Here is a 561,476-nt window from a genome sequence, read left to right on the forward strand (position 1 = left end):
CTCAAATTTTCTCCAGGGTAGCCATTTTGAAAATGGGTGAATTTCGCAGTAAAAATTCTCAAAAAATCTTAAATTTTTACCTGTTAATTATTATTATCTGAACTTTTGGGAAACAAATCAATCGGACTTACGAAATTAATATCAACATTTCTTATTGATTGTTACCTATCAGGCTACATATCTATTTTCTCGCTTCATAACATACTGACCAATCAGTGGCTGCCAGACATTTTGTCCTTGGCTCAACTTTCTATACACAGGGGCTGTTTCAAAAATCTATTTTTTCAATTGGTTGGTTGTTCCCTAAAAGGATCGCCGAATATATTGTGACCTTTATGCCTTTGTTTTATTGATTTTTAGTCACGGTTTCCATTATATTTAAGTACTCTGCTGCTGTCTTTAGAATAAATTTACAAAAAAAAAAACCTTTATGTTTCCGTATTTAAATGCTTGGCGTTCTTTGAGGGAATTTTCCTGAAGTGGAAGCGTCTGACTTATATTTAGAGTTTATGAGGATTTTTGTATTCTTTAGTCTTTATTACTATAGAATTATGGTCTTCATTTGCAATACACAATACCGTCTTAGTAATTAAGTTACAATTTGCAATTTACTTTTCCCTAAGTCGCCTCTTGCCCGAGTTTCCTCTGGCCCTGACACCGTGTCTAGACACGGTGTCAGGCCCAGAGGAAACTCGTGCTAAGTCGCCTCCTACATTATGTATCATTTCAAACGTGTCCTAGAAGGACCAAATAATTATATGAGGCAGTTTAATTCATTTTGGCTCTACATGGGGGTTTTTTCAGGTTGTTAGTTGTTAAGGGGTTTAACGTCCTCGCTAAGCCAGAGTCATATGAGGACGGGTGTCATGGCGACAACTAAAGTAGTAAAAAAATCACAGAGCAAAGAAAAGAAATGAAAACCCATAAAAAGACAAGGAAATTATCTCAGCTCTTGCAGTTGGGGGAAGTAGATCAAGCTTGGTATTTTAATATCCCCTATATAAGAATTCTATATGAGAATTCCTGGTTATGGACGAACCCCACATTAAGGTTGGGGCACAATTAGTCGCCACTTACAACATGCAGTGAGATTTCAGTAGGCATATTCTTTTTTCGCTCATACATGTGTTACTGTATCTAACTCTGAATCTTAATTGAAAGTTAATCTGATACCTTGTATGTATTTTGTACAATACTTGGAGATTGCAAGTGGTAGGCAACGCTGGTTGACTTTAGATTATAGCAGCCTCAATGCAACGTTTTTAGTCATGACACGGTCCATAACACTTTGACTTGGCGTTCTTTTATAGTTCAATATGGAATTTATGTAGAATTGGACTATTTCCCTTCTCCACCTAGATTTTGATATTTCTTTCGACTCATGTTACGTTCCTCTGTCGCCTCTTAGGTATAGAAACATAAAGCCCTTAGCATCACTGACGAGTTATAGAAGGACGAAATAATTGTATTTTGATTTTGGCTCTACTGAGATTGTATTAAAAAGTGTGCTATCTAATGTGTCTTTAGTACAATCCTTTGTACACACTATGATCATACACATGGTGATGATGGTAATGCTTTCATGCCTTAGGATAAAAAACGGGTGTTATGATACAACTGCGTGCCATTTCAGTCAAAGATTGATACATGTATATGAAATATCTTCTTAGCAGTATCCCAGACTATTAAATCATGGCAAACAATACTACCCGATAGAAAGCGAATTATTTTATACACATACTTTCACATATCCCTTAAATATTATTTCATTTCACATTCATTCATTTTATAAGCAAACCAATGTTCTATCATTGGATAACATAAGATCTATAAAATGCATGTTCGTTCGATGATATTTCCTCAAAACAGATTTTGAATATAAACGACATTCTATGACAAAAATGATATTAATTCTCAATTAAGTACTAATACTACAATGACACATTTCTGGGGATATCAGATGAGGTCTATGCCATATTCCCGCTTCTATGTTAAATCTATGAGACCAATTAAGTCAATTGGAAAAGGTATACAACATCTGGCTCCTGGTGACTCTAAAAGTATCTTCTATAAACATTTTCCATAATCTTTATTGAAATACTAATATAAATGCATCAATAGTTTCACTAGTTTAACCCAATTTATGATAAGAGTGTACAACTCATTATCAACAAGTACATTATTTTAGTTACGTATTTTAGCCAGTATTTAGTGATATTGTAGCTAGTTAATTTAGATTAGTATGTGATACTTGTCCGTGTATAACAAGTTGCAATTAGTTCATCAGCTAATCATGCGATACAGCAACACATTATGGAGACTGACCTGAGATAACATGATATAATAACATTTTATGGAGACTAGCTGACGATTCATGGAATCCATTAACGTGTATTATATGTACTTTATATTTTATTCATATTTTCATATTATCTAAATAACAATACATTTTAGGTGCAAACAAATACCAAAGTAAAATGACGTAAATTATTATGATCAGTTCACTCTCAGGAACCTTAAATGTTAGAATTGTGAAGATTAACAGTTACCTACCTGACTGGGTCGGAAACGTTAATAGTGCTATATGTTTACATGGCCCTTAATGTCTCATAAACATTATTAGTGACGCCGGTTCAGAACACATCTGTATTTGATGTAATATGGTCGCGTTGTGAGATTGGTACGTTTCTTCGTTTTATTTCGTCGTTCGATCGACCTGTGATGGGTTGGTATATTTACACATAGGTCGCGTGACATTTGTATGGTATGAACTTGCTCATATGGCATCCACATTTTCTGGAGTTATAGTCAATTACCTTGAAAATTGTCGGTATCTTTTAGGATCGTGTGATTGATTTGATCTCAAGTGTAATATGTATGGTGCTATGTTGAAAACTATATACAGTATATTATTATCTGATTATTTAATTTATTAATTTGATACATCATTTTCAGCTCTATCGTGGCTGTCAAATTTACTGATGGAAGAAACCATATAATTTTATGGGGAAAGTACTGACACGTGACATGTATCTATAAATACATATAATTCCGTTTTAAAGCGAGGACACCTGTAAGCTCTTAATAATTTGCCTGAAATTGTCAGACTAGTTGCGGTCACTCAAACTTGTCAACAGATGTGCTAATATCGTAAAAGGACAATAACTCGTAAAACTTGATATGATAAACCCTTTAAGATATGTACATGTATACCATGTGTATATTGCGCGTTAGAACAAATATATGTCATTTAAGGACATTGAATGACATAGCAAGGAAGTTCATTAGTGAAGTTTCCTATGAAATATTAAGGATATTTCTGTAACAAGTATGACGTAGTTCATATTGTAACACTACAAGAACAAGCATCTAACGCATGTTGGTCATTTTGACTATTCTACTCATTTATATACAATAGAAAAACCACATTCCATTTAACAAACACATTTTATTAAGTGAAAATAATTTTTGGCAATAAATTAAATGGTAAAGCATGAAGGAGAGTGTGATGAATCTGCAAAGAAAAAAAGAAACATTTAATACAATTGTCGATGTTATCATCTATCATATATTATAATCATCAATATATATACATTGTAAATATATATCAGTTACTTTTCGTCCATATTGCTGACTACGGGCAATCTTTCCTTTCATAGTTATAGCTAACAATATATCAGTGAGAACTGATGAAAATTATTTATCAAATAACATAATTTATCAAAAACATAATTTTAACAAAATAACAAACATTTGTTCACGTCAAGAAAGGGATATCTAAAACAAAACTTCGAACTTTACCTGGAAATTCTATTGTTTAATATCCACCAAATACGGAACCCCGTCGTCTCATCCACCTGTTTCCGTATCCACGTCCGTAGCCTCCACGTCCGTAGCCTCCAAGTCCGTATCCCCCGCGACCATAGTAATTTCCGTATCCGTTTCCATATCCATATCCACCACCAAGAAGTCCAAGACCACTTCCGAATCCATTGTCTAACCCTGATCCCAAACCATAGCCGTAGGAATTTCCTATAATTCATTTTGAAGAAAATGTAAATAAAGCAATCAAAATACCAAAACAAAAATCTTTCAAATAATCCATCTCGAATTAAGCAACGGTGTCCTTATAATAGAATTACCATGTAAACAATCTGTCTGGAAATCTTAAACTGGTTTCGAAAATAAGTCGAGAAATCTTTTTTCTAAAAGACATATGAAAGCCGCGACGTATTTTTAGAATTGTGCTTAAAGGATAAAATGAGGACACACATAATTGCTATGATTTTTTCAATCTTCACAATTTTAAGTTTTCTCTTAATAAAACAGATTATGACTGCTGGTTTTGCTATACTTAAGTGGTTTGGTGTGCACCGCGTAAATATACTTGGTATATGTATCCAATACTCACCGTAGTAATGGCAGAGCCCATTAGCCACCAGGCAGGACAGGAGAAACAATACCTTCAGCATGGTGTCGGTTCGGTGAGGACTGAAACATAGCAAAATTGTATCGTAAAATAATATGTTGTACGCCTTCGAACAAAACATACTCAATATACATTATGAAATTGTATTTTCGATATTTAATGATGTTTCGTTTTTAGCGATTTAAATTAGATTGGTACTGAAGTCGAGTTTTGTATTAATATGACAAAGCGTACCGATGTTTATCATAGTCGTTTTACACCAATACTAATCATTGTCCCACAGACTGTTAATAAATATCTTATACAAGTATTTCATGTGATATAACATTTAATCAAAATGTTTTTGAATACGCTTGCATTAAAAAAAAGATACCGACATGTGATTCTAACTCAAAATCAATTAAACGTAGGCAAAATAGGAACAAAATATATATATTTCCATGGAGACGACTGAAGATGCACGGAGTCGGTAAGACCATGTGTTTAAGAAGGGTAAGCGTGGTGAACGCGACACCACCAAACACGTGAACAAGCATGGAATCCTTCTAACTTCATATTGATCAATGAAATATAACATATCCCATTGAAAGCAGGATGCCTGTCATAAAAAAATAGCTCTAATTGAATAAAAGTTTAGCACTAAATATTGTTTAAAGCTAATGGAGATAAAGGATAACGCAGTGGAAAAAATTACCCCCTATGACCATCAAAGGATATGCAAGTAAAGCATAAACAGGGGGTATAAGACAGTCAACAAAAACAAAGATACAATTTCTATAGCGTGGTGAACTTCAGATAACACAGTATAATGTTATAGCAATGCTAACCCAAAATATAATGTCAGAATTTAAATAAAATAAAGTTTGGCTGTTACAGATGATAATTTGACACCAATGCTAACTGAAATATAGTGTCAGAATTTCGGTAGATATAACTTCGGTTGTGATGCTTACGGAAAATGTAAGTAACTTAAATTCCCATGATAATGGAAATAGTATATTGACAGATTACAAACACAGGTACTTACCTTGAAGTCGGTACGATTCGGTGTCGAGTAAAGATTGAGAATGGTTAGGGGATGGTTCTCCTCCATATTTATACATATTTCACAAGGAAATCAGGAAATATTTCTCAAATGCGATTCGATAAAACGACAAAAACTCGCAATAATGTTGACGAATGACCGGTGACGATTATGACTCATCCATACTACTTGTGACCTGTGTCCAATAAGGTGTATTAGTAAGATCAACAGTGATCAACCTGGGGCTATTTAGGCTACTACGCAACTGCCATGGGTATATGAATGAAGTGCGTACATGTTAACGTAACTCATGTTTTTAAATAAGCATAGAAGAGTTTTGAAAACAAATATGTACTATTAAAGTCAACATTTTAACCTTGAATATTACGCGAGAAATGATTTTAATGATGTAAATAGAAAATTGTTGTTGGTAAAATTTGGAGCAAAAACAATTGTCAAAATCTCCCTTTATTACAATTATAACAGTGAAATCAAAACAATGCAAGGTATTTCTAGATTGATGTATTCACATTGAGAGTAAATTCCTTGAAAAGAATACAATTTATTCACGTGAATATCGTAGATTCTATGACTAAATAGATAGAACTGTTACAATATAGATGTTTCATCATAATAGACCTCATATCACTGTCGCCCTAAAACTACTAAAGCCCAATAAGGAAATCAAGAAAGGATGTTTTAATAATCGTAATCGGTCTAAAAAATAAAACATAGGTGAGAATGATTCATTGAAATTGGCAAAATGAGGACAGCATCTAAAAATATATCTGAAACCGATACCAGTGTTCATAATTAACCAAACATTGTATACATTTGAAGACTTTAGCGGACAAACATAGGAGGCGAAAAAGGACTTTTAACGAAAACGAGGCGGACGAAATGTGAGCACGAAAACAATTTACAAGGTGACAAAAGTACCAGAAGAAACGGACCAGGATAAATATCATACATGTATAATTGGTTAAACCTAATTAGCGTCAATTAACAGGTTCATGGGCAGTGACTGGATATAATTCAAATTTTCGCAGTTTTGCCAAAACAAAATAAAGAAAGAATAAATGGAGATATCGTTTTATATCGTTTTTTTCCGTAAAAAAATATTAATAAGATTTGTAAGGAAGATATCTTCAGAGTATCTTTCGTGATTTTCTCGAAAATTGAATTACATGCAAAAGACATTTTACCATAAGGATGATTATAACAACTGTCAATTTGATATCTGATCGCATCGCCGACACATCAGCGTGTATGTTTAGACTAGCAATTGTTTGTTTTACTTTTATAGTTCCGTTGTCACTACCCCAGTGGTCTGTTTGAGGACGTGATATTATCTGAATTACTTAGATCAACTGGATGCCCATTATTCGCCTTTTGCGTGAAGAAACGTGAAGATATATATATTGTTCGTTTTATCCATTTTGAGTTCGTATCAATCACGGTATTAATGCATATCAGTATTCTGTTGTTGTGTTTAGACGAATTTTGAAAAAAAAACTCCATGTTTCTTCATATACATAATTGTCATAATGTGAGGGGATCGAAATTCTTCAGGTTTAGCACCATATTCCTTAGAGTAAAGAAGACATCTATGATTTCGGTCTTTTGTGTAATTGTCAGATTACAAGTAAATGACTGTGCACGTTCGTTAATCTGACATTATGGAGACTTGCCCTCGCCTTTTTTACATGATTCATGCGATCCTTGGAAGTTAATGATATATATTTCAATAGTACTCATGTTTTTATTCATGTTAACACATTGTATATTCTAAAACTGACAGAATCATCATGACGTGTTATCAGAAAGGTTAAACAGCTAATTAATTGCTTTGGATGACAAGCGTTACCAGCCCTATAATCTTACCTTATCCCTTCATAGCGCATGTGTATCATATGTATCAGAATATACATAATTAATTTGATGCAATTATTCAAAATTTATCGAACTGACCGTATTATAGGATTTAGTACACCTCTTCTATTTGAACACTTGTTTAGTTGTTTAGACACGTTTAATCTTTGCTAAATTTCCCTTTTGACCTATAAACTAACTGCAGAGTCCTGGAGAAACAAAATGGCTGAAAGTAGATATACTTTCATTATCCGATATACACTTTTATATTGTAATATGCTGAATTGATATTTAAAAGTTATTGTTTTGGTACAACACCTTCTAAGGTGATAATATCATTGTAGCAATCAGTATCTGACATCACGTCAGGGACTGTTTCATACCAATAGATATAACAACGTATTAGACATGAGATATCGTTTGACTTAAGGGAGACACGAAATAGTCACAACACATTAAATGAATACAGCTGTTTAATTGCCGTATGTGTTACATATTAGTATCAAAATATATCAATAAAAACATCGCTTCAAATCTGTCTCTATAAATGAATGTGTTACGGTATTGGGATAAATGCAATTCAAAGGCCAGTTACTTGCTAACCCTCCCGATTTCTAACCGTTAATCAACACACAAATACGGTGGCTGATTTGTGCCATTTCGCTATTTCCACTTTTCGCCCCAAAATGACGAAGATTAAATATCTTAATTCTCGTCATGTTGTTGTATCGCTCCGAAAAGATAAAACACCATACGAGAAAAGACGAAATGAATTAACCCAAAAACACGAGAATTAAAGTCACTTATTTGCGTGCGTTTATTTCGTCATTTCGCGTTTTATGTTTTTCGTCTTTTTGGCACAAATCAGACACCGTACACAAATCATCAGTAAAACTTTCCGTGATTTCATGATTTTAAAAATCGTAATTTTCCAGTAGAAGAGCAGCTTCAGATAAAGTGTTTAGTTCTAATGTATTAGTCTATTTAAAGGAGGTGTATAATGTACTTTTCTAAGTTTGAAAATTTGCAATTTCCACTACGAAAATTAACAGGGGGAAAAGATAATACATGACAGTGACATGCATGTAGAGGTGATATGTAATCGTAATACTACATCATACTTTATCAAAACATATTTTCGCTAAATATGTAACTGCCAATAACCGTCAAAGAAGCACAGACCGTAAGAAAGCGGAAGTTCATATAAGCAGCCCCCTACACTTTAAAGACAAACAATGACATTCACCGAGTAACACGAGTAACAGGATAGGAGGTTGCACTGACATGGTTAAGAGGGTGATGGATTGGTTTATAGAGACACCAGTATACATACAAGTCAACATGATAGATATGACCGATATATACATATACAACACACACATATATCTAACCACACACCTTTCAATCATCTATTTGCGGTATTTCCTCCTACTATAGAATGGCGCATTAAGGAAATAAGTAAATTATGTATATATATATATCCTAAAACATTAATCTTATCACAATTGCTTTATTAGTCGAGTTTATTTTCCCGTGAAACTAGTTTAATAAATTCAATGTTATAACAACTGGGTGTTTGATTGCATTTAGCATACGAGTCGAAATACACATTCCCACAGTATGATGTCATTTTTCTTGGCTTGTATGTGATTTTTTTTATTAATCAGTCAAATGTTTGGTTCATTTGATTTTTTTTATTAATCAGTCAAATGTTTGGTTCATTTGATTTTTTTTATTAATCAGTCAAATGTTTGGTTCATTTAATTTTTTTATTAATCAGTCAAACGTTTGGTTAATTTTTTCAAAATTACACTTGGATTTCCTAAGTACCATTATGTGCTTAAAAGTTTGAATAGGGGATATCACCTAAACGTCTGAGTTGACCGAGTCGTTTATGAGTGATGTCACTTCATTTATTTAATATCAGTCGTTTAATAGGTATAATTTATTCAATATCAGTCGTTTAATAGGTATAATTTATTCAATATCAGTCGTTTAATAGGTATAATTTATTCAATATCAGTCGTTTAAGTGATATCACTAAATGGGAATATACTAATCTGTGTAAATTCAGAAACAGCCCTCTATAGCTAGTACTTTTCAAACCAGGGGAACCTATTATATATAGAATTTAAGATTTAGCGATAATGGCTGTCTGTCGGCCATGTTGTTTTCGAATTGGTCCCAATATGCATAACTAGGCACTGAGGGAAACCTACATATGAAATTTGAGGAAGATTCCTTCAGTACTTTCTGAGAAATAGCGATAACAAACTTCAATTGTCAATATCCAAGATGGCTGCCTGTTGTCCATGTTGTTTTCCGATTGGTCTCAAAATGCAATATGCATAACTAGGCACCAAGAAAACCTACATATGAAATTTGAGAAAGATCCCTTCAGTGCTTTCTGAGAAATAGCGATAACAAACTTCAATTGTCAAAATCCAAGATGGCTGCCTGTCGACCATGTTGTTTTCCGATTGGTCTCAAATGCAATATGCATAACTAGGCAGCAAGGGGAACCTACATATGAAATTTGAGAAAGATCCCTTCAGTACTTTCTCAGAAATAGCGACAACAAACTTCAATTGTCAAAATCCAAGATGGCTGCCTATCGGCCATGTTGTTTTCCGATTGGTCTCAAAATGCAATATGCATAACTAGGCACCAAGGGGAACCTACATGTGAAATTTGAGAAAGATCCCTTCAGTACTTTCTCAGAAATAGCGATAACAAACTTCAATTATCAAAATCCAAGATGGCTGCCTGTTGGCCATGTTGTTTTCCGATTGGTCTCAAAATACAATATGCATAACAAGGCACCAAGGGGAACCTACATATGACATTTGGGAAAGATCCCTTCATTACTTTCTGAGAAATAGCGATAACAAACTTCAATTGTCAAAATCCAAGATGGCTGCCTGTCGGCCATGTTGCTTACCGATTGGTCTCAAAATGCAATATGCATAACTAGGCACCAAGGGGAACCTACATATGAAATTTGAGAAAGATCCCTTCATAACTTTCTCAGAAATAGCGATAACGAACTTCAATTGTCAAAGTCCAAGATGGCTGCCTGTCGGCCATGTTGTTTTCCGATTGGTCTCAAAATGCAATATGCATAACTAGGCACCAAGGGGAACCTACATATGAAATTTGAGAAAGATCCCTTCAGTACTTTCTGAGGATTAGCGATAACAAACTTCAATTGTCAAAATCCAAGATGGCTGCCTGGCGGCCATGTTGTTTTCCGATTGGTCTCAAAATGCAACATGCATAACTAGGCACCAAGGGGAACCTACATATGAAATTTGAGAAAGATCCCTTCAGTACTTTCTCAGAAATAGCGATAACAAACTTCAATTGTCAAAATCCAAGATGGCTGCCTGTCGGCCATGTTGCTTACCGATTGGTCTCAAAATGCAATATGCATAACTAGGCACCAAGGGGAACCTACATATGAAATTTGAGAAAGATCCCTTCTGTACTTTCTCAGAAATAGCGATAACGAACTTCAATTGTCAAAATCCAAGATGGCTGCCTGTCGGCCAAAAAAGGAAAACGGCGAAACATATTATTTGGTATTGATGATTTCCTAAATGGAAGACAAAAGAAAGTCCGCTATGCTGCAGGGGAGTCATTCTATATGTCGCCTCATTCAACCAACACGCAGTTTTTTGTTCTAGGGTTCTCCAATGACTCCTATGTACATTGTAGACGACAACGGAGAAGCCACCCTCGACCCTGCAGATTAGGGTAGTAGGTAGGGGTATATATACCTACGATCAATATCGGGGGACAGTGTGTAGTGACTAGATCTGTTTTAGTGTATATATCAATCATAGCCATTAAGATGAATCTGAAAGAAATGCTTATTACATTTTACGGTTTCGATGTTTCACTTGCAGATAATGAATCTATTATACGGTTGTTGAAGTCAGATTAGAATGGTGATAGGTTGTTCTCAGTGGGGATGGATGTGAATAGTTAAATGAACACTTACAAGGAGTTTTCCTTTAATCTCTACAACTAACAAAACAAACATAAGCTCACTGAAACAATACTTTTATTTTTTAAAGTACAACGGTGATACATGCTTCTTTTTGTTATGTGTCAACAATATGGTATCTAAATTAAACTAAATATATATATATCAACAAAATATAATTTTGGAACCATTTCCTTTATAACAAAAATATCAAGCATCTAGGGATTAATGTTTCGCCAATATACTTATATAGTTCAGTGAAACCAGTTTTTTCTACTTTTTTTTCAAAGGGATGACGTCAACAGGAAGGAAGATTCAGAAAAATGCTGGTAAGCTCAACTTAAGCACTAAAACAATTATAATAATGACTGAACACTAGCATTGCCCAAATCTTTTCACGGATTTACATTGCACATTAACAAGTGTTGGTCATACTCCAGATTTACATTTATAATATATTTTTGAGGTGAAAAAAGTACGAAAAGGTTTACCAAGTAGTAAATAACGAGTTCAGCACGACAATCCGTCAGAATTACTAGAAATGAGGAAGCTGATAAGGCAGCCCTTAACCTAAAACAAAAACATCAGACTGCCATATTCTGATTTAAATCACTGATAACGAACCTGATAATTAAATTGAACTGGCAAAAACATTGGTCACAAACAGCAAACACAATGGATACGTGTGGTAAAAGTAGAGCAAATCGTCTAGAGGAAGTTATCCTCTCACGTTTGAACATTAGCCATACATGTATCATCCAGTTATATTTTACGAAAGGAGGATATATTCCCTTTTGTCAAGCATGCGATCAACCTTCTACTGTAAAGCATTTTATGATAGAGTACTCCGATTTCAAACACTCATGAGATCTTTTTTAACATTACGTCTATGAAATGCGTATTCGATACAATTTCTCCATCAGATATATCAAAATATTTACGTGCAACAGAATTCTACCTTAAAATACCAGAGGCACGTGGACCTTTTCTGAACAAATGATGCTCAAAAATGAGATTTCCCTATATAAACTATAGTAAAGTTTACGTCCTCCCCAGAGGGAAACACAGAACCCAAGGGTCATGAAATTCACAATTTTAGTGAAGCACATTAAGACCCTTCCATCTATTACAGCATATGATTCTACTATAGTTGAGCATTGAGCAGAAGATTTTTTTAATTTTTCAGTCAATTTCACTCAGCCTTGCCCCGTCCCTGTGACCCCTGTACATTTACAATTTTGATTGCTCTTTTTCCATGGATTGAACATCCTTCTAATCTGGTGTTGTTTGGCCTGAATGACTCAAATTGTTGATGGGCTGTAAAATAATATAATACTGCAGCTAGTATTTCCATCACCATAATTAACTTAATTGTCTGGCTAAGTAGGTAATTAAAAAAGATAATCTATCTTAGGTGCCTTATGGAATTCATCAAATGATTAAACTAGTTTGTTGTGTTATATTGATTTTTAAAAAATGTAAGGCTTATGATGTATCAAATATTTTAACAAGTTTATATAAATTCTATTAAAATGACTCAAGTGTAAGATTCTATTCACATAACTGATTTTCTGCAGGAATGGGCTAAAACCCTCCCATTAATTTTCCAATAAAACAGGCAAATTTCATCTCCGGTATGTTTTTTGCTACTGGGGCAATCACATGATATATTTCATTTATGACAGCAAAGAGTGTTATTACACCTTTGTAATACTTTTAGTATAGGTGAATTACATGAAATGATAGAACAGGTCAGTTAGGTGATAAAGCCTTTTTTTACATTTGAAAATGTATATTGCATGTATATCACAATGTCTAAATATGTAAGGTAAGCATATAACAATCGTATGATAAAAAAAAACCCATTGAAATAGTAAGGTTAACCATAAACAACAATCTGAATACTTATTTGTAATCACCCATAAAGGTAATGTTTAACAATGACAATTTATATTTAAGTACTGTAGCACTTAGCAATACAACTGATTTTAGGGTAGCACTTCAAAAACTTCCTTTTATAGGATAAAAGTAAAATTGGTGACAAACCTTGACCATGAAATGTAGAGAAAACACTGCTTCAGTTTCATCCAAAACATCAAATTCATTGGTTATAATTACTACAAAACAGATCTTATGTTACAAATACAGATTTGATTACAACATGATATATAAGTGTTTGTTTTCATGGGAAATCACACTGATTGACGGACAGATTATCAATCCGTAACATAAAATATACAACAGTGTAAAAACCAATTAGAACAGTTACCATGTCACAATCCAATAACAAATACCAGAATATATTAAAACTGTACTTTTCATATTAAAACCTCATTATACACTGTGTAGCATTTTTCTATATAAACAAGTATAGATAGTTCTATAACAATTGTAATTCTACCAAATGCAGGTCCTCATAGAGAAAAAAGATAATGTAAATACATTAAGTACTAAGTGATCCTTGGTCCATATACGGTTCAAAATATATGATTAATGTTTTAAAATTGATATATTTTTTATATTTTATTTTACGTGGGTGATGACCACCTTTAACATAACTAGCTTACTAATGTGATGCAAGTGTAATGTCTTTTTCATTGTCAAATTAAATGGATGTGGATGAGAAATGCATAGGATCAAGCATGATAAATGTTGATGACTCCACCAGCGACTAATCAAGTATTCTTAACTTAGCAACCACTAGTAGTACTGTATTTATTTGCAAGAAAGCCTCTCACAGTCTGTCCACAAACAGGCACTTTCTTAAATTTTACATAACCATCAAATTTAAAACAGTAACCAAAATTTGGTTTACAAATAAGCGTTCCCCAAACTATAATTTTGCATTAAGGAAGGTGGCACACTTAAAATAAACTTGAAATAAATACAGTAATACCAGTCCACTGATGAATTTAACCATTAAGTACTACTCCTCATCAAAGAAATCATTTTCCTTGTACTGGTTGCTGTCAAGTTTTCGAAAGTACCAGTCATCAGGGAGAGTTCGTTGGAAATCTCGTTCTTCAGCTCTAGTGAACATCCAATCAGAGTCGCCACTCAATTCTGCTTCCTGTTCGACCATACTGCGCATGTCCGATCTGTGCTTCAACTGCTGCATGTACCAGGATGATTCCCTGGTCAGACAATCCCCAGAGTTAGGGTCACAATAGTGTCTGGTTTTGTCCTGGATTATTTCTTCATTACCACTATCACTATATTCCTCTTTCTTGTGTGTTTCCCGCCTGTTTTTCTCATCTTGATAGTGTTGTTCACTTGTAGAATATTGCCTGTTAGGAAATTGTCCAGTTGCTTTGTCTCCCCTTCTTTTCTCACCTCTGTTGTTTTTGCCACAGTGCTTTCTGCTTCGGTCTCCTTTTCGTTGACATTTACTTTGTGGGCCATTGTCATGACTACCATTACTGTTGCTGGGGTTCCCTCCTGTCCTATTGACCTGCCAGCCTTGAAGCACATCTCTACAGTTAGGGTCCATTATTACATTTGTACATATGCTAAACCACCAATCCCGCTGACATGTTAACCACTTCCTGTTAGGAGGGCTTAAGACTTGTAAATCAATCTTTTTAACAAACCTTTCTATTTTTCTATAAGCTTTTTTCCAATGATTGAAATTCATTTGCAGAAATTTATTCAAACTAAGTTTGTCCATTTTCGTCCTAAATTTCCAAAATTGTCTACGATACTTTTTTACCAGAGACTCGGAATACTCCCATTCTTTTTGATCATCATCATCATCATCATCATCATCATAATTCTCTTCTTCTTCATTGTCACTTGTCGTAGGATTGTTCTTCTCTTCCTCTGCCGTGAAACTCCTTCTCTTCGTGGATCCGGTATTTGATGATGTTTCTTCTTCACTTTTCTGTTGAGATTGCCAATAATTAGAACGTTTGTGGTTAGCATATGCTCTCCTCCTAGTAAACCATGTGCTCAGTTTCTCCGACACTTTCTCCACTTTTTTTGACACCTTCTCTTTCAACTTTCTCATGGATGGTTCATGTTCCTTCCAAAGATCTTGAGAAAGATTCTTTACCTACAAGTACATAACATATATTTTTCATTGCTTGTGTAATACGAGAGGCCAAATGAGTTTGTATTGCTAACATGCACATTAAGCAATTATGGCAAAATGTTCTCACTGAAATGCATATTTCAAGTCAATGATCTTTCAGAAAATGATATAAAGTTTTTTACCAATACGTGATACCTGTGAGATGAATGTAAAGAAACTGATATAAAGTTTTTTACCAATACGTGATACCTGTGAGATGAATGTAAAGAAACTATCTTCGAATCCAAGCTCATTTAGAATACTTTATAACAACCTTGACCCTGTGACCTTCAGTACTGGTTTTAACAGTCAAGTATTTGAACCCCCTGAATCAATAAGTAGGTCATGGTACCTGCTTGCCAAATGCTGTGGATCTGTGTTTCCAGAAATGGAGTATAATTAAGTTTCTTAAAAGCTTATTATTCATTTCATTTTTATTTTATGTCTTTACATATTTCAACATTGTGACCTCAAAAGAAGAGCAAGGTCATTTATATATAAGAGGAAACTTTATGGATCCCCTACCCAAGCACCTGCTTTAAGTAATTTTAAGGCTCGTGAGATACAGAAGGGATCTTGGATAAACCAAAACGGGTTAAACAAAGAAAAAAGTTACTCTAGTACTTAGTCTTACTTTTATCAATTTGATAAGTATTGGATAGTGACTAATTTTAAAATAACTTGACATACATATATATCTCCCAGATCCTCTAGATCTATCAGTACACACATACCTGTTCCCAAGTTTCCTTGATCTGCTGGCTGACATCCGACATGGACGACTTGGTTTTGTTGTAGACATCTCGGATGGTTTCACTCCACTTTGGGAGTGATCTTTTCTTGTTATTACTCCTACTTGAGAAATCATTCTGGTCATCAGTATCCTCATCTCTGCCTGAATCTTTGTCAAAACCCCAGTCGTTGTTTCGTGGATTGGAATTACCATGCGAGGTTGTCTTGTGGATGTCATCCTGCTGAGTTGTCTGGAAGTCATTCTCATCTGGTGTTGTTTCTGGGGTCATGCTTGAAGCTAAGTCCATTATCAACTGCCACCCATCCAAGGACTGATTTTTCACAACTTCCCATTTATCCTTCATATCCTGTTAAAATAATGTGATCTTATTTATAGACATGTATTAGTATATATATATATGAAGAAACTATATGGATATCATTAATAAGGAATAGAAAAAAATTGCACACTGAAGTATGTGTGAAAGTTGTATAACACAGTATGTGTGAAAGTTGTATAACACAGTATGTGTGAAAGTTGTATAACACAATATGTGTGAATGTTGTATAACACAATAGGTGTGAATGTTGTATAACACAATATGTGTGAAAGTTGTATAACACAGTATGTGTGAAAGTTGTATAACACAATGCAATATGTGTGAATGTTGTATAACACAATAGGTGTGAATGTTGTATAACACAGTATGTGTGAAAGTTGTATAACACAGTATGTGTGAAAGTTGTATAACACAGTATGTGTGAAAGTTGTATAACACAGTATGTGTGAAAGTTGTATAACACAGTATGTGTGAAAGTTGAATAACACAGTATGTGTGAATGTTGTATAACACAATAGGTGTGAATGTTGTATAACACAATAGGTGTGAATGTTGTATAACACAATATGTGTGAAAGTTGTATAACACAGTATGTGTGAAAGTTGTATAACACAGTATGTGTGAAAGTTGTATAACACAGTATGTGTGAAAGTTGTGTAACACAGTATGTGTGAAGTTGAATAACACAGTATGTGTGAATGTTGAATAATACAATAGGTGTGAAAGTTGTATAACACAGTATGTGTGAAAGTTGTATAACACAATATGTGTGAAAGTTGTATAACACAGTATGTGTGAAAGTTGAATAACACAATATGTGTGAATGTTGAATAACACAATATGTGTGAAAGTTGTATAACACAGTATGTGTGAAAGTTGAATAACACAATATGTGTGAATGTTGAATAACACAGTATGTGTGAATGTTGAATAACACAGTATGTGTGAAAGTTGTATAACACAGTATGTGTGAAAGTTGAATAACACAATAGGTGTGAATGTTGAATAACACAATATGTGTGAATGTTGAATAACACAGTATGTGTGAATGTTGAATAACACAATATGTGTGAAAGTTGTATAACACAGTATGTGTGAAAGTTGAATAACACAATATGTGTGAATGTTGAATAACACAATATGTGTGAAAGTTGAATAACACAATAGGTGTGAATGTTGTATAACACAATAGGTGTGAAAGTTGAATAACACAATAGGTGTGAATGTTGAATAACACAGTATGTGTGAAAGTTGTATAACACAGTATGTGTGAATGTTGAATAACACAATATGTGTGAATGTTGAATAACACAATAGGTGTGAATGTTGAATAACACAGTATGTGTGAATGTTGAATAACATAGTATGTGTGAATGTTGTGTAACACAATATGTGTGAATGTTGTATATCATAGTATGTGTGAATGTTGAATAACACAGTATGTGTGAATGTTGAATAATACAATAGGTGTGAATGTTGAATAACACAGTATGTGTGAATGTTGAATAACACAGTATGTGTGAATGTTGAATAACACAGTATGTGTGAATGTTGAATAAAAAATATGTGTGAATGTTGTGTAACACAATATGTGTGAATGTTGTATATCATAGTATGTGTGAATGTTGTGTAACATAGTATGTGTAAACAAAATATGTGTGAATATTGTATCTTTAACACAGTATATGTGAATGTTGTATCTCTAACACAATATGTGTGTACATTGTATTCATAACACAGTATATATGTGTGAATGTGGTAATCATGCAGTAATTTTTGTATGACAAAATGTATGAACATTGTACGACACAGTTTGCCTAAGTTACAGTATCCGAAATAAACATTGTATTGACAAAGTATTTGATAAAATGTTGCAATATCACTTTGTGAACAAATTGATAGGAACCCATTCTGTTTGTACGGATAACAAGACTTACCTCTGATAGGTCCTCAGGAACAGAAAGGTTCTGGAGAAGTTGGCGAAACTGCTTCACAATCTCATTTCCCGAGCATGTCATGCTTTCTGAAGATTCTTTTTGTTCGGTATACATTTTTTGCCACATGTCTGAGCGTGCTTTCTCTAGGATCAAATCACTCTCTAAACTGGCAATCTTGTCTTCTTCTTTATGTGCTTCATCTGTCTCTCCCAACCTGTGATTGTCCTCTGTATGACCTTGACGGTTATCCTCTGAATGACCTTGACTGTTTAAGTGTTGATCATCTGTTGAAAACCATGAGAATTCCTGCCCTTCATCTACTTGTACTTGGTCCGGTGCCTGCTTGCCACTATTATCATTACTGACACTGGGAGGGGACCCATATCTCATCACCCTCGACCAGCTGGATCAGATCAGCCCTCTCTTGTTCTAGATGATTCACTTTATTCATCAACTCTATACTATTTTTACATTGTACTTCTTCCGTTGTCAGTTTATCTCTGCGGACAAGTTCCCTACCATTATTATCAGCATATTTTCCAAAGGTGAAAAGAAAGTATACATGTTCATATCCTGCTGCAGTGAATTTCGGATCAAGTACCAACTGAAAATGAAAATTATGAAAACATGATACAAACCCCTACATAAGTAACAACAGAAACAATGTGTCATTCAACTTACAGAAAATAACTTTATAAATTGGTATCACAACATTTTTTGTATGATTACCTCTGTGTTACTTGACTGTAGTTTATCTAGGTCATAGGAAGCATAATCCGTCATCTGTAAATATAAAAGTAATATTTTGATTATTTATTAATACATGTATTATTGTCACAGAGGAAAACCTGTATATGCATAATAATCCAAGACAAAGTTCTGTAATACTTCATAATTAAAATTCTTTCAACCACAGCAATAAAAATAACAATAACAAATATCATATTTAATAGTTTTCAACAAAACATTATTTCAAGTGAAGTATTGTGATCTTTAAAAATGAACTCTCTAAACATTTTGAATAATATCAACATTTTCAATCTCTGTTCCTATGATATGGTTCTAATACAACTCTCGGCATTTATATAATAAACTCACTGAAACGTATTACTTCCTTTTCAGCTGAACTGGATTACGATATTACTAATGATTTCAAGACTCTAATCATGTCATGTTTGAACACATTCTCTGTAGCCTTCCCACAGTAGTTGTGACATTAAAACACACTTTAACATACTCCATGTAGTTTTAAGCCGATTCATAAAAACTATTCTACCTATATAAGCTTATCACCACAATTCTACTATTATCTACATACCCAGTCTATACTTTGCTGTAGAAAATCAATCTCCGTGTCACGGGCTTCCAGGTCTCTTTGATGAATGCGAGCTATCTCATACTTGAAATCTGCCATTTCTTTGGCAACAGTGCTCTTGATTGCTACTAAAGACATTAGAAGTAATATCAATATAATATAAATACCATAGCAACAGAAATTTGTATACTGTGAAGTTTATAAGCCATCCCAAATATGCTTACATATCAACTTTGAAGAAAATTAATTACATAAATGCAGGGCAAAGTGTTTTTGTTGAATTAAAGACATCAATTATGGTAACCACAGCAACAATAAAAGGAGATACTCTGTTTTTTGAACCACCCATTTTGGCCATTTGTATAAACGACATAGCGATTAAAGGGAGACTATCTGGCTACACATCTCTACCTCTGTCTACCATGTAGTTGCAAATGTATTAAAGGAAGAAAGGTTATAGTCAGTAGAATCACTGATTAAAGGGAGACTATTCTGTTAGAAATACATACTTTTGCCAACCATGTAGCCATTCAGAAATGATATCACAACTAGTACTGTGATACATATGACAATGATTGGAGTTGTTCCAATATTTCCGGGAAACTTCCGTGTTTCTTGGATAATTGAGGTAGATTTAGTCGAATTCTCAGCCAGATCATCTCCATCTGTTGAAGAAAATTCTCAAAATTACACAAATAACTGAAATGAGTACCATCAACAGTGTACAAAGCTTCTTTGAGGAAATTTCCAACATGAACATTCATAAATTTAGCTCTTCTTTCTAATATTGAAGGATGCTTTTCAGTAACCATGAACATTTCAATGTCCCCGATTTGTCTGCTTCCATGCTGTGACAGAATATTAATATTTCTCAATGCTCAAGACATAGACATCTGATAGAAATACAAACATTTAATCACACGGTTTTTAATCATTGACACCTAATGATTAGTATTGTATTACATATTAGTATATAATTCACTGCATATCATATCTATTAAAACTGAGATACTTCATTATTATAATGGTATAGTTAAATACATCAGTCGTAACCTACCCTTCGATGGAGGAACTGAATTTTCAATTTTGGGATGTACTGCTTCAATGTCAAATCCCTCTTGTGGTTCTTCCATAGAATCTCCACTATCCGGTACAGCTTCATGGATCTCTTCATCATCAGCCTCAGATACAGCCTTGTTAGGGTTTTTTTCATCATCATCTTTGTCCTCTACAATGTATCCTCTATTTATCTCAGCTTTGTCTGGGACATGTCCTCCATCCCCCATGTCCTGTTCGGCCACATTTAGAGGCTTCCTTAACTCCACAAGATCAGTCACCTTAGCAACAATGTCAGGATCCACAGGAAGAGATGGGAGAGGTGGAAGAGATGGAAAGGGTTCTGCAGCTGTTGTACTTTCTGTACCAGAGGAACTTTCTTCCTCTGACTTGGAGAGGCTTCCCTCATCTACTCCAGAGGTACTTCCTCCATCCACCATGACGGACCTTCCCTCATCTGTCTGTGAGAAGCTTCCCTCATCTGTTAGGGTAGTATCGACCAAAGTGTGTTCATCGTTGAGAGATTTCTTGCTGGAACAAGATTTTATGCTTCTCGCTGAACGTACCAGGTCTGTTGAATCAGCACCATCCACTGATTCGCTAGTGGAGGACACAAGACATAGTTTGAATATACAAACTTAATACATGACAATACAATTTTTTTCAACATCTTTGATCATGAAATTATTTTTATCAGATGTAAAAAATTAAACAAGCAAATCAAAACATGGAATGTCTTATAACATTACTGCTGTCATGTCAACTTATAATATTATAAAACAGACCTATAAAGAGATAAATTCATTTGTACTCATTCACCTCACACTTGTATCCACTGTTCGGTCTGTATCTGAGGACATTGAGGTCATAGAAATATTACTGCTACTTAGGTCAACACTAGACCCTGGCTCAATGTCTGTTTCTTCTCTTCCGTGTGTTGTGGGTATCTCCCCATGTCCCTGTGGTGTCTCCCCATGTCCCTGTGCTGTTTTCTCTCCTGAGGAGAAATCCACATCTTGTCTGTGACATACTGCCTGCAGAGCCTTTGTTATTGTCACATCTCCTTCGTCAGCTGACTCTGACGACTCCCCACTCAAGCCATCTATAAAAATTTAGCATTTCATGTACCGGTAATTCCTTTTTCAAACATTGTTGTATATCAAACTCATTTCATGAATGAAAATTTTACACCAATGGTTTCACTCTTATATTTTACATGCCAATTCTTTGACAGAAGAATTCAAATAAAATCAGTTTTATTTAGTAACATGGAGCCATTTGCAATGGTGTTGCCTAAGAAATGCTCACCTGCTTCTGTACTTGGTACCCTCAAAACAAACACAGGATTGACTGACCCTGCACCCAACGAAGGAGAAGAAGACATGGCAAGTTCACATTCTGTGTCTGTATCTACGGAAACAACCTCTATAGAACTGTCTGAGTCAGAATCCTCTAAATCTGGCTATAAACAAGAAAGAACAATTACATAGTAATCAAACCATATAAAGTCAGTAGTATAGCTGTTATCTAAGGATTGTACAAAAACACAGATGAATATATATATATATGACTTCAAAAAAAGTATTACTTGGAAACTATGTTATAATGGCCAAAAAAATATCTGAATGAATGACAATATTCAATGGAAATAATGCATATATCTGATCTAGATTAAATCGTTTCAACAGGATATCATTTCATTGGTTAAGATTGCATTGTATTAAGGTAGTGTTGCATGACTTTCATCAATGATCAATTAAATAATTAATTACAAAGTATTATTGATAATTTTTTATCATCATCTGAACCTAAGATGGTTTTTTAAACAGGAAAACAGGGAAAATATTGTTGAAATTTGTCCTGATGACACCTCACATCCAGAGGCGAAACTAGTCGGCCAATAAAGCATCAAACTTACTGATGACACTTGAGTTAGGTGTGAGTAATTCCTTCAGTTGTAAAAATTGTCCTTGTTACTGTTTGGTTTTGTTTTAAGGGGTTAAATTTAACATCCTCGCAACAGCCAGGGTCATATGAGGACGGGTGTCAAGGAACTCGAGACACCCAGAGAAAAAAACCAAAGCACAGAAAGGCAGAGCAGTGAGGAAAGAAAGGAAAGATATCTCCTTGTTACATTTGATGATAGAATTTGATAAGAAATTAGAAATTTCAGAAAAACTGCAGTTTGAATTGAGTATACGTAGCTGCATGATTATAACCAATACCAGGGTTATTTTCATTGTCTGAACACAAGACACAACTGATAATTACATAATGAACTACCTTTACCTCATTGCTGCTTGCCCTGCTGACTACCTCCCAGGTGTCAAGATCATCACTACTACCAGACCGACTTGACATGTTGCTTGCTGGCACTCTTGTCTACTCCTCAATCACATGACCTGCCTACTGACCTACCTGTAAAATAGCCAAAGCATTTTCCAAAGCATGATACATTAATTGTGAATTATTCATACAAATATTTACTGTTACAAATATAGTTATTTTTTAATTTAATTATTCTTTAATCAAGGCATTCTCTTGACTTGAAACTTTATGGCAGGCAGCTGGCAAGGGGCCGTAAAAACAAACCTCAAAATATTGTGCTAAGTCATGATCATTAGACATTGTAAAGGGAGATAACTCATGATTTTTTGTTTGAAATTGTTTCCTGGGTTTATTGTTCCATGAACAGACAGGTTTATTTTTAAGCAGGTAACCTTGTAGTAGTTGGTGACTACCTCACTGAGCAACATATTGGAGGCCTGTTGCATGCATGTTATCCAGAGCAATTAGGGTAATGATGGTGCTTCAGAGAGTAAATAATAATTTTCAAATTATTTCAATGGATATATTTTATTTATCAATTTCACACAACAAGGGTGCACTATAGATATAAATAAAATCATACAGGAAAACATTTCTTTGTGAAATCATGAGCGTAGCATTAAAAAGAGAGAAAAAAATATGCATAAGACATTTTTTTTGTTTTCTCAGCTGCTGGACCTGATCTAGTTAAATGATTAAATTGAAAAATAAATTAAAACACATGTACTCTTTTTCCCAGAAAAATATATGTAAGTATTACACATGTATTTCATATATGGTAATAAAGGCAGGTGATCAAGTCAAATATATTATGCAATATATAGTTTTGAAAACTGCTATTACAATACATTTTCTGCAGTGTTAAAAGGTTCAGCAATCATTGAATACTTGGTAATATATTCTCATATCTCGGTAGAAATTAATATCACTTTTCCTCATTTTGAGTTATATACATATCCATCTGCACAGATCTAGGAGGACCTTGGGTCTGTCCCAAAAAAACAGGACAATTGCCTTTAATTCCTTTTATATGTATCAATCTGTTAATTCCCCTGTTACAAAAAAATATTTGCATCATATTTAGTTGAAAAACATTTACACTCACACAGCTTTAACAATTTAACTTCCACTTATAACTATTACATATATACACGTGTGTAATATATATATCCCAGGTATTCTCCCTTTCATGCCTGTCATACTCTAGATCACATTTAGAATAATATATATATATACCTATCTGTCCTCTTTCATCCAGCCTCGCTACTCCCAAAAGGGGAGCCAGCTGACCATCCATTTACTTAACATTGAATCTGTTTCACCAAATGATTCTCAAGATCAAATCAAAACGTTCATTTGTTTACATTTACACAACTTGATGAAAAAGCGAACAAACGTATAATTATCATTTTATTTAAAATCTTTAAAAGTACCTTTCACAGCTTTTACATCTCTCTATGTTTGTTTTAATTAATAATTTCCTTGTTTCAAATCATGATCAGCGTATAGAAAGGAGATTCATCGTAACAGGATGTCAATGGGACTATATATATAGAAGATGTGTCATCAATAACTTTGCTTAATGTCACACAAGATACACAGTTAAAGGACATCATACGGTCCAAATTATTCTGATGTTTTATCAATTCTTTTTACATTAATCTGGTGTTGGTTTATCAACACCATGCAGACCGATATTAAAAAGTTCATAAAATGTCAGAATAATTCAGACAAGGGATGTCAGAGAGGTGAGTTGTCTTCTGGAATCAATTAAAATTAAAATTACATCCAACAACAATGACAAGGTCACATTCTTTGTTTCTTTTTTCTTTTACTTTATGACGATCCCTGCCTACAATTTTGATGATTATAGCTACATATTTTTTTCTGAGTGTGTATACATATATGTAGCATAATTAGTGCGAGATAAAATTGGCTAAAGATGAGGAAGACTTATTTTTTGTTGTATTGCATTGGTATATATCGGATATGATGTTGTTTGCTGCTTCAGTTTTAAACTGATAAAGTGGTGCTTTGATTGGCTATTTGGTGGTCATGGTTGATCACAATATAATAATGATATCACTAAATGTATACATATATACATAGTCAAAATCACCCAACTGCATGTAGCTACATTTTTGTATTTTTAGATATATATCAAATTCGCATGTATAGTGCGCACTCCTGTATAATGCACAGGTACGTTTTTGAGCTTCATTTTCAGTAAAAAAAAGGGATTTTTTTTTCAGGTGGTTAAAACAACTAAAAAAATTCCTATATACATTGATCTGTTCTATCTTCTATGATTATAATGCATCTTTATATTAGGTTGTCAGGAGAAGCTCCTCTGTCTTAGGTTGTCCAAAGATAATCATATGGATTCATTTTAAAGTGCCTTTAATTTGTCATATTAGCATATGCATGATGCACATGGTTTTAATCTGTGCCTATATACTATAGTCTAGAGGGTGTTGGTTATTACTATATATCAAGGACATTCAGGTCATTCAGGAATGGCTTTATTTTTGTGTATACATACATACATTGATTTTTGTACATGTATATGTATATATATACATATTCAGTATGCTACAAAGGCCTGGCAATTCACATCTAACTCATAGGTACCAACTAGTTTATTGGTACCGGTATATATACCAGCCACACTTTACTGAATCACTAGGAACTAAAAATATCTAACTAGAAGGTATGCATTACAGCTCATTTTTACAAGGAAGTTAACTATAGATAATATTAAATTGTGACATGTACATGTATACATGTGCCTGCATTCATGTGCACTATGTATGTGATATATAAAATTGTGACTTTTTTACGAATATATATCTTATTGAAATCTTTCCATCATCAATGATCAATATTAATCAGACTAAAAACAGTGAAACTGTTTAGGTCTGTTCTGTAACAATACCAACATAAATCTCTGAATTAGTTCAATTTACTTACACTTCCTAAAAAAGGTGTATGATAAACCATTAAATGTACATAATATTACAGTGCTTTATGTCCTTGTTAAGATTGTACATAGGTACACCTTACCTTACCTAAAATTCTTACAACTGCTTATTTTTAAAAGAAATGCATTGCATGGGTAACCATGTCAAATGATCGAGGCGTTGCTATAGTTGTACAATGTAGGTTAGAGCACTGGAATTCGTTGCAATTGTGTGTAATTTATATGTAACATACAATATTGTAAATAATATAACATCGGCAGTATCAAAGTATATACAAATATTTTAACTGACATTTTAACGTTAATGTAACATAGGCCTAAACAGTTTCCGATGCAATAAATGAAAGTCTGACCTGGCATGTCCGTACGCGTGCCCTAACAAAATTCTAGGAACTGCATGACTGTCTTTGGATTGGGTGTTTTTTGCGTCGATGTCTTAAAAATTTAACACATTGCTACCATTGTCACACATATACCAACGTTAAATTAGCTATAAAATAAACGAAAACTGTCGTAATGTATGCCTATCACTTACCTGTACAAAGTGTTCGGACCATATACTGTACCACAAATGCAAGCACCTCTGACCCGAAAATATTCTCAATCTGGCCTGGCAAAATATCAACAAAAACCACGTGATGTTTACATCTACCTTAGACAGACGCTTTGTAAATGAAAGGAATTACCATCGCTACAAACATTCAGCCGACGTGAAAGACTCTGTGACGTAAAGATTGACCAATGGAATAAAGACTAATCTCACGATAGAAATAGAAACTTTCTCATCAGTTCGACATATATGTGGTGTAAGGTGTAACGAATATTTCGTCATCAACACTACACTTATTTATTGCTAATGATGGTCTTACCATTGACTTGTACAGTAGGCTTGGTGAGACTGAAATGTCATCATTTGGACTAGAAATTGACACATCAATTTTTTTAGCTCACATAATATTGATATATTTAGACCAGATCTATTTAGTTCTTAATAGCTCCAAATACATTTTGTATATATACCCAAGAGATCCATGACCATCTATACTATTGGGCCACAAACATGCTGAAGTAAGGTAGTAATGCCAATTAAAGTTTGTTTAATTAATAACCTTGACCTACTTTCAAGGTCACAGGGTCAAATGCATTTACAAATTTAAATAATTACAATCTTACATGGATGAACAGTTATCATGTTCCTGAAAGAGGTGGTATCGAATTGGGATTGACCTATACTTTCAAGGTCACAAGGATATATTTAATGCGTTATATGGCTCGGGTGTCATTCATAGGTCACAGGATGGCTAAGGGGTCATTGCCAATTGTCACAGGATGGCTGGGGGGCGGGGGGGGGGGGGGGGGGGGGGGGGGGGGCGTCAAAGGATGGCTCATGGACCATTCACTGTATGGCACTAGCTAGGGTCAACATATAAGACACAGGATTGCTCATGATCACAGATCACAGGATGGTTCAGGGTCACTTACAGATCAGAGGATGGCTTAAGGTCATTTACAGATCAGAGGATGGCTTAAGGTCATTTATAGATCACAGGATGGCTTAATGTCACTTACAGATCACAGGATGGCTTAATGTCACTTACAGATCACAGGATGGCTTAAGGTCACTTACAGATCACAGAATGGCTTAATGTCACTTACAGATCACAGGATGGCTTAAGGTCACTTACAGATCACAGGATGGCTTAAGGTCACTTACAGATCACAGGATGGCTCAGGGTCAATTACAGATCACAGGATGGCTTAAGGTCACTTACAGATCACAGGATATGGCTTTAGGTCACTTACAGATCACAGGATGGCTTAAGGTCACTTACAGATCACAGGTTGGCTTAAGGTCACTTACAGATCACAGGATGGCTCAGGGTCATTTACAGATCAGTTTGTTTTGTTTAACGTCCTATTAACAGCCAGGGTCCTTTAAGGACGTGCCAGGTTTTGGAGGTGGAGGAAAGCCAGAGTACCCGGAGAAAAACCATCGGCCTACGGTCAGTACCTGACATCTGCCCCACGTAGGTTTGGAACTCGCATCCCAGAGGTTGAGGGCTAGTGATAGTGTCGGGACACCTTAACCACTCGGCCACCGCGGCTCCTTACAGGTCACAGAAAGGTTCAGACAAATTGTAGAATGGCTAAGGAGTCGCTCAATAATCACAAAACAGCCGAAGGGTCTTCATAAATGATAACATGATATATCAGGTACACCTAACATGGTATGATACTATGAAGAAGTAAAATATCTGTGACCTGAGCTTGATAAACAACGTTACATACAAACTAACAAATCAATTGTACTCTGTCTATTGAACAATGCAAGAAAATATACAAACTCATAACAAATGCTTGGATGAACAATTTTATTTCATTTCCATTTTTTCTAAACATCTGTAGAGTATAAATTTCTATATCAAACTTTAAAAAGAAAATTAACAATAAAATAATTATCAAATTAATCAATTTGTGACGGAACAAGCATAATAACACAGAACGTTTTGACTATAATGACTTAACCAGAATTTAATAAGGTGACAGTGGCCTGTATAGCTTCATTTGCTCTCATTCATTGTTTTTACAAGCCCATATCTGACACTGAGTAAAAGGTCAAAGGTCAAATACAAATGTACATTGATATGGTAGGCAGCAGTCTACCACTAAAGGCACTCATTCATAAGAGTATTGCTGCCTAGATCAATACAATGACTTGCCATGATATTCACCAAATCACTACAAGAATAGCAGTGATTGGTATTTTAATCTGATTGACTTGTCTCATAATTGCTATAGATATACTAAGCTCTTTTATATCCATATAATGGCAATAGGAAGTAGCAAGTAGTCTCCCCTTGGAAAGTTATAGTCTGATTATAGGGTCTGTTAATATATAAAAAACAGTCTTCACATATATGAAATAGACAAAAATCCTCTCATCAAAAAACTACATGTAAATAAGTCAACCTGTTCACTGTCTACCACTTCCGTGTATAGATTATAGCCTAGACCAAAAAAAACTGTCAATTTGATTACAATCTCCTACACTTAACACCTCAGTGTACGAACACTTCACACCTCAGTGTACGTACACTTCACACCTCAGTGCACGTACACTTCACACCTCAGTGCACGTACACTTCACACCTCAGTGCACGTACACTTCACACCTCAGTGCACGTACACTTCACACCTCAGTGTACGTACACTTCACACCTCAGTGTACGGACACTTCACACCTCAGTGTACGTACACTTAACACCTCAGTGTACGTACACTTCACACATCAGCGTACGTACACTTCACACCTCAGTGTACATACACTTAACACCTCAGTGTACGTACACTTCACACATCAGTGTACGTACACTTAACACCTCAGTGTACATACACTTAACACGGCAGTGCACATACACTTCATTAATCATTTGTCTGATGAAAGTGACAAAGTGTAGTCACCAAAACTTCACGCTTAAATTCAATACTAGTTGTGACAACCAAAGTCTATTCACACACTGTACTACAGAGATATTTTTTAATCCATACACAAAAGTGTCCAGAAGTTCTGTATTAGCAAAGGCCTTAGACTAAATCTGTAATCACAGAAAGCTTATCTGATTAAATACCAAGTTAAAAAAAACAATATTAGTATTAAAGGGTTAAGATGCAAAATATTTTGAAACATTTAACAAAATACTTTTTTTTTTTCAAAATATTTTGAAACATTTTACAATTTGCTCTAAATTGTAAGGACTGTTTAGCACCAATTTCTGTTAAATCATCAACAACAACAAAATCTGCAAATGTCCTAGAATGTTTTTCAGGTATGGAATGTAAATAATTCTCACAACCAGAGATACTCATCAGTGTACATGTATTGCACATATAGGTAGCAATGTACAGTAAAAATGCCCAATTCTGAAAAATATGGCACCTGTTTTAGACATGTAAACATTGCCAGTTAACCCTACATATTACCTCCATTAAAGTATATATATTTGTAATCTGTACAACATTTGCAATTTTAATACAGCTCTGAAGGATAAGTAAATTTATTTCTTCTATGTCTTTCAGACCTGTGAATACAATGTTAACAACTTAAAAATAACTTAAAAATTGCAAAATATTATATCTGACCCAAAATGACACAATTCTCTACACAATTTTCTTTCTGAAACCTATTTGAAATTAAAAATCTCTATGCCAAAGACAGAATTAATCTTGTTTTGACATATGTTGTACATTAAGTTTGATTATGAGCCTCCATTTTTCGCTGTAGGCAAAACTAAATTTCCTGCGTAAACACACTTTTGAAAAATCCGGAAATTTAAAATCCGGAACCAATTTATTTATTTTAGTTACTACTTCATAATGAATATACCAATTAATGAAATTTAATGTGTACATTTATTTTTTCATTTTTTATGCATATCATAATACAGGAATTATTTGCTTAACCAAAAAATCACCCATGGCCACCCAGTCTTTCTGTGGTGTGCTACCATAATACATTTTATATAATTTTATATTAGCTCCAACCAAAACAAACTCCAGGCTGAATATGCAAGATCATCTATTTTCATTTACTATAACACACTGCTAAAAGTCTCTCTATGTTGAACCTAATCATCTAGCATTCTATCAGTAGACTATACATGTATCAAACTACAATTTATATACTTAGTAAAATCCTAAAATTTCAACTAATGTCAATTTGAGTAGAGTTCAACTGATACTCTTCCTTCCACTAGATCATGGGGTTTGTAATGAATGATTATAATTGTAAAAATCGCTTAACTAGCTCTGACTAGCAGGAATTTCCCTTGAGCCTAGTGGTAGGAATTCAAACAACACATGCAATCATGTATCTAAGCTTACAGCTCTATAACAAAAAAAATTAATCTTCAAATCATTTGGTATTGCTTATTGAGACATAATAAAAAATAAAATACTATGAATGAATATTTTGCTTGGGGCTATTCCAGTATAATACACCGATATATCCAATGGGTGAAATCCAGGTATAAAGAAATTCTATGCATGGTGACTGCTGGAGAAAATGCAGCCTTTTATATAATATTATTTGAATTAAATCACTTCTAGGAATGGTTCCAGTTTGACAAACATGGGATCCTTACATTGAGTAGATATTTTACTGGATTTCTCTGCAATTTCTGACCTTTAATTTCAGCGTTTAAAGAGACATTTTACAAATTACACTGTTAATGTAGTTTCATAAAAGTCCCAAATACAGCTCATGTAAAATGTAAAAATAGGGCATTTTCCTCTCCACAATATGGTTGTAGTACTTACATGGTTAAGCATTCATATATTTATAACATTATTATCCGCCTTCTGTTAAATGTACTTTAGCAATAACAGCATTATCTCCCCTTCTATGCTATGTATGACGTCATAGATGAAGATGGCAGTTAGGCCTTTAAATGTTAGCTAAATACTGTTATGGTGTTGATTACATTTTTTTCAATTATATTCTAATTATCCTAGACTCCTGAGTCATCTTCAAACAAGACAGATATAGTTCCTTTTCATGACCACTAGAGGAACGACTAGAACTCCAAATCTATTCATAACTTTGACTGTAGAACCTGAGGTAATGTTTCCAAAGTCAGAGGCACATATGTATTCTCTTTGACACTTAAGCTGTACAAGGGGTCAGTCACCTTGGCAGGGTCAAACCCTTCCTTGACTGCCTCCACCTTACGCTGTTTGTAGGTAACTGTCAAGGACATTTCCTTGACGAAGCGAAGAAAGAGTGGTCGAGCGTAGCTGGGCAGGTTTTGTTTACAGTGCTGGTAGATCTTTTGGAGCATTTCCTCACTGAATTGTACGCCATCTTTCAATAAAATTCCTGCCATACCTGCCCTACCATCTTTACCTATTATGAGAGGAAGACAAAATATAAAGTTGAAATTCAGACAATTTGATGAAAGTTTATCAACTTAATATTGGAGAAATACAGTAATGTTTAACACTTAAACAGTTAAGACTTTTGAAGATTCTCTTTACATAGGCCTATGGACAGCAATGTCAGACCAGGAAATACTCATGTAGTAATCGTAACAACTGTATGTCCAGTGACCAGCAACTAACTAGTTGGGAGGAACAAGAGCCCAATCAGGCACATAACCCTATTAGTAATCATAACTAATCAAAAGTAATTATCAAAACTGCATATCCAGCTTCAGATAATTTTGACAAGAGGTCCAGAAGGCTTGTATCACTCATCTGTATATTTCAGTGATTATGGAACAACACTCCCGTTCAAATTATATTACAGATACTTTAATTTCCCAGTTTGGGTCTGACACACAGTATCATGCATTACTGTCAACATGTTCCTAACATGTTAACAAACATTTAGCTTTCTGATTCCAAACGTTCGACATTTGGACTGCAATAACAATAGCAAGGAAGCAAAACATACAGTGCTTCCTCAACCTATTGCCACTTGATAATATCACCACCTCGCCTACCACCAACTAATTATAAACCACCAGAACAGATTTTTCTCACTTTATAATTCCCTCATAAGTTTTCCTCGCATGCCACCATTCGCCATATACATGTAATATAATATACGAAAGTTCTCAAGCACTACTTAGTTCCCTCGATTTTATCACCAATTTGGTTGTCGTGGAACTCTCTAATATTCTGTTGTTGGAACTACCCGTTTCTACTTGCACAGGTAAACATTTACATCAGTGATTTCCTTCGCTGAACAGATCGATAGGTATTCAGAGACAGGTGCAAAATGTTTTTGTAATAAAATAATTTGTGATTTCTACTACAGTGAAATGATGTGTTATGTGACAATAACTGTGGCTAAATTTGTGATTTTTCTAAGTATTTTACCAAAATATATTAAGAATTCAAAATATTACCTTTATCACCAAAATCACCATGGACAAAAGGTGGCAGTATAACAAGGATAGACTGTACATTAAACATATACTATGATGTGATCCTTGTTGCCTTCCACAACCATATTTGCTAGGCTAATAGAAATAGAAATAACAGCACAATACTGGTATGTTAGCTTTGATTTTATTTATCTAAACCTTAATTACCTCCCCCAGTTACAACCAGGGACATTGTAAGAGATCCAATTTAAATTGTCCCTGACATTTCTTCCCAAATGACCTTCAATTTTAACCCAGTGACCTTGATCTTTGGTCAGTTGACTTCTTGTTTAATTCCGACAAACATTGCCTCACAATGTCACAACAAAATATTCATCAGTGAAAAGATACAAAATTTGACCTGGACCTTTTGGCCTAATTGTCAGGCTATAAATACTTAAATTAACAGCTGAGAACTAAATTTGTGGATGGACAGACAGATAGGGTACAGCCCTATCCCTCAGTCCACTAGGGGTTAGCCCCACCATTAGTACAATTTTGAATCCCACGGATTCAACCACGGATGCTTCTTATCAAATTAGGCTAAGTTCCAAACAGTTGTTAAGAAGTCGGTTGAAGATATTGTTGACGGACAAACATAGCATGCAGATGGATGACAGATGCTTAGTATCTCATAAGCTCACCTTGGTCCAGCTGAGCTAATATAAAAAAATGTGTTTCCATATAACAGGGAGATTATGTGGTACTAAGACACGCAGAGCCATGTTGGACATGAAATGTAACAGGAGAGGCAAATGCAATGACCAGACCAGGACTGAAACCCAGGACCGCAAAACTCTAGATGATGCTTTACCTTGCCACCGGTGTTCAGACAGCCCAGTTCCTCTACATTCTAGGAGGGTCTAGTACACTCAAATTAGTATCAATTATAGTTTACAGGACTGACACCAAGAAACCTTTATATATGTCCCTGTCAATTATTATAGAATACTGGACTTAATTACTACTAGAAACATTTGTATATGCCCCTGTCAATTATTAGAGAATACTGGACTGACCACTAGAAACATTTGTATATGCTCCTGTCAATTATTATAGAATACTGGACTTAATTACTACTAGAAACATTTGTATATGTCCCTGTCAATTATTATAGAATACTGGACTGACCACTAGAAACATTTGTATGTGCCCCTGTCAATTATTATAGAATACTGGACTTAATTACTACTAGAAACATTTGTATATGTCCCTGTCAATTATTATAGAATACTGGACTGACCACTAGAAACATATGTATATGCCCTGTCAATTATTATACTGGACTGACCCCAAGAAACATTTGTATATGCCTCTGTCAATTATTATACTGGACTGACCCCCAGAAACATTTGTATATGCCCTGTCAATTATTTTACTGGACTGACCACTAGAAACATTTGTATATGTCCCTGTCAATTATTATACTGGACTGACCACTAGAAACATTTTTACTTACTCCTGTGCTTAAGATACATAAACTGTAAACCAAAGGTAAGGAGGTCAAGATGTTTAAAAGTACCTGGAATGTGTACTCCATACACATTAGCATCCTGTATAAAGTCAAGTCCCGTCAACATGTTGGCAACTTCATTGGTAGAAACGTTCTCTCCTTTCCATCTGTCAATGTAATAGTATTAAATCAAAGTCTGTTTTTTTTATGTATGGGAAAACTGCCATTCTACCAGGAGAGTAAAGAGCTAACTTCATCACTGGATCATAGACCATTGAATTGAATTTAGAAGAGGTATAGATATATCAATGTATTGAAAGTTTCTCCCACATCTGTATAAAAGAATGTAAATAAAACTCTTGAAATGGAAAACCTGAAAGACAGAATCTTTTTTTGAATTCGCTAGAGACATTATGGGGCTAATTCTGCATTTTTGGCACATTTATTTTTCTAGATGAATTTATTTTCGTATTCTACTAATATCGGTTAATCTATATTTTTCTTTTGCAGGTTTAGATTCTCGTCATTAAGATGCCACACCAAAAGGGATGTCTTGTACACAAGCTTTAACTTTGAAAACTGTCAAGTACTCAATATGTCCTTTAACCCTTCAACTTTGAGCCGTCTAATAACCACTTAAGTATGTTTGTGTATACTGTAATTCATTGTTGATACTAAACTTGAATTTATTAACTTTAATTTGCTACATGACATTTAACTCTTCACTAAAAGCAATGCCACCAAAATCTAATTTTGTCCAGAGATATCTTTCTTCACTGTTATTTTGCCACAGTATAGATGGACACACAGGTTCAATCTTCCCCACTCCTCCATAAGTCAAGTGATTACAATTATTCAAACTTACCTGAATGTGTCCCCTACCCGGTCTTGGAAGTAAACAAAATGGTCACTGTCCTTGTAGAGTAAATCTCCATAGTTGAAGTAGGCATCTCCTTTCTGAAGTACATTGCGAAGAGTTTTCTTTTCGTTCACTTCTTTGCCCCCCTTGTAGAAACCTTGCGCGTAAATCACAGGAATGCTGGATATTAGGATCCCAGCTTCACCTACACAAATAAACCATAAACTGCTAAAAACATCATCAAATAATAAAAATACATGTAGGTTGCATTTCCGTGATTATCAGTTTTTATTCAACAATTTTTTTTTTCAAGAGACCATTTGTACTTAACAGTCATTTGAGAAATGAATGCTGCAACAGAAACAAGAAAGCGAATATTTTGGGGAAAGTCATATACAGTGGAACTTCATTAACTCCAACTTGATAGGACCGCAAGAAAACTTGGAGTTATCTGAGTGTTCAAATTAAGCGAGTTGTCATTTTTGGTGCAAAGTTTGGTCAGTATTTGTCAACATTATATAATCATTATAACTCCGCTCTGTCGCTCATCAGTTAAGTGTTAAGACTGGTCAATACATGTAGATGTATATGTAATATTTTGTTCTGTCACTCGTAGTTTGGTGTAGTTTTGCCGCTATACAGTCATTATAAAGTTTCTCTCGCTTAGTCACTTCAATAACGATCTGATGTACATGTCATGATTTCAAAAGGAATAACGATAAAACAGAATTCAACCGAATAACAATTTATTCATGTTATATGAAATAGCCATTTGAATTTAACACAGATTATATGTAAAACGTAACAGAACCATTACCTTATATTGGACATATAAAATACTGTTTGATAGGCCAACTTACGTTTTACCAATAACCATGCCATTTCCATGTGTATTAGCACAGGAAGTTGGGCTGCGCATGTGCGTATAAAATGTTACTGTTACTGAGTTAGCATGTTATCCGATTTAATAGACAGCGCTGACCGTTACAGTCGTACTCTGAACATCTCGGCAGCAATTACGTTATTGTTTCAGCTGTTTAAAGATTGTATAGGCACTGGTGACTGTTTCATTTCGATCTAGATCTACCGGTGTGTCAGAGATTAGTTCCGATTAAGCGAGCGGGTAGATGAGTTGTTGACTATCGTGTGTACTATTATCGGCGACCGCCTTAGGAAATTACCTGATGTAAGTAAAACAGTACTTTTTATCACGACAGTTGTTGTTATAAGATTATATTGACAATTCCTTTAATGAATTTATGAAACACATGTACATGTAATAGCATATAATAATCCGTAGGTTTGTAGCCCTAGTGCCAATACCTTAGTATTACAAACGGAATTTCGATGTTGAAAAATGTTGACGTTTACCACCGATCCTTGTTGGACACAAAAATGATACTTCAAGTTATTTGATCATTTCAAGTAGGATTTTTATTGCTGGGACCACAGAGTTTTTCGAGTTTTCCAAGTTTTTTTACTAGGATAAAGAGAGAATTCGGCCGGGACTGACAAATTACTTCGAGTTAAGCGGGGTATTCGAGTTTTCCGAGTTCTAGTTAACGAAGCTCCACTGTATCTCCATGTTCAAGTTTCTCCAACACACCTAATAATCACCTTCCTCACTTGTTGGGAATTTAACAGACGCACCTTTATCTTTGGAAATAACTTTCTGTAACAGAATATTATGCTTTTCAAAAAGTTTCATTTTCTCAAATGGCCTGAAAAGATATTTTGCTGGTATGCTCCTGGTTCTATTTTTAGTTACATCTGTAGTAATTCTGTACATTACATTATATCACTATACTGTATTTCAAAAAAATCAGCCTTCTGGAATCTGAGAATGAACAAATATATTGACAAACAGACATAGAGACATTATGATTACTACAGGGCAAATGCATTTCCATGAAAGGTTCAAAGAAATACATACCAATTTTGCATTCCTCACAAAAGCCTTCTTTGTTTCTATAAGGCTGTTCTGTTTCAGGATTGTACCTGACAATCAACACTTTGGAAGGTGACAATTTGTTCTGGAATTAAAATATAGAAATAGAATCAGAATGAGCAATCCTTAAGATCATTGTATTTATCTGTCAGATATCCATTAGTCAAGTTCTTAAAGTCTATTTTCAATTCAGTCCGATTTTAGCTGACGTTAGTCAAAGAGTACAGAGTCAAATGTGAGTTCATACTTAATCAGTTCAGTCAATAAAGTCCAGAGTCAAATCTAAGTTCATACTTAATCATGATCAGTTTAGGCTCTAAGTTCAGGGTCAAACCTAACCTCATCCTTAATCAGTTTAGTCAAATAGTCCAGAGTCAAATCTAAGTTCATACTAAAAGGACATCGCAAATATAAACATTACTTTTCATTGATTGTACATGTTTTATACACTTCCAGTTACGCTTATATGTTATCCCTATATTCATATCGATTTTCAGTGTCCAGCTTGACAGACTAGAGTCACTCAAATTTCAGCAAAGGGTATATCAGTAAGCCATGTCTTGTGTAAGCCCAATGTTAGTCCAACGTAAGTAATCCAATAAGTCAATAAAAAAGTCAATCCAATGTCAGTGACTGGCAGATGTAACAATTCTCTGGACAGCCCTCCTACCATGAGTTAATATCAAACAAAGAGACTTTAGAGTAACCCATACCAGTAAAGGAGAGATTCTTCCGCAAGCTCCGACCCTGCCATTGACATTAACCATGGCACTAGTTCCTTCTGTAGCTCCAAAGAATTCAATAATTTTTGGCACCTTGAAACGTTTCTGAAAGTCTATCCAGATATCCTTTCTCAATCCATTGCCAATCATATTTCTAATGTCGTGCACACCGTCCAGTGGATCCTAAGAGAAATATATGTTGATATTATGTTATCGAAATGCATTTTAAATGGTAATTACATGTAAAGGACAAACTTAAAAACATATATATAAATAGATAAAGGATATTTACACAAATATAATCACATGGATTTTATTGATGGGGGACCAATATTTGACTAGGAGAAAATTCTCCAGTAGAAAGACTTCTTGGATCAGTTATAACAACGTAATACTAAAGAGATGAAAAATCCACGCCTCTACTTGGCTTGAACTAGGGACTTTTAGCTCTCTAAAATTTCCCACCATACCTAGTACAGTAACAAACACTCTCAACTTTGCATCACTCCTTCCTTCAAAAGATCTTTGCCCTCCAAGGAAGCAGCTCAATCTCCTATTACTAAATCAATAAGGGAAAGGAATAAAAAGAATAATAGCTTGTCTGTACTTGGGTTTGAACTAGTGACCTTGACAGTCTGATAGCTGAAGCATGATTGTAATTGTCACTTAATGCAAAGCAAAATATAATAAATTATGTCGGTGGGGTTCTAGGGAACTAAACTGTGTTTATTTGTATGTTCAAACCTTAGGTAGTGCAAGCAGATATCTACAAAGTTCTCCAATGTACTGGGCAATGGTCACTCCATGTTCCCTGCAGTCTGACCAGTAGTGGGTGGCAGAAAACCTCCGACGCAGCAACATTGTAGCACCTGGGAATTCAAAATATAACCTTCTGTAAAACAGTTACACACCATGAAGAGTCATTGTGCCTTAGGTACAGTTCTAAGGAATGTAATCTTGATTCAATACAATTCAAATAAAGGCTATATCTCAGGTAGGTGGTAGAATCCTGTCAGTTAACCACAGAGCTTTTAATTCCTTTTTACGTTTCCACGCGACATGGCTTCTAAATATGTAGACTTTCACAGCGTAATGAACAAACATATCAATTATATAACTACAGGTAAGTGCCAAAATTTAACACACATGATGGTAAACGCCAAAATTTGACGCACCAATATTTAACCACCCTATTTTGAGGAAAAAACACCAAATTTTGGCGAGGCGTCAAAATATCCATAAGTACGGTATTACACATCCAATTCATCTGGACTATAACAGTACTCAAGTTCCTATGTGGCACAAATCTACAAGATAATGAAGCTCACCAGTATTAAGTGTAATTTATAAGCAGACGCTTGTCATTCCATGTGATTTACATGGTGCATTTCCATCTAGAACTAATATATATTAATTTGTTATTTCATCATATTTTCCTGAAAGCTCATGCATGATACAAATGTATATAATAAAAATCATAATTCTGTCTTATTTTGAGATATTTAAAGTGAGATTTATCACCATTAATGTTTGGGTTTTAATAGATCTAGAACCTCTTGCAAGCCCAATATATGTGTCCCTGTTGTTTACCTACAGTACTAGAGTTACACAATGTCGTTAGGACTTCATACATACCCCATCTGCATTTACGCCATTTATAACTTGTCCACTCATTTCCTTACGCCATTTAAAACTTGTCCAATTATTTCCTTACGCCATTTAAAACTTGTTCACACATTTAACCTTATGGAGCTCAACTGTTTTACATGCTGTTCAAAACTTGATCAACATTTTCCCTATGGAGCCCCATTCATGTTCACATGCCAATCAAAACTTGTCATTAATTTTCCCTATGGTGCCCTGTCCCTATAATGACCCTCACCTGTATTCATTACGCAGAAGAGAGCAAGAACTGCAGCGCTGTGGTAGAGAGGTGTGGTCGTATAAATGATGTCACCTTTCTTCATACCCGAAAACAGGCAGAACTTGGTGAACCCAATACCCTTGGCAATGTTGACAATGGCTGGCTTCGGTAAGCCTGAATTGTGATAAGGAGTAAAATAAGATCATTTTTACATGTATTACAAATCATCACTTATATATTTGTTACTAGTAAGGCAAATATACAACACATGCATGTAGCATAATTCATAGGTAAAATTGTAGTTATCACAAAACCTATTCAAATATACAGCTTAATTCAGCTGGTCACCATAGAATATACTAGTAAATGTGAACTAAATCTGTTCATGAGATATTTTTTACTATAGACAAGAAGATGGACATTAGAAAACAATCACAATGTTCATCCCTGAAATTTGTGGAGATAAAATTAACCTAAAGACATCAATACTGACCAGTAGTACCGGAGGTGTATATATAGATACACGGAGATAGAAGTGTGAGAGTGTTTCTGATGCTGCTGCAAATATCATTCTCAGGACTCCTTAACATCAAATAATCCCAGGAATGGTATTTACTGCCAGTGTCTTCAGAAGCTAAACCCGACAGATAAGCTGGAATGTCAAGGTCATGCATGATTTCGTGTATTGCCCTGTGTAGTTCATCACCTGTGGAAGACAAAAGTAAAGCGAACTAAATCCTGAATATTGGAAAACAATATCGGTAAAATTGTTCCTTTCATTATTTGAATGGAATATGCTCAATGAAAATTTAGAAGAAAAAAGAAAACAGGGATGAACAATTGTTAACAAAACTTCATTTTAACATAGATTTATTTGTTTGTTTGCTGGGTTTATCACCCTGTGAACAGCCAGGGTCATTTTGAGGCAGGATCTCCTTGTAGTAGTTGGAGAATACCTAACTGAACAACATATGACAGGCCTGTCACATGCCATACAGAGCAATTAGGGTAAAATGTCTTACCCAAGGACACAACCATGACAGCATAGACAGGCCCTTTTCTCAGCTTCCCGAGAAACATAACGGACACGGATAGGGAGCATCAAACTATACAACTCGGATCTCCACCTGAGGTTATGTGGCAGGCGACCTAACCGACTCAACTATCATGGCCTCTCTTTCTTAAGAAGTCATTCAAATATATATTTTAAAGTCATATAAGTAATGTAGTGTACCTATTTAAAGAGAATTCTTACTTTTTGGCACTTTTCACAAGTAAATCATTGTCCTATATTATGATTAAGCTAATTGTATTATATATTATTTTTCCAACAATTTTATCGGTGTGTCAATCACTCCATCATCAATGTACCATGAAATATGAGTCGAAGTTGATGATGTTATCATTTTGTGACATGGTTACTCTACATAAAATTATGACGCTAAACTACTTATGGTAAGGTGAGTAGCATCATAGTGCATGTTAGCTGTCTTTTCCTACCCCATAGGAGATAGAGCTATCCATCCCTAGCAACCAAGGGATCACCCAGTGAGGGTATGTAAGAATATGTTATTCTGTCTAAAATGGTTTAAAAAAATAAGTCTTTGAATCAACCTCCACACATACCCAAATAACATGGTACACTCCAGTGAGAAGATATTTACCTGATCCTACAATGAGTGTCTTGGCATCACTGACTCGGATAGAATGTAAGAGTGGTTTGGATCGTGTGTTGGTATTAATGAATGCCACACCAAGGCCCAGTTTCAGTAAACCTGAAATAGACATGCAGTCGAAACAATGAACTGATGAAGAGATCAGATATGTTTTACAAGACTTTTCCCCTCACTCATGTTATACAGATGATCAACAGCCCCTCAGCCTGAAGTGATATACATATATAGTAAATATCTCGACCCATGGCAAAGATTTTGGAAGTTTCCAGGAAGGCTGTAAAAACTGCTCTATTCAGCTTACGGTAATAAGAAATCCTAAAGGTTGAAAAATCTGTTGCCCACATTCAGGTTATTTTATCAAGAGATAAAAACCCTTAGAAGTATCACTGGTTCAGTTATTGATTCTGGTTCAGTTATTGATTCTAATCTAACTTGTTCACAAAATTCCTGCTTTTGCTGTCTGTTTCGGAATTTGTATATTTAAACCTGTAACTGATAGTGTAAAATATAGGGAAATCTTTTAGAAATACTAAGAAAATGTCTGCAAAATCTACTACTCCTTTGATGGAATGAAGCTAAATGTAATGTACATGTAATTGAAATTTTATAGGCAGTGTCTGCACATCAGAAAAGACATTTCTAAATATATATGTTTTTTATGTCTTTTTAATTCCAAATTTTAGTAAAGGATCAAAATCTGAATGAAAAAGCAAACCTACAGGAACTAACACAAAACATTATAAAGCCTATATCAGAGCATTAATGTGAACAGAGTACTAGTGTTCAAGGGAGAAAAACCATGCGATTTCTTACCAAGAAACGTCCATATGAATGCAGGTTCATTTTCAAAAAAAATGGCAACTGTGGATCCCTGTGGCAGTCCCCATGCCATTGCAATGTTAGCCACCTTACATGCTTGACTATTCATGAATTTGTATGTGTAGATACGATTCTCAAATATCAACATCGTGTCTTCTGGATACTTTGAAGCTTGTTCCTCAAACATATCAATAGCAAATCTTCTATTCTTAAAGTCTACAGCCATTTCATCTGAAGCTCTCTTCCCAGCTTTCATCATTTCCAAGTCGTATCCAATCCATGGGAACATTGTCCGCCAAGCAAGGATGCCCGCACCAGCGGCACCCCCCAGGCCCATCAAAACCTTTTCCTTTGCCGAGGACATGGTTCTGAAAAAGACTATATATATATAAATATTTTAAAATAATTTGAATTTTGTAAGTTAAACAAATTTAACTCCTAGAAATTGAAAAGTTATGAAACTTATCCCATGTTACAATATAAATAGTAGTGCAGAGCAATACAGCCAGGCCCAATCTCATCTTTCATTGTAACGTAATAGGAGAGGAAAAATGCACGGCCAGACAGGGTTTGAACCCGGGATCTCCAAACACTAGCCAGATGCTCTACCAATTGAGCTACCTGGTCACTGGCTTTTATACCAGTCCAGTTCTGCTATAGTAATGCTTCTTTCCTAATCCAGAAAAAAATATTATTTGACTTCTTGCCCAACATGGTAAATTTAAAGACATAAAAATGTTCTGGTGACTTAAGGTATATCCAGTGAGTGTCAATTAAAATGTTAGAGGGACTCAACTGCAATGTATGCAATCTGATTGAAATAAAGATTAACATTATACTCCACTAACATAGTTTATAGATTAAACCAATTTGTATTCTTAATCAGATTGAAAATCATACAAATATTTGTTTAAGATCATTAATCAAAGTATCTATATCCCTTCCTTTCATAATAAAGAGTTATCTGCCCTTGTGAGAAGGTATTGGTTGTTGTCATTTGTTTGAAAGAGAAATGTAATAAATACATATTCTCATGCAAATTATAATAATTTATTGCACTCTTAGGACAGAATATTTTGATATTTTTCACTCGTGCTTCACACTTACGATACGATATTCTGTCATACTCGTGAAATATGTTATAATAAACGGGAAACCATTCAATATCCTCTATCTATTGCATTTTTGCCAGTGAAATACAGAAATTTATCAAACTTATAAAACTTATTATTTTCACTGCAGAGATGAGCAGTGAAAATATAAGATTTTGCAGTGAAAATAAATATAAGATTTGCTGTGAAAATATAAGTTTTTTGTTTTTGACCAATCAGAGCGAACCTTTGTATTCACCTCATAATCTCATTGAAACTTGCCGATTTTTCCAATCGAAGCGAAGATAAATAAATTGGTTATTTTGCTGTATTTCTGAAATATTCAGACCAGTTTTTGACAAAATACTCACTTGATGTTAGCTATTCATGCAGATAATTGTTAAGTATATAAAATTCAATAAAAAAAATTGAATGGTTTCCCGTTTAATATAACCAGAGACTTGTATATCAGGTATATACGTCTCTGATATAACATATATTTCACTCTTATGACATAGTATTTCGATATATTTTTCACTCATGCTTTTCACGCGTGAAAATATCGATATTTTGTCATACCCGTGAAATATATGTTATATTGAACGGGAAACCATTCAATATCCTCTATGTACATTGTACCTAACAATCAGTAATTATACCTGTTACTGCATAAGAGTGGATAATCTGAATTACAAAAGACGTTTAATGACATGAGGCAGGGTTGGGGGGGGGGGGGGGGGGGGTATTCTTACATCACTAACTTAGATATTGATTACCTATGTTTTTCATCATCATGAAGAATCACAAATATAAACACCAAGATATTGACCCAACAACTGTCGTGAACAGGTTTTCCTGAACTGAACTGTTGTATCGCTGGTTGTATTAAGTTAGGTCTAAACAAAAACGACTTAGTAAATATATGTAATAGATGTCTAGTATGCCAAGAAAATCTGTGGGTGTATAATCTTTGACTAGCCTAGATTGTGTCCGACAGGACTTTATTTCTTTGGCGTGTGTTTCGAGAAAGCGTGCGAGTACGGCGCATAATTTTATCCGAAATGATGTACCAGTATTAAAAGCATGTTTTTGTACTGTATAAATGGATTAAATACCGTTGATTACCTTAATGACAGCCACAGCAGATGATGACAATGCTAGCCAATCATGTATGTGTCCTGACAGGGGTTAAAATGAAGAGAGGTTACATTGAACAAAGTCCGAATACGCCAGATAGCAGGCCTATTGGGTCATACACGAAAAGTGCGAAACGGGGAGTAGGCCTAACTGTTATGTAATAGGACACAGTACAGAAAATAAGCGGAACAACGCGGAGAATAAATATGTTTTTTGGTACCGTACTGTGTAGGTTTCATTCATAGATTTAAAGCACGTGAGTTATGGGAGATCGACATCTCTACAGTTACATGTAACTTGATATCCAACCGGATCTACGGTAGCCAAGGCTTGGTCCTAAATCTTGACCCACTTTCCGACAAATAGCGATAACTCTCGTTAAGAAGCGACACCGGATATTGGTACCACATTAGGTTAATTTCTGTCCATAACTAGCAGGGTAAACTAAAATAATAAAATATTTATTGCACCAATGAAATTTAGTTTGGAAATAATACATGGATTACTGAAGTGAACAGTAAGCTGGATTTTCATTTGTTCCTACACAATACCATGTTATCAAATTATTCATATTCAGGTCAAATGTAAAATCACATTCAAGAGAAATAATCAATATGAAATATGAAGTAAAAAATAGAGCAAGTGAAAAAACTCTAATTATATTATCATTCTCAGGTTAACTATAGTTTATTTCCGATAACTACACAAAAACTAGGCATTGTAAAAACAACGTATTAAATATTATATGTATCTTGTTACCAATCAGCTTGACGACGATCGAGGGGATTGTGACGTCGCCAGATCATGTCTGACTGACCCTGTTATTGTCGCAGATCCAGTTCCAGCTGATTATAAATAGATTCGCACGAGCATGCCTGGGGCGTAATCTCGGGTATATATATTCGGGTGTCTGGCTCGCTCAGTGGGCAGTCGAACGGATTTGTTTCCGGAGGTGTGCCACATTCCAACAGGCCTTCGCTTAGCTGGGTAGACGTTCGCTATAGTTATAGTAGCAGCAGAGGGCCGGGGTACGTAAACTTAGGTATAATGTTAGGTGGCGCTGGAGTCAAGCTCCTGTAAGATCATGACCAAGGGAGGGGTCCGTGAGCTGATATAATGTATATAGTTATTTGTGTGTGAGCGTATTTTCATCTGTACATAATTCATCGACCCATATTAAATATCCTTAACTTTAAAAAAAAAGTAGGAGGGAAGAGTGTAGCGGAACTGGACTGGGTCGATCATCGGCGACCAGGTAGCTCAATCGGTAGAGCATCCGGCTTGTGTTCGGAGGTCCCGGGTTCGAACCCCGGTCTGGCCGTGCATTTTTCCACTCCTATTACATTTGGTGCCTGTGACCAAACCTTGTTTCAAGTGAGGTGAATAATTGACAAGGGGATACCAGAACCTGGGTTGTGAGTTGTGAAGTCTTCGCGGTCGAAGACTTAAACAAGTAGGAGGGAAGAGTGTAGCGGAACTGGACCAGGTCGATCATCGGCGACCAGGTAGCTCAATCGGTAGAGCATCCAGCTAGTGTTCGGAGGTCCCTGGGTTCGAACCCCGGTCTGGCCGTGCATTTTTCCACTCCTACTACAATGGTATCTGCAAGACATATATCTAGACAACTATACTGATCCCCATATTGTCTTTTCAGAAAATAACTATACCACAGGGCAGAGACCTATATACTAAAGGGATTCGCGACAAGCTCATTAATATAGGTCTCTGCACAGGGTAGGTAACCCCCTACACAAAGAGTCGTTGTTGCAGAGGTTAAAAACATTGTGCATCGACATGCAGTAAACAATCAAATTATGAACAATGTGTAAATTATCTAAATGATGTTATACACCTATTGAAATTTGCTAAGGTAAGCTAACTAATCATTATTATTATTATAATTATGAAAAATTTGTCTCAGTTGGGTAACGCCCGAACGTCTGCGATGAAAAATAGCGTGATTTTCTAAACATAAAACCAGTTTTCTGTTGTCTGGTTAAGTATGAACTATAAAGAATAGTGTAGATGTGAATTCCAACACAAACTGAGTAACCGTCAGTATAGTAATACCTAGCATTTCGTCAAACTTTTCCGTACATACATATACATGCAGCCATACCTTTCATACGGTATCATGGTGTTTTCTCACAATTCAGAAGTCTAAGAGTTATCTACCTTGGAGCGACCTCTGTTAATAATTAACCCTGCTATCATAACTTTCGGGTGGAAATCTTTATTCAATATTGTTTTGTTTATCTTATTATTTGACTTTTTCCCACAGATCTTGCAAACACATTTTCTCAAAAACGAAAACAGGTTAAAGGTTCATATTTTAGCATGTTTACTCTAGATAGTCTCCACACGTGCGTAGTGCTTCATGTACACTTTGGTGTTGCACAGGCCTAACTTTCTAAATGACATTTTATCAGAGATCAGACCTACTATGCGATCAAATAAAAATAAAAGACAAATTTCAAATTGATTGTTATTTTTTTCACATATGAAAGCCTGAGCACACCCTCAGTAGCTATGTAGTAGTAGTAGAGGATGTATCATTGCTTCTGTAAGCTGTAATTGGATGAAACATGCAAATTCAGTGTCAAAGAGTCAAAACTGGACGAAAGTGTTTCTGCTCCTTTAACTTAAAACATATGTTTTGCACATAGATAGCATATTTGACTACAAACTTCCCTCAAGGTCACATGTGTCAAATGATCAAAAAAAAAAAGAATATATGCACGAAATATAACATTTGTATTTATATTATAGCAATAAAAGGAAACAAACTTAAACAAATACCCTGTAAATTATTGATCAGACTGTGCATTATAGCAAAACCAACGCTTCACCAAATTCAAGATGAATAAGAAGTTCCTAAATATCATGATTTCCATTATAGATGTTAATTTCCAATGGACAAATATGTAGCAGAGATTCAAGATAGATTTTGAATTTAATGAGTCTTTTACTCATTTTGTTATCAAGTGTAAAATAGACTATAATTATTATATAAAGGTAAATCAATAAAGACTAATGGGAAGTTTTAAAAGAAAATACAAGTACATATGTAGATATTTTTATGATCAAAGTAGTGGTTTCATTTCCCCTGCGCTTGTTCTCATTTGTCATTGCTTCAAGCTGAGTAATATTACCATGGTGGGTGTCATCAATGAGACAGGAGACACCTACCATTCAAGAACACCAGATCTTATTCATTCTCATTTTAACTTTAACAGCGTTCTCCTTAGAAATCTTCATGACATTGTTTTGTGCTTTTAAATCCAATTGCAATTTTTTTCTGAATGAATGTACATAACATGTATATCGGATCAATTTCGGGCACAACAAATTCAGAAGTGCCAAGTGATCTTTCTTTCTATCAATCCATACTTGATTCTAATATTTTAATAACTTTTATGTTTAGTGTCTATAAGAAACAAAAAAGGAAAACTGCTTTGTAACAAAAAGCACTACTAGATCAATTGACTGATGTGTGTAGAAAGATTTGTGGAGTTATCTTAACTGGTTTTGGAGACATGCTCTGGAAACACCAAAATCTGTGATTTTGTTTTTTTCCCATGGTAACCATGAACGTATTGAAACTGAAAACTGCTCCTCCTACAAGGCACTACTAGACCATTAGATTGATGTATAGAGAGTTTTATGAGTTATATTCCACTGAGATCTGTCCAGGAGACACAAACAGACTGATGAAACCCATTTTTATATCCCATCAACCTTCCATGGGCAAGAGATAAAAATTAGCATTGCCATATAAATCATATGAAACAGAAATCATACAGCTTAGATTTTATTTAAGCAATTATTACAAGTACACTTAAAATACATGTAATTGGTTTTCACCTGCAAAATAACAACAAATATACCAACAAGTCATACTTAAACACACCATTCAGTCCTTGAAAACCGTCCATTTTCACTTAAGAGAGTACAACCCATTTCACATCTACAGGGCAGTGCAACGAATAATTTCAACTTAATCAAAAGTATTTCATCATCAAAACTGATCACAAAAAAGCAGAAAATGTATATATTGCTGTATTAATTTAAAGTTTAGAAAAGAGTACAGGAAGAGAAATCAGAAAATAGAATTGTTTTCATGGGGTTGCATCACAGCTGACACTGCTGGTAGTGTGATATCTAACCAATCTTTCTTCTTTTCACAAGTTTACAGTAAAAGTAACTTTTGCTGGATTCTTCAGTATGATTTTGTTTGTAAATCACATTTTACCAAAATACTGTGATGCTTTAAAATGTTTGAAGAGAACAACCATAATTTATTTAATACATAGGACCTTAACGTATCAAAAAATTACCATACCTTGGCTATTATATTACTTTCCCATTGTGCAATATAAATTAAAAACTTCCAATATAATTGTTTTCAAAATACCTTTCAAATTTCTAATTAACATCATTCAGATTATTAATGAGATCAACCATTTTAATATTCCATCTTAGTTATTTTTCGACACATTTTCCAAACAACATATATATTAAACCAGTTTGAGGTTCAATTAATTAAAGTAATTATTGAAAACACATAATACTACGAATTGTTATTTGATGTTTATTGAAATGTTTCAATGTTTTGATGATATAAGTGAAAAAATGAATACGGAACAAAATTATTTCGTGACAAATCACCAGCAGCTGTGGCTTTTTAAATGACAATGAAGAAATCAGTGGGATCTAATTAATGGGTTCTTTTTTATAAGTTACACAGGTTATAACCTAGATCTAGTAACAAATTATTTCTGGTTTCAATTAATCTCTAAATATTAAAGCCATTTTCTTCTGGTCTAAAATGCATCAATAAATTTTGATAAATGGCGATACCTTGTACATTTATTTCAATGGGCTCGGTTTGAACATTGATTTATTGTGCAATGAGATTTGATACCATGGCTTTCACAAATGTTAAGCCTTCAGAAGAATAAACTTGGAATGTCCACTCTTAAAAGAAGTGTATGTTGGTAATATACTTTTTTTCCTTGCATGTATTCTGGATGATACTAAAAATAATATACATTTGACAATTCCTTTGAAAAAAATGTTAAACAGAAAGACAAACAGCTACTACGACATGGAATTAAATAATCATGTGGTTTGCTGGGTAATAAGAACCAATCAATTGAAAGAATAAATTAAGTTATTTGAAATCTGGGACACAAAATGAATTATTATCCACTACCTGTACATCTGTAGCAGCTAATGTACAAACTCCAAGAGAGGAGGCCATTCAGACAGACACATGCACACGCCAAGTGTCTTTACAGTACACTCAAGACTACTTTCCTCTACACATCCACATGCAGGCATTAAATGTGACTTATACAATTATGTGAGTGATCAAACGTGATAAATTAATTTTCCTATTTCTATCAGCCATTCTCCCACACCAGATTTCCAGGCCCAGTAAAATTACCTCATTTCCTGTGAAGGAGAATGAAAGTCTGGTGTGCAAGAAGACATCACATGCGCCCACACTCACAGCCTTGCTTTCTATGACCTTTGGGACAGAAGTTGCCATCCATTCATATCAAACACACGTATATCTGAATATAACATGCACACATTTTGATGATATTTCACACATATATACAAGTTTTTTTACGCATTTCCTGACCATCTCAGATAGCATACAACATTACAAATTTACCACTGAAATACAGAAAAATTCTGTCCAATTTTTGACTAAAATACAAACAAATTCTGTCCAATTTTGCTGACACAAATATTCAAGGATAACAGGAACCAAACAAGAGTGATAGTGGCAACTGTTAATTACAAGGCAAATGTAATCCAGTCCACAAGCCTATTAAACATAATTGAGGAATTTTATGTGACTAGCTGGCTAAACCCATGCTAAAATGACATGTACACTAACCATTTAAATGTGAACACATATTTTTTCTTGTGTTTTCATTTAGGGCTATTCAAATATAATGTATATCCAACAGGAGGACTCCAGAAAAAAAGTTCTATGCATGGTGGGTGCTGCAGAAAATACAGCCTCTTCTAGATCTATGATGTTTGAATTAAATCACTTCTTTTAGGGGTCCAAGTTTGACAAACCAGGAGTCCTGTTGGGTAGATATTTTACTGAAATAGCTCTTAGTCATTTTAGGTGGAAATAATTTGTGTAACTAGGACAGAGCGACTAAGACTGGATAGAAATATCCTTATAATGACTTTACATATTTGTGTATCACTACCATTTCTCAATAAACTTCACAACTAACTAACAGGTTATGTCTTCTTCCTTGTCTCATTGTTTTAAATATATTAAGATGAGTACTATTTACATAGATATGTTTTGCACAATTTGTTCCTTTATCCTTTATATTAAATTTTTTTTAGGTGATAATTTGCAAGAGGAAAGTGAGAAAAAGAATTTTTTATTCTCTAAATGGTCAATCAATCCAATGCTTGTCTCATTTGCTTCTAATACATCAATACCATTTTTTTTTTATTACATCAGGATTTGGAATCAGGAAACAATATTTGCCTTTTGATCAATCAAATATGTGAATCACTTTTCATCACAGAACTTGTGATTTTCCAAGTCAAAACTTGAGATAGTTTCAGAATAAGGATCATTTCAAGTTCCTCTAAAAGTGTATGTAAATTATGTAGTACAAAAACATATTATATACAGCAAACAGTTACCATGTAAAAAAGAAAACTAAACTTTAATATTTTTTTATATATTTAAAGTTGATTTTCTGTCCACAGCCCAACATATTCAAACTAATATTTAGAAATCAAATATTGTCTAAGATTTTTGAAACAAATTTGAGATTTTTAAAACAAATTTGGAAACCTACAAACAATTTTTACCTCATATAGTTTAGCCAATTTCCTGAATTACATTAGAAATAATATTTGATACTATCGGTATTAATTTTTCTACTATTTGTGTTGTCTGCATACATGCTGTATCATTTTTATGGCTATCAACTACATACTGATAAACTATGAAACACACACGCCATTGAACATATCACTCTAACATACTCTTAAAGATGGAAAAATCCACAATTTTACTTCAGACTATTCATATATCCATCAAACCTGTAACATATGTTTTGAATGTTTTAGCAAACGGCATGTATCACATAAAATGCTCTACAGCACCTCGGAACATGTTTACACACTTGATCAATGTCAGCATATTCAATACGCAAAAGAAATTCAGGATCTTCATTATTAAATAGATAACCGGGAACAAATCTATTCCATAATGGATGTTAAGTTAAAAATAGTATAAGAAATAGGGTAACTGAGCCAAGTGCAGTTTTTACTTGACAAGAGCTATATATATCTATGTTAGCAGCCTCATGAGGCATTTCGTGACTTGGCTATGCTACTATTTGATACTTTAACAAAAGTTCATTTTTAATAGATTATCACTTTTTTAAATATCTACACTAATATATCTTGTTCCAAATAACTAAATTAATAAGGATTACTTACTATTTCCTTAAGATTAGCAGTTTCAATTTTATAATTTATACAAAGAAAAAACAGTAGTTTCTTTCTTTCAAAAAAGGAAATCTATGAAATGAAATTTGTTTTGTTTCCATGAAGTGCTATTTGTATCAAACCCCTATATAGTTTGGGGACAAGTTCCATTAATCATGGAAGATAAAAGTGACTGCTTCAATGTACACTTATAAATTGTACAAAGTCACTATGTACTGTCTAAGTTTTTATAGTTACAATAAAATACCAGTACACTTGCACCCTTACACCTGTATAAACTGATACTTTGCTACATCCTTTTGGCTTTATCATACCACAAAATTTAATGTCAAATAGTTTGATGACAACTTTGAACTTGGAGAGACAGAAACTGCTAACATTCTATATCATGTTTATAATATTATATAGTCAGCCAACCTAAAGAAACAGTAAGAAGAAACAAAAAATTCTCAAAATACACAATTAAGATTGGTACTACAATGTAATACACGGTCATGACCTTAAAGTGTAAAATATGCATGATCTGTAGCTATTAGTACCCTTTCCAACAAGTAAAACCAGGATTAAACAACATGGTTCGGTTTTTCGCTTTTTTTAAGCAAACTGGCAGTCTATGTATGCCATAAACTGGCATTTTCTGTATGTCAATGACAAGAATAATTTTCATTAAAAAAACACCCTTTTCCCTTCTTAACAAAATGAGAGAACATTAAAGACAAAATTTTCACCCAACTTCCCCTTGATATAGTGGTTCCAAATTTAATAAAATGTAATAGTATTGACTGAGGTACCAATAAATTACATACCATAAATTAGCAACAATTAATTTACAGTAAATCTGAAAGTGATACCACATAACATAAAACAAATTCATAAGTGAAAAGGGGAAAAATTCTGTTTTGTCGTTGTTGAAAGCATGTACACTTGGGAGTGTATCAAATTTCTAGTTATGGTACTGGCGATGTAAACATACAGGCAGTGACCAAGTCAAACATTCCCCGCTCTCTTTGTTTTCCCCCCTCGCATTTATACAATATTTTTTTCTTTTATAAACAAACAATAACATCATGACTCTCAACCATTTCCAGAATCATATTGATCTTCTGCATAACAGTTATCCTCATCCTCATCATCCTCATCGTCCATATCATCAGCATAGTCATCATCGTCATAGAAGTCAACACAATCCATTCCAGTATCAGGAGGTTTCGGTTTAAATGTTACACAGTACTCTTGTAACGTAGTAGGTACTTTCACTCCATCTTTGTTTGCCTCATCTTTTGTTCCTTCTACTTGTTTCCTGACAAACAAACAAATATTTCATATCAGAAGCTCCTCAATGCTTCCACATATAACTTGAAATAAATGTTTTTGATAAATCATAATCAAGCATACTGGGTATTTCAAAAGCAAAACATGTCCCCTACCAGCATCCACTAAAAATACAACAGTGACCTTGACCAAAAACCCTTCAAACTCTAAATTGTAGTTGATATTATGGTCCTTAATCATTGTGTGAAGTTTGATTTAAATCCTTCTGGGAATGACACTACCAGAACGCTGACAAACTTTGGCATTATGTACAAGATGGACGGAGAAAAAACCTATATTCCCCCTGGTTTTGCCGGTAGGGGACTAACAAGTTAGCTGGGAATTCTGCTAATCTCTGATTAGCTGGCTAGGCACTTGTAGGGTGTACTTGTTTACCTGATAATATTTTCATATTCTTTGTCTTTGCCTTTAGAATCCTTCCATTTCCTGTACATAACTGAGGCATCAACATTGGCCGGAGAAAATGTGTTGGGCTCATTTAACAAGGATATTATACTAAGCAAAACCGTTCTGAAAAATACAAGAAAAAGTTTCACTGATACAATGTAATTTGACTAAGTCTTTATGTTTCAGCAACTTTTTCAAAATATCTGGGAAGATATGAAAATAAACTAATATATGCCTCTATCAGTGTTGAATCACTCTTCATAGTAAATCTTCACTGGTTAATTCTGTCTGAATTTCATCATGAACTATCAATGCTGATAGAAACATACAGAAACATCATTCTTTTTAATATCACAAAATCCAAAATAGGATAGTAATTATATATAATATAAATTTTGACTAGTTTTAAGCTTGTGTAAAAAAAATTCACTGTAGGATCTTTCTTGTAGGCTAATAAATTAATTAATTTGATATATCAAAATTTGCTTCAATGCAACTTTTTAAGCTGATCTTGCTCATTCATATGGATCACTTTATACTCCTTAATTATTACTCGATTGTTTTAGTAAAATACCAGGCAATAAGACCAAATATCTTAGCAAGCATATCCCAAATAGTTGAAGCTAGCTGGCACATTGCAACTTACTGGCATACAACATAGCACTTCATCCCGTGACTTTTGATTATTTATACTGATGGTCATCGTCGGATACCTATGGTTGCTTGCACTACACTACACTTATCACCAGTGGGTAAACTTAGTGAAAAATCCTTCTTTCAATAAAAGCTATTTGATTTGCTTCGTCATATTTTCCTATTGGAATTTCAGCCAATGAGATTGAAGGTAACATTTGTATACATATAGAGGTTGTATATCAACAACAGTTGCGGCAAGTGATCTCACAAACGCGTTTCAGAAATTCAATATCAACAGGTTTGAACTATTTCAGCAGAATATTATTGCTATCTTTTTGTCTGATAAGACTAGAGATGTCTTCCGATCAATTAAAACAAGACTAATTATAAGGTGATGGAAAAGCGGGTTATTGGGAATTTCAGTCTATGTGAACACTACACAATAGTTCAATTTCAATACTCTGTTTAGCTTATTGACTCACAAATAATATGCTACGCACAGATGGGATGTTCATAACATCCCAAAAACATTGACATACTAGGTTATACTCATCTAAAATACTTAAGATCTCTAGAACTTCTTGCCTGCTATATGTTTATCACAGAATCTGCATGACTTCATAGGTGCAGCCAAATTGTTACATGTACTTTTTAATATTTTCCTCTCTAAACTAAAGAATTCTGATTCTGAAAGGGTTATGTTGATTGGTTTATGTTTAAAGAATGACATGCACATCATTGAAACAAGGTTTTTTCACAGAGTTGACCCACAGGTGATAATTGCAGCTTATAGTGTAGTACAATCAACTGTGGGAACCCGACAATGACCAGTGGTGATCATGAGTTGTTTAGATAGACTAGAATTTTATTCTTACATACTTCCTTTAAGCCCTTTCAATAATGGACCCAGCACTGACCTAATATCATGACTTAAAGGTTTCTGGTCGTGATTCTTAGGTTTTACAGACCTTTTATAAACATTCAAAACATACAATGCGCTGTGACCTTGAAAAATGAGTCGAGGTCATATTGAGTATATCAACCCAAGTTTAAACTTTTTCATGGATTTCAAATTTAAAGTTAAGATTTATTGATTCCATGCTGAAGATTCGCAATGAAATCCAGGAGTTCAAATATTTCAGATCATGGTAAAAATAATATAATGATTCAACATCATAATTAAGATAACATTGTCTGTAGCTTATATTATATATATATAGATGCTTCAACATATGAATATACCTGACATTCTGTGTGGGATTCCACCGTTCTGAAGGTAGTTCTCCACTTTGAGGGTCGTCTACTGGAGGGTGTAATATTGATATGCAAACATCTCCATTCTACCGAATAACAAGCATATTCAAATGAGTAAACCCCAAAAAGTATCATGAATACAAATTCCAATAATGACCAAAATAAGCTCTTTACATTTTTTTCAGTATGAGATATATTGTGATATAGCATGAACACAGCAGTTCATAACTTTAGTGAATATTTCAAATTTATCAAAAGTTATCACATATACATGAATTTGATATACTATACAGATTACATGCAATACGAAGTTATGAACTAAATATTTTATCAAGCAATATAAATCCAATTTTTCTGTGATACTTTCACAATTTATAATTAGCTACATGTACAGATGGTTGTAAAATGGCATTTACAAAAACAGTAGAATTGTTCTGGTAATTACAGTTACAATAAAAACACAAGATATACCAGTAAAAACCTCGAGCTCAAAAAACTTCAGGATTAATATATATATGCACCAGATGCAGGTTGCAAAATTTTCCTAAGAATATATAAATCAATTTCTTTTTTCAGTGCAGCAAGTATGTGCAGTTCTTACCTCGTATACATTTGGGTGCCACATTTTTGACATAAACTTAACACTCGGAGGGTTGTATGGATAATCTGATGGGAACTTCATATGGGCCTGAAAATAAAAGTACACTTATATAGTATGATCATAAAATTTTAACCAGTCTATTAATATAACAAGTTGTTGATTATTTATAACATGTTGACTGTGTCTTGACATTATCCTAGTAATTATTTAAAACAACTTGTTAAAACCTTTCAATCTCTACACTTTATTTCCTTTAAATTTGTGTCAGATGTTAATTTGTCAACAGTCATGTGCAAAATGCACTTAAAATCTGAATGAACTTAATATCATGAAACAGTGTTTGAGTGAAAATGAATCTTAGCCACCGATTCTGAAGAATATTCACTATTGTAAAGGAATGAATTAAGAACCCAAATATGCGTCAGATATGAGTCGATGGAGCCAGGATCCGGATTGTGGAAAGGTGCATTTATAGTTATTTTCCTGTTTTATGGCCTATTGAAACTGAGTTGGAATTATAATAGATCCACTCATTCATACAACAGGACCAAATGTGTACTAGAGTATTCTTCAATTGATATATCACATACTGGTAATTTCAGCAATGGCAAAAGCTAGTTTATAAATATCCCATTAATAGATTTTTATATTGACCAAGGTCAGTTTTTCTTTTCCTGTTCATATGACAACTGTTGAACATTTCTACAATTTAATTACTCATGATAATTATACGATTTCATGCTCTTCCAATTAAGAACCTGCAGGTCAGTTGGATACAACTTTATTTCCTTCCACAGTTTGGAAACTTGCGAAATGGAGAGAGATTCAGATTCTGCAAGACAACTTTACATTTTACAACTTTACATTTTACAAAGTGGTTGCTTGTTATACACTATTGCAAATCACCATCAAAATTTACGATTTCAGTATATTTTGATCGATTACGCATCATATTCATGAATTTCTTTTAATGAAATATTATTTAATTTGTAAATTAAACTGACTCTAATAATATATTGCAAAGGTTATATATATTTTTTTACTGTTCAAGCAATTTTGGCTAATTTTTCAGGAACAAATCCATACTAGTGTACCTATATCTGTACACGTATGATAGTTGTGTTAGCCTAGTTATTATATTTGCAAGTTAGTTTCCCCAACTTGATTAGATCTGCCATTCAACACATTTAGTTTTTGAATCAGATAATTGTTTCGCAAAAGGTCTACCCAATTATGAAAGCTAATATCAGTTAATCACGGAAAGTCGTCTGCTTTCAATTTTTAACGTGACGTCATGTAGGGCTTCATTTTTTCATTGTTATTGATCATGATCAAAATGGATTTCTCAAGACAGACTTGGTATTTTGCCAAAATTATTGATTTTCACTTAAGTGTAATATAAAACTTGCTACAGACGATTTCTTCAAAAAGAACAATGGGAATAATACAGCAAAATTCTTTGTTTGCTCCAGGAAGTCATTGAACGGAAACTTGACCGAACAGGTTTCGTGACGCAATATTAAAAACCATCAGAAATTCCTTATTTTGGAAAATATATTCTTGGTTCGAGGATTGATCCAATCAATAACCGTATGAGTGTTCACACCTTGAAATAACCTCCTTCATACAAGGTTCCTGGAGGTCCAAAGATTGCCACTTCCCACTCGAACAAATTCTCATCCTCGATCAGATTCACACGAAAGCCTTCCACTGGTTCTTCTTTAATTTTCTTAAGTTCCAGTTGTAAGGCTTTCACTGCCCCACCTAAGGGACTCTGAGCCATTCCTTCTCTTCAAATTTTGTCCAGGAGAGTACAGGTTCTGGTCAAATACGCCAAAAGAAGGGTGGTTTCCGTGGTGTTTCTCTTTGTTTTTGTTTCACACTACTGCAATATGGCGATCAGAGAAAATGACGTCACGAATTTGCCAGGTATGGAAACGAGGTTATTTAACACTGGGAAGGAGGTTCAGTTGTCGTAAAATATCCATAAAAGTAGCTATTTTATTCAATCATTCCTGATTAAATATAAAATTACATTTATTAACTACATCAGCAATATATTTATTCAAATTTTGACAATTTGTAAATCATCTGAAGGAATATTTGTTTACGACTTCCTGCTAATGAATCCGCTGCGCAAACTCACTTCCGCAGTTTATTGATGAGGATGGCTGGCTGCGGGGGATTGTCAGTAGAAGAGGAAAGGGTAAGAAAACTATTAAGTGAAATAATTTTCATCTTATTTTGATTGTTTAGTTTAATTCTGATTACCAACTTTCATTTTTAATTTTCCTTGTGACGTAAAATTGACAATTTTGCTTATAAACTGTGTCGAAATCTGGTACACTAGCCTAGGCCCTATACACTTGAGAACCTTGACAGTGTACTCGAGACACAGTGGCCGCAAAGCAATAAACAAAATCTAATGGGGAAAGACATCTTCCTCACATTACCTGTTCTTCTAGTCGATTTTTCTTCCCTTTCACTAATATTATAATGAGAACTGATTGGCTCAGACTGAAATAGAATAAGGAGTGTACATTACACGTAACAGACCTTAGCCAATCCTTTTATTAATATTTTAGTTCAAATGCTACTGCAGTACACTATGGACGTGATATAGAGGATTTTATATGAGTGTCTATATATTGAATATGATATTTGATAAACTCGTTAAAATATAGCAACAAGTGTAAGATTCTGCTCGGCACATTAAATGCCTGTGTAGTATTTTTCTTTATTCTTTTAGTATATTTTTCTATAATTCCTTTATCAATTATTGCTGTATTTATTTTAATAGAGCATCTGTCTGTTGACCGTTGGTAAATAGGTGGGAGACATGCTGGGCCATTAATCTGTGAAATAATTAATTCTTCACGTTTGTGGCACTAATCGTCCACATGGCTCTCCTTCAGTGTTTCTGCCTCCTGCTAGAGAGGTATTAATATTTATCACCTCTCACCACTACTCCAATAATATTAGAGGTTTACACGACAGGAAACTTTTGACAGGCTGTCATGTAACCTCTAATCACCATCGCACGTAGAACCTGTTGCTGTGACACCTCTAATTGAAATCGCTTAAAAGTTATAATAACTCACATTTTGTACGATGTGACTTACATAATTCTATAAAGCTATGATAAATAAACACAGTTACAATATAGTGTCCATATCTCTATCCAAGATCAGTGATTATTACTATTAGCCTCTTTTGTCGTTTAAGCGTAGGTCCCATTTGTATATACCGCCATACTTGTTTCGATTGTGACCTCTCGAGGTTATTTCCGGTTTATCCAAATTAGGAGTTGAAATAGACGAAACAAACGAAACGCTGTGAAAATATTGCGTTACGCTATCCGTTTTATTTGTATTCCGTATTTTATATTAACCGGAACAGCAAAGTTGTTTTAGTGACACACAGTAGGTTGCAAGTGAATTATTGTGGATATAATTATATTTAAGAGGTGTCCATCAACAGTTTGTGCATAAATGGATTGATACTTCATCAACAAGTAAGCGTACACATATTTGTTAACATGAATTATCGTTTTAGATGGTTTATGACACTTTTTTTGTCGCGCCCCAGAATCAGGGCGCTGGCAGCTACAAGAAAAACATGCTGATGGGATATGAGGTCGCAATATCCACCAATGTAATCAGGTGGAATAAGACCTCATATATGTAGTGTATTCATTCCGGAACTATATAAGTGTCCGGATCCCATTTAGTCTCGCCTGGCGTAGCGATATGTTTTGTGGAAATAAATAGTTCTAAGTTGCCGCCATTGAATATACAGTTGTGTTATTCTGTTCCTCCGGTAAAGACACCACATATTGGCGACGAGGATGTCTGAATCCATCCAGGAAACGTAAGATGGGACAAGAGACTTGTTTATAAGATAATCAAGTAATCTAGACATCGCAATTTTGCAGGAGACCCCTGGTAGAAGGTATTTTTGTTCTGGGTCGATTTCGTTGTTCAAACCACGTGTATCGGTGCGGATAATTGTGAATTTCCCCAACATCAATATAAACCAGTATGACGGGTAAAGTTGGCAGAATTGACACTTTCGATGAGAGTATAGAACGATGGGAAGCCTATAAAGAACGGCTAGACCAATATTTTATTGCTAATACAATAAAAGAAGAAAAACAAGTCCCCGCTCTCCTCAGTCTGATTGGCGGAAGGACATACGGACTTCTGCGTGATTTGACCGCGCCAGATTTACCGGCAACCAAAACATACCCAGTTTTGACGAAAATTTTGCAAGATCATTACTCGCCGAAACCGCTTGTAATAGCTGAACGTTACCGGTTTCACAAACGGGATCAACGTGAGGGAGAGTCAATTAGGGATTATAATGCAGCCCTTAGGAAACTGAGCGAGAATTGTACATTCGGAGACACACTCAATGATACATTGAGAGACAGATTAGTTTGTGGGTTGAAGGCAGAACATATACAGAAAAAGTTATTAACCGAATCTGATTTAACTTACCAGAAGGCACTAGAGGTCGCTATAGCCTTTGAAACAGCCACGAAGGATGCGGTAGAGCTACAGAGACAACACGTGAAGACTCCAGTACATAAGATACGGAAAGAGAAAGTACAACAGCAAACTACCAAGAAACCTTCATTTCCCAACAAGCATGACAAGAATAAGGTTTGTTATCGTTGTAAAGGCACACACCACCCCAACGATTGCCATTTCAAAGACGCCATTTGTCATAAGTGCAATAAAAAGGGACATATAAAGAAAGCGTGCTTGTCTGGTAAACCATGGAAGAAGGGTGCTCCAGTACACAGAGTTCAAGATGACAGTGGGTCTGAACCAGAGATGATCAGCTCACTAGAGATATTTGACATTTCGAGCCGTTCAGGAGAATCTGGCGGTTCTGATGCCATTTGGTTACACCCTATGGTTGATGATGTTGAATTGGCCATGGAGTTGGACACTGGGTCAGCTGTGTCAATTATAAGTCAATCAACATTTGACCGGTACTTCTCTAAGAGAAAGAGTGATATTAGAGAAACAAAAGTGACACTTAAAACATATTCTGGAGAAAAACTGAGCCCACTTGGTGTTTTTGAAGTACAAGTTGGACTAAACACTCAACATAAACGTCTGGAATTGTTCGTGGTGAAACATGGAGGACCTCCCTTGTTTGGGAGAGACTGGCTACGCAGTATAAAACTGAACTGGCATGAAATTAAGACAGTTACGGTTACAAGTGGTTCGAAACAAACACTTAGTGTAGCTCAACAGCTTGAGAAATATCCAGAAGTGTTCAAGGATGAGCTTGGTACCCTGAAGGACATTAATATTACTGCCAGAATAAAGGTAAAGGAAGGTGCTAACCCAAAATTCTGTAAAGCGCGTACTGTTCCTTTCGCCTTGAAGGAAAAAGTTGACGCGGAGCTCAACCGACTGGTCGAAGCGGGCATTTTGACCAAAGTTGAACATTCAGAATGGGCCACACCCATAGTTCCTATTCCAAAGCGGGACGGCAGCGTACGCATATGCGGTGATTTCAAGGTCACGGTTAACCAAGTTCTTGACGTCGACCAGTATCCCTTACCAAGGATCGATGACATCTTCGCCACACTTGCTGGAGGTCAACATTTCACGAAGATAGATCTAAAAAATGCCTATCTACAAATGGTTGTACGCGAAGAGGACCAACCTTACCTGACAATCAACACACACCGTGGCTTATTTCGGTATAACCGACTAGTATTCGGTATATCATCTGCTCCAGCAATATGGCAAAGGTCCATTGATCAAGTTTTACAAGGCGTGCCACGCGTACAATGCATTCTCGACGACATGATCGTTACAGGCACGACTGATGAGGAACATCTGGAAAATCTTGAAACTGTACTTCAGCGGTTGGACCGTTACGGGTTACGTGTAAATAAGGACAAATGCGAGTTCTTCAAAGGCTCCATTGAATTTTGTGGACACACCATCGACAAAGATGGCCTGCACAAGACGCCTAGTAAGGTGGAAGCTGTGGTAAAAGCACCCTGCCCAGAAAATGTAAGTCAACTCAAGTCTTTCCTTGGACTTGTGAACTATTATGCTAAGTTCATTCAGAACTTGTCATCGATTGTAAACCCTCTCAACCAGCTACTAGAGGCCGACCGGAAGTGGGTATGGTCTAAGGAGTGTGACGCAGCATTCCGACGTGTGAAGGAAGTCGTGGCATCTGAGCAAGTACTGACTCATTTTGACCCTTCGAAAAAGGTACAGCTAGCGACAGACGCATCTCCCTATGGTTTGGGCGCTGTGCTATCGCACATGAGGGAGGATGGATCTGAAAGGCCAATAGCCTTTGCGTCGCGTTCTCTCTCAAAATCGGAACGCAATTATTCTCAAATAGACAAAGAGGCACTTGGGATAGTTTGGGGAGTAAAGAAATTCTACCAGTATCTGTATGGGCGTCTGTTCATTTTACTGACGGATCATCAGCCGTTGACGTCTATATTTCACCCAGAGAAGGGGATCCCAATGACAACTGCAGCTAGACTTCAACGCTATGCCCTATTTTTGGCAGGATTCCAATATGACATCAAGTACAAGAGTACAACAAGACATGCAAATGCAGATTGTTTGTCGCGATTACCCTTGGTCTCTAAGCAGGAGACAGAAGGAGACACTGTCGAGACGTTCATAGTGTCTCATATGGACACTCTCCCGGTAACTAGCAAGGAAATCTCACGAGAAACTTTAAAAGACCCAACCCTGTCAAAAGTGTACACCACTGTACAGCGAGGGTGGATCGAGGGTGAAGATAAATGCTTAGGCATATTCTACAACAAGCGTGTGGAAATAAGCATTCATCAGAACTGTCTGTTTTGGGGTATACGTGTTATTGTCCCCAGTGCACTCAGGCAAAGAGTGCTAGACGAGTTACATGAAGGACATGTCGGCGTGGTAAAGATGAAAGGCTTAGCAAGAAGCTATGTCTGGTGGCCGGGCATTGACACAGACATTGAACACGTTTGTAAATCTTGTACAGGATGCCAGGAGGTCAAGCATGCGCCACCCGCCGCACCTATTCACCCATGGGAATGGCCGTCCATTCCCTGGCAGCGTATTCATATAGATTTTGCAGGCCCATTCCTCGACATGATGTTTTTTGTGGCAGTCGATGCCCATTCAAAATGGCCTGAAGTGGTTCCGATGAAAACGACCACAGCAGAGAAAACTGTGGAGGTGATGCGAGAGATATTCAGCAGAAACGGAGTCCCAGCTCAGGTAGTGAGCGATAATGGCCCCCAGTTCGTATCGGAACATTTTTCCAATTTCATGAGGTGTAATGGAATTAAACACACAACATCAGCTCCATATCATCCAAGCACTAATGGTCTCGCGGAGCGTTTTGTCCAGTCTTTCAAAGGTGCAATGAAAGCAAGCAAGAAGGACTCTGGTTCAGTACAGAAAAGGCTGGCCAACTTTCTATTGGCATATAGAAACAGTAAACATATGACCACAAATGAGACCCCAGCAAAGCTCTTCATTGGACGTAACTTACCGTCGCGGCTTGATTTGATCAAACCGGATATAAGACGATGCGTTGATGAACACCGCTGGAAACAAGAATCCAAGCGACAGGTTCCTTGTAGATCATTCTCTGTTGGAGAGCCGGTATCTATACGTGACTATCGTGGTTCACAGAAATGGATTTATGGCAAGGTTGCAGAGAAGACGGGCCCGGTCTCGTACAAAGTTGAAATTGCACCAGGTGTATTTTGGCGTAGACATTTGGACCAGCTTCGTGCTACAGAGGTGGTCGAGAAACCATCAGAAGTCAACTTACCTGTTAAAGGAGATGTTACACCCAACTCTCCAACAGTCTTACTGGAAAATACAGTCAGTAACAAGTCAAGAGTCATCGACAACAGTGTGTCGTCAGTACCATCAACAATGTGTCAAGAGTCGTCAAGTGAAGTCAGTTCACCGTCTCCTGTCATTGAGCCTTGTGCGACGCCAGAGAATATGTTGACGCCGAAGCGGCGTTATCCACGTCGCAACATCGTTCCACCAAAGAAGCTTCAAGACTTTGTTACGACCTAGTTTTCTGTTTGAGTGTTTGCAGACATTTCTAGTAATTTCTATGAACACACTGTGTCAGGGGCACAATAATCCCTGTGTGTATCATAGGAACCATGTCGGTTCCAAAATTTTTGTTAAATAACAAGTTTGTATTGATAGAACATCAAGCAGATGTGTTATGTTGAGTTAGTTGTTACAGCTACAAGTTACAGTTCACAGTTATAAGTGTTTAAATGTGTATTCGCTGATTATATCTAAAACAGTCAAATACTACTATAGGTTTTTATAGAATTTTGCAATGATTGGACAAAATGATGCTAGTCTTGAAAGTGAAAACAAGTCTACAATAGGCTTCAGTGAATTTTATTGTGAAGGACAATTTAAACAGAGACATGGCTCTTGTATGTATCAACATTGATGCATTAGTTAAATGATGTCCAAGTGATCTTGTCAATATTAGTAATTGTTATTATAACTTCATAATTAGGAGGGAGGATATGTAGTGTATTCATTCCGGAACTATATAAGTGTCCGGATCCCATTTAGTCTCGCCTGGCGTAGCGATATGTTTTGTGGAAATAAATAGTTCTAAGTTGCCGCCATTGAATATACAGTTGTGTTATTCTGTTCCTCCGGTAAAGACACCACAATATATGTATAGGAGTACTCTCACCACCTGCAGCACTCCTGAAGGTTTCTGTTTAAAGGGGCGAGAGCAAGAGCGGATGGAGAGTTCAAGTTTTATGTGCCTAGGTGTTGCTTTGCCGGATTTGATTGGATATACGGTAAACCTCCGGTTAGTTAGAACAAAATTAAATAAATATTGACGAAGCTGTTCGAATTATTCGAAATTATGCTTCAGAAAATAAGCGTGAGTTTGAACTATTCGAGTCAATATCGGCAAAAATCTCGACAGAGTAAAATCATTAGACACAAACACATCCATCGTAAATCTGATACGTAACAACGGCGGCCTGAACAATGGCACATTTATAAGTAAGTAAAATGATAGTATTTTATTTAATGTTAATTGATCGTTAAACTTCTTCATTTCGCGATAAAATATTTTATGATGGTTATTGCGCGAAGCCGCTCGGGCAATGCATAGCTACAGTAGGCCCCAAAACAGTACAGTAAACGTTTCATTTGTGACACAAAAGTTAAACATTTGTACAGTATAGTCTTTGCATGGTTATATTTTTTATCTGAATCAGAAACTATCGCTATATTATTGTAATAAATGGTCTCTTAAACAGTGTTCGAAAATAAAGGTGGTCTGATGGCCTGATGCTATAGAAAACCTGGTCGGTCTATGTAAAATTTCTACATGTTGGCCCTATTGGCTATGAAAAGTTTGAGTCCTGACATACATTAGGATTTGTAAAAACAACATTACTTTATTTTCTGACAAACAATTATATGAAAGCAAACATTATAATTGAGATGATTTTACCAAGAACAGTGCATTATTGGCTTCAAACATTTGAGTGAGTATGAACTGGACGATTCAAGCATCTGCGCGACACAGTATAGGCTATATTTAACAATGTGTTTACAAAATGGGTATGTAGAAAAATGACTTGGGCCATGGGATATCAATTTTCCGTAGACCGATTGTCTAAGGAATTTTTATATATACTTTCATACACTGCTTAAATACATCAAAAACAGTCTACATAACCTGTTGCGTTTACGAAAGCACCACTGTAAAAATAGGTGATATATGTTGGTAAAATTAGGTCAGAACATCAACATGTCTGCTTTTAAATATGCCCAGTTGTATTATCTACCAAACATAGTTGATACCTGCAAAATTATCCATCACTAATTGGGACACCTGTGGATTGTTTTGACTGGATATGAATGCTTTTCACGTCACTCAGCATGATCGGGCAGCCGATCCTTTCAACTTTACCGCAACTTCGCAAGCGACACCTCGCGTGGCCTGCTTACCTATCGTGTGGTCGCAGGTTTTCAGGTAATACCTTGATTGGCAATACTTACGAGATGTCCAGTCACAATTAAATAATCATAATGCTAAGTTAACACTAGTTATATGTGAAAATACACGGACGATTTCTTAGTTTGCCATACAGCGCGAATACAAATATCGCATGTTATTTATACATTGTCGGGGCCTAAATTTGCAATCAGCTGTCTCGTGCGTACGGTGGTGTATTTTGCAATGTAACAAAAACTGAATTAACGCTAAAATATGTGGCATATATTAAATCACATACACATTCTAATGATCACACATACAATGTAATAACCTTAAAGTGCTTGTTGATCAAATTTCAATCTTGGCATTTTTTTCTGGGCCGGTCATTGGGGCCGGGTCGTCACGAGCTTTCAATGGAGTTTGCCGAAAAAAAAGTCTTACTTTACGTTCTTCATTTGACAAGTTCGAACTATCCGAAATGGTGTCAGTTATAAACAGCCAGAGTTCAAACTATTACTAGCTAGAAAATTATTGTTTTTCTGGGGAAAATGTGTGTTCGAACTATCCGCATGTTCGAATTAATCGGAGGTTTACCGTATGTCTTATGTGAGAGCAGTGTTATGAGTTAGAGTTACTCTGCAAACTAGCTTACTCTAATAATGTCATTTGTGGAACTGTACTACAGTGTTAAATTGTATTTTCTCTACAACCCACTCTACTTTTTCTCTAAACTTAAGTCTCAAGTATTGTGGTTGGTATCTGAAGCTACCTTAAAGGCACCTACCGAGGGCTACAGGAATGGGACGTTTAATTTGATTGTTTCAGTTTTTCAATACACATCATATATATATGAGAAAATAAGTCAAAAATTCAAAATTTCTTTCTTTTTATAAGACACCCAAATTTTGACTGGGATGGTATCTTTTCTCAGTGCATATTTCTTTTTGACTTCGCAATATTGTAATCACCTATGTGTCTTAGACTTACAATATTTATAACATCTAGTAGAACAGTCCAAATATATATGATACAATTGTATGTAACGTGTTATAGCTGTTTAGGATTGGAGTGGTTAATATATAATTAGGGCTATCTGTAAAAGTATTTATGTAAAATCAAGATATTGTATATATTTGCATTGTTGAAAAAAAAAATCTAAATGCATACTAATATATTTTTGGGCATGCAGGCAGACTGGAGATGGTAATATATTTTCGTTGACATTAAAGAATTGTCGAAAATATTACCTGTCACTATATATATATATATACAGGCCCTTTATGGACTTTCGTCATGTACATTTACAATCAAAGTTAAGTATACATGTATTACCCATATATAGGTCCTTTATATCATAAACTCTGCTACAAAGGACTTTATAAATGCTATCCAGCATATGTGTCCTCAAATTCTTGCTATAGCCAATCAGGACAGCAACAGTCAACCATCAAAATGACTGTACCATGATTTTACAATACTGGTTGTAAATCTATCATTGATTATAATTGAAGTTATAATCATTGCAGATTGTGTACACCATGTAATTGCCTGGCTAAATGTGTTCAAAATGGATACGTTTTCTGTTGCAGTATTTTAATTGTAATATTTACTTTTTGTAATATTAGCCCAAAAATGTCTTCCTTGTCTACATGTATATTGAAATAAGTTACCAAGTTAACTGACATTATTATTGATTACCTATATTTTGATTTGTAATTTATTAACAATTTTGACATCCTTATTTCACTTCTTTTTTTTTTCATTTCCAAAACTTCATATCAGTGATAATCATAACATGATCAATCTCAAACAAAAAGAATATTATATTTAAATCGTCTAAGAAACAACATGTCTTTTAAATATCCCTGCTCATGTCCAACTAGTAAACTACCAGTTGGAAAATACCTTACATGTAAGCTCTCATGTACTATCAAAAAAATGTCTTGTAAATCAATTAAAAAAATATTGTAAAACATCTGTAGCATTTTGATTTTGACAACCATTTTTTATGATAGCAGAACAACCAGGGACTTTTAGCTAGGTAGTGATCATGATCAGATGTAATTCCTTTATATTCAGAAAACAAAAGTTCCTTTGCATGGTTACTCAAGTGTGTCTTGTCTCCAGTGTAGTTGCCACATTAGACATGCGGGACAAGGGAACTTACTATAAAAAAGGAATTTTACTAAATTGAAAGCAAGGAATTTCGATATTATAAGTCATTACAAAACAAACATAAAACATTTTATGTACTGCAGATAAACATAACATATAATGTACATTGTATTTATGTTTGACTGGAAATTCATTCACTCTTGTCATTATTAAGGACTCCACAAATACCAAAGAAAGGAAGTTCAATGCTTAATCCAGATAAGTTGTTTTATAAGCCCTTTGTGGAATCTTGATGTAAATCTATGATAATAATACAGTGATTGATACAGACCTATCTCCTAATTAGGTTCCTGTTAACATTATATTTCAACCCTTTATTTCAGCTTTCACAATCCTAGTTTCATCATATGTAACCATCAATACTGTACATCATTTTCATTCTCGGAATTTCTCTCTGGTCTTTGTGACTTCTTTACTGGGCAATTAAACAAATTGAGACCATCAAGTGTCCATTTGTACAGATGTATAATACATGTATTTTCTAGATCTCTATAGCTATAGCCATCGTGTAGGTTGATAGTACTTGATTCATATCCAAGTGTTTGATTCCATACTGAGGTGACTAAGCATTTACAACAGGACTGAAAAGAAACTGTTTTTTTCTTCTTCTGCTTTTTGTCTTTCCAAAATTGCAATACATATATGCAATAAATTGCCTGACAGTGACTGAATAATATTTAAACAACAGTCATCGACATCATACCCTTATAAAGTAAGACTTGTTTTGCAAAGGCTGCAGTGCATTTATTTTCAGTTAATATATAAATCAGTTTAATCACAAGCAATTAGCATACATATTGTCAGTGTTAGGGGCCCTTTGCACCATTTCTTCTGTTGACATAATCGGCATCAGGTTGATTACCAGGTATGGTACATGTGTAAAGGTCACATGTGTCCTTGTTCAGTTATAATATATACAATCGGCAGTACATTGTAAATGTGGAGAGTACAGGCCCTACAGTGCAAAGCCTTTTGTTTTACTCTTGATCTCCTTGTCTCTGTTGTTTCTCCGTGACCCGGAAGATTGTACTCAAGATTAAGATATCCGGTCTACTACAGATATATATCTGTGGTTTTGTTATACATGTATTATGTATCATATAGCTTTAAGTTGACAATTGACATTTAAGCAATTTCTGAAAAATGATAAAATTTCCCCCGAATTGAGATAGTTGCATTGTCTAAAACATTTCTGATAATAGACTACATGTATATGAGTTCTTTCAAACCCAAGAGTCAAGATTTAGATCAACATTAAAAAAATACTTAGAATATAGTCGAAGCCATGTGCTACTATACTTACTGTAAAGTGTTCATCCTTGACATTTGAAACTGTGTAAATATCCTTACATATCCATCCTAAGAGAACATTGACCTCAGGGGATTTTATAGATTTGTGTCAAGTACATATTGTACATTGTTTAGCCACAATAGACACCCATTATTGAAAAATACTCTGTGTGTTCTCGAAATGTTAAAGAGTCCTACCAATCCATGATGCCAATGTCAATACAATTGTGATCAATGTACCTATATCCCATTATTAGACATTCAAGGCAGTGGGAATTTTCAAAGAAAGCATAGCTGTTAAGTCAAGTTCACTGCATATCCTTGCTACACCTCTGTCAGAGTGTAATAAATTGTTATTATTTTGACAATAAATGACATTTAGTCCATATATATATATGCCTATTTAAGACCTAAAAATTAAAAAAATAATTTTATACCGTCAAAAATTGTCGGAATGAAGCTAAGAAGATTCAAACTTTTGAACATTATAATCTACTTTGCATACACTTGACCTTGATCACAGTGCATTCTGGGAAGAGATTTACATACAGAAGAAAGCAAATATGGTGGACTTACTTTTATTCAGCTGGGACAACTATATATATATTGCCTGTTGCCTAACTTAACTACAACTTTTAATTGCGAGGTTTTAATGCAAATAGCAAATAAAAACTAAATAAACATTTCACTATTATCCGTTGAGAAAAAACACGATCCTGTGCCTGTTGTCGCCCACGAACCGAAACGCTTTCATAGTGGATTGATAAAGGTGTTTTAAGTTTAAGCTGGTGAACTATAAATATAGTGAATCTGCAATCACTACATATCACAAAAGAAATCCTAACCATTGATTCAATCGCATCATATGCTTAGAGTTTTCAGTAAAGATGACAACAGACCGAACGTTACACTACGTATGTGTGTACTTTACACACTTGCCTCTCCATCAAAACCTCAACTGTGTCATTTCCGCATGAGTTCCGATTCCATTGTCGTTTATAATTCCACCGGTCTGTGCAGTCTCCGATTGAAATCCTTCCCTTTCTTCGTTCTCTTTTCATAATTTAATTTATGCTTCCCTCTTTCTGAAGATGTTAGGCTAACACATGTTGCCTTCCTCGCTTTGCCATGTGGTTCCTACTTTCTGTTTTAAGCGCATGCACAATCAGTATTTCATTCAATATGGAGGCGAAGCAAAATGGAATTTCTTCGGGACGCAATTAATCATATTTTTTTAATTTTAAAGATAAATAAGAAGATGAAACTTTCCGAGGGTGGTAATAATGTCAAGTGTGTAACTTTTATTCCTGAAGAAAAATACATACGAGTCTATTCGTGTTTTTAATTGATAAAAAAATACTATCTGTCGAAGGTGTAGTACCTTTAATTATATCTTGTTTTCTTTTAATTAGTTATAGCTTCCTACCATAATGTTTTCAAACAGGTATAACAGGAATCATGTTTTTATATTTTCATTGTATGACAAAGGCCAAGCTATATTTACAAGGACTAAATACATTTTTATGATATATATATCAATATCTATATTGCACTTTAAATATAGATGAACACATTATTGTTTACTGTGTGTTGTACAAACTATTCTTCCAAACCAGGATGTACTGTTAATCATGGAATACATTTATTACAGGAAGTGAACAGTTTCCTGGAGAGGGTGAATAAACTTAGGGAGGATGAGAATAAAGATGCCATCCCTAAAAACACGGCAGTCAAGTTTCTCATGGCCAGGAAGTTTGACAAACAGCGAGCATTAGAGTTGTACCTAAATCATGAGGTGAGTAGATAGATATACATACAGACTCTCACACTGGCTGTACAGAATACACCTAATATACACATGCACTGCTGTTTCATCAATCAAAGGTCATCTATGGTCTCAAGTACTTTTAAAAAGTTCATTCAGGTCAAAGTTTACACTAGTACTGGTTGGTGCTAAAAAGGGATAGAAATCTGTCACTGCACACATCTCTGTGGAAGAGTTAAATTGATATCCTTCATCAGTATACAAGTGTAAAATAATGATATAATGATTTGATAATTGCCTTACTATATCTTCATGTGTTAAGCAATTGATAAATACCAGGGTGCATTGACGTAACATTCCGAACTATATATTTGATTCAGATTGATAAACTAAAAATGCCTGATTTTTCCCCCCGGGAAATAGCAACAAACTGTATTTTCTGAAATAAATGTTCTTTACAATTCACTCTTTTTACAATAAAATCATTGAATCTAAAAAAAATAACCCCTGAACAATTCTGATAATAAAAAGTGCACAAAGTTTATGAATAATTTAGGGCGATTTCTTCTGTGTGTTTGATACCGTCTGGCCTCATTATGTGGCCTAGACTGTAAGACAGTTTCATCTAATATTGTTCTAGCCAGGGCTTGTACAACTCCCTAGATACCAGTACTTGTAATGGTAAATCCCTGACCTCACACTATTTTTTTTCAAACTTTGAGAAAACACTGCATACAAATGTACATTTATCCTGTTTAATATACACGGTGCAAGCTTCCTGCTCTGTATTATCTAATCATGATAACAAGACTAGTACTATTGTGAGTTATATATTTCTAAAAAGATGTATTGTTTTGATTTGGTATGTTTTCTTTATATGTGGACAAGTTGTTATACTGTGATCATGAGTGTTCTTCATTTTTTGGATGTCTACCAGCTGTGTGAATTTAACACAATGTACCGGTAACTGTTGTGAGATGTTTGAGATATGACTGACTATTCTTCATTCGTGGACCTGTGTGTTTAACATATTGTGAGATTCGATATACATGTACTATGAATTCTAACACATTGCATTGTGAGATTTTATATATATACATATGTACTGTGAATATTCCTCATTTGTGGACCTATGTGTTTAACACATTGTGAGATTTGATATGATTTTGCAGACCTTGTGGAAATATTCTTGTAATTGATCATCTGTATTTAAATCAGAGTACCAGACGAAGAGAAAGTTTGGTTAACATCTATCCTTTGGATGATTACCTGAAACAAGAATTAAACACAGAAAAACTCACAATTCTGGTAAGTTTGGTCATGGTGTACCTAACAACACTATTCACAGTAAGATATTGATATTTAGATCTAGAGTTTAATATAATTTTGGACATTTTCATAGTACATATAGTAGGCTACCCAGAAAATGTTCATAACAAATTTGAGACACTGGTTAAATAAATGAAATAATCGTATAAAATACACCATCCAATTACCAGTGCTTCTTTTCTTAAATGAATTGTTCAAATAGTATGAAATATGTTCTTAACATAAAATATATGACTAATAGTCACAGATTATACATTGAGTCCATGCATGCTTTCAAGTTGTCTTTGGCTATGTGAACAAAAGTACAATTATGATTATCCTCATTCTTAACTTATTATTTGATCCCCATATAACAAGTGATTTTGATATAGATGTTATGTAGACATTTTCCCTCTATTTTGATAGAAAAAAAAAGAAAATTTCATTGAACATAGTTTCTTATTGTGTACTGTACCTATATACCATGCATGTTTATATTAGATTTGGTATGAAGAGTAAGAATCAGAGTTTTAACTGGAAGATCTCTCTGTTTGATACATAAGAATAATATTTACTCTGATATTAAGTAGGAAGAGACATTTGATTGATGTGCATCGTCACTAGTTCCAGCTGCCCATTAGTTTGGGTTTTCCCTATGGAATATTGAATTATTACATATTTCTCAAATACAAAAATATACTTGGTAACATAAGTACATGTAAAAACAGGAAAGTCATGCATGTTGTATCCATATAATTGCAGAAGTGATTACAAAATAGTTGACAATGTTGATTGAACAGTGATTACAAAATAGTTGACAATGTTCATTGAACAGATGCAGACCAATGTAGAAAGTAAAATGTATACTGATCATGATATGAGGGATTATCATCAGTATTTAATTGAAAAAAAAAAGAAATGAAAAAAGCCCGCTAAACAATAAACAAGTCTAAGAGTTTTCCAGGAACTGGTCATGACTGTGAATTTATTGAAATAAAGTATACATTCAAAGAATTGCCAAGAAAGCAAGAAGACAACTATAAAATACAATGATGACTCATAAGACACTGATTCTTAGAATTGATATGCCTACTTCCTTTAGATCCGAGATCACTACTATAATGTATGTTATCTGATATCCTGATTAGTGTATAACTATGCCTGTGTGGTCATGCCTGTTTTGGTGTTATAGCCAGGAAGAGACAAACACGGTGCAGCCATTGCCTTGTTTACAGCTAGACTCCACACACCTGCTTGTACATCACAACAACTTGTTCTCAAGGGCCTCATCTACCAGCTGGATGCTGCTCTCGAAAGGTACACACTGTAATTTCTGGACACAGCTCAATCACATTTTAACACAAATACTTGGGACCAGAAGGGCAAGGTTCAATAGGGAAAATTGAGATGAATCTTTAAAATTGATACTAGTCCTGAATGATTGAATGGATTTTGTTGAAATTTGTTCTGGAGCATTATTGGGCAAAGGAGATGTAATTTTGTATAAATGGAGGGTGTATGTGGCTCCCTTTTGGCCGGAAGGGCAGTCCCAATAAGGGACATTGAGGTCATTCTTTAAATCGCTACTTGAAATTTGGTCTGGAGCATTATTGGGCAAAGGAGATATAATGTTGTATAATCAAATGGTGGAGCTCCCTTGGGGCCTTTGTATATTAAAGATTATTTCATGTGAAAGATAAGATGTTTGAATTATTTTATGGTGAAAAACAAATAGGATAATATGATCAATAGGAATTATGATCCTTTTACAGGTAAACCTCAATGATGCTTAAGTACTTTTTAATCAGCATAGTTGAGCAGGATATCAATAATTTTGAAATCATTTTCAGCTTGGAAACTCAAAGACATGGCCTGGTTTTCATCTATGACATGACAGAATCTAAATATAACAATTTTGACTACGAACTTAGTAAGAAGATCCTGAACATGCTGAAGGTAAAGACAATAAATTAATGAAAATAATGAAACTGTACATCACATGCTCTTTAATTGGAATAATTTCCAGTTTGTGCATAATATGTAACCAATCTTCATAGTTGTGACACATTTTTGGTCCTTTCTCCTGGTTATACCAGGAAGAGGGAAGAAATGCTCAATCGCTCAATCAAATGTAATCTTGAAAGAATCTGTTCCATTGACCACTTAAATGTTTTAAAATGTGGGGGTTTTTTTGGTTTTTTTTTGTCAGAATTTGTTTGAATTTTCAGTAAGCCAGGGGTGCTTTTACATTTGCATCAATTTTAGATCAATTATATTTGATATGACATTTGTTTTAGTTATGCTGAATCAGATTGTCTTTTCCTATGATGAATTAGTAAGCTTAGAAAAAACAAAGTAAAAATGGTAAAATCCTGTTAAATGAGATTTACATATTTTATAGATATAATAATGCTCAAGCTCTCCACTCTACTTAGAGATGTAGAACCCGTGACTAGATTTACTGGTCCAGCGTTTGTCTAATCATAGTCAACCTAAAGGGATATTCCCAATTTCCCCTATCAGCTGAGTCAGCAGCAGGCAACTAGCAGAGTTAACACTGTAGATGATTCACCACTATGACAAATAGATTTTAACCTTATGGTCAGAAGTTAAGTTTTTCTGACAATATTTGTTATAGGGAGGGTATCCCGCCAGATTGAAGAAAGTTCTCATTGTTACTGCGCCTCTGTGGTTCAAGGCTCCATTCAAAATACTTCGCCTTTTTGTGAGAGAGAAATTACGAGATCGGGTGAGTTACAGGAACTTTACCTTCATTTGATTAGATAACATCATCTCACGTGAACATTTATAATGTTGTTATTATTAATAAAATGTTTAGAAATGTAGATATAGAAATGTAATAAACTTTGTGGAAAACATTTTGAATTCATATTTTTTAATCTAGTGAATTCATATATTGATTACTTTTAATAGGTATAAGGTATCTTTTAACAAGTTTTTAAGAATCTGTAAGAGCGTCTTATAGTGAAAGAGAAGTTTGGTACATTAACAAGTTGATGTTCAAGTGGCTGCATCATGGAACACAAGTTGTAAAGATGGTTTGTCACAGCACAAATCTTTAAAACTATTCTGAAGCTCAGATAGTTGTATGTGCAGAATCTGAGTTTCTGGAAAAAACAATTAAAGATCTAGATCTTGTATTGGAATCAAACTTAAATATTTTAAACATAAGAATGTACTTAAGTATCTAATAAATCGTACCAGCAAAATACTTAAGATTTCATGCAGTGACTTCATTAAAAAAATCTTCATTATTTTACACTTGATCCTGTAGTTTAGTTTGAGCATGATACTGGTGTAAGTTTGTTATTTTGAGAAAATGGATTACCTCTCTTGGTAAGCACAGGTTCAATGATTGTAAATTCCTTTCTTTTGACTTATTACAGGTGTATACAGTGAGTTTAGCACAGTTAACACAGCATATACCCAAGGATTCCCTACCAAGACAGTTGGGAGGCAATGCCCCAGACACACACGGGTCATGGCTGCAAATTTGTGCCAATGTGTGTGCCAATCAAAATGCAGATATTGACTCCTATTTTTTGACATGTAAGAAAAGTGTTGAACGGAATTCACGTGGATCTGTGTCTCGCAGGAGCTTATCAAGTGATATGTCTGACACATTGTTGATTAGTGACATTGATTCTGAGGAATCAAAAGAAACTATTAATGAAAAACACAACTGTGAGGACAAGGAAAAGGAAGTACAAATTAATGGGGATGAGAAAGCGGAAAAAGAAGTGACAGTCGAAAAAGAGGATTCTTGTGTAAATAACACTGGCAAGCGCCGTCGTGAATCAGATCCCATAATGGAATCAGGAAGTGTGAAAAAAACTGTTGATTCAGCCATGGACTGCAATAATTCTGAAACCAATGACCAAAATCTAGAGATCCCAAGAAAGAAACGCCCTCTCTCTGCTAGTTCGAACAACATGTTCGAGGACTCAGTACATCGACCTGAAACAGGGGGTCTTATTCTAGATGAACTTGCAGAACATTGTCGGAATCTCAAAAGAAAAGGAATGTACCAAGAATATGCTTTAATCAAGTTAGAACCACCTATGGGCACATTCACAGTATCAAAGTAAGCAAGCTAAAAACATATAGCCATGTTTTGAATTAATGATTTGTAATCCAATTCTAAACACTAATATATATAAAGGTGACATATATGATATACTGTATAAGGTATGACCTTTGTTTGTAAGAAATTGTAATATAGATATCTACCTGCTGTGGTCCAAGTACATGATCATATCTTACATCTAATATTGAGTGTTCTGCTGGTGTCCTATTTTTAACTCTTGATCTCTGGGACAAATTCCAGGGAAGCTATTTCTATACCCCCGGCATAGTTGGTAGACAGCTAGGTTGGAGTTTTTATAAAACAGTGTTGTGTCTATACTAATGAGGAAAGAGCTCAGGTAATTCACATAGGTGTTCCTTGTGACAAGACCTTTATATTGTTACTACTTCTGCAGACCTGCTAACCTTGACTGTGACATTTGACCTATTAAAAAAAACTTCGTATATTAACTGTATGAGATAGGGCTTTAGTATTTCACATGTGTGTTGACCTTTCTTTTAGTACTACATTTGCTGGCCTGCTGACCTTGACCATGACCTTTGACCTACTTTTTAAAAGAACTAATTTCATCCCACTGCAGGCTATGTTGTATTCTGACAACTCTTGTCTATATCCTCTATGAACTCTACTTCTGTGTACTCTTACATTTATTGGGAATTTCATCAATAACACCTTTCCAGTTGGCTCAAATGACTTTCTTATTTTCATTTCCTTGTCTCCTTCATTCTATCTTTTCACCGGTGTTTCACTGCATTTGTGACCTTTTTATTCTTTAAGAGCTCATTGAATTGTATAAACTGTAGTTTTATATGGATTATATAATCAAACTGTGATTGATTAAGTTATATATTTTCATTGGTAGAGCCAAATACAACTTGCCCAAGAACCGATATTCAGATGTGCTGTGTTTTGACCATTCACGTGTTCGCCTACCTACGAGGGAGGGTGACCCATCCTCTGATTACATCAATGCAAACTATATGGATGGCTATATGCAGAAACAAGCCTACATATCTACACAGGGTAAAATGGAATTCTATGTATTTATCAAAATTATCGTACAATATAACGCATCTTCTTTTTCTTAACTGTTATCTCTTCAAACAGAATTGTTATAAACCTACTCACTTCCTTTGAATGGAGATTTCAAGTGCTGTAGACTTTATTGTTGGATGCTTAGAATTACAAATTTTCAGTCGACAGATCTATCATTTGTAGGAAAATCATCTTTTTCAATAAAAACCATAATGAAAGTTTGATTTTCATTCTTTTATAATTTTAGGACCACTTCCGAAGACATTTGGGGATTTCTGGAGAATGGTTTGGCACTGTCAGGTCATGGTTATTGTCATGACAACCAAGTAAGTAATACAAATTGGTATGTATTTCATTACTTACATGTAGCTGTTCTGTACATGTGCAGCCATTTGTAATCTATGATTTAAACATTGTATGACACAGACAGCAGAGTGTGGGAGACTAAAGTGTGTGTTATAGGGAAAGGAGCATAGTAGACTTATGTACATGTTATATTACTGACCATGTGTGTCTCCTCCAGGGCAATAGAGCGTGGTAGACTGAAGTGTGGCCAGTACTGGCCGGTGGAGGAGGATGCCGAGGACACTTGTGACGAGTTTCTCATCATTAATACAGGAACAGAGCAACACCAAGACTACACTGTGACAGGACTCTTCCTACACAACACAAAAGTATATCAATTTTTTCTTTAACTTTAGATTTATAATAAAATCTTTCAACATCTTGGGATACCATGTGCCCTTGCGTAACCTGATTCTATTGGTGATAATAAGTTAGGATGGAGAAAATAAATAGTTTCCAATCTGTTTGGTTGTGATTTTATGTATAACTGTTGCCGTTGAGAAATCAATAATTTATTATCCTATTTCTGTCATGGTTATTATTAACACATTTATATGGAAAAAAGAAAAACTCCATTCATTGTTGACTTCACAGTTCATTACAGTTCTAGTTGGTCTGTATGCATTTAATTACATTTGAATTGGATGAAAATAATTTATCATCCAGAAAGATATAATGACTTCAACTTTGTAGACTGATGAGTCACGCCACCTGACACACCTACAGTTCACAAGTTGGCCTGACTACGGGGTACCATCCTCAGCAGCAGCATTCCTGGACTTCCTGCACAGGGTACGGTCCTGCCAAGCTGATGCCACAGCTCTTCTTGGTAATACATGGCAGGGCCATCCCCTAGGACCTCCGATGGTAGTACACTGTAGTGCTGGGATAGGTCGTACAGGTGAGTCTTCAACAGGTTTCCTTTTTTGCCGGATCAATCTCTTGAAAAGGCTCAGTTCTTCCTGCTGTTGGTAAGAAATCATATCCCTGTTGATCTTACCACCTGCCAATTGTGAACATTCTGTATCGCTCAGATGTCAAATGTACATTAATTTTCTGAATATAAGTATATTGCATCTCTACCAACTATCTGGCCCGATTCCAGTAGAAAACATACATCAAATCTGAAGTGAAAATAGTAAAATTCAGCCATATTACTTAATGACCGGAGAGGGGAGACAATTACATCATACATCATGTATTGCAGACTTCACTCTGTTCCATTTAACCGCAAACTTTGTATGGAACACATAATAGCAATTTCCATAGGATTAGCGAATGAATGTGTCCTCAGGGTTTCAAAGAATGTACATTTCAAAGTGGCACACAGGTTATGAAAATGGGCTGATGAAAAGCAAAGACTTACGTATATGGTGGACAGATTTGAAATTACAGAGGATCATTACAAAATCTTGGCTGTAAATACCCTTAAATTACCATATTTATTTGACCAGTGTCCAAAGGGATTAGAAGATACCATTTTGTGTATACTTATTGCAAACAAGACTTGTCCTCTTACAGATTGGGGGGGGGCGCGGTGGCCGAGTGGTAAAGGTGTCTCGACACTTTATCACTAGCCCTCCACCTCTGGGTTGCGAGTTCGAAACCTATGTGGGGCAGTTGCTTGGTACTGGCCGTCGGTCGGTGATTTTTCTGCAGGCAATCTGACTTTTCTCCACCTCCAAAACCTGGCACGTCTTTAAATGACCCTGGCTGTTAATAGGGCGTTAAATAAAAAAAATAAAAAATCTTACAGATTGAGATTGGAGAACATTCTGATATTTAGAACCCCTACATTCTGACTTTGTAACTTTAATTCACTGATACAGATATCACTTCATTGCTGTTTATGATCAGTTCATTAATATTCCATTACATATCTGTTACAGGCACTTTCATGACAATAGATATATGCCTGAGGAAGATGGAGGATACCGGTCGTGTGGATGTCCAGGAGACAGTGCGCAGGATCAGGTCACAGAGAGCCTTTAGCATCCAGATGCCTGATCAGTATGTGTTCTGTCACCTTGGACTCATAGAACATGCGATGAGGCAGGGAAAGCTACAGGAAATCGACTGGACAGGCTTTGACGAAAGTGACAGTGAAAGTGATTAAATATTAAACAAAAGGAGATGAAATATGTTGGTATAAAATAATTGAAGATTTGAATATTTCAGTACAAAATTAAGGAAAATTTGAACATTTCACTTTCAAAGGTCTAATTTACATTACAAATTAGTGGTTCAACAAAAATGATTTGCACATTTCAGGATGAATTGGAATATTTCGAAATAAACCAGTGATTTGGTTGAAAACCTATCTTTGAAAATTATCCAACTACAATTTTTATTATCTTGAAAATTATACATTAAAATTACTAAAAGCTCTAGAAACCTAGTTTAAAATAAGATGAGAGCTATAAAAAAAAAGTTTGGATATGAATTATAAAGACTTACAAATAGGATTCAATGAAGGAAGAACAAAAATTATCAAGTTAAAATTTAGGCACATAAGTTGCCCTAACTAATTAACCAAGAAATTCTGTGTGCTTTCATCAGAGTGTTCCTGTGTCTTTTATTCAGTATTCATTAAAGCTCACCAGGGCATGGTGTCGGTGTATTCGTGACAGAGATTGGGCGATAGATTTAACAATGAGGGGCTTTTGAGAAAGCTTTTTGCTATTTATGTAGTGAGTGAAATTGTAACTGTGGCCAAGTGTCAAACTTGTGTTGAACTGTGGAATTGTGTAAGTCTGCACACTATTCCAGCAAGCATATGGTTATGGAATGACAATGTTGCTCATACCTTGCCTTTGGATCATTGTAACATCAGTCATTGTTGAGTTATTTGATCATTGTGGAATTTCACAAGTCAGCAACTTTGTGATATATTGCTAGCCTGTAAATGTGTCTTTGACCAATTTATCTCTCATCTTCAAAATTTTGTCTTTATCAGGGTAAATTTTGTGAGAGAACAGTAGTTTAAGGTTATAGTCAAAATAAGTCTGCTGATTAACAGGCATAGAATATCACTGTGCGGTAGTTTTTTAAAGACCACTTTTTCCAGACTCTGAAGTAAAGTGCTGAATTTCCCTACCCTACCGTAAATGCCAGCAAAAAGTAAAGTGCTGAATTTCCCTACCCTACCGTAAATGCCAGCAAAAGTTTGATATGGGAAGAATCTATGGTGAACAAATACATTATCATAAATCCCACTGTAAACTTCACAATCTTTTAACTGTCACCTTGCCATTGACGTCAGTTTCATTATAACTGAGATATAACACGATATTTTCTACACTTAATTTATTGATATTACAACATTTTAGTGTCCATCACATTGTGATTGATACACTCTGTGACAGCGTTTGTTTCCTGGTATATATTATTTAATACATATTTATTAGATTTATTTTGTAAGTAAATGTACCTTTGCTATTAATATACACAACAAAACCCATCTGTATTCAAATACATTGTTCCACCAATTTGACATTGTTTCATGAAAAATCGTACAATTATTTGCAATGATATGAAGATTCTGTACATTGGTATGGATAATTTGTGAATATGTAAAGGAAGATTTTGTTATTTGTTTGTGATATTGTATGGAGATTCTGTACAATTGTATGCTATATATCATAATTTGTTTGGGGTATTTTACATTTGTTCAGAAATTTTGGACTAGTGTATGGTATGTAATAAATTTGTATGGCATGTCATACATTTGTATGGAATGTATCATTCATTTGTTTGGGACGTCATACATTTGTATGGGATGTCATGCATTTGTTTGGGATGTCATACATTTGTATGGGATGTCATACATTTGTTTGGGACGTCATGCATTTGTATGGGATGTCATACATTTGTTGGAATGTATCATTCATTTGTATAGCATGTTATACATTTGTATAGCATGTCATACATTTGTATAGCATGTCATACATTTGTATAGCATGTCATACATTTGTTTGGAAGAACTTCTTCAAAACCAGTCATTTAAAAGTCTGTTTTCATGGATCATTTACTGTAGATGAAGGTTGCCATAATTGTTTGTATGGATAATATCATACATTTGTTCGGGATGTCAAACATTTGTTTGGGATTTCATACATTTGTTTGGGATTTCATACATTTGTTTGAGATTTATCCTATATTTATATGGCGTGTCATTTATTTGTTTGTAATTGTATTGGATGTCATACATTTATTTTGAATGTATCATACAATTCTATGGCATATTGTTCATTTGTTTGGAATGTATTTAAAGTGATATGTAGATTTTCTACATTTACATGGCAGAATGTACATTAATTTCTGCTTCTCTACCAGAATAAACTGGAAGCAGTTGTGAATCTTCTGTTTGAATAATGGCTCTAAATGGTGTACTGTATGGCCATAAGTGGTGCAAGGTATGGCCATAAGTGGTGTAAAGTATGGCCATAAGTGGTGTAAAGTATGGCCATAAGTGGTGTACTGTATAGCCATAAGTGGTGTAAAGTATGGCCATAAGTGATGTAATGTATGGCAATAAGTGGTGTAATGCATGGCCATAAGTGGTGTACTGTATGGCCATAAGTGGTGTACTGTATGGCCATAAGTGGTGAACTCTATGGCCATAAGTGGTGTACTGTATGGCCATAAGTGGTGTACTGTATGGCCATAAGTGGTGTACTCTATGGCAATAAGTGGTGTACTTTATGGCCATAAGTGGTGTAATGTATGGCCATAAGTGGCGTACTGTATGGCAATAAGTGGTGTACTGTACATGTATGGCCATAAGTGGCATACTCTATGGCCATAAGTGGTGTAATGTATGGCCATAAGTGGTGTACTGTATGGCCATAAGTGGTGTAATGTGTGACCATAAGTGGCGTACTGTATGGTCATAATTGGTGTAATGTATATAAATAGTTTTGACTAGCTTTAAATTGTTTTGTACTAGTCTACATTGTTAATATATTCTTGTGTATAATTTATATTTAGATTTAGTGTATGACTTTCTGTCTTAAGCTGCTAATGACATTTCATTGGTTTTATATTCAAATTTAAAAAAATCCTTTTGAACATTTGTGGTATAAACGATTCATGTATTTATTTGATATAAAATACTTCTAATCTTTCAATACTTAATTTTCAAGTTTATTCTTATTTTTTGTCATTCCGTATGGAGAGTCAATTGAAAACTTGAAATAGCAAGTGAATATGTTTCTGAGGTACAATTATAGGTTGGTTTTCACAGAAACTGGTCAAGTGTTAGTTTTTACTATTCAATCTGTTATGTTATTGTTTATCGGGCCAGTAAAGTATTATTAGTTATTAACATTATAGCTATTCTCTTCCGTAACTTATTGTTATAACACATTCATGTGTTCATCATAACTGACCATCTCTCTTCCTTCTTAATTATTGGTTGACCATATACATGTATTGTATACTGCTAATTATACACTACCCATCTTTTTCTGTCATCATATTCTAACCATCTCTATTTGCACATATATATATTGCATGGCATAATCCGTCCGTCTTTCTACCCTTCGCTTAATATATATGCTTTAAATCACAAGGTGAATGCATCTCAATATAAAACATTTATAATTGCAATTTCAAATCTTGAACAAGTCATTGTCTTGAAAATTATATCTTAATTAATATAACTGATATCCAGTATAGTTATCTCAAGATAGAGGTTGGTGTTTGAAGTCAGAGTTTAAACAACATTTTTGCTTGGTGACAACTTCTGACTCGCTTTTAAACTATAATACCTATATAATGCCAGACATTTGTTCCCCTCCATTTTAAAGGATTGTCATTCTACTCGAGATGCCTTAGGATGGTTCATAATTAATTTCCATGAATAGCTAATTAAATGCTTCTTTTAGAAAGCTATCAGCTAGCTATATGACTACATAAAAAGATGAATATTGTCTTGTCGATATAAATAAACACGTTTATTTGGAGCAGAGTTATTTCCCTTCAATCAGTCTTGTCTTCCTATCTCTGTACTCTGTTATCCACATCACACTCCAAACATTACTGTGGTAAAATATAATTATTTGAGGCCTAGCAGTCATAATAATGTTAAAATTCAATATTAGTTTTGAAGTTTTAGTCGGCTCAATTTTGGGAATCGTTTTTTAACTCCAAAAGTGTTCATACAACACCCCTAATGCAGAAAAAAAAATATGGGAATAACATAAATTTTTATAGTTATTTGTAATTTTTCCAAATGTTTTCTTCCTTAAGGATCTTATTTTTTTCTTAATACTTATACATGTTTCAAACTTTTTTTAGAAATATATTTGACTATCCATACTTCATTTTGTTTTAGGTGAATGGCCTTTGTATTGATTTGAAAAAGAGTTTCTTGAAGTTGATACATTTTGTTATGGATGATGATGGACAATCATTTACTATACTTGTTTTCCTGGTCTTTCAAGAGGAGAAAGATCAGAATGGCTCTTATTGTTTCAGTCTGTTTGTATATGTTAATATATTTCTGTGCACACATGTATTTTATGTTCAGGTAGAAATATGTTAAGCAAATAAATGACATCTGTGTTCATTCAAATTATACATAACTTAAGATCACCATTTGCTACGTATTTCTCGCTATGGTTCACATTTTGGTATGTGATACTTTTCTTATTTCTTGCTATGGTTCACATTTTTTTATGTGATACTTTTCTTATTTCTTGCTATGGTTCACATTTTGGTATGCGATACTTTTCTTTAAAATATATTTCAATGTTTTAGCATGTTAGTTTCCTCTTCTTTATATTTGTTAACATATTTACTCTTGTTTCATAACATCATTCAGATTAACAGTGTATTAGAGAAGGTATTAGTTTGATAAGATATGGTTTTTTTTTTTTTTTTTTGATAAACTATTTTAAATACACTAGTTGTGGTAGATTATCAATTATTTCCTAAGTCCACTGATGTATCATCTGGAGTCATGATGACCTTATAGGTCTTTCACAGTTATTAAGCTGGAATACAGGGAGACTATATTGATAAGGTTCATTGCTCTCTAGGACTGCTGGTATTTATCTTGGTCCAAACAGTTTGGCAAATTGGACCAGAGTTATTTTACTATGTAAAGACTGACCTAGTCATCTTAGGTAAACCTTGAAATAGACTTTCAAATGCTGTATTAACATCATCAGCTATGTCTAGATTTATGCTTGAAATATAATGCTACTCATATAATAGTATGTCTGTATGAATGAAAATGACTCGGAGTTATCCATGCTATATAATTTGTCATGGTCACCAAGTTGTCAAGGTAATTATGTTATAGTTCGGGTTGAATAATTTTGTCAAGGTCACTAAGTTGTGGATGACACAGTGTTGTTATATATAGAAATAGTATTGGCAAGTTACAATAAAAGGTCATTTTCAAGATTTTCCAGTTGCAATACAAAGTAACCAAAGTGACAAGGTCATCAGTTTTGTTGTCATTTCTCATACATGGCGTTTAAATGATTATACTGGTGTGATTTCTGTCAATGGAGCTGAAGGATTCAGTCAAAAAGTAAAGATGACAGCATTGAATTAGTGTGTCACTGACTATACTATGACAAACACACCAAGCGTTGTATTTAAATGTTGTGCATTGTATACAGTGTATTTACATCATATGGTCAACTTAATCATTGTTAGCACTTGATTTGTAATCAAGAGGCTGTTCAAATGTTGTTTTTTCATGTAACATCCATCTTTCTTCTCTATTTATTTAATATTCTTTACTTTTTATTTGTACACTATGTACTGTTGATGATGCTTAATTTATACAGTATTGATACTATTGTTGTAACTGTTGTACTCAATGACAATAAAGATGTATGCTAATGTGTGTGCCTTGTGTGTCCTGCTCATTTTCTTACATGTTATAGATATAAGATACGGTAAATAAAATCACATTTTAGGGAAAAGATACAAAAGTCTATAAGTGGATTTTTTTGGTCTCTGTCCAACTAAAAGAAAAATTTTGGTACAAGTTTAATTCTTTTCATATGAAATGACTTCATTCCAAATCTGTTTAATGCTGTTTAAACAAGGTTTTTTTTTCACTGCTTATCATCGCCATTTTGAAGCAATTTTGTCTGCAGCTCAATAAGACGGAGCCTATCTTTATTCTGATCATGCATGCCATAGTACTGTGAAGTGGATGTATTTAAATTGACCATGATATGCTACCATGTAAATATATTTTGATAAAAGGTATCGCCCAAACAAGTAATTATCGCGAAAATTCGCACGTATTTGACCTTTGACCTGGAGGTCAAGATCACACTGACTAAGGCAGTGCACTGCTGTAGTCAATGAATCTTCAATGGTTTAGAAATTATGGCCCGAACAAGAAATAAGTTATCAGATGAATCGGAAGAACCGTAACTTATTCAAATGCATGATTATCAATCCCCAGGACATTCAACAGGAATCCCCGTATTCAACGTCCGGTTTTAAGGCCTTCAACAGGAATAACTCCGTATTTAACCGTCCAGCTTGAGGCCTTCAACAGGAATAACCCCGTATTTAACAGTCCAGCTTGAAGGCCTTCAACAGAAATAACCCCGTATTTAACGGTCCAGCTTGAGGCCTTCAGCAGGAATAACCCCGTATTTAACAGTACGGCTTTAAGGCCTTCAACAGGAATAACTCCGTATTTAACGGTCCAGCTTGAGGCCTTCAATAGGAATAACCCATATTTAACGTTACGACTTTAAGGCCTTAATTAACAGGAATAACCCCGTATTTAACAGTACGGCTTTAAGGCCTTAATTAACAGGAATAACTCTGTATTTAACAGTCCAGCTTTAAGGCCTTCAACAGGAATAACCCCGTATTTAACGTTACGACTTTAAGGCCTTCAACAGGAATAACCCAGTATTTAACGGTCCAGCTTGAAGGCCTTCAACAGTACTAACCCCGTATTTAACGGTCCAGCTTTAAGGCCTTCAACAGGAATAACCCCGTATTTAACGGTCCAGCTTGAGGCCTTCAACAGGAATAACCCCGTATTTAACGGTCCAGCTTAAGGCCTTCAACAGGAATAACCCAGTATTTAACGGTCCAGCTTGAAGGCCTTCAACAGGACTAACCCCGTATTTAACGGTCCAGCTTTAAGGCCTTCAACAGGAATAACCCTGTATTTAACCGTCCAGCTTGAGGCCTTCAGCAGGAATAACCCCGTATTTAACAGTACGGCTTTAAGGCCTTAATTAACAGGAATAACCCCGTATTTAATAGTCCAGCTTGAAGGCCTTCAACAAGAATAACCCCGTATTTAACGGTCCAGCTTGAAGGCCTTCAACAGGAATAACCCCGTATTTAACGGTCCGGCTTTAAGGCCTTCAACAGGAATAACCCTGTATTTAACGATCCAGCTTGAGGCCTTCATCAGGAATAACCCCGTATTTAACGATCCAGCTTGAGGCCTTCAGCAGGAATAACTCCGTATTTAACAGTACGGCTTTAAGGCCTTAACAGGAATAACCCCGTATTTAACAGTACGGCTTTAAGGCCTTAATTAACAGGAATAGCCCCGTATTTAACGGTCCAGCTTGAAGGCCTTCAACAGGAATAACCCCGTATTTAACGGTCCAGCTTTAAGGCCTTCAACAGGAATAACCCCGTATTTAACGGTCCAGCTTGAGGCCTTCAACAGGAATAACCCAGTATTTAACGGTCCAGCTTGAAGGCCTTCAACAGGACTAACCCCGTATTTAACGGTCCAGCTTTAAGGCCTTCAACAGGAATAACCCCGTATTTAACGGTCCAGCTTGAGGCCTTCAACAGGAATAACCCCGTATTTAACGGTCCAGCTTAAGGCCTTCAACAGGAATAACCCAGTATTTAACGGTCCAGCTTGAAGGCCTTCAACAGGACTAACCCCGTATTTAACGGTCCAGCTTTAAGGCCTTCAACAGGAATAACCCCGTATTTAACCGTCCAGCTTGAGGCCTTCAACAGGAATAACCCCGTATTTAACAGTACGGCTTTAAGGCCTTAATTAACAGGAATAACCCCGTATTTAACAGTCCAGCTTGAAGGCCTTCAACAGGAATAACCCCGTATTTAACGGTCCAGCTTGAGGCCTTCAACAGGAATAACCCTGTATTTAACGATCCAGATTGAGGCCTTCATCAGGAATAACCCCGTATTTAACGATCCAGCTTGAGGCCTTCAGCAGGAATAACTCCGTATTTAACAGTACAGCTTTAAGGCCTTAACAGGAATAACCCCGTATTTAACAGTACGGCTTTAAGGCCTTAATTAACAGGAATAACCCGTATTTAAAGATCCAGCTTGAGGCCTTCAGCTGGAATAACCCCGTATTTAACGGTCCAGCTTGAGGCCTTCAACAGGAATAACCCCGTATTTAACGTATTTAACGATCCAGCTTGAGGCCTTCATCAGGAATAACCCCGTTTTTAACGGTCCAGCTTGAGGCCTTCAACAGGAATAACCCCGTATTTAACGTATTTAACGATCCAGCTTGAGGCCTTCAGCAGGAATAACTCCGTATTTAACAGTACGGCTTTAAGGCCTTAACAGGAATAACCCCGTATTTAACAGTACGGCTTTAAGGCCTTCAACAGGAATAACTCCGTATTTAACGGTCCAGCTTGAGGCCTTCAATAGGAATAACCCATATTTAACGTTACGACTTTAAGGCCTTAATTAACAGGAATAACCCCGTATTTAACAGTACGGCTTTAAGGCCTTAATTAACAGGAATAACTCTGTATTTAACAGTCCAGCTTTAAGGCCTTCAACAGGAATAACCCCGTATTTAACGTTACGACTTTAAGGCCTTCAACAGGAATAACCCAGTATTTAACGGTCCAGCTTGAAGGCCTTCAACAGTACTAACCCCGTATTTAACGGTCCAGCTTTAAGGCCTTCAACAGGAATAACCCCGTATTTAACGGTCCAGCTTGAGGCCTTCAACAGGAATAACCCCGTATTTAACGGTCCAGCTTAAGGCCTTCAACAGGAATAACCCAGTATTTAACGGTCCAGCTTGAAGGCCTTCAACAGGACTAACCCCGTATTTAACGGTCCAGCTTTAAGGCCTTCAACAGGAATAACCCTGTATTTAACCGTCCAGCTTGAGGCCTTCAGCAGGAATAACCCCGTATTTAACAGTACGGCTTTAAGGCCTTAATTAACAGGAATAACCCCGTATTTAATAGTCCAGCTTGAAGGCCTTCAACAAGAATAACCCCGTATTTAACGGTCCAGCTTGAAGGCCTTCAACAGGAATAACCCCGTATTTAACGGTCCGGCTTTAAGGCCTTCAACAGGAATAACCCTGTATTTAACGATCCAGCTTGAGGCCTTCATCAGGAATAACCCCGTATTTAACGATCCAGCTTGAGGCCTTCAGCAGGAATAACTCCGTATTTAACAGTACGGCTTTAAGGCCTTAACAGGAATAACCCCGTATTTAACAGTACGGCTTTAAGGCCTTAATTAACAGGAATAACCCCGTATTTAACGGTCCAGCTTGAAGGCCTTCAACAGGAATAACCCCGTATTTAACGGTCCAGCTTTAAGGCCTTCAACAGGAATAACCCCGTATTTAACGGTCCAGCTTGAGGCCTTCAACAGGAATAACCCAGTATTTAACGGTCCAGCTTGAAGGCCTTCAACAGGAATAACCCCGTATTTAACGGTCCAGCTTTAAGGCCTTCAACAGGAATAACCCCGTATTTAACGGTCCAGCTTGAGGCCTTCAACAGGAATAACCCCGTATTTAACGGTCCAGCTTAAGGCCTTCAACAGGAATAACCCAGTATTTAACGGTCCAGCTTGAAGGCCTTCAACAGGACTAACCCCGTATTTAACGGTCCAGCTTTAAGGCCTTCAACAGGAATAACCCCGTATTTAACCGTCCAGCTTGAGGCCTTCAACAGGAATAACCCCGTATTTAACAGTACGGCTTTAAGGCCTTAATTAACAGGAATAACCCCGTATTTAACAGTCCAGCTTGAAGGCCTTCAACAGGAATAACCCCGTATTTAACGGTCCAGCTTGAGGCCTTCAACAGGAATAACCCTGTATTTAACGATCCAGATTGAGGCCTTCATCAGGAATAACCCCGTATTTAACGATCCAGCTTGAGGCCTTCAGCAGGAATAACTCCGTATTTAACAGTACAGCTTTAAGGCCTTAACAGGAATAACCCCGTATTTAACAGTACGGCTTTAAGGCCTTAATTAACAGGAATAACCCGTATTTAAAGATCCAGCTTGAGGCCTTCAGCTGGAATAACCCCGTATTTAACGGTCCAGCTTGAGGCCTTCAACAGGAATAACCCCGTATTTAACGTATTTAACGATCCAGCTTGAGGCCTTCATCAGGAATAACCCCGTTTTTAACGGTCCAGCTTGAGGCCTTCAACAGGAATAACCCCGTATTTAACGTATTTAACGATCCAGCTTGAGGCCTTCAGCAGGAATAACTCCGTATTTAACAGTACGGCTTTAAGGCCTTAACAGGAATAACCCCGTATTTAACAGTACGGCTTTAAGGCCTTAATTAACAGGAATAACCCGTATTTAACGGTCCAGCTTGAAGGCATTCAACAGGAATAACCCCGTATTTAACGGTCCAGCTTTAAGGCCTTCAACAGGAATAACCCCGTATTTAACGGTCCAGCTTGAGGCCTTCAGCAGGAATAACCCCGTATTTAACGGTACAGGAATAGCCCCGTATTTAACAGTACGACTTTAAGGCCTTAATTAACAGGAATAACTCCGTATTTAACAGTCCAGCTTGAAGGCCTTCAACAGGAATAACCCCGTATTTAACGTTACGACTTTGAGGCCTTCAACAGGAATAACCCCTTATTTAACAGTCCAGCTTGAAGGCCTTCAACAGGAATAATCCCGTATTTAACGGTACGGCTTAATTAAGACCTTCAACAGGAATAACCCCCTATTTAACGGTACGGCTTAATTAAGACCTTCAACAGGAATAACCCCGTATTTAACGGTACGGCTTAATTAAGACCTTCAACAGGAATAACCCCGTATTTAACGGCCCAGCTTGAGGCCTTCAGCAGGAATAACCCCGTATTTAACTGTCCGGTTTTAAGGCCTTCAACAGGAATAACCCAGTAATTAACTGTCCGGCTTAAGGCCTAGATATAATATTGCCTAAAAAAATGTAATTTAGTTAGTGTAAAGATATTTTACTTAAATTTGTATGATTGATCCGTCCTGCCACAAAAAAAAAATTGTTCATGTTTGTTTGGTTTTTTTTGTTTTTTTTTTGTGTGTTTTTTTCCAACAGAGGGAAATAATTACAGTAAATGTTGACAGATGAACATGTGACGGTTAATTTTCAAACTTCCTTGTCATGTGTGTAAATCGTAATAAATTAACCAGTCACAACTTGTTCACGACAGCTGTGTAAGGTCCGAGAAAAAAAACTCGCTTCATGGGTGGAGCGAACATGGCTTCAACATTTTTTGTTGTTGATCACCAAAACATGTGATTGATGTTTGTTTACCGAGAATTCATAATTAGTCGGTACAGTTTTTATGTGTCACCCTAGATATTTATCGTCTTTCTTACCTGGGACCTATAACAATATATTACATATATAGTTATATATGACCCTGTGTTTACCGATATCAAACGGGGTTTTTATCAGCAGGGGTGTATAAACATGTAACATTGTTAAAACTAATTGTCTTCTGTACGACAGTAATATATGTAAACTATTGTTTTTGCTATTTCGAACGGTTAAAATGAAACAACAAATATATCAAGTTAATGATGATGAAGTGGTAAGCTTGTAATTTAGTCATTCTAATCGATCTATATGCCTTAGGGAAGGTATTTTCTATTTCTGAAATGCACTGCTGTCAATTTAACGGATTACGGTAATATCAGATCTAGTACTTAGTTTAAACTGTGTTTTATTTGTTAATTTTCCATTTAACAATAGATATACTACATATAAATGATACAAAAAGGAATCAGAAACAAGTGTCGAGACACTTATATAAATCTGACACCTAGATATATAGGTTGACGTTACATAACAGTATAGACATGATAAAACACAACATCGTATCATAATGACAATATAGTCTAATGTGAAAACGTCATTCAGATATATATAATACTTAACTTCAACCAACTTTATCAAAATAAACTAAACAAAATCTGAAGATCTTTATTACTCTAAGCTGTTTTCACTGTGATTGTCTTCGATAAAATTCTGTGATCAAACACATGCATAACCGTGATAAGTATCAGCCAACAGCAAAATACTGATGGTAAAACCCCACAAAACACTTCTATAATCTATTCGTGGGTATTTGTCTCTTCGTTAAATGTTATAATTGTAGTTAGGTGGATTATTTTTAGATCAAGAAGTCCTTTTAAGATATGCACTGAAATAATGGATCCTTTTTTTAATAAATCAAAAAATATTATTGATATATTATGTTTCCTCGTTCCTGGAACCGATCTGAACTGACATGGGCGGACGTATATTTTGTACACAATATTCTTCAAATTCATTTCTGGAGATTGTTCCGAATATCACGATTTCTGTGATAGTTGTGGACAGCTGACGGAAACACTTCTAAAATAGTTTCGAGAGATGTGCTCCGACGAAGATAATGTCTATCGGCGACATCACTGAGAAATGTTATACAGTAATGTATTTTCTTGCTCAAAAATGTGTATTTTTTAGCCTTTCGTTCATATTTCGTCCTCGTATAATCAATTTGAGTTCGAATTAAGCGGGTAATTTCTGGCTAGGCGATTGGATGGCGTAGATCGTGAGTTTGAGGCCCGGTCAGGGCACGAGTCATAAAGCTATGTTATATTTCAAATATTTAACACAATGTATCATATGCATAATGTGTTGGTGATCCGAAGATAAAGATTTGAATTTCCTGTCGTAGTTGTACTCGATGAATATTTATACAATATATAGTATGTATATAAATACGTCGTTCATTATGATTCCGTTTACGCATCGATATCCTCTGGATTTTCCCTACTGCAAGGTAAAAAGACAAAGATAAACTGTTATAGATTTTAAATTTAATTTAAATACGTAGAAATAATTATAAAAATTATCACAGTGGAAATGTACAAAATTTACATAAATGAACTTTTAATGGATTTGTAGAAATATTGCATCGTTCCCGCCTCCTGGAACCAGTATTCTGTCGCTCTCACTCTCTCCCGATCTGCATTTCAGTCACATAATCGTCCGTTTACTGTAAAAAATAAAAGTAAGGATATGTTTTATACATTGACAATATCATATGGGCCATCAAAGATATCGATACCACAATCCGTCTTATAGTAACTCATTAAGGGGGGGGGGGGGGGGGGGGGGGGATCACGTGTTTTCCCTCACGTTAGGAATTCTTAGTTATTTTAGTTGAACCACATTTTATTACAATATGATTACAGAATGATTGAGCAGTTATTTCAAGTTAAGTAATCGCCTTTCAATTATTGTATGTATTCAGGTGCATTCTGATTTGTTTAAAAAATCATACAAATTATTCAGCGTCGTTCGGATTTTAAGAATAGAAAAAAAAGAAAAAATACTTACACCTTCATATGATCGAAGAGCATCGTACTTTGTAAGGTATCCTAAAAAGAGAGAATAAAAATATATAAATGGTATTAAAGTCACGGAAGTTTTTGGAAATAACGTATGGTAATTTCACTAATAAAATATATGAACACTTTTAACATCAACAACAGTCTATAGCGTCCAATGAAAATCACTTTAAAAGTTATATTAATGCAGTTTTATTTATTACTAAATTTGTATGTAAAGGTGCAACCTATTTCAACATCTTTTTATAAGCTTCTTACCTTCTTTCTGTTTCAGTGCCTTTGCCATGAGGTCTCTGGTTTTTTCACTAACTCTATCCACGGAGCTATTGATGACGTCAGCGCCAGCAGCTCCAGGCGTGAAGTCAAAGAGCGTTTTTATCTTGGCGGGACGGACATCTTGAGGATTTACTTCCTTCGCTTTAACATACAAGGCGGAATTCCTGACGTTTGGATTATTCCACTTAGGATCAAAGGCGTTGTCTGATTTAGCATATTCCCTTCTAGCCGCTTCATTAATCTCGGACCTTGTAAGTAGCTGTCCCGGAATATCAGCTTCCTGTGCGGAAGGAGGCAGGTCTGGAATCGGTGGTAGTGGAGAGTCAAATAGAAAAGATTCCGCGAGAGCAGGTTCTGGTGCATAACCTTCAGGATGCATTAGGAGATCGTTCAATCCGCCATTTCCTCCTAATCCCATATTCAACGGGTCATTTGGTCCTACAACACATGTGGATAATGACATAGTTTAACATCAGACATAAAGAATTCGTGGTAGATGTAGCTGTAAGTATGTGTGGCACTCGTCTTCTCTTCTACTATGATTTTATGATTTTTATATCAAATTTTCTACATAGCATATAATTTTTAGAAGAGTTATATTTTCCCCATCAACATGAAGAGTAAGTGAATATTCTCAGAACCATGTGGCCTCTGTCGGTTAATCTATTTATTATTGATTAACAGCAGTGTCACACGAAAATGAAATGAGAAAATTCTTCTAGGTGTTAAAATTATCTACAAATAATCTAAAATAATATTGTTATTTTGTCTTTCTTTGTATATAGATTATATAATTAAATAAGCTATTTCATTGCTTTGTCATAAACATTTTCTACTGCGCGGATACTGTACAAAATAGATGTATATTTACCTGAAAATGGGGGGATATCTGGAAGGTGGAGAGAACCCCCCTCAATCGGCGATAAACTGTCTTGTGGAAGTAATGAGAAGGGATTATGATCACCAAGTGGATCTTGTGGCAAATCCAGGGGGCCAAAGAAGTCAGATGGTAGTCCTTCTGGTACCATTCCCTTTTGCAAATTTGTCTTTGAGGCGCCCTTTTTACCAGCTACGTCCTGAACGGCCGGTTCCACATATCCCGGTTCTGTTGGCGTGGCAAGGACGTCTAATACGCCAGCTTGCTTGTCAATAGCATGTGCATGGCCATCAGTAGAAACGGAGTTGCGAGGATCAACACCTTTTGATGAAGTTAAAAGAAAGGATGGATCACCGATCACCCCTCCTATAGACACCAGAGGTTCGAGGAATGCATCAGCTTGGATGGAAAGTGGGTCGGGGAAGTTAGGATCGAATGGTCCTCCAAGAAGATTACCAGTAGGAATCACGTTAAAGGCATCGTTCGGTGGAAGATAACCAGGTTTATCAGACGGTGAGACTGCAGTGGTATCTAGAACGTCAATCGGAGTAAGGGGGCCTAATGGACCGAAAGGATTCAGTGGGTCTATCGATAATGGATCAACATAATCTGGTCGGTTTATAGGAATACCCGGACCAATTGGTCCGAGAGGTTCAGGCAGCGATTCTAATGGATCCACAGTTATTGATGGTTCAACATAATTCGGATCTTTGGCACCAATATGTTGGCTTGGAAGCGAAGGGATCGGCAACAATGCGGCATCTAGTGGACCAAAGGCATCCGATGATCCTGGGTTTTTAGAGGTAACGTAATTAGCATCTTTTACAGGTAAAGTGGGTAGATCAAGAGGATCAAGCGGACCCAACGGATCAGTGAGGAATACAGGACGGGTGTCAGTAATGGGGTCGAGAGACTGGCCGTGAATGTTTGGTACGTAATCAGGATTGTCAACTGGCAGTGGCAAAGATGGAATGTTAAGGGGATCAAGGGGACCAAAAGGAATCTTAGGTAGAGAAGGTAACGGGGCGACAAAATCTGGCGTATTTGGTAGTAAAGATGCATCTAAATCCGCTGGTGGAACATAATCCGGTTTGGTGGGAAGGGCAAGAATAGGATCGTTTGGCGTTACATATCCTGGTTCCTGTGGTAGAGGAAGAGTCTCAATTGGATCCGTTGGCGCTACATAATCTGGTGGAGGAAGATGATCAACTGGATCGATTGGTGCGATATAGTATGGTTCTTGTGGTAGAGGAAGAGGCTCAAGTAGTGTCTTCGGCGCTACATAATCTGGTTCGTTTGGTAGAGGAAGATGACCAACTGATTCCTTGGGTGCTATGTAATCTGGTTCGTTTGGTAGAGGAAGATGACCGACTGGTTCCTTGGGTGCTATGTAATCTGGTTTGTGTGGTAGAGGAAGATGACCGACTGGTTCCTTGGGTGCTATGTAATCTGGTTCGTTTGGTAGAGGAAGATGACCAACTGATTCCTTGGGTGCTATGTAATCTGGTTCGTTGGGTAGAGGAAGATGACCAACTGATTCCTTGGGTGCTATGTAATCTGGTTTGTGTGGTAGAGGAAGATGACCGACTGGTTCCTTCGGTTCTACATAATCTGGTTCGTGTGGTAGAGGAAGATGATTAACTGGATCTATTGGTGCGATATAATCTGGTTCTTGTGGTAGAGGAAGATGACCAACTGATTCCTTCGGGGCTACATAACCGGATTCTTGTGGTAGAGGAAGGAGACCAATTGGATCCTTTGGCGCTACATAATCTGGTTTGGTTGATAAAGACGATATTGGATCTTTCGTTGAAATATGATTACGGTTCATTGACGATGGCAATGGGATAGGTTCGGCAATGAGGGAAGGTTTCCTTGGTGAAACATAACTTCTGTCATTTACCGGATTCGTTCTCTCAATAAAATCATTCAAATTTGACGGAAGAAAATTACCGGCGCCGAGTACTGTTGATGGTATTCTTGGCGCCCATTTAGAGTCAACTCCCCGTGCTGTTGGTGAATAACTAGGAGTTCGTCTTGGCATTATTTCCTGTAAATTAGGTGTAAATCTGGGTCTCTTTATGGCTGGCATATATGTTCTTCTCCCTCGTGAACCATTTCTCCGAAAACTGGACCTTAAAGTTTGAAGATAATCGCGACGCCTAGGCGAAGATGAATCAAGATTTTCAGCATTTGCCCGAAATCGTTGTCTCCTTGAAAAAGTATCAAATGAAGGCTCTAATCCACGAAAGCTGTCCGGTAGACGAGAAGATCCGGACTGAAGAAAACCACCATTAATCAGTTCTTGCTCGGAGAGATTTGCAAGTTGCTGTCGTCTCCGTAGTCTGGCTGTAACGATAATATGTAAAGTTACAGTAAACACTTGTCAAGCTAACTGGCATCCTAAAAATAGCACAAACAATGTTCTGGTTTATTATCGAATATTAGATCATTGATTTGTACGCGATCAGAGAAAGGTGGGATAACTTAAGATAAAATAAAACACATAATACTGCATGAGTACAAATAGTGGCCCTGTGTGGACGTGAACAGTATAACACCATAATTCATTTTGTTCTCAATAAACAATTTTGATAATGGACATTTCTATTCCTTTATTTATACCATGATATCGGGTCTGCAAAGATGTTAGGAGAAATGTAAGTAGATAGTCGAGGATCAGTGACAAAAGCTCCATATGGAAAGGTTATTACGACCACAGATCTTATATTTGTAAGTAGTACAATGATTATTTATAGTTGATATGAAGTGATATCTGATGCTATGTCTTTGTTTACCATAATGCAATCTAATAGATTTTGGTCGTTTTAGATTTATCATTAATACTTTTTGTTTGCTTTAACAATAATTGCATGTTTATCAACATAAATTAATGTTGGTCTGGATGGACACATACAAATACAAGTAACGTATGTACATTACGCACATTCCGTTCAGATTTATAATTGAAATATGTCTCTATTTTCTTTTTAATCTCAAAATTTTAGGTATCTGATGGAGTATCGTTGGCCTTTACACTAAGCATAACATTTATGATATATTATTTCCAAGGAGAATCCAACTAACTCGATACTGGACCATAGCATGGTTATTAGCTACTCTGTCATATGTACCATATGCTGGAATAAATCATTCCTAATATGAACTAAATATCCATTAGGCACATAAACAAAGTAAGTTTTACTTTTATATCTGGTCCAAAGCTAAACTACAATAGCATTTTTGTCAATCCACGTGTCATGATGATACAATCTCCCCTAATTCATCTATATCCTTCTAAAAGACTAATTAAAACTGCACGTGGTTATTATGAACAGATTCCCTTTCTTCTTTAATCAAAATATATTTTCAATTGATCAACTTCTATTATCTGCGGATTCTGCATCCAAATCTGTTTCGAACATTATCAATAGTTAAAAACAGTAGGGTGCGATTATATTGCAAAACAAACTATTCATACTAAATGTTGTAATTATCAAAACTATAATTATTAAAAACATGCAGCACAAATTAACTGTACACATAAAAAGTGAATAAAATTACCTATTCTGTTTCTCTCATTCCGTAATTGAGCAAGTGCTGTTCCTAGTATTAGCGAAATGAGTAATATTTTCTTCATGTTTTTCTGAAAAGATAAAGAAACTGAAATAAATGTCTTACAAAAAGACCAAAAAAATCCATTCAAAATCAGTAATTTGATAACAATAATCATCTATATTTCTTGTAGAATAAGTTCAAAACCGCATAAGGCGCTACTGTGTAATGTAGGTTAACCCGTGTTGTTACTTACCTGTTCAATGTCTTGTTTAGTTCTGTTAACAAAATGTAGCTGAACTCATATATATACTACAGTACAGGGAAGTCTATTTAGAGCATTTGTATTTGACGTAATGCAACCACACATAGTCAAGCAGGTAAAGGAAAAAAACAGACGTACACCACATTGCTATGCGTGATGACGTCATAAGATATATAGACAATACTTGATCTCTGTGTGGACGCCAGTGTCACGCTTGACTGTACACAACGTTGGTTTGGGGTCCTACCACTTTAGAACGAATCACCTGTCAAATCAACATTCTGACCTACGTCACATCTGATGGGTTGGTTTTCATATTTTAATTAATTCATAAGCCACGCAACGTCTGCATATATTACATCTATATTATTTACAGTATGGATAAGTTGTTTTTCAGCTTATTTTATTGATTTTATTTGTTAATGATTCGACAGTTGTTTCTTCACGTCATTAGAATGAGTGTGTGTGTTTGAAGATATTTTATAACTTGTTGTCCTCGTTGTTATGGTCGATTGCATCAAACATCAATTACAATATTCAGATATCAAATTAAGAGCCATTCTTTCATTGGTGTGATTCGGAACAAAAGGATTGGTAAAAAACGCTGAGTCGTATTTGTCATATCGAAATATGATTAGTTAAAATGATTGCATGTCAATAATAATACGATTTTTGCATGTTGCGTAATGGAGATAATGGATATATATTATCATTAACATAATACATAATTTTATGTGTAAAAAGATAGGTATAATTTGTATTTATTCCATATATCAGTAGTAAGTTCAATGTTATCTTTGGTCTATTCTTTTGGTATTAATTACATTTGAAGCAACACACATTTTACACGATTTTGCTAAATATAAATATTCCAACTTTGCATACTTGGATAAATGTCTGTGTGGAGCGTTTAGTTTCGTCAGCATTGTAGTACCGTTTCATCTTTAAGAAAACAAATGACATGATATAAAATTGATCGATACCTATTGATTATTACTTGACCAGGCGATGCGCAGATTCCAACAAAAATGATGCTGAAGACAACAAGCATACAGAAGGTATTTATAAAAAATGTCATACGTTTTGATCATTTATCTGTATTGAATCGCCTTTTTTTTAATATTGTATCCTATTACAACTTTTATTGTTTTACGTTCCTAGTTTACTATACGAAACACATTTCATAGAATATTTTAAATGTCAGCAAATTCTTTTTATATCGTATCATTTTCCAACAATGCAAAATATTGATCAATTGTAGAAAATATGGGGACATTTAAAAATTGTACTGTCTTGAATGAATAATCTCTAGACGTGTTAAAAGCAATGCAGCATAAATGAAATGTGTCCACTTGTAGCATATGGTCAATAGTGTATGCTTTCACATTATAATATATCCATTCAGGTTTTGTCACGATTAAAACAAATATAGATGTGTGGTAATTAAAGTTAACAAAAACTGTTTCTACAATAACTGTACGGACGTTTTCATTAGCATAACTTAAGTTAAGCCTTGTGTATTCAAAATATTCCGACGTATATATTAAATACATTGTTAGTTTCACAAAAAGAAATGTCTGATTTCTTAAGCCGTATTTTATCATTATTTTTGCTTCATTATTACGGGACCGCGGTGGCCGAGTTGTTAAGGTGTACCGACACTTTAACACTAGCCCTCCACCTCTGAGTTGCGAGTTCGAAACCTACGTGGGGCAGTTGCCAGGTACTGACCGTAGGCCGGTGGTTTTTCTCCGGGTACTCCGGCTTTCCTCCACCTCCAAAACCTGGCACGTCCTTAAATGACCCTGGCTGTTAATAGGACGTTAAACAAAAACAAACCATTCATTATTAATCTGAATCAAATCCATATAATGTGTCACGTTCTGTGTAGAGGCATTAAAGTCAAGAAAAAAATGGTCCATTTTCTCCTTGCGTCAAACTTAACAAGTACATAACAAGATCACCTTTGTAAAAGGTAGTCACTATAAATATTTATTTTTCTCTGATATTAGATTTTGGCATTTATTTATTTTATAAAATGTTCCTGAACTGATTTTGTATTTTGTCGTTAATCTTTCACCAATTAATTTATTTCTATTGGTAACAGTCGTTTAAAGTTATCAGGTATCAGGATTGTACAAACCCGACCTGTATTTGACCTATATTTGTATGGTGGGTGTCGGCGTGACCTATATTTGTATGACGGGTGTCGTCGTGACCTAGATTTGTATGGCGGGTGTCGTCGTGACCTAGATTTGTATGGTGTGTCTCTCCGATGAAACAGAAGACGCTTACTCTCCCGGAGAACCTGGTCTTAATCTCTTTTTTTTCAAGGATCTAAATGCAAATATTTATTTTTGTTCGTATTTTGTCTTCGTTTTATTGATTTTGATGTAGAATTATGGTTTCGTTATTATGTTTGTATTATCTGTTCCTGACAAGTTATGGTTCAAGGACCTCCAAGTATTTCTAGAACAAAATGTTTGGGGTTAAGATGTTGTATCCAGGCATGCCACAAACGTAAACAAATCCATCAGTAGCGATAACCAACCGACAATCATAAAGGATTGTATAATAGGAGAGGCAAATAGCCTACATATCCATTCTATGATAAATACTGATATGTAGTAAGGTCACCTTGTCTGTAATAAGGCGTTAAGGTAACGTTTAGGTAATTTTATATGAAGCAATGGTTATTTTTCATTAGATAATCAACTAGATATTCAGTATAATCAAACACTTAATTCTGATTCTCAATTTGAGTCTATAGATATCACATATGATTCGGTTGAAATTACAGATGACCACGTTATGTGTAGCGGGGCATGTTGAACCATCATGTAAGTTAAACATTTCTTATATCTGATACTGCGTCTGTGTATGGGGTCTGCATGCACATTTCTAATGTAAGCCTCTCTCGTTGTAAAATGTTAATAAGATTTATCAACTTGGTCCTGTAAAGATTGCAAAAAACCAACAACAAAAATAATCACTTTGCAACTCCGTGTATAGTTATGCACAGTTGTGTCAATATAACGTAGAAAATTTACCCAGAAAGTAACATCATACTATTTAATTTGATAATAACAATTGACCATTGACGTTTATATGCACAAGGGGAATCATTATCATTGTGTTGATATGATACGTAAAATAATATCGGTTGATGTTACTTCCACTAAGTTATTTTCACTGATTATTTGATGAATCGTGTGGTATGACATAGTATCAGAAGGGAATTGTACGCAAAACGTTAGCTCCTATTTTAACGAAGCGAGTTGTGGTTTGATGCGCTGATGAATGTTTTATCTGACAAACGTTTAATCGATCTATCCTAATCATTGTCCTTTATACAAACTTTTTAGTGTATTAGGACCTCAAAGGACTATATTTATAACAATAGGCTTACCTCATTTCATATAGCAAAGAATTTAGGGATTGTTAGCGGATGGGTTTCACGCGTTATATTTTTTATATTTCAACTGCTTTCCCATTTTCTTTTGTAAACCATGAAATGGTTTAAAATGATTAAAAGAAGGTTACTGCAGTAAATTACAGTTTTAGATAAACTTTCAATGATGTTCAGAAAAAAATGAAAGAAAGAATGCTGAAAGTATAATCAATGATAAAAGATGAATCATTACGAAATAACAGATATAAGTTTTGGGTACATTTATATTGGTTTGCATGTAGTTTACGTGACACGATACAATAAATACACCCATAAATATTATCCCACTTAGTTACCATCGTCGTTGAATAGTATATAAATCTTCTTTTAGTTGTCACTATGCCATCCAAACTTATGACAAGTACTGAATATTTGCACTTAACCTTTGTTCTTTTACCAGCAGCTAGCCTGTTAGCATTGTTGTCTGTACCCTTAGATGCAGTCTAATGTAAAACGCACACTGAAGTCGTGCCTTCAGACATTCACCACAGTTGTTTTTTTTGATAGTTTTTATTTGTTCTAACATTATTACAGACATTATCAATTTGGCATATAATTGCACTGTAGATTTTTCTTTTGAAGTTTTTATCTAAACGAGGAATATTTATCTAACTTTAAAACGGTAATCGTTTCTGAAATACAATAATTCTTAAACATTATATCATATAATTCTTCATATTAACTCGCTCGCGACCCGTACTCGTCATATGAACCGTTAAAATTCATAAAAAGCGTCACATTGTTAATATTTGGTTTGGTTTGTTTTGTTTAACGTCCTATTAACAGCCAGGGTCATTTAAGGACGTGCCAGGTTTTCGAGATGGAGGAAAGCCGGAGTACCCGGAGAAAAACCACCGGCCTACGGTCAGTACCTGGCATCTGCCCCATGTAGGTTTCGAACTCGCAACCCAGAGGTGGAGGGCTAGTGATAAAGTGTCGGGACACCTTAACCACTCGGCCACCGCGGCTCCTCGTGGTTCTCATCGTAAATATATGACAGCGTCTACTTTATTTTCATTATAAACCGATTTTTTCTCCGGATATTGATATTTTGACATTCATAAACGTGCAAACAGAAGTATAGATGGAAGCTATAAACAGTAAAAACAGTATAACAATTTATTGTCCTATGCAAGTTTACTTTATAGAAATGAAGAATTGATTACAATTAATGTTATTATTTATCAATAATCCTACAGAGTAAGCACCTTTAACAATTTTCATCATTTTGAATTAAAATGATTTGATGTGACTATTTTCATGCCTTACTAAAGTAACATACACCAGTATAATGTCAGAATATTTCTGTTTTCTAGTTAAGATTCAAAATGAATACAAACTAATCATAATCATTATTATGTTATTTACACATTCATGAACTATCCTTAGTATAAAACTATACTGTTCCTTAATCCATATAATCTTAATTATACGGGGAATAGTTGACAATTTAAGGATAGTCAAGGTAAACATTATCTCGGACATTATTTATAGTGTTGACACAGAAACCGTCCAACTCCGAGAGATGATACCGGAACTAAAGCACATCTAGATACTGGCAAACGTTCAAATAGTTAATGGTTACCGCGAGGCATCCTTAAATCATATATGATACACTTTTTTCAATAAAAGCTAAGTATACACCTTTTGACGTCACAAACAGCTTGAAAAAACATTTATACATCGGAAAATAAAAAAGACATTTTTATTAAAAAATGAAGCTATAAGCATATATTTTTGTTTGCGAAAAGAAGCTTAATTACTATTAACTCATGACAATGATGCGCAAATATTAAAACTCTGTTAAGTTACATATTTATGAAAGACTTAAAATTCTGTATGTAGCGGGATGGTCTTGGATGCTCAATTTTCATGAAGTAATACACTGGCGTTTATTATGTCAAAATACTAAATGATATGGTCGAAATATTTTGACAATGGCAAATGCATAATTTCTCATTCAGTCAAAATATTGTACGCACCACAGCGTAAAGGGAATATGTAGATACATAATATATATTTTATTGTGATTAAAAGGCTATTTCAAAGTGTATCCGAAATTTAAAGTTTGCATTCAATTTTCATATTTCCTGATAAAGTGAAACTCGTTAATCTTTGGTTATTCATCATCCTTTAAAATATTCAACATCCTGACAATTATGTCTGATTAGAAAACTTTAAGTCATGTTAAAACACCATGACCTATATTTACCTATTCCCGTACGTGTATTTAAGTATTCAACTTTCCTTCTGTTTACCCTTCAGTTATTCTGAACGTAAATAATGTGTTTTTGTTGCTAGGTTGACTCCATAAGGTGTGGTATTTTAGGAATACAATACTATGAAGATATCATGATATTTAATTTTTTTTTAACATTCATATTATGGTCAGTGTTCATTAGAGTGAGCGAAAGACGATTACAATTAAGCAACAACTTAATTTGATTTTTTCTGGTGATGTCTGTATGCCTATATACAATGGTATGAGATGTCATGAGTAAATATTTCATCATCAAATACTTCTTCGATCATGATAGCGACCTATAAACGACTTTGACAGTTGTTCCTGTTTTTTTCCAGAATCCAATGTTTCGAGGTTGTAAATATTGAATAGTAAATTAAATATATACGAAGGTTTGATCTATTTACTAATCTTCGTATCAGGTATTTGTGGAATTGACATAAACGTGCTGAAATGCAACTGGCTTTTTAAAAGGTATGACATTCACATCACGTTTACACTCATATTTATTTCAGAAGGTAATTTCAAAGAGAGGAACAGTTTTAAAGGATAACCTCATCTGTAGTTAAAAAGTGCGTATATAACATGTTCCATCTTACTCAAAAACATACAAAATGTATATATATATGTGTGTTATCTTCCACGTCTTTTTATATTCATGAAAATACATAAACATTACTAAAGCAGTTCATTGTAAGATTTTTTTTTCAGAAACGAACAATTTCTCACGAGACGAGAGAACAATTATTCATCTCGGCACGAGGAAACAAAACCACCATGCATCAACGCCATAATGCATCATACTATGTCACGTGATAGCACCGTGTGCAAATCCCGCCATAGCAAGGACAAGACACGTCAATCAACCACAGGGTCTATTTACAACTTAACAGATACGGTCTAGTTAGTAAGTAAATAAGGAGGGAGCTTAAAACATGTATTCCACACTTAAAATACATAGGAAAATATCACTTCTCGAAGTCCACATGAACGGAAGTGATAAAAATATCACAGGAAACTTAATAGGGATAGACTTTTGATCTCTCATAATATATGTCACGTTACAATTATTGTTTTCCTTGCGTTTGTTGTTTTAGTATTTTTGTATGATTTCATGACAAAAAACTTGAAGTGGCATTGTTTATGATTTTTAATTCATTGTACATATATAAATACACGATAAGATATAAACCACGTAGGAACACATGTATTTTTTCGATTACTATTAAAAACAAAATGGTTTCAAAAATAATGCAATTACAAGAACACCCGGAAAACCCCGAATTGATTTTTTGTGTGTACCTCACGATATAATGAGTATCTGTTCAACAGCAGGCTTTTCTAATTACATCACATAGTGTAAATATAAATAAACCTTGACACTTTAATTTTAACCTCAACAAAGTACAGTAGCACCACATCAATTGATAAATTCATAAAATTACACTTAAGCATTTAATATATCTTCTTGAGTTTTGCTAATATTTTTGGTCTGAAATTGACATATGAACTCCGTACATTAGAGAAAATTCAATTAAAACAACAGCATTACAAGAATATTATCCTGTTAGTATAGCATTGTATACAATATACTACTGCCTCATCATACAGATCACAATGAAAGAGCTTTCTCAAAATCGGGCAAAATTGAAGGTTTGTTAACGAAATTCCTTAAATCAACGTATCCGTCGGAAATCTTTGCTGGAGATCATGAAATAAAATCAATGAAAAGACCCGTCAAAGCACCAATACAGTCTTATGGAAGATACATTTCTTTTAAAGAAGAAACAAACTTTGGAAAAAAATTGCTTCGCTGGGAGCAAGGGAACAGTTTTCGTAACAGGGTATCTTTCATTGAGGACACAATAAGCTGATAATATCGCTGGTGTATGTCTAGTTCCGTCTAGTTATCTTTCTTTAATTTTGTTTCATCCCTTCTTCATTTCTTTTTCCAGACAAAGGAGGTAGCTACTGCCTACAGTAACGTTACATGTCTCCCATATATACATATTTGTTCTGATTATAAAAAGTAGATTACACTTATGTGCCTCAGCCGTCCTCTTTTGTCAAATTTTGGTTGTTTATCTTAATGAGATTGTTATGGAATGACAGTGATATATGTTTCAATGCTAATTTGAAATTCCAGGGGAAAATATAATTGGATTCAATCTTTTTTTCAAAGGTTAAAACACTCGATCAAAAATGGTGAGTACTGATTAGTACACACAAAAGGGCACGTGTGTATTATTATTAGTTTTGTTGTGTTTACTTTATTTTCAAAGAAATTACACGCTTGATGGATGTTGTTTGCATTTATTGAGTACGTGATAGATAATTTGTGTATCTCAATCAAGCAAGCGCTGTGTTTTGCATGCTTTAATGCGTTTTAAAATGTGAAAACACTTACTGATTGATAAGTCTTGGTTATGTCCTAGGGAAGGCCTTGGTATATTGATGTTTTGGTTTACCGTTGCGCATTCGTGTGCAATTTTGTTCTTAGCTCAGACTCTGTACTGTGTCCGTATATGAAGTTTAATTCCAATTATTACATAACAATCAAAATATTTTTCTGAAGCTGACATCCTGAGGTTTTTCTGATTTATCCTGGCATTTAAAATATTCGAATGGCATGTTCAAATAAAATGTAATCAAACATTTACGGAGAGTTTATCCGTGTTTGTTGTACTGGTATTATCATAGGTGCATGCATTCAAGGTAATGTATGAATGTTTAAAAACATGAAAACACTATGTAATTGCAGAAAGTTAATTAGGAAACAAATACAGCTCATTTATCAAAATAGTTGAAACGACCGTGCTTAAACATTTGCATTGTTTGTATTTTTCCCCGTAAAGGAAGAGAATGAAGGTATATCATATCACATATTTGTTTTCGTCACTTTACGAAAGGTATATTAGGCTAGGGATTTTTTCCCCATCAAACTCTCACCTACGGAAGTTAAAAATCATTTGAGTACCCTATATGTAAGGTAGGAAATTTTTTCGATATTGCTTATTCCTAACCTAGGCTTCTGCTAGATGTCCTGATTAACAGCCATTTTTTTACCAAACTACCCTGTAAATCAGGTAATCTAAAGCTTATAATATTTGAAGCTTCAGCGAGATATTTTTTACCCTCAACAAGTGTACTTGAAGACTTTTGTCCGCCACAGACAGAGTGGTATCCCGATCTACATCGGAGTATCTAGTCAGATCTGTCTTTGAACTTTAATGTGATATTGGTTTCCAAGATAACTATGTCTTCAATTTTACTAACATGTTCTGCAAATGTAACACTTAAACATCCTGATATAGATTTATTGAAGTCAAGGCTTTATCAAGTTAATGTGTCTACACTGAACACTAGCGTGTAATCTAATATTGTTTATATTTTTGAGATGCGAGAAAAATCGTTGCATGGTACTGATAGCAATTTGGTTATCTCAGTCCATGGTATTATGATATCTCGACTTGCGTCTCGGTTAGAGTTTCTGGGAATAGCATAGGGAGCCAAGAAGATGATTAATATAATAGACCCGAGGCTTCCAAAGAGAAATCATGAATAATCTTACCCGTCTTATGAGCTGAAAGGGAATGACAAATATCATTCAAATTGCAGTATAACTTTGAGATGTTTTAATAAGTAAAAATATACAAAATATAAGAAAACAAATAGTTGATTAATGTCAGTGGCTTGTAAGCATAAAATACTTCTTTTGAAGCAATAAGTAATCCTCATTTGGTCACACATATGTTTACAAGTGCCCTTAAGCAAATATCGTTTCCCCTCTTTGGAACAGAGGGATTAAGCTGACAGGTACGATTCTGCTGGCACGTACTACCTTAAACTTTTGAACTATTACATGATCTTATAGGGAAACAACTGGCCAGCCGACTCTTTACACACCCGAAGGTCAAAGGATCGGTAATTACATTAATAAATCAATGTTATTGTACATTAACACTTTGGCCAGGTAAACACAAGGGTCAGGCAGTTTATATATTAATGAATTTTACTTATTACACTACTATATCACATCAGAAACAAAAAACAAAAACAAAAGATCTTTTCTTTTATACATTTTTAGCTTATATTCAGCATTTGTTTGTGCATAAAATAAGTATTGTACTAACATCACACAAGAAAATGAGTCAAAATAATAAATACTCAAAAACTCAATTCTTGATTTGCTTGCATATTGATTCGTATGGAACCATGAGTACACTATAAATATATGTACCTCAACTGTTGACAATTGTATGGGAGACCAATAAGGCCACGGTAAGCGATAGGTAGTATATCATGTTATTGGTACTGCAGTTCACAGTTTAGAAAGAACTGTGAATTTGATTGATATTATGCCTCAGTGCCTACATGTATCATTATCATGCAGTATGTATCATTGTTACAGTTTGATTATATGATTACTTAATACAGTTATGAATATTCACCATAGAACAATACATGATTTGTAGTTGTATGCGTCATACGTAAATGTATATTCTTCTAGATACTAGAATCTCGTACACACCCTCACACACACCTGGACACATTCGATGAATACTCGTAAATCAAGCCAAGCTTCCAGTGACAATATGATATCTACTCTCAAACATGCTGGATTATGTATAATAGAAGTTATATGAAGTTATGTAACACACTATACTAAAGAAATGTAAAGAAAAAACTATTTATGGACGATTTATACTATAATTATTAAAACGACTAATTTGAACTTTTTTTCTTTTGAATAAATTCAGTTATTATATGCTGTAATTGAAATATCATTGCACATATTGTAACAATCAACTTCTAGCACAAACCATTTATATTCTTTATTCCAAATTTTTTGTTATTTTTTAGATTTGAAAAAACGAGGTTTCATTACAATACTGGAAGTGATGTTTTAAATATCACATTGTTCTGTAGAAGTTCGACCATCCGCAATGAAACTAACAGCTACTATCGATTCCAATTAACATCGCATTATCTTTCTGGACTCCGTCCTTCAATAATGAAACCGAACACACAGCCATATCCGGTACTGTTGTGTGTAATTCAATGTTGAACATGTTCCTGATCATGGACTGGTTATGAAGGAGGAGTCTTATCACAGTCAGGAATAGGGTATTGCACATGTTGTAGTGTGTCGGCAGTTAGCTCACTGAAAAACAAATTATGCAAATTATTTTATTAACGTATTCCACTATACGGTTACACGAGACATTATTTTGACGAAATATCTTTGAAAGCATGATGATATTTTGTCATCAATGAACTTTTGGAAACTAGAAGATTTTTTGTGAGGTCAATCGTCTTCCCTCTGTCAAATGTAGTATGGATACTATACAAAATCGATTGTAAACAAAGCAACTTTAAACATTCGCAACATAATCTGAACTTTGTATTACAGCAATTGCGGAACAAATTGAATCAACTTATGTTAATCACTCATGCTGGCCTGGATGGAAGCACGTATTGCCTCGATAATTGCGCGATTATCGTATTAACCTAGTTTCTGTTTAATGTACCCTATATAAAAAAATATGTGTTATGTAGTTTATACTTACACCATCAAAGTTCCGTAGCTTCTGATAATAGCTTCGTTTTTCTGCGTCTACAATTATGCAAATATTGAATAATTAACTCATTGATTAATAATTAATTAATTTGATAATTAACATGTACATCGATAATTAAATAAGTAGTCATTTTTCACGAAACTAGATTCCAATAGACATTACAAAAATATATTCTGATTATCTTTAGACACTGCACGATTTCTCTGTTATATACTTAGGTGCGATGTTCTAAGGCCATTTGTTCGAAAATATAGTACAGTATGTATGACGTAAATATTGAAATCGTATATGTATGGTAAGAACATGCAACAAAAGGCTGCTACGAGTGTATTATCCCTATTTATAGTAACATCAATCTAAAGACGTTTATTTCTACTGCCAATTGTCTAGTGTATTGATATAATTATATCTAGAAGAAATTAAACACACATTCTGAATACAATTAAATGGTTGTCAACGCACTGATAACATGATAGATAGGAGATAAAAATAGCTGATGCTACGTACCACTCCTTCCGGTCTTCTTCATTGCTATTTTCTTTTCTGCCATAGGTGGTGGTATAGGTTCTAATGGTCGTGTAAGCATATGTTGCTGACCATGAGAAACACCTTCAATAAATGGCCTATTGTTTTCAATAAACGGCCTATTGTTTCTCTGTCCTGTTGGTCCTGACAAACGAATGTCCGATGGTAACCGTCTTTGCTCAGGGAAGTGTCCCTGGCCTAAAGAGCCTCTTGGTAAACTGTCTAATGAAGGTTCTCTGAATACGTTTCCGCTCACCGGAAGAGCTGGTTCATCAACAGCCACGAAGTCACTTGTGCTAATGCCTGGCCCTTTGACACGTGCTCCTCCAAATGGTCCGATAGGTCCTTGATGTCCTCGCCCGTGTCCTTTTATTGGATCGACAATCTTTCCACCGAATGGACCTGGTGCAACATATCCTACGTCACCGGGACCCAGTAATTTGGTTCCTTTGGTTCCAACATAACCTGGGTCTAACGGACTGGTTACTTTTGGTTTGACGTATTGGGCATCTACAGGTAACTTTGGGCCTATGTAACCACTGTCTATTGGACCTAAAGGTTTAGCTGGTACATACGCTGCGTCCAATGGATCAACAAGTTTAGGTTTTACATACCCAGTGTCCAACTGACCATGAGGTACGGGTTTCACGTACCCAGTATCTAAAACACTATCACGTAGAGGATCAACCAGTGTTCCTTTAATTGGATTAACATAACCACCGTCTATTGGACCAATAGGCTTAGTAGGTACATACGAAGCGTCAAATGTATCAACAAGTTTATGCTTTACATACCCAGTGTCTAATTGACCATGAGGTACGGATTTGACGTACCCAGTACCCAAGTGACCTTTGGGTTCCACATATCCAGGATCCACTGGACTTATAAGCTTAGGTTGTATGTATTGGTTAGAATTTGGTTTCATGTTACCAGTATGCATAGGTTTAGGTGCGATATACCCTGTGTCTACCACTGGTTTATGGATAACTTTTCTTGTCCTTGTCTGGCCGTATCCGGTATCGATGGGGTCAATGAATTGCCTATCCTGCACATGAGGGTTATGTCCGTTGATCCCGTGTGTTTCCTGATAAGTCCTGTCCATCACTCTCCTTTGTGAACCATACAGCCGATCCCTGGAAGGCATCACTCCTACCCCATAGGTACGGTCGTGGTAAACTACAGTAAGAAGATTTTGAAATGATGGATACGTATACAATAGAAAATTGCCAAGATTGACACAGAAAGAAACAAGTGTGCAACGTAAACAACAATAGTAACACAAAATGGACCAATAAACTAATTCAACACCAGAAGAAAACCACAGAAGACATCAGCACACACAGAAAACATTTTAAGGCCACTCCACATGGAAAGAGACATCAGCGAGTTCCGAGAGAGTTTCTCTGAACGCTGTGATATGTAGATTTTGAAACAAAACGTAACGTCAAACATACAATTATGACGTATTTACAAACTTAAGAAAGGAAAACTCACACAGACACCAGCATATTTTGTCTATACATGTATATTCAACTTGCACTTTCCATTCATATTTTCACGTTAACATAGTCATATGTAAATTATTAATAATATAAGTCACATAATTTATGTCTTCTTATGCGTGTTCCCGGTTTGTCATCAAATATCATTCTTACAGCGGAAATATTCTGGTTAGAATATTTCATCAGAGTGACGTAAAATGATAAAATAAAGATATAAATATACACTTACAGTCTTGAGCCACAACAGCACTAACAGCCACTGCGATCACACTGGCCCACAGCATATTGGGCACCTTATATAGTCTGAAATTCCAAATAAGACATATTATAGTTATTTTGTCGGTATTCTCTGTTGTTACAGCATACACTTGGTGTTATCTAGCTTGTGGACCTACTTCAGATGTCGCCAGCTGGATGTTTGACTTCGGTTCAAGATTGCCATTCTTATCATTTTTTTAAGCATGTCGAATATTGATGGTTAGATTGTGGTATTATTGTTTGTATATGATTTGATAATTATGGTGTATCTGTTCATTGTTTATTCTTCAGGAATTATCCGACATTTCCCCCCTAAGAACCTCTTGTAAGAGTTACAGTGTGCTTTCAAAATAGCACCCTGTACCTTTGATCCTTTTAATCCATTTACATATAGTATACGTATACATTAGTGGTTGACATAACAACAATGCTGAAGCAAGCACAATCACATATCAGAAACAGAAGCAGTTATTCGTGAAATTCGTCCGAAAGTCAACATAATAAATAAGATCACAAGTGGAAAATAAGATATCAATGCAAAAACATCGAGACGTTAGAAAACATGTGCGATAAATACCATCATTCCTCGGGAAATAATGTACGAAAGCAGAAATAATTAAGCGACAATAACAATGGGATTTTATACAAGTATGTCATTATGTTAACTATATACTGCTGAATTAGTATTTCAGCTAAATGTACGGTTTAATATAGTGTTGAGATTTTTGTATATGTTTGGAAACTCATGTTTGGTATCATGCAGTTTTTTTTCAATTGTCGACGAGGTAACATTAAACTGTTTACATTAATGTGTGTTAAGGTCAACAAAGCAGATATATAAATTATCTCAATTAATAATTATATAAAAAATAGAAAAATACATCCTGGATACAACAGTTTAAAACAAGTCTTACCGGATTGTGGTCCAAGAGGGCTTGTCTGGAGAAATTGTTCTCTGTATGAGATACGGCAAACCTATATATCTGACAATAGGGAAATACCTGGTATGATGTTATATGTGTCGTCACAATACATCAGGTAAGTGTCGAGACAGGTGATTTATCATACCTGTATACGTCAATGATATGAAGCTTTGTGACAATGGCCTCCCATATATCCCCATACGTATAATGTGAGTCATTTTCTACGACATTAATATTTATTAATATTACAATAGAATTAATAACTTTTCATCCAACCACAACACAGTTGAAATGCAAATGAATTGGTGTTTATTAATAAAACGATCATCATGTCATTCTGCCAAAATAATCAATGATGTTTATGAAATGTCTTTCTCTTTTGATACATGTATGGTATTTATCTTGATTCTGTCGAAGGCATTCCAGAACAATCAAATTGATATATGGAATGCAATGTATTTTTTCTTTTATCTATTTTTCTTTAGATCTATTTGTCATATACATACACTTAGTATATCGCTTTTAAAAATAGTTACATAAAAAAAATGCTTGTTCAAACATAGAATGATACATAATTATAAGAATATGTAATACGTTTTGCGATACATAAAATCAACGAAATGAATGGTAAACATTTATATATTAATAGTGAAAGGTATTTTATTTGAATTTTGAAGTTTTCCTAGCACGTGGTTTTGTAACATGACACTTAAAAAGGGTTGTTTCAGTTTATCCAATATTTACGAGTCAGAAAATCATTTTTCCGGGTTTCATAAGGTCACTCAGATTTCCGTAATCCTAAAAGTTGTATAGTAATATATTGTGGTTTACCACTGACAATGATAAAATATCCTGTATAATTATGCATTTCCCTGCATGACTTATATCGGGCGTCCAGTCAGAAAGGCAATACAATGCATCGAAGCTTCACGACCATATGTAAGTTAGTTTATGCCATACGAGGGCTGATTGATATGTTGTGAGCCTCGTATTGAATTATTTGAATTTTGCCGGACATATTGTATTATTTTTCAACATTATCCCCTTCAGTATCTATACACTTTTGCCAGCGGTGTTTAGGGCCTCAATGCCACGTTTATAGAACTCCTTTTCCTGGATATTCAGAAAGTCATCTTCTGCATGCCAGGGATAGGGTTACGGTTAGGGGTTAGGGTTAGTGTGACTGAAATAGCTGTTTTCAGTTTTGGAAATAGATGAAAGTCTGATGGAGCGAGATAAGGTGAATAAGGTGGATGCTCAATCAATTTAAAGTCACAATCGTGAATAGTAGCCATGGCAACGGTAGACTCTTTCATCTTAACCCTAACCGATTTTGTCTATTTTGCAAAAGCCGCTTGTCTTGTTTACTTTAGTGTGCTACCTCGTCGATATAAACTAACCAAATGAGACCAGTCCTTGGGTACATGACCCTATACAGTCAGAGAATAGTAGGACTTAAAAAAACATCCTTGAGTACCTCCTAAAGTAAATTATATACGATAACGCAGATGTTTTATGTAGGCCTTCTCTTTTACGTGTCTTAATACTTAATGAGTTCAAAGTTACTACACATCTATGTAGACGTATACCTAGCCCGAAGTCACTACGTGACATTGGTAACATCGACAACATAGAATTCGAGAGATACATGTAGATTATGTTTGTGATGAGCTCTATATACTTGTACAAAATAAGGGTCAACATTTGTAGTCATGTTTATTAGAATGACAAAGCAACAGCCCTATGAGGATAAGAAACGCAATTGACATTGGAAAGGATTGTATCAAAACAAGCAAGAGATTGGGACATGTTGAAAATAACAAATGTCATCAATCTAAAACTACATTATATGTTTGTTATGTTCTTCTCGTGCTCGTTAGTGATGATAGGGTAAAAGTTTCAAAAGTCTTCAGATGAGAAGTCAATTATATTCGAGGTCGGAGGAAGATTGTTGAAATTTGTGCTCTAACTGAACATCTTAAATTTAGGCAAAAAAGGTATCAAGCCTTGCGGAGGGTTCGATATTAACTGCAATATCATGTAAATATTTAAACCAAGAATCAAAAAATATCTAGAAGTTCCACTTGTTAAAATGAAAACACTTCTTCACAAGGAAAACCCCCATAGTGGTAAAATAACGCTCTTGTCAATCTATTTTGTAATCGGGCAAGGTAGTAATTGAAAGTTCGCTTTATCGATCATTCTAGCCTGGGTAATGCCTATCGTCTTCAAAATCAGATGATTGTGGTTATGAGATAACACAATAAACCACATCCGATGTGAATAAAATAATAGAGACGGTCAGGTGATCTGATGACTTTGATTATAAAACAATAGACCAAATGTCCTGTAAATAAAATTAATAGAGACGGTCAGGTCTTTGATTCGTTTTTTTTTTTTTTTTTTTTCATGGCACTTATCTTTTATGTACGAGCTAGATATTTTCTTTATTACAGTTTATTAGAACAATAATCCAAATACCCTTAAATAACCCGTATCTATATTTTATTATTTACTGTATGAACACAAGCAAATGAAGTCTACGGGGGATACGAGGTAACATGAAGGCTTTTGTTTCTTCATTTAAAAATCGTTTGATCTATGCAAGTTGAATCCAGCATCACATGAGGTTTAAAGTGTCGGAGGAACTCCATATCAATTTGTATTTTTTGCCCTGTCTATTAACTATAAATTCAGGTACAGCAAACGTAGCACAAACATTGTGTGGTTAAATGAATTTCACTTACTCCTAATGAACTATTTTTTCTTCTTCTTCCTTTTCAAACAAGATGCTTTTTCGTATAAAAAAGAGCAACAAAGAATTGAAATGAATGTATTTATTTCTTATCACATATTATTAAACCTGCACACACATAACACTTTAAGGGAATCCGCATGTTGTTAAAGGTTTAAGTAGCGAGAAAATATTTTCAAAAAAAAATCATTTCATAACACTATATTTACATTTGCTCCGCATTTCCCCATTGACACAATGCTAAGAGGCAGTTGCCACCATACGCCTATAACACCCAGTGGGTCATGTGACATTAAAAAGGCGGGATTTCTTTTGTTGGTTTAGTTTTTTTCAAAGTTGATGAAAATGGTAAGACAATGTAAATATAAGTATTGAACAGTGGTTTTAATGTTGTTATAATCGATATGGCAGCAAGATGTATGGTGGGCAAATGTAGCATGGAAACCCTAACGGGTTCCCATGCCATTTGCCCACCATACATCTTGCTGCCATATCGATCATTGCTTAAGTATACGTATGGTATAACAACGGGTAAAGGGAGGCAATCGGATTATATACACCACACACATTTCAAATACATACACATATACAAAAGGTATAGATCGACAATGTAGCATTATATAAATATGAACTAATATGTACTATAACGGATGTGTGCAAAATATAAATAAATAATGAACAACAAAGAGGAAGACTTAGCAAATAAAAACAATATTCTACAATCTATCGTTATATCAACTTAACATGCTAATTATACATCACAGTTGATAAAATAGTTCTGCTGGTGACAAAGTTTACAAGAACGACAGCAGTAAAGTACTGGTACTATGAGAAGGCATCTCGGTACTACTTTATCTCGAATGAATACTAAACCTTTATCGTCACTAGATGATGCCACTATATCGGATATTTGGTATCGTCATTAAACGATTCCACTAAAACAGATAGTTTGGTATCGTCACTAGAAGATTCCACTAACATGGATATTTTGGTATCGTCACTAGACGGTGCCACTATACGGATATTTTGGTATCGTCACTTAACGATTCCACTAAAACAAATAGTTTGGTATCGTCACTAGAAGATTCCACTAACATGGATATTTTGGTATCGTCAATAAACGATGCCACTAAAACAGATAGTTTGGTATCGTCATTAGACGATGCCACCATAACGGATATTTTAGCAGCACTCTGTAATCATGATCCTATAGACAAACGCGTGTAACAGAACAAATGGAATGGTAAAAGTTTGCTTCTACATTACAAATGATAATTATATCAATATATTTATACTTGGGTAGTAAGGTGGCATTCTTTTCTCTGTCTTCCTTTTGAGAAGAAATGGGTTTCAAAACTATGTCTTAGGTAATGCACATGTATACAATTGTCATCTTCTTATAACTGGAAAACATATTGACTACGTCATTGGATCAGAGCAAAATACGCCTTCACTTGTTGGGACTAATGGATATACATACAATGATAGATAACAACTTTACGTTTCGCTACAACAAGTCATGAAACTGCATATAAATTTGCAATCATTACTTTTGGCACAAACGTAATAAATGTATATTTCGCACCATAGATGCTGAAACTAGGAATAAATTATAGAAAGGACGGATTCTCAACATTGTGTAGTCATGCTTCTCCTTGTTTCGTTAAGTGTTCTGTGTCCGGCGAAGCACTGACAACATCAGACCCCGGACATAACTGACGCCTTCCGATGTCTTTCGTATGCCAACCCTCTGACTGGATGACCTTCCTGTAATTAAGATTTAATAGTATCAACCGCATGAATCAAATGGTTGTTTTAGTTTTATATCACATTGAGAAAAAATGTAACCATCGTAACCATTCCTGATACTTTTAAGTTTATAAGATATCGATATTTTGTAATTATTTTAAATTGAGTATACAAACTAAGCTTTAATTCAAAATCACCTTTACAATATGCTTTTATGTCCCATGTATTATTATTATATTCAATATTGATAATGACAAATTGCTTAAACGTTATCCACAATATTTATGCATAGAAACGCTGTTTCAATATCATATAATAAGCAATGAAATTGAAATACTGTTTCAAATAACTGATTTGCTGATGTACCTTATACTATATCAATAGTTTCGAATTAAATAATTCGATAATATGCATACGTGTCTGAATTATGTAAGATAAAGTATTGTCGAGTGAAACAGAGCACTTCTTATATAGCCTTTACACGAGACATTTGTCATTAAATGTGTTACTTCTTGAATATTTCTTCGCTATCGTCAGAAAAAATACAGACCTTTTCTTATAGAACCGTTTATACAGTTATTGCCTTTTTTAAATAGAGATTTGAGTTGGATGAGAAAAGGACGCGTGTAGAGTTACCTTGGGAATCGCCTGTATTTTGAATGATTGGCGTTGTTGATACCGATTCCTGAAAACTTCCTTGTCGAGGCGTTTTATTCGCTCGTGATTTCGTGACGTCGTCTAGAAATGGCGACTGCGTTGTAGATGGTGATCCAATTGGAACTATAGTTGCAATCAACTGAGAGTATGGTATTATGATAGGCCTACCGGTTTTTCCAGAGTTCGCTGTAACATAATCTTTAATTTCCTTGACCTTTCCTGTCGATCGATCATGTGTAATATAATTTACACCAGAGGAATAATCAGCCCTGTAACCAACGTTTTCATTTCTTAAAATAGTATCTCTATTGTGATATCCACGTTCGGATTTCGTTTGAGAACCGCCGGATGAATATATTCCTATAAGCCTATTGTGACCATCTAAACCATTATTTCTTCTATGGACTTCATCGAATGCCCTTGATTTTTTAATTCCATTATAATTTGTACCCACTTTCCTAGTGTAGTCAACCTTCACCCTTTCAGACGTATCTATGCGTTGATATCCGTGTAAGTCATAAGAATTAGGTTTGTTCTTTATTCCTTGGTGATTGAAGTTTGTCCGGCCAGATTTTGTATTAACTGCATAAACCTTTGTGGTTTCCGGTATATCGTCGTAATAATAACTTTGATCAAAATATGCCCAACCATCGTAATAAGTGTCGAATTGACTGTCATATGGCGTCTTCTGTAACGGTTCAGGGTCCTGGGAGGTAAAAACCACATGTCCTATTGCTTCTTGATACCAGAAACATACCAAAACGAACATAATCAACATCTTCTTGGATATACTGTTTTCTTTCGGATAATCTGATAAACTAGAAAAAAAATATAAAATTCAACTTTTATTCCACATCAACAATAAATTAAAAATAGGAAGTAATGAACAAAAATTATGATTGTAACAGCATCAACATTAATGAATTATGATTTCAGGACAAAAACAGGTTTCCAGGACGTAAATGTAGGCGGTATCAGCCACGATATATCTATAAGCTTCTTATGGCCACTGATATATCTATTACACGCATTATGTTTGTAATAAAGTATAACATTGCCATTATTTCTCCTTTACTTATGTTATGAAGTTCATGCTGTACTGCATTGCTGAAGGTTAGTGTATAAAACGTATACTACACTATGCATTAAAAATACATAAATTCGTAACAAAGGAAAAAAGATGGTGATATACTTACTTCAAGGATGTGATAAATACAATGGCATTCCCTGTTTTCATGACTTTATATATAAGGAATAAATTCATCCCCACACGGAACTTAATCTCGTGATGAAGCAAGTACTAGGCATTTTAATCATTATGATTGATCTATTTTACTTGACATTATAGAATCAGATGTCATTTTTAGGAAATTCAACATGACGGCTGTTACTAAATATAGCGTCGATCTGGACCGGATCCTATGATTATGCTAATGCTACTAATTAAAGTACGCCCAGACAAGTATTGTGTAATTATGGCAATTAATGATATTGTTACTTCTTAATCATCGCGTTATGTAACCGGACAGTATACAGACAAATGTCTTTGTTTTGGTCGTGATTCTGGAGGATTACAGAAAATAAGTAAGTACCAGTTTATTTGAATTTCCTTTCCTTTTTTCCTGAAGAGAAAGAAGAAAGTATCACAAAAAGAGACGAGGGGAAGGGGGGTCATGCGAAACGACGCAAGAATTCCCTGGCAAGTGTCAGATTTCATGATGAAATTATGTAGATCACCGACTTTACATATTGACCACAGTATTAATGGAGACACGGCGATATCTGGTAGCAATAACCAGGACATGCAAATGCGAACTTGTGATAATTGAAACATGCTATGTCGAACAGTGCTTCCATGCACAGTGCATTCTGGTAGATATCAATACTGACGAGAGGGAAAGTAAAAAAAGTGAAAGTTTCCACAAATATACCGAACTTAATGCAAATATGTAAACAAGACCGGAAGTTTAACTTGAAATTAATGAAAACCAAGGGCAAATATGAACAAAACATGTATTTCCACATACCCTGGGAAAGGACTAAAATAAGATAAGGTGTTTTCCTGGGACAGTTGTCAGTTCTTCCATCGACACCTGACATATACATCTGGGTCAAATTAAGATAATGTCACGTCGTCGAAACAAGAACCATGGATGGTGACATATGTACCACCAAACGAGCATCGAGCATGTCAAACTTCATTTGGCAAAAATGTTCATATCGTAGAGGTGTCAAACTCCATCAACCTGCATCTCTCTGTTATCGGTTCTGTTTCCAGACAATATCTGTCACGGAAATCGTGATACTAGGAGCAAATTATCGAATATCGATAACTAAGACATGTACTTTCTTCGGGTAAGGGAAGAAAGGATGTTACTATCTAGAAACAGAAAACCAACAATAGAGAACTTTAAATCAACATACATTTACCATACAGCTTAGTTGTAAGCCATCCCTGCTGGTCGAGGTTAGTGGCTGATAATGAAGAACATATCGTTTCATTGATTACACATTTTTATTACATGCTATATATAGAGAGGAAACTAAAATCCTCTGTAAGGTGTTTGTTTGGATAGGTCTTCAACTCCATCCAGAGTGAATTTCGTTTTGCCATAGTTGATAATTGTTTCTATTATGTACATTATATTCTGCCCTAGCACGATTAACCTATGAAAATAACATAATTGGGAAAAGATTCATATTGTTAAGTTTCATATTACACTAATACTTATAGTACATTACGTATATCATATTTTAGGAGCATGGAATCAGTATTGTGTGACGTCGTAGATAAAGTACCTATTAATAGGATCGTCTTAGTAATTCAAGGGACATGTCTATTTATAAAGTGATATTGAAAGCATTGTAATTTAAATCAGGATTTAATGTAAAACATCCTTTAATCAACATGTTTGTTTCTTACAACAATATACCCAAATGTTAATTTTGGAATTTTAGTAAATTACACGAACCGGATGTGTCTAAATTGATTGATAATCAGGAGTGAACCCATGTTTTTATAATTCTGTAATGACGGTTATAAAACAAAGTTGACATTTGAACATAATCTAATCAAAATATTCCCCTAATTATTCCAGATACACACCTGTGTTTCTGTGGTTATCTGCTGACTCATACCACCACAATCTCTATGATAAAAATACGGTTTATCCAATCCTCCTTCTTGTATCCGCCATGGAATCCAAACAACACCCACCTGCTAACACTAACTGTCTGCCCACTTGCCTATCTATTTCATCCAACTTATTTTTTTTTCATTCGCCATACAATCTGCCCACATATCTTACTACAAACTAACTCGTCATAGTAAAAAAAATGTCTTTCCTCCATTCTTTTGCATTCGCCATACAACCGAAGCAACACCCACAAACTGACACGTCTTGCTAATTTCTTCGGTTTTTTCCCATCTGTCTGCAAATCAGTGAAGAGTAGGTGTAGAAATAATTGAAATTTGAATATATCCACCTTTACTTTTTGTAAATTGCAATAAAGATGATGATGCGTTCCGCCAAATCAATATAAAAATACATAGCTGCCGATACATTAAGTCTCAAGTGTAAGTGTAAAAGCTTTGTCAACTTAAAAATACGAGACAATGTTATTTCTAAATATAAAATTTACTACTAAAATCATATTTACGAAGCATCAGCGATTGTTGTTTGGGACTGTTTGGACTATCTGTTCTATTAGATTGATATAGTTATTAAAGACGGAAAAGAAAACAAGAAAACATAGAAAGCTAAATATATACCAGAATATTAAACCAAATAATATGTACCTATCATTTTACAAAAAAAAACATATAATGAATACAAGAAATGAAATGTTTACATTATATGTTAATACAAATGACACAGGGATGTATATTCTGGATTTAATCAGTTTAAATACATACAAATATAGTTAGACTTTAAAGTAAAATATGATTCCAATTGTTTACGTAATTAAGACCCCATGTATGTACTAAAATTTCACCAAACCGCACACACAGAATCAAAATATTGTAAAACTATAGTTAGATTAATCATCACGAAGTTTATAATACACCTGTACCAGAGTAGTATAGAAATATGTTAGTATACTTAACATGTTAAAGCTGTTACATCGCCGACAAAAGAAAGTATTCTCGATTGAAAACAAAACTATGCTGTTGCACATGCTTTACCACTTCCAAACTTTGATTTCTTTATCATTTAGATTTAACGAAAAGACATAACTTATCGCACCCCGAAAAAAATCAATCTTTCTCCGCCTCTAGATAATGTAAGCTATTTCCGTCTAATAAACTATCAATCAGTTTTCAATCCAAAACTTTTATTTGCATGTTTGTAGCTAGTTTTAGGACAAAGTAACGTAACAAACAATACATTTATGAATCAAATCAATACAACATCCATTGAACTATAATTCAGAAGTACATCAACAGTATTAAGGCAGATAGCCTATACTACCCCAAGCCCATACTCCTCAGCTCCAGGGACTGTTCAATAAATAATCAAGAGTCCACTATAAACTGATGATTATTAATGTTATGTTATGGAGGGGGGGGGGGGGGGGGGGGGGGGCAATGTCTACTCTGTCGGTAATTTGGCATCTTTAACTTATTAAAGCATTCGTAAAATTTGGCCACAAAATGTTTTTCTGTCCCATTTCCATCGAGTTGTCAGTGTTAAGCTTTATCTGATTGAATGACCGTAAAACAATCAACTTTTCTAACGAATCTCTAATCTCCAGTATGTAGATTCGAACTTACTATTTCTCTTCATCATAAAGCGTGCATATTATCTTTAACGCTACAGGGCTTAATATTTGTTTGTTCGTCTGTTCAACAAAAACGTCTGCTGCTAACTGCTAATCATAATTGAACAACGCATTTAAGCATGTGTGAATTAAGCATTTAGGGCATAGTAAACAAAAAATATATAAGATGTATCATATCTTTTATGACCTTTTCTTGCTTCCTGGTGGTAAACGTATGGAAATCCAGAAAGTGTAGGCAAATAGAAATAGGTATAATCTGCTGTAAAATATGGAAGGGCGGGGTTGTTGTCCTGGTCCATTGATGTAATACCGAGAATTTTATCAATCAGACAGGAGTAGATAAAAACATTGAATGATAATTTAGTATTCAATTTCCCGGTTATATTCGCGAATTTTCGTGGAATTGATAAGTGAAATAAAACAAGTCTATTTTTGCCTGTTAAAAATCTCTTATCTAAGCAATTATCCATGGATAATTATGATCTGTTGATAGAATATTTTATGATATAGTACGCAATAGCCTATTTTAATACAGAGCAAAGAAATCCAGGAGTTGGCATCCAGCAATAATAGCTTGTATTTTTATAATAATGTGTGGTAATATAAATCTTATAATCAAACGTATTATATTTCTAATCTGTAAGAGCTTACTTATGGGTGTCGGTGATTGTAATCAAGAGCATATGCGGCCTTGGTAGATGTTACTTCCGTCTATGTGTAAGAAATATTTCATATCTACTTATCTAAGGATCAAAGGAGCAGGATATGAATCATGACGTTATACATTTACAAATTCCATTGGTCAGCTTTGGATAAGGTTGGTACCCAATATCTAAACGCCTGTTTAAGGGTATTCCAGCCACTATTTTTGTATCGTAGGTGTTGAAACGGCCTATTTATTTCATATACTACACACAGACATTACACATTATCACTAAATGGAACATTAGGTTCGTTTCTTGATAATTAAAATGTTTTACTCTGATGAGTGCATGTGTAGTAGTATAGTATGTTTGGAACTAAACTATCTTTCTCAATCGTCTTTATAAAATATATTCTGTCAATTTACAGTTTAAATCTACCCGGATATAGAGCATTATAGCACAGTTTAAGAATGATTGTTTACAGACCATTAACTGATGGAGTGAAGGTAAGTCTATTTCAGTACGAGTTATGTGTGGATAAATGTTGAAGATACAGATCTCTACATTCAGGTGATATTTTGATCCTATAAAGAGCTAGAGTACCTTTCTTCTTTTGTTGTTATTCAGACTTCAGGCGACAGAAACAGCCACAATCTGATGACAATTTCACATATTAGAATATTTGTTTGTTTTCGGTTCAAATCCCTCGTAATAAATGATGACAGGTGTTGAATATTACGTTGGGTATGGTGACACAAACATCCAGGGTAATACCAAGATGGATATCTAGGGAAGACACCAGCATCCAGGGTCTATGAGGACGGATATCTAGGGATGACACCAATATCCAAGGTCTATGAGGACGGATATCTAGGGAGGACACCAACATCCAAGGTCTATGATGAGGGATAATAAGGGAGAACATAAACATTCAGGGTCTACGAGGACGGATACCTAGGGATGACACCAATATCAAAGGTCTATGAGGACGGATATCTAGGGTGGACACCAGCATCAAGGGTCTATGAAGACGGATATCTAGAGAAGACACCAGCATCCAAGGTCTATGAGGACGGATATCTAGGGATGACACCAACACGCAGGGTCTATGAAGGCGGATATCTAGGGAGGACATTAACATCCAAGGTCTATGAGAGCGGATATTTCAGGAGGACACGAACATTCAGGGTCTATGAGAGCGGATATTTCAGGAGGACACCAACATCCAGGGTCTATGATGGCGGATATATAGGGAGGACACGAACATTCAGGGTCTATGAGGGATAATATCTAGAGAATAGTGTCTAGGGGACACCAACACCCAAGGTCTTATGAATACAGATATATAGGGGACACCAACAGCCAGGGCCATATGAGAAGTGGTGCCTACTATAGGGGGACACCACCAGAAGTACAAGACATAGGAAAAAGGAGTAGGAAAAAGAAAGGGAAAGATCAGGGTATCCATTTAGATCTCTGTCTGCATCAGCATCAGCTGGATATGTCAGGTTCAGGTATAGTGTTTACAAACAAAATGTACAAAAAAAACAACACAAAAACACAAACTTTTCTTTCCTTAAAACGCGTTCTTTTGATTTTGTTTATCTGTGCTTTGATAGGAAGAGTTTTAGTTACATCCCGGAATAAAAGACAAATCTTCCAATTACAAACTAAACTGTATAACACATTCGTTATAAGCAATGTAATATGTAGACAATGATGAACGGGAGCGACACAAGTGTTAGAGGATCAGCATAAAGGCCTGTGTGACAGTTTGTTTACAGCGTACGTTATGATCAGTGGTGAAATATAACGGGAGTGTCACACGTGCAAGTTGAAGTAATGGTGTCAAGAGCAAGAGTGGCAGGTGGATTTGTTTATCTTCTGTCGTCGTAAAACTTAATAAGAAGACTTTCGTTTGGTGACGTAATATAACATTTAGACCAAGGTTCAATATTTGTGAAAATAAAAAAAAATTATGACAAACCCGTCATTGATTCATTGTTTAGTTTTTTTTTAGATATTCCCATTAAGGATAGCGGACCTTATATTTCCGCGAAATATTAGACGATTTATGAAGTGTTTCTTATGTATACAGAGACCGCATGAGCGGTCGGCTAAAAACAGAAATTATGGCGAATTGGAAATAAAACCTGAAAATTTTAGCTAGACACTTGCCGAGTTTATTTGCATGTTTGTTTGTTTGTTTGTTTGGGTTTAAAAAAAAATACTGAAGTTTACAACAATTTTGTTAACTAAGAACTGCACTGAAAAGCATAGGTAATAAGTGGGAAAGCCATGTTGTGTCTACCGCCATGGTTGCACGTTACACAAGCGCTGAGTATGCTCATTGGTCAATTTAACGGATGTGAATTTTGTAAACGCAGCCGCGTTGAAAATGAATAAGAAGCTGGCTGATTCGTTTGCAGGCTATTCAGGCAAATAAAGCGCTAAATTAGAAAGGTACATTTAGTGACTGCTATTTTTTTACAATTTTGCATTAGAAAGATATATCGTATCGAAGCTATAGAAAACTTTCTGAAAAAAGGCAATTTTGACAGGCGCTGAGCCGGGAGTAAAACAAACACTGCGCAAGAGAAAGTCTCGCCTAAAAACGCAAAGCTTTAAAACCGCTTGACCTCCAGTGATACGTTATTCATTCCCATTTCCGGGGTCCGCTATACTAGAATCTTCCAAAACATTTTATATTGTTAAAGTCCGTTTTTGTTTGAATCATTGAATAATAGCAAGCCGCACACATTTATCATGTAAATGTTTGTGTAAATAGTCTAACCGTCTAGATACACCGGAATTCCATTCATGAAAAAAGTAGCCCCTATAGATCTGCCGCAAGGTAACGCGTTGCCATTGACTCATCCAGTCATAATCAAGTGGGCGGGGCTTATTTTTTTCATCGATCTATGAACCGAAAAAAAGGAACGAATCAGAAAGCAGCAATCTGCGTACAAACATTGAAAAATTTTAAGTTTATGTAGGAATGTTCACGAGCTAACAAAAAAAGAATTCTAGTTTATATGCCTATACGTCCTCTATGATAACACTTATATATCGTCCAGTAAAACATAATATCATTTGGATTTCTGTATGTTATTACACAATCTTTATTCCTTGTGTTGATTTTGTATCGATAACTCTACCGAGATCCAAAGCAAAGGCTCCATATATTATCGCTGAATTCCCGCATTCAGCCACGAACATGCGATCGATGTACAACATCCGATAACATAAGCTTATTTTTTAATCTCCCGCTATAAGGGGTTCTTCATACTTTGTTATGGAACTCACAACATATTCGTCAGATACGTGAATACACATATATGGTACCAAGAACAAGCAAAAATAGTTAGTGCCTTCGATTAAATATTATACAATTATTGACTGGTGCTAAGGTCAACAGTGATTTTGTTAGCACCGAGATCCTGACTATTGCCCGACGCGAAGCGGAGGTTAATAGTCCTGTCGGGGGTGCTAACAACATTGCCCGGTCAATAACTGTATAATTTGATAGACATATTGAGTTAATAGAAAATAACAAACACTACATGTGAATTGAAATTAGCCATTTTATCAGATGTTCATATACAGAACTTTCATGTGAAAATTGTTTTGTGAGAAAGCAGTTGACAAGTCTAAGATGCGGATATGATAACGCCACATAAATTACATATCCTCATGTAAATAAACCCCTGAGGGTAGGTACTTCAAAACACACTGTCCATACCATCTCATATTTTATATAAAGATGGGGGTTCGGTAGATTTGGTTTGGCTTGTTTTTGTTTAACGTCCTATTAACAGCCAGGGTCATTTAAGGACGTGCCAGGTTTTGGATGTGGAGGAATGCCGGAGTACCCGGAGAAAAACCACCGGCATGCGGTCAGTACCTGGCAACTGCCCCACGTAGGTTTCGAACTCGCAACCCAGAGGTGGAGGCTAGTGATAAAGTGTCAGGACACCTTAACCACTCGGCCACCGCGGCCCCTATAGGGGGTTCGGTAGAACACCGCCACATAGTACGGTGGAAAAGTTACAAAAGCACGAAAAAAAATAAAAAATGTATTACACAACGGTTAAAACTTTTCTCGTAGAAGGGTTATCATGCAAACGACAATCAGAAGTTCTATTTAGACGCTTAAAGGTTAAATTCATATTTAGGGGCCAAATTAAGAGGAAACCAAAATTCATTATAGTATGTCAAACTACTTCAATAAAGCATGCATCTATGTTTTTAATAAAAAATAATCACCTACTCTGAAATTATCGTGTCTACTTTGAAGTTATCATCATCTCTGAAATAATCATCTACTCTGAAAACAATGTACTATCCATCCATGAAGATAAATATATTCATAATGACCCAGTTGCTGTAGACCATTCTCATAGCTATCTCGGCTTAACATTCAGGGATGAAATTGTGAATTTTCGAAGAAGCATGTAAAATGTTGAATATTACCAAGTATAGAGTAGATAGTTAAATTATCTAATACCTGCTTCTTTGTCATACAGTTTATTTCTTCCTTTTATACGTGTGCAATAGGTATATTGATATTACTTTTGATCTAAATACGTTAAACATATTTATCGGTAATAAAAAAATATAATGCCTAATCCAATTGTAAACATTGGTTTGGTTCATTTTCTTTAACGTCCTATTTACAGCGCCAGGGTCGGTACCGCCGACCTACGGTCAGTGCTAGGCAACTGCCAGAACACCTTAACCATTCTGCCACCGCGTCCCCAATATATATAGGAAATCGGGAAATCAGTATTTTGCTCTCCTATCGTATCATAGCCTCAATTATTTTTCATGGATTGTGAGTGTTTTATACATTTCCAGATACATTTCTATGCTATCCCGATTTTCATATTGATTTCTAGTATTAAAAATAGCACGGATAATACCAGGGGCATGTGGCGGTTTTGAAAACGAGATTACTATTTTGTAAACAGGAGCATGCGGAGACACAGTACGTAAACACCTGTTTTTGACATTGTATTTGGTTATAGTTGTGGCATATGTTATTTGATAACTCAATGGATATAAAAAAAGAACAGACTAGAAAATAGTTTTACCGCGATGTCGCTTTAAAGACATTTAATATGTATACGTATTATGAAGATAAGATCATATTTTGTTTTAAAATTTTGCGTTATTTTCTGTAGTTTTAAAAAGAATGTGGCGATGAAAAATCTGAAAATAGCTTGAATATTCATTTGGAACTCCTCCAAATGTTTTATAGAATTCATCGCAATGTGCCGATAGGTTCGGTATGTATATGCTCCTGTTATATACTTACCTGAAGTGTAAGAGACGAGAAGAAAATGAAAGCAAACGTTTTGTCTTTATAGTACCTAATTACCTTTAACCCTCCAACAGAGATTTTAATCAGCAATATCACAAATTAGTTGTTTTTCCTTGCTCCACATTTTATCCAACAAGACGTTACCAGATATTTGAGCGGGGCTCGGTATATCACTACACTCGAGACAGCTCCTGGTGTCAAGGTATTAGTTATACTGTAGCTTATACAACTCCAAAGATATATACCAATGAGGAAGGTCAATACCCTGATTAATTCAATTTACAAAAGAGTCGGTGCAACCACTGCAGCTCATGGGGGTATAGCAGACAATGATGGGCTAAGAATGCTATTCATTTTGAGAGGGGTAGGTACCCTTGGACCAACCTGAATATTGACAAGGGCACTAAACGTACATGGATGGAAACAGACGACGGAGTAGTTCTCTTATAAAACGATTACACCATTATTTCATTCTATAACATCTTTTTATTTCGTAATTCCTCGTGGTGGTTTCTTTTTCAGTATATATGTTTATCTCTAGGACATGCGCCTACAGAATCTTATTTTATTATTATTGGAGTTTTTTGGAGGGGGGGGGGGGGGGGGGGGGTAGTAGCGTAGTTAGTATTGAAACAGAATAAAGACACATATCTTGTTATTTGATATTCATATCTCTTTCAAGAAAGGGAATTTAAATTACCTTGAAGGAATGTTTATTGTTCGAAGGAATGCACTTGAACAGGTAGATGAAGTCCTGGCATGTGTCACCACTTGAAGTTGTATAGCTGATATCTGTCAAAGCTATGGAAACATTAACTTGTATAGGACTGTAAATTTCCACAGATTACAACATCAGTCAGTACCGCTTACACTCAGCATATTTGGACTTTATAAACAATACTTCAATGATTTAATAATAAGATAATAATTCACTGTCACCTGATTTGAAAAATGGCACACATACAAATGTTCGTGATATTCATAAATGCAATTCACTGCAATATTACCAAACGCATCATCAATTAGGCGTATACTACGCAAACCCACATCATTATACATTCAAAACAGTTTTCCCCATTATGGATATTCATAGTGTGGTGGTTCAATTATATTTGTTACTTATTGATCGTTATTGAGTAATAAATGTCCTTTTCTATAATGCTTGCCTTTGGCAAAAAATAGTAGAGTTACCGGTATGGTGTTTGGTATGTTTCGGATGCTAGACGCTTGGGTATAAAAAGGTCTTATAGTATAATACAAGGGGCATTATATAGATGTTTTACTACAATCAAATGTCATATTTTATGTATATGTGGAAAACAGGAAATAAAACTATATGGGATAGAATAAAAATTACCTTTGATAAAGTTTTATCTGCTGAAATGTATTCTGATGACATTTCAAAAAGAATTTGAGCAATAGCACTCATGTTTTCTGATGAAATCCCCATTTCCTGTTAGTGACGGTATTTTGGAAATGATTTATAACGGACATTGTCGTATTATATCGTTTTGACAAAAAGGCATTGATTTGCCTAATGTCATGACGAATTGTCGGAAATCCGGAAAGAATGATAGGAAATCCTGAAAGTTATAAAAAAAAAATTAAAAATAGATACAATTTTATGTCAATGGTTTTATAGATTTAGTCAGGTTATAGGTAACGGCTGCAATATCATCAATATCTTGCAAAACCATTGGTAGTGTAAGTAACACTATACATTGTATATTATTTATATATGAATAAGAGTGGTTTACGTTAAGTTTACTGGAAGGCGGTACGTAGCTGTAAATAGCCAATGTTAATTCACAATAAATGTTCATAATAAAATTTATGGAATTATAAACAATATTCCCCTTTCAAAGAAATCCTAGGAATTCCAAGATCCGACACTCCCCGATTAGATCAGAAAACGGTCTTGTACTTCCTGATTGATATTGATGTTTGTTGCTGACGTCAGAATCCTATAATATATTGACGACAGAATAATATGCAAACAGCAGCGACAAAAGACTCAAAAAATATTTTAATTCGTTCATAACCCATAATTTTTTCCATGAATGATGTAATTAAGATGTTATTAACGGCTAACGTTACTGTAAACATGCATACATGTTATTAACATCTCTGAGTATTAAAACAGTTACAAATACCGTAAAGAATCTAAAATTTGTTTTCACTTCATATGAAACTCTATGAAACTATCTTAATTTTCGAGACAAGTTTCATAAGATTTCATAGGAAATGAAAACAAATGTAAGATCCTTTTATCACATAATTCACAAAATTTAAATTTTGACAGGTTCTAATGTCAAAATGGGGAGAGCTAAATCAAACGGGGATAGCCATTTTGTTGTACCATTTACAATTCATGACAATAGGTCATAATCCAATTATCACAATGGATTTCTGACTGGCTGGAAAAAAACGTCCCAGGTTATATTACACCAGTGACATACGAAGAAATATTTAACGTGCAAACTCACTGCATAACAGGCCAGTTATATGATAAATGAATATATATCTACACCATCGTCACCATCTAGAAAGGGTAGCTAGGAAATCAAAATGTACCCACAAATCTCAAAATACAGCAGGACAAATACACTTATTTCAACCTTATGAGTATTTGATGTTGGTCAGTTTTAATAGGAGACTGATACGTGTGTGTATTCTCTACTGTGCATAAGTATGTAGACGTGGCGTGCAGGGTAACGGTACACTTCGGGGACTTCAAGTCTCCCAGCAGAGCTAATATTCTAAAAGACATACAAATGAATATCACCTTTAAATACCAATAAATAGCATGCATCTTCTTAAATACATTTACAAATATGCCCTGGATGCAAGCCAAAAGATATCTATAAATAGCATAAGTATTAATTAAACAATTATCAAACCGGTGTTACGCTGATACTAAGAACATGGGGTACCGATTTAAAACAAAAAGTAGCAGACATTGTTAATCTCTGTAAGCATGATACACCTTTCAAATAGTGCAAAAATGTACATCATGAGTAATCAACAAAATCTATTTCTTTCCCAATCCTGCAATTCGTAAAATTAGATCAAATTCAATAGCGACAAGAAAGAAACAATATGCAAAGGGACATACAATTCTTATTTAACAGAAGCAAAATATAGATTCACATACAAACTGTTGAATAAGAAGGAGACTATGACCAGGTGTACAGGAGGGGTAAGCGTCGTGTGATTAAACAACGATATCCGCTAGGAGTGAATAGGGTGGCGACAAAGAAACCACCTGGCATATAAACAAACAATCAACGTGTTTTTATTTATTGTTTTTTAACACAAACATTTAATCCCCCAGAACATGTTTACATTGGAAGACTGCCAAGGTTGGGGCCTTGGGGCCAGCCTTCAAAATATAAACAATGTCCCAACACAGGGGGGGGGGGGGGGGGGGGGGGCTGCTCTCACTCGCCACACAACTGACACATGTTACACATCCCATCCTCTCACACTTAAATTACCACATAACAATAACACAAAGAAGTTACACTCATTCTCTCACCCAGTCTATCAATAAAAGATTAATAACAAACAGTTTTCTGAAAAAAAGTATCCAGGCACATAGAATAAAATAACGTGATTTAATTCAATGGGATGTGGGATGTTATTATCTAGTTAATTTGATCAGTGTGGTTATATACAGTCAACATACAGACGGCAACTATCATCGCATCATCAAAATTAGAAAAAAAAGATAAGGACATTGTTCAAGCGACTGTAGCATACTAATGGTCAATGATCAATGGTCAATGTCATATATCCCCTTTAATGTCTTATAGCAACAACAAAGCGTGCCAATATTTTAATTCCGCTGGAAAAATAAATCATATTCCTCTCTTTTCAAATATGTTTTATGTGCATTTGCGCAACACAAAAATATACACTGTTGCATTTGCAATATCATTGTCAACATCCCCGATAAGCAACGAGAGAAAATATAGCCAATCTGCATAGTAAACTTATGAGGAATGTGGGCATTCTATCTTATTTGTGTAGAAGGTGTGCCCGCGTGTGATTAATTGATTGATTTATTTATTTTTAAAACATGATATACTTTACAAAATGAAAGAAACGATAAAGTTTGCTATACGTTTCATCGATTTTATAGAACCTTAGTGGAATTTTAATTGACTTTGAGGGAATTTTAATGGAATATTTAAAACATCATATACATCATATACAAAATTTCTTGTTGTTGTTACGATCTTTTCAAATTCAGCATTAACAGGTCACTGATATTTTTTGACAGTTAAAACGTTCCTAGATGTATAACCGACTTCCATAAATCAGTTGAAAGTAATGACTAATGACAGGGCATTTAGTACATCCTGACAAATGTCAAAGATCAAAGCTGGTAAATACGTCAGAAATTTAAGGAAATGCGTATCGATGCATAACAACATATTTATCAAAATTTTGATGTTGATCCATTCCACCCGTTCAACTTATAAAATATGTATATCATCCTCCACTATGTATGATACAGAATACCGCTACAGGATATCATACACAATTAAAAAAAATCAAGATGTACTAAAATATAATTCTAGTAGTATGCTATAATATCTAATTAATTGCATTTTAAACAGTAAGATAAAAAAAAAATGTCCATTAAGATAAAAGAACTCGATCGTCACTTATTTATTACGATGATATGACTAGGAATCGACCAATCAGAACGATTCTTCTTTTCATCTCGTGGAATCCGCAATTATTGCACATAAGAGGCACATGTAAACAAATCTTACTATGTACATCAGAAAGAAGATGCTGTAATTGTATTGAGCAACCCAACACAATTACAGTTGAATAATACGACGATCTCTTTAAAATATAATACAAATATTCTACTAACATGATATATTTTAGTAACATGGTTTTATATTAGTTATAAAACATAGTCTTACGACATTTATCATTTATATAATATAAACAAGACATTGTAATAACATGGCACATGTATATACTATCAACATGACATATTCTAGTAACATGGTACAAGTATATAATATAAACATGACATATTCTAGTAACATGGTAGATGTATATACTATAAACATGACATATTCTAGTAACATGGTTCATGCTTATACTATAAACATGACCTATTATAGCAACATGGTTCATGTAAATACTATAAATATGACATATTTTAATAACAGTGTACATGTGTGTTCTATTAACATGACATATTCTAGTAACATGGAACATGTATTTGCTATAAATATAACATATTTTAATAACATGGTACATGTATATACTATAAACATGACGTATTCTAGCAGTGTACATGTACAATGTATATACTATTAACATGACATATTCTAGTAACATTTTTTATTTATACACTATTTACCTTTGCGACGGCGTAGTTCTGTTTTCACTGTTATCATACACTGAGCTACTCAATGAGAAAATACGTGGCTATTAAATTCTAATGTTAAAGAAATAATCGGTATAGCAATTCTATATAGTTTGAAGTGTAAAGGAAAAAGCAATATCAAGTTGTGTCTTGAACCAAAGTCATTGAACCCGACTCCAAATATAAAAAAAAAATCTTTACGATAGATATATGTAGTAACGAAAAACTGAACATAAATACTATAAACATATATAGTTCTTACCCAAGACAAGTCAACAATATTTATCAAGAGGTACCGAAACAGCTACAATACAAAAAATGAATACAAAATCATGTATGCCTACTGTAAACCATGTCCAGTCTGGGAAAAGTCACGTTCTTAAAATCACAACATGGCTGGTTAACTGAATATCACCAGATGCATTCAGGTATGGCGAACGTTTTTATTGTAAAGGTAAAACAAAGAGAAAGGTGTACTCTTGTCTTTTTATGTTGAAATTGCATAGAAGATGATTTAATCTTAAGAGGTATTGAAACACTAAATCCAGTAAAAAAAAAGTGATATCTTACAAGCCTGTAAATCCTTATAATGATGCAATTTAAAAGAAGTAACTTATTCAACTATAAGCATGTGTCATGGCTAACCATTGGCCTTGCGTTTGATATGCAATCTGTTTAAGATTTTTGTAAATTTTAACAACAGGGGAACACAATTATCTCATTTGAATCACATAGCAAATATGCCGTTTTGCTCAAAAGTGTCAAAGTACACAATAAGAGCATTGGTTTGACCAGATTTGAATCTATATATGTATAACACTGATTCTATTTTTACCGTGAAGTGCAAATGGCGGTTATGAATAATACCACACAAATATGTCATATGGAGGCATTTCAGATATCAAAAATGCTCTCTTATTAGGCACTATACAGAATTCAAGACATGCTTTTAGGAAAAAATGTCCAACTGTTGAGTTTGGAGTAGAAGATGCATATTTCTTTAAAAGGCTCCAAACTCGCAAGTTTAACAGTTTGTCTTAAAAACATCCTTCTTACTATGATCAGATGTAAGTATGATTTAAGAGCATTTTTATTGATTGAAATGACTCCCTATCTGTAATGTTTGTGTAATATTATTCACAGCCGCCATTTTCAATTCAAGATCAAAACAATATAAGTGTTTATACGTATATAAAGTCAAATCCCATCAAACAAATGCTCCTATCCTGTCCAACAGACACATGTGAGCATAACAGCATGTTTTTTTTACAGGTTTGATTCTTGTGTGACCTAGATAATTATCCCATGCTACATCTTACCACAAAGTAACTATAGAGAAGAAACTGTTAGCATCTTAGGCAAAATATTGGTGCTTTTAAGAAACTACATGTCCAAACAAACATTTTGGTGTATTACATGATTGTTTTATGCTTTGCAGATATCTATTTGTGTTTAAAATTCTACATTAATCACCTATATAGATGACCCTTAAGCTATTGACAAACTCCCCATAAATACATATATAATACTGTATCGTTATCATTTAATTGCGCGCAGCCGCGACTATGTTACATTTGTACACATAAATGTTCGCTGGGTATTTATTTTCGCACTATATTCCACGACCATGAATATAGCGAAATTAAATATCGTGCGGAAATTACTAACAATATATTAAAGTGAACAGTATGTAGTCAATTTCTATAGCATTTGATTTTTCTGTACTCGATGGTATGCTAGACTATTGACGGAGATAAAAAAAAAAAAAAAAAAGACAATATTGACAATCGCCACGAGAGAGACTATCCACACTTAAACACATCATGGCCATGTGCGGCTCTGTTCATGTTTTTCCCGTAAATCACAGTTAAGTGTATATAATTTACATTAAGAAGTCACTAAGTTCACAATTGTATATATGTATATATGTTTCTTTGTATAGTTATCTATCTGATGAAGTTTAAATTTCAAGTAAAACTTCTGTCAGAATAAAAATTTGAAAGTTGTTGTATAAACATATGATTTATGAAGCAAAACGATTTATAACCGTACGTACTCCGAGGTCCTTTCAGTGCTTTGGAAGATAATTTAAATCTATTAGGTTGTCAGATTTACGATAAACATATAGAGACGCACGCTTGCTTATACACACACATCACCTGGCTCACATTTACAAAAGCCAGCCCCATTTGCGTGGAGGAATACCCGGTATTTTACTCCCCGTAAAATGTTCACGTGGTAATTTACGAGATAAAAATAGGGTATATAAGACGTCCTCGCCTGCCTATCAGACAATTTGGGGATGGAAATTCCTGGTACTTTCTTAAACAACATATGCTTTCGTTGACAAAGCAATCCGACCAACCTATTTGAGAGGTACGTATCTTAGTGAACAATTTTTAATATTTCGTTTTAAAATGAATATGCCTGTTATTTTCGCATCAGAAAATATGGTTTGATAGTGACTTTATGCTTGCTCTCATTCATTTCATTTTTTTTTTTTTTTTTGGATTTTAATTCCATCTCTTGAAGATTTTTTAAAGTGTTAATGAAGAAATTACAAATCACTTAAAATAACATAGTTATCAAATAAAGATTTCTTGTTATGAAAGCTGAAAATGACGACGTTCACCCAAGATATATAAAAATAAAATATACTTAAGGTTCGTGGATTTTTTTCCTTTCCACTCTTCATCATTTCACTCGATAACAACTGACGTCTCTGTAAAAGTAATCGGGGCTTGTGCTCGGAGTAATTGGTAAACAATGTTCTCCAATGACCCACCCACAGGGGACAACAACAAACACGGAGTTCATAATTCACCGGTCTAAATAATGTAACTGTGAACTAGAAGATCACTTCTTTTTTGTATGAACCAACACGATTCAATCTTTCAACTAAATTTATCATGTAGGTAATGTGTTACCCCTCTAACACCAAACATCTTCAAAGTAGAAGAAATATCAATATAATCCATCTGCAATCAAAATTATATGTAGACATACGAGAATATGTGCCAAGTGTACGGAAGTCCTGGAGGGACAATTTAGTACCTACTTATTTATTAGTACTTGTTATTTCTTATATGTTATTATGTTGTTTTTATTATTTTTTTATTTTGTTTTTCAATATATTTCTTTTTTTTTTCATAATACTAACAAGAAGTGTTAACACTGTCCGGCAAAATGGACGGCTTTAGCTCTAACGAAGATACACACTTATTTATTCAAACGTTTACTGTTAATGCTATTTTAAATTGACCATTGGTTAATAAAACACTTACATTAATCGACATTTAATTCATTAAGAGTGAAAAATTAACTGCATTTCTCTTTCTCGTCCGATTTCCCCGTAAGATCACTAACTTTCAATGTTTGATTATCTAGATAGCGATTTCCTTTTTTAACACAATTTAAACTTTCAAGGAATATCATTACGCACCACAAAACCCGATCCAATTTTGTAGGACTTTTTAAAACACATGGTTTTCAGTACATGTTTCATGGTCGGTCACTTGTCCGACCACGTGGGCTACCCCTAGGTTCTCCAGTTTCCCTCCACAGTAAGACGCCTCGAGCGCTTCAATTAATTAAGTTGATATTTCTTGTTTCGCAATTGTAAAATATAGAAAGTTTACATTTACAAGTGAGACAGCCATCGTTTGCTTTTCTGATCTGTTTACTGTTGACATGCTGGTATCACAAATAAATAATATATTCAGATTCGAACGATACAGAGAAGATTAAAATAGCACCTGCATAAGGATGACGCTAAATTTTGGGAAGCTTATTTGAAAAAAATGTAACTTATAAGTAATACCAAATAGAAATTAACAAATAAGAAACAAAGAATAATTAATCAGGAATAAAAAATATGAAATGATAAATAAATGGTTACAAAAATGAAGAATAAATTTCCAGACAATTGACTACCCGAACAATGGAGGATGAACACAAAAAGATGAATATTAACAGAATCTTTCATATGGAATATTAATACGTAATAATATCTTTTATGCCTCTACTTTATTTACTCTATAAAGTATTTTAGTCTTGGTAGGCGGAGTTGGTTACCGACGCGAGAAGTGGGCGGAATTTGTTACCGAACACTCCTCTATTTATGGAAAACTCAGGGGGTTTTTGTTGTTTTTTTGTGTTTTTTTAATTTGATGAAGGTGTTCATAAGGATACTTTAGTAAACAAAAACCGTTGAATCCATGCATTGCCGATGTTTTACATTATTTGGATGTGAAAGGGGGGATATAGACAAGATTGATAGATGATAGATTGAGTAATGCTATCAAGTATTAAGATTTTTTCCCAAAAATATAGACCTGGTCTTGGGAAAGAAGAGATTTGTTATATCCCACAAACCCATAATTTAACTGTATATAATATAACAACAACACCAAAATATTTCTTCTTCTTTTACAGCTGGATAACTATACCAACAATCGTTCAACTCAGCCCATTCCATCGTGACGATTCAACCACAGGAACAATAATGAAGTTGTTACTAATCAGCATTGTGATGTTTATACTAGTTGGTGGATCTAGTTGTGTTAAACCTAGCAAATATCCTCGATGCTGCCCATTCAACATTGACATATGTAAAAATAATACTAATTCTGATAAAGATAAAGAGGAGAGAATATTTCCCGGATTGTTCGTGAACAAAACGTTTCTAGAAAAGAACAATAAATCAGTTGGTACTATCATGAAAAGGATGAAATTTAACATCACTGTTGCTGAAGAAGAGGGCCAACCGGTCAACAGAATAAAACGAGAAACTCGCTGTAACTGCTGTGAAACGTAAGACCATCAACAGAAATATTATTGCCTTCGTATGATGAGTATGAATATAGAAATGTAAAATTTATTATTTGATTGTCATGTCACGTTTCGATTAATTTTATTGACAGAATATACACGTTCTTGACTTTCTATTGAAATTCATTATTGAAAAATAAGAAATTTATTTATTCATTTTCCTTTTGTGTCTTCCAACTTAGCCTTTTATTTCAACATTTTTAAGGCCAATAGCATCACTGACGCGGCCTAAAATGACGAAACACCTGTACGATTATTAATTTTGATTTTATTAATATTAATTTTACTTTACGGTATTGAAATGTGATGTTACAGTGTGTCTCATGTAAAATCCTTTGGCTATTTTTGAAGTTCCCTTTACAACATCACAACACTGTGTATATTCCACAAGTTTACATGTGTAAGCAACGTTAAATCTAAATACGTACACATGTGTTATTTCAAAAATTGTTCAATACAAATACTGTTCCATTGTCTAGGTATATCGTTCCTTGCTAATCCTTGACAAAAATAAATTGATTTATTATAGATTGCGTTTCATCGTCTAAGTCATTTTCGTTGCTGATGGTATCATCATAACGACAGCTAGGCGATGCTACACTTAAATAGATGTTCTGAATTAGATATAATGTTACAGCCTTGTATTGTATTTAAAGAAATCCATAAGCGCTTTAAGGATTGTTTGCATAATATTGTTTTCATTCTGTTATTTTCAATTACGACAATGGACATCAGAAATGATTTGCTATTGTAAAATATATTTTTAACCTTAAATGGGTTTTTTTTATTATTATTATTTTATTTTATTGGATTTTTTCTCTCTTTTTTTCTTAGGGAGTTTTTCTATTCTGCCATAATGAGTGTTTATTATGAAGGAAAAGAGCACGATGTTGTCCAGTACGAAGACATTGGAAGCTACCAGATCCTTACAGAGGGCGATTGCCAGTAAGTAAAACATTAACATACTAAAAAAATTTAACATGTACCTCATTTCAACATTTAAAACAAAAAATCAGTTTCATTATCTAATTATTTTTAATATCATTTGACAATGGTAAAAAAATTACAAAATCTAATTTTAAAAAACGAATGTACATATTGCTAAAGATCATCTCTCTTTTTTCTGTGTCAACTAATGTTATTTCAATCAGGATATTCTGTAAAAATGGGAACATTTACAGACTACAGTGTGCGAATTGACGAAACTCGCGAAGAAAAATGTATAGTGAAAAAAAGATTCATGAAAAAGAAAAATATACACATAACTTTAATTATATATACATTTGTTTATATGTCTTTTACATTCTTTTTTTCAGAATTAGTGAGTGCTCTTCAAGTTATACATGTCAAACTATGTATAAACTAGTGTGGATGCTGATAAAGATAGAATGCTCGTGGTCACCCGCAATGAAATTTGTTCCCGTCCTTTCGCCTAGCCACTGTGAATGTCGGACGTAAACAATAACCGAGAACAGTCTATTTTGAGTAATGACATATAACGCAATCCGGTAGGATTGCAACAATGGTTGCAGCCGAATGTAAGAATAACATTGATTGAGTTGGTTGTGTTACAATAATATGTACGTACAATTCGTATCTCATGTAGAGCTGGTTGATATTTGTGTTCTAGATGAAAAGTGATTTAGAAAATTATTGATCAAAGGTTTTTATTTTCATGAAGATTCCATCAAACATCTTTATGAACTGATTCCTGGTTACATTTGTGAAAAAGATTCTCTATGGAAAGGTTACAAAAGAAAATAAATTTAATTATAAAGGATCACAATTATTGGAATAATTTGATTATATACAATCATAGCGTCAATGCTTCACATTTATGTTGTTCGTTATTAGCTCACCTGCCCGAAGGGCAAGTGAGCTTATGCCGTGGCGCGGCGTCCGTCGTCCGTCCGTCCGTCCGGCCGGCCGTCCGGCGTCAACTTTTCCATTCAAGCAACTTCTTCTCAATAACCAAAAGGCCCAGAGACCTAATATTGGGCCTGTAGCATACTGGGGTGAAGGGCTACCAAGTTTTTTCAAATGAATAACGTTGACCTTCATTCAAGGTCACAGGGGTCAAAAAGGCTAAAATCTTTAAACGACTTCTTCTCAATAACCAAGAGTCCCAGGGAGTTGATATTTGGCCTGTAGCAAGCTGGAGTGAAGGGCTACCAAGTTTGTTCAAATGAATGACCTTGACCTTCATTCAAGGTCACTGGAGTCAAAAAGGCTAACATTTTTAAACGGCTTCTTCTCAATAACCAAGAGTCCTAGGGAGTTGATATTGGGTCTGTAGCATGCTGGAGTAAAGGGCTACCAAGTTTGTTCAAATGAATGACCTTAACCTTCATTCAAGGTCACAGCGGTCAAAGAGGCTAAAATCTTTAAACGACTTCTTCTCAATAACCAACAGTCCCAGGGAGTTGATATTGGGTCTGTAGCATGCTGGGGTAAAGGGCTACCAAGTTTGTTCAAATGAATGACCTTGACCTTCATTCAAGGTCACAGGAGTCAAAAAGGCTAAAATCTTGAAACGACTTCTTCTCAATAACCAAGAGTCCCATGGAGTTGATATTGGGTCTGTAGCATGCTGCTGTAAAGGGCTACCAAGTTTATTCAAATGAATGACCTTGACCTTCATGCAAGGTCACAGGAGTCAAAAGTGCTAAAATCTTTAAACGACTTCTTCTCAATAACCAAGAGTCCCATGGAGTTGATATTGCTGGGGTGAAGGGCTACCAAGTTGGTTCAAATGAATGACCCTGACTCACATTCAAGGTCACGTCTTTAAATGACTTTTAGTGAAAAGCCAAAGTGCAGAGAGACATTTTATTGGTCCTGTCAAATAACTGCAGGATCCATATATGAAAAGATCACTGCATTGCAGGTGAGCGATTTGGGCCCATTGGGCCCTTGTTTTATATCAACATCGATAAGTATATTAACAAAGGAAATATAAAATAAAGAACACCATCACTCCTTATTTTGTTAATAAATACTAATTTCATATACTCGTATTAAATCTGATAGCTATAAACCCATTTTCATTGAATATATACATTTCTACAACAAAACCCTGTGATTTGTCTTCTCTAAAGTCATTGTATAATTGTGCCGTCTGTTGGATATATATATGTTATATAACACAAGTGGTGGAAAATGACCTTGCGGTCTTTTGATTGGTAAATAATTCGAACTTTGACCCGAGCTTCAATTGTTATAGACGTCTTCAATAATCGAATTACGTCACATCACCGGGTCCCGGCCGTCACCTAAACACGTTATTTGCATAAGCAAAATAAGACTTAGCCACATTTCCCATTGATTCAAGCCGATATTATTGTGTAGAAACAGCTCACCCGACTCGTAATTTTTGGATAAGGAATTTATTTCACACGAGTGGGTTATTTTTCACGAGTAAGTTATTTTTAAAAAAATAACTCACTCGTGTGAAATAAATTTCATATCCAACAACCACTCGTTGTGTAACCTCTATAAGTATATCGGAATGGATTTAGATATAAATATCAAAACGTTTCATATCCAATGCATGATTATTAACTCATTATCTATAAGCCCGTTTGAAAAACACGAGTAACTTATGTATATACACGGCTGGCCGTTATATTTTTCACTTTTATCTTGTTGTTCTCATTGATACCAGATGTAATAAAATATTTTATTTCTATTCTATGATTTACCTTCTGATAACGGTACGGGGCATTTCTGCTTCATAGTTTTAAAAGTACATGTACATATGTATGCAAGTATATGAAATACTTTATTAAATTACCGTTCAATAATGCAGAAAATTTGCAAGAGCGTGTTAAGGAATTTGCTTTCATGATCCAAAGATTCATAATAGGCTTTATTTATTCTTGATGACATATTGAGTCAACGACTTGTCTTACATATGATCAAGCAAAATGTACATTATTTACAATATCATTACATTATCGATATCATAAGTTAATTAGAAATACAACAGGTTAAGTTAAAATGATAATTGGATACACAAATATGTAATACATGTAGCTATGAATAGTTCAGTAGTATTATAATAAGGGGACAAATATCACAGTCATATCATTTGAGATTGACATATTGCACTAATATTCAAGTTTCTTGGTAGCCTGATCAATCATGCAGAGGGCTATGCTTCTGTGTTAGTCATATCAACTCTTACCACGTCTACAGAGTCATCAGCATGATTGACCAGGCTCCACACTGATTAACCAATTTTTTTAATTAGTACAGATACTTCTATCACAGCTTTGAATTATTTCATCTAAAAAGTAGTATATTTCAATAGTAAAAAAGTCAAAACATATTGCATTACGACACCATAAAATATTGTTTGGTGCATTTCTTAAAAGATAAAAGATTTTGCAGTTTTGTAAGGACCTTGGTAGGTAAAAGATCTTTTGAATATATCTGTTTTAAAAGATGGCATGTAAAATGCATTCTGTTTTGATGATCTGGAAGTTCTTGTCTCAAATTCAGATGAAAACCTAAAGTTATTCAAGTAATCTGGGCCCTTTTGTTCAGGACAATATACATCAGAATTTTTGTATAAAAACCGTTTTTTAAAAGTAAGTCATCTAAACATATCTGTTGATTGTGTATTAAAATCACATTTTAAGATAATCCTTGCAGCACGTTTTTGAAGTTCTTCAATTTTAGCAATGTGATTTTGTGAAAAATTTCCCCATATGGTAGAACAGTAGTCAAAATGGGGATTAATAATTTAATAATGTAACAAATGTAGTAAGTCAGACAAGATGATTCGGTGAGAAAAGGTCGAATACGTCTCATTTGGAATATTTGGTAAGATAACTTTTTTGATGTTTCTGCAATTTGTTTGTCCCACGTTAGACAATCATCTATGGTAATTCCAAGAAGTTTTTCTTGTTTCATATTTTCTATTGTTGCATCGTTTATTGAGACAGAGAGCTGTTCGGTTTATTTAGATTTGTGTTTGGACGTCACAAGATCGACATTACGTTAACATTTAAAATCTTTGTCAAGTTTGCATAAATATGTGTATTAATATAATGTCTTTATATATCTATTTATATGTAGTCCATTAACTTTAATGACAAAGAAAGATGGTTTGGCTGTGTTATAGCAAGGTCTTAAACTTAATACCAGTAACACCAAATCGCCTGGTCGATAAATGTCCCTCTATTCATAAGGCAACCCAGACCTGCCCAGCTATTGTCTTGTTAAACAGTCCGACAATGTCGATATGATAACATTGATATCTGTCTATGGGATGATATCGACATATAGATTTCAATCATTTCACAAATAATATCAATTAATCACGTGATCAGGATATGATTGACACCTCAACATATCAAAAATAGGCAAACGTCAAAAGGACTGCGATTTTATAAAGTTATAACGACAGAGAACATATTTGTAACATATTTCTCCTGTATATAGATACATTCACAAACGACACAAAATTAGCCTAATATTTCCTATGATCAATTTCAATATATAATTTATATATATATATATGGCATGGGGAAAACGTAACAAATGCTTTTGTAATTAGAGAGGCCAGGCTTCATTTCTATTTGGAAATGAATATGAATAAACAATCATGCTAAATATTGGTAAAGCAATACATGTCCGCTACTTGTTCCTGCTAACAGTCATAGTGACCTTGACTCAAAATCCCTGAAACTACTTGATTTGTGGCAACTCACATTAAAGTTTCATACCATGAAGCATGGATGAGAAAAGTGTGGAAAACTGAGTGGATGGACTGACAGACAGACGGACGGACGGACGGCCGGGCGGACACCTAACGTGTAAATATTTAAGACCTATATTCTTTACAATGATTTCAAATTCTTCCACGCCACTCATACCAACAAATCGGAAGGTGCATCGTCATTCCATTGAAGTTATGAATACCAGGCATGTAAAGGTACAGCTTATCTGTGGTTGTGTAACTTAGGTATTTCAGTGTCGTATGACGTTTGAAAAAGAAAAGATTATAGAGCTAATGAGGTCATTGAACGAACTAATTGAGGCTAGATGATATTGCTTGTATATCCCATTTATGCATCACTTCGCATGATTGCCAAGGACTGCCTACTTCAATAAACAGAATGTTATATACATCTCAACATGACACGAACATTTTCCACGACTTTCCGGAGGACCGGGTCATATTAGAGTATTTTTAGTGTAGTGGGGTGATCAACGAGAACTCTGAGGTGTACATTGAAATACATGTTAATGAAACAAGAGCACTGACACGTCAAAAATGGTCCTGAAATGTGAATATCTGGTTCTAAACCTTGACCCGAGTGCTTATGCACCAAATATAAAACAAATAACTTCATTTAGATCGGCTTAAAAGTCGTTTGTGGTATATCTTATACACAAACTGTTTTTATCTTAAAAGAGGCCAAGTTTGACACTTGATGTTTGTTTGTTTGCTGGGTTTATCGCCCCATGAACAACCAGAGGCGGGGTGACTACTTCACTGAACAATACGGAAAGCCCGTCGTATGCCATCCAGAGCAATTGGGGAAAAGTGTCTTGCCCAAGGACACATTCACGGTAGCAAAGCCCGGTCCGTTTCTCAGCTTTCCGAGAAACACAACCCTACACGTCTTCACCTGAGATTAAGTGGCCGGCACTTTAACCGTCCGAACTATCGTGGTCACCCCTTAACCTTAAACACTGCCTACTCAAATATAGTTTACATAACATCTGCTTAAGTTATAATTATGAGAAAGTTATCAAGGCTTATCTCTTCTGCAAGACTCATATATAATGTACTTTTACAGGTTTATTCTCGGTTTTACTTTTTAAACCCTTATTGCACCTCTGTACATCACAGTTAATCACCATATGAAATTTCAGTCTTCCTGATTAGGTTTGAGATTATAATATAATAAACGCAACAGGCACACACACCCACCCTCACACAAAGAGACAAGTAATGAAAATATGAGAAATGTGAGCAAAGGACTTTCCTTGGTGTACAGTCTATTCACCTCAGAGTTCGCGCTGGTCACCCGACTACACTGCACGATATCCTTTTTCCTTTTTTTATTAAAAGGACAAAAATTAGTTTTTTTGTTGAGGTTATTGCATTGAAACACCCAGACACGAGCATCCCCCCCCCCCCCCCCCCCCCCCGACTACACTGCACGATATCCTTTTTCCTTTTTTTAATAAAAAAGGACAAAAGTTAGTTTTTTTGTTGAGGTTATAGCATTGAAACACCCAGACACGAGCATCCCCCCCACCCCACCCCAGAAACAAATTAAATAAACAGAAGAAATGTCCATATATGATGCAGCGGTCTAGTTTTACAACTCCAACCTCTTGGTAGCGTATTATTGTACATTCCTGTATTATATATATATATTTGTAAAATCTCAACTAATTTCTAGATTTAACACAGGATTTGTTAGTAATGACGGAAGGTGATGATATACCTCGAACTGAATTCAACAGATATGGTTGTTTGCTGGTTGGATGTTCATTTATGCTTAGATTGATCAGCACGGGGATGTCCCAATCAATCGGGCTGATCATACGGGAACTGATAGAGGAATTCCAGGTGGGCAAAAGCGAGGCCAATGGAATAGGCTCTTTTAATACAGGACTGATGCTACTGTCAGGTAAGCTGGTTAAGTTATTCTCATTGATTAAGGTAACACATTAATATTACGAGAAAAGAATGTAGTAATGTTGATCTTCAATTTATGCGAACATTTACTTACTTTAAGGATAAAATTCGAAAGGTGAGACTACATCTAAATAATAATTTGATTTCTAAATATAAAAATATATTATTTAAGTCATATCATTTAATTTGTTATTTAGATTAATTATTATGACGTGCAGATTGTTTTCAGCAAGACATTGTAAGAGACCACATGTGTGTCAACTGTAAACACAAGTTCAAATGGGTCATATCGCGCTATATCTGAGTCAAAACGTACTGTATATCAAAAACAGACTTAAATGCTGTGGAGTACATTTAGTTTGAACTCTATGAGATGTACATTATCGGATAGAGACATGTGTATTAAACATTGTTTTTTTTATATATGTCGTCCATAAATATTACTGTAAACGTGGAAATTTACGCGAGGGTGAAATTTACGCTAATTACACGGAGTCCTTTTGATCGCAAAAAATTCCCCCACGCGTATTATTTTGATATCAATTTGCGCAATCTCGAAACAACAAACGAATCGATCGCAGAAATTACCCCAACGCGTACAGTTTAACTTTAAGGTCTGATATGTAAGTACACATGTAACTGTGGTTAATACATAACATTTATACGACCATAACTCTAATTTGTACAAGACGCCGATGTATGACAAGCCAAGTTGTCATTTATTCGCAGAGCAATGTTGATCCAGTATTTTACCAAATAATAAAAGGTATCTTATAATTTTGAGATAACTAATATATTATATAAAATATCTTATATATCTATGAGATATCTTATATGTTTATGAGATATAATAATTATATAAGATATATGATACGATTTGGTAAAATCCTGGATATACGTTGCTCCGTGAATAAATGACAACTTGGCTTGTCATATCAATGAGCCTTTACGATTGCTTCAGATCTATATCATTTGCTCTGGTCCCTTATAGTCCCGACGGTGGATAAGAATCAACCCATTCATACCATCAGACCGTTTTCTCCTGCATATAATTATTTCATAATTTTAATTATTTCTATCCGGAAAATACAAAATAAACCTAAAATGATCTACATATCTCTTGCTTTCCAGGTCCATTGGCGGGTTTGTTAGAACACAAGCTGGGAATTCGTGTGACCGTGATACTGGGCTTCCCTCATAGCGTCTGTCGGACTGGCCTGTTGTATGTTTGTCCCGTCTTTCCACGTCTTGTATGTCACATACGGAGTTATAACTGGTACGTATGGCAAGCCAAGTTGTCATTTATTCACGGAGCAACGTTGATCCAGGATTTTATCAAATTATATAAGATATCTTAAATAATATATAAGATATCCTATAAAAGATATAAGATATATTATAAACAAATATTATATAAGATATCTTATAAAGGAAATTATATAAGATATCTTATATAATTCGATTATAAAATATCTTATCAAGAACGAGATTTGAATTTGATATAATGAACTCTCCTCGACTCGATGAAGTAGCCGAGATGAAGCTGAAACTACATATAAGGGTTTGAAAAATATTATAATTGGCATATATTCATGTTTGCTCGAACACAACATCTGCTCCATGCCTAACCGATCGTGGTCGCGATAGAGGGTTGATTGTGTATCTTCCGCGTGTCTTACAACAAAACGGAAGTTACATTACGGAGGGAGCAGTCATTCTCTAACTTTCCGGTTTTGCCGGTCTCACGAGAGTATAGTTCTTTATAAGGTATCTTAAAAACTTTTCTTTATTAGAGATCTTATATATTATATAAGATAACTTATTTCTTTTATGAGATATCTTATATACATTATAAGACATCTCATAAGAAAAGTTTATAAGATATCTTATATATTTTATATGTTATATAATATATGAGATATCATATATGTTATATAAGATATCTTATAAAGAAAAGTTTATAAGATATCTTATAAAAGATATAAGATAGCTGATCTCTTTTATGAGATACCTTATATATTGTATTAGATATCTTATAAGCTTTAAATAAGATATCTCATAAACATATAAAATATTATAACAAGTTACCATACCCAGCTGTGCATATAAATATTACAATATATAATATCAAGTCATAACGATCATTTATTTACGTACGGAAGTCGGTTTATCTCCGTTATTGTGAGTTTGGTATACAATGACTTTATAAATATCTCTGAAAATAATAATTACGAATGCTTTTAAATAGATTCAAACGTAGCCCGTAAACATTAATTATTGAGTAAGGCTATGTTTCAATCCGGAACACTTACGTATGGTAACATTTAGTACAAAGAGAAGCGTTCAGCTCAGAAATAAGACCTCCCTAAATAGACAAACTCTTCTTTAAAACGATGAGGATATTTTAATACATACAATACAAGTAATAGAAATGATAATTTGTGGGTTCTGTAATTTTTATTCGTAAATATTCGTATCTCCCTCGAACAAGGAAAACATAATGAACCAATAACACAATATGACTGTTACTGTGTCGAGCACGAAAGTGAAGGGTTATGTTTATTTAATGGGATGACAAAAAATGACTCCAATAACAACCCTTAGGGTGTTTATGGAACGTCATAACTGTCACATTTGGTGTATCGCCTTGCAGGAAGGGCGTAAGAATTGTACCTGCTTCCGATATTGCACGAATCTTAAGAGGCGACTAAGTTTTGGATCCTTTCTTTTCTCTTCTTTCTAGCAATTTTTTTCATCCGAACGTCTCCCTTGCTAATGCCTCACTTTTGGCCTCTAGTTGAGCGTTCGCCACCTGTAAGAAAGGATACCAGAGACTATAAAATGGTAGTTGCTACTCCTGCTTTAAGTACAGCATTTTGGGTGTGGGATGACTGGTTCGTCCGTTGTCAGTATGATGTGAAACGATTTGCTTTTTAACATTATATGACTATTAAAATCGAATTACATTATGACAAATCTAATCAGACAATAATGGAATCATATAATATAATGAAATATCAATCCATATAGTGTTTTTTTATGCGACAGCTATAGCGTTCCATTTTAAGTGATGTACACGGATGTCTCCACGTGATAGTTTGTTAATATATTGTATATGTCCCAGCTGTAAAGGAACAGGAATAGAAGTGATACTAATCGTAATGTTTGTTATTACCGGAAATGCATTTTTAATTAACGTAATTCTTTGCTTCAATATTTGCAATTTATTTTGATTATATCGCATGAATTATATAATTTTTGAAATGCATTCTTATTTAACGTAAGGCTTTTTCTTCATTATTTGGGATTTATTTTGATGATACAACATAGATCATATAATTTTAGAAAGGCATTTTTAATTAACATGATTCTTTTACTTCAATATTTGAAATCTATTTTGATGATAGAGTATGGACTACAATGTATATCATTCTGTCGAATAATAACGATATGTTTCATAATACTTGTCATGTAGTTTCATATTCATTTACCACAATTACACATTTTGTTTTGGAATGGATTTTGTGTCGTATTCTTTTCGTGAATTGCTATCTGTTAAGTAGCGGGTCTATGGACATTCCAAGTATATATGTTTTGCTAGGGAAACTAGTCTAAGGGGATTCTAAATAAATCGTAGGACCACAGGTGTCTGCATCTGGCTAGTATGTATAGAAAAAATAGCTCCTACTCCTACTACCACGTATATAATAATATTTTCTAATATGTAAATACTAACCAGATACAGATGCCTGCGTTGGGATCATAGGGAGACTTTACATGTTGAAAATTGACAAATGTGTGTTTTAAAATAACTCCTGTGAGGCGAGGTTAAATCCTGTAGTGTACCATCAACATTGACAACATTTTCAACACAACTCACCAACATTACTAACGTTAACATGTGACTTGGTCGTTGATCAGGTTTCGGGTTTTCGCTATTGTCCCTATCGTCCATGGTACCCATCAATATATACTTCCATGAGAGACGGACATTAGCGAACGGTTTTTCCTACATTGGCGGAGGGGTAGGCACCAGTGTATTACCGTTTGCCATAGCCTGGTTAATGGAAGAGTATGGATGGAGAGGCCTCTATCTCATCCTGTCTGGAGTGTCGCTACAGGGGGTCATTGTCGGCCTTCTTCTGAAAGGAAATTACCGTAATCCAAAAAGTAAGTAATATTTATTTCTCATGAACAAGAACAAAGAAAGCCATGTTCATTACGTTATGCATAGTCGGAAACCCACGGCACTACGCTACGATATACTTATCACTGCAATCAACCGTGGGTTTCCGATCATGGACGTTATGAAGACATTGCAATTTTTTTCACCAAAAGAATCTCCCCTATCTCTCCTCTTAAAAAATAACATATATCTCAACTTAAAACAATGAATCAAATGCTTTAGACCTATTTTTAATTAACATACCCTTTTCTTGGCTTTCTCAGAAAATACAGATCTAAATAAGAATGGCGGAGAGGGAGAGAGACAGGATGAGCAAAGTATATTACAAAAGATTAAGGCGTTGTATGCTAACAAGTACTTCGTCCTTTACGGGGTACTGTCCATCTGTGTTGATATGGTCATCCTCGTACCCTACTTCATGATTCCTATAATAGCGGCCGCTATTGGACTGTCGCCAGGGCAACAAGCAATGATCATAACAGCCGCCGGAATAGCAAGTTAGTATGCTTGAGGCCATTCTGATGTTGTATTTCGTTTCCCTGATAATAGTTTCTGAAGGATTCTCAGGCCATCTTAGATCGTATAATTCCTGTTTTCTGGTCCCGCGTAAATCCGCCTTTATGTCAGCAGTAGGGAAACTGTGTTTGATAAATTGACACAAGTCAGTAGCACTTGTGAAAACTGAGTTTACAGTTTAGTAGCAATACACCAATAGCACAGTTATTTCGGCTTGCATTGATCTTGATAGAATGGCACAAACGTGAGGACAGACACCCATCTAAATCTAAAGGCGGGATACAATCTTCTTCCTAATTGAATCAAATTTTTATTGGGATGTTAGAATTTAAACAAAATGTTTGCATCATTAATCGTGTTAACTGCTTTATAAACTTGTCAAGGCATCTTCCTACGACCGGCAATAGGAATCGTTGTAGACCGAATAAAGGCATACACAGTCACCGTGATGGGCATTTCCGCAATAATTCTTGGCGTATCCACATTGGGACTGCTTTACCTACAGAACTATGCTGCCTATATCGTATACGGCTGTATATTGGGGACGACTCACGGTAAGGACATTCAACGTTCAAGACATGTAATGGAGACTCATTCTGGTAGAGTTGAGCATGGTAAATGATATTGTTACCGATCGAATGTTGAAAGAGGCGACTAATTTGGTAACCCTTTCTGAATTCTGATGATTTGCTACTGCTCTGTGTGCTTTTGGCACGAAGTCAGCCGAAAATCTGTTATATATTGTCTCGACGTCCTCTTTATATTTTTATTATCCTACACTTGGAAAGATTTCTTTTACAATCCCCATTCAAAAGAATGAGTAGAATATATGCGAAGGTGCATGAGATCAGAATCAAATTTGTTTGAAACTTATTGATGCCTAAAAATACACAAAAACAACGCATCTTGCAAGGAAAATATATGTTTTCCTTGTGTTTATGCAACTTATTTTCAATTTGAGGTGTGTTTGTGTGGGAGTGAGTGTGTGCGTGTGAGAGAGTGTGTGTGTGTGTGGAGTGGGTGCAAAAGAGACCCAAATATTGCAGATACATTTTTGGTCGCTAAAACGTGATGATATCACAAAATAAACATTAATAGTTTCTATATATATGTATATATTTCTCTCTACGACAGGAAATTCAAATCTATATCTTCGGATCACCAACACATAGTGTATATGATACATTGTGCTAATAAATAGATCTATAACATAGTCACACAAATGACGAAGAAAGATAACTTTTCGTATCATATACACTATGTGTTGGTGATCCGAAGATAAAGATTTGAATGTCCTGTCGTAGTTGTACCGAGAGAAATATTTATAATGTATGTACAATTCGTATCCATGTATGTAAATACATTGCGATCCAGGTATTCATATCATCAAATAGACGACTTCCACAATGATCATGTCAGGGTATCGGGCCGACTATCACTGCGCCATTGAAACGTTCTTTTTAAGAACGCTGATGTGGCGCAGCGGTATTTCTGGCTAGGCGATTGGGTGCCGTAGATTGTGATTTCAAGGCCCGGTCAGGGCACGAGTCAAAAAGTTATGTTCCTTTGTCTTTTATGTTTCTACGTTATATATATTATATAAACATATAGGTATCAGGGATTACTGATCATGTTCGAGACTTTTCAGTTGTTTCGCTGAAACCTACTTCGTTGATCAGTAATATAATGTACCCAGAATATTATTACAACAACAAAAAATTTTAGCGATCGGTTTTTAATCTCTTATTCTTATTTATTTATCTTTTTATTTATCTGTTCATTTTATCTTTTTAGGAGCCTACCTTCTTCTTAAACCAATAGTTCTGGTGGACATAGTTGGAAAAGAATCGTACGCGGTAGGACTGGGATTTTTCAGGTTATTCTCTGGCACAGCCGTCATCACAGGACCTCCTATAGCAGGTGAAGAATTAAAGAATTTATAATCTAATATTTTTATATATTTTGAATAAGCTACCACATACTAAGGGGAATCAAGTTATCAAAATCAAGAAAGAGAGAAATCGACATAGAATTGATAAACCAATGTTAAGACATAAACAAAAGATTTACATGGGGAAAGTTAAAAAGGGAGGTGAAGACCAGAGGTTCTCCAACGATACCATGAACCCTTTAAAATCTTTGTAAAAATAAAGATAGAATAGAACTATCACAAAACATTTCTAAAACGTTATGTGCACTTGGTAAAGAAACTATAACATTGCTCCGAGTCTAGAAAATCTAGGTACTCGGGTGAAGCAGGTGTATGAAAATCATCAGAATTCATTTTCAAATATCTTTTCTGGTTGCATGCCTTGTTCCATTTTAGATTCATTTGAAATTGTTTTAAGAATACTTTGATTGTTCTCGTCTTTCACTAGCAGTGTGTTGAGTTCTATTTACGCTGTGTAGAGGCCGAAACAACTTTCAATGTCATTCCAAATAAATGTCGATAGATTTATTTTAGTGGTGGCATTGAATTATCGATCTATTTCATACTGGTGAGTTTTTCTGACTACAGGTTGGATAATGGATATCCGTGGACATTTTGACTGGCTGTGTTACTATGGATTAGCTGTGTTTACGTTTGGAGGATGCCTCCTAATCATATTCAACTTTTTCCTCAGAAGACGTCATAGAGATAACTGACTATATTACTGTGTCTCAGGTGGACATAACAGACAACCCTGCAAACACAGATATATCATTTACAACAGAAAAAGCATCACTCAAGTCTGAAAAACAAGCGAACACACCATTATGAGAGTTAGGTTGGATACTTGATATTTCATAAGGATGTTGGTTTTTTTTTTCATTTTGTCTATTTTTGCTACATAGGTGATATCTAGAAAACCAATTAAATTTTGAAATTAATTTGCACTATTGTTTTTTAAACTGAAAACAGTTGATTTCCATAAAGAATTAAAACATATACAAACTAGAGGCCCAATGGGCCTGCATCGATCACATGGTATTCACTCTTTTATGATTCTGTCTTTCATTTAATCGAAATAATTTGATTATTGGTCTTTAAGTAAATCAGAAGGTTTTATGTTTCAAAAAATTGGCCTCTGTGGTATTGGATGAGTTCCAAGGTCACTCCTTCTGTAAACTTTGTTGGTTCCATCTCGGGAACCTAACATCCAAATATTAGGATTATATGCCTGTAAAATGAATGAAAGTCAAGGTAAATTCGTGTCCCTACCTGCTAAATATCATAACCGTAGGCCTTTGGTTTGTGAGAAAAGGTTGTTTTACTACTTTAACGAATTTGTCCACCTTGACCTTAAATATGGGTCAAGGTAATTTATTTTTGCAAACTTTGAGGGGCTTCATCGTAGGAACCTATAGTGTACAGTAAAATTGTCCAATTCTGAAAAATAAAGCACTTGTTTCAGATATGTAAACATAGTCCTACATATTACCTTTAAGAAGATACATATGTATATATATGTGTGTGTGTAATAAATACAACATTTGCAATTTTGATACAGCTGTGGAGGATAACTAAACGTATATTTTCTATGTATTTCAGACATGTGAAAACCATGGTAACCACTTCAAAAATAAAAAGATTTTGACAAAAAACGACACAATTCCGTACATTTTTTCTGAAACCTATTTGAAAATAAATATCTCTATCTCGAAGATAGAAGTAATCTTGTTTGGATATATGTTCATCATTAAGTTTTTCTGTTATCTTACCTCGTCTGCTACACTCCATTTGTAGCTGCAAGCAAAACTAAATTTTAGGTGTAAACACACTTTCGGAAAATCCGGAAATTTGGTGTCGGTATTTACCACTTTATAATGAATATATCAATTATAGTATGCTTATAAATATATATATATATATTCTATACATAGGATAATACAGGAGTCATTTCCTTAGCAAAAAAAAAAAATAACTTATGACCAAGCCATACTATGACTTTGGGCCTATTTGTTAATAAGACGTTTAAATGGAAAAGTTGGCTGGGGACAGAGGCCACACCACAGCATGTCTCATCAGCTAAAGAGTTACCCCTCAAAATGAAGGCCAACAGAAAATATATTTACCTTTATTTCCCGTATTAGGTCCAACATATCTTCCTCTCTGGGGATAGAAAAGTCTTGTTATAAATTACCTTCATCCACACATAGCTTTGATGTTGTCAGACTCTCTCTATATATATATTGTGCTCCCTTCTCCGTTAGCTGTGTTATTTCAGAAACAGCTGACCCACTTCGTTGGCTTTACCTAGATCGGCATCAATCGATGACTTCATAAAGTTACTTGTAAGCACGTTACTATTTTCTGTTCTTCAAATTACCATGGTTATGTTCAAAATGCCTTTCGTCTGTTCATAAAGCATTTCCCTCTCTACCTTGAACAAAGTATTGCAGGGAAATGTTACATGAATGTTTTTCTTGGTCCCTAGTTGTGCATAGTAATATATAAGGCTAATCGGAACTAACAAGAAGGCCAACAGGCAGCCATCTTAAATTTTGTATAGTTATTGTCATTTCTGAGAAATATAAGAAATAATGGCTGACAGGGGCCATCTTTGAGTTTGATACTAAGTTTGTCATTGCTATTTCTCAACACCATTTCATGACATTTTTCTGGTCATCTAGAACTTACTCATAATGCCGTTAATGTCCATTTCTCAGTAGTTCATGGAGTTTTCCTGAATTTCGTTTGTAGATTACTCCTTTGACTCTAGATTTGCATATGGTATTTTTCGTGATTGATCAAAACAAGACCGATATCTTAATGGAACAAATACAAAATCCTACTGATTTTTTTTTTTTTTTTTTTTAATATGCTTTTTCAAGGGTTCGTTTTACATGGTACCTAGACACCAAAGTTCACCTTTTCCCCTCTCAACTTAATCAGCTCTAAGGGATTAAACTATTGACCCCTAGCTACATATACTCCATTAAAAAGTGTCCACTAAAAAGAGGTGAATAGAGGACGCTAAGACAAAGAAACATAGAGGCCATCATGGATTTTTAACCAACCCAAAAAAATAACCACACTTGGTCAGGACCATTTCAGGCAAGTTAGAGTTGAATCCCACTGGTGGAACTTAAGAAGTTTGAAATAGGTGTTGTTCAGGAAAACCATGAATGTGCAATCATCTTACAAAATGTCCGCTGTGGCTGGCATGCCAACTTTTTACGAAGCTGAAATATAACACTTCGTTGGCTCCCCTTCCTTAACATCCACCAATTTCCAGCTCAATGGCACCAGTAGAATTGGAGAAGCTTAAAATGTGTTTTTCATCATGGCTGACCTGAAACGTAACAACACTTGGTCAGGACCATCTCCGGATCACTTCAGGTAAGTTAGAGCTGAATCCCACTGGTGGAACGTGAGAAGTTTGAAATAGGTGTTGTTCAGAAAAACCATGATTCCACAATCATGTTACAAAATGGCCGCCGTGGCTGCTATGTCAAAGCTTTTATGAGGATGAAAAATAATAACACTTTGATCAGTTTCTTGGCTCTCCTTCCTTAACATCCTCGACGATTTCAAGCATAATGGCACCAGTGGAAGTGGAGAAGAAGTTTTCAAGATAGCTGTTATGGTGGTCATCTTGGATTTTTGACCTGTAGCCTGTATCGTATCCTGAAAAGTTGGTATGTAAACAAAAGTATGCAAAAAAATGCTCGACTGAACTAATCAAAAATGTTTTTACAGGAAACCATTTTTTTGTTTTTTAAACTTGATAAGAGTGATCTTACAGACAAGCCCCAATACATATTTTTATGTTTTCATACATTACTAACACATACATACAACCCCTAGGAGAGAAGCTTTAGACGATTGCTTTGTACACTGTTCTGTAAGCTGAGCTCAGGATGATCTAGACTGACATAGGTAAATCTACAAAGCTGACACAAACACACACACACATCTCAAAAGCCATGTACAACCGCAGAACAGCATTTCATCAATTGGGATTCTAGTATCAATGTTTAAAATATACCAACACTAGAAAGATACACAAGATTCAAAATGTCTCGCTACAAACAAACAGAAGATTTCTGGTAAGCATCATGAAACACCAGCAGTGGTGGCCTCCCTATTCCGTGTGACAGCAGTCTGCCTGTTCCAGCGCTGACTCCCGAGTAACCTCGAGTCTCCAGCAGCTGTCTAGTAGTTCCAGTTAGAGTTTGCGTATGCCTTGGTACCCCCCTTAGATATGTAGGCTATTGCTTTAATGTGCTGACCTCAGAAATATTTTGGTGAAATCAATGTTCATCATACGAACGAGACTATTTATTTCATCATTGCATCAGCAAACCTAGAAGATATTTCTTGACAAATGACGAAGAGCTTAAGTCTCAATAATAAATATGCGATGTCCTATCATCAAACTCCAAGTCTATATACAGTAAGCCAAAATGAACATTTAAGAATTTCGACTAATTAAAAACGGTTATTAATAAAGCACACCAATACACCTTCAGGAACTGATTTGCGAAAACTTGCTCAGATTTAGATTAATGAAGCAGTATTATATTTGGAATTCTAAATTGTGTACCTTTTGATGACGTCAAAGTTTTATACTCAAACACACAGGAAAATTCCTGTTTTAAGAGTGATTGTATCTATTGACAACCCAAACATGAACTCATTATGGTTGTTCCTTTTCCATCTGAGAACACCATTACCAAGTTTGGGCTTGATGCTGCCATTCGTTGCCAGGTTAGAGAGGAAGAAGGAAACAGGTTGGAGTAGACACCATGTTTAAGTTAACAGTTTAGCTAGCATTATATTGTCTGTCTCCTGACTACCACCAGGCTACAGAACCAGGCGGTAACAGTTGTACAGATTAATTTTGCATCACCTGATATGACAGATATGCCATTAAGCCTATAAGGACAATGGCATGCCTACAGTGAGATAAGCAGCAGTGTTGTGATATAAATAGTAATAGTGAGACTGGGCACATGACTGTGTTTACATGTGTACAATACAAAGACAACATACTCACACAATTGAGGTTAATCCACTTATTTAATTTCTCCCACTGTACATTTCAGACATACCTATTCCATATGTTTTGCACGAATTTAAATGTTTGTTTAGTGTAATTCTTTTTACCAGTGAGGATCCCGCAGATATGAAATAGATGTGTATGGTCTGTTGACATTTCATTCCAATGACATGAAACGAGGAAAGCATGAGCTTCCAAAGGCAATACGCTTTCACCAGTTTGTTTATGGCCATATTTCTATCGTGGGTATGTGTCCTTATAGAAATATCCTGAATTTCAAAATATTCATATGTCCTCTCTGTTCACATCTTCTCATGACGTTGTGTAACTGGTTCATAAACCTTACTTATGTGAACACAGTAAGAACTTTGTGAGTTTTGTCACCAATAACCACCACACTGGTGTCTTTGGAATTTTTTTTGCGCCAACCATGACGAGCATCGGTAACGATATTAATACCATCTCAGTCTTCTTAGCTGGCAACTTCCTCCAGAAGAGCATCATTGATGTATTCATCATATTCAAGCTTAACAAAGTCCTTGTAGGTGGAGATAAACTTGTTTCTTTTTTTAACTGACAGAATACCAAATCCAGCCCCATTACATAATCTTCGATAATGGGAGGGCAGCATCCCACTGCAGACAAATGAATGGTTAATTTTGTCATTAATGAGGTACTGTCCTGTTGGTAGGTATGGTGAGGAAGACCATAAGTAGATATGGTGGGTTCGACTTTTATGTGAGAATTTCAGTTTCATGTCCTTTACGTGTTGATGTTTTACCAACAATTTTCCTTAGCACCGCCGGGCATGTTTTGCTGCAAGTCTTGTAACTGAGTTTTGAGTAGCTACAAATATCTTCTGATTCACTTACTTCCTTGTAGCACGCAGGTATGCTGCTGGTATTTGTGGAATTTCTTTGTGATGCTTGCAGAATTTCTTGTCTTCAATCCAAAAGTCCAAAATATTTTCAATAATGTCAAAGTTGTTAACTGGTCTGTTCATTTTTTTCATAAGATGTTCTCTAACAATCTGTTATTTCTCCAGTAATATATTTTATTTTTTTTGAAAATCTGCTTGAATTTCTTATTTGAATGATGGTGGACGTGTCCTTTTCTCTGACATGTTGAAAGTTGTGAATTGGATAAATGAGAAACTGATAATGAACTAAAGTTTGGCCCACACATATGCGTCTCCTGGATATGGAACATTCTAATATTTACTCACAAAGGGGAACCAGGCAATTATAGAAGCATATACAAAAACTGGAAAATCAGTTATAGAATTACATCAATTACATTGAAATATATTAAACGTATTTTTTTTTTTTTTTTTTTTTTTACGCATTTTGATTATTTTGTTGTAAATTGAAAACACTGATCAATTACTTATTACCCCTGTGTTAGGCTTTGACCATTATAGGAATACCTGAGAATGGTCCCGCCAAAATGCCACATGGCTGTGACAAGAGGGCCGTAGGAGGGGTACTTAATATATTATTACTGCGTCTTCTGCCAACGTATATATATTCTTATAAAAGATAAACTGTTTGTATCTTTCAGTTTTCAAATAGAAATAGTTCGAACTCATGCAATGAGTACACACTGTTTTCCCCATGCACACCCTCCTATACCTGTGATGAATTGGTCAGAACTAATTACTACAGGGGGCTTAGTACAGATTAGATCAATGAATGAAATGGAGGGAAAACAAACTATATCTCTAAAAGTAACACAGCTTCAAAAGGATACTATTCGTCCTTTATTTCTTCACAATGGATGGGATTTTGATGAGCACATGTGTGACATGACTTGTTTGGAGTCTGAGACAGATAATGAGACTAATAATGATACGTTTATTACTGAGCAGATAGATGGATATGAAGAGTGTCCATATTCTTTCTGTAAGCCATGTATTACTGAAGAAGTTAACCGGCAAATGTGGTGGAAAACTTGGCATACAGAACCACATATAGATAAAAACATATAGACCCCTAACCTGACGTTTATATCCGTACACTGGTTCTGTCTTATCTGTTTCTGAAAAAATAGCAATGTAAACATGAATATATATAAACATTAATAATATAAAAATATATATTGATATGGTAGTGATATAAATGATATAATATACTCTCAATGCATGGGAAAGCGCTTATGATTTTCTGGTTTGTGCTTTTTATTGTTATTGCTATATATATATATATATATATATGTGTGTGTGTGTGTGTGTGTGTGTGTGTGTGTGTGTTAAATTAGTTTTGCTTCCTGCTAACATACTTACTACATTGAAAACATTGTCTTCTGTCTAATGCTTTCATCAATCGTTCTATGTCAATCAAAGTATGTCGTGGGCCTACTACGTCACACAGGGCAGTCCACAAATGAGTTAAATCGGAGATAACGAAATGACATAGAACGTTGTGTGTACGATATTTGTAAACTCTTCACAAGTATTGACTTTCCCGATAACATGATGTAGCGGTCTAGTTTTACAACTCCAACCTCTTGGTAGCGTATTATTGTACATTCCTGTATTATATATATATATTTGTAAAATCTCAACTAATTTCTAGATTTAACACAGGATTTGTTAGTAATGACGGAAGGTGATGATATACCTCGAACTGAATTCAACAGATATGGTTGTTTGCTGGTTGGATGTTCATTTATGCTTAGATTGATCAGCACGGGGATGTCCCAATCAATCGGGCTGATCATACGGGAACTGATAGAGGAATTCCAGGTGGGCAAAAGCGAGGCCAATGGAATAGGCTCTTTTAATACAGGACTGATGCTACTGTCAGGTAAGTTAATGAAGTTATTCTTCTTGATTGAGGTAACACATTAACATTATGAGAAAAGAATGTAGTAATGTTGATCTTCAATTTATGCGAACATTTACTTTTAGTTTGAAATTCGAAAGGCGAGACTACATCTAAATAACAATTTGATTTCTAAATATAAAAATATATTAAGTCATATAATTTAATTTGTGATTAAGATTAATTATAATGATGTGCAGATTTTTTCAGCAAGACATTGTAAGCGACCATGTGTTTGTCAACTGTAAACACAAGTTCAAATGGGTGACATCATGCTATGTCTAGATGAAGCCGTACTGCATATCGAAAGTATAGACTGCAGAGTACATTTAATATGAACACAGTTATGTTTTCATTATCAGATAGAGACATGTGTAAATTTATAAAATTAAGTAGTAGAAAAAGGTCTGATATGTAAGTGCTTATGTAACTGTGGTTAATATATAAGCACAACATTTATACGACCATAATTCTAATTTGTACAACACGACAATGTGCCTTTACGATCGCTCCAGATCTGTTGTTGTCCCTTATAGTCCCGACGGTGGATCAGGATCAACCTATTCATTACCATCAGACTGTCATATCCTGCTAGAATTACATGATAGTTTTAATTATTTCCAACCGAAAAATACTACACAAAAAATGATCTATATATCTTTAACCTGCTTTCCAGGTCCATTGGCGGGTTTGGTAGAACACAAGCTGGGAATTCGTGTGACCGTGATACTGGGTTCCCTCATAGCGTCTGTCGGACTGGCCTGTTGTATGTTTGTCCCGTCTTTCCACGTCTTGTATGTCACATACGGAGTTATAACTGGTACGGTCTCTCATGAGGAGGTAATGTATGTCAAGGAAAGGATAGGTCTTAAACAAATTCATAGCTCAGACATATGTTCTAATTGTCACTGCTTTCAAAAATAGAAAACCATCGCGAAAAGTTGGTATCATGGGTGGTTATGCACACGCCTATCACCTAAGCGACCGGGGTTCGATTCTCGGATTGAACATGAAAAGGTATGTAGATCACCTGCCCGATCACGTGGCTTTTCTCCGGTTTTCTCCCACATTAAGACCCCTCGCACGCTTTTAACTCGGGCCAGCAAGGGTGATTAATATGATCAAATTGTTTAGAAATTGTTATAAAATGCGTGTAGTTTATAGGGTAGTCGATAAACCGCTTAAGCCGAGGTATATTAGTAGTTTATCAAGGGAAAGGGCCCAATCGACTCGTTTGAGGTGACGATTGATGTGTGTAATAGCAGTGTTTGCTATCAGTTACGTAACAATTTTGCTAAGACAGATAGGACAGAAATAAATGTCGTGATCATTGGTAGCCACCTGCCAGCAAGATATTATAACAAGTTACCATACCCAGCTGTGCTTTAAAGCACAACATCACATTGTAAGATATATATATATTACGATATATAATATAAACTCATAACGATCATTTATTTACGTACGGAAGTCGGTTTATCTCCGTTATTGTGAGGATGGTATACCATGACTGTATAAATGTTTTAAATAGATTAAAACGTACCCCGGAAACATTAATTATTGAGTAAGGTTATGGTAACAGTATCGTAAAGAACCTTTACTTTTGCATCGGAAAGCGTTCAGCTTAGAAAAAACAGCTCCCTTAATAGACAAACTCTTCTTTAAAATGATGAGGATAATTTAATTCAAAATACAAGCAATATAAATGATAATTTGTCAGTTCTGTCATTTCTACGTTGTAAATATTTGGTTGTGGAGGATACGACGAAATGTACTAAACCACAAACCTGGCGGTAAACAAATATTCGTATCTCCCTCGAACAAGGAAAACATAATGAACAAATAACACGCAAGGATAATATGACGGTGGAAACTCGAGCACGAGAGTAAAGGGTCATGTTTATTTAATGGAATGAGAAAAAAACAAGACTCCAGTAACAAACCTTAGGGTGTTTATGGAACGTCATAGCTATCACATATGTACCTGACATCGCCTTGTACGTAGGGCGTAAGAATTATACCTGCATCCCATATAGCATGAATCTTAAGAGGCAAATAAGTTCGGGATCCTTTTTTTCTCTTCTTCCAAGCAACTTAATTCATCCTAACGTCTCTCTTGCCACTGCCTCACTTCTGGCCTTTAGTTGAGCGTTCGCTACATGTAAGAAAGATTTGCGTTCTGTCTCCTGGACATACCAGAGACAATAAAATGGTAGTTGCTACTCCTGTTTAAAGCCCAGTATTTCGGGTGTGGGACGACTGGTTCGTCCGTTTTCAGTATGATGCGATAAGATTTGACTTTAAGAATATATGATCTTCGCTTAAAATCGAATTACATTATGATAAATCTAATCATAAAATAATGGAATCATATAATATAATGAAATATCAATCCATATAGTGTTTTCTATGTGACAGCTATAACGTTCCATAAGTGATACTGAAAATGTACACGGATGTCACGTGATCGTTTGATTATATATATATGTCCCAGCTGTTACAGGAACATGCATTGAAGTGATACTAATAACGTTTGTCATTACTGGAAATGCATTTTTGATTAACTTAATTCTTTTTCTTCAATATTTGCAATTTATTTTGATGATATAGCATATAATTTTCTCGAAAAATAACGATATGTTTCATAATACTTGTCATGTAGTTTCATATTCATTTTATACCACAATTCAACATTTTGTGTTTGAATGGATTTTATGTCCTATTTTTTTCGTGTATTGCTATCTGTTCAGTAGCAGGTCTAAGGAAATTCCAACTATGTATGTATTGCTAGGGAAATTAGTCTAAGGGGATTCTAAATAAATCGTAGGACCACAGGCGTCTGCATCTGGTTAGTATTTATAGAAAAAATAGCTCCTAATCCTACTACAATGTACATATATATTGATATAGATAATAACTAGAGGCAGAGGCCCGCAGTGGAATGATCATATGGAGAATTCATATAGTTAAAAATTGACAAATGTGTGTTTTAAAATTTAAGTGCTGTGAGGCGAGGCTAAATCCTATAGTGTTGCATCAACATTGACAAAATTATAATCACACCTCACTAACTTAACTTACGCTAACATGTGACTTTGTCATTGATCAGGTTTCGGGTTTTCGCTATTGTCCCTATCGTCCATGGTACCCATCAATATATACTTCCATGAGAGACGGACATTAGCGAACGGTCTTTCCAACATTGGCGGAGGGGTAGGCACCAGTGTATTTCCGTTTGTCATAGCCTGGTTAATGGAAGAGTATGGATGGCGAGGCCTCTATCTCATCCTGTCTGGAGTGTCGCTCCAGGGGGTCATTGTCGGCCTTCTTCTGAAAGGAAATTACCGTAATCCAATAAGTAAGTAATATTTATTTCTCATGAACAAGAACAAAAAAATCATGTTCACTAAGTTATGAAGACATTGCAAATTACTTTTTTTCACCAAAAGAATCTCCCCTTTCTCTCCCCTTAAAAAATAACTTATATTTCAACTTAAAAGTGTCTCCTATGTCACGGTATATATGTGTACGAATACAGTGTCTCTTATGTCACGGTATATATATATGTATAAATACAGTGTCTCCTATGTCACGGTATATATGTGTATAAATACAGTGTCTCTAATGTCACGGTATATACAATGTATGTGTACAAATACAGTGTCTCTAATGTCACGGTATATATGTGTATAAATACAGTGTATCTAATGTCACGGTATATATGTGTATAAATACAGTGTCTCTAATTATGTCACGGTATATATGTGTACAAATACAGTGTCTCTTATGTCACGGTATATATGTGTACAAATACAGTGTCTCTAATGTCACGGTATATATGTGTATTAATACAGTGTCTCTAATGTCACGGTATATATGTGTATTAATACAGTGTCTCTAAGGTCACGGTATATATGTGTATAAATACAGTGTATCTAATGTCACGGTATATATGTGTATAAATACAGTGTTTCTTATGTCACAGTATATATGTACAAATACAGTGTCTCTTATGTCACAGTATATATGTACAAATACAGTGTCTCTAATGTCACGGTATATATGTGTACAAATACAGTGTCTCTAAGGTCACGGTATATATGTGTATAAATACAGTGTATCTAATGTCACGGTATATATGTGTACAAATACAGTGTCTCTTATGTCACGATATATATGTACAAATACAGTGTCTCTTATGTCACAGTATATATGTACAAATACAGTGTCTCTCATGACACGGTTTATAATTGTACACATACAGTGTCTCTAATGTCACTCTTCATAAGTGACAATTAAAATTTCACTTGTGCCATGCACATAATTATACCAAAAAATAATGTTATTTTTTATGTCACCGTATATAAGTGTACACATGTATTGTATATTATGTCACGGTCCATAAGTGTATATTGAATTATTTTTCCTACCTGTTACAATGTACCCGACATTAAGACATCCCATAAGGTATAATCGCTAGATTTTTTTCTCATCTTTTTCTGTCTAAAAAACGCCATTTCGTATATGCGCACCTACATGTATTTGTTATATCAATAATTATTCACTGAGTTTCCTCCTGATCCATCCCATCTCCCACTCCAACATGTTTATGTTATGTCTAGTATAATTATATGCAGTACGTTTCCTGGTATTGTTGAACTCGTCATTCCAGCACGTTTGGTATTAATCCCAAATTCTGGTGTTACCTAGCCAATGCCTGACTGTCTTCTTATGTATCGTGCTCGGATAGGCGCGTTCAACCAACACTATCAATCTGTACATCTTAAAACATTTATCAGCGTGCTTGATATCCTTTGTATAAGTCTGATGTTGTGTATAATTTGTCCTATAGTGATGAATATATATTCTAACATTCTGTCTTTAGGTACCTTTTCAGAGAGACATTCTCCCGCGCTTTTGCTATTTGTCGATTCTTTAGCATTTTCTATTTCTGTTCTCCATGTAGTACTTTATGTTATAATGAAACTATACTTGTCAGGTGATATTGAATGTTACCCTGGCCCATTAAATGATACCACTGATTCTTCCTTAGAATCAAATATAAGTGAATGTTTAGATTATAGCAAATACTCATTTGTCCATTTAAATGATCAAAGTTTGAAGCAAAAGATTGATATTCTTTATACCGAATTATTCAGCCATACAATTTTATCGTTTACTGAGACATGGTTAACACCCAGTGATATAGGCTCCCCAGATTTATGTTTTCCTGGATTTTCTGACCCTTTTACTTCTGTAAGGCCCGACAGACTGGTGGAGGTGTTTCTATTTACGTTAAAGATTATATACCGGCAATACTTAGACCTGATCTTGAGATACCAACTATTGAATGCGTGTGGCTCGAAATTACTCTTTCTGGTGAAAAAATTCTCTATGGCACTTTTTATCGCCCCCCTAACTCACCTGCACAATCATGGGACCATATTGCCCAGTCTATAGACCTGGCACACAGCTGCGGAATTCCAAACATTATAGTAACTGGTGACTTTAATGCAAATTTGCTTTCTAATTCTAGCCAATCTGACAAATTAAGACAACTACTCCTAACTTATAATCTCACGCAAACTGTAAGCACGGCCACATTTTTTACTGAAACATCCTCCTCCCTTCTTGACATTGTCTGCGTTAGTAATAAAAACCTTATCGACAAATGTATTGTAGGTGAGAGTTTCTTAGATCAACCCATCAGGTATCACTGCCCCACTTACTTTACTCTCAGCATTTCTATTACTCAGGGACAATGTTTTCAGCGACATATATGGTTATACAAATACGGCAATTACGATCTTTACAGACAACGACTTTCCCTTATCGATATCGACACTTTGACGAGTACTGACGACATAGACAAATGCGTGAACGACTTCACGGATAACCTTCTTTCAACAGCTAAGTCATGTATTCCGAACAAATGTATCACTGTCAGATCGAGTGATCCACCATGGATGACCAACGAAATAAGAAAATTGATACGTAAAAGACGACGGGTTCACAATAAGGCAAAAATGACAAATAGAGCAAATAACTGGACAAAATTTAGACATATCAGAAACACTTGCATAAACACCATACGTCAATCCAAGCGGAAATACTTTGAGAAGTTATGTGAACCAACTTCATGTTTCCCACTTTGCAGACTCCAAACAGTGGTGGAGATCTATAAAGGCCTTTTTACCAAATTCTGGAAAATGCCCTATCCCTCCTATCTCTCACAATAATTTAATATTTGACGATGACATGGACAAAGCCAATATCTTTAACGACCATTTTTGTTCCCAGGCTAACGTTGACGACTCTAATATTCAGCTTCCACACATACCTTTCCTAAATGACAGCCGTCTAGATGACATAAACATTTCTCCTAGAGACGTCAGTGACATCATAAACACTATTGACTGTTCCAAAGCTGTTGGACCTGACCTTATTAGTGCAAGGTTATTAAAAGAGGCAGTGAATATTATTAGTTCCCCATTGAGTAAAATATTCAATAAATCCTTAACTTCTTCTATTTTCCCTACACTCTGGAAACAGGCAAATGTAACACCTGTTTTTAAGAAAGGTGATAAATCATCTCCATCGAATTACAGACCTATATCCCTACTTTCTATAATTGGTAAAATTATGGAAAGATGTGTCTTCAAATACGTATACAACTTTCTTCTTGAAAATTCTCTTCTATCACCACATCAGTCTGGCTTTAGAACTGGAGACTCGCCCCAAAATCAACTTCTCTCTATCATTCATGACATTACATCAGCGTTAGATATAGGCAAAGATATCCGTATGGTCTTCTGCGATATCAGCAAGGCCTTCTATAGAGTTTGGCATCCGTGGTTTAGTTTTAAAATTATCTAGTTTTGGCATTAGTGGAAATTTATTGAAATGGTTTAAACATTACCTATCACATCGTACCCAGAGAACTGTTATAAATGGTAAAAAGTCAAATTGGCGTAATATATCAGCTGGTGTACCACAAGGATCAATTTTAGGCCCTTTGATGTTCTTGATTTATATTAACGATATAGTAAATGATATAGAGGCCATTATTAAACTATTCGCTGATGACACTTCACTGTACACATTTGTTGACACTCCAGCAACAAGTACAGATCTTATCAATAGAGACCTCGTTACAAATTTATTCTTGGTCAAAAAGATGGCTAGTTGATTTTAATCCTCAAAAAACCGAAAGTGTAACAATCAGTAGAAAAGGCATGCGTGTAGCTCATCCTCCGCTCTACATGAACAACATTCCTATTAATGAAGTTAGTCTCCACAAACATCTCGGTGTGTACATATCTGACAACGGCTCATGGAAAGACCATGTTCATTATGTATATTGACAAAGCATCCTCCAAGCTTAATCTCCTAAGGAAATTCAAATTTTCTCTTGACCGGCAATCACTTCAAACTCTGTATTTTTCCTTCATTCGTCCAGTTTTAGAATACGCCGACATTGTGTGGGATAATCTTACAGTAGCCCATACAAATATTTTAGAAAGCTTAAATCTAGAGGCCGCTAGAATTGTAACGGGAGGGACAAAGCTTACGAGTAGATCTATGTTGTACAACGAAACGGGGTGGGAAACTCTTGAAAAAAGACGTCAGACTCATAAACTTATACAGTTTCATAAAATGGTTCATGGTATGGTTCCCCCTTTCTTACAAGACATCCTCCCAAATAGAAATTCAGATGTGCATACTCACGCTACTAGAGACGGAGGAAATTTTCGTCCTCTTCTTTGTCATACTTCTTTGTTTCAGAATTCTTTCATTCCCTCTGCCTTAAAATGTTGGAACTCTCTTCCTTCTGATGTAAAAACGAATCCATCATTGCGAAAACTTAAGAAACACTTGCATGGACCTTCCACCAAAGTACCATTATATTTCTCCTCTGGAAGCAGACAAGGTCAGATCCTCCATGCGAGACTAAGAATGGAATGTAGCTCCCTAAATAGCCACCTTTACTCGAAAGGCTTAGTCGATAGTCCTCTCTGTTCATGCGGGCTATCGAATGAAACAAATTTCCACTATCTTTTGCGATGCCCACTATACGTAAATCTCCGAACGCCATACTTCAATCAGATCAATCAGTATCATTTAACTGAAAGGTTGTTACTATTTGGAGATGAAAACCTCTCTTTCGAAGAAAATAAGGAATTGTTTACATGTATCCAAAAGTTTATAATTGATACTAAACGCTTTTGATTTCTTACATAATATGTTCGTTACTGCCATCACTTTGGAAATTACTACCTCAGAGAAAATCATAATCATGAAAGATTTGATGTAGTTAAATTAAGCTGGCAAGCCCACTGCACTTTCACCTAACCCCTCCTCCCTGCACACCCTCCCCTTCTAGTTAAAAATATTAAGGATAATATATTATCATATCTTCTTTCTTTTTTCTTTTCTCTCTCTCTTTCTCAGATTTCGTTTATTGCTGTCCATCTCAATAATGTAAATTCCAATTGAAGGAAGTGGACTAGTATAAGCTTTCAAGCTTGTTTCCATATCCTGTTTTTGTTTGTTGTTGTTACTAAAATGCTGTCATATACTCTACCAAAAGAAACGAAATAAAGTTTACATCAACTTAAAAGTACGAATCAGATGATTCAATGATATTTTTAATTAATATACCAACCGATATACAACGTGTATCCTTTTCTTGGCTTTCTCAGAAAATGCACATTTAAATAAGAATGGCGGAGAGGGAGAGAGACAGGATGAGCAAAGTATATTACAAAAGATTAAGGCGTTGTATACTAACAAGTACTTCGTCCTTTACGGGGTACTGTCCTTCTGTGTTGATATGGTCATCCTCGTACCCTTCTTCATGATTCCTATAATAGCGGCCGCTATTGGACTGTCGTCAAGGCAACAAGCAATGATCATAACAGCCGCCGGAATAGCAAGTGAGTATGCTTGAGGCCATTCTGATGTTGAATCTCGTTTCCCTGATAATAATTTCTAAGGGATTTTTATTTTGTATAGACAACATGGTAGACTAAACTTTTGCTCTATTTTACTCTAAGAATCCGGGATCATAATGAAATCTTGTCCAGGCCATCTCAGATCGTATTATTCCTGTTTTCTGGTCCCACGTAAATCCGCCTTTATGTCAGCAGTAGGGAAACTGTGTTTGATAAATTTACAAAAAAACTGAGTTTACAATTTAGTAGCAATACACCACAGCACAGCTATTTCGGCTTGCAGGGATCGTGATAGAAGGGCACAAACGTGAGGACATCCACATCAAATAAAAAAATATTGAAGGCGAGATACAATCTACTTTCTAATTGAATCAAATTTTTATTGGGATATTTGAATTTGGACAAAATTTGTCGTGTTAAATGCTTTATAAACTTATCCAGGCATCTTCCTACGACCGGCAATAGGAATAGTTGTAGATCGAATAAAGGCATACACAGTCACCGTGATGGGCATTTCCGCAATAATTCTGGGCGTATCCACATTGGGACTGCTTTACCTACAGAACTATGCTGCCTATATCGTATACGGCTGTATATTGGGGACGACTCACGGTAAGGACATTCAGAATGTGCGTTTAACGTTTAAGACGTTAAGGTAACGGAGACCCATTCTGGTAGAGTTGAGCATGGTAGATCCATTGTTACCGATCGCATGTTGAAAGAGGCGACTTATTTGGTAACCCTTTCTGAATTAGGGTGGGATGGGGAGCAAAAGAGATCCAAATATTTTTCCGATTTCCATTTGCAAAATAAACATGAAATATACATACTGCCATATGTTGACATTACATAATGTATATATATATAGATAACAGGGATTACTGATCATGTTCGATACTATTCAGATGTTTCGCTTAAACCTACTTCGTTGATCAGTAATATAATGTACCCAGATTATAATTACATTAACAGTAACGTTCCTTTACAATTGGCCAACTACAGCAAATTTTGGCGATCAGTTTTAAATCTTTTATTTGTATTTATTTATCTATCTATTTATTTAATCTTTTCAGGAACCTACCTTCTTCTTAAACCCATAGTTCTTGTTGACATAGTTGGAAAAGAATCATACGCGTTAGGACTGGGTTTTTTCAGGTTATTCTCTGGAACAGCCGTCATCACTGGACCTCCAATAGCAGGTGAAGAATTAAAAAATCAATTATCTATTATGTATTTTGTATAAGCGACCACATACTTAGGGGAATCAAGTTATCAAAATCAAGAGAGAAACCGATATAGAATTCATAAACAAATGTTAAGACATAAACAAAAGATTTACATTAAGAAAGTTAAAAAGGGAGGTGAAGACCAGACGTTCCGAAAGGGCGCACGTCTTCTGGTTCTCCAACGATACCATGAACCCTATAAAATCTTTGTAAAGATTAAGATGGAAAAGAACTATCACAGTACATTTCTAAAACGTTATGTGCACTTGGTACAGAAATTATAACATCGCTCGAGAGTCCAGAAAATCCCATATTAAACTTTAAACGGTACTCAGGTGAAGCTGGTGAATGTAAGTCATCAGGATGCATTTTCAAAACTCTTTTTCCGTTCCATATCTTTTTCCATTTTAGATTCACTTGAAATTGTTTTAAGAATACTTGGATTGTTCTCGTCTTTCACTAGCAGTGTGTTGAGTTCTATTTACGCTGTGTAGAACTTACCATATAGTAAGAACTTGCAGAGGCCGAAAGAACTTTCAATGTCATTCCAAATAAATGTCGATGGATTTATTTTAGTGGTGGCATCGAATTATCGACCTATCTAATACTGGTGAGTTTTTCTGACTACAGGTTGGATAATGGATATCCGTGGACATTTTGACTGGCTGTGTTACTATGGATTAGCTGTGTTTACGTTTGGAGGATGCCTCCTCATCATATTCAACTTTTTCCTCAGAAGACGACATATTGAACAAGAGGAAACTGACTATATTGTTGTGTCTCAGGTGGACATAGCAGACAACCCTGCAAACACAGATATATCATTTACCACAGAAAAAACATCACTCAAATCTGAAAAACAAGCGAACACACCATGATGAGAGTTAGGTTGGATACAAAATTATGTATGTTAGTTTACACTTTACTTTTCATTTCTTTATTGTTGCCACATAGTTGATATCGAGAAAACCAATTAAATTTTGAAATTAATTTGCGCTATTGTTTTTTTTAAACTGAAAACAGTTGATTTCCATAAATAATAAAAAAAAATACAAACAAGAGGCACAATGGGCCTGCATCGCTCACATGGTCTTCACTTTTTTTTTTATTCTGTCTTTCATTTAATCGAAATAATTTGATTCTAGGCCCTTCAGTAAATCAGAAGGCCTCCATGTTTAAAACAAACTGGCCTCTTTAGCATTCAGTACGTTTTTCAAGGTCATTCCTTGTGTAAACTTTGTTGGCTCCATCTCGGGAACCTACCATCCAAATAGTAGGATTCTATGCCTTTTGATTTGTGATAAGTCGTGCGAGTGTTTAACAAGAGGCCCAATGGGTATGTATCGCTCACCTGGCTCTACAGCAAATTTGCAGTTGATTGAGGTCATTTCTACAGATACTATGATGATAACCACTTTATTCAAATATCAGAGTAAGCTAGGTTTATTCATGTCAATATAATTTTCTAGTCCTTCATTCCAGCATACTTTTGGCCAAAGATTGGGTCTTGTTGATTCTTGGCTCTAAGCATGCTACAGACAGGCCCAATATCAAGTCACTGGGCCTCTTGGTTATTGAGAAGTCGTTTAAAGATTTTAGCCTATTTGACCCATGTGACCTTGAATGAAGGTCAAGGTCATCTATTTAAACAAACTTGGTAGCCCTTCACCCAAGCATGCTACAGGCCCAATATCAAGTCCCTGGGCCTCTTGGTTATTGAGAAAAAGTTGTTTGAAGATTATAGCCTATTTGACCCATGTGACCTTGAATGAAGGTCAAGGTCATTTATTTTAACAAACTTGGTAGCCCTTTACCCCAGCATGCTACAGGCCCAATATGAAGTCCCTGGGCATCTTGGTTATTGAGAAGAAGTTGTTTAAATGAACAAGAGGCCCTTGGGCCTTAAGGGTCACCTGAGTTTTGATATATGTAAGCACATTTGGCCCCCTGTGACCTTGAACAAAGGTCACGGTCATCCATTTGAACATGCTACAACCTGATATTGGGTCTCTGCGTCTTTTGGTTATCAGGAAGAAGTCATTTAAAGATTTTAGCATATCTGGCCCCTATGACCTTGAATGAAGGTCAAAGTTATCCGTTTGGGCAAACTTGGTAGCCCTTCATCCCAGCATGCTACAGACATAATATTAGGTCTCTGGGCCTATTGGTTATCGAGAAGAAAGTGTTTAAAGATTTTAGCATATTTGGCCCGTGACCTTGAATGAAGGTCAAGGTCATCCATTTGAACAAACTTGGTAGCCCTTCATCATAGCATGCTTCAGACCTTATATTGGGTCTCTGGGCCTTTTGGTTATCAAAAAGAAGTTGTTTAAAGATTTTAGCATATTTGACCCGTGACCTTGAATGAAGATCAAAGTCATCCACTTGAACAAACTTTGTAGCCCTTTATCCAAGCATGCCACACACCCAATATCAGGTCTCTTGGCCTATTGGTTATTGAGAAGTTGTCTCAGGTGACCTACAAATGTGTTTTTCACCATGGCTGACCTGAACAGTACCAACACTTGGTCAGGACCATCTCAGGATCATTTCAGGTAAGTAAGAGCCGAGTCCCACAGGTGGAACCCGAGAAGTTTGAAATAGGGTGTTCTTCAGAAAAAAAACATGATTGTACAATCATGTTACAAAATGGCCGCCGTGGCTGCCATGCCAAAGGTTTTATGAGGCTGAAAAATAATAGCACTTTGTTCCAATTGTTGGCTCTCCTTCCTTAACATCCTCACCGATTTCAAGCTTAATGGCACCAGTGGAACTGGAGAAGAAGTTTAAGTGTTTTCAAGATGGCTGTCATGGCGACCATCTTGGATTTTGGACGACCCGAAAAATAGCAACACTTGGTCAGGACCATCTTAGGATCATTTTAGGTAAGTTAGAGCTGAATCCCACAGGTGGAACTTGAGAAAAAGTTTGAAATAGATGTTGTTCAGGAAAACCATGATTGTGTAATCATGTTACACGACCTTAAATCTTGGATGTCGCTTATATAAAATACAAGTGTATAGATAATTGAAGCAATGCAGTAAGAACTATGAAGTGATATAACAAGAGGCCCAAGGGCCTTAACGGTCATCTCTAAATTAAAGACCCTTATACTATTGTAGGATGCATTCTCTGTAGCAGGTTTAGTGGCACTGTTGGCCATGGTGGCCATCTTGGAATTTGGATCAACCCGAAAAATAACACTTGATCAAGACTATCTCATGATCAGTTCTGGTAAGTTAGAGCTGAATCCCACAGGTGGAATTTGAGAGGAAGTTTGAAATAGTTGTTCAGGAAAACCATGATTGCGCAATCATGTTACAAAATGGCCGCCGTCGCTGCCATGTCAAAGCTTTTACGAGGTCGAAAAATAACAACACTTTGTTGGCTCTCCTTTCCTTAACATCCTCACCAATTTCCAGCTCAATTGCACCAGTGGAACTGGAGAAGAAGTTTAAAATGTGTTTTTCAAGATGGTGGCCATCTTGGATTTCTGACTGACGCAATAAATAACAACACTTAGCCAGGACAATCTCAGGATCATTTCTGGCAAGTAAGAGCTGAATCCCATTGGTGGAATTCGAGAAGTTTGAAATAGGTGTTGTTGCCTAGTCGATCATCAATGGAGATCAGAAAAAATTCCACCAATTCCCATCGCTATTATTTCCACTTCCCCTAAAAAATGTTGTCCTAGTTCAATCCTCTTCTGCATATTTTTTAATCATTACATGATTTAAGGATTAATAAATTTCCATGGTGTTCTTGTAGCCTGCATCGTATCCTGAAAAGCTGGTATGTCAACAAAAGTATGCACAACAATGCTCGACTGAACCAATCTAAAATTTTCCACAGAAGTTATTTCAGCCAGGACAAAACCACATAAAAAACAGAAGCAATTAATTCAATATTTCATTCATTTTTTTATTATTATGAGCACAATAGGAAATGTACATTACTTAATGGCTCCAGTTAAAAAAAAAAAGGCAAATTCCTCTGAACATACTTGATGATAAAGATATATATATTTATATATTTACAATACAAAATCTTCAGAAACTCTACAATATTCTATTCACCAGGACAAAAAAAAATCTGGAATTTCTTCGACTAATGTTCAATGAATTTGTACACATGCACATTTACTACGAATTATTCATAATAACAATAATAATAATAATCATAATATACTCAACACAGGTAAGACCAAAGGACACAATGATCATAATATTAATAATGAAAAACAAATCTTTTTTTTGTGAGCACACATTTAAATAAATCAAATTAAGGTGATACACAAAACTAAACGTTGACGTGACCCTTTGATACCTTTCCTAGAATTCAGTTCTTTTTGATATTTCATCATTCTTAATAGTCCCGTGAAGCTGATGGACCCCGTCCAAATTTATATATACACATTAATGTATATTAAGCTATTAAACATAATGCTTTGAATGGGTTATTTACATCTGAATAAAACATGATTTGGAAAAATATTAAATGGATAAGGAAGGAAAATAGACTCAATAATGTGGACCTACTTAAACGTGGTCCTTCATATTGACTTTGGCAAGGGTCCATCAAGTCCACTTGACCTGATAAAGCATCACCTTCAGGTGAGCATTCTGTTATCGCTTTGTAAGGCACCATCTTTGATTAATGTTTTCTATTCAAATCCCCTTTCTAGGAATCTACAGTGAGGAACTTCTGCAACAAAATTCCTCTACATTTGTCCGTTTCCTACAGGAAACCATTTTTTTGTTTTTTTAAACTTGATAAGAGTGATCTTACAGACAAGCCCCAATACATATTTTTATGTTTTCATACATTACTAACACATACATACAACCCCTAGGAGAGAAGCTTTAGACGATTGCTGTGTACATTGTTCTGTAGGCTGAGCTCAGGATGATCTAGACTGACATAGGTAAATCTACAAAGCTGACACAAACACACACACACATCTCAAAAGCCATGTACAACCGCAGAACAGCATTTCATAAATTGGGATTCTAGTATCAATGTTTAAAATATACCAACACTAGAAAGATACACAAGATTCAAAATTTCTCGCTACAAACAAACAGAAGATTTTTGGTAACCATCATTAAACACCAGCAGTGGTGGCCTCCCTATTCCATGTGACAGCAGTCTGCCTGTTCCAGCGCTGACTCCCGAGTAACCTCGAGTCTCCAGCAGCTGTCTAGTAGTTCCAGTTGGAGTTTGCGTATGCCTTGGCACCACCGGCCTTTGCCTGGGTGCTGTTTTGCTGACTGTGTACATGAGAGCCTCGCGATGACCCAGTTGTGGAATCCTGCTGAAATAGTAAAAGGTAAAATTGTGAAAACTACAACATTGAAGTTTTAATACTGATAAGTAACAAAATTACTAAAAGTGTAATTCATTGTAACTATAACTGTACCTTGTTTTTAAACCTATTATGATTATGTAATATTTTAGTTATAGCAAGATTGGAGTCTATAATCAAAGACAACCATGTAAGCAGATAGACAATGTGGTCTTTGGCACCACACATTAATCTACATTTGTGCAAAACTGATATTATAGTTAAAGTAGACAAGTTAAATGTGGGTACAAATTATTATATATATAGGCTATGGCCTTAACGTGCTGACCTCAGAAATAGTTTGGTGAAATCAATGTTCATCATACGAACGAGACTATTTATTTCATCATTGCATCAGCAAACCTAGAAGATTTATTGACAAATGACAAAGAGCTTCAGTCTCCATGATAAATGTGTGATGTCCTATCATCAAACTCAAAGTCTATATATATATCAACATTTAAAAATAACGACTACCGTAAATATTCGCGTATAGTGCGCACTTTTTTTTTAAAAATTGACAAGTGAAAAAGACCCCTGCGCACTATACGCAAGTACAAGCCTTTTCCCAGTCAGAATGAATGTGATTTGACTGAGATTTGTGATCGTTTCCTTTCACAGCAGGATTGATTTAATACTTATATATATGTATAACACATATAAAGCATTTAGAAAGTAATAGTTAACAAATAATCAAAGAAATGAATAGTTATTTTGATGTTTAATTCCTTGAAATTGTGTATTTATCAGCAATTACGTGGATTTATCAAAGTCGATCGTGAGCCACACGTTCCGTACACATACGATCTCACTTGAGCATGTTCCCGTATTCAGGTCCAAAACGATGTATTACATCTCAATTATCATCAAACAAAACTTGAAATGATATAGCAGTACTTAGTTATTTCATACTTCTAAATTAATCATCTCATAAATCCAGAGTGCTGCCAGAAACTGATAACGTTCAACTTGTTTATTTACGGAAGCTGTAACAGCACGCATGCGCAATTAGGCCCCCAATTAGGCAAGGGTAACACTAATGCCTTGATCTCGTGCGGCAGTCACTGACCAACTGGCCATATAAAATACGTTTCGACTGTGAAAACGACCGGGGTACTCTTATTTATCGTCTGCACTGTAGATTTATCCATTACACATGTTAATTCATTGACAAAAAAGGTGTGACTAGCACGACGACAGCAGACTTGTTTCCGTACTGTATACAAAATGGCGGCCTGTGTTACATTACGTAGCAGTCAGCTTACCTGTCAATCTTTTTATAATTGAGCTTAATTAGCTTTGTATATTCGTGGACAGATACCACAAGAGATCATACCTGCATGAAAATCATAAGGTAATTGAGGGTAGGATTACTAGTAATTATTTTGTTTGTACAACAGCGTAGATGGGACCGCTACAATTTGCAAGCTGACTAGGCCTGTCGCGGTATAATGTAAACAACCTGTCAATCCAATGTGTCAAATCTGACCGGTGATTCCAATTAAATGTGGTAAATAAGCTTTCATAAGTAACAAATTCCTATCATCTTATGCTTTAGAATTCATCTACCGCTCAGTTGAATATTGAAAAAAAAAATTGTTCATTTTTTTTGTTTTTTTGAAAATGAACCTCAAAAACGTACCTGCGCACTATACGCGAGTGCGCACTATACCCGAATATTTACGGTAATTAAAATATTTGTAACGATAACGGTTTTTAAATAAAGCATCCCACAACACCTTTAGGAACTGATTTGCAAAATCTGGCTCAGATTTAGACTAATGAAGCTGTATTATATTTGAAATCCCAAATTTTGTACTGTTTTGATTATGTCAAAATTTGATACTCATACACACAAGAAAATTCCTGTTTTAAGAGTGATTGTATCTATCGACAACCTAAACCTGAACTCAGTATGGTTGTTCCTTTTCCATCTGAGAGCACCATTACCAAGTTTGAGATTAATGCTGCCATTCGTTGTCAGGTTAGAGAGGAAGAAGGAAACAGGTTGGAGTAGACACCATGTTTAAGTTAACAGTTTAGCTAGCATTATATTGTCTGTCTCCTGACTACCACCAGACTACAGAACCAGGTGGTAAGAGTTGTACAGATTAATTTTGCATCACCTGATATGACAAGCAGTTTACTGTAGTCACAGTATGGATGCTTTTTTTTGTCTACTCCTTAATTACTTAATCTAGGGAAATTCCTTAACTTAAAATGTTATCATATCCAATAATACTTTCCTATAGAAAACTTTAAGATACAAAAGAAACTTGGGCCTGTTACAGTAAATCTTCATAAGAAGTACTATAATCCAAATATATAGTCCCTGGAAATTTAAGTCGCTTAGTCTACCAGTAACTCATGATAAATGAAGCACTATCCGATTCCAAGGAAAATCAGTTATCTATTCATGAAGGCTGTCACTATTCCAACTCACCTGCTGCATGTTGGGATGGAGCATCTGGTTATGTGGGGGCATCATTGGTACGTTCATGAAGGGGGCAGCACCATAGGGAGTTGTGGGGGCCCCTAGTGGTCCAGCCTGTGTACCCGTCGCTAGGGGTAAATTGAATGGGGGTGGTGTTCCTGCATGGAATCCTTGTTTGTCAAATGCCTGAAATGATAAAAGAAATAATTTGAAATTCACAATTGGTAATTTAATTGCAGTCTGCTACCTTTTATCAATGAATCTTTAAAAGCTCCTATATTAAATGCATCAATTTTGAAGAAAGCAACTCTACATTTAAATATTGTTCATCATTATAGAATTTACAAACAAGACTTTTTGTATGTAAAGCATTTTGAAATAAAGGGCTATGTTGTACACCAAAATCAAATTCTGGTTGATCTAATGTCATTAGACACACTCAAATTTCAAAAAACAATAAACTGTAAAATTTTCTTCAATAATGCCACAACACTGTCATATATATACATAGCAGAATATAGTCATTTTCATTCTGAATGTTCCAGTAAGGATTTCAATGAATGGCATCACAATCAAATGCACTCATCAATGTTTACACCATGTGGCATTGAAATTGTCATAAATTTAACAATACAATATAAAAATTCCCCAAGCTAGTCCTGTGGAATGAAGCTAGGTGTTGATTTGTGCAATTTGATTTCTTTGTAATAATTTTTCTCTTACAAAATTGTTCACATTTTCTTCCAAGGGGATGTGCTGGTGCATGACAAGTACTTCCAGTAACCTGTTGATATTGGTAACCCTGAATGAAGTCTCATTAAAAGACTCATCAAAAATGTCATACCCAAGATTATAAAATTAATGTTCCTTCTCCAAACTCTTTGTTTACAGCTTGTTATAAAAAAAAGCATTACATGTACTACATTAGACTACAGAAAACATTCTAATGCTGTTCCAAAGACATATATAGATGCCAATTAAAGCTAAGGGGAGCCAAGAATGCCTATGCCATTTTGTTTGTTTGTTATGTAGCAGGTTCGAAGTGTTGAACTCAGAAATTAAAACATAGGTAATCAGAGATGTCATCCAAATTAGACTGTCATGTTTTTCTTCATCATTGTTTCAACACTTGATTGAAACCCTCTCTAGGAGGTATCTTATTTATACCAGTTAGGATTATTTTTCATCTGCAAATGTGATTTGTCTGGTCTAAAATTCAATACTCTGTCAACATAATACAACAAATATTATCGAACAGAACAATGCTCTACAAATGTATCAATATCCCAAATCAAGACAATTAGCAGCAGAAGCACAGATTTCCAAAGATGGCCTAAATTCACATGTATCAAAATGAATATGTACATCCAGAATTTATTATTTTGTTCTTATTCATCAATGTTTTCTGTAGGAAAGACAGGCTAGAAAAGGGAATATTTGTCAACTTTTATGTTCCACTGTCATGTTAAGTTTATTTCAATATTTCTTCTGTACCTGGTCTAGAATCATCTCGCCAAGTTACCACATAGCCCTACCACTAGTTCACTTCTTCGCCAAGAGCAATCCATTCTGACCTAATGACATCAGAAACAGCTCGGGTATGAAAATCAATCTTCTTAAAGAATTTTTCCCCAGTGTTTCAGCAAGTACCAAGAGCATGTTATTATCAAAATCGCTGAATTCTTCAGACAACTCTTATGGTCTGTAATCACAGAATGAGCTGAACTCAGAAATGAATATCATATCATGTTTAATCATGTTAACGAGATTCAATGTTAACTTCATCACAGATTCAGCACCTGTAATAAATATCTAAATATAGTTCAATCTGTTTGCAGCCCCCCAATACATTGGTAAACAGGTATGGTGTAAATGAAGAGCACCTAAGGTAAATTCATTTCAGACACATTCAGATTCCGTTGCGAGATTTTCATTGACCATTGATCATTTAACTGTCAGACTTGAGTATTGCATGCCTAATGTGTTGAATGCCATGTAATCAAATTTACACATCTATCTATTTTAACACATTGTAAAGGAAACAACTGCCTTCCAGCTGAATGGCTTCAAGTATTCTTAAGTTACATAATTACTTTTACAACTTCCAACTATTCCCAAGCTTAGAACAATAACAATCTGAAAACAAAGGTGTTGAACTCAGAAATTAAAACATAAGTAATCACAGCTATCATTCAAATTTGACTGTCATGTTTTTCTTCATCACAGATTCAACAACTAGTTTCCATCTTTACGATGTCAGTAATTTTTTTGCCGATAATCATGATCTCATTAAGTTGCTTTGCTACTCATGATAAAATTGATGGGATTCAAAATCATAATCATTAAGCATGAAATTAATGTTAGACAAAATCTTTTATACCAGATTGGATCATAAAGGTTATTTGGCTGAACTCATTTGCGAAATTTTGCAGCCCCCCCCCCCAATACATTGGTAAACAGGTATGGTGTAAATCAAGAGCACCTAAGGTAAATTCATTTCAGACACATTCAGATTCCGTTGCGAGATTTTCATTGACCAGGCTAAAGGTGTTGATCTTGGTAATTAAACAAATTAATCACAGCTATTGTTCAAATTTAAAGTCATATAGGCCTATATATTGTTTCACAAAATTTCCCTCTTATTATCATCTATATCACCAATGCAGTAGCAAGGGAAATCACAGAATGGAAAAGAAATCCTGTTTAAATATAAATTCTCAATTTGGACAAACTTGTGCTAACCTCAGAAAAAGTTATGTAATCAAGAATTACTCATACGAACGAGACATATATTTCATCATTGTGTTAGCACCATTAATCACATATTATTTTTATAGTACTTTAACTTTCTGACTTTCCATGCACATCCGATTTATTCAATATCACTGAATTGTAAGGACACAAAAACCTGTATTAACTTTAAAGAAATATCCAAAATATTGATTTTGGATGAATTGGCTTCTGCAATCATTTTAGCCAATCCTAACATTCCAGTCAAACTTCCTGATTTTTCCATACAAAACATTAAATACAATGGTAATCCTTAATCCCATACAAAATCAAGCAAGTCTGCTTCCTACCAATGTGTTGAACTCAGAAATTAAAACATAAGTAATCACAGGTTTCATCTAAATTTACTGTCATGTTTTTCTTCATCATTAATTCAACACCCATGCTTGGAAAATTCATTGTTTTTAATCTGAACATCAGTTAAGTTCTTCTTTTCCAACTGACGCTCATGCTTTCCTAACTGCAAACCATTTTCGTATGACACCGGCTGTTATGAGGACATATATTACAGAATGGATTGAATTATAACTGGCTGGAATTGCTTCTTCCAGCAGGAGCTCGATTTCTTGTTTCAGACAACATTGTGCTGACCTCAGAACAATTTTATGTAATCATTAATGAATCATACGAACGAGACATATATTTCATCATTGTGTCAGCAACAATATTCATCCAAGATTCTATATCTTTCTGACAGAGCAATGATGTCATTTGGATCAGATGTTGCTTTGGATATTATTGAATGAAAACACTTTCAAACGAAATGTACAAGGGGATACAACTCTGCAGTAATCAAATGCCTCAAATCTTAGTTTTGGAAAATTTGCAAGCATTTCAACCATTCCTAACTCTTCTGCATCAAACTTCCTCATCTCTTCTGCATCAAACTTCCCCATCTTTCTAACAAAACCTTCTTAACTATTTACTCAAACCGAAAATTTTGAACATGATCACCAGCCTACATCAAACCAATGTGTTGAATTCAGAAATTAAAACATAAGTAATCACAGCTTTCATCCAAAAGTTGACTGTCATGTTTTTCTTCATCATCAATTCAACACGTTTACAAATTTCATTGCTTTTCATCTGAACATTCTTCCCTGCTGACACTCATTCTTTCCTACCTGCAGACCATTTTCATATGGCCCCCACCTGATGTGAGGACATATATTACAGAATGGATTGAATTATGACTAGCTGTAAATGATACTTCCACCAGGAACATGACAAACTGACAATGTTTCAAAGCTGGCATTGTCAGTTTCAAAAGGCTCAAGACAGATTTAGTTATCATCTAAATTTCAACTTTTACACAAAACCATCTGCAACATTTTCTACAGAAGTGTTAATGAACACCAGTTGATGCAGTTGAAATAACATTGAAATAACAGACAGAAGCTTCTTAAGAACACCTGTGCAATTGACAAGTTTACAGATCTGCGGACATAGATTGCCTCTAATAACAAGCTGAGGAAGAATGTATGTTCAATATATACAAAGATAAGATTTTAATATCAATCTTTAAGAATGTCAAAAACAGCTCTTTGCACTATTTTGAAATTAAACAGCTTTGATTTGTAAAATATATGAAATTCAATTTAAATACTTCCTCTTACTAACTTCACAGTTATCAAGACTGCAGAACTCAGAAATACCACTTAAAATCATGTATTATCAATGTATGTTAGTCAAAATATCATCACTGTTCTGCACCAGTTGTCATGCTTTTGTATTCAAAATTTTAGAAATCATATCAAAGTATTCATCCCTAAAAGATCAGCATGAGCCCCAGAGCTTGTATGACGTGTATATCTTATAACAGGCAACATATCCCCCGTGATTCAGATTAAACTCTCGAAAACAAGATGTGGAGACCCCCCGTGATTCAGATAAAACTCTTGAAAACAAGATGTGGAGACAGACAGATGGACATCTTCATTACTAGATATGGATTGAATTATGACAAGCTGTAAATGTGACTGCCACCAGGAGCATGACTTCTTTTTTCAGACAAACTTGTGCTGACCTCAGAAAGAAAATAAGTATGTAATCAAGAATAAATCATACGAACGAGACATATATTTCATCATTGTGTCAGCAACAATATTCATCAAAGATTCTATATCTTTCTGACAGAGCAATGTTGTCATTTGGATCTGATCTTGCTTTGGGTATCATTGAATGAAAATAACACTTTCAAACAAAGTTTGTAAGGGGAAACAACTCTGCTGTAATCAAATGCCTCAACTTGTTGTTTTGAAAACATTGCAATCATTTCAGCCATTTCTGCTGAGTCAAACTTCCTCGTCTTTCAAACAAGAAAGTCCTCAACTATTTATTTACTTCAACCGAAAAATTTTTAACATGATGGTATTCTTTAATCACCAGTCTTTGTTTAACCGATGTGCTGAACTCAGAAATTAAAACATAAGTAATCACAGCTTTCATCCAAAAGTTGACTGTCATGTTTTTCTTCATCACATGCCAAAGGTTTTCATTACAATTTTTCCCCCCACTTTTCATGATGTTTTCATTACAAATATATCATAACCCCAACAAACTAAACTGAACACTTGTCATATGCATGTATCCATGTACAATGATCTCTTGTTGAAGAAAAGATTGTGCCGACCTCAGAAAAAGTTATGTAATCAAGAATGAATCTCATACGAACGAGACAAATATTTCATCATTGTGTCGGCAACATTCTACTGTCATTTAACTGTCAGACTTAAGTATTGAATGCCTAATGTGTTGAATGCCATGTAATCAAATTTACACATCTATCTATTTTAACACAATGTAAAGGCAACAACTGCCTTCCAGCTGAATCGCTTCAAGTATTCTTAAGTTACATAATTACTTTTACAACTTCCAACTATTCCCAAGCTTAGAACAATAACAATCTGAAAACAAAGGTGATGAACTCAGAAATTAAAACATAAGTAATCACAGCTATCATTCAAATTTGACTGTCATGTTTTTCTTCATCACAGATTCAACAACTAGTTTCCATCCTCCATAATCATCTCATGTTTTTCTTCATCACAGATTCAACAACTAGTTTCCATCCTCCATAATCATTTATCTTTATGATGTCAGTAATTTTTGCTGATATTCTTGATCTCATAACTTGCTTGCTATCCATGATGAAATTGATGGGATTGAAAATCATAATCATTAAGCATGAAATCAATGTAAGACAAAATCTTTTATACCAGAATGGATCATAAAGGTTATTTGGCTGAACTCAGAAATTGCTGTTATATCATTTTCAATCATGTTAACGAGATTCAAGGTTTTGTTCATCATTGATTCAGCCCCTGCATCTAAAAGCCTAAGTTAATTAACCAGCGATTCATAACATGTTGGCCCAAACCCCTGATATTCGTAACATGTGGTCCCAAACCCCTGTTGAGAAAATGTTAATCCGATTCCCTGTAATAACTCTCAAAAATGGTTAAGTGCGACCTTTGATGCTTCTTTCATGACTGATCAACAAGAAAATCTAATCATACACAAAAATTAATGTTACAATACTATGGTGTAAATATGGCAAAGTATGACATATATGACCCTTTAATTCTGACAGATGCCCACCCAAATGTTATCAGGATTTGAACTTATGTGTTGTGAATAATACAAAATCTATTGAGAAGCTCATGATATATCTAGTACATAACAGCAAAACCTTTACACATCACCGCAACCCCAAGAAATACACCAGTCTTCAGCATCCTATACATTCACTACATCAGCTAGACATGAATGTGTTGAACTCAGAAATTAAAACAATGTTGTGATCATGATGTTTTCATTACAAACATAACCACAACAACTAAATTTAATACTTGTAATAAGCAGGTATCCATGTACAATGATCTCTTGTTGAAGAAAAGATTGTGCCGACCTCAGAAAAAGTTATGTAATCCAGAATGAATCTCATACGAACGAGACAAATATTTCATCATTGTGTCAGCAACATTTGTACCGAATTCTTTACTATCCTTGAACTTAAGTCTTTCAGAAACTTAAGTATTGCATGCCTTATGTATTGAATGCCATGTAATCAAATTTACACAACTATCTATTTTAACACATTGTAAAGGAAACAACTGCCTTCCAGCTGAATCACTTCAAGTATTCCTAAGCTACATGATCACTTCCAATTATTCCCTAGCATAAAACAATACGTCAATGTACAATTATATACAAAAGCAATCTGAAAACAAAGGTGTTGAACTCAGAAATTAAAACATAAGTAATCACAGCTATCATTCAAATTTGACTGTCATGTTTTTCTTCATCACAGATTCAACAACTAGTTTCCATCCTCCATAATCATCTCATGTTTTTCTTCATCACAGATTCAACAACTAGTTTCCATCCTCCATAATCATTTATCTTTATGATGTCAGTAATTTTTGCTGATATTCTTGATCTCATAACTTGCTTGCTATCCATGATGAAATTGATGGGATTGAAAATCATAATCATTAAGCATGAAATCAATGTAAGACAAAATCTTTTATACCAGAATGGATCATAAAGGTTATTTGGCTGAACTCAGAAATTGCTGTTATATCATTTTCAATCATGTTAACGAGATTCAAGGTTTTGTTCATCATTGATTCAGCCCCTGCATCTAAAAGCCTAAGTTAATTAACCAGCGATTCATAACATGTTGGCCCAAACCCCTGATATTCATAACATGTGGTCCCAAACCCCTGTTGAGAAAATGTTAATCCGATTCCCTGTAATAACTCTCAAAAATGGTTAAGTGCGACCTTTGATGCTTCTTTCTTGACTGATGAACATGAAAAATCTAATCATACGCAAAAATTAATGTTATAATACCATGGTGTGAATATGGCAAAGTATGACAAATGACCCTTTAATTCTGACAGATGCCCACCCAAGTGTAATCAGCATTTGAACTTATGTGTTGTGAATAATACCAAATCTATTGAGAGGCTCATGATATATCTAGTACATAACAGCAAAACCTTTACACATCACTGCAACCCCAAGAAATACACCAGTCTTCAGCATCCTATACATTCACTACATCAGCTAGACATAAATGTGTTGAACTCAGAAATTAAAACATGAGTAATCACAGGTATCATCCAAAAGTTGACTGTCATGTTTTTCTTCATCACACGTTTAACACATTCCTTCTATACGATAAACACCAATTTTCCTAAAATATTTCCATATATTATCCGTCTTTCCTACACCAAAGCTTTGCCTATCATCTTAACATCTGAATACCGTAATATCCACAAAAATATCAAAATATCCAATATCAACTTACCCTTAGCTACTACATCTGTACACTTTCATGCTGAACTTAGTTGAATCTATGATACAATCAATTTTTAGTTGAATCTATGATACAAACAATCAAGTTTAATCTTCATAATGAAGTCTGTACTCCAGGTTTACGATTGAAAGAACATTTGTGCTGAGAGGTATAAATCTGACGCAATACTTTTCACATCAAAACCACACACCCAAGGTGCTGATCTCAGTAATTAAAACAAAGTTATCACAGCGATCATCCAAAATTTCAGGCCTTACTTAATAACAACCAGCAATATTTATTTTGACATAGGGATTCTGATAAAACCCTGGATATACAAAAAATGATGATAGACAAATTGAAAAACTAGATATGGCATGCAGCCCTGATCTGGTCTGGCCCCGGGACCTGCATTACTTATTAACTCAAAGCATTTCTATATAATAACAATCTGAATACTAGGGTGTTGAACTCAGAAATTAAAACATAATGTTGTGATCATGATGTTTTCATTACAAACATATAACCACAACAACTAAACTGAACACTTGTCATAAGTATGTATCCATGTACAACGATCTCTTGTTGAAGAAAAGATTGTGCCGACCTCAGAAAAAGTTATGTAATCAAGAATGAATCTCATACGAACGAGACAAATATTTCATCATTGTGTGGGCAACATTTGTACCAAATTCTGAACTATCCTTGAACTTAAGTCTTTCAGAGACTTAAGTGTTGCATGCCTAATGTGTTGAATGCCATGTAATCAAATTTACACAACTATCTACGGTATTTTAACACATTGTAAAGGAAACAACTGCCTTCCAGCTGAATCACTTCAAGTATTCCTAAGTTACATGATCACTTCCAACTATTCCCTAGCATAAAACAATACGTCGATCTACAATTATATACAAAAACATAAAACAATATGTCAATCTACAAATATAAACAAAAACAATCTGAAAACAAAGGTGTTGAACTCAGAAATTAAAACATAAGTAATCACAGCTATCATTCAAATTTGACTGTCATGTTTTTCTTCATCACAGATTCAACAACTAGTTTCCATCCTCCATAATCATCTATCTTTATGATGTCAGTAATTTTTGCTGATATTCTTGATGAAATTGATGGGATTGAAAATCATAATCATTAAGCATGAAATCAATGTAAGACAAAATCTTTTATACCAGAATGGATCATAAAGGTTATTTGGCTGAACTCAGAAATCGCTGTTATATCATTTTCAATCATGTTAACGAGATTCAAGGTTTTGTTCATCATTGATTCAGCCCCTGCATCTAAAAGCCTAAGTTAATTAACCAGCGATTCATAACATGTAGGCCCAAACTCCTGATATTCATAACATGTGGTCCCAAACCCCTGTTGAGAAAATGTTAATCTGATTCCCTGTAATAACTCTCAAAAATGGTTAAGTGCGACCTTTGATGCTTCTTTCTTGACTGATGAACATGAAAAATCTAATCATACGCAAAAATTAATGTTATAATACCATGGTGTGAATATGGCAAAGTATGACAAATGACCCTTTAATTCTGACAGATGCCCACCCAAGTGTAATCAGCATTTGAACTTATGTGTTGTGAATAATACAAAATCTACATGAGAGGCTCATGATATATCTAGTACATAACAGCAAAACCTTTACACATCACCGCAACCCCAAGAAATACACCAGTCTTCAGCATCCTATACATTCACTACATCAGCTAGACATGAATGTGTTGAACTCAGAAATTAAAACATAAGTAATCACAGGTATCATCCAAAAGTTGACTGTCATGTTTTTCTTCATCACACGTTTAACACATTCCTTCTATACGATAAACACCAATTTTCCTAAAATATTTCCATATATTATCCGTCTTTCCTACACCAAAGCTTTGCCTATCATCTTAACATCTGAATACCGTAATATCCACAAAAATATCAAAATATCCAATATCAACTTACTCTTAGCTACTACATCTGTACACTTTCATGCTGAACTTAGTTGAATCTATGATACAATCAATTTTTAGTTGAATCTATGATACAATCAATCAAGTTTAATCTTCATAATGAAGTCTGTACTTCAGGTTTACGATTGAAAGAACATTTGTGCTGAGAGGTATAAATCTGACGCAATACTTTTCACAACATCAAAACCACACACCCAAGGTGCTGATCTCAGTAATTAAAACAAAGTTATCACAGCGATCATCCAAAATTTCAGGCCTTACTTATTAACAACCAGCAATATTCATTTTGACATAGCTATATATGGATTCTGATAAAACCCTGGATACACAAAAAATGATGATAGACAAATTGAAAAACTAGATATGGCATGCAGCTCTGATCTGGTCTGGGACCTGCATTACTTATTAACTCAAAGCATTTCTATATTATAACAATCTGAATACGAAGGTGTTGAACTCAGAAATTAAAACATAATGTTGTGATTATGATGTTTTCATTACAAACATATAACCACAACAACTAAATTTAACACTTGTCATAAGCATGTATCCATGTACAATGATCTCTTGTTGAAGAAAAGATTGTGCCGACCTCAGAAAAAGTTATGTAATCAAGAATGAATCTCATACGAACGAGACAAATATTTCATCATAGTGTCGGCAACATTCTACTGTCATTTAACTGTCAGACTTAAAAGTGTTGCTTGCCTTATGTATTGAATGCCATGTAATCAAATTTACACATCTATCTATTTTAACACAATGTAAAGGTAACAACTGCCTTCCAGCTGAATCACTTCAAGTATTCCTAAGTTACATGATCACTTCCAACTATTCCCTAGCATAAAATAATACGTCAATCTACAATTATATACAAAAACAATCTGAAAACAAAGGTGTTGAACTCAGAAATTAAAACATAAGTAATCACAGCTATCATTCAAATTTGACTGTCATGTTTTTCTTCATCACAGATTCAACAACTAGTTTCCATCCTCCATAATCATCTATCTTTATGATGTCAGTAATTTTTGCTGATATTCTTGATCTAATAACTTGCTTGCTATCCATGATGAAATTGATGGGATTGAAAATCATAATCATTAAGCACGAAATCAATGTAAGACAAAATCTTTTATACCAGAATGGATCATAAATGTTATTTGGCTGAACTCAGAAATTGCTGTTATATCATTTTCAATCATGTTAACGAGATTCAAGGTTTTGTTCATCATTGATTCAGCCCCTGCATCTAAAATACTAAGTTAATTAACCAGCGATTCATAACATGTTGGCCCAAACCCCTGATATTCATAACATGTGGTCCCAAACCCCTGTTGAGAAAATGTTAATCCGATTCCCTGTAATTACACTAAAAAATGGTTAAGTGCAACCTTTGACCCTTTCTTCTTGACCGATGAACATGAAAATCTAATCATACACAAAAATTAATGTTACAATACTATGGTGTAAATATGGCAAAGTATGACATATATGACCATTTAATTCTCACAGATGCCCACCCAAATGTGATCAGGATTTGAACTTATGTGTTGTGAATAATACCAAATCTATTGAGAGGCTCATGATATATCTAGTACATAACAGCAAAACCTTTACACATCACTGCAACCCCAAGAAATACACCAGTCTTCAGCATCCTATACATTCACTACATCAGCTAGACATGAATGTGTTGAACTCAGAAATTAAAACATAAGTAATCACAGGTATCATCTAAAAGTTGACTGTCATGTTTTTCTTCATCACATGTTCAACACATGCCTTCTATACGATAAACACCAATTTTCCTCAAATATTTCCATATTTTTCCTCAATATTATTATCCGTCTTTCCTACACCAAAGCTTTGCCGGTCATCTTAACATCTGAATACTGGTAATATCCAAACAATATCAAAATATCAACTTACTCTTAGCTACTACATCTGTACACTTTCATGCTGAACTTAGTTGAATCTATGATACAATCAATCAAGCTTAATCTTTATAATAAAGTCTGAACTTCAGGTTTAGGATTCAAAGAATATTTTGTGCTGAGAGGTATGAATTTGAAGCAAATCTCTTGATCTCATAAGTTGCTTGCTATCCATGGTAAAATTGATTGGATTGAAAATCATAATCATTAAGCATGAAATTAATGTAAGACAAAATCTTTTATACCAGATTGGATCATAAAGGTTATTTGGCTGAACTCAGAAATTGTTGTTATATCATTTTCAATCATGTTAACGAGATTCAAGGTTTTCTTCATCATTGATTCAGCCCCTGCATCTAAAAGTCTAAGTTTATTTACCAGCAATTCATAATATGTGGGCCCAAACCCCTGATATTCATAGCATGTTGGCCCAAACCCCTGATATTCGTAACACGTGGTCCCAAACCCCTGTTGAGAAAATGTTTATCCAATTCCCTGTAATAACTCTCAAAAATGGTTAAGTGCGACCTTGACGCTTCTTTCTTGACTGATGAACAAGAAAATCTAATCATACGCGAAAACTATTGTTATAAAACCATGGTGTGAATATAGCAAAGTATGACATATATATGACCCTTTAATTCTTACAGATGCCCACCCAAATATACTAAGATTTGGAACTTATGTGGTGGGAATAAAATAAAATCCATTGAGAGGTTCATGATGCATCTAGTACAGCAACATCAATATTTCAAACCACACTCCTACCATAACAATCTGAAAACGAAGGTGTTGATCTCAGTAATTAAAACAAAGTAATCACAGCATTCATCCAAAATTTGACTGTCATGTTTTTCTTCATCACAGATTCAACACCAGGATTGCATAAACAAACAGATCCTCAAAATTTCAACATGAAATATTATTCGTTTACACATATTTTACCAGTTACACCTTTCCTTCTCTACCAAGTTACATTCAAAGATGATTTTCTGTACTGTCACAAGTAAACATTGTCCCTACATTTAACCAAGGTATCAGATTCAGCACATTGTTAAAAAGTTTTCAAGATACCAAACCATTGTCTCCTCAACCTAGCTAAACAAAGTAAAATGAGACCTAACAGACTTCCCAGTCAATGCCTTCTATGTAAACTTCAACAAAACAAAATAATGATGATCACACTACATAAAACTGATTGAATCTACATGTCCTGAAAATACAGAACACTACAAAAAATGTAAACATTCTAACACCCTTCAGTTCAACTCAATACCATACCTACCCCATGTCTACAGCATTTTGCTATATACCCCTTGTATATTAAGAACTCTTCAAAACTTTATGTTCTGACCTCAGAAGAAAGATATAAAATCAAAATATACTACAATTTTTGAGCAGTAAATATTGCACTGGTAGATACAGCAGCTTAAACTATTTTGTTCTGTTACACATTATTTTGAGAAAATTGGGTCCAACAATTATACTTGATTGCTAATTGATGTTTTCACCAAAATCCCACTAATCTACCCAACATCACCAAATGAGTCTATCCTTTGGAAAAACTTAAGTATTGAAAGGAAATTAAAGAATTGTGTGCCTAAACTCAGAAGTGTTTGATTTGTAATCAAGAAAAATCATACGAACGAGACAATGTTTCATCATTGTTTCAAACACATAATTCAAAAACCACCTCTGTAGTAGAATGCAAGATTCTATAGAATTTAATGAAAATTAAAATATCAACTTATAAATTTACAGTCTGACAGACAGATTTAGTTATCATCTAATTTCAACTTTTACACAAAACCATCTGCAACATTTTCTACAGAAGCATTAATGAACACTAGCTGATGCAGTTGAAATAACAGAATGAAGCTTCTCAAGAACATCTGTGCAATTGACAAGTTTACGGAACTGCGGACACAAAATTGCCTCTAATAACAAGCTGAGGATGATGTAGATGTGAAAAGCAGGCGTGATTGTATGTTCAATAAACAAAGATAAGATTTTCATATCAATCTTTAAGAATGTCAAAAACAGCTCTTTGCATTATTGAAATTAAACAGCTTTGATTTGCAAAATATATGAAATTCAATTTAAATACTTCCTCTGAACTTTTAGCACAATTTACAGAAATTTGAAGTCTTTTATAGAAGAATTGCTACACAATATTTACTAACTTCACAGTCATCAAGACTGCAGAACTCAGAAATACCACTAAAAATCATGTATTATCAATGTATGTTAGTCAAAATATCATCACTGTTCTGCACCAGTTGTCATGCTTTTGTATTCAAAATTTTAGAAATCATATCAAAGTATTCATCCCTGAAAGATCAGCATGAACCCCAGAGTTTGTATGACATGTATATCTTAATATAACAGGCAGCATATCCCGTGATGCAGATAAAACTCGAGAAAACAAGATGTGTAGATAATCATACATCTCTGATGTGGGGACCTTCAGACATTACTTATTAACTACCAGCAATATTTATTTTGACAAAGGGATTCTGATAAAACTCTGGGTATACAAAAAATAATGATAGACAAATGAAAAACTAGATATGGCATGCAGCTCTGTCCTGATCCATTCATTACTTACTAACTATAAGCAATATCTGTTTTGTTTTGTTTTTTAAACAAAATTTATCTTCCTTATAATATATTCTAATGCAAAACTGCAGAACTCAGAAATACCACTTAAAATCATTTGTTATCAATGTATAAATGTAAAAGTATCATCACTGTTCTGCTGACAAAGTGTCTCGTAGCTTCAACATTAATTTCCAAAACATATAACAATTGTCAACACAAAACAAGATATCTTATTTGGGTGATTTAAGTAATTGATGACTGAATTTATTCTCTGTATATCTAATAAGATTTTTTTAACACTCTGCAAATCAGATTCATAACTCAAAATAAAGAAGCGTTTGTTAAGTGATCAGTATTCTCACAAATTTATGTATCACTTTCACAATGAATTAACTTTAAGGTCAGACAACAGCAAACATCAAATGTATGACAGTTATGTACAACACCAAAAACAGCAATCATTATATTCAGTATGTTATATCTCCTCTAGAACTGAAGTTAGGAAAACAATCTAAACCCCTCCCCCTCCTACACTTCTACAACAACATATCACCAAAATGACTGTACTCTAAAACTCTATGTAAAAATTCAGATACTATCAATTAATACATGTGACAGTTCATCAAATTTACGAAGCAAGACTTGGCCTGGGGAAATGAGAGAAGGAATAGAACATACTGAGATTCTTTACACCCAGACTTGCCATTCAAAGCTTACTCAGTAGTAATGCTTTTGTCCAGACTTTTGAATAATGCTTGGTTTGGTTTGTTTTTGTTTAATGTCCCATTAACAGCCAGGGTCATTTAAGGACGTGCCAGGTTTTGGAGGTGGAGGAAAGCCGGAGTACCCGGAGAAAAACCACCGGCCTACGGTCAGTACCTGGCAACTACCCAGGTACCTCTTGAATAATGCTATTTTCTTTTCACATATATATCACAGATAAATTAAACCAGTCCAGATAATTAAATAACCCTATATTTTCTTTTCACATATATCACTGATAAATTAAATCAGTCCGAACGATTAAATAGTGCTATTTTCTCTTCACATATATAACTGAATCAAACCAATGTTTATTTGCCCTTATGAACAAATTTTGCTCTTAGTATGTTTTTCGATAATAATGGATAATAGAGACCTGGTTGATAAGGTACACAGAGCTACTGCAACACAGAGAAGATACCAGGTATACCTTTACCACAGGACTGTGTTATTGAAAAGATAAACAGGACTTTTTACATCATATACAACTATTTGGACATATTTTTTATGCAAATGAATTTTCCGGGGAATAAAAAAGATGTTATGAAGATGTTAAAGTATTTAAGTGATCAATTATATTTAACAATTGTCAGCTCAGACATAAATTTAATATTGACAGCTAGTTAACAGGTGTGGTTTGGTTTTACAACAGTCAAGTCATAATACAACAGCTCTAGTAAAGCAAACCTATCACACTGATTCTATATATCTCACACGACAGTCGATTCTGTACTCAAACATAGATCAAATTCATTTACCGAGTCAGGCAGTGTGAATCAAAGAACAGTAAGCGGTGAGTGTCAAATAAAACGTAGGAAAGCGACAGAAATTGAAATCATTACATACAGCAACAATAACCAATCACCAAGTTAATAAGAAACCAAAAGAAATAATAAAACAAACATTTTTTTTTTATCCTTTTTATCATTTCTAAGGGGGAGGGGGATTTTTAGAAGTAGAACTTGACATAAATAAAAACGTTTAATATAAAGACAGGTCACCTATCAAAACTGAAGGACTGGAAATGTGCAAAATGTATGTACAACAGGAGGACAGCTATATCTGCTCTTAGTCTATGTCACAACGCATAATATCACACATAAAACTTGGCAAAGGATGGAAAATAACATACTTCACTACTGCTCCGATGTGGATATTTCTTTACTTTATCAGTAAGAAGTATCATCTGAAACAATGTGCATCTTTTGAAAGCAAATCTCCAATAGGGGAAGCTTCTTGTATGATAATCATGAACTTCACAAATTCAAATGCCAACTTGTTTTATCTCTCTTTCTCTAAATATATATACATACATATGAACGTGTGCAACATGGGAATTTTGATCTCCAAATAATCTGTTGCATGTGTTTCAGTGGCGCAATAGCAGTATAGTGGTTTACTACAATATTTCTGTCTTGATAAAAGTTTGTTTATGTTCTGTTAAACATAGTCTTTTCAAGTCATGTTTTCTAGGATGGCAATATTTAGCTGCCTGACACAGTGAAAATAATAACTGAATGTTAATGTTAATTTGCTCGACATTCATATTTCTTAAACTGTAAACAAGTTGATAAAATGTCAATTGTGTATTTTGTGATGGATGGAAAAAAACAGTTCTAATTAAATTCTCAATAAATTGCATTTCTTAATGCAATAAAACATCACAAAATCTTACTAACATTAGCACTTGGGACATCAAAAATTTTATTAATTTTTTTACTTGTGTTAATATTTTGACAAAACTGAATTGTCAAATGATCTGTAAATTGTAACGAAGATAACAAGAATATCAAAATTACATAGAAAATTAAAGTCTATAATTTTCAGCAAAAATCGCAATAAGGCATTTTGTAAAACAGCAAATGAATGATTGTAAAGTCAAACTCACCTGATGCAGTATAAATGTTAATTACACACACAACAGAAAACTTAAATAGATGTGTGCTAGGAGTCAGACAGTGGTATAAAGCTGTACAAACCTGTGTGTGGGACTTGCCATAGCCTGATCCAGGCATATCAGCAGCTCCTGGTACTGATGCAACAGATCCTAAATAGGATATTGCCAATTAGTCACACATACATTCTACATTTACATGGTATTGATGCAACAGATCCTAAATAGGATATTGCCAATTAGTCACATATAAATTTAACATTTACATGGTACAGATGCAACAGATCCTAAATAGGATATTGCCAATTAGTCACATATAAATTTTACATTTACATGTCAACAAAGGCAAAGGGAACATTTTTATTGCGATCCCTGGAACATTTCTGAACATTATAAGCAATGCTGATATCCAATTCATTTTCAATAATAAGAGTTCAGAAGTAAGAGTTTAGATGATTCAAATACTCCAAAGCAACAAAAAAGGACAGATTGCCATACAATTACTTCAATATTGTCTTCAAATGTTAACTCTATTAAACTGGTTGACAAATTAAGTGGACAGATCATCTGTACCTGATACTCCTGAAACCTTGTTCTGGGCTGGGTTTCCATACGATGACTTGCCAAATTCTGTTCCCTGTGTCAGATCTTCATATCCACCTACAGGCAAAATGTAAAAAGTCACTTTAACTGTCAAATGGGACATTACATTAAATTTTCCTTCTTCAGTATTTATTTAAAGATATTAAATTAAGCTGATAATTACAATCAAGTCTGTCTATAGTGTAGGGAATGAAAGAAATTGGTTGTTTTAGACAGGTGGTATTCAAGACAGGTTCATGACAATTGCAAATAAGAAATTGATATTTCCACTGCTTTAAAGCAATATCTTCAAGTTATTAGTATTTTAATCCATAATGGTACTATGTGTAATCAGATATAACCAACTGTTTTCCTATTGAACCAAATTTAGCTGAAACTGACCTGAACTCAACTTTTTAATGTGGCCGTCACCACCAACAGACAGAAAAGTACAATACTCTTGCCATCTTTCATTGCAGTATAAAATCAGATCTTACAACAGTTAATACAGCCCCAAGCTAGCTGGATATAAAGCATAAATTATTTTATTCAAACTAATATTTCTAAACTCATTTACTCCTACCTTTATTGCTTGCGTATGCATGTGATGCACCGTAAGTTTTCTGGTACTGGGTGTTAGCTGTTGTTCCAGCATGTGCTGTATTTGTTACTGGGGGCACCTGCAAAATCGAAACACCTCATCATAAGTTACATGACATATTACCTTTATTGATAAAACCAGTTAGTTTAAATCTAATTAAAATACATTCTTTTAAGACAATCTTTTTCAGAAATAAATCTTGATCATTTTTTTTACTGCAGTTTCCCACTATAGTGGATTTGTTGCCTACATAACACAATGTCCATTATGAACAACCCAACAACACAGAAGCGTTCCAATACATTAAGGATGCTTTTTAGTGGACATATAGGTTAATCACTTGTTCCATGGAAGCACAATGGTTTTCTTGTCTTTTTTGAATAGTATAGGATCTAGGAAACTTATCAAGCTTCTTAAGTGTATGAAATAATCAATATACGATAGAGTATACAATTAATCAAAGAGTTCATCGTTTTCATGACTGGAAACACAGCAACATTTTTTTTTCATACCGGAAACATGGTGGCAGGGTACTGGAATCCAGCTGACGGTAAGACTGAGGGGTAGTAATAGCCATATGGGACATTGATAAAGTGTTGTTGCTGATGAGCAGATTGTGTTGACTGTTGTTGAGATGCAGGAATAGGAGACTGAGCATCCACTCTACCAATCTTATTGTCTGCTGCTGTAAAATAAACATCCAAGTTTTAGAGTACATCAATACCATTAGATCAGACAGGGGAAAACATATCGGACACAAATTACACATAATTACATGTCTCGCCTTGTGTCACTTTATGTTATAGATATATGTAAGCATATGTAGTAGATGTGAAATACTGATGCACTGCAAAACAAATACCAAATTTCACACAATCACTTAATAATTATCAATTTCACATATGACTTTTCACCGCAAGAATCACATTCTGAAAAGAACAAACATAATCTGAATAATTATAGATTTTATTTGAATTTGACAAATTTATCCTCAAGTCAATTGGAGAAACAATAAAGATCTTATACTAATTTCTCAAAATCTATTAACCCTTTGCCACATGCAGGTTATAACACTTCAGCACTCTGTGCCAATAGTGCAAAGATACATTGTTGCAATGCAACATTATTGCGCTGACTGAAATATACATACACCATCTCAATGGCAGTTTTTGAGAAATTAAGCTTTGTTTTCATTAATTTTTCTAAACCTAATTTTGAAAGTGAAATAGTTGTTTTAGACATTTTTAGTAAGTTACAGATATGTTCAGAATTTCTTAAATTTTAATTCTGTGTTATTTTCTTTATAAAACCAACAACACATAACCACGAAATCAGCTGTATACAAACAGAACAGACAAATTTCAAAATATTTTGACAATGTAATTTATAATTCATTGAATTCCTGTACATGAAATGATTCAACATTAACACCCAAATGAAACAAACTGAATTTTCAAAGTTTTCACAAGAGTATTTCAACAGTTCAGGCTTAAGCCTAGAATATTTTATATCCGATGTCGCGACGAAGGAATGTGTATCCGACCATTTTGGGTCAAATCTACCTTCGTTTTTCAAATGCCAGCGAGCGTAGTTATTAGTGTGTCGAGCTATGGTGGAAAACTGATTCTCATTGAAGAAAAGGTAGAAATAATCAATGGGACTTGCAGTATCAACATCAAAAGTTTCTGGAAGTACTGGCCCCGTTTCCCTAACAAAATCATTTACTGTGATCGGCGAAAAATCTCGGTCAACATTACCTAATGGCGGCAGTACAACTAGTCGCCGTTCGTCCTCATTTTTGGACTCGTTATCTGTTGACAGTTCATTTAGAACATCGTTAAGATCAATATCTGACTCAATGTATTCAGGTCCAAAGCCATCGAACTCTAAATTATCATCATCGTCGTCAAAAACGTCGCGCAAAATCGTAGCCACAGCCGCCTCGTTGTTGTCACACTTTTCTACACTCATGACTCACACTTTCTAGGTTAATTTATTCAAAATCTTTCGTATGAATGACGTGTACAAATCTGATTGGTCGATGCCTTGATATCTTCTTAAAATAGTATCAGGGATTTCCAGATAGGTGTCGCTCTCAATCACGGGATTTTCCATGTCTAAGTTTACCGAACCGGCATGGCGTCGAAAGGCGCTTCCATTGAGATAACGTAGAGGCGTCGAGAAGCGCTTACATGGAGATAATGCAAAGGCGTCAGGAAGCGCTTACATGTGGCAAGGGGTAAAGGCGTCCAGAGGCGCTTACATGTGGCAAAGGGTTAAGGGCTATTCCAGTAAAACATCTACCCTACTCCAGATTTTGTTTAGAGGTACCATCCATAGAATTTATTTAGTAAATTACATAGAAGTAATAGGAAAGTAATCCAACCATGGATAGAAGTGATTTATTTGGGAGTCCTGGGGTCAGGTAGATATTTAATGGAATAGCCTTAACATTTTAACTCAAAAATACAACGGAAAATTAAAATATGCAATCTGTATGATGTTTTGAGGTGTCCATACTACAATGCAACTATGTTCCAGGTTTGTTTGAAAAAAGCATAAATCTATTTTGAGAAACAGACCTCACACAAAAGTCTAGATTCCTTGTTCCCCTAATTTCCGGAGTCACTTGACCATAAAATCTGACTCATATTCAGAAAATGAAATGTTGAGATCTATGATGTCCATTATGTGATCTACCTGTATACCAAATTGGTTCAAGTTGAATTTATACTTTTTGCAAAACTGATCAAAATGGAACACAAAAGTCTCAATTCGCAACTTCATCTCAGCGAGACAAAAATTGGGTGAATGCTATTAAGTCAAGTAAAAGGGAACTAAAAATGTTGTAGAAAAGGGGTAAAATGATTCCAACAAGGGTTGATTCCTTAGGCTGGCAATTGTGTGCTACCAGATTTTCAAACAGAGTCAGCCTAACTCATGAACCATTTGCAAGTTAACCATAATTGTACTATATGCCAGATTCTCAAAATCTATCACAAGAGGCCCAAAGGGCCTTAACGGTCACCTGAGATTTGAAATATTTCGGCCAACTAAATTGACCCTTTTTGGCCCCACCCATCAGTCCTAATGGGGTCAGTCTATGAAGAGTATTTGATTCTAACATATAGTTGATAAGACGATTTTTGAAATTTCAGTCAATTTGACCCTTTTTGGTCCCGCCCACCATCCCCTGGGGGTCAACCAGGGCCAACATGTACATAACATCAAACTGTAATCCCATGCTGATAATTTGAACCAAGTTAGAATGAATTCCAATACAAATCCAACAAATAATAGTCAAAAATGTGATTTCCCTATATAAACTATAGTAAAGTTTACCCCCTCCCCAGGGGCAAACGTGAGACCCCAGGGTCATGAAATTCACAATTTTGGTAAAGCACCTTAAGACCCTTCCATCTATGAAGAGTATTTGATTCTACCATATCTGAGAGTAGAGAAGAAGATTTTTGAAATTTCAGTCAATTTGACCCTTTTGGCCCCGCCCACCAGCCCCTGGGGGTCAACCAGGGCCAACATGTACATACCATCAAATTGTCATCCCATGCTGATAATTTGAACCAAGTTAGAATGAATTCCAATAGAAATCGCACAAATAATAGTCAAAAATGTGATTTCCCTATATAAACTATAGTAAAGTTTACCCCCTCCCCAGGGGCAAACGTGAGACCCCAGGGTCATGAATTTCACAATTTTGGTAAAGCACCTTAAGACCCTTCCATCTATGAAGAGTATTTGATTCTACCACATCTGAGAGTAGAGAAGAAGATTTTTGAAATTTCAGTCAATTTGACCCTTTTTGGCCCCGCCCACCAGCCCCTGGGGGTCAATTAGGGCCAACATGTACATAACATCAAACTGTCATCCCATGCTGATAATTTGATACAAGTTAGAATGAATTCCAATACAAATCCAACAAATAATAGTCAAAAATGTGATTTCCCTATATAAACTATAGTAAAGTTTACCCCCTCCCCAGGGGCAAACGTGAGACCCCAGGGTCATGAAATTCACAATTTTGGTAAAGCACCTTAAGACCCTTCCATCTATGAAGAGTATTTGATTCTACCATATCTGAGAGTAGAGAAGAAGATTTTTGAAATTTTAGTCAATTTGACCCTTTTTGGCCCCGCCCACCAGGCCCCTGGGGGGTGGGGACCATATAATTCACAATTTTGGTTGACCTTCAGCCATAGAAACTTTCTGCCAAATTTCATTGAATTTTGTTAAGTGGTTTTGGAGAAGAAGTCGAAAATGTAAAAAGTTTACGGACGCACGACGGACGACGGACGACGGACGACGACGGACAAAAGGCGATTAGAATAGGTCACTTGAGACTTCGTCTCAGGTGACCTAAAAATGTAATCATATGTTTATTTGGCAGTAAAAGTATACCTTACAAACAATATTATTCTATATTAAATGCTGACATATTTTTGTTTGGAGATAGCCAGCCTTATTGAAGAAAATTTTACTTTTTCTGCATTCCCACATTATCAGATCATATATCAACTACTTTAGAATATAGCAATTTTTTATATTGATATTTTATATCAACACCTCATACCAGAATATGGCACATTTCCCAATGTGGTCTGGTCCCGTCCAGTCATGGTAGTTGGCACACCAAATCCTGTCATATCATAATTGTAATTTGCCTGCAATGTAACAATTGTCAAAATAGAAAATGGCACTACAAACTACATCAAGTGATGACAATATGCAGTCAAACATGATAATATTGGACCCTTGGAGACTTGAGGACCACCAAAGAAATGATTTAATTCAGATAGTACCGTACTAAGCAATATACTCTCCAGCATCCATCATGCAGTGAATTCCTTCTTTCTGAAGTCCTCCAATAGCTTATACATTTTGCTGGAATATTGTCTTATAATAATTTACTTTGTGCCAATATTTTTTGTACTCAGTAGTCAACCTACTTAATTTAATTCACATTAAACAGATCCAGATGTAATTTGTTTATATTAATTTTACTATAATTCAAGTTGATGAATAAATCTGTACACTCACCAGGGTAGGGGGTAATCTCTGTTGAAGTTGAAGCTGAAGCTCGTCTGTGTAGCTTGCATACAGGGGCTGTTGCAGTCCCTAAAAGAGCACAAGTAATAATTTCATACATAAGCCAAATCCATCCCGACTGGGGAATGTTGAAATAACAAAAAATATTAAGTTCTGTTAGTATTCAACAATCCTCGACACAATTCTAATTCTGAAATAATTCTTATTTGACTTTTCCCCCCCAATTTTTATCATGTTATTTTCATAATTTTTTTTATTGAAGATTGGATTCCATAATATTGCAGGGTTCTATTAATCCATAATGTCTTAGTAAACCATTCAACTTATCTTCTCACCAGAGAGTATCATATAAACCATGCAAGGATGGGGAGGATGTTGACTTACAAAGTATGGCGGCATTGTTCCCTGTCCCATAATGTACTGATGACTTAGCAGCACACCGGGAGGCAAACTTGGAGTGTTCTTTGTGGCTGTAAACATTGCAATATCTCATGTAGACAAACTTCATTGGCAATCAATAGCTATGAAAGCTAAATCATTATTGTAGAAGTGATTATGTAGACAACAGATAAATTTTTCTTGTTGCATTAATTATTTCAGTCTATTAGCATTAATAAGACAGTAACTTCAATTTACGAATGAGTAAAATATCTATACTGATAGTAATTCATATAAAACGATTGCAGTTGCGGATAGTTTTTAACTGCAGCTCATGATCAGTAACCACATAATTCAAACATTAAGTTCATATTACAATATTGAAGGACATATTCATGACAACCAAACAAAACTACAATACACTGGCAAGATTTCGCCCAAACCTGAAATTATCAAAATGTTTATCTTTAAAATTCCTGTGTTTACAGACCGAATTGTATACTCACTGCTTGTTGACGGGGCAGTCATAACTTTGGTTGATCCAACTGTTGTTGTCAATGCAATGGTAGACACAACAGCTGATGGAGTAGTTGTTCCTGTTGCCAAAGATGTCGTTATTGTCGTAGTCGTTAAATTACTCGTCGTTGTAGATGTCGAACTGTCATACTGAAAGCAACCAACCATTAATAAGAACTCGGAAATTCCATGTTTAAAACTTACACCCCCCCCCTCTATTCTTATTCAAGTAAATTAAATATAATCTATAAATTTCATCAAAAATCTAATTTCTGGCATTTCAAATTACTTGTCCTGTGCATGTTGGACAGAAATAGATTCTACTGTAATATTGAAATCTGTATAGTGATACATTGGCATTTTTCAAAAGATTACACATTTTATCTACAATGAAGTGTTCTGGCAAAGTTTCAGATTTGAGGAACAAGTAAAAGTGTTTACATTGGTTTGAATTGATAAAACAATTCCAACGTAAATACCTTTGGTCAGTTCAATTCTTGTTTTGACTGCTACCTACTTATCACAATAAAATGTTCATTCACTTGTTAAAAGATACAGAAAATGACCTTGAACATTGGTCAGTTGACTTCTCGTCTAATTCCAATAGACTTTTACACCATAAGGGTAAAATATCTACCCAATAGGACGACTCTAGATTTGTCAAATAGGGACCACCCATAAAGTGAGTTAATTCAAACAGTCCCATATAATATGTGGCATTTTCTCAGCACCTACCATGCATAGATTTGGTTTATTACTGGAGTCCACCCATTAGATAGCCTTATCAAATGTATGGTAAATTGCTGCAATACTCTATTAAACCTAAACTTTGACCAAATTGAAGATAAATGGCCAACAAGAATGTCGGACAGAAACTGCTGTCTCCCCTCTATAAATTTGTCTCTAACCATAAAGCTAGCGGCATCCTATGGACAAACTCTCTATATATGTAGATCACTAATTGTGAATAAAATCATGATTCATCAATATAAATAAATCACAAGCACACAATAACTGGTTCATAAGAATCGGTTGAGATAATAATCCTACTATGCAGATTTATGTAGAACAGAACCGGATTCCAGTATACGTACTAAATCTATCTTATAATAAAAGAAATTTTGCAATTTTTTTTAGTTCAATACATTAATGAAAGTTTTTTTTTTTTTACTTTATCCAGATATTCTATTGTGACAGTGACCAGAGCCTGGTATTATTTTCAGAAGCTTTCATAACAATAGAATTATTTGTCTTTCAAAACCAGATTCGGGTTATATGAATGTTTCCTGAAAAGTGGATATTTCTCATATCGGGTGAAGAAATATTCCCAGTTTCAAATAAATTTGTAGAATGTAGATTTCCAAAATAATCTGCACTACACATATTCCAAAATTTAGAATCAGCTGATGATACACATATAAGAAAACCGTCACATATAAGCATTGAGCATTAATACCTGTGGAGATTGTCTAGTATCTAAAGGTGAGTCTTTCACTGTCATCTTTGACAAAGTTTCACTGATCTTGTTAGCAGACACTCCTGACAGTGGCGACGTTTGTAAGTTTGATGGCAAGCTGTTTTGGTGTGGTGATGCACCATACCCCTGAGAGGTAGTGTACACCGACTGTGTTTGTGTGGCCGGCGTTGACAGAGCCGATTGACTGTCTCTTTGGTAAGAAGTTGCACTAGACTGTGTGACAGATGTCTGGAATGACGAGCCTGTCTGCGAGTCTCGGCTCCCGCTAGTTGGATATGACCCTGACTGGCTCACACTGGCTTGAAATGAAGCCGACTGCGAGTCTCTACTAACACTTGTAGGGTAAGAACCAGCTTGTGAGTCGCGGGCACCATGATAAGAGGATGAGTTTGTCTGTGGTTGATATGATGTGGTCTGTGATGAGTTTCCTTGATGATACAGAGAGTTTTGAGTGGAGTGAGATTGATACGAGTTTGTGGCCGATGACGGATACAGATTGCCTTGATTTTGCTGGCTCGACCCACTGTAGGAGCCACTTCCACTTGAGTAAGAACTGGGATTCTGGAATGATGACCCAGTTGACTGTCCATAATTTTGGAATTGATTCTGACTACTATGGAACTGATTCTGTCCAGACTGATACTGATTCTGTCCACTTTGGTACTGATTCTGTCCACTAGGGAACTGGTTCTGACTAGTTTGATACTGGTTTGATCCAGTTTGATACTGGTTCTGGTAAGAGCCTGGCTGTGATGAGGATGAATGTGAGAATCCTGATGTACTTGAAAGTCCAGCTGAATTTGAAAGACCAGAATTATTTGAAATTCCTGTGGAGTTTGAAAGCCCTGCTGCATTGGACAGTCCAGCACTACTTGAAAGCCCTGTGGCACTAGATCGACCAGAATTGGTGGATAGTCCTGTCTTTTGCGATGGATATGTTGTTGATGCATAACCTTGCGTAGATGGACTGTAGGAACTTAAATTAGTGGAATCAGGCTTGGAAGTTGCCAGTGGTCCTGGAAGTAATAAGGGTCACAGGTAAGTTCAACACCCAAAAGGTTCTGTATATTTAATTGTAATCTTAACTTTCAAGCATTTACAATAAGCACTTCAGTTATATTATTGCCATTTAGTGGGAAAATTCTTGTAGTAGGATGTCTTAAATATTTTACATAAATGATGGAATTTGATGAAAGAAAAAAATTGAACTATAGCAATTGTTTCCCGGTATAGAAAAATTCTGACATATTGAATGCAAATATCAAACCAATTTGATATATATACATATATCATAAGGGCTATTCCAGGAAAACATTTATCCGACCCCAAGACTCCAGCTTTTGTAAGGGGTACCACCCATAGAATTTATTTACTCAATCACATAGAGCTTATAGGAAGGAAATCCAACCATGGATAGAAGTGATTTATTTTGGAGTCCTGGGGTCATGGTAATGGAATACCCCTTATGATTAAATAGAATTTACCAGATGTTAGATTACTGGAGGATCCTGGATGCTGTGAGTTGATCATTGGACTGGATTTCCGGTCGGACTGAGATGGAGGGAAAGGAATAGGCTCTGGCGGACTCATCTGAAACATAATTACTGGAATCACACACCAGACACAGTATGCACGGAGGTACCACAAACTTCAGTTAAATCATACACATACCAGCATTTAAGATTGCTTTACACCAAGTAGGAAACAAGTTGACACATGGATACATTGCTTATACACAGTGAATTAATGTAGAGTATATCTGCAAACTTAATATCCAGAACTATACCTGAAAAGATTCAAATAACATAAAATCTAATAGTATTATAAATTTAACTAATATATGTACCTTGCTCTGGTTGCGTGATGCAGAGTCCTTCTTGGTAGGGGTGGTGTAGGGAGAGGCATGGAAAATGTTTGTCCTAGGAGAGGTCTGGTCACCACCCGACATAGCAGAGGTACTGTTAGCTGGAGGCGTGGTCATTATGGAGGAGGAGATCACAGACTCGCTTGGCTTACTACTCACCTGCTGAGGGGGCATATGACCACTTATGGTTTGAGTTGTACTGAAAAGGCCAGTAAAAACTTGAGATCAGAATTATATAATTCAAACTTGGTATAAAACAGTTAGAGTATCATTAATTATATTTAAAACTTGATGGCATCACAAATTCCATCTCATTTGAATAACTTAAATTAGGATTCAAAATCTTCTTGGAAGCACTTAAACTTGTCAGCTTTTAATAATGAATGCCTAAGATGAAAGAAAACATTTAAATTAACGTAAATAAAAATAATGAATACTTTTGAGAAAGAAGAAAACACTGATTACCTGCTAGCACCAGTACTGGTCATGTTGTTTGTAACAGAGGATTCTCCACCAAAACTAAATGGTGATGAATTATCAGATCCAAATTCCCATGTCCCAAACTGAACATCTAACCTTGTTGTCATGTGTCCAGGCATTTCAACTGCAGAGGCTGGAATCTAAATATACAAGGAGCAAAGTCAGCACTGAAATATTCCTACTTTTCACAGGCAAATAGGATATCTCAATATTAAAGCAGAATCCTCTGTCAAATAGTAATTTCATGTTCAACCTTGATACTTCTAAATCCAAAATTGCTCATGTAGATCTACAGATCCTGTGTTCTGTCTGTAGCCATACAATTTTTGACTGCATTACTGTTACTAGTTACCAGCTAAAGGTTTGCTGAAAGTAAATTCTTACATTTTCCTTCTTTGCCTTTCTAAAACTTAGTATATTTATACCAGACCGAACAGATTTCTACTAGACATGTCTGGTAGTCAGACAGAGTTTTTCAAACACTCTATTAATAAAGTTAAAGGTATAAATACTTTGACAAGCATAATGTTAGTGACATGGAAGCACCAACCAGTACCATGATTACTCATACCTTTGATGGTGGTGGCAATTTTGTTCTTTGGGACTTTGGTCTCTGTTGTAAACCTGACTGTGAAGAGGGTACTGAATCCACCTGTCCACCACTGTTTTGTTCTAGACTCGAGCTGTATACAGATCCTGTGTTCTGACTGAAGCCAGATGATTGACTCTGACTATAGGCCGATGTTTGGTTCTGGCTGTAAACAGACGATGGACTCTGACTGTATGTTGCCTGACCTTGACTGAATCCAGAGGAAGTCTGGCTGTAACCAGGAGGACTCTGACTATAGGCTGACACACTCTGGCTGAATCCTGAAGAACTCTGGCTGTAAGAGGTCTGATTCTGACCAAATGACGAAACCAATGCATTAATGGCATCAGAGGAGGACTGTTGCGAAACAGAAAGCTGATTGGATAGCGATGATGAGGGCAGCTGGTTCGACATAGATCCAGTCTGCATATGATTGGTCAAAGCTGAGCCACCAAGCTGATTAGTGAGATTCTGTCGTGGAGAGGATCCAATCTAGAATTTGAAATAAGCAAAATATTATGAAAGAACATTCGTTAGCTAATTAGCTATATATATATAATAAGAGAATTATACAAGATCAACATTTCAAAATTGTAAGCAATGGTCTCTTCATCTATCCCTTCTAATGGAATTTTCCAAAAGAAATTTAATACCAGAGGTGCAATTTTGTTTACAAAGACCCATGCATCTTACTATAGCTCCAGATAAATTATTCAAATGTCATGAACACATCTGATGCATAACTAAAACATTGTGGAACTTCCGTAATAAATTGTTTTTAAGAAAACACTTTGGTTTACTAAAGAAATTGAACGTTCAAAAAATTGAATGAAATCAAGAAAATAAATCCAAAATGAAAATTTCAGAAGTCAATATGCATACCCCTATAGAATTTTTTATACTTTCTGTAGCCTGCTGGTTGTATTGTGTAATGTAAGCTGGTTCTGATGGATCACTGGTTGGCTTCTGTAAAAGGGCCCCCAAATCTAATCTGCAAAATAAAACATGCTTTCGTTAGACCAATCACTTCAATCACTGAACAAATTTTTAACACATATCTTTATTAATGTAGGAAGAAGTCTTTTATCTCCAGTTCAGAAGTAGAAAAGTATTTACTATACTAAAGTTGCTTGAAGACAAACTTTATATTTATCCTGGGAGTGAACTGGATGGAATGGTCGATTTCATCTTATTTTCATCAGGTAAACAGACATCTATTTTACCTTTGTCCAAGAGTATTTGTACTGTCAGCCATAGGTGTTGTGTTCTCAGATATTGGGTCTTCCTGTGTGGTTGTTGCTGTGAATACTTTTGTCTCAGACAACTGTTTAAAGAAAATTTGAATGATACATACATAAGGAAAATACTCTCCTTAGAAATCACTGGTTGCTGTTTAACCATCTCCCCTACACCTAGCCAAGTACAGAACATGGCTGGATGGTATCCTTTTTTTACTCCAAAATAAAAATATGTTTTCTATTACACACAATTTTGGTGTTTCTCGTATCTTGGCATGATCCATTTCATATAAAAATACTATTGCTTCAATGTCTAGTGTTTTACTAGTTAAGCGGCTAAAACATTTGGTTGGTAACACGTTCTACACAAAACCACCCAAAAAATCTGTAAAATTGTGATAGTAAAACACCTTGTTTCACCGAACAGACAAAAAGGAATTCTAGGTAATGATGTGATGTTTCCACATGTGTCCTATATTACAGTGTTAGATTTAGAAATATAATGCTTTCCTAATATTACACTTCATTAGCTTACCGAGGCATAGAAAGGCATCTTTATTCACAATAAAATATAATAATAAATCCTTACACTTCCTGTCCATGTATCTTCATTCCAGTCTTCCACAGATTCCCAATGACCTAGAAAAAGCAACAGGCACAATCAGGGATGTATAATTTTGAAATCTCTGGTACATATATCATGAAAGATGTCTTGAGAGTGGAGTATGTTTTTGACTTCCCTGAATCAGTAAGGACTTCTCTGTTTGGAAGACATGTTTGCTTTAATTTATTGAGGCATATGTTTGGACTGATAAATTTTGTAATTTGATAAAAAAAATAGCTAAACTAATGTTGAGGAATAACTGAAAACATTGCATTGCATGAGTGTAAACCATTTTGTTACACAAGTTAAAATTGCTCCTGTTTCATGAATCAAAATCACTCCTTTACACATAATGTTTTACAACCAATTAAAAAAAAACAGAAACCTTTGAGACGTTTTTTTAAAATGTGATATCTGGGGCTGGGCATCTATAATTTAAAGAAAATTATAGACTTCTTGTATTAAGATTTTTTTTTCTTCAAAATTACAATTTATCAAAATATATATCCACACATAAATTTCGTGCAAATGCTGTAAAATATAGTATCTTACCTGCTGCGTTTTCCTTCTCTGCATTTGCTGCTGTTTCATTTGTCCATGTATCAATTTGAGGCCCCTTGTCAAACCTAGGATTCCTATTAAAACTACAGAAATAAGGTTATGCTGAAATGTCAGTCATTAAATAGAAATTTTTACTTTTGTTCTTATTATACTAAAATAATTTATAGAAAACTGAACTGTTTCAAAATTCATATTTGTCAAAATTCATAGATATACAAATTGGTACAGGATACATTAGATATAATATGCTTACGCACTTCAACTTTTCTATTATAAGATCTAACATTGAAGTAACTGCATACTCTCAATGACATTCATAGGTATAAATTTGAAAAGTTTGGCAATCATTGCAAACCTACCTCCCCCTTCCTCCTCTTCGAGGTCCTCCTGTACAAAACAAAAACAAAATTGTTATTTTCTCCATTTTCCTTTTTAAAACAAAGTCAGAAGATTTTTGGACATGATTCAATACTAAAATAAACACAGAGCAATAACTTTTTTCAAATAAATCTCGGGGAAAACAGCATTACACATTTACATTATAAAGCCTTCCAAGTTTCAATGAGATTGGTCAAAAACTGACAGGAAATCTCTGGACACAACAAAAATACTGGAACATATAAAAAAGGCAATAACTTGTTTGAATAAATTCTGGAACATCACCAATCTGAGCAGATGATATCAAAAGTTCAATGTAAATGAACCCATGCCCAAAATAAGGAGTTTGTGTGACAAGAAATGCAAGAGATCAAGTCTGAACAATTTTTTTTCTTTGAAACTGAAAACTGAAAAAAGTTCAATTCTTTTTTTCAATATTGCTTATCATATGCACTATATCAAGTCTATTAAAACACTATTCATTAATTTTGTGGAACTGACATACACATGCTGAAATACTAACAAGCAATTTACTTACCCCTCCCTCTTCCTCGTCCTCTACCTCTGTTATCTGTATCTCGGTCTTTGTCAAAGGTCCCAAAACCATTTTCTTTATTGTCATGATCATTATTGTTGTCCCTGTTGCCCCTGAATCCACCATCTCCCCTTTCTCTTCCTCGGCCACGAGCCAAACGTGGTGGGCGACTGTCAAATCGACGACCTCTGCGAGAAGTACCGTCTGGTCTGTTATCGCCGCTTCTGTCTGGCCGTTCACGTGGTTCAAAGTTCTGTTCAGTTTTGTCTGGCTTTTCATCAACATTATTCTGTTGTGGTTCTGTCTTATTTGGAGGATTTGCTCTTTTCTTTTTCTTTCCACCTGTTTCACGCCATTCACCCTAAAATGTTGAATGAAATAAAGCATGATATTCAATGAAAAATCTATTCAATTTGTAACTGTCCTTGTTATAAGGGAAAACAATCATAATGAGGGAAAAATATTAAGAAAATCAGTAAATATAAATCCTTCACAACCGATATACCTGATAATGTTCTCCCTCTAAAAGCATGTTAATTGCTCCTTCAGTATCCTGTTGGCAATCATGTAAAGCTATTTCGCACTCCACCTGGGTTTTGCCTGTCAGATCAATAATCTGAAAAACAAAACAAAAATATATGAAAAGTTACACTGTATTTTCAGAACATTTTCATTTAGTACAGGACTTATGTAAAAATCTACATTCACAAATTAAAACCCAATTCATTACAATGATGATTACATTCCCCTTACAAAATTAGTAGTGAATGCAGAACTCCTTTACTTGCGATATCATGAATGCTTAACAATTTAATAACCTGAATTTTATCATGATCCATCTTCAATAGTACTTTTGTAATGGCATCATAAAAAAAATATGAATACCGTAGTTTTTAAAACCATAACATTATGCAAAGGTTCCATCCTTTGATACTTACTTGTTGTACTTTCTGTCTGAATATAGTTTCATCCTCACTGATCTGTGAGATCTGTGCCAGTCGTAACTGCTCTGGTGTTGCCTACAATGAACATGTATAAAAGTATTAATTTGTTTCAAATCTCTATGGTATTAAAGGGTGCAATAATTACAAGTTTGCAATTTGATCATCCTATGAAATCTTTTTTTTTCTCTACCTGGTGCATCTTTGAAGTTTCATCTGTCTTTACTTGCGGCCTTGATGCAGCTTTCGCATTTTTGTCCTTATTGGGCCTGCTGCTAGCACGGGATGTGCTCACCGCTGTGCTCATCATATACAGTATTTACACAACTCTATATACAATAACAGGTATCTGCAATGAAGTTAAAAAAATATTTTGAGTGTTTAAGAAATATTTTAAGCTTTAGACAGTTTTGAGACAATGTAAAATGTGCATTTTTTTCACAACTCGAAATGCAGATATAAATAATGGCATATGTGCAACTTCAAATCATCCTCAAAATTTTAGTATAAATGCTTCACAAGTGCTAACTGCACTTGTCTTCAAAAGAATAGTAAAGGGTTTTAACTAAGGCAGGTTATTATTACACTACCACTTTTACAATAATGGAACAATCCATCAAATCATTCTAAAACATATTCCCCAAGCTATTTCTTTTCCTTTTTAAAATACCTTGAAAGGTCAATTAATGGACTTGTTTCTGCATCATGGTGAATGCAAACTAGTGTGATATATACTTGTAAAATAAGCCCGAGTTATTGTGCAAAAAGTATCCGAGGCCAGAAATTTTAATAATATGGTGTATATGTGGCACAACACTCAACAGCTTGTCATTGAACTTGAATATTTTGAGCTTCAACAATCTCTTATTAATGCTTTACTGCCCTGGATGACAGAAAATGGTGTGCAATGTATAATATTGTTAGATGTATATAGATGGCCATGGTGTATCCCCATGATTCATTATGATATATAGTTGACACAATCTTTAGCACAATGAATGAGTTATTTTTTTACCGTTGTAGTGATACTAAACTCCCTTTACATGTAAATGTATTTAATAGTCACTGTGTTGTAGTATTGTATCCAGTTTATGGTCTGAACATCTATTGCTCTTCAACTTGTAGCAAATACTGCTCAGTAATAGTTCTACAATTTTGAACAGTTTTACTAAAAGCATTTAAGTATTTTCCTCATTATACTGGCTTGATTAAACATTAAATATTTCAATCCCCTTCATCATCTATCACATATCCTCTGTGTGTGACTTATGATAATGTAGTAAAATATTTTCATATTTGCTCATGGTGTTCATACAAAAGTCGCATCAAGCTAAAGGATATATCTACAAGTTCTAATCAGCTCAACTTCGCTGGGTTTTTTTCCAACACATTTGACCCTGAAGACAACATAAACTGTGGTTGTCTCCTTTTCCTTTAAATGAGGAAGATGAATGAGTCTCCAAATGTTAATGTTTTTGACCCCCAGGTTCCATTCAGCTGCTCTACTATCAAGGACAAGGGAAACTACCTCCAGCAGTAGCACTATGGTTGATTGAATGCAATCTAAACTACATAGATTAGATGCAGGTTGTTTGTTGTTACTTCTTATAATTAAAACCTACCACTTTTTAAGTGGATTAGAGTGATACATGTGAAAATCAGCACGATGCAATTCACTATGGTCAATTGGGTTTGATTTATACTATGATCAGAACATACGGAGACGAGGATACATCTAGATCTATCAACACAATGCAAGTTTGCTATTTATAATCATAATGCTACGCTTCAGTATAGCATTACTAGCTAGTCAGATCCAGTGGCCATCATCACAATAAATCGACGGCAAATTTCAAGTAGTCTAGCAACGATATTGTCTCCATTAGGAAAATCACACTTTAAATTTTAAACATTCATTCAGTATTCATCTCCAGTTTGATAGATCGCTGCATCCGACGGCCAAACTACGTCCGCTCTGCCTTTGGAGTGAATACAAAACACGCTTGTCAACAAGAACTAACCTAATGATGATCTGCCAGCAAAAGCGTGATTATCAACAATAATATGTACTGAAAGGTGAAATATCATACATATATTCACATAAAGTATAACATGATAAATTAGTTTGGCTTAGTTTGCTGGATTTCGACATTTGCTACGTAACAAAACACCTCGTTCGGCACCATGTGACGCCATGCTGGATTTCCTCATCAATTTTCCATAGATATTGGAACCATTCTAGTATAAATTTTCCTCTATGTTGTATATCTTTAAATTCATTATTGACTTATCTTTGACAAATAATCAAAATAATTAATATCTTGGAATTCGATACAACGAGATACAGCAAATAGTCCAGCCACATTCATTACCTAGGTCTGCTCTCACAATGGCATCGGGTCACGTGATTATACCTAGAATTCGCGCCGCCATATATAAAATTTCCGGAGATGACGTAATGAAGGAATTCCCTTTCATACACATAAACTTTGTAGTTTTTACAAATATTGATGCATTTTATTTCATAGACTATGTCCATTCCACAACATAACTAAATTTGAGCGCTTAACAGTTTGTTGTATAGCAGATATTTGCTGAAAATACCCCTATTTCCGGTCAATCCTCCGAAAGATTACGAATGTTAATGATATGTAAAGGGAAATAACTCCGAAAACGACAAGCGTGTACTTGCCAAAAGATATCAAGACGAAACAATGCATTATACCCGATCAATAGAGCGTGATGTTAGCGCTGTAAAACAAATTCAAACACGCATGTAAAATATTTCAAATAATGTTCATTTATTAATTTGAAGCTGAAGCGCTTTTATTTAAAATAGTTAATTTAATGTTACATTTTTTTTTATTAATTTTAATTTAATAGTAGAGAACAATCGCCTTATTTACATTTTTTTAATCTACTCGAAACAGACCTATTATTCTCAGAATTTCTAAAAACTCGGTTGTGTGAAAACAGAAAAAGTACTCATACTCTTGCATCAATGATTGATACATTGATAATTATAGATATATGCGCTTTATTTGTCGTTATATGTTTACAGTATAGCTTATTATATTCTTTGAATGATCAAATAAAATTTATTTCTCAACCTTAACTTTATCATTCTACTTCTAATTCTCTCCATTTAATACTGTTAAACGGCTCTGTACAATCTCAGCCAAACTCAGAAAAGACGTATATGTACATGTACATAATTATAGTTTCGGCCTTAAAAGTCCGTGACGTGGTTATAAATTCAGTGTCACCCAGAAAAAAAATAGTTTAAAATCCTCCTTGCCAGAAGAATAACGTGTCTTCTAGCTCTTATGTATAATATAAATATTACTGTTGCAAATTGATTGATTACCTAGTTGAATTTTGGGGCTTAGAATGCACTAGAATCCATTACACAGAGCATACTGTACATATGTCTTTTTTCATCATCATCATCATCATCATCATCATCATATGGCGCGGGAAGGATGACATAATTAAATATTTTTGCCTAATATTGCCTAGGCAAAAATCGAATATTGCTTAGGCAAAAATATTTCTGCCTAGGCAATATTCGATTTTTGCCAAGGCAAAATTATTTCTGCCTAGGCAAAAATAATTTTGTTTCGATTATTACCTAGGCAAAAATCAAATTTGCCTAAGCAGAAATCAAATTTTGCCTAAGCAGAAATATTTTTGATATCACTTGATATCACGTGTTCGTGCTGATGATGATGATGGTGGTGGGGTGGTGGTGGTGGTGGTGATGATGATGATGATGATATGGCGCGGGAAGGATGTCATAATTAAATATTTTTGCCTAGGAAAAATTCGATTTCTGCCTAGGCAAAAATAATTTTGCCAAGGCAAAAATATTTAATTATGACATCCTTCCCGCGCCATATCATCATCATCATCATCATCACCAACATCACCACCACCACCACCATCATCATCATCATCATCACCAACACGTGATATCAAGTGAAAGAAGAACCTTTGGTCGAAAAGGCCCATTAATTTCAGAACGCAGCCCCAACCACAGGGACACGTTACAATAATAATGTATGTATAAAATGTATGGGGGGTCGATATAAACATATCGACTCCCCATATATTTTATACATACATTATTATTGTAACGTGTCCCTGTGCCCCAACAGATTAAGATTATCGTTCTTGTAATGGACAGAAATCCGGAAATCTGATAGACTATGGTTTTAAGTTTAGACGAAAACGGACTAATCTAACCTCCAAACGCAAAAGAGCAAACTTGGAAAATGAGTGGACCAGCGGATTGGGAAAGAAGATTACTAACCATTCGGGCAAACATCGCAACGGGAAACATTGAAAAACTATTTGGAGAAGAATATATCGTCATTGACCTCTTGAAAGTAACTGATATATCTTTCCTATGATATATTTCAGGGTGTCGGAAACTAATATTTTGTCCAAAATTTGGTCACAAGACTGTCATGACTTCTGTCGTCTGCATTATTCAGTTATCCTGTCAGTATTGAAATGACTTTTCAGTCATGGCTACCCCAGATTTCACTTTTATCAGTAACTGGATATCATGATATATTAGGTGTTTATGTATATATCAAAGTGGTGATCTGGGTGGATTTACCACAGGCCTTCTGACAGCGCCGAAACTTTGGTAAAAATCATAGGTTCCTAAAGTGATCCTGCATCATATTGAACTTAAGGGTGTCATCTTTACAATGAAATCTTATATGTAGTGCTTAAAATTACATTAAGTCCATTGTATTAATTTATATATTTATATTCACTATAACATATATAGAGACAGCATCTATTTGTCTTGACACTAAATGTGATTCTTTATAATAATTTGGGACTGACAGGCCCCATTCCCTATATTGTGCTTGGTGTTTATTTTTCCTTATGAAGTTAGAAAATTCCCCAAATATTTAAATCTCTCATTTCTTATGCGATGACATGATTTACAGTAATCTGTGGACCTGATTTCCTCTATCTTTTGCTGCACTTAAAATTCCTACCAGATGGCAGTTTCCCATAATGGTTTTCACTGAATATTAATATATCCCCTTAAAACCTTTAAAAATGCTCTTTGCATACGTTCCCTAATTAGGCATTGACTCAGAAATATATAAGTTCATTCAGAATCAGAACCATGTAAACATTTAATCAGAATCTATTCTTAATGTCCTATCATACTATAAAATAACTTTTGGCCTGGATGGAAGTTCTAATGGGGTTAACAGAAATAACTGCATGGGAGATAATCAATGGCAGATACATGTGTGTTGATCCAGTGGGAGTTTTTTCTCATGCCCAAAATAATCTGGGACAATTCACAAACACAAACATATGGTTACCTACATGAATTAAATGACATCATTTTTGTTTTCCAAGGTGTTATATGAAGACTTGTTAGATGTGTCATCCAAGGTAGAACTGCTTGTTTTACTAGAGAGCTATGGTGGTTATGGAGGGATACAGTCAAGCAGGTGTTGTTTTATTTCTTTATAATTCTTGTTTTAGAATTTAGAATTTTATGGTGGGGTGCAGACTAGCTTATGGATATTCTTATTATTATTCTTTTTATTGAAATTAATTTAATGTCTACAATCATACACACATTTATTTCTTAATTTTGATTAAAACAAGTCTAGAATTTTCTGAAATGTTAAGGAAATACATAATGTATGTGGTTTTCCATATGAACATCTGTACAGGTATTTTAAGATCATGATTTCATGAATATCGAAAATACTATCTCATCCCTTCAAATAATTGAAAAAATATCAATTCAGATATCATATATACCTTATTATAGTCTGAGCACTAAATGTGTATTTGAGCATGAGTTCAGTTTCATGAATACAGGCCGGACCTTGGTATTCAAGGTAACAATTATAACATAACCTGTACAATATATTTTTTTTTTTCACAGTGTTGATCAGATCATTGCTTCCTTGCTGGATGTATTCCACCAGTACAATGGCAGGATGGATAGTCAGTCCTTGTTTCTGGAGCAGCTTCTCATGACAATTACTACTTTGCTTGTCCAGTATGATCAGCTGGTATGATTGATATAATGTCAGAATGAAAACATGATCAATGAAAATATGACTGAAACTGAAAAAAATGTCAGGTGCCGTAAAGCTGGAAGCTGGTGGGGATGTTAAGGAAGGGAAGCCGATAAAGTATGGTTATTTTTCGGCCTCGTAAAAACTTTAACACAGCAGCCAGTCTGTAACATGATTGTGCAATCATGGTTTTTTTTTTTAACAAAACCTATTTTTAACTTCTTTTCATGTTCCACCTGTGGGATTCAGATCAGACTTGCCTGAAATGATCCTGCAATGGCTCTGACTAAGTGTTGTTAAGGCATATGGGCTTCTTGTTACTCATTCTATCATTAAATATATTTTGCCAACATCATTGAACCTGTTCTCATGTTACCCTTGATGTTGAGAGAATGCTAAACACTGAACATCAACAAAAGTATTGGACAACTACCCCTTTGAACTTTATTTTAGCTATATTTTTCTGTAATACATTTTTAGGATGGCAACATCTTCAAACAGTCCTGTGAGGCTATTGTTAATGTTGCCACATCACCAAGCAACGTTTCTGACACCAAGAGACTTCGATCATGTGCCTGTCAATGCCTTATACAGTTTGAGGAGTGGATGCCGGTGGGTATTTATTTCACTTTCAATGGTATTAAACATATCACTAGGGAAAGAAGCCATGTTATTGTATTCAATCTTTCAAAAGGATATCCTGATTGCTGAACTAGAGTTTAAAATAAATTCTTGCATCTTCAAAATGCTGTTTGAGGCAAGTGAAAATTGGAGTTAAAAGATCAAAGTCACCTACTGTCTCAGAGTACTTTCAAACATTCCGAAATACATGTGCCACTTTTCAGCTGTTGTTTTAGGGTAACTAATATGTTACATTTTCTAGAAAATCATTTGTTCAATGTTGCAACATTTGAGCAAATTTCAATTTGCTGCTCATCTTTCATTTGAAGTTTTTTTAAGTAGGTATTGCTTTGAAAACTATATTAAATCTGGATAAAATTAACTGGGTTTTTAAATGTTTTTGATTTATGCATATAATATGCAACAGCCATATAACTGAAAAATAAATGCTTTCAAAAATACTGTATCATAATCCATTAGTACCATGAAAGTATTGAAAAAAAAAGAAAATTTGTAGAACATTGTAGTCAAGTCGACATCTGATCATAAAAGTGTTAATATTTAAATATTTCTATTACACTTTGTATATCTGAATTATTTAAGGGTTGTTTGTTGAAAGAAAAAGAAACCTTTCGAAGGATTATGAAAGTGGAGCGATCAGATGTGTACCAGGATTACCTGCTGTTAGTTGTCAATCTGGTGGAACATGCGATATGGTGAGTGCTTTATTATATATATGCAAAAAAAAAGGGAAAGCATTAAGATGAGTTTGAAGGAACATTCACCATTTTACTGTTTATCTGTAGATTCAGTTCAGACAAACAAGTATCAAAAACATTCGTATATTCTGAAAAAAATACAAACATTTCTGGTACATGTATAAACAAATAATACAGAAATGGACCTCTTAAACTAAGATTGGTTTTTGATTGATTAGTTTTCCTGTTGTAAAATAAATGTCTCTATTTTACATTTCATTCTTTATGTTTGAATAATTGTAATAGATCATGAATGTTTTCATTCACAGTTCCAATGGTAATGACTCGCCTAGCTCAAGTGGTGCTAATGGAAATGTAAGTTCAATGAAAAAAGATGGTGTCACTTATATCCAATCTTGATACAGTCAGACTTGTAATTTGAATGTAGAAGCGCATGTTTCTAAAACTTAACAGCATTTGATCCATGCTCCCCACCCTAAAGTTTTGATACTAAACTGTGTTCTAATACTTGTTAGATATAAACTGTGTTACAATATAACATAATATTACTGATTCTTTATAGAAATTGGATCGGCAGTTTTCTTCTGACCCCCAAGAGATGCGCCAAATGGTATCCATGGTGATGGAAAATGTAGCAGTGCTTACTCCAAGCGGACTGTGGCATGTCGTCTTGTCATTGGTCAACTTCATCCACCATTTACCAGAGATGTCTGCTATGGTAAATTACTAATGATATTCAAAAAAACTTTCCCTAAATGTGAAACATTGTGAAAACTTGTTCTTACCAAGTATGTAAACTTGTGAAGGTAGCAGTGTACAGTAAAAATGCCATATTTTGAAAAATATGACACATGTCTTAGATATGTAAACATTGCCAGTTAACCCTACATATAAACTTTAATAAAGTATATATATTTGTAATCTGTACAACATTTGCAATTTTAATACAGCTCTGAAGGATAAGTTAACTGATATTTTCTGTGATTTTTAGAGCTGTGAATACCATGGTAACAGCTTAAAAAATGCTCAGAAATTGCAAAATATTATGATATTCGACCCAAAATGACACAATTCTCTACACTATTTTTTTCTGAAAACTATTTAAAATTAAATATCTCTATCCCAAAGACAGAATTAATCTTGTTTTGACATATGTTGTAAATTAAGTTTTTCCGCTATCTAACCTTTACTGTGGGCATCCATTTTTCGCTGTAGGCAAAACTAAATTTCCTGTGTAAACACACTTGCGGAAAATCCGGAAATTTAAAATCCGGAACCAATTTATTAATTTTTGTTTTAACAAACGTGAAGCCCGTATGTACTTCTTCATACTGAATATACCAATTATAGTGTACATTTATTTTTTCATTTTTAGCTCACCTGGTCCGAAGGACCAAGGTGAGCTTATGCCATACCGTTGCGTCCGTCGTCCGTCGTCCGTCCGTCCCTCCGTCCGTCCGTCGTCCGTCGTCCGTCCGTCCGTCAACAATTGACTTCTTCTTCATAACCACACACCAGAATTTGACCAAATTTGGTCAGAAGCATCCCTATGGGTAGGGGAATCAGAATTGTACAAATGATGGGGCTGACCCCCTGGGGGCCTCTGGGGCGGGGCCAAAAGGGGTCATTTTTGCGCTATTGATATAAACGACTTCTTCTCTGAAACCAAGCTATGGCTATTACACATATTTGCCTGGTAGCATCACTATGGGGTGGGGATTCAAAATTGTACAAATGATGGGGCTGACCCCCCAGGGGCCTGAGGGGCGGGGCCAAATGTGGTCAATCTGGCTATATTGATATAAACGACTTCTTCTCTGAAACCAAGCAATGCCTGTCACTCATATTTGCCTGGTAGCATCACTATGGGGTTGGGATTTAAAATTGTACAAATGATGGGACTGACCCCCCAGGGGCCTGAGGGGCGGGGCCAAATGTGGTCAATCGGGCTATATTCATATAATTGACTTCTTCTCTGGAACCAAACAATGGATATCTCTCATATTTTACTGGTAGCATCACCTTGGGGTGGGAATTTGAAATTGTACAAATGACGGGGCTGACCCCCTGGGGTCTGAGGGGCGGGCCAAAAGGGGTCAGTTTTACAGAATTGATATAAACGACTTCTTCTCTGAAACCAAGCGATGGATATCGGTCATATTTGCCTGGTAGCATCACTATGGGGTGGGGATTAAAAATTGTACAAATGATGGAGCTGACCCCCCGGGGGCCTGAGGGGCAGGGCCAAATGTGGTCAATTGGGCTATATTGATATTAGCGACTTCTTCTCTGAAACCAAGCAATGGATATTGCTCATATTTGCCTGGTAGCATCACTATTGGGTGGGCATTCAAAATTGTACAAATGGTGAGGCTGACCCCCTGGGGGCCTGAGGGGCGGGGCCAAGAGGGGTCAATTTGGCTGAATTGATATGAACAACTTCTTCTCTGAAACTAAGCAAGATATATCGCTCATATTTGCCTGGTAGCATCCTTTCGGGTAGGGATTCAAAATTTTTTAAAGGAAGGAACTGACCCCCACTTCCCCTGGGGTGCAGAAGGCGTGGTCAAAAGGGGTCAATTGGTTTAAACAACTTCTTTTCTGAAACTAAGCAATGGATATCACTCACATTTGTGTGGTAGCATCCCTATGGGGTTGTGCCAAAAGTTAATTTTATTTCATGGATTAATGCATTTTTTGACATCAAATCCTCACGTACCCATATAAAATGCCTATGATATATTGACATAGCAATACCAGTGACAAATATACTTAATCATCATTCTTGTTTCATATCTCATGAAATCCAGGTGAGCGATACAGGCCCTCTGGGCCTCTTGTTTATGCATATCATAATACAGGAGTTATTTGCTTAACAAAAAAATTGCCCATGGCCAGGCTGTCCTACTGTAGTGTGCTACAAAGCTGGTTCTCCCCAAGTATGTAAACTTGTGAAAGCTGGTTCTCCCCATGTGTGTAAACTTGTGAAAGCTGGTTCTCCCCATGTGTGTAAACTTGTGAAAGCTGGTTCTCCCCAAGTGTGTAAACATGTAAACTTGTGAAAGCTGGTTCTCCCCAAGTGTGTAAACATGTAAACTTGTGAAAGCTGGTTCTCCCCATGTGTGTAAACATGTAAACTTGTGAAAGCTGGTTCTCCCCATGTGTGTAAACATGTAAACTTGTGAAAGCTGGTTCTCCCCATGTGTGTATGTATATAATCAGAAATAAAGTCTATTTTGCAGATCTTTATTTTTGTACTCTTTCATTAATATGCATTATAGCATTTTTTTCAGATTTTTTTTTTCTTTTAAAACATTATTACATTTGATTCTTTTAAAAAATTTCAAGTAAGAAAATATGCTATAAATTGTTTTTTTCCTTATAAAAGACTTAAGCTGGTAAATGTATGCTATATTTTGAATTTTTTTTTCTGTTTTAAATGGTTGAAATTTGTGGGTGTTTTATCATCCTAAAAGATTTTTCTTGTATCAAATGTGAATGTTTTAAGAAAAGAAATTGATAATTATTCTTTCAGATATTCAAGCCGCTGATGCTGCATCACATGGCTACCATGGATATTTCTACGTTACATCTTGTCCTATATCTACAGGTAGTTATTGTTCTTGTGTAAGTTTACATTCAAGATAAGAAATTTATAATAATACAACATTATACAGGTCTACATTATCAAAGGCAGAAAAGAGCAAATTTGAAATATAAATACAAATTTACTAAAAATAATTCTTACAATTACATACTGAATTTTGATAGTTTTGTTACGCCCACAAGTTCATTGTTGATGATTGATTGACCTGGAGAAGAGAGAACAAGACGCTGGTCAATGGTGGCTCAAATGTATCAACCTTTATTCATGTACAGTGTATCAAAATTACAAAGACATAAAGTCTGAGTTCTCAGAACATAGTCCTGACTTAGGGTAATTATCACTGATAGTAGAATACAATATCAATCAGATCTAACCCTGAGATACTTATAACTGTATTTAAGTACTTTCAGTACTTTGATGTATTGCAAAGAACCATATTATACTTCATGAAACAATAAACAACAAAATAAAATATTATACACAAGCTTGCATCAGTAATTAGAATGTATTAATTACTAAGTTGACACTATTTAACCATAAGGACTTGACTAGAGTTGTTACTATTATACGGAACGTTAAAATAATACACAATTCAGTACTTATTATAACGGTAAACTTAACCGGTACTGACTTTCATGGGCGCAGCCATGTTTTCAGTGCATCATGGGAAAAACAAGGTACTTTCAAAAAGGCGCTCATTTCGAAAAGCATTATGGGTAATTACAGAATGAAACGAATGGGGAGTATTTCATAATGACACTTCGTTTTCTATATAAACAATCTATCAGAGCTATAACTTCATACAGGAAATACTCCTAAGCACATATAACTATGAAAACATGATGCTAAACTAAGAGAAATGTGGACTAAACTACATTTTCCATCATTGAGGTCACGTGACAAGCTCCGAACAAACTTGTACGCTTAAAATCACATTTTACGCCATTTGCGTAACCTGTCAACATTAATCTTACTATCAAACTGATGCACCAACACCTTATACAGATGTGTTGATCAATCATATCATTTGATCATTGCTACATTTCACACAGATCAATAAAACATACCTGGAGAAGAGAGAACAAGACGCTGGTCAATGGTGGCTCAAATGTATCAACAGTTGGGACGCGCTCGATTACGGATATTCACCGAAATTCACTGGGGCGCATTCGATTACGTAATAATAAAAAATTTATGGCCCATGTATGATACAGCCAAACCGTCACAGTTTATATTTTGTTTGTGTAATTACCGGGTAAAAAACAAACTCTATTTGAACCACATGTATTGCAAGGAACTAATAAAATTAACTAATTCTATATCAATTGTGTGGAAATGTGTCATTTCATAGTGTTATATAGAAATTAATGCACCACTTAAAGTTGGTTTCATTTTTATTTTCACAAAGAGAGAATTTGAGAAGGAGGTGTTGACAGAGGGGGAAGAAAAACAGCTGATTCAAAGACTTCTGACATCTATCAATCATCCATCATTAAGTGCTGCCCACAGACTTTTTGTGTGTCATTGGACTAGACACCATTCCCTGGTAAGCACGATACCTATGTCAAAGTCACAAGTTCAAAACACATTTTCCTTCAGTTAGTGTCAAAAGACCTGATTTGTATATGAACTGGACTGCAGTTCTGAAAGGTGAAAGAAATTGTCATTAGATATGTTTACAACTAGATGTATTTAAAACATGATATTTAAGGACTCTTTACTGGCAGTAACATCAATGACAAGACCACCAATTGAGGTCAAAGTTCAAATTGCTAGTTATTGACCTACTATCATCTCCATAATTGCAATAATGTCACTAATAACTGAATCTAATCAATTGTTGAGCAGTTTTCATTTCACACTTATATATATAAATCTATTTATGATATATACGTGTAATATTAAGTGTTTCTAATCTGCTTCAGTCATGTGACGAAGGTACTTATCTGTTACCCACGGCAATGGCAGATAAGTACAGGCTGTGCTTCTTCCCAAGCGTGTTTGATCCACCAGACTGCCAACTTGCCAAGCTCTGTCTTTTTAACCTGTGTTTCTCTCCTTTACCGGAGGAGCCCAGTGGTATGTTGATTGGAAAATTGTGTAATTATTCACCCTAATGTTGTAATTAGCACTGATTAGTTTTCCTTGATGTAAAAAAAAGAAATCAATCTTGATTATATAACTAATATCACTGTGCTGAGGGTGATTTTCTCTGATGGGTATGTCACATGATGTGTTACTTTATGCTATTTTAAACTATTTTATAATTCAAAAGATTATTTACTCCCCAGTATAACACTGTTGTGAGGTAACTGTGACATAGATATAGAGCAATATCAAGTATTTGTTGAACTCCTTAAGCTAAAAATCTAAGTCAAATACTCTAGCTATCCTCTGCCCACCAAACCATTTGTTGGTGGGGTTATATAAACAGATTCCATCTGTCTGTCGGTGGCATTTCTGGAGCATATCTCCAAAACTGTTCAAGATTCTGATAACTTCACAAAACTTTCTACCAACATCAGTCAAGTGATTTAGCAGGGTTTTTTTTCGCCTGCAAAAAGCAGGCGACATAATATTATTATAGGTATACCCATGTCAGCAGTCATCATCCACATAGAGCCATAGAAGTTCCCTTAGGTGGATCAAACTTGAACTTCATGTAGATCTTCCTTACCACAAGTGCTTGTTTGGATTGCTTTTCTGGTCCGAAGGTCAAAGGTCAAGGTCACTGTTACTAAAAATAGAAAATCTGTTCCCATGCAATAACTCTTGTAATCACCCAACTTTCTATGAAGGCAAACATCTACTTCCATGGAATTCTTCTCTGTTTCAATATTTTCATTGTTACCATGGAAACAAATAGTCAAAATAACTTTGATTTCAGTAAATCTCCAAAACTGTTAAAATTTCTACACACATCCATCCAGTGGTCAGTTAGTGCTGTAAGCTATGAAGGAGTTTGGAGTTTGGAACCAAACAGTCAAAATCACTGATTCAAGCCTCTCCAGAGCATATCTCCACGACCCTTTTAAATAGTTCCCCGAAATTTCATACACACATCAATTCAGTGGTCTGGTAATGCTTTCTGTTCTAGAAGTGATTTTAGTTTTGAAATTTCTTTAACTGGTTACCAGATTGTTGCCATGATTTCATTAAACTTCATACAAACACAAATTCACTGGACCAGCACTTTAATCATCACTTCTGTTCCATCCTTCATATTATCTGTTACCTCTAAACTTCCTATCAGATAATCTCGGCAAGATAATATCCCTGTCATTGGGGTCCTTGGTTGGGAATTAGAATGACTATGTCCTTTTTTAAAAAAACCAACAACAAACTATGAAATTGTATCAGCTTACACCAATCACTTGCTCAGATGGAAGTGTAAAAGATCTAATGTGGGAGGATATGGGAGTACCAAGAGAAAACTACATGGCTGGTATGTGAGGTGACCCAATATCTTCTTTAAATTCAGACTCGAGGGTCCAATTCCACAATTGATAACAATAAAAACAGAGGTGTATTAAGATATCACAGATACATACAAATGTACATATAAACAAATTATAAAATGTGTAACATTTGTAAAATAAGAGAGAAATACATGTTACATAAGGCTCATTTAAAACACTTTGCCTTACGGCGAGATTTAAAAGAATGTACAGTTAAATAAACCACCTAGGTCACCGGCGTTTCTGTTAAAGAAATTGACATTTAATTGTACTGAATTTTCTAAGATTTATCCTACTAAGCGAACAAATGGTAAAACTCCAGATAAGTGTAAACATCTTCCAGGGTCACGTCCAATAGGGGAATCACATCCAGACCATCTTTGCGAGAGACAAGTGGGCTATCCATTGTACCATGTAACCGCTTACTTTTACAATTTAACTTGTGTTTAGGTGTGGCTGCAGCATTGTTGCTAGGGAGTCTGGGATACCTTCACAAGTTGGTGTGGCATACAGGAAGTGACCGAGTAGCTGTGATTCTGTTTCGTGCTCTGTTCCACATGTACCAGCGACACTGTAGTAAATCCTTCTCTCAGGATATCAATCGGTGAGTATGATGATAACATCAAGACTGATCTATAAAACTCTCACTTTGCCTTTGAAAGTTAACTGAAAAATGATAAATGTTTATCAAAAAAAACCACAACCGTTTTATGTGTTAACCACTTTTGAGTTTAGTATGTAAAAACAACTACACTGTATACCAAAGCAATCAATAAAGTTATTTAATGGGCAGGCCTGACTTAGCTGGGGAATTTAACTGAATGATTGAAGTATACAAGACCATTTGACCTTTGTGACCTTGAATAAATGTCAATGTCATTGAAAAGTTGTATCTTTTGTAGACAATTTTACATGCTATATTGTTTTGCCAGATTTTTTAATTTTTTGGGGAAAAACTTTGCTTTTTTTCAAAGTGCCATATCCTCGCCATTTTTCATCTGATGACCAAACAATTTGCACATTGCATCCCAGTGGATCATAACTTTTCATATGCAATGAAAAAAAATTACTCAACTTGAGACTTTTATTTTTGATCAAATAGCAAGGTCTTGACCTTGACACATTTTCATAACTTGGCATGGAGAAAATAGCCCCAACCATGAACTATATGACTCACTGAGCATGCAAGGAATCAAACAACATTTGTAGATCTGTTACCTTGACCTTTGATGTAATTATGATCAACAAAATGTTAGTGTAATTATCAGCTTGAAGTTCTCTATTATGTACTAAGATATAACATAACCTGTTTTCGTTCTGGAGTGAAAGTCAAGTGTTATCAACAAGAAGAGTAAAGAATAATAAGAAGAAAAACATAACAAAAATAGTAGGGATTTCCATCTGAAAAAGAAATTCCTAATTATTTAATAGACTGACTTAGCTGGGGAAATTATCTTTTAAAGTTTATAAAACAAAATCTTTTTGGTGTTTACCACTTTTGAGAAAAAGAAATCTTTTTTTTTGCTGAAAAGTTTCAATATCGGACTATGAATTGATGATTTAATAAATGTGCATTAAATTCCATATTTATCATGAAGTAAGCCCCATCCCCTAGTGTAAGAGTCAAGTATGTAGTAAAGTTTGGGGAAGGCATATTTGTGAACCATTTTTAGCTTACTATGATAAGATGATTCTATAAAAATAAAGAAGTGGGCTTACCTGGTATTTGTTGGCTGGGGCTTATCGGTAGATAATCTATGGTTTTAATTGCAATCTTTTGTAATATCAGGTTTCTCCGAGGCCTCGTCTCTGGATTTCCCTACTTCATACCACATGCTTTGGACTTCATTGAGTGTTTGAGAAACACCACACCCGACAGGTTGGTACTTGTCTCTGGGTGGTTGAAGATTTTCCCTTCCTTCTTTCCTGTACATATTTGATCAGAAGTACATGTATATGTTTTGGTAATGTACATCAGGAGTTATGATTATGATGATGTATATTGTATTATGAGCTGGCTATCAAAGATTATAAATCCTGTACACATTGTATTTTATTATCGGAATAGATCTATGAAACTAAATGTATGTGTTATCCAGCATCTAATATCCTGTGATAGTGATAAATACAGTAAATCCTCCTTATAATGCCACCCGTTATACCGCCAAACTCGCTTATCGCCATGAATTTATTCAGAACGGATTTCCTTCCATGCTAATGCACCCGTTTTACCGCCAAACTCGCCTACCGCCATCCGCCATCATATTTCCGAAACAAACAGTTAAATTAACATTATCTTGACCTCGTTAATATCGCCAAATTTAGCCAGAATGTCGTGTGTGTTTAGATGTTATTGTGACGTGACTGACAGGTAGGCTAATTAGCTGTACGCCTGTGAGCACGTGTATGTATACACATGAAATCAATCGACCATGGCTAATCCTCACTTCTGTGATTTGTACTTACTATTTTGTCGTTTTCTTTCATTTCCGAAATGAACGGTCATTTAGTCGATTGTATTGATAAAAAGGAGCCCCCAAGTCTATTAAATCTCATGGGACTCTGTTACTCCCGAGACAATCGCGAGATGCTGGATACACAGGGTAATCGTACCACGTGACGACGCGTCGTCATCTATACCGGAACCCCCCGACACAGACATACAAGCATTACTAGTGCGTGTCCATGACGAACTGGACTTAGATCCAGAGTTGCGACTCACATTTAGACAATTCATTGATATGGACAAACATTTAGCACCGAGTGAAGTTGTCGAAGAAGGCGACATCGTGAAATCGGTGACCACAAACGCGATCTCGGACGACGATGATGACGACAGCGAGGTTTGCATAGCCCCGCCCCCTACTATAGGAGAAGCAAAGGTGGCTATCGACACGGTTGTAAAATTTCTCGAACACGAGAGTTCTACAACCGAATCAGATAATCAAAAATGTTTATCTATTCAACAGTTTGTCTTGTCAGTTGGTCAATTGAAGGCAAAACAAACGACCATTAACTCATTTTTTTGAAGCCCAGTAACTTGAGGTTGAGCGTACACACGATCGCGAGGTTACATTGACTGATTGAATCATTCTTGGTAAAGTAATTGAATTTAATATTTATCTATTTACAGTGTACAGTATTATCATGTATTATTTTGATATTAATAAAATGTTTTTGATATTTTTTTCTTAAGTAGTTTTTGATCTCCCAAGCATCCAGCTGTTATGGGAACACCACCGATAAATTTTGGACATCAAACTCGGTTATGAATGGCAAACCCGATATACCGCCACACTCGTTATATCGCCAAAATTTCGGAGAACAGAAGGTGGCGTTATATCGAGGTTTTACTGTATTTCTTTTATTATGTTTAAATTGTATTACCAATTAAGGAAAACAACATTCTGACAGTCTGATCCTACCAATTTACTGGGGCATGAAGATTAGATATGTTTTTGTTTTAAATACTGATTCAGAAATTTATCTATATTTGCCAGCCCTGTGTACACAGAAATACTGAGTTTACTTCACCACCAGATTGTAACAACACCCGAGGACCAGGCAGCAGCCTACTTCTATTTTTATCTCCAGGTCATGAAAAGTGCTTCTCTACACACTGAAATTGATTCCAAGGTTAGTATTTTGAATCTGTATGAACTATAAAAGATGTAATCATATATTCCTCTGACCTCATAGATGGTGTATAATTTCATGGCAGAAATTTGATTTTACCAAATTCTCGTAGAATAATATAATAATTTAGTCTAAATGAAGTATTTTTTATTCAGCTCGTGGATTTGCACTACTGTAATGTATATTAGTGGCTCTATAAGTAAATTTCACAGTGAAGGATGTCTTTAGAATTGCTGCCTAAGGAGAGATCTAAAACTGATTGGGGTTGGTCTTTAAAGTTATCGTCATTTCATTTCTCCTGAACAATTAAACTAAAAAAAATCAAAGACTATCTTATTTCCATTGACATTGGTTCTACAAATAGTTCTATTTGGTCGGCATAAAAAAATTTGCTGGTCATTATACCTGGTATTGTACATAACCTAACTTACACTGCAGGCATCAGAATTGTCATAAATTGTCCAGAAAACAATGTCCTTTCATGTACTCTGATGTATTTTTTACTAATTTGTAGAGAAAAAAGATAAAGAACTAATTGAGAATTACAAATGTATCTTTTTTGTAGAAACAACAGGGTAATGTCTATTGATTATAAGTGTATACATAATTTGAAGTTTTACCACTGTATAACAGCAACATAGCCATTTCAAAGTGGATCACAAATTATTATCTGTGGTTATAAGATCTTTACAAACCAGCCAATGTTTTTCTCAACTCCCTGGGGAGCATACAGCCAAAGCAGCCATTTCAGTGCTAACAATTTACATGACATTTCTTGAACTGCCCTACCACATACATGTACTCATTTATGGCTGAGTGGACTGGAAAACAACACAGTTAAGTAGCTTGTTCAAGGATATAACACAGTGCTGGTGCCGGGTAGCATTGGATCCTCCACTAGACCACAGTACCTCTATTAATCCAAATTAATCATGTCCTCTCAGTTTCATAGTTATAAAGAGTTATTTGAGGTATTAAATCAAGGCTCTTAAAATGTCTTTTGTATTTATTAAGCTGAAGTTAATGATAATTTTTGTTTTTTAGTCTACTGTGAAATTTCTGAGCTACTTGGCGAACCATTCCCTCATGATAGATGATGGCAGTTGGTTACTAGGGAACGGGATCTTGTCAGTCATTCAAAATTTACTCATATGTCATGGCACAGAGGACCTGTACCTTGGTAAGAGGAAATACATGTCAACACCCTTATTAGCTCACCTGGTCCGAAGGACCAAGGTGAGCTTATGCCATACCGTGGCGTCCGTCGTCCGTCCGTCGTCCGTCTGTCGTCCGTCCGTCCGTCCGTCAACAATTGACTTATTTGACTTCTTCTTCATAACTGCTGATCGGAATTGGAACAAATTTGGTCAGGAGCATCCCTATGGGTAGGGAACTCAAAATTGTACAAATGATGGGGCTGACCCCCTGGGGGCCTCTGGGGCAGGGCCAAAAGGGGTCAATTTGGCGCTATTGATATAAACAACTTTTTCTCTGAAACCAAGCAATGGCTATCGCTCATATTTGCCTGGTAGCATCACTATGGGGTGGGGATTCAAAATTGTACAAATGATGGGGCTGACCCCCCAGGGGCCTGAGGGGCGGGGCCAAATGTGGTCAATTGGGCTATATTGATATAAACGACTTCTTCTCTGAAACCGAGCAGTGGCTGTCATTCATATTTGCTTGGTAGCATCACTATGGGGTGGGAATTCAAAATTGTACAAATGATGGGGCTGACCCCCCAGGGGCCTGAGGGGCGGGGCCACATGTGGTCAATTGGGCTATATTGATATAAACAACTTCTTCTCTGAAACCGAGCAATGGCTGTCATTCATATTTGCCTGGTAGCATCATTATGGGGTGGGGATTCAAAATTGTACAAATGATGGGGCTGACCCCCCCAGGGGCCTGAGGGGCGGGGCCGAATGTGGTCAATCCGGCTATATTGATATAAACGACTTCTTCTCTGAAACCAAGCAATGGCTATCGCTCATATTTGCCTGGTAGCATCACTATGGGGTGGGGATTCAAAATTGTACAAATGATGGGGCTGACCCCCCAGGGGCCTGAGGGGCGGGGCCGAATGTGGTCAATTGGGCTATATTGATATAAACAACTTCTTCTCTGAAACCGAGCAATGGCTGTCGCTCATATTTGCCTGGTAGCATCATTATGGGGTGGGGATTCAAAATTGTACAAATGATTGGGCTGACTCCCCAGGGGCTTGAGGGGCGGGGCCGAATGTGGTCAGTCCAGCTATATTGATATAAACAACTTCTTCTCTGAAACCGAGCAAAGGCTGTCATTCATATTTGCCTGGTAGCATCATTATGGGGTGGGGATTCAAAATTGTACAAATGATGGGGCTGACCCCCCAGGGGCCTGAGGGGCGGGGCCGAATGTGGTAAATCCGGCTATATTGATATAAACGACTTCTTCTCTGAAACCGAGCAATGGCTATCGCTCATATTTGCCTGGTAGCATCACTATGGGGTGGGGATTCAAAATCGTACAAATGATGGGGCTGACCCCCCAGGGGCCTGAGGGGCGGGGCCAAATGTGGTCATTTGGGCTATATTTTATATAAACGACTTCTTCTCTGAAACCAAGCAATGGCTGTCGCTCATATTTGCCTGGTAGCATCATTATGGGGTGGGGATTTAAAATTGTACAAATGATTTTTTTTTGATGGGACAAGCATCATTCTTGTTTCATATCTCATGAAACCAGGTGAGCGATACAGGCCCTCTGGGCCTCTTGTTATCAATTATATTATTAAGGAAGAGCACCTCTAGCAAAAGTAAGCTTCTATAAGGAACTCTGAAGTATCAATATGTAAAACTAAAACAGAGGCAATTAGATAATATTTCAAAGATAATGCCTTAATCCAAAATGGATTGAATCTGGGACCTCTGGCTTACTAGTCCTATTCTCAGCTGATCAAGTCAAAGAAAAGTTCTCCCTAGTTGAGTGGTATATTGCAGCTAGTACATTATGTATTTACTAGAGTTACATAAACATATATTCCCCGTCCAGGAAAGAAAACATCCTCAAATTTTCCTAGTCTGCTCAGGCTCAACTGATTGAGCTAAAGATAAGATCTCCAGACTATATCAAAGCAGTACATTGCAGCTACTATTTGTAAGGGTTACATCATATGCAGTGATATATTCAGTACAATGTATAGATGAACACAATTTTATAGGAGCTGCCTTATATTGCTCTTACTATTACTGATTCATTAACAGCTGTAGGTGACTTGCTGTTCTACATGATGACATTTTACCGAGATATGGATGTTCGTGACAAATCCTTGTTCCTGTATGCCCTGCTCACCTCCTCTACTGATGAAAAGGTACAGCATATAATATCAATTATATTTCCCATCACAGGAAGGCTTTCTAATGTTTGTTTAGGCCCATATTGATTTCTTTTCTGGATTTCCACACTACTCCATCACTACTCCAACAATGTTAGAGGTTGACTCTGCAAGAAATTAATGATAGGCGATGCAGTCGGCACAAGTATGCAAAATAATAGATCAGTTGAAAAGTGGCCTCTTATGTTACAGAAGTACATTGATGAGTGCTAGAAGGTGGAAATTGGTAACTTTAACACCCCTATAACAAAAGAGGCCATTGGTTATCTCTTTATCCGATTACTATAACAAGATGCCCGTTATTCATTTCTCACCATGTAATCCTCTAATATTGATGGAGTAAGCTGTAGGATGAAGTGTTCTATGCATTATTTTGCAGTATGTTTAACAGTGTATTACTAAATCTGTGTTTAATGTGCTTTTCACTTGTATTATCTTTTGTGCAATCCTTTGACTGTAGTTTTCTGTAATTCCACAATATACCTGCGGTATTTAAACATCATCTTCATCAATAAGAGGAATAGAGGCTGTAGTTTTCATTAATTTGATGAATAGGGGCTGTAGGTTTCATCAATGAGATTGGACTGTATGTTTCATCAGTAAGATGAATAGGGGCTGTATGTTTCATTGATTAGATGAATAGGGGCTGTAGGTTTCATTGATTAGATAAATATCCCTGTAGGTTTCATTGATTAGATGAATAGGGACTGTAGGTTTTATCAGTAAGATGGATAGGGGCTGTAGGTTTTATCAGTAAGATGAATAGGGGCTGTAGGTTTCATCAGTAAGATGGATAGGGACTATGTTTTATCAGTAAGATGAATAGGGACTGTATGTTTTATCAGTAAGATGAATAGGGGCTGTAGGTTTCATCAGTAAGATGAATAGGGGCTGTAGGTTTTATCAGTAAGATGAATAGGGGCTGTAGGTTTCATCAATGAGATTGGACTGTATGTTTCATCAGTAAGATGAATAGGGGCTGTATGTTTTATCAGTAAGATGAATAGGGGCTGTAGGTTTTATCAATAAGATGAATAGGGGCTGTCAGTTTCATCAGTTAGATGAATGGGGCTGTCAGTTTCATCAGTAGGATGAATATGGATTAGGTTTTATCAGTAAGATGAATAGGGGCTGTATGTTTCATCAATAAGATTGGACTGTGTTTCATCAGTAAGATGAATAGGGGCTTTAGGTTTCATCAATGAGATGATTAGGGGCTGTAGGTTTTATCAGTAAGATGAATAGGGACTGTATGTTTTATCAGTAAGATGAATAGGGGCTGTATGTTTCATCAGTAAGATGGATAGGGACTGTATGTTTCATCAATAAGATGAATAGGGGCTGTAGGTTTTATCAGTAAGATGAATAGGGGCTGTAGGTTTTATCAATAAGATGAATAGGGGCTGTCAGTTTCATCAATTAGATGAATGGGGCTGTCATTTTCATCAGTAGGATGAATATGGATTAGGTTTTATCAGTAAGATGAATAGGGGCTGACTGTTTCATCAATAAGATTGGACTGTGTTTCATCAGTAAGATGAATAGGGGCTTTAGGTTTCATCATTGAGATAAATAGGGGCTGTATGTTTCATCAATAAGATTGGACTGTGTTTCATCATTGAGATGAATAGGAGCTGTAGGTTTCATCAATGAGATGAATAGGGGCTGTAGGTTTTATCAATTAGATGAATAGGGGCTGTAGGTTTCACCAGTTAGATGAATAGGGGCGGTAAGTTTCCTCAGTAAGATGAATGGGGTAGGTTTCACCAATTAGATAAACGGGGGCTGTAGGTTTCACCAGTAAGATGAATAGGGGCTGTATGTTTCACCAGTAAGATGAATAGGGGCTGTAGGTTTTATCAGTAAGATAAATAGGGACTGTAGGTTTTATCAGTAAGATGAATAGCGGCTGTAGGTTTTATCAGTAAGATGAATAGGGACTGTAGGTTTCACCAGTAAGATGAATAGGGGCTGTATGTTTCATCAATAAGATTGGACTGTGTTTCATCAGTAAGATGAATAGGGGCTTTAGGTTTCATCAATGAGATGAATAGGGGCTGTAGGTTTTATCAGTAAGATGAATAGGGACTGTATGTTTTATCAGTAAGATGAATAGGGGCTGTATGTTTCATCAGTAAGATGGATAGGGACTGTATGTTTCATCAATAAGATGAATAGGGCTGTAGGTTTTAACAGTAAGATGAATAGGGGCTGTAGGTTTTATCAATAAGATGAATAGGGGCTGTCAGTTTCATCAATTAGATGAATGGGGCTGTCATTTTCATCAGTAGGATGAATATGGATTAGGTTTTATCAGTAAGATGAATAGGGGCTGACTGTTTCATCAATAAGATTGGACTGTGTTTCATCAGTAAGATGAATAGGGGCTTTAGGTTTCATCATTGAGATAAATAGGGGCTGTATGTTTCATCAATAAGATTGGACTGTGTTTCATCATTGAGATGAATAGGAGCTGTAGGTTTCATCAATGAGATGAATAGGGGCTGTAGGTTTTATCAATTAGATGAATAGGGGCTGTAGGTTTCACAAGTAAGATGAATAGGGGCGGTAAGTTTCCTCAGTAAGATGAATGGGGTAGGTTTCACCAATTAGATAAACGGGGGCTGTAGGTTTCACCAGTAAGATGAATAGGGGCTGTATGTTTCACCAGTAAGATGAATAGGGGCTGTAGGTTTTATCAGTAAGATAAATAGGGACTGTAGGTTTTATCAGTAAGATGAATAGCGGCTGTAGGTTTTATCAGTAAGATGAATAGGGACTGTAGGTTTCACCAGTAAGATGAATAGGGGCTGTATGTTTCATCAATAAGATTGGACTGTGTTTCATCAGTAAGATGAATAGGGGCTTTAGGTTTCATCAATGAGATGAATAGGGGCTGTAGGTTTTATCAGTAAGATGAATAGGGACTGTATGTTTTATCAGTAAGATGAATAGGGGCTGTATGTTTCATCAGTAAGATGGATAGGGACTGTATGTTTCATCAATAAGATGAATAGGGGCTGTAGGTTTTATCAGTAAGATGAATAGGGGCTGTAGGTTTTATCAATAAGATGAATAGGGGCTGTCAGTTTCATCAATTAGATGAATGGGGCTGTCATTTTCATCAGTAGGATGAATATGGATTAGGTTTTATCAGTAAGATGAATAGGGGCTGACTGTTTCATCAATAAGATTGGACTGTGTTTCATCAGTAAGATGAATAGGGGCTTTAGGTTTCATCATTGAGATAAATAGGGGCTGTATGTTTCATCAATAAGATTGGACTGTGTTTCATCATTGAGATGAATAGGAGCTGTATGTTTCATCAATGAGATGAATAGGGGCTGTAGGTTTTATCAATTAGATGAATAGGGGCTGTAGGTTTCACCAGTAAGATGAATAGGGGCGGTAAGTTTCCTCAGTAAGATGAATGGGGTAGGTTTCACCAATTAGATAAACGGGGGCTGTAGGTTTCACCAGTAAGATGAATAGGGGCTGTATGTTTCACCAGTAAGATGAATAGGGGCTGTAGGTTTTATCAGTAAGATAAATAGGGACTGTAGGTTTTATCAGTAAGATGAATAGGGACTGTATGTTTTATCAGTAAGATGAATAGGGGCTGTATGTTTCATCAGTAAGATGGATAGGGACTGTATGTTTCATCAATAAGATGAATAGGGGCTGTAGGTTTTATCAGTAAGATGAATAGGGGCTGTAGGTTTTATCAATAAGATGAATAGGGGCTGTCAGTTTCATCAATTAGATGAATGGGGCTGTCATTTTCATCAGTAGGATGAATATGGATTAGGTTTTATCAGTAAGATGAATAGGGGCTGACTGTTTCATCAATAAGATTGTACTGTGTTTCATCAGTAAGATGAATAGGGGCTTTAGGTTTCATCATTGAGATAAATAGGGGCTGTATGTTTCATCAATAAGATTGGACTGTGTTTCATCATTGAGATGAATAGGAGCTGTAGGTTTCATCAATGAGATGAATAGGGGCTGTAGGTTTTATCAATTAGATGAATAGGGGCTGTAGGTTTCACCAGTAAGATGAATAGGGGCGGTAAGTTTCCTCAGTAAGATGAATGGGGTAGGTTTCACCAATTAGATAAACGGGGGCTGTAGGTTTCACCAGTAAGATGAATAGGGGCTGTATGTTTCACCAGTAAGATGAATAGGGGCTGTAGGTTTTATCAGTAAGATAAATAGGGACTGTAGGTTTTATCAGTAAGATGAATAGGGGCTGTAGGTTTTATCAGTAAGATGAATAGGGACTAGGTTTTATCAGTAAGATGAATAGGGACTGTAAGTTTTATCAGTAAGATGAATAGGGGCTGTAGGTTTCACCAGTAAGATGAATAGGGGCTGTAGGTTTCACCAGTAAGATGAATAGGGGCTGTAGGTTTTATCAGTAAGATAAATAGGGACTGTAGGTTTTATCAATGAGATTGGACGGTATGTTTCATCAGTAAGATGAATAGGGGCTGTATGTTTTATCAGTAAGATGAATAGGGGCTGTAGGTTTTATCAATAAGATGAATAGGGGCTGTCAGTTTCATCAGTTAGATGAATGGGGCTGTCAGTTTCATCAGTAGGATGAATATGGATTAGGTTTTATCAGTAAGATGAATAGGGGCTGTATGTTTCATCAATAAGATTGGACTGTGTTTCATCAGTAAGATGAATAGGGGCTTTAGGTTTCATCAATGAGATGAATAGGGGCTGTAGGTTTTATCAGTAAGATGAATAGGGACTGTATGTTTTATCAGTAAGATGAATAGGGGCTGTATGTTTCATCAATAAGATGAATAGGAGCTGTAGGTTTTATCAGTAAGATGAAAAGGGGCTGTAAGTTTTATCAATAAGATGAATAGGGGCTGTCAGTTTCATCAATTAGATGAATGGGGCTGTCATTTTCATCAGTAGGATGAATATGGATTAGGTTTTATCAGTAAGATGAATAGGGGCTGACTGTTTCATCAATAAGATTGGACTGTGTTTCATCAGTAAGATGAATAGGGGCTTTAGGTTTCATCATTGAGATAAATAGGGGCTGTATGTTTCGTCAATAAGATTGGACTGTGTTTCATCATTGAGATGAATAGGAGCTGTAGGTTTCATCAATGAGATGAATAGGGGCTGTAGGTTTTATTAATTAGATGAATAGGGGCTGAAGGTTTCACCAGTAAGATGAATAGGGGCGGTAAGTTTCCTCAGTAAGATGAATGGGGTAGGTTTCACCAATTAGATAAACGGGGGCTGTAGGTTTCACCAGTAAGATGAATAGGGGCTGTATGTTTCACCAGTAAGATGAATAGGGGCTGTAGGTTTTATCAGTAAGATAAATAGGGACTGTAGGTTTTATCAGTAAGATGAATAGGGGCTGTAGGTTTTATCAGTAAGATGAATAGGGACTAGGTTTTATCAGTAAGATGAATAGGGACTGTAGGTTTTATCAGTAAGATGAATAGGGGCTGTAGGTTTCACCAGTAAGATGAATAGGGGCTGTAGGTTTCACCAGTAAGATGAATAGGGGCTGTAGGTTTTATCAGTAAGATAAATAGGGACTGTAGGTTTTATCAGTAAGATGAATAGGGACTGTAGGTTTCACCAGTAAGATGAATAGGGGCGGTAAGTTTCCTCAGTAAGATGAATGGGGTAGGTTTCACCAGTAAGATGAATAGGGGCTGTAGGTTTCACCAGTAAGATGAATAGGGGCTGTATGTTTCATCAATAAGATTGGACTGTGTTTCATCAGTAAGATGAATAGGGGCTTTAGGTTTCACTAGTAAGATGAATAGGGACTGTAGGTTTCACCAGTAAGATGAATAGGGACTGTAGGTTTCACCAGTAAGATGAATAGGGGCTGTATGTTTCACCAGTAAGATGAATAGGGGCTGTAGGTTTTATCAGTAAGATAAATAGGGACTGTAGGTTTTATCAGTAAGATGAATAGGGGCTGTAGGTTTTATCAGTAAGATGAATAGGGACTAGGTTTTATCAGTAAGATGAATAGGGACTGTAGGTTTTATCAGTAAGATGAATAGGGGCTGTAGGTTTCATCACTAAGATGGATAGGGACTGTAGGTTTTATCAGTAGGATGAATAGGGACTGTAGGTTTCATCAGTAGGATGAATAGGGACTGGAGGTTTTATCAGTAGGATGAACAGGGGCTGTATGTTTCATCAATAAGATTGGACTGTGTTTCATCATTGAGATGAATAGGGGCTGTAGGTTTCACCAATTAGATGAACGGGGGCTGTAGGTTTCACCAGTAAGATGAATAGGGGCTGTATGTTTCATCAATAAGATTGGACTGTGTTTCATCAGTAAGATGAATAGGGACTGTAGGTTTCACCAGTAAGATGAATAGGGACTGTAGGTTTCACCAGTAAGATGAATAGGGGCTGTAGGTTTTATCAGTAAGATGAATAGGGACTGTAGGTTTTATCAGTAAGATGAATAGGTGCTGTAGGTTTCATCAGTAAGATGGATAGGGACTGTAGGTTTTATCAGTAGGATGAATAGGGACTGTAGGTTTCATCAGTAGGATGAATAGGGACTGGAGGTTTTATCAGTAGGATGAATAGGGGCTGTAGGTTTCATCAGTAGGATGAATAGGGACTGTAGGTTTTATCAGTAAGATGAATAGGGGCTGTATGTTTTATCAGTAAGATGAATAGGGACTGTATATCTTATCAGTAAGATGAATAGGGACTGTAGGTTTCATCAGTAGAATGGGGGCTGTATGTTTTATCAGTTAGATGAATAGGGACTGTAGGTTTTATCAGTAGGATGAATGGGGTAGGTTTTATCAATAAGATAAATAGAGACTGTAGGTTTCATCAATAAGGTGAATAGTGGTTGAAAGTTGCCAATGTATCTCAGTATTTCAAGTAAGGAATGTAATTATTGTAAAATAACAGTGTCTGACTTTACTTACAGATCAGAGGACTCTTACAAACCATGTCCAGTGCTCAAAGTGTCCATGAAGCCTTGTCAACAATACTTCCTGGTATATTATTTCTTCATTGATAAAATCATATCCTCCAAGAAATAAGAAAATTGAACTATATTACCAGAGACAAAAATTCTAGTTTTGCAATGTTTGTAAGAAATTTTGAGGCTAATATATTGCTGCATACTTTTTATGTGTCCGTCAAATTTGATGGTGGTGTTAGTGTATGGCATCATCCGTCCATTCTTCTGGGGTAAACTTTTGTTCTCACGGAGATCTCTTCTTATAATCATGATATAAAAGAGTTGATTGATATGTTGTGAACCTGGTATTGAAGGAGGTACTCAAGGATGTTCTTTTGCATATTAAGTCAAGGTTCAGCATTTTTAACTTCTTCTTGATGTCAGCATTCAAGATTTGTTATAAACCTTTTCACAAGGTGAATGACAAACTTTTGTTTACATTTTCACAGAATTACCAAAAGGAATGAGCCAGACTCATCTCAGTGACCTTAAAGGGACAATTTAGTCAAGCATGCTTTTAATAATTCAAGCAGAATCGATAAAACATATACCCAGGCTAAATAATCTGTGGTCAACAGTTATCTGCTACGTAGCCAATGTCCATTATGGTCAGTTTAAGTTTTGGGAAAGCCCACGTCAAATATAGCTATGCTCCAAATATAGTGCAACTTGTTGCGCCCTCTGGTGGGAACAGAGTTGGTTGTAAGTGACGGCACGGTAGATCCGATGTATACTTATTTCTTTGGATTTTGATTTAACAACATGCGTGGCAAACAGTTGTTACATGTATTATAATTGATAGATTCAATAATGATTTATTGTTTTGACAATTCAAATCGACCAAACACAGGTTTATTCCAGGGTCACCGAACGGGAATTCGTGTTCATGTAATTGTGTACACACATGCATGTATACGGCCGATACGTATGCAGAAAAAGATTGTATTTTCATTTGTGTACGAATGCAAACAAACGCTGACACCAATCTAGGTGATTTATTTCATCCATGATGTAATCAGAACAATACTTATAACAAGTACGAATGGAATCATGATAATGGAAGTTGTATAGAACAAAAATATCGCACTCAACATAACTCTGTAGGCCGATCTAGGTCAAGTCTCGGCAAACTCGCTCGTAACTGTAAGAACTTCTTCACTGTTGTCGCAACCGTTCGAAAAACTCATATCTGTTATATTCATGACCTAACAGTAATTCTCCATATATTTTGTTTATCCATTCACTGTCTACGTTTGGTACGATACCCGCAGTTAAAATATCCGCAAACAGCTTCAAATGCAAACCAATGTTGTTTACAGTCACGATACGGGGCTGTGCTTGCATGCACACATGTATACAAAGTGTGTAGAGACGACTTGCTCATTTGCATATTAATCGTATGGTTATACGATTAGTATCCCCCTTACAATTAATTGAAAAACGCATGAAAAACATAAACTTGTATCAATATATGACCAAGGATAGTTCATAAGGAGAACTGAAGTACACTTTCATGAAATAATTTGTGAAATGATAAAAAAGTAAACAAACTTGACTAAATTGTCCCTTTAACTGGAAACAGTTGTTAATCATGTTGTCGTGTATGTACTATATATTTCACACTTTTACTGAGAAAACTTTTTATGATATTGCAGGTGCATTAGATAAAAACAAAGGCCAGATAATTGTATTGGATACACCAATCTTCTCACTGGACAGGTAAGACTATTCATTAGGGAATGCAAGTGATGTTGATGTATATTGAATAATTTCAACATAATTCAGATACAATGTATTTCAAAATAAAACAAGGCAGTGATCGATGTACCTAATCACTTTGATTTTGCAAATTGATTCTTTATTTTGCAAACTTACCTCTTCAGACATATTTGGAAACACATGATTTGGCGAATGCTAATCTAGAAATGACTTTATTTGCAAATGATAAACTATTAGTCTGCAAGACTGCTATATCAGTTACCAATATCTTGGCCACTATCTAAAGGTGTTATTTTGTATAAATTATCATAAAGGATATTGATTTGCGATTGACTCAAGTGTTTTACAGTGTATTTCTAGCAGGTGTAAACATATTTTTGTTAACCTAGATTGATAAGTAACATAATGATAGATAGAAGACCAGGTATATATATTTTTTCACCTGAGTACAACTTGTACATATCTTTTGCACTTGTATAATTCTGCCCTTTATTGTAAATAGGAAAGATATCAAAGCTGAAGTAGACAAAACAACACTAACAGAGGAGAAGTCAGAGGCAGGTGGTAAGTTGTTGTGTCTTTGTCATGATTTAATTCATGTACAAAAGCTGATACATATTCACATTTCTTTCTTATCATTGTTTAAATGGGTGTCTCATCACTGTTTCTACTGTAAAGCAGTCTTTGAAACTTTTTTCCCATTTGATGTTATTTCTTCCAACATAGATATTTTATAATTTATGAGTTGCGGACCATTTTACAGAACTGCTTTTTTTTCAAATTATTCACAATAATGTAGCTGAAAATTATCAACAACTTTCCTGACTGGCAGTGCATTGGATATAAGCTCCCTGATGCCCTTCTCTTCAAAAGATGTGTTATCAGTTACTAATCTCCTATGATATTCAAAGTTTATTCCAGCAAATGTTTCCAATAGAAAAACTAGAAAGGAAAATAATTGAGTTTGAATATACATGTACCATTACAACCATTATTGGATAAAATTGAATATTCCTATCATATTTTAAAACACATCAGGAAAGTTTCTGATACAATTAAGGTTCTACAAGATTTGGATTTGTTATGGATGGAAACAAATATCCCAGGTGATACATACTTCTTTGAATTGATGATATGCATCTAAAGAACATTCAGATGTATCTTGAAGCTGATCAGTATTTTATTTTTGTCCAGATGCTCTGGAAGATTACCGACAGAGATTACAGAGATGTTCCACGTTACTCACAGCCTCTTACAGCTTGTCCCTGGTCAGTATCTCACTACAGATCATTACATTGATGTCACCACTACAGCCAGCACTTAAATAAGGCAATCTTCTTATGATGTTTCAAGTAAAGCTGTCATTTTATCTCCATTCAAGGTCACAGGGGACAAATTTGTCTAAACGGATAAAAGACTTCTGATTAAATGAAATGCCTAGAATCAAGTTCTTTTCATTAAATGCAAGGCAGAGAAGCGTCAAACAAGGGAATACCATGTGAAATGGATTTGTGGTAAACACTTGCCATTAGTGTAATTCATCTTATGAAATATGTACTTTTTCTTATTCAATTGGAATATTTTTTTTTCAGAACTATTGTTTTAGGATTCACTAATTAGAGAGTCAAAAAAAGAGATATAAATACATATATATACCTAGTCACATAGAATGTTTGTACCTCAAACTATTTCTGACATACTCTGAATGACATTCCCTTGTTTCAGACAAAGGACAAACTTGAGGAAGTATTTGCTGTAACTGTCCACATAGATACAGAGGATACACTGGACAAAGTCAAAGGTAAGTAATCATACCGTAAAACTAGGATAAGTCAAAGTTGAAGCTACCACTGTATTTGACTTGAACTTACATGTATTTGTGACATCTTTTACAGTTCCATATTGTCAACTAGACAAAAGTCTAAACGTGTAACCCTGTCTAAATATTGAAGGGGACACGGTGGCCGAGTGGTTAAGGTATCTTTATCATTAGCCCTCAACCTCTGGGCTGCGAGTTCAAAATCCACTTGGGCCAGTTGCCTGGTACTGACTGTAGGTGGTTTTTCTCCAGGTACTCTGGCTTTCCTCCACCTCCAAAACCTGGCAAGTCTTTAATGACCCTGGCTGTTAACAAGACGTTAAACAAAAATAAACTAAACCAAACTAAATATTGAAATATTAAAAATCTGTTATTATTATCATTACTGAACATAGAAAGAGGAGGGTGGAATTAGTACTAAGAAAAAACATTGGTGTCATCTAATGATTTAAATCCTCTGTTTGTGGCTTATTTTTACAATGCGCTCTGCCTGCACATCTGAAGATAGAGATCAGGGTCACATTTATATGATGACCATTCCAATATCTAGTCATTAAGTATTGACCAATAGATGACAGGCCTTCAAAATGTATTCCATTTGTGACAAAGATGGCAAGAGTTTATGTGGACATAGGATATGGTGATCAGTGTGTTTTAATTTGAATTTACCCAGTAAAATGTCAACTTTCTTATTTCCCTGCTGCTGTTGCTGTTAACTTTTCAAACAAAAAGGTAATTCTGCACAAGCATTGTCATTTGTGAAGCTATTGACTCTTTGTGGCATTCTTGGTGATGCTAGAATGGCTGCTCCCCTATTGTTATTGTTCCTATCAGTCTAGGAATACCTCAGGGTCTTTCTGTTATCATCCATAACTCACATAGAATGAAATTACACCATTGGTTATCCTCAACTGATTAAGGTACCCTTCATCACTACGTTTAATCTCCTTAGATGTACTGGGTGAAAACATACTGACAATTTCAATGCATTAATTGGCTAAACTCCGAGGTCATCTGAACAAAATATGAAGTACATGAAGATGTGAACAAATTAAGATTAGATTACTAATCTACTAGACATTAGTGTTTTCTCATTTTGTTTTAAAATAAATGTTTAATATCTTGTGAATTAGTTGTAAAAAATACAAAGATGACAAGTTATAATGAATTCTATATACGAGATGAATTAAAAAAGTTTTCATTTGTGTTTCAGACTTACACATTTCCAGATTAGAAAAGAAAGGTTATGTATAAAAAGAATCATTTTTAGCTCGCCGTGACATAGTCCAAGGGAGCTATTGCTATACCCCTGGTGTTAATGTCACACGAAGACAGCTTGGTTAAAGCTTTTATAAAACAGTGTTGTGTCAATATTAATGAGGATACAGCTTTGGTATTTGTCATGACCTTTCCTGGAAGGTTAACTATAATAGAGCCCTAGGTATCATAGTGTTACCTGAAGGTGGAATATCCAAATTCTTCATATCTAACACAGCATATATAATCACTACTTAAATTATTTCAACATGGATCAGGAGGTTAGTATTGGTAGCTTTAATCCAGCACCGTATATTTGAGAGTAATGTCTCTTATGCAGTATTCCAAATATGTCCAGAATGAAATTTTCAGGTATTTCAGTATTTTTTGAAAAAGTAAAGTCAAATAATTTGTAAATCTGAACTCTGGATTTCAGATTGTCACCTTGTGACATTCACTATATCACCAAGAAAACCACTGCCATGCTGTTGCCCTGTTTGGTAAGTTCAACGATACCTATACACTCCACTATTTTTAAACATCTTTTAAAACATATGAGAGAACAAATTATGGTATAATATAGCATTATTCTTGTTGCTGCTCTTTAGCATCAATTGTTTGCATCTTTTTGAAACTCCAGGGACGTTTTCAGTATATGGATGCTAGTTGTGCAGGATACTTTCAAGATGTCTGCCAGTAGCCATTTTGGATTTGAACATAAGAAGTTTGGTTCTATTTCAAAAGAGTTACATAATACAAAATATAAAGGGATCTTCTTGAAACTTAAGGGACATATATGTGAGGTATTGGTCCTAGATTTACATGCCACATTTTAACCATGATAAGATTTGCAATGCGGTCCCCAGTGGTCATTTTGAATTTTGACTTATTGAAATTCTTATTGCTACTGCTGAAGAATTACTGAAGGGATCTTCTTCTTACTTACATTATTGTATTAATAGATCTTGACTATGAATTAATGGATAATCTAACTTTGAAATGGCAGCTGTAACAGATAAAGATGGTACACAAAGGAAACTATCAAACTGAAATGTAACTAAAAACTCTAATGTATATTTTGCAAAGATCCATACCAAGATTACCAATAAGTTAGTTTCTGGTTTACTGTCTACAAATGAAGGTGGCTGTTTTATATCTCTGTAATCTTTTGTTTCATATCTGTCACCTTTTGTTTTATATCTATGTCACCTTTTGTTTGATATATATGTCACCTTTTGTTTTATATCTCTGTAATCTTTTGTTTTATATCTATGTCACCTTTTGTTTTATATCTCTGTAATCTTTTGTTTTATATCTATGTCACCTTTTGTTTTATATCTGTGTCACCTTTTGTTTTATATCTATGTCACCTTTGTTTTATATCTCTGTAATCTTTTGTTTTATATCTGTCACCTTTTGTTTGATATATATGTCACCTTTCGTTTTATATCTCTGTAATCTTTTGTTTTATATCTGTGTCACCGTTTGTTTTATATATATGTCACCTTTTGTTTTATATCTGTCACCTTTTGTTTTATATCTGTGTCACCTTTTGTTTTATATCTGTCACCTTTTGTTTTATATCTGTCACCTTTTGTTTTATATCTCTGTAATCTTTTGTTTTATATCTATGTCACCTTTTGTTTTATATCTGTGTCACCTTTTGTTTTATATCTATGTCACCTTTTGTTTTATATCTGTGTCACCTTTTGTTTTATATCTATGACACTTTTTGTTTTATATCTATGCCACCTTTTCCAACACAGGATTGAGTTTCTGGAAGGGAAGCAGACATACAAATGTCAGACTGATGCTGTGACCTTGACATTGGAGGATTTCATGCTGCCACTACAGACTGACCTGTCTGGGGGCGGGGCAAATGACCTGTTTGACCTTATATGGCAGTGGTGTACAAATAACAAGGACCATGATGATGGGTAAATATTTACGAATACAGAAATATGCTTTTGAGCCATGTTTATCATATGATTCTATATGTAACATAAAGTGGTTGTCTTATGTCCATGTTATCGATTAATTTTCATTAGGTCAAAAATGGATATTAGAGAAAATCATTATTTTAATTATTTTAATTTTGAGAGACGAATCACTGTAGAATGAATGATTTGTTTAATGAAACATGGCTTATTTGTAAGCAACTTCACTCATTCAACTATAATACCTTGAAGTCTGCAGGTCTTGGTTTATGAAGACATTGCAAATTTTGTCAATATAATATCATTGATAAGCATTTCTTGTTTGCTGTTTTTAAATAGCAATAACCACGGCATAGAGTCAGTCAAAGTTCTGCCCATGTCACTGGCTGAGTTCACAGAAAAGACTGAACAGAAGTTTCAGCAATATAAAGTATTGGATACGGATAATAAAGGTATCAACAGCTGATGTGATGTTACATACTCAAGCAAATTCTGCCAAGAATGTCATTGTGTAGCAGTACTAGAGAATGTCAATTTTTGTCCAAGTACCAAACTCAAAATTAACTCAATGGTCTTAATATCAACATGTTATATTTTGCTGTTAGATGTGTTTCAATTACATGGATATGGTATAAACTCCAATTTTGTATTTGTGTTCATAAACACAGTAAAAATAGATTGACATTGGAATGGATATGTGATATTCTAGGTAGTAGAGTAGTACAGTATTAGCCTTTTGTTTTTAATGCAAATTGTAATCTTTTGAAAAGAACTACAAGTAGCATAACCCAAGCTTAGTAAATGGGGTTTAGAGGCTGGTGAGGAATGGGTATGGTTGTACATGCATGTAGACGGCTGTTCATAGAACAGATATTGTGTTCAAAATATCTCATGGAACCCGCAACTGATTTCTTCATATACTCACCATATTATCATAAAGTTCTGCACCTGATTCAATTAAAATGGTCAAATGTAAGGGTCAAAGGTCACACTTAAGTATTTAACTCAGTCAGATACACCATTTATTCAAAGGGATGGATTGCAAATTTATGTCAGCTGTGCTCATTTTGCTTTTCTTTTATTTACAGATTCTCCATCTGTGTTGAAGTTTGGGATGTTCCTTCCAACAAAGTACCATTTGCTGTTGAACTGTCATGAGACTAATGCCAATGTTTGTGTTTCCATGGCAACAGATTTTTATCCTATTTTGCCCTATGTTGATGCATTTCTGACAAAACTTTGATAAACTATTACATTTGAACTGGTTAAAAAAATAATCAATGCACACGTTTAATAGCACATCAAATTATCAAAGGACTATTACCAAATAAATACAAAACTTTTATCATGAAAAAAAATTATGTGACAGCAAAACTTTGATAGATACAGGGCCTGAAAGCTTGTGTAAGTAGAATCTTGTTCTGCAACAAATGAGATATCTTATACATCAGGACATGTTTATCACTTTGGAAAGTTGTATTAAAACGGGTCAGGTTACCGTTTCCATTTTTCATCTTGCATTATTTGTATGTACAGTGTATTTGTATGATTGTATATGAAAGGGAAGTGCAATAAAATTATTATTTATTATATGGATTTTAATTTGCTTATGCTCTACAATGTCCCTGTGATATGTCAACAGGATCAAAGACTAGCCTGAAATGGATATCTGCATTTTATAGGATTTTTGTCGGGTATATATTTGTGAACTGCCCATAGTTCCCTTTATCTTTAAAGACCTCATTAGGCATCCACCAGGAAGTCTAGGATTGTGTAACCCATGTTGTGTCCATTCATCCGTTCTTCCACATTTTAGCTTGGCAGGGCTCTATCTCATACAAAATTGGAGCATGCATGTACTGTACATGTACCAACAGTAGGACACTATAACCTACATTTTAACCTTTGACCTTTATCAAAGAAAAAGCTTGTCTGGGATCTATCTCGTCATATCTTGCCACTAGAAATTGATACTTTAGCCATTCGTCACCTAGGTCACTCTGACCTACATTTTGACCTTTGGCCTACATCTGGTATGGGACTAATTTGCTGAAATATTTCATTGTGTTAATACAACATAAAATAATCCAATCAAAACTAAATTTACCTACTTTTCAAACTTTTGTGCAAACTAAGGCTATTTCTTGTAACCCAGTAGAAACAACTGAACATGAACTTGACAGATGAAATACAGGCACAGTAATAAGATCCTCCTGAAACCTTAAAGATGTCGGTACATCACCAGGTACATAGTACATTTACCAAAGTAAAAGGTTTTACAACATTAACAAAAAGTAGAATCACAAATTGATCAAGCTTGTCATTCATTCATCATTTGGTAAAGATCAGTAGAAATAATGTCATTGTAAACAGATGGACAAGACATCAGAGTTAGCCCCTTTACTATCATAGTGAATGATAACACACACAGTTCAATGTTAACTTACAACACAAGTTTATTAAGATATTCATGACATTTATCACACACTTTTCACACATTTTCATTTATTCATATACAAATTTACACACTCATAAATTATAAGGATACTTACAAATCAGCCTGACATGATTATTTCATCAACAATTTGCATTTTTCAGAGGATTGAAGAATTGTTAACAACATCAGAAATGTCTACTATTGAAGGACGGAAACAGTTGCCGAGTTCAAGTTAACATAACAGAAACTTAAATATGAGTTTAATTTTGATGTTAAAGCTGTCAATGTTTGATCATAGATGGTAACTATAAAGTTATCATTTGTAGTAAAGTATACTTTGGCAAAATTATTATTACCTAGGCTAAAACAAACTGTTTTATGCAATGGTGAAGTGTAGCATTTAATTGAAATGTCATGGTAAAATATCATTTATCAATTATGATCTTCAGTTTTTTAAAACATATACCAAAACAAAACAAGAGGCCCATGGGCCTTAACGGTCAACTGAGTTTTGGTATATATTTTAGCATATTTGGGCCCTGTGACCTTGAATGAAGGTCAAGGTCATCCATTTTACAAACTTGGTAGCCCTTCATCCCAGCATGCTACACACCCAATATCAGGTCTCTGGGCCTGTTGGTAATTGAGAAGAAGTTGAAAATGTAAATTGTTTACGAAGCATGACGGACGACGACGGACAAAAGGCAATTGCAGTAGGTCAACTGAGACTTCGTCTCGGGTGACCTAAAAAAAAAAATTATATATTTTCAAAATATGCACAAGCAAATAGGGCCTTTAATGGCTGACATACTTGCAGCAAACTCGATCTAAACAACACACCTTCCATCAAGAATTCTGCTCTCACATTCTGCTTAATCATTTGTCTCTCCACTCAGTAAAGCTAATTCTCACTCACATACACTTAACTCTGCAGAGTGTGGACCTTATTAGTCCGAATGATTTCAATTAAAAACACAAAATTTCTCATAACAGGTCTTACATGTACACAATGAAATATTCTTATCACAGAATTTTGACCATTATTTGTTTGTATACATTTCAATATACCATTTTCAATGATAAACCAGCTATGTGTTGGCACAGGCCTTGGGAGCTTCAATGAGGATTTACACGAAACTGTAGTCTCGACCAATTTATCTGTTGGAACTCTCACCAATTCTCATGTTTGCATGTTTGTGTTTATCACCCCAAACAGCCAGGGTCAGTGAAAGTTTGGCCACCTTGTAGTAGTTGGTGACTACCTCACTTGCATAATACAGGGAAACCTGTCACAAGCAATCCAGTCATTGATGCAAGTGTATTGACAAGACAATCATAATGGCTCTTAACATGAGTTTGCATTAGTCAGATGTTCTGCCTTCTGAGCTACCTCAGAAGACTTTATGGCAGGCCTATTTCTAGGATTGGCAATGCACAATGCCACATCTTCAGTTCACTACATGTATATTCCATACATATACATGGTGTATAACTGAAATCTCATTTGACTTTGCTGCATCAAACTTAGAATGGGCCAGTGGGAGAGTGGATATTCCACAAAAGGATGAAAAGTTGGTCTATAATTAGTCACCTGCTAACCATATGAGATTTTCCTGTTGACTTTGCTGTTGACTTCAGTTTTCTCCCAAAATTAAAACAGTTACATATATATTACCTGGCTACTTAAAGTCAACAACCTTGAATAGAAAATGTTTCAGGTATGTTAAACTTGCTCTATTGCACAAATCTTCTGAAATAATTATTCAGGATCATTTTACTACATATCGACATTGCATATAGTTGTTTTTTGTGTTATCAACAGATAATTGTATTATCTCGTGTCTTGAGATATTATTCTGATTAAATTACTTAATATAATGATTCAGTATCACTGTGCTTTGTAGAGAATGAAGGAATGTTATCATAACCTTGGTACATGTACATGTATTTCAATTATTTCACCTGGTAACGATCAATCTATAATATTTGTAAATTTAAAAAAAAATTTAATCTTTTTTGGAAAGTTATTTTGAGCACCCAATTTGACTAACTGATCTGATATAGCTGGACATAATGTTCATATGTAGAGTGATCCATCTGAAGGGCCCACATAGCCTATGGCAATGAGAATGACATCCACAAGAGTCCACACACCGAGACCACCAAAACTGAATAGTTTACCAATCCCTTCTCTCCAAAGTCCGAGGTAGAACCGGTCTACACCAAATCCACCCAGTGTCACACTAAATACAAAGCAAACAGAATCTCATTGTCATGAAAACGGCTTTATTTTTCTCATTAAAACATCTTTGGTGGGAATTAAACTAGATAATTTGCATCAGACAAGGATATTACAGGTATATACCAGTACAGCATACTTAAACCTGATGAAAACAACACTCACTGAATCTGACTGAAGCTGGGGTTCACAAATAAAGGTGTTATGTACTACAGGAGCTTCCCTATATATCTCCTGACTTTACGTCACTAGGGGATAACAAGTTGTTAAAAAGGGTACTACAAAATTAATGAATGGCAATATAGGCATACAGTATGCATAATGCATTTGTGTTTTCCAATATGATAATGAAACAAGAGTTTTCTCACCTGAGTAATAGAGCAGTAGACCATTTGTATCCACTTGTCCAGTTACAGGGAGAGACTTGTGAAATTGTCTGTTACCTGTGATTATTGAAATAGACTTTGCACATGCACATAAATATTTGCCTTGGATTGAAAATTCATTTCCGGCACATACCTAATCGAAGCACATACCATAGGAAAATCATATTTTCATCACTTAAATGATCACTATTAATCAATTTTTGACTCAGTTAAGATGAATTTCTACATGAAAATTGTATTAAAGATCATCCATACATGTAATTATATCTAATGCTATAATTAACAACTTTTCCTGTTATTCTCGAAACATTTCATTTTTATATGATTGTCTTCATAACTTATCTCCACTTACCCAGGCAGATAATCTCGCTCTTCACTTGACATTTGGCGATGAATGTCTGTCTTGGTGCTGTTACGACCGTACAGCTGGAGGAAGAGTTACATGTGTAAAGAGACGGGTCCACTTGGTAACAGTACTTGCATTCATACTGAAGGCTGAAGGTCTTCTTTCCCTGAAATAAATCACTAATCTTCTTGAAACTATTAACAAAATGCATTACAATATAGAGATGAAGGGAAAAGGTTGACATTGGACGACAGAGGCATATACATGTCAACCTCTGAAACATCCCATAAGAGTGATCTCCCTCATTCCACATCCAAAATGAGAGTGTAAAATAATCTGTGACATTTTTGCCGCATTACAAGGGGTTCCAGATGTTCCACATAAACATGGCTTGTGTAGCAATGTATATACCTCAGGTTATTTATAAGTACATTTTGGTATTTAAATTCAACAACAATGGTAAATTTGAAGAATAAATTAAGCAAAGAATAAAAGCAAATAATCGGTTTCTTTAGAAAATATTTCAATTAATTTTATAGAGAGGAACTGTATTTAGTGAATCATTTATAATATACATGTAGTCACTAAAATTCTGCAACTATTATACAAAAGTTAACTTTTTGTTTATTTTTACAAGAGACAGCTTAACTTATTAGATACATGTACATGTATTCTAAATAAATTTGTCAAATTATCTCCCTTTCACTACTAAAAAAAAAAAATAATTAAACACAAATCGATTAAACTATCACTATTAGCTCTATTGTGGCATAAACAGTTTTATTTTCATTCTGACCCAAATTGAAATCCAGATGTTTGGGACCGTTTACAACTTTTTGTAGTATTGAGATAACGGCAGTACAAACGCTAGCCAAGTACTTACAGCTAGCATTGTAATTCTTAATGACAGATATGACCAGTGTTAGACTTCCCTCTCACCAAGCGCAAGCCCAGGACAGCTAATGTAACTATAACAGGTGATGCAGGTCTTGTTTACATAATCAGGCCAGGGTCAAAGTGTGTTGGTTTTCAGGAGTTTTAAATATGTCGGATAACGGGATATAGTCGTTTCGGTACCTGGTCGTTTCATACTTTAAAAAAAAGTTGTTTCGGTACTTTTCCAAGGTCAGTTCGACATTTTTAAAAGCTGTTTCGGTACTTTAAGAGTTGTTTCGGTATTTCATTGTGATATTAAATAATGATAATTAACTGGTTGTTGGTTGTTTATTTAACGTTTACCTTACCGTCTGATTTGTTTATACAATCACGCACATCACACTTCAAACGTGATCCTGTCGCAAAACGGTTGTTTTCTTAACTGAGTAGATCAAAGTAGCTCGAAATAATTACCAACTTGTCATAAAAATGAGAGTATCACTCTCAAAATTATCAATTATGGCATCGTGGCATCGGCTGATATGTGCACCGAATGCGACACCATTGTTCGGCCTAGGCAAGAAGCAATACAGTGTGACGCATGCAGCAGATGGCAGCACCTGATCTGTGGAAGTGGTGAGTACAATTTGATATATTCAGCAATCTATTTTATTGATTTAACTTATTATCCGTCCCGATATACTTAGCAATTTAGTTTGTTGAATTTTACATGTTATATATACGTCCCGATATACTTAGCAATTTAGTTTGTTGAATTTTACATGTTATATATATGTCTCAATATACTTAGCAATTTATTTTATTGGTTTACTTTAACATGTTATATATACCTCCCGGTATATTTAGCAATTTATTTTATTGGTTAAACATGTTAGATATACGTCCCGATATATTTAGCAAGTTGTTTTATATGAATCAACAGAGATGACTACAGCCGTTTGAGAGAGAAAGAATAGATATTTTGTTATAAAACGAATAGAAGATGAATGAGTGTAACGTATTGAAGATGAATGAGTGTAACGTATAGAAGATGAATGAGTGTAACGTATAGAAGATGAATGGGTGTAACGTATAGAAAATGAATGAGTGTAACGTATAGAAGATGAATGAGTGTAACGTATAGAAGATGAATGAGTGTAACGTATAGAAGATGAATGAGTGTAACGTATAGAAGATGAATGAGTGTAACGTATAGAAGATGAGTGAGTGTAACGTATAGAAGATGAATGAGTGTAACGTATAGAAGATGAATGAGTGTAACATATAGAAGATGAATGAGTGTAACGTATAGAAGATGAATGAGTGTAACATATAGAAGATGAATGAGTGTTTTACTGTTAACTGTTCTGTATTTATTGTTAGCTGTTTTTTCATAGGAAGGATGAATATGAAAATAAAAACATAAAATTAGCATTACAATTGTCAAAACATGGTCTTAAGACATTCATTATTGGTCAAAAATAAGACTTATATTCAAGTACCGAAACTACTTTTGTAAGTACCGAAATGACTTTCGCAAAGTACCGAAACAACTTCCGGAAGTACCGAAATAACTGGGTACCTATAGCTAAACGACTTTGAATTCTTGGATAACTGCATAAAAACCAGAGATAATTTTAACCCTGATTCCGGAGATGTACCAAATCAGGATTAAGGGGAAATTTTAATGATTTTTCAGGGTTTTATGAGGGATAACTGCTTAAATCCGAAATAAATTTAACCCCGATTACCGGAGACTGTACCTAATGAGGATTTAGGGGAAATTTTAATGATTTTTCGGGGCTACCCTGTGTAATCCAGGGTGATTGACACCTATGCAGTTTATATGGGAGATGTACTGCATCATAAACTGAAATGTAAGTGAGGTATAAAGCAGCTTACTGTGCAAGTAATTCCACTCTTCACAGTACACTGAGCTGTCTCTTTATGTCCATAATGACAATTATTGTCAAGGTTACAATCAATGCATTCTGATCCTAGTTTGTGACACTCAACATCATCGGGGCAGAAGTCGTTTTGACCCCCAGAAGTAGTTTGGTCTTCAGAAGACGGTCCAACAGAGTTTGAAGTTGTATCATTTATTTGTAGTTGAAGCGAAGCTCCGGTAGGAGTGGGACCCACATTGTTTCCTAAAATAACAAAATTATCAAAAGGAATTAAGGCACAAGTGCACGAATTCTGCTTGACTATTACCCAAAATAGAAACTCACTATATTTGTATATATCCATATATTATAAGGTTAACCTTCCCCCGTCTGTCTATCTGTTAGCCTATCCATGTATATATATTAGCATTGCAAGGGTACAAAGCGCCAACCAATCTGGCAATAATCACTAACTTTATAGCTTGTGGCAGACAGGCAGATATTTAACTAGAATCTACATATTCAAAGTACAAATGTAGTCTGCTAATACTATAGTGGTTTACTAAGCCCTAATTTCAAAGTTTCAATTTAAACAGTACACAAATGTATATACCATTAGTTGAAGTATCTAAACAAGGAAGACTTGATAGAGTTAAAAGAGTTAACACAATCCATTTCACCATGGAAGACGTCAAATCCATCAGAATATCGACAGCAACAACCCCAACAAACGCATCGCGGAAGTCAGTTCGGGATTACCGGAAATAAGAAGGAATACATATCAGCCAATCAGATCCCTCCTTATATAATAGAGGAATTCCTGCAGACGAAGGAGGTTATAAATCTTGCCATGCACGTATGTCAACTAGAGTTTTTTTTGCCATCGGTTTGCATGTTCGTAGAGTTATATGACGGCAGGACTCACATTTCAAGATGAATGGAACGATACAAGAGACAAATCCGATTGTGTACATCAGCAGAACGGAATCATTTTCTGCATGTCATAGGTTACACAGGTGAGTGTCTGTTTTACTATTTTTAGTCTAAGCGATACGGGAGTGTCTTACGATCCATTTTCTTCCAATAGCTTGATTTTTTAATTCTGTTATGAAAGAATAAAAAAAATCGAAATGTATAATTTATATATATCTATGTCAACTTTGCCGGTTATCTTATTTTTTTAAGATTTCTTGTTTGTATGTAATTTACACTAGTTGAGGACAATGTGCATACAATGTACATGTACTATAAAAGTTAGGTTTATAATAAGTGTTTAGAATCAATTATCGTTTAAACACGAATTTCTAATTATCATGTTATGTTTCACTTTTGTTTCTACAGAACAAATGAATGCAAGGCAGTTGTTAAATACATTAATTTGGTTATATTGTTCACCTAGCTACACTGTATGACAATGACAGTGTTCAAACTTGTAATAATAACTGATAATTGTGAAACTTTAGAGTTTTTAGAATCATTTACCATTTTGTACATTAAGAAAAAAACAATTACATAAAAAAAAACTGCAGAACAAAGTGGGATCAAAAGCATAAGCAAGCATGCCTTAGCCTTAATGATTTCTAATGGATATGCGGGCAGGTAAGCAAATTATCAATATTTTAACTACAGAAGCATCTGTAAGCAGCTTTATCCTAATAAGTACATGTAAATTGAAAACGAGGCAGCATTAAATTTTAAAGTAGAGCCAGGAAAATGGCAAATACGAAACTAACTGGACAAAATCCTACACTAACTAAAATTATATTTACAAGTAAATAACACATGATAATGATGCTTAAGTAGGCAATGACACATAATATTAAAATTACAGTATCATTTTAATGAGATATTCTTCACAGCTTTCATAGTCTATATCTATTGCCTGCATGCAGTGGCTTTCATCAATTATTAGGTTGTTAGTAAACTGATCTGTTATCATTTGACTGTTGACAGTTCTTATATCATATTTCTACCAATCACAGTTTATCAGTGCAGGTCTCATCAACACATACACATAAGTAAGAATTTTATCCATTATGGATTTTTTTACATCAAATTCATTAATAACTTAATTGCGTAACTGGAAAGTGAGTAGTGTGCCTGATCCACTGGGTTAGAGCACCGGCCACATAACCACAGTTAGATGCATCCTATGCGCATCGGTTTTTGTTTCTTGGGAGAAACGGGCCTATTGGTGCTGTCATGATCATGTCCTTGGGTAAGGCTCTATCCTAATTGCTCTGGATAGCATAAAACTAAGCCTGGCCTCCTGTATGTTGGCAAGTGAGGTAGTCGCCATCTACAAGGAGACCCTGCCTCAAAATGACCCTGGCTGTTCACATGGTAAACCTGCGACCCTCAACTTGCGATTACAGTACTATATAGCTATTTACAATTAAAACTTGTCTCACTTATTTTCGCCTACCGACCTAGTTATCATTTATAATTAGTTGAACACTTCTGGAATTTACTTATCAGCAACATGCAGTTTTATATTATCTATATATTCTTGCATCAGTATGCTGGTTATTCAAATTTTATGTTTCTGTTGGTCACAGATGTTGACATCAAAGAGTATACCGAATCTACACTGTATTAATTAACATCCAATTATGATGAGTAGGAAAATTATGATTACAGTTAATGGCTGCTTCAGGTCAACCACATGTCCTAGCTGGCATGATATATATAGTTATATAACTTTTTGAATGAATATTCATGTTCTGAATACCTTTATTTAGTAATGCAGTACACATATCAGGGACAGGACAGCTGACATTTCCCTGTAAAACTTGCTTATCATATACTGGGTTAGAGCACCGGCCACATAACCTCAGGTGAAGATCTGAGGTGAGTGGTTAGATGCATGCTATCCGCATCGGTTTTTGTTTCTTGGGAGAAACAGGCCTGTTGGTGCTGTCATGATTATGTCCTTGTAAAACTTGCTTATCATATATACTTTTAAGTTTAAATCGTTGATCTTATATGTATGCAATGATCACACCGAATCAGTATGCTATTTCAAGGTCATTAATAGCAAAACTAGGTATGTTGGAATCAGGTTCTTTGTGTACCACTACCTGTCTGTAATTTGTAATTACCCTTGATCAACAGGGCATATATGACTCTACCACAATGATTTAATTTGTAGTTTTTCTGGATCAGCAGCCCGACAACCATTAGGGACACATATAAGGATATCAGGAGCCTGTGACACAACACTGACTGTATTACCCACTCTGTAGTACAATGATTTAATTTGTAGTTTTTCTGGATCAGCAGCCCGACAACCATTAGGGACACATATAAGGATATCAGGAGCCTGTGACACAACACTGACTGTATTACCCACTCTGTAGTACAATGATTTAATTTGTAGTTTTTCTGGATCAGCAGCCCGACAACCATTAGGGACACATATAAGGATATCAGGAGCCTGTGACACAACACTGACTGTATTACCCACTCTGTAGTACAATGATTTAATTTGTAGTTTTTCTGGATCAGCAGCCCGACAACCATTAGGGACACATATAAGGATATCAGGAGCCTGTGACACAACACTGACTGTATTACGTAGATACCCATATACTCAGCAGTTGGGTCACCCTGGTGTGGCCAAGTCATGTACTCCCTGCTATGAGTGACTCGGCCACCCAGGGACGACACAACTGATGAGAATATGGATATCTTTTATTGGGAGGAGTAACTTAGTCAGTGCATATAATATGTAGGCATATTGCTGCATTGTATTGTGTCACAGGTGCCTGATATTTCTATACTGTCAGTCTGTGTCTCTCATGGAATAGACTTTGATAACAAATACCATGTTACTATTAGCAGGGTGATGCAACTGCTAAGTATGTGGATATTTGTTATCAGTGTGGAGCACAGAGGAGGCGACCTCAGGGCATCTGAATATACACTTATTAAAAGGGGAAGTAATCCACCCTGGTTCAGTCTCCTGGGTACCGTAGCTCCTAAGTGTGCATATATATGATGTACTGTATCTCAGGTTCCAGATTATCAACAGATCTAGAGAGGCCCTACTGTGTTCTTTACTTTATCCGGAGTCTTCAATATCAAATACCACTATAAATATATTCTGGCTATATTCTCTGTACATAATTTATTGATTTTAGATATTTTAGTATAATATAATGGATGATATTCTTTTTCACCTGTGAGGCTGGTAGTTGATTTGTTGAGGCTATAGGAATTTGATTTTGTTTCGTCCTTGAAAAATTCTGCCCTAGCAATTTTATGTTTCTGACATGGAAAAAAAAGATCTATTGTTTCTTCATTATCACAGAATAGACAGTAGACCGTTTACTGGCATCAGACTCAGAGACTAATTTGTTTGGTGGAAAGTTTGGACCCAGTGTCATAATTCTAGACCAATATTTAAGAATTCATTTTTTTCCTTCTAAGATAAAGTGGCATCTCACCTGCTTCCACTAATTCACTTATTGATGGTGTGTTTGTAATTGTGTCTAGAGCTATATTAAGAGCTTTATGTTGAATAACATCAATTTAATTTTGTAACAATCAATATTTCTGTATGTCAAGCTGTTACCTGTACACGTAATCCTCAAAATGATAATATTAAACCTTAAATATTTCATAACATAACTGTAACTGACCCCTATGACCTTGATCAATCAATGTTGAAGTCAGCTTAATGTACACTGTTAATGGCTAAAACTCATTCAAGCAGTGTACATGCATATATCGGGGATAAAAATGGATATTTTCTATGATATTAGAAAAATTATCAAGTTAAAGTCTCAAACAGTTGCAATGTTATGTAATTCAAAGTATGTAGTTCTTGACAGTGAGTCGGTGACAAATCATTTTAATACTAATTGAGGCTTTAAGAAGGATAGCCCTGTCATCTGAGTATGTACTATATACATGTTACTAACCACATCCTCAGAAAGGCTGTAATAGCGGACACTTTAAACCTGTTGATAAATAACATGATGCTGTAGATGGAAGCAAGCCTTTTTCAAATTGTGTAGGAAAAAGACAACCTGAAATGAGTGTGAAAGGGATTTTATTCAAACTCTTATTTTCTAACAAATACTTATTAAAATACTGTAAACCAACTTACTTTCACGGGTAGAGTAAATTGTGAAATTAAATCACATCAAAAAGTAGTAGTTAGTTATGAAAACGCGAAATTCAGTCACTGTTAAAGTAAATTGGTTTACAGTATTATTTATTCATTATATAGTTAAGAAGTAATTTTAAATATCTGAAAGATATTTGAATGAAATATGCAGTTCATTTTGACATGGCAAATAATATCTCTGTCAGAATTAGAAAAAGAAACTTCTAAACTCTCCAAAGAAAAATATGTACATAATAATGACCTGTAGGATATTCTTTCAACATGTAAAAGCAATTAACTTCGTAGTTTTAGAAGGTGCTGGAATTAAATGCTGATAGTAAAAGCATATTGCTGGGTTTTTTTTGTCTCATTTTTTTCTGTTTGCTATTATGCGCATCCTGGTCACGTCACCAGTTTTTAATAGAATCAAATATACAATTAACCAAGAATAGAATCAAAGACTAATTGTAATCAAACTAGTGAGTAGTATGTTACTAAACATTGATAGAATCAGCATTGGAGTCATCAGCATGTTTAAGTTACCAATTTCCTGTAAAACTCATTAAGTACTACAGAACCATATATTGTATACACCAGAAATGAAATCCTGGTCACGACACCAATTTTTTTATTTGATTAGCATACAACTGATCCAATATTGCAATCAAGGATGTTATTTACTTTATTGGCTTATGATTTTGTTACAACTTATATTTAGTGACGAAGAAAATAAAACATAATCCGAAATTTAAAAAAAAAAAAATTCTGTTTGCTTTTAACTTTTTATGCATCATCCTGGTCATGGCACCAGTTTTAATGGGATCAAATATGCAATGACCAAAGTATGGAATCAAAAACTAACTGTGATCACACTTGTATCCAGTCAAGAAAAAAATTAGCAGTATATTATTAAACATTGATAGGATCAGCATATGATCAACAATGAGTTTCCCAGTTGCTTCTGCATATATCAAGTATTCTATAAATTGAGAACCTATATATATATATGGTTTAATTTTCCAATTTCTTTTCAAATGTGTAATGTATTACAGCACTATGTATTTACATGATATTTACAACAGAAATATTTTTTTTTATGAATTCCTGGTCACGACACCAATTTCTAACATTATTATAATACTATGGACAAAATACTTATTTCAACCTAAACTACAATTTGATTTTGTTCTAGCACACAACTTAGTGACGAAGAAAATAAAAAGATATTTGGAAAATGTAACAACCCAAATGGTCATGGACATAACTATTCAGGTATTTCATTCTTTTATTTGTACATATGTACAATAATTGTAATTTCGATGCTGAGAATAAATCTGGCACCGATATGTCTGTCGTCATGTTTTATTACCAGAACCATTTGTACTACTAGTTGTTGTTGACATGTAGCTGGAACTACATATGTTAGTCTTATAGATTTAAACATACATTTGATTTTGCCAATGAAGGCCTGATCGACAGGACAAAATATTTTTTATATTATAATGATATGTTGTAGTTTTTTCTATAAATCTATATTGAATCATTATGCTTAATCTGTACTCTGTATTTCAGTTGAGGTGATTCTGCGAGGTCCAGTAAGTATCCAAATTATTATCACGTTACACAGTGAACATATCCATGGTTTACATTGAAATATTTATACGATATTTTGATTTTTCATATCATATACCATTCGGTAGTCATAATAGATCTAGTTAATCATCACCAAAATTGAAAAACTGATTAATTCTTTGATGGTCTTCCTTTTAACTTTTTTATGTTTGTCCACCGAATTCAGTAAAAATTCAAATTTTTTCCGACTCCCCACAGCTTATTGATGGAAAATCTGATGACTTGATGGCAGAGGAGAGTCAAACACTTTACGAAAGTGTTCACCAACCTGGGTTGTTTCTTAATATATTGCACAAACGGGAATGTCTTAATCGCCCAGCTAGAGCTACGGAATGAGCTTTCACTGTAATATCTCATAGTTTATGTATAAGTCTATACTTGGCATCCATCAGTAATTGTTAAATATTTGAACTTTAATGATTCTCAGCGATGCATGCCCTAGTATCTGTACTTTGTGTCTGTATGTGCATGTCATATCCTCTGCCCGTGTGACAACACTGGTGTACAGTCTTAAGCTTAAACTAAGAATAAGATCACATGATTAAAACTCCTTTTCGCCAATTGGTAGGTTTGTTTGAAAAGATATGGGGTCATAACAATAAAGAATGTATATCATTCAAATAATTAAAACTTAAATCAACATTGAAAGATACAAATATTAACCTGTCGTGAGGAATCCACAATTTTAATCATGTTTGTCGGTTTACATCAGCACGTGAACACTGGAACAGATCACTTACCTGACCTGTAATACACACAGGGATGAAGATATTGATTATTTGTTTACACTCTGTTTGATAGGTAGATCCTGTCACAGGTATGGTGATGAATTTGACAGACCTGAAAAAGTTTATGAACGTGAGTATTCCATTTGTTTTACCAATTACTACATCTTTAAATACAAAACAAATGTTTCATAATTGGTGTTTTATTGTGACAAAAAATGTTTTTATTTCGTTTTAGATGGCGATAATGGATGTAATGGACCACAAAAATGTCGATAAAGATGTACCCTACTTTAAAAATGTTATCAGGTAATGTCCAAATACAATAAACAAACAAAACTTACACATATCTCTTAAACAGACCCAAAGGTGGGAGAGAAAAATATGGATCATTCTTCACGCTTGTCTAGCTGTATTCTGGCAAGTTTTGCAGAGATTGTGATTCACCTATTAGTATTGACATAATATCAACATTTTGCAGCAAAGTTCTTTCAAGGTCAAATGTCATTGCTGTAAATTGTCAAAGGTCAATTGCAATTGTTAAGAAAAAAGTTTTGAACTAAATTGTGAATTGGCTAACCATCTCATCTAATAATTCATACTTTATCTTTTTTTTATAGCACAGCAGAAAATATTGCTGTATTCATCTGGAAAAGTCTCTCCAAACATCTGGAGCCTGGGCTTTTATACGAGGTCAAAGTTCACGAGACTGGAAAGAATGTTGCATTTTATAGAGGAGAATATGTGTAACTAGTTTTAGAATTGGTTGAATATTGTCAAAAAATCAATGGAAATGTCTAATAGAGGGTTGTATGGATGAGATTTTGTTCTATTTTGCATTCAGTATTATTTTTGTTTTCTGGTCATTTTGTTAAATGTTTTCCGGTCTGATCCAAAGAATCTCCTTTAATAACAGTTAAGTTTGTTATTATTTGAATGAAGGTTTATGTAGACAGTAAGTTGTCTTTATATACTATTGAACTAGTCTACTTACTACATTTGTATTGATTAAGTTTTGTATTAATTATGTATTTGTTGTTCTTATATTTCTTTTGAATTCCAAAGATAGATCTGGTAACCAAACATATGATACTAGTATTAAACCATTGTCCAATAACAGCATGGCACATTCTAAACTGTCCGGCTCTTTCCACCATGGAGTTATTGGGGACCAAATCCTTAGTTGTTTGTAATGGCACATCCCTTTATATATCAGTAATCACATCTTTTTTTTGATGGAAGGAAATATGATATAAAGTGGAATATGCCATTTAAAGATGCTACATGAATGAAATATATATGTTTCAAAGTTTTGCTGGGTTGAAACTTAACAGAAAATGTGTTAAAGCTGCAATTTTGTCCCATATTAATGTCATGTATTATAGTGTGTACATGTATACTGTATTGTATCTCTCATTATAGTAAAAATGTATTTGAATAAAGATCTGCTCTTTGATCATGTCACAACTAGCTTTACTATATGTTTAAATATTTGTCTTTGGGGTGATCATCTTTTGTTTAAATCTGAATGTACTTCACTACGATGGTTATTTTGTTTTATTTCAGCTTGTCTGTAACATTTTATGTTTTGGTTCAAAATAAAATCAAAATCACTGATTTATTTGTAATCTGTATTGTTTTATATTCTGCTGTATACTCCACAGCTACAATTTACACGTTTTAGTAGCAAATAATTTTTTTAGCTACATGTTATCAAAGTTTTTGTATCAGCTGTATTTCAAACTAGCAGACCATTTTGTCGCTCCTATACATCTATGAATATTTCACAAGGAAACTACACCTGACCAAAAATACCTATTTGTGTGACGCATTTATCTGCCATTAAAATATACTTGCATATAACCTTACTAATTTTATTGTTTGCAAAATTATTTTCACATCTACTTGTAGAAGATCAAGGAATATTTGGTTAATTAGAGTGACAGCAAATCGTCCGAAACATATAAATAAAAACGTTTTCACGACAACCACGATGAAAAAATGCAATGCCTTGACCAGAAAGAGAACAGGTGCATTTATAATGTATGTTAATTATAAATTTTCTCAGGTGAACGTAAATATTAGAACAAGTAATATGTATATGGACGTGAATTTCATGCACACCTACTTACTTTGATTTTTTTTTTTATATCTGTATCTTGTAATTGTCAAAAGAAGAGACTTACCTGTACCAGAAGAATTTTGTCTCGCTTATCGCAAAATTTTTGTGGCAAAATGATAAACGCATTTACTTTTCCAAATCGCCTGCCTATCTTTGTCAATACATCTGTAATCGTGTATTGTATGCTTTTAGAATTTCCGTGTGTGACATCAAAAACATCAAAATGTAGATTTTAACAGAAGTCAAACGTACGTCTCTCCTAGGCTTCTGTTGAATGTCTTCCAGTTTCTAGCACTTGGCACTCCGGCTTTCATCAGATATTTTACCTTCTTTTTGAAACCACAGTCGATCGTAAATTAAAGCCTAACGGGGAAAAAAATATATATTGACATAATAATGAAACCACAATTCACACTAAAAACCTTTTCAATAATGAATAAAAATATAGATTTGCATAGACATTCCTAAAAAGGATTATAAGACCAGGTGCTCATGAGAGTAAGCGTCTTCTGTTTCACAGACAGCCGCCATACAAATCTAGGTCACGACGACAGCCGCCATACAAATACAGGTCAAATCCGGTTAAGTCACAGTTAGGGCGATGGCAAGGAAATCACTAGAACGAATATTCATACCCTGCCTACACTGCTCTCCGGCAGGGTATGAAGTCCCTCCCATTGCCGATAGTGTAGCAAGCCCCGATGTGATTCACATCGGGCAGTATTAGCAGTGGTAACATTTTTCTCGGATAAAAAAAAAACATGTAAATTGATGATTCTGGTATCTATTATGAATATTCAAGCAACAAACCTGCACATTACTTCAAATGTTTGACAATAAATAGTAAAATCCAAAACGAGCAAGACACACGGAGATATCAGTTCAAACATACCGCCATCTTTGATACAAGTGTAAAGGTCAATTTCCTTATAAGGAAATCAAAATAAATTGATGCTAATGAGGTTTCCCGCGAGATTTCAACAGAAAAACAGATTCGGCGTAATATATCTCGGTAAGGAAGGTCAATTCATTCTGAAATTATTTAATTACGCAAAGTAAGATTCGCTTTCTTCACAAGAGTTACAAAAGAGTGGTTAAATATCTCTGATTATGTATTTATTTATCGTAGTAGCTTCATCCATATATGGATCACGGGTTCCATATTTGGGTTAGAATCCTCGCGAGAGTTCTTCGAGAAGTATCATGGCGGATCACGGAGACAACTCCGAGCAGTATGATATCAGAATATGCGAATTAAAGATTTCTAGATTAGACGGTAGGCTAATACATTGCAAAATTGAATAAGAAATGTTTAATTATACAAACTATTACTCCAAAGTTAAACGATATCCGCTATTTGTAGCAATTTCGAGGTTCACTGTTTTGCTACATTACGAGCAATGGGAGGGAATCGTAGCTCTGACGACGACCATCTGTCAAAAATTGTCCGTCCGTCGTCCAGAGCTACGTTATCGCAGCTAGGTGTCCCCTAGTTTCACTGATGAGTTTCCTCTGGCTCTGACACCATGTCTGGTGTACATATTGTCGGACCAGAGGAAACTCGGGCTAAACAGCTTTGTGATGCCACTAGAATCAATGACGAGTACTACGCAGAAGGACGGAACAGCTGTGTGATGCACCTAGCCCTAGAAGGACGGAACAGCTGATGCTGTTCTCTTTATTACTAAATTCATATTAAACTTACTAGCTGTTTACCCAAGTGTAGTTTTTGTACAATCCTTCGCACACTGTCATATATTCTATGCACAGCTTTGTTAACCCCTTAACTCCCAGGATTTTCTGACTGCCGTAAAACTATTGAAAGGACACTACAAAAAAGGAAAATAAAAATAAATGTTAAGATAGCCATTTATCTATGGACCGGTACATGTGATTTTACTTTAAAGGACCGCAACGGATACATATACCTAAGATACCCCTCAGTACAAGAAGGAAAGTCTCATTAGAAAACGAAATAGCCAATGTCTAAAGAACAGTTGAAGGCTATACTCACGTTTGAAAATCTGTCTGCTACATGTACCTTATATAATTTGGTAAAATCCTGGATCAACGTTGCTCCGTGAATAAATTACTTTGCTTGCCATATGTACCTTTACATTCGATTGGGGCTTAGAATTCAACAAAGTGACGAAAAATTCCAGAAAATTATGTCGCCAAGGTAAAGGAAGAAGACCACACACTAAAATTACTGATAAATGAAGTAAACTTCTTTATTAAAGAGTTGAACAAGGACAACGGACTTATCTCTCCAGGTTTTCATCTCGATGTTGTAAATAATCGGAAAAGGAAAGGGAAAAACTACAGAACATGTCAACATCAATCTGTATAAATACGGGATTCACCCAGTAAATCTACTTGCTGAGGTCTGACGTAAAAGAATCCTGGAAAGAATACAAAACCAGTGCTACTAACAAGGTAATTGGACTGAATTGAACATTATGCCCTTGGGTAGCACACCACAGTAAGACAGCCTGGCCATGGGCAATTTTTTTGTTAAGCAAATAACTCCTGTATTATGATATGTATAAAAAATGAAAAAATAAATGTACAGTATAATTGGTATATCCAGTATGAAGTAGTACATACAGGCTTCACATTTATTAAAACAAAAATCAATAAATTGGTTCCGGATTTTAAATATCCGGATTTTCCGAACGTGTGTTTACACAGGAAATTTAGTTTCGCCTACAGCGCAAAATGGAAGCCCACAGAAAAGGTAAGATAGCGGAAAAACTTAATTTACAACATATGTCCAAACAAGATTAATTCTGTCTTTGGGATAGAGATATTTAATTTTAAATAGGTTTCAGAAAAAAAATTGTGTAGAGAATTGTGCCATTTTGGGTCAAATATCATAATATTTTGCAATTTTTGAGAATTTTTTAAGCTGTTACCATGGTATTCACAGCTCTAAAAATCACAGAAAATATCAGTTTACTTATCCTTCAGAGCTCTATTAAAATTGCAAATGTTGTACAGATTTCAAATATATATACTTTATTAGAGGTTATATGTAAGGTTAACTGGCAATGTTTACATATCTAAAGCATGTGCCATATTTTTCAGAATTTGGCATTTTTACTGTACACTGCTACCTTATAAGGGCTGAAAAATGTTATTTTTTGGAAATTGTGCTTAATTATGCTTGATTAAGCTTCATTTTAGTTCATTATTGCTCAAAAATGCATAAAAACAATTTAAAACTTGTTTATTATCAGGCTTGTCATATTAGAGGAATCAAGGGAGGTAACTCGCATATTTACCCATTTTAAGGGTGGGTTAATTAAGCATAATGTTAATGAGTCAGTGTAAATTGAAAAGATATTCTATGTTTTATAACAAACCCAAAATAACTTATTGGGTATCTAACAAACCATATAGACCGAATTCTGGTTTGTTTTACCTGATTTATTACCCCGTATCCATGGAAACTATTACAGTAAGTGTTATTTTTTGAAATATTTGGTGAAACCATTATTTTCAATTTATTTATACATTGGTAAGCATGTAATTTCAATTGATGGAGTGTACGGTTGATACAATATTGTCAATTATTGTCACTTCCTTCGGTAAAGCAGAAAAAATAGCATTTTCCGCATAAAATGGGATCAGCGGACACTTTCATATGATCATTGGTACATATCTGAATTACCGGGGTGGAAACAGATGACTGTGATGTCATAGGCATGACATTTTGAAATCTTGGATGTCATGTCATGATTTATCAGTTAGAATATTGCATGTGTTGCTAAGCTGAGGTTTGGAAAGGAATTTGGTTATTTATTATGACACCATTGAGTATTTATGACGTCATAGATACCATCTGATGACATCATAGTTACTGATGACGTCATGGTAACTATGACGTCATATTACAAGGCTATTAGTTCACAGACAGCCGCCATACAAATCTAGGTCACGACGACAGCCGCCATACAAATACAGGTCAAATCCGGTTAAGTCACAGTTAGGGCGATGGCAAGGAAATCACTAGGCATACCAACAATATTATATAAGAAATTAGAACATCGGTCTCCATCAACTCACAGAGGCACGTTACAATAATAATGTATCCATGAAATGATTAAAATTGTATGTGGGTCAGTATAAACATAATATATTATTATTGTAACGTGCCCCTATGAATAATTTGCATCTCGCGAAAATTCGTGTTCTTAATTTCTCCGTCAGGATTACACACCAAGGAAATCGTGATAATGGGAACAAACCCTTAAATATCGAATCAACTGGGACATATGTTAACACCGTATGTAGGGGGTGCGGGATTGTTGTTATCTTATAAATGGAAAATAAACAATTGGGAAATTGAAATCATCGCACTTATTGTCAAGCTTATAGTTGTTAACTCTCCCTGTTGCATACGCCGTAAGTAAAGAATGAGGTACAGTCAGTTGATGTTGAAGAATTTACTCAACATCTGTTTAGCCCTGATTTTTCTCTGGACATGGTGTCCCCTAGTTTCACTGATGAGTTTCCTCTGGCTCTGACACCATGTCTGGTGTACATATTGTCGGACCAGAGGAAACTCGGGCTAAACAGCTTTGTGATGCCACTAGAATCAATGACGAGTACTACGCAGAAGGACGGAACAGCTGTGTGATGCCCCTAGCCATAGAAGGACGGAACAGCTGATGCTGTTCTCTTTATTACTAAATTCATATTAAACTTACTAGCTGTTTACCCAAGTGTAGTTTTTGTACAATCCTTCGCACACTGTCATATATTCTATGCACAGCTTTGTTAACCCCTTAACTCCCAGGATTTTCTGACTGCCGTAAAACTAGTGAAAGGACACTACAAAATAGGAAAATAAAAAGAAATGTTAAGACAGCCATCTATCTATGGACCGGTGCATGTGATTTTACTTTAAAGGACCGCAACGGATACATATACCTAAGATACCCCTCAGTACAAGATGGAAAGTCTCATTAGAAAACGAAATAGCCAATGTCTAAAGAACAGTTGAAGGCTATACTCACGTTTGAAAATCTGTCTGCTACATGTACCTTATATAATTTGGTAAAATCCTGGATCAACGTTGCTCCGTGAATAAATGACTTTGCTTGCCATATGTACCTTTACATTCGATTGAGGCTTAGAATTCAACAAAGTGACGAAAAATTCCAGAAAATTATGTCGCCAAGGTAAAGGAAGAAGACCACACACTAAAATTACTGATACATGAAGTAAACTTCTTTATTAAAGAGTTGAACAAGGACAACGGACTTATCTCTCCAGGTTTTCATCTCGATGTTGTAAATAATCGGAAAAGGAAAGGGAAAAACTACAGAACATGTCAACATCAATCTGTATAAAGACGGGATTCACCCAGTAAATCTACTTGCTGAGGTCTGACGTAAAAGAATCCTGGAAAGAATACAAAACCAGTGCTACTAACAAGGTAATTGGACTGAATTGAACATTATGCCCTTGGGTAGCACACCACAGTAAGACAGCCTGGCCATGGGCAATTTTTTTGTTAAGCAAATAACTCCTGTATTATGATATGTATAAAAAATGAAAAAATAAATGTACAGTATAATTGGTATATCCAGTATGAAGTAGTACATACAGGCTTCACATTTATTAAAACAAAAATCAATAAATTGGTTCCGGATTTTAAATATCCGGATTTTCCGAACGTGTGTTTACACAGGAAATTTAGTTTCGCCTACAGCGCAAAATGGAAGCCCACAGAAAAGGTAAGATAGCGGAAAAACTTAATTTACAACATATGTCCAAACAAGATTAATTCTGTCTTTGGGATAGAGATATTTAATTTTAAATAGGTTTCAGAAAAAAAATTGTGTAGAGAATTGTGCCATTTTGGGTCAAATATCATAATATTTTGCAATTTTTGAGAATTTTTTAAGCTGTTACCATGGTATTCACAGCTCTAAAAATCACAGAAAATATCAGTTTACTTATCCTTCAGAGCTCTATTAAAATTGCAAATGTTGTACAGATTTCAAATATATATACTTTATTAGAGGTTATATGTAAGGTTAACTGGCAATGTTTACATATCTAAAGCATGTGCCATATTTTTCAGAATTTGGCATTTTTACTGTACACTGCTACCTTATAAGGGCTGGAAAATGTTATTTTTTGGAAATTGTGCTTAATTATGCTTGATTAAGCTTCATTTTAGTTCATTATTGCTCAAAAATGCATAAAAACAATTTAAAACTTGTTTATTATCAGGCTTGTCATATTAGAGGAATCAAGGGAGGTAACTCGCATATTTACCCATTTTAAGGGTGGGTTAATTAAGCATAATGTTAATGAGTCAGTGTAAATTGAAAAGATATTGTATGTTTTATAACAAACCCAAAATAACTTATTGGGTATCTAACAAACCATATAGACCGAATTCTGGTTTGTTTTACCTGATTTATTACCCCGTATCCATGGAAACTATTGCAGTAAGTGTTATTTTTTGAAATATTTGGTGAAACCATTATTTTCAATTTATTTATACATTGGTAAGCATGTAATTTCAATTGATGGAGTGTACGGTTGATACAATATTGTCAATTATTGTCACTTCCTTCGGTAAAGCAGAAAAAATAGCATTTTCCGCATAAAATGGGATCAGCGGACACTTTCATATGATCATTGGTACATATCTGAATTACCGGGGTGGAAACAGATGACTGTGATGTCATAGGCATGACATTTTGAAATCTTGGATGTCATGTCATGATTTATCAGTTAGAATATTGCATGTGTTGCTAAGCTGAGGTTTGGAAAGGAATTTGGTTATTTATTATGACACCATTGAGTATTTATGACGTCATAGATACCATCTGATGACATCATAGTTACTGATGACGTCATGGTAACTATGACGTCATATTACAAGGCTAAATTTGATAGTTGTATAGTATTTTTTGCTTGATTACATGCACAGTGACTCAAAGTACCACATTCAACTCAAAACACAACTTTATTCAAGAGATATACAGAATTATGGGAGTTTTCATCTTTAAAATTACCTCCCCTTATTACTGGATTGGGAGAAAAAGTTGTCAAAATACACCTCTCAGGGAAATCAGCAATACTCGGTGACTATTAAAGATACACAGTAACCCGATATGTCATTTTGTTCGTCGGAACATATTCTAGACATTCATGGGGATTTTAGTAAAATTAGAATTAACGAAAGTGATGTATAAGGTAGCACACCACAGTAAGACAGCCTGGCCATGGGCAATTTTTTTGTTAAGCAAATAACTCCTGTATTATGATATGTATAAAAAATGAAAAAATAAATGTACAGTATAATTGGTATATCCAGTATGAAGTAGTACATACAGGCTTCACATTTATTAAAACAAAAATCAATAAATTGGTTCCGGATTTTAAATATCCGGATTTTCCGAACGTGTGTTTACACAGGAAATTTAGTTTCGCCTACAGCGCAAAATGGAAGCCCACAGAAAAGGTAAGATAGCGGAAAAACTTAATTTACAACATATGTCCAAACAAGATTAATTCTGTCTTTGGGATAGAGATATTTAATTTTAAATAGGTTTCAGAAAAAAAATTGTGTAGAGAATTGTGCCATTTTGGGTCAAATATCATAATATTTTGCAATTTTTGAGAATTTTTTAAGCTGTTACCATGGTATTCACAGCTCTAAAAATCACAGAAAATATCAGTTTACTTATCCTTCAGAGCTCTATTAAAATTGCAAATGTTGTACAGATTTCAAATATATATACTTTATTAGAGGTTATATGTAAGGTTAACTGGCAATGTTTACATATCTAAAGCATGTGCCATATTTTTCAGAATTTGGCATTTTTACTGTACACTGCTACCTTGGTATAAGCTGGACGTTGTTGCAAGTTAGTGATACTGTCTCGTTATTTGCAAATACACCAGGGTAAATAATAACAATTCTGTGAAGTATTGTAGGATATGTGTAGATTTATCTATATTTCTAAACTAGGTACTATTCAAGAATAACATATATCAACCCCCTCGAAAAGGTAAAATGTTAGTAGTGACGGGGTCAGCTACTGCCCAATGTGTGACTTAGAAATCTGAGAGGATACAGAGGGGTTATGCAAAAGATGCAGTTAAGTTGCAAATGCATGAACTTTTTGAACTCGCAGATAAAGGGATACTGGAACTCTTTAAATAGACATGCAATACATGTGCCACAGTTTTCCCTAGTTTCTGCTCATGGCTAAATCTCTGAAAGAAAAAAACCCACAACATGCCAAAGAATGGACGACATGGAAGGAAAACTGGAGAAACTGGAAAAAGAAATTCCAGTGAAAGTTATGGAGGATGTAGAAGGTCTGAAAAGTGACACCGTATCCAGCATTTGACAAGATATAGATACTACTGCAGTAAGATGAAAGAATTGTAACAAAGAAAACGGGACATGAACATCATGATCTTCAGCTTGCCAGAGTAAAAAAAACAGCAGCCCAGTTGAGAGAAAGAACGATGAAGTAAAATTGCTAAAGCATGTTGTAAGACATCAAGGAATTGACGAAGTGCACATTAAGGAAATCGTCCGACTAGGCAAGGCCAGAACTGGAAAAAAAAACAGACAAATAAAAGTCACCATAGAAATAAGATCAGAGAGGAAAATAGTCCTGGAGAAATGCAGAGACATTCAGAATATCGAGGTAGATCAACTTAAAAAGGTCGTCATAACGAGAGACTATACGAAAGACCAACGTGTAAAACAGCAGCTGCTGAGAGAAGAACTGAAAGAAAGAAAGGATAGAGGAGAAAATGTTGACATCAGAGGAGGAAAGATAGTGAAATCGGAATACAATACTAATGAGATGGCCAGTAAGAAGCAGAACACCATACCGTCTTCTGAGAACAGGGAAGTCAGGAAAAAGAAAGGTCAAGGTCAGGTACCACAAAATAACGAGGGGAAAAAGCAAAGTAGCCACAAGGTTAAAATTAATCAAATCAGCTGAACGAAAAGAAATGGGGAAAGCCCCAAGATAGTTCAATGACCAGTCTACCAATAAGTACAGACAAGAGTATCACTACCCCAGACATAACCAACGTCATAAGAGGATCTAGACTAACAACATATATCTGTACCACTGCAATTGTTGATCTGGATGACACAAGAGGTGGAAATGGAGGAAAGCTTGATCAGTGATCATACAGATGGCGAGATTGAGACAAACAAAGGACAGGAAATCAGTTCTAACGAAAACAATAACCTATCAGTTTTACACGAAAGAAAAGTTGGCATAAAAAATCTCAAATTCGTGTACAGCAATGATGACAGTTTACTTAATAAAAGAATAGAACTGCAAGCAAAAATAGAACAAGAACAACCAAATGCCATTGCCCTCATAGAAAAACTCCCAAAAAACAATCCAGGCGGAATACAAATAAGTGAATTCAGTATAAAGTGTAGATGGTTTCTACCTATTCCTCAACTCTACAGACCAAGGAAGGGGAGCTTTGATATATGTAAGAAAATACCTTCAAGGTATACAAATGGAAGACCTTGAATCCAAAACAAATCAAGAAATAGTATGGTGCTACATCAAGCTCAAAGAAAAGAATAAACTATTAATTGGAAATATATACTGAAGTCCATCAAGTAATGACGAAAACAACAAAGTATTAAATTAAATCATATCTATGGTGTTCCGTTAGGGCCAAATTTCCAATATCGCTCCTTCGACCTAAAGGAGCGAAAACACGATGGCGAAGGAGCGAAAACACGATTGCGCCTTCGCTCCTTCGCTATCGTGTTTTCGCTCCTGCGCGTTTAGGTCGAAGGAGCGAAGGAGCGATATTGGAAATTTGGCCCTAACGGAACACCATACATATCAGAAGCCTGCTCCCTTTCATCACATATTACCATCAACTACTAGTATGGAGATATTGACATGGCTGATAGCACAACCTCAGGAGCAGTAGGAAGTAGCAGCTACAATTGAAGATAACTTGCTGTTTCAATGTATTATGGAAAATACTCATTTCAGACACCATCAGAGATCAGCTATATTAGACTTGTTTTTTTGTGAAAGAGGAGGAAATGGTTAGAAATGTACAAAAAAAATATGGGCTCCACTTGGCAAAAGTGACCATGCAACTATACTACTCGATCTAGTACTATATATGGAAGCTCCAAATCCAAAGGACTTACAAGGGAGATTATGATGGCACGAGGAAAGATCCGAAGGAAATAAACGGGGAAGACATGCTAGAACAGAGGTCCACCCAAGAATCATGGGACATTTTTTTCAACAATCTTAAATAGGACGACAGAAAAATATGTACCGTTAGGCAAACTGCGTCTGGAAAGGAATCAAAGAAATGAGTGGATAACTAAGGAAGTTCGAGTTAGAATAAATACATTCGTGTAAAGTACGAAGAAAACTTTCAAAACTATAAACTTGCAAGAAATCTGGCAACAACACTATGTAGGAATGTTAAAGTGAACTTTGAAAAGAAAAGTGCCGAAGAGGTAAAGAAAGATAGCAAAAGTTTCTGGAAATTTATCAATTCTAAAACCAAGGTCACCAATGAAATGGGAGATCTTCTGGATGAAAACGGACAAACAATAACAAACAATAAAGAAAAGGCAAATCTCTCAACAAATAAACTGTACAGCAAATTCCAGGGGAATTATACAAATGAAATATATGATCTCCAAATTGACAAAAACACAAGTAGCAATCATCACAGCAATATTAAAAAAGGAAGTAAAAAATGACAGACAACTATAGACCTATCAGCTTAACATCAGTGATTGGAAAATGTATGGAAAAGATAATCCGTGACAAACTAAAGGATCGCCTAGAAAATGAAAATCTACTTTCAACTCACCAATTCGGTTTCGCAAGGGTAGAACTACATCAACCTAACTTTTAGAAGTACAGTGTATTAGAAGTCATTACATAAGCTATTGACAATGGTCACCCAGTAGATATTGTGTATCTGGACTTTAGGAAAGCTTTTGATACTGTTCCCCACATAAGGCTATTGAAAAAAACCTACAAAAATACGGCATCACTGGAAAAGTTTTAAAAAGGATTCATTATTAGAACGCCAACAACGAGTCATAGTCCATGAAAGTCAATCAGATTGGGTACCAGTAAGAAGTGGAGTCCCTCAAGGCAGTGTTTTAGGCCCCATATTATTCTTGATATACATCAACGATCAACCAGATTGTGTTAGTTAAGCAGCAAAATTATTTGCCGACGATACAAAAATTCTAGGAAGAACCAGTAATGTCGAGGAAAATGAAACAATACAATTAAATCTGAACAACTTGGCTAAATGGTCAGATGAACGGCAACTTCACTTCAATACATCTAAATGTAAATCACTACCTATAGGATTCAACAACCTACTGACCAGCTATAATATGAAAGAAAATGATATTCAACAAACACAGCAGGAAAAATACCTAGGAATCATGTTTGATAAACAACTGGACTTCTCCAAACACATTGCCGCAAGTAGCCAAGGCAAATACACTGATGTGACTGATACGCCGTACCTTTCTTGTACATGGACAAGGAAATATTTTGGCACTACATGTATACGTATATAAAGAACTGATAAGACCTCATGTGGAATATGCCAGCTCCGTATAGAATCCAATAAACAAAAAAGACATCATAGCCTTTGAAAACACTCAAAGAATGTCAACCAGACTGATTAAAAGTATTCGGCCATATAGCTATAATGAAAGATTAATTTATCTCGGACTACCATCACTACAATATCGAAGAGAAAGGGACGACTTTACAGACTTCCATGATACTTAATCGACATCGTAGATAATTAAGGATAAACTTTTCATCGTAGATAAGGATGAACTTTTCATCATGGACAGCAAAAGCCGAACTAGAGGACACCACCTGAAAATTAAAATAAGAAGCAGGCTGAATTGCAGAAAAAAAATCTTCTCAAACAGAGTTGTCTCCACTTGGAATAATTTCCTACAATAGGTTATAGACTCAAAAAATGTGAACATTTTCAAAAGCCAACTAAGCAAATACTATATAGTTAACACAATTCATGCCATCGTACTATTAGACTCATTTTCAAGGAATTTAAAAAAAAATCCCAGATCTCCCATTGGAAGTTATGAAAACGTCTCGCTTCAGCAGCGAATTCATGCAAGTGGGAGTAGTGGAACTGTTCCGTTTCCCCCTTGCATCAGTAGGCCTATCAAAAACACTCATTTGTGAAGCGTAGATTGCAAACTCAAAGAACTGGTGGGACTGTCCTGCCGTTCAAATAAATATATACGCTTCATGACCAAAATGTGTCTTTTATCATAATTCCACCTTACCATGAATTAATTGTACAGTAATTAACGTTATATTCTTTATTGTGCAATTTACATAACAGGTTAATTATTTTTTATCGCCACAGTGCTATGCGCAAATCCCCCCCAAAAAGGACAAAAGGATTTACGAACCTCATGTGAGCGGTCACACAAGCTTTGAGCTTTCCAACGTCCGAGAAACAGTGCAAACGGTAGTGATTCATTTTCACGTCCCTTTGGTATTATATTAGGCCTAGAGGCCCATTATCCATTTACCTTGCTATTTTCCGGAATTAGTGGGAATAACTATTTGAATATTAGTTTGTCAATGTAAACTTCCGGTTGGACATTGCACAAACAGTAGGCCATGCATTTGACAGCAGTTGAGAATAAAGATATAGATGACGTGTGTTCAACATAGTTTGTAAGTTTTTTACACTTATATTCCTGATTGAAAATTCACCAACTATACGGACGTCGATTGTATTGACACGTGTCACTGATTGTGTACGTTGCCGTTTACAAAAACAGTAACGGTTAGGCCACAGGTGCCCGACTCGTTTTATAAAATAATAACATATAGAGTCTCATTTATATGTACTCTATATATGTTATTATTTTATAAAACGAGTCAGGCACCTGTGGTTAGGCCTACACCATAGGCTATGTTTCTGAATTAGGGATGATGTCACAGCCAACTAATATAGTACTGTAACACTCAGTTCAATACGAGTTTGATAAAATAAGTATATGATGTCAACCGAACATACATATATCTGTATATATATATATAGTAACTGAGTTCATTACAAGTTTGCTAAAATAAGGATGACGTCAACCGAACATACATGTGTTTATAGTAACTGCATGAGTTCATTATAAGTTTGCTAAAATAAGGATGACGTAAAGCGATACATGTACATGTACATGTATATTTATAGTAACTGAGTTCATTATAAGTTTGCTAAAATAAGGATGACGTAAACCGATACATGTATATTTATAGTAACTGAGTTCATTACAAGTTTACTAAAATAAGGATGATGTCAACCGAACATACATTACAAGTTTGTTGAAATAAGGATATATGTAACTCAGTTCTTTGCTAAATGCATTGACAGCAGATTCCTCTTGTTTACAGAAATAGCGATGATGTCATTTGAACATAGTTAAATGCAAAATGCTTTGACAGCAGATTTACTTAAATAGGAATGATGTCAAGTGAACATTATGATATTGTGATAGTGTTACACTCGACTCAAACATAAATCTATAAATGGTAATTTTACGTTGACATTGACTTATTCTTATGACCAGTCCAACAGGACTTGGATGAGCTTGGTTGTTAACGGTAGGTAATATTTTAATGGACTTACATGAAGCACATTATAACCAAATGTTTTTACAGCCTGTCTGTATTAGTTATCTGCTGGACTCTTTGATTGTTTTATCATTTTGATTTGAGATTTTTTTAAAGAGTTACTGCCCATAGTTTTTTCATTACTTTAACCTTGTCCGGATCAAGAGGCCTCTGTTTTCAACTGAAATCTTTCAAACTTGGTAAAATTTGTGTTCAGGATATGTTGTATAGTGCCTTTAGCAGCCTTGTGTGTATTCTTTGTTTGAAATGCACTCTACCTGAATGTGGAACTGCCAGGGTTAGGAAGCCTCTTAAGACATGTTCTATTCCACTTAATGTTGTTCACTAGAATTGTTCCCCCACTGCCTCCTGTTCAATAGATATAGCTGCAAATTAATGCATATTAGGTACAGACATTTTTACAAAAGAAATTAATATTCAATATGTATTGTATATAAAAGTAAAGATGGAAGATATACTTGTGATTGCATGCAAATATCTATGGTAGCTTTATAATTTAATCAAAAGTGGAACATAAAGTTAAGACCGGAATGATTTTATGTTATATCTAGTGTTTTTTGTTTGCAGGATGAACATATGAGATAATGCCTAAGCAAAAATCAAAGAAGAAAAGTGGATATGTGCCATATGCTGTAGGTTTCAAAAAACCTTCTGAACAGGCAAAAATTCAGGCTATTGGATCTCGGCCCATGGTTCCAGAATTAGACCCACAGTCTTTCAAAGAATTCAATTTTTTTCCATCCATTCCTCAGGCAACAAGTATCGATGATTGGCTTGCACAGTATGACGAGGAAGGACAATCTTATGGTGATTATCTTAGTCAATGTCCATGGCTTTCAACTAGAAAGTTGAAGTACATGCAACAACAATTTGTGAAAAATGGGAAAACCATTTTGGAAAAATACCCAAATGGTAAAATATACCTTCTACCTTTAGGAGACTTCACAGGTGAAAATTGTGTCAAATTTAAAACTTTGATAGATTTTGCTCAGATGTATTTGGGTATACCTGTAGCTGCATTACCTGGAATTGCTCTTCAAGAGGAAAATCATAAAATTTTCTGGACAGAAAATCCAGAAGATCGACAAGCGTATGGTGAAAGGGCAAGTGCTCGAAAGAGAAAATTTGAAATAAACTCCAGGTACCATCCAGGAACAAAACATATGCAGCTGAAAGTGGACGAGACATTGCTACGTCTGCGGAGCATCATTCCAGCAGACGCCATCTGTATGGTTGGTCTCACTATGTATGATCTCTATGGCGACGACACTGACCTTTTCGTAGCTGGAATGGCTTCTGGGAATCATCGTGTTGCAGTGTTCAGTTTCAATAGGTATGACCCTGCTCTAAGTTTCTCTGTTGAGAAGTGGTATGATATTACATGTGACAGCTCCATGAGTTCTAGTGACCGACGAAAACTGATTCTACAAAGAAGTTGTAAGCTCCTTGTTCATGAAATTGGCCATCTGCTTGGAATTGATCACTGTATATACTACGATTGTTGTATGAATGGATCTGGCCACTTGTCCGAGGACTTCAGACAACCGATGCACCTGTGTCCTGTCGATCTCCATAAGATTCAAACATTGGTGGGATTTGATGTAGTTGAGAGATATGAGCACCTTGCTAGGTTTTACAAGGAGCATGAAATGAATGAAGAGCACAAATGGGTGACAAAGAGGATTGAGTTCATTACAAACCAATAAAAAATGTGATGATTATAAGAGCATACAATAACAATGAGATACCGTATTCAACCTAACCACTACATAACACAAGACAGGTGTACTATATAAGAGAAGTGGTTTTGAAATCAGGGCTTAAATGTTTCTTTTTTCCTTTTTTGTTTTGGAATTAATAGTGTTTTACCTCATTCCTTTTCTAGGAAAAAGGGGAGATCCTTTTACAGATGAAGGTATGTTTATTAGGTTCAATACGGTATCTTTAAATAAGCTCTTAATTCTTTAATAACTTGGATATTGAACATGGGTAAAGCACCTATCTGTTCCATCAGATTTGACTTTCGGACATGTACAGTCAAACCTGCTCTGAATAAGCGGCCACCTCCATTAAGCGGCCAGTCTGTGGTCTGCCCAATGGAAAACACTATATAAGGAACCTTAAATAAGCGGTCACCTGTCCTAACGCTGCCAACGGCCACAAAACTTTGCCCCGAGTCGTTGTATCATCCTGTATTAAGCGGCCATTATGTACGGAAATAGACATCTGCGATGATCACATGACCAGGTATTTTTATCGATCATCACATGATTTGTTTTGGTCTATGATAATCTCCGCATAGAACCCTTCTCACTGGTCAAAACTTTGATCTTTGTTGGTTTTCATTTCAAAATACACTGTACATGGTATATTGTTATCAATATCAAAATACATGTATGAATAAGTGCATTTTTATATGATAAATTCAATAAACTGTTGAAAAAAGAATTGGGCAATAGGCCGTTTCTGGCCAACCTGGTTTAAGCAACTACCTGTCTTAAGCAGCCACTATCTGTCGGTCCCTTGGGTGGCCGCTTAATACAGGTTTGACTGTATTTTATTCAGGCTACATAATCCCTGAATTTTTTTCCATCATTTATGTCTTCAGGGAAGTATAATCAAGATATATTTTGGATGATTTTACAATGATTATTCTATATTTAGACTGTGATAACTTTAACATTTTAATTTATGTTGATTTTTTGTTTTGAAATAAAGCAGAAATGGAATCATGTTTCTTTTGATAATTATTTGCCCACCATCTGAGGATTAACCCACCATCATTAGAATGAACAATCCTTGTTATCGCTATTTCTCGGAAAGATCTTTCGGGATCTCTCAAATTTCAAATGTAGGTTCTCCTTGGTGAAGATCAAAGGTGCATATGGTTTGACACTCCCACATGTCGCTTTCTCGAGAGTCTGAGAAAAGGACCTGTGTATGCTTTTGTGAACGTGGTTGTGTCTACTACAAGGGAACACTTTAAACTTTTACAAACAAACAAACACAGTCCTTGGTCCCTTGTTGTGCATGTTCCATTTTGAGAATGATCAGAAAACAATATGGCCGACAAGTGGCAATTTTGAATTTTTATGGTTAAGTTTGTTATCACTATTTCTCAGAAATGGATCATATTTCGCCTGTAGGTTTGACCATATCAATAGCCAGGGTCCCTTTGAGTCGGGACATGGCTATCTCGCTGAACAACATACAGGAGGCATATCACTTGCTATATAGAGTCATTGTAGAAAAAAAGTGTCTTAATTACCTAAGGACACAATTGTAGTACTAAAACAAAGAATGTTCTGTGATCTCATCTTCATAAAAAAAATCAAACCACCTTGGTAGATATTGAACCACACCTCGAAATATGTAAATTTATAAAACATACAAATCTTGAAATCTTGGATCTTCACCCAAGATTGCATTTCAGATGCTCTACAAACTGAGATATTGTGGCCTCTGAACTCAAACACATTTGTGATGTGTAAGGGCCTATAGATATGCACTCTAAACAATTATTGGTACACTTTCAAGTTAGTTGAAATTTTGTAGTTTCATTAAAGGGATACAGGAAAAAAACAAATAGTGTATTTGTACATACATGTTTTATTTTTACATTAAAGCAATTTCGTGAATATGACAGCACATTTGTCAGTTTCACATAAATATAACACATACTTTCACCTTGTTGTAGAAATACATTATAAAATATAAACAGAATTTTATAATAAACCTGGACGGCTTAACTCTAATGCATTTGTTACCATCATATAAAGTTCACAAAAATTCATCGTAACAGAAATAAATAATGAAACATTTAAAAAGATGGTGGTAAGATATTCAGTTCATAAAACAGTATGTCATTTATCATCTTCATAATAAATAACCAAAACAATTAAAATGACAGCTGTTTATGTAAGTATTCAGCAGTTTAGAGTTATATCACAGATGTCCAGCAAATCTCTTGCTGTTGTATAATAAGGCTTAAAATCTTTTAGTAAAGTGATTTTGTAAACCCTTGTTCATAGATAGGACAAGCCTTTATGAACTCTGTCAAAAAAAAGCAATGTAGTCCAAATTGATAGTAAATGTATTAACATTTAAGTATTCGGTTACATCAAGATATTTTCACAGACAGGTAGATATATCCAACAAGGTACGGCTTGTAAGATTTATAACAAAGTGATAATTTACAACTACAGCAACCTCATTATTGCTATAATGAAATATATATTTGTTTTACACATTACTCAGTTTTTTCATTATTCTTTGAATATCAAACAAAAAACACATACTGGGTAATACTATTTGTATGGTATAACTCCACATAATGTATTCTAAATATATAAGTTTTATAAAAATATAATTCTGAATACTTTTTACCATCCTCCCTTCCACTGTAATTTCTGTGGTTGAAATGAACGTACTAGTTACAACTGTTTTCCTGGGCTAGCTGGTTCAGCATTACCAGGTACAGTATTTACTCCTATAACATAAGAGGTCGCTGGTCGGCTCTTTTTCTATCGGATATGATTTTGCCGACTGCGGCGCCTGTCAAAATAACTGACCGTGTAAAACCTATAACATTGTTGGAGTATACCAGGTATATACTACTTAGAACAATTCATAGGTACAAACTAATGTTCAGTATATATACAGTATCCGACAGTGTGGGATAATATTGTCCTATACTGTAACTGTGGTAGGGAGTAAGGCGAGGCAGATTACCTTAAATACTGGATTAATGTTGTTTGACAAACATCATATACATTGTAGAACTTTTAAACAAACATTTCCTGGTGACTAATGTTCACTATAATGAACATTATCTTTATTAAATGTTATTGTCTTGTCTTAATTGATATTCATATGTTGACAATATACCTACAGTATGAGAATACCACCTACATGTCATTTCACATTTCTGACTGAATCCTTGATATAAACATTAGCATTCTCAATACTTAAATGTAATAATTTACCCATTCAATACCAATTAAACCTTAAGGAATTTTGAAAACTAAAAGTTCATGAAAAAAAAGGTGATGTTTTTTTTCATTATGAAATGTCCAACATTTTTCAATGCTTAAAAAATTGTGGAAAACATCTTCAAAAAGTTAAAAACAGTTTATCTTAACAAATTGAAAAAGAATGATATCTTAGATCTAGATTTGGTCATCCATTGAATCAGGAAAGGGTGAAAATTTGAGATGTCTGTATGATGTATGAGGAAAGCTGATACCTCCAGTCTCATTGTATACTGGAATGCCCACATATTAACACAAACATCGTAATTCCACATACCTTTTTATAACAAATCAGCAGAGTAAATATCACAGATTTAGAGAGTTTATATATACAGCACTGAAACAAAACAATATGTTAAAACTGAAATTAAAATGTACATACCTAAGTTTGATTTTAAAACATCAGAATTATATTTTATAATGGATAACACAAATATGTTTACTGACGTTGAAAACAACCACAAAAAGGAAAATCCCAGAATCTATAGTGGTATGTACCTAACAATATTGAGATATAACACTATATACTGTAAATAATAAGAAATCCCCCCTCCCCCCTCCCTAAAAAAAATATGTCTCTTAACAAAAAGAATTTTCCAGGCAAGGCAAAACAAATTTTGAAAATTGGAGTTTATGTTTGGTTAAGTCCATGAAGACATAGATCATGTTTAATAAAGCAGTTTGTGCTGAATCTTATGTCTGAGGTTATATCACCAACTTGTGTATATCTGTAATATATAAAATTCTGACAGCTTACAGACTTCTTCGATCAATATAGAATAAAATTTTTTTCTTCAAGTTTATTTAAGTCAAAGTTCATCTTTTGTATATCTCAGGTCTTTCTGATAAAGCAGACCTTGGCTGAGGTTAATTTAAGGTCAAAGTTCATCCTCTGTATGACTAAGTCATTTGGTTACAATAAGATGACTTCGACCTTGGCACATGCTAATTGAAGGTCAAAGTTCTTTCTCTGTATAGCTTGGCTGCACCAAACAACTTTGACCTTGGCTGAAGCTAACTGAATGTCAAAGTTCATCCTCCTTATTACTTGGTTGCAGAAAAATAAACATTGACTTGTAACATCTTCTTAATATCTGGTGATACGACTCCGGTCCAACATATTTGTAAGTTGTTATTTTCTCTCTTCAGAATAGAAACAAATAAAACAAATTCAAAAACTCTCTTTGACACCTCCTCTATAATCGAGACAGCATCCATTTGACTTTTGTCCTATTAGGCAGTGTTATGGACACAGCCTCTGTTTGACTTTCAATGTACTGGGTGGTGTAATGAAGACAGCCTCTATTTGACTTTTGCCCTGCTAGGCAGTGTAATGAAGACAGCCTCTATTTGACTTTTGCCCTGCTAGGCAGTGTAATGAAGACAGCCTCTATTTGACTTTCGCTGTGCTGGGTGGTGTAATAGGGTCAAGTTGGGCTGTCTTCACCTTCATTGGTGTGGCCTGTTTCATCATGGCCTCGTACTTTAGAGCATTCTGTTTACGCTCCTCCTGTAACCAGTAGAGCATCTCGATCCTATCCCATTTCATCTTCTCTTCGTATGACCGGCCCTGGGGATACAGGTATAAAAACTCTCTATATACATAAAACTATAAATCAACATCATTTTCAGTTATCTAAAAAATTATCTACAATAGAACTACTGTTTTTTAAAGTATCTATGTGACAACTGCACCAAATTGAAATTTATAACCATTTTTTTTCTTATACAGATCTTGCCCCTGAACAGTTTTAAGGGTCTGAGACCTTGTAAACCATAGAGGTGAAAGAGAATGAGACAGATATGTCATTTATATAAACAGTTTACTTGTTTCTGAATCCTTTTACTGTACATTTTGTAAATTGTCTTTTAATAGTTTTTTTTTTTTTTTTACTTCGACAAGTCCAACAGAATTTTATGTTATGCAAAGGAATCAAAGAGCATCTATTAAGTTATATCAGTGCTGATATCTATACTATATCTTACCTTGTATGTGATAATATCTTGAAAGTGTTGCGTCATGTAATCTATTTCAATTTTAATCTCACGGTCATAATAGTCAATTCTCTGTGAATGAAAGCATTATAATTAGTATTGAGACAAAATAAGAAAGAAAAAAAATTAAAAGTTTAAACAGTAAAAAAAATTGATGAAAATTGATCTGGGTTATTTAGTGCCTTAGCTGTATCTGCAGAAACTGATGAGGTATCAAAACACACTTGTGACCCAAATTTTATGACATTTATGAATTGACATGGAGGTAAGATTGTCTGGGTTGACAAGTCAACACAAGACTAAGTGGGTTTGTACTTTTGTGTACTAGTCCACAGTGAGATATGTTTCTGATGGTGATGAATGTTTTACACCTAGGCTTACAGCTAGTTTGTCACAATCTGTGAGAAACCTGTAATTATGTGGGCTCATTAAAACCCCGACAGGTCACGAATGTTCTGTCAGTTACCCAGTACACTTGTTCTGGGATGTTGATTTTATAACTACATGTATTACATAAGTTAATAGACAAAGTATTTACACCTGGCATTACTTATATACATGTGTACAAAACACAACCAGACACGAGTTGTCACACCATACTGTACTCAGTGTACTGGTCTGACAGAAATCATAGCCATCATTATAACAGGGACACTTTCAAAATGGCTATCCATATATTTCACTTTTGATGATGAGTAACATTTTGCAATTTAATCAGAATAAGTATATACTGTTTTAAGGCAGTAAAAGGTGTAGTATTTAGATCTAACCATTGATCTCTCTTGATCTGCCCTTGGCATATATAATCGTTATGAATGCTTCAGTTTTTTAGGCAAACAAACCATGCTTTGCTAACCTTCAGAATGTTTGACGACAAAGCTGTGTCATTTATAATGACAATAAATGCCATAAAGATCAATGCCTAAAACACGACTCGTTAATTCACTCATCAATGAGAGATTCCCATGATACATCTTATGACAAATTAGACGCTCTTTTAAATATGGACAGAACATTGATTTGATTCATTAAATAGATAATTTTGGATTTATATAAAATCGGACTTGCCTTATAATAAAAACTTCTCTGTTTGGCCTCCTGCAGTCGTTTTACTGAGCTGCCCTTGTTACCTGTGTGGATGAAAAAGCATTAAAAGTTAACAATGGAATACATGTACAATTGTATATTAATTTGAATATAGTTTTGTCAATCGGTTAATTACAAACTACTGATATAATTCATGTATTTACAAAGATCAAATATCATTTCAACTTCACTCATTAACTTTAACGACCAGGTAAATTCTTTTATTTTCTTGTAAGCTCTTCAGCTATTTGGACACAATGGTAACATTCATTTTCACATGATTTGGTTTGTTTTTGTTTAACATCCTATTAACAGCCAGGGTCATTTAAGGACGTGCCAGGTTTTGGAGGTGGAGGAAAGCCGGAGTACCCGGAGAAAAACCAATGGCCTACGGTCAGTACCTGGCAACTGCCCCACGTAGGTTTCGAACTCGCAACCCAGTGGTGGAGGGCTAGTGATAAAGTGTCGGTACACCTTAACCACTCGGCCACCTCGGCCCCATACATGAACACATGAACTATACACACATACAAATATATGGTCTAGTAAGTAACGGTAACGGTAATGGTATGGCCCAATATACGTGTAGTAATGGATTCCAACAAACAGATGTCAGCAGGATGCATATTATTTTCAGTTTTTATTTTTAGTAAGTCATATCGACAGTACGGACAATTTTCAAGGCAATCTACCCGTTATCAAAACACAAAAGATGACATCACAGTCAAAGAACATATTTACATAAACCTAGTTTAACCACCACCTTCGACAGTTTGATGCCCAAAAGGCCTTTGCATCAAAATGGTGAATTGAAGTACACTTTATATTTACAATATTACATACTCACCTTTCTCAAAGAATCTGTTAGGATCTGAGGCATTACGTTCAAACTTTTCCAGTTTAGCCAATAAATCTTCTCGCTTCAATATAAACTCTGTCACCTTCTCCCATCGGTCAATCACCTGTTTACACCAGACAAAAATTACATTGATATTTGAAATGATCTCAGAATGAGTTTATGAATAGGAGCTAATTAACATTTTTTTTAATCATATTGGTTTGAGAAAGCTGAGAACCTTGGGTGAGAAAATCTTCTTCAACTACCTGTATCCTGTAATCTGACAAAAACTGAACACTTATTGTAGGACGATGACATAGCATTTATTGTATTTTTACTGAATTGTAACAGAACATGGAAGAGCTTATTACCAGATGAATATCTTATCACTCAAATAATAACAGTTTAACACATTGCATTAGTCTTTGAATTCTGTACATGTACAAAAAAATAAAGAATCATTGGAAAGCTTTTTCTAGTTGGAAATATGTCCAAGACAATTTAAAGGATTTATTACTTTTTTAATTAAGATAGATATAGTATGTACCTCAAACAGACGTGAGTAAAACTCGTTGCAGCTGTACTTAATAGCCATGTCCAGCCTGTGGGAATCTGGCATTTCCAGGGATTTCCAAACCTTTTCCAGTCGATCCTGTGGTGTCAGTGGTACATCAGCTCCCACACTCTGTAGACAGTACAAAAAACTAAGTAAGCTTACATCAGTTTATCACAAAACTCGACTAGTACATGTATTTGCAAAAACAGTTCAATTTCAAAACAAAATTGTAAGTATGCACATGTTCAAAACTTTCATTTGATAACAAAAAATATTTATAATTACATGTATTTAAAAATGCTCTCAAAGTTGCTTATCAAAGTATTTTATTATATGTTATCCGAATAATAAATGTAAGCTAAAGGCTACCCATCTCCCTTTATCTACCTGTTGCTCAGCTACCTGCCTCATTAAACTTAATCAAACACACAGCAAAGTTGAATATGGTACTCGCCCCATGATCACCCATCCCATCAGTAAAGTTAAATACAGTACTCACTCTACAGCCAGCTATCCCATCAGTAAAGTTAAATATGGTATTCACTCTACAGCCAGCTATCCCATCAGTAAAGTTAAATACAGTACTCACTCTACAGCCAGCTATCCCATCAGTAAAGTTAAATACAGTACTCACTCTACAGCCAGTTATCCCATCAGTAAAGTTAAATACAGTACTCACTCTACAGCCAGCTATCCCATCAATAAAATTAAATACAGTACTCACTCTACAGCCAGCTATCCCATCAGTAAAGTTAAATACAGTACTCACTCTACAGCCAGCCATCCCATCAGTAAAGTTAAATATGGTACTCACTCTACAGCCAGCTATCCCATCAGTAAAGTTAAATACAGTACTCACTCTACAGCCAGCTATCCCATCAGTAAAGTTAAATACAGTACTCACTCTACAGCCACCCATCCCATCAGTAAAGTTAAATATGGTACTCACTCTACAGCCAGCTATCCCATCAGTAAAGTTAAATATGGTACTCACTCTACAGCCATCTATCCCATCAGTAAAATTAAATACAGTACTCACTCTACAGCCAGCTATCCCATCAGTAAAGTTAAATATGGTACTCACTCTACAGCCAGCTATCCCTTCAGTAAAATTAAATACAGTACTCACTCTACAGCCAGTTATCCCACCAGTAAAGTTAAATATGGTACTCACTCTACAGCCAGCTATCCCTTCAGTAAAATTAAATACAGTACTCACTCTACAGCCAGTTATCCCACCAGTAAAGTTAAATATGGTACTCGCCCTACTGCCACCCACACAATCCCCTAATTTAGTTTGGAATTGAGTGAACAGGTAAAATTTGACAATTCAAATTTCGAAGAAATGGTTTGTTTAACATCCTATCAACCCCTATTGTCATCAAGAGATGGCTCTAAGAAATGGAACTGATAAAGAATTACATGCAAATCAAAATGACAGGACCAGTTTGACATCCTCTCATGGTGATATAGAATTACGACGACTCCAAAAATATCAATAGACCATCAGATAATTACAAATTTAAAGGATGTGGTAAGAAATTGTAGGTTTTATTTTCATACATAAAAAGGTTCTTTGATACATCTACAGTTGTACCTCTTCTGACCATTTCCTCTTTTCATGCAAAAACAATGTTAAAAGACCCACGTACCTCTTCTGACCGCTCTGTGTCCATCTTACTCATTGTGCCGGTAACCGACGTCACCTTAGACTGTCTAGACTGCCTGGACTGTATAAAATCTCTGTCAAAGATAATCAACAATTTGTCAAAAACCAGGAAAATATACAAACAACTCAGTAGCATAAATGATAAGTTTAATATCAAAAGAAAACAAAATAGTTAGTAAATATTGGGCAAATGTATAAGACATCTACATTGTTGTGTCACATAGTTTCAAATAGAAATCTACAAGATTGTATGAACCACAAGAACACATGTCCATTACTTCTCCATTCTGGATTAAAGTAGGGACACACTATTAAGTATACATATGCACAAGTTATAACAATTCATGTCTTCAAAACAAAACTGTTATATACGTAGATTTATAAAGTTATATATAGATATAAGTTGTCATATAGATTGATAGATTGACAAAAATTAACAGAATTTTTTAACAATAATTTTACCTAGTGGAAGACTTTTCCTGTAGACGTGCCGAGTGGCGGGCTGCAGCACGTTCCTGTAAAGGTCTTGGCTGACTTTGTAGTGTCTGCCGACTTCTGCCTCTTGGAGGAAGCATCATCGTCATCTGTTGTAAAAAAGAAGTAATAGTTGATATATAAATCTGTGTGGTAGCACAGCAAGGTGGGGTGTACTGGCAATGGGTGACATCTTTATAGAAAAGATCACCTGGTCATTATAAGGTTATATCAAAATTTGAAAATAAATCACAAACTATAATTTGTATAGTACTATTTAAGTATGTTGAAGTGAACTAAATGGTCCCGTGTTTTTCAGAATAAAAAGTTGAAAAATTGACTTTATATGCCATGGATGTAATATCAAGCATCAGATTCTGTTTCTAGACTAAATCAATTTGTATTGTATCATTTACCTTCAATAACTGCAGGGTCCTTTCCCAAGCCTCCCATCAGAATGGTGTTGACGTTCCACATTCCTTCCTCGTACTTATTCTTCACCTCCTTCAATTCATTCAACTTTTTCTCTCGCTCTCTGTTAAAAAAGTGACCACAAATAACCTAGTGAATAAATGACAATCATACCAGTATATTATTTTTTTCTGTTCACAAACTCAGCTTTCTGAGAATACAGAATTATCTGTGTGAAGCACCATTAAGTCTATATCATCATATATTTTTTACAAAAATGAACAAATTGACAGTTTTATAACAACTTACTTCTTTAGATATACAAGGTACCAGTAATTAAAAAACATTTTACATGCACTGTCAACAAATTACAAAAAGAAAATCAAGGTGGAAATGTATTTTGTTTTTGAGTCTGAAGGTTCAGTCTGTTTTGGATTAACTCAGATCTAATTGAAGAACAAAATATATGTCTGATGTTATGTTATATATTTATACTCAAATATATTTCGGAAATTCCTGAGTTATATCATTATTTACATGGTATCATGTACTTTACCAAGTTTGAAATTGCAATGCCATTTTTATATGCATGCTCATCAAAAACTGACATGATTATTCCGGTATGATGGTTATCCATCCAGTGTAAACTTTTGTTTGTCCGGAGATCTCCTACATTTTTCAACCAATATCTTTGAAACTAAGCATGATTTATCATGACCTTAAGCTAATATGTTTCCCTAACCCACATTTTGATTTAGATTGATCTAGAATTGATGTAAGCTATCATAATAGGAACAGATAAGATTATAAAACATAATTCATAAAAATCATGATTTAAGTAGGGGGTAAAATTATTTGTTGACAGAAATATGAAAGAAAAGAAAATTTTGGAGATAATCTTGAAGAGTTGAAATTAACCATCCTAACACATGACATAAGAGGAAAGCATTATATATCTACAATAACTTAATACATGTATTGTGAGATTTGACAAGTCAAACTAAAGCTTATTATAGGTGGTGGTTGTCCATAACATTGATTTATCTAATAGAGGATGAAATTCTTCATTTAGTCGTAAGATCAAGTGTTATCTTCTATAACTACACAGTCCTAGAAACAATAATTCAAAGACAAGCATGCCAAAACACATGAGTATAAGTTTACTAAAAAAATATCAACCACTGCAATTTTCAAACTGACCTTCAACATATGTTAGAGGTCACTGCAGAACATTGCATGCATATATGTTAAGTACATAGGTTCCAAGCCTGACACTATAATTCACAACATTTCTTTATCCTGAAGCTTCTAGGAAAATTAACAAGCATAGCACCTTGATGCCTCGAAGATGAACAGAGTTGTCTCCCTTCTCCAATTATATAGATTTTCCAAGTTGGCAACTTTCGTTCCAAATGACTTCAGCCAAGGTAGTTATTCACAAAAATATGTTTAGTACATGTATTTTTGAATACATTTTTACCCATGGATGTGTTTTTGTTTGAAGCTTATTTGAATGAACCCAATGGCGCATAAAACGAATTATGGACATATTGTATGATTGTTTCATCACTACTCAGCTACATACACTATTTCACTATTCTAATTCTAACAACAAGTGTTCTACATGAAGATTATAAAAATATTGAATGTCAATATATTGCAGTAGTAATATTCTCAAAAAATCCACTAAAAACCCAAGCTACCAAGCCATAAACTACTGGATTTACTCATAAATGTGCAGACTACATAGCAATGATGGACAAAGATGAAAAACATGAAGATGACACAATGACGCATCTGATTAGCATTCGATCTAGGCGAGAGAAACCGCTACCCGTACTTACACTTCACCCTTATGGCGTTTCCTGTAAGGTAATTACATGATGAAGTTCTTAGCCCATGATCGGTCTAAACAAATTCTAATGATTTAAGTTTTATTTCTGATATATGAAGATTATAAACAAGACGTTATTCTAGAAAAAGAAATAAACCACAACATGCTGTTAATATTATTTTTGGGAAAAAATTGTAAACATCAATTCAAATATATATTATTACAACCTGTCAATCAAATTTGTCAAATCTGACCTGAAGATTTCAATTAAAGGTTGAAATCAATCTTTGATAAACTATATATTTTTATTGTCTTATGCTGAAGTATTCAGCTACCAGGAAGTGCAAGTTGAAAAAACTCAAAAAATGTTTGCACTAAACATGAGTTTGCATTTATGTGAAAAGTTATGATAATTTCTTTATTAAATTGGTACAATTAACAAAATATGGAACAAAGTGATTTTTCTAAAACCATTTTTGTTTAATTCCTAAAATACTGCTCTTCATTATCTTCCAAACCTCCAACCAGCCCTGAACTGAATTCCATATCAATATACACAAACATAGCAATTTCAATTTACACAAACCTAGCAATTTCAATTTACACAAACCTAGCAATTTCTTTGCAATACACAAAAGTAAAAACTGTGAAGGTTTAGGGTAAGTTATTATACCTAGTCTCTTCAGGAAATGAATAGATTTTGTCTTTTGTTGGAAGGAAACAAAAGACAATGATGTATTTACATCATAATTTTTTTTTTTTTTTAATTTGAAGACAAACTGATATCTTAGTTATATAGAAGACATACATGTTTCTCAAATCACAGTCAGTGTTTGTAAGTGTTTCTTAATTCAAATACTTTCAGTGGAACATGCATTTATCTTATCATTGAAGCAAAAATCAAAACATTTAATTTAGAAAAATCTGAAATAAATTATAAATTAAAAGAAAATAATTCCTACCTCATTTCTGAAACTTTGCTAGAGTGTGGCTTGGGAGGCTTGAGGGCACCAGAAAGGGTCATGTGACTTGGCTGTGGAATTGAATGTGTGTACATCGATATTGGTGGACCTGCTGACTCTTCATCTTCATCATCTTCATCATCCGAATCAAAGAAGTGGAAGGTTGCACCAAGATAGTCATTTTCCTAAAACAATGTTTGCTTTAAAATTAAACTTTAGAATATCTGAACAATTTCATTTAAAATCACAGAGTTTTTCTACATTTGTTTTACAAAATCAACAAATTTATCTTAAACTTTAAATAGGATATTTTGTACTACATCAAATTTCATCACAGATGTACAATGTCTTATTATTAAAATATGACACACCAATGTGATCATAAGAAAGTTACAAAATTACTGTCAAACGATTACATTTTGTTTTAAATCTTATCATTTACTACTATTGTAATTTCAAAATAAGGAATTCAATTAGTTTATACATACTGCAAAATATATGGATCTTACATGTAAAATAGTAAAACAAGCATTTTGTTTTCATGTCAATAATTATACAACAGTTGATTTGGAAACATTCATAAAACTAATTATGATCAGAAATGATAATGATGAACTTCAAAGTAAACTCAACATGCATATATAACAAAAGTAGGTCACAATAACCTTGCTTAGTGAGTGAAGTTTGTATGTAACATATGATAGACAAATTGAACTTTGACACAAGGACTATATATATATACCCTGTATCGTGTGTCTAGTATAAGTTGTCCCTTACCCTTCATTTCTAACTTGAAGTAAATAATGATGACCTTGACCTTCCAATGACTAATGGAGGATTACTCTGACTTTGTAATGAATATTTGATGATGATGACCTTGACCTCATGACTTTTGAATGATAACCTTGACCTTACAAGGAATACTGGATGATGATGGCATTGACCTTGCAACGAATACTGGATGATGACCTTCACCTTAGATGAAGACTCAATTTTGACCTTGACCTTGTAATGACTATTGGAGGATAACAGTGACCTTCCAATACTATTGTATGATGATTTTACACGAATAATTCAGAATGAAATGTAGCTCATTAATCCTGACATGTTTTTATTACTGAATTTTATCATTGTTTCTGAGACAATTGTTCCAGATTAATCATGGGAAACCACAATGATGAAGATTTTTTTTTAAACTTCAGTTATGATTTTGTCTAAATGTGACAGTTTTTTAAGAACTAGAATTCACCAAAGACATGATGACACAAAACCCAGGCAAATGTCTCCAAAACATTTCAGACAGGTGCTAGCCTTTAAAATAACATTAATACAGAGAATTCATAGTCCATATGTCTTTAATTTCCTTGAAAAGTATATCTTATTTGGTTCAAATGTTTTTGCTTAACCACAAAATTTTAAATACACTCGGTAAAAAAAAAAAGTTTGGTTTCTACATTAAGCAAATTTAGATTCCTTGCCTTCTGGATATTTTCTGAAATGTTGGTTGGATTATGAGGTTAGCACCATTGCACAAATACCTCCCACTACCGGACAAAACCATGAACAATTACCGTCAACCAAGAACAGGGTTTTCAAACGCCACTAAGTTGTTAAAATACTGCCAATATTATTTACAATTGATACTATATTTAAATTTCACTATACAGAAAATTGGACAGTTGACATTAAAATTCTACTCTCAAACTCTGTTACACAAAGAAAAGAATGTCTGTGATTGATCAGTGTGTTACCTAAAACATATGTTATCATGATCTTATTTAAGCACACTCAGGGCATATTGAATAAGTAACAGATGAAATAGAAATGATAAAACTATCACCGCTAAGGGACTAATAATATTATATTACATTAAATAGTTGAACAATATTTATTGTTTTTGATAATTTCTGACACTGAAATATGAGTTGGATTACAAGGTTACCAATAAACTTTTTATTTTTAAAAGAATTTTCGAATTAGTAAAAACCCTGTAATTTATTTCATTATGTCAGGAAAATTTTGACGGGGATCACATGTTTTTCAATAAAAAGACATTTGAGTGACATTGTATATTTAAGTCATTACAGCAGGTAAATACATGCATGTCGTACAGTATTTATGACACATTACAAAAAAGGCCAACTGTTTCCTGTGTGCATTAATCCATCAAAATAATCTATAAAAAATGTGTACATTGTATTATGCTAAATTTGGCAATGTATTTTTCTTTTCTATGGTACACACCAACGACTTTTTGGCAAATTCAGCATTTTCTTTAAATAATCTTTCTAGTCGGGTCAGTTTCAATTGGTAATAGATCTGTTTAGTGGACGTTAAGTTTAGATTAATCCCTGCCCATATCACTGCTTTAATAAATGAGAAAGCATGTAAGCTTGTCAGTAAATTTAAATGTAGTTGACACATGACACAGTACAGTTACTCCTAATACGTCAGGTTGTCAGTGACAAAAACATTAATATATACTGGAGAACCTTACATTGTCCTGAAAAGTGGAGAAAAAAGAAAAATAGTTAAAGCATTCAAAACTGATGATGTCATAAAGAGATTTCAACAATGATATCATAAAATATAAAATGATATCGGAAAATGAAACAATTAATTAATTCAACAGAGTGAAATCTTGTTAGTCTGGTACTTCAGAAGACTATGGTTTTGTAATGTTTGGCCCCATATGTAATAAATTTGGTTTCCTCATGATGAAATACATGTAGTTAAAATGATTTTACATAGAAATCCATTCACTCAGATTAAATGGAGAAGGATTTTTCCTGACGTTTCTCTGAAGACAACCATACATTGCTTTTTAACATAAATGTGTGACTATTTCTCAAAACTAAAACTAAAATAGCATAAGGGTAGCTTTCAGTGACATAATATCAAACAATAATCATACACAAGTTGTAAGGTCAGGCCACACATCATACATGTGAACTATCAGGTAACTAAACAAGAGTGAAATATGGGGTGGGATAAAACTGGCTGTAACAGCCATACGGACATCCTAAACTGACTGTAATATAGCCATACGGACTTCCTATATCAAATGTAGTCTTAGATATTATAACCCTATTATAGGAACATGAAACAAGAGGCCCAAGGGCCTTAACGGTCATCTGACTCAAAATTAAACACCCTTATACTATTGTAGTATGCATTCTCTGTAGCAGGTATAGTGACACTGTTGGCCATGGTGGCCATCTTGGAATTTGGATCAACCCGGAAAATAACAGTTTGAAAGTTTGAAATAGGTGTTATTCAGGAAAAATAACAACACTTGGCCAGGACCGTCCCAGGATCATTTCAGGACCATCCCAGGACCATCCCAGGACCATCCCAGGATCATTTCAGGACCATCCCAGGACAATCCCAGGATCATTTCAGAACCATCCCAGGACCATCCCAGGACCATTTCAGGACCATCCCAGGGCCATCCCAGGACCATCCAGGGCCATCCCAGGACCATCCCAGGACCATCCCAGGACCATTTCAGGACCATCCCAGGGCCATCCCAGGACCATCCCAGGGCCATCCCAGGACCATCCCAGGACCATTTCAGGACCATCCCAGGGCCATCCCAGGACCATCCCAGGATCATTTCAGGCAAGTTTCAGCTCAATGCCACTGATGGAACTTTGAAGTTTGAAATGTGAAAAGTTTGCGCACCGCGCACGATGACGGACGAAACACGATGACGGACGAAACACGATGACTATAGGTCATCCTGACCCTTTGGGTCTGATGACCTAAAAATGTTTATCCAGTTTTCTTTAGTCACCAAAAACAAACATTTTATGGCTGGGTTTCATACATTTAACAAATGTTTCTATTTTTATCATTAAACAGTTCATGCATCCAATTTCAAATACAGATATTATCAGTGATGGAAATAATTACAATATGTTATAGTGTTGAAGCATGCAGAATACATTAATATAAAGACATTAGAAGATGTTAGTAAACTTACAAAGGGAAAATTACTATAACAGAAATAGGAACAAACTAAAACACCATTATTTTATCTCTTAATGACTCTAACTTATCAATTTCTCTTCCTCTCTAGTCAATGGAAAGCCATTAGAATTCCAGGGATTTCCTTTTCCCCATTCAGATAATAATTACCTTTACAGGTATATCAAAATTAATTGATTGGATCATGTGTTTTTAATATGAAGTTATGGTTATATTTTAGTAAATGTATACAAATGGTGAGTGGCCCCCAAGAAGAGCCAAAATTAAGGTTGTCATTCATGTTGCTGAGGAATCTAAAATTAATAAATCATGTTTGAATTTTATCTATGACATCTTGTATGTTGTGTATAAATTTACATAACTGACAAGTATACTTTGTCACTGATCTATTTTTGAAGGTCTTTCCAAGTCCTCCATGATGCTTATACAGTGGAACCTTCCTAATCTGACATCCTGTGGGCAACAGAAACTTATTTGGTCCCTTGACAAGATTTCATAAGATGTGGTAATACACAGTATATATTGAAGTTATCATTAGAAATGGGATTACGTTATGTCAAATTAGACGAGACATTGCTGTTTTTGTTTTTAATAAGCAACAAGAATATATATCAATGTCAGATTAGATAGGATGTCAGAATACAGAGGTTTCATTTATAAATTATATGAAGTTATTTTATTCAAAACCTAACTACACCATCATGTAAGTTTAGAACAGTTGTTGAAATACTTGAATTGAGTTGAGTTCACTGTATACTCATGTCAACATAAGAAGATTTTGGTAAAAATATGTGAAATGACTTGTTTACATGAAAATATTTTGTTAAAAATGTGTTAAATGGCTATCAGAAACATTATTCAGTCAACGTAACTTGTAACTAACATGGAGACCGAGATCTATAATTACCTGTATGGTGATATTGGAGAGTTTGGCTGCCAGTAAGGACGGCACACTTTTTGTCAATTGTAGCTTTGGTAGCATAAGCCTTTGGCTGTTCTTGTGGCCATGTTTAGAAAAGCCACTAATAGAGTTTTGGTTGCCAGGTTTGAGGATAGAATTGATTTGCTTGCCATCTGGCCAAAGAATTTCTGGATTGTCAGTTTTGAGGGACAACTCGATCGGGTTACTGTCATGTTTAAGAATCTCTTGGTGGTCACTCTCAAAGGAAGACTTTTGCTGGACATTGTCCAGTCTAGGGATAGGGGAGAATAAGCTTAAATGCATTGGATAAGATTCCTGTAATTGTTTGAACTCCAGGAAGGGAAGATTAAGGATTGATATTTTTTCCGAGGATAAGGTGTTTTGGCTGTCATGGGAGGTGGTGCTGTTTGTAGGGGTAGCAGCAAACTCGAGTAGACCTGGCACAAGTTGTTCCTAATGATAGAAATGAGAGAGAGAAAGAAACACAAAGCAAGATGATTAGTGCTGTATTGCAGATTATGATCAACACACACACACTATTATTAATGTTATTTATTAGAATGAAGCACAAACCCTCAGCATTCTTTCACTCTGATTTCACTTCTTGTAACATAAACATGCATTGTTACAAATTTATACATGTGTTCAATCTGATAAACATTGACCAAAAAAATATATAAATAAATAAAAAAAAATAAAAAAAAATAAGCCATAATGGTCAAAATTTCAAAGGTTTGGTTCATTCAAATGCTTTCAGCTCAACTTTGCGGTAATGAAACTTCTCGTTTCATGTCTATGAGTATCTGAATTATGAGGGTTTGCTGAAGGTAATGAGATATTAAAACACATCTAATGTAGAGCTAAACTTAGTATATCTAAATGTAACACAGCCAAACCTGTTGAAGCGGGTGACTTTTGAAAAAGATATTTTCCCCATGATCAACCAATGGGTGCCAACACAGAGCTGTGACTAACAGTTGGGATTAGCCTATTGCATGACTTGTTAGCATTTTATTGAACTGCAGTAGACATGAATGGGATTAATTATAACCAGACATCTCCAACAGATGTTTCTTTTAAAAGAAACTGGGCTATGCAGTCACATTAAATTTATAAAAATAACAATGAAAAGAAAAATTTGCAGATGCAACCACAAAATTGTTCTCTCATGTTTATTTTTAGAGACAGGTTTGATTGTATTACAAGACTAGCTGTATTAGTCAACACTAGTTACTATCTAGTGGGATATTACTACGTAGGTCGCCTGAAAAACAAGACAGGAAAGAGCTGGAACAAAAATGAGGTTAGTCAGGTCACAAACAGAAATCGGTTCACAATCTTACAAATCAACTCCAATATTGACAAAATGAAATAGAACTGTGAAAACATCAGAAATCTACATCTATATTCGGCTTGCTGTATCATGATCTACTCTGAATTTTTTTTTCTTTTAGTGTTGTAAGAATTTTTCATCATGAATCAGACCAACATCACTTAAAATATCCATTGAACATGATTTTGTCATGATCAATTGGTGCTTATGTCATCAATAAAGAGTTGGACCTCCTGAAGATGTGAGTGAATTTCTGTTTGTGATGGTAAATTTATGGTATAATTTGAAATGAGTATCACAGCAGTCAAAAACAGGTGCTATCTAGTCCATGCAAGTCCACCACCACACTCTATACTAAGTCTGTACCGTGGTCGATAGGTATTTCATGTAATCGTCGCTTGTCACAGTGCTTTTCCACCACTGAAGCCATGAAGCGTATGTACGCGCCATCTTTTCTGCTACAAATTTCGGCATATTATCGCCCTGCAACATCTGTGACATCTTGCCAGGATTGTGCATGGCATCATGAACACGTTCCATGTTTGGAGTCTAAATAAAACCAACCCACAAATCATCTTATTGTGTTTGTTTGTATAGATTTTATTTTCAATATTTAAAAGTAAGTTTTAATATATATATAATATGTATATATAAAACATTGAATGTGTATGATATGATAAAAGAAATGTCTTTGGCAAAATCGAACGTTTGGTTAATTTTGTTTTCATGATGCAAACAGGGCAACGATTTTTCATCCAAATATAAATGCAAAACACAATGTGTTGAAATAATATCAGCAATTTGTAACTTGCCTTTTTGCAATTTGTGAGCAGTACCACATTCACTTGTGTATCAAGTTAATTCAACTTGAAAATTATAAATCTGAAAACAATTGAACTCTTCTTATTCTTCACATTCCATAATGTCTGACAGTACAGACAATGTTTTATATTTTCATGACAAATACAATTCAAACTCAAAATAAAAAAATAGTTTCAGAGAATTATGAATTTTTTAGACCATTTCCCATTAATATTACCGGTACTCAACACTTCCCGTTACCACATAGAATATTAGCGTTCATACATATTTTCAATGAATATTCATAATATTTACAGATAAAATTCTTCATACTTTTTAAAACATTACTATAATATTGATGAATATTCATAATACAGTTTATTAAAATCATATTAAAGAAATATTGTATTTAATTCCCATACAATGTTAGTTAGACAGTCCTCTACCAAATCAAATAATTTTTATCTGCTTTTAGAAACATTAAGGACATGGTTGAAAAAAAAACAGGTTAATTTTTTGTTTAAGATATATCAAATGAAATTTCAAAATCACACTTTTCTAAAAAAAATTGTATTCAGTTAATTCACATATCACAACACTTGCATTCCCTTACATATTAAATGCTAATTATTGTGTCACTTCTGAAATATTTTAAAAATTACAAACATAGATTTCAAACAGTAATTTAAAAACATTTATGTAAATTAGGTTGTAATTATATAAACTAGGTTATAATAAGGTCATTTTCCACAACTCATTATCATACCTGTTAATTAGAAACTTATGTTGCACAGAATTTCACAGACACAAAATTAGTTTCATAATGTCAAATTATCATTTTATATATTAAACTGACTTTCATACAATATTCCATGCACAAAAACATACATCTGAACTCTACAAATGATCACACACAATGTTAAATATTATGTACTGCAACTGTAAAAGTTATACCAGGTACAAATCTAACTCTAAAATATCTACATTTGTATGCAGCAGCAATTTTTATGCATTTTATTTCATAGGGTGAAGTTATCTTCTCTTCTTGAATTTTAAAATGAATTGACAACAATCATTCCATGATCATGAAATTTAATGAATCAAAATTTCTAATGACTTAAACCTGCAAAATATGAACACTTAAATCTAAACAACATTAATTATAATATTATATATACGAGGTGAGTAGTCATGCTCAACAAATGGTTACACTGTCTGATCTACACACGTCGTCCTTACTTACTAAGTTGCTAAGCCACTGTTAGGTGACAGAGAAAAACAGTTTATCAACATATTCTTTATCAACAGTCTAGCTGTTCTCACTATCAAACTTCTGATTTTCTACATGTGGATAGCAAAAAGTCAGTTAATAATAGCAAAAGGATGACCATGATGCAGAATTCAAAGATTCTGACTAATTTAATTTATGAAAAGAAATTTGTAATTGAAAGTCAGAAACATTCATGATATGATTATAAATCAGAAAATCAACTACTAAACATATCTTCCTTCTTTTCTTTTCAGCTACAGAATCTATTTAAAAACTTATATGTGTTTAAATGAAGATGGGCAAAAATATTGAAATTAAATTTTTATATGACTTGAAATTCAAACCTTAAATACAATTTCATATAAACCAACTACTATGTAGTAATCATTATTTCAACAATCAGCTGTACTATTTCCACAAAAAAAATATAAAAAAAAAAAATAAAAAAAAATATTGATGCATGTTTTTAACAAATTCAAATTACTTACTGTTGGTTGGAAGATATCTTCTCCAAGGAAATTTTTAGGTGGGTTGTTTGGACTAGAATAAAAATACATGTATTAACATGAATAAGATTTTTGTAGGTAAACTTAACATAGAGAATGTTGATGAATTTAAGACATTATAGAACTGATGTTTAATAAAATTTCAAATAATCCAAAATTAAAATAATCATAAGGACTTAATTAACTTTTAATCAAAATATTATTCTCAACCTCAGACTGAATCATTTTATCAGCAGACTAACTCAAATTCTAAATTAATTCGAACTTAAGTTTAAAATAGAAATATAAAGTTTAACTTAGATTTAAATAAGATTACATTTTAAATTAGACTTACGTCTTGACCCATGTTTTTGGATCTTCGCCTCCCCATGGTGGCTGTTTTTGGCTCCTCAGTTTTGGATTGATCACACGTTCTGACTTACGTCTGTTGAGAGTTGCCGATGCCATTGTACCGGACAGATTTACAGAATCCGCAGCTGGTACCACATATACATCCTGTAATATAGTTTTAATTCCATATCATAATGCTAATCAATGAATTACCTTTAGTTTGAAATCCATATCATAATTGAAATTTTGTTAAAGGTTTGAAACAGAAAAAAACAATATAATTTTCAAATAAGATTATGAAATAGGCCATGACTTAATTGTATCATTATTTTTTAATGGTTCTCTTAGTTTTTTCTTTTATTCTCTCCTCAATAATAGCAAAAACTAAAATCTTATGAAATTGCATTAAACTACTGGCGATTTGTCATTTCACACTGTATTTTTTATGTAATTTGAAGATCAAAATATAGGTAAAAGTAAAATTTAGGAATTAAAAGCATGGATTATAATTTATATATAGGAAATGGTAGGTGCAGAGATTATCCGAGATTAGAACTGAAGTTAAGCCTGGTACAAATGTACTTACGTCGTCCAGACGGAGATGTGTTGTGGGGACTGTCTTCATGATTTCCCTATAGACCTCTGTGATCTCCTCACCAAGGAACAGGTTCTTATCGAGATTCTTCACGGTTACAGGGTCAATCTAGAATGGTAAGATATCAACATTTAACAGAAAATCAAGTTTTAAGCAATGAAGTAATTAACACAATAATAAAAACCTGTTTTTCCTTTTTTCTCCATTTAAGTTAGACCTAACTATTCTAGCCCTACATTCTCATATAACCGGGGTTAACGCTAAAAACAAGAGGATAAGCTGTGTGAATAAAACTGTAATCTAAGCTATTTTTCCTGTTTTCCATATATTTTCATTTTTATTTTCCTGCTTTCCAAATAATTTTTTTTCTATTATGAAAAGATTATAACTTACTTCATCCATGAGGTCGTTGAAGACAGTAGAGAATCGGTCAATTGTGATGGAGGACATACAGACTCTCTCGGACACACGGATATCTGATGCTCTCACTGTCATCTGAAATAAAGACACATTCAATATAAAATTCAGGTCTCTACCAGTTTGTACTATTGTTTCGGATATCCGACGATATGGCTATGCCTTGAGTGTAGAAAACCATCCCCCGTCTTATACAGTTCTGTCATTATGCCCCTGTATATTGATATTCTGTTAAGTCCTTTATCATATAACGGGTATTCACTGTCCCCATACCATACCAATCATTTTTTTAATCCTTTTCAAATGTAAAAAATATATCAACATTTTTCAAATTACAGTCATAGGCAAAATAAATGAGTGTATTTTCAACCTCACAATATTAACCTGTGATTGAGTATAACCAGAATGAAGCATTGTTTACATACCCCGGGGAGTTTAGTGCTGACGGTGGCTGGCTGTGGATGAGTGGGCTGGCGCAGTGGTATACTGAAATATCAAGGACAAAGAGGCATACAATTATACCGCAAAACATTCTGATTTTAGATACATCACAAACAAAATATATTTAGATTAAAAGCATTAAAAAGATACCTGTATTTTATTTCTGTTTCTATTTGATAAGAGAGAGCCGGAATGACTTTATTTGGTTTTGAGTTGTAAGAATTTGGCAGTTGTCAGTTGTAGCAATGGTAGGTTTTTTTTTCACACAAGGCTGATAATGATGTGGAAATGTAAACATTACACATTCTGGCACCAACCCACTACACAAGAATTACACATAACCATGTCTCATCTCTCCTACATCATCAATATCAGTTTTAAATAAACTGTAAAGTATGATGGTTACTTCATGTAATAGAAATCTTCATTAAAATTTTATAATTTATTTTTGAACAATGGCTCTAAATGCAATCTTTAAAGTGAACAACTGACTCCAATGTGTTGTTGCCAGTCTGCCAGAAATGATTCAGACACATTTCTACTGTAATGTACATGGCAAAACTTACCAAGTATAGATTATCAACTAGAGTAAATGTTTTATACCATTACAAGTTTTTCATCGATTGTAATATCTTCCCACTATTTATCATTTGTAGTGGACTGGAAAACACTGACCAACACAAAGAACACAACTTAAGGCTTACAATATAAACAAGATTCTTCACTTTCCAAGAAGACTAGCTCTGTCAGATTTTCAAGTATGCTTACTTTTCTTTTTCCATTTCTCTCTTTTCTTTCTCTTCAAGTTCCTTTATCTTTTGCTGTACTTTCTCCTTCATTCCATCATGTTTAGCACTTCTTGTGAGAGCCTAAAACAAAAATAAGAAACCATCCTTATTTAGTCGTAACCATACTACTTTGTTGAGAGCGAGATGACAGATGATTCAATCTTTAAGCCGAAGGAATTTATAATAAAATGATTTTTTTATTTTTTAATTCCTAATTTATTCAATAGCAACAATAATGTGTTTAGAGAAGCTTTTTTACAAGAAATAAGGTAAAAATATAATTATGTTAAGAGAAGTCCGAGACACTTGTACCTGCAGCAAAGGGGGAAGATCCTCCTCTATTTTGCCTACATCTTTGTCCTGGGCTCGTGACATTAACTGCTTTAGGTCGTTCTGGGCATACTCTCGTGTTCCAGGCTGGGGCCCTGCCTCCTCCAAAGGATGTTTTTTCTTCTGTTTTAAAACACAATTATTGAAGTATATAAATACACAAATAGCACACAAATGTTATCATGAAATTTTCTCTAAGAATATTCAAAACTAAGTTTGATCAGTCTGATAATTACCATGTCTAAAGCCTTGTTGTTTCGTTTTAGCATGGCGATTTCCATCTCTTCTAGTTCATCACGGCGAACTTTCTTGGGATCTATTCCAATCTCCTCTAGGATGTTCTCACCAGCCTGCAGCTGAGGCATCGACCTTGACCTCTGTTGATACAGAAATAAACAATTAATGAATCATGTGAGCTCAAATACATTAACAGGTTTTGGTAATTAACCAAAACATATTGTGCTAGAAGTGACCAAATTCTTCATTCACATTTATAAAAATGACAACCATTCAAATGTATCTTTCATTTGACCTGTACAATTCACACTTTATTTTTATTTCAAATTTCTATGTCTGGAATTAAACGTAAATTTTAGTGTAAACAATTTACTGACTGGTTACACTACAATGAAAAAATGTTTGGTAAAATATTTTTAGAAAAGAAGTCATCTTACCTTGAGTAATATTTTTTGAACAGAGAGCATCTCCATGGAAAGTCTGAAGAAAAACAACAATGATAAGTAAACTGGGTCATGGTTTACTGACATCTGTGATAAGATTTCTATTGGTATACTGTCAAGATAATTTTTTAGGTGGTTCAAATTTTCATGGTTTTACAAAAGTTTGAAGTGTCAAGAGGGGACGGACAGATTGGCCACAGCACCATGGCATAAGCTCACTTGACCTTTTGGCAGGTGATATAGAAAGGAAGCATTGTAAAACAGGTTAAAAAAATCCAGCTTTTGAAGAAATAAGTACAATCAATTTTGTGGAATTTTCTGTCTAAATGATGAATGTCAGATTAAATCTTTTTGTTCTGTCTTTTGTTTTTTGTTTTTTTATTCTGTCTTCTGTTTTTTGTTTTTTTGTTGCAAAACTGAAATACAAATAAACTAATGGTATAAAGTAAAACTTCCATAAATTGGTATGTAAAGAGACACTATAAACATCTTCACTGACATTAAATACTCACTCTGAAGTTGGATGATGCTTGCCTGCTGCTCGTGACATAAACCCGTCAGATTCTACAACCAATACCAATCATCAGAAAAAGTCCTGTCAGGACATACGTATGAGTTACACTTTTATACCTCATTTTCTGTAAATCAACGTCTTATAAGCAACAAATGATATGTGTGTTATCTGGTATTTTAAGAGTGACATTAAATACAGGTATATGAGCAGTTTTATAGTTCAAATTAAGTACCTGTGTGTGAATGTAGACAACGACAACTAAACAATTATAGTGTCCACATTGTTATTATATAAATATAGCGTGTTTATATATACATGTAGTTACAAAGTAATATTTTTGAATAAGCATGACATTGTTGTTGTCATGGTATGTTGTAGTTATAACCATAGCAACTATGCTATATACATAGCAACCATAATGTCTCCACAGCAACCATGTTCTATCCATAGTTTGTATTGACGATAATCATATGATACCAGGTTTGTCACTAGTTACCGAGTCATTTAGAATTAGGCCCTATCTCGTATTGTTACCTTGAGATGGAGTCTGAAGGTCCCTATCTGGCATATCTGCTACCAGACCCATCAATTTATTTGTGTCCAGCGCAGGCATTGCTTCCGAGATCTAAATATCAAAGGTCAGAGGTCAGTAATAAAAGAGTGATTGTTAAACTTTACAAAATTTGAATATGAACAAGAATTACAACATAAAAATTAAACAATAACAAATAATCTAATCTGACTCCGTTGTATAATATATGATAAATAATGTTTTTCTCCTGAATCACTGGTTATATATATACTGCTGACTTGATCTCATATGTAACATTCATTTTGAAAAAATTATATGAAATTGAAAAGTGATGAAATAACAAGATTTTGAAATGTCACAGATATTATGACTTTATGGTTAATATGTGAAATCACATTTTACAGCAAAAAGTGAAAACCATAAAATATGTTATGAAAACTAAACCATATAGGGTACATAAAATCTTATGGAGACAAGTTATATATCGGATAGAGAAAATGGAGAGCCTACCTCCTTTGCCTCCTGTTCAGCAGTCTTGTAACGATATTTCTTTGTCTTAGACTTTGGACGGCTACTTTGGATCTGTAAAACAAAAATTTATCATGAGTGTAAACATGTGACTCTGGCCTTTAATTGGCAAGAAAATGAAATTTTCCAAATTGACAAGGCAAGGATTATATTCTGTTGTTACTTTCAGAAATAACCATACTGGCATACCAGAGTTGAGTACCTTAATTTCACTGAACAGTGTATTGCAAGAAAATACAACTTTCACTTTTAGGACATTATGAAAGCAAAAATACGTCAATCATATATTTTACCCTAGTTCAGATAATTAACTTGACCAAAAATAGACTGAACTGAAGATGTGCAGACAGACGGATAGACAGATGGAAAGACAAAAACAAGAGGCCAATGGGCCTTAACGATCACCTGACTTTATAGACCCTTGTACTATTGTAGTATACATATAGCAAGTATAGTGCTACTGTTGGCCATATGGTGGCCATCTTTGATTTTGGACTGACCAGAAAAATAAAAACACTTAGTCAGGACCATCTCAACATCATTGTTGCCAAGTTTGAGTTGAATGCCACTGGTGGAACTTGAAAACTTGAAATGTGAAAGTTTATGCACAGCACGTGGCGCACGACATTGGACGAAGCACAATGACTATAGGCCATCTTGACCGTTCGGGTCAGATGACCTAAAAATGTTATTTTCAAAACCCCAGCTTTGTATAAATGGGAGTATAATTAGAGACTTTGTTGTATCAAAACTTAATAAAAACCTGGCCACAAAAAGTAGTCTTTTATTACCTCCCAAAAGGTACAAACTTCACATTAAAGTAAACTACTCACCATTCCTTGAAATGACAGTGGAGGGTGACTAATTTCTTGTTTCCCAGAAAACTTGGCAGTGAATGTATCAATATCGTCTCCATCTGAATCATCTTTCCCTCGAATATCAGCAACAATGTACCGTCGGATAGTCAAGATGTTTAAACTGTAAACAAGGAAATTAACAAATTAGAAAAATCTGTACCTAATTTGAGGTTTTACAACCAGAGCATTATCCTGGTCTTCCTTTTATGCAAGAAGTAGATTTAGTCTAGGGCGCCTACACTTTGCCTCGGCATGAGCTAATTATCACATAATGAAATAGCCATAGCTGTTTTACAGAACTCAATCGACATGGTTGGAGATCTAATTGACCCAAAATAATCTTTGTAACAAAAATTTGATGAAAACATATCGTTAGATACTTCAGCTTATAATGGGTTGTACAGATAGATTATCTGACAAATATCTTTAATTTATATCAAAATGGGAAGTTCTAATATTTTTTTATTTTCTTTTTTGACATTGAACAGGTTTGGAAACACAGGAGTAATAAGGTAGATAATAATCCAAAGCCTTTTTTTACATTTTCTCCACACTAAATCTGATTACCAGTACATACAATTTATTAGCATCCAGAGCCAGCTGTGCTTTCAGTCGACTCATGTTGGCAGGTCCACTGAATATTCCTCTCTCATTTAGCACTGTGAAAATTAGATATCAAGATATATAAGAAAACAAAATAATCCTTAATGTTTTTGCTATTCTACAAACAGATAATTAACCTCAAACAAAAGCAAAATAAGTGAGAAATTAACAGGACAGGAAGTAAGTTTTTTTCACACAAAAGACCCTTACTCTAGACCTAAAACAGACTGGTCCCTTACTCTAGACCTAAAACAGACTGGTCCCTTACTCTAGACCTAAAACAGACTGGTCCCATACTCTAGACCTAAAACAGACTGGTCCCTTACTCTAGACCTAAAACAGACTGGTCCCTTATTCTAGACCTAAAACAGACTGGTCCCTTACTCTAGACCTAAAACAGACTGGTCCCTTACTCTAGACCTAAAACAGACTGGTCCCTTACTCTAGACCTAAAACAGACTGGTCCCTTACTCTAGACCTAAAACAGACTGGTCCCTTACTCTATACCTAATCACCCCAGACTTGTTTGTCTTGTATATTAATGCTGTCATAGTAATATATTACCTTGTGCCTTTTTTAAGTAGTGATGAAACAGTTTTTCACACACTGTTACAATGTGCACAGCTATCCGTCGATTCAGTTCTTTATTCTCCAACGCAGACTGAAAATAGGAATAGTTATTTTAATTCTATCATCTTTTTCATCCATTTCTTTTAAAAAATCTATCAACATTTCCAGGAGATTAAAAAGCAAAACAACTTAAAGGAAGTTACTTTTTGTGTTCACAAAATAATAACTTACCAGGAAAGGGTCATCAATCTGTTTCATGATTTCAGGCCAGATCAGCGAAACTTCACCAATCAAAATCCCCGCCTGAACATTAGAAATGCAGTATAATTCCATTAAAGAGAAAGAAACAATATCAACAATATCAACAATAACAACAATAACAACAATAACAATTATCAATATGTAAATGGAGCAAATCATTGTGATATATATATCACATTTACAGGAATGATATTAATAAAGAGGTAAGGGGGAGATAGGATATATTTATTATCATGACTTCAGGAAGATACAAAGTTTTGTTCACTTCCAAACTTCCAAACTAAAAACAGAAAATTTTCAAAAACATTACAGCACCAAGTTATAAAAAAGATCCATTTTTTTTATTCAGATGATATTTTTTTCACACACCAGATTCCTTTGATCATCCATGGACAAATAAGGCACATCAGGTTTGGCAGCAATCCTGCGTCTCACATAGTTCGCAAGTCTGTCAAAATCTTTGGGCTGAGTCTTGATTTCTTCCTGCAGTTTTGAAAAAGAGTAAAAGAGGATATGAGCTGTCCCCAGACAAAGTGACATTCCTTCTAGTATCATGGTTACCACGACTTTAATTTGATCTGTCAATAGTTACTCATTGTATTGAATGGATACTGTCTGTACAGCCAAATGGATAAAGGACTTATAACTCCACATCGGTCTTATATCAAACTTGTCAGAGATTTTATGATAATTGAACTAATAAAGTTTAATGTTGGCCCAAAATAAATCAAGTAATAACTACAATGTATATAAAATTAAGCAGTTGGTTTTATGAAAAATTAAGAATTCATAAAAATCTTTATGAACCCATTTGGCTAAACAAATTTTCAATTAAATTACTTGAACCAAGTTTTAAGCAGCAGTTTGAAATGACTTGAAAATGTTGAACCTGATAAAATGAATCTTGGCTGTACTCTTAACAAAAACGACTTACATCAATAGGGGTTACTGGTCTCTCAAGCTCAAGGGATTTCTGGCTTTTATCATCAGATAATGGAGCTGAAACAAAAATATATACAATTGTACATGGTACAATTAATACAGGTCTTGAAAACACCACCTTTCATGTAAAACATTTATCCCATAGGACAAACAAAAAAGCTACACACAAACGACCAGTTTTTTATTATTATTATTTTTTTTAAACAATTGCACATTTACCAAAAATTCCCTGTGTAGCCAAATAGTTTAAGTATTAATGGGTCAAATCTGAAAACTATGTGTTGTATTACCCATGAATATAAATCAATAGCTGTATAATACATACGTTCTTTGTGGTCCTCGTGAGGGTAAGGAGCGAAAAGTGACAGTGGCTCCAACACATTGGTAATCCTTGTCTCCACATCGTTCTGTCAAAGATATTTATTATTATAGACACCATTTATGATGTATTTATTTCAATAACAACACAGAAACTGAAATGCAGTAATAACAACATAGAAATGACTATACTGAAATAGGAAAATTCTGGTTACTGTATTTATCCTGGAATAAGCCCAGTAAGACAACACATAATCTATAATGCAAAATAAGTACTATTAAAGACTCATTTGTTGGAATATCTACTGAACTGTAATAGATATGGATGGGCTTATTACCAGGCATGGATGTTTTTAGAGTTAAGTACATTAATATTGAAAATTAGATGATAATATAAAAGAATCCTTTATCTCATTAATTTTGAAGAGACTGGGGCATTTGATTTTTCAATTGTTTTAGATGAGTTTTTTTTTCTCATTTTGGGAAGAAAATAAGCAAATAAAGAAGGGAGTGTTTTCTTGAGTACATTGCAAAGTATGGTAACTTAGCTGTAACATGAAATACCATTTCAGTTGGCAATGGGTCACATTTTTGGCCTCAAACAGCCCCAAGAAAAGCCCTGGAAACAATTGCAAGTTATTGAAGTTTGGTGCTATAGGGTTTTTACTGACATGTGTATAAGTAGGCCACTTCTCTGGGTACATTTCGTCTGTTTTCTCTGGCCGGACGGGCTGTCTGTGCTGATATTTCGGCACCCTTGGCTCTGACTCCGTCATGAAGCCTTTGAAATGCACGGACTTTGTTCCTGCCGGCATTTTGTGCCTACAAATGAACAATATAATTTATCAAAAGTATTACACATATTCTTGAAGGCTAGAGCCAGGGAATATTGATGAAATCGACATAATATCTTAGGTTTCGGTCATGATATCTTCCTGATATGTTTTATATAGATAAACTTTGTACATGCATTACATGAGTAAGTGCATTGTAACTGATCATTTGAATTATAGTCACCTACTTAGTCCTATGTGAGCATGTATTATATTTATTAGTTGTGATTGTTATTGTTATTTTGTTGTTTGAGGGCAATGTGGAAGATAAGCTTCATTAACTTAAAATGCCTCCATCATTAATTGAAGAGTATTTCTATCTAATTGAGGATAAACAACTAAAATAGTGCCTACATCAATCACACTGATCAGAGAAGAATGATCAAAGTGAAGATAAGTTTCATGAATTATCTGGGCTCCTACTAGACATTCCCATTGTATCAAAATGAAAATCCAAACACTTATACAAAAATGTATACAAAAAATAAATCATTCATGTAGAATAGCATTCTTTGTGAATACTGCCAGTATCATCAGTATGTGATCAATATAGACCTAGGTGTTCAAGGCACATGCTTGAATATGATACACTCTTGTGTAATAAGCTTTGATCGTTTTACTGATGCTGATTTCATTTTAACACTAGAATGATGACCTTTGATGCAGACATAGAGCCATAAACATTTTACAGAAGTCAAGTCCAAGGGTGATGGGATTTATCTATATAATTCCATTCATATATATTTACAAGTTGAATGAAATGCATTACATATATGAATAAAGCAGTTGTTTGATATTTTCATGATCAGTTTGTTCAGTCATCAGGTGATGTGGTCTGCCAAAAGGAAACTTGTTGTTCAATGGTGTTCCTACAAGGAGTCTTTTTTTCTGAAAACTCATCTCTCAGATGTTAATTTTACAGGAAAAATACTCAATATTTGTTTTTTTTTTACGAAAAGTACTGATTTAGTACTTTTTTCACTTTTGTGTTGCAAGACAATGGAAATAAGAATTAAATTAATGTAAAAAAAAAGTTGATCTGTACAGCTTTCCCTTGTGTAATGTGTCAATATAATGGTATGAAAATTTGCCTGTTCAACCTATGCATGAATGCAGAAAAAATTGCTAACAAAAAAAAACCTTTTAAGCATATTGTATTGCTAAAGTATTTAGTAAATTGCTAAAAGAAATCAATAGCATTAGCAAATCTTACTAAGGAATTTTTTCTGCTATCGTAACCACAGATTATTCATCTTTCCTGTAGATTTTTTCTAAATACATGTAGTCTGATGTTAGCACACTTCCCTTCTAAGAGTTAAAACTTTCATGTGAGTTGCTGGTGTATTGTTTCCGACCTTGGAAGATATATCATCCACTTGGGTACATGCAACAAAACACATGTATTGTATACATATAAGTATACACTGTACTTTATATAGTTTGGTAGGGGTACTAAGCTTTGGGTCTAAGCTTCATCTGACCCCAAAACTACACAATCCAATAGATGTCTGTCAAAATGCCGAACATGTGAAAGCACTAAACAAATCGGAAATTATAGTTACTGTTTGACCCTATTACTGATATTGATCCCTTCAAATAATCCGGTATAGGCCTATCTAAAACAGTAACCCATCGATTGATCTTATTTACAAGTGTTGTTATCTTATCTAATAATTATTTTCTACGAACATGGCGATGTTTGAAGTGACAGAACATGTTGATATTGACTAGATGATCTGTTCAACTTTTTACTGTACGAAATAACCTATTGGCGTCGGCCATATTTGTTTACTATAGTTTCGCGACATGCCTTTTAATTTTCATTATTTGCGTAAAAGAAGTTACACTACACAAACTTCTACGTACCTTTAACTACTTTTCACACTATGAACATCGCTGTAAAATAATCATGGTGTTACATAGTCTTATTATTCAATTAGAAGCGATGGAAAGACTGCTTCCTTGAAAGTTCACATTTTTGTTGCTATGCGCTCTGATGATCCAGACTCTACTAATTCTCAATCGTATAAATGCTTGTCAGAAATAGGATGTGTTAATGTAAAAAGTTTCTGCTACATTTGGATGATTTATCAACTGATAAACAACTTATGGTAAGTATACTGTACGAGCTATGCTTTGTGTCAAATCATTGACGTTCCAGCAACAGCTGACAAATATAAACAAATATAATTCAATAAAAGCACGGACTGGGTAAAGCCACTGCCTTCGTCAATCAGTCAATGTGTGCAATTAGCCGGAAAAGAATGTACTACTGTCGGCCTTATCCTCATATTTGAATATTTAGATGGATATTTTTGGTTTTCTTCACGCATAAGTTTTCATATTTGTGGAATAAATATGTCCATTGACTTCAAATAAAGCAGCATTTGGCGAATATTTATTTAGAACAAGGGGGACAACTCAAAAAAAGTCATGTTACTTTTCCCCCTTGAATATATTGCTTATCAAGTGACTTTCAAGTGCTCAAAATTGACTTCTTCTAAATAATTTACTAAATTTGTAAAAAAAGTATTAGTTACATTATAGTTTACGAGTTCTTCAGGATGTAACCCACAAACCCCTAAACAAATTACTTAAAGGCCTGAGTTCAGTAAAAAATATTGTTATTCTATTTTGTGTAAATCCATTGCAAGTCCTTAATTGTGCCCTGGGTCAATCACTAATGATTTGAAAAGGACCAGTATAGGCTTAATCTGTTGTCCAATTCAGTTATATATATATATCTTCATGTAATTGTATGTACTGTAAATGTATTATCTATAATGATAAAATATTTTGAAATGAAAAAAATCATCATGATTGATGTAAATTGAATATGTGAAGATGAGTTTTCTTTTGCATATTTGTCTATTTATGACATTTTTGTATTACTCGTTTTTTGCAAACCATTTTCAGCTTAAACTTTTAGACAGGTTTCTATAGTCCTGTTATAGGAATAATTAATGAAAAATCCTGCTACTGCTGGCCATCAAACTACGAGGGATGATTGATATGTTGTGAGTCTCGTATTGAAGGAGGTACTTGAGGATGTTCTTTTTAAGTCCTACTATTCTCTGACTATAAATGGCCATGTACCCAAGGACTGGTCTCATTTGGTTTGTTTATATCGATGAGGTAGCACTCAAAAGAAAACAAGGCAAGCAGCGTTTGCAAAATGGGCAAAATTGGTGAAAGAGCAGAGATCCAATGTTTGCATAAAAACCTAAGGATATCCATAATGATATGGTACCAACACTTGGGAAAGATGCCCCTTCATATGCTACAGTAAAAAGATGGGAGGCGGAATTTAAGCACAGCCAACAAGAGCCTTGATTATGAGGATGACCCCGTCCTGGAAAGCCTGTCAATGTTGAAACCCCAGAAATGGTCAATAAAGTTCATGATATTGTTATATATATATAATTAGGACTGACAAACGAGTCACAGAAAGATATACAGCCAGTAGAGTTGGCATTTCACAGGAAAGTGTACATCCATTCTGACCGAGGATCTCGCAATGAGAAAGCTTACAGCCCGATGGGTACCAAGACTAATGACAGTTGATCAGAAGCAAGCCAGGGGCTCATTATTGCGTGCTAATCTTAACTTTTTTTAGGAAGATCCTGCCAACTTTTTTCAGAGATTTGTCACTATGGACGAAACATGGGTCAATCATTTTACCCCATAGGCCAAACAACAATCGAAAAAATGGAAGCACCTTGGCTCTACCCTGCCAAAGAAGGCAAAGACTGTTCCATCAGCTGGGAAGGTATTCTGCTGATAGATTATCTAAAGGAACAAATAATCAATGGCACATACTTAAGCACTTTGGAAAGCTCACTAAAGGTGTGTTACTCCATCAGGACAATGCTCCTGTTCACAAGTCTGTCATTACCTTGGCTGCCATTCACGATTGTGGTTTTAAATTGATTGAGCATCCGCCTAATTCACCTGATCTTGCTCCATCAGACTTTCATCTATTTCCAAAACTGAAAACAGCTATGTCAGACACCCATTTTCAGTCCAATGATGACATCATACATGCAGTGAATGATTTCTGAACAGCCAAGAAAAGAAGTTCTATAAAAGTGGCATTGAGGCCCTTAAACACTGCTGGCAAATGTGTATAGATACTGAAGGGGATTATGATGAAAAACAATACAATATGTCTGGCAAAATTCAAAACCTTCAATATGAGGCTCACAACATATCAATTAGCCCTCGTATATAGCGACATCTCACTCTAAAGGCATACATCCTATATATATCATTATATATAGACTCAAAGGAAATTCCTGCTGGTGTGAACTGGTAAGGTTACCTATATACCATCATCAATTACAGTCTACCTTCAATATCATTGGTTCTTCGCATGGATGTTCTTTAGGATCTAACACTGATGTTATGAATTCAGTTTGTGAAAATAATTTCTATTTTTGGCAACTTTTTTCACATGTTTGTGATTTAACTTTGTGGGCAAAATTATCGGGTTGAAAGATTTTTTCTTCTTTTTATGCTTGATAGAGTTAAATTTGTTTATTGTACTGAGTTAAATGTGAAGGAAATTCTAGGCATGCAGCCTATATAGTTAAGACAGTAATGTTTATATTGATATCAAATATCAAAGTAAAAAATATGATACAAATTATGTTTTTAAAAATACATATTATATTCAATACACAAACATAACACCTGTGGTTTTAAATATGACAGAACGGAGGATAAAGATAGGACATATAATTCTGGTTATGTAATGTGAGTTAAATGTATGTGTCCCATTAATGGATGTGATTTGATGGTGCAGTGGAAAGTGCACACTTGCCTTTTAACGAAATGTTGAGGTTTGATCACCTTATCATATATAAAAAAGAAATGGAGGTCTCCTGCTTGATCATACAGGTTTCTTCCAGGTACTCCAGTCTCCTCCCACATTAAGACCACAGTATGCTTCCATTCAGGTCAATATGAGTGACTTACACAAGTTAAAAGCCACAGTTATAGTTACAAGACAAGGGTATCATCTTTTATGAACACATTTTTTAGTTTTATACTGTGAGTGGTAATCCATGTCGATATAATGTATTTTCCTGTCTAGTGGTCATCATCAGTATTAGATGATCAGTAACGGTCAGATGTTACATGTAGTCATAATAAAACTACTTTACTTTCTTAATTCATTTGTTACTTCAGGGTCAATAGAAAATGAAAACAATTTCTTTAATTGTTTGGTTTCAAAGTTTCTGCTAGGTTTTCATAAAAAAAATACTTCCACCCATATCAATATTTTCAATTCCATCTTATGACTCTCTTTTATTTTTTCATCCTTCATGCTGCATTTTATTATGGAGACAAAACTCCAAATTAATGATGACAGTCATTTGTGACATATAGAAGTAAAGATCTTACCTGGGTCTGCGATAGGTTGTTACTCGTTTATGTACCATGGTGATGTCAGGTCTGTATTAAACTTCTTTAAATCCACATCTAAAACAAATAATTATCCATTAAATCCCAAAATCAGGTGTAGAAATGTCCAACCTTTGATGGACACTCATAGTATCCATCATCTCTTGCCAACTTTAGTCATTTTGTCCACATATACTGGCGACTACATTATCATTTTGTCCACATATACTGACGACTACATTATCATTTTGCCCACAGTAACTGACGACTACATTCTATACTAAATTAGAATGGAAAAAATATTGTGCACCAGAGACATAGTGTTATGTGTATAATGCCTATCGGAATACAATGATAGTGCTTAAACATTGGTCAAATCTATCGACCAATCTAACTTGATGTGTTCCAACGATATTACCTTTATAAGACAAACAATGCTTTATCAGACGATCTTTTGTCAGCTATAGTCACCACAAGTATTTAAAATGGCTATAACATTTAGCACTTCGACTGCCTGTTATACTTAGTCTAACAGTATCAAAGAGTTCAGGATGATTAAACATAAGGGAGGTAAGTCATGTCTTTTTAACGTTTAGAAAAGTCTGAAGATTTAATCTGTAAAAAATATATATACCAAAGTTTCAATATACTATTTGACAGTAGATTTAAAGTGTTTTGTGGTAGTCACTGAGTAGGATATGACTGAACAAAGTTTTGAGGACAGGGTTGTGTAATAGTAATCATTGTATAGTCTATTAAGGATAGTCTAGATCTAGCACTCTTAAATAAATGAGCATTTTAACATATCACATAGATCCAAGTCCTTCAGGCTAGGACATATCTGTACCAATCCAAACAACAAATTATCCAGTCCTTGATTGAATTTAATTGATTTAAATTAATTATTTTGTGACTGTAAAAAAAATCAATAAGAAATCAATTAAAAAAATTATTTAAAAAAATAGGTGCTTCCCCATTTTAAATTATCAAGATTGTGTTAGGTGGATGGTGCCTTTCCCCTACCAACAAGAGCATGCAGGCCACGTACACATTCCCGATTCTAAATTATCTGTTACCTAATTAGGTGGCACTAAAATTTTCGACCGACCATTTACAATTCTGCACAATTGCAGGTTACAGACCCCAGAGAGAATTTGAATGTTTTGAAATCTTTCCCATTGATGTTAATTAATGCAGAAAAGTATTTACACCACAAGTACTGTTTACTCAAAAGGTTCTTGCATCAAATTCTGTGGTAGTGGAGCTGTGTTGTCTTCCTGTGAAGAGGAACCATAGTGAATAACCATTTTCAAAAGTAAATAGAGAAAACACTTAACAGATTAGAACTCTTCTTTAAAAGAGATAGAGATAGAGCCCTGGGACTCTCAACCTTAAAGTTAAGGCTGGGTTCTGGTGGATAATTTGAGGGCAGTGGACTGGCAGCTTTTAAAGGTAATGTGTTGTACTGTTACATACATGTATGACATGGAATTACTAATAATAGCCAGTGTTACAGGTATTGAGTATGACGGAAATACTAATGATAGTCAATGTTACAGGTATTGAGTATGACGGAAATACTAATGATAGCTGTGTTACAGGTATTGAGTATGACGTGGAAATACTAATGATAGCTGTGTTACAGGTATTGATTATGACCTAGAAATACTAATGATAGACAGTGTTACAGGTATTGAGTATGACATAGAGGTATTGATTATGACATAGAAATACTAATGATAGGCAGTGTTACAGGTATTGAGTATGACATAGAAATACTAATGATAGTCAGTGTTACAGGTATTGAGTATGACATAGAAATACTAATGATAGGCAGTGTTACAGGTATTGAGTATGACATAGAAATACTAATGATAGTCAGTGTTACAGGTATTGAGTATATATGACATAGAGGTATTGAGTATGACATAGAAATACTAATGATAGGCAGTGTTACAGGTATTGAGTATGACATAGAAATACTAATGATGGCTGTGTTACAGGTATCGAGTATGACATAGAAATACTAATGATAGTCAGTGTTACAGGTGTTGAGTATGACATGGAAATACTAATGATAGGCAGTGTTACAGGTATTGAGTATGACATAGAAATACTAATGATAGCTGTGTTACAGGTATTGAGTATATATGACATAGAGGTATTGAGTATGACATAGAAATACTAATGATAGGCAGTGTTACAGGTATTGAGTATGACATAGAGGTATTGAGTATGACATAGAAATACTAATGATAGGCAGTGTTACAGGTATTGAGTATGACATAGAGGTATTGAGTATGACATAGAGGTGTTGAGTATGACATGGAAATACTAATGGTAGGCAGTGTTACAGGTATTGAGTATGACATAGAGGTATTGAGTATGACATAGAAATACTAATGATAGGCAGTGTTACAGGTATTGAGCATGACATAGAAATACCGGGCAACAGATAAAACAGAAATGAAAAACTCCTCTACACAGATTTCTTTGTACACTCTTAAATGTGAGGGATTCAGATTGCTGGGTGTATCATCCAGTGAACAACCAGGGTCATTAAGAATCGAGTCTCCTTGTAGTAGTTAGTGACTACCTTACTGAACAACATACAGGAGGCCCATCACACAACCATGGCAGCACATGTACAGACCAGCCCGTTTCCCAGCTTCCCGAGAAATACAAACCAACACGTGTAGGGAGCATTGAACCGTGCACCGCGGGTCCTCATCTGAGATTACCTGGCCGGTGTTCTAACCGACTGAATTATTGTGACCAACGAGACCACAACTTTAAGTTAAAATGAATACTCATGCTTTTAAATGCCCCCTTCCCCCAACCTCCTTTCCTTAATGGAATTACTGTGAACTTTTTTTTTTACAAAGAGATAAAAATATAAAATACCAGTAATGTTACAGGTTCTACCAATGTTTTTATGAAGTTAATTATGATTGGTTATTTCTTTATTTTGCCTTCGAGGAAAAATTGCTCTTAGCATTTTCTCTTTATCTTTACTGTCGTATCAAGAGCTGTTGCCTAGTACCAATTACCTAGTAAACACTTGAAACAACTTTCATGTAATTAAGCAAACAATTTTGGAGTTAAAGACAGGTTAAAAATCAATTATGATCTTAAGTATTTTTAAGTACTTTCAAGATACCTTAATGTATCTATTTTTGGTAATGTATATCTTTCTTTTCAAATAAAGCCCCATAAAAAATTGACCTGCTGTGTTCTATGGGTGTCCATATATGGAATGTTTTATGATTAAGTCTCACAAGCATGAATGTAGTCTGTGAGACTTTTTATGGGGACAATTGGTATAAGGGGCCGCGGTGGCCGAGTGGTTAAGGTGTACCGACACTTTATCACTAGCCCTCCACCTCTGGGTTGCGAGTTCGAAACCAACATGGGGCAGTAGCCAGGTACTGACCGTAGGCCGGTGGTTTTTCTCCGGGTACTCCGGCTTTCCTCCACCTCCAAAACCTGGTCCTGGTCCTTAAATGACCCTGGCTGTTAATAGGACGTTAAACAAAAACAAACCAAACCAAACAATTGGTATGTCACTGTGGAGAAAAACCCTCTACCAGGGTAGCCACTTATTAGTACTTACTATATGGAAACTGTACTAACTGGTATAGAGGGAATTTACCTTAAACTTCATTGCTGTAATATAGGCCTGGTGTTCATGGGATCTTCTCCTAGTGCAGACCTTTGGAAAACATCATCTCTATTACACACATATTAAATTTAGAATTTAAAATGGCTAATTACTGATTATAATCAGACACTGAGCAATAGATTCTATCAACATATTAATTCTTCGCTACCTAACATACCAATATGGTTTCTTTCTCACCATTTCAGTCCAAACTTGTCAGAATGAGGCCTATTGGAGTGGTGAATTCTCTGTTCACTTATAAGAATGGAACACCTCGTCAGCCATCTGTTTGTGACTCAGCTAGAGGCAGCATCACGATTAGTAAAGAGATTTTCAACACACCTGAACACTCCTTAGATGGCATCCAACAGTACTCCCATATTTGGTAAGATGAGATCCATATGTAGTGATGTGAATAAGTAACAAATAATACCCTACCATAATTATTTAGTGACGATCAAAACTGAACTTTAATTTTGATTTAAACATACAAATGTATTTTGATTGCCTTGAAAATGACAAAAAGGATTAGGCACAAGTTCTTACAACTTATAAAGCCTTCTCCTAACTTAAGTACTTTTTACATACATCATTGCTGTCTTCACATGCATTTAAATAGAATTTTAATTAGATTATTGAATTAACAAAATAATGTAAATTTTACAGTATCAGAGGTGAAACACACACCATGTCTGAGCTGGATGACTTGAAACTTTGTTTTTGAAATTAACTTTTTGTCAAATTAATGTACTGGTATCAAATGTGGAATAAATCTGTGTGGTCGTTACAGGATAATCTTCGAGTTCCACAAAAACAACAACCAGTACACAAAGGCCAAGGTCAGACCTCCGCGACTAGATGGCCGTAGGGTGGGATTGTTCTCAACCAGGTCACCATACCGACCAAACCCGATCGGCCTAACCCTTGCCAAATTGGAAAGGGTCGAAGGTGAGTCAAGTATTGTTTACTTCAGTCTAAATTTGAAAAATATATATATGGGATACTGAACTTATTTTAGTGGTAATCTTACTGTCGTACTGTCACACTGAAAGCATTCTGCTGAATTACTGTATGATTGTGCAGTGTTGTTTTCTTTGGTCAGTATTGTGGAATGATCCAATTCTTCACTGCCATGATCTGTTTACATTTGGGTATACCAAAATATATTGTAAATAAAATGATTTCTGATTTCAGGTGCTAAGCTCCACATATCAGGCATTGATATTTTAGATGGATCTCCTGTCCTAGATATCAAGCCATATATACCCAGCTATGACTCTCCAGGGACGTCCGCCACAATGACGGTCACCCCTACAACGACGTTGAGTGACGCTGACCATCTATCTGACAGCAGTGATGACCAAGTCTCGGACATCGTTACAGATGATGAGCATTCCAGCAAATCAATGGACGATGCAGAAAGGACAAATCTGAACGGTCAGAAACAAAGTAAGGTATTTGACATTAGAAAGGGACCATGTTTTATGGAAACAGGAGGGACTCCTGATGGCAGTGAATTACAAACAAGAAGCCAAAAGGAAGTTGTAAATGAAGAGCAAACATTGGCAGATCATTCAAAAGTTACCAAAAATTCTGTACCTAGTGAAGTGTCTACTACGGAAGTTTCTACAGAGGTATCCTCAAATTCTAACATTAAATCTAGTCAGAGTCAAAATGATGTTCCCATAGCAGCAGGAGAATGTGAAACAGAGTCATCATTACCAGATTGTTCAATAAAAACAGCACAGTGGGTGAAAGAACCTCCTATAGATAAATTAACTGTGAGATTCACTATTACCGCTGAAAAACAACTTGCTAACTTCAGCAAGAGTACAGAAGACTTGGATCACAGACTTCAGTTTTTAGAGTCACCTAAGGAAGCCCGTGATGCCATATGTCAGATTTTGACGGAGGACCCGAGATCTGTGTACAGACGACAGAGTTGCCCAGACAATTTGTATTTTTTTGTCGTAGACAAGGTGCATGCGACTTGTTGGTTTGATGAGAGCTTGGTGGAAGTTGTGAGGATCAAACCAGTGTCGCAAGTGAAACATTTACAGATTTCTAAGTGAATTATACAGGATACTGGTCAGGTTAAACATACTGGTGTTTATTTTGTTGATTGGACAGGCTGTCATCGTATTTAGAATTAACAGGTTTTTTGTTCAGTCAAACCTGCGCACCACCCACAAAAATGTAAATCTTGTGATAGATTCAAATATAAGAAGTATGCTCGCTGATAAAGAACATAGGGCCTGCCATCACAAACTAATAGGTGACTGGGGATGGAATTTTGTGATGGATTCAATATAAGAAGTAAACATCCTAATAAACAACATGAAACATGAAGCCATTTTACTGTTTTTATTTTAGATATATGTATTTTTCATCAAGAACATTATCTGATGTTTTATAACTACATAGTCTGAAATAAAATTTGTACGTGTATATTGCATAGATATATATCATAAATAAATAAAACTTGTAAATATGTATATCTGTTTTATCTACAAAGGCGAAATAAATGGTACACATTTTGGCTACTCTGATCACGAAGCAACATTTCAGCATATTTCGCTCTCCACAACACTGCCATCAATTACAAACCTCAATGTTCTTTCAAATTATCAAGTTCTTTGGACACTAACAACAGAAATTCACCAACCTATTAGATGTGTATTATTTTTAATTCTTACAACTATTACATGTAATATCGTGTGCTTGAATTTAATAATCTAAAATTTTATCTCGGTGAAACTTTAAATGTTGTTACATTACTGTTTTCTAAGGATATATGGAACTATCTAGTAATTAAGTCAAAATTTTATAAAATAACCAATCACATCCTTGAGTTTGATAGATGTGGATAGGGTCGTGACAAGATTGGGCAATTTGCATCTTTAACACAAAGAAAATTTAAAATTAATATTATCTAAAAGAACAGAGAATCAACAATAAGGTTTTGTACAGAGGGAAAATAAATTTCTACTACCGTACAGATGACAGATCTAGATAATAAAACTGATACTGTTATTTCACTTTCTGAAATAAAACTGAACTTGATGATACAGATAAAAATATTGTGTCAAGAAACATGTATCTAACCTCTACTATATAAGAGGATACATGGAACACAGGATCGACCCGTGTCAACATCTTGTTTGGAAACAATACTAGATAAATAAACCCTGATGATGACACAATAGATATTAAATCATGTTCTATGCAGTAAAATGATATGTTGCTGCTTATATCAGTCAGATCAGATAGCAGGTACAATGCTTTAAAAAAAAAAAAAATTAAAAATAAAATCTTGCATTTCACTAGCATTCATCACTAGGCATGCAGTTTCTGAGAGAAACAACACAAATACTGTCATAATAACTTACAAATGTATAAAGAATTTCTTCACTAACACATTTTGATAACACACAAAACAACTGAAGATTTAAAACAATAAAAACAAAGAAAATATCCTTTCAAAATCTGATTATTGCTTTCAATAAAATACACAAATAGTACAAACAATCAAATCAACATAATAAGTTTTGAGTGAAGTATGTAGTAGAAATGTTTCAAATCTTCATGAAGAAGAAAATAACAGACTAGTTCACAAACACAGGGAAATTCCTGAAGACAAAATGATACCCTTATACAAACAACAGAACCACATACCGATACACTTGTGTGATAATTCATATATCTAAGAGAACTAGATAAAAACCAAATTCAATAATTTAATATACAGCTGATCAAAACATTTAACAAAGTAACCTGAACAACAGCAGTAGGGTTAACATTAGACATTGGGGGGGGGGGGGGGGGGGGGGGGGGGGGGGAACTATGGCAGCAGGACGTGGATGACCCCAAGGCAGTGTTTGAAGTCATGGGGTTGGGGAAACCAAGGGAGGGGTCGTATCTAGGGGTACTGAATGAAGCTACAAAAGGGGCACTTAGTGGTCATGGTACATGTAGGAGGGATCAGGACATTCAAGGACAGGACGGATAAACTGACAAAACACTAACACCAAGCTTTATAATCAAACTGTACACAATATGTACGACTCTACATCTCAACATGAATATGAAACTTTTGTTTAATGGGTTCACAATCAATTAATGCAGAATGTTTAATGAAGATACAACATCAGTACTGAATATAACTATTTTACTCAGGCACAGTTAAAATAGTTAAAAACAAATCCTTGGATTAAGAAACAAGTCCTTTGTAGTAAGTAAAATTACCAGAATTGTAGAACATCATATTGTATTTGTGTTTCTCTTGGATTTCAAACCAAGATTAAAATTCACTACTAAATACTTTATTTTGTAAGTTACTTTTCTGAGCACCATGCATGGACATACAATTATTTTCCCCAAAAATGTTTGGGGGTTTAATTGATTTATTTAACAGATCTGTATATAGTTTGTACATGTATTCACACCCTCATCCCTCCAGATAAGTGTCAAATATATTCTAGAATAATACAAAACATTCCTGGATTTATAAAAGAAGATTTGTAGTTTTGATTTATGACCGGTATCTACAGTTTACAACATTTTATTCCTGATGTCCTCAGCTGTTTTGTGTACAATAATACTAATGTAAATATTCAACATTCATAGACTACAAAAATATCATTATGTCTACAATATCTATAATTCTTTGACAAATTTATAACTTTAACTTTCAATACTGGCCAATATATCTAGTAAATTGTTAAGTTTTCTAGCTAATTCAATAAAAGAAAAAATACAAATATTTTGTAAGCCTACTGCTTTACATAGCAAAACCATCCACTAATTGGTCAAGTTTTTCTAATTTTGGTCACCATATGCACTTAATTAATTCATCCAGTTGCGAGACAATTAAATATATCTCGGGGGACACATTTCCCTTTCAAAAATTGTCACAGCAATTATTCACAAACTGACAATAAAATGTGAAGCACAGGGGCTAGATTATCGAGACTCGGACTGTATTAAACATTTACCACATATTTCTCTGTTTCTCTACAGCTTTCTTACACAATAGAAAGTTGAAGTTAGTGTATTAAGTTACACATTTATGAACAATTTTACACTTACCTAAACATGAAATTCAAGCTTTATGGCTAAAATGAAGAACTTGATGAATATATATATGATAAAACATAAGATTAAGACTTCAGTTATAAAAGACTCATTCAGATAAAACAATTTAATTACTTTGAGTAAAAGATTCCTGAGTTCTGAACTGCATGTGCTTTTCTAGTATTTTTACAGTCACAGGGGCCAGGTTTTTTTTCTACAGTATTATTCACTCGGGGAAACAAAAACACTGGGGTAAAATTCAAGAGAGGAACTGCATTTTTATGGAATTTATTTCAGATCTATTAAAACAACCATCAATAAGCGGCAATTCTAGTCTGCCATAAATAACTTATAAAATTATTGAAGACAAAAAATACTTCAATACTAATGATCAATATTTAAACAAAATACTAAAACAAATTTTCCTAAGTAGAAATTAAACCACGATATACATTACATGTCTCTAAAACATTTTTGACTACCAGTATTGGCAAATTTGTGTGACAGCATCATGCTTTCATTAAGAAATATTTCAGTAACTGATATTTCAATGTGTAATATGAGTGATGAAAATTGTCACAGATTACAGACAGTAAAGTTTTAGCAAACACTAAAAAAGTTCACTTCAACAGCAATCTGAGTTTTTGTTTTTGACTATAAAGGAGGAGAAACCTTAACGACTTTGTAATATCCAAAGCACCAGGAGTGTTGATGATGTGATGACAACAAATGACAGAGTCATCAGTGATGATATATCAATGACAGTGAAATTCTAAGGATGCATTTTTCTCAATAAATATTACAGTAAGAGTATCAGTTTTTCTCTTGAGAAAAAGACGTTTAGGCTTTTTACAAGGGATTATTTTCTCTTTTGTATTTGTCATCTTTGCTGAATTTTAAATCTGGAATGGCTCATTATTTCTTCAACAAATGACTGACATATGAAATCATTGATTGAATAACACATTTCCTTGTGCGATTGTGCCACCTTTAAAACATAAATATAACCAAAAACCATATTTATACATAAAAAAAAAAAAAAAAAAGACTTCATTCATTCCGCATCAGGTCACATGTTAAACTTTCATTGTATTGAAAATGTAAAAATCCTTAACTCAAAAGTATATTCATATATCTCAAGATATATCTTACAGAAATTACTTCAAATAAATAAGCATGGACACTACTTCTCCTGACAGCACTACTAGGGAAAAATCCTTCTGGGAAGGTAATCATAGATTTACTACATAAGTACTATGTCATTGGATGATAACAACTATACAGACGGACACAATATTACTGATACATGTTGCTCTGTCTTAGCTCCTCTGTGCTTATTGTTTCAAAGTGTGCTGCCATTGTTTATATCAACATTTAATATGATAACGTGTTATCACACATTATTTGTTTCTATGGGAAAATGTCTGTCAGAGAAGTAGTGTCCATAGGAAATGATATCATGGAGAAATACTGTCCACAGTAAGGAGTATAGTCTTAACACAGTCAAATACAGGCGAGACCATACTCTGTATAACTCACCAAGCTATTCCATTGAAAATTATTGTAGAATTCAACATACACCGTACAATTTTGCTAATTTCCTATACATGCTTTGACATAAAATTAAATATTGAAATCAATGTAAGTAACAGATTGAAAAGAGGAATATATCAACTTTTTAAAAACCTAACATATGTGATATCACATAATACAACATAATGAACAATGTCTAATTCCCTCGGTCATCATTGCCGGTACCATAAAATCATTTGGCTAACTGGTTATCTCCCTTGACTGGTTGATACAGATCACTAAAACTGACGCTGACTCAATCCAATAGAATTATATTTGCTGACAGGGCACCTGAAGAACTGCTGACACTGACTCAATCCGATAGAATCATATTTGCTGACTGGGCACCTCACTGCCTAACTGGTTACTTCCCTTTGTCAGTGGTCTCGCACCTTCTCCCTGAAACATTGCTGACAGCGAATCTTCATCAACTGTTTCAAGTATTCCAGATTTATCCAAGAAAGCAACAACAATTAGGAAATGGCAACTGCTGCAGCATGGGTATCAAATGAAGATCCATAACCTTCAACAACAACTGAAGAAGCGGCAGAAATAATATATGACGATATAAGGAAGACATAGAGAGTAAGTGTTATTGCTGAGTATCAACTGTTGGATTCCTTGCGTATTAAAGAGATAATCTGTTCGTGTATTTCATACATTTCTGTCACTTTGGAGCCCAGCTGATCCTGTAGATGTAGGAGATCGTTGGAGTCTTGATCATGTGACATGCGACACTCCTGTAATTGTCGATGGTAGTCCTCTACCTTGAGTGCTAGTGATTGATTTTCTTCCTCTAATGTCTGAAAAACAAGTGAAACAAATTCTTGAAAATGTCTATCTAGACTAAGTGAACAACTGATGACTTTTTGCTACTGTGTACGTAAGTCAAAAGCAAGATCGGCAATGAGATTAAAAATATCACAGAAACCTTGTATTAACTAAGTAATTATCTAAAGGTAATTTGCCAATTCAGAATTTGAAAAACACATAATACATATTTATTACATTTTTACCAGTGAAATAAGGAAAATTATTCATTCTATGAAAGTAATATTTTTTTAAATATCACTTTTTTGATATTTTTCATCATTTTTACTGATTTGACCTATCAGAACACTGCTTACCATCGACAATGGGAAAAATTAAGATTTGCATATAGCTCTCCATCATGTTATATGACGTCATAATGCAAGATAGAATACGTAACGTCATGATTTGGCATACAATCGTGAGCCTTTGACAGGGGACCGCAATGAATTCTGGGAGATACTGAGCTGCCTCGGTATATTTTGCTATAAAATGTAATAAATAGAATATCTAACAGTATCTTCAGTAATACTAAATATACTTCACTCATGTGGCTAATATTTTGATATTTTTCACTCGTGCTGTGCACTCTTGTTAAATATCAAAATATTAGCCCCACTCGTGAAATACATTTGGTATTACTGAAGGCATAGTTAGATATCCTCTATATATGTATGTTTGATAAGGAAATATCTAAAGTGAAGTGCCAAGATTCAAATTATTTCATAGGTTACCCGTATTTGTCCGTGTAAGCCAGAACTGGCCGACTCCTTGGCCGTCATGTCAGTCAATCTCATACTTAGTTGGTTAATCTCCTGTAAACAGAGGAAAAACATCATAATGTTAATACAAAGCTAGACTGCTCCAAAGATACTGTTTATACTGATAACTGATATTAGACAATTTATACAGAAAATCTTATGAGGATGCTTATAGTCTTATCACTAAGAACTATGGGTACAGGTATAGAATGCCAATTTCAACATGTCAGTGATGTATTTATAGATTCTGACCTATCTTATACGACATGGTAAGAGAAATCTAAATACTACAATACTGGATCGAATATCGGCAATACATGTACATGTATACGATAACACATTATAGAACCAGGGAGAATATAATCATGGTTGGCAACACCATTAGAAAAAAACAAAATATTTATCAATTTGTTTTCCTGTAAACAAGAATAAGTTTCCACAGTAACTATAAATGAATATTAACCAACTTCCACATAAAAAAGATATAAAAAAGGGAAAATGTCTTACAAAAAACTTGAAATGAATAATAAAACACAACTATGTCAACTGATGATCACATGCAAATCTGTTGAGACAGAATTACTTAGAACAAGCTTTATAAAAGGGACATAACTCAACAGAAAATGATTGAAATAAAAAATAAATGAAAAAATCAATAATAAATTGAGTTTTTTTCTCTAGGAAGACCTTATCTACAACACCTTGAAACCAGTATACCACCTACTTCCGTGTGTGGCGAGCTTGTATAATGAAAAGGATGCAATACATCCCTGATCAGCTTGTGTTAAACTTAGTGGATCTCATAAATGATACATGTTGGAAGCCATCTTTATGTCACAATTTCACAACATGTGAAGTAATGATCTCAGAAAAAAGAATGAAGCAAAGCATGTTGTATGATACTGGCATAAGTGATGAAGCCTTATTGTGAATAATTCAGTTTAACATTTAAATAATATTGAAGCCGATAATAAATATACAGTTACTGTTACTGCCTGCTGCTCCTTAGATACTCGCACATACACCAAATCACTCCATACATTGGAACCAAGGCATACATATATTCTCTCACTATCAGACTAAAGTTTTAAAAACAAGGGCCCATAACAGTTGGTCACTAGACACTTTAATAGACTACTATATACACATTTAAAATGAAAATTAAATCTGTTCAGTAATATAGTAGGATTCAAGCTTTTTCAATCACACACATTATCAGACAGTATCATCACACAAGTTATTTGACTGTTTCATCACCATGTCATCAGACATTTTCATCACAAAAGTGATTAGACTGTTTCATCACACAAGTTATTACGACTGTTCCATCACACAAGTTATACGACTTCCATCACCATGTCATCAGACTGTTTCGCACAAAAGTTATTACACTCTTTCATCACACAAGTTAGATATCCACTTCAGATTTCAGACAATAGATTTTGATTTAAGCAAAAGCAGATTTCACATACAGTAGTAGCATTACTTATAACGGACCATATTTATCTGAACTCAAAATTTGAAAAAAAAAAATTGATGCAACTTCATTGAAATATTAAATGTTAGGATGCCTCAAAAATACAACCTGTCATTTCAAAACAGCATCAAGAAAGGTAATATATATCTTAAATGGCTATAAACAAGTACAATTTGGCAAACAGAAGTAAATAGACATTTATTAGACAGAGTGGCAGACTCACTTGTAAGATCTTACGAATATCAAAACTCTGAAAAATGTACATAATACATAATAAGTTGGACATCAGTTCTACATCTGTACCATTGCTGTCAGTGTTATTTTCAATCCTTGCCTGAAGATGTATATTTTTTTTCAATCAACACATCTAATTAATTACATGAGTTAAAACGTGTTTCTACTTTCCTATTTTCACTCTGGATCTCACAATGTATTCCTAATATTGTAATATTCTCATTAAAATTATAAAATGGGAAAAAATAACTACCAGGAAACATATCTTTGACTATATTTAAAGAGTTATCTACCCTTTGAATGATGGGCTAGGAATTTTTTTTTTAATAGGGCTACTCCAACTTGATTGGTGGATTTTTTTTCAAAATTATTTTCTTAGATTTTTTCTTCATTCTTTATAGATTGATTATTTTTTTACTTATGAGTTTGAAAAAAACCTTGCATGTAAAAATACGTCACGGTTAGACAATACTTCTGCCCCCTCCCCTCTACCCAGCACCATTATGTTGACATGTGTTGCTTACATCTTGTTTGTCTTGGTTGTCAAGTTGTACCCGTTCGAGGCGTTCAGTCAGCTGTGATAATTCCCCCTGAAGAGCCCCGACTTGTTCCGATGAATTCTGTTGCTTCTCCATCTCAACAATCTGTAAACATACCATCACATTAGATGAATTTATGAATCAATTCTGTAATTGTTGCAAAGATTAAAAGTTGTTATACTAACATTCAAACAGGCCTAAGGTAGCCTTATTGCAGACCAAGGAAATTGGATCTGTTAGCATTTTTACTAAACAGCAATAAAAATGGGTGGACTTAAAACCAGACATGTCCTTATCATTAGATGGATACAACAATCAGTATTGATGAACATTGTAACTGTAGCATACAGCATAATATGGCCTTTTATGGTCTGAAATGGTCCTAGTCATCTCAGATATGGACTTTAAGGGATTTAGTGAGGTTCTAAATAAACACTTAACGGACCATTGTAAAACAGGCCATAGTGATCCCTATTCACTAAACCTTCATTTCTTCATCCCATTGCTGACTCATTACCTTTTTCTTCATGCGAGTACTCTCGTCCTTGTACGCGGCGAGCTGTTTTTTCCACTCCTCTACATTAGCCGTGCTTTCCTGGAGAGCAGCAGTCAGACGTGCATTATTGTTCTTCAGTGTCTGTAATTCGATCTCCCATTTCTTGGCATTTGCTGAGCTGCAAATTACATCAAGGAATCAAATTATGATACCTTCAAATACAATCAGACAACTTTAATGAAACATGCATTTCCCTGCTCCAGCTTTGGTGGCTATGGAGCGATGCACAATTTAACCACAATAATTATTTTTACTAAATTTGATTCCACTGCAATGGTGTTTGATCCCACCAGAACATTAACACAAAATATCGGCTTCCTAGCACTTTCAATGAGTAAATGGAGAACTCGGAAAATTGACTTTTAAATCTGGAATAAAGGATGAAAGCAAACACTTTATGTCTATGACAACTTCGTGGTAGAGGCATTAAGATTGACTAAAAGTGATGGAAAACTAGTCTCAAGTTTAACCAAGTGGTACTTAAGGAAGCATGCTACTTAAACCTAACCATGTCGATTGTATCTCACTTTCAGAATAGTTACAGATCATAAGATAACATTAACTCCTCATAATCATTAATGTTCAATTTCTTGATCAATTGAAATAAGACCTCTCTTGTGTTGAAAATGTGTTCATTTTCTTCCAGAGTTGATTATGTGAAGGCATAATAACAACTTATCATATTGACTCAGATTTAGAGATCTATCCTGATCTATCCCTTCAGTATACTATACAGTTATATTATATTTTAAGCCTTGGTATAATCATTAACTGTAGACAAAACAGAATCATACAAAGGAATCTAACATGTTCTCAAAATGTCACAAACAAAAACAATAACCAACCAACCTTTGTGCTAGTGCTAATTTGAGTCGGTCGTTTTCGTATTTGAGTTGGCCATCTGGTGAGTTTGGCTGGGGAGAGCCTGGAGTATTGAAGGAGTTTCTACGTTCCCTTAGATTCACTGGTTCACGGCTTTCCTGACCTTGTCCCTACAAATAAATACCATTCTATTTAGTCAGGCTTGCTGAACTAAAACAGTATTACCTCCCTATGACTAAAGCATCTCATTATTAGTGAGCGTCAGTAGATCTCTAGATAACAGTTTTAAACATGAATCTGCTTAATCTGCATCCAAATACACAAGACACAGTTGACCGAGGAATAAAACCATTAAATCAAAGTTTTTTAAGATTTCTTATAAACTGACTAGAAATGTTACTTTAATGGATACTTGTTCAGATATTACCGGATTAATGGTAATTACGGTAATACACATTTTTTTCAATCCACATTTTGTGCTAAAAACTCCTACTTTGAAGCAAAAAGTTATTTTCGAAATTTCACTGTTATATATTTGATAGATATAAAAACATTTCAATGAATATGGATTAACTCAAGGCCTTAGTGATATTGTTTTATACAGATTTTATGGTAAAACCTGAATAGCGGGTTACCTGTCCATCCCCAACCTGCATGGCAGACAGACTAGAGCTGCGTGTGTGTAGGAATTGTCTCCCCTGTTGTGGCGTCCCCTGGCGCCACATGTCCGTCATCACTACTTCCATTACCATTCACCTGAGCATTCTGTTGTGTTACCTGCTGCCTCGTCAATTCCTTCACTTCCTTGAACTTTTCAATAAACTGAAATGCAACAATAAACTGTAGTTTTCAAGACCATTGATTGTTGTAAGAATGGAAGGCTCGATATGGGCCACAAAGTCAGTCAGACATGAGAAAATTTAACCTCAGGTGAAGATATTAGTTCAGTATTTGATCCTTTAACCAAGCACTTTGTGTTTCTCATGGAAACTGAAATCACAAAATGTCTTGTGCTGCTGTAGTTGTATCTTTAGGCAAGACACTTTACCCATAGTGATATAAGATAGCATCAACATGCATGTGAGGGGCCTCTTATTATATATGGTAGCCACAAGCTACTACAAAATGACAACTGAAGCAATACCTAGGTTATTTCTGCAAGATAGAGTCTTTAGGAGTGTTGTATGTATAATTATATACATGTTTGAAATAGGCTGAGAAATCAGAATATTCTAGGGATTGAACCTTACACTTCACATCTTACTTTGATTTTCTACCAGTTATTCTGGCCTCTATATTTAGTTAAGTCTGGACTTTAAATACAGAACCTCTGAAATAGGTTGATGTTCTAACCACATAGATAGTGTTGAGTAGTTACCTACAGTTCGCCTCACATACCTACAGCTAGGAGTGGCAGTGGTAGTTGTTAGAACAGCGACCCTTTAGTTAACATGTCCTGGGGGATATAAGATAAACTTTACACTTGATTACCTGTTAATTACCAGGGTGGCCTAGAATGTCCAGACACAACATAGGCAAACCCACACTGACCACTGTCCATTCTTAAAAATGACCACAGGTGTAAGATTCTCACTATCTCTTGGTCAATAATATAATGGTGGACAATTCAATTTGAAATTCTAAACTGACAGGTATTCTACCTGACAAAATTTGCATTATAATTTTATTTACTTAACTTTTAAAGGGATATGTCATATGGTCAATTACCTTGCAGATCTAGAGCACCTGTTCTGATTCTGATTTCAAATGACCTCTCTTAAATTTACTTGACCAAGTTACAATCCCATCTCCCCTAATAGTAATTACTATCCTCGATCTATACCTATAGGGTATATTGTTATCAAAGCCTTCGCTTTCATTTTTCAAACCTTCATCATCAAAAGAATTCGGTACTGAGTACACTACATGGTGGTTTTTAACTCAATTCTCATTGTATAGACCAACATACAACTATATACACAACTATTTTACTATCACCTTATTGTCCATACATTTTTAGATATTTTCATTCTCTTGTTTACCTCTTCCAATCAACCCACTATACAGACTTTCTGTCATTAAATTCAATTACTTTTCCAGGACTCTTCATCACTGATCTGATCAATGTTTGGAGAAATTATGACAGTAATTAGGTAAAACAATATAAATTCTTCAGTATTGTATTCTGTCACATAATGTTGTTATCCTAATTATAAACACATTAAAATTGGTCACACATAACCATCCCAACAAAGACTGGAACACTGACACTCTGAAAATTTGTTTTTGTGAAAATTTTAGAAAAAAATATAGTCTATTTTAGTTTATTTCAACACCAAAGACATGAATCTATGGACTTTTCATGGCCGGCATTTATGCCATCTTCCAAGACTTTAAAGGTAGTCGACACTGAATTCCAATACTTCTCCTGTTCAAGGATTTCTCATATCAGTTGGAACTATGTTAACATTGACATAAACGGGAGAAAATATATCCAAATTACTGAATTCAGTATCAATGCTGACAACTTTTACTATACTTATATAATTCTGATGTGTACGGAAGATAAACGAAAGACTAAGCCCTTCAGAGATCCTAATTTAAAGTCTAATAAAACTTAATATTGACAGAAGTAAGATTTCTGTAGAAACTTGAAATCTTAACTTCCATTGGTATGGTTTTTTTTCTACAGAGAGCTGTTGTTTTTGATTTAACTTATAAATCCAATACCTTGGCAAGATCTGCCTCGGACGTAAACCCTAGTCCATAAACAGTGTTGGCCCGAGGATCTGACCATTGCCCGAACTTCTGTGACGTCTTTGTGAAGGTCATCCCCGGGGTGATGGTACTATTAATTATCGCCTGTAAAACAAAGACAAACATGTTGATACAAATACTTTATCATACTCAATTACTGTGAAAACTTATCCAGGTAAAAATCCTGTCATTACAAAAAATCCTGTTCACCACTTTGGAAGACAATAAAAATTCTTACCAGGTATATGCTACAAATCATCAAGTAAAAGTGTCTTTTTTTCCCTGTAAACGTGCATAAGGAGAAGCATCCATTACGAGATGGAGAATACTCTAATATTTGATGTTCATCTTAAGATGAAGTTTTATTTACCAGGGGGATATAGGAAATTTTTTCAGACGTACAATGTAATACAATTTGTTACTTTTTAAGTTGACATTTTAGCAAATTTGAACAGAATGTGAAAGCAAAATATATATATATGTGACTGACTAGCTGAAGTTCACGGGGAACGAACTACAGTAAAATCTTGTTATGTTGCTAGCAACCACCCTAAACTTTGGTGTTTTAAGTATGGCTGTAGGATCTTACTGCTATGTAAAGGTCAAACTTACTGTTTACTTCTACATATATATATATATATATACATTGTAGTCATCATGTAGAACTTACTGACAAAGACCAAAATTACTTGTAACAACATCCATCATTAATACCACAAAATGGAATTACAATCTACTGCCGAAACATTACCACTTGAATAAAAAAAAAACCAAAATGTTCATTCCTACAAGTATATATGCCGTTTCACCAAATTTCCATATCGACACAACTATAATTACAATATCTCCTAATTACATATTCTCTACAGTACCTCATCAGGAAATCTCCTAATTACATTGTTCACTCAATTAACGTAATTAGGATTTTTAGAAAGACCACACTGCTCATGATGATGATGATGAGAATGTAACGAAATTGGACCAGGACATGTACCAATACCGCGAGCTATGACACTGTGTATGTAATAGACATTCATTGATTTGGAGATTGATTTGAAGCCCCAACAGGAAATATATATACGTTTCCCTGGCAGTGTTAAAACATAATACATCTGTTGGATGTACCAGACTTTTCCTTTCTCCTCTTTCTAGTTAAATAAATAGCCAATAGCTATAGGGAGGTATCGACTTATTAACATTACACAAAGAAAATAAATTTATATCATATTCATGTGGAATCACAAAAGTGCAAGGAGCTTTTAATTTTTTTCTTTCTTACAGCAGGAAACGTTTCCAAGATAACAGAGGATACAATAATAAATGTCCCTGTCTGAGTTTCAGTATAGTCAATCATGTGCAAATCGTAGAATTTGCCAAAAGAAATATAAGCCATTTAAATTTCCAACGTATGAAATTTAGGTGAACTAGATGCTTGAATGGCATTTCACAGATGGTGCATACTTTATCAGGCAAAGAGAAAATGTGAATATAGACATTATGGGGCTGAAAAAAATTGGGGATGTTTAGGGTAACAGTTTATCTGTAGTTACATCAGTGTAGAATTGCAGCGTTATATAAACAGTATAGCCATTTCTATACAATTAATGTCCTTCCAAAACTTTCTCATGTTGTCCACATGACTCATATCGACAGGCTTAATGAAACATTTTTTCACTTATGTATTTAAAAGCTGAAATATATATTTATTTCCTGTTCATGATTTTTGCTTTATTTTGTTTTTCCAATATGTACAATTTGACTCCATTAATAAAGGTCTTGAAATGGATAAAGTGTAAAAGAAAAACATTTTGACTTACGTACCTGTATTGTTTATATGAACATACTGCAAAAGTTTGTATTTTTCAAGGAATTCATCATAAAAACAATGGGATATTACCAGTAGTTGTAAAATAGATATAAAAAAAATTAGCCTGTTTCAAAATTTCTATGAAAAATGTGTCACTGAAAGTGTTTGAACCAGGAAAAAAAACAACAAAAAAACAAACATATTCCTTGATTAATAAAAATATACGAAGTCTGAACAAAGAGTATTCAATCTGAAGGAGTCTTGATATGTCACTATCACTAGCTAGGCTGGTGGTAGAAAGTCTATTCTAGATTTCAGGGCAACCTTGGCATTTTTCCACAGTATAGTATACGTAAAATGTGATTGAAGAAAAGCAAATTAACTGCACATGGAACTAATGCTTTTACCGAAATTGAATAAACAGAATTATCTAACAGTGTGTAAGTCTGAAACAGATGTGAAAGTTTACCGTAGATTTTTCATCAGACCTTTCTAACAAACAATTCAGGTTGTCCTCTGAGGATAAATACATGTACATCCAGGCTTGATGAATGAGATATTCGTAAGCTGGTCAAGTGGCCAGCACACATCATGATCACTAGCTATCAAATTAATCTGACCAATCGACATTCTCAAAGAACGGATCATTATTAGCATTGGAAATAGAAGTGTGTGTGGGGGGAAGGTGTGGGGGGTCATTATATATAAATTAATGAAGATTGGGGATGGAATATCGATTGATGAAAATATTATCTTTTTACACTGAAGAAGAATACAAACAATGAGAGAAAAACATAATTGATATTTTGGATATTTTAGGGATTTGGGTGGAAACAGTTATTATTGACATTAGTAAGAAAATAATCATGATATGCATTCAAGGGAATTATCATCAACACATTTGAGGGAAAAATCTTGACATTTGCAAGGAAACAATTATTCTCATTGACTTGATGAGGAAACAATTATTATTGTCATTCAAGGGAGTTTACTGACATTAGGGAGTTATCATTGACATTGTAGAGCAAGTGATATATATTGACACAATAAGAATTTGAAACATTGTTGACATATCATTTGTTACATGTTTTAAGACAAAAGATCCTTTCAATGACATTGAGGAATCATTGGAAAATGATAGATTGGTATACATATACATGTATCTGATGGAAATTTAAAGATGGCAATTGCTATCAGGAAAGACTGGGTGGGGGAGACATCATTACTGAGATTAAGGAGGGAGGGGTCATTGTGTTACCTTGGATCCATCCACACTGATAATCCTATAGGTATTCCTGGTACTGTCATAGTAATAGGAGACACTGACGGACGACTGACATGCTGGAACCCAGTTCTTCTTTGTCTCGGGGTCAATCTGGAACACATGGGCTTTGGTGGTGAAGAAGGGCTGCTCCCTAAAAAGGTAAAAATAAAATAATGAAGTTAACACCATGATAGGTATCGTATTATATTCCCAGTTAAGTCTATAAAATACCTGTGTCTACTGAATCTGAATTTTTGAGTAAATACATTAGTGATGAATAGTAAAATTGCCATATGCATCATTCCATAATTAATTTGTTTGAATCTTGAAACTTCACACAAATAGCTATAAACCTGGACACCAGTAAAACAGGATGTGTACCTCGGCATCTTCTACCGAACTTAAAGGTGTTGATGTTAAACGTTGAGAGTCGAGAGTAATACTGACGCACGGAAGTGTTACATTACCACGATGCGTATTGAATGGACCATCATTAATTCATTGTAAGATTCTAAAATGACTTATATAAAATTACAGGTGTATCGTAACTCACCACAGTAAATGAATGACTAAAATTGCAGTGTTTGTTACATGTTATTGGTATATTGGTATATACATGCTCAAGCACAAAACAGACCTCAGACATTGGATGTATGTCCCTCTGAACAATAACAAACTGACAATGTAAATTATTTAGTCTACCCACCGCAACACACTGAGAACTGCCACAGGAGTAGACAATGTCCTCACAATTCTCCTTCTGGACATCTTTTATAAAATAGCATCCTAATATTACCACATGACAACAATAGCTCTGCCCCAGGGTCTAAAGTGCACAAACATTCCAATACAGATATAATATTAGTAAGGCTGTTGGTCCAGCATTATCACCAGAGAACCGATAGACATTCCTGTATAATCCACACTGATTTGCCAGTCTGAGGGTAACGTTGCAGGCCCACGAGAATAATACAAGCTTCTGCACTGATTATTATTCTTGGCAAAATTGTATCTTTCAGCCAAAATACCAGTACAGGTGTTTCATCATGGTCCGACATGGACGGTCAATTTGTAAATGCCTTTCATCTTCAGTCCACCGATTTATAGGCCTTTTGTAATTATGTTGAGATTGCATGTGGTACAGGCCTGAATACACAGTCAACATTTATTGGTCCAGGAGAGTATTTTACAGGGTCCCATATATAATTTTGCCTATATTAAATGGCCGATATACATGTGACAGAATGACAATGGAGGACTTTGTTCTGCGAAATGTTTACTCTCACTTGGAGGTCGACATAAAAATGTGAACCCAGGTCATTGGAAGACTGACATCCCATGTTTGATCAATCACCGATTCGACGTCCCACTTTTAATATTTCTACTCGACACCTAGCATTACCACACTAAGGCTGTCTGTACCTCCCACAAATCAATGAATTGATCTCTCTTGTTAGGCTATCACTTGTCAGACATAACCATTAAGTGTTCCTGTAAAAAATACCCAACCTACCGAAATAATCAACCTCATACAGTGGCGCTTAATTTGGATAGCTTTTTACAATCAATGAATTTTTTTTATATACTGATGTTGAATATCAATGAATATAATGTTCGTGGCCTTCTATAATAACAATGGTATACTTGGTACCTCTATAATTATCAGCCACCTCAAATGGTGGTATATATACTTGGTACAACCTTTTATGATGAATAATTTTTTTAGGAAATCATGTACGGTAAACCTCCGGTTAGTTCGAACAAAATTAAATAAATATTGACGAACCAGTTCGAATTATTCGAAATAATGCTTCAGAAAATAAGCGTGAGTTCGAACTATTCGAGTCACTATCGGCGAAAATCTCGGCAGAGTCAAATCATTAGACACAATGTAAAAAAACTGAATTAAAGCTAAAATATGTGGCATATATTAAATCACAGACGCATTCTAATGATCACGCACACAATCTAATAACCTAGCGCTAAACGTGCTTGCTGATCAAATTTAAATCTTGGCATTTTTTCTGGGGCGGTCATCGGGGCCCGAGTCGTCGCGAGCTTTCAATGGAGTTTACGGGGGAAAAAATCTTACTTTAGGTTCTTCATTTGACAAGTTCGAACTATCCGAAATGGTGTCAGTTGTAAACAGCCAGAGTTCGAACTATTACTAGCTAAAAAATTATTGTTTTTCTAGAAAAAAATGTGTGTTCGAACTATCCGCGTGTTGGAATTAATCGGAGGTTTACCGTATGTATCAATCTATGTATACACTGTATATATATATATATACTTGATCCATGACCTATATAGCTACCTTACACCTATATACAAGCAATGAACTTCTGAACTCGACCAATCTCCAATTAGCAGCAGAACTTTTTACATCTTATTTCTATTTTAAAGATGTCATGAATAAGATTTTTTTTTGTATCCAATGGCTACCAATTTAAATCAATATCACGAGGAAATGTGAGATTATTTATGCAAGATACATATACATGTGGCCACACCAAGTCTATTATTTAATGTACTACAATTCTGCATTTTATCACTTCTGTATAACAAATCTTTAAACCACACACTGTCATTATAATTAACAATTGTATTCCATTCCACACTTCTGTTTTCTCTCTCAAAAATTTCACAAAAAACAATTTTTCATTTTGGGGTGGCCTAAAAAGGTGACTTTAAAAACTGTCCAAATTACCATATATTATGCAGAATATAGTGCAAGGTCATTATTTGATATCAAATAGGGAAGGGTCCTAAACAAACAGTCTACATATACATATATACTCATGTTTATATAGACTATTGGGAAAATCCACAATTCATCAAAAATGGTCATAGATCATATATATACACACTACACCCCACTTAATTATCAATGTATTTATTCACAGTGCGCCCGTAACCATACACCAAAACGTAAATCCAAGCAATGTATCCGGTAATTAAAAGACCAATATTGATCAACCTCTGATCCTACTATCAGCTAATGTAATGGTTAGGACGTCCTGTACATACCAAAACTGGGGCAAGCTTGATAAATAATACACAAAACCTGTTTAGGTTGATTTTTTGTGAGGTAACATTGTCAAGTTTTAAAGATACTGCTAAAAAGTTGCAGATAGTATGGGACTATAATAGAAAAGAACCTGTTACACAGCAATACAAGTCTGTACAGGACAGCTGATGTACAAAAAAAGTCATTAAACGTATCAATGGACAAAAGTTATTACTTCTTATTTACATTTCTAGTTCAAAAATTGACTTGGCTTTAAAAAAAAGGTCTTTTGTATGTTTTCGTTATAAATGGCTATAAATAACATATAGACCCTTCTAGGTATACCGGATCACATGTTAACATGTCGTAGACATCGCCTTGTCCAGGAAAATGGTTTTGATTACATGGTAGAATAATGTGTCATTATTACAGGTAAATAAAATTCCTAACCAGACATCATGACTAAAGCCAAAAGGCACACTCAATCCTTGTAATGAAAAAAGGAAGAATTTATCTGAAAGTGAATTATATTAGACATTTTGTCTATTAATTAAAAGCCATGAAAATGTAAACCAGTACAAAGTGTAATACAAACCAATATTATATATATAACTATGTCTTCAGTTCTTACCTTCCCACAGAACGCTTCATATGAGGCATTCGGATCTTGTTAACAAGTTCCTTAAAAATACCACGTTATTTTGTTTTCGTTTATATCAGAAATTCTGTACACACAGGTAAACAACACATGATGACGTAAAACGAGAATGTTAGAATCCAACCTGCATCAGAGATATAATTGGTAAGTAATACTGAGTATACAGGTAGGTATATATATATATATAGGTATACAGGTATGTCCTGTTACAACTCTTAACAATTCTTCACATTCACCTGAAACTAATCCATGTATGACAATAATTGACCCCATTCTTTGTAGTTTTTACCTATCCCAAAGAGTGTCTGTAATTTAAAAGCCTCAATCATTTTCCCAGTACGTATATAATGGGTATATACAAGTAATTTTAAAACCTGTTATAGATATAGTTTGTATATATATGTTTATCTAAGTGTGGTTCAGGATGGGTCCCTGCTAGATTTTACCTTCATTTTGGTAATTTTTTGATCTACAAATACACTGTCGTGTACCCATTAGGGTCAATGTTATTTTTTTAAGATGGTGGGTCAATAGGATCACAGGAGGTAGCTACAAAATCAGTTATTTATATCAAACAATCTGACTGAGAAAAACCGAACATAACTAAGAAATAATCTAAATTTATACTATATCATTTATCTGATGCTGTTTATTGTAGAAATGACTGAATCCTTCACAAAGTCTGGCAAACTATGAAAATCAGCATTGAGGTGTCATTTGCCACGTTTTTTTCTCATATTAAATTATCAAAACTGCCTAACTCCCTAATGACATTTGCTTTCAATCAATATAATGTTTATGTTCACAGCCCTACAATACTGTGTATTGACAAAAACAAAGGAAAACGATTTTGTTTACATTACAGAATCGTCTCCCAAAATCTGAAGCAAATTCAGCTGAAAATGATGTGGATTAATTCCAAACAGTGACCAATGTGTTTAATGAAGTAAAATACGACCTTTTCACTTTATAAAATAATATCAAATTTTATGATATCAATATAGATATTTTTGATTGATTTTCGATGTATATATATATACTAATCACTAACCAACAATCGGGAAACCCTTGGATTTCGATGTATATATACGGTATACACTAATCATTAACCAACAATCGGGAAACCCTTGGATTTCGATGTATATATACGGTATACACTAATCATTAACCAACAATCGGGAAACCCTTGGACTCCTAAAGTTTATCAGTCATCTTTTACTGACAAGGAAGTCATAGCATGCCACACTAGTTAGCTCAATTACAGGCTAATAATATATATGAGAGCTTGCCATTGAGGGTTTATCCAAATGCAACAGGATTATAATTGGGAGGTACGTAATTAGTAGTAATAGGGTTGCAATGTCGGTTAAAACACCGGCTATTCACACCTGAGTTAAAGGTTTGTTTAACCTGACCACCCAGACTGTCACTGTTTTCTGGTCTGGGTTCATTATATAACATTAGAACCCCTGACAATTTCCATCTGGTTCAATAATCAGGATAAGTAAAAGTTGATGTATCTTGCTTCATATACCAGTGGCGTAGGAAGCGGGGGGGCAGGGGGGGCAATTGCCCCCCCACTTTTTTCAGTGGGGGGGCAAACATATCTTTTTGCCCCCCCACTTTTTGACATCCAAAATCTAAAAAAAGGGGATAAAACGCGAATTTATATATTCATTTCGATAAATATCTGTATATTTCCGAACCGATAATGTTTTCTTGAAGGCAACGATAAAAACTTTATCTTGTACATCCGGAACATTCCGACTTTTATACTAGTATATCAATCCTCAGACCTGTGCAACAGCCTGGTAAGTCAATATTTATATCTTTATAAGAAATTTTGCTCAACTTCATCACATAGATTCAATAAGTTGATGATAATTTGTGAAGTTAATTGAGTTCATAATGAGAAAAAAGACAGAAACACAACATGAAGAAGAATGCGCGGTTTTAACGTGAATAGAGTGATACTTATTACCGACAGGTACGAGGAAATACAAAAAAAAAAATCGGCCCGCGCCTACGGCGCTCGCTTTATCACTAAATTACTGGCCCCCCTTTCGATTGCAGATCTACAGGGGCCTTCGCCACCCTGGGACCCGCTGGGCGGCCCCCAGACCTCTCGCAAAAAGGAAAAAAAATCGGCTCGCGCCTACGGCGCTCGCATGATCACTTAATTACTGGACCCCCCTTTCGAAAACTCCTGGATCCGCGCCTGATCCCGAATTATTGGAAATGTACTATATTCATTTTCCGCGGAGAGCTTAGACCCCCTTGACCCCATATCAGGGCGCTGCCCTGGACCCGCTGGGCGGCCCCTCGGACCCCGCAAAAAAAAAATCGGCTCGCGCTTACGGCGCTCGCATTATTACTAAATTACTGGACCCCCCGCCCTGGGCGGGCCTGGTGATTCATGTTTTGCTATATTTAATATATATATTCTGATTTGCGTAAATAACTTATTTTGTACTACATAAATTATCAAAACTATCATGGGATGTTGAAATGATAATTATTGGCTAATTTTGCGGAGATGGCATACGATTTGTTTAGTGTGTAAAATTTAAGGTTAAAAAAAATTTTGCCCCCCCACTTTTTGACGACTTCCTACGCCACTGTATACATAATATAATCGTTAGAAGATAGACAGTTTTAGATATTGCATTACTACATGTGTATGTTGTATGGTTTATAGGCTATATCTCAATTCAACAAGATTTACAGGTCAACAATGACTAAAATTACAGAAAGTTACCAGGAAAAAATCTTCACAACTTTCGATAATTCTCCTCCCACATTACCAGTATGTATTTCACTATATAAATTAAAAACCTGTCAAAGTTTTTCCTCTTACAAGTGTGTGTACACTAGCTCTCTGAATGTTTAAAATCTATTATAAATTCAGTCCAACTCATCTACCATCTAGTGTACAGTTTAACTCAATTCTGATGATGTTATTTTCGTAAAAGTAGGTTTAGAATGTGTACACAATGAAGGATTATAAAGAATGGTCAATATTTAAATTACTTACTATAGTATATATATATGTATAGAAGATCTAAATCATTTTTGGACAGAAGATAAATATTGTCAGACTGGTATCAAAACAAGTGCCTAAAACCTTGCAGAAACAGTGAAAGTTAGTTGCCTTCTTCATGAACAGGGAAAACAAACTTTTAATTGTATATTGCTTGAAAGAGATATTTATCAAGGACGTAAAACATTTTTTTCTTGAATATAAAACATGTATATGTACTGATTGTAATTCAATGCTTAGACTAGCTTCTTCCTTATTTCTGCTCTTTGCACAAAAATTCAAATACAAATTTGATGTTTAAACTTATAGGGACGTTATATAATTACCTTCCCTAAAAATATTAATAACATGTAAATGTTGTAATTAGATAACCGATATCAAATAACCATCAACTATCATACAAATATGTTTTCTTTTATTACAGTATTCTCAGTTAGGGCAGAATATTATGCTAGAAAATGACGAGATACACAGACTTTTTGTTCTGATTCTCTTTCTTGTTCATATACACACATTCAAATACAAAACACTTCCACTAAAATAGATTGCTGAAGTCATTAAAAAAATATCCACAAGTATAAGAAAGACATACCACTATCAACAATACTTAGATTTTGTTGATAACAAATAGTAGGGGTGTATTGGCCAGTTACTGGGAGCCTGAATGTCTTTAAACTTCTGAAGATACAAGTTATATTGACCGGTTCCCTTTGTACACCCTAATTCTTTATCTCTGTGCTTTATGGCCTAGCCTAGAAATATAACTCATCCCCATGGCTTTGGTTTCAATCTATATAGTTAGTTAGTGCATGTGGTATTAAACATTTATGATGCCAAGTTTTTCTCAAATCCTGTTGATATCTGTGTATGTATATATTTTCATACTGAAGGTCAAGGATATACAATAAATGTTGCTTCCATGCATGGTTCAAGCAATCTTCAACTCTTCGCCTGCTGCATGATAAAATTATCTCCCCTGTACCAAGTCACAAGGTTTTAACATTTTCATTTGAAAACTTTATTTCAAAATCAAAGTATGTTTCCTATTGTCAATCTCCTTCTTACTTAAGTCTTTCAACAAACAAATATCTGTAACATATCATTTCAATGTCTGATGTCTAACTTACTACAGCTATAAAATTGGCAAGAGAAATTGTCTGCTACATATGTATTATAATTATGTACTGCATTAAAGCACCTAAGAAATTAGTCAATTCAGTTATAAAATAACAATAAACCTTGTTTTAAACAATGTTTTGACTGGAAACCGCCAACAAAATTGTAGGTAAAAATGTAAAGCTATCTTAATTGAAATTTAGAAAATGAAAGAACTTTTGAAATCTCAAGGTAAAGATACTTATCAACAGGAAATGTTTGTATTTAAACATCATTAAATTCTACTTTATCACTGTTTACAGAGAAAGCTTTGTTTACCTAATACAATTCCAGGACAGTCCATCTGATTGGTGCAGACAAGGAGTTGTTTTTGTTCCAGACCTATTCAAGCAATTTTATACCTTGTATTTATAAATCAAAATGTACTTACATCAGATTTGGAAATAAAACCAGTCTAAGAAAATCTTCATGTATTGTATATAATTACAGATGTACTTCAAATATAACCATGATCTACTTTGTAAGAAAAAATTAAAAAATAAAAAATAAATTTGAACTTAAATTTAAACAAGAGGCCCAAAGGGCCTTAACGGTCACCTGAGATTTGAAATATTTCGGCCAACTAAATTGACCCTTTTTGGCCCCACCCATCAGTCCTAATGGGGTCAGTCTATGAAGAGTATTTGATTCTAACATATAGTAGATAAGAAGATTTTTGAAATTTCAGTCAATTTGACCCTTTTTGGCCCAGCCCATCACAGCCCCTGGGGGTCAACCAGGGCCAACATGTACATAACATCAAACTGTAATCCCATGCTGATAATTTGAACCAAGTTAGAATGAATTCCAATACAAATCCAACAAATAATAGTCAAAAATGTGATTTCCCTATATAAAGTATAGTAAAGTTTACCCCCTCCCCAGGGACAAACGTGAGACCCCAGGGTCATGAAATTCACAATTTTGGTAAAGCACCATAAGACCCCTTCATCTATGAAGAGTATTTGATTCTAACATATCTGAGAGTAGAGAAAGAGTTTTGAAATTTCAGTCAATTTGACCTTTTTTGGCCCCGCCCACCAGCCCCTGGGGGTCAACCAGGGCCAACATGTACATACCATCAAACTGTCATCCCATGCTGATAATTTGAACCAAGTTAGAATGAATTCCAATACAAATCCAACAAATAATAGTCAAACATGTGATTTCCCTATATAAAGTATAGTAAAGTTTACCCCCTCCCCAGGGGCAAACGTGAGACCCCAGGGTCATGAAATTCACAATTTTGGTAAAGCACCTTAAGACCCTTCCATCTATGAAGAGTATTTGATTCTACCATATCTGAGAGTAGAGAAGAAGATTTTTGAAATTTTAGTCAATTTGACCCTTTTTGGCCCCGCCCACCAGCTCCTGGGGATCAACTAGGGCCAACATGTACATACCATCAAAGTGTCATCCCATGCTGATAATTTGATACAAGTTAGAATGAATTCCAATACAAATCCAACAAATAATAGTCAAAAATGTGATTTCCCTATATAAAGTATAGTAAAGTTTACCCCCTCCCCTGGGGCAAACGTGAGACCCCAGGGTCATGAAATTCACAATTTTGGTAAAGCACCTTAAGACCCTTCCATCTATGAAGAGTATTTGATTCTACCATATCTGAGAGTAGAGAAGAAGATTTTTGAAATTTCAGTCAATTTGACCCTTTTTGGCCCCGCCCACCAGCCCCTGGGGGTCAACCAGGGCCAACATGTACATACCATCAAACTGTCATCCCATGCTGATAATTTGAACCAAGTTAGAATGAATTCCAATACAAATCCAACAAATAATAGTCAAAAATGTGAATTCCCTATATAAACTATAGTAAAGTTTACCCCCTCCCCAGGGGCAAACGTGAGACCCCAGGGTCATGCAATTCACAATTTTGGTAAAGAACCACAAGACCCTTTCATCTATAAAGAGTATTTGATTCTACCATATCTGAGAGCAGAGAAGAAGATTTTTGAAGTTTTAGTCAATTTGACCCTTTTTGGCCCCGCCCACCAGCCCCTGGGGGTCAATTAGGGCTAACATGTACATACCATCAAAGCGTCATCCCATGCTGATAATTGAATACAAGTTAGAATGAATTCCAATACAAATCCAACAAATAAGAGTCAAAAATGTGATTTCCCTATATAAACTATAGTAAAGTTTACCCCCTCCCCAGGGGCAAACGTGAGACCCCAGGGTCATGCAATTCACAATTTTGGTAAAGAACCACAAGACCCTTTCATCTATAAAGAGTGTTTGACTCCACCATATCTGAGAGCAGAGAAGAAGATTTTTGAAGTTTTAGTCAATTTGACCCTTTTTGGCCCCACCCCTCAGGCCCCTGGGGGTGGGGACCATATAATTCACAATTTTGGTTGACCATCAGCCATAGAAACTTTCTGCCAAATTTCATTGAATTTTGTTAAGTGGTTTTGGAGAAGAAGTCGAAAATGTAAAAAGTTTACGGACGCACGACGCACACCGCACGACGGACGACGGTCCATGATCAACAACCTAAAATCTTTCTGAATTCATGTTTTCAAGCTAGAGTGCAGTGATCTATTTATAGAAATCTATATTTAAAATTGGGGATGACCAAATGTATTTTTGATAGTAAATACATAATTATGAGACTGTATGAATACTGGTAAATGCAACACTTTATAGGGAAGTGTTAATGACAACACAATATGCTGCTGTCAATGCTGAAAAAATAACACTATATATCAACACCTTGTTGAGACAAAAAAGAAATAATATATAATATTACCCAAATTGAAGAAATATGAACAGAAACTGTAAAAAACCTTGCAATCCCATCTTAATTGGACACCATTAATTGAATCACGAAAGTGTCATTTACATACAATTTCTATACAAAGTGACATACTATGAAACATTTAAATTACATACTCTTCTTCTCCAATATCAAGGTCCTCAAAAAACACTTCGTCATCTGATGATGATGATGCAGTTCCATCAAAAGAGCTGTGAAAGACAGAATCTTGAGAGGAACGAGTCTCCGATAGTGTTGATGTGGAGGTGGAAGCCAACATTATTTACCGGATAACCAAACGGATAACCAAACGAACGACCAAGACAAGTTAGTCCTCGGATAAATCAACCTTGTATATATAACACTTGGTCACCGTGTTTTTGGATGATGTCTGCTTACACTTCCTCAGGCATCAAGAAAATTACTGATGGTTTTGTGTCAGGATCTATACTACATATTAACAGTACAGAATATACTCCATGTAGACATTCTCGGCATGACTAAAAAAACAGAATCAACACATGTCCAAGTGAAAACGTCAATACTGTATACAACACTTTCCTTTTAAGTGTCAATACCCTAATGAGGCATCTTATGAGAAAAACATCACCAACTCCAGTTAGATATATAGAAAATTTTACACATTACCCCTTATTGGGCCCCTGTAGGCTAAATATGGATAGATGTTGACAAGGTGACAGGTGATGTCCATTGCAATAAGTCACTCTGTCAATCAAGAGTCATCTATTACCTACCTACACTCACTGGGTATGTCTACAGCACTGGTTAGCTTGTCATGACCAAAACTTCTCATGTAAATATCCTGCCCTGAAGCTTATTATAACACATCTGATATCATTTTTGTGTTTTATTTTCACATAATTCTCTGACTGGACATGAAGATGTTTCACCATACTATCTAGGATGTTATATCTGTCAAATACATCAACCCTCTAGGGCATTGTACTGAGATATGTTCTCAAGAAAATCCCCTAAAAGAAACCAAATTTCATTCTCCATGTTAAAGGTCAAATTAAATTAACAAGTTCAACAATTATCCGAAAATCAGAAGGTCACAAACAGTTCAAGGATACAAAACAAGAGGCCCAGAGGGGCTGTATTGCTTACCTGGATATTTCATCACTATGACAAAAACTTCTGTTTGAATTATAATAACCACTTTTCCAGTTAAGGATCTGAAATTGATTTAATCGATATACCGTATTTGACCTAATAAGGGCGCAGGGCGCGGATAATTGACAGTGGGGGCGCCCTTATTAAGATTAGTTATTCTGAAGTTTTATGAAACAGACTATACCTTATAGCAGAATACCCAAGGCTGTGGAAACGGTAAAATATTCCAGATGAAGATATTTATTCATTATCATATATTAAGCTTAAATATCACTTGAATATTCCTGTAAACTTGTAAACCATGCCAGCTGATCTTTAGACCTGCGAACATGTGTTCCACCATTTTTGTTCAAATGGAACTCTTTTGTGTTCTATTTATAGACACAGGTGATTTCCCAGATCATAACAGACATTGTTTTCTTTGACCTTATAATTGATTTACAATGTCTTTTACTAGCTTTCTGTTCTGAACAAAAGTTATTTATCAACAAGAATGAAGTCTTTTACTTTATCTTCAAATAAAGATGTTAAGTTATTATTTGTATGTGTGTTTAGTTTCAGGTGCTCTTTGCATTGACATGTCATCTGTAAAAATAGACAAAATGTGGCGAAAACTTGTGTTCCAGTTACTTAATTTGCTGAGGAAAATTGAACACATAAAGTAGCAAAACTTTTCACATGAATTATTACTTTTGAACACCATTTTGACACTCAGTCAAAGATTTATTTCCTTGAAAAAAGGTAGGGGCGTCCTCATAAGGGCAAGTGCCCTTATTATGTCAAATACGGTATATAAATCAAAGTACTGAAAGTACTGTAGGAGGCGTTAGTCAGATGTAAAAGGAGATATTTGAAATAAAGCAAGAATACAAATTAAACTGATATCAACATGACTAAACATTTCCACTTAAGTGTGTCAAACCAACTGGACATAATGGTTTTCACAGTCCTGATGAATGTAATGGTTTAGACTGTTTCGATGTACATAATGGTTTTAACCATCTTAAAAGTTGCAAACCTACTTCTAAAAGTAGTTAAACATTTCTTATTTCAATCAAACCTTTACTTAAAAAGTCAAACATTTTAATTTTTTTTTTCAAATCAACTTCTACTTAGGTACATGTCATTAACATTCATACTTTAAACCATCTTTTATACTTAAGTAGTTCAAAATTTGCATTTATGTGTTTAAAACAAACTTATATTTTATAGGCCTGGGTATTAGAAATGTCGAAACAATATTATATGCATTTCGATAAGTTATAACAATACACGATATGTATTGAAAATACAGGGAGTGTCTGCTACTTTTTTTGTTGAAAGTGTGCAATGTCTTTCAATATCTTGTAAACAAAATTGTTTATTCCTTTCTATTTTGATCTTAGAATAATATCAAAATTAGATTGACAGCTTTTAAAAGTTATTACACTTTTTTTTCAACAAAGACCTCATTTTTAAGGACAATTATTTCAAAATTAGATATCAATTCCATCTATTTTAATAGATCCAATGGCAATATTAACAATAAACTGTGATTTGTGATTTGTTGCTTTTTAATTTAGCACCAAGATGTAGATAATAGCCTAGTAGCTATAGGTACTGTATATAAATATACAGCGTTTTACATGCAAAATATTGAAGAAAACTTTCATATTTGATATCAATTCAATTTGCTTGTATAAGGCCCTTGGGGTGGGGAAAGAACCCTGGGCCTATTTTTACATCAGGATTGTGTTCATCTCTTGTTGACCAGCAAGATTATGGAGTTGGGATCTGAATGGTTTCACAGATAAAACAAGAGGCCCAGAGGGCCTGTATCGCTCACCTGGTTTTATGAGATATGAAACAAAAATGATGCTTAAGTTTATTTGTCAATATATCATAAGCATTTTATATGGGTACATGTACATTGGTTTATTGTTATTCTAAAAATGTCAATTTAGCGAAATTGACCTATTTTGGTCCCATCCTTCAGCCCCCGGGAGGTTAACCCCAACATTCGTACAATTTTGAATACCCACCCCATAACCATGCTACCATACGAATGTAGGTTTTATACCAAATTGTGCAATCAATCCATGAAATGAAATTGACTTTGGGTACAACCCCATAGGATTGCTACCACACCAATGTGAGTTATATCCATAACTTAGTTTCAGAGAAACCAATTGACCCCTTTTGACCCTGCCCCCCGGGGGTCAACCCCACCATTTTTACAATTTTGAATCCCTACCCAAAAGGATGCTACCAGTCAAGTATGAGCTATATCGATTGCTTAGTTTCAGAGAAGTTATTTCCGTCAATTGAGCCAAATTGACCCCTTTTGAGCCAACAATTGAATTGCAATTTATGGATAATTTTTGATTTTGGCAAGAAAACATTCTTTAAAGGGCATGTCTGCATCATTTTTAATAATTTGCCTTTGAAACTTCGCACACACCTTCATAAGAGCCGGTTCTTTAAAATGTGAATGAAGGTCAAGGTCAGAGAGATAAACTCAATATTTGTAGCCAGTCACACATCTTACATGTATCCAGCCTTCGTGTGTATGTGCAGTTTTGGGTCATTTTCTTAATTTTGGTAGGAATTTCTTTTTAAAAGTGCCATATCTGCGTCATTTTGATTATTTGACCTTGATGCATTGCACACACCTTTAAAAGGGCTGATTCTTTAAAATGTGACCCAAATTAATAATTTGAAAGAACTTTGAATTTTCTTGATCATTTGACCCCCATGACCTTGAATGAAGGTCAAGGTCAAATATAAGTATAACATTTGTAGCCAGCCATACGTTATCGATGCGCCAAACATCAAGCCTTCATGTGTATATTATAGATAAAAGAGCAGAAACCTTTATTCTGCAATTTTGGATTATTTTTTAATTTTGGCTGGAGAAAATAGCTTTATGATTCTTTTCCAAGTGCCATATCTTTCTGCCATATTTTTATCTGATGACAATAAAATATGCACATTCTGTTTCAGTGGACTATGTTCTTTCATATGAAATGGAAAAAAATAATCAATATAAGATTTTTATTTTTGACATTCGAACCCATAACAAGTCGTTGGCCTTGACATTCTCTGACAATATATCATTGAGAAAAGTTTGCCCTAACCACGTGCTAACCAATTTCCAATGAAAATGAAACAAATTATGCTAAAATATGTGTGATGAGTTTTCTATATAAACTATAGTAAAATGTATCCTCTCCCCAGGGAGAATGCGACACATAGGGGGCCATGAAATTAACAATTTTGATAAAACAGCTTAAGAACCTTTTGTACACCATTCTGCGATATCTTGGTCTTAAGAAGAAGACCGACGCATGACGACAGATCAAATTATAATGGTGTATATTATGAGCTGAATGTCAAAGGATTGTAAACTCTGTACAAATTGTATTATATTATCAGGCAGTCAGCCTAAATGTATGTTTCATTTTTACCATATTAGAAGTTTGATGTTTTGTACGATATATATATATACTTAATTTTTACACATACATTAAAGGAGTTAGCTACTTTCATAAATTAAGATGTTTTTTTTAGAGTTTACTAGGCCGGATGAAATATGATCATGAGCAATCAGTATGGTAAATATGAGATTTGATAAAATGCCTCTCGTAGTCAACCAATCATGATCACTCAACTTCTTTTTGTAGGAGTCAATATTATATGTAGGAGAATTAAACTCTCGCGATGTCTGTTGCACATAAGTACAAAGAAATACATTATCACTGAAGCCGAAAAAATTCACACTTAAGTAGCAATAACACATAATAGTCAAAAACCCAATATATGTGATCAGTGATAAGAAACAGTACTTATAAGCATTTTTGGCAATTTATCCTGAAACAGCTATAGCCTTCCATATTTGACATCCCACAGATTGTTGCTTGTATATATATATAGTTTTAAAGGTCAACATTGGAAAAAACCTAAATGGTTATACATGAATTCATAATGAATAGAATTATTGACAAAAAAGTTTCATTTATTTTCACACTTTCTGGAGACCAATAAGGAGATTGATGATCATTTTAAGGGATTTGTTCGTGACATGAAAATCAAACATTTTTAATGAAATTTCAAAAGCAAATATAGATTTATTTTGAAAGTTATGAGGATATTGATATTTGAGAAAGTCTTATATTATATGGATTGTATATCGATTGCCAATAGATATACATGTATTTATCATTTTACATGAAAACAACAAAAAGTTATATTACATGAAAACAACAAAAAGTTGTACTAGTACGTTAAAATGCAATTGGTATACATTTTGTTAATCTACAATTACTTTGTATTGTTTAAATATTCTGTGTAATACAAACATTTCACAGCTTGGTGCATACAAATGTATATATATATATTACATGAAAACATTTGAAAAGGTTGCATTGAATCGTGAGCTGAATAATATATAAATAAGACAAGCTGGTTCAATAATAATTTAGCATTTTCATATATATTACGAGTGCGAGTAGCTACTGCAGTAAACCTTATCACAAAAATCCAGATTATGTATATTGTCTGTCGGGGAAGGTACAGCACAAATGACCACCACGACAGATATGTGCCAGTTTTCTTAGTTTTGAAAAATAAACGATCGAATTCCATCACGCCATCACGTAGGTCTGCCGATTCATAGATTTGAAACACAGGGACTTCGATCAGTTATCGCAGTAATCCGAAAGGTTCTGGTGTTGATATCGCCTTAAAGCTGATTAAAGTCTGCATATAGTATATAGCAAGATCGTCAGAAAATTCGGACTATAATCGCAGTAGATATTGTGATTTTGTGGTCTGGCCAGGCTTGAACAACTTATCGTAAACAGTTTCGTCCTAAATAAACAAACGCTTATTTCAGTGGGTCAACAAACAGATTTAAACTTTGTAAGCAACTTGCCTTTAATTCATAATGATAGATATTAATTTCTAGCGACAATCATCACACTTTGATGCTTCGTGTGAAGCCCGTGTCCACGTGCCTCCATTTTGACAGAGTGCTCGCTCACGTAAACAGACGAAACACGTGATCGCTAAATATCGGACCAAATCTCATAAAATCTCGTGAACAAACTACCAAGTTGTAAACAAAAGAAATGTTGTTAGCCAAAACCTGGAGGGTTTTATGAAAATCGGAAATTTGTTTGCGCTTGGGTTGTTATGCCGTCTTTATTCCTAGTAGTTAAACAAGTGTCCTCTGTAAGGTAACGTCAGAATATCGCAGTTATCTCCCTTCAATCAGTATTTTCGATATAGATTTGCAAAAATCGATGCAGGTGTAGATATTTACAAGACATTATTCTTATTGTTTATTCAAAATAGTTCCTGAAATGTTCACAACATTATCAGCATAGTTAATACATTTCTGTACACATCTACTTTGAATGACGGACTACAATGACGTGCCTCTACTTGGACTAATAAGCGAATCATTACCCCTAGTTACAGAAATTACCACCAGAGGTCTCAAATTCCGGGCTTCCGCCGAAGAGAAATTTATACTGAATATACCTTTTTTCATGTAATAGCACTTTATTTGTAGTCGTGATAGTTTTCATAAATGTATATATAGTTCAACTACATCATATATGAACCGAAAGAAACTACAAAATGAACTGTGAAAGGAAATATAACGAAAATGAAAGTGAGAGATTGTGACGTCACAACTCGTAGGTGATTGTAATATGGCAGGCGTAAACGCCTCCATAAAAAAGTATTGTTTTGTTCGTTTATATCAAATACATTCAAATTAATATAAATTCACCCACATATGTACAATTTTGAATCCCAACCCCATAGTGATGCTACCAGGCAAATATGAGCGATATCGATTGCTGGGTTCCAAAGTCATTTATATCAATATATATAGCTAAATTGACCAATTTTGGCCCCTCCCCCAGGTCCCCGGGGGGTCAGCCCCACTATTTGTACAATTTTGAATTCCAATCACATAGTGATCCTACCAGGCAGATATGAGCGATATTGATTGCTCGGTTTCAGAGAAGAAATGTTTATATCAATATAGACAAATTGACCCCTTTTGGCCCCGCCTCTCAGGCCCTCAGGGGGTCAGTCCCACCATTTGTACATCACAGTTACTATCAAAATTTTGTTTTAGCACGTTAAATGTAGGAATCTTTGTACCCGGTATATCTATTGGAATGGAATTTTTTTTTTTATTTGAAATCGGACAGAATCATGGACAACTGAAACAGATTCCTTAGTAACTGTAGGACTATACATTAAGGTAGTAAAGCCTATTTATATCAAAGCATTGGACCAGGGTGTCATATTGATATCAATGCACTAAAACAATAAGGTGTTCGAAAAATGGTGATAAATAAAACTAAAATTTAAAGAACATGTCCTTTGATCAACTTTTCGATTGTTCAATTTCTCTGTTTGACCAAATTTAGGAATATTAGGTGTCAGTAAGTATTATATTGGTCATACAAAATACTATATTGGCATTTTGTTGAATGGGGCCGCGGTGGCCGAGTGGTTAAGGTGTCCCGACACTTTATCACTAGCCCTCCACCACTGGGTGGCGAGTTCGAAACCTACGTGGGGCAGTTGCCAGGTACTGACCGTAGGCCAGTGGTTTTTCTCCGGGTACTCCGGCTTTCCTCCACCTCCAAAACCTGGCACATCCTTAAATGACCCTGGCTGTTAATAGGACGTTAAACAAAAACAAACCAAACAAACCAAAGAAAGAAGCTTCATTACAAGGTTGTAAGAATACATGGGTGGTTAACTTTTCTGATCAAACATGGTGATCAGACATCAGCCACCCATGAAATAGCCTGTTTGGTATCTTATAGGAGCTAAAATGATCAAGTCTTTCATTATTTTTATGATTACAGTATTCAGAACTCCCACTCTGAAGACAAACCCTAGTATCTCTACGTAGTACTGTCACCAACAAAAAAACAGTGTAACTGTAATTTTTAGTATCACTACGTAGTACTGTCACAAACAAAAATACAGTGTAACTGTTTTATTGTTGAATTTTCTCATTCTCTTTCTTACAGTCAAAAGACATAGAATCAAATGAGATTCGAATGTCTACTTTGACCTGTACAGATAACATACCAGTAACAACATTTTAGAGGAGAGCAAATCTGGAGGAAAAAGGCTAATCTGCCAAAAAAAACCTGAGAAATGGCAATTAGGTTTATGTGAAAAGGCAATTAAATTGATTGACGTATTATAGGAATACATGAACGAGTGCTGTTGCGCAATAGTCGACACCTGGACGACAAACCTACAGAGTTCCTAATCAGAAACCCTTTTCACTTGCAGGTAATCAAAAACAGTCTGACCTACACGAGTAAAGGGAACTTGTACTTTGGTAGAGTAGACATTACACCTGCTATGATGAAATGGGGAATGAGGATGAAGGGAAAAAAAATAGAATTAGAATGTTATGTCAAAGGCTGACTTAATGTCCCGGACTCCCACATAAAATCTATAGAAGGGTTTCATTAAAGAAGCATAATTTAATCAAGTAATGGAAATATAAATCCTAAGAATTCCGTTCATTAACTAGGTAAGGATGTGGTAACCTAGTATAATTTTTGAGGTGACCATAATATTAAAGATTTTTCTATAATATCTTTAAAGATGACATCATAATTGAATATCACTACACAAATCAGCATGTCTGTTGGGTACCACATAATTATCAAAATTACTCAACAACTTGCACCAACATTTTGATAATACCATACCAATCTTAATGCTTGTTCTTCTTTGGAAATTTGGGACCTTTTAAAAAAAAGAGAGTCTTTTTCCTTTTTAATCCTGAGTATGTAGAAATGGCATTTCTAAATATTGAACTGGAAACAAAAGAAATCTGAAGGATTTTTTCAACTTGAGTAGAAACATTTAAATATCTATTTCTTTCTTTTTTCACTTTCAAAAATCAGGAACACAATTCTGACAGCAAATGAAATTAGTATGACATTAAATTAGTATAAGATGAATAAAATGAAAGTCTCTCCCATAGTTCTGGCCAAAACATAAATTTACCAAGGTATCATTAACATATTACTACTAATTTTAGGTGTTAGTAAGAATTATAGAGGTCAAGGCCATCAAAACAGTTCAAACTGCTGACACTGGGGAAATTCAATGGATATCACTTTTTTTTCAGGAGTATGCTTCAGATCCTGTGAAAGTCACCTACATTTAAACAGTTATGACCTTGGCTGAAGAAAGATCTGATCATGATGTACATACTAAGAGACTAACATACAGTAATATATATACTACCAAGGTGTCTGATAACTACAAGTACAAATTGGTGTACTGGCATGGTTGAGCAGCTGGGAATTAATCACAGTGGTATACATTAGTATATACATGTGATCCTACACTTAGTATTAATTGATAATGTGTTGGATTCTGATGGCAGATATGGCCAACAGACTCCTATACATAGCTGTACCCCACCACTCTGTCTGGTTCTCGAACATTTTCCATATATCACTAATCCTCATTACACTTTTTATCAAGTAACAAGCATACTGGGTAATAGGCAATATATGTCCCCTACTGGCCCCTGCTAAACTTAGTTACAGTGACCTTGACCTAAAACCTTGAAACTCAAAGTTGTCTGAGATATTATGGGATTATGGGACTCATTGTGTGAATTAAAATTTGATCAAAAACCGTTTCAAGGAATGAAGCCATTAGAGAACTGACAAATTTGGCATTACACACATAAGTACAAGACTGACAGGCTGGAAAGTTAGACCCCACAGTAAACTGGTTGGAGACAACAAAATTAAGCCCACGCCTGGTAATAAGCCCGCTTACATGTCTTTTAGAAGACCGACCGCTCACAAGCTTCCCTAGCCAACAAGTGTGATAAAGTTGCTATAGCTAGCTTCACATTGTTGTAAAATAAAGTTTACATTTTACATTAAAACTCAAGATAATATATTCTAATGAATGTTATTATGTTGTCATGGCAATAAGCTCAATGTCGACTTTGATTAGAAGTTTATCTGTTGATTTTCCTCTGGGTTTATTACAGAGTAAATACGGTAGTACTCTGGGTTTATTACAGAGTAAATACGGTAGTACTCTGGGTTTATTACAGAGTAAATACGGTAGTACTAAGTACCAGGAATATACACATGCTCTTTGTATCTATCAGATGGGTCTGTTATTTAAATATCAAGGTGCTGCACAGCCATCACATGTGGCTTAACATATTATACAATATTCTGATGGCCAGAAGTGCTGCCATACCAAGAAACCCATCAACTTCAAATTGTTTCTGCTGTAATCAATTCCCAGCATATATATACAACCTCAGAATATTAGTGGAACATTAATGTATATGAGGCAAAGATTATCTGTAGTGGAATTCAGTGTCAGACAATGAAGTGTATATGCATTCCTTGAGAAACCACCTGCACTATAAACTAAACATTTATATACAGACTATCAAATTAGACCTGTGAAGTCAGACTTTCAGCTTTTACAAGAATGTCAATAACATTCAGTAAAACAGAAACATAAAATCATTGAAATCAGGGAAAACTGTACATGAGAATTTAATTTCCTAAATATGTACTGCAACAAACTAGAACTGAAATTTTTGTGTATTGTTTTAAACTCTATTTGACAATGAACACAGTGGGTGTTTTAGCAATTTTGGGTGAAGGTCAGGAATGACTGCAGAATGCATACATATTTTCAACCTTCACAAAACTCAGAAGTCAGCCACCGTTACAATGTAGCAATAGATCAAGCATTAACCCCTAGACATCTGATATGCCCAGATCAATTGCAGGTCTATATTACTAGCGATGATATTCATTGTCTTGCAGCAAGTCCAGGTTAGACTCCAACGTATGTGTTGGTCCCTGGGTTTACACAATAATGTACATAAATGGTATGGTGATGTGATGGGATGACCAGGTAAAGGGTGCAGGCTTATCATGTCCTTTTTTTGTCAATTATGGTTATGAAAGAGATAACCAAAGGATTGTTCCACTACTGGAATTTAAATATTGGCATCATAGAAGGGAGTTGGCAATAAGCGAAATAAATAAAAGAATTTTAAAGAAGAAAGGAAGAGGGGGCCTAAAAAATGATAGCGATGACTTTAACTGAAACCATAACGACGGGCATCACAACAATGATTTACTGCATAAAAATCATCAAAAAATCAAACTTTACAGCAATTAAAATTCCCATGGATACAGAACACTTTCTACACTTTTCCGTTGGGCGGACATTTTGGCAACGTATGCAGGAAGTGTAGTTTCCTGTTCGGGTAACACAAATTTTCCATAACTTTTTATCCGTATTTTATGCACGCTTAGAGCTCTCATTTAAATTTTTTAATCAAGGTCTATTAAAATAAAACCCTGGCAGACATTAAATGCAGTGTATAATCGTGTACACAGGTGATACAGAGTTGTCTGAAACTGTACCAAGACATAGTAATTAAATGATAAAGCACTAATTTAACGATGACTCACGCTGATAATAATTACACACATTATCTAAAAACTGAAGATACATGCATTATGTGTCTGTATGTCATTAATGGGGAAAATGTTACATGACTTGTATTATGTCTACCAGTAGATTTTGCCTTTACGAGTGAGTTGTAAAAACTGTGAACAACATAATATTCAAATTCTATATGATCAAAACAACAGCATAATATTCAACTTTATATTATCAAAACAACAACATAATATTCAAATTCTATATTATCAAAAAAAAAAAAAAAAAACCAATTGTTTCAATTCAATGTTTTACAGTCATCATAAAATTTACCCTTATCTTTATAGAGCCAACATTTGTCCTGTAAAAATTAGACATTATAGCGATTTGGCAATACATCAAAGGAAGGCAACTGGGACTTCAAATTACCTTGGCAGTACATTTGTATACATCTTAGTTCATATTCAGATTCTGTCCTGGGCATTGGCGTTGGATGTCATAGCAACAGTTTTAATGCATGTATCACATGCATAAACAGCAGCAGACAAAAAACAGAACTAAAGGGAAGCTGGCCTAGGACAAAAAATCGAATAAATTACTGGCGACAGGAAACAGAACTAAAGGGAAGCTGGCCTGGGACAAAAAATCGAATAAATTACTGGCGACAGGAAACAGAACTAAAGGGAAGCTGGCCTGGGACAAAAACTCGAATAAATTACTGGCGACAGGAAACAGAACTAAAGGGAAGCTGGCCTGGGACAAAAACTCGAATAAATTACTGGCTTACTGACGACAGGAAACAGAGAAAAGGCAAGCTAAACAAAACCAAAAAAAAAACCTTGACAGGCAAGTAAGCAGGGAGTAGCCACATGCAATAAAACACATTAATATTTCTGTCAACATATGTCAACATATTCTGTAAATGCATGTCAATGTTTTCTGTAAATGAATGTCAACGTATTCTGTAAATCATTAATGCATGTCAACATATTCTGTAAATTATTAATGCATGTCAACGTATTATGTAAATGAATGTAAACGTATTCTGTAAATCATTAATGCATGTCAACATATTCTGTAAATTATCAATGCATGTCAACGTATTCTGTGAATTATCAATGCATGTCAACATATTCTGTAGATGCATGTCATAATAATGCATCAATGTATGCTGTAAACACATTTTAGTGTACATATGCTGTAAAAGTATGTCACTGTATTTTATAAATGTATGTTCATGTATTCTGTAAATGTATGTCAATGTATTCTGTAAATGTATGTCAGTGTATTATATAAATGTATGTCAATGTATTTCAATGTATTATATAAGTGTATGTCAATGTATTCTATAAATGTATGTCAATGTATTCTGTAAATGTATGTCAATGTATTCTGTAAATGTATGTCAATGTATTCTGTAAAAGTATGTCAATGTATTCTGTAAAAGTATGTCAATGTATTCTGTAAATGTATGTCAATGTATTTCAATGTATTAGGGAACAACCAACCAATTGAAAAAATATATTTATGAAACAGCTCCTGTGTATAGAACGTTAAGCCAAGGATAAAATGTCTGGCAGCCACTGATTGGCCAGTATGTTATGAAGTGAGAAAATAGATATGTAGCCTGATAGGTAACTATCAATAAGAAATGTTGATATAAATTTCGTAAGTCCGATTGGTTTTTTTTCCCAAAAGTTCACGTAATAATAGTAAACAGGTAAACATTTACGATTTTTGAGAATTTTTACTGCGAAATTCACCTATTTTCAAAATGGCTACCCTGGAGAAAATTTGAGCTGAAGGACCCAACTTTTTTTTTGATTAGGTGTTATATCAGACCCTAAACTTTTGTTATAAACCATAATCGTCATATTCAATTCAAGAATTTGAATGAAATAATCCAAAACGTTAACACTAAAGTCTATGGGAAAACAATTGGTTGGTTGGTCTCTTTAGCGAGCTACCGCATATGACATTTTGTGCCATGTAGCGTCCCTGGAAACCAGATGATGGGACCGACTAGCACATTTTCGGACGGGATTCTCATCTTGGAGGCATTGCAGAAGAATTTAGAGAGAAATTGAGATTCAGGGGGGATTTATGATGAAAATATGACACAGGTAGTGTTACAAGGAGGACCATAGACCGGACAGATACGGACATACATTCTATATTTCAATGGTAGCGGTATATATCGTGGCTCGGGGTACGGTGGGATGCTGGTTGTACTGCTGGCACTACCCCGGTTCAATGTGTGGGTGTGTGTCTGGTTGTTCTGTTGTCAATACCCCGATTCGGTATTCGGTGATGTGTTTGGTTGTTCTGTTGTCACTACCCCAGTTCAGTGGTTGGTGATATATCTGGTTATTTTTTGTTGTCACTTGCCCGGTTCCGTGTTCTGTGTCTGTGTTTCGACTCTTTCATCTAAATAATGGTTTTACTCCTAATTTTTTTTCTCGTTCGGCCTTTTTTTCTTCATTTTTTACAAAAAGACCAGAAATTAGGGGGTGGAGGAGATAACATTGAGTTATCTGCCCCTGATCTTTATTCTATATCTTATTTGTTTATATTTCTGAGTAGCACGATTTCTATACTTGGCTATTAACCAAAAGCCATCACTTTAAATTCAAAGCTTATCAAGATATTAAAATTTACATTTCAAAATTAACTCAATTTTAATGCGGTTTTCTCTTAAGAATTTCATATCCGGTACCAATAGAAGAATCAACCTACCAGCCTAAGACTTGCAGTCAGGCACTGCATATTTTGATAGCATATCATATGGTTCTATCCTGTTCCAGAAAAGTTATATTTGAAAAATGTGAAAGATGCTATAGGGAACAACCAACCAATTGAAAAAATATATTTATGAAACAGCCCCTGTGTATAGAACGTTAAGCCAAGGATAAAATGTCTGGCAGCCACTGATTGGCCAGTATGTTATGAAGTGAGAAAATAGATATGTAGCCCGATAGGTAACTATCAATAAGAAATGTTGATATAAATTTCGTAAGTCTGATTGGTTTTTTTTCCCAAAAGTTCACGTAATAATAGTAAACAGGTAAACATTTACGATTTTTGAGAATTTTTACTGCGAAATTCACCTATTTTCAAAATGGCTACCCTGGAGAAAATTTGAGCTGAAGGACCCAACTTTTTTTTTTGATTAGGTGTTATATCAGACCCTAAACTTTTGTTATAAACCATAATCGTCATATTCAATTCAAGAATTTGAATGAAATAATCCAAAACGTTAACACTAAAGTCTATGGGAAAACAATTGGTTGGTTGGTCTCATTATATAAGTGTATGTCAATATTATATAAATGTATGTCAATGTATTCTGTAAATGTATATCAGTGTATTATATAAATGTAAGTCAATGTATTGTATAAATGTATGTCAATGTATTCTGTAAATGTATGTCAATGTATTATATAAGTGTATGTCAATATTATATAAATGTATGTCAACGTATTGTATAAATGTATGTCAATGTATTATATAAATTCATGTCAGTGTATTATATTATGCATATCAATGTATGCTGTAAATGTACTGACACATACATATATGTTAAGTACTCTATCATCAACATGTTATACTGATAATGTATGTATTTTGGCACATACACAATCACATTGATAGCACATTCATATCACTCCTACCAGACAAACAAAATAAACAACATAAACCACATGCAGCATAAGGACCTTATTGTACATTAGTACATACAGTATGTCTGACTGTAGGTATAATGGTGGCAGTAACATAGAGTAACACACCTGTCAGTATGCAGAGAAACATGTTTAAACATGCAGGTAGATTATACTGTGTAACATATACATTAACATATCAAAATGCAGAGTATATGTAAAAGATCAACTAACAAGGACCCTTGCCTTTCGGACCAAACGTTGTGGTGCTGCAGCCAAGACAAGTCTTGGAGCAAAGACTCGTCCGGACTGGGAGGGCGGTTCCGCAGCACACGTGGGCTATCTGGAATGGCCTTGACCTTTCGTCCCAACCTTGGGGACGGTGGAATGGTTTGCATGTTAATGTTGACAGGAACTGGATACTTGATGACTATAGGGCTCTGTGGCCGACCCCTGTCAGGCGTACTACTCCGACCACGGACACTACGAATCACGTCCTGGCCATGGTGTGCCCTTGGAGTCCGTGGGGTTGTACGACTTCCTGAATCAGGTGGAAGGTCGGACATATTGACTGGGAACTCTGGTGTTGGAGCTCGCTTTCTTGTATCATTAGAAGTAAATGTTGATAACCAAGACGTCTTCATTTTCATAAAATCTACAGAAAATACACACCACACAAGTTGAAATCAAATTTGTTCACGTAAAAACACCAAGAAAAATGATGGAAATAGGATTTATATGCATTAGAAAATCCAAACACAATCGTCCAAATAGAATTTTTTCAAGGAAGGTTAAATCCCAAAGGTTTTAATTGAAGACATTGTTCCGTGAAAGGTAATCCACCAATTAGATTCAATCAGACGAGGAAAAAGATTCAGATTAACTTCCGTGGCACTGATGTTTAGTGTAGCTAGTGAATTAAAGCTTTCTCTACACAAAACATACGCAGTTTAGCAAAACAGAATCACATGTTATTAAACGATTTCTGTAGAATGGATTGAATCCTTAAGATTCCATAGGAGAACACATCCCAACAGTAGGTTGATAGGAATGAAGACTCTCAAGCAAAGCTGTATAATCCAATGTATTCATGAATGGCATTCCCCTTGAACACATTACCTCAGAAATCACACCACTAAATACTAACTGCTGTTAACTGCAAAAACTGTAATGGAATATCCCATAATTTGCGATACCGAACAAACCAACAAACCTGTAACTTTTCTGCAATGGATTGTCATATGTTTCCAAGGCAACTACAGAGTTTTCATCGAAAATACATCTGCAGATTTTGAGAAGAATTTCGATGTGTGGCAAGCTCTGATTCGGGAGACAGAAGGAATGTAACTGGGGTGATGGTAGGTCTCTAATTGAGATAATGAGCCACTTGGTACCAGATACACATGGTCTATATCTTACAAGTAGTGGCAGAATACTACCAGGAGGAAGTCTCCCACACCACCCCCAGCCACCTTATAAAGATCTTAGAAAAACAACACAGAAATACTTATTATTTCTGACATTTTTCTCTAACGAAAGCGAAAGTGACCAGTCTCTCCTGTTAGTGTATATATACCGGTCAGTTCTGTTTGTGTTTATACATATATACACTGGTCAGTTCTACTTCATCTGCAGTTAATCCTGAAACGTCTGTTGATACACACTTCTATTCCATCTGTAGTTAATCCAAAGTTGTACTCATCATACACGATAACTGATCTTTTGTTTTCCTTCTGTAGTAGCTAAATAGAATCATAAAATGGGAAGAATTTAGTTTTCCTCAAGATGAAGTATTTTCTTCAAAATGTTGTCTTTTTAGAATTCTTCCTTTTTCTTTAAAAAGTATATCTCCTGGTAGTATTCTTAACACGGTTCACACCGCTAAATCTCAACCAGCCACTGACTGTATATATGTATAGTGTATACTGGCATCACAAAAACATCACAAAAACATGTGTTGGTGATGCAGTCGGTCACACACGTTTGTATAGCACCTCACATCTATTTTCGGTGCAATACCAGTCGTCCTGATATGAAGATACAGACACAGTACAACAATGAGTTTGTCCAATGGAATACGCAGAAAAATAACTTCTGTGGGTGAGAACGAAAAATTTACGAACCCATGTTTCCACAAGATTAGTGTAAGTCGGCAACAAACGACACTAACATCCACATTAGAAGAGACTAGAGACTTAATCACTGTCCAAGCTTTTCTTTGTGAAGGCTACTGCTGAGGGGGAGATATTTATTAGGACTTTTTGTTCCCAAGTACACAGTATGATGTAGATGATATATAGATTCAGTCTATAAACTCAGCCAGAAGGGTTGGAAGACTTGGTTTCTCTCTGGTACAGATGTTTCTCCTACCTGGGGCCAGTTACGCCTGGATGTATGTCATAAATGGACAGGGCAAGATAAATGTTTATAACTATATCCTACAACACTTACAGTTGTACCTATCACATGTAAATGTTTATCAATCTGATAATGACCTACGTACCTCCTATATCACAAATTCCCAAAGTCAGCACAGTTGGGTACAAACTGCTTGAGATCTTTTTTATCCTTCACACATATAAATGTCTATATACAATACAGAAATATTGTTTATTTATAGAACTCAACCTTTTTAGTTCTAGATCTGGGTTTTTTTCGTTTTTTGAGAAAACCAAAAATCTGTGTAAAGCAAGAACATTCTCAATAATATAGATAAATTATTTACTGCCTTTTTTTGTACAGACACCCGAAATAGCAATTACATGGTAGACTGAGAAATGTATCGCTCAAATGCCCCGTTATCTGTACATATAACATGAGAGATAATGCACATGTTGCACAGCACATGGATCGCAAGAATATTAATCATCTGCACCAATTCTTTTCAATTCTCTCAAATTTTCTCATAAAATTTCATTAATTTAACAAAACAATATTTTTAATCAATAAATATGCAAAATATTAATAAATAAATAAATAAATTTAGAATAATTAAATATTATTCACAAATACTTCACTTTGACTTGAGATTGGAACTTTCAGTAACAAAAAAGTCCTTGATAGCTTCCAAAATCCTGCAGAAACCTGAGCAGCCGTGCAGTGTTTAAGAAACTATGATCATTTAAATCTGCTTCTGTCTGATAAGCTGTTGAGCCTCAAACTTGATGAGGTGATGCACCAAACTCCAAAACCGTAATCCTTCCAATCTAAACAAGAGGAGCTTGATTTTTCAGCGTAAAACATACGCCTTCCACAATATGGCTGTGAAACGATCTTATGTACGGAGATACATTATCTAAGACTTGTTAGCAAGCTTTTTCCTCTGTGATAAGTAAATCCAGTGTCTCATCGTAGTAAATCCTGTGTGTTGTTGTAGCGTATTGTGTCAGTGACTTCCCTCGAGCTCAGATCCAGTCAATAGCTATAGCACTATATCACAATATATATATGATATCAACAAATTTCAGCAATTTTCACAGCAAGGCCAAAGACAAATTCAATATTCTGTAATTCTATACATCTTGATTTCTAAATCTCCATATTGGAAAAAAAACTGACTTAAAAACCCTTGATTCACACAAAATGGTAGCAACCATTTGAAAGGAAGAAGTTTTGATGTTGTTGAAAGTGTCTTAAAATCCAAGGATACTGTTGCAGCCTTTCATTTATAACTGTAATAAGGTTTCACTTTATTACAATAGTAAGTTTTGCAAATTGAATTTCACAATTTCAGCTTAATAAAAGAGAATTATCTCACTGTTCAGCTGACTGCAATTCAACAGTTTTTCTCTCAAATAGTAATTTTATATTCACAATCAAATGGTAATTAAATCCATAAATAAATTAATGTCATTGTTGTTCTTGTGAAATTCTACAATTCAACAAGAAGCCTATATATCAGTATTTTTCTGAGTTTCCTTATCCTTGTAGTCTGAACAGAATACACATATAGAACTAGTCTCATTTCTGATATTTCATCCACTATAAAAATTCAGAGATATTTATACTCCGAGTCAATTATCCTTGGTCAGACAAACACCTGACACCTCCTAATTTAACTACTGTCTTCTAATTCCCAAGGTTCCCTGGTAAAACAGCATCACAGTTCACCAGACACCAGCTGTTTCTGTATTGCTGTGGGCGAAGAACAGTAAGAGAAAACACACTGGGGACATATCACTGTTAACTTGATTAATATGTGATGACAGGCAACAAATTGAGGAGACAAAACACATTATGACATTTCTAACACCGAATGTTTCTGTTAGGTGGTGATACACCCTTTACCATCAACACAGGTCCCCTATATCACCGCAACGCAATGGAACTCAGTCTCAAACATGGCCTTGAGACTATTTTGTATTCTGCTGCAAAAAACATTTGTCAAGTCGTTCTCCAAGTGCCGTTTGGATTCGCAGGTGACTATTGTTTAGTGTGAAATGTATATCTCTGAACAGTTATAAGGATCGAACCAATCAGACAGGTTTGTTAACGCCACAATAAATCCTAGACACATAGTACATAAAAAATATATACCATCCCCCAAATAATGGATAACGGTTTCCACATGAGGATCAAGTTCCAGACAGATTCAAATCCTTATACTGCCAGACCAAAAAAAGTCTCCGGTAAATGTATTAAACGTCAATTGATACATAGAAAAGCAATTACCATCCATGTCTACATCTGTGGCTGCGTAATATCTCGCATCACATCTTAACCATCCCTCTGTATTGTCTCATCCGCAACAAGTTACACCATCATTTAATTGGTACTGCCCAGAAGAATCAAACTGATGTCACACTTGTGATCAATTCTGAAGTTTATGTGAATAATTACTAAAATCGAAAATCATTATTCGGCAAGATTCATAAATACAGTGCATTCACCAGGCCAAAATACCACACCTGGAATATCAAAGAAACGGAATAATCCCAAAGTAAAAATAGGTCTCCAAGTTTTGAAGTGTTACAGATAAATCATATATTGATTAATTGGTTTGTGTGATAAAGAATTACACCAAATATTGTCAAAACTATCCATGTCCTTTCTGTAGGGTGTGAATATGAGCAGTTTCTCTAAACATCCTTCCATATTTTGGAGCAGACACAAATGTCCTGAATCAGCTAGCGCCCTATACACTCATCAGAACATGTGTAAAACTTCTTGATATCTTTACTCCCTAAATTTCTTGCTCACAGTCCCACATTCGAAAGAAAACCCAGCGGGAAATAGCCAAGATTGAAAAGTATCAAAACTAGAGAACTGTTGGTTTACCGTCTTAATCTTAGGGCTGGATCAGAATTACTTCATTTCATATATATATATAGGTACAGAAGACTTGGAAATGCACTCAATGGAACGGTAAAGTAAAAAGAAGCCGTTTAAATGAGGATGTCCTGCAGGGTATTGACAACTATCCCTTACTCTACAGGAAATGGGTACTGAGTTGGACCCGATTCCAGCTGGAGGAAGATCCAGAAAAGCATTTAAATATCGGCTTTTTGTGGGTACTATCTTATCTGGTCATGATATGGGTCAGATTAGATTAGTTCCCCACCTTCGCTAACATAAATATTCTCTGTATGTACTGTACACAAATCTAATCAGCCCTAAGGTCTATAGTCACACCTGCCACACAACCAAAAGAACTTTTAAGCTAATAACATTTTGTGTGTTTTATACTAATTCCCAAGAAAAGCATTCATAATGCCCTTCCTTAATTTAGTTTTAGAAGTTCACATTCAAATTTATATAATTATATAAAATCTGGGATTCTAAACAAACTTCAGCAATGTTTTTGCTACAGTATTTAAAAGATTTGATTTAATGGAGATCTACCTTTCCATAGCATTGTATTAAGCATTTGATTGTAAATGTACAGATGAAAGGTTTTTCCAAAGATACGATTATATTTATATTACACTAGCTATAGAAAGCTATCATCAAAATTTGCATCCCGACTCGGATGATCTAACTGGTACACAGCTGACAGATCTTGTATCTAAAACAGACCCAAGAGCTAAACCCATCATTTAATCACTTCAATACCTCCATCGAAACACATTCTAGCTATTAATCAAATCAATATGTTTCCGTTCTCTCTTACAATGGCTGAATTAGCAACAACTTTTCATGGATTAAACTCATATGAACTCAGCAATATAGACACAGTTACAACAAAGATATGCTGATGGCGAAAACTGATATTGTAATAGAAAAATACTTTCACTAGCAAGGAAATGTTAGAACTGGGTCGATACACAAGTTATAGAGTACAAAAAAAAAACATCAATGAGGCACATTTAGGTTAGATTTTGAACTCCTGATACCTTTTTTCAAGATAAATAAAAGGCAATCCTTTCTTGTGCACCTCTCAAGTTTATGTTTGATGTTTAAGTTAAGATCGAGAAAGAATTCGAAAAGGGGTATCTGAAGTTATCTTCGGTACTGAAGTATCTTCAGAGGTAGGTAGAGTACACAGCCAGATAGTCCTGTCGTTCTAGCTGCTGGTGTGATGGTGGGAGTAGGTAACATGGGTGTATGCTATCATATCCTACTAATTAAAACATGTACACATATACTATAGGAAAATACATAGTCTTAGATTTATGATAGGGGAAATAGTAAGGTAGAACCCAGGCTCTTGCAGACATTAAAAAAATGAAAAATATTAGTAGATTTGCCCGATTTTATAGCCACAATATCCAAAAGCTTTCAACCTGTATGATTACATGTACATGAATAATTCAAAAACTACATGGACCCTCAAGAGTTATCTCCCATATTTCATCAACCTCTACTACTAGAGGTGTAGGAAACTTTTCAAATATCCTATTACTGCCTCATCAACCCACAAGGCAAATTGCCACTCCGTTGCTAGATCTCAGTAGTAAAAAATCTCGCATCTTTAGGTTGGTAATACTTTCCTTATCAGAAACGCCCATCTCAGATTTTTTTTACAGACTGGCGTGAACTGGTGTTTTAATAGGGATGATCCAAAAATAGGCTGACAGTTTACTTTTGGCTGGGCGTACGTTTGGTTAGTTTTATAGCGGAAAAAAGTGTACAGTTTACATTTTATATCTGTATTAATTTTTGTTCTTCAAAATTGTAATATGCAGCCCATATGAAAGATTTTTTGGGGGAGAAAAAGTGAGAAAAAAAACCTCAAGAAAGCACTGTTCTTCATTGACAATATCAGCAAAATAAATATCTTTATTTTTACACTTCATCCCAATTAAGTGATTCAAAACCTAAGTAAGAAATTGTCTTGTATCTTCAATACATGTACTGTGTGTGTTACTTAATCTTACAACAGTATAGGTAAAATTGTTATGATGGGTAAATTTGGAGCGAGGTGATCTGTTTTATTAACAACATTCAAGGTGACTGCCTGCATGGTGTTGGGAACCTCTATATATGACATTTACTGAAGAACAACTCTGAACTCCTATTGAGGTTTAACATAGAAAATTGTAAACTAATTACTAAACTAGTTTACTATATTCAGAGATTCTGAAGGACATACTAATTAGAATGCTACAAAATAACTTTAACATATTGTAATCACAATGTCACAACTCTAATCAGATTTGTTTACCAATTACAATTATTAGCCCAAGTCATCAGAATCATCCACATGAACCTTGGTAAGTGATGCAACTTAAATGAGTTAATGACAAAACATCATTTTCTAATTAATTCTGTGTTTTTAGCATTGTTTTTTTTGAAGGAGGGTGGGGGAGGGGATAATATGTAGATTGGATCAGTGTAACAGTGTCCAACCCTTCGGTTCAATTCATTCAAGTGATTTTAGGATTGTGTAGGCTAGATTCAACTGAGATCTGTAAATATACAATCAGGATTTTGATTAATATAAGGTATAACTTGCTTCGCAATTGTTGTAAAATAAAGTTTATATTTGCATGCCAGGTAGATTAAATAAGATTCATCTTGACATGACAACTTTTTACACATACTATGAATTGTATATAGGCCTTTCAGGGGGGGGGGGGGGGGGGGGGGGGGGGGGGCATCTTCTATCTAAAGGGTTGATAAACCTGTAAAGAACCCCTTCAAGACTCTCAAGTATTGACCTTCTTGGTTCAAACCCATTTCACCTTGTGGCCATATTGTAAACAAATCGTCTACTATACACACATACTTATCAAGCCAATAAATCGGATCCCACAAGGATCATACCAATTCATCTGTCTCGACTTTTGAGCTTTGATATCTCAGAGAAATTTCTTTGGAAAATGAAGACAAGATAGATCAGCATCTTTATTTTTTTCAGTTGATTCATTAGGTACATGGAGGAGGAGAATTTGTCAAGAATTTAAAAACACAAACTAAATCAACAAAAATCCAAAGCAAGGTTTTATCAAGGTCTTAAGGAAAGACATTTGTGTTAATTTCATACATGTGAATAGATTCCGATAAGAAAATGCAAGAAAATTTATATAATAGGAAATAATAAAGTAATATTGAAACAAAAACTTAATCTTCTGAATATATATATACAATGTATACATGTTGTTTTAAGAACGTCTTCAGACATTGGATAATGTTTGCTCCTATAAATAGACAATTTATTTTTTACTGAAAATTACAAAAGACAGTTTATATTTACAATCGGGTATATATAGTAACAATCTGTACATTACTGTAATACAGAACAGTTTTAGCAATAGATATGGTTTAAGCCAGGAAACATGATTTCAAACATTCACCTTATCTCACATAGGCATCTGTAGAAACCATCTCCAACCCACACTGTAGGGCACACATAGATATGCATGGTGCCAGACCTGACCTCACATAACTTCCAAACCCAAATAGACTTGCTGTATCTCTCTATGACAGCAGTAATTACTTCTACAGTATATAAATATATATTTTCAGTCATAAACATAGGAATTGCCTCAAGGACAAAATGTATGTTCTCCAGCATTTCATCATTAATCTTATGCACCAAGTTTTTTTTTAAATTTAAGATTTACAGATGATAATTAAATAATAATCTATCATGCTCACCTTTGGAAAATGATAAAATATGGTTGTTACTTTTAGAATAGAAATGCTTAAGTGTAAAATTTACCAATATGTAGTATGCAGTGGCTGGAAATATAGGGGAGATAACTATATATAACATCAATATATATATACCACATATATTATCACTGTCACATAACTGTTCTAATTAATTCTTGTTAACACAAACACATACCTCATTATACCTTATAAACCAGTATTTACAGTTACAACATTGATATTCAGGTATTTTCTTTTTAAAAGGAATACATATAGTGTTGTGCTAAAGTGCTTAGAATGAATGCATCATTGAAAATGTGTCAGATGGAATTCAACCAGGTGATATGATGTAGCTCTAAATCTCAAGTGTATACAACTTCATCAATTTCACTGACACCACACAATAAAACTTGAAGCTGTATCAGACTACATGCATCATCAAATCACCAGAAGCGACATTGACAGATTCAATAATGGCAATGCATAATTCCCTGATGGAACGGGAAAATGGCAGTGTTATACAGCCCATAATACATAATGGAAGATAGCTATATAACAAATTGGTCTAGGTAAACCAAAATGTTTCCAATTTCTGACAAATGGAATAGTTTTGCATCAATTCCACAGAAAGTTTAATTCTAGAGAAGCAACAATTAATGAAACTATCATGCTGGCATTTCACAAAAATGACATTGTTTGGAACACAAGATGTAATGATGTTAGACATGAAGACATAATCCTGAAAGATCTTATGAAAAATCCAATGGTGAAACTAGTACTGTTATAATTACCTTGTTGATCATGTCTTGATTATTGTCAATATTTACCTTGAGCAAAACTATTTACAATTCCCAGGTAAATATAAGAGAAAGAACTTCACTGACTTTTTGTTGTCAAATAAGACTCACAGTTTTCAACAGTATGGAGATGTCAAAGATTACTTAAGGATGCATCTTACCTTAAATGTCATACCTGACTTTTGATAGAGTTTTCCCCCTTCTTACAAGTTTTCTTTATTTTGAGGAGTAATTTTGACACATTCAAATATATAATTATAGTTTTGACATGTCATCAATCTGGATTATCTATAGTAGTACTGCTGTCTTCTCCATCAATATCTGTTTAAATCAGTTATGTTTCCAGATAGTGAATATTATCAAACAAAAAATACTTTAAGAGAAACTGAATTACATGTAAATATCATATACAGTCATTGTCGATTTATTCCATTCATTTTAAGAAATACAACAAATTTGAATTAATCAGGCATACATATTCAATGCCATTGTTAGAGCGTTACTGTTTATGGGTGAAACATGTTTAATGTATAACTTAAGCATAGATTTAAATTTATGAAGCTATACTGATCTTGTTGCTTTATGCATACATTGTTGTATAGTGAATTATTTGTCTGACGAAATGATTTAAAACAATGCCAAATCACATCCATGCATATTTTACAAGGAAGCATGCTTGAATTATCACACACAAAAAAGAACTCTACCTAAGACAAAATTTTTATAATATATATATATAACCTACCTTAGGATAATCCTAAACATATCCTGTGGTCTCCTTTTAGATTCTTATCAACCTCATCTCATCAAACCACTAGTCACCTCTAGCAGTAGAATTAATTTAGAGTTCTAGGTGAATAAATAGCCAATAAAGGTGATACACTGATAATAAAGACATGGTTTGTGGTTTCTAGGTGTCCTCCCAGTGGAGTGCCAATATGTAAACACACAGTCGTTGTATATAAACATCACCTCTGACCTACCAAGGTTTGTACAACTCCATTCCACAACTAAAGCATTTTTTTTTTCTGTTTCTTCAATTATGTGGAAATGACAACAGCCTTATGGTATGTCCAGGATAATGCCAGGATGAGAAGTTGGAAATATCTACATGACCGAATTTTGTACTGTATCCATTTCACATCAACCTAAAGGGCACATGTTCGGCCATGCATGTAAATATTTTCTTATTTCTTCTCTGATCAATTCTGAAGATGAGCCATGCATCCTCTCCTATATACATTCATAAAACAGCATCAATAATGGACTATTTCATTGTGGAGTTTGCATGATCAGAAACAGCAGCATGTATAAATAATGATACAGAAGGCAGAACCAAACTTTCCTGTTATACCTGTTTATCTAAATCTACTTCAACTTCAACCATGGACTAATGAACTTGAGGAACTGCAGCAACGTTAGGTATATATACACAATAGCTTGTTGGAAGAAAGTTTGTATTCAATCCAATTGACCCAGGCCCCCACAGCATGCCCGCTTATATTAGATTATGAAATCTTCTATGAGTAGTATACCAGGTACATTTACTTTAAACTTCGCCACATGTGACCATTCCAGTTAAGCTAGTTCTGATTACCATGACGTAAATAGTGTTACAAGTTTTACACAAATAAGTTCAGCATTACAACAAGTTTTGAAAAAAAAAAAACAATATTGACATTTTGCACTGAAAACAATTTCATTCTCATTCATCTCTGTTTTAACTATATACAGAGGTTACACAACGAGTGAGTGTTGGATATGGAATTTATTTCACACGAGTAAGCTATTTTTTTTAAGTTACAAAAGACACGAGCTTTAGCGAGTGTCTTTTGCAACTTTTAAAAAATAACTTACTAGTGTGAAATAAATTCCATATCCAACAATTACGAGTCGTGTGACCTGTTTCTACCACAATAATATCGGCTTGAATCAAAGGGAAACCTGGCCAAGTATAATTTCATGTATGCAAATAAAGTGTACTGGTGACGTCTGGGACCCGGTGATGTGACATCATTCGATTATTGATGACGTCAATAACAATTGCAGCTTGGGTCAAAGTTCGAATTCTTGACCAATCAAAAGACTGGAAGGTCATATACCACTAGTGGTATATAACATACATTTATCCAACAGTCGGCACATTTATACAATTGCTTGAGAGTGAAATAACACAGCGTATTGTGATAGAAATATATTTATAGCTCAATCAACCAGACTAATACAATGTTAATTCCTCCTGTGAAATTCCGAAGGATGTGGTTTGGTCCTATTATACTATAATAGAATGGTTTGTGTTTTTCAGGAAACCGAGATAACCGACGATCATGTGATGCCAAGGTTAAATCCTGGGCAAAGCATGTGATAGGCTTCGATGAGGTGGCCATCAGCTACTTCAAGAAGACACTGCTTAAAAAAATAAATAACTGGTCACCGGACTATTAATGCTGTGATAAACCCAGGAAATTAAACAAACATTCAATTTCATATTCCAAGCCAATTTTTAATGTTTAAATGTATTTTTCAATCTTTCGCTGGTTTTGTGATATCAAAGTAAGTAGCTTTGGGGAATTCCCTGAATCATAAACTGGTTATTTTTGTATTGAATCATTCACAAACAACATGAATACTGTCAGTTAAGATTTCAAACCAACATTGAGACAATATGCATCTATCTTCATTAGAGCTGAAACGAATGTTCGAATGTTCGCAAATGAATACCAATTCCCCAATATTCGAATAGTGGAATCGTATTCGAAAAATTTGGTATGATATTTACTTCCCTTTAGTCCTTTGATCTGAAACATGTACAAACGTTTCATTTGAGTTTGGAAGCATTTCCAGCTAAATTCCAATAAATCTAAAGCAGAATGTAAGCTATGGGGGTTTTAACGTACAAATCATCGCCGGTCCAAACTCATTGAAAACGTGTTCAAACCTCAGATTTCTGTTCCGATCCAGCATTCAATTCAACATAAAAATACATGTATATTGCAAATATTTTGACATGAATAAGTTCCAAAACGCGTGAATGAAAAGATATAAAAATTTTTTTGACACAACATCGTAAATATGGTGCAATGCTGCTATCTTTCATATCCGTACTGTGTAATGTCAAACATGTGGTGCACCATATGCATACTCTAATTGTGTCAGTGTCAATAAAACACTTTGAAACAATAGCCGGTTACAAGCGCTCAGCCGACAGAGGAAAATTTACCATGTGGACAGTTTGCGGTTGTTTTATTTCATGTTATTTTGCCAGTACATTGAATGTCGAGCATTTACATACAGATCCAATGTAGTGAACGTTATTTTTTTAATTATTTATTGGTCTTAAAAGCAAATATTCCTCCTCTTGACATTGACAATATGGCAGCCACAAGCACGTCAATCAAGCATGCCAGCCATGTTAACTTTGTCGTTGTAGCGTGTCGTCAATGGGCAAACTTGGTGACGTTTTTTTTTACGATTGTTAAAGTGAGCTTCCGACTTAGTTCTGGCCATTCTTCAGTTGTATATATCACTGTTAATTATCTAAACCTTTTAATTCGTCTACCTAGCTTTGTCAATCAGAAATAATTACATTTTCTTATGTGTCGACATTAACTCCCGAATATTTGAATGCCAAAATCTGCTATTTGTTTCAGCTCTTATCTTCATATAATGTTTAAATGTTAATAAAACCATGAATCAGGAAAATAATGTCGAAGCATTTATAATTACTGTACATGTAACGCTGTAAATAAAGTCTGAATGATTTCTGCTTTGATTAATGTTATAATCCATACACATGCAAATCTACACACAATTACAACTACACATTCTACTGAGCTTGTTAGCATTGTATAAATGCATGCAAAGTATTAGTAATAAACCTTTTGCCCAGTGAATATAGCAGTAATTGTATGATTTTGTATATTGTTAAACAGTGGTAAATAATCTTTTGCATGGAATCTTGTGACTGACTGTTTTTTAAGATTTTTTTCAAGTCCCTTTAATAATGTATGAGACCAAACAACTATGAATGTTTCCTCATAGCAATGGACTTTTATTTACCTATCGGTAACATTATTGTATATCTCAAGATATATAAATAAGTCAAGATATAGCACTATAATTGAGATTTCAAGCTAAAATATTTGTACATTTAATTGGAATGTTATATATTTCAACAAAATCAATTCATTTCGGGTAAACATCAAACTATATCTGGTATTTAACTGACGTACACAGCCTCAGGTATAACAATGAATTTTGAATATCGATGCAAATATATATAATGAATACCAATAATAAATTACCAATATTCTTAATCAATGCATGTAATTTTATTATTAAGTATTAATATTTACTGGATTAGTCAATGTGCTACACTTTAATAAGAATTGATGAATCATACCGCTTTAGTTGTGAAAAGTCACTATCACTAGCACTGGTCCTGTAAATACAAACAGTTAATGAATGGAAGGAATGCAAGATACTACAGAGTTATCTCCCATCGATCATGACTTCAATGTCTAAATATTGTGGTTGTCGGTGCTGTGCATAAATCAAATTATAAAATGAAATTCTAAGAACAAATGACAAAAAAAAATTGTGTTTGCATTGTTTGGAATTGAAACTGCAATTACCTTTTACTAAGAATTAATAAATTGGAAGCGTCAAAATTCTCACTTTAATATTAAAAATTGAATGGGAATTTCCATAAAATTTTTCAAACTTTGATTTGTCATAACAGTTTTCAATTATGAAAGAAAATGTAGTGATAATACAACAAAACAGTATTTTCCAACTAACTGGTAATCAGTTCTAAATAATATCACTAAAAGATTACCTGATTGATCATAATTATTTGGCTATAGCAAGAAAACTTTCAAGAGTAATTTCTAAGATTTGAAAGTGTTTAAATGAACAATTTCAGAAATATATATAATACCATAATATCTTAAAACAAAGCCTGAGTTTCCTTTGGTCCTGAATTTTTTAAAATTTAAAATTTTGATACATTTTGGTACAATGCTTTACTGGGTTTATTTTGGTCAACAGCTGCAGGTAATTACCTTTACATTCCTGGCTGAACATGATATACATACATAACATTTGATAATTAATTTTGTCAACACTTAAACTAGTCATGATCAGTGAGAACCTTTAAAAAATCTACTTCAGTCTTCTACTAGGCATGGAACTTTTTTTGCAACTAAAAAAAATCATTAACGTAATGAGAAAACACCATGCAACTGAATATTTCAATGCATAAAGGGACAAACAAAATACTAGAATATGTTTATATGAAATTTGAAATATTTTGATATATACCTGGAGATCTATATATATTCACTCTTGAATGAAAATTGATAGAAATAATTTAGACAAAAAACCTACTATTTTTTTTTAAGAAAGGAAAGTAAATAAATCATTGACTTTTATACAATTATTAGATATCATATCAAACCTAAAAAGCAACTGTGGTGTTATTATTTTGTATCCAAGCAAATTCACAATGTCAATGAAAAGACTTCTTAAATATACTTTGCTACCCCCCCCCCCCCCCCCCCCCCCCCCCCCCAAAAAAAAAAACAACCAAAAAACAAAACAAATTAATTGACTGTCTATACCGGCAGTCAACACTTTTAAAACACTCCCGATCCTAAACACAAAGACCATAGTAACTAGTAACAGCGGTCAGTAAGTGCTGAAATGTTGGTGTTTTATAAAATGGGAATATCGACTCGAGACATGATAATTTGTTACTTTTGTGCTACACGCGTTTTCACGAAATGGTAAAAGCAACGAAAACTTCAATAGTAATTATATGAAAATTGTGCATATCCCCCAAGGCTACCCTGTATAACAGATTAGCAGCCTGAAGGAATTTGAGGAATTTTCATGGAATTTTTCACATGATTTTGAACAGTTGACAAACTTCACAATAACGAGGAAAATCATTCAATATTCAATATGACATGAATTTTAAGCAAACAATACGTAATTTAACTAAAACTCACCCCAAACTCATGTTGGCCAATTATGGAATCTGCATTCCGCTAATAGACGATCTTATCTGGATGTAAGCGAACTTCAAACACTTTCAAGTTTCTGCAGAGAAAATATACCGGAAGTAACAAGTACTTTGGGAAATATTTTGATCTCGTGAAATCTCACTCATGACGAGACTGCTTTGTTTTCCTGTCAGAGTTTTAGAAATCGTGAAAATTTAGACAATATCACCATAAGAAGAGAAAACAGGTGAACAACAAACATAAAAGCCCATGGCGTCGGCTCCAACGGTTTCCCCGGGACCCTCAGGAGCAGGTAAATATTAGTGCAACCTTCCAGACGAAACGATGACCCTATCCGAAATGACAATATGTCTACTTCGACCAACATTTTGGATGCAAGGGGGGTTTTCCCGTTTAAATGTACATGTGTTTCTGACTTTCTGTGTTCATAATATTTACTATATGTATGAATTCATTCAATATAATGCGAGTTCGATATAAGCTGTCGTTGTATCCGCGCAAAAGTTATCATTAAAAAACCCTTATAGGCCTATTATATTTTAGTCGATTGTAATTTTTACAGTAGAAATCTAATAGGTCTACTGCAGTCAGCAACTCATGATCATTACCATAAGTAGCCAGGCCAAATTAAAATAAAAACAAAATTGAACGACAAAAAATACTACTTTATAATTGAGTCAGAATTTATTACATTTTTGATATAAGAGCAGTAGAGAATGCTGTGAATCGTCTATAACACTGTACTAGCACATGTCGAATGCTGAACATTGATCCCAAGTGAGTACTCACATTCCGTTACATTTGGTGCCAACCCAATCCTGCTCTTGATAAACCCACTTTTTAATGTGTTTCTACTTATTCAGCATACAAAACCTAATACTTCCTGACCATTCACTTACCTCCTTTTCCTCACTCCGACCCTAATCAACTAATTATATATCATGACACCACTAATTAATAATATGATGTCTGGAAGTTATTAAGATGAACTTCACAGAATGGTATAAACAGAATGAGGACATATGAAGTTGAGATTAGTTTCATCTTTGTGAAATGTATGTAATGGATGAGCGATTTCAAGAACAATCACAAAAATAATTGTTTTGATACGTACACTGGTTCAATTTTAACTAGTATATAGAGAATACATGGTCAGTGACTTAAAATATCAGCTGTATTTTGGCAAGGGTAAAGAAAGACTAAAGTGGCTAGCCACTTTTGTCTTTCTGTCCCGAGCCAAAAATACAGCTTATATTTTAAGACACTGACCATGTATTCTATTTATCCTGCAACAGTCATAAAAATAATCATTTTGAAGTGAAACGGTGTCAAAATGACAGAAATATGTTCGCCTTTTAAACGTAGTTTCACTTTGAAGTAGGTCAGTCGAACTGACGCATGTGCTAAGATTCCAAAATACAGCTGTTTTCCTTCACTGCCGTATACAGCAAAAATGTATACGGTGGGTGTATTCCGACAATGTGGTGGCAGTTGCAGGATAAATATATATATATATAACCACTAACATTTATTCTGTTGCATTGGATGGGACATAAGATGGTATCTTTTGTGCGAGCTGTCCATATTCTCAATCTGCATAAAAAAGATCATCCCACTAAATCATTCCTGTTTAATTTGTGAAGAGCAGGTAGGACAATGCATGCCAGTCCAGTTGTCAGAACTCCTATATAGCTAGGAAATGTTTATGATGAAAGCTTAGATAAACATCCAAATTATCGCTAGAATCAAATTCAATAGCCCCCCCACTCCTAACACCATCATATCATCGTATATAGGATAAGGCAATTTTGGGACAAGGACCATCTTCTTATCTTCTTATAGCTATAGCTACTAACAAACTTATTATAGGACCAGTTCCAAAACAGGGCTACTCCCTCATGCTGACAGAACACAGACTATAGTCGGTGAGATGAAACCAAGGAATATACAGAGTCCTTTAGGTGATAAACTATAACTAATTAGCTAGGGATGGACAGACAAGCCAAGAATCTCGGGTTCAATCCCAATTTGAGTTCTGCTTGCTTTAATTTTCTGTTGCAATATGTACCGACAATGTAATCCTTGTTATTGACGTAAGTCTTGCGCCCCATAAACATTACAGCATATTACAATATCAAGCAATGTAGAATATAACAGTATCTGAAGATACATGCTTACATGATGTACATGATTTGAAAATTGTCATGGATACTAGAGAATGGAAGATGGACAGTATATGAACAATATAAACACCGGAAATGAAGTAATCGTTGACCAATGATATCAGGATGGGAATTCATAGTTGGTTTAATATCTGATGTCTAGTGTTCCATCTTATAAAACCAGTACACAAATTTAAATCTCCATGAAAAGTGTACAATTGCCATTTTCCATTGCCTCATTCTCAGATCAGATCCACAAATGCAATTGAATTTGGCTGTTAAAGTTAAACAAAACTCTGGACTTGGACGAATAGATTTACACAGTGAAACCCAAATTCTGAAAAGTTTAAAAGATACTTTATACCCCTCAGAATCTGTTCAGAATTATGATTTTCTCTACCCAGATTTTGTTTATTTTTGCTAAAAATGTCATTGAAGGAATTGTAAGCTTTAAAAACAACAAAGAATACATAAATGATAACAGAACTGTGACTCCAACTCAAAATAAATTAAAAGAAGGGCAAAATATGAACAGCGATATAAATTTGCATTGATACACTTGAAAAAGTTCATGGAGAATAAGACCAGGTGCTCTGGAGGATTAGCGCCCTCTGCTGAACAATGACACCCATCATGATAATCTAGATAAATCCAGGATTTGTGAATTGGCTTGGCTTGTTTTTGTTGAACGTCCTATTAACAGGCCAGGGTCATTTAAGGACGTGTCAGGTTTTGGAGGTGGAGGAAAGCTGGAGGATCCGGAGAAAAACCACCAGCCTACGGTCAGTACCTGGCAACTGCCCCACATGCGTGTATGTTTTGAACTCGCAACCCAAAGGTGGAGGGCTGGTGATAAAGTGTCAGGACACCTTAACCATTCGCCACCGCAGCCCCCGATATGTGACATTGTCAAAATGAGAGCTGAGAACTTAAAACTGTGATTGTGGTATTGGGTAGTGAATTACTGGTTATCCCCCCTAGCCTGTACTATTGCTACCCTTTCAATCACCTGTTCAAGAGACCCAGGTCCCATCCCCTCACAGAAGCATAGCAATCTTTTGGTATCTATTTCCATTGTATACTATGTGTGTAAGTCATCTTGATCAGATATGCATGACTGATTTCCACACATTGGTTGCTGTAGGATTATCACCAATATATTGTTAATCATCTTTAAAGCTGAAGGACTGCTAGGCCATAATAGCTTGTTGATGTATAACCTGTTTTGTAGATAAATAAATTAAAGATGGGATAAATTAACATGTAATAGAATGAAACAAGTTGATTTGTTGCAATGAGAAAATAAGGAATAGCTGATGGCAGTGTCATTGGAAATAACTTTACTCCTGACGAATGTCTATATAGCTACCAGAGGTTTACTTAAGTACAATTACAATCAACATGATAAGAATTATATAAGGATTATATAGATATATTTCATAAACAGGAGGATACCAAATGCTTATAAATATAACAATAAAAGCATAGATATAGTGGAGTAGAAGACAGTAGAAAAATGATTCTTTTAGGAAGAACCTTTGTTTGTCTAGCCAATGGCAGTCACTTGGCTAAATTAGGTTTAAAAAGAAGGAACCAACATCAATATTTTCAACATTCGTAAAAACATTCATGTTGAACAGAGTGAGAGATAGAAAGTAAAAGGTCATTAGGTAAAGCAGCCAGAAACCGTTGTATGCCTTATTCCTCTTTGCCATTATCTGCAGGTCATTGTAAACTGTCATTCATTCTATTGGATTTTGTAACACTGTCAGTACCAATACTGCCTGTTCATGATCATCCATAATCATGAGTCTGTATAAACTGTATAGCAGCAGGTCCTACTTATAAAGCTCGGATATATGAAGCTAGAATTTCAGAGAAACTTGATCTGTGTATCAGCTATAACTGTGGAATTACAGTAGTGGGATTTGCAAGGGACAAAATATGATGTCTTTGTTATCAAACTATAATCACTGGTATATATACTGTATAAAACAGTTGTCTCCCAGCCATTTTATAGCTGTACACAGTTTCACTTTCAACCCTGGCCCTACACTGTGATATAATGCTAACACTGACATTATAGGGTATAATGGAAGTGGGAGAGCTTGAGGTCACAATACATGTTTACTTCACATTTCTTACACTGTTTGATTGCCACAGTGACACATACTAATGAAACGTCTACAGTCTAGACACATCATAATGTATACCTGTTGTTTGTATAAAGCAAAAAATTGAAGCTTGAAGTAAATTAACAAGTAGGTGTAAAATTAACTACAGGTATACAAGACCTGCATTTTCCATGTCAACAAAAGTCATGAATTGGATCTATAGATTGCCATGATGTAATTATTCCTACATAGTTGAACAAAGTTAAACAGACTGCTGTTAGTGGGAGAAACTTTGAAGGAAATAGTTTGCTAAAAATTACTGGTAATTAATTAGGATTTGATCAGATAATGATTCCATTTAATTATGAGGCTGCAGTTCACAATAACAAAGGAAACAAAGCCTCAGCCAATTGAGACACATTTTTATCTCGTTATAATCTCAAAAAAGTATGGGAAAAGTCTATATTTATTATAAACAAAAACATTAGATAAAGTGATCAATTTAAGATGAATTTTGATAAAAGAAAAAGCTGATTTCCCACCTTCACCACATATAGATTTAAGCACCATTTTCCTGAAAAGCCTTTTATAAGGATCCACCATAAAAATACAATGCATTGTTAAAAATTAAGTGACACTTTAATTTTTTTCCCAATAAGTTCCAGCAAGTTTTTAAAAGCTAAGTTATAGTATTGGCTTTGAAAATGCAGTGTCTTAAAGATCATGTTCACATTCCACTATAAAAAATGGTGAATTTAAAATGTCTCAGACTTGTAATATAATATATATACAGCCAATTTTTGATCACTGAGAGTATGACTAATTATTCCAACCCAGAAAAAGTTGTCAGATTATTATTTTGGTATGTTGATCACACATAAAATCAAGCTAAAGTATCTGTTGATCAATTTATTCATAAATTCCCTTTCATCAGCTGGCTTCTTTAAGAGGTTGTACATGTGTCATCTGAGTACTGCTATATGATATATGCTAATGGTGACAAGAACTAGGTATTGATTTAGGAGAACCAGCTCTAGAGCTTTGTAAGGAATAAATCATTTTTTATTTGTAGGAACATCTGGTGATAAGAATGTCAATAGAATGTTTCATTGTTATGTAGTCCCATATCCAGTACAAGTGGTTTAATGAGTACGTAATGAGTCATGATAAGGAAAATTTAATGGATCATTACCTGTAAAATAAGCTCTATATTTCAGTTAATAGAACATTAACTAAGCGTTAAATGTAACTTTTTCACTGATTGATATTTATCTGTAAATATATCTAAAGTAATAATTTTTTTATTGTTGTTTAAGTGCGACTGTTTAGTTTATATTTTATCTACATTCCACAATAAGGACATTTGTGAGGGGAAAATATTAATCACCAATTCATTGAATTCAATAAAATCATATGAAATATAGTCTTTTCAAGGTTTTAATCATCACATTCTTCTGCTGTTTTCTTCGACAAAAACCGGTCAAAAAACAAGTCGTTCGCTTCGACATCACGTCGTTCGCTTCGCCATAGTGATGTCTAGACCTAACAGGAACTAACAAAAAAAATTTATCATGTATTCGCTGTGATACTTAATTCTTTATATTAGGAATTAAAACACACAAAATCGAGATTTAAAAGTGTATAGTAGTTTGACATGCTAGTGTTCAAATAATGTCATTCTTAGTGCCTTTAAAAATTTTCGTAATTGATATGATACTAATGCTGCAACGGTAATTTGTGGTACAATATATCGCAGTATAAATGGCATGGTTCGGTTCACAGTATTTTTTTCTTGCATCATGGTACAGTCTTGGTTCAGGCCATTTCCAGTTTTCTGCGTGGTAATTAGTATCGCTCATTTAAATAACATATATATATATATATATAGAAACTTTTCTGGTTCTGTGTAACTGAAACAGATGGTTTAGATTAATTCAAAATCATTTAAGAATCAAAATTTTCTGAAGAAAAGTCCATGCGGTGGTTGCTACTGTCAAGAATCCTGTATTTTGATTGGCTGATGATCATGATGACTCGCATAGATCTAGGTTATTTCCTAACCTGAATAATGTTTTTCGCTACTTCTAGGCACAGTTTTACTGCAGGTCATACTGCGTTCACCAATCATGTTTATCCTGCGTAAAAGCCGGAGCCGTCCACAAAAGAAAATGTTCTCTCATCAATATCAGATCAATTGGAAATTGAGTAGAATTAAATTAAATAATCTTAGAGGAAAATTATTCATCTTTGTTAAACATGTATTAACCCAATGTGTTAATATATACCTAATTGCTAATAAGAAGCATGTCAAAACTTCTTATAGTCAGTATTTTTTTCCAATTAAACTTTAGTAGCATTTTTATGATTACAGCTGTAATGTGATGGCTAAATTTGTACAAATAAGTAACCTTGATAAGTGAATTCGTGATAGTACCCCTGGATTTATGTTTTTATCCCTCCAATTTTCAGAGGAGGGGTTACACTTTACCCCTGACAGGATAAACTAATGGGGCACTCTGTAAATGTACCGTGATATGTATCGTACGGTGAGACAAGTATCACAATATGTACTATTGTATCTTGAGGGAAGCGTATCGTTGCAGCAATATATAATACTGGTTCCGGATTTATTTTTGTCATTTACCTGTATTAATCCAATCAATCAATTAGTATCGGTAGACGCTTTTGCAGAGCGATCATGGAGAAAAGACTGCTCGATGGAACTTACTTTAAGTATGATTTACCTTATTTTTTTAGAAAATTCTAGAGACTTAATGGAATAAATGTCAAAGACAATATTTATAAACATGATTTATTTGTTATTTTGTTTGGAAATTTACTCATCAACTGAGACGAGTGCACAGCAACATTCACTCTTCTTCAGCTAATTTAACTTGTCCAGGACAAGGGGACAAGTGCTTTTTTCGCACCCTTTGATTACTAGTAATTTCAATTGTGCATATTTACTCTTATTTGCTAGCTAGTTTAAGTATCATGCATATTTAATATTATATATAACATAAAAATGGATGTTTGTAACATTAGAAAATATATATACAGTGAAACTTCGTTAACTCGAAGTCGACGGGACCACGAAAAAACTTCGAGTTATCCGAGTGTTCGAATTAAGCGAGTTATCGTTTTTGGTGAAAAGTTTGGTCAATATTTGTCAACATTATATAATCATAATAACTCCGCTCTGTCGTTCATCAGTTAAGTGTAAAGACGGGTCAATACATGTAAATATATATGTAATGTTTAGTTATGTCACTTGTAATTTGGTGTAGTTTTGCCGATATACAGTCACGATAAAGTTTCTTTCACTTAGTCACTTCAATAACGATCTGATGTGCAAGTCATGTTTGCAAAAGGTAAACGATAAAACGGAATTCGACAAAATAACAAGTTATTAATGTCAAAACAAATAACCGTTTAAGTTTAACACAGATTGCATACAAAACGTAACAGAACCATTACCTTTTATTGGACATATATAAAATACTGTTTGATCGGCCTACTTACTTTTTATTGATAACCACGCCATTTCCATGTGTATTAGCACCGGAAGTTGGGCTGCGCATGTGCGTATAAAATGTTACTGTAACTGAGTTGGCGTTTTATCCGATTTAATAGACAGCACTGACCGTTACAGTTGTACTCTGAACACCTCGGCAGTAATTACGCTATTGTTTCAGCAGTTTAAAGATTTAATAGGCGCCGGTGACTGTGTCATTTCTACACCTGTAAAAACATCAGCCGGGTAGATCTACCGGTGTGTCAGAGATTAGTTCCGCTTGAGCGAACGGGTAGATGAGTTGTTGACTATCGTGTGTACTGATATCGGCGACCGCCTTGGGAAATTACCTGATGTAAGTAAAGCAGTACTTTTTATCACCAAGACTTGTTGTTATAAGATTCAACCGACAATTTCTTTTATGAATTTATGAAACACTTATAATAGCATGTAGGTTAGTAGTGCCGATATGTTCAGTATTACAAACGGAACTTAGCTCTTAAAAAAATGTCGGCGTTTGCACCGATCGACGAAAATTATACTTCGAGTTATTCGAACATTTCAAGTAGGATTTTTATTGTTGGGACCAAATTTTTACTTCGTATTATCCGAGTTTTTCGAGTTATCCGAATTCGAATTATCCGAGTTTTTTTTACTAAGATAAAGAGAGAATTCGGCCGGGACCGGCGAGGTACTTCGAGTTAAGCGGGGTATTCGAGTTATCCGAGTTCGAGTTAACGAAGTTCCACTGTATATCACTGTTAGAATCCAAATGCCAGAATATCTGTCTGTACTGTCATTGCCTTTTAATCTAATTGCTGTCTGATACTTCTACAGACTTTGAGTAAGTCATTTCTCATACCCTGTTCCATCGGAAAAATATAGAAGGCAAGGGGCGTAACTATAAAATTTCTGAAATAATGGAAATTGAACATAACTAGCTATTGTCAGGTAGTTAAGGTAATGATCATGTCATTACAGATCTAAGTTGTTATTCGTTATTGTGATGGAAACTATATATAGGAACTTTAGAGAGGTGGTTTCCTTAATAAGATTGTACAAAAGTCATTAATTAATATACATTGCAAACAAATGTGATTGAAAAACTTTTTTCTGAACAGTTTAAAGCCCCAATTAATGCAAATATCAAACAAATAATAAAGGGGAAAAAAATCTATTTATATAGATATAATTAAAATTAACTTATCTGAGGTAAATTCAATCAAGACAAAACTGTGCTTCAGAATTCATTATAACAGCCATTGAAATTCATTATTTGTAAACATGCCTCATTTTACCATAGCTGCCTTACAGAAGTCAGAAAATCTGTTAGAGGTTGGAATTTTAAAAATAGACTTGCATGCATATAGGTTTATAGAGATGAGGCATATATGCTGAACTACAATAAGGTATAAGCTTATAGCTAGGCAACACTTTTTTCTTACATAACAGACCCCCTACTGTACAGTGTGTTATATGGTGTAACATGTTAAAATTTCATCAACAGCTGTATATGCTTTTAACATCCTCCGCCTCTCTAACCCCTTCCTGTATTCTATGAATTGATCATTCCATGACATGTTTCCAGTTCCCTTCTTTGCCACCAAATATGGATTTTTTTTTCGGAGTGGCCTTCGGAACCTCGTAGAGTATAACTTACCCAAAAACAACTCTTCTCAAAATTGATCACCTCGATCTTCACATGGAATGAAATAGCAATGTACGTATACGGAAGTGATCCTTCATTATATATAGTAAAATAAAAACCTTCCCTATATTAAACATATCACCTACAACTATAGAGAGGCATTATGATTTAATTGTGTACTTGTATAATCAACATAGTAAATGAAAAACCCGATCACCTTGCCTGATTGAAGGTGTTCACTCTGTTTACCCTAGGAAAAAAAGTAGAACTATAGCTAGAAAAGTTTTGCATCTAATTTGCATGAGGCCCAAATTAAATCGGGATATTTATGCAGCAGGCAAATTCATAAATGATAAGGAAGCTACAGTTATAGTAGGTGAGGCTTTATTTTGAAATGCAATATCGATGTCCCGAATTTAATTTCTTGTTCTTATTTTCCTTTGTAAAACACTGCTCTGGCTATATAGTATTCAATGAAATGTATATCCCTTGTTGTGCCCCGTCACCATAAAGATGTACATGTAGTGACAGGCCAATGCAGGTCAGTGTCAATGACAGCATTGTGTAGTAATACTAAGGAAGTGATATATATATATACAGCTTATATTTAATTTGTAATGACTATTAGAAATTATTTAGTTAGTTTAATTTTTAAAGATTATGCATTCTAGGAATTCTTTGAACTTCCTTAATATGAACACTGCTTCAAAGATACAAATGTCATTTGATCAATATTGTCTCTGTTTCCTGACTTGTCAAATGGATCTCTAAACTGGCAAAATATTTATGTACCATGTGTATGATCAGTTGATGGAAGTTCCACTTTATAAACCTCGTGTTTGTTTAGTTAATTTTCATGTGTTTTGATTTTCCCACGGCCAACTATTTCTTAATAAGATGCCACTCAGAGCTTTAAGTATGTTCTAGTGCAACATAATAATCAAGCAGTTATTTTCTCAGAAAATTTCTGAATTGCAAAAAATTGTCAAGTGATAAGTATATTGGGGCTTTAAGTGATTATATTGCTAACTATATATTTTTTGTCAGTGGATTTCCTCAGGATAAAACTATAGGAGTATTGTTATATATATGTATGTTATAACCTACTCTAACATAATTTGTTGGTAAGGTCACGTATAGCCTTAATTTTAATATAAATCACAGGTGTTATATATACAAATGTACACCATCACATTAAAAGCATTAGTCTAGGTGGATGATGAGCTATATATGATAACATGTGACATCGACAGCCAAGTCTTGATTTGAATACAAAACTACGCCTTTTAATTTATACATGTAGATCTACATAAGAGGAATAAGTTGATACCATCATATATAGACTCCCTCATAATAGCTATCAAGCAGCCAACAAATTGATACCTGTTTGCTGTCATTCTGTATGCTAATGAGGCTGTACTTACTGATTATTGGTGAAATGTATGTCACTAACAGAAGTTATTTTACCTGGCGAACATGAAGTTGACTAAAAACAGCAGCACACATGTGAAAGGTGTCAAGAAGGATTCAATTGTCATCACAGTGATTCCGACAGAGTAAAGTATCCTGGCAACAGTTTAATCCTGAATATGAAAAATGACACACGATGGAATACATGTTGACTGTTGAACATTAACTCCGGAACTGTGTGAAGATTTTTAAAAGATAAAGATTATGCATGTATTTCTGTTGGATTTAATTATGAAGTCAGTGTTCCATAATTAGACCTAATTATATAAGGTGTATATTAGTCATTCAAATTCTTAATTTGTAAGATATTCTGAGTGAAGGAAGGACTGTCGTTGTTTATACTGTTTCAGTGTGATTGATCAATGTAACAATATATAAAAATGGATTATTCTAAAAATGGATTTGAATATTCAAACATGCAGCAATCTACAATTAATTATCCAACAAGTCCAGAGTCTCAAGATCAACTGTCGCCGATGTACAGCCATCTTGTTAACCCAGGATATAGCCATGTACTTTTCGGTAAAAATTCTATTTCACTGTTGATGTCATGATGAAGTTAATGTTGTGTATATACCATTTGTTCAGATGATACTCAAAGTTACTGTGCTTATTTTTGTTTTGCTCGCCGGTTACAAGTAACCGAGAGCTAATGCTGTCACCCCGGCGTCCCACCCCAAAACTTTAAAGTTTTTGGAGTAAGTTTTTGGAAAGCTTGTAAGTCGAAAAGTATACACCTCATGCCCTTCTAAGTTGGTTTATACATTCATTAGAGGTCTATGAGTGATGTTATGGCAAAATCATGCAGAAAAAAAATTGTGATTTTTTTTCGCATTTTAACATTTTGTGGACTTACTTTTTTTGACACAAAAACTCACTTTAAAGATTTTTGGGGTTAGTTTTGAAAAGTTTGTAAGTCCACACCCTTCTTATTTGGTTTATACATCCATTAGAGGTCTAGGAGCGATATTATGTGACATACAATTTCAAAATGACATGCTTAACCATACATAAAAAATGAATGCGTATATAGTGTCATTGCTGCCGCCTGGTGAGCTTTCGCATGTGAGAAAATTATATTTATAAAACATGTATAAAGGTTAAGTCGTCTCACTCTTGACAGAGATACCTGGTATATACTGATAATATGTCTGTGTCATGCCTGGTAACAAATCTTGCATATAAATTTTTTATGATTATTTATGAGTTAAGATAATATATAGCTGAATAATTCCCCCATTAGGTGCTAATAATTAAGAACTAGAAATTAAGTCAGTCAACCTTATCATCAGAGTGAGAGCTTATGTTGTCACTCCGGCGTCGGCGTCGGTGTCGGTTTTCCAAATGTTAAATTTTTGGTGCAAGTGTTGAAAGGCATAGTAATTTATGGTAATATGGTCCCTGTGGGGGTCAAACTATCCCCTGCCGGAGTTAAACTAAAAGATTTTTTGGAAAATTTTTGGACTTAGAAATATTTTGCGTTAAGTTTTTGGTGCGAGTGTTGAAAGGTATTAATACATCACTTTATAATTGTACTAGGGTGCTGATAATTGGCAATAGAGTCCGTCTGGGGTTAGACTATCCCCTGCCGGAGTTAAACTAAAAGACTTTTTTGGGAAAAAACCAGAATTTTCAAATTTTTGGACTTAGAATATTTCTGCGTTAAGATTTGGTGCAAGTGTTGAAAGGTATTAATACATCACTTTATAATTGTACTAGGGTGCTGATAATTGGCAATAGACTCCCTCTGGGGTTAGACTATCCCCTGCCAGAGTTAAACTAAAAGATTTTTTTTGGGAAATAACCAGAATTTTTCAAATTTTTGGACTTAGAATATTTCTGCGTTAAGTTTTTGGTGCAATTGTTAAGAGGTTTTAATACATCACTATATAATTGTACAAGGGTGCTTATATTTGGCAATAGAGTCCCTATGGAGTAAGACAATCCCTTCCTGGAGTAAAAATTGGATTTTTTCTTTTTAAATCTGTGTTTTTTTGTTTTTGTTTTTAAAAACTTTGGACTTTGTGTTAACTTTATATTGTGAGTGTTGAAAGGCATAGTTATACATGGTATTAGGTTCCCTGTGGGGGTTGAACTATCCCTTTCCTGAGTTTAACTGAAATATTTTTTTGAGGAAAAAACACATTTTTTGAAAATTTTCGTGCAAATGTTGAAAGCTTTTTAACACATTACTTTATGATTGTACTAGCTAGGGTGCTGATATTTGGTAAAAGAGTCCCTATGGAGTTACACTATCCTTTCTTGGGGTGAAACTGAATATAAAACAATATGAAAACGTCACAATAGACACTTTATACCGGTCACATTTTTCAAGGGAGACAACTCCATATCCAAAAGGGAGACAACTCCATTAGGATATGTTGTCAAAAAATTGAAGAAATATGTCCAAAAGCAATTACGTTTGTGTTTAATATCTTCATTTAATCTACAACAGCATAGCTTGTCTCCCTAATGCATGAATTCACAAAACATAATCTGATCAAGTAAACAATATAAATATTATTAATGCAATTTGCGAAACCATTTCAATTAATATATTTTAATTATTTATTGACAAACATTTGAGAGACGAGCTATGCTGTTCTCCAACAGCTCTTGTTTACAAAATTATTGCCCTTTGTTAAAATTTTGTGTCCAGAGCAAAACTTCGCTTGCGTTAAAATAACTTTGTCTGCTTTTGTCATGCTTAGACAAAGTGCAGATTATCAAAGTCAAGGAATGCATACCTTAATTACAGAGTTATTGCCCTTTATTGAAATTCTGTGTCAGGAGCAGACCATTAAGCAAGGATCATGAAACTGGCGTAGACATGTATATCAGTAACACTTAATGCATATGCAGTGGACTAGATCCCAGACCCATATCCCCATATTTATAGTTATTGCCCTTTGTTAAGGTTTTTGTGTCCACAAAATTTTGCTTGCATTTAAACTAGGATAATGAAACTTGGTTTACAAAAGCAATGTGCAGTGTACCAAAGTCAGGGCCCGAAACCCTTAATAACAGCGTTTTTACCCTTTGAATTCCAGGACAGGAGCAATTTCATCTAAATATGCTTTATAATATAGTAATCTTTCAAGTTTTAATATTTCTAAATCTGTAAATGAATTCCAATAATTTCATTAAATCGGACAAATAGATGTAAATTTATAGAATTTAAAAAGTGGATTCAACAACCAAGATTGATGCTTGTCCTTTATTCATACACATATCTTCTTCATCAAATAATCAATATAGAATTTCATACATATATGTATCAAATCAATAATACAATCTCTTTGACAGGAAAAGCCTCGTCTTTTCAGGGATAACTTATAAACCTCCATTTGATCATGAATACTGATAAGTTATAGCCATTTGAATGCTAATAACTTATAATTATAGCCATTTGAATGCTGATAACTGTTATATTGCCATTTGAATGCTGACAACTGTTATATTGCCATTTGAATGCTGACAACTGTTATATTGCCATTTGAATGCTGACAACTGTTATATTGCCATTTGAATGCTGATAACTGTTATATTGCCATTTGAATGCTGACAACTGTTATATTGCCATTTGAATGCTGACAACTGTTATATTGCCATTTGAATGCTGACAACTGTTATATTGCCATTTGAATGCTGATAACTGTTATATTGCCATTTGAATGCTGACAACTGTTATATTGCCATTTGAATGCTGACAACTGTTATATTGCCATTTGAATGCTGATATTACTTTTATATTGCCATTTGAATGCTAATAACTGTTATATTGCCATTTGAATGCTGACAACTGTTATATTGCCATTTGAATGCTGTTAACTGTTATATTGCCATTTGAATGCTTATAACTGTTATATTGCCATTTGAATGCTGACAACTGTTATATTGCCATTTGAATGCTGACAACTGTTATATTGCCATTTGAATGCTGATAACTTATAATTATAGCCATTTGAATGCTGATAACTGTTATATTGCCATTTGAATGCTGACAACTGTTATATTGCCATTTGAATGCTGTTAACTGTTATATTGCCATTTGAATGCTTATAACTGTTATATTGCCATTTGAATGCTTATAACTGTTATATTGCCATTTGAATGCTGTTAACTGTTATATTGCCATTTGAATGCTGATAACTGTTATATTGCCATTTGAATGCTGACAACTGTTATATTGCCATTTGAATGCTGACAACTGTTATATTGCCATTTGAATGCTTATAACTGTTATATTGCCATTTGAATGCTGATATTACTTTTATATTGCCATTTGAATGCTGATAACATTAAGACTTATATAGCATTGGATGCTAAAACGTGACTGGATGTTATTAAAATTAATGAAATTGTTTCACTTCCTTGTACCAGAGATATTTAATGTCATCCTTGCTCTGTGTTATGTAACAATTGTTTATTATTCTTGGGTTTTCCTGGACAAGCGACCTCACTTTGACAGGTCATTTTTGACAAGTTAAAAATGTTAATGCCTTCCTCTTAAAATATGACAGTAAATGTGTATACATGCACATTTCTTCCTGATAAAATATCTGTCAGTATATATACTTTAAATAATGGTCCAAGTAAATGGTATCAATACCTGTCTTAAAGTTTGAGTTTTTAATTTTCTTTTGTTTGGAGTGAAACATGACCATGAAGTGACAAAAAGATTTTTTTTGTCATTTATTTTTTGGTAATCACCTGGTGTAAAAGTCTAATAATAGAAACAATACATGTGTAGGCTGCAGGTGTAAAGTACAGGTATAAAGTAAAGGTGTAATTATCAACTTATATATAATTAAGCACATGTAATGTACATGTGTTGCCATTCAAATTTTGTCCATGTTTGCTGCAACCAATGATACCCAGCTTCATGATATGGTAATTATTAGAAGGAATCTGGTAATCTGCAATCAAAAGTATTAAATAGAAATGGAATAAATGGTAGAATATATTTCTATTACTGTAAATCTACAGCCGTGATACAAACTATTATATTGGATTTCATAGTAGTATGTGAAGATATTCGTTCACAAACTTCTAATTACATATTCATAATTAAGATTTAATTACTATAATTAATTATGTATATTCATGATGAGGAAATCCTCATCATCCCAGTCATTCATAAATTTTACTTGTAGAGACAGTTCACTAAACATAGGCCTTACATATTATACTTATGTAAAATACACATGTGAGACTATTTTTATAAGCCTAAAAATCAGTTTAAAAGGTATACCAAATCAAAAAGAGAATCGATTAGCCTTCTATGATTTTGTAACTTATATTACATAATGTACTATCAAAATGTTAAACAGCTTGAAAAATAAAATGAAATTAAGCAGAATGTGTTTTTCCCTATAGACCTGCTTCAAAATATGTGATCACGATAATGTCGTGATCATATGCCAGGGATCTAGCTGACCAATAATTTGCTTTTTATGTAATTAATAATTATCATATTAAATGTCTGCAAGCATAAACAGCATATAGTGTAGTGTATGGTACCACGGTGATGATGAAACAGCATTTTACTTACATAACAACATTTAGGCGCATCAAAGCATTGATGGGAAAATATGTACACAGTATATATGTGTACTTATATTTTATCATCACTTTGTTATTAATTAACCAAGTTGCTCGTTAGTTTTTTGCAGTATTTAGAGAGGTTATGATATGAGCTAAAAGTCACTGTTATCTTCTATTACAGGAACTCCAGACAGTACCAAAAGAAAACGGAAAGGACCGTCAGGAAAAGAGTAAGTATAATATATTATAGGTGCTGAAGTGAAGTATTATGCAAAAAGCTGGGTACATATTCTTGAATTTTGCTATCATGTATTCTAAATTAAGACGACATGGATTATCCTGGTTTAATGCATTGGAAATCCTTGAATATGTCATGCAGTGTTCCTTATAAGGTAATTATATAATTTGTACGTAGAGAACAGGAGTAGTATGAGGAAATGTAATGTCAATCCAAATTGGAAGTGTGACACTACTGACAATTCAGATGTTACAGTTCAGGTGAATTATACCTATTGTGCTACAATCTGATAGACTTTCAGAAAATGGGTAAATTAGCTCAGAAATTACACATGTAAGTGTGAAGGATAGCAGGAAATTATTCTGGTATTCCAAATTTGTTAAAAAGTGCCCTTTTTTATTTTGTTTGAAAGGACCTTGAAAAAAAAGAGTCTTGAAAAAGGCCTTGAAATAGTGTTGAATTTGATTTAACCAGATCTAGATCTGTATGCACCCTGGCTAGATATAATCATGACAAATGAATTTCTCTCATGTGTATACGTACAATATGCATAGGGGAAAATTATGACTGTATATTAGATAGAACCACTCAAATAAACAGGATCGTTGTATGTATTTGATAAATTAAAAAAAAAACTATAAAAATTGTATGTTGTGTTACAATTTCTTTTGAGTTTTTAAATATAATGAAAAGATTGTTTTAAGTATAAAGTTATTTAATACATACAAAACTGTACATGCAAATGAATCGCTTATAAAAAGACAACAGCTGGATGAACATATCAATGTTTATATATACTGTACTGTAAAATTACAGGTCATGCAAGATCGGAATAATTGCCTGATAAAACCTCTTCATGTCAAGCTTGTATCTTTTTTATGGCACAAGTTTTATTTTCAAAAAAAAGACATGCAAGAGTCTGAGTTACTGCCAGTTAGTACCCAAAGGCATTGTAGTGCTGCATTAACAAACAGTAAAAGGCTTGTCTGAGGCCTGTATCAGCATGTGTTACACATCCTGTACAGTCTGGCCTGTGTTGTATTTGCTTTACCTGTACCATCAACTGTCTTAGCTCTGTACCATATTTGATGGTTCGTAAGCCCTTGTACTTTTATACATGTATCCAACTTATGCTTAATTGATATAGAAATTTTATCCTGAGGATGGAAATTAAATGGAGTGTTATTCCAAATTAATCTAGCCAAATGTTCATTTACCATAACACGACCCTTAGTTTTGACAAAGGCTGTAATTTGTTTTAGATAATTTGTTTTAGAAATTTCAGTACCATCAGTCTAGTATGGACACACTATATATGTCTCATTTGATATTAATAATGGTACCGTCACTTCGGCTTGGACAGTCACCACGAAAGGCCCTTTTGTTTGAGGGGTTAGTTACGGTACCGTCACTCAGGCATGGAGACTTACCAGTTATATTAAAGGCCCTATTGTTTTATCAGAGGTGAATTACAGTAGCTTAATTCACTTCAGTATGGACATTCACCACTAAAGGACCTTTTGTATTACTATGGGTTAATTACGGTACCGTCACTCAGGCATGGACACTTACCAATAAAGGCCCTTTTGTTTTATTAGAGGTGAATTACGGTACCATCACTTCGAAAAGAACATGAAATACCAGACACAAAAGTAAAAAAAAAATGACAGATATCAGTGGTAAATGGCTATCATGTTAACAAGACATGTTGTGTGTTTAGAACATGTACACATGCTCATATTGTCTACAGAGAATTATCAAAAACATATAAAGGTGACTGAAGGAAATTGTTTCTAGTCTGTGTATATATAGGTTAAAGTGTATAGGCTCCTTTCCATGATGAAGGAAAGAAAGGAGAAATGATTACTTATAGAAGAAAAAGGATATACATGTGTTTATATGTAATGTGTTTTTTATCAGATTGTTTGATAATTACATACAGACTAAAAATGTCATTATCTGGAGTTCATAATAATTTTGATGTTTAACTTAAAAATGCTTTGTATATATCCAGTAAATACATAAACAAAAAATGTCAGCATGCATGGTGAACATCATTAGGTATCACTAACATTTTATGGCTATATAGCTATCTTCAGACAATAACTTCAACATCTGAACAACATTATTACGACATACTACAATAGATGCATGTAGTACAAGGGGAGGTAATAAAGTAATATCAGGGAAGTCAATAACGGTGTAAAATACACTCAATTTAGTTTTATTATTAGTATGTCATCTCTTGAAAATCTAAATAATGTCACTATCTGGTAATCATATGTATAATTACATTCGAGTGTGAATCCTTTGACCATTGTTAGATTAAGTGATGTTATATTATTTTGATGGAAACGATTACTAATTAATCATGCCTGAAAAACATCAGTGTCCTATATAGTATATATGTACCAAAGAATAACATATGTCACAGTTTTGAACAGCCAGTGTCATTTTGAGGCGGGGTCTCCTTGTAGTAGGTCGTGACTACCTATATTAGCTAGCTGAACAAAATACAGGAGGCCTGTTGAATGCCATCCAAAGCAAATAGGGTAAAGTGTCTTGCCCAATTTAAGGTTCCAGTTATATTAGCACAGACTTGTCGGTTTCTCAGCTTTTCAAGAAAAACAAACCTCCACCAATAGGGAGCATGGAACCATATATATGTACCTTGTATCTTAACCTGAGGTTATGTGGTTGGTACTCTGACCAACTGAGCTATCACACGGCATCCACATTTCATTCAGATATGCAGACATTTGGATATCCTATTTTCAGAGCTATTATGATTATGTGGGGGTAACCTGAGAATAAATGATTGAGAGTTAAAGTATTTGACATTTGGCATGTGCAATAGTAGGACAATTCTTACTCAATTTACTCATACTGACTTGTGTACTGACACCAAAATTAATGTACTCTTAAAAATGTACAAATATATCTAAAAACAAATAGTGTAAGAATGAAGCACATTTTAAAATGATCTTTTGGGGATTCAAACTTTTGTCAAAGCTCTGTATTTAAATTATAAGATGTCTTACTGAATGAATTAACGATCTCCCTTCAGATCCGACGATGATGACAGTCAGCAGGGCGGGTCGTTCACACAGGACCAAGTGGACAAGGAGCGGTTTGCCAGGTTGTAAGCTGTAACCAGGGCCATCACATTAATTCCTTCATTACTGTATTGGTTGTGTTTTTTTACTGTGGTTTACATTTCATGCCTTAACCAAAGATTTGAAGCATACAGGATTGATTTTTTACAGAAATGATAAAATGCCTCTTTTGATTTTATATATTAAAAGATTTCTTTTTTTAAAAATTTTGAAAATTAATTTATAAATTAATTTATAATACCCCTGAAAATCACAACCTTTACAGTATATATACTATGCACCAAAGCTGATGATGTACTAAAATTTCTACTGTCACTACCCTCCACTCACCTTTGGCAGTGGAAATATTTTGCATCCGTACATCCTTCCTTCCATCAATCCCTGCAGGTTAAAAGTGTTATGCTGTCCTTATTTGCATGCATATGTTACAGGAGCCTAATTGATACATTTTGTGTTAAAAGACCAGTGTTATGTCAGGTTTAGAAGTTTCGTATTGTCCATATCCTGTAACCGTAAGTTTTGTAATTGCTACCTGGAATAAACTTGCATCCATGATATAGCTTTGGTTGCTGTTCTTTTAAAATACTAAATAATCGTCATGTAGAAGCTGAGGTTGACCTGCATATCACATCCATTGACTAAGTTCTGTATTATGGCATATAGGAGTAACTAAAACTGCCAGCTGTATTTAACTAAAACATCCTATCCTAACTTATGTGTGGAGGTGGGGATATCAAACTCAGGGTTTCCTTTATATCTTAATAGAATGTTCTGTATTTTCATGATCATCAAAGACACTTATATCCAGCTATAAATATGGCCACATTTATCTTGGAATTATTATAAAATATTTGTACTGTTGCTTTGAGATTGGTGATTGTCTATGAATTTTGTTTGTAATTATGAATAATGAGAATTGTATAAATGTGGCATGTAAATGGAAGGTTTTAGGGAAACTTAGAATATATATGGAATGATAGAACTGAAAGTGAAGCACCTTTCACTAGTGAAATTATTCTTAATAATGTGGGTCGGTTACAGGGAGAGCCACTGTGAAATTGAACGACGTAGAAGGAACAAGATGACCACCTACATTAATGAGCTTTGTGACATGGTTCCCACCTGCAGCACATTGGCCAGGAAGCCAGACAAATTGACCATTCTCAGGATGGCTGTGTCCCATATGAAAACGCTCCGAGGTACTAGTATAAGTAATGTGGGTTCCAACTCAATTTGGGATCGAGGATGACACTGTAATAGGCTTGTGTAAGCGGACATAATTGAAGTCCAGGCACCAGTTTCAACAAAGTATCCAGACTCAAATAACCATGCTATATACCTGAGTGGATACTCTTGGCACATACAACTTGTATTTGCTTTTAACAGCCCCATCTGAAAATTGTATACTATCAATTACATAATCATTTGTCTTCTCATAAATATTTTTTCCAAGATTGGTAAGTATATATTTCATACACTGGTCGTATATTACAATAAGTTTTGGATTTTACGGTTGACATTGACTAAACACTGTTACCATAATCCGACAAATAAACGTTAAAGGTTATGTACACTGAGGTGTGAAGTGTACCATTTTGTAAGGTTGTTTGTCTAAAAGCTGATTATAGTTGTACCAGATTCTATCAGACCCATATCTCATCCCCAGTTCAGGACCTGCCTGCTACATGGCATCCAGATGGCTTTGCTCACCCACCCCTTGAAAATGTTTCTCGCTGTCTCAACCACTTTGAAATTATCACAGTTCTTCATGTTTTCAAAAAATTATTTAGTTTCCGCTACATCTGACCATGTTATGAATCTGAAGTATTATTGAAAATTATGAAGGTCCTGTATTAAAATTGTTACCCTAACTAACAAAATACAAGAAGTGTATCTTTTGTCTTTCAGGAACAGGCAACACCAATTCTGATGGATCCTACAAACCTTCCTTCCTCACTGACCAGGAACTCAAACACCTTATTTTAGAGGTAAGTTTATTATGTTAATTACATGGACCAACAGTGATGGCGTTTTCAGCCATGGAGAGGCATCTATAGTTATCAGTCAAAAAGTCGGATTGTGTACTGCACTCCTTACCACAGCTGAAGGGGTAGGAAATTATGTATCAATCTCATTATTCTCTTGGTTAGTAGTATATTCCACATAAAAAAAAGATTCTGTAATTTTTGTTACGTAAACTTAAAACACATTTAGATATTCATAATAAATACTGTCACACAGAAAATGAAAAGATGATTTGTAGGAAAATTGGATAAAATTATTTTCATTTGTTTTGAAGGCAGCAGATGGTTTCCTGTTTGTGGTGCAGTGTGATACAGGGCGGATAATTTACGTGTCAGATTCTATCACACCCGTTCTCCATCAGTCACAGGTACAGTACGGCCAATATTACAGATTTATATATAAACCTTACCTTGAAAAAAGTGTGTTCGACTCTTATCATGTAATTGTATAATGTATTAAAACTAATAAGGAGCTCATGCTTTGTACCTCAACTTCGATCTGCAAATGGAGGAAACAATTCACAATGAAATTAAATCGTCAGATCACTGTAATCACCTTTTCATATGGTATTTATTGTATTATTTATTGTATAAAATGAAATGCTGGTGTGTACTTTCATTTGTGGTTTGGTGCTTTCAAAATTATTTTGTCGGTGAATTTTTTTTGTGGTAAACCCATGCCACAATAATATAACTCTATTACATACAACAAAAGTATAACAAAATTAAATACAATTATATATAATATAACAATAATACATACAACAATAATACATACAACAAAAGTATAACAAAATTAAATACAACAATAATCTAACAATAATACATACAACAATATTACATACAACAATATTACATACAACAATAATACATACAACAATGATATAACAATATTACATACAACAATAACAATATTACAAACAACAATAATATAACAATATTACATGCAACAATAATGTAATAATATTACATACAATAATAAAACAGGAATATTACATTAAAGAATAGTGGTATTTATATTTGTGGTTCATTACATGTTACACAGTTACATAGATTCTAACACATTTGTTAATTGGTACAAGATGGCATGTTGTGTATACACAGTTACATAGATTCTAACACATTTGTAAATTGGTACAAGATGACATGTTGTGTATACACAGTTACATAGATTCTAACACATTTGTTAATTGGTACAAGTTGACATGTTGTGTATCAGCATTAGATTACTGTTAACATTGCTACTTATGACACTGATACCACAGGTTTGTGTCTGTCAATGATGTAATGTCCTTTATAAGCTTAATTGATTTTGGGTGTCTATGTGAAAGGCTAGCGTGTTATCCACTGGGCCACCGTAGTCTTTTCGTAAAATAAATATTTTGTGTGACAGACTGAATGGTTTGGTAACACCTTATATGAGCTGGTTCATCCCGACGACCAGGAGAAAGTCCGGGAACAACTGTCCACAACCGAATCTCAAAACACTGGTCGCATCCTCGACCTTAAGAGTAAGTAAATTGTACTTCCTTACTGACATTTAACTCTGATCATTCAGGCTTCAAAGAAAAAAAGCTTGGTTCAATTGGAATTTGCAAATATTTCTTTGTTTCAAATTTCTAGTATGTGAAATATAGTCCTGTTGCATTACTATTGCTGAAGTTGTGTACATGTGTTATGTTTAAGGTATATTATATGATTTTACACACAATAATCAGGAATTAAATGTAATGTAAATATGAAGATGATGAAATGTTTTCAGATAAGGGTTGTATTTCATTTTGATCTGGAATAGATTGCATTCTGGGGATGATAGTACATTGTAATCCTAATGATCAAAGTTCTGGGTGATAGCTCTATGATTGTATTTATTGTCGATCTTTCAGCTGGAACAGTAAAGAAAGACAGCCACCAGAGTAAGTCGAAGTTTACTTTTGATCTCATCATATATACTGCTGTTTCTCATGCTGATATAACCCTGTTAATTAGCTATTGGCAATGTATCTTCCTCTCATCTGATAGAGCGTCAGACTGGTAAGTCAGATATATGTAAGTGAAATCTTTGATGGAAGATTTGATAGAGCATCAGACCAGTAAGTCAGCTATTTGTAAGTGAGATCTCTGGCAGAAGTTTTGGAAAATATTGACTTTCTTACACTTTTCCCATTTTTTTGAAATTATATCCTGAATATCACTGTTGAAAAATAAATTGTAAACTTAAAAAGAAGACAGAATATCCACAAAAGGAAAACATGTTGTTGTTGCAGCCTCAATCCGGTTATGTATGGGATCACGTCGTGGCTTTATATGTCGTATGAAGATGGGTAATGTACAAGTGGATCCAATGACTGCTAACCATTCCATACGTATCCGACAGAGAAACACGCTGGGACCTTCTATAGACGGAAATCACTACACTGTCGTTCATGTCACAGGCTACATCAAAAACTGGCCACCATCAGGTACAGAAATAATTATAACAACGCAAAAAAAAAAAAAACATCTTGACTTGAGAATATAAATATCATGATTGAAGTATGTTTTAGTTCTGCATGAAATAAGGAAATGGCATTTTAATGTGGCAATAGTATCTGAATACCTAATGAAGCTATTGTAGTTAATACTGCTATATTTTGGTTATTTGTGACATTTAGGTGTTAAGTATGTGCCTATCTTAGAAATTTATATGGTAATGTGAATTAGATGAGAAGTTACATATTCAATATGAGAAGCAGAATAAAAAAATGTCACCTACAATTTTCAGTGATTGCCACTCATGGACAGGTGACAAAATGATATGGTTTTGTTATAAGCTAGAAAATGCAATGTTAAATTTTCTGAAATATTGAACTTGTGACGTAGGGGAAGCTGATACTGATAGTGATTTACTATGGAAAATGATTATGAAAGAAATTCAAAAATAAATTTTCAAGATTTCAAATTGGAAAAATTCAGATTCACAGAAAGTTTAATGTACATTGGTTGCTTTTAGGTTTTGCTGCACACAGAATAACAACTGCCTTATAACCACTATCATCAATCTGATTTACAGGTGTACAGATTGACCGGGACACAGACGAGAATGGTGGAGGTCACTGTTGCTTGGTGGCTATTGGACGCCTCCAGGTGACCAGTACACCCAACTGTAATGACCTCATGGGACCAAATGCAGCTACAGAATTCATATCTCGGCACAGTATCGAGGGAAAATTCACGTTTGTGGATCAGAGGTAGGTTAAATCAGTATTGTAACCATGGTTGTGTCAATATAAGGTCCAGTGGCAAGCAGTCTCAGAAAGAGTTTGGAGTTTCCTCTGACTCTTTAATACCCGTTTACTGGAAATTTAATTGCTTTATGACAGGAGAGAGTCGCAAGCAACTCAATAGAGTTTCTGTCAGTAAGCAGGTGACATTCAGAAAGAGTAAGACTTTATAGAAAAAAGCCAGTTTGTTAGATTGACTCATATTTAAGTTTAGTTTACTATATTTCCTTTGTTGTAGTTTCAGGGCAGTATATTGGTTCTGTTTTGATTTCACACCAACCAAAACACTTTTACATGTTTACAGAGTAATAGCTCTATTAGGCTCTGTTTTAATTTTACACCAACCAAAACATTTCTACATGTTTACAGAGTAACAGCTGTATTAGGTTATCAGCCACAGGACCTCCTAGGGAAATCAGCTTTTGATTTTTACCATCCTGAGGATAAGGGTCACATGAAGGACACATTTGAACAAGGTAATACTCTTCATTTTAATCACTTTTATACCTGTAAGAATACAAAGGTTATGTCTCCATTTAATCAGTCCTTGAACAAGACAATTTTGATCAAACAGAATGATATTTTCATTTCAATCCTTGAACGAGACAATTTTGATCAAACAGAATATTTTTTTCATTGAACAAGATAGCAAATTTAACACAAAAGGATTTCTTAATTTCAACATGATACTTATAGTATACTATGTTAATTGTGTTTCAAAAATGTATATCTTGAATCCACCGTCAGAAATGATAATAATTCACATTCTGCTTCTATAATTTATGCTCATTCAAAAGCCATGAAATACTTCCCTCATAGTCCTAAACTTTCATGTCAGATCTATTACAGAAATTAAAACAAATGAATTTCTTATGCAATTATTTTGTTTTCAGTGCTAAAGTTGAAAGGACAGGTAATGTCCATCATGTACAGATTCAGGGCCTGCAATCACGACTGGGTGTGGCTACGGACAAGCAGCTTCAGCTTTCAGAACCCATACACCGACGAGGTGGAATATATTGTCTGTACCAACACGTCAGCCAAGTAAGCATCACATGTCCGTGTAGAAAATCTGTGGCTCATAAACCAGTTTAGTTTATGTTAATCCCTGTTGTATTTATAGAATTCCAGGTGTCGAAGCTCCATCACTTACAGAATGGGTAGGGATAAGGTAACATGGAATAATTATTTTTGTCTCAAAATGTCCTAATTTGTCAGAAAATGATACAAAAACAAATAATAATGAAATCTCTTTAAAGGATTTGTAAATAGACATCCAAAGAAGACCTTATTATGTGTACCAAATCATTTTGACTGTCAATATGCCCTGTTTCTGTCACCAGAAGTGCACAGCAAGGAGCCTCAAGTGCCGGCCCTGCCTCTAACCTGACCACAACCCAGGAACAAGTGGCCGAAACCAACCAACCAATCACGTACAACACCCCGCCCCGCCCTCTGGCCTCGGAAACTATCAACAACATGTCCACCAAACAGCCTGACTACGAATCCTATAACTACAATACAGTCATGGGAGGTGTGTAATAACAACAGAAAACAGGAGGATAGTGTTGTGAAAGAGGAATACAGCACATATCATTAGCAGTTATAAATTTCAAAGAGAATGGCAGCATGTTGTTTTTTTAAGTTTCATTTTTATAACCTCCAGAAAACACATTTTCACAGTAAGATGGTTCAAATTTAAAATATATTTAAATGAGAAAAATGTGAAAATAAGAAAATAGCAATGTGTTTACTGTTTCTCTTTATATGCTTACACTTTTATGTTAATCTGCTTTCTAAAGTATATCCATGCTGACAAAATTATTATTTGTTTTATATTTGAAAGATACATAGAAGTTAATGAATTGATTATTTAAAAACAAATTATGAAATAATGATGGATATTTCCCGAGGAAGATAACTCTCATTTTATGTTGAAAGAATGAGTTAATTATCATAACCGGAGTTAATTATCATAATCTGAGTTGATTATCATAACCTGAGTTGATTATCATAACCTGAGTTAATTATCATAACCTGAGTTAATTATCATAATCTGAGTTAATTATCATGATCTGTCATTGTAGCTGGAAGTCGACAGGTTGGTAGACCGGACATGTACTCCACATACAACTCCCCTAACCAGCAGATGAAGCAGTATCCTTCCCAGAGTGTGGCTGCCAGTATGCCTTTGTCTCAACAGACCCAGGGATCAGGGGTCAGACGCAGCCCCAACCCCTCAGGAAGCTGGCCTTCCCAAGGGGGCTTTACTCAAACACAGGTGAATTTATCTCATAAAGGGACAAGATGAGTTAAAAGCAGATCATCATTATACTCTACGTTAGAAGATCTGACGATGTGGTATAAGGAATCCTGTTTAGATGACCTCATTAATATTGCAACAGATTATTTTTTTCTCCAATCAAAACGTCTCTTAAATGCCTGTGCAAAAGGAATGGATATCAAAACTATCAAAAACATTAAATGAAGTCTCTGATGTGTGCGTTACTTAGCTATTCGATCTCCTTCCCAGGCAAGTTTCCATTATAACAAAGGAAAAGTCACAAACTATGTACAATAGATATATTATTTTGTAGCTGGCACAACCATCTTAGTTAGGTTGGCATTCAGGACACTCCGATATTATCTATTCAATGATTACCATGACGGGTACCGAGGGGAAACAGTCTCTTGTGAATTTGAAATATTTTCAAGATAGCCAAAGGATTCTGATTGGTCTAATTGGTTCATGTTGGCTAGGTATGTCTGCAACAAGAATTCTGATTGGTCTAATTGGTTCATGTTGGCTAGGTATGTCTGCAACAAGAATTCTGATTGGTCTAATTGGTTCATGTTGGCAAGGTATGTCTACCTGTTGATATTGATGCATAGGATGATTTATCATATGAAATGTTGTCTTGTGTTTGACTCACAGATTTTCACTGTCCCTTAAACATTGATTTACCTTGTATGCTGGAATTATTTGTTTTAATTAAAATGATTGATTGATATTGGTGTATTAGCTTAAATGAAAGTTTCTTTTTTGGTACAGGCTGGAACTGATTTTGGGGGCAATCCAGCAGCAGGATACTCACAGATCAGCCCAAACAGTTCTTCTCCAGGTAAGTGCTGCTGAGAGGGAGTTTCTTCCAGATAGGTAGAGTAGGCAGTCCTTGATAAAAGTATAATACCTGTCCATGGAGAATTTTAATTTTAATTCCTATGAAAATGAAGCATTGGCATGGGAGTGAGTGAATTCATGTTTTACAGACATTTATAGTTTACTCCAATTTTTATAAAGAACAATAGATTTGCTGGTTGACCATGACATTTTAATTTTAAAGTATTGCCTGTGCTTTAAAACGACTAAAGAATGTAACGACATTGTTGTACAGTATAAGGCTTCTGTATATATATGACTTAATGTTGAATACCATTGTATTAAAGCTGGTGGACCTACCTACACACAGCTAGGAGGGGGGTCACAGGGAGGTGTGCCTAACTCGCAGTCTAACAGCTTCACACACCCATCTCCTGCTGGTGCTGCAGGGACAGGAATGTGGCCTCCCTCACACTGGCAGGCTGGGGCTGGAGATGCCACCCAGACCCAGCCACAGACAGGACCACAGGGGCCCACACCAGGGCAAGGGCAGGCCCCACCCAACCAGACTCAATCTACCAACCCACAGCAGCAGCAACAAGCTCCTCAGAATGAAGAGTTTAGTGATATGTTCCGTATGCTCGACCAGCAGGGAGGGCCGGAGTTTAGTGATTTGTCGGGCATGTTCAACACATTTACAGACTGATTTCTGTTCCTCTCCATGTTTTAAGTCTTTATAGTATACCAGGGAGGGCCGGAGTTTAGTGATTTGTCGGGCATGTTCAACACATTTACAGACTGATATCTGTTCCTCTCCATGTCTTTATAATACAGTATATTGGTATACATTTTGTTTAATTACTGTTCCTCCACTGTAGATACAAGTTGATATGTTGATATCACTCTACTCCAACATCTTAGGGGATGTCATTCACTGCATCTGTTCATGTTGTAGTGTATATGATTTTGCCATAACTCTTTCTATCAGTACAGGTTGTATTTTTGTAAACTGTTTTGGCGTAATTAATCCATTTTAGGATTCATAACCAACATGTATCTGAAGCAATTTAGAGCATTTTTAAACTCTTAACAAATGTAAATGTGGCTCTATCTACTGTTTTAGATATAACTTGGAATTGATCTGATAAGCAATGGAGTGAATGATGGGCGAGTACTTTTCATGTGTGGATACGTTTTGCATAATTTTCACCATTCTGTGTTATTATGTTGTACTGGGGTTGTATTTAAGGATTTGTATTATTGGGGAGGTGTAGAGAAATCTATAATTAGTCTTGTGCAATCTGTTTTTTCATCTTCTCAAGACTATCACCTTCGATTAATAAAAGACACATTTATAGACCATGATCATATTAATCATTGATGTTTTTCCACTTAAATTGCAAAAGAATATTCATTTAATTTTACATGTTAAACTGATTTGTTGATATTGTATATGTAAAATCATTGTGATGTTGGAATCAATTTCGACAGAAGAAAACATTAAGATCAGGTATGCGGTCATGCTTGATGCTTTTTAAATTCTGTCAAAATAATCTGATTTCTGAAATATAATGATTTTGAAAATATGGAAGAAAAATAGGAAACTAAGGATATATGCTGTCTGACATAATTTTGTTTGTGTTACGTCCTATATAAATCAATATAGTTTTAAAGCATTATCAACTCAAGAGTTATTTCACACCATACTATCAATTTTAGTGTTTGCATACACCTTTCAGAGGAGTAATCAATAAGTTATCATCATTACGGGTCATGGAAGATTCATTTGTAAGATTTGTTGTTTAGAAGTCTTCTGAAATAGATATTTGGTTTAAGGTAGCATGCATCTTTAATATATATTTCAGCATCCTTAAAACATCAAATTTGTATTTAAGCTAAATAAATAATTATCATATTCCCATCAGGTTTCAAATGAATAAGGCAGAGGATTTATATGTATGATTGATACATGGCTTTAAAAATTATTAAATTTTACAGAATATGTCAGAATCTTTTATATCAAAATAAAATCTGCAAAAATATTTCTTTTTATAACCTCTTTATGTAGACAGTATCTTCTATTGTATCGTAAAGGACTTAAGATGTTATAATACAAATATTTCCTGAAATATCTTAAGTCTTCTAAAAGATGTTTGTAAACATTTTTCTCTTGAATCAGTTAATATTTTTTGTCGAGAATGTTTTTTCTCGCTCTGATTGAATTGTTTGATGGTCATGATGGAATAAGAAAAGGAGCTATAGTTGATTGTTTATATTGTTAGATTTTAGCTTCTATTTATTACCGAAAGCTGAGCTTACAGATGAGGTATTGGTCACAATAATTCTCTTTTAAAGAAATGTACATATTGTTTTTGAAATGAAGGATTCCACTGTTAACAATAGATTGTGCATTGATCATTGCATAATTAACGTAACATTTTAGAATTTTTGATTATAGCTGCAATAGATTTTATAGTGCAATAGAGATGATGAAGAAATAGTATTGAATTTAATTTTTAGTAAATAACATATGAAATAAAGGTTTTGAAAAAAAAATGGGCTAAAAATTGTATTTAAACTATGTTATAAATGTAGAGAAATTGTGCCATATTTTATTGAAAAAATAAATTTTAAAATGAGTTACTTTATACAAGCTCTTTTAATAGAGTATTGATTAGAAATAGCTGTGTTTTATCAATGGGGTTTAAAAAAAAATATGCTATTAAAACTCAATCTCCTTTGCTTTTATGCAATTTGCTACTTTTCACAAAAGGTTTTTAAGAATGTGTTTTGCGATTTCATGGTTCCTTAATTATAAAAAAATAAAGGTACTTAGATCATACATCCAGTTGAGAAGAAGTTATCATCTTTACAAAATATGCAATTTGTAAAATGAAGACTTCTCAAAAAAGTGAATATTCTGAAATAAGAAAGAAATAAAAAGAAAACGTTTAAGTATTATGAGTTTGTTTCTGAAATTTTAAGTCACATTGAGTGTTTGGTGCTTAATAGAAATTACTGTAGTGCTTGTAAACATTCTTTGACTTTATTTGTTGTTAGTCGTGTAATATTCCCAGTAGATTAGAAGTAGATACACACACTGGCTAATGTATCCAGAGTATTTTGTCAATATAGTTTGTTACATGAGTTGTTGTATATTTTTAGACTTGTGATATATGTAACTTTCATATTAGAGATGTCAGATTGTTGGTAACTTGATTTATATTATTTTATACAGAATTTTGTTAATTTGTTTTCGTCCATTCACATGTTTTTTATTAGATAGTTGATTATCTATATAGATATTACTTTGCATCTAAAGATATCAATTTAACTTCTGAAATAATGATCATGCTATCCATCTAAAAATGTCAACTCTATATCTATGGCAACACTTTCCATGATGGAATATTTGTAGTTTCAGTTTGTACATTACTTGAATTCATAAAATGTACACTTGTATTTTGTTTGTCCATCAAATTTTTTTTTTTTTTTTTTTTTTTAACTTTTTAGTTTTACATGCATTTTAATAGTAGAAAGTTAGGAATCTGTCCTTCCAGAGGTATAGAAGGAAGATTTCACACTTCGAGACAGGACCACATAAAACATTATAACATCATTCAACATAACCATACCACAATAGGCAGTGTCATCACTTTGACGGGCACATGTAAACATGGCAGCACTATGTTCTCCAACAAAGAATTATTAGAAAGTTTATAGTGTAACAAATGACTATATGATCTGTTGATTAATGTTTTGGATCATTATTACTGCATCATTCATTAACGAATATTGAAATCATCCTAAATTATTCACAAATGAATTTCTGTCTGTGACAGTTCATTTCTATAAATTCTTTATTGCTATCTCATCTAACCAGAAGATAGTTGGTAATTGTCTAAACTAAATAAATACATATCATTTTGCAAATTGCGATATTAAATACTGTTATCATTATGAAACTAAAAAATAAAAATATGGGGTATAGAGTTAATAAGTCCCCTAGCAGTGAAACTGAGGGGACTAAATGTTTCCTCTCTATCTGTCTTGTACATACGTACCATGTGTACGTAACGCAAAAGTTTGTTAGCGTTCCAGCAGCTTCCTTCCGTGAGGATTTTAATCAAACTTCACACAATAATAAAGGACCATAATATCTTGGACAAGGAAGAATTTCTGAGTTTTTGGGTCAGGTAAAGGTCACTGCGACTGTTTTAGTGGGTAGAGAACATGTATTGCTAATAGCAATATCAAGTATGCTTGTGGTATTTGATTATACTCAAAATTTACCAAATACATGTTTATTATATTGTGAATTTCAAATGAAGATGTGAAAATTTTTCTCCATACTTGATTCTATCTATATAGCTGTTCTTTTGATGTGATGTACTTTTCTTATTGACATACAATTTGATTGTTTTTCTTCATGATTGTTTGAATCTAATGCATGTTTTTGGGAAGATTCTATTGCAACTTTTTACTGTAAAATTAGTCATTTTAATGAGTCTAAACACAAACAATGTTGTTGGTAGAATAAGCTGCATATGAATATATAATGTGCAAATTGGTCAAATGCTCCAGAAAAATAAAAACCTTGAAGAGGAAAATTTTCGGTATTCAGAAAAATCAGAGAACTCAAGCTTAATGTCCTGAAGTAACCAAACAATTGTTTGTGATTGCCTTCCTAGCGACTTAAAAAACTTTTCTTACAGACATGCAATGGACGCATTTGGACAAACAGGGTTTCTTTGTGTAAAAAGTGTCGCTATATTTCCCATACCCAATTTTATCATTCTTACAGTAAATTTTGTAGAGATTTTTTTATCCTTATCCCTTTCACTGTGAATATTTTGTATAAACAGATTGATTCTGTTGTCAATTGGAGTACTGTAATTCTGTAAAATTGAAATTTTGCTATTAAATATTATAACAATAAGATTTGTTTATGTTTTATTTTGTTTAAGAAATTGAAATGTCTGTAGGGGGCAACTATTTTCATATATTTAGTTGTCCAGTCAGGAGATTTGGTTTGTTTTGTTTAATGTCCTATTAACAGCCAAGGTCATTTAAGGACGTGCCAGGTTTTAGAGGTGGAGGAAAGCCGGAGTACCCGGAGAAAAACCACCAGCTTACGATCAGTACCTGGCAACTGCTCCACGTAGGTTTCGAACTCGCAACCCAGAGGTGGAGGGCTAGTGATGAAGTGAGGGGACACCTTAACCACTTGGCCACTGCGGCCCCACCAGAACATTGCCACGAAGGGATATACATTTAAACATTTCCTGGTATGTGTGATCCTACTTCGGTCAACACTCCAGATACTTCATATGGACTTGTTGACAATCTTGACCTTTTTGATTATCAAGGAAATCCGCTGAAATTAAATGGATTAAAACCCAGGAAGCATGTTATCGGATTTCCGATGACTCCATTGAAGCTTGTTTCTGACAGAGAATTTTTTGCATAATATTCAACAGGAGAACAGGAATACTTTTTCATTGTCACTAATAGTTTTAACATCTCAAAATTTTACTTTTATACCACAGACACTACAGATTTCCAAAATATCTCTGATGCAAAGAAAATTTGCAAATGTATGAGGGGAGATAACTGCAATAAAATGTGCTTGTTTGGTAAGTTGTTGCTGACTAGAGGAGACTTGTCTCAAAATGACTTTGACTGTTCAGGGGGTGTTAAACCCAGCAAACAAATAATGAAACCAAATCGGCCTTTTAAAAGGTATGCAGATAAATCATTTGCCTGAGTTTCCTCTCGAAGAAACTAATAAATCATATGAAATTAAATACATGTACTTTCTTTTATATGAAATATCCAACGTTTTTGAACAAATATTTTTTAATCCAAAAGTGGTTTGTATATAGATATATAAAATGATGAGAAAGTATTAATTATGTTCTTATGAAAAGTAGCATCAAAAATGTTTGCTACATATTCTGTAATCGAACGGAACGAAGAAATTCTTACTCGAACGCACGCACCTGTTCAAGGGAAGTAATCCAAATACGAAAAGAAAATGGCGACGAAAGGCGTTCATAGCAACGAAGTTGCATATTAGATTTACCTTTGTGAAGCTATTCTCTTGGCATGTACTAGATAGAGATACGAAGATAAGATCAAGTAAGTATTGATATTTTAAATGTTTGATACGATACGATGATACACTGTCGGAGTTACTCATTAGACCGCTAATAAATGCCCGGATATGTCCTTTTAAAAAGATGTAGCTTTTACATTGTTTCGAAAAAAAAATCGCTTTTCAGCTCAAAGTTACTGTATTGAGTCTCCGGGATACAAATATTTAAACGTCATCTGAGCTCAAGGTAAATACATAATTCCATTGAGTACTTAAAAATTGTTTACTTTTGTTTATGTACACATGATTAGATATTATTTCAAGGCCTATGTTGGAATCCACAATTAGTTTGCTGTGTTTTATTTGTAACAGAGTATAAACCATGGATCCTCGTGTAGTGGCCATTATGGCTCAGCTGGAGATGAAGGATGAGGAGGATAAAAGCCCTGTTCCAGCACCGGAAAAAGAAAAGCCCCCAAAAACATTTGAGGAGTTCCTAAAGGTCGAAGGACTGGTGAGAATAGTTTCTCTAATCAAGATTTTTAGATAATTTTAATTGGGATCTGACCAACTAACATGAAATGATACAATTTACTATGTATCAATTATTTAGCAAATGACAGAATTTGTATGCCCCTTCTTTTTTGCTGATATCTATATCAATAACTATATATGAATGTATATCAAATCAGCACATCTTTTTGGTGAAAGTTTTGATTTACATCAAATATTTGTTGAAAAGATCGTAGTTTGAGAGTTGCATTAATTTGAATTAATGACATTGTACCACTGTTAATTTTTGCCTTTGAATGGTATGTGCATGTCTATATTATGTTTTCAGTGTTTATAATGAAGTTTGACTGCATATAATATTTTATTCCTAATTCTGTTCAACAACTTATTTGTACTGAATGATCTAGTAATGACTACCCAGTATTTTATTTTGTAACAATAGAACTTCCAAATACATAATAACATACAATTTTAAGATAGAATAAAGTTTTTAATTATTTGTTTAATGGTTCCTAATTACTACCACCCAGACTCATCAACTAAATGACTGATTAACACACTTGTAAATGTTTGTAGACAGAATGGCCCCAGCGTCTTACCTCAGAGGGGGCATTAGACCTGGAAGGGGAAATTTTACTGCTGGGATCACAGGAGGAAATTGCAGACCTCCTTAGGGAATCAGCCCGTATCCTTTTATCAAGATAATCAAACAAGACCGTTTTTCCTACCTTTGCTGTGATCCAGATTAGCTAACTAGTTGTTACCATTCTTCATTTACATTGATAAGAGATCGTTTAAACTGTAAAATTGATTGGATTGGTTTAGTTTGGTTTATCATAACGTCCTATTTAAGGATGGCTTCATCTGAGTGCTAAACAGGAGTAGCAACTACCATTTTTAAAGACTGGTATGTCTTTGCCAGGGGACAGAACCCAATTCCTCACAAGGGTGAACGCTCACCTAAAGTCCTAAAGTGAGGTATTGTCAAGGGAGACATGAGGAAGAAAGTTCAGAAAGAAGAGAAAAAATAAGATCCAAAATTTAGTTGCCACTTACGATCATGCAAGGGGGGCAGCAGGTATAATTCTTACACCCTGCTGGAAGTAGGCTATTGTTTTACTTGAATCTTAGTTTGAAACAAAGAAAAATACTGGTTTCACTATAAACATTATGTATTCCATATCAAAGAATTGTGAAAAGGCATGGTTTGAAAATATCACTACATGTATTGTTTTTATTGAGGGTAAGTTATTGTTATATAATATGGTACATCATTGAAATTCATCACCTGAAAATAAAACATTATAACTAGTATATGATTCCTTAAGAGAAACTAGCGCTGGGACTCAATAAATTGGAGGAACTAGAACTTCGACTTGATGAACTGGAAGAAAAATTACACTTTTACTCCGATCAGATAGTGTCTGAAGAAAAACAAGATCAGCATGGCCAGGATAGGTTGTTTTTCTCTCCGTCAAAAAGTAAGATAAATTTTAGTCAAACTAATATCATAATTCAGGTATCTGTATCCTAAAGATGGTATGTAAAATGCTAATTTGTGGTATATGTGTCAATGACTGCTGTACACTTTTTACATAGTTTTAAATTAGATATTATCATTACGAAAAAAATTACATTTAAGTGATTTGAGGGTAAAACACTCAGTTGATTTGAGGGTAAAGCACTCAAGTGATTTGAACATAAAACACTCAATTGATTTGAGGGTAGGTTAGAGCAATGTATTCTAATTAAAGGTAAGGGATCATTTGTGTATCTGTAAGTAATCACCTTTTTTCATTTTTTTTTTTTTTTTTAATTGGCAATTAGATTGGAATACATATGATATAAAAATGATGAATGTTATGTTCTAAGTATCCTTCATTTCTGATTCATGTACAATGGATGAAATAGAAGAAGATTTTTTTTGTAAGAAGTTTTTTCTATTTAGCTGCTTTATATTCTTATCACACAGTTTATTTTGTTGGACTTATGTCCTTTTTTGAAAAAAAAATTAAGAAATTTTCTATCTTTTTATTCATTTTTTAATTTCAGCTTTTCTAACAGAGATGTCCGAATCTGATGCAGTTAAGTCACATCACAGTGCCAGGGGTCACAAAACTATGGTAGGTCACTCAGAGGTCACTTCATATCTAGGTCAAAGGTCAATGGATTTCATTCTGAGGTTACAACAGAATATGAATGAGTATACTACCCAGTTATAGGTACAAACACGGCTCTTCTTAAAAATAATTACATTGGAATACAAAAAATAAATAGCTTGTGATGAGTAGTATTTTTATATTTCCTGTTTTCTAGAGTGTCTGGGATAAACTGAGTGTACAAAATGCTATAAACTTGGTACTTTTTTTGATACAATATCCAAGAATGAAGAATAAGATACATTTTACTGGTTTAAGAGAGGACAGTACAAAAATGTAATTTTCCTTTATAACAGGACTTTGCTGAATCAATGATGGAAACTAGGAAGAAGAGCCTGGAGTACTGCCAGTTCCCTGGTTTCCGCCATGGAGAACTGATAGAACTTCCAGGACAAATGGAATCTCCACCCATTCTTCATCGCGTCACAAAGGCACAGAATTTCAATGTATGTGTTGTTTCCTCATTTGCTCACTTAATTACCGTAAAATGTGATAGTTTAACCTATACAGACCAATTTAGTATGTACACCTTTCATTCAGATGGGGTTTTTTTCATCATTTACAGTAACATTGAATTATCTGTTTTTCAATCTTTGTTGTTTAGTAGACTTAAAAAATGTTTGATAATGACATTTTGATAACAAATGACTGATTTTTTTATTCAAAATATGTTGAATATATTTCTTACAGCCTGGGTTCAAGAAATTCTGGAAGAAACTGTTTTTGTCTGAGGCTTCGGTAGCCATGATGCAAGACACTTTCTGGTGGTTCTTCCTGAGTAAATATGATGTAAGTACAAAATCATTAGTGTTATTGTTGATAAAGATTTACTGTTGATGTCATTAAGGTATGACTTTTAATAACTGCACATCTCTTTTAAGATTCACTACATTATTTTCAATGCGTACTTTATCTCATGGTAGCTCTCTCATACTTTATATCATGGTAGCTTTCTCAATCAGTGAAAGTGAAAACCTGAAAAAAGAGTATAAAAAAAACAACAGATTTTCTTCCTCTGGATGATGTTTGTTTATTATTTTATAAAATTTTATTTGAAGAAAAACTAGACTATAAGAATATACATCATATGCAGTTATTTTTTTGAGAATCACATCTGAATTTTATAAAAACATGTTTTAATAATGTGTATCTAATATGAAAAAAAGAAAAAGTTGTTATCATCTTTTTAACAGTTTAAAAAAGAAAATGACCTTGAAACTGTGCGAGTCATCATATCAAATATTTTCAAATTAGTTAAAAGTTAATGTCCAGAAACTGGGTTTTCTGAAAGTTTAGATCAAATGTCCTCTAGGTTGCCCAAATAATGTGACCTTGACATTTATGTATTGTATATTTCAGCCTAATCGACAAGATGACCTTGACCTGCTGTTTGACAGAATTGCTGACAGTTTTGTTGGCCTTTTTACCAGTATTCATACAGATGTAAAGGACAAGTTTTTGGCTGTAAGTAATTTTGTATGTACATGTAGTACCTGTGTGTTAATGCTATCAAATAGCAGTTTATGTAATACTATTCATGATATTGTATTGTTTAACATTAGTATGAAAATTAAATTGTCTTTTTCAGATTGCATTTTGTTCATTTAAAATTAGAATACATGTAATTGCAGTGTTGAATTAGGTTTCTGTACTGAAATTATCTGTTTCAGTAAGGAGATTGAATATAATTTCCAGGTAGATATTTCTTTGCCATGAAAGATATTAATTCATTTTATCTTAGAGGATTTTTGATTTTTTTTCAATTATTTTATTAGTGTTTATCTTACTACCAGGGTAGTAAGGACATTGATTTCAGAAATACCTTTCATTTTTATTTTACTGAAGACATACGCATATCAAATTTTGCATGTGAATAACTTTTGAGATGAAAAATACCAAGTATATCAAGTGATACCAAATCATATGTAAATTGTGAAAGTTTCATGGCCTTTTGATAATTTTTGCTACTTAAGCATATGTCTGGTGTTTGGTGACTATAATGTATTGCTCAGACTACCTTGTAAGTTTTCACATATCTATATTTAGTTTTAGGTGGTTATTTGGTTGTTTTGATGTGGGACTATCTTGTATTTGTCCAGGTTTATCCAGACTGTCTGGCACAGGCTGTGTTTATGGCATACTGGGAAGCTTTCCCAGAATCCCGAGGAAAAATGGACGAACAATTCAAACAGGATCTCATTAATACTGTAGTGGAATGGATAACAGGTGAAATTCATTGATAAGAGTATTAACGGACTTATATTTTCATATTTTCTGAACATGTAACATGGATTGATGCTTACTACAATGTAAAAAAGATATTTATATGTTTGTCATAATTTGAGAATGATTTTTTTGTATGATTTTAGAATTAATTTCCATAAAATGCTTGAAAATTTCACCGACATTTATGACAATTTTCCTAATGGAACGGAAAAATGAGGTTCGCTTTTCTTGTATATATATATCTTATAAAAACAGTTGAAGAGAAGTGTATAATGAACATGACTGTTTGCAGGCCTTAGACCCATGCCTAATGTTTACAAGAGTTGGGATGTGAAACGAATGGAGGCCAAGCACCGAGGTGTGGAAAACCAGGGCAAGGACGCCAAAAAGATGATGGTCACTTCATTCAGCAATGACAGTCAGTACATGTATTTTATTTAAAATTTTGGGGTAAGGGGAGTGGGCAGCGTGATGCAGGTGACTTTAAACAAAGGACGCACAATATGTTTCTTAAGTAATTAACAAAATAATTCTTTTGTTTTCAATAAAAATCACCATCTTGATTTATCAACAGAATTATTTACATTTTTTTAACAAATATGTTTAGCAGGATGTCTGTCCATCCCTCTTTGTCCTTTTGTGTATCAGCTGTCTGTCTGTCTATATTTCTTCGTTTTTTATGAAGATTAACCAAATACAAATGTTGATTTTCTCTGGGTACTCCGATTTCCCCCACATTAAGACCCCCTCACATGTTTCCATCCAGGCCAACAAGCGTGATTAATATAACTTTTTTCGCAATCGTTGTAAAATAAATTAAGTTTACATTAAGTACAAATGTATATGAACTTTCAATTGAATATACATCTAAAGTTTAACACTGATTTTGTATTTTAGTGAAGCTTTCGTTAGACGTTGACTCCTTTAACAAACTGATAGACAAACTATGGGGTGTTGAGAACAACGGTAATGGTGTGTCCAATGGTCCAACTCCTCTCCCGTCACGCGAGGTCACCAAAATGACCACAGCCAGTAACTTAACAATGCAGAGTACCGGCATGGTGAATCAACAGTTTGATCAAAAGTTTTCACGGACCAGTCCATCCCGAATGGCCACTTGTGGCACCCCGCGGCGTAAACCTAAAGAGGTGAGTTTTATGAACCAGTTTCTCTGGCTTGGCCACTTGTGGGACTTATGTCATTAACATTAAAAAGTGAAGTCTCATTGACTTAAATGTGGCAGCTCTCATTACAGCAATTATTATTTCACTGATTTATTAAATTTATTAATTTCATTTGATTACCATAATGTTACTTTATTTTCAAGTTTTGCAATTTCAAATAATATCAAAAAAAAGTTTTTATTTTTGAATTAAAAAAAAAAATGTTTAAAGTTAATTTCCATTAAACAAGAGTATAAATTATGGAATGGGTTAGTTTTTAACTTAGGATACTGTAAAATTTACCTTCACACAAAATTTTGTTCAGTTTAACTATCCAGGAATTTGCATAACACGTGGGGGATTGGTAAGTATATATGCCTTTGTTAGGTAAAATTATTTGTCTTTATTTGAATTATTTAACCCAGATTTCTTTACAGTTTTATAAATACTGAAACGACAGAACCTCAGGCTCTAAGCAATTTGAATAAAAAAATCATTCTCCAGAGGATTGAAATATCATCTTCAGATAAGCACAGGAAGTGTTGTTGCTCTGAATACACGCAATACATTGTACAGTGTACTTTTTCGTGAATTGATTAGCAGTGTTTATATCAAGACATTGATCCTGACATAATGTCATTCATTTTCAAAAATAAAGAAAACAGGGTCAGATGTGTGAGGTTTTGTTGTTTTTGTTGAACATGACATTGTTAAAAACTGTTAGTTCCTGCTGTTCGTTAAAGTTTTAAGACCTACAATTTAAAGTGAAGTTTCTGTATGAGGATTATTTGCTCCTGACTGGAAGATTAGAGATGTCTGTTTGTTGTATCCTTGAGCATGATACTTTTTTTGTTATTCAAGTCTACCCAGCTGTACAAATGGATAACTTTTTTTTTCTGTACTCATGTTCTAATCTATCAAACTATCTAATGTGAAAGGTAATTTTTTGTGTCCTTAAACATATATAGCTCCTTTACCATCATACATCATTCATAATCCAGTTATTCATGACTATGAAAGGAAATAAATTATAGATTATTTCAAATATTATCTTGTATATAGTCAAAACCTAAATTATGAGACCACTTTTAGGGAAATCCTGAGAATTGTGTCCGAATAAATGTCCAATTAACATGAAAATAAATTCAACCATAAATTTTTAATTGTATTCACAGTTGGTTCCAGAACAGAGACAGCTTCTCCAACAAATTCTCTCATCCTTTAGCTCCTGACTTTGTACATTTGTAATCTTAATTTTGGTGAGGCCCTAACTATGTTTATTTGATCCACAGTCACACCAGATAGGACCAGGCCCTAACTATGAGCGTGTGATGTTCAACACCTCCGGAAGAAGCCCATTGATTTCTCACTTCCTCCATATGAGACAACTTAAGGACTTCCATCAACCTGGTCGAAAAGTTCGCCGGACAGAGATTGTTGGACTCCCATATCCTTTCCTAAATTTTGTATTTCTCAATGTTTTTGTCTTTATTTACTGCCTTTACAGTGTCATTAACTTGCTGGACATGTAATGCTTTTACTGCCTGTATTCACAAGTTACTGTTTATCCTTGACTCCACCCACAAAACCAGGTCCTACCTATAAACAACTCATCAAGAACTCGCTAGCCATGTCAGACGCTCTAAAGAAGGAATATCAAAAGTGAGAATAAATTAATCTTATTCGTTTTGAATAAGTCTATGGAACAAATAGAAATTTTGATTCAAAGTAAAAGATTGGGTTAAAGACAACAGAAGTGTACCTATTGGTATTGGGTTGTTGTTGGGCTTGTTAGGTTTTACTGTAATTTAATACGCATTGGTAGGCTTTTTACTAGACATGGTTTAGTTTTCAATAAACTATACAGTGAAATGAAAAGAAATATTTTTTTTCTTAAAATTTCTGTCGGTATTTAAATTAATCCATATAGTTGATTGACTAAATTTTGTCACCTCAAGTCTAATAAAGTGACCATTTCTTCTTAATACATGTATTTTATTTGTTGGGAAAAAAATCAACAAATTTGATGCATGATCTCATTATTTGAATCTTTTAAATCTTTTGTGAAATATTTCAATAATATGAAGATTCAAGTTATGTTCCATATATGTACTTGTTTGTGAATTAATAGTATGTAAAAAAAAGTTGATTAATCCTTTTTGTAGAATTTGTGATCAGACACATCAAGAAATCATGGAACTTGAACGGAAGCAGAGAGACACAAACAGGGAAATAAATCGTCTGAAGAGAGAACTTATGCTGACCAAAGACCCGTATCACCTCAAGATTCTCAGTGAGCGCATTCTCGGACTGCGGGTGAGTGTGTATCATATGATACTGAAAACCTACATGATATATTTAATGCTTGCCCTATCATCATTCATGATTTGATTTGAATTTGTCATCATGCTTAAACGTAGTAAGGAATATTTTACATTCTGAGCAGGTTTTATAGAGTTATTGCCCTTTGTTTATTTTTTCTAAAGCCAGAGTTTGTTTGGATTTAAGGGATTGCTAATAGTACATTACAATTTTATTTATCTATTTAGACATGCATTCATGTTATTATTTAATCTCAGATTTAAATATTCACAAAAATGAATGAATATATAATCAAACAATACATGTACATGCGATTTCCCAAAAAGCAAAATTATCATTAATAAATCATTTGAAATAATTCTTTTTATCAAAGGGTGGAAAGGTATGATTTCTGTATGACTAAAAAACATATTTACATGTACTGTACTTAATGTGATGTTATATATAAAACAATTATAAACTAAATTATTATGTATCCTGTTGAGAGTTCACTTACCCTTACCATATTTTACCTGTAATTAACCGATGTGTATATACACCTAGAGATGGACGCCATAGCCCTGTCTCTACATCATTAGACTAATACAACCTCAGGTGAAGATCAAAGGAGTGAGGGTCTGATCCCTACACAGGTGATGATCCCAGGTGTGTGGTTCAATCCCTACCCAGGTGATGATCCCAGGTGTGGTTCAATCCCTACCCAGGTGATGATCCCAGGTGTGTGGTTCAATCCCTACCCAGGTGATGATCCTAGGTGTGTGGTTCGATCCCTACCCAGGTGATGATCCTAGGTGTGTGGTTCAATCCCTATCCAGGTGATGATCCCAGGTGTGTGGTTCGATCCCTACCCAGGTGATGATCCCAGGTGTGTGGTTTGTTCCCTACCCAGGTGATGATCCCAGGTGTGTGGTTCAATCCCTACCCAGGTGATAATCCCAGGTGTGTGGTTCAATCCCTACCCAAGTGATAATCCCAGGTGTGGTTCAATCCCTACCCAGGTGATTCACATTTCTTGGTAAGCTATGGTCATAGAATTTTTCCTGTGCTGTTGTGGATGTGTTCTTGGGCAGGCACCTTAACCACAATTGCTTTGTATAGCATGCGACAGTCATCCCATGTATTAGTTTGTGAGGTAGCCTCAAGCTACTACAACTACAAAGAGACCACATTTCAAAATGATCCTGGGTTTTACAGGGTGATGAATCCAGCAAAATAAAGGACAGAAACATTTTAATTCCATAATAAAACAGGAATTTGGCTGCAGTTTTTTTAAAATCAGAATGAAAAATAACAAACAATGTTTATATAGATATATTACAAGGTACAAGTGGTATTTATGGATTAGTTACAGATAAAATATGGTAAAATCTAAAATATATCAACCATCCTACCATACCTAAAATATGGTTTATAATATCCACTGACGAGTGAGCAAGAATCATTTACAAATGTACATGTTGTATAAATTTGTCAAAAAGTATCTCCAGAATATGCCTTTTGGAGAATGATATGGTTCAATCATTCTATGAAACTGACAAATTCTGTATCAGATGTACAAGAGTAAAGATTCTGTTTATCATATGACAAGAATATCTCCAATTAACAGGTATATTGGAACATTTTACAAGATGTATCATAACATTGCAGTTTACTTCAATGAAAACCAAAAAAAAAATCAGAAAGTTTTGAAATATATAAACAGAAGAAAAAAACAAACAAGTCATATGTTAAACTAATTTTACTTATTAAATATTACTTTTAATTACATGAACGCTTAATGATGCATGATATGACAATTTGATACGTTTTGGTGATTGTACATGATGATGACAATTGTGTGATTTGTCGTGTGATGGTTTAGTGGTTGTGTGATCATACTTTGGTGATTGTATGAAAAATTAACAAACTACTGTTTACCAGAATGTTCCCAATCTGAAATCTCTCTTGCTTTTGAAAAGTTTACAACTATGTTTTAATTTTGATGCAAAAAATCATCATTTAATCTTAATATAAAAACCATCATAATATTAAAACTGATTCCTATGGTCCAATGCAAGTTTATTTTGTTAAATCATGGTTTAAAATGACTTGACAGGTGATTTGGTCCAAAAACATTAGAGGCAGTTCTGGGCCTTAGTTTTAAAAGAGTTATATATTCTAGTATATTGTATATTGTCCTTACATGCAGATTTACAACAATTTTTTTTCAGTCAATAAAACAAACAAAAAAACAAAAAAATAAAAACAAAAAAAATGCATACTGACAGTACGTACATATTAAAAAAAAAAAAAGAAAAAAAAAAGACTTGAATACAGTGAAGACCTGATGGGAACCGACATGTTACATATATACAGACTTTATGTAGTTGTGGTGAAGGTTAAGTGGGATTTAAAAATTCCTTTTCTTCAGTGAATCATTTTACTATTTCTTGTTTCTACATATGACATCAAATATCCGTTTCAGAGATATGGTTCCATCGATGACTTGTAAGTGGTTTAGACAATAAAACAGGCTATGGGCTTTTGTTTCCTGCAGGGAATGCAAGTTGAACTATTGTTACATAATCTTTTCTTATCATGAAGTAATTTATAATACAAAAATACAATATCCTTCAGTGTGGAGTTTTATTTTCAAAATTGACTTTTAATTGCTATAGATTTTATCTTAGATATTAACTCTCTGTATGTTAACGGGAACTTTATTTTCATATTTTCTTTGAAAGAATATGATACTGGTGTTGATAACATTATACTTTAGATGGTCAGATGGATTAACATTCTATTCTTCTTTAAACCTGTAAGATGATACCAGACTGATATGTTGCTCTGTAATAGTTTAGATATTTGCAGTGGAACCTTGGTAATTTAGATAATTTTTCTCCAAAATATCGTTCCAGATTGTAGAGAATTTTTTTTTAATTGATTGCTTCTAAATGGTACAGAAATATCTGTGGCAGAATAATCTCTCCAGATAACCAATGTTCCACTGTACACAAATCTTAGAAACATAGAATTAGTACCATATACTGTGCTATTTAACTTTGACTGGTCACTTGACCAGAGTACTAGTATTGATTGGTCATTTGCTGGTAATAATGATTTTATGGTCATTTTGATCATAATATATATTCCGTCTATTAGACGGGGACTGTCATAAAAGGCAGGGAGTCAATTTAGACAGAATTTCTTTATATACAGGATTTATTATAGACAGGGATTCCAGACTGTCATAAAAGGCAGATAGTCACTTTAGACAGAATTTCTTTATACAGGATTTCTCCTTTAACTTATCCAATAGGATAAACAGAACAAAAACATATGAAATGGAAATATATTTCACAGCAACAGAGCTACCACATGATTTAATCAAATCAAATTACATTTGTCAAACATAAAGACAATGTAATTGATATTATCCGTTCCATAAAGCTTTCAAAGACATTAGATTCCAACAAATTAAATATACTCTAATTTAATGAGTTATACCCTCAAACTATCGACAGCAAATTAACCTTATAATTATAAAAAATTAATGTACATTTACATGTTTGACTTAATGACGAGCCCAGGTACTAAGCCACATGTAGGCCCGACTTGCCCACGCGTACATGCAAATATACAAATAGCGCCACCTATTAGCATAACATATCAAGGAGAAAATAATTTCATCCTAATTGCATACAAATTTTAAAATAATATTGATTATAGACAGGGACTCCGGACTGTAACAAAAAACTGTAATAGTCACTATAGACAGTGTGTCATTATATACAGAGTTTATTATAGACAGGGACTGTCACAAAAGGCAGGGAGTCACTTTAGACAGGGTGTCATCATATGAAGGGTTTATTATAGACAGGGACTGTCACAAATGACAGGGATTAATTAACAGGAAGTCATAAAAGATGTGGTTTATCATCATACATTGTACAATGACTTATGAGAGACCGGATTCAATATAAAGAGTCATTATGGACAGGGAGTCATTATTATAGGGTATCAGTATTGACAGGGTTGTTAACACTATACATACATATATGTGTATATATAAATACACTGTACTACAAACAGGTTCTACTGTATATATTCAATATTATATAATATTTCTGATGAATTCTCCATGTTATATAATAAACAAAACAAATATTCTACATAACACATCAGATGTTCTGACTTCTAATAACTTATTTCTGGTGTCTTAACTCCACTTTCATTTGTGACTTCATAGATATATGATACATATAATATACCTTCTTCTAATTGACCGAAATCAGTATTACAAAAGTAACTTGGATGAGCATGTTTTTATGGTGTCAGTTTGCCATGTCCTAATGTATGGAATCTACCTTTGATGTAAGTCGTAATTCTGATTTTTTTCGTTCAGACAAAAATGTTAATGATCATCTTCATTACCATATTATGGTGCATTACTAGATGCAAGTGCATTTTGTTTAAAAGAAATGCTAGAAAATATACTTGATATGTAACTTAGTAAATACAGGTTACTATTTATTGTAGTTAATCAACGATGTGTGACATTTTAGATTATCAATAAATAGCAAGTAGGACGTTATTGATGCTAACTGTATCTTTTTTTTTGTGCTTGCTGCTTCGGTCTCAATAGTAGAAACATGTTGCCATGAGTTACATTTTTGTTATATGTTTGCTTTCACAGGAAGTATCCCGACAAGGAAGGAGAGCATCGAGTGTAAACATTAATTTTATCCATTCTTTACTACTCCACGCAAGCGTATTACCTCCCTTTTTGATCTCATTTCTTTTGTGTTACTTTTCACCCAATTACCTCCCTTGTGTTCATACCACAGAGTTATTTCCCTTTATGTTCTCAATTCTTGTGTGCTACTTTTCACCCAATTATCTCCCTTTATGTTTTCAATTCTTGTGTGTTACTTTTCACTCAATTACCTCCCTTTATGATATCATTTCTTGTGTGTTACTTTTCACCCAATTACCTCCCTTTATGTTATCATTTATGTGTGCTACTGCTACTTCTCATCCGATTGAAGTAGCACTAGCTCAGTTGGTTAAATATAACTGGTTACATAACCTCAGGTAAATGTCAGAGACATGTGGTTCAATACACCATACCCATGGCAGTTTGTGTTTCTCATGAAGCTCAGAAACACACCGTCTGTACTATCATTGTGTCTTTAGGCAACACACTTTTCCCTAATTGTTCTGGATGGCATGCGGCAGGCCTCCCATTTGTTCATTGAGTTACCAACTACTTCAAGGAGACCCCGCTTCAAAATGACCATGACTCCTCACGGGCTGATAAACCCAGCAAACAAACAAATTTCATCCAATTACCTCCCTTGTACTCATACCACAAAATTATCATCTTTGTGTTCTCAAAGAGCTTTTTTGACATACAAAGTCATCACCAAATGTGTTGTTACCAAATTATCCCCCTTTAATATGTGATTTCTTACTGATTTATTTCACTTTGTATTTTACCTCACCATTTGTCAGTTTAATTACTATGTAACTTTCATTTAGGCTGGTTACCAATGTGAAAAATAATGTTTGTCCCTACTTCCCTATTCATTCATTTCCAATCAAATTCTGTAGCTTTCACAACAGAGAATTAAATAACTATATGTAAAGGTCTCTGTTCACATTGAGAGTTAATGTTATGACACCATGCAGCAGCATATATGGCTCTAGCTACAATATTCCTTTTAATTGATGACATGCCACCTATTTTCTTTCATCACTGTGTGGTCTCACAAATTATCTCCCTTTTTCACCAAGTTATCTTGGAAATCACTGAGTTTCCTCCCCCTGTATTGTTTCCCTCCTTTCTAGTGTTAAGTTAACTCCTCTTGTTCAACACTCTCCTCTACTTACTGCATGGTCAACTCTATGTTTGCATGTCACCTAAAATTAGTAAGAGATATATACATGCATGCAGCTGAAAATATCTCATGATAACTCAATTTTTAACAAATTTGTTAAGGCTTATAGGACCAGTAAAAATTATCTAATTATCAAGACAAAATTAAAGTTACAGAAAGGTAAAATTTGTATTTACTTTGTGATATTTTGAAGTGAAGTGAAGGTGAAGATGGTTTAGAGATAGATATGGTATGAATGATAATACAGATGTACACATACTATTTTATTATGTCTCCCCAATAAATTCAAATGAAGGGAGACATATCATTTACCTGTTTCTCCCAATAATTTCTTGTCTGGGCCATACTTTCTAAACAGTTGAAGATAACTTGACCAAACTTTCAGTAAACATGAACTTGCATCACCTTTAGATGATGTGCAGTGCCCTGATGTTTGGTCACTGTGACCTTTACCTCAGGTTCAAGGTCAAAGGTCAAATAATTGCATATTTTCCCAATAATGTTTGTCCAAGCAATAGGTTTTAAACCATCTAAAAAAAATTATTTTAATGAAAAATTTGCTGTTTACCTTTTTTATCACTGACAAAGTGCATAGCTTTGTCATTGAATCATTGTGACCTTGACCTCAAGGTCGAATGTGTGCAATAAAATTCAATGCCAAGTAAGGAAGAAGGGGAGACATATATTTTTGTTCACAAGAATAATCTCTAGTTTATCTGAAAATTTTGTGGCTTACAATATGTAATTTCTATACATGCTACAAAAGATTTATTGCTATAGTGTGTCCGTTAGCAACTGTCGGAGAGGAGAACACAGGGAATTGGCACAAAATCCCAAACTACGGTCCACATTTCATGAACATATATATATAATAGTAATATACTATCTAATACATATAATACAGAAACAAGTCCCTGTGGAGGAGAAGTCCTCCACATCAGCTATTTTGCAATTGTTGTAAAACGAATAAAATTTACATTTTTAATAAGTTTTGTTGGATTTAAAACAAAATAATGTCTTTATTTCACCCTTTATATTTTTGTTAAGTATACCAAGTTGTTGTTTGAATATCATTTTGAAAGAAAGAAAAACACTGGAATATCATAAAAAATCTAAAACCTGTCATTAACGAATTATTACTTTCAGATAGCATGTCTTTTTGCAATTAAAAAGAATACCTTTTCTTACATACATTTTGTATACATGTATATCTTTTCTATCGCAACTTAGATACAGTGTACTTATAAGATTCACAATTTACTATTTTTAGGTTATAAAACATAACTTTTCTTTGTACTAAATGAAATCTGTGTTTATGCCAGTTCGTAAAGCACACTATAAGCTACAAAATTATCATTTGATTTTTTGAAGTGTTTGTAGTCCCATTTCATGTAATATAATGATAATTATAAATCATGAGCAATCTACATCAAGTGGAGAAAAATGAAAGGCCTTTTTACTTATAAATCTATTTCATGAAATTTACGTGGTGTTTAAAACGTTCATGTAATGTACACATAATGCATGTTGGTTACATAATAGATAAGTACATCTAACAAAGGGTTTTTACAGGATTTTTTTTTTCTCTTTTGAAGGTTGCAAAAAAGTAATTACTGACAGAAAACTTGATTATATCAGTAACACCTTTGTGATTATAGCCATCTGTCTGAATATCAAGACAGCGTTGATCTTCAGTCTAAATAACTCGCTTTCGTCTCGTGTCTGAAGGGATTCAGATGTTACCTAGAAACAAATTAGAACAAGGCCTAACTACAGCGCGCAGTAGGCTACCCATCAGAACAAGGCCTAACTACAGCGTGCTGTAGGCTACCCGTCAGAACAAGGCCTAGCTACAGCCGTGTTGTAGGCTACCCATCAGAAAAAGGCCTAACTACAGCTGTGCTGTAGGCTACCCATCAGAAAAAGGCCTAACTACAGCCGTGCTGTAGGCTACCCATCAGAACAAGGCCTAACTTCAGCCGTGCTGTAGGCTACCCATCAGAAAAAGGCCTAACTACAGCCGTGCTGTAGGCTACCCATCAGAACAAGGCCTAACTTCAGCCGTGCTGTAGGCTTCCCATCAGAACAAGGCCTAACTACAGCCGTGCTGTAGGCTACCCATCAGAACAAGGCCTAACTTCAGCCGTGCTGTACGCTACCCATCAGAACAAGGCCTAACTACAGCTGTGCTGTAGGCTTCCCATCAGAACAAGGCCTAGCTACAGCCATACTGTAGGCTACCCATCAGAACAAGGCCTAACTACAGCTGTGCTGTAGGCTACCCATCAGAACAAGGCCTAACTACAGCTGTGCTGTAGGCTACCCGTCAGAACAAGGCCTAACTACAGCTGTGCTGTAGGCTACCCATCAGAACAAGGCCTAACTACAGCCATACTGTAGGCTACCCATCAGAACAAGGCCTAACTACAGCTGTGCTGTAGGCTTCCCATCAGAACAAGGCCTAGCTACAGCCATACTGTAGGCTACCCATCGGAACAAGGCCTAACTACAGCCGTGCTGTAGGCTATACATCACAACAAGGCCTAGCTACAGCTGTGCTGTAGGCTACCCATCAGAACAAGGCCTAACTACAGCCGTGCTGTAGGCTACCCATCAGAACAAGGCCTAACTTCAGCCGTGCTGTAGGCTACCCATCAGACCAAGGCCTAGCTACAGCCGTGCTGTAGGCTACCCATCAGACCAAGGCCTAGCTACAGCCGTGCTGTAGGCTACCCATCAGAACAAGGCCTAACTACAGCCGTGCTGTAGGCTACCCATCAGAACAAGGCCTAACTACAGCCGTGCTGTAGGCTACACATCAGAACAAGGCCTAACTACAGCCGTGCTGTAGGCTACCCATCAGAACAAGGCCTAACTACAGCCGTACTGTAGGCTACCCATCAGAACAAGGCCTAACTACAGCCGTACTGTAGGCTACCCATCAGAACAAGGCCTAACTACAGCCATACTGTAGGCTACACATCAGAACAAGGTCTAACTACAGCTGTGCTGTAGGCTACACATCAGAACAAGGTCTAACTACAGCTGTGCTGTAGGCTACCCATCAGACCAAGGCCTAACTACAGCCGTGCTGTAGGCTACCCATCAGAACAAGGCCTAACTACAGCTGTGCTGTAGGCTACCCATCAGACCAAGGCCTAACTACAGCCGTGCTGTAGGCTACACATCAGAACAAGGCCTAACTACAGCCGTGTTGTAGGCTACACATCAGAACAAGGCCTAACTACAGCTGTGCTGTAGGCTACCCATCAGAACAAGGCCTAACTTCAGCCGTGCTGTAGGCTTCCCATCAGAACAAGGCCTAACTACAGCCGTGCTGTAGGCTACCCGTCAGAACAAGGCCTAACTACAGCTGTGCTGTAGGCTTCCCATCAGAACAAGGCCTAGCTACAGCCATACTGTAGGCTACCCATTGGAACAAGGCCTAACTACAGCCGTGCTGTAGGCTACCCATCAGAACAAGGCCTAACTACAGCCATACTGTAGGCTACCCATCAGAACAAGGCCTAACTACAGCTGTGCTGTAGGCTTCCCATCAGAACAAGGCCTAGCTACAGCCATACTGTAGGCTACCCATCGGAACAAGGCCTAACTACAGCCGTGCTGTAGGCTATACATCACAACAAGGCCTAGCTACAGCTGTGCTGTAGGCTACCCATCAGAACAAGGCCTAACTACAGCCGTGCTGTAGGCTACCCATCAGACCAAGGCCTAGCTACAGCCGTGCTGTAGGCTACCCATCAGACCAAGGCCTAGCTACAGCCGTGCTGTAGGCTACCCATCAGAACAAGGCCTAACTACAGCCGTGCTGTAGGCTACCCATCAGAAAAAGGCCTAACTACAGCCGTGCTGTAGGCTACCCATCAGAACAAGGCCTAACTACAGCCGTGCTGTAGGCTACCCATCACAACAAGGCCTAGCTACAGCTGTGCTGTAGGCTACCCATCAGACCAAGGCCTAGCTACAGCCGTGCTGTAGGCTACCCATCAGAACAAGGCCTAACTACAGCCGTGCTGTAGGCTACCCATCAGAACAAGGCCTAACTACAGCCGTGCTGTAGGCTACCCATCAGAACAAGGCCTAACTACAGCCGTGCTGTAGGCTACCCATCACAACAAGGCCTAGCTACAGCTGTGCTGTAGGCTACCCATCAGACCAAGGCCTAGCTACAGCCGTGCTGTAGGCTACCCATCAGAACAAGGCCTAACTACAGCCGTGCTGTAGGCTACACATCAGAACAAGGCCTAACTACAGCCGTGCTGTAGGCTACACATCAGAACAAGGCCTAACTACAGCCGTGCTGTAGGCTACCCATCAGAACAAGGCCTAACTACAGCCATACTGTAGGCTACCCATCAGAACAAGGCCTAACTACAGCCGTGCTGTAGGCTACCCATCAGAACAAGGCCTAACTACAGCCGTGCTGTAGGCTACACATCAGAACAAGGCCTAACTACAGCTGTGCTGTAGGCTACCCATCAGACCAAGGCCTAACTACAGCTGTGCTGTAGGCTACCCATCAGAACAAGGCCTAACTACAGCCGTGCTGTAGGCTACACATCAGAACAAGGCCTAACTACAGCCGTGCTGTAGGCTTCCCATCAGAACAAGGCCTAGCTACAGCCGTGCTGTAGGCTACCCATCAGAACAAGGCCTAACTACAGCCGTGCCGTAGGCTACCCATCAGAACAAGGCCTAACTACAGCCTTGCTGTAGGCTACACATCAGAACAAGGCCTAACTACAGCCGTGCTGTAGGCTTCCCATCAGAACAAGGCCTAACTACAGCCGTGCTGTAGGCTACACATCTGAACAAGGCCTAACTACAGCCGTGCTGTAGGCTACCCATCAGAACAAGGCCTAACTACAGCCGTGCTGTAGGCTACCCATCAGAACAAGGCCTAACTACAGCCGTGCTGTAGGCTTCCCATCAGAAAAAGGCCTAACTACAGCCGTGCTGTAGGCTACACATCTGAACAAGGCCTAACTACAGCCGTGCTGTAGGCTTCCCATCAGAACAAGGCCTAACTACAGCTGTGCTGTAGGCTATAAATGTCTGAAATAAAAAAGATAAACAAATAAGATCTGATGTATATATACTGTGACTTTGTGTGAAAAATGTCAAAATATAGTAAGAAAAAAATCTAGTCTCGTAATTCTAGTGCTATTGTTATTCTTAGTATATTTTAAACAAACATGAAATATTATTCTTATAACACAGGTGTTGGCATGCTGTTTTCTTAATAAAAAATAAACATAAGATGATGTTTCTTTTTACATAATAATTGAGGGAAAAAAAAGAAATTTGCCACCAAAGAAGGCTGCCAGAATTGTATAAAAACCATTAAGTCTCCAGTCAGACTTAATATATACCATCGTTTCTCTAAGGAAATTCACATCAGACGTTGTAAATTCTTCTCATAGCATTGAAAATACAAAATGTTCAACATTCCCTACCAGTTTTTATCACTGAGATTTCACTGCTATGATAGGAGCTAATAATTTCTCTGATTTGTACAATCCATACTTATATCTTTTATTACAGTTTTTCATGAAAAAATGTTTTGTGTACATGTTGAAATGTTCAATTTGTTTCCAGTAAAATAAAAAGCTTTCATAAAATTGAAAATAACATAAAATGGAGAAAAAACACATCTTCATTACTGTCGTGGCATTTCCATTATAAAAGAATTTGATGTTATATCATGTTTTTCTGTCTATACAATAGGAATTTTTATTTATAGTATACTGTCGACAATAATGCTAATTAATATATATCTTATTTCTGTAGACAAAAAATTATTATGAAACTTCACAAATATTTTGAAAATTATGAATTTGACATTTTAGTTAGTAATTTTTCTAGTTGGATATTAATTTTTTTGTATATATATATTATAAGGTGTTTTATCCTTTGGTATAAATGTGTTTACTTACCTTATCTAACCTGTGCTAATTATAGGATAGGGAACGAGAACTGACCCTACTTGATGGTGATGGTGATGGCAGTTTCCATGGAAATGAAGATGAGAGTTAAAATGGTTGAGCCTCATTGCCAGTGGTGCACAGATGTCACAGATTCCTGCTGAAAGTTTCCTTTTTGACACAAAATACAACTGAGAATTTCTTATGGACACAAAATACAACTGAGAATTTCTTATGGACACAAAATACTTCTGAGAATTTCTTATGGACACAAAATACTACTGAGAATTTCTTATGGACACAAAATACTACTGAGAATTTCTTATGGACACAAAATACAACTGAGAATTTCTTATGGACACAAAATACTACTGAGAATTTCTTATGGACACAAAATACTACTGAGAATTTCTTATGGACACAAAATACTACTGAGAATTTCTTATGGACACAAAATGCTACTGAGAATTTCTTATGGACACAAAATACAACTGAGAATTTCTTATGGACACAAAATACAACTGAGAATTTCTTATGGACATAAAATACAACTGAGAATTTCTTATGGACACAAAATATTACTGAGAATTTCTTATGGACACAAAATACCACTGAGAATTTCTTATGGACACAAAATGCTACTGAGAATTTCTTATGGACACAAAATATTACTGAGAATTTCTTAGGGACACAAAATACCACTGAGAATTTCTTATGGACACAAAATATTACTGAGAATTTCTTATGGACACAAAATACAACTGAGAATTTCTTATGGACACAAAATACAACTGAGAATTTCTTATGGCCACAAATACAACTGAGAATTTCTTATGGACACAAAATTCAACTGAGAATTTCTTATGGACACAGAATACTACTGAGAATTTCTTCATAGACACAAAGTACTTCTAAAAATCTCTTCATGTGTATAAGGGAAATTATGGTTAAAGATGTCTTGATGGAACCAAAGTAGTTTTGCCACTGTTGAGAATTTGGGGTAAAGTGATGTTAATATCATTTTTTGGAGGCAGATGACATTTAAAGAATTTCTTTCCAGTATGTACTTTGCATACATGTTACCTATTAAGAAAGTCTTTCAGTCAGACATTATGATATTTTATACTTTGAAAAATAGGGATTTTTAATTGGATGATAATTATAATGTTATATGTTATAAGATTAGCATTAAAGTTTTACTCATTTTGTTGTACTTTTGAAAACGTTGAGAGAAAACGAGTTTGTGAATGAAGGGACATATAAAAAAGGAGAAATGGTAAGATTGGAAGAAGAATGAAAGGAAGAAAACGAGAGAGCAAGAGAGAGAGAAAGGGTTGTGGGGAGGTTGGTTAGTCCAGACAAACAAAATAAATGTGTTGTGCATGTACAGTGTTGTTGTTGATATGAAACTGAAATTCAATCTGTTTTATCACAATGTTGATTACATCTCTACGTTAATGGACTTACATTATTTTAAAAGTACATGAACAAGAGTAAGTTCACATAGATACATTTGATATTTTACAATTAAAATTTTAATCTAAGGAAACCCCATAAATGTCAAATTGACGACAATAACTACGTAATTGGATAAGGGAGAGAAGGGAAGTGAATATACGTGATTGTGTATGTCTTCAGCAAATTCCGTAAAAAAAAAACTAAGGTATGTCGTGAATCTGCCAGGACTTTATGACCCTCCGAGAACATCTCTCGGTTATCGGAAGAGTACTAAAACCTCCAACTGTATTAGCGGGACCTATGAGATGTCCATATTAATTAAGTCCTATTGGAAATGTTCCGAAATGTTTGGAAGCTCAACAAACGAGACTCTGGCTGATGAATACATTGCTATAAGTACAAGTGTTAAGCGGTTTCTTCTTACAGAAAATTCCCATCCTGATTAATGATATCGTATATATACCATCAAGTTCAACGCTATCGTTATTCTTGTCCATTCGGATCGCATGTAGATTTTGTTTGCGTTTTTTTCAAGAACTTCTACAGAAGATATAAATTGTATAAAGCAACTTGTTATCACCACGATATCGGCCACGCGTAATTCTCACAGTTCTCTTCTACGAAAACCAAAGAAAAAATGAAAAAAAAAAAAAAAAAATAGAAAAAAAATTAGATAACATTCTGTAACACATATTTATGATGGATTGTTTGGTTAATTTTTAGTTAGTGATGATATCAATATGTAACCCTCGTTTGAATACTTGGAAGTAATTAAATATCGCCTCGCTGTATACCAACCAGCAAAGGAACCAGCGCCATTTCAACACCGACAGCTGCACATTTCGGCACTGATACGATTTTTGGTTGATTTTTAGCCCCTTGTTACCCACACATGATGCCTTGGAGTATTCAAATTAAATCGTTTTCTTCAAGGGAAGGGAACGAACTAATCAATAAGTTAACGAACTGTTTGGAACACCATGAGAAGTGACATCTTGTCTGACAATAATTCAAGGTTTTGTCTTCCTAAATATCCATTTGTACAGTAAAATGGGAACGTCATTTCTCTTGTGGGCATATTTTATAACGTCATTCAAATATATAGCGGATACCCAATGGCTCCCCGGTGAATATACATCAATAGATTTTCTATTTGTTTGACGAAAAAGAGGGCTACGTGATAGAAGGACCACCAGTTCGAGTCCCAGCACGGGCGCTGTGTTGTATCCTTGAACAAGATACTTTGACTCGGTTTGTTTCATTCGACTCGGCTTTAAATAAGTTCGTGGTAGGACTGCAAAAACTGTCGTGTGTAATCTGTTAGCGCGAAATTGGCAGCTCCGGCTGCACACTCCCCATTGGCTTGTTGCTAAACGTAGGATATAACTATCAACCATGGATAATGATTTGTGAGCCGCTTTGAGACGGTTATGTTGGTGTGATATAGCGGTTTATATAACATACGAAGGTGTTACCAGGGAAAGTGAGACAGGAAACTATCCATTTGTGTCTCGTCAATATGGAGCAGAATAAATAAAAAATATATTTTAATTATGGGCCACACATTATTCGCCTTCTGGTGATAACGGGATACAGATAGTGAGCTAGACGTTTTAATTCCGGAACAAGTCGAGGAGAAAACATTTTATTATATAACTCATTTATGCGTAATCGATTTGTCTGTAAATCATGGTACCAGACAAACGTACAGAAGAACATGTGACCATGGATCAACGTTTCGATGGCTTATCGAAGAGTTACCTCGCCTAGACTGTCGACCACCATATATCTCAAACGTAGACTTTTCAGGAGAGGCTATCGAAGGTCGATTGAATTAAGTATAATCACGGATAAACACCATTTATAACCTCATTCCACGGATATACTATGTATGTACCAACTCGTCCCGCGGAATACTAAGTAGGTACCAACTCATCCCGCGGATATACTAAGGAGGTACCAACTCGTCCCGCGGATATACTATGTATGTACCAAACTCATCCTGCGGATATACTTCGGAGGTACCAACTCATCACGCGGATATACTTCGGAGGTACCAACTCGTCCCGCGGATATACTAAGGAGGTACCAACTCGTCCCGCGGATATACTATGTATGTACCAAACTCATCCCGCGGATATACTTCGGAGGTACCAAACTCATTCCACGGATATACGAAGGAGGTACCAACTCATCCCGCGGATATACTAAGGAGGTACCAACTCGTCCCGCGGATATACTATGTATGTACCAAACTCATCCCGCGGATATACTTCGGAGGTACCAAACTCATTCCACGGATATACTAAGGAGGTACCAACTCATCCCGCGGATATACTAAGGAGGTACCAACTCGTTCCGCTGATATACTTCGGACGTACCAACTCGTCCCGCGAATATACTTCGGACGTACCAACTCGTCCCGCGAATATACTTCGGAGGTACCAACTCATCACGCGGATATACTTCGGAGGTACCAACTCGTCCCGCGGATATACTAAGTATGTACCAAACTCATTCCACGGATATACTTCGGACGTACCAACTCATCACGCGGATAAACTTCGGAGGTACCAACTCGTCACGCGGATATACTTCGGAGGTACCAACTCATCACGCGGATATACTAAGGAGGTACCAACTCGTCCCGCAGATATACTAAGTATGTACCAAACTCATTCCACGGATATACTTCGGACGTACCAACTCATCACGCGGATATACTTCGGAGGTACCAACTCGTCACGCGGATATACTAAAGAGGTACCAACTCGTCCCGCTGATATATGAAGGAGGTACCAACTCGTCCCGCGGATATACTTCGGAGGTACCAACTCATCCCGCTGATATACTTCGGGGGTACCAACTCATGACGCGGATTTACTAAGGAGGTACCAACTCGTCCCGCGGGTATACTAAGTATGTACCAAACTCATCCCACGGATGTACTTCGGACGTACCAACTCGTCACGCGGATATACTAAAGAGGTACCAACTCGTCCCGCTGATATATGAAGGAGGTACCAACTCGTCCCGCGGATATACTTCGGAGGTACCAACTCGTCCCGCGGATATACTTCGGAGGTACCAACTCATCACGCGGATATACTAAGGAGGTACCAACTCATCCCGCGGATATACTTCGGACGTACCAACTCGTCCCGCGGATATACTTAGGAGGTACCAACTCATCACGCGGATATACTAAGGAGGTACCAACTCGTCACGCGGATATACTAAGAAGGTACCAACTCGTCCCGCTGATATATGAAGGAGGTACCAACTCGTCCCGCGGATATACTTCGGAGGTACCAACACGTCCCGCGGATATACTTCGGAGGTACCAACTCGTCCCGCGGATATACTTCGGAAGTACCAACCTGTCCCGCTGATATATGAAGGAGGTACCAACTCGTCCCGCGGAAATACTTCGGGGGTACCAACTCATCCCGCTGATATACTAAGTAGGTACCAACTCGTCCCGCGGATATACTAAGTAGGTCCCAACTCGTCCCGCGGATATACTAAGTAGGTACCAACTCGTCCCGCGGATATACTAAGGAGATAACAATTTGTTTTAGCAAAACACGCCAAAATACATCAGAAGTTACTAGGTCCGAGGGCCTTAAAAGTCAGTTTCAGCGGACTGATTACAACTAGGGTACCCACTGAGGTATTTTATGCTTAGCTACCAAGTGTTCACAGCAGCCGGGTTCTGCTCTATCGTGGTTTCCGTGAGGGTTTTGACTTCGCTATATTCGTGGTCATTAAGTATAATGCGGGAATAAATACCCACCAACGTAAGGGGTAACTTCGATCTTCAATTAACTTTAAAGTTCAATCCGATCAAAATATTAAATGCTCACGAACCACAGTAACGTAAATGGCGTTAGAATCTGTTGATATCAATGTTATTCTTTTGTCGTGTGACGATGATTTAAAGATGAAAGAATGAACCAAAAGCGGTCCTGATAGCCGACGGTGCATCGACTGCGGAACGGCAGTAGGCTATTTATTTTAGAGCCGGTTTGTAACGGGAAATATGATTGGTCTGTGAAAAATCCTAACTATAATTATCGACCGATCAGACTGTCCGTTTTAAAACAGCTCTAAGATAGAAACCCTACTTCCGTTCTACAGTCTATGCATCGTCCAATAGTAGGAGTAGGGGCCAATATATTTTTTATCTAACAATACTAACCAGATGCAGACGCCTGTGGTATAGCGGGCGAGGCAGGGACCAGTAGAACAACATACTCGCTTTACATCCTAACCCAAGTCGTGGTTCGTAAACGTTATAGTTCAACTTTATTATTGTTATGCCACATGCTACATTTATCACGACGCTGTACCTTTGTCAGTTGCACCGAGACTTTTTATTGTGTACTTTCTGAGGGAGTCTACAAAGACAAGCCCGGTAAATACAGACCAAGCGGGGCCATAACTGTTACATGGTATCCCCCAATTCTTCTGTTATCCAAACTGTTCAAAGAGGGAAGAGGGAATTTTCATCTCGTGTTCAATACCATCAGCCACTTTTATCACGATGAAGTAATTCTCTTTTCCTTGGTTGCCAGAACAGCTTTACTCATCTTGAAATGTTTGATTTTACGGCATTCGTCATAACAACGAGAATCGATTGCATCAACAACACGAGGCAGATGGTTTCAACAGGAGAGACCGGAAGTTCTGCAGGCGCATGTGCATACCAACAATTCCGGGTTTATTGGACAGATGGTAGTGTTTTGATCTGAGAAGATCGTGCATCGGAACGTGTTAATATTCAATTTATAGCAGCGACTTTCCATATACGTGAACTTGTTGTTTATACCAGGGAAACCTAGCCGAAAAGATAGCTATTTTGGTGCTGCCACGTGGAACTTCTGCATCCCCTTTTGAAAAGGCGTATTTGTAATGCGCATGCGTTACTTTGACCTGAAAATGTCTCGGTCAATTTCATTTTTTTTCAAGTTTGTATGCGAGTTAACCGTGTTTGTCATTCCTAACGCGTCTCGGAAAGGTGAATGGTCCCATAATGAAAATCAGGATGATTACTTTTTTCAATATCTTGCCTATCTAACTCAGAATAGCTACATCTGCCCGTGATTCTCAACAGGATTTGTTTTTGTGATAAGGTTCTCCACATTGGTGAACTTACACGAGAATGCGTTAGACATAAAAGACTAGGTACCAATATCGCTAACTACATCTATGCAACTCTTGAGACCTTTTTACGGGTATGCACGCTCTCTTTTTGGTGGAATTCAATGTGTACCGCTGACACTTTTCGGCTGGTACCGCCATATGAATTATGATATTCGTGAAATGACATGCTATAAGTCTCTAGATTACGATCCCAGTCGACATTCGTTGTTGTTTTGAATTTGTTTTGACTCCATGAGATCACTGTTACCGAATAAACTAACCATTAAATGCCTCTGTACGACCAACATAAGACGAGCCGAAATGTCCAGACCGTACAAAAAAATAAAAAAAATAAAAAAAGTGTCCAGACTAATAAGGTTCTACTGTACACACAAACTAAAGTGTCCAGATTAACAAGGTTCTACTGTACACACAAACTAAAGTGTCCAGATTAACAAGGTTCTACTGTACACACAAACCAAAGTGTCCAGACTAACAAGGTTCTACTGTACACACAAACCGAAGTGTCCAGACTAACAAGGTTCTACTGTACACACAAACCAAAGTTTCCAGACTAACAAGGTTCTACTGTACACACAAACCAAAGTGTCCAGACTAACAAGGTTCTACTGTACACACAAACCAAAGTGTCCAGACTAACAAGGTTCTACTGTACACACAAACCAAGGTGTTCAGACCAACAAGGTTGTCCAGACTAACGAGGTTGTTTTGTACACACAAACCAAAGTGTCCAAACTAACAAGGTTCTTCTGCACACACAAGCTAAAGTGTCTAAACTAACGAGGTTCTACTGAACACAGAAACCGATTGTCCAGTTCAACAATGTTCCTCTGTAAATATACGCGGACAGCCTTGTATTTATTGTGCACCGCATACTGCTTCTTCATATGACCTTGCCTGTCTGTGTCTTTGAACGTATGTTCATATGACCCTGGCTGTCAGTGTGTCAGTGTCTTTAAAAGTGTCTTCATATGACCCTGGCTGTCTGTGTCTTTGAACGTGTGTTCATATGACCCTGGCTGTCTGTGTCTTTGAACGTGTGTTCATATGACCCTGGCTGTCTGTGTCTTTGAACGTGTGTTCATATGACCCTGGCTGTCAGTGTCTTTAAACGTGTCTTCATATGACCCTGGCTGTCGGTGTCTTTAAACGTGTCCTCATATGACCCTGGCTGTCTGTGTCTTTGAACGTGTGTTCATATGACCCTGGCTGTCTGTGTCTTTGAACGTGTGTTCATATGACCCTGGCTGTCGGTGTCTTTAAACGTGTCCTCATATGACCCTGGCTGTCTGTGTCTTTGAACGTGTGTTCATATGACCCTGGCTGTCTGTGTCTTTGAACGTGTGTTCATATGACCCTGGCTGTCTGTGTCTTTGAACGTGTCTTCATATGACCCTGGCTGTCTGTGTCTTTGAACGTGTGTTCATATGACCCTGGCTGTCAGTGTCTTTAAACTTGTCCTCATATGACCCTGGCTGTCTGTGTCTTTAAACTTGTCCTCCTAAGACCATGGGTTCTACGAGGACGTTCAACTCCGTAAAATGTCCTCTGTAAATTAAGGACATTTAAGCTATGTGGGCTATAAAAGAAGAAACGAAAAACATAAAAAATGACAATGAGTCCATAGAGATTGTAATGTAGACAACCTAGATAGTCTTCTAGTCCTGGCGCGAATACGAAAAATAATAAAACTAAAATACAACATACATATATATGTATTTATATACAAACAAATCTGGGTTGAGTGACACGTTGCGAACTTTAAAAAATAAGAGGATGCTTTTCAGACAGAAACTCTCCCGTTAATTCACGTATCATTATTCATTCCTCCTGTTTCAGTACTAAGGGCATTCTCCTGACCACGTGACTGCACTATTTGAAATTCCCCCGAATGGCCCCATAACACCTAAGCGTACTATTAGGGAAAAAAATGTATAAAAGAAATTGTTACCAATCAAACAAATTATGTAATAAGGGCATTAAAAATAAGGCCAGTGTTCTTGTTTTGATCGTGTTCCCATGAGGTGTTGGTAGCGTGATTGCTTTCCACTAAATATATCAATAATCTTTTCAGATATTTCAAATGAAAATGAAATGAAAGTTTTCTATTTTTTTTCAAAACAGATATAATGGATATTGGCTCGGTATAGCTTATCAACATTATCAGCAAACAAACCAGGGCGAATCACGCTTCGAAGACGAGTTTTACAATTCGCCCAAGTTTACGAAGGATTCTCAGATGTTCATAAAATAAACAACATCCAATAAATGTTGTAATGTTATTTTTAACTGTTTCTGAGTTAGAATTCGTACTTGTCTCAGTCAGATTGTTCTTACAAATAATTGATTTTGTAGCTTAAAGATGACCCGCCATTTTGTAAAGACCATTCCCTTACGGGTTCACGGCAGTGATTTCATTTGCTCCTTACAAACCGGTGATATTCGAAGCTGAGTAGTGCTAATACATGTATTACGTTGGGATATTAGAGGGAAAATCCAGTCACCATGTGCCTGTGATATAACAGTTTACCTAGATATACTCATCATTTATCGCTAATGATCAGAAGAAGTAACCTTTCATAAGTTAGACTAGGTCCAATTAACTATCCCCGCATTGTTTCCCTCCAATGCCAGTTCAACTTTAACAGACAAACTGATAAAATGTATAAAATGAAAAATATTTGACCATAGATCAATAGTTGAACTCGCCGACACCGAGAATTCACGAGCTTCCATTCTATCCAACTGTAATTACTTAGTTACGTTCGTGACAATACATTTTTCTTTCTGCAGATTGTTTCAGGTAAAGGAGATATAGTTTTAAAAATTGTTAGATTGTGGAAGACTTGGTCCTAACAAAATACCCTCATTTTCTGTCTTTTTGTTATTTGTTTTTTTTGTTTTTGTTTGTTTGGTTGTTTTTTTTCTTGGATATATTTGTTAGTTTTGATGATGCGTCTATTATTATATGTTTGTGGTGTGTGTTGCTGCTGTTGTTTTTTTAAAATGATGATGATGATGATGATGATGGTGGTGGTGGTGGTGGTGGTGGTGGTGATGGTGGTGGTGGTGGTGGTGGTGTGGTTGTGGTGACGATGGTGATGGTGGTGGTGGTGGTGATGATGATGATGATGATGGTGGTGGTGGTGGTGGTGGTGATGGTGGTGATGGTGGTGGTGGTGGTGGTGGTGATGATGATGATGATGATGGTGGTGGTGGTGGTGGTGGTGGTTGTGGTGACGATGGTGGTGGTGGTGGTGGTGGTGGTGGTTGTGGTGACGATGGTGGTGGTGGTTGTGGTGACGATGGTGGTGATGATGATGGTGATGGTGGTGGTGATGATGGTGGTGGTTGTGGTGACGATGGTGGTGGTGGTGATGATGATGGTGATGGTGGTGGTGGTGGTGGTGATGATGGTGATGATGATGATGATGATGATGATGATGATGATGATGTTTTTTTTTGTTATTTATAATGGTGTATCAATCACTCTAGAATCCTGATACACGTGTTTTCTGAAGTTAATTATGAATTCGGTAACTCGTCAGAACATTTACCGACGTGGAACACTAAAATCATTTAAATAAAACATCGCTCGCGCCAATCAATTCTCTCCCATGACTGTTGAGACGTTGCAAATTTCGATCTCAAAATCAACATCCATACATTTTTTTTTAGATAAAAGTTATTTCTAGCATTTGTTATCTCGTACTTGTCAGATAAACACTTGTAACATGTAATTTCATTGGCCTAACTCTTAAAACACAATATTCCATTGGCTGCACTCCCACTTATTTAATTAAGCAATGAATGGGTTGTGTCATCTTAATAGACACGTAATTTAAATTAAACCCTCTATTTGCATTTTCTCATACATCCTTGCCCTTCTGAAAAGATTATAACTACTAATAAACTGTTTTGATAACGATTCACAGATAAAAGTGTCCAAAAATCCCAATGAGGTTTGACTGTTTATTCAGTGGCACGCTTGCTTAGGAAAGTCAAATTCTCTTGAGACGAACGAGGAATGGATTGCTTGCTACCAACAATCTTTGATCTCTTCAAAAGTCTCAACCGACCATAGATTTGTAGGCTTATAATGAGCTCCCTTCAGATTTCTGCTGCCAAATTTAAAGATGGCACTCTTCAACATCTCCTGAACGTTTGAAGTGTGGTGATCAGAAAAAAGGAAGCGAAACCTGGTTAGTTCTAAGTAGATTTTTTACGACATTGATACGATGCAATCTTATTGAAATGTACACCTGTTAAACTTACTAAAGTAACACGGTTAGAAGTTCTTCTCAACTTTTAAAACATTTGTAAGTTGTTAAGCGTTCAAAATCACATCTTAAGATATTCCATTATTCTTAATCTTGACATATTTATACCAGCACTTCACTCGAACAGAATGGTTGTTTTTTTAGCGGGCTTTCTTGTCCATTCTCGCGTAACACGTGTTCTTGTATGCGTTCACGTGTTCTTGTATGCATTCACGTGTTCTTGTATGTATTCACGTGTTCTTGTATGTATTCACATGTTCTTGTATGTATTCACGTGTTCTTGTATGTATTCACATGTTCTTGTATGCATTCACGTGTTCTTGTATGTATTCACGTGTTCTTGTATGTATTCACGTGTTGTATGTATTCACATGTTCTTGTATGTATTCACGTGTTGTATGTATTCACGTGATGAATGTATTCACGTGTTGTATGTATTCATGTGTTCTTGAATGTATTCACGTGTTGTATGTATTCACGTGCTGTATGTATTCACGTGTTGTATGTATTCACGTGTTCTTGTATGTATTCACGTGATTTGGTATGTATTCACGTGTTGTATGTATTCACGTGTTGTATGTATTCACGTGTTGTATGTATTCACGTGTTGTATGTATTCACGTGATGTATGTATTCACGTGTTGTATGTATTTACGTTTTCTTGTATGTATCATCGTGTTCTGGTATGTATTCACGGGTCCTTGTATGTATACGTCCTACAATATGATGTATCTCTCTTTGATCCCAGAAAAGGGCCGGATATGTGATGGTCTATACATCTTTTTGTTTGTCCTCTCAAGTTAACCGGATTTGTCATGTTCGTGGTTCATTTGGTCGATCCGAGATTCAAAATGGCGTCTGTTTTCTCGGGATTTAAAAAAAAATCAGTGAAACTGACACCCTCGGTGTTCATGAAAATATGCTATATCTCGAAACACCTGGTCCTGGTATCCCTGTACTTTCCAATGGCCTCCATAATTCAACATTTTCTTTATTATTTCCATTGGTTTGCACCATTTTTAGTTAATTATACGGTTTCTTTGCAAACTTATACTGAAATACTGCATTGGTGTATTCGTTATAAAATACTACATTGATGTATTCGTTATATAATACTACATTGGTGTATTCGTTATAAAATACTACATTGGTGTATTCGTTATAAAATACTACATTGGTGTATTCGTTATATAATACTACATTGGTGTATTCGTTATATAATACTACATTGGTGTATTCGTTATAAAATACTACATTGGTGTATTCGTTATAAAATACTACATTGGTGTATTCGTTATAAAATTCTACATTGGTGTATTCGTTATATAATACTACATTGGTGTATTCGTTATAAAATACTACATTTGTGTATTCGTTATAAAATACTACATTGGTGTATTCGTTATAAAATACTACATTGGTGTATTCGTTATAAAATACTACATTGGTGTATTCGTTATAAAATACTACATTGGTGTATTCGTTATAAAATACTACATTGGTGTATTCGTTATAAAATTCTACATTGGTGTATTCGTTATATAATACTACATTGGTGTATTCGTTATAAAATACTACATTTGTGTATTCGTTATAAAATACTACATTGGTGTATTCGTTATACATTTTCACATTTTCTGAATTTCGGTATACAGAGTCTATAATTCGACAATGTCGTAGAGTGCGGGGCATTATATAGCTTAACGTTTTGAATTGGCATATCAACTGTCGACTCATAAATCGAAACTTCCATGCAAATGGCCTTCACCCATTTTTAAACTCGCCGCGTTACATTCAAAAATTAATTATTTTCTGGGAGTTTCTTTCGTGAGCGAATAGAAAATCTTTTCAAGTGCGATCTCCATCAGTCACGCGTTTATCATCATGCAGGTTACAATGTGATTCCTAAAGACTTGAGACATGTACACATCCATCATCAGCAATCACGTTGATGTTTACATGGCTCAAGGCCATATTCATGAATCGCTGTTATTGTTTTTTTCTTCTTTTTAAGTGTAGTTGATATTTGTAACTTTTACCGAAATTCAACAAAATCGTTATGACTTCTATCTAAGGGATTTTTGATGTAAGGGAATTATTTCTGCATTGACTAAGTAAGCTAAAATGAAACTTCGTTATCTCAAACTTTAATCATTCGAAGACCCTGCTTAACTCGAACAAAAAAATCCAGGGTATTTTTTTTTTATGAAATACACTCGGTTACCTCGAATACTCGAAAAAAAACTCGGACGTTTTCCATGACACCAGACCACCACCACCACCACCACCACCGCCATCACCACCATCACCATCATCATCATCATCATCCTTCGAGATAACGAGGTCCGATTATGTCACTATAGTATTATTTGGAACTGTGATAATTAATTACACGATCTCCTTGGACCGTAAAATTTGGTTGGTTCTAAAAAGAACTGGCCAGAATTTCATATCATTGAGCTACTAAATCTCTTTTGGCATACTTTGAATATCTTATCTCGTCGAATTAAAAGTACGACATATTATAATCAGAATGGGAGGCCGATAAAATGGGCAGTTAAAGAATATTATATCAGATTCATTGTGGACGGATGTCTTAGATGCACATTCGGTCTTTGCTCTGACCCGCCGCTCCTTCCATTACCTGGACCTGGAGTGATTTGTTCCTCAGTAGAAGACTGGAGTGATTTGTTCCTCAGTAGAAGACTGGAGTGATTTGTTCCTCAGTAGAAGACTGGAGTGATTTGTTCCTCAGTAGAAGACTGGAGTGATTTGTTCCTCAGTAGAAGACTGGAGTGATTTGTTCCTCAGTAGAAGACTAGGGTTCGGACTATGTCAAGTCTGGAGTCCTTCTACCTTATTGACCAAATAGAAAGTGAACCACGAAGAACAACAGAACAGATTCCTGGCTTTGGCGATCTCACCTATCGGGACGACAACGTCTCAAGCTACCAACACTCCATTTAGCGAAGGATTAGAGGAGACATGTTCAAAGTGGTAAACAAATTTATAATGCTACATCCAATACCTTCGTCAAAAATTGGGATGATAACTTTAAGGCATAGCGGCAGGACTCTAGAAATTATAATCCCCAACGGACGAAAACTTCACTTAAAAAAAAAACTTCTCTGTAAGTTCAGTGAATACAAGGAACAGTCTCCCCGAGGACGCAGTAGCGTTAACAGTTTCAAAAACAAACTTGATAAACACTGGAAAAAAACGAAGAAATATTGTACAACTGTAGAGCTAACATTCAATATTAGCTATCATGCACCAGAAATAAATCAAATCTAATCATAACGCCGACAACAGCACACAGCCTGTTTTCCAATATGTTAAATTCACACTGCTCTCACAAACCTTGGTTTCGACGCCTACTTCCGGATGGCATGATTGTATGACAAAGCCGTCAGTTAACTTTTTATCTGTTAAGGTTCGATATCCCGGAAGCGGAAGTGTAATGTTTGCAACCGGATACTTGTGACGCTGGCTGGAAATGACGGCAATGAACACTCCTTGGCGGTAAATAATCAAGACAATATTTGAACAAAATTTTATATCAATCTGCAGTGGCAAAGAATACAACATTCAAAATAGAAAGAAAAATAATTTAATCCCCAAGCGTCAACACTCGGATAAAATTTATCGCAGAAAACAAAATGGAACACAACCTTTATCAAAGCCTGTATACATTAGCAATATAACGAAGACGCTGTGTTGTCAATTCTAAGGAACAGACTTGGACAAAAATACCGAAACGCCAAAACATAAAGAATAATTGTATTACAAGGTAACACTCGGGGACGCCAACGGGAATAGTATTACATGTGACTACAGTATACATTACTGCAAGGGCGTACGTACATTTGTATCTTGGCTGCAGTTCTACACGAAGGTAAATGTTGTTTCCCCTTCTTCATTTAAAGAGACACGGGAAAGACCCAGATATTATCTGTTGAACCACAGGAACTTAGTACTAATTCCGAGTCTATGTTCCATATATATATTATATAACACATTAAATTGACCCACGGGCTGGGAATTCGTGCCAAGTCCATGTGAACCATTCGTCTTCACTTTTCTGTATCATTCACCGTGTTTCTTACTGCTGTCCCCCTAGACACTATGTTTAGTCTGTCACCAGCTTTATGTGACCCGACAGGGGTTTTGGTCTCCACGCCAAGGTTACATGGCATTTAGTAAGATAACAATTTAGAACGTTTTTGACCGGCGACAGGTAATTTGTACCTACGGATCTCCCTGGCGTGAAAAGATCATGAAAGATTATTGTTAAGTTGGAATCCAACGATAAAACTACCAAAAGATACCTGTAATTCAGTTTTAACGCTGACGCAAACCACCATTAATATAAAATGTCGGGAGGAAATTGTTCTCGGGGAGATCGCTTTGAATTTACACAAAAGGTTAACAGTTGCCCTCTCCTGGACGAACTGAACACCAAAGTTAATCTCTCTTAAAGATTTTTTTTTCGATAAAACTACGCGAGCATCTACCTCAAACCTTACTAGTATTGCTCACAGGCGCTTGCATAGAAAATGTGATTTTCATTTTTTTTATGACAGTGGTATGTGTAATCTGCAAGCGCCTGTGGTATTGCTTACCTATGAATACTGTCCATTTTGGAAAGTTAATAGTTGTCCTAATTTGTCATCATTCATACATCCGTAGTCCAGAAAATCATTAGGTGACGGGACAATTTTTCTGGCAGGTGCTATTGATGAAAAATATGTTTCACTTTTTCCTGGAACATGACAAGCTTCGTCCACAGCTTGTACGCTGTCGTCCTGTATGATCTCAGCTTGATTAACTAATAAATATTAGATGGAGATTTTTTCTTATTTGGACAATGATTCATCTAATGAATCAAATAATCCTGTATTAAACAGGTGATTGTGGTTCCTTTAATATGGGGCACGAAGCATGGTGTTCAGACAGACACCGCCTTAAATATGGGGACACGAAGCATGGTGTTCAGACAGACATCGACTTAAATATGGGGACACGAAGCATGGTGTTCAGACATCGCCTTAAATATGGGGACACGAAGCATGGTGCTTAGACATCGCCTTAAATATGGGGACACGAAGCATGGTGCTTAGACATCGCCTTAAATATGGGGACACAGAACATGGTGTTCAGACAGACATCACCTTAAATATTGGGACACGAAGCATGGTGTTTAGACAGAGATCAAGTGTTTCTGGTGCTTTTGAACAGGTTGCAATCTTTTGCCAATGTGTCGTGCCTCACAGGGACTTGACTAGCGCTTTCCAATCCTACATGTACGTATCTCTGTATATATTACATAATCAGTGAGTCACGTCCCTGTGACGGAAATGACGTTCATCTTTGGAGAAAAGTAAGCATGGATTCCAAGTTATGAAATAATTCTTATAAACAAAACTAAAATTATTTAGTTTTAAGTAACTTCATTCAGTGTCGATTTAATTGCTTGTAGCTACAAGTATCTCATTCGTAAACAAACAACCTAATTGCTGGCTGGATGAAAGGGAAACAATACGAAAGAAATTGAATACACACCACGTCCTAACGTTTAACTGTCGTGAAAATAGGATACTATGTCTGAAGGGGAAATACTCGGCTAACTACCGGAAGTACGTTTGCTAGGGAGCAGTCAGTTTTCCCTGTATTTGTTTGCCTTAGACTCGAAATGTCACAGTGCAAAGGCCTATTGTAGGTAGAATGACGTCACGAATGGATCGAAAAACAGCTGCCTCTCTGTTCCAGTTCACAAGTTAAATTTCGAGAACTCTTCTGTATGCGTCCAAAATTTATCGTGAATATACAGCCACTTTTTTCCCGAAGTCCAAGCCACTACTCTCAATACATACATTTTTTCTACATTTAAAGATTTTCTATCTAAGGTCCGAGTGGTTTTCCGATTAGTCCGCAATAGGTAATTTGATTGGTTGTAGAGATCGAAATCTGACCAATCAGAATCAGATGGTGTTTGAAGCATCCTACAATGATAAGCAAGCAACATACTGGAACCAAAACGCTTGTTATATGTTCAAACATCTTAAACACCCAATATACCCACCCCATTTAAATGAGGTTTTCTTAAGAGATGTGTCGATCAAAAGGAATATTTTTACGGCTGACATGACTGCTTTGTGTAGCTACATGGCCCTAAATGACCCTAGTTGTCGATGGGCCGTAAAACATAAACAAACAAAGTGTAGCTACATGTTCTATTCAATATTTCTTAAGTAAGTAAGCAAGTGTTCTATAAAGAAAAAAAATGGATAATTATGGTGTGAATAATGTATATATATATATGTATAGGTAGGAGTGTCAGGTAATATAATTATCTACTTTGATATATTTTGTACAATTATCAAACCAGGATGTATTTTGCAAAATTAAATTTTGAATTAATTTAATTTTGTTAACGTTATACTTATCACGTTTGCGGTCGTTTGTCTATACCATTGGTTGTGTTATATGGAATGAGACCAATCATTAGGCGTTGCCTTGTCTTTTTTTCTATTCCAGTTGCGTTTTCTAAGTAAGATATGTTTAAAAAAAATCAAACTACGTGTAGTACCATAAGTGAACTATCTCTCATTTCATTTCCAATTCTCAATAGATTATATGTATAAACATACGTATCAGTCTATCATAAATAACATGTGTTTGTCAGCTTAAATAAGAAAACAAATATTTCCTTTTAAAATTCTGGGTGTAGAATACAACATAATTAAACTTTATATCTTAATTTTATCATACATTTCTACGTTATATGGTTTGCTAGAAAATAAACAGATTCATCTCAATTTCATTTTTAACGAAATTTGCCAAGCTAACCGAGCTAGACAGAGTAATATCTTGACCACTGAAATTCGAAAATCTAAATACGGTCTCTGCTAAAACTGCTGGAGATTTATTGTGTCTACACGGCTAAGAACAGGAGCGTTTACGTCAGTGGACCGACCGCGAACAATGGTTTTACTGTCCATCAACCGCAAATTCTCATTAAATATGCAAAACATTTTCTTAATTTAGCTGTGGTTCTGACCCATAGGGTGATAAAGTGTTCAATTAGTGATAAAACTATAGACTCTCCCTCACACCATACATTACAGATGTTTGGAAATATATATAAGAATAATTTTACCTTTGTAAATAATTATGAATCAAAATATGCGCATAAACGGGACACTGAAATAGAGTTGTCATCATATTTTACAATATTTAACATTTATTAAAATGTTTTTCAAGTTTCATTTCCGTCATACGTAAAATAAACTGGAGTGATCTGTTTTATTTATTACGTAGGTGACTTTGATGCTGCCCTGCGTTAATTAAGTCGTAAATAGATTATACATTGGTCGGTGACATTCGGAACACATCAGACTTCATCTTCGAGGGAAATGTGTTTCGGATGAGATCTAGAACAATTTTTCGATAAATTACAGTACAACTCCAAATCAATGCCTAGCACAGTAAAAGCACAAGAATACTACGCCTACTTCATTGGGTATAGACTGGTATCATGTCTCTAGAATCCTAAAATTGAGCTTTACCGGTCTCTAGGATATGTGTTATCCTAAGTTTCAAACTAGTATAATAATTTTGCTGATCAATTCTTAATAAAAAAAGACTTAGGGACTGGTAGCCACATTGTGTAGTGCGCTGCCAATTTTGGCCACGATAGTTCCTGATTATTGACTTCTGAAATATCGTTCGATTTGATGAAAATACGTCGTAATTCCCACATAACCTGCAAACTGGTGTAGCTACAATTGACCGTTAGATTAGAAAATCACATACATCTGCACGTGCTTATAAACAAAGAAAATAAACCCTTATTCATAAGAATGATTCTTAAAAACAGACTACTTATACTACTGATCATGTAATTAGAGTAATAGCACGAGAAGTAAAGATCTTAAGCCAAAGAGGTCTCTTTTGCTTTAAAAGTGATTCATCATACAGATAGCTTCTCGAAAAATAAGCCTTCATATTTAGCGCATACAAAAGCCGACTCTATGTAATACAAGACTTTATTCTACAGAATGTACTTAATTCCGCATTGCACTCTCAAATAATTTCACATCGATATCAATTTGTTGTTTTAGATTTTACGAAATAATAATATTTCACATACATCAAAATACCTTATGACGGAAATTAAGAATGTTATAGAAATGACAATGTTAAAACGATAGGAAAATTTGAATAAAAAAAAAAAAATTCAAAATAAATATCTAACAGTTTCGGATCCCTTTTAAGAAATTTGTGCGTGCATTATGAAGAAATATTTCACAGGGCTCAGATACATTTTTAAGACATACATATTTGCGAAGGTCGTTTTAGCTTGATTTTTTCAGAAATATCCAATCATTTCGAACCCTCTGTAAGATTCCTATGTATCGTTAACATGCTGTGTTACACTTCATTGATCTATAATTAACCATTATGTCACGTCTACTTCCGCTCGTGTAAGACCGGGCAGGATCGGTCGGAGTAAAGGCATTCCGCAATGGGCGTTTTAATAAACAGTCCGTGTTTTAATTGAACATTTGTTTTTTGTTATAATTTGAAAAGAACCGTATCAGTTGAATTCAGCTCCATCACCCCTCCATCTCCCATCACCCCTCCATCTCCCATTACCCCTCAATCTCCATCACCCATCCACCTCCCATCACCCGTCCATCTCCCATCACCCGTCCATCTCCCATCACCCATCCACCTCCCATCACCCATCCATCTCCCATCACCCGTCCATCTCCCATCAACCCTCCATCTCCCATCACCCCTCCATCTCCCATCACCCCATCCATCTCCCATCCTCCTCAGCCGTCCATCGCCCATCACCCCATCTCCCATCACCCCTCCATCACCCATCACCCCTCCATCTCCATCACCCCTCCATCTCCCATCACCCCTCCATCTCCCATCACCCCTCCACCTCCTATCACCCCTCCATCTCCCATCACCCCTCCATCTCCCATCACCCCTCCACCTCCCATCACTCCTCCATCTCCCATCACCCGTCCATCTCCCATCACCCCTCCATCTCCCATCACCCGTCCATCTCCCATCACCCCCTCCACCTCCCATCATTCCTCCATCTCCCATCACCCATTCACCTCCCATCATCCCTCCATCTCCCATCACCCATCCATCTCCCATCACCCGTCCATCTCCCATCACCCCCCATCTCCCATCACCCGTCCATCTCCCATCACCCGTCCATCTCCCATCACCCCTCCATCTCCCATCACCCCTCCATCTCCCATCACCCCTCCATCTCCCATCACCCCTCCATCTCCCATCACCCGTCCATCTCCCATCATCCCTCCATCTCCCATCATCCTTCCATCTCCCATCACCCGTCCATCTCCCATCATCCTTCCATCTCCCATCACCCCTCCATCTCCCATCACCCGTCCATCTCCCATCACCCGTCCATCTCCCATCACCCGTCCATCTCCCATCACCCGTTCATCTCCCATCATCCTTCCATCTCCCATCACCCCTCCATCTCCCATCACCCGTCCATCTCCCCATCACCCCTCCATCTCCCATCACCCGTCCATCTCCCATCACCCCTCCATCTCCCATCACCCGTCCATCTCCCATCACCCGTCCATCTCCCATCACCCGTCCATCTCCCATCACCCCTCCATCTCCCATCACCCCTCCATCTCCCATCACCCCCCCCCCCCCCCCCCCATCTCCCATCACCCCTCCATCTCCATCACCCAAACATGTCCCATGACTTCCCATCACCTCTTCTGTCTATCAAGTCTTTTCTTATTTCTTTTTATTTATTGGACATATGTCATATCATATATTTTAATTCTTAACGAACATGTACATATTACAATTTAGTGAAATAATAATTGGGTTAAACTTTCACAACGTATGAACTGCCAAATAAATAAATAAATATATAACAAAAACAAATTCCAACTGTATGAATAATAAAATTATGTTGTCACGTGAGGTCTTTGATGCAATAGTTTCCTGAGTTTACAGACGGTCTTCCTGTACGCCCTGCCAGTGTCACTCCGGTTAACGATTAGGTATGCACATGCACGCTATTTTTTTCCACTCAACAAAGCTAATTCTAAACAAACCAGTGGGAATCATATTCGAATAGCTTGTTTTTATTTTCGCATGCGTAGTTTGTTGAGAAATAAAACATGCTCGCGCATGTATGATTGTCCAATTATAAGTCTCGTTACGTCGTCAATGTTGTGTGACGTAAAAGGACCTGTTTAGACAATTTTGGGATCAACAAGGTTTAGATAAAATAGAGATATCTTTGTGTTTTTTAAATGTTCACATGACTAAGATATATGGTACGACTGTAAGGGGTTGAAGAAAACTTCTCCTTTAGATTCTTAACCTGCACTTTATCGTGTGGTCATTGAGGCGTAAAAGCCGTGCACGAACGGGGAAATACGATACCCAATGTATCTCTCCAAGTGTCGAAAGAGGCGACTAATGTGGCCAAACTGCAGGATTGGGATGAATACTCCATTGTCATCCGTTTAGGAGATATTTGAGACCTAGAATGAAATTATCTGTATTTCACAGCAAGTTGATCTTTCTGTTCTTTCTGTCTATTGCCCTGCAGATGTGGCATATAATTGGTACCTACCTGCTGTCCCAGTTGAATGATTCGGAAGAGGCGACTAAATTTAAAGTTATGTATTTTCATTATGAATAAACCTTTTTCTTCTTACTAGTCCTCTGAAAACTATCCTCACTTTAAGCCTTTAGTTGAGTTTTCGCCCCAGCGAGGAAGATCAAATCAGAGTCTAGAGTAAGACAAACCTCCATGTTGCTCTCTGCTATGTGTTCAGCTGTGATGAGGAATATTATACATTTATTTTCTTTATACAAAAGACATCTGGGTTCAGTTGTTACTTAGTTTAAACTTTATCTTATTATCATGAATTGTACATACATGTATGCAACATGAATGCTCGGAAACAAGTCCTTGGTGCTTATGTAAATCCGTCTCCTTGACGTTGTTACTTGATTAGTCAAAATCTCATTTACCTTTATTTTAATACCTGTGTGTATTTTACCTCAATACCTGTGTGTATTTTACCTCAATACTTGTGTGTATTTTACCTCAACACCTGTGTGTATTTTACCTCAATACCTATGTGTATTTTACCTCAATACCTATGTGTATTTTACCTCAATACCTGTGTGTATTTTACCTCAATACCTGTGTGTATTTTACCTCAATACCTGTGTGTATTTTACCTCAATACCTGTGTGTATTTTACCTCAATACCTGTGTGTATTTTACCTCAATACCTGTGTGTATTTTCTTTTAAGAAATGCAATCATGAAGAAACTGAAGAGTGTTCTGGAGTTTCATAACATTTTTAACATGTTGTTGAGTTAGTTTTACCAGAAAAGATTTTATTGGGATTATACAATTGTTGTTAAACTGCGATTAGCCTAATAATGATAAACTGGGCCCTGGTGAATTGTTACGTTGTTTGACAATCTGCTGTGACTACAGTACCTACGAACAAAGGTCTGATTAGGAAAAAGAAGAGGTGTACTCAACAGGATGGAAGTTAACATATTACACACAACATCAATTTAATGAAACAGCGGGACGCACCAAACATTTAATACATACATTTCCCTTCACTTAAAGAAAGAAGAATATCAATTTCTGCCAGAGTTGATGCAAATGATTGTAACCGCATTAAGATAGATTTGAAATTTCCTTCACTCTATACGATAATCATCAACAATTTTGAAGTCACCATATTGTTCATCTTTAACTGCCTTGAAATTCCTTGAAACATAAAAGTACATCGTTCCCCATATTCAATTTGGCAGACTGGAACACAGGGACTTAAGAATCTGTTACAATTTACATGTATTTTGACCTTCCCGTGTGTGTATAGCACATTCTGATTGAGACTTTTACCGAATTTTAATACAAAGACTAGGGAAGGTCCAAATATGGTACACTGTACATGAAAACCGTAATACATTTTCAAGTCCCTGTGGGCTGGAGCACATTTCTGACAGATCTCGGAAAAATCTGGAGGCGGTTTTCGAGTCAAGTGACTGGTTCCTCAGAGGACTAGTTTATGGGGGTTGTTTATTATACATCACGTTTTCTCGTTGTCTGAGGGGAAACCCCCTGAGGCAATAAGCCACGAATGTCCTTGTCATCAGGACTTCCTGTTCCGGTTACGACATAACACAGACCCAGAACAGGCTATATGTACAGTTCTTAGTATCACGATTGTGTATATAATATGTACCAATGGACAATATGGCCAACACTTAATGAAGAAATTGAAATTAAATTGAGTGTCAGATGTGTAGTGTATTTGTGACACTTAGATCTCTTGGACATTTCATTAAGAATTTCAGTTCAAGGTGAGTTCGAAAAATTGCACGTGATCTAATCAATTTCTGATTAACATGGTAGGATCTCTTGGGCTCTCGTTTCGTTTCGTGTTTCTAGTCGACCCGATAACACTTACTTGGGCTGATACAAGATACACGAAATGTCATTTAACTTCGAATACCAATAAATAAAGAACATTTGCGCGTGCGAGCTATCATTGCAACAAATATATAAGTATGATAACAAATAGACAAAGTATCACACAACAATATTACATTAAGATATATCAGCGGTAAAACACTTAAAAATAAATATCTATTGATATACACTTTAAAAAACTAACGACCTTTAGCTGTCTCCACAGCTTTTCTACTTTCCTAATATATCACTTTGTCGGTATGCTCACGATGAAGTCAACTATTTAAATAATCGGGAGAACTTAACCTCTTAACTAACGATAATATGCATCGTCTTCCATGACCATGGTAGTCCCTGGAACCAATATTTCCCATTGTGATCCCCTCAAGCTTGCGCAAGGAACCATGGGAGAAATTGATCTGGACCTAGAGTCATGTGTTACGTCACAGTTTAAAACGACCTTATCGGAACAAAGCGGAGTATACTATATAACATATATTGCTACAGCGAGGGTAGTTTATAAAGTGAATAGTGACACGGAAAGTGGAGCTGGGTGTAGCTTGGCGGTAACCTAAGGGCACTGTATCGAGGTTTTATAGTAGCCCTATGTAGAGTAGATCAGTTTATCGAAATTGAAATATAACGGAACGCACTGCTAGGAATTTTTTTTATAACAATGGATGCTTACAAAGGAAAGGTTAAGCTAACATGAAATGTGAAACTCAGTGTGTATTGGTAACAAGCCAACAGCATGATGACGAAGTTCTGCTGAAGTTTTTCATAAGACGTATCTATAAACATGATTTTCCTTTCTATAACTTAGAACCTGTATCCAGACAGACAGGTGTCACCGCCACAGACATTACTTGGACGTGCTAGACGTACATGTACACGTACATCAATATTTAAATTAGTTCAATTCTCACCTTTAACAGCATCAAGAAGCCATTGCACGGACAATGGCGTTGATTTCCATTGTTATTCAATCGGTAAGTGTACAGAATAACATCAAATTGACATGCAAGGTCATGAGGGCGAGTGTGATTTTACATGTGAAGATTGTCGGTTTTGGCCATTACGTGTATGACCTAATACGCCTGTTGGGTCTAGATTGATCGAACATGCCTGACGTGTACGGGGTTTGCGAATATAGTTTAGTTTTGATAGTCTCTAGCCGACACTTTTACACATGATGTATGACTATGTATTCCGTGTCCTATTGATATAGACATAAACTACCAGGCTAAGTCCTTTTGAACGCACAAAAAAAAAAAAAAAAAATGCTCAAGGGACTTGTCGTGCGCTAGGTCTTTTTTATTTTTTTAATTTTTTTTTTTTGAAAAATGGTTATTGATTTTGAGAGAATACCGAATATCGAAGCCGCCGTCAATGACGACAAGAATGAAGATGACGGTGACGGCGACGGCAATGACAGCAGTGGCAGCATGCAACGATGACATCAACATCAACAGTGAGTCGAGCACAATCCACCGTCGATGACAACGAAAACAAGGAAGCATGGTGACACTAATACCACAGTTGCTATTTTAGGAACCGTCTGTTCTCCTCATATCGCTATACATAGCTACCATTCTACCGAAGTCTTCCTCCATACCGAAGTGATGGTTGACACTATGAATGGTAGGGCTAATAACGTTATTACTGAACTAAGCGCTTGTCTAGAACATCAGTATCAATTACATAGCACGGCTTTAATATTAAATGAATGATCGGCTCTGTCAAACACAAACATGCATTAAACAAAATGAGCAATTCTGACACAGCAAAGAACTATTATCTAAATAAATAAATGAGAGCATCATTGATTCAAAAGCACCGCATGTCCCTTCATTTCATTCGAGTATTCCAAGCTGATTTTCTCCATTAAAGCTAAGATCCAATCATCAAATCCCTTGTATATATTTTTTCCACCAATTAGGTTGTTTGTTTCATAAAATTGCACGCGCTTTAGGAATTATCTTATAAAATGTCGTTTACTCCCCTATTATGGTCTAGAAAGTATTGTTCATTACATATACACAAGATTCTTTAGAACAGTTTACCAGCCGCCTTCGTCTTAATTGTTACTAGACATGCACAGTTGTGGCAGGAATCCGTCTGGCTAGGACAGGATTTACTCCTGGTTAACTCGTAAAACTGGACACGGTTTTATGTCGTGTCCATAGATAGCAATTTGGTTGGAAATTTTACGTCCAATGTCGTGACTTATAGCCATATATATCTTTTTTCATTTGGTCAACACGGTCAGGTGGTTTCTGTCACCAGAAACAAACAACTTATAAGACACATATCGAGGGAGTTGGCACCTTGCGGTATTTACGGGTATGACATAGCCCATTGGATCTGATAAAGACTGGACAAGGATCTCGGACACGAGGACGAGACTACAAATGAGTTGGGAACAAGGGCCATCACGACACAGGAACTGGTAACGAGGATGGTATTTGGGAACGAGGTCTTCATGACACACCTCCTGGTAACGAGGAAGGCATGACAAAAATGCTTTGGGAACGAGGTCGTCATGTCGCAGGTACTTGAAACGATCATACGACGTAAAATCTTATTTGGAGTCAGAGTCAGAACGACACATACTCTAGTAACGAGGTCTACCCGAGGAAAGGCCTGGGAACGAGGTTGACACGACAGAGGCTTGGTAACGTGCCAACACAGGATACAGCAAAAGGCTGACTAAACAAAAGAGCCGGTGTAGAGGACAACAGGATCTGGGAACGAGAAAAGGGAAAATGTGCTCTAAAACACCAACATCGACATGAAATTACTTGAGATGCAATTCAGTCAGAATGTTTTGTTAATTTAATCTTGCTTAAATTGAAATTTTCAAAGAACCATGTGAGAACGCCGTAGATAACACAAGAATATAGTACCAACTTATTGCTTTTTTACCATAACGCGACACTTTGAAACCATCCCTTGCTTGGGCCGCCTTGTGACACGTTACTGTCAGTGATTTTTATTTGTAGATGGTAGCTTCACTAAAAATGAACTCGCAATTGTATTGTTATAAAAAAGAAACGAATTGAATAGAAGAATTAAATTTAAATCGATTTTCTAGGCGAATTGCTCAAAGACAGCAGAACAGTTTGTTTTAATTGAAACGTTATTCCGGATACGGGGCTGAACGTAGCATTCCCAGGGTCACAAGGGACTCTAGAAACAGATTAATTTGCACATCATTTAAATCTGTGATAATTTATTTTTTACTTTGTCAATTGGTCGGCCTTACTTGTATGCATCGCACGTGTGTATGTCCATCGGGAAACCATTTTTCACTTCTTTAGAAAATCGCAAGATACCAGATATTAGGCTACCAGAATAGATGTTTTATTTACCCCCAAAACTGAACACTTTGGCATTTCATCGTGCCTGAAGCCGCGGAAACATGTAGGCACTGGTAAAAAAAAACCGAGGTCGGGATTCTCTAAAATGACAGTAATAATAAAAAAAATGTGCTATTGAAAAAAGAAAAAAAAGAGAAAAAAATGTTTAAACGGTTTCATTATTGTGAAAAATGTCTTTTGCTACCACAGATTTAAATGCGAAAAAATTTATTAAGTTTTGTATAGGAAAGTGCACTTTTATGGAATATATATCTAATTCAGAGCAACGGCAATGACGAGTTGTCTTTTCTTATCTAATTTCGAAGATCAGAAACTTATTAATATTTGATACAAGCACCGGGCCTCCTTAATTACTAATTATGGAAACACCCAGAAATATGCAAGAAAGATTCTGCTAAAAAAGACGGACTTTTGGATGATGTATATGATGTGAAGTACATATACTAGGATAAAACACCGTATTCAGAACAAATAACACGAAACAACCGATGTGCAAAGTGCAAAGATAGGTGTTTGAATATTGTCCAAAACAATCTTATTTGTAGCTCTGCGCATGCTAATTCGATTTGGTTTTAATTTTGTGTCTCTAATAATGAATAAGTGGGAACACAAACGGTTGTATTACATGCAGAATTCTACCTAAGAGTGTTACCTTTTGATCTTCTAAAACAGCCTTATTAGATGCATGGAGAGGAATGAATACAGATACAAAAACCCTGTCGATTATTTAGGGACGAAGATTTGATTATATGCAAAAGTCTTCATAAGCGCGGAGCTCATTTTCTCTTTGCCGTTGGAAGGTTGGTAAATAGAGAAAAGAGAAACACATTAATTTACGATATCTATGCCCACATACCTTGATATGTTTACGCTCAAAGACGCGCGTATGATGCCGTATATACACACATTAGGAATGATTGGGCAGTAATAAGGGCGGACAGAATGTTTCGTTAACAGTTTTATGGCACAACATCATTAGCATAGTATTTTCAAATGGGATATGTATATATAGCTATATCTGTGAATACATAGAGGTTATTAACCTTCAGTTCCATTTCATTTTATTTCAGATTCATGCAATGAGATACGTTGAGATTTGTCTTTGTTTTCTCTCTAAATTGTGTCTATCTCTTAAAAGTGGAAATGAACGTAAGGAATTATCTATCATAAAACAAAAATGTGTTGTAAATATTCGTGAAAACATTTTCCCTGCTCGTCAGGCTGACTCGGAACCTTTTCCGTTTGAGACGCCACAATACGATTTGATAAGAATATGACAGCATTAAACGCAATACATTTACATTTGGCGCCGTGGTCTTCCATTATCTCAATGCTTATCTGAAGCTGCATCTTTGAGCACATACCATAGGTGCAGTCAAGATCACATGACGTGATTGTCGCATCACTTTAATCAATGTCACGGAAATGCTTCGAACTGCGCTTCGGATGAATCAAACGCAGCGAGGATTCTCATTAAGAACAATTGCGTTATCATGACGTCATTTTGACGCTATATTGAGCATCATCACGACAGGGCTTTGAACTGTGTATCGGATGGATTGCGAATTGATCCCAGAAATTAATTTGATTTAAAGATGCTATAATTGTAATTGAGCATACATGGATGTGTGAAAACAAAGCAGGTATCTATGGAAGGAAGACAGAGTTTAACATATCTAAATGTAAATATAGCAATAAAACGCTTGTTTAATTGCATTAACTGTTATACAAATATGATACTGCTACATAAATTACATCTACCTTGTTATTTCTTTTTTTCCCTACATGTTATAATAGGGATATCTGCTTGAAGAAAAAAAAATCAGCCATGTCCAGACCATCTTATCGTTGTCTGCTATATCGCGGTCTACCGGGTGAAAGATAAGAGTATCGGTGATTCAGTGATATAAAGAGTCAACATTAAGTTGAATTAGTGAGAGGTAAAGAGTCAACATTGCGTTGAATTAGTGAGAGGTAAAGAGACACCATTAAGTTGAATTAGTGAGAGGTAAAGAGTCAAACATTACATGGAATTAGTGAGAGGTAAAGAGTCAACATTACGTTGATTCAGTGGTGAGAGGTAAAGAGTCAACATTACGTTGAATTAGTGAGAGGTAAAGAGTCAACATTACGTTGATTCAGTGAGAGGTAAAGAGTCAACATTACGTTGAATTAGTGAGAGGTAAAGAGTCAACATTGCGTTGAATTAATGAGAGGTAAAGAGTCAAAATAACGTTGAATTAGTGAGAGGTAAAGAGTCAACATTACGTTGAATTAATGAGAGGTAAAGAGTCAACATTACGTTGAATTAGTGAGAGGTAAAGAGTCAACATTACGTTGAATTAGTGAGAGGTATAGAGTCAACATTACGTTGATTCAGTGAGAGGTAAAGAGTCAACATTGCGTTGAATTAATGAGAGGTAAAGAGTCAAAATAACGTTGAATTAGTGAGAGGTAAAGAGTCAACATTACGTTGAATTAATGAGAGGTAAAGAGTCAACATTACGTTGAATTAGTGAGAGGTAAAGAGTCAACATTACGTTGAATTAGTGAGAGGTATAGAGTCAACATTACGTTGAATTAGTGAGAGGTAAAGAGTCAACATTACGTTGAATTAATGAGAGGTAAAGAGTCAACATTACGTTGATTCAGTGAGAGGTAAAGAGTCAACATTACGTTGAATTAGTGAGAGGTAACGAGTCAACATTACATTGAATTAGTGAGAGGTAAAGAGTCAACATTACCTTGAATTAGTGAGAGGTAAAGAGTCAACATTACGTTGAATTAGTGAGAGGTAAAGAGTCAAACATTACTTTGATTCAGCGAGAGATAAAGAGTCAAAATAACGTTGACTCAGTTGTTTTCATTTAAACATTTAACTGTCTTTAAGATGCCGCTAATAGCCAATATGAATGCCTAGCGCATAAACTCATCAACATCCGTACATCAGTCCAGAGTGAGACCCGTGTATAATCTGTTTATTAATTTTATGAACATTTACACTCACTAGATTACAGAAGATAAAAGAATTCAATTTATTTATTTCCCCACGTGCGATCTATTTATGAAACACACATTCTTTCGTGTAAATATTATTCAGAAAGTTTATTATCTGATATCAGTTCTATTTTTGAGTAGACTTCAAAGACCATTTATATTTTCGTTGAATTATTTTGAATGGTGAGACATTTCCAATAGTATTTTGTTGAAAACGGACAAAAAAAAAAACCCAAAAAACCCACATAATCTGATGTACTCTCCAAGGGAATGACGTTAGATTGAGAAGCTGTAAAACTTAAAAGAAGAAGAAAAAATAAAAAACGAAAAAAACAACAAAAAAACAAAACAAAACAATGCAAAAGAAAAACCCCGAAAAATCATTCATACGAAAAATCTAGTATTTTGCCCAGACAGATTTCATTACTTGACAGTATTGCCAATGTGACGGTTGGAACGGTCTCACACGCGTGAAATACGAAGCTTCCCTTCAATCGCCTATCATAATTGTGAATTTCTTTAAAAAATGTCATCGGGTCTATCCGAAAATATCAGAGGCAGACAATGTCTCCACAGAGACCATGGGGACGAGACACAATCACACTCAAGGGCTCAGTAGGAGCTATCGCATCGTTTCGCTTGGGGTCATATATGTGACCATAATGGTCAATTATGTGAACACGAGCACCAGCGGAAACGAGGCTGTTTACTGTCAAAACTCTACCACGACATGGCAGCATCGTCAATAATGATCATTACAATGACGGGACATGTCGGGCAACTTTATACATACAGTTGACATTGTTTTGTCTGAACCATCGTTTATAATCTCTCAGCCGAACTTATATTGTCGTTATGTATCATTATGACTTCATGAGTTTAAGAGGCGTCCTCTGAAATTGTATGCAAGTAGTCGACTCTATCTGAAGGTGTAATCCGTTGAATTTAATATTGAAAGAATAAATTTCACATTTGATTAGCAATTGATGATAACATATCGTATATAATGGGCAGATGCAGACATGTCTGCCTCTTTGTCCATGTCTTACAATTACATGTAAATATAGTACAACTTCCGGTCAAGGACATGAAGCTAGCTGTCTGATTAAATCAGAAATATATATAACATAAATTTCAGTTTAAGTTTATATATTATGTCATTAGTGCATTTTGATGAATTAGTTTACTTTTGACTCTGCTAACGCGACACAGAATATGTCTAGAAGCCAATGTTGTTATGACCTCAAGTATGATGAAAACAAAATCATTTTCATTCCTTAAATAACGTCGTGAAAACTAACCCGGCAAGCATGATACATCCTCTACCAGTACAACAAAACTCAATGGCGTTATTTTCTTTTCTCTGGGTCTATTTTTTCTAAAAGTGATAGATCCTTCACACAGAGGGAGGAGGTAACGGTATATGGGGAATGTTTTTGTGAAGGGCAGCCATCATGTATGATGCATCATGGGTAATAACCCCCAATATCGTCATCACATCTCTCAGTATACCCAGATGGCTGCGCCAAATGTGCCGGCATTGTTATTTTTCTGACATCCTATGAAACAAACCATAGAACATATAAATTCGGTTTCTGATTGGTCACATTTTCCGTAGCAATAATATACGGAACCAATCAGATTACTGGTTTGGGTCATAAATGTTGCATAAATACATGTTTGTGCCAGTGCTCCCACGGGATCTAGTGGGTACCGACGATGGTTAACCCCCTCTTTTGTTGATAAGTTATTATAAAGATCTAGAGGCCAGGGGTAATAAATTTTGTCCCTAGCAGGACCCTCACGATGGTCGTAGAAGGAGGAGGAGGAGGAGGTTATTCAAATTAGCTGTACAACTTACATAATCAAGTAATTGGATTTATTTAATGGCACTACATCGCCGACAAATAATTAATTACATCCCGAGGACATTCTAGACTACGGTACTCCGCCTCAGTATTTCGTAACGTATATTATTCAATATTTCTATACCGTGGATGCAAATTTATGCATTTTATGAGAAGCAGTTTATATGCTGTCAGCGATGTATAATCTATAATTGAGGTCTTCATCATCTATGGAAATAACCATTACGTATTCTTGGCTGTTTTCCGGACGCTCCAGCGGAAAAAAACCCGTCATTCAAGCAAAAACTTCCATCGAGACAATCCTCAACGGCCCTATAAAATTACAGAAACAATGACCGACTCGGCGCAGATGTGGCGAACAAGATATAAAGCTGAAAATATATGATCATAGCATTAAATTAGTAATCTAATAGGCCTGAACATTTTGTTCAATTATATATGCAAAACAAACATCAAACAGAAATTTAAATGTATCAATAACACAGAACGCACTATTATATAGTTAATATTTTTTATTTAATCAGAATATTTGTAATTTATTGCTTTTCTTCTTACATAAAATGTGTAAATTTATATACCGGCTAAAATAGATTAAAGTGCGAAGAATTGATTTTAAATCAGAGACTACCTGAGCGTGCATGCACGCTTGTTTTCTGGGATTTTGAACACACCTGATGAACACATCTGATGAACACACCTGATTTGCTACCAAGTAGTTGATTGTATATATTTACATATAGACAGTTCTTGTGGGTGGAATGTATTGCTGTCCTATGATTCAATCTTGTTTTCGTATTCAACTATAACTAATGTCTGGGTGATTGTATCTATACATTAACTCTGAGAGTGACTGGCTTTGTGTACACTCAATCAACGATGATATGTTACACGGAGCGAGACATTGAAATTCATTTCAGTACTGTTTACCTGAAATATATCCCGGTTAATTAAATTGATTCAACACTACAACTTTGAAGTACAGTTTACGGGGGAAGAGCAACTTCTTAACTAACCCAAGTATCCATTTAACATAGTCCACGTAATCAGCACTATACTTTGTCAATCAAGCCCGACTTCCGGTCCAGCTATGTGACGACATCGTACGGAGCTTTCAGATATTGAACCTGAAACAAAACAACCGATTTCAAAGCGTCTTAATGATGCCGATCAAACTAAAAATATCAAAGTTCAATGCGTGTAAATGGCTTCCTGCACGAGAAGGTAATCAATTTCACGAGATTAAATAATTCTTATCGTCTGTTTACTGTCCAGTCCAATCATTGAATTTGATTGCAAAAACAAAACTGTTGTTTTAATTACGAAACAAAATATAAATCATGAAGTCAAAATGTTCACAATGATTTCTGTGCAAGACATTTCTTTGACATTTCTTTCATCGGGAGAACACCGGAAGTCCATAAATATGACACGTATACATCAGTTAATACCCGGATGTAATAAAACCAAGTCGGAGTGTTCAGGCACTGAAGACTCGATCAAGATTATTGGTTGAATAAAAAGTAAATGAAAAATAGAAAAAACGAAAAACAAAACACAAAGGTCCCTTTAGTTTTTAATGTCATCGGAAGTTTGCTGTTTTAGTGTACTTGTTATTGTACCTACCCGTTATTGTTTTCTCAGCAGGACAATACTGTGAACATGTAAAAGCGTTTCCCGAAGACAACACAAATATATTTTTGCCTTCAATTCCGAAGTATGCATTTCTCTGCTTCTGTGTGAGGTTGTAGTGATTGTAATTTGTGATCAATTTTATAGCATAAACAATACACAAGATGATTGGTCGTTATCATGTAATCTGGACTATGACAGGATAACTGTTGTTATGGTACATCATACATCTTGTCAGAGTTTTTCGCGAAACTGAAAAACGGGCCGTTCTGTATTGTCGTGGTCGTATCCTTGGCAAGACAATTTACCATAATTGGTCTGGATGGCATACGACAGGACTTCCGTGTGTTGTTTAGTGAGCTAGTCACCAACAACTAAAAGGAGACCCCACCTCAAAATAACTCTGGCTAATCACGAGGCGAGAAAGCCAGCCAACACATTATACTTTCGGACGGCATCACTATGGTCCCTTACGCATTTGATTTAATAGAAATGTGTAAGAATTAATTTACCATTTATCAAAAATGATAATAATAACGCCTGGTGGATCTGAATAAAAGTTTAGGAGTGTCAGATGTATTTAGAATAAAAACAAGTGTTCTTTAAGGTTCGGTTTTAGGCCCCATACTATTTTACTTGTCTGCATAAAAAGAATGATTGTACTCATTTGATTTGAACTGATAACCCTGAGATTAACTCAGTCACTCCACACAATATATTATTAACAATTAGATGTCGAGGTAGATAACTTACTAACCACTTACGTACAATGTACTTTACAAAATATTAAATTTCATCCCACGAATAAAGCTAGAAATGAGTACTTGAATGAACTCAGATAACGTATCTAGCCGGAGCATATGTACTAGTGTTACATTTGAGCAACATTCTAATGTCAGCAGTACCGGTAATTGTAAGTGTATAAAGGTCAACCCATAAATCTAATATAAAATATTAATCCATCGCTTAAGAAAATTTGAAATTATTTTAAGTGGATAAATACTTTCTGGCCGTTTTTATGATACGGTAAACAGAGATTTATTCCTTTTTGCGCTGAAAATATTTTGATCCACAATATAAAGTCGTACGATTTTATGTCTTCTGATTTATAAGCGTCATGATTTACGATCTAGGTATTACAACACTGACAATATGTTAAGACATACTGTGTAAACCATCCAGGTACTAAACCTGCCAAAACGTTTATACCATAAATATACATGTATATATACCTAATATATTTATAAATCATAACTTAAATGGCCTTGAACTCCGATGTCAGTTTAGATCGTCGGGAATATCTTATTTTTCTATAGGAGTGTTCATATAATATAAAATATATTAACCGAGTTTATTGATTCCATTATGAAACAAAGAATTGAAATTATTTATCAAACGAGTAACATGAAATTGATTGTTGGATTATATATATTATATAACTATAAAAATGCCATCATATACACTGCTAATGCCTCTCCAAATGGCGGCTATAAACAACATTAAAACATTATGTATATCTATCAGAAAGGTAAATATTCGGGTTAACGAATTGGCCATAAATGCCGAGATTACAAGGGGTTAAGACGGAATAGGCTAATCTCAACACGTTTATGTGTTTGAAAACTGGTTACATTGTAACCGATATCATAAAAAATGAAGTGGTTTTGTTTTCAAAACGCCTTTAAACAATTAAAAACCACGAGATATCTTGCTGAGGAACATTGTATGCGACATTGCCCTTTCGCAGGAAAAAAATATTCTTGGCGTTCTAACGCCCCGTTGGACAAAATAGCGACCGTAATCGTTCTGTTGTCCAATATGCGGTAATTTCAGTTTGTTAACGGCATGGAGATTATCGCAATTTCGCAGCGAAATAATGATGAAGAAAAGGGCAAGATATACCAGGTCGTTATTTTAGATTTGTATAAGTGATTTTGCATTGGCACATTTTCGTTTATACTCGTTATTTCGCTTGTCGGTTTTTCATGGGTGACATATCGAAGAGACAAAATTACATATATATATCGGCCAAACTACAGTGTACAGTGAATATTTAAATCTTAAGGTTTTGCATGCAGGGTTTACAGCCAGGGTCATTTCAAGGCGAGGTATTATTGTAGTAGTTAGTGACTACCTCAGTGAATAGCATACATAGGCAAAATGTCTTCATGTCAATTCAGGTCAAATTCAGGTCAATTTCAGGTCAAGATTCTCATGTCAAATTGACCTGAAAAGAGCAGACTAGTCAATTCATGTCAAGAAATTGACCTGAAATTGACCTGAAATTGACCTGAAAATTTCTTCATGTGAAATTGACCTCAATTTCAGGTCATTTTCAAGTCAAATTCAGGTCAATTTCAGGTCAATATTTTTTCAGGTCAAACTGACATGAAGACATTTTGCCTGTGTACAGTATGCCATCCAGAGCAATAAGGGTAAAGCGTCTTGCCTTCGGACTCAATCACGACATTCCAGACCGGTCCGTTTCGCAGCTTCCAGAGAAACAAACCGCCACCGGCAGGGAGTATCGAACCACACACTTCGGACCTACACCCGAGGTAACATAGGCCGCGCTCTAACCGACTGAACTATCACAACCCAAAATAGGAATCTTTAGAAGTAAAATCAAAATGAAGTCGTCAAAGTATTTATATTCTGTAAAAGGAAGAGGCTGAATATTTGAACAAAATAAAAATCTGTGTAGTTTAATGTGAAGTTTTATTTTCAATAAAACCACATAAGAGCCGTGCTTATAATGTTATTTTTGGATTCTATAGAGTATGCTAACCAAACCTATTCAAGTTAAAAAAGGTTTCCGTGGGTTTATGAGGTCATCATGACACCTGTTGAAGATATACTGTCAAAATGGAGAATATCGCTACACAGCGAAATGTCACATTATCATAAAGTCAAGAATGAACGTTGTCCGTGAAATAACCAAAAGGGAAAATCCTCATATAAACTTTAAAGTTCCTAAATTATGAGAAATTCCAGGTAAGCCAATCCTTTATAACTATACGACACTTACTGCAAGTTCCACAGATGTGGAATCATCTCGCTCGTGGATTTTATAGCCCATAAACTTTTATTTAACAGTAAATTTGGATTTCATTGTGAAATAATGCGATTTGCTAACAATATAAGGCGTATAAAAAGCAAGAAAAGAATATGTGGTCTTAAAATCGTGTAACAATATGTGTAGGTATCAATTCGCAGCGAGCAGTTTATTTCTGTTTGAATATTCCACTTAATGCCTGAAGTCGTTGTCACGTAGTTCGATTGTCTGGGAGCCATACCTCGTCCATGGATCGGGGCTCTGGAGATCAAATGTCGCTTATACATTGTATCTCAAGTAAATCGCTTAACACGACTAGGTCAGCCTTTTGTTACGACTTCGCTCAGGAGAAGATATTGCCGTGCTGTACTTGTCTTGAATTCAATGCTCTTCTTTATATGTTTGAATATGAGGAGAAGAAAACTTATTGCACAACAATTAGCAATGGAGTGGAATATTTGAAACGAAAATCAAAGCATTATTGTTTTTTTTTCTAGTTTTGTCTGTGCATTTTTTTTCAAATTTTAAACAATGAATTTTCTCAAAAGCCACTTTCGTTTAACTTGTCAATTAAAACTCTTGTTCTTGTTGAACCTGGACAAAAAACTCGAGAACAATGAGGCGGAGGCCGAATTGACTTCGACAAAAATCCAGCAGTGTCCGCCTTCCTAAACTATCTAAATGCTAGTTTTCAGCATAAAGCAATGTCGATGTCGATTAATACACAATAGGAAACGTTATACTTTGCACAAAGGAAAAATTGCATATGATTATATGTTTGGTGTTATTTATTTTCAAAAAAATCTCCGAAACTGTGATTTTGAGTAAAGTAGCCCAACCTACTATGAATTCCAGTCAACGTCTTTTTTAAACCAGAATTGGTGCTAGACATATTTGAAGCCGATATTTCGCGCGCACACTTAGATATCAGCCAATCACACGAAACCACGTGGCTCGAGAAAGACAAATAACGTAATGGCGACTTAGGTTTGTGTGAATTGCTATAGGACGACGCTTTATTTTAAATAGCCTTACCGAGAGACATTTTATGTATAAGTTGGAAGGAAGGAGAGCGGAGATCATTCGTACTGTAGTTAAAGTAAAATGTTCGTTACGATTATAGTACTGGTGGGCGTCACACCACAAAGAAACCAGTAGGTACCGGAACATGTATTCTGGAGTTCCATATCACTTGTGTTTTACGGGGACGGACATGATTACGCACTTCTCTAATTGTGTACTTTTAAAATATAGGGACTGTAAAATTGTATTGTCATGAAACGTCTTTTACTATTATCAATATCATCATGCGAGAGCAGTCTACCCAACGAGTATGCGGAAATCATCGAAATGACGACCACTTTGCCAACTAAGCCGGTTTCCGATAGCGTTTTCACAGAAATATCATTTACGTTATATACATGTAGTTCTAAGACCTCAGTGTAAGTATTGTAAGTTGTCTAGACTTCACGTTCGCTAATGATACACAAATAAACCGGATATATTGGAAATGGAGACATACATGAGGAATACTTTTAAATGTTTTCCGATATCCTAAATCATATGTTGTAGTCTAAGGTTTCTCTATAGTGACATCCGGAAATCGTCTATAGTAGGTAAACAGCGGAGTACAGGGAGGGGAGAGGCACCAATTAGCTTGATGTCAGACCACCAACATGAAGAATTTCTACAGACGCTTCATATAATCATAAAAAACGAGTGGAGCGTAGTCAAAACGATTTGTGTTTATAACGGTGTGTAACATGTGCATGGAGGGGTCACGTGTAGCATGGACATGAAGGGATCACGTGTAACATGAACATGATGGGGTCACGTGTATCATTGAAATGGAGGGGTCACGTGTATCATTGACATGAGGGGGTCACGTGTAACATGGGCATGAAAGGGTCACGTGTAACATGGACATGAAGGGGTCACGTGTAACATAGACATGAAGGGGTCACGTGTATCATTGACATGAAGGGGTCATGTGTAACATGGGCATGAAGGGGTCACGTGTTATATGGACATGAAGGGGTCACTTGTTACATGGACATGGATGGGTCACGTGTATCATTGACATGAAGGGGTCATGTGTAACATGGGCATGAAGGGGTCACGTGTAACATGGACATGAAGGGGTCACGTGTAACATGGACATGAAGGGGTCACGTGTTACATGGACATGAAGGGGTCACGTGTTACATGGACATGGATGGGTCACGTGTAACATGGACATGAAGGGGTCACTTGTAACATGGACATGGAGGGGTCACGTGTATCATTGACATGAAGGGGTCACGTGTTACATGGACATGAAGGGGTCACTTGTTACATGTGCATGGAGGGGTCACGTGTAGCATGGACATGAAGGGATCACGTGTAACATGAACATGAAGGGGTCACGTGTAACATGGACATGAAGGGGTCACGTGTATCATTGACATGAAGGGGTCACGTGTTACATGGACATGCATGGGTCACTTGTTACATGGACATGAAGGGGTCACGTGTTACATGGACATGGAGGGGTCACGTGTTACATAGACATAAAGGGTCACGTGTTACATGGGCATGGAGGGGTCACGTGTTACATGGACATGAAGGGGTCACGTGTTACATGGACATGGATGGGTCACGTGTTACATGGACATGAAGGGGTCACGTGTTACATGGACATGAAGGGGTCACGTGTTACATGGACATGAAGGGGTCACTTGTTACATGGACATGGAGGGGTCACGTGTATCATTGACATGAAGGGGTCACGTGTTACATGGACATGAAGGGGTCACTTGTTACATGGACATGAAGGGGTTACTTGTTACATGGGCATGAAGGGGTCACTTGTTACATGGACATGAAGGGGTCACGTGTTACATGGACATGAAGGGGTCACTTGTTACATGGACATGAAGGGGTCACGTGTTACATGGACATGAAGGGGTCACTTGTTACATGGACATGAAGGGGTTACTTGTTACATGGACATGAATGGGTCACGTGTATCATTGACATGAAGGGGTCACGTGTTACATGGACATGAAGGGGTCACTTGTTACATGGACATGAAGGGGTCACGTGTTACATGGACATGAAGGGGTCACTTGTTACATGGACATGAAGGGGTCACGTGTATCATTGACATGGATGGGTCACGTGTTACATGGACATGAAGGGGTCACGTGTTACATGGACATGAGGGGTCACGTGTAAGATTTTTTCCAAACTGATCGTTTCGTCTTACTCACATGAAATCTGTTGAGGTATCGTTTTATTATGTTAAAAAAACACAATTACAAGAAAGCCTTTGTTATGGGTTGAAAGTCCTAGTGGTAAAAACGGCAATGTTTAGTTTATCCCGCTGTTTATTGTTATATATTTAATTACACGGTACCTATATGATGAAAAGCATCCAAGATTTTTCCAGCTTTGAAAGATTTCAGATTACATTTGATTCCTCGGTACATGTTTCGTTTCAAAGGGAAACGGCACTCAGAATTGGGATTATCGTGGGAGGAAAGCTAATCAGAATATGCTCTTGAAGAACGAATGATTAATATCTACATTATTTTTCATATACATATTCTCCTTTTTACCGTATACTCAAAGACTAGCCTCCTTTGACCAGCCATTTTACATTCTACGACAAATTCACACTTTATCTTCGTTAATTTATGTTTGCTCTACATGTACAAAATTGCAACGGAATCATTTTATCGTGTGACCACTATTCAGGGGGTCGAACCATTTACTTTGCTAATGTCATATTTTGCTTTGCGAGAACAAAAATGGCTGCGCCCATCCACTTCGGAGCACAGTGGTGAGTAAAGATTCCGTTGTATAGCCAGATAGCAGGCATGTGACAAAATAAGCCTATGGCGAAGATGATCTACGATAATTTTTTTTTCGATTGGTATATTTGGGGAAATTATATGTATATTCTATGAAAAGTTATTAAAGGAAAACCTCGCTTTGTATGGTGGATGTTTACAATCGTTCAAACGTTTGTTGCATTCACGTAGACAAACAACGGGTTATTTTGATGATTTTTTTTTAAATACATTCACATTTATCGCAATATAAACGAATTCACAAGCTAAAGCTCGCCCTTAACTGAGAAATGTCATATTTTTGTAAATTTTCGTTGAAGTGTATGCCCAATTTGCTTTGTTAAGTATATGACGTTTTTGACATGATAATGATTTCAGGTAATATACTAGTGGAAAAAAAGTTACTGTGAATCGGGGAAACGCTTATAAAATAAAACATTCTTAATATATTAGGTTGAAAATTTGCATGTTGCTTTATTCAATTTGTTACAATAAAATAATGATGGAATTTGAAATTGATTTGAATAACAATTCATTTCACAGGGGTTTAATTCCATATGGGGTCAAAACCGAGTTCACAATGTCAATATCGGTTGTGTCCACCATTTGCATCAATGCAGGCTTGGCAACGACGTTTCATGGAGCGAACTAACGTACTGAGGAAGTGTTGGGGAATATGGTTCACACTCTCATCAAGTCTTGGCCTAGTTGATTTACCGTCAATAGCTGATTAGACAGTTGACGTAGACGACGTTCTATCTCGTCCCACATTTCGCAATTGGTGTCAAATCTGGCTAAACGGCTGGCTATGGAAGAACATTCTGTTGGTTTTTAAAAGTAGTCGGTAACAACATGCAACATGCGGACGTGTATTGTCTTGCTGTAACGTCACTTGACGTTTTTGGGCACGAATGAAGGGTCCACCATGTTATGCAATGATTACATCTCTGTATAGAATTTCAGTAAAATTATACCTTGGGCTAACACAAGAGAGGTTCTGCCATGGGCAGCGATCCCTCCCCAAACCACGACACTGCCACCACCAACAGAACGTCGTCCTACGACGCAGATATCTCGGAATCTTTCTCCAACACGACGATACATTCTGCTACGGCCGTCACTGCTATCTAAGTGAAATCTTGACTCATCTGTGAATGAAATACCCGTCCATTGTCGCTGGGTGTGTCGGATATGCCTGCGACACCATACTAATCGTGCTTGGCGATGACGTAGGACGTATGGCTGGGCGTGGCGGCCGGATTCCACGTTCTCTCAACCGGTTACTGACGGTTCTTTGGTGGATATTTCTTAGTCCAGGAATGTTTCTAGACGTTAAACTGTCCGTTTGTAAACGACTGCTAAGTTACGTTAAAAGTATGTGGTTGTCATGTTGACGTGACGTCACACGCGGACGTCCAGAACGAGGTCTATCCCGATTTGTGCCATATTGCCGATAACATCTTACCAAAGACTGCATGGTATTCCTATGCACACTGAAACGCTGTGCGGCGTCATGTTGGGTCATTCCTGCATGCCGATTATCCCCAAACGCCCATTTTCCGTCAATCGTGGCATCACCAGAAATTGCGATTTCTTCAACTAGGATATTTTTCGTTTATATTGTAGGTATTCACTTTCACGTGTACTGCCTTCAAATAACGTCATAATCATATATCATAGCATGTGGTATGACACGATGAACATATCCATTAAATTCAATTGACAAACGTTTAGTAGTTTCTGAGAAAATCAAATTTTAGTGATGCACAGTTTCTTTTTCAGTAAGTATAAAATTTAAAACCATGCTGAACGTGTTGAAATGGATTATCAAAAAGTCAATTAGAAAAGCTCCTTATGAGAGTGAATGCAGAATACGCGTGACTGAAAATTTGAAAAATCTCACATTTTAACATTGCTTTTTGATATTGATCGGTCAAACGTTTGTATCTTTTGTATCTAATAATAGTCATGTTGAATTTATAAAAATAAAATGTATATAACTAACTATTGTTTTCTCTGTTCTTCAGTCATTGTGACGAATGTGGGAATGACTACGTGGTGTTCGACCTACACACCCCTGTCTTGGGGTACCGGTAATTGATGTTACAAATGTTCTCTGGCGTTTCTTTAAGAGAGACGTTGGGGTTTTGGCAACTTTTCTTTTTCTTCTACTTTTTTGCACCTTTTATCAAGGCCTGATGATGTTCATCCATTGTGTTGAAGCATTAATGAAATATAATTAAGCATAACTTCTAGAGAAAAAAAATAATAACGAATTAAAAATAGCAAAACAAAACATTTCAAATAATTTATTTTGTCTTTGTTTTCTTTGATGCACGTTTAGGTTTTATATTTCAATTTGCACCTGATTGATCTCTCCAATATAAAGCATAATGCAATTAAAATCCATTGAAGAATTATCATCGCCACAATATGAGTAAATAACCTTCTATACCATTATATTTACAAAGCATTTGAGTTATACACCTAAATTAGCAAGGTAAAATTTGTCCCGATTTTCAAAAATGTCGTTTTATTATAAATACATATTATCATCGGTAAACATTGCTTTGCTTTGTCATTAAAGATAAACAAACAATGCATAAGCAAAACGACTTATAATAGTAAACGTATTCAAACAATTAGAAAATGACCAAAATAGTTAGTAGGACGATCCACGCCATGACACGAGGGCATGTTTTGTTGAGGTTTTCTTTCAATAACTTTTTATAGAAATTACATATAATTCTCCAAAATACACCAATTGAAAAAGAAAGAATCGTAGATCATCCTCGCCATAAGCATATTGTGTCACATGCCTGCTATCTGGCTATACAACGGATTCTTTACTCACCACTGTGCTCCGAAGTGGATGGGCGCAGCCATTTTTGTTCTCACAAAGCAAAATATGGTATTAGCGAAGTAAATAGGTTCACTCCCTGCTATTGTTATGTCACAAATCTCATCGTGACGGCAATGAACTGCAGTTCCATGAACCAAGCGATTTCGAGATACTTACTCCAAATTTCGAGATTGTGTAAATCAATTACAATCCACGTGGGATTTATTTTCGCGTTAATACGCGATGAGAGTCAATCGCTGATTCAAATCCTTCGGGATTATTTCAAAGAAAAAAAAATATCTTTGGATGGCGGCCAAGCAATTAATGACAAATAGCCAATCGGTCATGTAAACCGTATTCACGAATATGTCTGAAGAGTTAAGTTCGCGAAAATAAGTAATCCCATATATAAGTTATTTACAATAATAAAATAAACCGACGTGAAAGTAATACGCCTCCGTAGTAAGAAAAAATTAATGAAATATCATTTTAATGTACACTTGCACAAGCCCCAGTAACTATACAAAGTGTAATTAACTAATTGATGGTAAATCTATACACGAGAAACAGCGACTGACAAACGGTGGAATTGCTTTCTTTGATCTCATGGGGTAAGGAAATCAGTTTGATTGATAGAAATCCAGTGTTCAGTGCTCAGCAGTTCATTAGATTTCCTGAAGACAAACTCAATCTTTAACCAAAAATCGACAAAAGCAAGATTCGATTACGTAAGTTGTTTGATCAAGTAACAGTTTACGGGTCTCGCTCTTTAATTCAAATTCGATTCAATTTTTTTGTTGATACTGATGGTGATTACCATGCTTCACACACTTGACAGATATATTTCCATTGTAGAGAGGAAATGACAAGTCTTGCGTCGGTTTCAACTTCAAATCACTTTTATACCAACACATTTTTTGGTACATTATAAATTATTAAATCAAAAGTTTAGTTCGGTAGCTTACCATAGACATCAAGAGTTTAGTGAAGAAAACACTGTCTTTATGCGTAAATCTAATGATATTAAAAAGAAAATTTAATTATGGAAGACCCAGTTTGTAAATGAGAGGACAAATACAATGTCATGCTTGTCAATTGTTTCAATTCCAAATTAGTAATTTCGAGAAAAGGAAATAGGGACATGATTTTTGTCTGGTTTAAGACATTGAGATATTTCTTAATACCTACTTTTAAGTTTACAATTACTTGCAATAGTGTATTTTAGTTTAAAGAACAACGAGAGATTACCAAAGGTAAATGAATCCGTCATTCTTACGATAAATCGGAGGCTAAATTAATGTGAACAAGATGTGTTGTTGTGAAAAATAGTACAATGAAAACCCGATCAGATATTCCGGAAGGGAGAGCGTCACCAGAATCAATGACCCCCACCATACCAATCAAGGTAAAATCCATGACACCCACCATACCAATCAAGGTAAAATCAATGACCCCCACCATACCAATCAAGGTAAAATCCATGACACCCACCATGCCAATCAAGGTAAAATCAATGACCCCCACCATACCAATCAAGGTAAAATCCATGACAACCACCATACCAATCAAGGTAAAATCAATGACCCCCACCATACCAATCAAGGTTAAATCCATGACACCCACCATACCAATCAAGGTAAAATCCATGACACCCACCATACCAACCAAGGTAAAATCCATGACACCCACCATACCAATCAAGGTAAAATCAATTATCCCCACCATACCAATCAAGGTAAAATCAATGACACCCACCATACCAATCAAGGTAAAATCAATTATCCCCACCATACCAATCAAGGTAAAATCAATGACACCCACCATACCAATCAAGGTAAAATCAATTATCCCCACCATACCAATCAAGGTAAAATCCATGACACCCACCATACCAATCAAGGTAAAATCAATTATCCCCACCATACCAATCAAGGTAAAATCAATGACCCCCACCATACCAATCAGGGTAAAATCGATGACCCCCACCATACCAATCAAGGTAAAATCAATGACCTCCACCATACCAATCAAGGTAAAATCAATGACCCCCACCATACCAATCAAGGTAAAATCAATTATCCCCACCATACCAATCAGGGTAAAATCGATGACCCCCACCATACCAATCAAGGTAAAATCAATGACACCCACCATACCAATCAAGGTAAAATCAATGACCCCCACCGTACCAATCAAGGTAAAATCAATGACCCCCACCATACCAATCAAGGTAAAATCCATGACACCCACCATACCAATCAAGGTAAAATCAATGACCCCCACCATACCAATCAAGGTAAAATCAATGACCCCCACCATACCAATCAAGGTAAAATCAATGACACCCACCATACCAATCAAGGTAAAATCAATGACCCCCACCATACCAATCAAGGTAAAATCAATGACCCCCACCATACCAATCAAGGTAAAATCTATGACACCCACCATACCAATCAAGGTAAAATCAATGACCCCCACCGTACCAATCAAGGTAAAATCAATGACCCCCACCATACCAATCAAGGTAAAATCAATGACCCCCACCATACCAATCAAGGTAAAATCAATGACACCCACCATACCAATCAAGGTAAAATCAATGACCCCCACCATACCAATCAAGGTAAAATCAATGACCCCCACCATACCAATCAAGGTAAAATCAATGACACCCACCATACCAATCAAGGTAAAATCAATGACCCCCACCGTACCAATCAAGGTAAAATCAATGACCCCCACCATACCAATCAAGGTAAAATCTATGACACCCACCATACCAATCAAGGTAAAATCAATGACCCCCACCATACCAATCAAGGTAAAATTCATGACACCCACCATACCAATCAAGGTAAAATTCATGACACCCACCATACCAATCAAGGTAAAATCCATGACACCCACCATACCAATCAAGGTAAAATTCATGACACCCACCATACCAATCAAGGTAAAATTCATGACACCCACCATACCAATCAAGGTAAAATCAATGACCCCCACCATACCAATCAAGGTAAAATCAATGACCCCCACCATACCAATCACGGTAAAATCAATCTAATGTAACGTTCCCAAAATGAGAGCAAAGATAGCAGCAAAGACACCACCGGCCATATCAAAACTGCAACGAGCACGTAAAACTCCACAACCCCTTAGAGAATATGATATACCCATGATGGCGGATAATAAGCATCCCCATAGTTTATGTTTTTCGCCCATAAATACACAGAGCGAGGAAATACTTGATGGTTGTCTCCGCCTACCTCCAATGTCTGACTGTGATAATTTACTCTGTATAATTATAATGATATGGCCCATGTGGATGTATCATAATGATGTCTAAATATAGAACAGATATGAACATCATTAAAAGAAGCCAGTATTATTGTTGTTAATATGTTTATTTATTATAAACTTGTACACCCACATGCAATGTACGTGTATATTGATGTAAACATAATGTTTATCTCAGCCAAAGATAACAATATCGTGTCGCAAAGCCTTCTCAGTGCACATAAATTGTACCGGAAGTGACGTAATCGTGTACCTATTAGTCTGCTTTTGTTTTTGTTGGAGAAGAGTTGATATAAAGTTCAGCGCGATGAAAGGATTGATCTGAGGATATGATATGTATTCTTAAGGGTCCATCAACACAAATATACAGAGCTATGAAGTCGGATAGCAAATAAACACTTCTTTATACACTATGTCCGTGTGCCAAGAACGAGAGAGAAGCAAATCAGCGGTAAAAATAGAAAACATGTTATTGAAAAAAAAAAGCTGAAAACATATTGAGTCTGGGCACGGCCGATTTATCTACGGGGAATTTATAATAATTGATGATAATTATAACACGAAGTTCCCTGTACATGCTAATATGACATTCATCACATTATGAAGGGAACCGCAATGCACCCTGGGAGGGGTATAGTGTTTGTCACGCAATGATAGGAGGAGTTATCGGCCTTATATCCATTTATTCCTCCAAGGTTTCGCTCTGATTCATAACGAGAGTACCCGTATCAGTATAGAAAGCGTGCCGGAGGGTAATGACATTACGAAATGGATTAACTAGGTAATCCAGACCACTATTTTCTGTACGAAACTACAATGTAAGCCTAGAGGGTGATTTGACCTTAGTCTAATGTATTTCCGGTAGTTTCTAAACAAAAGGATATATCAGGACACTGATCGACATCACCGGGTCTCCATTAAGACATTCTTTAAACAATCAAAATCCAGGACTTGAAATTTAGAACAAATAGTTGTTTTATTTTCTAAGACGTAGCTATTTTGATGGACTAAAGAAAGTGCGTTAATTGTTGTAAGTGAAGTGCCCGTATATACAACCAGACAATGACACAAGCGGCACTCCATCTCCATCTGAGGGTATTTACTGCGGGACTATTCCGGTGGTCTATGAATAGCACACTCAGACCTCTCAAGAGCGCCGTCTGTCTACGACGGTATCATGACCTCCATCCAGACTATCATATGCAGAACATGTACACTGGCACGTGCGATGCGGGTTTTATATACATGAATCTATAATTTTTAACACTTTCAGACATCGTTACTTTCTCTTTAGACGGTGGTGCTATCTCTTAGAAAAGACTGACCTTAGAAACCAAAGAGATACGGGCTATTTATTTTCCCGTTTAAGATTGAGCCGCGAACAAATTGGGGTCAGTAGTCTATATCAATATGTTCTTTGCTAATTTGTGCCGTATAAGTTCATGAATATTATAATTGTAGAAAAGGATGCTTAAATTGGTATAGTTTAGTTTTCAACTAGTAATAACCACGTCTCAGAAAATCCTCATCGACTACTGTACCGCCACTGCCCATATAAAGCGACCTAGCTGCGATAACGTAGCTCTGGACGACGGACGGACAATTTCTGACAGATGGTCGTCGTCAGAGCTACGATTCCCTCCCATTGCTCGTAATGTAGCAAAACAGTGAACCTCGAAAATGCTACAAATAGCGGATATCGTTTAACTTTGGAGTAATAGTTCGTATAATTAAACATTTATAATACAATTTTGCAATGTATTAGCCTACCGTCTAATCTAGAAATCTTTAATTCGCATATTCTGATATCATACTGCTCGGAGTTGTCTCCGTGATCCGCCATGATACTTCTCGAAGAACTCTCGCGAGGATTCTAACCCAAATATGGAACCCGTGATCCATATATGGAGGAAGCTACTACGATAAATAAATACATAATCAGAGATATTTAACCACTCTTTTGTAACTCTTGTGAAGAAAGCGAATCTTACTTTGCGTAATTAAATAATTTCAGAATGAATTGACCTTCCTTACCGAGATATATTACTCCGAATCTGTTTTTCTGTTGAAATCTCGCGGGAAACCTCATTAGCATCAATTTATTTTGATTTCCTTATAAGGAAATTGACCTTTACACTTGTATCAAAGATGGCGGTATGTTTAAACTGATATCTCTGTGTGTCTTGCTCGTTTTGGATTTTACTATTTATTGTCAAACATTTGAAGTAATGTGCAGGTTTGTTGCTTGAATATTCATAATAGATACCAGAATCATCAATTTACATGTGTTTTTTTATCCGAGAATTTTTTCCCCACTGCTTATACTGCCCGATGTGAATCACATCGGGGCTTGCTACACTATCGGCAATGGGAGGGACTTCATACCCTGCCGGAGAGCAGTGTAGGCAGGGTATGAATATTCGTTCTAAAAGCGACCCTGTATCAATAGTTTCAATAATTTCCCTCCTTTTACACTTAATTTAATTCCTACGCAAAATTACAATTTCCTTATATGAAATGTGAAGAAAAGGTAGCTATATTCATCAGGAAAACTTTTAAAATAAATAAAATCATAAAAGATCATGCACAGGGAAACCTACAGAACATTTTGTTGAACAATTGACGTTTCTTGTCGAGAAATAAACCTTCAGTCTTGCATTACACTAGCTGTATAGGAGGAAAACCCACTTGGTTGGGCAGGTGACCGGATATTTTTTCAGGTCCGATCGAGGAATCGAACTCCGGCCGCCTAGGTCAAAGACACGTGTGTTACCACTGTGCCACAAGACCACCCTATATTGACGGTTTATGGTTTAAAGGAGATCACAGGCCGTCTTTTGCTGTGTGGCGGTGTCCTTGGACACGACACTTTTCCCCATTTACTCGGACTAATACATGTATGTGAAAGACCTCCCGTTATTTTACAGGGAAGTATCTTCCAGCTACTACAAGGCGACCCTAATTGAAAATGACGCTGACTGTTCATGGTCATACCCCCAATAAACAAACCAAAAAACAAAAAGTGTATCTCACAGTGTTAGACTGTGGCATAGAAATGGTTAACGATATGAGATACGTTACTTCTTACGGTTGAACAAAATGAAAAAAATAAACTGATACGAAAATAACAATAATAAACAAAAATCAAAAACGAAATTCTAGAAAATCATGAAATATTAACAATTATCCAAATCGCAAGAATATTTCAGCACGTGCGGTAACTAAGCATTGGAACAATTGTAAGCCCTGATGCTAGAGGGAACGACACTTTCGCGTAATATGTCAATTTTATGATTTCCTTCCATATGAACCTCAATGCAGTATATCTTTAGGGATTGCTATTAGATGTCTTTTTAATGTGTCGATGAGAAGATGTGGCTTCAGTTTCGGATAAGGCTTCTTTTATATCGTGTTACGTGAAATATAACCAAACTCTTTATCGTTGGTTATGACAACTAAGAGTAACGCTGCCACTGTATCTGCGTGCGCTATACCTTGCATGATGCAGTTAAAGTCATTTTTGTTCTACTCTATCCAACTCTGAATTAGTATTGAAAGGTGGTAATGTTTTGTGTCTGTTTTGTACAATCCTTGAGTACAAGGCCAATAATGTAAATTAACCCGTTAGAAGACCCTTATGTATCTTGATTAATTGTTTTGTTTCAGCTACATCATCATCATCACCATCATCATCAGGATTTTTTGGCAAACAGGGTGTCTAAATGTGGTAGATTTTCAATTATCCCGTTTATTTTGTCAGCATTTCTCTAAAGATAATGTTACTGGTACGCATTACACAATTAATTCACGTTTATTTATTTATTTATTCATTTTTTTAAAAATTTTTTTTTCAGTTTTGTTTTTCAGCAAGGCCGTATAAGAAAACTTGTTCGGTTCCAATTATGCAGTCACACCGGTTCAATTAGTCTGCAAAATCTACGCCATACAGTATCGAGAACTTGTTTGTTTCCAATTAAGCGGTCAGACCGATTAAATCAGACATACAATTGTACAATTTATCTCTCTCTCACTTCAGTCTACGGACTGGCTAAGTGTTTTATAAGCAGAAAATCAACGTTTATGTTATAAACTTCATTTCAGACTACCACGGTTGTCATTGTACACACAAACCAAACTGTTCAGACTAGCAAGGTTCTATTGTTCACACAAACCAAAGTGTCCAGACTAACAAGGCTCCGTTGTGCATACACACACAAAAAAAAAAAAAAAAACACTAACAAGATTTCATCATTCATCTGTACAAAGGTGTATGTACATGTAGTATAGGCTCCTGTGTTACACACAGTCTACAAGAAATATGTATTGTATGCACATCAAATACTGTCTACCGTTTGTTAGTAAGAGTACTAATATCACAAGGTGTACCGGAGAAATATACGAATTGGATATACATGTTCGTGGCAACAACAAATAGCACAATAACAAACAACTTACAAATATCACACAGGCTTTGAAATGTGAATATATTACTTGGCGAGAAAAGTGTGCGTGAAAATATATTGCATATGGAATGTAATAACTTGAGGAAATGAAGAGAATCATATCAATATACAATGTATTTTGTACTACAATGCACTGAATCATTCCACTCTTAGATCATCGTCTAAACGTGTATACCACAATATACCATGTTATACCACTCTTAGACCATCGTCTAAACTTAAATACTACAATATATCGTGTTATTCCACACTCAGACCATCGTCTAAACGTGTATACCACAATATACCGTGTTATTCCACTCTCAGACCATCGTCTAAACTTGTATTCCACAATATACCGTGTTATTCCTCTCTCAGACCATCATCTAAACGTGTATACTACAACACAAAGTGTCATTCCACTTTCCGACAATCGTCTTAAATAGAAGTTCCCCAACACGTGACTGTTATTTATCATGTTTATCTCAAGTTAATAAATTTTCAAAGTTAGAAAAAGGTCTTTATCGAGTCTAAATGTGCTGCCTGTTGGATCATACATGTAGTACATGTTTCTGCTGTCTACTGATATATATATATAGGGCAAATTACAGGGACTAAGCAAGGCCTTAGAATGTGATTCCGATAAAAAACATTGTTGTAGGGTTTTACTAAACGTTTCATTGAGATCAACAAAGTCGTTCCATTGAGAAATTGCGTCATAGTCCAATATTTCATTCAATTTTCGAATATATTACGTAATAATATATATGTAACATCTATATACTATCCACGTCTCCGGCACAATGACGCAACAATATATTCAATGATGTCGTTTCCAACCACTTATCTTTGATGAGCGACTAATGGCGACCGATATCTCGTTGTCGGTAAAGTCAATGAAGTGTACTAACCCCGCTGTCTTTGATGAACAACACTACTCTGACGAGTGATAGGTTAACAGCTAAATACAAAGTCCATCGATTACGAGACAATCGGGACTCTATGGGATTGTTATCCCTGAAAACTGCGTCAATGGCCAGTTAAAACCATAAACTGCATTTTGAAATCACCTGAATGATACTTCGTCCTCTGTTTTTTCCCTGAAATTGGCGACAGTCATCTATATACTTTTGACAACAAAGTCTAAGATTGGAATCCCGCCGGGGATACCAATTTTTACTATTGCAACCCGTTTTAACGATAAACTCTGAACACAATGTTCCTTATTAGGTTTTCTCTGCAAGCGATATTTTGATAATATTTTTAAAGGTTTATGTATAATCACGTAAACGAAAACTGAAAAATATAAAGGTTCGTGTAAATAGCATATCCAGTGGTTTTACAAGCTATAAATCAATATTCTGGTGCAATTTAACAGAATTGTTAATATGTATCATGGTTAACCATGGGTATTGCTGTTGACATTTATTCTGTTAAAGCTGCCTGTCAATTTCGGCAAAACATGTAGTAAAATGCAAGTTTCAGGAGAACACAGAGAACTCACGTGGTCACGTGTATTACACAAAATAACGAAGCCGTTATGCTCACAAGTGTCTATAGCAGGTAGTACGAACATTTGTTTGACAAAATTTAACTATGGAAACATAAACATTGATTCTCTTTTGGCCTTGAAATACAAATGGCGGCTGTGAATTATATTGCACAAATATTACAAATATGAGGCATTTCGATTAATAATAAATGTCTTTATGAGATACTATTAAGACATTATGCATACCCCCCCCCCCCCCCCCCCTCCCCTCGCACCAATTATTGTAAAACTATTCCTTTATTTATGAGAATCATTAAAATTTTATTTATTGTGATTAGTCAAAGTCATGTATCTATACTTGGACATTAAGGCGACATTTACTAAGTCACTGATCATTGTATCGTGATCGTCGGTCTGATGTCGGTATCGATTGGTCAATACAAGTAAAACCTACACCTGTCAAACGTCTAAATCTAATAATATTTAGAGAGTAAGGCAAGGAAACTAATATTGTTTCAAATGTCTCGATTGAAGATGGCACTAGTTTCAAATTCAAAGAAAAATAAAACACGATTAAAATGAACCTTTTAAGAGTTTAATAGCATCATTTATTATTCCATTAAGTCAGGAATTTGATAAAATCATGTATCAATCCACTTAGGCAAGAGAAAGATAGAAAATATGTATAAATCCATGTGCTCTGTCAACCGAATGCTATTCTAATTGTTAAGCGGCATCATATGTCATATATTAACACAATCTTCAACACTCTGTAAATCAAAATGGACGACATTTATGCTCGCAAGAAGGGTGGTTACTTTCTTCCAGTTGAACATTAAACCAGGGAAAGGAAGGAGTTTTAAATACCGGAAACAGAAATATTACCTTGAAAATAGGAACAACTGTTCATAAAAGACAGCCATAGTTAGCTAGTACCACATTAACCGAACCCTTCTCATAAATCATTCCCGCGCACCCATACGCCGTCTGCTGTGAACGAAGACAACCATTATAAATCATGATATGAAAACAATGTATTTAAATCGGTAATATAAAACACATTTTGAATGTATTAAGGCTTCGTAATTGTTCAAATAGTTCAATAGATTTTCGTAGGCTTATTAATTTAGTGCTTTCGTGATGGCAAAACCACCATTTTGAATCGACATGAGTTGTTACCTCCGTTTTGGTGAGTTCTTTGCGAGAAAATTGATCATAAAATTTTCCGGTGGTTGACCCATAAATTACATTATGCCCGCATTAAGACTTTATTGTGAATGTCCGGCATCGGAAGTGCGGCCATCTCTGTATTTAGACGCGATTTGACCTTGAAATGACCTTTAGACCGCCAAAGAACTCATCTACGGATAACTCTTTTCGCTTGATCGCTCTTTGCTTGCTTACAATTCGATGTTTGGAGTATATTTTCTGGTTGAATGAATCTGCTTCCTGTTGCCCGCTAGGCGGCGCTGATTCAGAGGAAATGCCGCGGGTATAGAAAAGATCGCGATGACAGCTTAATCAAACGGCGGCGGTTACCGACGGCTAGACCTAAATCAAATTCCCCTCACAAATTATATCGCCTAATTGTTTGACACTATTAAGATTGTTGGGTTCTATTGTCCGTGACTCTATTAACATCAATTATCACGTCCTACTTAGTGTAACATATCATTTTTTTTAGGTTTGGTATATGACATCCTGAAACGAACCATTTTTCCAAAAACTGAATCCATTATATTGGTAACAGTATACCATTCTGTAGTTAAATGCGTGTCCCGGCCTCGTTACGACTGTCGTCTGATCAAAACCGACATACATTTTCTGCATTTTATGACCGTCATTTAAAAGGTTGCTCCACCCTTCGTTTAGCCCGGATTATATTGATGGGAGGCGTTTTAATATAATACCAAAACACTGTGTGCCGTGCAAATTACGTGTAAACGAGCTCCTGATACGCCGGCGAGCACGAGACGCAAGGATCACAGCCTATATATAAACATATTTGTACAAAGAACATTGTTTTGAAACATAAGATCTTTAAATCGGTCCCGATTAGAGTGTTAAGTGTTGATCATACCGATAGCGGCAACATCAAAGGAAATTCTGGTTTTATATATCAACTTATTACATGTCAGCTATAATTAAACGAAAGAGCTTATTGTTTTGCGGATTTAATTTCAGTAACAAGTTTCGTGAAAATATTTAAGATTTGTTTAAAAGTCTGCGTCATGCCAAACGTTAAGAGCCCCACAAGATGGAGAGATTCAGGGGAGAAGAGGGGAACTGATTATAGAGCGTGTTACGAACATGATCTCGTTTATTTTGAAGTGTAACAAATTCATGACTCAAGAGCGCACATGAGTGGTCGGTACCGCGGCATTGGGAATCAGTGTAGGGGAGGGGGTAAATAAATAAATTTAAATAAGAATAAAGCATATTTCCTGTCGTAGATACCGGGTTCGGATTCGGAAGTACGATTCTCGTGACATAATTTAGTCGTTTGTTTGTTGTGTTTATTGCCCTGTGAACAGCGAAGGACATTTTGAGGCGGGGTCTCCTTGTAGTAGTTTTGGTGACTACAAACTGTGTCTTAATCAATACCATGTAGCTACAGCGTACAATGGATTGTTTATTCCACAAACATTAAAAACGATCAACAAACAAGTTTTTGATATTTATATCAATCTTCTTCTCTTTGTAAGTTTACTATGTATTTGCACTGTGTCCAGCTCTGCCCTGCAGGTAGGGCGTAGGAATTGTACCTGCTGCCCCCTTGCATGATCGTAAGAGGCGACTAAATTTGGGATCTTATCTTTTCTCTTCTTTCTGAACAACTTTCTTCTTCCTAATGTCTCCCTTGACAATGCCTCACTTTTGGCCTTTAGTTGAGCGTTCGCCCCTGTGAAGAAGGCTTTGGGTGCTGTCCCCTGGCCGAGACATATCAGAGACTTTAAAAATGGTAGTTGCTACTCCTGCTTAGCGCTCAGCATATTAGGAGTGGGACCACTGGTTGGCCCGTTGTCAGTATAATGTGACCGGGCAGATTGTGGTGCTGGGTGTCTTCGACAGTATGCTTCAGTGAGGTAGCACTATAAATCGGCAAAAGTTCTGGCCTATCACAAGGAGACTTACCACGAACATACCGCAGCCTCCCAAAACACACATACACATGTACGCACTCGCCACACGCATGCATGTTGCACGTACGGGAGGCCGTCCTTAGCTGTTAATAGGAAAATAAACCAAACCAAACCAAACCAAACCTGTGTTCAGTTGGCTCATTGAAAACAATTAAATGATGATAAGACCAGGTGCCCGGAGGAGTAAACGTCTTCTGTTTCATCAAACCAATACTAGAAGGCTTTCTTTATTCTTTATATCGCTAATTATTAACGCTGAAAGTCGTATCACACTTTTTGTTGCTGATTGTGTCGTGTTTGACACAGGTAGACAATTACACATGCGATCCGGTATCAATATTCCATCCGGTTTCATCAACGTTCCTTACCATCAGGAAGTTCCTTAATCAGCAATATATATATATCTAATTTAAAACATAATTGATCCTGCAGTTTTTTGGGGTAGATTTTGAAACGACGTGTTTATTTCCTAGTTATTAACCAGATCGTTCTGATATAAGGGTAAAGACAGCGATTTTCACTAGTGGAACATTGTTACCTACTCCCGTCTTACTAACAATATTGAACAGTAAATCGCACGATAAGCATATACGAGAATTTTCTATCTTTTTTTTATTATTGTAACCAAGGGATGTCCAGATTGTGTTACCAAAAATGAAATTTAGATTAGTCTCTGATTTTATTCCGATTTGCAGTTTTATCAGATGAAAACCACGTACAGATCTTCCTACACTTATATTTTTATCTCCAGTTGATTGCTTTCTTACATGTTGCTTCTCTTGGGACGACCGGATAAAGGAAAGTTATGGAGCATGCATGTCAGCCGATATGGCGACTCTCACCAGTAGCAGATGCTATTATTTCATATATATTACCATGTCCCGCTAGGGAATCGAACCCAGGGTCCCTTGATTTCCTCACCAGTCGAGTCGGTAGGAAGCAGCTACCTTCCCGTTTTAGCATCGCCAATTGAAATATGCAATTCAGTAAGTGATGTTAAGCTCTGTGATACCGAAAAAAAAAATGCCAAAAATATTAAAAAACAAAATGAGTTATACTCTTTGATCATTATATGTTTAATGTGTTGCAAAAATATATGGATACACAAGCCGCAAATCATTGATCTTATGGTGAAAGTTATTAACGGTAACTCTCGTTCAATGACGGACATACCCGATCTTATGGTGAAAGTTATTAACGGTAACTCTCGTTCAATGACGGACATACCCGATCTTATGGTGAAAGTTATTAACGGTAACTCTCGTTCAATGACGGACATACCCGATCTTATGGTGAAAGTTATTAACGGTAACTCTCGTTCAATGACGGACATACCCGATCTTATGGTGAAAGTTATTAACGGTAACTCTCGTTCAATGGCGGACATACCCGATCTTATGGTGAAAGTTATTAACGGTAACTCTCGTTCAATGACGGACATACCCGATCTTATGGTGAAAGTTATTAACGGTAACTCTCGTTCAATGACGGACATACCCGATCTTATGGTGGAAGTTATTAACAGTAACCCTCGTCCAAACAGTAAATTGAATTTCCAAAGAATGACGGAAATACCCGATCTTGTGTCTATGTCGGTTGTCAGGTTTGCCTACCACAACGGCGTGACGCGGCTCTTTCTTTTATTCCTTAGGCAAATTATGCAGGCTGTTAAAAGCGTTTCCCACAACTGTCTAATTGGGAAACTTAACAAAATAATTACAGGACCAGGGAAATATCGTTCATTGAACATTTTACTTACGTAGTAAGTATTGAGTATAGATATAATAAATTCGACCACAGGGACTTTGATTGGCGGTATTTAGTGAGGATGAAATTTAGGTCAGACACCAGTCACACAAGTAGAAATAATTCAATAGTGCTTGTATGAATGATAGGTGTCACACCATAAAATTTTGAAATGAAAACAGACGATTGTGTTTTCAATTTTCAATAGCTATGGTTACATTGTATTAATGGACAATGGAATTTTAAATAATTTCCAGCTGTAAAAATAACTGTCAGATACAAAATATGCTATAGTTTGAACATTTCAGAATTAAAAGTGTAAATATAACTAGAATCATTTCAAAAAGCCACACACACAGTTTAACTATCCAAACAGAATGTTGACTAGAAAACATCTTTATTTAGTTCAAAGACACAACGATTCCGTGTAATGGAGAAAACATCTGTATTAAGATATCTGGTACTAATAGATATACAGCGGAGACGGTGGTGAATTCCAGTGCAATACCCGCACTATTTGTGCCCGATTCTGAATCATTTCAAATAGATTCAAGTCAATGTAATTCGAAAATAATATTGTTTCATTTTTCCAGACGCACTCTTGATTTAATCTCAACACGCAACTGACGTAAAAAAATCACCAAATCGAGGCAGTCTATCTCAATTAGATTTCATTGCTGCACTGGCGAAGAATTAAAAAAAATCCAAACATTTCTTTCGATTTCTCACTTTTATCAGAAAAATCTGTGTAACCTGTAGGCTATTTTATACTGTTAAATCACGGTATCTGTTGTCACCAAGTGGTTTTTTAGTTTTTCTGAACTAAAAATAAATCGATAAAAGGTAAGTCAACATTCGATAGGTTTAATGATTTAAGTCAATACATACGTTATAAACATAACATATAAATGTTCTCGTTATGTAAAGTAGAGTTTACCTTTAACACAACAGCGCCTTCGGCAAATAATCTGTTCATACATACTTATCAGACAAAACTTTGAATATTTTATTGGTAACCAAATACAATAGAGAAATATATCAATTATAGAAAAAAAAACACACCAAAAAACAACATAATCTTAATAGTGATAAAAATAAAAATATTAATCATAAAGATGTTAAATTACACAGTGTACATATAAATGACAATTGGATTACCTTTATTTACAGTTCTTTTATAAGACTGATATTGTACAAAGTATGGTTTCGGAGTTCCTGATTTCCGGTGTTAGTTTAAATGAGAGTTCCGGGATCCGCTTATCAGGAACGTGTGTGGTATTTTAACATAACTTAAATTTTGTAGTAGGCGATTCATTGCCATATAAATACCAGTTACCTCCATAGAGGACGGGGTTAAACTCCACCGCTTTGTCCAGTTAACCAGACAATGATAATAACAATTCACATTGACCTTTATTCCCCGGCCAATCGTCACGCCCCTTTTGTGGGTATTGAGACGATTACGCACTTCCGGTTTATGTTTGTTTCCAAATCAATTTGTATTTAGCATTTAATCTTTATCAAATAAAAAAATCAATTGAAGGATGTAATAATAATAAAATGAACCTGCTGACAGGCTTTCCAAAAGTATCCAGCTATTTTGTTTTAAAGTACAAGGCCCATGCCAAGGTATTAAACAATGAACTAGATTTGCAAGTGCGTGCTTATTTATGTTGTTTTATTGAGGAGAAAAGTTAATTGAACTCGAAAATCTACAGAAAACTTACTGTTATATTGTACTTATATTTAAGTAAGATATTAAAAAAAACACACATTTTGAAAAACTATATAAGCAATGCTCGTTGTCATTTTTTGTGAGTATTGCGATTTCTTTTTTGATTTTGTGATTTCTCGTGTAAATGTTGCATACATATATAAAGTCTACTACACTTTGTTAGCTGACGCGAAGTTTTGGGTTGAATTGTACTCTGTAAGATAAATTTTCCTTCGGGTGAACTTTAAAACCCATGTTATACATTAAACAGCGTAACACAGGGAGTGGAATTGTTAGTAATTGTATATGTTTTGCTATCTACATCTGACTTCGTTATCGCTCACTTGTCAGTGCTGCCAATTACTGATATGTAGCGAGGTTCACACGAGAAATTACTAAATGATAAACATTATTTTGTAACGAAAAAACATTTTTATCAGCAAAACACAAAACGAGAAAATATAGAGTAAAATACAGATGGACCGTTGTAGAAGTTTCACCTCTGCTATTGTACAATTCAATATATCGGCACATATCGGTGAATTTGATACGGCGTTCCGACTCGTCAATTAGATGAGGCGAAAGTACGTGTGGTCTCGAACTACCAAGATAAGCTGCCCATGATCAGGCGGGGCTTTCATCCACTCATCAAACCTGTAAACAAATTGAAGCAGTTGCCCTTGATTAGATAAACGCAAAAAAAGTTATCGTAACATTTCAGATAGAGAGAATTTAATGGAACTTTGTATTTCCGACGTTTCTGCTGTGGAAAACCATCGAGGGAAATGTATAGCTTGCTCATTTTCTCTGATCGCTTAACAGATCACACATACGGAACGAAATAATGATGATTTTGATTTAAACTTATCTTATTTGCATATGAATTATACACAAATGGATTGGGCACAAGTTTTCAAACTTATACTAAGCCCGTTCCAAATATAAATTAACAATATACAACAGAATGATATCGATGAAAAATAATATCGCCAACTCAGTATTGAAAACAACTATTGTAAAGTTAGTTTGCCTCGGACTGGAAACCTACTATGAAATATTAATATTATTTTATCGAATGTTAACGTCAAAACTATGTATTGCCAAATAATGCATCGGTATAAAACAAGACCTTAAATGTTGAAATTGTTTCATCAGAGTTAATGTCCTCTTCACTGTTTGTTCTCGCGGTCCAAAGAAGAGGATAAGAATACATACTCATTCCATGTATATTTTCTAATTGTTAGAAATGCGGAAAGGAGAGTTCTGGGATAGGATTACACGAGACTCTCTAATGATTGGAAAACAAATACTAATAATCACATTTCAATTTTAGTGATAGTATGTATGGTATTATATGACTACTAAGGCAATGAATTATAACAAGATGTTAGTATATGGTCGATACACTGTTAGTGATTTATAGAGTGTTAAACACTAGCGAAGATATAGTAATACATCGAAGGAACTTTGAAACTTAAACATCGTAAGACTGCAGATAGTTAAACATCGTAAGACAGTTGATAGTTAAACATCGTAAGAGTGTTGATAGTTAAACATCGTAAGAGTGTTGAGAGTGAATCATCGTAAGACAGTTGATAGTTAAACCTCGTAAGACAGTTGATAGTTAAACATCGTAAGACAGTTGATAGTTAAACATCATAAGACTGTTGATAGTTAAACATCGTAAGACAGTTGATAGTTAAACATCGTAAGACAGTTGATAGTTAAACATCGTAAGACAGTTGATAGTTAAACATCGTAAGACAGTTGATAGTTAAACATCGTAAGACAGTTGATAGTTAAACATCGTATGACAGTTGATAGTTAAACATCGTAAGACAGTTGACAGTTAAACATCGTAAGACAGTTGACAGTTAAACATCGTATGACAGTTGACAGTTAAACATTGTCAGACTGTTGATAGTTAAACATCGTATGACAGTTGATAGTTAAACATCGTAAGACAGTTGATAGTTAAATATCGTAATAAAGTTGATAGTTAAACATCGTAAGACTGTTGGTTGTTAAACCTCGTAAGACAGTTTAAAGTTAAACATCGTAAGACTTTTTGTAGTTAAACATCTAAGACAGTTGATAGTTAAACATCGTAAGACAGTTGATAGTTAAACATCGTAAGACAGTTGATAGTTAAACATCGTAAGACTGTTTATAGATAAACAACGTAAGACTGTTGATAGTTAAACCTCGTAAGACAGTTGATAGTTAAACATCGTAAGACTGTTGGTAGTTAAACCTCGTAAGACAGTTTAAAGTTAAACATCGTAAGACTTTTTGTAGTTAAACATCTAAGACTGTTGATAGTTAAACATCGTAAGACAGTTGATAGTTAAACATCATAAGACTGTTGATAGTTAAACATCGTAAGACAGTTGATAGTAAAACATCGTAAGACAGTTAATACATGTAGTTAAACATCGTAGAACTGTTTCAGAAATAATTAACGATGATTCGTGTATTGTTGCAGGATACACAACGAGGACGAGGATATTTTGCAATTAAATTAATAACGAAGGCCGCAGGCCTGAGTTATTAACTAAAATTGCAAAATATCCAAGTCCGAGTTGTATATCCTGCAACAATACACGAGTCAAAGTTGATTATTTCTATTCTACCATGTACTGTTTAGTTCTGAGATCTACCTCTTTCTAATAGAAAAACGGCAAAGAAACCCCGGGAAAACCTTGTAATTAATTTCTTGAGTATTGCATTATTTTGTTGATAAAATATACATTTCTTTGCAGGCACTACGGTACTACAATCAAGAACATCTGTCATATGGCATTGATTTTTTAAAATTTTAAAAAAAGGGATGAAAAAAAACGGCCTTCGTAGGATTCGAACTCGCGTCGTGATAAAAAAATGAACAAAGACTAACCCATTAGCCCAAGGTGAATATTAGATACATAACATTGTAACAGCCGTGACTCATAAGCGTGAATTATTGACACGAACGTGTATTATTGGAAAATTATACATGGTTTTAAACCAATCAAAACTGGCGTTGCATAGAAAACATGGTAGAATAATAGTTAAACATTGTAAGACTGTAGATAGTTAAACATTGTAAGACTGTAGATAGTTAAACATTGTAAGACTGTAGATAGTTAAACATTGTAAGACTGTAGATAGTTAAACATTGTAAGACTGTAGATAGTTAAACATTGTAAGACTGTAGATAGTTAAACATCGTAAGACAGTTGATAGTTAAACATCGTAATGAGTTGGCATTTAAACAACGTAGTAGAGTTGAAGGTGAACTTTCATTGTAACACATATGACAACTATCGATTGGACATGGTTAAAATAATCGCAATTTCCAATAAAAAATCGCCAACAGGAAACAGATGCGATGTAGTAGGGCGATGAACTATGGGAAACCCTATAGTGTATTACCCTGATAAATAAACAGTTTGAATTGGATTTGACAACATTTCGGTTAAAATTTGATATGACGTTTAGAGTAAACAGTATCATCAAATGTGTATTAGTCAGGGATTATCGAGTTGTTGAATGACTCTTTAAAATGCTCCTTATGGATTTACAAGTGCTCAACAAATTGACACTGAATCGCACAAACTTGTGCCCATCGTGTACTTTTGAATCTCTTTGGTTGGAGAGTGTAACCGTCGGTTGCCACGGGTAACCGTTGCGGCTTGATAGCTTCGATTCATTCTCTTTGGAGGGCGTGTTTATGGATTTGAAGCATATGTACTCTTACAAGTAAGGTACAAATTAGAAGTGCTGGATTCGAAACTATCTGTAAAAGGTATGCTCTGCTGTATATCACTGATCAGTGCATCGATTTCGATGTAAATTTTGTAAGGTCAACTTTGTAAGGTAAATTTTGTTATCTTGACAACTAATCTATTTCAGGACAGGATCATTTTTTATTTGACTGTTAATGTATTTATATTTTGGTCGTTCAAACCAATAAGACAATTTTAATTCATCTTACTGTATTTCATTTCTTCGTGAAAAATCATCAAACAAATGGTGCCAACAAATGACGTAGAACCGAGTTTTGCAACAATATGGCCGAGTTTCTATAGTTACCATTTGCAAATAAGCAACATCGAATACACTGGAGTGTTTATAGAAAACCGGAAACCGGAAGTAGGCTGAATAATTATCAATTGTCTATAAATTGCTATGATATCCCTTTATTCCTTCGGTGTCGAGGCTATGATTCGCCGTCATTTCTTTGTTTTCGAGGCTATGATTCGCCGTCATTTCTTTGTTTTCGAGGCTATGTTTCGCCGTCATTTTTTTTGTTTTCGAGGCTATGATTCGCCGTCATTTCTTTGTTTTCGAGGCTATGATTCGCCGTCATTTCTTTGTTTTCGAGGCTATGATTCGCCGTCATTCCTTTGTTTTCGAGGCTATGATTCGCCGTCATTTCTTTGTTTTCGAGACTATGATTCGCCGTCATTTCTTTGTTTTCGAGGCTATGATTCGCCGTCATTTCTTTGTTTTCGAGGCTATGATTCGCCGTCATTTCTTTGTTTTCGAGGCTATGATTCGCCGTCATTTCTTTGTTTTCGAGGCTATGATTCGCCGTCATTCCTTTGTTTTGAGACTATGATTTTCACCCTTCTTTTGACTCGAGGCTATAATTCTTTATCCTTGTTTTAGTTTCGAGGCTATAAGTATACATCATTCCTTTGGTTCGATGCTGCGCTCATGAATACTAAGACATACCAGGGCTGCCATCTTGATCATGATGCTGACAAAGCGTGGTCTGATTGGTCAATTCAATCAAAGGATCGTTGACTTGATTTCAGGCTCGGGATTCCCTCTTGTTTACAGTGCTTAAATTTTAAGTGTGAGAGATGAAGCTTCGGCATTGTTTATGAGACATTCAGCGTGGTAAAGGTATTAAAAACAGTCTAAAATATTTTACCTGAAATTCATCGGCTACCTACAGGTAGTGTGTCAAATAGCCGGTATCAGTATCCTACGCAGCCGTGGTGTTGAAAGTAACGAAAACCTTGAGTATCTGCTTGAAATAAAATTTCAATACAAGTATTTTTTTCCGATTATTGATCCTTTTATGTCAGACTAGAGAGTAACGACTGTAAGAATTTTTTTTTTTTTTTTTTTGCTTTTGGCAACAATTCCCAGACGCTATTTTAAACAGGAATATTCACTGGTCCATATAACTATTAGCCAATCAAAATGGCAGGTTCAATAGCCCTGACCTGTTTTTGAATTCTCAATTTTTCCTCCGGTTTCGAGACTATATTTCCCGTCCGTCCTTTTGATTGTAGGCTATAGGAAAAGACAGGTGCCTTGGAGACTGGCCTTCCAGGAAACCTGTTCTAAAATGACACCATCGGTGTCTCAATTATTCCAACGTCAAAGAGACTAGCCGTATCGTGCAGGTACGAAACCGAACGGAAATATCGCGTGTTGGGTATTCAGATTTGGTTTAGAGGGTATCAATCAACAAACGATATCTGTTGACATGTACTTGTGCACGTGTAAAGTAATGCTATATCGGTCGGTTTGTGAGAGAGTTCGATTCAACAAACTTCGATAGACACCATTACGTGAAGTAGGCTAACTTTGGCCAGGAAACATTACTGGCGCCAAGTCGCGGGAAATGTTGAGAATTTCGCGCAGAATGTTTGAATCACTACACGGCCTGAGAGCTATCGCGTGCCAGTGTATACTCTCAAACGATCCATCTCACTCAGCGACAAGAGCGCCCTCAAGTGTCTACGACGGAGTACACCGGTTGACGCCTTGTGATTTTTCTGTGAGTCTTTGAAAATTACCTGCTGACAACTAACAGTTCCAAAAACCTGTTGTACGTTAGAGGGTAATAGTGAGTCTTATCCCATGTAAATAAACTGTAATTAGACAACTAGTTACCAATAATAACAAAGCTTGTTTTCTTACAGTACATGTACGGGTCATTTCAGTTCAGACTCTCTTCACAACCAAGCACACTATTTATATTCATTGTTTACTGAAGAGATTACTGGCATATGTAGGAATTGAATAACAACAGCTGTGTTTATTTAAAAGAATTCCGTAAAAAGTAACTGGGAAAATATGGCAACTTTTATATATGTACATAATATTAAATACATTAATTCCTTCAAATGTAACTTTTCTTCGAAATGATAAATAATTCATAAATTTGTTCAATTTAACGATCGGAAATACGAACATGATTTTAAAGATGCAGAGCTAGTTTTATTTTAAAAAAATCCGGAAAATTTCGGATACTTGTAACCGTAATGTGCTTTTATTTAACAAATATACCCTATCATAAGTCTATCACAAACAACTTTAATGTATGCTATCGAGAATACAATTTGTTACTGATAGTCGTTAAACTAGAGTTATTAATGGATGATATTTATAGATGCAGGAAAAAATGTTAAAGTAATCAAAGTTAAAATTGGTGGAGATAACGTCGAGATATTGTCATTTAAAGAGAACCACATGGTTTATAGCCTCATATAGTCAATATTTCACTCCAAATGTCCGCCTACCAAGAGGATTTATGGCAAACTTTAAATGCATTTTAAATGTCACCCTGTCTCAATATGACGTCACGAAAGCAGGTGGCTGTTGTTATGAATGCTATATACATGTGTACATACCTATATCTATATATAAACATTGACATGGGTAGTCTACAGTACTTATAACCGTTATATAACCAAAACAGTTTTGTCCGAAAATCGTGACCTGTGAATGTAGTTAAAACCTCTCTGGGCTCCAGACTGGGGCCTTAAAAATGTTACATTAACACTCCGGGAGGATGAGGCGTCACGTGGGCTCTGGGTGGGGATCTTGCACGTGTCAGCTTAATTAGCAAGTCCGTGCTTACATCAACAGATTATGTGTTGCGTAAAAGTAATTAACGTCACACTTCTTCATGAAAACTTTTTTGAATTATCACGAAAAACTTAACATTAAAACTGAAAACATAAAAACAAGTTATGACATTTATATCATTAAACAATGCCACATGTATCATATCAATTCCAAAGGGTTTTCCTGCCACACTGTTAGCTTAAAAGAAAATGAAAAAAAAAAAAAAAAAAAACCCAAGATATAACGATTTTTTGAAATCTTGAACTTCATAGACAAATAACTACAATGGTTTTGACGCGTTTTCCCCTGTAATTTCAGTTAAGATTTTCGCGCTTTGTTTTCCAAGTAATTGAAATGTATATTTTCGCACATTTTTTCTAATTTATATGTAGAAGCTAATATTACTCTTTAAATGATTTATAAATACAGACAATGATGGGCGGTAGTTAGTGTTTAAGTTTTTGATACGTGAAGTTCATTATATTTTAGAATATAATTGTTATATATTCCATGACAATATAATTCTGTTTCTCTGTGTGATACGTCGTCATTATTGACGGCAGGGGAGTTTTTATAAGAAGATACTTTACAAACCTATCGGCCTTGTCTTTTATCAATGTGACTTGTAATATCTATTTACATCGATGTTAAAAATGAATTATAAAAATATTTCCGTTAAGTGTCTCCAAGCAGACAGAACTCGATATAAACGTGATTTGTGTAACACGTTTTGATTAATGAATTACATGTGCTAATCTAGCCGATTTTACGGCGTGCTTGCAGAAAAAATAACAGTGCACGTGTAAAAAACACACGGAAGCAATCGTCGTAAAAAGTATTTTAATCACTTTGAGGAAATTGATTTAATATATTATAAGTTATCAATACACAATGTTTCTGGGCGGGGTGCTAGTGGGTTTTAATAGTACATTTCACCTAGAAGATATTGTGTACTTTAAAGTATTGACACACATTAGTCATTGAATTTTGTTTACACAATATCTGTTTTCGATTTGACATCACCTTAGAATATATATTACTACAGAACATCGTACAACTTTAAAGAGGCTTGCCCGCAGAGAGATCAGAATAATTGGCTAATGGAAAAAGATTTTTTACACATGACAGATTGTTGGAATTGTTGAGTTTTTCATTTTATTTTCCTTATAAAACGCTGAAAAGTGATATTAAAACCTCATTTTTTAATATTATTTATTTAATCGCAACCCGCAATAAGTCCCCGCTGTAAAGTGGAGTCTAATTTGATTGACACATCAAAGAAACAAGCACGTGCACAGTGCCGCACAGTGATAACTTCAAAGGCAGCGGCGATTTACAAAGAAGATTTGCCGTTATATTCCATACATTTCCCTCTCAGGTTGAGTTTTAAAACGTCTTTTAAATACATATTCTGTAATTGTTTTCAAGAAATAAAGTCGGAAAGCCTCTAATTTTGTCACATAGAAACGTGTACTGAAGTTTATTTAGTGATCGGAGATGTGCCGTTTACCGGTCCATCTGCGGGTAAGCCTCTTTAATGAGTGCAGAAAATTCTTAATTAATAAAAATGTTAACTCTATTAATTTAACCACAATTACGAAACAACATAATCACGCTTGTCGGTCTGGATGGAAGCGCGCGAGGGGTCTTACGTACCTGTCGTAAGAAGAACCCGGGTACCCGGAGAAAACCCACGTGGTCGGTCAGGTCACCCTATACCTTTTCACGTCCGATCGGAGAATCAAGATGCAAGATTCATTCATTTCTTCTCCAACTTAATGTTACAGAGATAGTACATTAACATAATATACATATATTTGTGTGTCCAGAACAGCATATATTGTAGATTTTGTTTACACAGAAGAACAGACTGTGTGATTGTTACATTTGATAAAATTTCTGAGCTTCCTTATTCTTGAACATTACATAACAGAAGAAGAATATTTCAAAATATTAACTTTTTCACAGTATTATTTTTATTTACCAAGTAAATTTCTTCTTTGTATAATAAATTCTGGACATTCTAAAACATAATGCAATTCATCAACAGCTTTATTACTTAACCTCGTCCGTCTATACATGAAGGGCAAGTGCGTTACCATCCGACAACTGCTGTGCTCTCTCTCTCTCTCTCTCTGTCCCCCCCCCCCCCCCCCCCCCCCACACACACCCAGGTTTTTAACAATGTAAATGTAATGTCGATATTTTGAATCACCTGATGATAAAGAAAAGTAACAAAATCGGAGCAAACGCTAAAATAAAATCCAGTAAGGAAATAAACAAACCTAAAAAGTTACATACAAATGCTGTACAGTTTAATCCTAAATCGTGTCCCTTTTCGGTGACTATGAAATAGTTATACCTATGTATCAATAAGGAGTGTCGTAATTTCTCCCGTAATGTTGTTCTTATAATTGAAACAGTTCAGTATACTCGTGAAACTTACACCTAATATTGTTACGAGACAAGCGGATGTTCATTTTACATGTATGTGGCGAGGAGAAAACTAATCCGACGTTTCTCTATTTACTTTCGATTCCCTGCCCAAATACTACCTTACCAAAGTCAAGGTCTGCCAAGCAGCCAAGACTCGGCAAGTTATGTCTTTATAATGAGATAGAGTACACCTCCAAATCACAGTCTGTTTATTTTACTGGCGAGGCAATTACTCTAAATACATATGAATGTGTTTCTTTAGTTGGTTAATGGCTGAAAAAAATATATATAAACAAGCAGAATATGACTCAGAAGCGCAAAATCTCACATTTCCAACCCTCCACCCCCACCCCACCCAACCTTCTATTTACTCTCCACGCAGTATTTCTCAAAAACCGTCATCCTTTGAAGTCTATAACAAGTATTCCTTTCCTCCTTTATATTGCCCCTCCCTCCGATCCTCCAATACTGCCACTACCACCCCCCCCCCCCCCCACACGTTTCTCCGACCCTCCAATACTGCCACTACCCCCACCCCCGCGACTCTCCGATACTCCAATACTGCCACTACCGCCCCCCCCCCCCCCCCCCCCCCCCACGATTCTCCGACCCTCCAATACTGCCACTTCCCCCTCCGATCCTCAATACTGGCACTATCCCCCCCCCCCCCCCCCCGATCCACCGATTCCAATACTGCACCCCCCACTCCCGTCCCCCGCCGTTCACTCTATTGCCTTCCGGTTAAACACATCATCTGCACCCTTCACATCATTTCTCAACATCCACTTCTTCTCGACACCCCCTCGTTCTTCTTCCCTTCCTGATGTTTCTCTGTTCTTTCTTTTCATGATCTCATCGGCCTTTCATATTAATAAACATACATATGTAAACAAAAATCGTTTAAAAGTACTCAAATGGAATTGGCGGGGGTTCAACACAGAAACTTAAATTCAACAAGCGTTTCGCGTTGCACATAGAAGAAAAGGATGATTTGGATAGACTTGGATGTCGTTCGGATGCACTGACCGCACGCTTATTTCGATGACCTTTATTTTTGATATGATAAACCCAAATATTGATGTGCATAAAGTTGGCAAAAACAAGCTCTTCAACATTCCACTGGATATAATTCGTCAGTAATATCCACAGACTGAAATATTAAAGGTATGCCGTATAACGTTCGGTGATTTGAAAATCAGGATTTCGGGACCATTTTAAAGTGCCTGTTTAACAACTTGATAGATAGAATATATCATTTCAAAGACATGAAATCCCTCCACGCCATTTTTCAGTGCATCTTTGTAATGATAGTCTTGACTTTAAGAAATCCTATCTCAGTGACGTACTTGCCACGTTCTCTTATTCCAAAATATTTGACCGTAATATCAAACTTTAATAAGATCAATTATATGTATTTTTTTAAATGTAGAATGTAAGGTTTTCAGTGCCAAGTCCCGTATTCCGGATCATATTGGTTCAGTGCAAAATGTTTAGATGTGAAATCACTTTCTTATTTCCTTTTTTTTGTTTGTTAATTTTTGTTGTGTTCAAGAATCTGTTGCATATTAGATTATGTCCCAAAATCCGTAGACGATAATATTGTGTTAAACGTTTGGAAAGTCCCGATCTGCACTCCCATGTGGTAGAAACTACATATACACTATGTACATGTACATGTATGTATGTAGACAATTTGCAGACAATATTTTGATTTTTATGTCATTTAAATAGTCCCATAGATAAACTGCAGTGTACAGATCAGGTCATATCCGGCCTATACTCTGCTCTTGGTCGGTGTACCTAAGGACAGGGCTAAGTGTCTCGCCAAACATAAGGCAAAAGAGGGACAGACTACTGTCTGCTGGATTCCAACCCATGACCGTTGGGCACACAAAAAATGTTCGGTATGTTTTAAGTATATTGATCATGATGGCTAATATTTGCCAATATTTCATTATTTCAATGACTATGATTGGCATCCCTGATATCTCTATCTTGGTACGAGCAATCGTTACCGAGCTGTTAATGCGAAGTTTGTGTTCCAAGTATATACATGTATCTGTAGGATAGGTTTAACATGTACATTGAGCATTAACGATACTTTAATCAATATACCTTTCAGTAAGACTTGGTTTGTCGGCTAGACAGGCTGGCCAATAAACGATACTAATGAAAGAATGATAGCTCGGGGACATATGGATCACAAGGATACAGCTTGGATTTTTTCATCGAGGGATAATTACATTAAAAAAGTGTCTGTGTTGTTTCCTGGTCTCTATCATAGCATGGAGTTAACCATAGGGACTTTCTAACGCATTTCTAACCAACGGTCCATATATAACAGTTTATTTTCATTATAAACTGGATTAGGAATTCTTGCCAATTCCTTGTCTTCGTCGCTTGTCTCATGTTTCCGATGTATTCATACTTTCTGACTTCTATATTTGTGCAAAAAGGAAGATATTTTGCATACTTATATTTATGATGACTTTCTTATTATCTCATACATTTACTCATATCAAGTTTTGAAGTAGTTTTAATATCGCGAGAGATTACCTACGTCACCAAAATGTTTGTTTCTCACTCAGCGGATAGGAGAAACTTCTAAATGACACTGATCCGGTTACGCTTACTTAACTACGAACTAAATCTTTAAAAATATAATTGCGAGAATAATGTGACGTCATGGACTTGATATAGTTTTGTCTATTTTTCACGATAGTCAGAAGAAGACACCCTTGTTATCACAAAATGTCGTAGAAATGTTTAAACCCTGGGTAAGCCTCAGGTTTCACAACATTTGGTAATCTTCGGGTGGAATATCCTAATCTTACTTACACACGTGAAAGAGTCTTGTGATATTACAAATTTTGCGTAATGTGATATAACACATTTTAATCATTGTCTATTCCACTAGATAGTTGTAAATGAAATAGTAACAAATATTTAACCCGACAGAGCCTCATTAAAGGAAATATCCGAGGACGTATTTTGACGTATTTTTGATCTGAAACGAATCAAATGAAATAGAAACACAGCAAATATGTTGTGTAAGTAAAGAGTTTCTGAATATATTTTATGATGAAATTATCAGAATTTCAATTAAATTTTCGACGTCTGCTTTTTCTTAACTCCCCTCCATTGGCGTTCATTTACTTTGCAGACATCCCAAAAACGAGGGATGATTGATATGTTGTGAGCCTCGTATTAAAGGAGGTACTCAAGGATGTTCTTTCTAAGTCCTACTATTCTTTGACTATACTAGTATAAGGCCGTGTATCCAAGGACTGGTCTCATTTGGTCTGTTTATATCGACGAGGTAGCACTCTAAAGTAAACAAGACAAGAGACAAAATGGACAAAATCGGTGAAAAAGAGGTGATCCAATATTTGCATAAAAATGTTTAACACCTAAGGATATCCATAATGATATGATAGCAATGCTAGGGAAAGATGCCCCTTCATAGGCTACAGTGAAAAGGTTGGTGGCAAAATTTAAGGGCGGCCGACAGAGCCTTGAGGATGACCCCCCGTCCTGGAAGGCCTGTCAATATTGCAACCCTAGAAATGGTCAATGAAGTTCATGATATTGTTATGACTGACAGACGAGTCACAGAAATATATATAGCCAATAGAGTTGGCATTTCACAGGAAAGGGTACATTCCATTCTGACCGAGGATGTTGCAGTGAGAAAGCTTTCGACCCGATAGGTACCAAGACTTTTGACAGTTGATCAGAAGCACACCAGGCGCACAATATCGCATGTTATTCTTAACCTTTTTGAGGAAGATCCTGCCAACTTTCGTTAGAGATTTGTCACTATGGATGAAACATGGGTCCATCATTTTACCCCAGAGGCCAAACAATAGACGAAACAATTGAAGCACCCTAGCTTTCCCCTGACAAAGTAAGCAAAGATTGTTCTCTCACCTGGGAAGGTTATGACCTCGGTTTTCTAGGATGCAGATAGTATTCTGCTGATAGATTATCTCCAAAAGGGACAAACAATCAATGGCACATACTATGCTTCACTTCTGAGGCAGTTACGGGAAAATATTAAACTTTAGCGCCGCGGAAAGCTCACTAAAGGTGTGTAATTCAGGACTATGCTCCTGTCATTGGCATGGCTGCCATTCACGATTGTGGCTTTAAATTGATTGAGCATCCGTCGTATTCACCTGATCTCGCTCCATCAGACAAAACCTGTTTCAGGCACCCACTTTCAGTCCGATGATGACGTCATAGAGTGGATAACTTTCTGAACAGCCAAAAGTGGCATTGAGGCCCTTGATCCTTCAATAAGAGGCTCACAACATATCAATCATACCTCGTATATCAAAATGAAAATAAATTAATCAACATACATGTATACAAGTGATGAATTCAACATTAAACACACATAACATTTCTAAGGATTTCGATACGAATTGATTCAACAGAAAAAAACATTACATAAATCCATATTTCACCTTTTGATTCATATCTCGTTTCCATTAGTGTTCAAAGGAGACTGTAACATATTTTATTGACGTTGGCGGTGTTACATATCAGGAGAGTGGGAAAAGACACGTAAACAGGCGATTATGTACACCTTATGGTGGAAACTCGTGTTTCCGGATACTTTTAGTTCCGTAAAAATATTCGGATTAATTGATATGTCGGTTTTTACACAGAAAATTAAGATAACCATATCCCAAAAAAATCTACACGATAACTCATTTTTCTAACTTGTATTCATTGATATCAAGGATACTGTTATTCAATTAGAATACGACGGCTTTGTACTTAACTTTTTGTAATTGCTTATCTTTCAAGCTTTTAAAACATTTATAAAATCATACATGCAAAAAGCACAATCCTCCTCCTGGTTGACATAAATCATTATCATCCATTTCAGTATATGTAAATTCATCATCAACAACTTCATTCAACATTCACATGCTTATTCATAATCAGCCATTACTAATTCAGCATCACTACCATTGTGATTTATTGTTGGCTGTATAGAATGAATGAAAGGTTAAAAAGGAAGACAAAGTCTTTAACTTCTTTAATTATTTTTCTTCTGTTCATGACATATTGGAGTACCAAAGAGGGGGACCTGATGTATCCCATGTTGATAAGATGCCACTGTGCCCTCTACCTTGTAGGGTCAGATTGTCGTACCTATTTTTTGATTATCCAAATGTCGTGGTATCTTCTTGGTATATTTTGTAACAGTTAATCGATACATTAACAAAGAATCAAAATGTTGGCGGAGCCGATGTAATGGTTGTGGCCTGTTTGACCGATCACGTGACTATGTTAGATTGTCGTACATGTTCAGGAGACAAAGGAGATGTTCAACAGAATGTCGTCCTTTATTAATGAAAATAATACGCTAATCCTTAATTTTAACTCTCGCATTGTGGAAATCAATTTGGAAACAGTTTGTTGGGGAAATCCGTATCTAACCTTAGACCTTAACTCTAATATCTTTAATCATGTGCAAACTTTCTTCAAACTCAGCCACGGATTTTATTTTTTAAAAGTCATTGTAGAAGTATGCACGTTTTCGGTGTAACGATATAGTGTTCTATGTGTAAATGTTTACTTGGAGAAAGTGTTGATAAGATGTTATAACTTTCGTCCTATTCCTTGTTCATTCTTGATTGAGAGTAAAAATGTTTCAAATCAATCAATCAAAATTATAACCATTTTTCGACTACACAGCATTGACACCTGGCCAGAACTTACAGTATACAAATTGGTCTAGTTGATAACTCTTCGCTACCGATTAATTCCAATAATTTGTGAACTACTTTGAGACAGCTTTGTGGCTGAGATATAGCGGTATATTAAACTCCATATTATTATCATTATCAACCGACTTTCCTAACCAAAGAACCGGTCTGTTATCTGGTTTCAAGAATGATGTACTCTACCGGAATGGTTGAATTTATTTTTGGAAGATAAAATTGATATGAGTAAAAACAAATATTATTTTCAAACTGATGACAATATGATAGCCAATCAAAACATCGGTTAGAACGCGATTTGAAGTCTGGTTGTCATGTCAGGATACACACATATGCCCCACGTCACTTTTTGCTGAGATGGAATTTCGTAATACAGTTTTTGTTGTAATCTAATTCAAACAGGTGCTTTATTATCCTTTCGCAGTTTATGTCTGTAATTACAATCTCTATTTCGGTTTTGTGTTATTCAGAGAAACCGGAGATATATTTACACAAAAAGATCTGTAAAATACGGTTAAACCGTAATGTATATGTACCGTTCTACCTCTAAAAAACCTGAAGTTAAGAATTCGCATCTGTTTTCGTCGTCTCTGCAATGAACAGAAATTACGGAAACACTGCAATGTAAACGATATCATTTATGTGTATCTGCATGTGTGATTCAATTACATTTAACAATCCCCTGTCCATGGTTGAAGGTACATGTATATCTAAAGACCGAGTACGTACAAACGCGTCAATAAAATCTGCGTTCGTAAAAATGAAACCATTCTCATGCTTAACCATGGAATCTGTACTCAACCGAAATTCCTTTAATTAAACTCGCTTGAATTCGGAAATAGAAGTTTAATGACTCATTTGTCTCTGATATAGCGGCTGATTTCTCTCTGATGAATGACTCATTTCGTTGTGATATACTGCTGATGTTTATCTGATTAATGACTCAACTCGCTGTGACATACTGATTTTAATTTATTTAATTTAAGTTTATACAAGTGTGAAAAGTCCATCCTCTTATCGTCTAAACATGTTATTAAATAGGTTAGTATATTGGAGGTAGATCGTAAGGGAAATATATGCTAATTAGGCCAAGAGGAAGTAACTGCTATAGTAGTCACGTGACCTAACTGACCAATGGTCAGCAGGAAGCATCCAGTCAGCCATCTTTGTGATGCGAGGATAAGTCAGACTCTAGAGATAGTTCATCTGCTTGATCGTCAACATATCTCACCGCACGGTTCCTGCCACGATCTTTTTTCCATCACTGCTATAGGGGATACTTTCATACATATTATACATCGCGTGTGCTTGGAACTACTACGATATCGGTGCTTTTACGATGAACTGTTTTGGGCTTGTTGACCTACGGCCAAATCCTCTCTGAAACAAAGGATCATGATGAGACCGTCACGTAATAACTCGAGATCGGCGCCGTACGACCTTTCTATGCCCGAGAATTGGACAGCAAAGAAATTACGAGAAGAGTTAACTTCACTCGGTGTGGTCGTTCCTTCCAATTACCGTAAGTCACGTTTATTGGCTATGTACAAAGACAAAACCCAAGTCTCAAACGGGGTTCATTCAACCATGACATCTGACCCGACCCCTGGGCGGATGGAGTTTACGGATTCCCAGAATGCATCGCGCAATACACACCAAGATGGCGGAGTTACGGAGGTGCTTTCACAGCTGACTGATACGCTAGCGTCCATGCGACAAGATATGTCATCCATTAGACAGAGGATGTCGTTTCTGGAAGAACGGCAGGTCCCGGCGGCAGCAGCAGCAGGCGGTGTATCGCAAATAGCGACAGATCCTGGCTTAGTACCCGTTCAGGGACCTTCGGGCGGCGAGTCATTCACCCTGCAGTCGGCCATGGTAGCTTTCCAAACGTCTTCCGCCACATCAAGTACGTCGGGGAGGACCCAATTTGGATTTTCATCGGAATCTTTACCATTCGTGGAGACTATCTCACCTGCCATAAGGAAACAAATAGTGGAAGGTAAGGATATCAACCTGGCGTGTTTGTTGATCCCATATTTCAACGGCCCAGCATCCGGCCATAACCCCGACAAACCCGACCCCAGGTTAATGAGGAGCTTATCCATCGGGGAATTTGTACAGGCATTCAGTATATTTAAACATGTGATGTGTCAGGCCTACCCCAATAGACGATATGAATTAGACATGTACGAGAGAGACGTGGTCGACATGGCGTCGCGTTACGGCGGCCAGGGTTTCTATGAGTACCATAAACAATTTAGTAGTAAGGCTGCAGCTCATTTACGCTTTCAAAACGTTATGGTTGACTGGTCCATAAGGAACAATACCATGTTTTGCAACATTTTCACAAATCTCCCCCCGTTGGCATGTTCACAGTGCGAGAGTACCAGTCACACTGCTGGTTTTTGCCCTCTTATGACTCTTAACACCTTGGATATGAAACAACAGTCTACAAATCCCCAATATAAATCTTCTCCCAACGCAGACAGCTATGGAAGACACAAAGTGCTGTACAAAGGCAGTGAGATTTGTAATAACTTCAATGACAGAGGTTGTCATCGCGCAAGATGTAATAATCTTCATGTGTGTTTGGTATGTAAAAAAGACCATTCTAAACGTGTGTGTCCCCAACACTCTTCTACAAAAAACGACTCGACCCCCTACCACAAACAACATCAGGGAAGACAGTAGGGGGTATGCAGGTTGCTTCGACACCTATTGATATTCAGGAGCTTGAACGAGATCTAGCATTACATCCAGACAGAGACTTTGTTTCTTACCTTTTAACTGGTTTAAGGTCGGGTTTCCACACCGGAATTACTTCTCTCCCTAGAAACTCCATTGAGTGTGCCAATTTGCTGTCTGCTAGGAATCAGTCTGATGTTGTGAAGGAACTGATAGGATCAGAGCTTGACAAAGGTTTTCTGATAGGACCCTACCATGAGTGCCCTTTCGTCACTTACAGGATAAATCCTATAGGCATAGCAGAGAGCAAATATTCTAGGAAAAAACGTTTAATCGTTGATTTGTCTTCTCCACACAACAATGATGATAACCCGAGTTTAAACGATTTAATCAACAAAGATGAGTTTTCTCTGCAATATGTGACTGTCGATGACGCTATCAATATTATTAAGCGATTTGGTAAAGGCAGCTATTTATGTAAGACAGATATCTCCGACGCCTTTAAGCTAATACCCATTCACCCATCTCTGTGGCCTTTCCATGGTATCAAATGGGATGGTTTGTATTATTTCTATACTCGACTGGTGTTTGGAAGTAGATCGAGTCCCAAGATTTTTGACTGTTTATCACAAGCTGTGTGTTGGATAGCAGTTCACCGATATAACATTCCGAATATCCTTCACCTGCTAGATGATTTCCTAACTGTGGATCCACCAAACTTTCATCAAGCCACCAGTACCATGGAGAAACTTATGTGTTTATTTGAATCGTTAGGTATTCCCATTGCTCAACATAAGACGGTGGGGCCGTCACTATGTTTAGAATATTTGGGAGTTACCCTGGATTGTGATCTCATGCAGGCAAGACTACCCGGAGAAAAGATTTTCAGAATTTGTGAGATATTAACTGAATTTAAAGACAAAAAATGTTGTACTAAACGTGAACTCCTCAGCTTACTTGGACATTTAAATTTTGCGAGTAGAGTTATTCCACATGGTCGTTCATTTGTGTCATATCTCATCAGCTTATCTACCAAAGTCAGAGAATTACATCATCACGTCAAGTTAACTGAGTCATGTAGACTGGACTTAAATATGTGGCTCCTGTTTCTCTCGCGGTGGAATGGGATTTCATTTTTTCTCAACGACAATGTTACACAGGCGGCTCACATGCACTTATTTACTGATGCGACAGATCGTGCTTTCGGAGGGATTTTTGGTAATAAGTGGTTTCAAGGGACGTTCCCCTTGGAGTTATACGAGGGAAAGGATAAGATCTCCATGGCTTTCTGTGAATTGTTCCCCATTGTGATTGCATGTGTGTTATGGGGCAAAGAATGGTCAAGGAAAAGGATTTTATTTCATTGTGACAATATGGCAACTGTGGACATTATAAATAAAGGACGTTCCAAAGTAGAGCTGATTATGAATTTAATGAGGAAGTTGACATTTTGTTCAATGTCTAACAATTTCATTGTTCATGCAAGACATATTCCAGGCATAGATAATTCTATAGCGGATGCTATTTCTCGTTTCCAGATGGAGAAGTTTCGTCATCTCGCCCCACATGCAGATCCATTTCCAACACTGTGTCCTCCACTTTCCAGCCTGATGTTGTTCGGGAAAAGCAAATGAACAAACTGTGGGATTTAGCGGTCAGTCCTGGGACAGCTTCTACTTATTTAGTAGCCATTCAACATTTGTTACGTTTCATCACAATGTGTGGTATAGTGTGTGGTGCAGGACAATTACCACCAATATCAGAAGATTTGTTGATGCATTTTGTATCACATTGTCATAATAGTTTGAACTTGACATTTGCTACAATCAAGCTGTATTTAGCGGGGATACGGTTTCATTATTTGAAAGCTGGTTACAGTAATCCTTTCGCTAATACGGAAAGACTATCTTATATCTTACGAGGTATTAAAAAGAGTCAGCAAGGAAGTGTTTCAATTAAGAGATTGCCTATTACCTTTGACATTCTCGATCGCATGTGTAGATTATTACAGAGTGGTGTTTTCTCCAAAGATTTAGACTTATTATTATTATGTGCATGTCAGATGGCTTTCTTTGGGTTTTTAAGATGTGGTGAATTTACTGTTAAATGTAAGTCCAAGATCCAAGACGTCCTGTGTATTAAAGATATTGTGGTAGCAGACGATCACAAAAGCTACTCATTGTTTTTGAAGGTCTCTAAAACTGATCCTTTTAGACATGGCGTACGGATTGCCATTTTTAGTAATACTGTGTTGTGTCCGGTCATCACCATGAAACATTTCTTACAAATGAGATTCAATCAGGGAGCTACAGTTTCGTGTCCTTTGTTTGCTGAAAGGAATGGGTGTATTCTCACCCGGGAACAATTTATTTCCTACCTGAGGCATATACTTGCAAGATTAGGTATTGATAGCTCAAGTTATAGTGGTCATTCATTTAGAATAGGTGCAGCAACTTCTGCAGCAGCAGCAGGAGTTGAGGACCATCTTATTCAAACCTTAGGACGATGGTCATCCAATTGTTTCACTCGTTATATCAGAACTTCGTCCACTGTTTTAGGTGATGCCCAGCTGCGCATGTGTGATAGGAAGTAGTTATATATATATAGATGCTGGTTCCACATTTCTACCATAGGCTTTGTCTTACCTTAATTTCTTGGGGGCTCTCTTTTTTGGTAACTTGTGTCACCATTTCAATCGATTTGGCCTTTAAAATTCAATATTTGCTGAATTTTTATCCCCCAATTCATTTTTGAGGGTTAATTTAAGCTATCATGTTCTTTTTCATTATTTAACTTTTATGGATACACCTGCCGGGCTCTCCCCAGGTGCTACTTCTGACCTCCTGGGCTAACCTATAGTGCTGGTACTATAAACCCCAGGCAGAATGTTAGTTTTTACAGAGTAGCCCCTAAGAATGCCAAAATATAGTTAGTTAGTTTCGGTTCATTAATAAATCCAATTAACCTTACTACTGGACTTTGTTGTTTTGTATAAAATTTTAATTTATTTAATTTAAGTTTATACAAGTGTGAAAAGTCCATCCTCTTATCGTCTAAACATGTTATTAAATAGGTTAGTATATTGGAGGTAGATCGTAAGGGAAATATATGCTAATTAGGCCAAGAGGAAGTAACTGCTATAGTAGTCACGTGACCTAACTGACCAATGGTCAGCAGGAAGCATCCAGTCAGCCATCTTTGTGATGCGAGGATAAGTCAGACTCTAGAGATAGTTCATCTGCTTGATCGTCAACACCCGCCAACCCTCCCAAGTTTTATTTATTATATAATTAAGTATATACAGGATGCCTGCCGGGCTCTCCCCAGGTCTTCCTACATTTAAAATTTTAGGCTAACATCTACACCTGCCGGGCTCCCCCCGGGTGTCAAAAAAAAAAAAAAAAAAAAAAAAAAAAAAAAAAAAAAAAATTTTTTTTTAGAATATGTTTATATTAGCTTATACACCTGCCGGGCTCCCCCCGGGTGTTAATCTCTTAGAATGTGTTTATATTAGCTTATACACCTGCCGGGCTCCCCCCGGGTGTCAATCTCTGAGAATGTGGTTATATTTGCTTACACACCTGCCGGGTTCCCCTCCGGGTGTCAATCTCTAAGAATGTGGTCATAATATTAGTTTATACATGTACACCTGCCGGGCTCCCCCCCGGGTGTCAATCTCCTAGATTGTGGTTATATTAGCTACACACCTGCCGGGCTCCCCCCGGGTGTCAATCTCTTAGATTGTGGTTATATTAGCTACACACCTGCCGGGCTCCCCCCGGGTGTCAATCTCTGAGAGTTTGGTTATATTTGCTTACACACCTGCCAGGTGTCATCTTTTTATTGACAGCATTTTGCATCTCATATAATTGGTGTGAGCAGTGGTGTTAGTCAGTCACAGACAATGCAAGTTATTGTCATGTTTTATTTAATTGCAATGCTTAGTTTAATTTTAGGTGCGAAGTGATTCTATTTTTGTATCAGTACAGTTACAACTGTCATATGCTCATCGTTACATGATTGTATATGGTTATACATATAATCGATTGTTTTAAGACAAGGTTATGAAAATATGTACTTGCATGGCAGAGATTGCTTTAACAGTTTCTTTATGAATGAGTGTATGTATGTTTGTGTATTCCTGCTGGTTTTACGCATACTCTATTACATTGTTTTTGTATATCATGTCACTTACCACCATTGGGCTACTCTGTAAGATGAATTTTATCATAAGTTCTTTTTGACTGCCTTATTGATATTTACGGAATTCTTTAATTTAGGCCTTTAAAATTCAATATTTGCTGAATTTTTATCCCCCAATTCATTTTTGAGGGTTAATTTAAGCTATCATGTTCTTTTTCATTATTTAACTTTTATGGATACACCTGCCGGGCTCTCCCCAGGTGCTACTTCTGACCTCCTGGGCTAACCTATAGTGCTGGTACTATAAACCCCAGGCAGAATGTTAGTTTTTACAGAGTAGCCCCTAAGAATGCCAAAATATAGTTAGTTAGTTTCGGTTCATTAATAAATCCAATTAACCTTACTACTGGACTTTGTTGTTTTGTATAAACTGATGTTTATCTGATTAGTGACTCATTTCACACTGACATACTGCTGATTTCTCTCCGATTAGTGACTCATCCACACTGATAAACTGCTGATTTCCTTCGGATTAATGACTTATTTTGCTGTGATATACTGCTGATTTCTATCTGATAAGTGACTAATTTCACACTGATTTACTGCTGATTTCCTTCGGAATAGTGGCTCTTTTCGCTCTGATATATGGATTCATTTTTTCTGATAGAATGACAAATTTCGTTGAGAAATGCCCATCCTCCCTGGTATAACGCTGTGTAGTACTAACTCCAAACTATTTACATACTACATGTATATGACATGCATTTATGTCGTTAGTAAACCAAACTGTTGTATATGAAACTGTACACTACAGTTTTCAGGAATTCCGTCAGTGTAGGAATACAGCTAAAGGTGTCCTTGATAAACAAAAATGGCTGCCGGTTACTTTTGTTTTCAATATAAGGAGCTTTTCGACTTTGTTAGCCTTTTCTAATCAACACCATCAAGAAAATAAAAGAATTTTACGGATCCTAACTGATGACATTATAAAAATGTCAAAATCGAAGCTGTCAAAAAATCATTATAAGCGCCATCTAGATACGAAGTTCAACAATATCGTCTGCTAGAGATGCTGCACTCACCTATTAGGCACGGATTTATTTTCAAATGAAATGTCCTTGGAATCGTTGTCAGCTACTGACATGAAGACATTTATTAAGAATTTCCGAACTGACAACTTTCTGAAAATAACGTAAATCCAGTCGATGCAAACATAACCCTTACCGTCGGAACATGCGAGATGTTCTTTGGTGTTGGTTAGGTTTATGATGGCGAACTAAGCGCACTGAATTGCACCACATATATAACTCATTTTAAATGAGTAATCTGACAGAGAAAACCAGCCACATGTAGTGTTGTATATTATATAATGATCTTGATGCATAAATTCGAAAGAACAAAATTTATCATATTTTTTTTTTTTATCTTTTTATATATTTTCCTATAAATTTTCATTTTCAAATAAGTTTAAGTCAATAAAAAAACGCCGCTAAGTATTTATAACTCAATTACATGCAACTTGTTAATCATAAGCTGTACAAAAAACACATAGAAAAAATATTAATTGAAAATAAAATTTGATGTTAGATTATTTTCTTATTTAAAAAAATAGTAACATTTGCTAATCAAATTAAGTCAGGTGCATAAATCTTATGCTTATATAAAACGACCACAATAAGAATAAAAAGGTTTGTAGAGAACGAGTGTTCCTCTCAATTCAACAGGAGGCCAGATCATCAATATCCAGTTAGAAGTAATAGTGCAATCCTCAATTTTTGCAACAACGGGCCTTAATTGCGCAAACTAGTATATACTATACTAGGTATAATTGTTTTAAAGTCTTTCTGACTGTCAATTCTTTATAGTTGTGATGTATTCCGCATCAGTCGCCCCTTCTTCAATTGAAAGAGGCTTCTTTTATTTACAGTAGATGTCACTAGTTTAGAATCGACATAATGATTGAATTATGGATTACAAACAAATATGATTTAATCATCCAAGTCCTATAACAGACGTTCGGATTGCTGACAAATTTGATGACGTTCGACTAATTGTCAGCTATAGCAATGCATTTTTTATAATTATAATGTCGTGATAAAGCATTTATTGTGTATGTTTATATCTTAATGAAAATATGCATTATTTTGTTAGTTCTCTGTCCTAACGTCAGTGTTGTACGTTCTTGGAACAGTAATGTCATTGTTGTTGTATTTAGATGGATGACACAATTCATGTCACATGACCAAGGAGTGTTCTGTATCATTACATACATTGTATTCTCTACATAACGCAACTGAAACAACAGAGCAAATATGATCATTATCAATTTGCACTTAAAAGCAATGAAGGTTTCAATTTTAAGATATATTTAGAGAATACAAATAACATCACGGCGGAGGGATTTTCGGCAATGTAGTGTATAATTGAAATCAAAGTATAATCAGACTTGACGCCAACCCATGAAACTACGACAAAGCTTTTTTCATTAAAAATCAGGGAATAAGTTTGGACGTGCCATTTCGCTATCCCGGTAAGGTTAGAATTCTACAACATTTCTCTGAAGTAGTCAGCTGTCAGTGACAGGCCAGTGGTCAGCGGGTCACTACTAACAGCTCTCCTTAATAACTATCATTATTCCGTTATGTCGAATTTAATCTTTAGACATTTCCGGAAACCTGTGCTCAACAGCGACCTCCAAGAAAAGAGGAGTGTTTTTAGGAATCCAGATCACGGTCGGGTAGACGCTTTATTGGACACGCGAAAGCAAAGTTCGTGAATAGAACTGAATTGATAAGAAGACATCCGTTGGTGCAATTTGGGTGGCTGATCAATTTCGGTCACTTCAATGTACTGTTAGGAGAACAGGGGACAGACGACGAAAGGCACAGATTGTAAAGGACCCTGCAGCCATTATATTTGTTACGTGTGTCTGGTCTATTTTACTGGTATATTAACCTATCTGGTCTAAAATCTGTAACGTATTACGGAAAATTGTTAAATATTTGAAACGAATATTTATTTGAAAATATGGGTTAGGTAAATAGTTTTCTTACTGCACAGCTGATCGACCGCTGGGAGTCAATACCTTTCAGCGGTGTCTTTATTGTCAGCGTATATCGTCACAGGTTGTCAGCTGATTATACAAATAACGAATTGATAAAAAAGATTTGTTAAATGTCAATGAATGTGTTCAACATCAAACACTTTTAAAGCTTTTGCTGAAAAGCTAATCAATTTAAAAAGAAACCTGATAAATTATTATTAAAATACCACCTGTCAGTCAAAATATAGATGTACGGTTTGTTTTCTTATAATGTCAGTTCTATCCTACTGTTTCATAATTAATCATTTCTCACATTGCTTTTGTATTAATACAATGGATCATCATACCTACGTCAACTTAAACGTAGGTAATATATAATTCAAAGATTCGTCAAATGATAACGATAAGATCAAATTTATAATTCATTTAAATGCATATTTCTTTGCTAAGAATTGCTCGCTTGGATTCTAACACTAAGACATATCCTGGAGATCGAAATTATAAAGCTCAATTTTATTGAAAATTTTGACATTTTAGAAACAAGTGTCAGTTTACCGTTTTTGTGTCTTGAAATTGTGACGTATAGGGATCATATCATCAGCGTTTCCAGGCGTGGATCGGTCGTCGGTACTGTAAACGTAGACTTTTTAGCGAGGGGACATTTACGTTAATTGCATAAAAAGCATTTGGCAGCGAAATAACAGTAACGCGTAGAGTTTATCTATCGAAATCGCCCCCGCGGAAACTACCAGGTTGACAGTATTCAGTCGTCCGAGTAATGATTTCCATACGGTACTTTGAGTTTCTGCAGGTTACTCTTGTGATTGCCTTCACGTTTAATGGTTTTGTACTATGAATTATATAGGTTCGAAACACGAAGCATACATTTTGAACAGTTTTTTAGCTACTAAAATTGCTTGTTTGGGATTGCTTTTCTCGTCTGAAGGTAAATGTTGATATGATTGTTACTCTAAATAGAGAAAAAAAAAATTCGTGTGATAATTGAAATTTTCATGCAGTCCATCGAATTCAAAAGCTGATACCGTGTTTCTTAACTAAAAGTGCATATCTGGAAATGCTTTTCAGGTTTGAATGACAAAGGTAAAGTTAAAAATAAATTGCAATTGGTTAATTTGTTTCAAGTATTTGTGTGTACTTAAAATTCACTGGTGTAATGTATTGAGGAGAAATTAGCAATATACATTTGTATTGCCCGAGAGTTTCTTTGCTGTAGGAAAACTGTCAAAACAGGAGGGAGCTAGATTGAGAGAAACATGATTACTACTGTAGCACTCTTTGATATCAGAGGTGCATGCGATGATGCTGTATGTCTTATGTTAAGTGGACTGAGCTTTGAATAGTTACATACATTTAAGACAGGTGTGATACTGTAAATGATCTATTTTATGGTACTGAAACTTCAGCGCATAATCGAATTCAAACAAATCTCTGTCAAATGATTAAATGATGCACTATTGTAACGTGTATATAGAGGTTACACAACGAGTGGTTGTTGGATATGGAATTTATTTCACACGAGTAAGTTATTTTTTAAAAGTTACAAAAGACACGAGCTTTAGCGAGTGTTTTTTGCAACTTTTAAAAATGATAACTGATTAACTGATTGTCTGAGAGTTGAATAACACAGGGTATTGTGGTAGAAAACACCTTCCAGCTGTTGATTAACAATCTGTTTATACCACACGTGGTATAAACTCTGTACGCATTTCGATTGGCTAACACGGTGAACTTTGACCCAAGCTGCAATTGTTATTGACGTCATCAATAATCTAATGACGTCACATCACCGGGTCCCGGACGTCACCGGTACACTTTATTTGCATACGCGAAATTATACTTGGCCACGTTTCCCTTTGATTCAAGCCGATATTATTGTGATAGAAACAGGTCACACGACTCGTGATTGTTGGATATGGAATTTATTTCACACTCGTAAGTTATTTTTTAAAAGTTGCAAAAAACACTCGCTAAAGCTCGTGTCTTTTGTAACTTTTAAAAAATAACTTACTCGTGTGAAATAAATTCCATATCCAACAACCACTCGTTGTGTAACCTCTATTTATACAGAAAATAAAATAATCGCAATCATAACTGTCGGCTCGAAAAGCGCAAAAATAAAATAACCGCTAAAATATATGTATTTAAGTGTATCACATTTCATTGTGATATTTTTATCCTAGAAATATTTGCAATCGGACCCTCTCTTTTTAAATCATATGTTTACGTCATATATCATATTAATTTGACAACTCTGGAAATGTAATACATCAAAATAGCAATATGCGAATACAAAACTCCATTTGATTAATTCTATTCTATCAAATTTTATTCGATTTGAATGACAAGTTTGAAGAATGGGAAAGAAAATATTAATATATTCCTTATACGAAGTCTCAGTTTTTGGCATCTAACTAGGGAATTTTTATTTTGTTTTTACAATTTTATCATCATTAGAAGCTACCGTTTTATTATTTTACAAATCTGACAAAGAACAGAAAATATATGCATTTAATGCACTTATTGAATTGTCATCAATCGTGTTTTACTGTATCAAATATTCAAAAGCACGCGAGGGAAAACTAATTGAAAAATACGCATGTGTCATTCATATGTATGTTCTGATAATAAGTCAGCATGATCCGTCTTGATCAATCTCGGACGGAGCAACTGTTTCGTAACATCAATTCGGATTTATAGTTTCTTATCATCAGAAACATTTAGAAAATTTCAACTTAGTGAAATGAATGTAATCGACGTCACGAAGCTAATGTGTTTTACAATTAAAAAAATATCAAAAGGGAAAGAAATTATCCTCAGATCAATTGTACTGTAAAACAATTACATACTTCTGCGTTTCTCACCCCTTTGGGTTTCAGTCGTCCGACTGAGAACGTAGCTGCTGACAATTGGAGATGCTTGTTACAAAGACTCCAGTTATCTTTATTGTAAGGAAGCCCCCCTGGGGTCTGACTACTATACAGGGATATTGTGTAACATGATAATTGTTATTTGTATGTGTGTTTATGATCTAGTAACCAAGGTTATATTTGACTACTGTTATCGTTACCGGGGTTCTAACTATGAATTCTCCACACAAGCCGTATCTTAATACATTAGATTAGAGGTGAATGCTGGTGTCATTTTCTAGATTGGAAGAGGCCCACATGTGGCGAAGGAAACGATTACCATTGGAACATATGTTTTCGCTTTTTTTATCGCATGTTGTTTCCCCATTCACTTCGTTGTATCTTATTCCTGTTTCCCGTTCTTAGTTTATTTCTGACATTGTCCATTTGTGTTGATGACGCTATGATAGATGTTTATTCTATTTTTTGGCTGACATATGTTTTTTGTACCGTGGTGAACTCTTAACCAGCTGTTGTCGTTTAAAAAATAAGAAAGCATAGAGATCGGTATTTTATGTTTATTTTCGGTAATAACCTTTCGTTAGCTTGATGGGCAGTCGCCAACTGAAATTGATTACACTGCAGATCATTGTTACGCTGCTATATTTAAGTTTGTTTTTAGATGGATTTTTAGATGTAGTTTTTATGATTGTTTGTGTTTACTTCTGTTTATCTGCGACTCCGAGACTCCACTGTCACCCCCTTACAATACTGGATTTTGTACAGAGATAATTTTATTCCTTTTAGTAGAACTCACACGTTTTAATATATACAATATGAGGTTTTCATGTCACCATCCGATACATTAACGATAAATTTGCTAAGCTCTTACCATATCGTGAAGTTATATAATAAGACATACTGATGCAATGCTACTACCTATCCTGTCCCCAACCAAATTGTCTTGTTTCATTATGTAGTAAGGATTGTGTTTATGAGAAACATAATTAAAATGACTTTCATTAGGATATTCATGACAATGTTACGTGATATTGTTGCAGTTATCCCGGCTACTAAATACAACGTCCAATGTTATCACAATCCATAGGCAAAGTGAAAGCCGTAAGTATGCATGACATCAGTATCTAGAGTAGGACAGAACTTATGATTCTCAGCATAGTCCAAGCAGAAAGACACAGTTGTGGGATGATACAGAGAATGCCCGATTGATACCACTAAATTGAAAACAAATATGTAATCATCTTGTTTATAATTTTGTTATTTCAAAATAGACTTGATTTACCAGGTTTTCTCGTTCGCTTTCTGTCTCTTTTATCAGACTTATATTGGTATTATTACTCGTACAGGTTCTTGGGAGAGTATAGACCTGTTATGGATACATTCAAAATGTCGCAAGAGGCGACTTACGTGGAACTCCGCGTGGAATAATCTTTTTCGTCTGTGTCCTCTAATAAGGGACTATGAATAAATGAAAACTCCCCCCCCCCCTATACACACACATGAACACAATGCATCACTTGAGATATTTATCATTTCCATTTTTCCTACCTTCTCCTTTTATTTATTTCCTCTCTTATTAAGTTTTCGTGCGCTATTCTACTTTCTGTTTGTACCCCAGTATAGACACATGTCCTCTCGTGACCCTATCTCTTACGTTAAGCCCTGACCAGAAGAAGACTGATTGTCTACTCCCATTAAACACAGACTGATGTTTTTTTCATATTGATGGGAAGCTACAATCTTCTCACTCACTCAATCGACAACTACTTTCACTGGAATACTCGAGGGAAACACCTTTTAGCGATACATTAAATGGTCTCCTACACCATCTTGGAGCTGTAAGTGTCTTTGCATCTTGATATGTTGACCTTTTTGCACTCGTTTTTACCTTCTTTAAATTGCAATTTTTCCCTTTGCAGTAACAATGCCGGCAATTAATTGTCTGTCGTGCAACCTTTCGACATCACGGACAGTCAATACAGATAGAAGTTATACAACGAGTGGTTCTTTGATTTGATATTTATTTCAATCGAGTTAGATACTTTTTTTCAAGATACAAACGAGCTTTAGTAAATGTCTTTTGTAGCTTTAATAAATAACTAATGAGAGTTTGAATACACATGTGTTTACTGACATATGCAAATAAGGAGTAGTGATATTATAATATGTAAAAAGTCCCTACTTGGAATTCAGAATATATATTTTGATAAATTAAATATCATGTTTTAACACATTTACTCAGGATCAAATATCACACACCTATTGTAGAGTTCTAAACTTTAGTGTCTGATTGCTGTATCACCTAAACTAAACAATCGCGTGCTATATGCACATATGTATGTGGCGCGGTGCCGTTTGCTTCCCACCATAAATGTCGACTAAGCCCCTGTCGAGATCCAAGGCTCTGGGTGTGGGGCGCTTCTGTGAGACCGGTCTGTTATTAATGTTTATTGTAAATGTGCCGAAATGCACTCTGTATGACAAATATTGTTTCCATCGGTCGTTGTTCCCCGGGAACGTTTTGAAAGGAATCTCGACTTTCTTCACATTACATTGTAGTTACATCTGATGCAATACACCCGTGAATATCAAAATTACCGAGAGAATCCTTGTCATAACACGAATCATGGAGATTTTCAACATGATCTGAGAACAGTTTCCAATACCACGACAAATCTAGATTCAGCAGCAGGTACAACCTAGACACGACTGTATGGCGTCAAAGCGATTTCTTATGAGGTAAACGAAAATTCACGTGACACGAATCATTCGAGAAAAAAGATATACTTTGGGTCAAAGCTCAAAATCAAAAGCAGTCAAAAGTCCGGAAGGCCATATACCACTAGTTAAACATGCACCTGGTATATCGATATATTTATCCAACACTCAGTTAATACTTTGGTCCGAGAGTGAATATTTTCTGTCCTCATGCCATCTCATGTATTTTGTTTTATTGATGGGGTTAAACGTTGCCGCAACATCAAGTGTCTAGTGGACCAAAATAGAGAAAGGACGTGTTGCCAAGGAAGTTAGGGTTCGGGGAGGAGGTGTCAGTTTTGGTCTTAATATCCCCTAAGTTGAACACAGGAATAATGGAAACGATTTGATGAAATCTATAATGTTAATTTGGCTCAAGACCAATTTTCAATATATTTGACATTTAGATAGATTTTTATCTGATACAACGGATGACATTTCTGGGGATAATTGACTGACGATATAATACGTTTTTATCATATTAAAGTGTGCAGTTGTGATGTTGGCACGTGAGGTTAAAAGTCTTATTAGCGAAATGCTATGTTCAGAGTGGTTGAATAATATATAGCAAAATATAAAGATAACAATTTTTTTTCGCAATTTCTAATATTAACTAGTCAGCTTATTCCACATTAAGTTTATTAATTATCTATACGAGTTGAAGCTGATGAGGCTTTGGATTATTGTCATCACTCTCTGCTAGCCTGACAGAAATATAAATTATACTTTATTAAATACTGTAGCTATTTTTACACAACAACAGAAGATATACACCACATTAAATGACAGGCGGAATCATTTTGTTTCAAACGAATTAATGCTCGACTTTTAGATTTGACTTTTGTCCTTGAAGGTTTTTGTCTTCTTTGCCTTGCAGGTGTTATCATTAGCATGTGTTGCATTAAATTTGAAAGATGTAGCAAAAATATGTTTTTCAAATTGTGAGATGACCAAGGTTCTTGACACATATGTGTATAATCCTGTTTTCTGAAATGCTTATTTATTATTAATTTGCATATTATGTATTAATTAAATTACACCTGTACTTGATTGGAGATATAAAAACGTGCCTTTTCCCAATGTTTATACCAGAAGAGGCGACCAATGTGGGATCACCTGCAGGTATTGCATTGTGTCTTCCGTGTCAATTGCCAAAATAATATTGGAGGATCAAATTGTTCATCTGCACCAATTGTAACGAACAAGAAGACTAGTGATACTATATGGAGGTCAATAGGTCATGAGAGGTGTATCGTATACACATGTGGTCCCTTATGTTTGTTTCCATATAGAGCTGACTAATTATGCGTGCAGGTGAATACTAATCAGCTGTTCATTTCAACACTATTAGATAACGTCATTAATCATACAACGGCTTGACATCAGTCTAATTAAATTAAGAAACATCAAATAAAACCAGTTCATGCTTTATTACGATGAAAGTATTGTCAACCTTTTTATTCCTTGAATAAAAGATATATGAAATAAATTCCGGTATTTGTAATTATGAAAATACATTTAGATGTAATCAAAATATTACATTGAGTATTATGATATATTTACCTGAAGAACGATCACTTCGATATGGTTTTATGGATTTTTTCCCAAAAGAATAATAAAACAATTTTGTTGTACAACTTAACAATACTTTCATCATAACCTGTCATAAGAAACATTATGATGGGATATCTATTTATAAAGGTTAATTAAGCTGTTTTCTGTTGGCTGGCCCTTGACCAGTACCTGTCTCGCTTTAGATTCATTGGTGGAAGAAATAATGTTATATCTATCATTTATTGTCTGAAATTTATCTTTTGTTTGAATGATTTTTGTGTTGAAGTGAACAATGGTACATTGACTGCTGCATATATGGTACAGTAAAAAGAACTTTGCAACAACTTTGACTGATATACATATACCTAGCCTAGCTGTCACCATGGTAGCGAACTACTGGACAGACCAACAGGTAGGTCATTTTAAATCCTATTAAATATCCTTTTCTTGGAATATGTTTGTATGGACACAGTGGGACGTTTGCTTTGCGACTTTATCCTTGCAAACTTACAGGTTCGATTCAGGTTATAATGTTTATTGGGGACTACATGATTAAAACTAAGGTTATTTCGATTTCCTGTTTTACGCAGGTTAACTCGAAGGTAATTTTTATTCAGGTTGACTGATTACACAGGTTTGTTCTACATATGACGCATGAAATGGGCTGGAGATCCGGTAAATTAATCTTGAATACACAGGTTCGATGGCTGATATGGGTCCGGTCTATATAGAAATTCAATTAACATATAAATGTATGGAGAGGATGGGAGAGTCGGTTCATATAAACCTTTGGTTACACAGGCTCAATCAACATAAATTGGCCAATCTTAATTAGATTCGCTGACAATGAGGAATATTAAATAATGGTTATGACTGGCGTAATTTAGATTTTCTCATCAGATAGGTTCATTCTATACACACACATGTTTATATGCTAAGACCCGTGATCGGTTTTGAATATAACATACACTTTATATATATATATATATATATATATATATAAATAAAGAACTCAAAATCGCCATTGTAGTTGATTATCGCTAATATTTTCAAGTGGTGTAGCTATCTTCAGGCGATTACTTGTATATATATATATACTGTATACTTATACATACCGAGTGGTGGAGGTGTCCCGACACTTAATCACTAGCCTTCCACCTCTGGGTTGCGAGTTCGAAACCCACATGGGGCAGTTGCCAGGTACTGACCGTAGGCCGGTGGTTTTTCTCCGGGTACTCCGGCTTTCCTCCACCTCCAAAAACATTGTACGTCCTTAAATGACTCTGGCTGTTAATAGGACGTAAAAAAATAAACCATAAACAATCCACGTTTATAACTGCCAGTACCTTTATTTACCACTTTTCTTGATTTAAAGTAACACGTTGACAAACACATCAATGTTTTGTCTCATCAATTTGCCATAAAGTGAAACTATTTGGGAGCATTTTCGATATCGTTAACTAAGGCACTAAGATGTAGCAAACAATATAAACAGGACGTACAAAATATTGCAATTAGAACTTAATATTGGAAGAAAGCTGTTGTTTATTACCTTTATATTGGTAGCATACAGAGAGAAATAATCACTTCGGCATATGGCGATGGCATTGAGGCAAGGTAAATAAAGATGTTTTTGTGTTTTTCTAACATTGACTAGATAACATGTACAGTTGTTCAGACATTCTACCTGAGTTACAGACACGTGTATCCTAGTAATATTGTGTTAACATGAAACCAAAAACGTTTTTTTTTTCGCGATGAACAACCAGATTGCCTCTTTGCTGACTTGGTCTTTATTTATGTTATATGTTTACCAGCTAATCTCTACTCCGCCTAAAGGGGCAATTTATTTCGAAAGTGATGATACTGTTAGCAATACGTAAATGAAAAATATATGTATATAGAAATTTGGATGTGTTAGCCATTCTATGACGTAGATATCTATCGCAGTGATTCTGTCGGTAAAGCATGTCTGAAATTGAATTCCATTCACAATTCCTTAAAGTTCTTGATTTCAAAGAAAACAAATCACAGAGAATCTCGGATACACTAGAATAAATTGACTGACACTTCCAGACCATAGTCCCCCCTGTCCTTATACGGTACGAAGGTAATTCTACCAGGATAACTAACATAAGAAGTGTCAATGTTATGCAGCTCTCATTAAATTTGTGATTAAATCTCCTCTGTATAACATAGTGTCTGACTGAACCCCATCCATTTAACAACGTATTGGATTAGATTGCTTACATCATGGCGACAGGAAGAAAAATGATGTTTTTTCATTTTCAAGTTCCCCTTGGTTATGTTTTCCTCGGGGTTAGTGGAATCAAAGCTGACCCCTACTGATCGAGGCTGATGACAATTATGTCTGAAATGTTGTTGTGTTATATCCTGAAAAATACTAAAAGTATTGCCTCGATCATAGGGAAATATAATACCCTGTTTCCAAACATTGTTGATGTTTCTATGGGAGAAGTAATGCTGATGTCTCTCCGCCGTAAGCGATATATTTTACTGATGGTCAGTCTAGCAGTGTCCATTCCTACACGTGTCAGCTGCCTGTATCAGACATTGCCTTGTACTAACTTCATCCTTAGCTCTGACACACAAGTCTCGTGGACTCCTTACCTCGCGACAGATACTGATCAGCTTCATCTATTGTCTGTGTTTGAAGGCGAACAAACTTGACAATGACATAACGCCTTGTCTATTTTGGTTTTAACCTCAATTGTGGTTGACCTCAATTGTTCAGGTAAATCTAGGAAAGTCGATCACGAGTTAAATGACGTCGCGGATATGCATTCAAACCCGTTAGATTCTGCGATTGAGTTACATTTTGTAAATAATTATTTTCGCGAATGTTTTTCAACGATAAAATTTGTACTCGCCAAAGATAAAACGACTACCTCTTGTCTATTATTTACTTTATTCTTTGGTACCTGCATCATCTGATAGTTAGCCATTTTATCTCATAAGGCCATTGACTTTGCAGGCTTACCCTCACCTGACGAGGATGGTCGCGACCTTGAGGTTGACGATCATTCCCTATGGTCGATAATAACATGGGGGCTAACGGCAGTTATCGAGATTTACAGTAAAATTGTGGTTGTTAGCCTTTCAGTACTAAAGGGTGGTCGTTACCTTATTGCTGGTGGATTATCTATCCCAGAGGCTGACTGTAACATTGCACATGTTGAATATAAATCCCAATGTTCGTCATAGTTTAGTTGGTGAATGGTTAACGGTATAATCTTGTAGCTGGTGGAATATAACACCGGACGTTGTTTTTTAATTGGATTTATGGATGGTTGACGGTATAACCGTGTAGTTGGTGGACTTTAAGTCCCAATGTTTACCGTTACGTTGTAGTTGGGTTGGTGGATGGTTGACAGTACAACCTTTTAGCTGGTGAACTTTAAGTACCAATGTTTACCGTTACGTTGTAGTTGGGTTGGTGGATGGTTGACAGTACAACCTTGTAGTTGCTGGTGGCTGTAAGTCCCAATGTTTACCGTTACGTTGTAGTTGGTGGATGTAGGTCCCCGGGATTGGCCGTTATTTTGTAGTTGGTGGACTGTTGACGGTAACTTATAACTGGTTACAATTATGTAACTGTCGGTCTCCTATGTTGACTGTTATCTTAAGCTGGTGGACTTTTAATCTCAAGTGGTAGGTCGTATCATTCTAGATTGAGTCATATCAGATCCCGAGGTGTTGTTCAAAAATGAAAAATAAAATGAATAAATAATAAGATGCCATTCAAGATAAATTACAAAAAACTTTAAAATTCACCTTAACATTTTTATATATAAGTACAAGCTGTTATTTTTGGGGGTCCCATTTGCTTTTTTTTATTTTATTATAAAGCGCTGTTGGAAAATCACATCATTTGATACTAGGTGAAAACCGGTCTAATAGTATGTTTATAGACGCTGTACAGACGTCCTTACAGTATAATGTAAATATATATCAGTCAATCAAATATACAATGTAGTGTAAAGATAGAGTAAATACACTTAACATGTTTATCAGTAACTAAATAAAGCACGGGTCAAATAAATATTTATCAAAAGTAAGACACATTTATCTATGACTTGGTTTGTGTAATTATACGATTGTTTGTTTGCACGTTGGCAGCCTCTTGTTTTTCGTAAACACGTGTTATCTTGAATTTCTACTGATGGTTTATTGATAAGAATAGTATAACAGAGTATATGTACTAGAAGTACATGCCAGTGTTATAAGTGCTAAGGTGATGATTCCCTCTTGAGGAAGACACCATCCGTGTTCACTCTGCGTTGATAGAGTTCGCATGCTATTGAGTACGAAACTCTCAAGAAAATATCTATAATGTCCATCTCACAATTCCATTTTGACAAGTCAAGATATAAGCCCAATTATCACTAGCACCTATTTATCAGAAACATCTCTCTCTATCTCTCTTGTCGACATGATATAGCAACACATGTCTCGACTATGGTTAATATCATTGGAAATACATCGCATTCCTTCACATTTCACAAACACGTTAATCGTTGATATTTCAAACACTCCACTCCTAATAATGATAGGTCAACGTGCCAATCAAACTCAAATGTTTGCCCCAGATATGTTCTTTTATTTATTTTTTATTCAAAATAATTACTGTAGGAGTAGAGAAGAAGTTTAAATCTTGCATACAATGCAAGTAAGAAGACCGTATATATTTGTAACTATTACAAATTGTCAGTTTTCACATCCACAGCTAAGAAATCGCTAAACCTTTAAATAAAGACTTTTTCAAACTTGCTTTTGAAGCAGCTTTTAAATTTTGAAGTTCCAAATTCAAACAGTTAAAATAAATGCGAAGAACGAACGTAAATAATACAGAAATACAGTGAAAATTTCGAAAGAATGCATTTTCATTTCCTTTCCATCAGTAACCCGTATGTAGTTTCCTGTCTCGGTTTTAACGCATTGCAAGCTGTTGGACGTAGTTAAACTTCCAGGGGAGATAATTTACAATCTAGTTTTAGAAACACAAGCTCAACCAGATTTTTTTACGGATATTCAGCTCCATTTTAATGTTAAAACATATCGCAAATAAAGTTAATTATATAGGGGATAACATAACATTTTGTAATAATAAATAAAGAGAGCATTCGTGTTTTAGATGCATTGACTTCTTTGATTATTGTATTCAATTTTTTAATATAGCAACAAGCAAAGTTTGAAACTGAAGATAAATTATCCCCATTGTCATAATGGGGTCAGACGCTGTATTTGATCTTTCATATTTCTCCTAAGGAGAAGGCGCCGAATCAAAAGACCTGATGTTCAATGATATTTATCATTCAGATTTCTGTCCCTGCAAGGGATATTGTGTTTGAGATTTGGAGATCATTCACCGTTTTTGATGGCAGATATAGGGAATATTTTGTCTATATTAGACATATCTAGGATATACCCTGGAAATATCTGTTTTCAATGAAGCATAATAGTTATAATTTCAATGTTAAGTTTATATTGATGTTTGTATGTCTATACCGGTCTATCAATTATATATTATATACGACGAAACAGGCGACAGAAACGATTGGAAACTTTTATAAAACAAAATAAAACATAAAATGTTATTTTAGGTTGTTCGCTTATGGTGGTAATTTAAGTACGTATTTGAGATATTAGAGTCTAAAAAAATCTCTATATACTTTAATGACGAGACAGCAAACATAAGCGATAACGTTAATGTACATGCCATAGATATATGTTGGTTTTGTTATTAAAACAATCAGATTTGATGCAATGTACAAACTTAAATAAGGTAATCAATTGATCGCCTAAGGCAAATTGAGCGCTGAGACGGATCATACGATAAGAGAACGTTTTTGGGCATTAGAGTGATATCAAATATATTAAACAAAAGCAACATTAAAACAAAGGTTTGGCGTCTGCGTGACTATGTATTGTTATGCACTTAAATATATTGTTATTCGTATCAATGTTAATGTTTATGATAAAGTCTGAGAAATACACATTCTGTGACAAACTTATTACTTTCTGACTTGAAATAATAGAAGATAAATGCAAATGGTTTGACACGAAGAAATGACATGCAGTTGCTTTATAATTAAAATTATTACTTTTACCTGCATGTGCGATAAGCTCGACATGTTTGATACATCAACGTTTGCAAATAAAAATATCTTAGAACAGGTACAATTTAATCAAGCTGATTAATTTCTTAAGTTCAAAGAGCACGAGCTTTTAGAGAATTATAAACAACAATTTGAATGGCTTTCTAGATTTGATATATAATTCACACTCTAGCGCATGTTTTGCTTATTAAATAATGAAACGAGTTAAATTTTGTTTTCGATTTTAAAGAGCTTACGTGCTAATATGCCTTTATGTATGTGTAATAACAAACAGTATGACATTACAGGTATGAATAAAGTTACGTTATAAATCACGGCGCGACATGCTTTGTAAAGTCAAATTTATCATTGAAAATATATACATAACATACGGCACTGCCGAGTCTTCAATGTTAGCCGCTTACTTCTATCGTACAAAGTAACTAGTGTCAGCTAACAACTATTCACTTAATGCGCGGGATAATTTCAATTTCCCTTTTAACTTATTTTAGTCATTAAATTTCATTTTTAAATAGTACCACCCCCACCCTTGGGTTTTGTAAAACACAGATGATTCAATATTCAACAGCTTTTTATCAATGAATATTTACCTGATTGGTATGTTCCCAGCTGGAAAATTATTTTCTTATCTTATAGTATCGTTCTTATTCTAGCTCTTTTTGGCGCTGAAGACGTTGGGTTAGATTAATGTGTTACAGTCGTGTTTGGTTTAACGCTGATCTGTTGAAACAGAAACTTTTCTTGTTTTCACTATCACAAAAATATATTTGTCCGTGTGAACAGATTCATATCTTCGAAAATATGCAAAAAATTCAAAAGTGCGACAAAATATGCATGCCTACAGAATATTTATTAATTGACAATGCAAATCACATGAAAGCTTAAAACAATGCCGTGTAGCAGTTAAACGTCTATTATATTGGTGAATACTGCCGCTGTTTTATTTGCAAATGAAATACATGTTTATTACTAATATGAACACATTCGAGTTCTGTTTCCTGTGAAATTAGCAGAACTTTCGTAGATTCACATAATTTGCGGAATGAACCTGCTGGTATTGTCAGCACGGTCCTGATTGTTAATAATGGAACTAGAACAGATGTTTAGACGTTTTAAGATAGATCCGATTGGTTGAGAGTTGTTTTTTTTAAAGGAGGAAAAAGCGCTCGGGATATTTGTCGAGGAAACAGAATGGTAACAACATCAACTTGTCATTATATTTATACAAAAATAGAATTAAGTGATGGCTTGCAACGTTCCATCAGTATGTATGTTGTATCGACATTTATCATATAGATTTTGGTGACATCATGAAATATTTATATATATACGACACTGATGGTGGTACATGTGTTACACCACCTTCATTTGTAGTTTCGGATTCATCATTGTTCGGGTGTAAACTTCAAGTATAAACTAAGGTAAGTGTATTTATTTATTTTTTGTTTAATTTCTTCATGTTATTTTGGCATCAAAATTATGTCGCATGTAACGGTACAATACTGTACAATTGTCATAAATCTCTTTGGTTAGAAATTGATAGAATAAGGATTTCTTTTAATTAATTTCTTAACTGAAACATAAACAACAAAATATGGTGGTCGGGTGGCACAGTGGTAACACACTCGCCTTCACCAAGGCGACGTGGTTTCGATCCCCGATTGGACCTGAAAAATTATGCGGTCACCTGCCCAAAAACGTGGGTTTTCCCCGGGTACTCCGGTTTCCCCCCACAGTAAGACCCCTCGCATTCTCTTCCATCCGGGCCAACACGTGATTTATATACGTTAATAAAACTTGTTTCGCAATTGTTGTAAATTAAATAAGGTTTATAATAAGATATGATGAACTAAAAATAGGTACTTAACACAATATCAGGTCACAAATCGTTTTCCAATCAATTATATTTCAATATAATTACTTGTGCATAATTTCGTGTTTATTTAATAGATTGAAAAACCATTACTGAAGGAACATTTTATCTTTCACAGCACGTGTTTAGTATGAAATATCAATGACAGGTATATAAACAACTTTCCTGTTACGTATCTTATATTACGTGGAAATCTGAACATGTGATATGATTAAAGAAACTGTCCTTTATAAGTTTACAATTAATCGTATGCAGATTGGTTCGGTTATAGACAGTAGGCAGGTATACGTGTGACAGTTAATACTTTTAGCTTGTCACATGTGACGACTCTCTTGTCCAAGAACAAACTGCTGTGTACAGAGTGTAATAATATATACGTCTATGGGTTCTGTATTAAGGACATCATATCAAAGGAAAGACAGGCGTCTGTCTTTTATTTAAGTATAAATGTACAATTAGCAGTTCCAGGGACTAATATCTGTACCAGTGACTTCTCAATGTAGAGTTATTTTAGATATATTTTATGATTAGGGAAGCGCGCAAAAGGCATATGATTGAAATAATAAGAAATCGGTCGTAATATGTAGTGTTTTTGGATAAGAATAGAGGGTTTATAACCCAATAAAATCCTCGTGTTTAACTGATTTAAAATAATCAACGTCACATCTAGCTTCATTTTAGAATATTTGCTACGGCTATTATTGTGAGATGTCTGGTGATATAACGTAGAAGCTCTTGACGTTTTAATAATTCTCATCTTTTGAAGTCATATGCGCGGTCTTTCATGAGATACATCTTTCTACACCTAATGGCTTATCTTGTTTCCTGCATTTTTTTTCTTTCGTACATGTCAAAGATTTAGAGAATAATTCATAGATATGTATAATGGCGACTGGAGGGTTCTTTAGAATCCAACAAGTTCTTGTCGGGAGCGGAACTGTTAAATAGTTATTTCTCCCCCGATAATATATCTGTCTAAACCACACAGGGGCGATTGGTTAAGAACACGTTATCTCTGAAACTTTCCTATCATAAATATATTCCATGTTATACAAATGTTTGGCAGAACAGGATCCTAACGTGATATAGTTATACTATAAAACATGGGGAAGCCATAAGATTGATGCCTGGCGTCAGCTGTCTTCCCTAATTTCCATATCTTAAACGCTAAACATAGGGATGCCACATTGTACCAATGTAGCATTCACTTCATCATTTAATGGACGGTGTGTTCATCTTTCTTGTTTCTCTTGGTTTTGGAAAGTTCACGTAACTAATTTACACTTTCTATTACTTTAGGTGATTGCCTGATTTTGTAATAGTTCATTATCCTATATGGTAGGGATATATTTTACATTGGTTTGGTTGTCGAAACCTTGGTTATAAGTTTGAGGACATGACAAAACTTTGATTTGTCACACAACATACACTATCGAAAATGCAGTATACACTATCCCGAATACACGGTGGTGTTCTATCGCCTTTTAAAATGTCTCCACACTACTCCTCTGCCTTTTCATATTTCTCCTCTAGTTCATGTTTGTTCATTGGTTGGGTTCATCGCCCCGTGAACAGACAGGATCATTTTGAGGCGAAGTCTCCTTGTAGTAGTTTTAGACTACCTCACTGAAAACACACTGGAGGCCCGGCATATGCCATCCAGAGCAATAAGGGTAAAGTGTTTTGCCCAAGGACACAACCTACGACAACACAGAGCGGTCCGTTTCTCGGTTTCCCGAAAACAAACAAACAAACAAACAAACAAACCGCCACAGGTAGGGACCGTCGAACCACGCACACCGGAACTTCACCTGAATTACGTGACCGGCACTCTAACGACTGAGTTATCGCGGCATCCGCTCTAGTTCATCTTGATGTTCTATTGTTTTCCGTGATGTAATTCATTTGATTTTATCTCATACAAATTTTGACTCTGGATTTTCTACAGAAAACCAAACTATCTGTGTGAACATAATTTTACACGTCTTTTACATTACAGCAGCATTTCAAAACAAAATATATTACGTAACGCTGAAGACAAAGGAATACACGATCAAAAGTATGAGCATTATTGCTAATGAAAGACACAATTTATCTCAATTCTACTGCAAAGCTATTTCCTGTAATAACAGGCAGTTCTAATGCATTTTATGTCACAAAATCATCTGAATCACCCATCCTTTTGTAATCCGGTTCAATGCATTAACACATCAATGTCACTTCCGGTTTCAGAGATCGACGGGATGTTCAAGGTCATATTCGTATAAGGCGGATTAGATGTATATATGACATTCAAGAGTGTACATATAACGTAGCACGAATTGTTGACTATGTAAATGATGATTAATATTAAAATACACTAAAAGAGATTAGGGATGAATCCATCCGTGATGTGTTACCCTGTCAACAGGAGCTCGTCTGCGACTGATCCATCGCTATTGTCAAGACTGAGTTCAAATAGTCTGTAATCGGGTGTGAAACTCACTCAATTACTACTTAACACTGGAATACAGCAGAAGTGCCGGGTCAACGCATTCCAAGCTTTAAATGCCGGAGCTTTTTACATTATGTTGTTTTATAGCTGTTGATAAAGGTTAAACTCACCCCTGAGTATAACACGATGTACACTATAATTATTTGTATTTGTGAGTTGGAACAATTTACTCTCAAACAACGTATTGATAATGGCTTTGCGACGCCGAGTTAAGTTAACATGTCTTTAAATAGGTTGTTTATATGCCGCCAAGATACGCTAAAATCTATAATAGCTGGAAGAATGAGTTCAGAGACAATTCACCGTTATTTAATTAAAAACCTATTCCAATTATGCATAATAAGCAAACAATGAGGTCCTCTTCATTCTCATTGAATTATAAACCGATTCCGATTTTTGGTGTAGAAAAAGCATCTATACCATTAATCTCCATTACAAGCGGGCGACTATTCCACTTGATTTGCTCAAGCAGCATATCCTTTAATAAGACTAGTGGCGTAGTAATGGACGGACTTTTCACACGCTATCGAAAAACGGAGGTAGGACTATTATCATTGTTTCTATAACCAACCATAGCGCGCAATTGCTTCTCCCTTGCTTCCTGTCTCTAATCGCCAACGTCGTCAAATATGATTATGTCTATGATATAAAGGTTCTTCCTAAGTCTACAACGTCTGGAGTCATATATTTACTGTCAACACAATAATTTTCATGAATACCTTGTTCCTCCTTTCCTTCTCAATTTTGGTTATAAATAAAGAAATATTTCTTTTAAAAGCTCGAAATATAGTTACTGTTAATTCCTTAATTATCTTGGATATCTATTTTCATCAATGTGATTTTAGTAAAATTAAGACGAATATAAGGAATTTTAATGTAACGTGGGCTTAAAAAGATACTGATTTAGAAATTATATTTAATATGAAACATCACAAACGGAGAGAACATCATAAAGGTTACATTTTTGCGAGGACTGCGAAATAATGTATAAAATGTATAAAACAAAAGATGTAAATATAGACCTCCATTAGTGTTTATTTTGAAATATGATGTTTGGACTTGAATTTTTTTATCTTATTAACGAAAGTACATGACTGACCTATCCCATAACCTTAAATTTCTATAGTAAAGAGCAAACCGTATTGAGGCATGCGTTAACAGATACGTAACGCCTTGAGGATATTCCGAAAGACTGCAATAGACATTGGACAACAACGTTTTACATATTTACTAAGAGGAACATAGTCCAACTGTTTTTGTGGGTGTTATTTTCATGTGATGTACTTCTCATGTGTACAGTTGTCTTTAAAAGGGACAGACTGTAGTCATAGTTCGATAAATTTCTTTGTCACTATCTTTGTAATCATTTTCGCCTTTCAAACCCTACGCATCAAAAAACATCGGTTGTTTGGATATATTGGCTAATTGCCAATACTGTACTTATTGCTTATAAAACATGCTTTGAAACATCAAGGTTTGTTCGCAGCAAATGAATGTTCCAACGGCATTTCTGGAATTCCGTCTGCTCTTGAATATCGTTAAACTTGATCCATCCACGGAGGTAACAGGCAGGTAATTATTCTTCTTGAAATACTGATACTTTAGTATGATAACTAAACTTCCCGTGGCATCCAATGTCATCGACCGTACAAAAGACTTCCCGATGCTCACAATTTACCCACTGTTCTGGGAGCAACCCGGATTATTGATAGGCTTTTTATTTGCTTTGTTGAAGCCTCCTCCTTGTAGGAGCTGGTGGCTACTTCAGTCAACTATCTTTAGATTTATATTATACTCGGTATGATGACCATGGTTTCCAAGCTCTTCCTCCAGCCAAACTGTTAAAAGATGGAATTTTCATTTTTTCTTGAAAACGCTCCAAAATTATCCTTTGATTAACCCCAAATTCTCAAAACTGTTTTTAGTTCTAATTATAACCATAAACAATGCAAAAAAAAAAAAAAATAATGAACGTTGTCGAAAGCTGACAAGGTCCAAAATCATTATAATTAAGTATAACATTAGTTTGGTATTCAACAGAAACAAATTGCTCTTCCACGTCATTGCATATTAGGTGCGTGCAACACTTGCAGTCTAACTAAGTTAAAACTAAAAGTGTCAAAATTGAATAATTGCGGCTAAACCACATTAGAAATACATACTGGTACATAACTGCAATGTGTATTGTACAACTCTGTGACATAACACTGATATGTATTGTACAACTCTGTGACATAACACTGATATGTATTGTACAACTCTGTGACATAACACTGATATGTATTGTTCTTATCTGACATAACACTGATATGTATTGTTCTTATCTGACATAACACTGATATGTATTGTTCTTATCGTACATAACACTCATATGTATTGTTCTTATCGTACATAACACTCATATGTATTGTTCTTATCTGACATAACACTGATATGTATTGTTCTTATCTGACAAAACACTGATATGTATTGTTCTTATCGTACATAACACTCATATGTATTGTTCTTATCTGACATAACACTGATATGTATTGTTCTTATCTGACATAACACTTATATGTATTGTTCTTATCTGAAAAAACTCATATGTATTGTTCTTATCTTACATAACACTGATATGTATTGTTCTTATCTGAAAAAAAATCATATGTAGTGTTCTTATCTTACATAACACTGATATGTATTGTTCTTATCTGACATAACACTGATATGTATTGTTCTTATCTTACATAACACTGATATGTATTGTTCTTATCTTACATAACACTGATCTGTATTGTTCTTATCTTACATAAAACTGATATGTATTGTTCGTATCTGATATTACACTGATATGTTTGCTCTTATCTGAAAAAAACTCATATGTATTGTTCTTATCTTACATAACACTGATATGTATTGTTCTTATCTGAAAAAAAATCATATGTATTGTTCTTATCTTACATAACACTGATATGTATTGTTCTTATCTGACATAACACTGATATGTATTGTTCTTATCGTACATAACACTCATATGTATTGTTCTTATCGTACATAACACTGATATGTATTGTTCTTATCTTACATAACACTGATATGTATTGTTCTTATCTGAAAAAAACTCATATGTATTGTTCTTATCTGACATAACACTGATATGTATTGTTCTTATCTGACATAACACTGATATGTATTGTTCTTATCTGACAGACGTAGATACGATCAGTGTGCCACTCCTTTTGGCAAGTGTCATGTGATTGTGACTGGCATTGGGCATATGGCGAATGTATATATAACGTATAACCTTTATCCTTTAAATGAGAGTATCGTTATTATATTAAGCTTTAAATTGTCATCATTACGTCAGATTGAACAGCAGTTGAAGGACAGATGTCTTTTGTGACTGTAAATAGAATCATTTTAACAATTTGCTTTGAAATTGTATCATTGTCATTGACGTATAGATTAACGGAATGTAATGAATAAACCGGCGGTTCTGAATGGGTTGCTATGTTGCTTTAATCATTTAATCAATTTAAACAATTAAGACATTGGAGAGTATCAACTAAGTATATGCTTAATGTTTATAATCTGATGCAATATCTTTATCATATATACCTTATTTTTCTGAAATACAAAATTTCCCCATGTATCTTTCATGACATATGTTTATGAATTATAGTATTTGCCATATTGACATGTGTTTAACGAAATAGGCACATGGCCATTTATGAGGACACTTCCTATCTATGATGCAGTAAGTGCAGTTAGGTGCTTCGTTCTCGTCAATATTTATGTACAAACCATGATGAAAGTGACACTTTATTAGATTTGTTTTATTTCATTTTCCAAGCATTGCACTTTTTATTGAACTAGCACGTTTGATCTCCATAGAAGAACACCTGTTGCGTTCGATTGTAACCGGGCTCATATCTGCATTAAAAGCAATGGATAGGATCATCGATATTCATTCCGGATATCTGAAACCTTCCGTAGGACTATATAGTGCAAAAATTCAAATAAAATGTTGATTAAATAGCCAAAGACATTTAGGACATATCGATTGAGCACGTTTTCTTTAAAAAAAATACTACCGTATGTTCATCACATACATGGATGATCAAAGGCTACGGCTTCTTCAGAAAGATCGTATCACTTCCGAACGGCTGGGACATGGCGCCAGACTGGGAAAAAGTCCGAAATCAATCAATTGATTATGAAGTCGTCAATTGTCGTGACCACGTTAGTATGACCTAATGACTAAAACGTGACAAAGTCAATCTGACTCATTTACATTTACCACGTGACAAAGTCAATCCGACTAATTTACATTTATCACGTGACAAAGTCAATCTGACTAATTTACATTTATCACATGACAAAATCAATCCGACTAATTTACATTTACCACGTGACAAAGTCAATCTGACTAATTTACATTTATCACGTGACAAAGTCAATCTGACTAATTTACATTTATCACATGACAAAGTCAATATGACGTATTTACATTTATCACGTGATCAAATCAATATGACTTATTAGGTATTTATCATATGACTCAGTGACTTTTTATCATCGAATTGTTCAGATTTGTTGTGTGTGGTACTTTCTTAATCCTATTGTACTGTTCTCTCTTAAAGTTATGGTGTTGTTCTGTCTTAAACTTATGGTGTTGTTCTGTCTTAAAATTATGGTGTTGTTTTGTCTTAAACTTATGGTGTTGTTCTGTCTTAAATTTATGGTGTTGTTCTGTCTTAAAGTTATGGTGTTGTTCTGTCTTAAAGTTATGGTGTTGTTCTGTCTTAAAGTTATGGTGTTGTTCTGTCTTAAAGTTATGGTGTTGTTCTGTCTTAAAGTTATGGTGTTGTTCTGTCTTAAACTTAACTTGAGATTCTTACAGTTTTAAGACCGCGTCATGCTAAGTCCGAGTTAATATTATTAATACATTGAACTCGCTTTACGCTAAGAATTAGGGCCCAGTTGTTCAAAAAGTGATTAGTCTAATCACGTTTTGAACAACTGGGCCAAGGTAGATATATCATATAGTCAGTTCTACAGAACAACTGGGCCACGGTAAATATATCATATAGTCAGTTCTACAGAACAACTGGGCCAAGGTAAATATATCATATAGTCAGTTCTACAGAACAACTGGGCCAAGGTAAATATATCATATAGTCAGTTCTACAGAACAACTGGGCCAAGGTAAATATATCATATAGTCAATTCTACAGAACAACTGGGCCAAGGTAAATATATCATATAGTCAGTTCTACAGAACAACTGGGCCAAGGTAAATATATCATATAGTCAGTTCTACAGAACAACTGGGCCAAGGTAAATATATCATATAGTCAGTTCTACAGAACAACTGGGCCAAGGTATATATATCATATAGTCAGTTCTACAGAACAACTGGGCCAAGGTAAATATATCATATAGTCAGTTCTACAGAACAACTGGGCCAAGGTAAATATATCATATAGTCAGTTCTACAGAACAACTGGGCCAAGGTAAATATATCATATAGTCAATTCTACAGAACAACTGGGCCAAGGTAAATATATCATATAGTCAGTTCTACAGAACAACTGGGCCAAGGTAAATATATCATATAGTCAGTTCTACAGAACAACTGGGCCAAGGTAAATATATCATATAGTCAGTTCTACAGAACAACTGGGCCAAGGTAAATATATCATAGTCAGTTCTACAGAACAACTGGGCCAAGGTAAATATATCACATAGTCAGTTCTACAGAACAACTGGGCCAAGGTAAATATATCATATAGTCAGTTCTACAGAACAACTGGGCCAAGGTAAATATATCACAGAACAATGATTGATGAATAGAATATTCAAATTTTACACCTGATCCATTTCGTCAACTGCAAAGAAACTGCAGTCCTCATGCCTCTAGAAATCGCGCACTCCATGTTATAGGACTCTATATGTATAAAGAGTGTTAAAGGGTGTCAAATATACCGTTTCTAACCTTTTTTTGTTAGATGGATATGAAAAACAGCCGCTGTTACGTAATTAAATGTACATTGATAAAAGTTCTACAAACTACCTGACGTCATCCGTATCTCTAAAAAGACAAAACGATCATGCCGATCAGTTAGATTGGCTGCAAATTTTAACTGTAAATTGTTTGTTTGTGGTGCCATTTGCAGTAGACATATATATAAATATATATTGATATAAACCTGAGTATCGAAGTCAAGGTCCAGGATTTAGTGGTAAATACGAAACCAAACCTCAGTGGAAATATAAACAATTGATCTACTTCTTGTCTTGTCGATAAATCTCTACCTTCAGTCTTCAAACGAATGCTGATGCTCCAAGGGATACTACATGTGCTAAACCTCTATATTCTCCCTACATAACGATAATAAAGATTAGTGATAATAACGCTTATGAATCCCAATAGAGTTTCACGACATGTCACCATGACAACCATGCCATCTTTGATAACCGGCGCGTGACTGGTTACAACTGTTGGGAATATGATAGTGACGTCAGTCATTTTGTCCAACAATGATTTATGACAAAAAACTCACAAAATTTTTGTTTATAACTTTTACGATTTCTGTACCACACACGTTAAGTAGTTAAAGTTCGGTTGCACTTTAATATGGGCATACGATTTTCAACAAGCAGTTTATGTAAAGGTATTTCCGGTTTTTTATCTCCATGAATAATAAGTCATATTAAGAAAACGACAAAGTCATCAGTCACCCATCGCTTTCCTTTTCATTATTAGGATAATATAATTTGGCGGTGTCATTTTAAATAATATTATGATTTATATACTAAAAAATGACAGTATATAAACCTTGTTTCAGTTTTGATGCTTTGGAAAATTTGACTGTAGTCCGACATGTCGGCTATATGTACCTCATGCAATGCCACCGATAAGTAATAATCTTTGATAATACGGATTTCCCGATCACAGTTATTTGGAAATATCCTCATATGTGCTCTGCATGTACATCATTCCTATAGCATCGATAGAGCATCACTAGATGAAGCGATCCTCTTTCAAGGAATAAAAAATCGTATATCATTTCCAGTCCGGCGCTCAGTGCTCTCCTAATCGAAATTAGACAGTTACTGTATAAGGACTTGGTATGATTTACACATGTACAAGTACTGTTAGCTTCTCAACAAGTAAAAATGTTTTTTTTTGTATGCACTAAATTAGCAGCTCCTTCGGTACTTGGCTTAAACATACAATGGAAGACGCTTTCTCTTCCGGAACATGGTTCTCATTATCCATGCACTCTTGATATATTGACATCGTTAACATCATTTTGAGTTAAAGTGATGGTTGTGTTATATTCTCCCTTGTCGGTTTTGACATTAACTGAGTCTCAGTCATTTTATATTCAACACATTCAGGATGTAGTATGTCACATTTTGTTTACTTTATATCGAAGGCCGACATTGCATTATAATGTTTAATGTGAATAAATCGCAAACTGCAAACATTTATGTGGTTAAAAGCCATTTTTAATCAGGATTGGTATGGCTAAATGGCCGAGATACGCTTTAATGTATTTTACTAATTATGCGTTTCTTCAGATTGTCGCGGTCAGGTCAACAGTTTGAAAAAAGACCGCACCTTTTTTCAAAATGTTCTAGCCAGGCCATAATATTTTTCTCAGTATCTTAAATTTATTTTCTATTCATCTATTTTAGCGAGTTTATTATAATCTGGAAAAGAGCGAAAATGAAAATAACAACCCTAACAGAACTCATCTTCAGTGTCAGCAGTATTTGTCAATTAACACACTCCTAAGTACTCAACGACTGGCCTTATAGTGTTCTGTTGTAAATATATTATAGGCTGATTTGTATTACACCTCAACTCAGAGTAAAAACAGGAATATTACCATATGTGGACTCTCTATAATGCCATGGTGTAAGGCCACCTGCTGGATTAAGAAAACGATTATATATCTGAGGAACGGTAACAGATAAAGTCTCAAGTGAACTTGTTCATGGAAGAACAATAAAACATGGAAGTTTTATTCCGGTGTCATGGTAGGTCACCTAGTGCAATGCTTCTGTTTGTCACCAGATCGTGACGTCAGTTATACTAATGTCTCGTCAGCTGTCAACCATTCCTTCAGGGACACCGTCAGATTGGCTTGAGAGGAAAAAGAAAAATCAACAAAAATAAAAAGTGTCTTTGTTGTTTTGTTTTTGATATAGTGTCCTTGAAACGGTGAAAGCCATAGGAATATGGTCGTCTAGAAGGCTATAAAATAGTGCTGATATATTTGCCGTTTGTTCTACATTAGAGTATTGAAGGTATTTGGAATCAGATCAAATAAGAATAAACAAATAAGAAAATAAATAGACCAAAATATTCCATTGTTGTGAATATATGTCGTCCTTAATTAGTCTCAACAATTCCCATCGAAAGAAAAACAAATGTAGAAAATGGTATATCAAGGGCGCAATAAACATTAGTAATAGGTTTTAAGAGAATACTTTCTTGTGGTTCCAATTTACAAGCGATTCTATTTTGAGAACGGGACATTGCTTTGGTTGGTGGTTTTACGTCTCCTATCTTGGCCATAGACGTGTGCTGCTCATGCGACATAATGGTGCCGACCATGTGTGCTCAGACGACATAATGGTGCCGAACATGTGTGCTCAGACGACATAATGGTGGCAGTGTGTGTTTAGGCGAAATGTCGGCGCCGGCGTGTGCTCAGGCGACGTGATGGGCCAATGTGTGCTTAGGTGACGTGATGGGCCAATGTGTGCTCAGGTGACGTGTGGGCCAATGTGTGCTCAGGTGACGTGATGGGCCAATGTGTGCTTAGACGACGTGATGGGCCAATGATGATAGTTCCAGTGTGTGCTCAGACTACGTGAGGGGGCGGTGTACGAGACTGCTGGTGGACAGGATACCCCTCTGGTGTAACTTGTTCTTTCCATCTGGTACGTATAAAGGACCATACAGCTCTCTGGGACGGACATACATGTAGGTACCTAAAATTGACTTTAAATGGCGGTTGAAGAAGAGGAAGACTCTTTTCTTTCAGGAACATTGGTTTATTATCATCGTACTTTTTAAGAGTTTGTCTGCATTTGTTACTTGTTGTGATAATTTTTCAATCGATTTGGAGTTCGAATGTCGGGTTCGTTAAAGCGTTGTGATCTTATACTGTTATTTCTCTCTGATGATTTAAGTAACATCATTGACAAATAATTTTATGAAGAAGCAGATTACTTGGAATTCTGGAAATAGATATTACAATAGTGACGTACCATTTTTGTAATCGACACAAAGTTCACACGAATCTATGATTATGGTCGAATAAGATTTTACTCTATCTAAATGAACAGTGAGGTGCGTGCTTTCGAAATTTCGTTTTCAAATACGAAATTTACCAACCAGATTTTGTTGTAAATAGTAAGGCGATTAAAATCGTTGTGTCTATAAATTCAAATTATTTAAAATGCAATAAATTAATAAAGCAATGTGCACATAGATTGACTGATACCCAAGAGACTTTGTTACTAGTTATCAGACAATCTGCACGTTCTTTACTGCACGTGACCAGTATGCTAATCTTTAATTGTATCAAAATCAGAAACGCCTCAAACGAGATGACGTTAATGAATTTGTTAATATGTTAAACATTGTATATAGATTTTTTTTATATTTCAAATTGAGGTTTGAACAAGGTAATTAACTTGTATATCGATGTATACTCGAAAACGTGATATATATGTTAAATAGACTGCGTATTGAAAGTGAAATTAGATTTTGACAAAACAGTCGTGTTTTTCAGCATTCGGCTCTCAAAGATCCAAACCCAGTCTGGATATCAAACATACATGTACAACGGCAAGTGACATCTCACAAGGCAAATTTGTTTGAGTGTACAAGAAGATAATAGCTGACAACCATTTGGCATGTCGCAACGACCTCATGCAATTTTGTAGATTTTATTGTGCATGATGTTATAAAGCTGTCTTTTATTCGATCTAAATAAATGTATTACTTAATAGATATAAAATTATTATATTATATATGTTTCTGCTTTTACTACTTTGGAAAATGCACATTTCCCATTAAGTTTCATTTTGGTGACATACACTTTATTCAAACCAAAGAATGTCCCTTTAAACAGTAACACCGTGTTTCGACTACCGGGTTTCCCTGCGTATTGCCCGCGGGCTGTACGATTTTACGAAATTGTTTTTTACAAATGCTTAAAAATGCCGTGTTTTACATCGCGTCGGCTATACACCGATTCGGGTATCGTTTACACAGGAAGTTAACCACTTAAAAATTTAAAGATTTGCATTGAGAAGAATTCCTTAACAGACGTAATAGCTACCACATAACAAAGAACTTATGTAATAAATTATAATATTGACAAATAGTACCTTCTTCAATTTACATTTTAAGCCGTCTGTGATACATATGTAACACAAGAATGCATCCCGCAGAAATATTAGACCTTGGCTGTTTGTGTATTCATATCTAACCTCTAGCCTACAATGCGGGTGGTTTTGTGACGTCATAGTACCCGTTCCTGTCGCCGGACACCTGTCGTGAGAGTTAGGTGCGCGAGACATCAACAGAGGTCACTAGTGGTCGCCTAATCTTACCTGTCAATCAAAACTGTTCCATAAATAACATAAAAAGGAAATTCTAGTAGCTGAGGTGTGAAAAGGCGTTGTCATGCGTGATGAAATTTTGATCTATTTTTGGATAAGTGAATGGATTATTTGAACTGGTAAGGTGCGACTTGTCGACATGAATTAGTGTTAAATGTCTGTATTATTTGTTCGTGTATCGACATTCTAATCATTCCCAATAAATATAAAGCTGTTTCCAAGCGGAACATGACTGTCGGCAGAGTGTATGAATCTCTTTTGTGTCAGGTTATGTTAACAACAAAATTACCGATCATCAAATTTTACTACTTGTTAACTCATTTAAATTACAGAATTTTACATGTTTTAATACCCTGACTCAGAAACATGTAAATATGTACTTTAATTAAAGGCAGTCTTCAAAGGGGAAAAAGGGAAAAAACCTGTCCAAATTAAAATTAAAAGATGTATAAAGATGTAAGTTCTCAGCCGTATGTTACAACTGTTTATACTTTCTAGGTAATGACATTTAGCTGTGAATTATAAAGATACTGTAAATTATTGGACGTGATAATTCCATTTTGATATCATATTAAACTGCTTCATTACAGTACATGTATTAGTCACCGCTTTCATGAAGGTTTCCTTTTTTTGCCTAGTACATCAATTCCTGTAACTTAATTCATTTTTGTGGTTATCTTATTTAAGCGATTTTCGCGCTTGAAGCATTCCGTTAAATTGTGATTGCGCTTTTTGTAGTTTCTGTACATCATTGTCCATGGTTAGGGTCGTGGTAGCACCAAGTCATCATGGCGCTTATGCTTTAACTCGGTTATACGATAAAACGTGAGTGTGCGGAACTCATTTCGTTTACAGTATATGCTTTTGGTGAAAGAACATGTTCTGAAAATCTGAACGCACGTAGAAATTGAATATTTCATTAACAAATCATGACGTTTATCATAAAACGTTAATATATTTGCACTTATTTTGCGTTTTAATTACAATTGAGAGCATATCGCATGTAACTAATCAGTCCATTGTGAACCTCTGAGCTAAACTTACCTTCGAGTCTAATATGAAATACATTTGTAGTACCAGGAGATTGGAGTTCATTATTTGTGTAATGTATCCGGGACTGTGAGGGCAACATGTATTTAACTTTCAATTATGAAAGGTACAATTTGTACGATTGCAGGTGGTAGACACTGATTATCCCTGGGGGTATATCGTAACCTGTTTGTCACGAACCCATATTTTGACATTTCCTTTGGCCTATTTTGACATTTTGGTCGACTTCTGTCATCAACACTTTAGGCCCTTACTTAGCATCACTGACAAGTCTGTATGGTGTTCCTAACAAAATCACTGACAAGTCCTATTAGGACGGTACAGATGTATGGTGTCCCTAACATCACTGACGAGTCCTATTAGGACGGTACATCTGTATGGTGTCCCTAACATCACTGACGAGTCCTATTAGGACGGTACAGCTGTATGGTGTCCCTAACAACATCACTGACAAGTCATATTAGGACGGTACAGCTGTATGGTGTCCCTAACAACATCACTGACAAGTCATATTAGGACGGTACAGCTGTATGGTGTCCCTAACAACATCACTGACAAGTCATATTAGGACGGTACAGCTGTATGGTGTCCCTAACATCACTGACAAGTCCTATTAGGACGGTACAGCTGTATGGTGTCTCTAACAACATCACTGACAGGTCCTATTAGGACGGTACAGTTGTATGGTGTCCCCAACAACATCACTGACATGTCCTATTAGGACGGTACAGCTGTATGGTGTCCCTAACAACATCACTGACAAGTCCTATTAGGACAGTACAGCTGTATGGCGTCCCTAACAACATCACTGACATGTCCTATTAGGACGGTACAGCTGTATGGTGTCCCTAACAACATCACTGACAAGTCCTATTAGGACAGTACAGCTGTATGGCGTCCCTAACAACATCACTGACAAGTCCTATTAGGACAGTACAGCTGTATGGCGTCCCTAACATCTCTGACGAGTCCTAAAAAGAAGAATGTGTATAATGTCCCTAACATCACTGACGAGTCCTAAAAGAAAGAATATGTATGATGTCCCTAACATCACTGACGAGTCATAGAAAGACTAACAGTTGCATGAAGTCCCTAGCATCACTGACGAGCCCTAGAAGGACAAAACATTTCTATGGTTGGTGCAATATAATTCATTTTTAAATTGTGGTTTTATCTTGTCTCTTTTGTTGAATCCCTCAAGACGGTTGCGGATCATTGTGTGATCGACGTGTTCTATTTGGAAATCGAATGCTGTGCAAGTCACGTGCTTGGATCAATGTCTTTTCTATTTCATATATTTCATCAAAACAACACATATACATTGTACCTTAAAGTTCATTTAAGGACAGTTGCAATTTCTTTTAAAAATCAATAGTCAATAAAATGTGTTTGGTAACTCTTTAAGATTTATTTAGTACTGCGATCTCTTTCGGCAAATTTATCCTGGAGCTTCTGCTCTCACTGAAAAATTTCAAATGAAAAAAAAAAAAAAAAAAAAAAAAAAAGAGAACTTTCAATTTTTAATGTCAATGGGTTGAATCTTCTTCACTCGTAAACAATTTTTAACTTTTAAAAGGCTTCTGTTGCAGAGTTATGTTCAGCTGCCCTTGCGATCTGATGTTTTTTTACTTGTAATCGGGGGCGAGGGATTGATGGCTTTGAACTGTACTCACGAAATGGATTATTTCAAGTGCCATTAGATATCTAATCCCTTGGTGTCAGTGGGCTCCGGCGCTCCAAATACATATCCCCGTCTCTGAGAGATTTAATGTCACTAGGAAAAACGCATTACAGTATACTATATCCGTGAAATTCTCCCATAGAAACATATATTTGTCAATTAAACGTACATTTACAATCCTGACTTTTGTCGAAATTTACATTTCTATCAAAAGCTGCATATTATACTGTAAGTTAGCTTAGCATTAGTCTTAAGGATTTTGGTTTAAATTATGCAATGTTCCCTTGATTTTACACTCTAGCAATACATATACATATATATTTACTGTTTTACGAGCTTACGGCCTACTTACCATATACACCATTATGTGGATAGGTGCGTTATTTGTCCGTATATAAAACTGTGTTGTATTTGTCCGTATATAAAACTGTGTTGTATTTGTCCGTGTTTTCAAATCTTTTCTCCAAGAATAAAATTACATGCATTACTTTTGTATCCGTGTATTTGAATGTTATTCTTTTCTGTTCTGTGTCTTTAAAATAGGAACTGACGGTTCCGCTGGTTTCTCTTTATCTTATGTATCACTGTTTTGATAAAGCGGTGGTTGGTCGATAAGTTCTTTCTTTGTCCGTGCTGTTCTTTTTCCACTGCTACATTAACGCAGTGGTAACAGTAGATATTTAACATTGTAATCGTATATTGGCTCACAAATTAGAACAGAGTGTACAAAGATAGATGCTTACATTATCTGAAATACAGAAACAATTGTAATTCTAGTAATAGCTGAATAATGAATATTTATCCGCTGTATCTTAGTACTTTCCTTTGGCGAGTCGTTTCTTTCTTTAAATCAACTTATATCTATTATTGTTGATGGCTAAGGTAATGGAAAAAGATGTAAGTACTTTCGGTCTAGGAATCATAATAAAACATTTCATATTGACCTAGAAAACCATTTGTCATTGTAACTGGTCAATCAGTGGTCAACGAATTTTCATGAAAACGATGAACCTCTACCAGACTTATTTTCGATTGGCTGTCATGAAGTGATGGCCGAATGATATACAATGTAATTGTCGTTATTTACACCGCCCAGCGACTGTATTACAACCATGGCCCCGCTTCTCTTTGTAAGAAAGCTAGGATTAATAAAGTGTACTTTTAAACAGGGGAACAAGTCACGAACTACATGTACAAGTTTGGTAACGTTATTTTCACGACTGTTAACCTACCTCTTCTTGTGTAGTTTACATGTCACAATCAGTACGCTATCCCGAAGTACTGCAAACGTACTTAATCTGGCGCACTCAAATTTTCGAGTGTAACCAAAGTAAAGCATTTAAGGGCAATGTTAAATCAAGCACCCACAGTTCTTCTCTTAGAAAACATTGTGCAGAAACTACTATACGCATATTCATAATTTTGAGAAATGATTCCTACGCGGAAATCGCTAAACGAAGATTACCGCTAAGATATATACATATGTATATACATTGTAGTATACGTTTTCAGTCTATGGCAGACTTTATGGATAGTGCGTAGTGTTTTTTTGTTGTAACATGTTTCTTATCCATTGGCATCTGTTATAGGTGCTAAAATCAACTCTAAATGTAGGGGATAATTATCCACCGTTTGGTCAATTAAAAACACAACAACAAATAAACCTTAATATTTATTGATACCATTTTGATTTCCTTTCTATTTCCGTAATTTTGACCTCCAGAATTACTGACGAGACCAAAACGATGATGCCATTTTCTGTTTATCATTGGGCATATACTGTTCTATTACTTAATTCACCCTTAAACGGGTTTCTTTTGTAATCCTTCTGCCAATGGCATATTTCCTACGAATATAGAATGGGTCCCTGATTAGTCAGGACACAACACCTTATTTCGCTCTCCAAAAAGACAGTTGTTGTCGTCTCCAATGTTTTTCGGAATGAATTATGTCTTTTTCAGCTCTGTTACCGTTATTTTCCTATCATTAATTGCGATGACATTAAGTTCGGAATTTTTCCATGTGTTTTGCCGATGTGGCAGGTATTTTGTCTTCTTTACCATTGAACAGGTAGAAGAGTGTCACTATTTCCTTTATGTAAGCTAACGGGATGAACTCTTGAATAAAGTGTAACTTTCTAAATAAATATAATGAATAGTAGATATTATTTACATATATATTCAAGAACATAAATCAGTGTTTATAGATCACAGGTGTGGCAATATTGTATTCATTTGGAACAGTTCACCACCTGGTGGGTTTTTCCTGTGAACACGTGGCATGAACGTGTAAATGTCTAACTAGCATGATGCGTTATATTGATTAGATATTTAAATAACTGCCATATCAAACGTGGACGTCCTTTAAGATTCCTATCGATTGGTTCCCTTACCTTTTACGAAACCAATGCTTAAGCTACTATCAGCCAAAATAAAACACGTTTCAAACCCACTAAGATATTTTGCTACATGCTTATTTTAAAAATAGTTGTTTCATAAAAGAAGTATTCCGGTAATTAAATCACTATAGAAACAAGAACGAATGCATCATGATAATAGCATTATTCGACGATCAATAATTTAGGCTGGGCCTTTCATTTTGATGAAGACTAGTAAAATCTTCAGGGTCATGATACTATACAGTTATCAAATGGGTATGAGGGCGATGGTAATTTTGTCAGCCCCGAGGCAACAACTGTTGCACGAGGGCTTTAGCCCTCGTGCAACAGTTGTTGCCTCGGGGCTGACAAAATTACTATTGCCCGAATTACCCCATTTGATAACTGTTTTATTATACCTTTACGTTTTTTCTTGGCATAAAACTCACCATTAGCCTTTCGGATATCTACGTAAAATGTTCTAAGAAATAGGTTAAAATTCGTTGTCGGTATCTCGTATAATGCTTTTATAGTGTTTTTGCTATCTATGTCCGTTAATAATGACTCAATCTCTACGTCTGTGGCGTTTTGAAAACGCGTGTATTGATCCATGTTTGACAGTTTCGTGAGAGAAAACAAAATGTTAGGCTACTGTCTGCAACAACAAACAATCTGTGTCAATTAAGCGCTTGCATGTCGTTGTGTCTTTCAAACGTTCTGACGACGTTACAGCAGGGGTGTGACAGTTCGCCGTGTGACAGTTTGCCGTGTGACAGTTTTTTTCGAACTGTCACATGGTGTGATAGTCCTAGAAACACATGCGTAATCCTCTCGAGGCTGATAGTCAAATTATCACATTACTTTTATATAGAGAAAAAAACGTAAAGTTATAATAATGGCTAATATCATACTCGAATACAGGGCTACTATTGCATCAAATGGTCGACCTGGACATATTTGTCACATGGCCAAATGCGTTAAAATCTTTAAGGGACCATTTCTCAGTAACCAAGAGACACAGAGTCATGATATTTAGCTAGTAGCGAGCTTTGATAACGGACTACAAAGTTTGTTCCAATGAACGACCTTGAATTACTTCAAGGTCACGTGCGTCAAACGTGTTAAAATCTTAGTATCAGCTATCAGTATGTATTCCAGATCTCATTTGGCTGTTTAGTTTAACTGGTCTCATTCTTATTCCAAGACTGTTGCCTTTTCTTTTCCTAGAAGCATTGCATATGGTCTATCTGAAGTTTTCATGTCAATGTCCCACGACCTAATACCAGTATTAGAGTAATATGGTAATTATTGTCCTGTTCACCATTTACGATACGGTGAAAACTTTTTATGTCTGGTTGTGTGTCGAAGTGGATAGCGTACTCGTTTTTCATATAGACGACTGGGGCTAGATGGTCTGGTCGGACATAAAATACTGTAAAAGTGGAAATATTCGCGGTGTGGAAATTTTCGCTTATTTCGCTATCGGTAAATCTCCGCGAAAATTTTCACACGCGAATATATTAACACATAAAAATACTAAATATAAAAGATACAAGTTAGCGCAAAAATATCTTGACGACACGAAAATATCCACACCGCGAACACTTTGGAAGCTGGCTAAGCGAAAATTTCCACTTTTACAGTATATAGAGTTCGGTCCAATCATGATCAACCGCAGTGATTAATGAGAATTGTTAAATAATGTCTTTTTCTAGATGATGTTAACTGTATATTGTAATAATTTGCTTTCAGTGCCTGTCATGGTCAGTGTGCCTTAGGCCGTCCGTGACCAGTAGACTTTATGTGATGGGCGTCTTATGTTATTACCAAACAAACCAATTAACCTTTATGACGCTCCTAGCTTCCGTCTGGTTCATGATATGTTAAACATTTGTTTGAGGTATCTTGTGGTTACTGTTTCTATGTATGTTCGATGTTATTTTGCATGCTAGCGGTAAGGTGTATCACTAAAGATAATCAAAGTAATATTCAATATCTCGAGGCATAACGTAATATTTTTGAACACGGCGATGGACCTGATGTTAGGAGCTGTTCCGAAAAGAAAAGCTTCGTTATGCTTGATAGCTGAGCATGAATTTCATATCTCTGTCAGTATAATTCAAAAGACGAAGTTAAAGCAATAAATACCATAATTCGGAAGCGAGTTACATAAAGTGACACTCAGCGCAGATTGATGATTTGTGATATTTAAATATACTGTAGTAACTAACGTTTCTAGAATGAGATTGTTACCCAGCAAGTCATCGAGGTCGGTGTCCTTGGACAGTGAAATAACGTATGAGACAGAGATCGACCAAACTATTGTAAACATTCATTAAAGAAATAATTAGTTAAAATTAGTATGATAAGTGCACATTCTGAGTCTCTATCTCATTTAATGGACTGGGATTACAATATACAATGTGGGTCAATAGACAAAACAAATAAGAACTCCATTATCATGGACGATGCAAAAAGTATTGGTTAACTTGAAACATATATTTGATAACAAAAAAAGCATTTGTATACTAATTTCTGTCGATATGATATTTCACACTTATTAAAGAGTTTAATATGAAGAATGGTAAAGTAACCTAAAACAGATTCAATAGTTATTTTTCTTCATAATTTGATTAAGAAAATCGATGAATTACAAGTAGGAAGTTAAGCACAAAATGACGATGTCATATTACTGAAAAGAAGGAGTCATACCACGATAATATACCAATGTGTACATAGTATAATTAGAGCAGCCGACATGAATTTGTAATCTTTACTTTTTCACAGAAGTGTCCCACTAGTCGATCAATGTCGCGATGTTACTGTGGATGGAACGTGCTGTATTGTAGTCGACACGAGATGGAAACATCGATTTTATCGATGGGTGATGTCGCCGTCAATTCCCCCGTCCTTCTTTACGGTCTTTTGGAGAAGTTCTTTTAGAGCGGTTTCTAACATGATGATTGGATTTAGTGTCAAGTCTATAGAAGGATTAACCTATATGATAACCACCTCTAAAGCTAGTTTATCAGCAATTTGCCTTCCAATGTGTGTTAGAGTTATTTCAATTAGGAAATTACTACTTATACTTAAGGTCACGTCTTACCATATACAATAACCACCTCTAGAGCCCATCTAAATGCCGTATGCAAGGTGTTAGGGTGCTGTACTTAGAGGATCACGACTTATCCTTCAGGGAGCGTCGTAAAACACCTTAATGAAATAAGTAACCTTACGGATATGCACCCATCGAGAATTGCTGAAATTTTATTTTAATTTGTTTTAGAGACAGCAATTCGTTTTAGATCTAAAATATACCATTATCCTTTCTTTGAATTAAATAATTTAAAATGGGGTCTTCTAGAACCAATTGTCGGCAATGTACAAAGAGGGTTTTAACGTCAATACCATGGAGACATTTAAAAAAGGTTCGCCTTTAAACGACTTTATTTTTATCAAATTAATTTCCTTTCTCGATTGTCACGAATAAATGCAGATAGCAGACTGGATTAACACGTACAGAAGGGACATTGTAAGGCTGCCATGCACAAACACATTGAAATATACCACAGTATTAGGATGCACAACGGAAATCTTCTTCTTCTTCGGTATCTTTTCTGCAACCCCTTTTAACATGTTTTCTGAATCTGGTAAGCCAATGAGTAAAAGTATTTCCAGAGTAATTGTCCAATCGGTTGTTCACGTGTATGTGTCTAATGATAATAGAATATGTGTAGAGGTGTGATAGTTTTATACCGGTAATGAGGTGAGACCATCATCTGTATCATGGCTTTGCCCTCTTCTCTTCTTAAAGACAGCCGATGAAATGGGGATTTATTTATGTTCTTGTTATCTTGTATTAGTTGTCCCACGACAACAATTGAAGCGATGGAGATCAGTATATCTGAAAATGTTGATCAGTTAGCTCAAGGATCCTTTATAGTAAACTAACGCCGTTATTTTGCCATAGGTCTTTTCCCTACATTACTTTCACACCTTCATTTCCTCTCCGCTGTGTCCTCCTTATAATATCACCACTGGAAATAGAAATCTAAACAACAATTTTAACAATACTACGAAGCTGAAAAAATAAGTAACGCCCATGGAAGTAAGTTTAAGATGGACTGGCACTTTTTCAAATGGATGCGTATACCATTTGCCGTTCAGTAGAAAGCAACCATATGTTTTAGGTTTTCCGTTTTACTGACCTTTAAACTTGACATGACTTAATTGTGACCTAGAGTTATGGAAAGGCGATGCTTCACTCTGAAAATAAAATGAAAGACAATGTTTTTTAACGATTTCTTTAATGTCAATTAAAACAAAATAAAATTACATATCAGTGGATTTCATTTACATAAATGTATAGAAGTTTTTCTATCATATGAGACTCCGTCTTGCTGATAATCTGTATAATCGGGGGCGGGGGTGGGTGGGGGATTATTTCAGATTAATCGATACTCGTCTATATGTATACAAAGAAATCCAATTTCCTTGATGTCTCTTTGTAAGTATAACATGGAAATGTTTTGAGCATAGCAAAATCATTAACACTTGGTGATCCCCGCTTGATGCTCTGCTATATATGAAAGCAACAATGAGAGACATTCCAGTTACTGTAAAATGGACAAAAACACATCCTATATAACAGTGGAATGGAAATATTAAGCGTCCCTTAAAGGGATCCTATGCGGCCCTTTAGTCAGTCCCATCCAGAAAGGCACTGTCTTAATGTTTCACACTTTTAAAAAACAGTAACATCCGTGCTATCCCTTCCAACATTTCCGATTATTACGATTTCCGCTAACGATGTCGACTCCTCAGTGAAAAATTAACAATACACGGGTTCGAGGGATGCCTCTACGATATGTTGGACATATTCTACTTATATTGACCTAGATTTGTAGCACGGGTGTCGTCGTGACCTATATTTGTAGTATGGGTGTCGTCGTGACCTAGATTTGTAGTACGGGTGTCGTCGTGACCTATATTTGTAGTATGGGTGTCGTCGTGACCTAGATTTGTAGTACGGGTGTCGTCCTTACCTATATTTGTAGTACGGGTGTCGTCGTGGCCTAAATTTGTAGTACGGGTGTTGTCGTGACCTATATTTGTAGTACGGGTGTCGTCGTGACCTAGATTTGTAGCGGAGGTGTCGTCGTGACCTATATTTGTAGTACGGATGTCGTCGTGACCTAGATTTGTATTCGATGATATACTTTTCCAAGTGTCGCCATACAAATCTATATTTTTGTTCGTTTTTGTCCTCGGTTTATCGATTTTTAGTTAGAACTACAGTTTCTCAGTATATCCTCTGTTGCTCTTGTCACTACGTGTATGTCTTCTGTTTCTGGATCCGCATGGAGGCTGTCGTCAATGAAGCAGAGGACGCTTCCTCTTTCTGAGCCTGTGGTCTCAATCTTCTTGTACCTCTGTATTTTCTGTATGTATTTTGAGTAAGAATTATGGTTTTGTTATTGCATATGTAGAAATATAACAACGTTTGTGGTATTTACTTTGAGTGATGTATTTTGTAATAGCGATTTCAGTGAAGAATCAACTGCATGTAAAGAAAGTTTGCTATTATTGCTTCAGACACATCAATCAAATGGTATACACGTATGGTCGTTCAACGTTATCAAACGTGCAATTATGAAATTGCAAATTGAGGTAGTCATCCTGTTCATATATGTAGCTTAGAAGAGATCCGAGCACTTTCGTCGATTTATATGGGCTCTTCTGCTGCGACCATACACAATACCCTATCTCCATTATCTGTTGGGTCCCTGTATACCTGACGGTCCCACATTATCGTATAAGATGTATGTACCGTCACGTCATGGGTAAAATTAAATGGAAAAAATATCGAAGAATTTTGCATGTTCTAAACAGAGTATGCTCATGGCCATTGTTAGAAGTGTAATTCCTTGAATATAGGGCAATTTTGTTTGACCATATTTTGAGTATTTTGTAACATAAGAAATTCATGAAAGCAACGAGGTAGTTCTCTTGCCAGTTTACAAAAGTCCTTAAATTAGAAGCACCTCTCGTCAGTAGTAGTTTCAATAATAACCGAACCACAGATAAAAAGAGTACGTCTTGCCCAGTACGTTAGAAATAACTCTAAGGTTAATGAACTTCTAGTGTCAGTACCAGAGCTCCATGATTGATAATTCTATTTTTAAAATGAGCCTTTAATTCATTTATAAATGAAACAACTACCTATTCATCTATGAGAAGAAAAGAGATAACAGCAGGGCACCTCCGTCTTCATTAGATACCAACCACCGTGCGAGGACCTTAAACTCAAAAAGGTTAAGGTATTGCTAACGCCAGAATCAGCAAATTTCATCTAAATTACATAATGTTTACTCTGAAGTATGTCTTGCACATGACAGATTGCATAAAGCTTATAAATCATTGATGGACATATACCTGTATATCCTGTCAGGAATTAATGTCACTTGCTCAGGATTTGGAGGATGCAGGTAATGCAATTATAAAGTGAAATACATTAAAATGATTGACATTTCTGTCGTGACCAATACCAAAACGGGACGTTTTCCATTTCACAGGTAGGCAGTCGTATAATCCGAGCGTGAATGATAATAGTTGACATAAATTTATTAAGATTAAAGTACAAAAAATACCGACTTTACTGTATATTATCTGTTTTCCACACAGTAACACAATCAGTCCGACGATTTATTTGGTACAGTCCGAAACAGAGATGGTGTAACAGAATTTAACATTTGCCTGTATCTCACAGCATTCCACATCGCGTCAGTATCAAGTAAACTTATTAATGACTTTCTCTAGTTTGGACCAAACGCATGTCAACATTTTATGACAGAAGCCAGGGGCTACGTATTTATAGATTTTACCAAACAAGGTAGGTTTGTGCATTCTAACTATTTGTTTACTTGATTGAATTATGAATATTACGTATGACTTGAGAATAATGCCCTATTCATGTTTATTTATTACCATTCGTGACACAATGGTTTTACTATATCGGATGTCTCCACACATCTATAAATAGAGACAAACGATTTAATTTTGACCACAAGTTATTTGCAAATGACGGCTCAGGATCACTGGTCTATTGTCTGGACGTGAGTTCCTCCGGCTGTGATTTTATTACACGAGCCGTATATGCTAGTACATGATACGCTTAGAAAACTGACAAAACAACGATGAAATTAATTATTGATTGTTCATACAAATGCTACAATGGACCATTTCCTGGTTTTAATAATTATTTCTGTGTAATCTCACCACAATATAGCTTTCAGAGTATAAAGTAACCATTTAGCTGTGTCATTTGATAGTTTAATAAGCCAGGTCTATAATTAAAAGTGTCAATATATTAGTAGCTTTTGAGACAATTACATAAATACAATATGACGGTTACATGTAATACAAATCTTGTGAATATCATTTGTGTTTGCTAACATAGGCATTAAACAGAACACCCAGTGAAAATTGGCTTTTTGGAAGCCTTCGTCTCTGCATTAATCTGTAGGCTGCATCCAACTTCAATGACACAGAAAAAAGACCCCTCGCCTGTTTGGAAGTCAATGTCCTTCATGCTCTTAAACACAACACGAATGCCAGTCGTCAGGGGATCGGTCTTGTGATTGACGAAGAGATCTTAAATGCAGCAGAAACTACACGTCAACAATCAAAGGAGACATTGGGCACACTGGATGGGACCGCTAGTTGGTTTATAAAGATAGTAACATCGAGATTGATACGCCGTCTATACCATAATACAGTATGTAAGACCTACCTACCAGACACGTGACATCTCCCTGACAACCCATGAACCAGCAGTATATACCAACGGATCGCAACGGCCGTACCTTACCAGGACATTGAAGTAGACGGTGGTCCTGTAAATATTCGGTACGTTTTGAGTTCCTAGCATCATTTGCAAGTGAAGGAAGGAAAAGACAGCTGTATTATACTCCTTTATTCATTATTCGGCATCTATTGTTATTATCATGCTTAAATGTGTTACTGTGTAGTTGGTAATATTCGCGGGGATTTGATTTCGCTATGTTCGCGGTCATTAAATTAATGCAACTGCTCATCTCTGAGTAACAGGAACTATTTTCATCAGCGCATTGTTTTTCAAGTAACAGTCAGGCCCAGCTAAATCAAGTTATTCAAAATCACAGAACCGCGGGGAAAACAACAACAACACAAAAACAAACAACCAAACAAACAACCAAACAAACAACCAAACAAACAGAATAACAGCAGCCTATTAGTAGATCAGTAACACTCTTGGCATCATATTCCAAGTTGTTTAAAAATTGAAGTTAGAATGTCTTATTTTGCTGGGAAAAAAACACGTGCTTTTAATAATACGCATGTTTTATATAATTTTCTATAAGTTCAGAATGTGAAGAATTCCCCGACATGGAATTGAACCGTGTATATATTTATAACCGCTCTAGTTGATAAGTCACACACAGGTAACAAGAGGATGTGTGTAGTTATAAGATGAAATTTGTTTACATGTACCATGTGATGGATATGTCTATATATAGGTTAATCACCGGAAGTGGTCATTCTTAATTATGATCAATAGTACG

At 35.2% G+C, this 561,476-nt stretch overlaps 22 protein-coding genes, 1 long non-coding RNA gene, 1 other non-coding gene and 2 pseudogenes across 39 annotated transcripts; 14 read left to right on the forward strand and 12 right to left on the reverse strand.

Moving 5' to 3' along the window:
• Window positions 1-3,428: 3,428 nt before the first annotated feature.
• Window positions 3,429-5,645, reverse strand: LOC117334395. Its single transcript, XR_004534140.1, has 4 exons — window positions 5,457-5,645; window positions 4,412-4,491; window positions 3,802-4,032; window positions 3,429-3,514 (listed from the first exon to the last, which is right to left on the reverse strand). It is a non-coding gene; the product is annotated as an uncharacterized LOC117334395 (long non-coding RNA).
• A 5,728-nt stretch (window positions 5,646-11,373) lies between these two features.
• On the reverse strand, window positions 11,374-26,725 carry LOC117334188 (dentin sialophosphoprotein-like). Of its 3 annotated transcripts, none has more exons than XM_033893672.1 (11): window positions 26,607-26,725; window positions 23,053-23,181; window positions 22,072-22,225; window positions 21,583-21,865; window positions 20,765-21,363; window positions 20,217-20,372; window positions 19,711-19,832; window positions 19,122-19,175; window positions 18,393-18,996; window positions 16,117-16,482; window positions 15,225-15,364 (listed from the first exon to the last, which is right to left on the reverse strand). In XM_033893672.1, exons 2-9 carry the CDS (start codon window positions 23,122-23,124, stop codon window positions 18,751-18,753), a joined length of 1,686 nt encoding a protein of 561 aa, XP_033749563.1. In that variant the 5' UTR covers window positions 23,125-23,181; window positions 26,607-26,725; the 3' UTR covers window positions 15,225-15,364; window positions 16,117-16,482; window positions 18,393-18,750. The 3 variants fall into 3 exon arrangements, with proteins under 3 accessions (XP_033749561.1, XP_033749563.1, XP_033749562.1); XM_033893671.1 differs by having other exon boundaries at window positions 19,711-19,835; XM_033893670.1 differs by lacking the exons at window positions 19,122-19,175; window positions 19,711-19,832; window positions 20,217-20,372; ... (3 more) ...; window positions 23,053-23,181; window positions 26,607-26,725 and having other exon boundaries at window positions 11,374-15,364; window positions 18,393-18,906.
• Window positions 26,726-28,424: 1,699 nt separating this feature from the next.
• LOC117334417 (very long-chain acyl-CoA synthetase-like) lies at window positions 28,425-44,927 on the reverse strand. 2 transcript variants are annotated; one of them, XM_033894025.1, is made up of 11 exons: window positions 44,555-44,927; window positions 42,333-42,706; window positions 41,508-41,618; window positions 40,337-40,549; window positions 39,862-40,017; window positions 38,724-38,848; window positions 37,971-38,162; window positions 37,243-37,342; window positions 35,316-35,514; window positions 34,520-34,617; window positions 28,425-31,973 (listed from the first exon to the last, which is right to left on the reverse strand). In XM_033894025.1, exons 2-11 carry the CDS (start codon window positions 42,700-42,702, stop codon window positions 31,663-31,665), a joined length of 1,875 nt encoding a protein of 624 aa, XP_033749916.1. In that variant the 5' UTR covers window positions 42,703-42,706; window positions 44,555-44,927; the 3' UTR covers window positions 28,425-31,662. The 2 variants fall into 2 exon arrangements, with proteins under 2 accessions (XP_033749916.1, XP_033749915.1); XM_033894024.1 differs by having other exon boundaries at window positions 42,333-42,716.
• An 888-nt stretch (window positions 44,928-45,815) lies between these two features.
• Trnat-ugu lies at window positions 45,816-45,887 on the forward strand. Its single transcript has one exon. It is a non-coding gene; the product is annotated as a tRNA-Thr (tRNA).
• Window positions 45,888-48,361: 2,474 nt separating this feature from the next.
• On the reverse strand, window positions 48,362-58,192 carry LOC117334076 (ubiquitin-conjugating enzyme E2 R2-like). The gene is made up of 5 exons (XM_033893515.1): window positions 57,892-58,192; window positions 56,286-56,372; window positions 55,673-55,770; window positions 53,783-53,917; window positions 48,362-53,375 (listed from the first exon to the last, which is right to left on the reverse strand). Exons 1-5 carry the CDS (start codon window positions 58,066-58,068, stop codon window positions 53,150-53,152), a joined length of 723 nt encoding a protein of 240 aa, XP_033749406.1. The 5' UTR covers window positions 58,069-58,192; the 3' UTR covers window positions 48,362-53,149.
• Window positions 58,193-58,420: 228 nt separating this feature from the next.
• Window positions 58,421-86,179, forward strand: LOC117334169 (tyrosine-protein phosphatase non-receptor type 9-like). Its single transcript, XM_033893641.1, has 12 exons — window positions 58,421-58,491; window positions 71,404-71,547; window positions 72,736-72,825; window positions 74,018-74,142; window positions 74,676-74,781; window positions 75,464-75,574; window positions 76,233-76,930; window positions 77,796-77,956; window positions 78,216-78,294; window positions 78,492-78,642; window positions 79,007-79,214; window positions 80,203-86,179. The coding sequence occupies exons 1-12, from the start codon at window positions 58,447-58,449 to the stop codon at window positions 80,427-80,429; spliced, it is 2,145 nt and encodes a 714-aa protein (XP_033749532.1). The 5' UTR covers window positions 58,421-58,446; the 3' UTR covers window positions 80,430-86,179.
• Window positions 86,180-93,382: 7,203 nt separating this feature from the next.
• On the reverse strand, window positions 93,383-98,934 carry LOC117334647 (proteoglycan 4-like). The gene is made up of 6 exons (XM_033894388.1): window positions 98,898-98,934; window positions 98,651-98,732; window positions 95,081-97,435; window positions 94,192-94,647; window positions 93,923-93,963; window positions 93,383-93,578 (listed from the first exon to the last, which is right to left on the reverse strand). The coding sequence occupies exons 2-6, from the start codon at window positions 98,724-98,726 to the stop codon at window positions 93,576-93,578; spliced, it is 2,931 nt and encodes a 976-aa protein (XP_033750279.1). The 5' UTR covers window positions 98,727-98,732; window positions 98,898-98,934; the 3' UTR covers window positions 93,383-93,575.
• A 9,285-nt stretch (window positions 98,935-108,219) lies between these two features.
• Window positions 108,220-113,472, reverse strand: LOC117334636. Its single transcript, XM_033894358.1, has 5 exons — window positions 113,381-113,472; window positions 112,438-112,511; window positions 110,689-111,882; window positions 110,170-110,216; window positions 108,220-109,763 (listed from the first exon to the last, which is right to left on the reverse strand). The coding sequence occupies exons 2-5, from the start codon at window positions 112,490-112,492 to the stop codon at window positions 109,761-109,763; spliced, it is 1,299 nt and encodes a 432-aa protein (XP_033750249.1). The 5' UTR covers window positions 112,493-112,511; window positions 113,381-113,472; the 3' UTR covers window positions 108,220-109,760.
• A 3,067-nt stretch (window positions 113,473-116,539) lies between these two features.
• LOC117333871 lies at window positions 116,540-119,741 on the reverse strand. Its single transcript, XM_033893290.1, has 2 exons — window positions 118,530-119,741; window positions 116,540-117,911 (listed from the first exon to the last, which is right to left on the reverse strand). Exons 1-2 carry the CDS (start codon window positions 119,326-119,328, stop codon window positions 117,808-117,810), a joined length of 903 nt encoding a protein of 300 aa, XP_033749181.1. The 5' UTR covers window positions 119,329-119,741; the 3' UTR covers window positions 116,540-117,807.
• A 295-nt stretch (window positions 119,742-120,036) lies between these two features.
• On the forward strand, window positions 120,037-141,308 carry LOC117334937. Its single transcript, XM_033894796.1, has 4 exons — window positions 120,037-120,134; window positions 139,132-139,509; window positions 140,362-140,472; window positions 140,844-141,308. The coding sequence occupies exons 2-4, from the start codon at window positions 139,202-139,204 to the stop codon at window positions 140,983-140,985; spliced, it is 561 nt and encodes a 186-aa protein (XP_033750687.1). The 5' UTR covers window positions 120,037-120,134; window positions 139,132-139,201; the 3' UTR covers window positions 140,986-141,308.
• LOC117335250 lies at window positions 138,395-138,490 on the forward strand (annotated as a pseudogene).
• Window positions 141,309-148,302: 6,994 nt separating the features above from the next.
• Window positions 148,303-154,945, forward strand: LOC117335027 (monocarboxylate transporter 4-like). Its single transcript, XM_033894924.1, has 6 exons — window positions 148,303-148,466; window positions 151,112-151,360; window positions 151,640-151,873; window positions 152,276-152,446; window positions 153,687-153,812; window positions 154,411-154,945. Exons 1-6 carry the CDS (start codon window positions 148,415-148,417, stop codon window positions 154,536-154,538), a joined length of 960 nt encoding a protein of 319 aa, XP_033750815.1. The 5' UTR covers window positions 148,303-148,414; the 3' UTR covers window positions 154,539-154,945.
• A 6,469-nt stretch (window positions 154,946-161,414) lies between these two features.
• Window positions 161,415-172,870, forward strand: LOC117335124 (monocarboxylate transporter 14-like). The gene is made up of 7 exons (XM_033895049.1): window positions 161,415-161,682; window positions 162,377-162,520; window positions 164,810-165,058; window positions 170,403-170,636; window positions 171,096-171,266; window positions 171,728-171,853; window positions 172,511-172,870. Exons 1-7 carry the CDS (start codon window positions 161,475-161,477, stop codon window positions 172,756-172,758), a joined length of 1,380 nt encoding a protein of 459 aa, XP_033750940.1. The 5' UTR covers window positions 161,415-161,474; the 3' UTR covers window positions 172,759-172,870.
• A 2,910-nt stretch (window positions 172,871-175,780) lies between these two features.
• Window positions 175,781-215,158, reverse strand: LOC117335125 (ubiquitin-associated protein 2-like). 6 transcript variants are annotated; one of them, XM_033895052.1, is made up of 26 exons: window positions 215,113-215,158; window positions 212,934-213,089; window positions 212,738-212,818; window positions 212,305-212,415; window positions 211,803-212,160; window positions 211,246-211,273; window positions 210,878-210,969; window positions 210,311-210,360; window positions 209,707-209,807; window positions 209,366-209,474; window positions 208,466-208,975; window positions 207,880-208,034; window positions 207,397-207,613; window positions 207,035-207,140; window positions 205,530-206,566; window positions 204,064-204,223; window positions 203,564-203,649; window positions 203,171-203,248; window positions 202,704-202,794; window positions 198,628-198,800; window positions 198,098-198,194; window positions 197,506-197,592; window positions 197,018-197,085; window positions 196,171-196,224; window positions 179,668-179,844; window positions 175,781-177,191 (listed from the first exon to the last, which is right to left on the reverse strand). In XM_033895052.1, the coding sequence occupies exons 2-26, from the start codon at window positions 213,048-213,050 to the stop codon at window positions 177,081-177,083; spliced, it is 4,254 nt and encodes a 1,417-aa protein (XP_033750943.1). In that variant the 5' UTR covers window positions 213,051-213,089; window positions 215,113-215,158; the 3' UTR covers window positions 175,781-177,080. The 6 variants fall into 6 exon arrangements, with proteins under 6 accessions (XP_033750943.1, XP_033750941.1, XP_033750946.1 ...); XM_033895050.1 differs by having other exon boundaries at window positions 175,784-177,194; XM_033895053.1 differs by having other exon boundaries at window positions 176,639-177,194; window positions 210,878-210,960.
• Window positions 215,159-216,942: 1,784 nt separating this feature from the next.
• On the forward strand, window positions 216,943-249,541 carry LOC117334714 (AP-5 complex subunit beta-1-like). The gene is made up of 25 exons (XM_033894502.1): window positions 216,943-217,128; window positions 218,135-218,229; window positions 218,676-218,805; window positions 219,292-219,423; window positions 220,036-220,148; window positions 220,460-220,505; window positions 220,714-220,869; window positions 223,687-223,761; window positions 225,167-225,304; window positions 225,684-225,837; window positions 227,667-227,820; window positions 229,006-229,095; window positions 230,717-230,852; window positions 231,897-232,032; window positions 234,101-234,207; window positions 241,184-241,253; window positions 242,875-242,938; window positions 243,441-243,502; window positions 244,133-244,206; window positions 244,664-244,739; window positions 245,971-246,000; window positions 246,451-246,514; window positions 247,781-247,951; window positions 248,291-248,403; window positions 249,040-249,541. Exons 1-25 carry the CDS (start codon window positions 217,015-217,017, stop codon window positions 249,192-249,194), a joined length of 2,655 nt encoding a protein of 884 aa, XP_033750393.1. The 5' UTR covers window positions 216,943-217,014; the 3' UTR covers window positions 249,195-249,541.
• An 846-nt stretch (window positions 249,542-250,387) lies between these two features.
• Window positions 250,388-256,886, reverse strand: LOC117334437 (TM2 domain-containing protein 3-like). Its single transcript, XM_033894067.1, is given in 6 exon segments — window positions 250,388-252,631; window positions 252,996-253,044; window positions 253,047-253,070; window positions 253,366-253,525; window positions 256,138-256,385; window positions 256,735-256,886. Coding segments are annotated over 6 exon segments (735 nt in total). The 5' UTR covers window positions 256,823-256,886; the 3' UTR covers window positions 250,388-252,465.
• Window positions 256,887-256,914: 28 nt separating this feature from the next.
• LOC117334439 (6-pyruvoyl tetrahydrobiopterin synthase-like) lies at window positions 256,915-265,212 on the forward strand. The gene is made up of 6 exons (XM_033894068.1): window positions 256,915-257,137; window positions 262,427-262,506; window positions 262,807-262,829; window positions 263,668-263,724; window positions 263,830-263,900; window positions 264,212-265,212. The coding sequence occupies exons 1-6, from the start codon at window positions 257,055-257,057 to the stop codon at window positions 264,339-264,341; spliced, it is 444 nt and encodes a 147-aa protein (XP_033749959.1). The 5' UTR covers window positions 256,915-257,054; the 3' UTR covers window positions 264,342-265,212.
• A 13,161-nt stretch (window positions 265,213-278,373) lies between these two features.
• Window positions 278,374-282,148, forward strand: LOC117334440 (archaemetzincin-2-like). Of its 2 annotated transcripts, none has more exons than XM_033894069.1 (2): window positions 278,374-278,462; window positions 279,987-282,148. In XM_033894069.1, the coding sequence occupies exon 2, from the start codon at window positions 280,004-280,006 to the stop codon at window positions 281,123-281,125; it is 1,122 nt and encodes a 373-aa protein (XP_033749960.1). In that variant the 5' UTR covers window positions 278,374-278,462; window positions 279,987-280,003; the 3' UTR covers window positions 281,126-282,148. The 2 variants fall into 2 exon arrangements, with proteins under 2 accessions (XP_033749960.1, XP_033749961.1); XM_033894070.1 differs by lacking the exon at window positions 278,374-278,462 and adding an exon at window positions 279,062-279,389.
• An 860-nt stretch (window positions 282,149-283,008) lies between these two features.
• Window positions 283,009-314,644, reverse strand: LOC117333901 (coiled-coil domain-containing protein 87-like). Its single transcript, XM_033893319.1, is given in 34 exon segments — window positions 283,009-286,019; window positions 286,436-286,516; window positions 287,513-287,574; window positions 288,378-288,492; window positions 288,916-289,053; window positions 290,577-290,667; window positions 291,056-291,114; window positions 291,116-291,179; window positions 291,480-291,602; window positions 293,323-293,343; window positions 294,275-294,459; window positions 299,172-299,639; window positions 300,886-301,068; window positions 303,079-303,130; window positions 303,431-303,591; window positions 304,013-304,129; window positions 304,415-304,516; window positions 304,864-304,924; window positions 305,648-305,748; window positions 305,980-306,120; window positions 306,234-306,374; window positions 306,672-306,714; window positions 307,190-307,241; window positions 307,726-307,816; window positions 308,234-308,305; window positions 309,085-309,229; window positions 309,686-309,767; window positions 310,276-310,372; window positions 310,513-310,584; window positions 310,912-311,025; window positions 311,477-311,541; window positions 311,810-311,891; window positions 312,474-312,624; window positions 314,502-314,644. Coding segments are annotated over 33 exon segments (3,705 nt in total). The 5' UTR covers window positions 312,618-312,624; window positions 314,502-314,644; the 3' UTR covers window positions 283,009-285,839.
• On the forward strand, window positions 314,643-324,987 carry LOC117334443 (tRNA (adenine(37)-N6)-methyltransferase-like). Its single transcript, XM_033894073.1, has 4 exons — window positions 314,643-314,746; window positions 321,909-322,087; window positions 322,493-322,650; window positions 322,897-324,987. Exons 1-4 carry the CDS (start codon window positions 314,744-314,746, stop codon window positions 323,772-323,774), a joined length of 1,218 nt encoding a protein of 405 aa, XP_033749964.1. The 5' UTR covers window positions 314,643-314,743; the 3' UTR covers window positions 323,775-324,987.
• On the reverse strand, window positions 324,052-381,239 carry LOC117334441 (homer protein homolog 2-like). Its single transcript, XM_033894071.1, is given in 11 exon segments — window positions 324,052-329,150; window positions 329,892-329,972; window positions 332,154-332,273; window positions 332,686-332,842; window positions 333,574-333,716; window positions 334,182-334,256; window positions 334,258-334,368; window positions 336,277-336,408; window positions 339,369-339,525; window positions 379,524-379,562; window positions 381,133-381,239. Coding segments are annotated over 11 exon segments (1,224 nt in total). The 5' UTR covers window positions 381,144-381,239; the 3' UTR covers window positions 324,052-328,952.
• A 49-nt stretch (window positions 381,240-381,288) lies between these two features.
• LOC117335137 (aryl hydrocarbon receptor nuclear translocator homolog) lies at window positions 381,289-414,282 on the forward strand. 3 transcript variants are annotated; one of them, XM_033895074.1, is made up of 17 exons: window positions 381,289-381,439; window positions 397,784-397,832; window positions 400,908-400,982; window positions 401,998-402,155; window positions 402,865-402,944; window positions 403,256-403,348; window positions 404,374-404,491; window positions 404,867-404,896; window positions 405,248-405,442; window positions 406,033-406,210; window positions 406,613-406,719; window positions 407,137-407,287; window positions 407,587-407,777; window positions 408,331-408,524; window positions 409,296-409,365; window positions 409,691-409,995; window positions 410,092-414,282. In XM_033895074.1, the coding sequence occupies exons 1-17, from the start codon at window positions 381,397-381,399 to the stop codon at window positions 410,143-410,145; spliced, it is 2,091 nt and encodes a 696-aa protein (XP_033750965.1). In that variant the 5' UTR covers window positions 381,289-381,396; the 3' UTR covers window positions 410,146-414,282. The 3 variants fall into 3 exon arrangements, with proteins under 3 accessions (XP_033750965.1, XP_033750964.1, XP_033750966.1); XM_033895073.1 differs by having other exon boundaries at window positions 409,691-414,282; XM_033895075.1 differs by having other exon boundaries at window positions 400,908-400,979; window positions 409,691-414,282.
• Window positions 414,283-415,369: 1,087 nt separating this feature from the next.
• Window positions 415,370-437,034, forward strand: LOC117335138 (protein FAM227B-like). 5 transcript variants are annotated; one of them, XM_033895076.1, is made up of 17 exons: window positions 415,370-415,484; window positions 415,813-415,954; window positions 416,530-416,638; window positions 417,291-417,434; window positions 418,006-418,076; window positions 418,409-418,558; window positions 418,803-418,901; window positions 419,472-419,576; window positions 420,212-420,338; window positions 420,631-420,756; window positions 421,236-421,486; window positions 422,794-422,948; window positions 423,086-423,163; window positions 423,667-423,817; window positions 424,197-424,205; window positions 428,499-428,531; window positions 435,685-437,034. In XM_033895076.1, the coding sequence occupies exons 2-17, from the start codon at window positions 415,823-415,825 to the stop codon at window positions 435,757-435,759; spliced, it is 1,815 nt and encodes a 604-aa protein (XP_033750967.1). In that variant the 5' UTR covers window positions 415,370-415,484; window positions 415,813-415,822; the 3' UTR covers window positions 435,760-437,034. The 5 variants fall into 5 exon arrangements, with proteins under 5 accessions (XP_033750967.1, XP_033750969.1, XP_033750971.1 ...); XM_033895078.1 differs by lacking the exon at window positions 424,197-424,205 and adding an exon at window positions 426,288-426,310; XM_033895080.1 differs by lacking the exons at window positions 424,197-424,205; window positions 428,499-428,531 and adding an exon at window positions 426,288-426,310.
• Window positions 437,035-451,645: 14,611 nt separating this feature from the next.
• Window positions 451,646-460,537, forward strand: LOC117333902 (vegetative cell wall protein gp1-like). The gene is made up of 3 exons (XM_033893320.1): window positions 451,646-451,789; window positions 455,165-456,204; window positions 460,444-460,537. The coding sequence occupies exons 1-3, from the start codon at window positions 451,646-451,648 to the stop codon at window positions 460,535-460,537; spliced, it is 1,278 nt and encodes a 425-aa protein (XP_033749211.1).
• Window positions 460,538-483,420: 22,883 nt separating this feature from the next.
• LOC117335249 lies at window positions 483,421-483,545 on the reverse strand (annotated as a pseudogene).
• Window positions 483,546-512,249: 28,704 nt separating this feature from the next.
• Window positions 512,250-513,872, forward strand: LOC117333903. The gene has a single exon (XM_033893321.1). The coding sequence runs from the start codon at window positions 512,250-512,252 to the stop codon at window positions 513,870-513,872; it is 1,623 nt and encodes a 540-aa protein (XP_033749212.1).
• The last annotated feature ends 47,604 nt before the right edge of the window (window positions 513,873-561,476 follow it).

Source organism: Pecten maximus, chromosome 9, assembly GCF_902652985.1.
Source record: "Pecten maximus chromosome 9, xPecMax1.1, whole genome shotgun sequence".
In the NCBI taxonomy this organism is placed as follows: domain Eukaryota; kingdom Metazoa; phylum Mollusca; class Bivalvia; order Pectinida; family Pectinidae; genus Pecten; species Pecten maximus.

Bases quoted from the DNA above. Each gene is read 5' to 3' on its own strand.
- LOC117333903 (XM_033893321.1), top strand. From the start codon at position 512,250: ATGCAGGTTGCTTCGACACCTATTGATATTCAGGAGCTTGAACGAGAT.
- LOC117334076 (XM_033893515.1), bottom strand. From the start codon at position 58,068: ATGGCTCAGAGTCCCTTAGGTGGGGCAGTGAAAGCCTTACAACTGGAA. The intron at 55,771-56,285 runs GTAAGAACTGCA...GTTATTCGGTAG, and splicing joins GGCACCCAAATGTATACGAG to AATGGAGATGTTTGCATATC. The intron at 53,918-55,672 runs GTATATTCATAT...TGTATTTTTCAG, and splicing joins AATCCCACACAGAATGTCAG to AACGGTTTTGCTTAGTATAA.
- LOC117335124 (XM_033895049.1), top strand. From the start codon at position 161,475: ATGACGGAAGGTGATGATATACCTCGAACTGAATTCAACAGATATGGT. The intron at 162,521-164,809 runs GTACGGTCTCTC...GTCATTGATCAG, and splicing joins CACATACGGAGTTATAACTG to GTTTCGGGTTTTCGCTATTG. The intron at 171,267-171,727 runs GTAAGGACATTC...TAATCTTTTCAG, and splicing joins TATATTGGGGACGACTCACG to GAACCTACCTTCTTCTTAAA.
- LOC117334169 (XM_033893641.1), top strand. From the start codon at position 58,447: ATGAGGATGGCTGGCTGCGGGGGATTGTCAGTAGAAGAGGAAAGG. The intron at 78,295-78,491 runs GTAAGTAATACA...TGTCTCCTCCAG, and splicing joins GTTATTGTCATGACAACCAA to GGCAATAGAGCGTGGTAGAC. The intron at 79,215-80,202 runs GTGAGTCTTCAA...TATCTGTTACAG, and splicing joins TGCTGGGATAGGTCGTACAG to GCACTTTCATGACAATAGAT.
- LOC117334937 (XM_033894796.1), top strand. From the start codon at position 139,202: ATGAAGTTGTTACTAATCAGCATTGTGATGTTTATACTAGTTGGTGGA. The intron at 139,510-140,361 runs GTAAGACCATCA...TTTTTTTCTTAG, and splicing joins CGCTGTAACTGCTGTGAAAC to GGAGTTTTTCTATTCTGCCA. The intron at 140,473-140,843 runs GTAAGTAAAACA...TCTTTTTTTCAG, and splicing joins CTTACAGAGGGCGATTGCCA to AATTAGTGAGTGCTCTTCAA.
- LOC117334417 (XM_033894025.1), bottom strand. From the start codon at position 42,702: ATGTCCTCGGCAAAGGAAAAGGTTTTGATGGGCCTGGGGGGTGCCGCT. The intron at 41,619-42,332 runs GTAAGAAATCGC...TGTCTATTTCAG, and splicing joins ATTCATATGGACGTTTCTTG to GTTTACTGAAACTGGGCCTT. The intron at 37,343-37,970 runs GTATGGGTTACT...TTTTAATTCCAG, and splicing joins GAAGAATCTCTCCTTTACTG to AACAAATTGTCACCTTCCAA.
- LOC117334636 (XM_033894358.1), bottom strand. From the start codon at position 112,492: ATGCTGTGGGCCAGTGTGATCGCAGTGGCTGTTAGTGCTGTTGTGGCT. The intron at 111,883-112,437 runs GTAAGTGTATAT...TTCTTACTGTAG, and splicing joins TGCTGTTGTGGCTCAAGACT to TTTACCACGACCGTACCTAT. The intron at 110,217-110,688 runs GTACGTAGCATC...GCATAATTGTAG, and splicing joins GAAGAAGACCGGAAGGAGTG to ACGCAGAAAAACGAAGCTAT.
- LOC117334647 (XM_033894388.1), bottom strand. From the start codon at position 98,726: ATGAAGAAAATATTACTCATTTCGCTAATACTAGGAACAGCACTTGCT. The intron at 94,648-95,080 runs GTAAATATACAT...CATGTGTTGTAG, and splicing joins AGATATCCCCCCATTTTCAG to GACCAAATGACCCGTTGAAT. The intron at 93,964-94,191 runs GTAAGAAGCTTA...CTCTCTTTTTAG, and splicing joins GGCACTGAAACAGAAAGAAG to GATACCTTACAAAGTACGAT.
- LOC117334440 (XM_033894069.1), top strand. From the start codon at position 280,004: ATGCCTAAGCAAAAATCAAAGAAGAAAAGTGGATATGTGCCATATGCT.
- LOC117333902 (XM_033893320.1), top strand. From the start codon at position 451,646: ATGGGGACACGAAGCATGGTGCTTAGACATCGCCTTAAATATGGGGAC. The intron at 451,790-455,164 runs GTTGCAATCTTT...AGTTGAATTCAG, and splicing joins TTTCTGGTGCTTTTGAACAG to CTCCATCACCCCTCCATCTC. The intron at 456,205-460,443 runs GTCCATCTCCCA...TGATTTTGAGAG, and splicing joins CCGTCCATCTCCCATCACCC to AATACCGAATATCGAAGCCG.
- LOC117335137 (XM_033895073.1), top strand. From the start codon at position 381,397: ATGGCGTCGGCTCCAACGGTTTCCCCGGGACCCTCAGGAGCAG. The intron at 397,833-400,907 runs GTAAGTATAATA...ATCTCCCTTCAG, and splicing joins AAAGGACCGTCAGGAAAAGA to ATCCGACGATGATGACAGTC. The intron at 402,945-403,255 runs GTAAGTTTATTA...TTTGTTTTGAAG, and splicing joins TCAAACACCTTATTTTAGAG to GCAGCAGATGGTTTCCTGTT.
- LOC117334439 (XM_033894068.1), top strand. From the start codon at position 257,055: ATGAATGGAACGATACAAGAGACAAATCCGATTGTGTACATCAGCAGA. The intron at 263,725-263,829 runs GTGAGTATTCCA...ATTTCGTTTTAG, and splicing joins ACCTGAAAAAGTTTATGAAC to ATGGCGATAATGGATGTAAT. The intron at 263,901-264,211 runs GTAATGTCCAAA...TTTTTTTTATAG, and splicing joins TACTTTAAAAATGTTATCAG to CACAGCAGAAAATATTGCTG.
- LOC117335027 (XM_033894924.1), top strand. From the start codon at position 148,415: ATGTTTGTCCCGTCTTTCCACGTCTTGTATGTCACATACGGAGTTATA. The intron at 151,874-152,275 runs GTTAGTATGCTT...AAACTTGTCAAG, and splicing joins AACAGCCGCCGGAATAGCAA to GCATCTTCCTACGACCGGCA. The intron at 153,813-154,410 runs GTGAAGAATTAA...TTCTGACTACAG, and splicing joins CACAGGACCTCCTATAGCAG to GTTGGATAATGGATATCCGT.
- LOC117334443 (XM_033894073.1), top strand. The intron at 322,088-322,492 runs GTAAGATGAGAT...TGGTCGTTACAG, and splicing joins CAACAGTACTCCCATATTTG to GATAATCTTCGAGTTCCACA. The intron at 322,651-322,896 runs GTGAGTCAAGTA...TTCTGATTTCAG, and splicing joins CAAATTGGAAAGGGTCGAAG to GTGCTAAGCTCCACATATCA.
- LOC117335125 (XM_033895050.1), bottom strand. From the start codon at position 213,050: ATGATGAGCACAGCGGTGAGCACATCCCGTGCTAGCAGCAGGCCCAAT. The intron at 209,808-210,310 runs GTAAGGATTTAT...TTCTTTAAACAG, and splicing joins AAGATACATGGACAGGAAGT to TTGTCTGAGACAAAAGTATT. The intron at 209,475-209,706 runs GTAAAATAGATG...TTTATTTTGCAG, and splicing joins ACAAATACTCTTGGACAAAG to ATTAGATTTGGGGGCCCTTT.
- LOC117334714 (XM_033894502.1), top strand. From the start codon at position 217,015: ATGAGTGGACCAGCGGATTGGGAAAGAAGATTACTAACCATTCGGGCA. The intron at 220,870-223,686 runs GTAAATTACTAA...TTATTCTTTCAG, and splicing joins TACCAGAGATGTCTGCTATG to ATATTCAAGCCGCTGATGCT. The intron at 246,001-246,450 runs GTTATGTATAAA...TCTGGATTTCAG, and splicing joins TTCCAGATTAGAAAAGAAAG to ATTGTCACCTTGTGACATTC.
- LOC117334188 (XM_033893670.1), bottom strand. From the start codon at position 18,782: ATGAGATATGGGTCCCCTCCCAGTGTCAGTAATGATAATAGTGGCAAG. The intron at 16,483-18,392 runs GTAAGTCTTGTT...TTATTTTAACAG, and splicing joins TTCCTGAGGACCTATCAGAG to GATATGAAGGATAAATGGGA. The intron at 15,365-16,116 runs GTATGTGTGTAC...ATGTACTTGTAG, and splicing joins TCAAGGAAACTTGGGAACAG to GTAAAGAATCTTTCTCAAGA.
- LOC117335138 (XM_033895076.1), top strand. From the start codon at position 415,823: ATGGATCCTCGTGTAGTGGCCATTATGGCTCAGCTGGAGATGAAGGAT. The intron at 417,435-418,005 runs GTAAGATAAATT...TTTTAATTTCAG, and splicing joins GTTTTTCTCTCCGTCAAAAA to CTTTTCTAACAGAGATGTCC. The intron at 421,487-422,793 runs GTGAGTTTTATG...TTTGATCCACAG, and splicing joins CGCGGCGTAAACCTAAAGAG to TCACACCAGATAGGACCAGG.
- LOC117333871 (XM_033893290.1), bottom strand. From the start codon at position 119,328: ATGTTGATTATGTTCGTTTTGGTATGTTTCTGGTATCAAGAAGCAATA. The intron at 117,912-118,529 runs GTAACTCTACAC...TCTTAATTACAG, and splicing joins AAATACAGGCGATTCCCAAG to GAAGGTCATCCAGTCAGAGG.